The 576,716-nt window shown below is 47.0% G+C and overlaps 8 protein-coding genes and 1 non-coding gene across 20 annotated transcripts; 7 read left to right on the top strand and 2 right to left on the bottom strand.

The window, feature by feature from the left end:
• The first annotated feature begins 3,957 nt into the window (after window positions 1–3,957).
• KDM5B (lysine demethylase 5B) lies at window positions 3,958–149,507 on the top strand. 7 transcript variants are annotated; one of them, XM_075909913.1, is made up of 28 exons: window positions 3,959–4,236; window positions 24,891–24,968; window positions 31,426–31,548; window positions 35,867–36,037; window positions 37,610–37,666; window positions 54,027–54,161; window positions 62,546–62,633; window positions 68,215–68,321; window positions 69,684–69,842; window positions 71,372–71,491; window positions 72,126–72,284; window positions 79,075–79,256; window positions 87,982–88,144; window positions 91,126–91,245; window positions 92,351–92,545; window positions 92,869–93,050; window positions 96,396–96,520; window positions 96,915–97,065; window positions 109,957–110,071; window positions 110,688–111,043; window positions 117,667–117,805; window positions 126,939–127,118; window positions 128,370–128,528; window positions 129,385–129,870; window positions 138,661–138,772; window positions 143,976–144,130; window positions 144,657–144,983; window positions 148,639–149,507. In XM_075909913.1, exons 1-28 carry the CDS (start codon window positions 4,114–4,116, stop codon window positions 148,768–148,770), a joined length of 4,599 nt encoding a protein of 1,532 aa, XP_075766028.1. In that variant the 5' UTR covers window positions 3,959–4,113; the 3' UTR covers window positions 148,771–149,507. The 7 variants fall into 7 exon arrangements, with proteins under 7 accessions (XP_075766031.1, XP_075766028.1, XP_075766030.1 ...); XM_075909912.1 differs by having other exon boundaries at window positions 3,961–4,251; XM_075909917.1 differs by lacking the exon at window positions 3,959–4,236 and adding an exon at window positions 4,653–4,796.
• LOC142820870 (uncharacterized) lies at window positions 4,271–20,595 on the top strand. The gene is made up of 2 exons (XM_075909919.1): window positions 4,271–4,476; window positions 14,891–20,595. The coding sequence occupies exon 2, from the start codon at window positions 18,129–18,131 to the stop codon at window positions 20,457–20,459; it is 2,331 nt and encodes a 776-aa protein (XP_075766034.1). The 5' UTR covers window positions 4,271–4,476; window positions 14,891–18,128; the 3' UTR covers window positions 20,460–20,595.
• A 20,959-nt stretch (window positions 149,508–170,466) lies between the features above and the next one.
• On the top strand, window positions 170,467–295,517 carry IPO9 (importin 9). Of its 2 annotated transcripts, XM_075910552.1 has the most exons (25): window positions 170,473–170,682; window positions 193,041–193,102; window positions 203,632–203,718; window positions 205,708–205,909; window positions 208,244–208,332; window positions 209,724–209,810; window positions 212,120–212,239; window positions 215,705–215,805; window positions 219,054–219,112; window positions 219,716–219,867; window positions 223,603–223,701; window positions 224,485–224,591; window positions 238,338–238,477; window positions 243,775–243,934; window positions 245,475–245,701; window positions 251,742–251,890; window positions 253,711–253,839; window positions 255,651–255,926; window positions 263,533–263,699; window positions 275,301–275,434; window positions 278,184–278,303; window positions 284,070–284,171; window positions 284,905–284,981; window positions 290,800–295,097; window positions 295,455–295,517. In XM_075910552.1, the coding sequence occupies exons 1-24, from the start codon at window positions 170,550–170,552 to the stop codon at window positions 290,908–290,910; spliced, it is 3,090 nt and encodes a 1,029-aa protein (XP_075766667.1). In that variant the 5' UTR covers window positions 170,473–170,549; the 3' UTR covers window positions 290,911–295,097; window positions 295,455–295,517. The 2 variants fall into 2 exon arrangements, with proteins under 2 accessions (XP_075766668.1, XP_075766667.1); XM_075910553.1 differs by lacking the exons at window positions 278,184–278,303; window positions 284,070–284,171; window positions 284,905–284,981; window positions 290,800–295,097; window positions 295,455–295,517 and adding an exon at window positions 272,764–272,972 and having other exon boundaries at window positions 170,467–170,682.
• Window positions 294,913–413,113, top strand: LZTR1 (leucine zipper like post translational regulator 1). Its single transcript, XM_075910554.1, has 21 exons — window positions 294,913–295,097; window positions 295,455–295,517; window positions 303,753–303,809; window positions 304,598–304,677; window positions 310,740–310,848; window positions 316,231–316,314; window positions 328,362–328,419; window positions 329,910–330,049; window positions 335,342–335,543; window positions 341,574–341,726; window positions 353,965–354,075; window positions 354,639–354,731; window positions 358,007–358,102; window positions 369,551–369,734; window positions 370,468–370,637; window positions 373,866–374,022; window positions 375,824–375,950; window positions 384,152–384,301; window positions 389,583–389,688; window positions 405,746–405,826; window positions 412,539–413,113. The coding sequence occupies exons 1-21, from the start codon at window positions 294,913–294,915 to the stop codon at window positions 412,653–412,655; spliced, it is 2,523 nt and encodes an 840-aa protein (XP_075766669.1). The 3' UTR covers window positions 412,656–413,113.
• A 4,317-nt stretch (window positions 413,114–417,430) lies between these two features.
• On the bottom strand, window positions 417,431–432,382 carry LOC102447519 (sperm acrosome membrane-associated protein 3-like). 4 transcript variants are annotated; one of them, XM_075910071.1, is made up of 5 exons: window positions 428,119–428,236; window positions 419,197–419,420; window positions 418,728–418,886; window positions 418,334–418,412; window positions 417,431–417,570 (listed from the first exon to the last, which is right to left on the bottom strand). In XM_075910071.1, the coding sequence occupies exons 2-5, from the start codon at window positions 419,333–419,335 to the stop codon at window positions 417,495–417,497; spliced, it is 453 nt and encodes a 150-aa protein (XP_075766186.1). In that variant the 5' UTR covers window positions 419,336–419,420; window positions 428,119–428,236; the 3' UTR covers window positions 417,431–417,494. The 4 variants fall into 4 exon arrangements, with proteins under 4 accessions (XP_075766186.1, XP_006128997.1, XP_075766187.1 ...); XM_006128935.4 differs by lacking the exon at window positions 428,119–428,236 and adding an exon at window positions 419,697–419,827; XM_075910070.1 differs by lacking the exons at window positions 417,431–417,570; window positions 418,334–418,412; window positions 418,728–418,886 and adding exons at window positions 429,611–429,774; window positions 430,180–430,928; window positions 432,224–432,382 and having other exon boundaries at window positions 419,285–419,420; window positions 428,119–428,297.
• A 24,281-nt stretch (window positions 432,383–456,663) lies between these two features.
• On the top strand, window positions 456,664–463,507 carry TMEM167B (transmembrane protein 167B). The gene is made up of 3 exons (XM_075910560.1): window positions 456,664–456,844; window positions 457,205–457,336; window positions 458,389–463,507. Exons 1-3 carry the CDS (start codon window positions 456,835–456,837, stop codon window positions 458,469–458,471), a joined length of 225 nt encoding a protein of 74 aa, XP_075766675.1. The 5' UTR covers window positions 456,664–456,834; the 3' UTR covers window positions 458,472–463,507.
• Window positions 463,120–463,507, top strand: LOC142820916 (small Cajal body-specific RNA 2). The gene has a single exon (XR_012897934.1).
• Window positions 463,508–473,006: 9,499 nt separating this feature from the next.
• Window positions 473,007–480,449, bottom strand: CFAP276 (cilia and flagella associated protein 276). Its single transcript, XM_006128931.4, has 5 exons — window positions 480,283–480,449; window positions 478,640–478,756; window positions 477,173–477,288; window positions 473,706–473,839; window positions 473,007–473,204 (listed from the first exon to the last, which is right to left on the bottom strand). The coding sequence occupies exons 1-5, from the start codon at window positions 480,361–480,363 to the stop codon at window positions 473,134–473,136; spliced, it is 519 nt and encodes a 172-aa protein (XP_006128993.2). The 5' UTR covers window positions 480,364–480,449; the 3' UTR covers window positions 473,007–473,133.
• Window positions 480,450–481,326: 877 nt separating this feature from the next.
• ELAPOR1 (endosome-lysosome associated apoptosis and autophagy regulator 1) lies at window positions 481,327–574,424 on the top strand. 2 transcript variants are annotated; one of them, XM_075910558.1, is made up of 22 exons: window positions 481,327–481,578; window positions 508,177–508,297; window positions 511,198–511,390; window positions 512,473–512,620; window positions 513,452–513,532; window positions 514,100–514,205; window positions 514,296–514,445; window positions 517,513–517,601; window positions 526,044–526,221; window positions 526,908–527,036; window positions 527,502–527,592; window positions 528,080–528,185; window positions 529,302–529,439; window positions 529,836–530,090; window positions 531,677–531,850; window positions 539,804–539,984; window positions 559,897–559,993; window positions 560,744–560,845; window positions 563,753–563,879; window positions 567,012–567,190; window positions 567,825–567,990; window positions 573,526–574,097. In XM_075910558.1, exons 1-22 carry the CDS (start codon window positions 481,456–481,458, stop codon window positions 573,568–573,570), a joined length of 2,979 nt encoding a protein of 992 aa, XP_075766673.1. In that variant the 5' UTR covers window positions 481,327–481,455; the 3' UTR covers window positions 573,571–574,097. The 2 variants fall into 2 exon arrangements, with proteins under 2 accessions (XP_075766673.1, XP_014431937.2); XM_014576451.3 differs by lacking the exon at window positions 573,526–574,097 and adding an exon at window positions 574,163–574,424 and having other exon boundaries at window positions 481,330–481,578.
• Window positions 574,425–576,716: the final 2,292 nt, after the last annotated feature.

The following is a 576,716-nucleotide window of genomic DNA, read 5'->3' as shown; positions in this document are numbered from 1 at the left end:
ATGGGGAGGGGGCTGTGGGGGTGCGGGCCAGCGGGGCGAGGCTCTTCCCAGGCAATGGGGAGGGGGGCTGTGGGGGTGCGGGCCAGCGGGGGTGTGGGCCAGCGGGGCGAGGCTCTTCCCAGGCAATGGGGAGGGGGGCGAGGCAATTCCCAGGCAATGGGGAGGGGGCTGTGGGGGTGCGGGCCAGCGGGGCGAGGCTCTTCCCAGGCAATGGGGAGGGGGGCTGTGGGGGTGCGGGCCAGCGGGGGTGTGGGCCAGCGGGGCGAGGCTCTTCCCAGGCAATGGGGAGGGGGGCGGTGGGGGTGCGGGCCAGCGGGGCGAGGCTCTTCCCAGGCAATGGGGAGGGGCTGTGGGGGTGCGGGCCAGCGGGGCGAGGCTCTTCCCAGGCAATGGGGGGGGGGCGGTGGGGGTGCGGGCCAGCGGGGCGAGGCTCTTCCCAGGCAATGGGGAGGGGCTGTGGGGGTGCGGGCCAGCGGGGCGAGGCTCTTCCCAGGCAATGGGGGGGGGCTGTGGGGGTGCGGGCCAGCGGGGCGAGGCTCTTCCCAGGCAATGGGGGGGGGGGCGGTGGGGGTGCGGGCCAGCGGGGCGAGGCTCTTCCCAGGCAATGGGGGGGGGGCGGTGGGGGTGCGGGCCAGCGGGGCGAGGCTCTTCCCAGGCAATGGGGGGGGGGGCGGTGGGGGTGCGGGCCAGCGGGGCGAGGCTCTTCCCAGGCAATGGGGGGGGGGGCGGTGGGGGTGCGGGCCAGCGGGGCGAGGCTCTTCCCAGGCAATGGGGGGGGGGGCGGTGGGGGTGCGGGCCAGCGGGGCGAGGCTCTTCCCAGGCAATGGGGGGGGGGGCGGTGGGGGTGCGGGCCAGCGGGGCGAGGCTCTTCCCAGGCAATGGGGGGGGGCTGTGGGGGTGCGGGCCAGCGGGGCGAGGCTCTTCCCAGGCAATGGGGGGGGGCGGTGGGGGTGCGGGCCAGCGAGGCGAGAAGAGGGTCGGGCCAGAAGGGCCTGCGGTAGCCTCCAACTGAGCGCGCCCCTCCCCCCACCCAAGCCGCACACGTGTGCTACGTGCAGCGCCCGCTGCTCCCCGGGGTCCTAGAGGGAGACCGGAGGCTGCTGCTTCTCCCAAGAGTTGGGCCTGTCCGGGGGTCTCTCCGCGGCCTTTGGGGAGCCCCCCCTGCAGAACGGGCCATGGGCGTGCGGGATTCAGCGGCCACTGGCGGCTTCTGGGCCCCGCGGGCCGCTGAAGGGACTAGGCGAGTTGTGGGAATGTTCCCTGCGGCCCTGCCTTCCCCCCCTTTCTATGGCATCATGCACGTGGCCTGAGCTCCATCGCCAGTGACTTTCCTGAAGACCTGGGTCATGTCCCGATCCGGAGCCCCGACCCCCAGCACGGCAGAGGCCGCTCCTGGCTTGGGTCTGAAGCGGGCGGGAGAGGGGGAAGGCGGAACCCAGCAGCCATTACGATGCGGGGCAGGAAGTCTGTGCACAACTTGGGTGCTGCCCTTCGAGCCCAGGCTCTGCCGTGGGAAGGGCAAAGGGCAGATAAAAGTTCGCTGGGGGGCGGACTCCCCACTTGCTTTGGGAGAAGGCGCGGGCTCTGTGCCCACGAGGCAGGGTGCTGGGATCCCTTTGCTCTGTCTCAAGGACATGGCCCCTAACTGAATTCCCAGTCCCAGCGGAGAGCACAAAGGCTTCTCCCCGGTAGAGCGCTCACACGCTTTACATCCTCAGCTGGGCAGCAGCCCGCACAGTCCCAGCGTAGCGCCAGGGTCTCCTGGAGGCGGGTGGGTGCCGGCTTAGCGGCAGCAACGCTGCGCCTGCCCTTGTGCCATGCAGCGCGCGTGCGGCAAACGCGCCTCTACAGGACAATGAGTCCGCCGGGGCTCCCCTGTGACGCTGCCCGGCCCCAGCCTATCCCAGGGAACGGAGAGGCTCTTTAAAAAACAAGTGCCGGTGCTGGGCTGGCTGTCAGCTGTGGTAGATCTCTCCGCACATGTAAACATGCATCATAAAGAGAGAGGAGACCCATGTGGCTGTAGTTGCCTGGATGGAGCTAATCCAAAGAGGCCCCTGGGGATCCCCTCTGGCAGGAGAAGTAGAGGGAATCAGTAATTGCAACAGTCCCTAAAGTAATTGCCTCTCAAAACAAAGAAAGGTCTCCAACAAAATCAACCACTGTTGTTCATTCAAATAGAAATGCTACCAGTGCTGGGATAGATGCATACTCATTGGCTGCTTCTAGACTGGCATGATTTTGTGCAAAATCATGCCGCCTGTCTACACTGGCGGGGAATATTTGCGCAAGAACACTGACTTTGTAATGTACAAAATCAGTGGTTCTTGCTTAAATACTCTGACGCTCCCGCTCAGGGATAAAGTATTCTTGCGCAAGAGGGCCAGTGTAGACAGCAACGTTAATTTCTTGTGCAAGAAAGCTTGATGGCTAAAATGGCCATCGGAGCTTTCTTGCACAAGACAGCATCTATACTGGCACGGATGCTTTTGCACAAAAGCAAATCTTTTGCACAAAGGCACATGCCAGTATAGATGCTCTCTTGCGCAAATACTTTTAATGGAAAAACTTTTCCGTTATAAGTATTTGCGCAAAATCATGCCAGTCTAGATGCAGCCGTTAAGGAATACAGGTAGAAATGTAGCCGTGTTACTCTGGTGTAGCTGAAACAAAAAACAGGACTGTGTAGCACTTTAAAGACTAGCAAGATGGTTTAATAGGTGATGAGCTTTCGTGGGCCAGACCCACTTCCTCAGATCAAATAGTGGAAGAAAATTGTCACAGTTATTACAAATCAAGGTGATGGGTGTTTCTCAGTAGTAGAGCTTCCTCTGCAAACTCTTCTAGGAGCAGTCTGTTGCAATGATAGTAATTTAAAACTAAGGCTTTCTACATTACTAGGTTGTTTTGGTCATGACACCAACCTTGGGAGCAGAGGCTCCCAAGCACCGTAGGCATACCACTTTCATGAGAGGAGCAGTCACTCCCAGTGCTGGGATCTTCTTTACAATAGTGCTTTACAGTGCTGTAATTTGCTGCACTGAGCTGGGTGGTATATCCCCGAAGGAGAAAGTTACAGTGCTGTAAAGTGGAAGTGTAGACAAGCCCTAAGTGAACAAATGCCACACCAAAACCAGAATCAGGGATGAAAATATATATGAAGTACGGTACAAGCCCAGAGAGGAGGTGTGCATTCGGTGTGATGGATGAGTTTGAAACAGAGAGGCACTGGTATGCAGACTACAGTGAGTGCAAAAAAACAAGAAAACAAATCCCCTCAAATTATCAGCATGGAGAAGAGGTTCTATTGAAATATGAAGAAAAACTGTACATAATCTGGCAGTGGGGGAACAAGACCGAGTCTCACACTACACAATGGACAAATAAACAGCTTCCCCAGAGCTGACTTACTACCCAGAGCTGACACCACATGCCAGACACCACACTTTGCAAGTTTAGTGTATTTTTTGTGTGATTCTAGTACTACATTTTGCTTTGTGCTGGCTCTAAAGCAGGAGTGGTGAACGTTTCTTGAGTTAGGGGGCCACTGACCCACTGAAAACCTGTAGGGGACCACACACAAGTGAGAAACAAAATAAAATAACCCCCCCCCCCTACACACACACTGAGTGGCCACTGATTGAGGAGAAAGTCAGTCCTCACAGTCCCCTTGCACAGCAGAGTTTGTGTGCTCCAGTCCTGCGTGGTGCTGCGGAGGGGCTGGCAGCGCCAGCTCCCCAGTGCTGGGGGGAGGCCTGAGCCCCAGGCACATCTGGCCCCGAGGTTCCCTGCCCAGCTCTATCATCTGCTCTAGAGGAGTAATTCTGTAGAGCCCTTCTCCCAGTGGCAGGGGTGTGTACGGCCTGTTTGAAAACCCCGCAGCTGGCACCCCCCCAGTGACCTGCACTCGCACGCGGTCCGCAGAGCCCCCCACTCCCGGGAACAGAAGGGCCTTGATGGCCGCCCCCCGGGGCCTGGGGGCCCGCGCGCTCCCTCAGGCGGCCGGACTCTTTTCTCTCGCGCCCGGCGGAGGCGCACGGCCGTTGCAGCGGCGCGCGGCGCCCAGCGTCAGTTGGAGGCGAGTTGGCGGCCCGGGCTGAGGCGCTGCCGACCATGGCCGAGTTCCTGCCGCCGCCCGAGTGCCCGGTGTTCGAGCCCAGCTGGGAGGAGTTCGCCGACCCCTTCGCCTTCATCCACAAGATCCGGCCCATCGCCGAGCAGACCGGCATCTGCAAGGTGCGGCCGCCGCCGGTGAGTGCCGGCCCGCCGCGGCCTTTGTGCGCGAGGCTCCTGGGGGGGGCGGGCCCGGGCGCGAGGCGAGCCCCGCGTGGGGCGAGCCCGGGGAGGACTCGGACAGCGCCGCGGCCGCCGCCTTTGTTGGCCCGGGCGCCCTGGGCGGCGCCTCCTAGGGGCTGGGCTCGGCGCGCTGCGCTCCGGGGCAGAGCCGGCCACCATCTTAGAGCGCGGGGGCGGCCGGTAAGTGCGGGTCCGAGCCCGGCGGGGGGAGGGGGCCCGGAGCAGAGCGAGTTCGGCTCCGACAGGAGGAGCGAGGGGAGAGTCACTCTCGTGGGCTCGCTTCAGAATTGCTCCTGTAAGTGTCCGTCGTGTCGCACCCCCCCCGGTCGCCCACTTGGAATTCGTAGGGAAACACGCTGAATTGCAATGAATTGATTCACTCGCCGTATCGTACACACCGAGATTAGAAATATTCCTAAACGGATGGAGCATAGGATACATCCTGCTAAAAGGTCTATGGATGCTGTCGCAGAACATGCACTTAAGTGCCTGTGCACACGGTAATTAGTGAAAAAGAATAAAAATGGGTATTACCTGTATGTTGTGATACTAAGTGCTATCTTCATAATTAAAGGTCATTTGGAGAAGTGGGCTGTGCCCATGAAAGCTCATGAAGCCATCTACATGTTTTGTTAGTCTTTAAAGTGCTTTAAAGTACTTGTTGTTTTTTAAGGTTATCCTGTACAGACTAACTTTTAAGTTTATAATTAAGGTTATAAGACCATCTTTATTATCCCTTCAATTTTGAACTCAGGTTTTATGTGAAATAATTCTCTCTGCACTGGATGTGATCAACTATTTGTTCTTGACAATTGTGAGCAGAACTGACTTTTACACCTTTTTCAAAGGTGCAGTTTCTTACTATTCCTTAATGGGGAACTCAGAAGTGGATGGGACATCTATAGGTTATAATAATTAAACAAATGCATCTTTTCCCCCTTCCCAAGGAAATGTATGTTTTCAATTATCTAATCCCTCCTCCCACCAGGAACAAAAATCAATCCCCCCAAAAGCAAAAGCCAACTGGTTGTCTGAATGACCATATACTTTGCTGTCTTTTTCATGGGAGCTCTTTGAGCAGGTAAGCAATGGTGGATAAGGGTGATTTAGTGCCTAGTGTACTTGGATTTTCAGAAAGCTTTGACAACGTTCCTCACTGAAGACTTTTAAGCAAACAAAGCTGTTGTGGGATGAGAGGGTCTTTCCTCTTATGAATCACCAACTGGTTAAAAGTCCAGAAAAAAGGGTAGGAGTTACATGTTTAGTTCTTCTGGGGAGGGAGGGAGGGAGGAGAAGGAGAGGTCTCCCAGGAATCTGTACTGTGGCTGGAGTTCAACATATTTATAAATGTTCTGGAAAAAAGTGTGAAAACTGAAAGAACAAAATTTGCAGATAAAAAATATTACTCAAGATAGTAAGTTGTAAGCAGATTGTTAGAGTTACAAAGGAATTTCACAAAATTGGGCCGCAAATGACAGGCGATGTTCAAGATTGATAAATGCAGATTTAATGCATACTGGAAAATATAATTCCAACTGTACATACAAAATGATGGAATCTAAAATTAGCTGTTACCACTCAAGAAAGAGATCTCTGACTATTTGTGGATAGCTTCAGGGGGTAGCCAAGTTAGTCTGCACAGGATAAACTGTAAAGGATAAAACGGGTCATCTGAAGAAGTGGGCTGTGCCCATGAAAGCTCATGATACCATTTACATGTTAGTATCATGTTAGTCTATAAAGTGCTACCAGACCATTTGTTGTTTCTTAAGTTTATTTGTGGATAGTTCTCTGGAAACATCTACTCAGTATTCAGCAACAGTCAAAAAAGCAAGTTAAATGTTAGGAACCACTAGGAAAGAGATGGATAATAAGACAATAATATCATGCCTCTATATACATCCATGGTATGCCCACACCTTGAATACTAAATGCAGTTTTGGTTGTTCCATCTCAAAAAGTTATATTAGAAATGGAAAAAAATATATAGAGCAGGGCAATTAAAATGAGTAGGGGTATGGAACGGCTTCTGTTAGGGGTATGGAACTGCTTCTGTATCAGGAGAGATTAATAAGACTGGGACTCTTTATTTTGGAAAAGAGCGACTAAGGGGGATATGATAGAAGTCTATAAAATCATAAATGGTGAAACCTAGTTGTAGTTGTGATCTGGAATGACCAGTATTGGCAGGATTAGAAAGTCTTCTGCAGACTAACACACTCAGTGCCAATTATAAGGATGAGAGCTCCCTCCCTGTGCTAATTTCGGTGGAAACTTTCCACTCATGATAGTTACTGGTCTTCTAGGCACCAGTTTGTCATTGATAAATTCCTAGCATGTACTGTCATGGTGAAAGTTTGGAGGACAATATATACTACTTTGCAGGGAATGTGATCAAGATGGCCAGCATGTCTGAAATTGTTGTGGGATTAAGCAGTCGAGAGCCATTTTATCTCAGGAGCATATTTTATACTACATCTTCCAATGGGTTGAGTCTACCAACAGGAAGAATTCCCCAGAGCTCTGGGTTTTCTGAGTGTTGAAAGGGACTTATCTTCCTTCTCTCCACTTCCACCAGTATTGATGATAAACTTAGGCCTGGAATGAACCATGTGGGTCATGCAGTCCTGGCCTCTGCACTCACTGGCAAGACTGTTAATTGTTTTATTTCATCTATGATTGACCTCCAGTGATTAATTTAGCAGTTATGTTTGTCTGCTGTTTTTATATAACATGGAAAAGCAAAGTTGAAGTCTTCTGTGACTAGTGGCATGTTGAGGAAGCAAACTGGCATCAGCTTTGTAATTGGTGAACTGCATACATTAGAAATGTGTTGTCAATATATTCTTAAACTAAGGGTGGGGAAATTGGCTACAGAATAGCAGATATAATATGAATTGGTATCATGTTGTGAAATGGTGAGATTTCTTTTTTATACATTTGAAGTATGCTTTATCATACTTTTTATTTACATGGTGAATACATTTAAGGCGTAGCTTATTCATGTGGTGTGGTTATCTGAATATTATTGATGGATTTTTTTTTTTTTTTTTTGAAACAGTACTTTATGGTGTACTGCTGTTTTAAAAACAGTTTCATTGCAGAACAGATTGACCACCTATAGTGGTGCAATACTCTACCAAATGTGGGTTCCAAGAGGAGGAAAAGCAGAGAGATTTATGGAAGTGCACTGGAACACAAACAAGGGATCAATCTTTGTTGGAGGAGTAAAAAATATGGGTCATTGAATGAAAGAATAAAAATCTTAAATTAATAAGAGTAAGGTCTGATTCCTGTAGAACCATAACGAAATGATGCAAAAATATGAGCTGCAAAGGGAAGACCAGGATATAAACTTCCAATAATCCGGCACCTTTAGGACCCAGGGGGTACCGGATTATCAGATATGCCGGACTATCGGAAGGGGGGGCTATGAGGAGTCTGGGGCCAGACCCCTCATAGCCCCCCCTTCTGATAGTCCGGCTCTGCCCCAGGCGTCCCTGATTCAGCCGCTGCTGGTCAGTTTCAGCAGTGGCTGAATCGGGATGCCTGCAGCAGAGCAGCTGGAGTGCTGCTGGGTTTGTCCGGTAGCGCCGACTCTTGATGCGGCGAGACCAACCCGGCAGCACCCCAGCTGTTCTTGGGGACGCCTGGGGCAGAGCAGCTGTGGTGCTGCTGGGTTGGTCCGGCAACGCTGCTCCTCGGCGCTACTGGACCAACCCGGCAGCACCCCAGTTGCTCTGCCCCAGGTGTCCCCAAGTCAGCCACTGCTGAAACTGATCAGCGGCTGACTCCAGGAAGCCCGAGGCAGAGCTGCTCTGCCCCGGGCTTCCTGGAGTCAGCCACTGGTCAGTTTCAGCAGCGGCTGAATCAGGACGCCGGGTTGGTCCCACAGCGCCGAGGAGCGGCGCTACTGGACCAACCCAGCAGCACCCCAGCAAGCCCGAGGCAGAGCTGCTCTGCCCCTGGCTTCCTGGAGTCAGCCGCTGGTCAGTTTCAACAGCGGCTGACTTGGGGATGTCTGGGGCAGAGCAGCTGGGGTGCTGCTGGGTTGGTCCAGTAGCGCCGCTCCTCGGCGCTGTGGGACCAACCCGGCAGCACCCCAGCTGCTCTGTCCCACATATACCCAAGTCAGCTGCTGCTGAAACTGACCAGCGGCTGACTTCAGGAAGCCGGGGCAGAGCAGCTCTACCTCTGGCTTCCTGGAGTCAGCCGCTGGTCAGTTTCAGCAGCGGCTGAATCGGGGACAGCTGGGGTGCTGCCGGGTTGGTCCTGCAGCGCCGAGGGGCAGCGCTAGGGGACCTACCCGGCAGCACTCCAGCTGCTCTGCCCCCAGCTTCCCTGATTCAGCTGCTGGTCAGTTTTAGCAGCGGCAGAATCGGGGAAGCTGGGGGCAGAGCAGCTCCAATGGTCGGCTGCCCAGACCATCAGGAGTGCTGGGCCATCAGATGCCGGACCATCGGAGTTTTACTGTATAACCTGTTATATAACCAGTTGAGCTCTGATGTTACATTTTTAACATGTTCAAGAGAAGGGAGTGTCTCTGGAGAATGTTAAAGAGAAGCTACTAGAGTTAGACATTTTAAAATCAGCTAGTCTAGGTAACTTGTATCCAAGAAATTTGAAGAAACAGGCTGAGGAGCAATCTGGACCATTAATGTTGATTTTCAATAAGGCTTGGCACACTAGGGAAGAAAGTAGATCTGATCCAAGTAGATCTGGAAGAAAGCTAATGTTAGCCATTATCTAGGGTAAATGGTATTAGCCAGGTAGGTTTGTCTGCTTGACATCAGCCCTGGGCAAGATAATGTACTGGTGCATATTGGACTTGATTATAAAGAATTAAAGGAGAATAATGTAATTAAGGGCAATCAAAATTGTTTATTGAAAATGGGTCCTGTCAAACTAACTTGATCTTTTTGTGATGAGCTTACAAGTTTAGTGGATAAAGCTAATAGCATTGACAGAAATACACTTACAAACTTTTGAAAGGCATTTGAGCTGGTATCACACAATGTTTTGATTTAAAAAAAACTAAAAAATTTAAATGTGAAATTAACCTGTCATGCACAAAATGGAGTAAAAACTGGCTGTTTGGTCTTAAAATGTAACAGTAAATGGGAAATCATGAAGGTGGTGTGTTTCTGGTAGGGACAGAATCACAGAACACTAGAACTGGAAGGGACCTTGAGAGATCATCAAGTCCAGTCCCCTGCCCTCGCAGAAGGACCAAGCGCCATCTAGATCAGTGTTTTTCAACCTTTTTTTTTTTTTTTAATAAGAAAGTACCCCCTTTAAAACAAATTATTAGTACCACCAGTACCTACAGTTTTCAGACCCAATTTTTTAACCATTGCAACACATTTGTTTAAACAACTTAATCGTAGCTGGGCAGACGATGAAGTTTTTGGGTGTAAAAAGTACAAAAATAATAAAAAGCAGTAAAACTTAAACCAAAAATTCAGTTTTCTCCAAATTTCAGTTGTGGTGACGTACCCTCAAGACTTCTCTCGAGTACCCCTAGGGGTACTTGTACCACTGGTTGAGAAACTCTGATCTAGATCAGTGGTGCTCAACCTTTTTTCATTTGTGACCCCCAGAGCCGGGACAACTTTTGTTAAGCAAAAAAACAAAAAAAACCCAAAACCAAACAATAAAAACCCGCCAAACATTTTGTTGTGGCCCCTTTAATTTGAAGCACCATTCTGCTCCACTGCCACTCCCTCCCACCCCTGTGTGTACGTTGGGTGCCGAGTCAGGAAAAGAAAATGCCGGATGACTTCTGCGAACTCCCCCTTTCTCCCCCAAGAAGACAGCCGTGACCGATCCACGGGCTGTGCACTGCTGATCTAGATCATCCCTGGTAGATGTCTGTCCAACCTTCTCTTAAATATCTCCAGAGATGGAGATTCCACAACCTCTCTAGGCAATGTATTCCAGTGTTAAAACACCCTGGCAGGAAGTTTTTCCTTATGTCCATCCTAAACCTCCCTTGCTGCAGTTTAAGTCCGTTGCTTCTTGTCCTATCCTCAGAGGTAGCAGCGTGGGGCAGCAGCCAGCTCCCTGGGAGTGGGGTGGCAGGTGGAAAGCCTCATGCTAGACTCAAGGAACTCAGTCTATTTAATGTAACAAAGAAAAGGAAGGGTAAGAGAGAGTAGTGGTTTTCAGTGTGTTTTCATTTATGAACCCCTAAAATATTTGAAATGGAAATATGAACTCATCAGGAAATCCTATGTGTAAGCTGCAGTCTTGCAGAGGTCCATGGACCTCTTGTCGAGAACTATTGTTGTATAAGTACCTGTATTAGGAACATATATTTGATAATGAAAGGTATAACACAGTACAGTGGCTGGAATTTGAAACTGGACAAATTCAGACTGGAATTATGGTGTACGTTTTTAAACAGCAGAAGAAATTAACCATTAGAATAGTTTACCAAAAGTTGTGATGGATTCTCCATCAGTAGCAATTGTAAAATCAAGGTTGGATGTTTTTCTAAATGATCTTTAGAAATTATTTTTGGGAGGTTCTGTGACCTGTGTTTTGTAGGAGATCAGACTAGATGATCACAACGATTCTTTCTGGCCTTAGAACATATGTATGTAGGGACAATATATTTTTTTACAAGGGCTACAGCAGTGAGTGGCGCTTCTGTGAGGTGGGTGAGGAGGTGCCCAGCGGCATTGACCTGAGCAGCCCAGGCCCCCTCTGCCTGGCACTGCAGCATCTCCCTCCTTCCTCCCCTGCATGGTTGGAGCACCAGTGCTTGCTTCCCCCTGCAGGGGGAGGCGTGGGGTGGAGGAGAGAAAGCCCTGAGCCTCACTGCATGGGGAAGAAGCACCAGCGTGCTGTCTGGAGGCTTTCCCTGTTGCTTCCATTGGCCAGATTCCAGCTAATGGGAGCAGTGGGAGGCCTAGCCTGAGACTGGCCTGGGGCCTGAAGACCAGTAAAGACCACCTTGTGTGCAGACCCTGCACTCCCAGCTTCCTCACTCACACCTCCTGTGGAAACCACTCACCCCCAGCCCGCTCTTGCCCCCTGTTCCCTGGCCAGACACCCTGCCCCCAGTCTGCTCTTGCCCCCTCCCTCTTGGCCAGATACCCTGTTCCCAGCCCACTCCTGTACCCTACCCTACTCCTGTCCCCTCAGCGAGACACCCTACCCCCAGCCTGCTCTTGAATGCTACCTTGTACCCTCAGCCCCTTCTGTACCCCATCTCCTGCCCAGATCCTGCACCCCCATCTTTATCCCACTGACCAGCACCCTGTCCCATACACTGAACCTTTCATTTTTGGCCCCACCCTAGAGCCTAGGGGGCGCACAAAATCCACTAACCCTGGAATCCCAGAAGAGGTAATTTGCTTTAAGGCCTTGAACCTCAGTCCTCCCCCCACATGGGGCTGGAGCACCAGGGGAGTGAGGTGTTTCAATTGGGGGCCACATCAGTGAGGGTTGGGGGTTTTTGGAGGGGTTTATTGTTCCTTCTCACTTGTGTTGTCCCTAACTGATTTTTTTCTGTGCGTCAATGGCTCCTGACCCAAAAAAGATTAATCACCCCTGCCATAAATAAAGACAATGTTGAAACCTTTTTATGTTGGACATAATATTTTACTTGATTTGAAATGAAGCCTGGTCAGCAAGGACCCAGTAAGGGTCCAGCCCCCAATCTGGCTGCTGTGTCCTGTCCCCATCCCCCATCCTGGGGCAGGCCCCATGGTCCAGCCCCCATCTGGCCACAGAAAGTACTGGCTGGCGGCAGGCCTCTCCTGTTGTGGCACAGGTAGGAGAAGAGGACACAATCTGGCTGTGGCAGACAGAGTGGGGTTGGCAAGTGTAGTGAGCAGGGTTCACAGCCCCCTAGTATTTTATAAAACAACAAGGAGTCCAGTGGCACTTGCTTTTGATGAACTAGACTAACCTGACTACCTCTCTGAAACCAGTTACATTTTATACTCTTTCGGCCAAGTCTGAATCCTTGTTTGTGTGCCAGTTCACCTCCATGGATAATCTCTTTTTGCTTTTCCTCTTGGACCTCACATTTTGTATAGCATTCTACCACTGTAGATACAGTCAATCTGTTTTTGCACTATGGATATTGCAAGAGTTCTTCTTTGAGAGGTGTCCCTGTGGGTGCTCTGCTGTTGGTGTCGGGCTCGTTCCGGCATCATGGGTTGGAGACTTTAAGCAGTGATCAGGTGGGCAGCATTCCCACCTTTGAGGTAGTGTGTGCAGCCCTCTTCCCCTCAGTTCCTCCTTCACTGCTCTCAGCTACGGCGTAAGCTCAGCCCTCTCCTCCTCAGCCCACTCTGGATAACAAACAAGAAGTGAATTGAATAAGATAAGATAGTCCTGAACTACTCAGGATTTGTTTCTCTCTGGCTATGTCTACACTGCGAACTTGACCAAAAATATGCTAATGAGGGACTCATTTACATGAGTCATGATCTCATTTGCATATTTTCTGCTGATCCGTTTTTGCGCTGGGGACATATGGTGGCTACAGTGAACCATTTTTTCCACTACATATATAGTAAAAAATAAGAAACAATAACATGTATAGCAGTTCAGTTTGGCATTCCAAAGTATTAATTTTCCAGTGCCTACTTGAAAACCATTTTCTCAATGGACTAGAAATTGCAGGGATGTTGTAATTCATCCCTAAATCAAGCAGTAAAACTCAGTAGTTAAAGCACTAGTAAATAAATACTGAAATGTTTAAGGTATGGAAATACACATTTGGCACCTAAACAACCTAACTGCACCCTGATAAAACATTTTAAAGCTGGCCCAGATAACTTGAACTAGAGCTTTCTGTATTGCTGGTGTTAGACTTTCAATAAACCTTCCAATGGAGGGAAAGCCTCAGAATACTGAAAGAATACTAATGTGCCCATTTAGCTTGACATTCTCTCGGACAAAATAATGGAATGGCCAGCAAGGGACTCTCAATCAGTAAGGACCTAAATGCTGGTAAGTGAAGCTATTAAACATAATAGAATAAAAATGGGCCTATCAGATGGACTTGATGATGTTTTTTTGAAGTGATTACAAGTTTGATAAAGGTAATTGGGTTAATCGTTTTGACTTACATAAGTCATTTGACTTAATATAGAATATTTTAATGAAAAATAAATGCGAAATCATTATAGCACATTGGATGAGAAACTAGCTAAGAAATTAATGTAATTGTTAGTGAGGAACCATGCATATATTCTTTTTTAAAATGGTAATCTCTCTGGTTTCAGGGCATTATCTAATATTTTTATCAAAGGTCTGAAAGAAAATTTAATATTGATTAAAACTTTCAGGGAGAAGTGGAATGGTAAATAATGGTGAGGACATGGCCATTTGGATTGCTTGCTGAAACAATAGGCATTTCAGAATGAATACATGCAAGGCCATACATCTAGGAACAAAGAAGGTCCATCATGCTTATAGGATGAGGAACTTGGTTTTAAGGGCCAAAGAGTTGAAGGTGTTAAACTCTTTCACTGTCCACTTAAATAATTAATTTGTTATTTTTAAAACATTTGTTATTTTTCCCAGAGAAGTCATGGTTTATTTGGTTGCTTACCAAATGGCTAAGAGCATTCTATAGAAAGTTTATTGATCAAACACAAGACAGGGCAAAAAATCAAAACAAGCATTGATACTGAAATGAGAAGTTGTAATGAAAAAAAATACGTTCATAATAGGCACAGATGTGTGAACCCACTACCTTGCCTGGAGCAAAACTGATTCTGATAGTTATTTTTTGTCCATTTTCTCTCCTGAGAGACTGTCAACTCCACCACCTTCTGCAGCTAGGTGTAAAGGGAAAATGCAGTGGTCACATATACATAAATAAAGATACTAGTGTATAGAGAGAGATTGTCAGTAAAAATAAAAAGTTGCAAGGGAAAAAAGTGTTTCCTACACTTTTACATCGCTAGCAATAAGTGTGCTTTCATTTACAAGCTTGACACTATCAATTTGGACTTGAATAAAGATATTAACTGGTTAATACACTACAAAGGCCGTTTCCTCCACCTTTGACATTCACATTTCTACATAAGATACTATGAATAGGATACTTAATTAGCTTCATTCTACAGTTGATAGGTAACTGTTTTTGCTGTCACATAGTCTGTAATTCCTGGATTCGGTAATTTCCACTCCTACTTATCTGATGAAGTGGTTTTTACCCATGAAAGATCATAATCGAATATATTTGTTAGTCTCTAAGTGCCACAGGACTGCTCCTTGTTTTCTCATTGTGAATCATCTTGTGGCTCTCTTCTCTGAACTCTCTCCAATTTTCCTATGTGGTATTGGACAAGATCTTCTTCTCTTACTGCATGATTGTGCCAAATTAAAGGAACTTGATATATAGCAAAAAACCTCTAATGTGTGTGACATCACTGTAATAACAAAAAAGTCTTGAAAATCTATGGAGGCTGGGTTTGAGACTATAACGGTTTTCATGTTAGATGTTCCTGCTAAACTAACAAACATACTGCCTGTGATACTGATTTTGAATTTACCTAGTTCACAGGGAATCATTAAGAAAAGGCAAATATGAGCTTCCCTGCTAAATGATACTCTCTCACTTCAGGGCCTGATGAAATGCATCCTAGAATGCTCAAGGAGCTGATAGAGGAGGTATCTGCGCCTTTAGCTATCATCTTTGAAAAATCATGGAAGACGGGAGAGATTCCAGAAAAGGGCAAATATAATGCCCATCTATAAAAAGGGAAATAAGAACAACACAGGAAGCTACAGACCAGTCAGTTTAACTTCGAAAGATAATGGGGCAAGTAATTAAGAAATTATCTGCAGACACCTGGAAGACAACAGGGTGATAGGTAACAGCCAGCAGGCATTTGTAAAGAACAAATCATGTCAAACCAATCTGATAGCCACAAAATTCGTTATACTATCAAAGAAAGCTAAGGGAGACAGCGGTGGACATGGTACACCTAGACTTTAATAAGACATCTGATATGGTCTAACATGATCTTATCAATAAATTAGGCAAATTCAACTTAGATGGGGCTACTATAAGGTGAGTGAATAACTGGCTGGATAACCATTCTCAGAGAGTAATTATTAATGGTTCACAATCCTGCTGGAAGGGCATAACAAGTAGGGTTCTGCAGGGGACTATTTTGGGTCTGGTTCTGTTAAGTATCTTCAGTAATGATTTAGATATTGTTATAGGGTATGTCTACACTGTAAAGTTAATTCGAAATAACAGCCGTTATTTCGAATTAACTTTAATAGTGTCTATACATGCAAACTGCAATTTGAATTTGGTAAACCTCATTCTACGAGGAGTATCACAAAATTCGAAATAGCTTTTTCGAATTAAGTGCTGTGTAGACACTTAATTTGAAATAGGGGGCCTCCAGCCCTTCCCAGGGAGCCCTGGTGGCCACTCTGGGCACAACAGGAAAACTTACTCTCCTCTCCCCCAGCCCCGGAGCCATTAAAGGGATAGACCCTGGCCACAGTGCCTGTGCCAGCTCCAAGCCTGCCAGCCCAGAGCCAGCAGTAGCCACCGGGGCCCCTGACCCAGTGGCCCCAAAACATGAGCCAGCAAGCCACTGGCAGCCAGCCCTCCACAGCTCCCCAGGAGCAGTCTGTCATCTCCCAGGAGCCTGACAGGGGCTGGAGAAGGGGGGCGCCTTCCTGGTCCAGGGTGGAGATCATGGACCTTATTCAGGTTTGGGGGGGATGCCCCCAAAGTCCATGATCTCTGCACTAGATGGAGGAACGTGGCTGTCTATGGCAGGATAGCTGCCAACCTGGCCACCAAAGGCCACATGCAAACCCAGGAGTAGGTTTGCATGAAAATCAAGTTGGTCCGGCGAGACTCCCAACCCTGGGCCCTGAGCTTCCCCTCCCCCTTCTTCCCCTTGCTTCCCCCTTTCAGCTCCCTCCTCCCAGGTTTCCCCCTCCCCTTTCCCACGCTCTCTCTGCTCCTCTCCCACCTCCTTTTCCCAGTCTCCCCAGAGATTCACCCCCCAGTTTTGTTCAGTAAACCCAGTTTCTATTTTAGAACATACGTGTCTTTTGTTTGACAAATTGAGGTTGTTCAGAGATTCAAAAATGTCCATGAGGTATGCCAGTGAAAGTTGAAACATTTGGTCCGTAAACGCACGATATAACTCTTCTTCTTTCTTCTGTTGCTTGAGGGAAATTTCCACTTCGTCTTTCAGTTTGAATAATCTCAAAAGCATGTTACCTTTGGAAAGACATCATAATTCCATGTGAAACAAGAGTTTTATGATTCACTCCCAAGTCTCGTATTTAAAGCGCTGTTCTTCACAAAATTGACAACTTTTGATGGCCAAATTCTACAAGTCACGTAGATTATCTGGAAGGGTTTTAGCAGCCTATGCTTGTTTGTGTATGACAGAGTGTGTCATGGTTACAGCTGGATTTTTTTTTCTTTCACCAATGTCACAAATCCAGAGCGAGAGCCAAGCATCGCTGGAGCACCGTCTGTGCATACGCCAACCAGTTTTTCCCCATGAAAGTCTATTTTCTTCAAAAAAGTCAGAAATTGTTTTCATAACATCAGACGCCTTTGATGTGGTCATCAATTCTTTTGAAAAAAGCAGGTGTTTTTTCACAGTTCCATCGTAAATGAATTGAACGTAGATGAGCAACTGACAGCGTTGTGGTACATCAGTGTTATCGTCACACTGAATTGCGAAAAAAGAAGCCAACACTGCCTCCACAACTTGAAGTTTAAGATCTTTTGCCAGGTCGTCGATGCGACATTTCCCGGACTTGTCAGAAAGCAAAATTTTTTCTTGCTTTCGACACCAAGCACAATATCATCTGCTTTCAATAATCAAGGCTTCACAAGAGTTTCTCCTATTACGTGCGCTTTCTTGGCTTTAGCGATGAGCAGTGATAGTTCATAAGATGCTTCTTCCACTCTGACCGATGCTTAATGAAAAGCTCCAGTAGTGTCCAGCTTCATGTGTTTTAAATTTTGAAGTTTAGCAGCAAAAAATTCTCTTGGTTTGTCTGTTAAAGCACTGTGGTGGTTCTTCAAGTGTTGCTCAAGACATCATTGCTGAGAACTGTGTGGCATACTACGCACTGAGGATGATCGATCCCGTTTTTTCCATGACAGTGAAGCTGATAGGCACAGCAAGGCAGCCATTTTGATGTAAATGAAGCGGCGATTATTTAAATCACTGCTTCATTTTCCTATGTCTAGTAAACTAATCTACATGGCTCCGTCGATGGAGCCATGTAGTCTAGACATACCCGGAGATAGTATTGCTTTGTAATCTTAGGACGTAAATGCTACCTGCAAACTTTAGATGCTCTCTATCAAAGTAAGAATAGTGGTGGTGAGTGTGTTTTCTTTGCTAGGAGATCAGGCAGAGACCTACGTTCTTCATCGAGTAGTGTCCCCGAGGGTGCTCCACTCGAGGTGCTGGGCTCGTCCCGGCGCCGCAAACCGGAGGAATTTTCACTAGCAGTAGCCCCCCTGCCGGACCGCGCATGCGCGAGTCCCCCTTCGCGCCTTTCATCTGAGCGCGGTCCGGTCTCGTCAGTTTCTCTCCAACCGTCCGCAGCCGCAGACGGAGTTAGTGTAGGCTCCCTTCTCCTCTCTGAGGGGAGAGGGAAGAACCATCCTAGTTGTTGTTAGTTAGTGTTAGGTAGTTATCTGTTATAGTTGTAGTTCCCCCTTTATTAAAAAAAAAAAAAAAAACAAGAGAAAGAAGAAAAGAAAAGCCGCTTTTCTTCAGCGGGCGGTCAGGGTTTCCCTGACTGAAATTGACAAAAAAAAAAAAAAAAAAAAGAAGGGAAAAGGAAAGGACTCAAGAATGCCAGGATCACCCGGCTTCAAGAAGTGCCTCCAGTGCCAGGAGGCTATCTCCATCTCAGATGGACACTCCCGCTGTGTCCGCTGTCTCGGGGACACTCATGTCCCGACCAAGTGCTGTCACTGCGCGAAGATGACAGCTCGCGCTAGAAAAGATCGGGAGCTTAGGTTGAGAGTCCTTCTCTTCAATAAGGCTCTCCAAGCTCCGGAGGTCTCCGAGCCGCACTCTGCATCTCCTCAGCAACCCGGGCAAGCCCCCAGGACCCACGGGACGCCAAGCGCCAATGCAGGCAAGCCGGGGAGCTCTGGCTATGCGCCGAGACTCCCCGCGGGCAAGGCAGCCAAGGGCCGTAGCTCTTCTGCCCTGACTACAGCCGGCCCCAAAAGCTCCGATCCGATGCTCAAGAAGGGATCGAGAGCAGAGTCGGTGCCGGCAACGGCTCTAACGGCGATTGCGGAACCGGCAAGGGAAGCCCCGGCACCGGGAGTTCCGGCGCATGCGCGCCCGCAGCCAGCCATGCCGGCACCCGCAGCGCCTTCCTTGGGTGCCACCCTGGGCTCCTCGGTGCCGGGCATATCGGCACCGGATGCACCTCCCACGCAGGAGTCTCTGCCAGCCCAGCCTCCTGCTTTCACCCTGTCGGGGGATCAAGCTGCACCGAGCCTTTACTCTGCCGTTCATGTGGCAGACGTTCAAGTGGCAGAGGCTTCTCCTCTGTCAGCTGTTCTCACGCAGGCACCTCTGCAGCCTGCCTGCGATGCCTCGGTGCCAACCAAAGCTCAGCAAAAGACTGCCAGGGTCCGGACACCATCAATAACTCCGGACAGTGTCGCCTTCTCACCTGGACCTGACTCACCTACCTCGTCCAATGCTGATTACCATCGTCACAGTCACCGCTACTCGACCTCCAGGGAGCCCTACTATAGGTCACCTCGTCGTTCATCGCCGCGTCGATACTATCGGGATCGCTATTCGGGGTCGCCCTCACACTACTATAGGAGGTCCCTTTCACCAAGATCCCCACGCCGTACAGACTACCATCGGCGATATGGCACATTGAGAAGATACAGCCGCTCTCCCTGTCGCAGTCGGAGGGAGGACCGCTATTATCATGAGTACTCTTCTCATTCATCTCGCCGCAGAAGGTATTCGCGATCGCGATCACCGCATTCTTCTCAGCATCAATCTTCACACGGTCTGGACGAGTCTGCTCCTTATGTACCGCCACCATCCTCGGCTGGGGACCTGGATTCGCAATATCACGAGGATAAGCAGGAACACACTTCTCTTCAAGGGCAGCAGAGCCCTGATTCCCCGGCGCAGCGTTCCTCATCCTCGCAGGATGATGCAGTGGTCCCTCCGGACTTGTCTACTACGGAGGACCACAAGCAGTTCCAGGAGCTCTTTAAGAGAGTTGCGCAATCCCAGGACGTTCAGACCGCGGACGTGCAACAGAAACAACATCGATTGCTCAAAAATTTACAACCTTCACAAAAGTCGAAGCTCGCTTTTCCCTTTGATGAAGCTATACTTGAGATCGCCAACGACATCTGGCAGACCCCGGCCACTTCACTACCAACTAACAAGCGGTCGGATAAGAAGTACTTCATCTCTCAGAAAGATATGGAGTTTCTCTTTACACATCCTCAGCCTAACTCCCTTGTCGTGGATGCCGCACAACAGAGAACAAGATCATCTCAGACCAAGAATCCCTCAAATGACAAGGAGGCCAAACGACTGGATATCTTGGGCAGGAAAGTATATTCCTCCTCTACTTCTGCCCTGAGGATGTGTAATTTTGCGGCACAGCTGGCAAACCACGATTTCGATAACTATTCGAAGCTGATCCCTCTATTTGAGCACTTGCCGGATTCCAAACGTCAGTTGCTTAAGGCAGTGATACAAGAGGGCTACACAGTCGCCCGAACAGCCCTGCAGATCGCCCTTGACACGGCTGATGTAGCTGCTAGATCCGCAGCTTCGGCCATAGTCATGCGTCGGGCGTTTTGGCTGCACCAAGCCGCTGTCCCGAAGGAGATGCAGGCCAAGGTGGAGGATTTGCCCTTTGATCGCAAATCGCTTTTTGCTCAGTCGACAGATCAGGTCTTCCACTCGGGCAAGGACACACGTACGACTCTGAAGACGCTGGGGATGTACACTCCCCCCTACAGACGTAAGAGATACATACCCTACAATAGACAAAGACCATTCTCATATGCGGCACCACGCGCCAGGCCATACGAGCAACAGAGGCCTAGGCAACGGCCCCAAAAGCGTCGCCAGCAACCCAACAAGACGCCTGTCCAGCAGCAGGGCCGACAGCAGGTTTGATGGGTTGATCGAGGGACTTCGGACCACCCCGTTAACAGAGACTCCGGATATCACAAAAGGCGTATTCCATCATCGTCTCAGACCTTACCAGCATCGTTGGGCTGTCATATCCACCGACCGGTGGGTTCACGACATAATTACTTCAGGATATGTCATCCCCTTCACCTCTCTTCCCCCTCCCTCCCCTCCTGCCCCGTCCCTTTTCAGGGACCCCTTTCACGAGACGCTGCTACGTCAAGAGGTGTCACGCCTTCTCATATTAGGGGCAGTGGAAAGGGTGCCGACACCCTTTTTGGGGAGAGGGTTCTACTCTCGCTATTTCCTCACCCAGAAGAAATCAGGGGGTTGGAGGCCTATCCTGGACCTACATCGGCTCAACCGACATCTGAGAAAGCAAAAATTCAAGATGGTCACGTTATCTTCAATTATCCCGGCTCTCGACAAAGGGGATTGGTTCGCGTCCCTCGATCTTCAAGACGCCTACTTCCACATAACTATACACCCGGCGCACAGAAGATTCCTGCGGTTCACAGTGGGGTCCGACCACTATCAATATCGCGTGCTGCCTTTCGGACTATCGGCAGCCCCACGGGTTTTCTCCAAGACCCTGGCGGTAGTGGCGGCCTACCTGCGACGTCTCGATATTACAATCTTCCCATACCTGGACGATTGCCTGCTAAAGGCTCCCACACTCGACGAGGCCACAAGGGCAGTGTCTACAACTACTGCTTTGTTCACAGCCCTAGGGCTCATAATCAATGTCGAGAAGTCCTTCCTAACACCTACTCGCGACCTGGAGTTTATCGGCGCAAGACTCAACTCCCTAACCGCGAGGGCATACTTGCCGGTACAGAGGTTTCAACTCATACAGGACCTGGTGCAATCAGTATCAATTTCTCCAAAGTCCCGAATACTTACCTGTCTGCAACTACTGGGACACATGGCGGCCACCACGTATGTGGTTCCGCATGCCAGACTCCATATGCGAAGTCTTCAACATTGGCTGTTCACTGTGTACACGCCCCGGGTGCGCAGTACGAACAGGGTGGTTTCTCTGCCCAGTCAGGTGCGATCTTCCCTGGCATGGTGGGACAACCCCGTCAACATGCTAATAGGGGTCCCCTTTCATGCCCAGAAACCAGCTCTACAAATCACTACAGATGCCTCTCTACTCGGCTGGGGCGCCCACCTTCGGGAGCTCCGTGCGCAGGGTCTATGGACGTCCCAGGAATCGCTTCAGCATATAAATTTTCTCGAACTAAGAGCAGTCTTCGAGGCTTGCAAGCACTTTCTGCCCATCATCCGAGGACATTCCATACAGATTCTCACCGACAACATATGCACGGTGTATTATATCAACAAGCAGGGGGGGGTCACGCTCCCGCTCCCTATGTGCGGAGGCTGTGCGCCTGTGGAATTGGGCTATTCAACAAGGTATCACCATAACTGCAGCATACCTCCCTGGCAAGGACAATGTTATTGCCGATACTCTGAGCAGGCATTTCCTCTCACAGCACGAGTGGGAATTGCATCCCGAAGTGCTCCGCGACATCTTTTTGCAATGGGGTTTTCCCAAAGTGGACTTGTTCGCCACTCGACACAACAGGAAATGTCCTCAGTATTGCTCACGAGCAGGCATCGGCACGAACTCCCTCGGCGATGCCTTCCTTCTGGACTGGGATCACCACCAGTTACTGTACGCCTTTCCTCCTCTCCCACTCATTCCAAGGGTTTTGGAGAAGATAGCACTGGATGGTGCAACAGTGATTCTGATAGCACCTTTCTGGCCCAGACAGATTTGGTTAACGCAGCTGTCAAGAATGTCAGCGGCCTACCCACGACGACTACCGCAACTGTCCAACTTGCTATCCCAGAAACACGGCACGGTTCTTCACCCAGCCATCGACCGTTTGCACCTCACAGCATGGTTCCTAGTTGGCTCCAAGCTTCGGAACTTTTATGTTCCCAAGAAGTGAGACGCGTATTGGTTAACAGTAGACGCAGTACAACACGTAAATCCTACCTCTATAAATGGCGCCGTTTCCACTCGTGGTGTTTGGCTAAGGATCTTAACCCTCACTTGTTGTCTATACAACAGATAATGGATTATGTAATGCATCTAAAGACGACAGGGCTAACTATTTCGTCCCTGAGGGTGCATCTAGCGGCAATTTCAGCCTTCCGTCTTCCCGTGGACGGCTATTCAGTGTTCGCCCACCCTATCACCAAGAGATTCCTGAAGGGGCTAGGCAACTTGTATCCGGCCCACAGGATCCCACCAGAGCCTTGGGACTTACCTCTGGTATTGGACGCTCTGACTCGCACACCCTTTGAGCCGCTCGCAACGTGTGATCTACGGATGCTCACTATGAAAACTGTGTTTCTGCTTGCCATTACGTCGGCGCGTCGAGTAAGCGAATTAGCAGCTCTTTCCTCCGATCCGCCGTATACGCAATTCTTCAGTCATGCGGCAGTCCTGCGTGTCCAACCAGCGTTTTTGCCAAAGGTCAACTCTGCTTTCCATATAAATGAGCCTATAATTCTACCGACTTTCTACCCGAAGCCTCACTCCTCATTGGAAGAAGTACGTCTACACACACTAGATGTCAGGCGAGCACTGGCCTTTTACCTCGACAGAACTCGAGTCTTTAGAAAATCTCAACGGCTTTTCCTTTCTACAGCCGAACGCTCCAAAGGCAAACTGCTTTCTGCACAGCGCATTTCCCGTTTGGTCGTTGCTTGCATCACGCAATGTTATGCCTTGCGCAACAAGTCTCTTCCGAGCGGTCTTCGTGCTCATTCCACCCGGGGTATAGCTACATCCATTGCCTATCTTCGTGGAGTACCATTGCAGGACATATGCCGTGCAGCAACCTGGTCGTCCACCCTCACATTCGCTAAGCACTATGCCCTTGCGAACATACTTAACTCCGATTCGAGGGTAGCTCAGGCTGTCTTGTCTACAGCCCGAAAGCGATAGGTCCGAAGCACGCAAGTCACGCTGGACCACTGCTGTGTACTCACCTCGAGTGGAGCACCCTCGGGGACACTACTCGATGAAGAAAAGAGAGTTACTCACCTGGTGCAGTAACGTCTGTTCTTCGAGATGTGTGTCCCCGTGGGTGCTCCACGTCCCACCCTCCTCCCTGCTTCGGAGCCTCTATTTATGTCTTTCAGATGCTTCCGGTTGGGAGGAAACTGACGAGACCGGACCGCGCTCAGATGAAAGGCGCGAAGGGGGACTCGCGCATGCGCGGTCCGGCAGGGGGGCTACTGCTAGTGAAAATTCCTCCGGTTTGCGGCGCCGGGACGAGCCCAGCACCTCGAGTGGAGCACCCACGGGGACACACATCTCGAAGAACAGACGTTACTGCACCAGGTGAGTAACTCTCTTTTTTTCTTGCCTTCCTCTGGGGCACTTGCCGGTTTACATTGGTATAAATGGTGGATTCCCTGTAACTTGAAGGTTGTTGGTTTTGTTTTGTTTTGTTTTGTTTTTTGTTTTAAATCATGATTTGAGGACATCAGTAACTCAATGGGAAATGAGGGGTCTATTACAGGAGCGGGTGGGTGAGGTTCTGTGGCCTGCAATGTACAGGAGCCTCAGGCTAGATGGTCATGTTTCCTTGTGACCTTAAAGTCTGTGCGGAATGAGAAGCAAAGAAACCGTTTAACTGATGCATTTGTGTACATCCTGAGCATTTAAAGTCTCTGATTCAAGCTAATTGCTTTCTTAGGAATACACTTAGTACTGTGAATTGCAGCTGGTTTTGTGGGAAATGAAACTTTATATGTTGAGAACAAAAATTACTAACAGGCAAAAACAAATAAGTGGCATATGCAACATTTGAACAGGTTGTAACTCATCTCTCCACTCGAGGGCCTTTTACCATATGAAGGAAATGGCATGTTAGACTCTGTTAAGGACATCTTCTACCTCTACTTGACAGACAAAATCTCCAGCTGACACATGATTGCTGGTTTGGAATGTGAGCTTGAAGTTATAGTGGACATCCTAATTCTGGGACATATCTTCTCACCTTCTGTTCCCAAACAGAGACATAGAATAAAGATCAACTGATTTGTGTTTGTCTCTGAGATTAAAGGCTAATCATTTCTTTATTTTCAGTGTGTCAAAATGATCTATTTAGAGATTCAACAAACAATTTTTTAATAAAACAATATTGTAATTTCTAGAAGAAAGTATTGCAAAGTGCTTTGTTTTTTCTTACATTCAGTGTGTGAGGGGTTTGGGTATTGTGAAATAGTTTCAGGATAATTACTAGATTTCTTTACATTTTAAAATGGAGAAGGAGTGAGGCTGTCTTTGAGTTTGACTTTGTTTTAATTTTTAGGTGTATGTACCTTGTAAACACAAAGAATGTATTGAATTTTCCTGTTCTGTTTACTGAAGCTTTTCTCTTTCACCAGGACTGGCAGCCACCATTTGCATGTGATGTTGATAAACTTCATTTTACTCCACGGATCCAGAGGCTGAATGAATTGGAGGTAGTGTCAGAAACTGACATAATTAACGTTAGTCCACTTGAAGAAGTAAATATGTTCAGAGTAGTGCAGTGAAGCAGAAGGTTGCTTTTGCTCTAAACTGCATTTTATAGAACAATGAATTAAGGCTGTTAAGCAGTGTTCCCTATAAGTTGCGCACATATGCTGCTGTAAAGGAGCAACCCACATGCACACCTTTTCTCTTTCTCTCTCCTTCACACTCACCACCCTACACATAATTCTATTATTGTTTGTTACTACTTGGTATTTTCTTCTGTGTACATATATTCTCTAAAATTTTATTCTTTCAAAGTATGCCATATTTATGTTTTTACTAGTCTGTCTATGCATTTTATAATTTTTATTTTTCTTGCTCAAGTTTAATTCTTTTGAGTAGCAAGTTCTAAAATTCCTTGCTCAAGTTTAATTCTTTTGAGTAGCAAGTTCTAAAATTCCTAACCCTTGTTGACTAGACTAATTATCCATATGGTAACTTCATGGCTTTTTTGGATTCTACTGGTGGTTGACAACAATATGTGTTGGTGTTCATAACAACATGTATTTTGCAAATGGATGGAAAAATTAGAAGGAATAATTTTTGAAAAATCATGCTTAAGCAATACTACAGTAAGATTTATTTCAATTTTTTGGAGGCTTTACATTTTCAATCATATGGATGTCATAGAATACAAAGTGTATATTGCTTACTTTTGTTTATTTTTTATTCCAAATAGTTGCACAGTAAAAAAAGACATAGTATTTTTCAATTCACTTAATGCAAATACTGTGGTGCAATCTTTTTATCATGAAAGTTGAACTAACAAATGTAGAATTATGTACAAAATCCTTCATTCTAAAGTAAAATGTAAAACTCTGAAGCCTACACATCTGCTCAGTCCTGCTTCTTGTTTGAGTGATTGGCTGAACAAGTTTGTTTACATTTGGTGGAGATAATGGTCCCTGCTTTTATTTACAATGTCATCTTAGCCTTTTGTCAATTCTGCAGGGAAAAGTGTTCTTAAAATGAACATGTGCTGGCTTATCTTCCGAGACTACTGTAACATGAAATATATAGACTCATAGACTCCAAGGTCAGAAGGGACCATTATGATCATAGTCTGACCCCATGCACAATGCAGGCCACAGAATCTCACCCACCCACTCCTGGAATAATCCTCTCACCTATATCTCAGATATTGAAGTACTCAAATGATGGTTTAAAGCCCCAAGATGCAGGGGTAACAAAATGGAGGAACTAGAGTTACTGGTCCAGAAAGTGAAACCAGATATTATAGGAATAACAGAAACATGGTGGAATACCAGGCATGATTGGAGTACAGGTATTAAAGGGTATGTGCTGTTTAGGAAAGACAGAAATAAAGGTAAAGGTGCTGGAGTAGCATTCTCGATTTAGTCCTGAGTGGAGCGCAGGATCAGGTCCAGGAGATAACCATTACAGGACCGCTTGGGAATAGTGACCAAAATATAATAATTTTTAACATTCCTATGGTGGGAAGAACACCTCAGCAGTCCAGCACTCTGCCATTTAATTTCAAAAAGGGGAATTATACAAAAATGAGGAGGTTAGTTAAACAGAAATTAAAAGGCACAGTGAATAGAGCCAAATCCCTGCAAGCTGCATGGAAACTTTTTAAAGACACCATAATAGAGACCCAACTTAAATGTATACCCCAAATTAAAAAACATAGCAAGAGACCTAAAAAAGAGTCAACGTGGCTTAACCACCATGTAAAAGAAGCAGTGAGGGACAAAAAGGCGTCTTTTAAGAAGTGGAAGTCCAATCCTAGTGAGATAAATAGAAAGGAACATAAACACTGTCAAATCAAGTGTAAAAATGTAATGAGAGAAGCAAAAAAAGATTTTGAGGAACAGCTAGCCAAAAACTCAAAAAGAAATAACAAAATGTTTTTTAAGTACATTAGAAGCAGGAAGCCTTCTAAAAAACCTGTGGGTCCCCTAAATGATCGAGATATAAAAGGAGCAATAAAGGACAATAAAGCCATTACAGATAAACTAAATAATTTCTTTGCTTCAGTCTTCACGGCTGAGGACGTTAGAGAGATTCCCAAATCTGCACTGTCCTTTGTGGGTGATGAATCTGAGGAACTGTCCCTGATTGAAGTATCATTAGAGGAGGTTTTGGAACAAATAGAAAAATTTAATGTTAACAAATCTCCGGGACCGGATGGCATTCATCCAAGGGTTCTAAAAGAACTCAAATAGGAAATTGCTGAACTATTATCCGTGGTTTGTAACCTATCCTTTAAATCGGCTTCCGTACCTAATGACTGGAAGGTAGCTAACGTGACACCAGTATTTAAAAAGGTCTCTAGAAGTGATCCTGGCAATTACAGACAGCTAAGTCTAACTTCAGTACCGGGCAAATTAGTCGAAACAATAGTAAAGAATAAAATTGTGAGGCATGTACAAGAACATAATTTGTTGGACAAAAGTCAACATGGTTTCTGTAAAGGGAAATCCTGTCTTACTAATCTATTAGAGTTTTTTGAAGGGGTTAACAAACATGCAGACAAGGGGGATCCAGTAGATATAGTATACTTAGATTTTCAGAAAGCCTTTGACAAAGTCCCTCACCAAAGGCTCTTGTGTAAATTGCATGGCCATGGGATAAGAGGGAAGGTCCTTTCTTGGATTGAGAACTGGTTAAAAGACAAGAAACAAAGGGTAGGAACAAATGGTAAACTTTCAAAATGGAGAGGGGTAACTAGTGGTGTCCCCCAAGGGTCAGTCCTGGGACCAATCCTGTTGAACTTATTCGTAAATGATCTGGAGAAAGGGGTAAGCAGTGAGGTGGTAAAGTTTGCGGATGATACCAAACTGTTCAGGATAGTCAAGACAGAAGCAGACTGTGAGGGACTCCAAAAAGATCTCACCAAACTGAGTGATTGGGCAACAAAATGGCAAATGAAATTTAATGTGGATAAGTGTAAAGTAATGCACATCGGGGAAAAATAAGCCCAACTATACGTACAGTATGATGGAGGCTAATTTGGCTATGACAAATCAGGAAAGAGATCTTGGAGTTATCGTGGATAGTTCTCTGAAAACTTGCACACAGTGTGCAGCGGCGGTCAAAAAGGCAAATAGGATGCTATGAATTATTAAGAAAGGGATAGAAAATAAGACACATAATATCTTATTGCCCCTGTATAAAACTATGGTACGTCCACATCTTGAATACTGTGTACAGATGTGGTCTCCTCACCTCAAAAAAGCTATTTTGGCCTTGGAAAGGGTTCAGAAAAGGGCAACTAAAATGATTAGGGGTTTGGAATGGGTCCCATATGAAGAGAGGTTAAAACTACTGGGACTTTTCCGTTTAGAAAAGAGGAGACTGAGGGGGGATATGATACAGGTATATAAAATCATGAGGGCTATGTCTACACTGGCCCCTTTTCCGGAAGGGGCATGTTAATTTCAGAGATCGCAATAGGGAAATCCGCGGGGGATTTAAATATCCCCCGCGGCATTTAAATAAAAATGTCCGCCGCTTTTTTCCGGCTTTTAGAAAAGCCGGAAAAGAGCGTCTACACTGGCCCCGATCCTCCAGAAAAAGCGCCCTTTTCCGGAGGATCTTATTCCTACTTCAAAGTAGGAATAAGATCCTCCGGAAAAGAGCGCTTTTTCCGGAGGATCGGGGCCAGTGTAGACGCTCTGAAAAGCCGGAAAAAAGCGGCGGACATTTTTATTTAAATGCCGCGGGGGATATTTAAATCCCCCGCGGATTTCCCTATTGCGATTTCAAAAATTACCATGCCCCTTCCGGAAAAGGGGCCAATGTAGACGTAGCCGAGTGGTGTGGAGAAGGCTGATAAAGAAACGTTACTTATTAGTTCCCTAAATAGAAGAACTAGAGGACACCAAATGAAATTAATGGGTAGTAGGTTTAAAACTAATAAAAGAAAGTTCTTCTTCACACAGCGTGTAGTCAACCTGTGGAACACCTTCCCAGAGGAAGCAGTGAAGGCTAGGACTGTAACAGAGTTTAAAGAGAAGCTAGATAATTTCATGGAGGTTAGGTCCATAAAAGGCTATTAGCCAGGGGATAGAAATGGTGTCCCTGCCTCTGTTTGTCAGAGGCTGGAGAGGGATGGCAGGAGACAAATTGCTTGATCATTGTCTTCGGTCCACCCTCTCTGGGGCACCTGGTGGTGGCCACTGTCGGCAGACAGGCTACTGGGCTAGATGGACCTTTGGTCTGACCCAGTACGGCTGTTCTTATGTTGTTGTTGTATATCAATGATGAAGTAGATTGTAAAGAAATAAAAAGTGATGGAATGGAGAAGACAGTCTGTCTGGGCAAAAATCACATTGGGGAAGAAAACTATTAGATCCTCCCCTGGGATAGTGCTTGGGGTATGCTATAGACTACCAGGATCTAATTTGGATCTGGAGAGAGAGTAATGCAGATGGGAAAATATAATCCCATCTATACATATAAAATGATCCAGGCTAAATTAGATGTTACCACTCAAGAAAGATCTAGAATTCACTGTGAATAGTTCTCTGAAAACATTGGCAGTAAGTGGCAGCAGTCAAAAAAGCAAACAGAATGTTGGTGATTATTAAGAAAGGGATTAGACAGAAAATATATAAATCTGTTATTCCCACATCTTGAATGCTGCATGTAGGTGAGGTCACCCCATCTCAAAAAAGGTATCTTGGAATTGGAAAAGGTTTAGAGAAGGGCAACAAAAAGTATTAGGTGTAAGGAGTGGCTTCTGTATGTGGAGAAATGAATAAGACTGGGACTTCTCAGGTTGGAAAAGGCAGCTTCAGGAGATAGGATTGAGGTCTATAAAATCATGATTGGTATAGCCAAAGTAGATAAGGAAATGCTATTTATTCCTTTTCATAATACATGAAGGTAGGGGTCACCAACTGAAACTAAGGCAGCAGGTTTAAAACAAAAAGAAGTATTTCTTCATCCAATGCACAGTCAACCTATGTAACCCATTGCCAGAGGATGTTGTGAAGGCGAAGACTATGACTAGGCTTAAAAAAAAGTGCTAGATAAGTTCATGGAGGATAGGTACTAGCCTTTTTTAAAAAAACAACAACAAAAAACAGAAGCTGGGAATGAGCTATGTATTCATTCCATCTAGGGCATCTGGCACTGGCCACTATCAGAAGATAGGATACTAGTCTAAATTGACCTTTGGCCATTTTTACATTCCCAGAAAAGCCCACACTACAAGATTCATTTACTACTATGTTGCTGAACTAATTAATTAACTCTGTACCAGGACTCTTTGTTAGTGGTGGTATTGAGTAAACACTGAAGTCTGCAGAAATGTAAAGTTCTGTTTGAGGTTGGAATATTTTTTTTATTGGATGGAATAGATTATAACTTATTCTACATTTGAAAGAGAACATTCCAGACAAAGAAGGGTTTAAAAAAGATAAGCAATTTTTTTATTGCTATTTTGGTAGTAAACGCATTATGAGGTAGGGTGAAAACACTTTTGATAGCCAGTGATTCTATTTCTTCGACCCATTCAAATGTTCACCAAAAGCATGTGTGTTGAGATTTATTAACTTTTAAAAACAATTTGTGAAGGTAAATTGAAAGATGAATCCCTCCATACAAGGAAATTAGTCTATGCAGCAAATCTCATTAATTTGCACTTGGGTAAATCTACAAATCTGCACGGGAAATGAATCTGCAGTATTTTGAGGGTTTATTCGGGGGGTAGGAGACTGTCTAGTAGGGGCATGCCACACTGCTACTGGCGGGGCTGGTGCTGCTCCTGAACGTTCACACACAAGTACTAAGGTTGCTCTCAGCATTGCCTGTGCACATCTGTGAGTAGGGAAGGTTTGCCAATCTGTAGATCTTCCTCTGTACTTCTTGCCTCTGTGACTAAGTTATTTTGGATGGGTAGGTTTCCTAACAGAGCCAGTGAACATCGTTATTGAAAATGGATCAGGCCTAACACATGGAATACAGAGGAGGTGACACTGACTCTAAAGATTGAATAGTGAATCTCTTTTTAAAATAATTGATTCCAGCCGTTGCCTTCAAATGGTGCATACGTCTTCCAGTTACAATTGGTGGTATTAACAGGGATGTCAGAAACCAAATGTAGATAGAAGTTTCCTTTCCGATCAAAATGTGATTGACCTGCTAGAGTTCAGGTATACTATGACAAAGTTATAGCTTATAGATATCTTTATAGATAAAGCTTATGGATAGCTGGAGAGATTCAGTTTCAGTGTAGTCAATCTAGTGTCTTTCCCAAATAAAACAAAAATGAAAGAAAGTCAGTCAAATCTAGCTTTTTGTTATCCACTAAGTGCAGATGCATTTAAAGAGGGATTTTGGAACATAACCAAAGAGCTGAACTTGAAATTGTTCTAATGAAAATGTTGGAAGCTAAATTGACCTGCATATTGAGAGCAGACTGTCTTTTGTTAGGCTCAGACCCGTGTGAAGCTGAATTTTCTGGACCAGATCGCAAAGTTTTGGGAGCTTCAAGGATGTTCCCTGAAAATTCCACATGTAGAGAGGAAGATCTTGGATTTATTTCAACTTAATAAGGTAAGACTATTTTAAAAAATTGTTTGTTTTACTGGAAAAGATAGCGTATTACTTCTGTTCCTACACTGAAGTCAAGTCGTCTTCGGTAAACTACTTCAATAGAAATTTTGTGTTTGGAAGAGTTTTTTTTTTTTAAATGCAAGATTAAGCTCCCTGTGACCAAATCTGTGAAATGCATTTTAGACAAGAACAATTAATAGTACACTAAAAAGTTGTCGGAAAGCTGATTCAGTAGTAAAACCACAGAAATGCAGCCTAAGACAGTCCTCCATGTAGACTGAAGTATAAACCCACACCTAATCTTCCCTTCTGATGAATATTGTGATGCATTACTTTGGGGAAGTTTTTGGCCCTGTGTTACACAACACTTCATCTGATCACAATGATTCCTTCAGGCCTTGGAATCTCTGAACTTTTTGAGGTCTAATTATTCACAGTAGCTAAGTAAAGGATTTAAGCTACAGAATTCTCTTAACATGAAAACTCTTGTTGAAATGTATGTATTGCATACAGTAGCAGCTTCAGCAAGAACGCTTTTTCTTCTTCGAATAGTGTCCCCGTGGGTGCTCCACTCCGGGTGCTCGTGTGTCCTCGCGCCAGCGACTGGAGATTTTTCTAGCAGTGTCTGCTGCGACGCGCATGTGCTGTAGTTTTGCCATGAGCCGTTAGTGTTTGTTAGGCGCGCGCAGGGTGTTGCCCCTCAGTTTCTTCTCTACCATCCTTGGCTGCTGATGGAGTTTCTCTCCTTCCTGCTTTTTCTATAGAAAAACGACAAAAAAAACAAAACAAAACGGTTATTTCCCCTTAGTTTCCTCATATTTCCAAGTTTTAAGACCCCCTACTTTTTGCTGTGCCTGATGATGGGATTTCCTGGCTTCAAGAGGTGAGAGTCGTGCTGGGATGCTGTGCTCGTCTCCGACGGGCACTCTGCATGCATAAAGTGTCTCAGAGAATCTCACCAGACATACGTGTCCCCATTGCTCAAGTCTAAATTGATGGCCAGAACAGGTTTAAAAACCTCCCTCTACGAAAGATCGCTCCAGCCACCTTCTGAGGGCACACCACCTGCCTCAAAGCCAACTTCTGAGCCGAAAGGTAGGGACAAAACACATCCCTCTACCTCTCCTGGCATATCTCTTGAAAACAAGACTGTCTCCAGCCTGATCCTTACCCTTGGCACCGACAACCTTGAAGGGTCAGCATTGCGGACAGGCCTGGCATATCGGGCATGGCACTGCTCAAGATGCCAGCATTGCATAAGAGGGCGCACTTGGAGCCCAAACAAAAACAAGCTGCACCGCCAGGCCAACATAAGTACTACTTGACACGAAAGCCGCTAACTCAGTTGGCACCAGCCTTGGCACGTAATAGAACCTGTACTGAGATGCCACCTCCTCACCAATTAATGCTTCCTGCACCAATGGCACCAAGTAACACGTGTACCCTGGTATCATCTCAGGAGCATCTACGACATACGTCTCCTATCAGGAGCCATCCTTCACTGGCACTGTTATCTCCAGGTTCCTCCATACAGTCGGTGCACTCATGCAGATCACTAATCCTGTCTCGTTCCCCAAGCGAAGCCGGCACTGAGCCATGCAGCCTCTTTTCTTCTCGGCATTCCAGCCCAGCACAGAGAGCGCCATCCTGGGACACTGGGACTATTACATATGCATATCCACCATCATTACCACCCTGGTATGCGCATCATTACACGTATCTGCCTCCCCCTTACCCCGGGCAATGGCAATCATGGGAGTCACGTCCTCATAGGAAGAGCCATCATACCGCACCTTTCACAACATCTAGAGAACCACCTCATTCCCCCCAACCCATGACATCTGTAACAGCGCCTAACTCCCCAACCCAGACTCAGAGGACTTTTTGTCTGAGGACGAAGATAAGGTCCCCTGGCATAATTCTTTGTCCTCACCAGATGAGGTGATTATATCCACCACCAACTGATTACTCAAAGAAGTTCCAAGAACTTTTTAAAGGGTAGTGTTAACAAAAGAGCGAGATTTACAGGAGGTTCAGGAAAAACTGTATCGCCTCTTTCAAACCTTGCAACCTCCTATCTCCTCCAGGATCGCCCTCTCCACGGACAAAGCTTTTATGGACCCAGCAGACATTTGGAAGACCCCAGCACCATCACTCCAAACAATAAAAGAATGGACCGAAAATACTGTATCACACCAAAGGGAATGGACTTCCTTTTCACTCACCCTCCATCAAAGTCCCTGGTAGTCGATTCCATTAGACACAAAACCAGACAACCCAATATTAGATCAACACCACAGGACAAGGACCACAAAAAAAAAAAAGGACATTATGGGTCGTAAAGTGTACTCTTTGGCCACTTTGCTCCTTAGAACAGCGAATTATACTGCCATGCTAGCAGATTATGACTATTCTAATTACTTCCAGCTTCAAGAGCTTATACAATACTTACCTGAACACAAGAGGCCTATCCTCCTCAGTGTTATGCAGGAGGGCCATACAATTTCTCTCACTGCACGACAGTCCACAATGGTGTAGCGCAGACAGCTGTACGTGTCACAGCCTCAACTGTTGTGATGTGGAGAATATCTTGGCACCAAGCATCAGGAGTTCCCTGGGATTTGCAGCAGAAGGTCAAAGACCTACCTTTTGATAAAACCAATCTTTTTGCTGCGAAAACCGATGAAGTACTTCATTCGACGAAGGACTCCTGTGCTCCCCTAAGAATCCTGGGGATGTACACGCCCCCTACTTGAGACAGATACACCAACTACTAGAGACCCAGAGAGCCATACAGACAGTTTCCTACAGAAACAAAGGCCCCAATAATGTAGGCCTCAATGCCAGCAACAACATCAAACAGCAGCAGCCCAACCTTCCACATCCAAGCAGCAACTTTAAAGGTTCGATTGGGAGCTAGAAAGACACTTTCCTTGTGGTCACACCGTTGACCAATTATCCGCAGTTCAGCCACTGCCTCTGCCCCTCTTTTCAACAAATGGGTCCTAGAGCTCCTGCACCATGGTTTACTCCATCCCTTTCATTTCTTGTTCCCCTACCCATCCTCCCACACCATCCCTCTTCAGGGACCCCTCTTACAAGACCTTCCTTGAGCAAGAGGTGCTTCACCACCTGTGATTAAGCACCATAGAACCGGTACTAACAGAGTTCCATGGCCGAGGGTTCTACTCAACTTATTTTCTAACACAGAAAAAAAATGGAGGATGGAGGCCCATTCTGGATTTAAGGAAGCTCAACAAATATGTTGCTTACCAATAATTCAAGATGGTGACCCTAGCAACAATAATTCTAGCATTAGATCAAGGAGATTGGCTTTTGTCTGTAGACCTTCAAGATGCATATTTACACATAACAATCCATCCCGCCCACATCACCAAACTGATACACTTACCTGCGTTTTTCCCCCAAATGCACACTGATCCGTCACATGCGTCATGGCACACCCTCGATGTCTGTAGAGCGCTTGTGTTCTACATTGATCGTATGAGAGTCTGGCAAATATCTCCTAGACTCTTCCTATCCTTCACGGAACGATCCAAAGGACACGCTCTCTCTTCTTTGAGCATCTCCAAGTGGATCTCTTCATGCACCCACACATCCACAACAAAGAACCACCTGGCACCATCACTGCCCATTCCACCAGGGCCATGTCTTCTACAACTGCCTTCCTCAAGAATGTACCTCTCCAGGACATTTGCACCACAGCCACTTGGTCATCAGACCACACATTCACACAACATAACGCTCTGGCATCCTCCACCACATCATCCATGGCTGTGGGACAAGCAGTATTATTCTCAGTGATAACAACAGGGCTTCAAACCTGCCTCCACGAGCTGACTATGCTTTATAGTAGAGCACCCACGAAGACACTACTCGAAAAAGAAAGTTATTTACCTTGTGCAGTAACGGTGGTTCTTTGAGATGCGTGTCCCCATGGGTACTCCCTTACCCTCCCTCCTTCCCCTGCTTTGGAGCCCCATGCTCTACTAGCACAGGTAGAGAAGGAATGGAGGGGCTGCGCCATGCGTGCGCCTAATGGACACTAATGGCATGAGGGGGCGCCATAGCGCGTGCACAGCAGACACTGCTAGAAAAGTCTATGGTCGCCAGCGTGAGGAAGTACCAGTATCCAGAGTGGAGCACCCATGGGAACACACATCTCGAAGAACTACCGTTACTGTACAAGATGAGTAACTCTCTTCCCTTTGTAACCTATTATTTTTACTAGCAGTAGATCTCTATACACTAATGTCTTTATTTTTGTGTATGTGACCATTGTATTTTTCCTTCATAGCTAGTCGCAGAAGAAGGTGGATTTGACTTAGTCTGCAAGGAGAGAAAATGGACTAAAATAGCCATCAGAATGGGTTTTGCTCCAGGCAAGGCAGTGGGTTCACACATCCGTGCTCATTATGAACGTATTCTTTATCCCTACAACTTATTCCAGTCTGGAGCTAGTCTATTGGTAAGTTGGTGTTTTTTTGTTTTTGTTTTTTGTTTTGTTTTTTCCTTCCTGGCTAGCTAAAACTTGGATAAATTTACCAACTAGTAGATTCTTTCCTTTTAGGGGAGCTAAAGATTGCATTTATATTTGTTTCATAGGCTTCATCTTTTTACTTAGATACTAAGTAAGATGAGTACATTAGTAATCTACAGACAGAACTTTTTCAAATGAAAAGGAAAGTACTATAATTTTGTGAAGGATTCTTCAAGGTAGCCTCTTAGCTGAAGACATAGAACCTATTTGGACACTGCCAGTTTGTATTTCCTCCTTTCTACAGTTTCTGAAAGGCTCATTTTAGAGCAGTTATTTAGGCTTTCTGGAATGTCGTCTTTGTTGCTGTTTTGTGCATTGCAGACTTTTAAAATATTCACATGCCATTTACTTGTCTATCCATCTGACAAAGAATAAATGAATAATATTTCTAGCAATAGAGGTCCAAAGATAATGGATGGAATATATTGGTAACCTTATAGCCATTTGTTAACTTGCTTTTGTATTTTTCAAGTACATAATGTGGTGAAAGACCTCACTATGAAGAGAGAGTGAGGGTAACATGGGAATGGTGTTTTGATCACCCCATAGAAGTCATAAAAAACACTGGCAGTCTACATTATATGTTTTCTAACTTAAAATCTTCATGTTTAGTTTTTGTCCATTAATAAGTGGGACCAAGGATAGAATGGGGTGGAAACTAATACAAGCCTTCTGTCCGATCAGAGTTGCTTTATTTTGAAACCAACATAGGTAGTACTTGCTAAAAATCCATTTGATCTCTTATTACCATTCCCATTTTCAAAGTAGGTGGATTTCATCATAAAAAAAAAAACTTGAAGATTATCTGAGTCTACAGTAAAGAGCAAGATTAGTGCCTGTGTGTTGGAACTGCTAAAATGAGAATGGAGACTGACATGAGAAAATCAAGAGGCTGGAATCCTTACATAGTTTGAGATTATCTCATTGAAGAATAGTTTAAAAAAAATCTGTAGGCTCTAAAAACAATTGAAATTTTGATCACCGGGTTTTAGATATAAGTGCTGATGTAGATAGTTTTCCTTGAATTAAGGTTTTTCATCCCATACACTAAAAAAATTTTTGCCGACAACTCTTCACATTTCTTCTGAAATAATTCTTATGGCATGGTGGAAATAAACACAATTCCAATAAGAAATGTAATTAGAATCTTTCCTTTTTTGTTCACTCTGAAGTCTAAAGCAGTTGTGTGTTTGTTTTCTTTTGAGAAGATATTTTGCTCTGTCACATCTGATCTTGTTCTCTTATCTCTCTCTTTTATATATTCCCACTTCAAAAAAAAAATAAAAAATTTAATTTTCTAAAATAGAGTTGGCTAAATGACCATACATGCTCTGATAATCATTTTGAAATGGTGTCTCTCAGAGCTCGTGTTAAACTCATGATTTCTAAGTAATGGGCCATTTTAAGAGGGCAAAGATTCGCAGGTGGCTGCTTGTGATCTCATTTAATGAGGTCACACTTCTTTTTAAATATAACTTTCCAAGCTCTCTCTTGCATTAGGCACCTGACATTTGTTCCAAACTGATGTGTTTAGTGGATCATGCAGTTCTGGAAAAGGTATGTTTATCTTCATTTTTTAACTTCCTCCCCCCCCCCCCCAAGAAAAAGAGAAGCTATTGCTGATTTTAATTTGTTACTGTGTTCTGTATATGGTATTAATGTATACTTTTTATGAATTGTATGAAAAGCTGAGAGAATCCATAGAAATGTTTCTGTGGGCTCAGTTTTCACCTTGCTTAGGTTTTATTTTTTGCTGACATGCATTCTATTAACTAGTGAATTCATTTGACAATGAATTATTTCTCTACTGCATTTATATTTGATATCTCTGGCCAAAGGTAACTTTTTTTTACATTCAGCCATGTATTCTCAGTAGGCAGTAGTTTTCCAGGTGTTGCTTGTACTGCTGTCATCTTTATTATCTATTCAATTCTTTCCTGAGTATCTGGGTCTCTGTGATTTCATTCTTAGAGAAGGTACATTTACTGGATTTTAAATTGGTCAGTTTCAAACATGTTTTTCCCTTTGATATTTCAATAAATCTTTTAAAGATGCTCTTATCATATCATCCAATATCATATCATCTATAAAAGGGTGGTACATGCAGCCTGTAAAATTTTGTAATTTGTAAGATGGCACTTACTCTATATTGCATTGATGTTGTGAAAGCCAGGATGAGCAAGAGTATTGTTCACTCAGCTTCAAATGTGTTCAATCATATGCACAGCTTGAATTTATTATGAGTTTTATGCCTTAAATATGTTTTTTCAGTAGTCTTTTCTGAAAGTATCCTATTTGAGGAACTTCTTCCATTGTACTGTCTGAATACATAATATAGCAGTAAAACAGGAAATTTGATGTTTAACCAATAGTTTTTCATTGAAACATTAGCATCAGTGTTTCAGTAAATCCAAAAATCTAAACTGATCAAGACTGGTGAAGCTAACTTTATAATCTTTAAATTAGTAGGTACTTAAGGAAGCTCCTCAAAGAAGTAATTTGTTCATCTTTACCTGTTTAACACAGCTAGATGCATCTCAGTTGTATTGCCCATAATAATTGTGTATAAGTAGATGGATAAGTATCAGTTGCTTTATATGTAAGGGATAGCTGATATGAAGCATGCTTATCATTCTTCAAACTATTTATGTAGTGAAAAATCTTTACAACTTACTCTAAAGACTCTTAAATAAATCTGCACACTTTTTCCTAAGATTTTTCTAATTCAAGCAGCCAAAGTATTATAAATATACCAGTTCTTGTTCTTTTGTTTTCTATTTAAAAACTCAGCTCAGGCTGTCTATACACTAGAATGATTCATCCTAGGACCCATCCTATTCAACGTATTGAGAAAGGGGTAAACAGTGAGGTGGCAAAGTTTGCAGATGATTACCAAACTGTTCAAGGTAGTTAAGACCAAAGCAGACTGTGAAGAACTTCAAAAAGATCTTCTCAAACTAAGTGATTAGGCAACAAAATGGCAAATGAAATTTCATGTGGATAAATGTAAAGTAATGCACATTTGAAAAAATAACCCCAACTATATGTACAATATGATTGGGGGCTAATTTAGCTACAACTAATCAGGAAAGATCTTGGAGTCATCGTGGATAGTTCTCTGAAGATGTCCACGCCGTGTGCAGCAGCAGTCAAAAAAACAAACAAGATGTTAGGAATCATTAAAAAAGAATAGAGAATAAGACGGAGAATATCTTATTGCCCTTATATAAATCCATGGTACGGCCACATCTCGAATACTGCGTACGGATGTGGTCTCGTCTCTAAAAAGATATACCGGCACTAGAAAATGTTCAGAGGAGGGCAACTCAAATGATTTTAGGGGTTTGGAACAGGTCCCATTTGAGGAGAGATTAAAGAAGCTATGATTTTTCAGCTTGGAAAAGAGGAGGCTAAGGGGGGGAGGGAAATATGATATGGGTCTGTAAAATCAGGAGTGGAGAAAGTGAATAAGGAAAAGTTATTTACTTGTTCCCATAATATAAGAACTAGGGGCCACCAAGTTAAATTAATGGGGAGCAGGTTTAAAACTAATAAAAGGAAGTTCTTCTTCTCACAGCGCACAGTCAACCTGTGCAGCTCCTTGCCTGAGGAGGTTGTGAAGGCTAGGAATATAACAGGGTTTAAAAGAGAACTAGATACATTCATGGAGGTTAAGCCAGGGTGGGTAAGGAATGGTGTCCCTAGCCTCTGTTTGTCAGAGGGTGGAGATGGATGGCAGGAGAAGGATCGCTTGATCGTTACCTGTTTGGTTCACTCCTTCTGGGGCTGAATGGACCTTTGACCAGTATGGCTATTCTTATGTTCTTATCACCAGACGTTTTGCTAGTTTACAGTTGCTTATATGGTGTCAAGAGTGCATGTACTCTTGACTCTTCTTGCTGGCATCTCATCATAAGAGGTTGTATTGGCAGATGCTATGGTGCATTGTGGATAGGCATCTCAATGTCCCAGCACCACTGTCCAGTGCAGTGCTTTGTGGAACACCCAGGTTCCCACTAATCCCTTTTCTTCCATCCCATAAAGCTTCTTCTAGATGATCATTTTCATGCCTTTTTAATAATTCCCACTGTTCATTGTACTGCTTTTGTTCTCTTTGCCATCTCACTAATTAGAATCATGCGTCCAGGACAGTTAAATGGAGTTCTTGTCTTGTAGAGACAGGATGTGGTTATTTTGTATTTGCAGAACTTCAGTGACTGTAAAACCGACCAGTGGCACTTTGAAGGTGAGATGGGACATACTAAGGAGGATGAGCAAATGGATGTGGACGGTGCATTGAAGCATTTTGAGGCTTCTGACATTTGTTAATCAGCTCCACACAGTGGGTCAGCATTTCTGGGACCAAGAAACAAGTGCTGAGTAGTGGAACACATCACATTGTGATACGCATCTGTGCCAGTCAGCAGTGGCTACAAAATTGTATCCAAGCCATCCAGTACAGTGACACCAGAATGAGAGCTGCTTTGACGGTGGAAAAGCATCTAGCAATCATTCTCTGGAAACTTTCAGCCACATACTACTAGACTGTGGGCAGTCCATTTAGATTTTGTAAAATCTACTGTGGGGACAGTTGTCATGCTGGTGTGCATGGCCCTGAAGCCTTTTGTGTCACACAATATTGTGACTCTGGGCAAAGTGCAAGAAATAGCAGAAGGATTTGTTGTGGTGGTCCTGAGAAAGAGGCTGTGTGTGTAAAGCTATAAAGGAGATGCAAATTCTAGTTCTGGGCTATGCAGCCTTGCCATAGCTGTGCAAATACTGGTGTATCATTGGGTACATTTTACTGACATCACTCTTGGATAGACAGAGAGGTGTAGCAAATGCATTTTAGGTAGACTGGATTTTTCCAAAAGATACAAACATAGACATACTTTCCAGACAGTCGTATAAGGTGGGGTTGAAATGCTGGTAGTGATTCTGGGCATTGAAACCTATCCTTTGCTTCTCTTGTTTATTAAACCATATACAGGCAGTCCCCGGGTTACATGGATCCGACTTACATCGGATCCCTACTTACAAACGGGGTGAGGTAACCCCGCTCTAGCTGCTTCCCCCCAGCAGACCAGGGAGACACGAAGCTAGCGCCCCCCCCCCCCCCAGCAGACCAGGGAGACGCGGAGCGGCTTTTCTCAGCAGACACCTCAGCTTGAGAATAAAGGACTGAGGGAAGTGAGGTGTGGGAGAATAAAACTGAGCTCTGGAGAAATGTTTGGCTAGAGTTTCCCCTACAATATGTACCAGTTCCGACTTATATACAAATTCAACTTAAGAACAAACCTACAGTCCCTATCTTGTACGTAACCCAGGGACTGCCTGTAGTGGATGCCTGCATTAGTAAGGAAAGTTAATTTAATGTCTGATGTGGTGCAGGATAACTGTTAAATTTGCTTTTGCTAGGTTGAAAAGTCTCTGGCAATGTCTTATGGAAAGGCTAGATCTCAGTGAGGCAGCTATTCTTGTTGTGACATGTTATGCATTGCATAATATTTATGAAGCAAAGGGAAGGGAGAACTTTACTGTCATGGTGGAAATGGGATATAGAAAGGCTGCTGATATTGAACAGACACACAGGGCAATAACCAGAGCCCATAAAAGAACTATGTGGCTGCGGCAGGCCTTAAAAGATTGCTTTAACAGTACATCATTATTATGGTGCATTACTTTGTGTTTCGCCTTAAATATGTATTATAAATTATTTATAAATATCTGTTATGTTTTTGGTGAGAGTAAGTGATGGCTTGGTCTTAACATTTGTTTGACACCCAATAAAGATTTTTTCCAGAAAACCAGTTGTGTGCAAATTAACAATTAACAAACTTATTAGCAACATATTAAACTTTAACCATATTAAACTTTATACCTATATTACTAGTGTTAACTAAGTAAACTGCTTGGTGTTGGCTTGACCTTGAATTATTCACAGGTCAGTGTGTGCATGTTTTCTGCCATCAAAAAATTGTTGGGAAAAGCCTGCAGATTGTGCTAGTACTTTGTGTGTGGGTGATGTTGGAGTATGTGGTCTTGGGGGGGAGAGTGGAGGAGGCTTTGCATGCTCCCCTGCCCCCAGGCCAATCAGGACCTGGGGCGGGGGAGCTGTGTAAATCTTCCTTTGCCCTGCCCCGGCCCTTGGAGGAGGATGAGTAGCTCCGTCCCTTCCTGTTTAGGCCTCGCCCAGGGCTACTTCAAACATTTTTAAAGTGGTCTCTGGGCAAAAATTACTGCCCAACCCTGCTGTAGACACATCTTCACTTTCCCACTTCTTTTGATCTGTGCCAGTCTTCTATCAGATGTGAGTGGGTGGCTGTCAAGGACACTGAAGCCAAGGAGTGTGATGTACAAAAACGTAGAGATTGTAGACTTACAATGGGAGTAGAAAGGAAGAGAGAAGTTTCAAAATGCCCTAAAAAGATCTTTATAAAGTATGTGGTAGTCAGATTAGTTTTGGTTCAGTTTTCTTTGCAACTGCTCTGTAGCTCCTGGCATGGTGAGTAACATGAGGTTCTCTTTGTAAGTCCATAGTCATGATGGTTGGGGGCTACTGGTTGTCCTAGCATAGGCATATGAACCTCGTAGTAAGAGTAGCTAAAATTGTTAGAGGAAGAGGTGACTGTGGCTGATACCACTCACTCGTAGGAGTGACAAAGGTCAAAATAACGTGACTCAGGGCTGCCCTGCCCTGTTCAGTGGTCATGCTAATTGGAATCATCTCATAGTATAGCAAGGTCTCCTATCGAGGGAGATGCAAGCTCAGCCTTCCTAGAAATGTCTGGATAAGGACCTGAGTATGTCTCCTAGATTTATGAAGATTGTATAAACTTCAGTAAAATATTCCTCAAGGGTGAAGGTTTTTTCCCAATGCATAATACCAGGAGTCAAAGACAAGAATCCTGGAGCCAGTGACCTAATCTCTACCTCTATTCAAGCAGCACATGAGAGGGATTTCTTTTGATCTGGGGAAAATGGACTTGTAACTCAGAGTACTGTTTTTTGGTGTCTGCATTACATGCTGATTCTTAAAAATCAGGTATTATGGTTGGACAATCACTGGGTTGCTTATAAGAGATTTTTAATTTCCTGTGAACTTCATTGTTATGGTGAGATTGTAATAATTGGTTTTTCTAGTATGTTAGTGTTTTGTAATGCTGAAATTCTACCATGATGCCAAACATGCTGACTTAGACTCTTATTTTATCACTAGTACAAGTTTATTTTAAAAACTGGCTACTTTCAAGGTGAATTCCTTTGTTCTCTAATTACATAAATGAATGCCATTTGGAATGCGGGGATGTGTACTGGTGGGGGAGGTTTTGGGCACAGTGAAAACAATGGACTTAATCATGCTGCAGTACACCTCCCTATGTTGCCTTCTTCCTCTTTGGGCTTGTCTTGATCAGATTCAGCTATGTTTCAAAGAGCTAGTTTTCTATGGGATTTGAATCACTCCTCGAAGCAAGTCCTTATTGGCTACTACTGAGTTTTCCCCCTCTTAACTTCATGACATCACTTTCTGCTGAACTGTGCTGATCTAGTGCGCTAGATGCTCTTGCAAATGGGAATAACAGCAAAAGTGGAATGTCTAAGATGCCAAGAAGTCTTAAAGGTTGGGGTGGGTTTCTCATTACTGTGGACTCCTCCCTCCCCCCCGCCCACTGCAGAGGTCAGAATTGTGAGCGAAGCAGTCATTGTCATAGGGACACAGCCATTGCAGGAATGGTCTTACTGCCACAGGCAGTACCCACACTGGTATTCCTACTTGCAGATGTTTGTTGGGTGAGGACTTTAGTCATTCAGGGAGGTGATTTTATTTTGGCAACAGAATGCCTGGGTTTTGCTGTCAGGATTCATATTTGAGTTTGGATACATGCAAACAAATTGTGGTGGTAAACTTTAGACAAATTTTGTAGTGTGAATTAGGACCCTGTATAAGTTAAGGACGCTGTCATCTTTAACATCAAATTGCCTTGGGTTTGTATCAGAATTGTAATGTTTTCTGAACACTCATATATTTACTTCTAACTTGGTATTTACTAATGCAGTCATGGTTCTTTTAGCTGCTGCCTCAGCATGAAATTCCTCTTGTTCAGATTTTTGGTCCTTTGAGATACCTGTAGATTTTCTCGGTGGCTCTGCTGTACTGAACTTACTCCTTCCTCATATACCTTTGAAGCACCTGAATGTTCCAAACAGGACCTTGCTGAGAGTGGTCAGTGAGGGAGGTGCTGCCTAATTGTTCTAACCCCTATGCTGTGTCTCTCCTTCACAACACTGTTCCATTGCTTGCTTGAGATCATCAGCTTGCTAAAGATAAATCCTAGTAAGGTACATTAGAAGCAGAGTTTGCAGCCACAGCAGTCTCAATGGGAGACATATACTCACAGTTGTCATTGTTCCATTTAAGGGTGACATGGACTTAAATTTGTCACTTTTGAAAATGGGACCTTGGTTCCTAATGAACTTGTGCACTTTTGAAAGTGATCTGAAAGCCACATCATGGCTCTTCTTTGGCTTCATGCCTCCTAACTTCTTGAACATCAACATTTTATTAGATTATATTAAGACCTAGTCTTCGAGAACTCCTGTCTGAGACCGTCTCTTCTGTAGGAGTTGTCCTTGTTAGGGCATGTTACCTGCTTCTCTTAGATGGGTCTATCTGTTGCGTTGTTTTGCTCTTCAGATTTCATTGTCCTTTGTTTGGTTATACAGCTAAAGAAGCATATTCTAATTCACTTCTCCAGGACTTCAGAAACACAAATTAAAGGTTGATTGACAGTGTCTTTTGCCTTTCCAGAATGTGAAATGCATTGATACTTATGCTGCTGAACACCAGGAAATACAGAGGTCAGTGCCATCCCAAGTACCATATTTGGTAGCTGGTGCATTGATGGCACCATTGGCCTCCTCTGCTAAATGCCTTTTGGTAAAGACATCTTGAGGGCTGCCACCTCCAGGTACATCAAGAGTTAGTGGCCCAGACTTCTGACTTCCTAAGTCCAGAAAAGGTTTCTCTTCCTCCTCTCCTCTCCCCCTGACATCTGTTGGGAAACCTATACGGCAGTACACAGGCAATCCAGGAAGTTTTTGGAGAATGTTGGGGATAACTTCTTGACACAAGTGCTGAAGGATCCGACCAGGGGCCGTGCGCAGCTTGACCTTCTGCTCACAAACAGGGAGGAACTAATAGGGGAAGTGGAGGTGGGTGACAACCTGGGAAGCAGTGATCATGAGATGGTAGATTTCAGGATCCTGACCAAAGGAAGAAAAGAGAGTAGTAAAATACACACCTTGGACTTCAAAAAAGCAGATTTTGACTCCCTCAGAGATCTGATGGGCAGAATCCCATGGGATGCTAACATGAAGGGGAAAGGAGTCCAGGACAGCTGGCAGTAGTTTAAAGAAGCCCTATTGAAGGCACAGAAAGAAACCATCCCGACGCGTAGCAAGAGAGGCAAACCTGGTAGGAGACCGGATTGGCTTACAGGGGAAATCCTTGGTGAACTTAAGCTCAAAAAGGAAGCTTACAAAAAGTGGAAACTTGGACAAATGACCAGGGAGGAGCTTAAATGTATAGCTCGAGAATTCTGGGGGGTTATCAGGAAGGCGAAAGCGCAAATGGAATTGCGACTGGCTAAGGATGTGAAGGATAACAAGAAAGGTTTCTACAGGCATGTTAACAAGAAGAAGGTGATCAGAGAGGGTGTGTGGCACATACTGGATGAAGGAGGTAACCTAGTGACAGATGATGTGGGGAAAGCTGAAGTACTCAATGCTTTCTTGCCTCTGTATTCACGGATAAGGTCGGCTCCTGGACTTCTGCGCTAAGTGACACAAGATGGGATGAAGATGGACAGCCTGTGGTGGGTAAAGAACAGGCTATCCAGGTTAGGAACTATTTAGAAAAGCTAAACGTACCCAAATGTATGGGTCCGGACTTACTGCATCCGAGGGTATTGAGGGAGTTGGCAAATGTCATTGAGGAGCCTTTGGCCATTATCTTTGAAAAGTCATGGAGATTGGGAGAAATCCCGGATGATTGGAAAAATGCAAATGTAGTGCCCATCTTCAAAAAAGGGAAGAAGGATGATCCAGGGAACTATACGCCGGTCAGTCTTACCTTGGTTCCTGGAAAAATCATGGAAGGGATCCTTAAGGAATCCATTTTGAGGCACTTGGAAGAGAGGAAAGTGATTAGGAATAGTCAACATGAATTCACAAAGGGCAAGTCGTGCCTGACCAATCTGATTAGCTTCTATGATGAAGTAACTGGCTCGGTGGATATGGGAAAGTCAGTGGATATGATATATCTTGACTTTAGCAAGGCTTTTGATTAGGTCTCCCACAATATACTTGCCAGCAAGTTAAGGGAATGTGGATTGGATAAATGGACGGTAAGGTGGATAGAAAGATGGCTAGAAGGCCGGGCCCAGCGGGTAGTGATCAACAGCTCGATGTCAAGATGGTGGTTGGTTTCTAGCGGAGTGCCCCAAAGTTCGGTTCTAGGACCGGTTTTGTTCAATATCTTTATTAATGACCTGGATGAGGGGATGGATTGCACCCTCAGCAAGTTTGCAGATGACACTAAGCTAGGGGGAGAGGTAGATAAGCTGGAGGGCAGAGATAGGGTCCAGAGTGACTTAGACAAATTGGGCCACAAGAAATCTGACGAGGTTCAATAAGGACAAGTGTAGAGTCCTACACTTGGGACGGAAGAATCCCAAGCATTGTTACAAGCTGGGGACCAACCAGTTTAGTAGTTCTGCAGAAAAGGACCTGGGGGTTACAGTGGATGAGAAGCTGGATATGAGTCAACAGTGTGCCCTTGTAGCCAAGAAGGCTAATGGCATATTAGGTTGCATTAAGAGGAACATTGCCAGCAGATCCAGAGATGTCATTATTCCCCTTTATTCGGCTTTGGTGAGGCCACATCTGGAGTATTGTGTCCAGTTCTGGGCCCCCCACTTCAAAAAGGATGTGGACACATTGGAGAGGGTCCAGCGGAGGGCAACCAAAATGATGAGGGGGCTGAAGCATATGACCTACGAGGAGAGGCTGAGGGACTTGGGTCTTTTTAGTCTGCAGAAGCGAAGAGTGAGGGGGGATTTGATAGCAGCCTTCAACTTCCTGAAGGGAGGTTCCAAAGAGGATGGAGAGAGGCTGTTCTCAGTAGTGACAGATGGCAGAGCAAGGAGCAATGGTCTCAAGTTGTGGTGGGAGAGGTCCAGGTTGGATATTAGGAAAAACTATTTCACTAGGAGAGTGGTGAAGCCCTGGAATGAGTTACCTAGGGAAGTAGTGGAGTCTCCATCCCTAGAGGTGTTTAAATCTCAGCTTGAAAAAGCCCTGGCTGGGTTGATGTAGTTGGAATTGGTCCTGCCTAGAGCAAGGGGCTGGACTTGATGACCTTCTGAGGTCTCTTCCAGTTCTATGGTTCAAGCAGGACATACCCAAGGTCATGCTCATCGTACTGCTGTGAATCTGCCAGCAGTGGTTTGCTACTGTAATGAGCATTGCGATGCTTCCTCCATGGCCTTTGCCTCTTTTCCCTGCTCTTTCAGGACTCAGCAATCTACTCCACCCAGATGTGTTGTTGCTTAACTTCACGGCACAGTTGATCCTCCATGCTCAGCCATGGAACAATCAAGCTCTGCGGCAATTCAGCAGGTTCTCTTGGGAAACCACAAAACCTCAACCAGGCAAATATATGTGGCCAAGTGGATTAGGTTCTTGGTGTTGGCTGAGCAGAGAGTTCTCTCCCTGTTAGAGACTCCTATTCAGACCATCCTTGATTATCTTCTCCATTTGAATGAGGAAGGCCTGGCACTGGCATTCTTCAGAGTGTACCTGGCAGTGATTTCTGCTTTCCATCTACCAGTAGAAGGCCAGTCTGTATTTTCTCATAGGATTCTGACCGTCATGCTAAGGGGTCTTGAGAGGTTCTTCACGTGTGTACAGCTTCACTTTCCCCATTGGAACCTTAATATGGTCCTCTCCAGTCTTACTGGACTGCCTTTTGAACTATGGAGATGTCCTTCTACACCTGGAGGTGTCCTTCCTGGTGGCGATCACAATAGCTAGGATAGTTGCATGCTTTGACTTCAGAGCCCCCATACACTGTCTTCTTTAAAGACAAGGTCCAGTTGCGACCACACCCTGCTTTTCTATTCAAGGTGTTCTCAGCCTTCCTCATGGGTCAAGATATTTTCCTGGGATCTGCTCTCAGGATCTACATAAATTCTTGCAGTGTTACTAGTTGGTGGGTGCAAAGCCATCATCACCTGTCAGGGCCCATTCAACCAGATTGCAGGCCGCCTCCTGCAGTCTTCCTCACCAGTGTTCCTATCCAGGATATTTGCAGGGTTGCAACATCGTCCTCAGTGCACACTTTTGCTATTCACTATGCTCTAATGCAACAAGCCTGAGAAGATGTGCCTTTTGGAAGAGCAGTGTTGCTGTTGGCACGTCCATAAACTCCTCCCACCACCAGGGTTACTGCATACAGTCACCTATGGTTAATGGACATGAGCAGTTGAAAAAGAAAAGACAGTTACCAGTTTCCGTAACTGTTGTTTGAAATGTTGCTCATGTCCATTCAGCATCCCACCCTCCTCCATTGTCAGAGTTTTTTCCACAAGAAGGAACTGAGGGGGAAGGGGGTATGGCGACACCATATATAGTGTGGCATGTGTGTGCCATTCTGAGGGGGGGAGAACTGAGCCTGTTCCTACGAATACTGCTAAGGGAAAATCTTCTGGCACCAGTACACGTGGTGAGTGTGCACACCTACGTTGAATGGACATGGGCAACACATCTTGAAGAAGACCAATAAGGGAAATAGGTAACTGTCTTTTTAAGGTTTTGTTCTCACAGAGTTAGGAAACTTGCATCTGCTGTCGGCAGAATACTTTCAGTCAGACACTTCCTGTCTACAAGATTGCTTTCCTCTCTCCTTTTGTGAAGAAACCTCTTTTCTCTGTCTTACTGTGCATGTTCCTAAAGTATGAGCCATACAGTTTTGGCCCTGGCCCCTCATGTATTTTGTTTTGGTTTTGGGGGTGACACTGGAATGGACCAACAGGAATTGCCTCTTCTCTGCTGTCACAGTGCTTGGAAGTGTTCATCGTTATACTCCTTATTTTGAGACATCTTTCAAATTACCTATTCTTCAGGAATGATGATTTCAGAACAACTGTAATGTTAGAGAAGGGTAAATTACTTGCTTGTCAGTTCAACTACTTAGCTTAAAAGTATCAGAGGGGTAGCTGTGTTAGTCTATAAGGTGCCACAGGACTCCTTGTCGCTTTTGCAGATGTATGCATCTGATGAAGTGGGTCTTTGACCACGAAAGCTTATGCTCCAATAAATCTGTTAGTCTATAAGATACCGCAGGACTGCTCGTCGCTTTAGCTTAAAAGATATTTCCCATCCTGATGGAGAATTCTCACTCACCCATACATCTTATATGTTTGATGCATTTAATTAGATCAGGCTTGTACAAATTATCATAAAAGAATGTTCATCCTCAACTGAATATCTTTACCATACCCTTAAAGACCAGGGTAGGCCCACTGGTCAGTGAGGAGGGAGAAACAGTAACAGGAAACTTGGAAATGGCAGAGATGCTCAATGACCTCTTTGTTTCGGTCTTCACCGAGAAGTCTGAAGGAATGCCTAACATAGGGAATGCTAGTGGGAAGGGGGTAGGTTTAGAAGATAAAATAAAAAAAGAACAAGTTAAAAATCACCTAGAAAAGTTAGATGCCTGCAAGTCACCAGGGCCTGATGAAATGCATCCTAGAATACTCAAGGAGCTGATAGAAGAGATATCTGAGCCTCTAGCTATCTTCTTTGGAAAATCATGGGAGACAGGAGAGATTCCAGAACACTGGAAAAGGGCAATATAGTGCCCATCTATAAAAAGGGAAATAAGAACAACCCAGGAAACTACAGACCAGTTAGTTTCACTTCTGTGCTAGGGAAGATAATGGAGCAAGTAATTAAGGAAATCTTCTGTAAAAACTTGGAAAGTGGCAAGGTGATAGGAAACAGCCATCATGGATTTTTAGAGAATAAATCATGTCAAACCAATCTGATAGCTTTCTTTAATAGGATAACAAGTCTTGTGGATAAGAGAGAAGCAGTGGATGTGGTATACCTAGATTTTAGTAAGGCGTTTGATACAGTCTCGTGTGATATTCTTATCAATAAACGAGGCAAATGCAAGTTAGATGGGGCTACTACAGGCAGTCACTGGGTTACGTACAAGATAGGGACTGTAGGTTTGTTCTTAAGTTGTATCTGTATGTAAGTCGGAACTGGCGTCCAGATTCAGCCGCTGCTGAAACTGACCACCAGTTCTGACTTACATACAGATTCAACTTAAGAACCCCAAGCGTCCCCAAGTCAGCTGCTGCTGAAACTGACCAGCAGCGGCTGAATCTGCCTGGGGCAGAGCAGCTGGGGTGCTGCCGGGTTGGTCCAGTAGTGCCCAGAGCGGCGCTGCAGGACCAACCGGCAGCACCCCAGCGGCTCTGCCCCAGGGTCCACAACAAAAGCCTGGTCTGCTGGGGAGGGGGGGGGGGCACACTAGCTGCGCACCTCTCCCTCCCCCAGCAGACCAGGGACACGGGGAGCAAAGCCGCAGCAGCAGCGGGGTGCCGCACCTCTGAGGTTTTGCTCTGGCAAAGCCTCAGAAGCGCGGGAACCCGCCGCGGCTGTGGCTTCACTCCCGGTGCCCCTGGTCTGCTGGAGACGGTCTCCAGCAGACCAGGGGCACCGGGAGCAGCTTTTCTCGCCCCGGAGGTCGAGGTGGCGGATCGCTGCCTGCGAGCTCCGGGGCGAGAGAGCCCCGTTCGTAAGTGCGGATCCGACATAAGTCGGATCCGCGTAAGTCGGGGACTTCCTGTATAAGGTGGGTTCCTAGCTGGCTTGATAACCGTACTCAGAGTAGTTATTAATGGTTCACAATCCTGCTGGAAAGGTATAACAAGTGGTCTTCCGCAGGGGTCTGTTTTGGGACTGGGTCTGTTCAATATCTTCTTCAACCATTTAGATATTGGCATAGAAAGTATGCTTATTAAGTTTGCAGATGATATCAAGCTGGGAGGGGTTGCGACTGCTCTGGAGGATAGGGTCATCATTCAAAATGTCGGAACACATTGGAGAAATGGTCTGAGGTAAACAGGATGAAGTTTAATAAAGACAAATGCAAAGTGCTCCACTTAGGAAGGAACAATCAGTTTCACACATACAGAATGGGAAGTGACTGTCTAGGAAGGAGAACTGCAGAAAAGGTTCTAGGGGTCATAGTGGACCAGAAGCTGAATGAGTCAACAGTGTGATGCTGTTGCAAAAAAAGCAGACATGATTCTGGGATGCATTAACAGGTGTGTTGTGAACAAGACACGATAAGTCATTCTTCCGCTCTACTCTGCGCTGGTTAGGCCTCAGTTGAAGTATTGTGTCCAGTTCTGGGCACCGCATTTCAAGAAACACATGGAGTAATTAGAGAGGGTCCAGAGAAGAGCAACAAGAATGAGTAAATGTCTAGAGAACATGACCTATGAAGGAAGGCTATAAGAATTGGGTTTTAGTTTAGAAAAGAGAAGATTGAGGGGGGACATGATAGCCGTTTTCAGGTATGTAAAAGGATGTCATAAGGAGGCGGGAGAAAACTTATTTATCTTGGCCTCTGAGGTTAGAGCAAGAAGCAGTGGGCTTAAACTGCAGCAAGGGAGGTTTAGATTGGACATTAAGAACTTTTTCCTAACTGTTTGGGTAGAATAAATTGCCCAGGGAGGTTGTGGAATCTCCATCTCTGGAGATATTTAAGAGTAGGTTAGAGAATTGTCTATCAGGGATGGTCTAGATGGTTTTTGGTCCTGCCATGGGGGCAGGGGCTGGACTCGATGACCTCTCGAGGTATCTTCCAGTCCTGGTATTCTATGATATGAGATGCAAACTAAAAATTGACCAAAGTAGCATCCCTATTTTCCCCAACTTGTCCCAAATCATTTGCTCGTTGGTTACATGAACAGTACTAGGAATGTTCAGGTTACACATCACCATAGCTAATCATCACAGCTGTTCAAAATTATGTATCAGCCCCTCTCCCTCCACAAATCTTGGCGGGAAAAAGGGATTCTTTTGCTTTACCTTGCTTGTGTCAGTCTTTTTTCTGCAACCATAAAGGCCAAATTGGTTGGTTAATCAGCAGTATCTTACGCTTAATAGCAAAGAGCCATGGAGCTTGTCTGAAGATGTCTCAGTGAGCCAGTGTAAGAGAACTAGGGTTACAAAGTGAATTTCACTGTTGTTGCATGTAAAATTATTTTGAAAGTAAAGCAAGTTAAACTTTTTAAAAAGCTTCTTAAGACTAGCATATAGCTTTCATGGTCCAGACTTAGTGTGGATTCTGATGATTGTAGACCTCCTGCAAGTTCTCCTAACCAGCTGTCAGTTTCCTGCATAGGATATGCTGTGGTATCCTATGACCTGCCTGGAAAGCTATAACAATGGACAAGTGAGTCTTAGATGTTATTCAGAGTGGCTGTGTCACAGAATTCACAGCAGTTATTCCCTCCCCCCATTATAACCCACATGTATGGACCACATTGATGTCCACTCCTAGTTGGAGGATGTGAGTATGTTGTCTCCTTGTGAAAAGGAGCCATGGCACCAACCGCTCTACCCTTTCAGGGTACAGGGTTCTTTTCAAATTGGTTCTTAGCGCTGAAACAGAAAGGAGGACTGAGACTGATCTTGGATCTCCAGTGCCCCAACTGTTTGATTTCCAAACCAAGATTCTGCATGGTTATCAATCCCTTCCAAGAAAAAGTCATGTGGTATTGTGCGTTGTCTAGCTGACAGACTTTGAATCTGTCAGCAATCATCAGTTTTCCTGTCAAAATATATACACATTTTTCTGTAATCAATAACACATGTTCGACTGCATAAAATAATCCAATGTCAATAGAGCTCATGCTTGGTACCTTACCCCTGTATATATCCCCTCAGTTAATTTTGTGGTAGTTTCTCTTCAAATTCTATGAACAGCTTACACTTGGCGTGGAATGTTTTCAAATGTTTTGAAACATTCTCCAAATTAAAATTTTAATCATCCTAACCGGAACACACAAAATGTTGTAAGTTGCTTTTGCTTTTCTCTCACTTTTATATTATGAACCTGCAACCAATTTCTCTGCACTACAGAAGCCAGTTTTTATATGATGTACATAGTCTACTTCAATAATTATTGTTGTTTACTCATTGCAAAGTATGGAAATGCCATAGGGATCTCAAAAACATTAGAACTGTGCAGGGAAAAGTATTTCTGTTTTGTGGACAGTACTTTGAAATTTGGTGTCATTCTAGTTTGGAATGAAGAAACCAAAATTTCAATATTCTCTGCAAAAGGAAAAGCCTGGGGCTCCCTGACTTAAAACAGTGGAAATTACCACTTCTGTGGAGAAAGCCAAACTCCAACAGCTTAAAGAGATTAGATTGGAGGGCCTGGATATTCTCCAGCCATGAATATTTGATGGACTGGTATATGAAATTGCCAGCTCAACAGCAAGAATTTTGAATGAATTTGTAAACTTGGGGTCATACGAACATTAACAGATTAATCTGATTTCATTTTGTAAGATTATGAAAGTTTTTCTTAATTCCATTTCCCACATTGTATTGGATAAAATAACAAATCATACTGTGATTTACATGTTTAAGCAGATACTCTTGTGATAACTGCTAACAGTTGTTCATTTTGTTTCTACAGCACAGTGAAAATAGTGTACTCTTTTCACTTGTGGCTTGGAAAAGTCTGTACATAATTTTGTGTGAGGTGCAATTCTGTTAGTGGTGTGGAGAAAATTAAGTAATCACAACTGTGCCTGTGTTTTAGTGTTTGCAGAAGCCAGATCTCACCAATGATACAAAGGACAAGGAATACAAACCCCACGATATTCCTCAGAGACAGTCTGTTCAGCCTTCTGAAACTTGTCCCCCTGCACGTCGAGCAAAACGCATGAGAGCGGAGGTGAGAGAATATATAAATAATGGATACATTTTGGGCATTATCTTGATTTGAAAACCATAGTCTAATTGTAGTTGACTAGTCAGGATGGTATAAACCATTAACTTGAGGGATCTAATTTAGCTTTTTATTCACCGTAATATAACAGGTTGAGTGCTTCTGTTCATGGAGAGTTATTTGATACTCAAAGTTTCAACACTTATTATACAATCACAGTGCATTACTTTGAATTAAGTTAAACCAGTGGAGAGCAACCTAACAGGTGTGTGGCCCACGAAATACTTTGTTTACCATTGCCAATGCCACAGGATTTCCAGATTGCACTAGTTTCCATCCATGTAGGTTTTTTTCTGCCAGTATTGCTAAAGTGATATGCATGTAAAGCAAGGGCACATGAAGTGAGGTGCATGCTGATTGCACACAGTGCTGACTATGAGAACCCTCTGAATCTAATTCTAGTGCTGCTGTGATTTGATTGGCATACCCTGCAATTTCTCAGTTCAGTAGCGCAGATAACAAAACTATCCTATGCCAGGAGACCGTCTTTGTTATGACAGTCTTGTGGTCTACTCGCTAATCGAGGTTGCCCATTGCCTGGTTAAACTGGTTTGATTCTTGCTTACCTTGATGCATCTTAATTTGGTAATTAAATAATGAAAGGTAAACCAACATAAGAATGGCCATACTGGGTCATATGAAGTGTCCATCTCGCTGAGTATCCTGTCTTCTGGCAGTGGCCAATGCCAGGTGCTCCAGACAGAATGAACAGAAATGGTAATCAAGTGGTCCATCCTGTGTCCCCCATTCCCATGTCTGACCTACAGAAACTAGGGACACCATTCCTGCCCATCATAGGTAGTGACCATTGATGGACCTAACCTCCATGAATTTATCTAATTCCTTTTTGAACCCTGTTAAAGTTCTAGTCTTCACAACATCTTCTGGCAGGAAGTTCCACAGGTCGACTTTGTGTTGTGTGAAGAAATACTTTTTGTTTGTTTTAAACCTGCTGCCTATTCATTTCATTTGGTGACTTCTAGTTCTTGTGTTATGAAATCAAGTAAATTATTTTTCCTTATTTACTTTCTCCACACCTACCATGATTTTATAGACCTCTAACGTGTCGTCCCCCCCCTAGTCTTTCTTTCCAAACTGAAAAGCCCAAGTCTTGTTAATCATTCCTCTAATTTTTATTACCCTTTTCTGAACCTTTTCCAATGCAGAGATCTTTTTTTGAGTTGAGGTGACCACATCTGCACATAGTATTCAAGAGGTGGGTGTACCATGCATTTATACGGAGACTGTAAGATAGTCTGTCTTATTCTCTATCCCTTTCTTAATTATTCCTAACATTAAAAATTCAGTAAGAGTTAAATGAGCATTAAACCAGTGCCACTCTCCTTGGACCCTGTCTATCCTATGCATTTAATCAAGCAGGGATTCCAATTTCCGAGTGCTTGATTTTGCAAGCGTAATGTTTGAATGTAATTTTTTAATGTAATTATAGTATATGTAGCACTAAATCTCAGTAAATAAAACATATTGAAAGAAAAAATTAAGAGCTAAGAAAACTGTGGTAACTACTTTAGGCCCTTCCTTTTACACTGTCAAATTGGGAAATTGGGTGAAAAAAGATCTACCTAAAGATTGTAGGAAGAATTAATTACAGGGGAATTAACATGAGTTGAATGTCTATAACAAGAGTAATTAATTATTCATTGATATAAAGAATACTAGGACTGGAAGGGACCTCGAGAGGTCATCGAGTCCAGTCCCCTGCCCTTGTGGCAGGACCAAGTACTGACTGGACCATCCCTGATGGACTTTATCTAACCTACTCTTAAATATCTCCAGAGATGGAGATTCCACAACCTCCCTGGGCAATTTATTCTGGTGTTTGACCACCCTGACAGTTAAGAACTTTTTCCTAATGTCCAACTTAAAACCTCCCTTCATCCTGTTTACCTCAGACCATTTCTCTAATTTGTCCAGGTCATTTTGAATGATGACCCTATCCTCCAGAGCAGTCGCAACCCCTCCCAGCTTGGTATCATCGGCAAACTTAATAAGCATACTTTCTAAACCAATATCTAAATTGTTGATGAAGATACTGGACATAGCCAGTCCCAAAACAGACCCCTGCGGAACCCCACTTGTTATACCTGTCCAGCAGAATTGAGAACCATTAATAACTACTCTCTGAGTATGGTTATCCAGCCAGTTATGCACCCACCTTATAGTAGCCCGATCTAACTTGTATTTGCCTCATTTATTGATAAGAATATCATGCGAGACTGTATCAAATGCCTTACTGAAGTCTAGGTATACCACATCCACTGCTTCTCTCTTATCCACAAAACTTGTTATCCTATCAAAGAAAGCTATCAGATTGGTTTGACATGATTTGTTCTTTACAAATCCATGCTGGCTGTTCCCTATCACCTTACTACCTTCCAAGTGTTTGCAGATGATTTCCTTAATTACTTGTTCCATTATCTTCCTAACTAACTGGTCTGTAGTTTCCTGGGTTGTTCTTGTTTCCCTCTTCATAGATGGGCACTATATTTGCCCATTTCCAGTCTCCTGGAATCTCTCCTGTCTTCCATGATTTTCCAAAGATGATAGAGAAGGTATCTGAGCCTTTAGCTATCATCTCCTTGAGTATTCTAGGTGCATTTCATCAGGCCCTGGTGACTTGCAGGCATCTAACTTTTCTAAGTAATTTTTAATATGCACTTTTTTAAATTTTATCTTCTAAACCAGTGGTCCCCAATTCAGTGCCCGGGGGAGTCATGGCTCCCGCTGGGGCTTTTATGTGCGCCCGCCTAGTGACCAGGGGCGATGTGAGCTATTCTTGCGCCCCAGGTGCCCGGTGCATGTGTGGCCCCGGGTGCATGGTGCATGCTCGGTGCCGCCCTCCCCCTCCCCCCCCGGCGTGTGGCACATGCGCGGCCCTATCCCCAGGCGCCCGGCAGCCCCAACAGTTTGGGGACCACTGTTCTAAACCTACCCCCTTCCCACTAGCATTCGCTATGTTAGGCATTCCTTCAGACTTGTTGGTGAAGACCGAAACACAGATGTCATTAAGCATCTCTGCCATTTCCAAGTTTCGTTTTACTGTTTCACCCTCCTCGCTGAGCAGTGGGCCTACCCTGTCCTTGGTTGTCCTCTTGCTTCTAATGTATTTATAAAAAGTCTTCTTGTTTCCCTTTATTCCTGTAGCTAGTTTGAGCTCATTTTGTGCCTTTGCCTTTCTAATCTTGCCCCTGCATTTCTTTGTTGTTTGCCTATATTCATCCTTTGTATTCTTGGTAATGTCCCACTTTCTTGGTTAAGGTATTGTCAAGGTCCAGACTCCAGAAAAAATAATACAAAAACGATAACAGTAATGAAAATAAAGAGATGTTGCAGTCCATTTTGAAGCATCTGGCTGTCTGAATTTGGCCCATGGCCTGCCTTTTACTTCCCCTAGTCTAGGGCAAAAGCATCTGGCAAAAATAAAGTAAATAGCAGAGAAAATAGTAGCCTGTTATCTGATTACATTGTAAGCTTGTCGAGAGTTTGAATTACTGGCTTTAACTAATCTTTGATCTCAGTGTCAGGAGACCTAATAAAGAAAAAAAGCAAGTTGGCTGTACTAAATAGCTCTTATAAGATGTAAAAGATTTTTTTTTTAATAATTAGAAACCAATTGTTATTTAAACACAACTCTCAGGGAGTAAGCCCTAGAAATTAGAGCAGTGAAATATTACCTAGGTTTCCATTTTCCTAGACGAATGGCTATTCTCAAACTTTTTTTTGTCTGGCATATTTTAAAATATCTTGATTGATAATTAGAGAGACATAGTGGATGAATAATGTCTTTTATTGGACAAACTTCTGCTGCTGAGAGAGGCAAGCTTTGATATTTGGGTTTTCCAGTTCTCTGGGTGTGGGGGTCTGAACTAGGAGTTAGGTCTGCAGAGTCTGGAGATGCTGGTGTTCCCACAGTGCCATCAGAAGGCAGTCACAAACTACAGCCAGAATGCACTGGGGTGAGTAGGTGCAACAGGAAATACCACCCAAGGTAGCCAAAGTGCTAGTACCTGGCAGCTCTCTGATTGGCTAGATGTCCTGTTTTTCTCTGGAGGTTGCTCAGGACATTGACTAGTGCATAGGCTCCAGAGTTTGGTCTCCATATTTGTGACTCCATTTGTCACCTTGTCTCCTAGTCTCTGATTTCCATTCTAAGCCTGACTCTAACCCTCATTTCTGCCTCCTGGATTTGGGCTGGTACTGTCTGTGAACCTGGCCTGATTCTGACTCCAACTCTTGCTTACTGAACCTGGCTCTTATAATTGCTCTATATCTTGCTTCGACACTACCATCTAGATCCAGACTTTTGCCCATGGGTACATGAGAATTAATTTAGATGTCCAACTTTTTAAAAATCTTTGGAGAGATGCCTATTTTTTCAGCAACCACATTTTTGAAAATGACTATACCATTTTTGCACAAACTTAAAGAAAATCCTGAGACTGATACTAACTAGGTATGGTAATAGTTCACCTTGATGGGTGAGGCTGATTGGTTACGGTTAACTGGTGGGGGTCGGAGCAGTCAGTGTAGAACTCCAGATTTGTTATTTTGTCCATAAGGCGGAGTCCATGTAGAATTCCTACCAATGCTACAAGAAGAATTGTAGATTCCTCCTGAGGGTCGAGATGATAGTCTGGACTTCTACATTGATTGCTTCCACAAATGTACACAGGCTGACATTGTGAACAAAAAACATCACGTGTGACAACCTCAACCATGCAGAATGCAATGCTATCCGCAGCCTTAAAAACAACTCTGATGCTATAATAAAAGAGGCTAACAAAGGGGGGGGGTGCTGAAGTCCTCATGAATAGGTCAGAACTTACCAACATCACATTCTACAGGCTTCCTGCCTCTGATCCCACTGTGGACTACCAAAAGAAACTGCAACTGCTCAAACTTCCTGCTACAGCTCAGGTCCTGTAGTTGGTATCAGTCTCAGGATTTTCTTTTAAGTTTGTGCAAAAATGGTATAATCATTTTCAAAAATGTGGTTGCTGAAAAAACCCTGTAATGTAGATGTAGTCTCACTCACTCACCAGGCTGGGGTAGGTGGTTGGGGTGCAGGCTCTGGTGTGGGCCAAGGGCTTTGGAGTGTGGGAGGGGCTCTGGACTTAACCCAAGGCAGAGGGCTAACTCTGGGAAGGAGTTTGCGTGCAGGGGGACTCATGTCTGGTGCACGAGGTTGGGTGTAGGAGGAGATTCAGGGCTGGGACGGGTTCAGGAAGCAGGGTCTGGCAGGGCACCATTTAACTGAGATGGCTTCTACGTGCTGGAGTAGTAGGGTTAAGGCAGGCTTACTCCTGCCCTGGCCCTGGTCCAGGTCCACTCCTGAAAGCAGCTGGCATGTACAACTATGGCTCCATGTGCTGCCCCTCATCTACAGGCACTGACCCTGCAGCTTCTACTGGCTACAGTTGCCCATTATTGATCAATGAGAGCTGCAAGAGTGGTGTCTGCAGGCAAGGACAGCATTTGCTCTGCCTCTCTCAGGGGCTGCAGGGGCAAGCAGTAAAAGAAGTAACAGCAATCCCCCATGTATGTGTTGGGTCAGGAGATGAGAGTATAGGATGATGTGTGTTTGTGAGAATGACAGAGATACACACCCAGTGTGTGAGACAGACAGATTTGCATTGCCAGGCTCTCTCCATCACCTTTACTCGTGGAGATAGGGTACAGAAGTGGGGGGAGGAGGGACACCCTGACATCAGCGTCCCCACCTCTTTTTCCTCCCACACCCTGCACACCGGTAGATCTCAGGGGCTCTAAGAGTAGCTCTTGAGCCCTCTCTGAACTGCGCGCCTGCGCAGTACATTTACATTAGATTTCCTCATTTGAGGAGCTGCTACTCACCAAGCAACAACACAGGTGAGTAGCTGCGAGGAATGGTGGGAGCTGGGAGGTCGGGAGGGCTGAAACACCCCAGCCAGCTGACTGTGGCTTTCAGCTGAAAGAGGCTGCCCCGCGCTCCAGCTGATCGGCGGCTTCTCTTCTGCTCCTGCCCACGTGGAGCTTGGTGCACCCTGGCTGAGCGCCATGGCCAGCTGGCCGGGCAGCTACTTCTCTTCCCTCCAGCCCGGCTGCTCTGCACTCAGCCCAGGGAGGCTGCGTCTAGCTCTAGCTGTGCTGGAGCAAGCTTCCCAGGCTGAGTGCAGGATCACTCTGATGGACTGTATACGACTAGCAATCTCAGACTACAACCCAGACTTCAAGACATTGGCAGATACTGTTCAGTCACAGGTGTCACACTGAGACTTTGTTATTGGAAGAAAACATATATACTTATCAATACTTGATTTTAGATTTACAAAATAGCAGAGAACAAAATGTATAATTGTAAATGCTTCATTTGACATTTAAATAGCATGAATTAAAAATAGACCATTTATTTCATAACTATAAACGTGATTTTAATTTTATATATTGCATAATTTAAAAATAAACTGTTTAACAGAGTGTATAAGGGCTGGAGATAGCAAGTGATGGACGGGAGAATAGAGAGGGCGGGGCTTCAAGGAAGGGGCGGGGCGGTAGATCTTCGCCTGTTCTGAGACTTAAAACGTGATCTTGGGTGTAAAAAGGTTGGAGACCACTGGTCTAAGGGTATGTCTACACTTGCAGCCTAATTCGAACTAGGGCTGCAAATGTCAGCATTCGGAATTGCAAATCAAGCCCAGGATTTAAATATTCCGCGCTTGATTTGCATCTTCCCGGTTGGGCGCCATTTTTTGAAATTTACAAGCCTGAAGTAACTGCCCGCGTCTATACGCGGCAGTGAAACGGGCGTTCGAAATAAAGCTCTAGTTTGAACTACCTCTTGTTCCTCCTGCAATGAGGTTTAACAGGTAGTTCGAACTAGGGCTTTATTTCGAACGCCCATTTCACTGCCGCGTGTAGACGCGGGCAGTTACTTCGGGCTTGTAAATTTCAAAAAATGGCGCCCAACCGGGAAGATGCAAATCAAGCACGGAATATTTAAATCCTGGGCTTGATTTGCAATTCCAAATGCCGACATTTGCAGCCCTAGTTCGAATTAGGCTGCAAGTGTAGACATACCCTAAGGTACTGCAAGTCTGCTCATTGTTTTTAAAGCTACAGGCTAACACGACTACCCCTCTAAGTCATTCTGTTAAAAGTTAGTTGTTTGCAGTTGTTGAATTACTTACGTATCCACCTAATGGTAGGTCCACCAAGCCCACATTTTTCTCATTGTTCTTTCAGATTCAGACTAACACGGCTACTCCTCTGATTCTTGCTTCCATTATTCTCTTTGCGCCTAAGATTTGCTCATGTCTCTAGCCTTATACATCCATATATCTATAGTAGCCACCTCCTGCAGGAAATACCTCAGATTCACAGTGATGCTCAATAATGATCAGTACAGGCTTCTGGCCTTTGGACTCCATGGCACTGAGAGTGTTCATGAAATGCATGCAAAAGCAACACTGTTGGATAGCTTGTTGTGACTGGTCTCCTGTTGGAAGTACAGCACCCCCATGTTAAACTTTTATCCTTGAGTCTTGTCTATCATCTTATTCACACAATACATTTGTATATCTTTTCCCCCAGCCCACGTTTTCTTGTCTAAGGGAAGTCAGATTACAAGCTTCAGATTACTAAAACACTTCTTCTCTTAATAGGACATAGTTACTGAATGCCTCCCAGATAAACTGTAGCTTGTCCTCTAAGCCCAATGCCATTAGCCTTGTTCTCTTGTTGTTCATTTAAGTGGATTGAGATTTTCTATCCAAAAGCGGGTTTTGGATTTATTAGTGTCATTATTCCCCAGGCTGTTAGTGCTTTCTTTCCAGGTCCAATGCCACCTCCAAGGCCTGCCATAGATATGCATTCATTATGGAGACGTGAGGAGCTTTTACTTGAATCTCAGTCCATCTTTCCATGCAGCTTTGCTTGCTCCATGTGGTATGAGGTTGGAGGCCTGTTTCAGTAGAGCAGTCCTGTAGTCTTTCAGATGTTAGCCACCTTGATCCTCCTGAGAGTGGAGATCTGCAGGGTTAAGGAGTATTACTTATAGTGTGAGTGTGTCCAATATGTTGTTGATTCAGGTGATAGCATAACATAGCTTGAGGCAGAGGCAACATAGTCGACAAGAGTCAGCTTTTCAGAAGATTCTGGTCTTGTTTTAAATGTGGGTCTGTCCTATGATCTTTTTAAACAGGTAACTAACTCTTCTGATCAACTTAACTTGTAATGAACAGTATCTGGGCTACAGATATAACATTCAGAACCAGAGAGTTGAGGTTTGAGTAAGAGGTTCAATTACTGAATGTGACAATTTATTTTTTAAGGCTACTAATATTAAAATGGAGTCAGATGAAACCACAGAAGCCAAAACTCATAATTTGAGGCGCCGGATGGGATGTATATCTGCAAATGGTAAGTGTGTATATGTGGGCTAAAACAAATTGTGAATGTGAAGCTGCTTTTTACGACAGATTAGAAGATTTACCCAGCATTGCCTGGGTCCTTAACTCAATTTTTGTGTTTTTGGGAAATAAAATCAAATGAAGCTTGTACATTTTCAATCATTGTTCTGGGGTGGGCTGGAGATGAGGGGTTCAGGATGCCCTCTGCCCAGGGACAGAGGAATGTCCCATTCCCCTCTCACTACAGCAGCTTGGGGCCAGGTGAGAAGAGCCTGTCCATGGCCACTGCAGCTCCAGTGGGCACAGCTGGGGGAGGAGTGCATGCCCCCCAGCTGGGGCAGTTCCAGGTTCGTCTGTTTCCCTGCACTCCCCAGCCACAGTAAGGAATGCAGTAAACTCTGTACTGTCCTTTCCTCCCAGATGAAGGGCAACAGCAACCAATGTCCCCATATATGAATCGGGGGGCTTCCTGAGGGGTGGAAGGAAACAGAGAGACTCAGATATGTAGTAGGTGTTAAGCAAGTGTAAAACAGTGTTGCAAATGGAGCTGGAGAAAGTATTTTCAGAATGATTTTTTCCCCCCCCAAATTCAGCATTGTAAAAAACGGATTTTTTTTATAATTATTTTAGACTCCTAGAAATAATCTTTTTATAAAAATTAAAACTTTTTAAACCCTCTACTTGGACTTTCAGAAAGCCTTTGGCAAGGTCCTTATCTAAAGACTCTTGAGCAAATCAGTGATCATTAACTAAGAGGAAAAGTTCTCTTGTGAATCAGTAACTGGTTAAAAGACTGGAAAGAAAGGATAGGAATAAATAGTCAATTTTCAGAATGGAGAGCGGTAAATAGCAGGGTCCCACAGAGATGTGTACTGGGGCCATTGCTGCTGAACTTATTCATAAATTATCTGGAAAACCATCTGCAAAGTTTGCCACCTCACTGGATATTGGGATCAATTGATAATTACCTTGTTCTGTTCATTCCATTTGAAGAATCTCTGGCATCGGCCACTGTCGGAAAACAGGATGCTGGGCTAGATGGATCAATTGTCCAACCAGTATGGCTGTTCTTACCTTCATCAGTGTTTCACGGTGTTTATTTGTTTTGGTGGAGAAGGCATGCGTTTTTGTAGGGAGAAGACAATAGTTCAAGGAGAACAGTGGATTTGTTTAAGGATAAACAGAGGCTAGACAGTAGAGACTGAGTATGGGTGATGTTCCTTGAAAGAGCTCACAGTGCAGCTAGGCAGTTTCAGTATTTTGGATAGCAATAGGCTCCATTACTAGAATTAGTCTGATAATGACTAATTTGTGTATGAGCAGCCTGGGTTCATTAGCATCTGGAGCAGAGATTTCTCATCAGGCAATGCTTCTCTGTTTTTGGTATCCCATAGTTCAGCGCAGTTCCTGCTTTGGAAGAGCTGTTCTTCATTCTGTATACCTGTGGTCACCAACCCGTCGATCACTGCCCCCCACCCCCAAGATTAACGCTGTACTGATACTACCTCCAGGGACTACAGAGGTAGCGCAGGCTTCCTGCAGGGAGGGGGGGAATTCTGCAGCTGTGCACCAGGTCCCGGAAGTGTGCGGGCTGCTCTCCCCTCCCTCCCTCCTACCCCCCAACAGCTGGCGCGGAACCTAAAACACCAGTCCATCGTGCACTGGGGAGTTTGTTCCCATGCTGCCTTCCTGCACGCTGGGGAGGGGCTGGGGGTCTGGGACTGTGCCGGCTCCAGCTGCTCAGGTGGCGTGTGCTGCCATTGGGAGCGGAGGAGCAAGGTGTGTGCTGCCCGAGCTGTTGGGGCTGGCACGGTCTAGGACTCCTCCTCTCTTTCTCCTCCCCCCTTCCCCTGCCCCTGCCCCCATTGGCACTCTGTCCCAGCACCCTGTCCCCTGCTCCCAGCAGCACAGTTGGGGCCACATTAGTGAGGTTTGGAGGGGTTGTGGTTTAGTATCTCATTTCTGTGGCCACGACTGATTTTTCTGTGGGTCAGTGACCCCTGATTCAAAACAGGTTCCCTGCCCCTCTCATAAAGACAATACTGAAATCTTTTGTATTTGACATAATACTTTATTTAAAAATGAAGCCTGGACAACAAGTCCCCAGTTGGGGCTAAGCTCTCATCTGGCCACAGCATCATAACAGTCTTGTACTTCCCACGCCAACCTCAAATCTGAGCCTATGTCCTGGAACTGGACCCCCTGTCCTGAGCCTCTCACATCCCCAAACTCCTGCACTCCCACATCCTCAGTCTTCTGCCACAACACTCCTCCACCATTCATGCTCTGCAAATCTGTGTCGTGAGCCCATCATACACCCAACCTCCCTGCCCTGAGCCCCTCACGCACCCCAACCCAAACTACTGCACCCTCATATCCACAAGCCTGTGGCTTGCTCAGTACCCCAACCCTCCACCTGAGTCCAACACTCCCCAGCCTGGAGCCCCCTCCCTGAGCCAGCATCCTCTTCTCCACATCCTCCTGCATCCAGATTCCCTCCCAGAGGTTGCACCTCTCACCCTTTCCCACATCTAAATCCCTCATTGACACCCCAGAGCCCGCACCTCCTGTCTCAACCCAGTGAGGGTACAGCTAGACTGCAGGAGTTTTTCTGGCAAACGCGCTCTTTAGGCAGCCCCTGTATTCCTCGTTCCACAAGGAATGAGGGGGCTTCCAAAAGAAGGGGGGTTTTCTGACATTTGGCCTAGTCAAAACGGGCCAAATGTTGGAAAAATTTCTTCCAACAGAAAGATTAAAAAAAAAGAGGCAGTGTAGCCATACCCCAAATCTACAGTGTTCTAGATACACAATTTGTATCTGCATCAGCATCCATATTTGCAAAAATGAGCTGCACATGTTTACATGACGGATGCAGATATCTGTGGCTAGAAAGTGGCTATCTGTGGATTTGCAGGGCTCTACTTACAGGGAACGCACTATTTTAAATTCTGCATTTTTTTTATTTACCAAAATAATAATAATTATTTTGGTAACTTATTTCAAAACACTTGTCAGCAAGTTACAATACAGACATACACAAACTTCCCAAGGATTATAGAGTTAAAAGCCTTCCTAGAACAGCCCAGTTTGGTTTCTCCCTCTCCCCACTGCCCCCCCCCCCCCCCCAAAGCCCTGTCAGGAAGCCAGGCATTTACATCCCCTTTCCACCTGAGCCTAGCCATGTCCACCTCTTAAGACCAGATATTTACACCCCTTCAACCCAAAGTCCAGCTGCGTCTCTTCATCCCATCACCCAGATAGTCACATACTCTACCCTCTTAGGCTATGTCTAGACTGCAGGCTTCTTTCGAAAGAGGCTCTTTCGAAAGATCGCGTCTAGACTGCAGGCGGATCTTTCGAAAGAGCAATCTGCTTTTTCGAAAGAGAGCACCCAGCGAGTCTGGATGCTCTCTTTCGAGGAAGCCCTATTTACATTGAAGAACGCCTTCTTTCAAAAGAGGAACTTTCGAAAGAAGGCGTTCTTCCTCGTGAAATGAGGTTTACCGCCATCAAAAGAAAAGCCGCGTTCTTTCGAAATAATTTTGAAAGAACGCGGCTTGAGTCTGGACGCAGGGGAAGTTTTTTCGGGAAAAGGCTACTTTTCCCGAAAAAACCCCTGAGTCTGGACACAGCCCTAGAGCCCAAGGACCCAGAGGGAGAAGCAACTTGATCTTAGACTTGGATGGAGTTTTTCTTCCTTTAGGCATGCTGGGGACTGCAGCTGCTGGGAGTCCCCCAGCTCCGCCTTCCATTCCTCAGATCTTGTCTTGTGTTTTGAGCTGGGTTGTGCCCGATTGAGTAGCCTCTGCTGTAGTCAACTTCTCTTGAGCCCATTTCTGTGGAGGAAGAAGGCAATTATGTGCACAGAACATTAATTTCTGCAAAATTCAGCATTATGCAGTGGCACAGAATTCCTTCAGAGATAATGTGCCTAAGACCAGAGATCTCTTGCAAACAGTGTTCCTTGAATACTTTCAGTCCTTGTGCAGGTACAATTTTCTTATGTGCAACACCAATATTGAGGTTGTATGTGGATGTGCAAACAAAAACAAAAAACCTAGATATAAATGTATATTTTAAACAGATCACAGACATGGAAGAAGAATAAAATATTAAAACATTAGCAAGGAGCAATGTTTAAGATGTTAATTTTATTTTTATTTGATTTCATGTTAACTAAACAGTACACTTGGAGTCCATGTATTTTATCATCCTAACAACTCAAGCTTGTAAATACACTAAAATGAGGCTTACTGAAAACAGGTATATAAATAAACCAAGGACTTTTGCCATTCACAAATCCCTGTCTTGCATGCAGTAAATAAGATCTTGAACCACAGAAGGTCTGTTTCTCCCTCATAGGCCACATGACCTCATGTACCTATGTAAACCATTTTCCAGACTTCATTCCCTTTGAATACAGGGTTGCCTTTGAGCTGTTTACTCACTAGACAAAAAAATTAATACTATAATACCAGTTCCAACCAAAGTCACTGCTGCTTTCTTACAGTATGTATGAAAAACAAATATGCTCAATAGATCTTTTCCTTCTGTCCACACCCTATGCAAGTATAATCACTGATGCATCCCTTATAGGAGGGGGATGCCTATATGGACAGTCAGATATTGCAAGGCACATCAACTTAGGAGATCCTGATGTAGATGAGAGTTAAGAGGTAAGGGCAGTCTGCCTACCCTGCAGTTCATTGCTGCCAGATGTCAGACAATGTGGCAACCATCTTCTATTTAAACCATCTTCTATTTAAACCCCCCTTGTGGGTTCCTGTACCAGCTGCTCCAAGAAGTAGTTATTTAAGGTAGAGAAATGTTGTCTGCATTTCGTCCTGAGGTGACATGTGCCCAGTCAATATGGGGATAACTGAAATCCCCCTACTATTATTGAGTGTTTTATTTTGATAGCTTCTCTAATCTCCTTTAGCAATCTCTAAGCTCCCTGATAAGCAAAAGCTTATAGGTTAATGCTATAGATTACACACATTTCCCTACCCCTCCCATAACTAGTAAATTTTTTAGCAGGTTGGCCAGCAGGCTGGCTCAGTTCTGGCTCACACCAGATGTGGGACCTACCCCTGCTGTGACCGCATTTAAAGTATATTATGAGCCAGGTGGGCAGCAGCCTAGGGCAACAAGCAGCTGGTCTGCAAGAGGAGCTGATCTTTAAACTGGCTCCCCTCGCGGACTAGCTCCTGCCGGGCACCCCGTGCTGCTGCTGGCCCCACCCCCAGGGACTATAGAATAGTCAACTAACTGATAAGAATTCATGAGGTTATTTAATAGTTCATATTGCACAACCTTCACAAAACCTGACCCCCAGTGGCAGTCTCTGTGCAGACATCTAAAGATGAGTTGCTGTATTTCATGGTAAAGTTGCTCATAGAATTTTATGGATTTGTCTGCAGCATTCTTGGCAGTAGCATAGCCACTGTAATAGCCATATCTCAATAGCAACAGATGAACTCCTAAAAAGAGCCCCTCTAAATACACATAGCAATATGGTGATGCATGCTACATAGACTGCAAAATACTTTTAAACTCAATTTGTAATAGTCTATTTTTTTGTACTGTATCAGAGAAGGAAATGCCTGGCACAGTGAAACGAGAGCCTGCTGAGAAAAGAGAACAACGAGACTTTGAGAAAGAGAAGTCAAAAAGGCGCTCTAAAAAAAGCACAAATGCAGTGAGTACTCCCTGCCCTTCTGGCAGTTCATTCTGATTGCAGATCATCCTGGGTTCGTGGTGTAGTATAGATAGTGGGAATGGGAGTTTCCTGAATTACTCATCCAAGTCGTAGGAATAGTGTCTGTGCCTGTTGGAACATCAGGACATCATGTCATAAGAAGGAAAATATTTAAGTAACTTTCACTGTTTTATCAGAAATAATTTCTATCCTTCCCTATACTACTGCCTTAATATAGCAACTATGGTAGAACAGTCAATAGAAACACAGTTTTTCTCAGGGTTTCCTTCCTTTGGATGTGGGTTGGTTGATCTGCCGATCCTTTCCCTTGGTATGCCTACCAGATAGAAGGAAAGTGTTATAAGAGTTTTGGCACTCAGCTTTCCAGTGGTCCCATTATTGCTTTGTTTGAACTATAACCCGGATCCTCTTCCTGGTTCAATGTAACAGATACTTCTAAAAAGCAAAGGAAAGGGAAACTTGCCTGTGGAGAAGACACTATACCGGCCCTTTGAGTCCTCCTCAATGCCAGAATCGTTCTCATACCTGTACCTTCATATTAGGCAGGAGGGGAAGAATGCACAGGTACTGGGAGGCAGGATTGCATCAGACCCCATTGGCATAAAATAAAGGGCACTGGGAGTCATAGTCTGTTCTCTTTTGTCGTGCAATAGTATTGCTGTTATATCCTATTTAACCAGTGACTTTTTTTTCTCCTACCTCAAGCTAAATTCCTGCTTCTGTTCACCAGACTCCATTTACCTTCTCCTTTACCTCCAAAAACCTCTCCCCCTATTCTCCTTCAGGTGCTCCTGTGAATCTTCAGCATACCTGCTTCTTCTTCTGTGGATCTCCTAGCTGATGGGGTGGAGTTCTCATGGCAACTCATTGAAGTCCTGCCCCATCAAAAACAAATGGCTATGCTTACAAACCTAGTACCTTCTTGGTGAAGGGCTCAGGTCCAATCCATTAACTGAGGAAGAAGGCGGATGCTCTCATAACCAGAGTTCCCATTTTCTGGTGCTCCAGGCGATTGGCCTCATGATGTTGAAATGTCAGTGAACAGAGTAGTCTGAATGTAAAGAGCAGGGGATCCCTCCAGTATTAAGAATCAAATTGTGTCCCTTTATTTAGCAAAACAGATTGGCAAGGCTTCAACGCTTTTGGTGATATTTCCTTAATTTCAAAGGGATTTCAGTTAAATTCTACTGCAAAGGAGAACAAAGTGAATGTTCGCTGTCTGTTCTTTTACAGAAAAATAAATACTGGTAAATGTGACAAATGACTTAGTTACCAAAATTATCTCTTGGCATGAACTGCTTAAAGCACTTAAATTCCCACTTTGGTCATTTCTTGTTACAGGTGGATTTGTATGTATGTCTCTTATGTGGCAGTGGTAATGATGAAGACCGTCTCCTGTTGTGTGATGGCTGTGATGACAGTTACCATACTTTTTGTTTAATTCCACCCCTTCATGATGTTCCCAAAGGGGACTGGAGGTGTCCCCAGTGTTTGGCTCAGGTAAACTGAGACATATTAGGCTGAAATGTTTCTGTTCTCATCTGGCTTCTAATGATCAGAAGTTCAGAACAGCAGGTTATTATAATGAAAATAATTGTGTAAAATGGGTAGTAGAAGATGACACTGAAACAAAGACTGGGTACATTTCACATTGTTAGATATTGCAAAATAGGTTGGGTCCCAAATTTGATATACTTTAGTATTAAATCTACAGAAAAAGAATGCTGTGGATTTTAGATAGCTTTTTACCAGGGCTGTCAATTAACGTGTGTTAACGCCTGCGATTAATGCAGGGCAGAATTAACGCGTTAATTTTTTTTAATGTGTGTTAATCACAGGTGTTTCCGCTGTGCTGCCCTGTTGAAATGCTGCCCTGGCATTTCAAAGGGGCAGTGCAAAGCTGAGCTGGGATCAGCTGGAGTCCCCATCTCTCCCTGGCTCCATGCAACACTACCCCTTTGAAATACCACTGCCGCTTTTCAAAGGGGCAGCGCTGCATGGAGCCTGGGATTAGCTGTGTGGCACTGCCCCTTTGAAACGCCGCCGCAGCATTGCAAAGGGGCTCCACTCAGCATTGCCCCTTTGAAATGCCACAGCGATGTTTCAAAGGGGACAGTGCTGCATGGAGCCTGGCGTCAGCTGGGGATTCCAGCTGATCCCGGGTTCTCGCAGCACTGTCCCTATGAAACACCAGCAGCGCTGCATAGCTGACCCTGGGCTCTGCTCACGCTGCCCCTTTGAAAGCTGCTGTGGCGTTTCAAGGAGCAGCGCTGCACATTGCCCAGTGTCTGCAGAGGAGTCTCGCACTACCCCTGTGAAAGCTACTGTTGCGTTTCAAAGGGGCAGCGCTGCACGTCAGCTGGGGACTCCAGCTGATGCTGGGCTCCCACGACACTACCCCTTTGAAACGCTGCATCGGCATTTCAAAGGGGGCAGCGCAACACGGAGTCCCGGGTCAGCTGGAGTCTTATTATTTAAAATCATGATTAATCGCAATGCATTTTTTTTTAATCTCTTGACAGCCCTACTTTTTACATAATGGACTTTTACCATTATGTCATTGATGTTTTCAGTGTTACCTTGTTTGTGGTGTTTTCTGCTGTTTGCTGTAGTCTAACTATGTAGATCTCATCAGTGATTGATTCTGATTTGCAAAAAAAAAAAAATGTGGTCTGAAGTGATAGGCATTATGGATTCTATTTCTGACTCTTTCACTGGTCGCTTTCGTGATCCTGGGTGAGTCATTTTAATGAACTGTCACGGTTTCCCCCCAAAAAAGCAAAGAGTAATCCAGTGTCACCTTAGAGACTAACAAAACTATATATAGTATCATGAGCTTTCATGGGCAAAACCCACTTCAGATGAGTTTGAGTGGAGGGAGGGGGGAAAACACATTTTCCCCTGTTTGTTAAATGGAGATAATACTGATCCATCTTTGTAAAGTACTATGAAGTCTGTTTGCAAAGCATTAAAGTGCAAAACGTCCTATTTTTAACTCATTGGTAGAAATAACTATATTTCAATTTCAGGAGTGTAATAAACCACAGGAAGCATTTGGTTTTGAACAAGCAGCAAGAGACTACACACTACGCACATTTGGAGAAATGGCCGATGCATTCAAGTCAGACTATTTTAATATGCCAGTTCATGTACGTTCATGTGATTACTGTAATGTTACAATACAGCTTTTGGTTTTTGTGATTGGGTTGATTAAGAATCCTGAGTTTTTAATGTGAACAAATCCAGATGAGAAATCTCTTATTTAAATATTACGTTAGTTTTTAAAGGTTTGTATTCTTTGTTAGTATTTGGTTTCTGTCCACACATTTCTGGTTTCCGCCACTTCCAAAAGTAGATTCTTCCTTAAATTCCTGCTCCAAATGACACTCATTACAGATTGCCAGATGGAACATTTGATGCAGTTTTGTGAGCATTATAATACCAACATTTTGCTGTATTGGTTTAATTTTACATAATTGCACTAATAAATAACTTTTAGTATGAGGCTGACAAAGTAACTGTTAACTGAGGGTGTGAGGTAGCAGGCTAGAGAGAGAGTGCACACTCGATGTGATCACTGGTGATCAGATAAGTTTGTGGTGCTTGCTAAAGTCCTTGTGACATGATAGGAAAATATTTGAAGCTTTCTAAACTTCCTTCTTCGGTTTGCCTCTTCTACATGTATCACATGTTTGTTACATTTTGTTGCTTATGGATGTACAGTACCATAGGAAATGCAACCTTCTGTGTGGTCTGATATTGTGTGTCTCATTTCATACCCAGATGGTTCCCACGGAGCTGGTTGAAAAAGAATTTTGGCGACTCGTGAGCACAATTGAAGAGGATGTCACAGTGGAATATGGAGCTGATATTGCTTCAAAGGAGTTTGGCAGTGGCTTTCCAGTTAGGGATAGGAAAATTAAACTTAGGCCGGAAGAAGAGGTAAGTCTCAGTATCTTTTCTAAGTGCATACTTGCATTTCATGGTTTTCCAAAATACAAGTCGTGTGTTGAATGATTTTTCAGTTTAAAGAGACTTAATCTAATTCTATATTCCTGCTATATGCATGACTGGCTTGGTTTTGACTAAAGGAAATGGTATTGTAGTCTTGGAGATATAAAAGTCTAGTTATATATAATTTTATAATGACATATGCATTTGAGGCTTAGTCTGCACTGGGAATTTAGGTTAAACTTAGCTGCCTTAGTTTGATTTTTCTAAATGGTGAGTCTACACACCAAACTCGATCCATTGACTTTAAGGGCCGTTAAAGTCTATTTCTGTACTCCTGCTTTTCACAAGAAGTAATGCTAAATTTGACCTTGCGTGGTTGACTTTACAGTAGTGCAAACACAGCACTTTGAACCACTCTGACTCAGACTATATGTATTTTAGCGGACAGTACAACCTGCATGTATTCTATTAGTCATTGGGGGAAGCACGATCCAATTTCCTGTGTATTGAAGCAATCAAACTATAGAACAGAACAGGGAATTAGACACAGAAGCCCTCCGTGAGGTGTTCCGCAAGAGCGGTCATCCCCTCTTTGCAACCCGGCGTAACCGCAAGTGTCACCTTTTTTGCTCCAGAGCAGGCCAAAAAAGGACATGGGGAACCTAAGGCGCAGGGACCAGATGTGGTCCCTGGCTTGCCTGGATCTGGTCCCTGAGGCTCAGGGCTACTCCCCGTCCAGCATTGGGGAACCCCCTGCTGGCACGCTAGTCTCTACTACCTTGTACTCGACTGATTTTTGTGTGGGTCAGCAGCCCTGACCCAAAAAAGGTTCTCCACCCTTACCCTAGCAGTGCCTTCCTTATGACATGGAAAGCACCACTTCTGTATGTTTCTCCACCATTACCCTCATTTCCCAGGTGATCCAAGCATGAGTCAGATTGATAGTGCCCTCGTTGTTGAGACAAACTTGGTACCCGTACCTCAACCAACTAGCTTGTCTGCAACCCTCATACATTCCCACAGTGCTACAATCTCCTCTCTCAGTACTACAGCTGCACACTCCACCCTGATCTAACAACTCTCCACCTCAAGGCTTGGCTCCTTCGTGGCTCCATGATGCCGAAACTTCCTGTTCAGACGAAGTGTAACAGATACTAATAAATAGTTGATGACCTTCCACCAGGAGGATTTACATCTGTAAGTGGAAGAGATTCTCTTTATGGGTGCAACAGACACACACTAACTCACCCTCCAGTAATCAGTCATACTGGATTACTTCCTTGAACTAAAATAATCAGGATTGTGGCTTAGTTCAACAGAAGTTCATGTAGCTGTGATTGCAATGTTTCATGAACCCCTAGATGGGATTTCCATCTTTTCACACCAGATTAATCAAACATTTTCTAACCGGTCTTCAAAACACTTTCCCTACAATTAGATTTCCTCCTTCCTTGTGGGATCATAATCACATCCTAAAAAGCTTCGTGAGACTTCCCTTTGACCAATTGGCCATATGCTTCTACACATTTATGAAGGTAGCTTTTCTCGTAGCAGTCACATCGAATAGATGTTTTGGAGAAATAGCAGCTCTGATGGCAGACACTCCCTACACAGTTTTCAGCAAGAACAAGGTGACATTAAGACCCCCACCCCAAGTTTCTTCCCAAGGTTTCCACTCCTTTTTGTATTAATGAACCGATCCACTTAACTGCCTTCTTTCCAAAGCTGCATGAAAATGCTCTCCAAATGTCCTTGCCCATTCTTGACGTACGACGAGTTATCGCCTTCTGTCTTGACAGGATGAAACCCTGGAGGAAGTCCACGAGGCTCTTCATTTTTATTGCAGGAAGCCTGTTTCCTCTCAGCAGTTATCAAAATGAATCTCCTCTTGCATCCGTACCTTCTACAGCATTCACAGTAAACAATCGCCACCAACTATTACAGCTCATTCCACCAGAGCTGTAGTATCAACCACAACATTCGTCAATAATGTTCCACTTACTGACATTTGCAGAGGCAGCAGCTTGGTTGCTGGAGCACATGTTTGCCAAATACTATGGTATAACTCCTGGCCCAATCCCTACTATGCTTCTCCCTCTTTCCGTTCTGAATGCTGAAAAACAGCTGATCGTGGTGGGCACCAGGAGCAGGGAAAAAGAAGGATGTGCTGATCTGTGTGGCTGGCCTGCACATGGGGACCGGGGAGGGCGGAAGCTGATTGATGGGTGCAGAGCACCCACTGGCAGCCCCCATATTTTTCCCATAGTTTCCAAGGAGGAGATGGCTCCTATATGTTTGGGTCAAAATTACTGTAGGGGAAGAAAGGTAACAAGCTAGAGTGGTAAAGCACTTGGAGTTTGCTACAGACCCCCATTTTGGACATTGGCTAGAGACCTAGTTAATATTTTTAATAAAATAAATATTACTGGTAATTGTGTGATTATGCCTGTATTGCAGTGGTCCCCAACGTGGTGCCCATAGGCACCATGGCGCCCGCTGGGGCATTTATGTGCCCGCTGAGTGACCAGGGCTGGCTCAAGCCATTCTTGTGCCCCGAGGCCCGGGAGCGTAGCCAGGGCTGGCTCAAGCCATTCTTGCACCCTGGGCACCAGACAGCAGGCGCGTGATGCCTGCACGACTCCACCCCCGGACACATGGCGCATACTCAGCCCTGCTCCCCAGCGCACCGTGCACCTTACAGCTGCTATCAGCGCGCGGCGCCTGATGGCAGCTGTAAGGGGCGCCGTGCGGCCCCCAGGCACGCGGCGCCTGATGGCAGTACGGGCACGCAGTGCCCCTTATAGCTGCCATCAGGTGCCCCCTATATGTTGGCGCCCTGGACAGCTGCCCAGCTAGTCCCCCCCCTTAATTCGGCCCTGTGTGTGGTGCCTGTGCAGCCCCGCCCCCAGGCGCCTGGCAGTCTGGCAGCCCCAAAAGGTTGGGGACCAGTGCATTAGAGGACAAGTACAATTAATAATGCTAGGGCTCAGATAATTCTGTATGTATTAGCAGACAGATTTCTTACACTAAATAGTTGCTGAAACAACAAGAAGTGATTTCATTTATAGATTTAGTATTGGTTGGTGGTGAGTACCTCATAGAACATAAGAATGGCCATACTGGGTCAGACCAAACATCCCTCCAGCCCAGTATCCCGTCTGCCGACAGTGGCCAATGCCAGGTGCCCCAGAAGGAGTGAACCAAGGTACTGATCAAATGATCTCTCTCCTGCCATCCATCTCCACCCTCTGACAGACAGAGGCCAGGGACACCATTTCTTACCCATCCTGATAAACTGATTGTACAAGATGCCTTATTTTGAGTGACCATGAGTTAATTCAGTTTAAATTAAATGGAAAGAGAAACAAAAATGGGTCTAGATGTGCACATTTGGCCAATGGCCAAGCCCAGTTGGAAATTAAAGCCAGTAGTCAAAAGATTATTTAGTCAACTAAACAACAAGAAAACAACAAAAGAGGAAGGGGGAGTTACAAACAGTGAAGATAGAGTGGAGATTAAAAAAAAATCCTCAGTATGAGCCTAATGCCAAAACAAATACTTTGCCTCAGTTTTCCATAAGGGTAATGCAGAGCTTTGGAGCAGCAACAGGGTACCTAATAGGGTCAATGTTTTGGAAGTAGAAATTACCATATAGAGGTAGAACCCAAACTGGAACAGTTTAATGGGATTAAATTGGGAACCTGGATAATCTTCATCCAAGAGCTGGTGCACGGAATTTTTAGCATTGAATAAATAAATTAATGTGTACTTGTGCGGGATTCTTTAAGTTGCAAATATTATGCCTATATTTAATGAAGGAAATGTATGATCTGGGAAGCTAAAAGCCTCAGTTGTGCATATGGTCTTAGAAAATTTTTTGAAAGAGCACACCATTAAGCACAGAGCAGTAATTGGGATAAAATGCAACATGGCTTTGCAAAATGTAGATTGTTGAAGACCAGCCTTGTCTATCTTTGAATAGGTAATGAATTTTCTAGACAAAGGAAATGAAGTAGATCTAATCGACCAGGATTTCAGCAAAGCATTTGATAGAGTTCCACATAGGGTTTTATTAGTGAAATTGGATAAAAAGGGCATTAGTAGGAGAATTAAAAGGTGAATAAGGAACCAGTGAAAGGGGAGACGGTAAAAAGACATGCCAAACAATGGACTTTTAGCATGATTATGAGTGGAGTTCCTAAAGGTTTGGTCTTGGGACCAATCTTTTTCACATTTTCATTTGTGACATTGGCATAAGAAGTAGGAGTGTGGTAATAAAATCTGTGAACAAAACCAAGTAGGGAAATATTGCCAAAGCAGAAGAAAACTGGAATATCACACAAGATGATTTTTGATTGACCTTGAAAGCGGGAGTAATAGAAACGGGATGAAATTTATGGTGCAAGGTGTAAGGTTATACACTTGAGGATTAACAACAAGAATTGTTGCTCTAAGATGGGGAAATATGAGTTGGAAGAAAGGAGTTGAAACACCTGTGTCAATCACAGGATGGTTATGAGCCACCAGTGTGATAGACTTGTTTTGCCTAACAAATGCCCTTACAGACCTTGTTGTTTCATTTGAAAGTCTAACATTATTTCCATCATTCCAAGGCTGTTTTTTTTCTGTTATTGAAAGATCTAAGGATCTTGAGGAGTTTCAATCCAGGGAATTTCTAGATGGGTGTAAGATTATATAAAGCTATGATCTGGGCAATTTATGACTCCCTAGGAACATTATTAGACCACATTCAACCAAGGCACAAGTAGCCTTGTTTAGAGATGTTCCTATAAGTGCTATTTGTTGAACTGCCGACTGAGGTAATGTACATACCTTTACAAAACATAACTCTGTTTTGGAGGTGTCATGTGTAGATGCTCAATTTTGACAATGCTGTATTAAACTCCCTCTTCAATAGAGTATTCCATCCTCCCCCTACTTTTATGGATACTGCTTGGGAGACAGCAAACATGGAGCACACACAGACAGGCATTCAAAGAAGAGATGGAAGTCAGCTACCTGTTCAGTAATTGTACACTTTTGCACGTGTGTCTGTATTTCACAACACACCCTCATTTCCAAACAATTCCCGAGTCTAATACTTTTCTTGGGTAGTTGAGAAGGATTGTTGGTTGCTCCACACTTTTATACTGGTGATTGGGAACCTATGGTCCACTGGCTGGATCTGGCTGACAGTTTGCCTTGATTTGGTCTGCGAGGCTTGGGGCTCCCTTCTTCTGGGGGTGGGGGAGTCTTGAGCCTTGTGGCCTGGATCATGCATCTGGCCAGCGAGCTCTACCTGGTAGGGGGAAGCTCTGTCCCCTGCACTAGCTAGTAATCCCAGCCAGCTGGAGCAGTGCAGGGTAACATCGAGCAATTGTCCCTGCCATGCTGCACCAAGTATCCTTCACAATCCCCTGTATCCTCCTGTACCCACCCACCAGTCAGACCCTGCACTGTCAGTCTGCTTCTCTATTCCCTGGCCAGATCTTTCACCCTCACCCTGTTCCTTCACTAAATACCTACCCAGGACCCACATCCTCTGCTCCTCAGCAGCATCCTCCCACACATTGAGCCCCTCATTTTTGGCCCTATCCCAGAACCTAAGGTAATCCCATAAAAGCCACTGTCCTTGAACCCTGAGAAGAGATCATTTGGCCCTGGGGGGAAGCCCTTAAGCCTTGTTTCCCCTCCCCCCACCATGGTGCTAGACTGAGAGCGGAACCGTGGTGCCAGGAGTGAGGTGTGTTCCTCTTTGGGTTTTTTCCCCTGCTTATCAGTTGGAGGCCATGTGAGATGTGTTTTTTGCTTCTCACTTGCATGTGATGACTGACTGACTGACATTTCCGGTGGGTCAGTGGTCTCTGGCCCAGAAAAGGTTCCCCACCCCTGCTTAATATTCTCAAGCATGAGAGATCTTGAGGTTGTGCAGGGAGCAGATTCAATCAATGAACACTCCTAGACAAAGCCTTCCAATCTTCAGTAGGGATGAAAAAAACCATTAAAAGTTAGGTTAAACACCGGCCGTGGGTGGGGCCTGCTTTGGCCCAGATCTGCTCAGGCTGGTCTGTTCCACGCTGCTCCGGCCTAGCTATGCTGCAGGCAGTGGGGACTGGTCTTGCTGGCCAACCTGCTATTGCGGGGGTTGGAGGACGGGATGTTCCTGCCAGCCAGAACCTCTGGTTAACCGGTTACCTGGTAAGCATGCCAGTAAAGCTAATTCTTACCGAGTAACCAGTTAACTGTTTATTCTTCTTCGAGTAATGTCCCTGTGGGTGTCGGGCTTGTCCCAGTGCTGTAGATTGGGGATTTTTCTAGTAGTGTTTGGCCGGGCCGCACATGTGTGACGGGGCACGTGCTGTTCATGCCTTGCAGTTTGTGTACTTGGCCCATTTGCCCTCAGTTCCTTCGTTATTGCCCTTGGTTGCAAATGGAGCTTGACTCCTCTCCTTCCCTGCGATTCCTAGAATTAGTTGTTTTAAAGTTCACAGTTGTTATTTACTACTTAGTTGCTAATTGTTACAAAAAAAGTCCATTTTTCCTGGAAATAGTTGCCTCAGCATTTTCTGAGAGAGCCATGCCTTTAGTCTCAGGCGGAGGCCCCTTCAGCCATGATTTTAAAAAAAGTTATCCTAATCACCAGTGCATGTGTCATACATGGAACTCACATAGACAACACATCTCGAAGAACTTCAGTTACTGAACAGGTAAGTTACTTCTATTTTTGTTTACTTCATGTGGTTTAGACTAGTGACTTTTTTTTCTGTTCCACTTTTAGGAATATCTTGATAGTGGCTGGAATTTGAACAACATGCCTGTGATGGAGCAGTCTGTACTTGCTCACATCACTGCAGATATATGTGGGATGAAATTGCCATGGCTGTATGTAGGAATGTGCTTTTCTTCATTTTGCTGGCATATTGAGGACCACTGGAGCTATTCCATTAACTATCTGCACTGGTGAGTTTTGGGGAGGAGCGGGAAATAAATCAAAAGCCTCCACTGATTTGTAGGGACTGAGTTCCAGTCATAAAACCATGTATTTTTAAAAAGACAATCCAAAGTTGATGTAATGTTTTCAATTGATAGAAAATTGATCACATCCTTTGCTAAGTTTTCCAAAAGTTATCCTCCAAGTTAAAACTTGTACAAATTTCCAGTCTAAATTTGTCTAGCTATAACTTGCAGCCGTTGGATCTTGTATTCTTTTGCCTGATATTCTTTGGGTTTTGTGCCATCAGAAATCTTCTCTCCATGTAAATAGTTGTTGATTATGGTCAAGTCAGCTCTTTAGCTCCTGTCAACATTCATCATAGAATCCTAGAACTGGAAGGGACCTGAAGAGGTCATCAAGTCCAGTCCCCTGCCCTCAAGGCAGGACCAAGCACCGTCCTCTAGATCATCCCTGACAGGTGTTTGTCAAACCTGCTCTTGAAATCTCCACAATCCGCCCAGACAATTTATTCCAGTGTTCAAACCCCCTGATGAAGCTTTTTCTAATGTGCAACCTGAAATTCCCTTGCTGCAGTTTAAGCCCATTGCTTCTTGTCCTATCCTCAGAGGCCAAGAAGAACATTTTTTTTCTCCCTCCTTGTAACAAACACCCTTTCGGTACTTGAAAACTGCTATTCTGTCCCCTCTCAGTCTTCTCTTTCCTAAACTAAACAAGCCTAGTTCTTTTAGTCTTCCCTCATAGCTCATGTTTTCTAGACCTTTAATCTTTTGTGTTGCTCTTCTCTGGACCTTCTCTAATTTCTCCACATCTTTCTTGAAATATGATGCCCAGAACTGGACACAATACTCCAGTGGAGGCCTAATTAGTGCAGAGTAGAACAGAAGAAAGACTTCTTGTGTCTTGCTCATAACACTCCTGTTGATGCACCCCAGAATCATGTTTGCTTTTTTTTTGCAAGTGTCTCACTTGTTTGATTATTCTTAACCACAAAATAGATGAATGTCTTAAGTCTCTTACTAAGGCACATTTTCTACACCTCAACTGGTTTGCCTGGCTCTTTCCTAAATCCTTTCCAGTTTTTAAAAATATGTGGACTGAACTGGAAATAGATTTCCAGTAATGATCTTAACAGTTCTGCATGCAGAGGTAATACCCCAACTCTACTCAGTATTCCTCTGTTGATATGTCCAAGAAACATATCAGCCCTTCCTAGCCACAGATTTTCATAAGTTCATTTTAGTTTCATTAATCATCATCAAGTCCTTTTTCAGAGAATCTCCGTTTTCCATAATAGTTCCTCACCCTGCCATTAGTGCTTGCTGCCCGAAATCATATTAAGGTATGTAGTATCCAGCTAACCTCACTTCCTTATGCTTTGCCATCGAGAACATTAGAACCACTCTGTGCCCTGTGTGCACCTGTAGACATTTTTCTAGCTTTTATTTTAAATAATTGATGTGTATAGCTGTGTGTAGTCCATTTTAGAGTAATTTAGACTTGGGGATAATCCCTTTGCTACATGTCATGACCCAGCCCCAATTCCAGCACCAGAATTTGTCCTTCATCCTTGTGCACAGTTCATTATGAGTCTTTTCCTCATACCCTGAAGTCTCATCTCCATTGATCAAGGGATATACCTATCAGAGATATTATCACTGAAGCTGCTTTGTGGGATAAAAATAGAGGCTTTCGTGGTGGCTTGTCTTCTGAACAAATTTCTGCAGTTTCAGGGGCTGTTCAGAAGCACCTTGCTTCTGGAAAGAGGAAATATACACCCCAAAGACAAGATCACTCCCCCTCTAAGTAATGGACTCATCAACCCAGTGAGAGACATCTGACCTATGTCATCTATTTCACCTACCGTACCTAAGAGGGTGGAGATTTCTTGTGTTAATATTGATGAATATAGGTTCCAAAGAAAGGTGTCAGTGTGACCTGAAACTGCCTGATATGAAATGTATGTAGCGTTATAACTAGGTTGGTCTAAGGTTGGTATAACGCTAACAAGGTTAGACAGACATGCATAGTGAGGTAATATCTTTTATGGGATTAGCTTCTGTTGGTGAGAGAGAGCTTTTGAGTTTACATAGAGCTCTTCTTGTTTTTTTAACCTAGCCTATTTATTTTCCATGGCAAACACACAATTAAACATTCTCTTGACATTTTATTCACAATACAAAAGGGGAAAAGTTAGAAGTATTTCAGATATAAAGTATTAAATAAGGCTTTTATTTTAACCATAATCCCATTCCCTTTTCTTAGGAAACCCCCCTCATTTGACCATTTAAATGGTATCACCAGTGGTAACAGCTATTCTTTTTGGGAAACTGCAAAAAAGTTAGATGGGCTAGAAATGCTGCTGCTGTAAAGTCCTGTCCCATTTCCTGGAAGACAAAGCAAGACAAAGTCATGCAAAAGAGGAAAGAAGAGAATAGCAAAGTTACAAAATGCAGCTTTTATGTCTAGTGTTGACTTTCATTTGCATCCTTGCTTCTGGAAAAACACAGGCTCAGCATAGTTTTTATCAATCATTCCAATAACTGGCAAGTTAGTACCAGCATTGGGTAGTTTCGGGTATAGCTTTCAACTGCCTCTTTGGTCACAGGTTTTTGTCACTGCTGCAAAATAAACAGTTTTGGCTGGCAAAGCCAGACTCTTTATTAGAAGGAGGGAAAAGAGAGGAATAGGAGAGAAAAGAAGTAGGATGGAGAAAGAGGAGAACATAAATGGTGTGGTGGAGGGGACAACATTTGACATCACAGGTGGTGGTCAGTATTCAGCCAAAGCCAGTGATAGTGGGGATGTCACTTAGGCCCCTTGCTCTGGCATGGCCTGGTTGGGACTAGAATATTGAATACTCAGTGATATAACAGTGGATCTCAGGGTGGCAACTCTCATGGTAAAGCTAGCTTTTTCTGGGTTGACCAGGCAGACTTACATTGCCAGTTGAACTCGGTTTTTGGTGTGAGCTCTGCAGTGAGACCTCTCCCCTACTGAGACTCCTGTCCAGACTTCTTGGCAGTGATCTTGGCTTTCCACCTGCCAATGCTGGGCTGGTCACTGTTTTCCCATGACACAATGGCTAGATTTCTTTGAGGCTTTGAGCAGAGACTAGTCAGGGTGTGTTCTGTGAGAGCGCAAGCCTCCTTGCCAGTGTTCCTATTCTGAAGATTTGTAAGGCTGCAACATGGTTGTTAGTGCACACCTTTGTCATGCCCTATGCCCTGCTGCAATAAGCCCAAGGCTTTGGAAGAATTGTGTTGCATTCAGCATGCCAGTGGACTTTCACCTTCACATATACGGCTTGTAATCACCTGTGTTGAATGGATATGAGCAGTCACTCTAAGAAGAAAAGACAGTTACTTGTTTCTGTAACTGGTGTTGTTTGAGATGTCTTGCTCATGTCCATTCAACATCTTGCTCTCCGTTCCATCTGTTTGGAGTTGTCCGGCAAGAAGGAACAGAGGATGGAGGGAGTTAGAGGTACCCTATATAGCGCAGCATATGTGTGCAACTCCAGGGGGTGCCTCCGGTGGTTGACCTACAGGTACTACCAGAACTGGTGCATGTGGTGAGCATACACAGTTACGTTGAATCGACATGAGCAACACATTTCAAAGTACACCTGTTACAGAAACAAGTAACTGTCTTTTCCTTTTGGATGCATTTATGATGTATCTGAGCCTGTGCTGCAGCTCCTCTTGGTGTATTTTGAGGAAAATCTGCACTTCCCCTACCTAGTTGGGGCAGTTATCTTCTTTGTGAGTAAAAAGGATTGCTCTCTTCAACATTGTGATGATTATTGCTCACTAAACAAGATCACCATATGCAATCAATACCCTCTTGCATTCATAAAGGAACTCCTGGAAAGACTCCTTTTGTCACAGATTTTCACAGAGCTAGATCTTTGAAGAGTATACAGTCTTGTCAGCATCGAATGGGAAGATTAATAAAGATGGCATTTTGAACTACATGTGATCAATTTGAATACTTGATCTATATAACATTCTAGCTGCCTTCCAGTGTTTTATGACTGACTTCTTCAGATATATCCTCAATCAATTTGTGATGCTCTCCTTAGATGGTATTCTTATTTATACTGAGACTCAAGATCTCCATGACTATCATGTGTACATTGTTCTGGAAGGAGTATATGGGCTAGTGCAAACAATTCTTATTTTCATACAAATTATGCAAAATGCAATAAGCAGTGATAACCATGGGAATATTGGTTTCAGTTAGGTCTATCCTGCCATTGAGACACCTCCATCTCATCTTTTCCCAACAGTGCATTCATCCACCATGCAGTGTTTTCTCAGACTGTTGTTAAAATGCTCCTTATAGCTGTCCATGTAGTCCATGTATTGGTTGCACAAGCCAGGGCTGTAAGGATTAAGCCTGGTCTCCCAGGATCAAAATGGGCATTTCAACATCTCCTGTGGTAATCTTGTGTCTGGAGAAGAAAAAAGTCCCCAATTGCAGGTTTCTGTATAGGCCAGTGTTCCTGAAGATGCCATGTACCTGTCTAGACCAGTTTACTTTGATATCAGTGAAATGCCCACGTTGATCCACAAGAGCTGGCAGCACCATTGAGAACTATGCCTTCCTCTTAATGTACTTAGTGGGCGGGCGCTAAAATTGGAAAATGTGTGCCATCTATTTCCCCTTCCACCAAGTTGGAAAAATCCCATGCTTGCAAAGCCAGCCACTGTTATACACACTTCCAGTGTCCTTCATAGCAGAATACAATTTGTTGCCCTGCACACTTGCAGGTGTACAGTATCAGTGATAGACGTCCCCACACCAAAGTGATTTGCAACTGACTAGTTGCATTTGGGAGTCACCAGCTTCCAAATAGCAATTGCCACACTCTTGTCGACCAAAAGCGCAGCCGTCATTCTGGTGTCCTTGCGTGGGAGTCAAGGAGCCAACTCAACACACAGCTCAAGGAAGGTTGCTTTATGCACCTTAAAGTTCTGCAAGCATTGTTCTTCATCCCATACCTGCATATGATGTGATCCATAGTCCAGAAGCACCTATACAGCTACTTGGTGACTGTGAAATACAATGTCAGGTTGCCGTTGTCCATATAAGGCACAGTGTCAGGCTCCTCTGAGTCTTCATAGAATCATAGAACACTAGAACTGGAAAGGACTTCAAGAGGTTGAGTCCAGTTCCCTGCCTTCATGGCAGGACGCAGTACTGTCTAGACCATCCCTGATAGATGTCTATCTAACCTGCTCTTAAATATCCCCAGTGATGGAGATTCTACAATCTCCCTAGGCAACTTATGCCAGTGTTTAAGCACCCTGACAGTTAGGAAGTTTTTCCTAATCTCCAATCTAAACCTCCCTTGCTGCAGTTTAAGCCCATTGCTTCTTGTCCTATCCTCAGAGGTGAAGGGGATTTCTCCCTCCTCCTTTTATATGACCCTTTTAGATACCTAAAAACCACTATCATGTCCCCTCTGTCTTCTCCTTTCCAAACTAAACAAACCGAATTTGTTCAGTCTTCCGTCATAGGTCATGTTCTCTGGACCTTTAATCTTTCTTGTTGCTCTTCTCTGGACCTTCTCCAATTTCTCCACATCTTTCTTGAAATCTGGTACCCAGAACTGGACACAATTCTCCAACTGAGTCCTAATCAGTGCAGAGTAGAGCGGAAGAATGACTTCTCGTGTCTTGCTCACAAGACTTCTGTTAATGCATCCCAGAATCATGTTTGCTTTTTTTGCAACAGCATCACATTGACTCATATTTAGCTTGTGGTCCACTATGACCCCTAGATCCCTTTCTGCTGTACTCCTTCCTAGACAGTCACTTCCCATTCTGTATGGGTGTGTCTAGACAACATGGCTCCATCGACGGAGCCATGTAGATGAGTTTACTAGATATAGCAAAATGAAGCAGCGATTTTAATAATCGCCACTTCATTCACATCAAAATGGCCGCCGTGCTGTGCCGATCAGCTGATTGTCGGCACAGCGCGGTAGTCTAGACGGGGATCAGCCGACCCCAGAACCCTTTGTCGTCAGATCCTTTATGCCTCATGAAACGAGGCTTACAGAATCTGACGACAAAGGGTTCTGGGGTTGGCTGATCCCCGTCTAGACTACGGCGCTGTGCCGATCGGTTGATTATCGGCACAGCGCCGTAGTCTAGACGGGGATCAGCCAACCCCAGAACCCTTTGTCGTCAGATTCTGTAAGCCTCGTTTCATGAGGCATAAAGGATCTGACGACAAAGGGTTCTGGGGTCGGCTGATCCCCATCTAGACTACCGCGCTGTGCCGACAATCAGCTGATCGGCACAGCACGGCGGCCATTTTGATGTGAATGAAGTGGCGATTATTAAAATCGCTGCTTCATTTTGCTATATCTAGTAAACTCATCTACATGGCTCCGTCGATGGAGCCATGTTGTCTAGACACACCCTATGTGTGAGACTGATTGTTCCTTCCTAAGTGGAGCACTTTGAATTTGTCCTTATTAAACTTCATCCTATTTACCTCAGACCATTTCTCAAGTTTGTCCAGATCATTTTGAATTATGACCCTATCCTCCAAAGCAGTTGTAATCCCTCCCAGCTTTGTATCATCTGCAAATGTCTTCTTCCTCCGTGAGTACTTTCCAGATGGTCTCCACTGCCATGCGTGTTCTCCTCACGACTGTTAACAAGAGCATATGAAAGAAGTGTGGCATCCATACTTTCTCGCTGCAGAAGCCAGATTGCACAGCAGAGAATGGCAGTTGGAAAAAAGGCATGAGAGGACACCAGAAGCCCCTGAAAAAGCGGTGTGTGATGGGACATTTTGTATGATCCCAAAATGCCCCACACTTTTTTCTGAGGTCCGATGACATCTAGTGACAGACAGTGTTGCCAGGCACTGTGGGATATGTACTCACAGTGCATTGCTCCTGTTGTTGATGGGGAAGTTAAAGATGTGGACACAATCTGTCAACAGATTAAGCAAGTGTAAACACACTTTGACTTCTCTGTCTTGACATTAGTTTGCTCAGGAAAACCTGGCCTTGGGTCTTACCTACATAAAAATCAAACTTGTGTATCTTTCTTGACCAAACATGTAATCTTCAATAAACCCAAATTAATTGTTTCATTAACACTTTTTTCCAGAAAAACATGCTAACTGACATTTTCCACTTATCAGTTTCTTTGCTGAGGACTGATGTCAGTCTAATGGGCCTATAGTTACCCCAGATTATCCTCCTTGCACATTTTGAATATTGGAATGAGTACTAGTTCAATTCCCTGGAATTTTCCCCTGTTGTGCAAAATTTCTTAAAAATTAACATCAATGAGCCAGAGCTTTCATCATCAACTCTTAGGATTTTTGGGTGCAAGTCATTTGGGCCTGCCAACATTAAAAATGTTTGTCTCTAGTAGATGGCATATAGCATCTGTCTTCATTACTAATGGACTGGAAAATAATTCATCATCATCATGTAATATGAGTACATCATCTTGCTTCTTCCCAAATTCAGAGTATGAATACTTACTGAACTCTTGACCATGTTCTGCATCATTAATAACAATTTTATCATGGCTATCTAGTATAGGTCCTATATTCTTGCTAGGATTTCTTTTGTTCCTATAGGGCTTTTTATGAAAATTCTTCCAGGACTGGATTTTTCCTAATGGTAATTTTATATACATTAAAAATATACACAGCAGGGCAAAACTCGAATTAAGCTACACAACTTCAGCTACGTCAATTGCGTAACTGAAGTCAAAATAGCTTAATTTGGCTTTAGGTGCTATTTTCACAGCAGGAAGTCAAAGGAAGAACACTTTTTCTTCGACTTTCCTTTTTCCTTGTTAAATGAGGGTTACAGTAGTCGGAGTAAGAAGTCTTCCAGCTCAACATTATTTCAAAATAATGGCTTGCTGTGTAGACATGCTCTTTGTTATTTTGGAATAATAATGCTGCTGTGTAGAGACTAACAAAAAATATATATAGTATCATAAGCTTTCGTGGTTTTAGCTTAGGGTTTTAGCTCATACAATATATATTTTTGTTTTCTCTAAGGCGCCACAAGACTGCTCGTTGTTTTTACATGGCTACCGCTCTGAGACTTGATATCCTGCTATTTATTTTCTCCTTTTCTATTTGTTATAGATTGTTTCTATGGTGATTATGCCTCAGCTAGAGGCTGTCAGACCCCAGATGGAATTTGTTTCATTAGCAGTGATCTGAGCAAATTTGTGTTGAGCCAAGTGTCAATAAAAGTGGAATTCTACCATACATTTTTATAGGGAATTTCAGAATATTAATTTACACATTCTGAAATATAGCTAATTAAGAGTTAATTCTGAAGGAAGAGCCTGTATAATGTTAAGAGTTAGGGCAGGGCATTGAATTGAAGGCTTATCTATGTGTTGAGGTAATGCTTTCTCTGTGGGTGTGATTTCTAACGTGCATTAACGAGGTGTGTAGAAATTGGTGCGTGTAGACGCAAGTTCCCTAATATACTTGAAAAGTGTTGTTTTAAAACAATGCTGCCTTAAAGGTCTGTGTGGATGAATTAATGCACAGCATGTTAGTGAGCTGTAGAAATCACACTCCGAGAACATTGCCCCACCATCTAGAGAACTTTTAGTGTACTCCTGAATTGTGCTTATTAAATGTCTTATGTTGTTAAGAAGCAAGAGCCTGTAAATGTGAACTTACAACCTTGTATATATTTAGCTCTTTTTAAAAACTTACTTGCAGGGGGGAACCGAAAACATGGTATGGAGCTCCAGGATATGCAGCTGAGCAGCTGGAAGATGTAATGAAGAAGCTAGCTCCTGAGTTATTTGTGTCTCAACCTGATCTTTTGCATCAGCTTGTCACCATTATGAACCCAAATACGCTGATGGCTCACGGAGTGCCCGTATGTCTTTGGAGTCCTGTGTTCATTGTCATTTATTTCCTTTCTTTTTTGTTGGCTTCTTTTGCAAGGTTGACAGTTTAAACCATCTGTGTTAACACAGTAGTTTATGTATGCATTGTGCACTATACAAATAACGTATTAGACCAATTAAATGAGTTGGTATATTGTGTTGTTATGAAAGGATGGACAAATGTAGTCCTTGTTTTTTACAATTACTTAAGATGGTTATTTCACATGCCTTTCCCAGGCGACACCTGTCTCAGTGGATTTCCATTCTCCAGTGAACCCCTGTGGGGCTGGAACTCTAGTGCTGGATTGCCCTGCTGTGGGGGAACAGAAGCGCAAAGCCTCGTCACGGGCCGGGTCCAGGGAAGGTGGGGGCTGGATCTGGCACCACAGGGCTGGAGTACAAGGGGGTCCTGGCACCCTGAGTGTGTCTGTTTCTTTTTTGCTTGTTTTTGTTTTGTTTCTCCTGCAGGCAGGGGCCAGTGGGGTGTGGTGGTGGTGCTGCTGTTTGTTTCTCACTGGTGTGTGGCCCCTGAATAAGGTTTCTTTGGGCCCCTGGCCATAAAAAGGTTCCCCACCCCTGCTTTAGTTGGTCACTGGAGCTCTTGGCTGTCTCCTAAGCTTATTTCCTTTTTCATAGTGTTTGGAACACAACTTGCCAGCAGGGGAAGTGAGGAACCATGACTACTGTGTAGGTCTTCCCAGCAATGCTGATTACTTTGGCAGTGCCCATCTACATCCTTCCTCTCTCTAATTTCCTGTAATTCTGGGCCATTGTTTACCACTCACAATCCTCCTTCCCTTTCTGTCTTTGAAAGGGTGAACTTCCCATATACTTAACTGACTTTGAAAGGAGTTGACCTTGGATCCTAGTAGCATTATAGAGGGAATGAGGCAGATTAAGGTACCTAAAGCAGGGGTGGGGAATCTCGGGTTCAGGGGCTGGATCCAGCCCCTGGCTTGCCTAGATCCATCCCCTGAGGCCCAGGGCTGCCCCCCAGCATCAGGGAGCCAGCACTGATATTCCCAGTCCTGTGTCCTGAAGGAGTTGCACCCCCTCCCAATCGCACAGACCTCACATCACCACCCCACTCCTGCAACTCCTCCTGCCCAACTCTCCTACCCCTCTTCCTGCTCCCTATCATTCTCTGACCCACCAATCTTAACCCACTCCTGTTCCCTTCCTCCCGCCCAGACCCCACACTCCAAACACACTTCCTAATTGTTCTCTCCCACACACTGAACCCCTCCTCATTTTTGGCCCCACCCCAGAGCCTGGTGGGGGGGGGGGGGCACTAAATCTACTAGCCCAGGCCCCCCTCGCTTTGGTATGAAAGGGGAATGTGGGGAGTGGTTTTTTTTTTTTTTTTTTTTTTTTGCTTCTCAGTTGGTCACATCAGTGAGGGTTTTTTCCTTGTCACCTTTTTGTGTGGCCCCTGACTGATTTTTCTTTGGGTCAGTGGCTTCTGACCCGTAAAAGGTTCCCCAACCCCTGACCTAAAGAGTGATTTTTAGAGACTCAAACGTGTTAAGCCGTTGGGATTCTAGCTTGGGCTCATGGTTTCAGAAAAAAACAAATTATGGGTAGCTTTCAACTTTCTTCCTTTTCCCAGCTCCGCATTTTAAAACATTTCCATCTCTGTGTATATTTCAGCAGGTTGCATAATTTTTTAAACCTAATTTCTCTTAAAGCCTAGTGACTTTCATATGTCACTCATGAAATTAGACGTAAGCCTCTCATTTTAAATATTCTCTAAATTGCAATGATATCTGAAGTCAAATGCAGAGTCCACAGAAATGTGTGGAATATGTGGGTTTATCTTTGCCTGATTGAAGACAATCAGTGAGGTCGCTTAAGTTGACAGTTGTAAATTTCCTATTTAAAGGCTAGACTGTGACTTAGTGCTTAGGACTGCATTGGTTGGAGAGGCTTTTTAGGCGAACTCTGCTCTTTGGCCACATTGAACCCACTTACAGCTGAGTCCATGGTTGGGTAGACCAGCAGAGAGAGAGAGACTCCCAGTACCCTTCTCCAAGCCAGTTGATTGGATAGGGTTCATAGGCTACCCACCAGGACTGGCTGAACACATGGCAGAGAGCATTTGCTGTACTGAGTCAGTGTAGCAATACTTCCCTCTGTGCTATGTAAATTCAGTCTTACTTGCTCTTCCTGTAGAAGCCCATCTTCAAACTGCCCTTTACTAAGAGATGAAAGAAAACTTGATGTAGCCCTAAATGACTCTCGGGTTTGCCACCTTTAAAAAAAGGTGTATATTCAGAGCCAAACAAAATACCCATCAGCCACTAAGAACTGGACCATTTGTTTATTCTTTTAAAACTAAAGCTGCTGTGTCTTATTTTTTTTAAGAGCTCTTACAATTTTAGAGAAATACCTGCCATCTTATGGTACATATAGTGGCTGAGCGGTAAGTCCATTTGCCAATAAGGTTGAGTAACACTCTGCACTAGAAATTGTATTGCCAATTGTTTTGTCAGTGTTTTCCAACCTAACTGTTTTTACAGGGAGTTCACCTGCAGTCTGTTGAAGTGCAAGGGTAGTACCTGTGCTTTCAGAACAGTGCTCTAGAAATAACTTAAAACATATTAAACTTAAAAACAAAAATTGGTCTGGTAGCACTTTATAGACTAACAAAACCTATATATGGTATCATGAGCTTTTGTGGGCACAGCCCACTTCTTCAGATGACCGGAAGCTCATGATGCCATCTACATGTTTTGTTAGTCTGCATAGTGCTACCACACCAGTTTTTGTTTTTTAGGTTTATCCTTTACAGACTATCTCAGCTATCCCCTGGAGCTTTAAAACATATTGTAACTGTTTGAGATTTGTTGTTAATTGAATGGCCTAGTCAGCACCTACATCCCTTGGTGGCTTTGAAAATGTCAACCTCTACATCTGTGGAGTTCCCATCCATTGTTAGAAATTAGCTTGGTTTGTCTCTTGTTTTTATTAGGTTTACCGAACCAACCAGTGTGCTGGAGAATTTGTGATTACATTTCCAAGAGCCTATCACAGTGGCTTTAACCAAGGTTTCAATTTTGCTGAAGCTGTGAACTTCTGTACAGTTGATTGGGTATGTTTTAAGGATATGCATGAATTTTTAGTAAATGTATATGCTTATTAAATAATGTGGTGGTAATTGTATTGTGCATGCACATTCTCCTTTGAATAAACTGAATGTGAGGCATAAAGAAGAATTTTTCTAGTGCATAATGGCTCAGGAGAATGCCATGTGGATAATGGTGCTTTGTGCAATACTTCTAAGTAGTTAATGAAAACACTTTAGATGTACATATCTTAGGGTATGTCTACACTAGCTCGTTAGTTTGAGCTAGGTAGGCAAATGAGGGCAACCGGGGTTGCAAATGAAGCCTGGGATTAAAATATCCCGGGATTCATTTGCATGTTCCCGGGCGCTGCCATTTTTAAATCTCCCTTGGTCTGAAGTCCGTGCCCGCGGCTACACGCGGCACGGAGTAGGTAGTTCAAATTAGGATCTCTAATTCGAACTACCGGGACATGATAGCAGATTTCAGATATCTAAAAAGGGTGTCATAAGGAGGAGGGAGAAAACTTGTTCATCTTGGCCTCTGGAGATAGAACAAGAAGCAATGAGCTTAAACTGCAGCAAGGGAGGTTTAGGTTGGACATTAGGAAAAAGTTCCTAACTGTCAGGGTGGTCAAACACTGGAATAAATTGCCCAGGGAGGTTGTGGAATCTCCATCTCTGGAGATATTGAAGAGTAGGTTAGATAAATGTCTATCAGGGATGGTCTAGACAGTATTTGGTCCTGCCATGAGGGCAGGGGACTGGACTCGATGACCTCTTGAGGTCCCGTCCAGTCCTAGTATTCTATGATTCTATGAGTCTATGAATTTCTTAATCGGGCCCTGAGTGTAACAGATTTCAAAGTCCAAATGTAGTATTCAGTATCCTAAGTTACAGGAACTCACTCATGGTTTTGTTTACTCTTTAACATGCGATGTATTTTTTTTATTAAAATGAATGCATGTTGTTCCTAGAATGTGCTGTTGTTGGCTTTCATGTGGTTGGATAGATAGTAATTAGTTAACAGCACAGACGGTCTGTGCTCCACACTTATGCCTCTAAGGATTTCAGAACTTTTGTTTTTTAAATCTTGCTGTCACTCCTCACCCTCCACTTCTTCTCCCTACAGCTTCCTTTGGGTCGCCAGTGTGTGGAACATTATCGCCTGTTAAACCGGTACTGTGTGTTTTCTCATGATGAGATGATATGTAAAATGGCTTCCAAAGCAGATGTCCTTGATGTTGTGGTAGCTTCTACTGTCCAGAAAGACATGGCTCTCATGCTTGATGATGAAAAGGCTTTACGAGAAGCTGTGCTTAAACTGGTGAGTTTTAGAGAGTGAAATTATTCTAACTGGAGTAACTGAAAGTCATGATTTGAAGTTTACCCATGGTGTTTTGTCCTAACATTTTGATTTCAGTGGGATTATTTGAGGGAAGAACTACATGATATGAATTGGCTATTAGACTCTGGCCCTTAAAAAACCTACTAATGTCTTTTTAAAATTTGTAGAAAAGTCCTCATTAACCAAAATGTGTTTATTTTACTATGTCCAATATCTTAATGCAAACTCATGTCTTTTTTCAACTTCTGAACTAATCTGTTCTCTGTTATACTGTGAAATAACTTGAGTGGATTCTGTTGTAGGGAGTGACTGATTCCAAGAAGATCTCTTTTGAAATGTTGCCAGATGATGAGCGCCAGTGCATAAAGTGTAAAACCACATGCTTCATGTCAGCTGTCTATTGCTCATGTAAACCTGGCTTACTGGTATGCCTCTATCATGTAGAAGATCTCTGCTCCTGTCCGACCTATAAATATACATTGGGGTATGTTTTGGCTAGAAAAAAGTATTATTGGGGGGTGTATGGGGACTAGAATGTGCTTTTTTTCAGTTTATTTTTTTGCATAATCTGCTGTGGACCAGGTCAGTTTTCTGCTTTGCTAATGATGCCATTTATTCCTTCCTGCCCCCCTCCCCTGCCATATTCAAGCTCATGTCCATAGTGCCCCAAGAGTCCTTTTGGGGAGAGAGTGTAATGCTGTTCACTTTTCTTTTTCAAATAAGTGCAGAGCAGAGCGAAAGAATGACTACTTGTGTCTTGCTCGCAGCATTCCTGTTAATGTATCCCAGAATCATGTTTACTTTTTTTGCAACAGTGTCACAATTCACTCTTATTTAGCTTGTGATCCACTATGATCCCTAGATCCCTTTCTTCAGTACTCCTTACTAGGGATGTAATAATATAGTCGACTGATTAACCGATAAACAAAGGCTTATAGGTTAATGCTATAGACTACACGCATTTCCCTCCCTCTCCCACAACCAGTAAATTTATCATCAGGCTGGCCAGCAACCCGGCTCAGTTCTGGTTCACGCTGGGTGTGGAACCTACACCCGCTGTGACTGCATTTAAAGTGTCTTAGGAACTAGGCAGGCGGGCAGGCAGCCTAGCTCAGTTCTGGTTCATGCCAGGTCTGGGAGCTCAGACCCCACCCCCACGCAGTCTGGGGCTGCTGCCACTGTGCACTGCTGCCTCTTTATCAGAGGCAGCAGCACAGGGAAACAAGCAGCTGGTCTGTAAGAGGAGCGGGTTTTTAAACTGGCTCCCCTCGTGAACTAACTCCTGTCGGGCACGCCGTGCTGCTGCTGGCCCCACCCCCAGGGACTATAGAATAGTTGACTGATAAGAATTCATGAGGTTACTTGACTATTCACTTAACTGATATTTAACAGCCCTAGTCCTTCCTAGACAGTCACTTCCCATTCTGTATGTGTCAGGTGCATTTCTCTTTTATGATTTTCCAGTGTGAGTTCATTTGAGAGTGTAGTAAGTGGTTTCATACACATGTGCTAACTCTTTATGCTAAATAATCTGTTCTAACTTGCATTTATCTGTGATACTTGTGCTACCTTTTCCAGACCTGAGGAAGAGCTCTGTCTGGAAAGCTTGTCTCTCCCACCAACTGAAATTGGTCCATTAAAAATATAACCTCACCCATCTTGTCTCTTTAATATCCTAGGACCGACAAGGCTACAAGTACATGTTTACAGCTAAACTGCATGTAACAGCTAAAAGAAATTAGTGTACTCATTTTTTATTTATACTAAAAATTTCATCTTGCTATAGTAATTCTAGTCTTTGCCGAGTAACTGAGTAATCAGATTGGTTTCCTGAGTTGTCCTTCCTCACCCTTTGCTTCTCTCAGCTGTCTTGTTTTCTTCTAATTGGTATATGTTCATTTGGATTGAGAGCGTCAGAGTAGGAATCTTGTCTAGACTTGTCAGGTGCTTGTGGGCACTGAACAATATCATGAATAACAGTAAGTGCAACTTCGATAGATTAAAAAGTCTTAGACGGATCTATGTTAGATCTATTTTATGTAACTATAAAATTGACGAGCAGTCCTGTGCCATCTTAGAGACTAGCAAATGTATTACGTCATGGGCTTTTGTGGGTAAAACCCACTTATTCAGATGAGTGGAGTGGAAATTACAGAATCCAGGGTATATATAAGAGCAAAAGCAGATACCTGTCAATTGTAGGACCAATGTTAATGAAGCTAAGTCTGGCTGTGTTTCATTCATAGCATGAGAGAAATTGCCTTTGTAGTGCATTAACCAGTTAAGACCTTTTGTAGGAGAGAGGCTATTTTTAAATTCATCGTCTAATGTCCAGGGAGTTTTTCTGTTGTTATCCTTGTTGGGCCTGTCTTGCAGTAGGTGATTTCTCGGTACTCATCTGGTCTGTCAATCTGTTTTCTTATTTCTCCAGGTGGATATTTAAGTTTTAAGAATGTTTGATAAAGAACTTATGGATGTTTTATTTCTGGGTGGGTTTGGAGGAAATCCGTTTGTATCGTAGGGCTTGGCTGTGGACACTGGGTCGTGTAATGTGTCCTGGATCGAAGCTAGAGGCATGTAGGTAAGAACAGCAATGAGTAGGTTTCTGATATAGGGGGGTGTTTGTTATCATCATTTATTTATACTGACGTGTCCAGGAAGTGGATCTCTTGTGTGTACTGGTCTAGATTGAGATTGATAGTGGAGTAGAAATGGTGAAGTCCCCATTTCCATGGGTCAATATGATGAAGATCTTATCAGTGTAGTGTAAGTAGAAGAAGCCATGGAATGGGCACTGAGGAAACGTTCTAGGTCATCCATAAAAATGTTGGCATATTGTGGGGCCAGAAGTCACATATTTCAAGACATGCCCAACAAGGAAAATAACAGAACACCACTGTTATCACCTAGAGCCTCATCTTAAACCCCATCATTGACAGTCTGCTACCTGTCCTGGAAAACAATCCCTCGCTCTCACAGACGAGGTCTCGCCTACCTGAAGCAAATACTTACTAACAGACACACACCACACCATAGATACATTTTCCCAGGAAATTACCCCTGCAACAAACCCCGTTGCCAACTCTGTCCACATATGCATACAAGTGACACCATCAGAGGACCTAATCACATAAGCCACAACATCAGAGGCTCATCCACCTGCACATCCACTAATGTGATATGCCATCAAGTGCCAGCAATGCCCCTCTGCCATGTATATTGGCCAGACTGGACAGTCTCTGGGCCAAAGAATAAATGGACACAAATCAGACATTGGGTTTGTAACACACACAAACCTGTAGGGGAACATTTTAACCTCCCTGAACATTCAATGATGGATTTAAAAGTAACCAGCCTTCTACAAAAGAATTTTATCGCCCGATTATAGAGGGAGACATCTGAACTAGAGTTCATTTACAAGTTCAAAATGATCAACTTAGGCTTGAATAATGATCTTAACTAGTTAATGCACTACAAAGGCAATTTCCTGCCTTTGATATTCGCATTTCCTCATCACGTGCTATGAATGAGACACATCCAGCCTGACTTAATTAGCTCCATTAACACTGGTTTTAAAATTGACTGGTAACTTATTTTGTTGTTATATAAATCCTGGATTCTGTAATTTCCACTCCAACTCATCTGATGAAGTAGATTTTACCCACATAAGCTCATGACCTAATAAATTTATTAGTCTCTAAGGTGAGACATAACTGCTCATAGTTTTTTGATAGATAAAGCAATAATAGCTCACGGATACTAGACAATCTTATTTTGATGTTTATTCGTGCCTTACTCTAAAGGGTTTTGAATTCTGTCCCCCTTCCAGGTATCGATATAAACTAGATGATCTCTATCCAATGATGAATGCATTGAAGTTTCGTGCAGAATCCTATAATGAATGGGCTTCTAAAGTAAACGAAGCTTTGGAGGCAAAAATTAACAATAAAAGAAGTACGTATTTTCCTTATTGTCTATTTGCTGCAGATGCAAAATATTGTCAGATTTCCAGTATATTTTGTGTCCCTCTAACATCTGAAACTCAACAACTTTGTCTTTGAAGCTTGTTCATGAATCATAGAGACATATTTGTATATTTATAAATTTTTCCATGACTCCCATGTCACAACTGAGTCCTCAAAGAGAAGCTAGCTTGTCAGAGGTTGTATTATATCCGTTTGGCAGGTAGGGAATGTTGTATGTCTGAGAGCAATTTTTAAAAAATTCTGTACCAACTTCATGGGCTTTTTATTAGAAATCGTTCCATGTAATTATTGCATTGCAATATTCTTTACTACATAAAATCAATCATAAAAAACTAATTAAAGAACACTTTCTCTTGTAAAAGGCCTCATCAGTTTTAAGGCTTTGATAGAAGAATCAGAAATGAAAAAATTTCCAGATAACGATCTACTGCGACACCTCCGATTAGTTACTCAAGATGCAGACAAATGTGCGTCAGTTGCACAGCAACTTCTTAATGGCAAAAGGCAAACAAGGTATGTGTTGCACTTATTTCAAATTATTGAGGGGAAAATTTGGAAAAGGCACTTGTTTTCTTTTGGATTTCCGAATTATAGCAATTCCTTTGGTTTCCTAAGAAGATGATCTATTTTTGGGGTCTGTTATTTCCATGCTTGTGATCTATCAAATACCCTGCACTTTTTAGTTTCTAAAGGCCACCTGTTCCAATTTGAGACATCATTAAGTAAGATGTTATATAAAATAGTACTCTCCTTTCTGTTTTGGGTAATCCATTGGACTTAAAGTGTTTTTTATTTTCCTGAGAAGAAAGTTGTTTAATCTTTGTGTAGTTTCCCTATGAGTGCTGTATGATAGGTGTGCCTACATCCCTGCACTGCTGCTCTGATACCTTTGGTATCTTTGTCTGTTGGGTCTGCAAATACAGGGATTCTTTATGCTGTGCCTTGAAATTTGTGCTTGCACGTGAGCTAACTGTTGTTTTCTTCTCAACCACCATTGGTTACAGACTTTAGCTGACCTTTAGTGGATCATTAATTCTTTTTCATTTCTTAAATTGTAGCTTCTTTGGAAACTTTTTAGCTTTCTTCTGTTTATTTGGCCACTGCCTAAGAGAGAATGAAAATGGAAAAACATTGATTTTTCTCGTGTTGACCCCAAGTGGGGGAGCCCTCTGGACAAGGGTATGCCTAGCTCTCTAAGCTTCCAGAAGTGTCGCACTTGCAATGAGGCGACCCCACTTACGGAAAAGTACTCTGAGTGCATCTGCTGCTTTGATGCACGTTTCCTCTGCAAACAGCACTGACTAAGATTCTGCAAGGTCAGAGAGCTCTGTCAGAAAGTAATCTCTCCGGACACAGCTATCTGACTCCAGTCCACTAGTGGGCCTTAATTTTGCTCTCAACCTTGAACTTTGAAAGACTATGGTCAGAGAAACAGTCTGGAGACTCCTCTGATAAATTGAAGAATAGAGCAGGAGGTCTCTTCAGTGAGTCCAGGGATAATTGAAAGCAATAACCATCTTGCTTGGGATCCCTGGCACCATGAACACTGAGGTCTATATCTGGTACTACTGTTAGTAGTACCAGACACTTTGGGCACAGGCACTAAATCTTCGTTATTGAGAGATCAGGGCAAATGTTCTAAGCTACTCCCAGTATGAGAGTCGACATCAGTACCACCAGCAATTGGCATATCTAACACTGGAGAGACTGGAACGGGCGAAGTCCATGTGTTGGCCAGTACCACCTCCAGTGCTTGGATTCTTGGTACTGGAGCAATTCCATCCAAGCTGTGACCTAGATGTGTTATGGGTACCTGATTCTCTGTCTCTTGGCACTGACAGTGCTAAGCAAGAACCAGCCATGAGGTATTTCCCAACAATTGTACCATTCCCTTCCACTGTCAAGTGAACCAGCACAAGTTTCACAATGTTCCTCCCAAGCTCCATATGGACCCACTACCTAATTTTCCTTTAAGCTGCGTGGCCACACAGGTGCCTTTTAAGTGTTGCACAGGCACTCAGAGCTGTGGCAGGAAGAGATGCCTCTTTCCCAGTGTTCGACTGGCTGAGGCCATTGGAGAGGCACCCCTCCCCCAGCCCAGCCAGAGGAGAGGCACCTATCTCGTAGCCCCAGACTTGCTGTGGCAGGAAAAGATGCCTTCTCTCCATCCCATCCCCCAAGTTCTGGTGCTGATGTAGGAAGAGAGAGCTGTGGGGGAGTCCTCTCTCCCTGGTATAGCCCTGGAACAACCTGCACCCCAAACACCCGTTGCACTTCAAACCCCTGCCCCATCCTTGACCTCCACTCCTCACTCTATCAGAGGGGTAGCCGTGTTAGTCTGAATCTGCAAAAGCGACGAGGAGTCCTGTGGCACCTTATAGACTAACTGAAGTGTAGGAGCATAAGCTTTCGTGGGCAAAGACCCACTTCGTCAGATGCATCTGCCACAGGACTCCTCGTCACTCCTCACTCTGAACCCGAGCCCCACATGCCACATGAATTGTGATATGTGCACTAATACAGAGGTGATATGTCACACATCCCCTCCATATTGGCGCACATAACAAAATGCATTCTACAGATGCGTGGCAAAAATTAGAGGGAACGGTGCCCATTACCACCATCTTGATACAACCAATTTTGGATACCTCCATGAGGTCCTATATCATCACAGTGCATTTACAGCCTACCTCAAGGAAACTATGCATCTTCCAGGAAGACTGTAGGTGTCTAGGTGCCCCTGCACTTACAAATGGAACATTTTAGCAGCAGTACCCTCCCTCCCCCCGGAGTGCGGGTGCACACACATGGCAATGCCTGTGACGCAGCAAGTGTGCTGATGCATGAGCGCCATCAACCGTCCCCTCAGTTCCTATTCCTCCGCTCCCAGCTTGGTTAGAACACAGCAGTGCTCCATGTTTGAATTAGAGAAGTGTTAGTTCTTAGCAGTAAAATTTAAGTAATCTATTCACGGTTTTCCCCCCACCCCCATTAGTGTTAGCTTAAAAATGAAAAAGAGGTTCTTTCTCTCTAGTTATTCTAGTGTTAGAAACATAGAATCACAAAGCTAGGAGACCTTAGGAGGTCATCAAGTTCAGCCCCCTACCCAAAGCAAGACCGATCCCAACTAAATCAATTGAGCCAGGGCTTTGTCAAGCCAAGACTTAAAAACCTCTAGGGATGGAGATTCCACCACCTCCCTAGGGAATCCATCCCAGTGCTTCATCACCCTCCCAGTAAAATAGTTTTTCCTAATATCCAACCTAGACCTCCCCCACTGTAACTTGAGACCATTGCTCCTTTTTCTGCTATCTGTCACTACTGAGAACAGCCTCTCTCCATCCTCTTTGGAATCTCCCTTCAGGAAGTTGAACGCTGCTATCAAATTCCCTGAAAGCACTTCAAACTGTGCACCAATTGAGGAAAAGTGCCTCTCTGTGCCAGCCTCAGTAAACCCGGTAATGCTGACCCTAATGACAGCTACACCGGTACCTGAGCCACTCACGATGGCACCCAGTGAAGGGATAGAGCACTCTCTGAACGCTGGCCCCTGTCCTCAACAGTTAGGGGCTACAGCTTTCCCTCTCACCTCTGAGGTAAATATGGGTTCTTCTCAGTTAGCGCAGAACTCCATGTCACAAACTCCTCTTGTCATCTACGAGGAGAGTAAAGGCTTGTGCATCAATTCAACCCTTTACTCTCCTATGTTGAGTGAACATAGATATATTCAGTCACTTCTCTCTGATGACTCAGATCCTCAATCCACCCTCTCACAAGAAGAGAAGGAGGAATGTGAAGTGTTCTCACCGGAGCGCCCCTTCCCCCAACCTCAAGGGGCACTGGGGACGCACAGTTACATGCCATCAGACCTCCTCAGAGCGCATATGGCCCTGTGGGCTCATATGTTTGGATGGCCCCTCCAGTGGCATACCCCCCACAGTGGCAAATGTGGAACCATCATCCACATCAGTGCAAAAAGAGATTGTGTAAAACTAAACACATACAGAAGCCACTCCTGCGCTTCATTGAATCTCCTCACAGAGACATGAGGAGTGATAATGACAGCCAATACTCTCCCAGATGGGCCACAGGGTCTCTGGCTCACAGGTCATCATTAGCAGACATGGGAGAAGCGATGCTACCTCCCACTGGGATTACTTCAGAAGACGTAACCTCTTTCCAAGATTTATTTAAACTTGTAGCGCAAGACCTCGACATACCAGTGGAAGAGGTATAAGATGCTCCTCACAACCTCACTAACATCCTACAGTCCAGCTCATTTTCAAAAATTGCTCTCCTATCAATCCAGCCATTCTCCAACCTGCAAAAAATTTATGGCAAACACCTGCCTCAATTCCCCTTACTAGTAGAAAGGTGGATTGAAAATACTTTGTGCCACCCAAAGACTCAGAGTTTCTCTTCACACATCCCGCCCCTAACTCTCTGGTGGTGGACGCTGCACAACAGAGAAACAAGCAACAAAATCGCTCAACCCCATCCGCTAAGGAGAACAAAAGGCTTAGATGCCTTTGGCAAGAGAGTGTATGCGTCTGCTACAATCCAACTGAGGGTGGTAAACTATTCAGCCCTTCTCAGTAAATGTGACTACAACAATTATATACAAATGAATTCATTTATTGATGATTTGCCAGACAGTAAAAAAGGGCACTTTTAGGCCATTGTCTCTGAGGGCCAGGCAATTTCGTGGACAGCGTTCCAGGCGGCTCTTGATGCAGCATACACAGCCAGTAGAGCATTGGCTACAGCGGTTACTATGCACAGAGCTGCTTGGTACAACTCCTCGGCCTTCCTGAGGCCAATTCAGACAGCTGTAGAAGATCTGCCTTTTGAGGATAACAGTCTCTTCTCCTCAAAGACCAATGAGCTTCTTCAGGCCATGAAAGACTCCAGGGCCATCCATCGATCTTTGGGTATTCAGGCCCCTACAACGAGATCCAGACAATATAGGTATCAGCCGTACCACAGGCCAAGATACCAGCAGCCCCCCTTCCAGTACCACAGACAGGAACAACACCCTTAACAACAGCGGGGTTGGAACAGGCAGGAGAGGAGATGGTCTCAATCCAATATCCCCAACCTCCAGGGACAATCCAATAAGCATATTTGAGAATATAGTTAAGAGATCGAAAACCAGATCGCCATTTCTAGCAAATCAAAACCCTCTTCTAGTTTCATTTACTCCCCTTCCTCCACTAATTGTAATTTATTACCTCAGATAAATGGATACTTCAAACTATCTCCCAGGGATACACCATCCCCTTTCTTCCCCCTCACCCTCCAGCCCCGTCCCTCTTTAGGGACCCATCTCATGAGATCATCATACGACAAGAGATAGGTCACCTGTTACATATAGGAGCCATAGAACCTGTCCTATCTCAATTCCACAGAACAGGGTTCTATTCTCACTATTTTCTAATCCTAAAGAGGTCTGGTGGGTGGAGACCTATCCTGGACCTCAGATACCAAAATAGCTTCATAAAGAAACAACGGTTTAAGATGGTTACTCTAAATACAATCATCCCAGCTCTGGAGCTGGGTGATTGGTTTTCCTCTCTTGACTCGTAAGATGCCTCTTTTCATGTTTCTGTCACACCTTCTCATAGATGTTTTCTCCGTTTTACTTTAGGTGCACACCATTTTCAGTACACAATCCTGCCCTTTGAACTCTCTATAGCTCTGAGAGTTTTCTCCAAGATCCTAGTGGCAGTCACTGCCCACCTAAGGAGACAAAGGATTACTATATATCCCTACCTGGACGACTGCCTAGTAAAAGCAAGGTCCAGACGGGAGTGCCACCAGCATACTCACATGGTGCTAGACTGCTTCCACTCTTTAGAGCTCATAGTGAACCACCCCAAATCGATGTTTTCTCCCTCACAGACCATCCAGTTTATTGGGGCACACTTCAATTCTGTTACAGCCAGAGCTTCCCTCCCTCCCGACAGCGCTTCGCACATTGGGCACTTGGCATTATCCCTCCAGGACGTGCCTATAGTCACCGCTTTTGACTGCCTCCGATTGTTAGGCCATATGGCTTCCTGCAACCCTGTGGTTCCCAATGCGAGGCTATTTATGAGGTGTCTCCAAGGCTGGCTCCTAATGCAGCACAGACCAAACATTCATTCACTGACAAAGAGGCTAACTATGCCCTCATCAGTCAAAGCATCACTGAAATGGTGGACAGAGGTATCCAATCTAACTACAGGCACACCCTTCCAATCCATGGAGCCCTCAGTGATCATCACCACGGTCACCTCGCTCACAGGCTGGGGCGCTCACATAGAAGGGAGAACAGTTCAAGGACTGTGGTCCCCTACAGAACGTGCCCTGCACATAAATATCTTGGAGCTCAAGGCTGTTCGACTAGCGTGTCAAAAGCTGCTCCCTCAGGCGACAGGTATACATGTCCATGTCTTCACGGACAACACGGCGTGCATGTTTTATGTAAACCGTCAAGGCGGAGCACGGTCACAGCCCCTGTGCAGAGAAGCCATAGCACTTTGGAACTGGGCAATAGCACGGGATATCCAGTTATCCGCATGCCATATACCTGGGGCTCTCAACACAAGAGCAGACGTGCTAAGCAGCGCCCTTCTCCAGGAGCACAAATGGTGGATGGACCATACAATCTTGCGAGAAATATTCAGCCAATGGGGCCACCCTTGCATAGGCCACCAGATCCAACAGAAAATGCAAGATGTATTGCTCCAGAGCGGGCATGGGCAAACACACCCTAGGAGATGTTCTGACTCTCATGGAATGCACACCTACTATACGCATTCCCTTTATTTCCCCTCCTGAACAGAGTCATCATAAAGATAAGGAGGGACAAAGCGAAGATCATCCTCATAGCCCCGTTCTGGCCTCGAGAGCCTTGGTTCGCTCACTACTGGTCTATCCAGCTATGTAGACACTCTTCTCAAACCCTTCGTAACCAATACCCCCAGCTATCTCCGAGACACTACTGACTTCCTAAGGAAACTACAAAACATCGATAACCTCCCCAATAATACCATCCTTGCCACCATGGATGTAGAAGCTCTATATACCAACATCCCACATGAAGACGGATTACAAGCAATTAGAAACACTATCCCAGAGGACACTACTGCCAACCTGATAGCAGACCTATGTAACTTTGTTCTCACCCACAATTATTTCCAGTTTGAGAACAACTTATACCTCCAGATCAGCGGCACAGCCATGGGTACACGCATGGCCCCACAGTATGCTAACATCTTTATGGCTGACCTAGAACAACGTTTCCTCAACTCCCGTCCCCTTTCGCCCCTCCTCTACCTACGGTACATCGATGACATCTTTATGATCTGGATGCATGGCCAAGAAACACTGGAGATATTCCACAGAGATTTCAACAACCTACACCCCACCATCAACCTCAGCCTGGACCATTCTACACGAGAGATCCACTTCCTGGACACCACCGTACAAATCAACAATGGAAAATTAGACACCACTCTCTACAGAAAACCCACCGACTCATACAGTTACCTACATGCATCCAGCTCCCATCCAGAACACACCACACGATCCATCGTCTATAGCCAAGCCCTTCGATACAACCGCATCTGCTCTAATCCCACTGACAGAGACCAGAAGCTTCAGGATCTCTACCAAGCATTTATAAATCTCAACTACCCACCCAGAGAAATAAAAAAGCAAATTGAAAGAGCCAGACGAATACCTAGAAACCATCTACTTCAAGACAGACCCAAGAAAACCAACAATAGAACACCACTTGTCATCACCTACAACCCCCAACTTAAACCTGTCCAACACATTATCAATAAACTACAGCCTATATTGGAACAGGATACCATACTCAAAGAGGCTCTGGGAGACAGACCCATAGTCTCCTATAGACAACCACCTAACCTCAAGATGATTCTTACCAACCACCACAGGACATACCACACTAATACCAACCCTGGTACCTTCCCTTGCAACAAACCCCGTTGCCAGCTTTGTCCACATATTCATTCTGCTGATACCATTATTGGACCTAACCAAGTGAGTTATAAGATCAAGAACACATATTCCTGCGCATCCAGAAATATAATCTATGCTATCATGTGCTGAAAGTGTCCGTCTGCTATGTACATTGGACAAACATCTCAGACACTTCGCCAAAGGATTAATGCCCACAAAACAGATATCAGACAAGACCACAAAGAGAAAACAGTTTCTTGCCACTTTAACCAGAAAGGACACTCTCTAAATGACTTAGCCACCTGCATTCTGCTACAAAGACCTTTTACATCTGCACTTGAAAGGGAATCCTCTGAACTGTCATTCATGTTAAAATTCGACACTTGCCAACAAGGACTTAACAAGAATTTGAACTATCTCACCCATTACCAAGACAGTTTCCCCAATTATCACCTGTAATACCATTAACTCACAAACATCCCACTCTCCCTACCTTTAATATCATCAATTCACAGACACTTACCTTCCTTCCTCCCTCTCCCCCCCCCCCCCCGCATCCCCCTTCTGTTCTTTGTCCTTTTCATATTTGTTCATTTTTTTTAATTGTATCCTTTGGTATATATGGTTGTGACTACTTTCTTCCACTATTTGATCTGAGGAAGTGGGTCTGGCCCACGAAAGCTCATCATCTAATAAACCATCTTGTTAGTCTTTAAAGTGCTACATTGTCCTGCATTTTGCTTGGTTCCCTCTGTTACTCTGGATGACACAATGCCATCCAATCACATTACCACAAGTTCCTTACCTTCTCTATCACCCGCAAATCAGCACGCCTCACCCTCAACTCGCAATACTCCATTTAAAAGCATGGCACCTCAATGGTTCACTGGCATAAAGCTCCAGTGCTCCCAACAAGTCCAGGAAGTTCTTCTGCACAGCAGAGCTCCTGCGACAAGAAAAACATATATCACCAAATGGACACGATTTACAGACTGGCTACATCTAGACTACATCCCTTTTTCGTAAAAGGGATGTAAATTAGACGCATTGCAATTGCTAATGAAGCGGGGATTTAAATCTCCCCTGCTTCATTAGCATAAAAATGGCTGCCGCTGTTTTTTGGCACGGAGCTTTGATGGAAAAAAGCGCCAGTCTAGACGCTGATCTTGCGGAAAATAAAGCTTTTTCCGAAAGATCCCTTATCCCTCTTTGAAAAAGGGATCTTTCGGAAAAGGCTTTATTTTCTGCAAGATCAGCGTCTAGACTGGTGCTTTTTTCCGTCAAAGCTCCGTGCGGAAAAAAAGCGGCAGCCATTTTTATGCTAATGAAGCGGGGGAGATTTAAATCCCCGCTTCATTAGCAATTGCAATACGTCTGATTTACATCCCTTTTACGAAAAAGGGATGTAGTCTACACGTAGCCACTGGGCCTGCGAGCGCAATATATCGCTGCAAACAGCCCCACTCCCGACAATATTGGAATACTTAATACACCTGAAGCAATCTAATCTCTCAGTAGGCTCAGTCAGAGTGTACTTAGCAGCTATAACAACATTCCACGTACCACTGGATGACACCACTTTGTTTGCACACCCCACGACAAAACGGTTTCTGAAGGGCCTGCAAGCTCTTTACCCTGACGTTTCACCCTCACAAGAACCATGGGACCTCCACCTGGTTCCGGCAACCTTAAGAAAACTGCTCTTTGAACCTGTGGCCACATGCTCCTTACTCTACATAATGCTTAAAACAACATTCCTAGTGGCTATCACATCAGCATGTAGAGTAAGCGAATTGGCCGCTCTCATGTCAGGTCCACCTTTTACTATTTTTCTCAAAGATAGCATGGCCATGCGGCCACACCCAGAATTTTTACCCAAGGCCCGCACGGCCTTTCACATCAATCGTACAATACACCTACCTGTGTTTTCCCCAAAGCCTTTGAAGCACAGATGCACACGCTCGACGTCAAAAGAGCTCTTTTTTTCCTACGTTGACAGAACGAAGTCATTCAGGTCCTCTCCTCACCTGTTTCCATCACTATCCATAACATGGGAGAGAAAATATCATCTCAAAAACTATCCTATTGGATATCGGAGTGTATTAATACCTGCTACTCAATAACTTACCTCTCCCGCTCCAATCCAAGCACACTGTACCAGGGCAGTTGCAACATCAATCGCATACCTCAGGCAAGTTCCACTGGAGGACATCTGTGCAGCAGCAACGTGGTCCACGGATCACACTTTTGCAAAACACTACTCACTTGCCTCGGGTCTTCTACGCCACACTAAGTTAGCTAAGGTTGTCCGGCAGACGGCATGCTTACCGGATCCGAAGTCCCTACCTCCATAAGATATACTGCTTGTAGTCAATATGATGTGGAGCACCCCCAGGGATGTTCATCTCAAAGAACATCAGTTACAGGAGGTGAGTAATCTCCTCTTCTCTAGATCTGCTGGCAATGCTCCTCGTAATGCAACCTAATGTGCCATTAGCCTTCATGGCTACGTGGCCACACTGTTGACTCATATCCAGCTTCTCGTCCACTGTAATCCCCAGGTCCTTTTCTGCAGAACTGCTACTTAGCCAGTCGGTCCCCATCCTGTAACAATGCTTGGGATTCTTCTGTCCCAAGTGCAGGACTCTGCACTTGTCCTTGTTGAACCTCATCAGATTTCTTTTGGCCCAATTCTCTAATCTTTCTAGGTCACTCTGGACCCTGTCCCTGCCCTCCAGCTTCTCTACCTCTCCTTCTAGCTTAGTGTCATCTGCAGACTTGCTGAGGGTTCAATCCATCCCCTCATCCAGGTCATTAACAAAGATGTTGAACAAAACTGCTCCTAAAACCGATCCTTGGGGTACTCCACTAGAAACCGTCTGCCAACCTGATATCGAGCCGCTGGGCCCGACCCTCTAGCCATCTTTCTATCCATCTTACTGTCCATTTATCCAATCCACATTCCCTTAACTTGCTGGCAAGAATATTGTGGGAGACCATATCAAAAGCTTTGCTAACGTCAAGGTATATCACATCCACGGACATTCCCATATCCACAGAGCTAGTAATATCATCATAGAAGCTAATCAGATTGGTCAGGCATGACTTGCCCTTGTTGAATGCATGTTGACTGTTCCTGATCACTTTCCCCTCTTCCAAGTGCTTCAAAATGGATTCCTTGAGGATCCTTTCCATGATTTTTCCGGGCACTGAGGTAAGGCTGATTGGTCTGTAGTTCCCTGGATGATCCTTCTTCCCCTTTTAAAAGATGGGAACTACATTTGCCTTTTTCCAATCATCTGGGATCTCTTCTGATGTCCACGAGTTTTCAAAGATAATGGCCAAAGGCTCTGTAATCACATTTGCGAACTCCCTCAGTACTCTCTGATGCATTAAATCCAGACCCATGAATTTGTGTATGTTTAGCTTTTCAAAATAGTTCCTAACCTGCTCTGTCTCCACCCAGGGCTGTCCACCTCCTTCCCGTACTGCGTTGCCAAGTGCAGTAGTCTGGGAGCTGACCTTGTCTGTGAAGACAGAGGCAAAGAAAGCATTGAGTACTTCAGCTTTTCCCACATCATCTGTCACTAGGTTATTTCCCTCATCCACTAAGGGCCCCACACCCTCTCCGATCACCCTCTTATTGCTAACATGCCTGTAGAAACCTTTCTTGTTACCCTTCACATCCGTTGCTAGCTGTAATTTCAATTGTGCTTTCACCTTCCTGATAACTCCTCTGCATTCTCGAGCTATATATATATATATATATATGTATATGTATATGTATATATATATATATGTATATGTATATGTATGTATATATATATATATATATATATACTCCTCCCTTGTCATCTGTCCAAGTTTCCACTTCTTGTAAGCTTCCTTTTTGTGTTTAAGCTCACCAAGGATTTCCTCAGTAAGACAATCTGGTCGCCTACCATATTTGCTTTTCTTAATGCGCATCGGGATAAAATCTTCCTATGTCTTTAATATGTCTTCTTTAAAATGCTGCCAGCTCTCCTGGACTCTTTTCCCCTTCATGTTAGCATCCCAGGGCTTGTTACTATTAAGTTAATCAATTAGTTCCAAAAGATCCTCTTATGACACCTCAATCTGGGACAATTTCTCAGTTTGCCACCTAAAAAGAATGGCACAGGTTTGGGAATCTCCATAATATCCTCAGCTGTGAAGACCAAAGCAAAGGATTTATTTAGTCTCTCCACAACAACCTTATCATCTTTGAGTGCTCCTTCAGCATCTAGATCAGTCATGTCAAGCATGCAGCCCGATCAGATATTTTTGCGGCCCACGACTACATCTTTATAAATTATCTAAGTGCGGCCTGCCTGGTTACATTGTTTATAACAGGGGTGGTCAACCTGCGGCTCTTGAGCCGCATGCGGCTCTTTGATTAAAGAAATGCGGCTCCTGCTGATTCTGAGCTGCACTCCTGAACTGCTCAGAGCCAGCTGCTCTGTGCACACGCCCAAGGTCCTGGAGAGAGAAGGGCGTGGCGGCAGCTCCAGGACCTAGGCATTAGGTTAGAGCAGGGGGTGGGAGTGGGGGCTGGAAGTGCCTGGCTCGGAGAAGAGAGGAGGTAGATTGGATTTAAGCAGGGGGAGGGGAGGGTTAAAGCACCTTAAACTCAAACTTAAAAGCCACTTAAAAGCCACTTACATTGTCAAGTTTTAAACTTACTCCATTTGCTATGCAATTTTTAGGGAATTAGTCTCCCATTTAAACCAATGAATAATTTAATAACAGAGAAATAGGAAATCTCAGCAGGGTATGCTGATGAAAGTGGAACATAAGTAATATTAGCTGGCATGTTCTGAAGTAGCATCAAATTGGCAACATGTAAGCTTTCTTTCATAGTCTCTTAAGCACAATCAGACCTAGTTAATGTCTGCTGGAATGCAGAAATGCTGTCAGAAATGTTGTATAAAGATACCTACAAACGGCTGATTGAATGTCATCTTTTAAAGTGTAAATTAAAATGTGGAGATTTCAAAACAGGAGTCTTGAAAGTTTCAAAAGTGACTCAGTGATTTAGGAGTATAGGGTCTATTAAGGATTTATGGTCCTCCTCGTGGAAATTGATGTAGGCAAGACCAGAGGACCACAAACCAGAGTAGCCATTGTGGGGTGAGTTGTTTCTCTATGGCTAGTCTGTAGTACTTCCTTGTGTGAACATTGTATTGAAGAATAGAAGTCACTTTATTTCTGAATAATTTGCATGCTTCCAAAACAGAGAAAACATCATATTTATTCTGAAATAATATAGCCACATGAAGAGTAGAATACTAGATCCACGTGCTGGATTGTTTTTTCTGCAATAGCTATTCTGGTCAGTTTTACACATAGATGCTTTAAATATTAGGATCTATTTTAATGACATGACAATCTGGAAATGCCTATATGTAATTGCAGATATCGTTCTGGTGGAGGAAAATCCCCAAATCAGCTGAGTGTGAATGAGCTTCGGTTGTTTGTAAGACAACTGCATGCTCTACCCTGTGTCCTCAGTCAGACTCCATTGCTGAAGGTAATTTGAGACCTCTGAAGAGAAGGAGAAGGAACTTAAAACACTGTAGATAATAAAAACAAAGCAATAACGTTTTCTTAAGATTGAATACAGTCAAACAGCTAGCCTAGAATAGGAATTCACAGGTGGGATGACTATGCAGATGGTTCTGTTTAGTGTTGCTGATGCTATTTATGAAAGCATTCTAAATCTCAAGCTATTAAGAACAGGTTTTGTGTTTTAAGGTAAACTTGTCTCATGTATTCCTATGCCTAGACTACAGTTTGTCAGCATAATTTATGTTTTCAGGGGTATAAATATACTACCCCCTGAAATTAATTACATTGGCACAAGCACCTGTATGCACAGCACTATGTTGCCAATATAGCTTCTGCTCATGGGGGTAGATTTTTTTTTTATGTTGATTGGAGAGTGCCTGTTGGTATAGTGTCTTTACTACAGGTGCTGCAATTCTGCAGCTTCCTAAGTATAGTTGGTTTTTAAGAGATGTTTGCCAGTACGTTCTACTAGCAATCCTTTAACTAACAGAACAGCCAGTATTGCAATGCTGTTTGGTATAGGAGCTTTGACAGTAGTTTTCTCTTTCTGTTTTAATAGTTGTTGTTGTGTGTTTCAGGATCTTCTTAATCGTGTGGAAGCTTTCCAACAGCATAGCCAAACACTTCTCTCTGAAGAAATGCCCAGTGCTGCAGATCTTCAGGAGCTACTGAATGTCAGCTTTGAGTTTGACGTTGATCTTCCACAGCTAGTAGAACTGCGGATCCGTCTGGAGCAGGCACGCTGGCTGGAAGATGTACAGCAGGCTTGTCTGGATCAAAGTTCCCTTACTCTGGATGATATGAGAAGACTCATAGACTCAGGCGTTGGACTGACTCCTCATTCAGCAGTTGAGAAGGCAATGGCTAAACTTCAAGAACTTCTTACTGTGTCTGAACACTGGGATGACAAGGCCAGAAATCTGTTAAAGGCCAGGTAGATGCTGAATCTTAGATTTTGGGAATAGGTGCAATTAGTGTTGCATAGTTCACTTGGTAAATCAAAAATCAGGCAGTTCACATGTGGTTCTGACATTCTTGCCTTAGTTTTGCTCTGCATTTTTATGGGTGCCTGAATATACCAATGTATCACTACTTAGTTTGTATTGGGTATTGCATGAAACTTTGTAATATTGGATCATCTGTGGACAGACAGTTCCATGCTCTTACATTTTGCTTACTTGAACAGATGAAGCAGGGAAGGATAGAAAGGACCAGTAAAAAGAGTTGAAAGTTTAGATCAATTCAATTGTTTACTCCTCCAACAGTGTTTCAAACCTTAGTGGTATAGCTTTATTGTGCAAAGATATAAATGTAAATCAGTGCAGTTCTACTGATTTCAGCCCTCATGTAGCCCTTCTATCATAATGAGGCTTTTTTGATTTAGCTTATGTAACTTAAGAAAAGAGCCAAAACCATGCGCACATACTTTTATCAAGCATATCCAAGTATATTATAATTGTAATTATATCTATATACACCAGCATTTCTTAAACTGTGTTCCGCGGCACACTGGTATGCCATGAGGCAGTCAGACGTGTGCCATGGAGATATGGTGACCATACGTCCCTTTTTTTCCTGGACATTCCTGGATTTAAAGACACCCAGTGCTAGCGGGCCGCAGCAGCAACTCCCCGCCTCCACCCAGCACGTAAGCGGCTCTCTTGGTGCTTTGTGCGGGCAGCCAGGGCCACTGCCAGTGGCGTGCAGCGTCCAGCACTCTGAGCTCCCATTCAGCATGTGCCACTGTCCAGCAAGCCCCTCCCCCCACCACGTGGCCCTTTCCCCGCTCTGCAGCAGGAGGGATGTTCGGACTCTGCCCATGCGCTCTGTGCATGGTCCTTTCTCCCTCCACTCCTTCCCACTCTGCTGGTGGAGTGGTATTGCATGGACCCACTTGCTCTGCCACGCTCCGTAAGCCAGATCTGGGAGGGTGGGGGCTCCTCCCCCCTGCGCTCCTCCTAATGGGAGCCAAAGCTGGTGCGGGGACTGGAATGCGGCACTAACATTAGCACCACGGGCGGCCCAGCTCCAGGCCCGGCAAGTGGTCCTGTCTTGGAAGCAGCTGGGGTCAAGGCTGTGGGGACTTCTAAGTCCCAACCACAAGACTCCAGCTCTGCAACCTGGAAGGCAAAAGGTGGGGGAAGGGCTCGGAGAGAACTTGGGGGAAGGAAGGTGGGAGAGGAAGGGGCTTGTGCAGAGGGGAGGGGGCAGGGCAGAAGAAGAAAGGGGAAGGCACCAAGGGACAGGGTGGAGGAGAGACAAATGCCAGACGGCCAAGTGGAGATAATGAGGAAAAGGTCAGAAGGTGGAAGGGGAGGTGTCAGTGGTGGAGGGCAGAGGGTGGAGGGGACAGGGTGATGCTGGGAAAGGAGAGGAGAAGGGCATTGGGGGCAAGAGGAAGCAAGAGGAGGGAGGTGCTGGGAGAAGAGTTGAAAGGAGGGATAGGCATGAGAAGGGCTGGGATGGAGTAAGTCGTGTGAGGGCACAGAGGGGCATAAGAGGAACTGGGACAGTGGGTGGTGAGGGGATGGGCATCAAGGAGAAAGAGAGAAAGGGGGCAGGGCAGTGAGGGAAGGAGGAAGCACCAGGAGGGTTACAGGAGTAAGGGAAAGTGCAGGTGTCGGGGGATTCTGGGGCTGAAGCAGAAGGGCAGACACCAGAGGAGAGAGGGTTCGGTGGGGACCAAACTCATCCCCTATGGATACGAGGATGATGGGAAAAGTTCTTAGAGGGGGGTTACTTTTACTTCTGGTCATGTGTCCATCTTGACCCCAAGAGTCAGGGGCATAGTAAATAGAGATTTGTGGTGTAGATAATGTGTCCCTAATTTTGGTGGTTCTTCGAGTGGTCCCCGTGGGTGCTCCGCTCATGGTGTCAGGCTCATCCCGCCGCCATGGATCGGAGACTTGCACAGCCGTGCTCTGCCGGACCGCGCATGTGCGAGCAGCAGCTCACGCCAGTTGTCTTTGATCTGTCTTTGGGTCTGGCCCCGCTCAGTTCCTTCCAGCCGCCCTCGGTCACGGATGGAGCTTCAGTCTCTCCCTCAGAGTTCTCCTTTCCTCAGATCTGTATATTAGTTTACCAAACCAAGTTTCTTTTACCCTTCACAGCTTCTGTTCTGGTTCAGTGTTCTTTCAAACAAAAAAAACCCTGTTTTTCTCACAGCGGGGGAACTCTCCCTGTGAGAGATGCCTGGGTCTCTGGGCTTTAAGAAATGTGCAGTCTGCAGAGAGCCCATGCCGGTGTCAGATGGGCATGAGGACTGCATCGGCTGTTTGGGAGAGGTACATATACCTCGGAGCTGTCAGCATTGCTGTAAACTGACAGCCAGAGCCCGCAAGGATCGAGACAGGCGCTTGAAGATGCTGTCTATAGATAAGGTGTTGCAGCCTGCTGAGCCATCTACCTCTGTGAGGCACAAGTGCCCCATTGTGGGTAGTGAGATGTCTGCCTGAAAAAATCCTCAGCCTGGTCTCTGCCTACGACGTTTAGTACCGGACGGGGCTTAAAATGGGGCTTGGGCGTGTCAGGAGCAGCTAGAGTGGGATCGCAGCAGCTGCCGGACACAAACGGAAAAATACCGCCACAGCTGGCACCGAGAGCACAATCTGCACCGGCTCCCTCAGAGCCATGTAAACTGACAGCCGCACCGCTGGCACCAGGGCCTTCAGCACCGGCAGCGGGAACAGCTGTGAAACCTGCGGTGCCGGCAGCGGGAACAGCTGTGAAGCCGGCGGTGCCGGCAGCGGCATCAAGAGCAGCTGCGATGCCTCCGGCACCGGCAGCTTTGATTCAACAAGGGAGCTTGTCAGCACCGGAGCAAGCTCCTTTAGCATCACATAACCCGGCACCACTTCAGGCTAGTAACACAGCAGCACGGGGGGAAGCCTACGAACAGACAATGGAGCATCCAGGGCTTAATTCCCTGGCTTTCTCACCTGTGCCATCCCCTTCCCTGCCAGCACATCATCAGCATTACAATAGGGCAGGCAGCCCAGCTTCTTCTAATAGCTATTCCTGCTACAGAGAGCCAAGATATAGGGAGAGGAGGCTCTCTTTCAGGGTCCTCATCTCCAAGACACTCACTACATTATACACGGTCGCCCATCTGGTCACTGAAACGGCACTACTATACAAGATATAGCAGTGTGTTCTCTTCCAGGCATTCTTTACCAGCACACTCAGAGCGGTACTACAGTCATTACCACAGGGGATACTATGACCCTATTCATCATTACCGGATCTCCCAATGCTACAAGAGAGAGACATGCTGCTGTTCATCTACCGATTCTCACTTACCTCCAGTGCCTCAACGCAATCAGTCATCACCTCCTCCTCTGAAGAGTCCAACAATTCAGTTGGAACATTCTGAGCCCCAAGAGGGTCAGCTGTCGGACCCAGAGGATCCTCAGCAGGGTCCTTCACCAATTGACCACTCATCATCATCTCTGGATGAGGCGGTGATCCCAGCTGATGTCTCCTCAGCAGATAACCTGAAACAATTTCAGGATTTGTTCAAACACGTTGCAGAGAGTCAAGAGGTGAGGTTAGAGGATGTTGCTACGAAACAACACCGTCTCTTAGAAAATCTACGCCTGAAGCAATTCAATAGAATTGCACTTCCCATTGATGAGGCGATCATGGAGGTTGCGGAGGAAATTTGGCAGACTCCAGTATCCGCTCCCCCAACGAGTTAAAAAAAAAAAAAAAAAGCGGATAGGAAGTATTTTGTCCCTTCCAAGGGTTTGTACTTTCTGTTTAACCACCCTCAACCTAATTCATTGGTGGTCGATGCAATGCAACATAGATCAAAGGTGCCACAGTATTGAAATGCCATTCCAGAAAAACGGTACTCATACCCAAGATTATAGAGAAAATCACCATGGATGCGGCTCATGTGATCCTCATAGCACCAGTGTGGGCTCGCCAACCATGGTATTCGATACTTCATCAGCTGTTGATCAAAACCCCATACCGTCTTCCCATTTTCCCAAACCTGCTAACGCAATGGAATGTCTCCCTTTGGCACCCAAGACCCGAAATCTTACATTTGACAGCTTGGATGCTAAGTGGTTCATGACATTTGAGAACTCCTGCTCCGACCCAGTTAAGCATGCACTAATGTCTAGCAGAAAGAGCTCCACACAGGCTGCATACTCTGCGAAGTGGACTAGGTTTGAGGCCTGGTGTGTCAAAAATGATATTGATCACAATTTTTCACCGTTGCATAAAATACTCGACTATATATTACACCTGCAACAAGGGGATTTATCTATAGCCTCCTTATGAGTACACCGGGCAGTGATTACAGCCTTTCGTCACATGATAGATGGAGTTTCCCTGTTCTCGCACCCCATAACAAAATGGTTCCTGAGGGGTCTTACGAATCTCCACCCACCATGAAGGCCTCCACCACCTTCCTGGAATCTCGATATGGTGCTAGAGACATTGACGCACCCACCATTCGAACCGATGGCTACAGCTTCTCTGCACCTGCTTACAATTAAATCTCTCTTTTTACTAGCGTTGACTTCGGCACATAGAGTGAGCGAGCTTGCAGCCCTCATGTCATCACTGCCTTATACCATATTTACAAAAGATTTGGTCACCTTAAGATCTCACCCGGCGTTCTTTCCTAAAATATGCTCGGACTTTCATATCAATGAGCCCATTGTGCTTCCCTGTTTCTGCCCCAAACCGCATACTTCATCAAGTGAGGCCATACTGCATACTCTGGATGTCTGTAGGGCACTAGCCTTTTATATTGACAGAACACAGGATTTCTGCAGGATGGACTGTCTCATTGTGTCACTGGCGGCCGAGTCCAAGGGGCAACCACTCTCATCCCAACGCATTGCAAATTTAATAGTGACTTGCTATTCTTTATGTAATAAACCACTCTTGGCTCAACCTAAAGCCCACTCCACGAGAGCAGTAGTCTACAGCTTTTTTAAGAGGTGTACCGTTTTGGGATATTTGCCGTGCAGCAACGTGGTCCTCCAATGAAACTTTCATGAGACATTATACAATTCTGCATCACTGGGCTTCAGACTCATCGGTGGCAACATCAGTACTTCCCTCTGTTAAGAAACCATAATTCCGAACTGCATTTCTTGCTGGGGTACTGCTCCTAAGTCACCACAAGTGGAGCACCCACGGGGACCACTCGAAGAAGAAGTTGTTCACTTTCGTGCAGTAACGATTGTTCTTCGAGATGTGTCCCCGTGAGTACTCCACGACCCGCCCTGCTCCCCACTTAGGAATTGACTTTTTATCGTTTCAGAAACTCGGGCGGATGGAGGAACTGAGTGGGGCCGGACCGCGCGCAACAGATCAAAGGCAATAGGTGCGAGCTGCTGCTCGCACATATGCGGTCTGGCAGAGCATGGCTATGCAAGTCTCTGATCCATGGCGCTGGGACGGGTCCAACACCATGAGTGGAGCACCCATGGGGACACATCTCAAAGAAAAATAGTTACTGCACAAAGGTGAGTAACTTCTTCTTCAGAAAATATGGTCACCATACGCGGAGAGAACAGAGTTCAAATGGCCGTCCTTAAACAACAAAAATTTGCTCAACAAAAATTCTTGGTGTTCCCCATAAAAAAAATGGTTTGGTGTGTAAGAAACACTGATATATACAATTAAACTCTTCCATGCAGTAATGCCTAAAAATGGAGAGGAGGAATTGAGATGAAATACCTCTTAGCAGTCTCAAAAAGATGCTGCTGGGCATGTCACCTTCAGTATAGGAGAATTAATATGAAGAAAGACATAGCAGCTATGTCTACATTACAAGGTTTTTGCTCAAAAATGGGTGTTTTTGCGCAAAAACCTGATGCATCTCTCAAGTTTAGTGGGTGTACTGAACTACTATCTCTGCTCAGTTCTTTAAAAAAAATAAAAAATAAAAAAATAAGAGCCAACTCTGGGACAGAAATTAATTTACAGTACTCTGAGTAATTTTGAGTCTTTCATCTCTTACTTGCATTTGACTCTCTGGCTAGTGGTCTTTTACCGCTTTCACTAGACTGAGATCCATATTGCTTGTTTCAGGCATGAAAAAGCTTTATTTTTTAAATGAGAAGAATAAGTGCAATTGCCTGTTTTTACTTATTAGTATGTAATATTTGGGTGGGGAACATGGATTTAGGGGGAGGATTGAGAAATAGTCCTTTTCTTACATTGTGTTTTGTATTAGCTATTTTGTTAACTATTACAAAAATACCAGCAAAATGTTAGCACTCCCAAATGTCATTGCAATAATGTCTTGCTTGATAGCCAATAGTAAGGTATTGTGCCATATATTATCATTATTAAAATCCTAGTCAGATTACTGACACATATATTGAACTGTAGTGTTGGAACAGCATAATTTATTAGTAATAAGAATGTACTGTAGTCTTATTCTTAGAATTGTGTGTGTCGTATTCTTTCCTAATTCAGTTCAGTATTTGTTTTGTGGTTTGAAATTTCTCACCAGCCTTTGACTATCGTAGCTAAAATGCACTACTTTGTATCACTATTTGAGTAGGCTTGTATGTATCATTTACATAGACCACGACAGTCATTAAGCAGTCTTGTGGCAGCAGTCAAGGAAATAGAGGAGATTCCTGCCTATCTCCCAAATGGCATTGCTCTGAAAGATGCTGTACAGAAGGCCAAAGATTGGTTACAGGAAGTGGAGGCTCTGCAGGTAGGTAAAATGTTTTTTAATTGAGGTTATTCATAGACTTATGTCAATGTGTCACTTCACTGACTTTTGCATATGCTAGAAGTATGTATTTCAGTCTTTCAAATTAAGTATGCTGGCTTTGTAACAGTTATTGCCTTAAAATAGAGCTGGTGGAATTATGGATTGATGAATGCTTTAGTTTTTACTCATCTCAGACAGTTTTGTGGACCTTATGTACAGGGCTCGACAAATAATACAATCTACTGTCCTGTGGCGAGTAGATTTCAGCCGCGTGCCCCATTAATTTGCAGTGCACGCATGCGCAATGCGGCTCTTGCACATGCACTGTATGGGGCTGGCGAGCGGTTCTCGCTGCTGTTCGTCAAGCCCTGTTTATGTATATTACTTGAATCTGGAATTGACTTACTGCAATGCATTTATGGGATGATCTGTTGGTAGATAAATAGTGCAAAACATTCCTTAATGCCACCAGTTAACAGTTATGACGCTATATTTTAACACTGCTTTACCACTGCTAGAACACTCTTGTATCACAAAAAAGCCTTGCTGGTAAAAGCTACCTTGCTAAGACTATTTTATTTCTACTCTAGGCATTATTTTAATGTTAGGGTTTGCCTATTATTTTCAGAGATTGCCTGATGACTATTTAATACAGCATATTTATATGGTATCTGTCGGGTTTTTTTCTAAGTAGCTCTGTCACTTTTAAGATAACATCCTAGTTCTAATTATATAATGTGTTATATGACAAGTGACATCAGAATTCTAACATGAACTAACTTTGGAATTACTGTGAACAGCTGATCATGTTAGATAAAAAATGAGGTTAGAAAAACTCCATTTGTGTTAAATGTTACCGTCCTTTGCCTGTTTCTAACACACTCAGTATTCCTATTTGTATAGAGAAGGCTTCTGTGACTGGACATTTATTAAGCATTGTCACAGGGCCAACTCATCTATAGGGTGCCTCCAACTGGCTGCTTTGGAAATTCGCTAGTTGTTTTGCTGGACACCGCCTTCAAGGGGGTGTCTCCCCTGTTCCCTTTGACTCTGGCATCCTCTTCTAGGCACTGCCCTCCTGGGTCCTCCTCTCCCCAGGGGCCCCCACTTCCCCCAGGGAACACCCAGTGCGCCTGTACCCACTGTGCATCAGTGACCCCCTGCCAGTCTTCATCTAGCCCCTGCTTCAGGGGCAAATTGCAGACTGTAATGGACACTAATCACTGGCAAAGTGGTGTGGACCTGCTGTCCCTACCTACCAGGGCTGCCTCTCTACCACCTTAGTAGCCTCGGGCCTTGCTCCAGACCCTGCAACCTGGGAGCTTGCTTAGCCAGAGCTTCTTCCAGCCCTGCCTTTCTTCCCCCACCATTGCTCTACCTCTTAGAAAGCCTCCTGCTTTCCTGGCAATCCGGTCCCTACTGCCCTCTCTCCCCCCAGTAGCAGTCAGTTCCTCTTTATATAGTCCCCAGCAGGGCTCTCATTGGTAGAGCTGCCTCAGCTGGGACTTCACTCTCAGCCCTTACTCTGGGCTGGGGTTTTGCTCTTAAAGGGCCATTGCAGGGCAGCCGCCCTGTCACAAGCATTCTGAAAGCAAGTCTGATGGATCCAATTGTAGAAATGTGTTTGGCTTTCAAGAGTCTTGCCTGCACTGGAGCATTTTTTGTAAATGTCTCTAGTGTAGAAATGGTGGATGAATGGCTTTCCTCTTGTACATTTTACTTTGATTAACTGTTGGAGTCATGACAGAAATTGGCCGAAGCTTCTGTTCTACAAGAAGTAATGTTTTACATCGGTGGGTTTTTTGTGAATACTTGTTGGCTTTCATTTCTTTATATGTTGTCTTGTATTTAAAGGAATTGATTATGAGTTGAATTGCAGAATACTAGATAATGAGATTTCCAAAACAATTTAAAGTATTCAGTGTTCTGATAGACCACCATCTTGGGCTTTTTGCCTTAGCTGGTAGCCTACTGTATCATAATTTATCATAATAGGCAAAAATTGCTTCATACAAGAGAAACATTTGTTCTGAACCACAGTGTTGCAGTACACAATATTGCCATGACTTCAACTGCCAACTTTTGCTCCAGAATATCTACTCTCATTTAAAATCAACTGAGATTAGAGAAAATAGTCTCTTTACATTTTCAAATCTGCCTGGCATTGGAACAATTAAAGTCCATAAGGGACCTTTATGACCTCCTACATAACTGAAATCACAGAACCTCACCACATTTTGCTGCACGAGACCCACAATTCTGGTGGATTTAGAGCAAATCTTAGAAGAACATCCACTCTAGCTCTAAAGACTTAAAGTGATGGGGAACTTACCACAATGCTCCAGTGGTTACGTAGCATCACTGTTAAAAATCTATGCCTTATTTTTAGTCTGAATTTGTCTAGTTTTGATTCCAACCATTGGATCTTACTAGGTCTTTTACTAAATTAAAGAGTCCTCTGTTATCGTAAATCTTTAACCTTTTCAGGTACTTACTGATCAAGATCAATTACAGTCTCTGATTACAAGTTCGGTTAATAAGGTAGTAGTATTGATGTAATGGACTTGGACTTCTTAAGGCATTTGACTTCATACTGCATGACGATTTGATTATAAAATTTACCTGACTTATTAAATGGATTAAAAGGAGGAGCTGTTCCCTATTAGCAGTAGCAAGGAAAACATCTTAAAAGACCAGTCATAATTTCTCCTGGTCTCGCCTTCCCTAGGAAAAGCAGACTGACATGAAACTGATTTAGTCTTCCACCTTGCACCCTCCCATCCCTAAGCAGCAATTTTGATGGGCTGCTCAAGGGCCTAAAATACCATCTTCATCGTTATAAGCTACACCGGTTCACCTGCCTTCCTTCAGTGACTACCTTTACTACTTCAGGCAGGCTTGGGAGTCTATCACAACAGACAGGTGGGCTTTGGAAATCAACTCCATAGGGTATGCCATCCAGTTTACTATATTTCCATCAAGAAACTCTTCTTTCCTGTGGAGAATTTGCTTCATCAAGAAATAGACTCTCTTATACATGGGAACTATAGAACCAAATCTCAGTGCATCCAGAGGAAACTGGTTTTATTTTATACCTTTCCTGGTACCAAAACAGAGTGGAGATTAGAGATCCATCTTAGATTAGAGGCTATTCAACAACTACATAAAGGCACAAAAATTCAAAATGGTGACACTTTAGTGATAATTCTGTTGCTACACGAAGGGGGGAATGATTTTCAGCCCTCGACCTTCAGGATACATGTTGTCATATACTCATTTCGCCAATAATTTCTACATTTCATTGTTGGCAAGGACTACTTTCTGTACGGAGTGCTTCCCTTTGCCCTTTCATCTGCCCTGAGTGTTTGTTTTGATAGTCATGTCTCAGCTTCTCAGGAAAAGCTTTTGAGTGTTTCCTTACCTGGACAAATGCTTGCTGAAAACTCATTCCTTGGAACTGATGTCATGGGAAACTTGAAGCTATGCATATCTTCATTAAATTGGACCTGCAGCTAAACATTAAAAAATCCAATTTGATGTCTTTGGAAAATGTATACTTCGTTGGTGTTCATCTCGATCTAGTAACAGAAAAAGTCTACCTTTCTTAGCACAAGCTTATGGCCCCTCCAACATAGTGAATACACCCAATCTCTGCCCAAAGATTCTGGTCCAGAACTGTGTTCAGTTGGTGGGGCACATGGCATCCAGAATCTGTAGTCACAGACCATGTAAGACTCGGAATGCATTGTTACATGGGTTTGTCACAACTGTTTATTCACTTAACAGACACAGTTTAAACATGCTTTTTTCTATACCCATCTGCATTAAACATTCCCTCAATTGGTGGAAAGACCACCACAGTGTGTACACAGGAATATTGTTTTCACATCCTTCCCCGACATCATGTTGGCCTGATGAAATCCATCCTTTAATATTCAATCTGAGGATATATCTGAGTTATTAGCAATTATCTTTGAAAAGTCATAGAAGGCAGGAGACATTCAAGAATGTGGGAAAAGGAGCAAATATAGTACCCCACTATAAAAAGGGAACTTCTGTATACAGAAAGATAATGGAGCAAATAATTAAGCAATCAGTTTGCAAACAGCTAGATGATACGTTGCTGTCAGCATGAATTTGCTTAAATTGCACCATGGGAGGTTTAGGTTGGACGTTAGGAAAAACTTCCTGTCAGGGTGGTTAAACACAGGAATAAATTGCCTTGGGAGGATGGATTCTCCATCATTGGAGATTTTTAAGAGTGATTCAGACAAATACCTGTCAGGAATCCTCTAAATGTTGCTTGGCTCTGCGATGAGAGCATGGGATCAATCTGTTCACCTGGCAGTCTACCACCATACACTTCATCTAGATAGAAGAGGCACTGCTGCACACCTTTATTGTCAGGAGAGCCCTGGAAGATAGATCAAAAGAGGCTGTAGTCTCCAATGAAGGACTTTTAAAGTGGATATTCAGCTGCATTCATTCTTGGTATGAATCTTGTTGGAAAAGAGAGGGGGAATCCTATATCTGCACAGTTTGTATTGAGTGGTCCCTCATTTTGGTGTCAAACAGCTGGCATACACCTAGATTGCGTGGTCTAAAAGGACCATTCTGATAATCTCATCTAACCTTCTACATGACACAAGCCATAGAACGTCCCTGAATTATTTCTTGTTTGAATTAGAGCATATCCTGTAGGGAAAAAAAAATCCAATTTTGATTTAAAAATTGCCAGTGATGGATAATCCTCCACAACCCTTGCTAAATTGTTCTAATGCTTTTGGAGATAATACTGAGCAGGAATGTTCCACATCCAACCAACCAATTAGAGCCCAGAAGGACATATAGGCCTTACCGTCGGTGCACCAAACAGAGTTGGATTTCCCCACTATGGCCTCTGATTGCAAGCATGAAGAGTCACGCAGAATCAATGATTAAGACTGTTTTAGTCAAGAGTATTTTTAGTAAAAGTTACGGACAGGTCAGGGGCTGCCCATGACCTGTTTATGATATGTACTATATACCCCTGACTCAGTCTTGAGTGCTGTGGTGCAGGAGGCAGCCGGAGCACTGTGGGTAGATTCTCTGTGGCAGGGTGCACTCTGGGTGCTTGGAAGGATGCAGCACAGGATCCCTGCCAGTGCTACGGAGGTGTGTCTTTAGGAGGGCTGGCAGGATCATTATGTGATTCTGCCCAGCGAACTTTCCTTCATCTCCTAGGCAGAGCTGTGGCTAGGGGGGCCCTGTGTACAGCACCCCAAGTGCTTGCTCGGTAGCTCCCATTAGCCATGATCCTGGATGGTGACATCTGCAGGGGCAGTGCCTATGAGCAGTATACAAAGCTACTTCTGGGGAAAGCCCCTTGAGATAAGTGTTTCCAAGAGCCTTCACCTCCTCCCATGCCCCAATTTCCTCCTAGTGCTGGGGGAGGGGGTACAGTGGCCAGAGACTTCCCCAACAGTGGTTGATGTGGCTGACCCAGGGGTGCCTGAGTTGCTCAGGTGAGCCCTAGGTGAGGTGCACCAGCCTGTGCAGAAGTCATGGAGGTGACCTCTGAGACTTGCAGCCTTACCCATGACAAAGCCCTGCCAAGTAGGAGTAAAGGTCTACAAGCAGTGGAATGCAGACAGCAGGAATGCTAGCCCATTAAATTATAGGTTTGAGATCGCCTTCTGGTTTCTAAGGCAACTTTTTGTAAGGGCATAAGAGATCTAGATGCCCAAATCCTCTTGACTTCCTGTGGGAGTTGATGAGCCTCTTTCTTAGCTCCCTTTGAATATTTCAGCCTTAGTTTCTTAGGCTGTCTCCAGACTACATCCCTCTGTTGAAAGAGGGATGCAAATGAGCCTAATCAAAAGGGAAAATGAAGTGCGTATTTAAATATCCTGCACTTCATTTGCATATTCGCGTCTGATCACTGTTTCAAAAAAGGGTATTTCGAAAGTGAAACCACAGTCTAGATGCAGTTCTTTTGGGAAAAAAACAACCTCAAAAGGTGTTGTGTGGGTTGGGAGGGCCAGGATAATTATATTAACAATTGTGAGAAGCTCTATTTACAGTAATGACGGCTTGATATATACCCAGTAGCTAGATTTCATAATTAAAATTATGGCAAAACTTCTAAGTGCCAAATTTTGCATTGTCCATATAATTTTACATCTAAAGTCACATTAGCTTGAAACTTGGAAGGAGAGCTTGAGTTGGGGGAAAATTTGATCAAATCTGATCAAGTAGTAATCCAGGATGCAGGAAACCAAAAAAATATTTCTAATATTCTTTTGCATATAGGATAAAAACAGATATTGGAAGCACATGAAACTTACAGCACTGAATACCCCTTGCTGATCTTAGTACATGATACTGAAAACATCTTATGAGTGAAATAAAATGTGATTAAAACTCGTGTTTTAGAATTACAGACTGGAATAACAGACTGTTGACTACTTCAGATTCCTGACCAAATACACCTTTGAATTTTGTGGTATTTTGTTAGCAAAATAAGAATGATGCTTCATTCCACTTTTAATGATTATAAATTATGGACCACTTTCTTGGCACCATATGCTAGAACTTGGTGGTAGGATGGTGCAAGTGGTATGCATGTGCAAAAAAAGTCATAGAGGCCTTTAGCAATTGTTCAAAATAACTAAATTTTTAGTATGTTTTGTGTTAGGAACTTCTTTTTCTGATGACTTCAGATTTTCTTAACCCTGACCTCACCACTCATTTTCAGTACAGTATAGGTTTCTTAGGGATTTTAACAAGGCTGCAAAATGTACTTAACAGAAACTTGGTTGCAACCTTATCTATGAAGAAATTCTGTTTTTCCTGGGTTTTGTAAGTCTGTGGTTTGTCTATTCTTATAACATAAAACTTTTGGAGCTCTCATGTGGGGAGACCTTAACTGACCATTTCCTGTTAGGGAAAGTTAGGCATTTTGATGTCCCTTCATATTCTTAAATGTGTGGAAAGTCCTGTTGTGTGGCAGCACTCAACTTGCCCATTTTTAAAAATGTATTTGATTGAATTCACTTACAGGTTGAACCTCTCTAGTCCAGCACACTTTGGTCCAGCAACATATGTGGTCTGGAATTATTTTAGTTAGCCAGATGTCCACTTATCATGGGTATAGCCAAGTTTCCCGCAATCCCATAAAATTTGTTTACAGCCACCAGTATCCTGGTTCTCAGCATGAGTTCTGGTTTTCAGAGTTCTGTGCTCTTATTTAGCTCTAACTTACCCCTAAACATCTTCTAAGGGCCCAGGAAGCAATGGAAGTGTTGGCAATGCTTCTAGACAATACTGACCTTCTCTGGTTTGGCACCGGTCTGGACCCGAGGGTGCTGGACTAGAGAAGTTCAACCTGTACAACAAATATTGTGCTCTTATATAGAGAACATAGTGTCTTTACTATGCAATCTTTCGTCAATTGACGTCTGCTTGAAATTTAACGTGCTTGTAACCTGTAGATCCTAAGTGGTCAGATTTCTGCGTATTCTTCGAGTGCTTTTTCATATCAATTCCATTTAGATATGTGTACACCACCTGCATGATAATCAGAAAGCTTTTTACCTTAGCTGCTACCCATTGGGTCAGCTATGGTGCTCCCTGGAGAGATGACTCTGCTGACTCCTCAGTTCCTTCTTACTACTAGTGATGTTTCCAATGTGGGACCTCAACTTGATCCTGTCAGTCCTGATGTGACCACTCTTTAAGCTGTTGGCCAACTGCTCCCTCCTGTATCTCTCCTGGAAGATGGCCTTTCTGCTGCATATCCTGGCTTGTTTCAGAGCTCCAGGCCCTGATGTCTGAACCTCCATACATTGTATTTCAAAAAGACAAGATCCAGCTCAGATCCCACCTTGCCTTTCTCCCAAAGATAGCATCCAGCTTCCATACCAATGAGGATATTTTCCTACCGGTCTTCCATCCAGAACCTCATAAGAGTTTTCAGGAGCAAGACTCACACTCCCTTGAAGTCAGAAGGCCCCTCACTTTCTACAGTGATTTGCACCAAGCCCTTTTGGAAGTCTTCACAGTTCTTCGGGGCAGTGATGGAGTCAATGAAAGGGCTTATCTGTGTCATCACAGCACGTTTCTTCTTGGTATGACATGGCCAAGCGTCCTCTGCTGCCTCTCACAGCGAACTCAGTGTAGGTTCAAGTCTCCTCGACTGCTCTTTTGGCAGATTTCCCTCTCCAGGAGATCTGCAGGGCAGCAACATGGTTTTCTGTCCATACCCTCTCCTGAAACTATGCTGTCAGGCACCAGTCAAGACAGGATGCAACATTTGGCACGGCAGCACCCCAGTTGGCAACTTGTTGATGCCAAGCATTCCATCTGGGTAAGGCTTGTAAATAATTTGAATGGAATTGATATGAGTAAGCATTCAAAGTAATAAAAATGGTCACTTACCTTTTGTAACTCTTTGTCCATACCCACCTTCCTCTTCCTGTTGGAATAGCTGGCAAGAAGGAATAGAGGGGTGGTCGGGTCATAGAGTGCTACATCAGTGCTGCTCCGGGGGGGCTCCACAGCTAACCCTAGTGTAAAAAGATTTTGAACAATCATGCATGTGGCAGGGGCACAGCTAAATGGAATAGATGTGAGCAACACATCGTGAACAACGATTAAAAAAGTGAGTAACCTTTTGTTTTCAAATAAATAAAAGGTGCAATGCCTCTAATTAATGAAGCCACTTGATCTATAGATGTCTTATTAAAGCAGAGTAACAGGTGAAAGCTGTGTTTCCCTTCTAAGCAGCATTCATTTACTGTTCTATTTGACTGGATTTGAGTCACCTTCAGGGCACCCTATACAATTAATTTGCTTTCCACCAGAGATGGGCGCTGGGAGGTTTTAGCTGGGGCAACATTTTTGGCCTGGAGTCATTTTGTTATTCTCCTTTTTTAATGCTTTCAGTTTGCACATGTACTTAATTATCAGGGCATTTAAAGAACCCAGATAACTAACTGCTGCCAAAATCATAAATAGAACTAGACACAGTTTTCAGTAGCTGAATAAAGTGTCTAGAAGATAGATTCTGTTTTACAGAATCTTACTCCAGTTTATTCATAGGTCTTTTATTTTTCTTGTACAAATCAAGCATCTCTTATTTTCTAATCATTAGGTTGGAGGACGTGTGCCCATTCTAGACACACTTATGGAATTTGTGACAAGAGGTCGATCTATCCCAGTACATTTGGACTACCTGCCACGGCTAGAGTCTTTAGTGGCAGATGTTCAAGCTTGGAAAAAGTGTGCAGCCAATACGTTTCTGACAGAGAACTCCCCTTACTCTCTTCTAGAGGTGAGAACATACTGAAATTATCATTTATATTTTGTTATGTGTTGTTGCAAAAGGCATTAGAAGCATTGTGCATGTTGTTAGTTTATTACATGCTGCATTTCAGCCTGGAGGTGTCTTGTTTTATATTTTCATTAACTGTTTAAGCAAACTGAAAACAAAGACTAAGACAAACTTCCCACATCAAATTCTTTGGTACAGTTGAACAGAGAGGAGCTTGTGATACTGCTCGTTAGCCTGGACATGCATCTAAATTGTGATAGCAACTGGAACCATTCCAAACTTGGGCTAAATATTTCTCCAGAACCTAGTTTATAACCTGGAGGTGTCTCGAGAGAAGGCTTAGTCTCATAGTGTGGTCAGGAGCTGCCTGCAGTGTCCATTAGAGATGCGAACTTGTATCTAAGTACATGGTTAACAGATGAGCCTGGGGTCATCGATTAACCCTCTTGGTGACATCCGCCTACAGCTGCCTCTGTATCAAAGGCAGTAGCGGTGGGGGAGAGGCGAGCTGGTGGTGCCAGCTATGCTGGTGCATGTGGAGAGTTGGTTCCTGCTGCGTGCAGACTCCTGCCTCTCTCCCTTCCCCCTCCATTGCTGCCTAACACAGAGGCAGCAGCATGGAGGAGGGGGGCAAGTGGGAGCCGGTACATGTCCAGAGTTGGGTTTCAAGCCAGCTCCCTGTGCAAACCACCTCCTGCCAAGCCAACTTTCCCCTGCCCCCACATGCTGCTGCCTCTGATACAGAGGCAGGAACACGGGGGCAAGGGGCAGAAACTGGTACATGCAGGAAGCTGGGTTTCAAGCCAGCTCCACATTTGTACCAGCTCCTGCCAAGATGGATGCCTGCCTCCCTCCCCATACAGGTAGGAACTAGTACATGCGGGAAGCTGGCTTGCCAAGTCATTTGCCCCCTGCACTGCTGTTTCTGATACTGCCTTTCCCCACGCATGTAAATGTGTAACTGCTGAAAAATTCAGTGGTTACATGTTTCCACAAATAACCACATTTTAACATCCCTAGTATCCCATTGGTCTTGGCTTCATATTAGAGATGAATTTGGATGCAGTCTCTCCATTTCGTTTGTGATTCAGTCTGCTGGTTCTCATTCTCTCCTCCTTCCCAAAATAACCTAATTAATAAAGGTTTAGTTACCTCTGTTCTAAATGGTCTAGTTAGTATATGACAGTGCATTATGCTAGGATAAATGGATTGAAAAATGCTGCAGACAGTTGTGCTTCGGTTGTTTCATAGATATTGTCTCCCCGATGTGATATTGGAACAGTGGGTCTTAAAAGGAAACAGAAGAAATTAAAAGAGCCTGTGCCCAATGGAAAGAAGAGAGGGACCAGGCTAGAGAGCCTTTGTGATCTGGAAAGAGCTTTGTGTGAGAGTAAGGAGACTGCCTCTGCGGTATGTATTGAGTTTTGAAATGTCGGCTCCTTTCAGGCTTATCACACTTCAATCCCTTGTGTCTCTCTGCTGTCCAGCTTCTCTCCCAACTGTCCAGAGGAAGAATTCTGAAGAGTCCTTTGGTGTTGCTAAGTCTTGCCTCTCTCTTCAGTTCTGCCTGTGGCAATGAAAGTTCTTAGTTTGGCTATTTTTCACCAGTTTGTTTTTATGTGTTTTTAGATTGCTATTGCCAAGATAAAGGAATACAATCTCACCTGTGTGTCCTCTTTTGAGCCTGGGACTGGTGATTTGAGAGTACTTAGACTCCAGCCTACTGGGGCAACATTTCTCTACTGAGCCTTGTCTTCCCTCTCTTCCCTCACCCAGCACATACTTATGCAGAGTTGCTTTGCATATTCCTAGCAAAGTCCAAGAGGTGCTAGTTTTGGGAGGTTACCTTTCAGAAGCTTGTGAGGGCAATTTCTGCTCTAGCTACTTCTAGCCAGGTGACCTTCCCTTTGCCAGGGTATGAAGGTCTGAGACAGAGCAACATGACTTATGATACCTCCTTCCACCATGGAAAAGCTCAGTCAAGTTTCGTCCAGAAAGGATTCCCATATTATTTCACATCTACAGAGGTGCTCTCTGAACTCAAGGATGTGTCTTTTGTGAAGCTTTGTTTCAGGTTTGGAAGAGGAATTGGTGTGTATTCCACCTGACCGTATTACTGGAAGGTATAATCGGCATCATTGGCACATCTCAAGAGTGACTATTCAGAAGTCACTCCAAGAACTCCAGTGACTAGCCTACAGTTAGAGACAGAATTCTCTTTCTGCTGATCCTGGAATTAAATGCATTTGTTTTAACTTCCTTGCAGATGGCCACACTCGGAGAAGCCCGTTTAAAGGAGATGGAGGCTCTGCGTTCTTTGAGAGCAGCAAATGAAGGGAAGGTGCTGTCTAATGAAGATGATGTAGAGATGAAAGTTTGCCTTTGCCAGAAAGAGCCAGCAGCACCAATGATACAATGTGAACTCTGCAGAGAGGTCTTTCATACCAGCTGTGTTTCAATGCCCAGTGTTTTGCAGAGACCTCGTGTTTGGCTCTGTCCTCACTGCTATAGATCAGAAAAGCCACCCTTAGAAAAAATCCTCCCTTTACTGGCTTCCCTGCAGCGTATCCGTGTGAGGCTTCCTGAGGGAGATGCGTTACGGTACATGATAGAGAGAACTGTGAACTGGCAACACAGAGCACAACAAATATTATATTCAGGGAATCTAAAACTTATACAAGACAAAATTGGCTCAGGATTATTGTACAATAGATGGCAAGCCACATCACGCCAGTCGTCAGAGACGAACAAGGTGAGATTGAATTTTCTTCTAAAAGTAGAGGGGGTGATGTGAGTTAAATTCCTCTGCATTTTATGGATTCTGCTTGTGATGGGTTAATTATATATTCATCCAGCGTCTTCAAACAAGGATTACCATGTCAGATTATTATTGAATTGCTGGCTAGTTCTCAAATCTTGATTCCTTTACAACTTTGAGCAAGTGCAAGTTTACCTTTTTAGTTGGAAAGTTTGAGTGCATTATTCACCATGTTGTCTAGCAACCTGGAATGCTTCATTCCTCCCCTGGAAGTGAGAAAGCTGTATCCTTCTCCATGACTGTCCTTTTGGAATAAGTCTCTGTTGAAGAGTCAGTACTCCTGCCTAACCTGAAGAACCATTTCATATATGTGTGAATGCATGGGGGAGGGTGGATGACGAGTTGAAGGGGTGTAGGAAATGCACATGCTAAGATGCATATGGCTTTTGAGAATACTGCGTGGAGCTGGCAAGGCCTGTGTTGGGTTTCATTTTCCCAAAGGAGGGGTAGTCAGTTTTCAGAAGTGCAGAATTGCTGTATTTGGGTGTCAGCAATCACAGTACAGGAAGTCCCTGGGTTACGTACAAGATAGGGACTGTAGGTTTGTTCTTAAGTTGAATTTGTATGTAAGTTGGAACTGGTACATATTGTAGGGGAAGCTTTAGCCAAACATTTCTCCAGAGCTCAGTTTTATTTTCCCACACCTCACTTCCCTCAGTCCTGCAGACCAGGGAGACGCGGAGCGGCTTTTCTCGCCGCGGAGGACGCAGGCGGCGGGACCGCGGTGCGTCTCGGCGGTCTGCTGGGGGGGGGGGGGGGCGCAGCTAGTGCCGGGTTGCCTCACCCCGTTTGTAAGTAGGGATCCGATGTAAGTCGGATCCATGTAACCCGGGGACTGCCTGTAACATGTTCTGGGACCCCTAGCAGTAAGAATTCCTTTGGCAAAACTAGATTTGATTTTTCTAATTTTTCTAAGACAACAAAACAAACCCCCCAAATTCTTTAAAAGATAAGTATCAGGTCTTTGTGCATCAAGAAACAGATAAACCAAAAACTTCCTTTGTAGATCACTTTTAAGGTACCTATAACTTAAAATAAATCTCTCTACTGGCTGAAACTTGTTACTCCTGTTTGCCTAACCTTGTCTATTTGGTTTCTCTTGACCTCCCTGATCATGATTAAAAAAATATTCCAACTCTTTTGATTAATTGTGTAACTCAGATTGCCATACTTGGTAAATCTAGATTAAAATTTAAAAATAGGGAACCTAAAATTAAGCACCCAAGTCCTGATTTAGGTGCATAAATTAAATTGACTAAATTGTTTACTCTCATTGAACAACCACATCTCCCATTGAAGTTAATCAGATAACATATGCAGGGCTCGACAAACTATAGAATCTACTTGCCCATGGCAAGTAGATTTCAGCTGCGCGCCCCGTTCCCTGGCAGTGCATATTCACAGTGAGGGTCTTGCGCATGCGCAGTATGGGATTGGCGAGCAGTTTTTGCCGTGGTTTGTCAAGCCCATAACAAAAGTATTTAAATATGTAACTTTAACTGCCCAAGTATGAATGTTTTAGGTACTGCCTTTCATGAAAAAGATGGCCAGCATGGGTTTGTAAAGAACAAATCGTGTCAAACCAATCTGACAGCTTTCTTTGATAGGATAACGAGTCTTGTGGATAAGGGAGAAGCCATGGATGTGGTATACTTAGACTTTAGTAAGGCATTTGATATGGTCTCGCATGATATTCTTATCAATAAACTATGGAAATACAACTTAGATTGGGCTACTATAAGGTGGGTGCATAACCGGTTGGATAATCATACTCAGTAGTTATTAATGGTTCACAATCCTGCTGGACAGGTATAACAAGTGGGGTTCCGCAGGGGTCTGGTTTGGGACCGGCTCGCTTCAATACCTTCATCAATGATTTAGATATTGGCATAGAAAGTACACTTATTACATTTGCAGATGATACCAAGCTGGGAGGGGTTACGACTAATCTGGAGAAGGGGTTTAGATTTATTAGGAACTGGGGAAACTTTACAGGAAGAATGGGCTCCACCTAAATCAAATGGAACCAATCAGCTGTCACTTAAAGTTAAAAAGGTTGTAGAGCAATTTTTAAACTAGGGGCTAGTGGAAAGCCAACAGGTGCAGAGGAGCACATGAATCGGACAGAGACATCTCTTAGGGGAGCCACTGTACCACTTAAACCTGCACCCCACCAGAAAAAAACCTCCAAGCCGGCACTGGCTACAGCCATCCACCCAAATGCGGCACTGACACCAGCAGCAGGCACGGATAAACAGCCAAACGAGGCTGCAATAGAGCAGCCCCAGGAACCATCTCATACACAGCAGGCAGCAGCTCCCATGCCTGTCTTCTGCTGATTACTCACCAGGGAGGTCTCCATCAAGGCAGTCCCCTCCCAGGTCTATTTCACCAATGTCTCTTCAGGATGCTCCCCTGCCCGATGGTGACCGGCACATGATATACTCCTCGCGGCACTCATCACCCAGGAGGTCCCACACTTACCACTACAGAGCTGGACCACAGCCAAGTCCATGGCACCCGTACTGGCCTTATCCACCACAGTGTGGGCCCTGGGATCACTGGGACCCATACAGATGACAGTTCTCAGTCCACTCCACGCCATCACAAAGAAGCTTGTCTCAGCCACAGCCCCCACCTCCTGCAAGACATCCAGAGGAGGAGAAGGAACGAATTTTGGACAATGAATCTGATATCCACTCAATTGACATCAAACACTCTGATAACCTCAGTGTGCAACCAGATGACACAGTTGTACCATCAGACACGGTAGCGATTGATGACCTTAAACAGTTTCAAGAATTATTTAAAAGAGTAGTGACCAGCCAACACGCCTCCCTGCAAGAAGTGCAAAAGAAACAATACCAACTGCTAAAGAACCTACACCCTACATTACACAGCAAGATTGCCCTACCAATAGACGAGGCAATCATGGAAACTTGGGAGGAGTTGTGGAAGACACCTGCATCCATTCAACCAACTAACAAAAAAAATGACAGGAAGTACTTTGTTTCTGGCTCTGTGGACGTGGGAAAGTCAGTGGATGTATATACCTTGACTTTAGCAAGGCTTTTGATACGGTCTCCCACAATATTCTTGCCAGCAAGTTAAGGGAATGTGGATTGGATAAATGGACGGTAAGGTGGATAGAAAGATGGCTAGAGGGCCGGGTCCAGCGGGTAGTGATCAACAGCTCGATATCAGGATGGCGGTAGTTTTCGAGCAGAGTGCCCCAAGGTTCGGTTCTAGGACCGGTTTTGTTCAATATCTTTATTAATGACCTGGATGAGGGGATGGATTGCACCCTCAGCAAGTTTGCGGATGACACTAAGCTAGGGGGAGAGGTAGATAAGCTGGAGGGCAGGGATATGGTCCAGAGTGACTTAGACAAATTGGAGGATTGGGCCACAAGAAATCTGATGAGGTTCAACAAGGACAAGTGCAGAGTCGTGCACTTGGGACGGAAGAATCCCAAGTATAGTTACAAGCTGGGGGCCAACCAGTTAAGTAGTAGTTCTGCAGAAAAGGACCTGGGGGTTACAGTGGATGAAAAGCTGGATATAAGTCAATAGTGTGCCATTGTAGCCAAGAAGGCTAATGGTATATAGGTTGCATTAAGAGGAACATTGCCAGCAGATCCAGAGATGTCATTATTCCCCTTTATTCGGCTTTGGTGAGGCCACATCTGGAGTATTGTGTCTAGTTCTGAGCCCCCCACTACAAAAAGGATGTGGACGCATTGGAGAGGGTCCAGCGGAAGGCAACCAAAATGATTAGGGGGCTGGAGCATATGACCTATGAGGAGAGGCTGAGGGAGTTGGGTCTGTTTAATCTGAAGAAGCAAAGAGTGAGGGGAGATTTTGTAGCAGCCTGCAACTTCCTGAAGGAAGGGAGGTTCCAAAGAGAATGGAGACAGGCTGTTCTCAGTAGTGACAGATGGCAGAACAAGGAGCAATGGTCTCAAGTTGTGGTGGGAGAGGTCCAGGTTGGATATTAGGAAAAACTATTTCACTAGGAGGGTGGTGAAGCACAGGAATGGGTTACCTAGGGAAGTAGTCAAGTCTCCATCCCTAGAGGTGTTTAAGTCTCGGCTTGACAAAGCCCTGGCCGGGTTGATTTAGTTGGGATTGGTCCTGCCTAGAGCAGGGGGCTGGACTTGATGACCTTCTGAGGTCTCTTCCAGCTCTATGATTCTATGATTCATCAAAAGATAACGATTTTCTGTTTACACATCCACAACCAAACTCATTAGTTGTGGACTCAGCATAACAACGAGCGAAGCTGCTGCAATACAGGGTGGGCAGCGTGGACAAAGAGCACAAAAAACTAGACTTGTTTGGCAAGAGAATTTACTCTTCGTCCACCCAACAACTCAGAGTATCAAACTATTCCACTCTACTAGCAAATCATGATTTCGACAATTATTCAAAATTAAGAGAACTGATACCACACCTCCCTAACTCCAAAATATCTGTCTTAAAAGCAATAGTCCATGAAGGACATATGATCGCTCACACCTCTCTTCAGACTGCAATGGATGTTGCTGAAACCGCAGCCAGAGTGACAGCATGGTGGTAGTGATGCGAAGAACTTTTTGGCTACAGTTGCCTGGGGATACTCAGGAACTCCATTCCAAGGTAGAAGACTTGCCATTCAACAAACAAAAATGATTTGCAGCTACTACAGAGGAAATGCTCTATAACAGAAAAAATTCAAAAACCACACTTCGCATATTGGGCATTTACACGCCGCCTTACAAATGAAGACGGTACACTCCATGTAACACATACAACTGATACTGATACAGGCAATACAATCGGCCACAGAGACCCTACGAGGATACCAGGCCAAGACAATGATCTCAGAGAAGACGCCCCAACTAGGGCCACCCACCAACTACTCAATCCTCCAAGCAGCAGATTTGAAGATGTGGTCGAGGGTCTGCAAGACCTCCCCTACGATCTGCCACCAGCACAACATGGCCATCTTTTTACCCACCGTTTACGGCCTTTCCTCCCACAATGGGAATCTATAACATTGGACCGTTGGGTTCTAGAGATAATTCGAGTAGGCTAATACCATCCCTTTTACTTGTATCCCACCTACCCTTTCCCTTACCCCGTCCCTCTTCAGGGACCACTCTCACGAAACCCTACTAAAACAAGAGATCGATCGACTCCTCGCAATTGGAGTCATAGAAAGGGTTTTACTCCAAATATTTCTTAACCGAGAAAAAAACGGGATTGGAGGCCTATATCAGACCTCCGCAAACTGAACAAGTTTCTCAAGAGACAACGTTTTAAGATGGTCACGCTCAAAACGATCATTCCTGCGCTAGATCAAGGGAACTGGTTCGCAGCCCTTGACCTGCAAGATGCCTACTTTCATGTAACCATCCACCTCAGCCCACACTATCTACTCTTTACGCTCGGCTCAGAACACTTTCAGTACAAAGTTCTCCCTTTCGGTCTTTCATCAGCTCCAAGGGTATTTTCGAAGGTACTAGCAGTTGTAGCCGCATACCTCAGACGACAGAATGTCATCATATTTCCCTACCTAGACGACTGCCTGATAAAGGGGTCATCATGGGACGAAACCACCGCTATGATAAATACGACCACAGTCCTCCTCAATCGTCTAAGCCTTCTAATCAACAAACACAAATCAATGTTGCACCTAGTTCAAGATATAGAGTTTATTGGCGCACGCCTGGACTCAAATTACAGCTCGAGCATACCTGCCTCAACAACATTTCATAACTATACAAGAAAGTATAGTGTGATGCTCACAACTCCCACCACTACAGGTACTTACCTGTCTCCAACTAAGAGGACACATGGCTTCCACCACATATGTAGTTCATCATGCTCACCTACACTTTCAGTGCTTTCAACTCTGGTTAGCAACCGTTTATATCCCGTCACGACATCTTTGAAACAAGAGGGTTACCATTCCACCAAACGTTCTGACATCCTATGATGGTAGACAATACCGAACAATCTCCTGGTGGGTGCTCCATTCCAACAAACCGAACCCACTATTCAGATTACCACGGACGCTTCCCTGCTCAGCTGGGGGGCATGTATGGACGGTCACGAAGTGCAGGGCAGGTGGTCCCCAAGATAGACGCTACTACACATCAACCTCCTTGAGTTAAGGGCAGTAAGGAATGCCTGTGCACTCCGACATCGCCAATCATACAGTCTGCATCCTAACGGACAACATCTGCACAATGTTCTACATAAACAGACAGGGCAGAGCCCACTCCCACTCCTTCTGCGCGGAAGCTATCTGCCTGTGGAACTCATGCATTCGCAACCAAGTCCTACCTGCCCGGGGTGAACAACACCAGAGCGGATTCCCTCAGTCGCAACTTCACTTTGGACCATGAGTGGGAACTACACACAGAGGTCACGAATTCAATTTTCCACCAATGGGGATGGCCATCTATAGATCTCTTTGCTTCTACCCACAATACCAAGTGCCCCCAATTCTGCTCACGGGCGCGCCTTGGCAAACATTCTCTGGGGGATGCCTTCCTAATCAAATGGACAGCCCCCCTATACTACGCCTTCCCCCCATACCCCTCATCCCAAGAGTCCTACGCAGAATCTGCAAGAACGAAGCCTTAAGTCATCCTGATTGCTCCATCATGGTCCTGCCAGACTTGGTACCCATACCTCTACAGACTAGCGGTTCAGCCTACCCACCTGCTACCACACAGAGCAGAACTGCTATCTCAGGAAAACGGCAGAATACTGCACCCACAGCTCCACACCCTGCATCTTCAAGCATGGCTTCTCCATAGTAGAAGACAATCCACTCGCAAAACTTACTTGCAGAAATGGACGCGATTCTCTCACTGGTGCCAACGGGCTGAAGTAGAACCCTGTGCGTCCCCGCTCAATACCATCCTGGACTACATTCTAGACCTTAAAACATCAGAATTGTCAGCATCTTCTTTAAGAGTCTACTCTCTGCCATTGCAGCATTCCACAGCTCTGTGGATGGCTTCTCCATATTCAACCACCTATCACGAAGAGATTCCTTAAGGGACTCCACAATGTGTACCCACCATACAAAGTCCCACCTTCCTTATGGGACCTAAATCTTGTTTTGGACCACCTCACCAGACCTCCTTTCGAACCACTGGCTACCGTACCACTCCCCTTTCTTTTTATGAAAGTCTGTTTTCTGTTAGCTATCACCTCGGTCAGGAGGGTGAGTGAGCTTGGGGCATTAATGGCAGAACCCCCTTACATAGTTTTCATGAAGGACAGGGTCATACTTAGATCCCACCCGACATTCTTGCCGAAGGTCTGTACAGAATTTCATGTCAATGAACTGCCTACCTTTTTCCCAAGACCACACACTTCACAGAAGGATGCCAGCTTTGCATACTCTGGACATTCGGAGGGCTCTAGCCTTCTTTCTGGAAAAAACAAAACCATTTCGTAAATCCGTAAATCTTTTTATCTCCATTGCCGAACAATCCAAAGGACCACCCATATCATCACAACGAATCTCGAAGTGGATATCGACATGCATAATCCAGTGTCACATTTTGGGCAATAAACTACTACAATGCCCACCACAAGCACATTCCACTCGAGCTACAGTGCTTGTACAGCCTTCTTGAACAATGTGCCCTTAAGAGACATTTACCGGGCAGCAACATGATCTTCAGACCATACATTTGCCAAACACTATGCTATCCTGCCACAACTTAAAGATGACTCAGCAGTTGCTACAGTGGTGCTCTCCACCACTGCTAAACACTGACTCCAGCCATATATTGAATACTGCTTTGTAGTTACCTAGAGTGGAGCACCCACGGGGACACTAGTCGAAGAAGAAAAGGGAGTTACTCACCTCGTGCAGTAACGAGTGTTCTTCGAGATGTGTGTCCCCGTGGGTGCTCCACTACCCTCCCTTCCTCCCTCTGCTCAAAGTCTTAGTTACTTGGGCGGAGACGAGGAACTGAAAGGGAGGGGGTAGAGCCTCGCACTGGAGGAGGCGGGAAAGGCTCGAGATGCCTCCTGTGCATGCTCGGCTCAACGGGGGAAACTGTTTTGCAAGGCTCCGATTTGTGGCTCAGGGTGACCCTTCACCTAGAGTGGAGCACCCACGGGGACACACATCTCGAAGAACACTCGTTACTGCATGAGGTGAGTAACTCCCTTTTACTTCCCTAATCTGTGCACTTGGTGCATGGTAACCTAACACTTTCAACTGTCCTTGCTTGCCATTAATCCCATGACTAGTACAGAATCTCAGCGCAAGAATTCCCTTCTAATTTTTAAGAAGCAAAAGAAATTAGCTACATCGTCACTCAGATTTTTATAGACACCAAAGTCAAGGAAGTCTTTTATTCCCAGGTAACCATAACTTGGCTCCAGTGTACCTGCTTTCATTGTTTCATTACAGATTATATATAAAGTGATAGAAAAAGCTAATTCAATGCAGTGAGGCCACATTATATGGTCTCTTGAGAATCCATAATTCATACTGTTCATATAAATCTACGGCCGTAACATTGCTTTTGATAAAGTTCCACATTTAAGGTGCAGGAGGATGCAAGAAATTTGATTCAAATTAATGAGTTGCAATATTAAAATGCCAAAATGCTTGTTCAAATAGAAACTTTTGTTGCAATGTCTGACATTTAACTAACAATTTATCATCCAAAAAGGTGTGTTTATGAAATGTTTTCCCTTCCCTTAGGTATCTCAGACAGTTGGTGCAAAGTCTTTTTCTCTGCCTCATGACTGGGATAACAGAATCATGTATTTACATTCTCCATTTTCTTCAGGACAGAACTGCATTCCCTTTCATGGTTTGTATGCGTCACTTGAATTTTTCAGTGTGTGACTGAGATATCTGAAGTGTAGAAATCAAAATCCTGCCTTATTCTCCAGTTTTTGCTTTTAAGTCACGGAGAGCAGAGGGATTTGTTCATAAAGTCCAGTTTGGACTGGAAGCCAGATCAATGAGCTTCATCTTTCCAAGGCAGACTTTATAAGCTAGGAGCATGAGTAATTCTAGGGATGTTAGTGTATAGTCATTTAAACGATTAACCGATAAGCCTGGCTTACTAGTTAATCCAGATGATTACATGTACACACACATACCCCAACTGCCTCTGTATCAGAGGCAGCAAGGGAGGCAGGGAGGTGTGAGCTGGTGTCCTTGGAGAGCTGGCTTTTAAGTCGGGTCCCCATGCATGCCAGTTCCCACAGAGCAGCCTGCTCCTCTCTTGTTGCCTCCCAGAAGGCTTAAAAGCTGGCTCCCCACAAGCACCAGTTCACAGAACTGCCTACCCCCAACCTAGAGGCAGCAGCATGGGAGGTGGGGTGGGCAGGAACAGGTGGGAAGCTAGAGCAACCTCTGTCCACTAGGAGCTCAGGCCTCTGGAGCAGTCTCTGACCCAGAAACCTGTAGGTCCCCCCAGACAGGGGCTGCTGCCTCTATATCAGAGCCAGCAGCACAGGGTAGCAGGTGCCTGCCTGGGATGAGGGGCAGGAGCATTTTAGTAACCATGTAACCACTAAAGATTCTTGCAGCAACACAATTACTAAAATAACTGATATCATCCCTAGTAATTCCATGGGCAAGTTAATAATAGAAAGGTAAGGGATGTGTCATTTTATTGGTAAATATCTACAGAATCATAATTTCAGTGGTGCCATCTTCTGTGGCATGGTGGGGGGAAGTGGGATAAGGGATGTCTCAGTGTTGTCCCCTCGCTCTAACAGCCACATCCTTCTGTTGACTGAAATTTTGATTGTGCAAAGTTTTCAGAAATGGCTGGAGTTGGAGAGCACTTTCTCGCATGAATTCAATGGTACCAGATATGACAAACCTAGATGAATTGAAGGAGATATATATTCATTACAATTTTAAAAATCCATTTTTTTCATTCTGTTTTAACACAGGGTCCTCACAAACTTAAGTTGTGGCTCTCTACTGACAGCACTGTGCTGCTAGTTAATGTCCAGAACATACCTGCCCAATATTTAAAAACGACAAATAGTCTGGTAGCACTTAAGACTAACAAAATATGTAAATGGTATCATGAGCTCTCGTGGGCACAGCCCACTTCTTCAGACGTGTCATCTTTTGCCATAGTCAGCAGAACAGAAGATTGAGTGGTATTCATTATCAACTTTTAAATAAAAAGAATCATAGTTGGGCACTAGTTAAAACATCAGCATCCCTCCAAATGCTACTGGAATCCATATGCAAATGTTACGCACATCATTACATTACATTACATAATTAGTTGCAATCCCAATATAATTTATTATAAAATCCTTGTTTTTAGTTTGGTCTTGATAGTTTTAGACATCAAAGGGAAGATGAAGCATACCAACTAGTAGCTGAATCTTTGGAGAATACCACAATGGAGGATCTGGTTAAAACAATATTTGGTGGCATCTTACCTGTGATAAGGTTAGAGTTGAAGTTGAAGATATTGGGACAAAGCACTGTCTCTGGCCAAGGTTCACCTTATACCAGGCCCCAAGGCATGTGTTTCAAAAACATTTAGGGTATGTCTACACTACCCCACTAGTTCGAACTAGGAGGGTAATGTAGGCATACCGCACTTGCAAATGAAGCCAGAGATTTGAATTTCCCGGGCTTCATTTGCATAAGCGGGGCGCCGCCATTTTTAAAACCCCGCTGGTTCGAACCCCGTGCAGCGCGGCTACACGGGGCACGAAGTAGGTAGTTCGAAGTAGTCTTCCTAGTTCGAACTAGGAAGCCTAGTTCAAACTACCTAGTTCGTGCCCCGTGTAGCCGCGCTGCACGGGGTTCGAACCAGCGGTGTTTTAAAAATGGCGGTGCCCCGCTTATGCAAATGAAGCCCGGGAAATTCAAATCCCGGGCTTCATTTGCAAGTGCGGTATGCCTACATTACCCCGCTAGTTCGAACTAGCGGGGTAGTGTAGACATACCCTTACTTCTGTGGGAATCTGGAAGGCATCCATTAAGCATAGTTTCAACACATGAGATGAGTGAGAAACTGAAAGTCACTTTTGCATGGAAAATAACTGGGCAAATTTACACAAGACAGCCCCTTCATATGACATTGCTTTTCACATGGAATGTTACACCAAGAATGTGTGTAATATGGTATGTTTAAAAAATAGAAAGTAATACTTATTTTTTACAGCAAACTGTGGGAGTCAACTGGAATTGATAAATTGATATGTGCTTTAAATAGGATTGAAGAAAAATGCTTAGTAGAAAGGCTTTTAAAGCATTTATTGAAGATGAATTATGGGATGTGGACAGGATTTTAGTAATCCTATCTGTAAAAATGAAGCACATGGCTTATCCTTAAAAGCTCCAAAAGGTGGCAGTATCAAAAGTAGAAGCAAATGCATTTCTTACATGGTCTTTCTAAGCCAGCACTTCCTGACAATGTAACTTGTACCTTATAGCAGCAGAGGCCTCTCAGCATAGCAATCAGATGGCATGGCTGAGGTACAAGCTCTCAGGAAATCAGAAACTGTTAATACCTGCCAAGAGTTGACTGAATGCTTTATTATGAGGATAAAGAGAAAATTCTAAACTTATGACAAAATTAATTAAAAATATGACCAGAAAGAAAAGGCTTCATGATATTGCCCTTGTCCAATGCAAAATCATATCCTCCACTAACATCTTCAGTGTCACAATGAAGAAGCTATTGTCACATTCTCTTGTGAAGGACAAGTTAACAAGTTCCTGTATACTTTACAGGAAAAATGCATCATTGCATAATGTTACTAAGCATGTTTCTCTCACTATTCAGTGACGTTTCTTCAGAGCTTCTATCAGGAGGCTGACATTAAAATGATGTTGCATGGCATCAGTATTGCAGAGAGAGGTCCTCTTTAACTCCATCCTTTTGCCCAAGACACACGTGTTCTAGTGCTCTTTGCAAGGCATTATTCAAGACTTCCACAAGATTCTGTTCTTGTGCTTGTTGATGGGGAACAGAATTGCTGTATGTCTCTTAGATGTGTTCCTATTACTTGGACTATTAAAAGTTGCTGCTGTGCCAGGTTTCCGTGACCTCTCAGGGTGTGACATTACTGGAAGGTTGATTGGATAGATCAAATTATCCTGGACAGCATTTGATTCAGCTGCCAGAGATATTCTCCTTTCTCTGAAAGTTCTTGGAATGCTGAGAGCCACTTGTGAGGAAATAAATGCATTCGAGCTATTCATATGCCTGGTATACCATTTGAAGACCATCATTATGCCACCTGCAGAAATATGTGGGGGAATGTTTTCCAAAAATTGCCACTAACACAGGGTGCTGTTGTACGTATTATCAAGAGGGACAATTATCAAGCATTGGAATGGCTCTGCGATGATTTAGTGCATCCAAAACTACCTTTCCAACAGGGTCTTGGAGATGAACTAATCATATATGTTACATGTGAATATAATGTGCTTCTGAATCTGTCCTTCAGCTAATCAGAATCTTGTGTAAAGACCAGATGATAACTACACTGCAAATGTTAGGCCAGCAACCTGCCTTGTATGGAGATATGCAAGAGAAGCATGGATGAATGTGATTACATGATTAGCAGTGATTCCTTAGTCACAGGCAATAGTGATGATGACTTTAAGTAAATGTTTTTAGTCTTGTATGACCAGGTTGACTTCCCTAGGTTTACCAAAAATATCTGTTTTCTCTCATTGTGTAAAGCAATGCATCCCCGTTTTAAAGTATACTTTTAAAAAGTTGATTTCTAAACATTTTCTCAAATATGTATCTACATAATTGTTCTGGGCTTTTCATGTTTGATACCAGTGATCCATGGAAGAAGCCTAGAACAATTGAAGGAAGAAAGGTCTTTCACATGATACCCTATTAAACCCATTTCCAACCACAGTGGTATATTATCAAAAATTCCCCCAATTGGAGGGCTGGACAGTGAGTGCTCCATGCCATTCTGCAGAGAGTGGTATAATTGAAGTTAAGATTCTGTAGATTTTTACATACTGGATGATACTTCCCCATTATTTTACAGATTTGTTTCCTAGCATAGATGGCCTAATGTAGACCAGTCAGCATAGGGCCTAGTAGCAATGGCATCTTTCTACCTTCCTCAAAAGCCACTTTTCTTGCTTTTTGCCTTTCTCTCCAGACATCTACTGCCTTGGATGCCAAGGTCTGGTCTTACAGTTGGTCTTTACTTTTTAGTGCTGTTAATATGGAACTTGACTGTAGTGATGATTGTAAGTGTATTTCTCAAGTCCAAGGCAGACCAGTATCTTGAGAATGTTATGGTATAAATTTAAACAAGGTAACTCTCTAAAACTCCAGTGGGGTATGGATAGTATGGGTATGCACGGACTCTCTGTACAAAAATGTTAATATGTTTAAACATTTTGAGTTATGCTCCAATACTGCCTTAAAAGCTCAATGCAAAAGACTGGTGTTAAAGTTTAACCACAACTGTTCAGTGAGAAACAGTTTCAGGTATCAGCCTTTAGTTTCATTTATAGATTTACAAAAGTATTACTAACTTCCCTCTCCTATCCTTGGCTTTACTGAGGATGTGCTCCGTGTTTTTTTTTTTTTTTTTTTTTTTTAAATCTGATTCACCTTTTCCCTTTGTCAGTCTGAAAAATCTTTCTCCCTTAATTCAAGGGACCATTATTTAACTCTCTCCCTCAGTTGCTTCAAATTGGTGAGGAGATGCTTGTGTCTAAGCCTGTCATCTGATAAAAACGTACAGATAGAATCACAACCCAGACACTCCGTCGTTTTTATGATGGTGACCCAGGCGCTATTCCAATACAAGACTCTGCCACCATATAGCTGCCCACAAATTACTGCACAGGCCTTCATCTCCTTTAGTCATATTCTAATTAGAGATGAAATGTGGAATATCTGACCAGATTTTCTCAGAGATAATGAAGTAGAAAAAAATCCATTTTATTGATTTGTATGTATTACTGGGAAAGAATGTTGTAAATCTCTGAATCAAAAGTCTTGATGATAGAAAATTACAATCTTTGTTTTGTTGTTGTAGTCATTAGCACAGAGCTGGATGAGCTGATGATGGAAGCCCATTTGCTACAGGTTTCACTGCCTGAAATACAAGAGCTCTACCAGATCTTATTCACAAAGCAGAGCCCTGTTCTGCATTCAGAACAGAGGTCAGCAATAGGACCAACAAGTGAAAAGGCAGGTATCTGGCAACAACACAGATCCCTCTGTTTGGGCTGCTTTCCAAGCAGAGAGGTTCCGGTTGGACTCCGTAAACTTCACAAGGGTGCATGTATCCTCAAGAGGATTTGGGAACTTTGTGCAACTCTCTGCAGGAGTTTGTCAGTATTATTTGAGATGCACTTCCGTATCCTGAAACTGCATTTGCTGGTCATTTGGCCTAATTATGACCATTTTGATTCTAATATTAACAAGATACTAATGAGTCCAGTGGGGAAGAGGAGGCTTTTCCTTGGAAAGTGGAAACTTATAAAGATGCTTTAGAGGAGAGAAAGAATGGAGAGAGTCACTGGTTCATCCCAATTCTTGATTTGACCCATTTTAAACCCTCAAGAATAGCTGCAGGTTGAGTGTGTTTTGTGTGCCATAGGCGGTGCACATCCTTTTAGTGTTGAAAGGGATGGGTGATACATTGGAGGGGAAGACAGGTCAATGAATAATGGATTAGCATCCTTAAGATTTTGCTTTATGTCCTTTCCATTAGAACGAGTCCTGCCGGGGGAAGAGAGATGGAGTTAGTTATGTGGAAAGAAAATTAAAAAGGCGCTTTGAAAGAGAGGGTTTCTGTGGTGAGAAGAGAGCAAGAGTAAAAAAACTGAGAACACCCAAAAAGAAGAAATTGAAACTGAATTCCTCCAAAGATCTCACCAATAGCAAACTGGAGAGAGAGCGAGAGCGGCTCTTTGAGACACAGCGCTCCAGTGAAAGCTACTTGCTTCCCTTGGATATGTCATTCTCTGAGCAGGAGGATTCAGACGATGAAGATGCAATCTGTCCTGCTGTGAACTGTCTTCAGCCTGAAGGAGATGAGGTCAGTGAATGGGAAGCCTGCTGTGGGGCACTGAATGCAGGGATCAGGTGACTTTACAACTGCTCCTTACTGCTTATATTAGACCAACATTACTGACAAAGACAACAAGAGCTGTTTCAGACACGGAGCAGCTGGAAAACCTGAGGAAGTCATTCAGAGAGATGCCTTGCTTTAGTCTTTTCCTTACAAGCATTTTTTTTAAGTATCTGGCAACTATTGGAACTCTTTAGATCTTCTCCCAGTGTCTCCAACAGCTCTTCTTTCAGCTAGACAAGAGCAGATCTAAAGCAGGCCATTTGATACCTGATTGTTGCTGCATCTCTTTCCCATTAGCTGGTGAGTTCTCTCCTCTCTGAGCTGGCATATTCTGCCTCTAGGAATAATTAGTTTAAAAATATTTGCCAATTTAATACAGTTTGGCTTGTAAATCGATATTAATCATATTATGAGTGTAGCTGGCCTGCCCATTGTCAAGTCGGGCCCATGACTCACTTTCCCCACTGGGTGGATGGTTCAGGCATAGCGAAAAAAATCCCTTTTCCAAGGTACAGAGTCCAAAAACGCAAGTCATACCAATTTCTTGGGTACTGCCCCCTCAGAGCCTTGGATCACTTTATTTTCTAGGGATTCTGCTATTTTCATGAAGGGATTTGAAATGGGCATCAGTTTCTAACCCAATTTAGTTACATTGGTATGATTCTATGAGCAGCCATGTAAACATCCGGGTCAGTGGGAAGCCACATTGATTTACTACACTAGGCCCCTAACTGTTCAGAGGCTCAGGTGGCAGGTTGAGCCACAGTCTGAGATGCTAAGCTCTTGACCAGGGCAGAGCAGCAAGTAGTCTAGAAATGGTTTCACTTCTAAGGCCCAGGCCTGTTTGCAGTATAAGTGCTGTCTATAGGCCCAGACCCTTATTCAGGGCATGTGGCTGGTGTCAGGTGCCCAGTAGCACCAATCGAGCTCAGACCTGACTGCAGCTGGAGCAGCACTTTACAAAGGCCACACCTTTGGGGTTTCCTGTGGGTGGGGCTGGGTGGCTCTGGCCCCGCTCACCAAGGAGTCTTATGGAGCGATTCCCTCTCTGAGTCAGCAGGAGGCCACACTGACTAGCTACAACCTAAGACATCATCAGCTTCTGATACTAACCGTGATAGAGAACTCCTCCTTCTGGTAATTTAGGCCAGATTTTTAAAAGTGTTCAAGGGCATAAAGATGCAGAACCTACTGCCTAACTCCCTGAATGACATCATCCCTGTCTCTTGCTTTTCTGGAGTATGCACCCATTCTCAGTCACTCTCGGGGCATTACCAGTACAGCTTCCCCACAGTGCCTTTGGAACCAAGATGTTCCCTCTTCCCACAGTCAGAGCAGAGAGTTAAGCAGTCACTGGAATCATATCTTCCTGTTTTTTCAAACTCCTGCACAGAACTTGGCAGGAGAGTGGAGGAGATTCCAGGAGAGTCTCCACTGAGCCAGATAGAAGTATCAGTGGTGGCATGGGGGAGCAGGTGGGAGCCATTGCTTGCAGGAAGCTGGCTTTTAAACTGACTCCCTGCTAACACGGGCTCCCAAGGAGCTGCCTTCCTCCAGCCCCTTCCCCCCCCCCCCCCCACCCTGATACAAAGGCAGCAGCACAGGGAAGGGGAACAGGCAGGAGCTGGCATACATGGGGAGCTGCCTCCCCCCATGTGTAAATGTGTAATCACTGAATTCTTCAGTTACACATTTACCTAAATAAATGCATTTTAACATCCATAGTAGTGACTGCATTAGCCAGACATGGATCAAAAAAAGGGTTTTAAAAAGTGCATCTTAACAGACATTCCGCAGCTATACCCGGGAACTTTGGGGTTTCCCTCTTTGTCCCGTTCTATAACCCTTCCCTGCCTGCATTTGTGAAACATCATTGACTCTGAGAGAGGCCAGTACAATCCTGATCATCAGCATATGTCTCTCTCATTCATATTGTGTCTCATGGTGGCCCTACATGATCAACCAGTAAAAATGAGCCCAAACTAGTGAGTGGACAACCACCCTGGCTCCAGTTACCAAATTTCCTACCAAACCCTCGTTCCAATGCCAGTACCCAACAGAACCATTTTCTGCTACTAACTGTTGGACAGTGTGGGGGCTTGCGGCCCGTTCCTGCCCCTTTCTTTATCCTCCTCACGTGTTCCTTCTGGATTTGTAATGGCTCCGAGCAGAGCAGGTTACTCTTTGCTGTCCGCAATAAAGGTCAAACCAGAGAATGTACCCATGCCTGCGTGGCAGATTTGTTGAGAAGGAATCCTACCAGCAGTAGGCAGGTTCCATTAAGAGTTTAACTTTTATGTTAGACATAGTAATACATGAAAAACTGGACCTTTCCTTTAATGAGCCTCTTTTTTACAAACATACACAGGCAGTTCTTGTGCTGGCCCCACACAATGCCTGTTTGCCAGCAGGGAAAGTGGTTACCAACCTCTAGACAGCTCCTTTTTTCATTTGTTCCCTTCTCACCTGGGTTTCTGTTCCTCTGAAGCAAGGCCTTGGTTGCCTTGAAAATCCCATAATTCTCACAGCAGAGCAACTTTTTTAGGGGCTCAAATTAATGGAACTGCAACTTTCAGTAATTTAGATGCCTTGATTTTTATACTTTTTCCCCAAAGGAGTCACATGTTTTAAAACCCTGCCCAGTGGTCGTATTATTACTAATTTTTACCTTATTAGTATATTAGGTAGGGACTATGAGGTGTGGTACCCAAACTCACCCTACTTTTATATAATTACCAGCTATTTACTTTGACTTATGTGTGGCCTTTTGCTGTTAGGTTATGATGACCAAGTTAGCTTGTGCTCCACGCTGGAACTTTACTCATATGATATTTACTTTTGCATCTGCCCAGATTTACTGATCAGTTATTCCAGTATTGATGGTACACGCAGTTTAGTTTGCAATCCTTGCTAATTGGACTCAAGTTTACTTCAGTTTACTTCTGCTTAAAGAAGATCTGCTCCCAAATATTTGGCCATATTTAAGTTAAGGCCACATTTGCTTTATTTGGTATGGTTACACCAATTTGGCACTATTCCAACACTGGGCATGGGCTGCAATCCCTGAATTTAACGGTAAATAGTATTCCACCCCCACTGCCTTCTCACTGTCTGGGAGAGTACCAGGAACCCAAGGGAAAATGAATTTTGCTATCACATTCATTGAGCACAGACACACCATATGGTAACAGGCAAATTACATGCGCTGTCCCGGGATTGTAGATGCACAGTAGGGACTTGAGTTGTATATTCATGCCCCCTGGTGCATGTGTGTTAGCTCCCCTGCTGTTTGTGAGGGTTGTGCACAGTAACAGGAGAAAAACTACAAAAAACACCCCCTTCCCCAAATTCAAGCCCTCTCCTAAAAGTGTTAACTTGTGTCTGAGTGGTAGGGTAGGAGGACACTGCTTGTTACCAAACATCTTCAATTAGGTGTACTTGTGAAACTGATCCCAGTGCAAGCTGACTGAGCCCCTAGCAGTCACAAAGCCAGTCCTTTGGAGTAGCGTATTAGCTGGTGCAAATAGATTGCTAAGAGCTTGAAAATAACTTAGCAGAGGAGGTTTGCACTTTCTGCTGCCTTTCTTTGAACATTAATCTCTCTGCTCTTTGCAATTAGGTGGATTGGGTCCAGTGTGATGGCAGCTGCAACCAGTGGTTCCATCAGGTGTGTGTGGGCATCTCTCCAGAGATGGCAGAGAAGGAAGATTACATCTGCATCAGCTGTACTGGAAAGGACTCTCAATATTGAAAGGACAACTTGCCAGAAATCAGTCAGGACTCCTTTAAGGAAGGTTATCAGAGTTTTTCCATAAAGTCACAGGGGCTGGTTTAACAGCCAGACTCCAAATGGTGCTAATTCTATCCTCATGGGATCATTTTTCAGAACTCAAACAATTTTTGACACTTTTTTGTATTTTTCCCTTGAGCTGTTCTTGGTTGTTGAGGTTTGAAATGCTGACTGTTTAGTAGGGGTTTCCTCCAATTTGGAAAGCATTTGAAACATGCACCTTTTATTGTACAGCATTAAATTACCTCTCTCTAGGATATACCAGCATATGTAATTCAACTTGGTTTAGGTGCAAAAAACCTGCACCATGAATTCTAATAAATCCTCTTTTGAGGATATAGCTGTTTACTCTGTTTAACTCTTTTGAAACTTTATAGTTTTTTTCACTTTGTATTTTTTTTTGTAGACTAGGTTTATTTATCTGAGCAATAAATTCTGATTGCAGTGACTGGAATTACAATTCTGAACAACGTGTTGGTGCTTTTAGCATTGGTTGATGTACAGAAAGCAAATGTTTAGGTCCTAGTGTCACTGATGGACTAGCCATGTAGAAGACCAAACGAGCTCTGTAAAGCAATTGCCACTGCTGTATTTTGGCTCTCTCCTTTTTTTGGGTAGCGTGTATCAAATGTTGCTGTTTCTATTGTGGAATAAACCCCTGGTTATGTTATAAAATTAAATGGTGGTGTTTTTAGAGAGCTCGTGTCCATTTGACTGTCACTTAGGTATTTTGTGTAGCTATCTTGTACTATTTTCATCATGATATTAATGAGCACTGGTCCACAGTGTGCATAAGTTCATCCTGTAGCTTTAAAATCCTCCCTTCTTGTCATTTTATAGCACCTAATATCTAGATGTGCTTGGTTGCTCTTGGAGAAGTTATCCCAACCATACTTAATGTTTAATTCAGAATTTGATGGCATTCTGGGAAAGAGCATTCGGATGCTGTCCCTTCAATGACGTTCATTGCTGTGTTTTCATGTGGTAGGCCTTCAGCTGTATGTACCTTGTCTGCAGAGGGAAACTGGCAGCATTTTTAACAGCCCAATTTTCTTTTCAAAATTTCTCCCATGTTAGGGTCAGAGTATTCTACTCCACTTATTTGAGCAAGGTACCAGTAAGTCATCACAGAATTGGGTTAATGTAAAGTAAAAAATATGATCTTCCAGTGCTGCAAGCTGTACATTGCAGACTTGACAGACATAATAAAGACCAGCAAAGACTCTCAACCATCATATATCACTGCAGCAGTGTGAAAGTTGATTTTGTTGCAGATTCAGCCTTGTCAAATTGCTTGATCTGTTCTATGAACTCTCCATCATGTGCAATAGGTCATTGAGAACAGAACGTATGTTGTGTAAAACTGGTTTGATGAGTCCTGTACTCATTGGCAAATGATTCCAGACACATCGGTATACTTTTCAAAGAAGGCATCTATGTAGCATTTTAGAATGGCAGTGAGTGTTCAGCTGTGTGGTTCTATAGCACATGGCAGCTTTTTTCGCTGCAATAATGTGGTTTGCAGTACTTACACTATACAAAATTCTCCTGCTGCCAGGAATACTCATACTGTACTGTATTAACAACGAAGCCAATTACATATATAGCTATGAAGGATTATTATTAGCTACATTATTAGCTATAGAACAGGCCTTCTGAGGCCCACATCTAGCGTGTCAACACATTTTGTATCAGCTGCACACATGATTTTGTTCATATATTCCATCTGCATAAGGAATATTAACTGAACTGAGCGATCAGTGGTGCTAGCTAGCATGCAGGATACATTCACATGTCATTCACTCATGGCACTTTCTGTTGTGCCAGTTTAAAGGCTGGCCAACTATGTCCTTCTTTGAATGCTTGCTCATGTCTATTCCCAACAGTAGGCTCACCACATGCACCAATGCCAAAAGATTTCCTTTAGCAGTATCCAGAGAGAAGTGCCTCTAGTGACCTTGAGTATCCCCTCCACGGCACAGTATAAGGGGAGCTGCACACTCCAGTCCCCACCCAGCGTCAGTTCCTTCTTGCCATCAGTGATGCTGCTGAAATGCTATATGCGGTTCCTTCAGAACTTTTCATTTTCAGATAGTTTCCCCATTAGGGGTGTGTCTAAACTACATGGCTCCATCGATGGAGCCATGTAAATTAGGCTGATGGGCAGAGGGAAATGAAGCCGCGATTTAAATAATCGCAGCTTCATTTAAACGAGGTTTACCTGTGCCAGTCGACAACGGCTTCCTTGTCGACAGCGGCGCGTCCAGACTGCCCCGATCTGCTGACAAACAGCTGATCATCAGCTGGTCGGCAGAGCGCGACAGCCATTTAAGTTTAAATGAAGCCGCGATTATTTAAATCACGGCTTCATTTCCCTCTGCCGATCAGCCTAATCTACATGGCTCCATCGACGGAACCAAGTAGTTTAGACACACCCTAGAAGTAATAACATTGAAGAACAGACAATCTGTTTCCCTCCAGAAATTCTGTCCTGGATAAGAGCATGTTTCATTCCTTGTGCTTCAAGAATTGAGAGTTCCAGACAGCCTAAGCAACCCTCTGAGGAGCTGTTTACATTGTCTGGGCGATGACCACATCAGTGAAAAGTGCAAAATTTGCAAATTTTTTAAACCGCGGATCAAAGGAGCAAGATGTTAATCTGCGAGCTATCCTTATGGAGTTGGCTCTTGCCCCAACACTGGAGCTCTGTTATGACTCCATTGAACACCGGAATGTTGATGTGTAGTGTAGTATGCCACCAGTACCTCGATGAGCTGACACCCCTCGCTGTCCACAGTCCCGGCTATAAAAGCCAAAAAGACACCATCGAACCAATTTGTCCTGCAAATAGTGGGACAAATCTGGGGATGATCAAGGTCCCATATTTGGCAGCTCCCTATCCCCGTTGGGTTCTCAGGCCCTAATTCAGATGGAGTGCAGTAGTCCAGCCCACATGGACACTGGCCTCCTTGTAGGATGCAGTAGTCTGTAGCCTCCTTCAGGTGCTATCTATGCTGGAGGCCGTGCAGGTGGAGCAGGACATCAGCAGTTGGAGTACAGGCAGTCCCCGACTTACGTGGATCCGACTTACATTGGATCCGCAGTTACAAACGGGGCTACCCCAGAGTACACGGACTGCAGGCCCTCGCGGTCCTGCCGCCCGTGTACTCTGGGGCTTTCTCTGCGTCTCCCTGGTCTGCAGACCAAGAAGACGCAGAGCAAAGCCGCGGAGGGGCTCGGGCAGCGGGGCAGCCCCGCTGCCCAAGCCCTCCCCCCCCCCCTCCCGTGCGGCTTTGCAAAGCTGCGGGGGGGGGGGGGGGGCTCGGGCAGCGAGGCAGCCCAGGCGCGCCTGGGCTGCTCCGCTGCCGGCTTCCCCGAGGCTTTGCAAAGCCATGGGGGAAGCCGGCAGCGGGACAGCCCAGACGCCCCGCGGCTGTCCCGCTGCCGGCGTCCTCAGAGGCTTTGCTCCTCGTCTCCCTGGTCTGCTGGTCTCCAGCAGACCAGGGAGACTGGGAGCAAAGCCGCGGAGGACCCAGGCGGTGGGACCGCGGTGCGTCTCGGTCCGCTGCCCGTGTCTTCCTGGTCTGCTGGGGGTGGGGGGGCGCAGCTAGTACGCCCCCCCCCCCCCCCCAGCAGACTAGGCTTTTCTCCGGACACCTGTGGCAGAGCAGCTGGGGTGCTGCCGGTTGGTCCCGCAGCGCCGCTCTGGGCGCTACTGGTCCAACCCAGCAGCACCCCAGCTGCTCTGGTCCTGATTCAGCCACTGCTGGTCAGTTTCAGCCGCGGCTGAATCAGGACGCCTGGGGCAGAGCAGATGGGGTGCTGCTGGGTTGGTCCAGTAGTGCCGAGGAGCGGCGCTACTGGAGCAACCCAGCAGCACCCCAGCTGCTCTGTCCCAGGCGTCCTGATTTAGCCGCTGCTGAAACTGACCAGCGCTGACTACAGGAAGCCCGAGGCAGAGTTGCTCTGCCCCGGGCTTCCTGGAATCAGCTGCTGATCAGTTTCAGCAGCAGCTGACTTGGGGACGCTTGGGGTTCTTAAGTTGATTCTGTATGTAAGTCGGAACTGGCGGTCATTTTCAGCAGCGGCTGAATCTGGACGCCAGTTCCGACTTACATACAGATTCAACTTAAGAACAAACCTACAGTCCCTATCTTGTACGTAACCCGGGGACTGCCTGTATTGTGTTCAGTTCTGAGCACCACATTTCAAGTAAGATGTGGAGAAATTGGAGAAGGTTCAGAGCAGAGCAACAAGAATGATTAAAGGTCTAGAGAACGTGACCTATGAAGGAAGACTGAAAGAATTGGGATTGTTTAGTTTGGAAAAGAGAAGTTTGAGAGGGGACATGATAGCGGTTTTCAGGTATCTAAAAGGATGTCACAAGGAGGAGGGAGAAAACTTGTTCATCTTGGCCTCTGGGGATAGGACAAGAAGCAATGAGCTTAAACTGCAGCAAGGGAGGTTTAGGTTGGACATTAGGATAGAGTTCCTACCTGGCAGGGTGGTCAAACACTGGAATAAATTGCCCAGGGAGGTTGTGGAATGTCCATCTCTGGAGATAAATTTAAGAGGTTAGATAAATGTCTACGAGGGATGGTCTAGACAGTACTGGGTCCTACCATGAGGGCAGGGGACTGGACTTGATAACCTCTCGAGGTCCCTTCCAGTCCTAGTATTCTATGACCATGTCAGCCTCAAAACTATCCCCTTAGACCCAAGCAGGGCCCCGCTCACAGAGTAAGCCTCCTGCTGGACTACTGCAGTCCTCACCTCACCAGCACCAGACTCGACAGAGGAAGGCATTGCGATAACTCTCTCCAAGCAGTTGTCATTTGAGCTGTGACAGGTAAGCTCTGCTGACCCCCTTGTAGCTACCGGATGAGAGCCCAGATAGAGGGCTCTAGGCACAGTTCCCCAACATAGCACCACCAGCTTTCAGAGATCGTTGTGCCCGTCTTACCGCATTCAGGACTGCTCCAGGAAATGACACCCCATCTTTGCACGCAGTGTCTTCCTGCACAGTCACCTCCCAGCATGAGGCCTCCCCTGCCCCCCTAGGCTCACTTGACTTCATGGCACTGCTCGTGAAGTGTGTGATACAGATCACAGGCCATTGCCAGTCATAGCAGGTGCTGCAGTAATCACCCTGAATGACAATTAAGATCTCTGATGCTAAGCTCCAGAAATCAAGGCAGTCAGGAGAAAAGTACTCCTGGCCATGGTCAGCAGGCAATGGCAGGTTAGCCCGTCTTGGCATCGATCCAGGCCTCCTACACATCAGCAGGTTTACCACCTTCAGTGGAGCCATGCATACTAGCAGTTCCTCAACCAGTGCAATAGCCCCAGCTGCAGTGGCTGGCATAGTAGTACCCATGGCACTCCTGAGGGTTCAGCCTCATAAGATGGCCCTACTACTCTGTAACCAGAGCCTCAGACTGACTGCCTCTCTTCCAACTATCTAGGATTGCTTTGGCAGTAGAGACCCCGGAAACCCCTCAGGACGAAGCCAAGTATGTCTTGGGACTCTTGGACTTAGTGGTGGCACCAACGGCTGGGGCATCTTCCTCATCCTCTCCCAACAAGGCTATCATGGGTTCTTTTTTGAGTAGAAGAATTGTAGGTGTCAGGTTGTCCCAGCACAGCTGGTCAAAGATTTCTCCAGCAGTGGTCAGTTAGGCAGCGCACACACTGTAGACATGTTCTAGTCATCAGAGCTTGATATACATCCTAAAATGTTTAAGGAGCTGATTGAGAAGATATCTGAGGCACTAGTAATTCTCTGAAAAGTAATGGAAGATGGACTAGATTTCAGGGGACCTGAAAAGTGTAAATGTAGTGCCAATCTATAAAAAGGTAAATTACAGACCAGACAGCTTACCCAAAAAGGTAAGGGAGCAAATAATGAAGCAATCAATTTGCAAAGACATTGAAAAGAATAAAGCGATAAGTAACAGCATGCATTTGTCAAGAACAAATTGTGTTGAATCAACTTAATAGCTTTCTTTGAAAGGGTAACAACAACTTTTATAGACAGCAGGGTGCAACTCTGCTTTCATTGGGTACAAGTGAGAACACCAAATTCAGAGCATGCTCCTGAGAAATGTGGCAAATAAACCCTAGAATGCCGTGGGTTATTCTTCCGTAAGGTATACCAAAATAGCCAGAAAAATACAGTGGTTAACAAGAAGTTTAAATATGATCTGTTCTTTACAATGAGTCTCACCAAAGGCCTAGTAAGGATGTTAGTGTACAGTTGTGTAATCAATTAACCAATGAGCCTGGGTTTATTGTTAATCCAAAGGACTAGGTGCACTCCCCCCGCCTCCACTGCTGCCTCTGAATGGGGTAGCAAGAGGGCATGAGAGGCTGGGGAGCTTTTAAACTGGTTCCCCGGGAGCACTGGATCCCACAGAGCTGCCTGCTCCCCCACTCCCATGCTGCTGCCTCAGAAAAGAATTAGCGCATAGGGTGAGCGGGTTAGGCGGGAGCTGGTACATGTAGGAAGTGGCCTTCAAGGAAGCTTCTCTGTGTGTATCGGCTTCCATAGAGCCTCCTGTTCTCTCCCCACCCTCCCATGCTGCTGCTTCTGTATCAGAGGCAGCAGTCTGGAGAACGGCTGGAGCCAATACACCTGGAGAACCAGGTTTTAAGCCGTGGAGCTGCCTGTCCCCCCCCCCACCTTGCTACCTCCCACAGTGGCAGCAGGGGTGGGGGGCCCGGTGGGAGCCAGTGCTTAAGGGGAATCAGCTTTGCAGAGCCATCTCTCACCTCCCCGCTCTGCTACCTCTGCATCAGGCAAGTGGGATGTCGAAGCAAGCAGCCTTTGTCTGTGGTGGGTCCGGGCTTGCTGCGCACAGAGGCTGCTTTGTTAAATGGCACAGCAGCCTTTGTCCATGGGGAGCTCAGGCTCCCTTCAGCCAGACTGTATCAGAGGCAGCAGCACAGGGTGGCAAGAGACTCCCTGGGAGTAGGACTGGGAGCACACTGGCTGCTGGCCCTGCCCCCAGGGACTGTCAAATAATCATGTGATAAGAGCTGGCAGTATTGTAAAGAAGCGTTATCAAAGGCACAGGAAGAAACAATCCTGATGCGCAGTAAGAAGAGCAAATATGGTAGGCAACCAGACTGGCTTACCGGGGAAATCCTTGGCAAGCTTAAACACAAAAAGGATGCTTATAAGCAGGGTTTGCTGAACCGCGGCGAGCCCTGCTCACCAGCCGCGCTGTCCGGTTCTGCGCATGCGCAGATCGCCCGAACCCGGCTCTTCCGGGTTGTAATCTACTTGCCAAGGGTGAGGAGATTGCATAGTTTGTCGAGCCCTGCTTATAAGAAGTGGGAACTTGGACAAATGACTAGGGAGAAGTATAAATATATTGCTCGAGAATGCAGGGGAGTAATCAGAAAAGTGAAAGCGCAATTGGAATTTCTGCTAGCAAGGAATGTGGGGAGTAACAAAGGTTTCTACAGGCATGTTAGCAATGAGAGGCCCTTCCTGGATGAGGGAAGTAACCTAGTGACCGATGGGAGAAAAGCTGAAGTACTCAATGGTTTTTTTTGTCTCTGTCTTCAGACAAGGTCAGCTCCCAGACTACTGCACTAGGCAACGCAGTATGGGAAGGAGGTGGACAGCCCTGGGTAGAGACAGAGCAGGTTAAGAACTATTTAGAAAAGCTAAACATACACAAATCCATGGGTCTGGATTTCATGCATCCGAGTGTATTAAGGAAGTTGGAAAATGTCATTGCAGAGCCTTTGGCCATTATCTTTGAAAACTCATGGAGCTCAGGAGAGATCTTGGATGATTGGAAAAAGGCAAACGTAGTGCCCATCTTTAAAAAAAAAAGAGAAGGAAAATCCAGGGAACTACAGTCAGCGTTACCTCAGTGCCTGGAAAAATCATGGAGAGGATCCTCAAGGAATCCATTTTGAAGCACTTAGAAGAGGGGAAAGTGATCAGGCATAGTCAACATGGATTCACGAAGGGCAAGTCCTACCTGACCAATCTGATTAGCTCCTATGATGAGGTAACTGGCTCTGTGGACATAGGAAAGTCAGTAGATGTGATATACCTTGACATTAGCAAAGCTTTTGATACGGTCTCCCACAATATTTTTGCCAGCAAGATAAGGAAGAATGGATTGGATAAATGGAATTTAAGGTAGACAGAAAGATGGCTAGATTGTCGGGCCCAAAGCATAGTAATCAATGGCTCAATGTCAGTTTGGCAGTTGGTTTCAAGCGAAGTGCCCCAAAGATCAGTTCTAGGGCTGGTTTTGTTCAATATATTAACGAGCTGGATGAGGGGATGGATTGCACCCTCAGCAAATTTGCAGATGACACTAAGCTAGTGGGAGACGTAGATATGTTGGAGGGCAGAAATAGGGTCCAGAGTGACTTAGACAGATTAGAGGATTGGGCCAAAAGAAATCTGATGAGGTTCAACAACGACAAGTGCAGAGTCCTGCCCTTGGGGCGGAAGAATCCCAAGCATAGTTACATGATGGGGACCGACTGGCTAAATAGCAGTTCTGCAGAAAAGGACCTGGGGGTTACAGTGGATGAGAAGCTGGATATGAGTCGTCAGTGTGCCTGTGTAGCCAAGAAGGCTAATGGCATATTAGGGTGCATTAGGAGGAGCACTGCCAGCAGATCTTGAGAAGTGATTATTCCCCTTAATTCTGCACTGGTGAGGCCACATCTGGAGTATTGCATCCAGTTCTGGGCCCCCCATTACAGAAAGGATGTAGATATATTGGAGAGGGTCCAGCAGAGGGCAACCAAAATGATTAGAGGCCTGGAGCAGATGACCTACAAGGAGAGGCTGAGGGATTTGGGCTTATTTAGTCTGCAGAAGAGAAGAGTGAGGGGGGATTTAATAGCAAGCAGTCTTCAACTTCCAAAGTTGGATGAACAGCCTTCCAAAGAGTATGGAGAGAGGCTGTTCTCAGTAGTGACAGGTGGCAGAACACAGAGCAATGGGCTCAAGTTACAGTGGAGGAGGTCTAGGTTGGATATTAGGAAAAACTATTTTACTAGGAGGGTGGTGAAGTCCTGGAATGGGATACTTAAGGAGGTGGTGGAATCTCCATCCCTAGAGGTTTTTTTATTCTCAGCTTGACAAAGCCCTGGCTGGGATGACTAAGTTAGTACTGGTCCTGCTTTGGGCAGGGGGCTGGACTCAATGACCTCCTGAAGTCTCTTCCAGACCTGTGATTCTAAGATTTGGTGCAGTTACTCGATTATTCAATTAAACAATATCTAACATTTATCCAGGAGAAATATGTAATGTAGATATTACTCAAAAGTCTTGCTGTTGCAAATCCTTTAGAATTAGCAATCTAAAAGTTTGGTTATAAATAGCAGACTTACCCAGCATTGTTTGAGTCCTTCAGGCCAGGGTGTTGTGGGTGCTGGAATCAATGCAGGGCTTTGCAAATGTGGGGGTGTGAGTGTGAGGATTGGGAGGGTGAGGAAGGAGTCCGGGGAGGAGAGGGTCTCATCTTCTACACAAATGCTAGGAGTCTGACTAATAAGATGGGTGAACTAGAGTACCTCGTATTAAAGGAGGAGATTGACATAATAGGCATCACTGAAACCTGGTGGAATGAGGAAAATCTGTGGGACACAATCATACCGGGATATAAAATATATAGAAAGGATAGAGCAGGCCGGGTGGGTGGCGGAGTGGCACTGTATGTGAAAGATAATGTAGAATCAAACGAAATAAAAATATTAAGTGAATCAACATGTTCAATACAATCGCAATGGATAGTAATTCCATGCTCCAATAATAAGAAATTAGCAGTAGGGATATATTACCGACCACCTGACCGGGACAGGGATACTGACATTGAAATGCTGAGGGAGATTAGAGAGGCTACCAAAATAAAGAACTCTATAATAATGGGGGATTTTAATTATCCCCATATTGATTGGATACATGTCACCTCAGGAAGAGAAGCAGAGATAAAATTTCTCAATAGCTTAAATGACTGCTTCTTGGAGCAGCTGGTATAGGAACCCACAAGGGGAGAGGCAATTCTTGATTTAGTCCTGAGTGGAGCGCAGGATCAGGTCCAGGAGATAACCGTTACAGGACAGCTTGCGACTAGTGACCATAATATAATAACATTCAACATTCCTGTGGTGGGAAGAACACCTCAGCAGTCCAGCACCTGGCATTTAATTTCAAAAAGGGGAATTACGCAAAAATGAGGAGGATAGTTAAACAGAAATTAAAAGGCACAGTGACTAGAGCCAAATCCCTGCAAGCTGCATGGAAACTTTTTAAAGACACCATAATAGAGACCCAACTTAAATGTATACCCCAAATTAAAAAACATAGCAAGAGACCTAAAAAAGAGTCATCGTGGCTTAACCACCATGTAAAAGAAGCAGTGAGGGACAAAAAGGTATCTTTCAAGAAGTGGAAGTCCAATCCTAATGAGATAAATAGAAAGGAACATAAACACTGTCAAATCAAGTGTAAACATGTAATAAGAAAAGCAAAAAAAGATTTTGAGGAACAGCTAGCCAAAAACTCTCAAAGAAATAACAAAATGCTTTTAAGTACATTAGAAGCGGGAAGCCTAATAAAAAACCTGTGGGTCCCATAGACAATCAAGATATAAAAGGAGCAATCAAGGCCGATAAAGCCATTGAGGAGAAACTAAATGATTTCTTTGCTTCAGTCTTCATGGCTGAGGACATTAGGGAGATTCCCAAATCTGCACCGTCCTTTGTGGGTGATGAATCTGAGGAACTGTCCCGGATTGAAGTGTCATTAGAGGAGGTTTTGGAACAATAGAAAAATTTAATGTTAACAAATCTCCGGGACCGGATGGCATTCATCCAAGGGTTCTAAAAGAACTCAAATGGGAAATTGCTAAACTATTATCCGCGGTTTGTAACCTATCCTTTAAATCAGCTTCCATACCTAATGACTTGAAGGTAGCCAACATGACACCAATATTTAAAAAGGGCTCTCGAGGCGATCCTGGCAATTACAGACCGGTAAGTCTAACTTCAGTACCAGGCAAATTAGTCGAAACAATAGTAAAGAATAAAATTGTGAGGCATGTAGAAGAACATAATTTGTTGGACAAAAGTCAACATGCTTTCTGTAAAGGGAAATCATGTCTTACTAATTTATTAGAGTTCTTTGAAGGGGTTAACAAACATGCAGACAAGGGGGATCCAGTAGATATAGTATACTTAGATTTTCAGAAAGCCTTTGACAAGGTTCCTCACCAAAGGCTCTTGTGTAAATTACATGGCCATGGGATAAGAGGGAAGGTCCTTTCTTGGACTGGTTAAAAGACAGGAAACAAAGGGTAGGAATAAAAGGTAAATTTTCAGAATGGAGAGGGGTAACTAGTGGTGTCCCCCAAGGGTCAGTCCTGGGACCAATCCTTTTCAACTTATTCATAAATGATCTGGAGAAAGGGGTAAGCAATGAGGTGGTAAAGTTTGCGGATGATACCAAACTGTTCAGGATAGTCAAGAAAGAAGCAGACTGTGAGGGACTCCAAAAAGATCTCACCAAACTGAGTGATTGGGCAACAAAATGGCAAATGAAATTTAATGTGGATAAGTGTAAAGTAATGCATATCGGGAAAAATAAGCCCAACTATACTTACAGTATGATGGGGGCTAATTTGGCTACGACAAATCGGGAAAGAGATCTTGGAGTTATCGTGTATAGTTCTCTGAAAACTTGCACACAGTGTGCAGCGACGGTCAAAAAGGCAAATAGGATACTAGGAATTATTAAGAAAGGGATAGAAAATAAGACAGAATATCTTAGGGTACATCTAGACTACAGGCTTTTGTCAACAGAAGTTTTGTCGACACAGCTTTTGTCGACACAGCTTCTGTCGACAAAGAGCGTCTAGACTACATTCATTTCTGTCGACAAAGCAAGCTGCTTTGTCGACATGGCAGTGTAGATGCAAAGGACAGTTTAGATGCAATAATGCCTTCTGTCGACAGAACTCCATCGACAAAAGGCGTTATTCCTCGTAAAATGAGGTTTACCAGCGTCGACAAAACTGCTGAGTTCTGTCAACGTTATGTCGACAGAACTCAGCGGTAGTGTAGACGCAGGTTTAGTTTTGTCAACAAAAGTCCACTTTTGTCGACAAAACCCTGTAAGTCTAGACACACCCTTACTGCCCCTGTATAAAACTATGGTACGCCCACATCTTGAATACTGTGTACTGTCTCACCTCCAAAAAGATATTTTGGCCTTGGAAAGGGTTCAGAAAAGGGCAACTAAAATGATTAGGGGTTTGGAATGGGTCCCATATGAAGAGAGGTTAAAGTGACTGGGACTTTTCAGTTTAGAAAAGAGGAGACTGAGGGGGGATATGATAGAGGTATATAAAATCTTGAGTGGTGTGGAGAGGGCGGATAAAGAAAAGTTATTTATTTGTTCCCATAATAAAAGAACTAGAGGACACTAAATGAAATTAATGGGTAGCAGGTTTAAAACTAATTTAAGGACGTTCTTCTTCGAGTGGTTGCTCATGTCCATTCGAAATAGGTGCGCACCGCGTGCACCGCGTCTTCTGGAGCGTTTTCCCTAGCGGTACCCATAGCGCCGGCAGGGTGCCCCCTGGAGTGGCGCCTCCATGGCGGGGCATACGTACCTTTGCCGGCGCTGCCCCACCTCAGTTCCTTCTTACCGCCCGTGTCGGTCAGTCTGGAGTGTGTCATCTCTGAGTTAGTTAGTCTCGGTTCCCATTCTTGTTCTGTGTAAATAATTAGCTTAGTACTCCGTCCTATTTTTCTTTTCTTTTCTTCTTACCCCCTCGGCACCGGTCCCACTCCCCGGCACCGAAGAGGTCGAAGCCCACGTGGGGTCGGTCCCCAAGGTGTAAGGCTGAACCGGTCCGGCACCATGCTACTCACTCCGCGGTGACTATGGCCTCTTCTACCTCGGTACAGCGCAAGAAGGCTAAGCGCCCGACCAGTCCTGGGCAGTTGCCCTCCCACTGCCCATCTACGCCAGATACGTTCGAGGCGGTGCAGGACCTGATTTCATTGACTACCTCCCCCCGTCGTCAGCGGAGGCAGAGGGGTCGAGGTCGCTGTCGCCGCAGGCCTTGTTGGCCCAGAGCTCGTCCCCATGCCAGCACGGTCGGGCGGCCCCGGCCTCCTACGCCACGGGACCGTCCTCGCTGGGACCAGTACCGTGCGCGTCCACCTGGGCACCGACCTTGTCACAGGTCGTCGATTCCTTTGGGGTACCGGTGGGGACTTGTCCTCTGCCAGCTTTGGCGCCCATTCCGGGTCCGTCTTTGGCTGTGCCGGTGCCCTACCACCAGACCGCGGCACCGTTTCCCCTTCAGGCACCTGGACCTGCGGTACCACCCTCGTCAGCACCAACATACGTCTCGGCACCGGTGTCAACCCCGTCGGCCACACCGGTGCACCTGCCGCCAGGTTTTGCGGCACCGCAACTGCAGTCATCGGCACCTGGCCCGCCGGTACCGCACCAGACTTCGTCCCAGTCGGAGGGGATTGCTGCCCCGGTGCCGCTACAGCCTTTACTCTAGGTGACGGGACCGACACCAGGCCCGGCGCTCCCGGTACCACAACCAACCCTATTCCAGGCACCGCACCCAACTACTGCGTTGCCCCGGCAGGTTCATTCGTCGAACGCAGGGCCGGCACCAGTGACAGTTTTTCCGGTGCCGATACCTAAAATTCGGCACGCTGGCAAGCCGGAATCCATGGCGGCACTCGCCTCCCGGTCTTCGGCCCCTGCCTGGCCAGAATCCGAGTACTCCTCTGACTCAGACGCCCAATCAGTAAGATTGGCATCCTCGGGTGGGTCCTCGACCTGCAGGTCCCGCTCCCGGCACCGGCGGCACCACTTGGGGCTACAGAAAACTTACTGGAGATGCTGCTCTCAGGCCTCTGGTGGAGGTTACGGAGCGGCTGCGCCTCCCCAGGGCGCTAGGGGTCGCCGCTGCTGCCCTAGAGTGGAGAACCAGTGGGGAGCGTCCCAAGGCTCTTCCCATCAGCCCAAGCAGCAATTTTGATGGGCTGTTAGAGAATTGCGCACCAGTCTCCCACCCTGGCCCCCCGTTTGGGGCCAGGCTATCCTTGTTTGCCCATGCTTGGGCACAAATCACAATGGATGCCTGGGTCTTGAAAATAGTAAATGGTGGCTATACCATCCCCTTTTTGGGCCGGACTCCTTCCAACCCCCCTTTCCCGTCCCTTTTCAGGGACACCCCTCATGAACACACTCTGTGTCAGGAGGTGTCGGTGCTCCTCGCAAAGGGAGCGGTAGAGAAGGTCCCCCCACGTCTGCGGGGACGGGGATTCTATTCCCGATATTTTATTGTCCCCAAACTGAAGGGAGGAGTCCGTCCCATTTTGGACCTCAGAGATCTAAACAAGGCGGTCATGAAACACAAATTCAGAATGGTAATGTTAGACTCAGTTATTCCGGCGCTACAGCTAGGAGTCTGGTACGCAACTCTCGATCTCAAGGACGCGTACTTCCACGTGGTGATAAGACCCAGCCACAGGTTTGCTCGAGGCTCCTGGGTCATATGGCAGCGTGTACATATACAGTGTGCCACGCCCGAGTGAGGATGAGGCCTCTACAGGCCTGGTTGGCGAAGGCCTTCAATCAGTCCCGGAGTCTTTGAGACTCGATCCTTACTGTGCCCCCAGATGTCCTAGCCTCCCTACAGTGGTGGACCCAGGAGGCGGTGGTGTGCAGCGGGGGCCCGTTCAACGTCCTTCCTCCCTCGCTTACACTGGTTACAGATGCCTCCGACCTGGGCTGGGGGGCACACCTGGGGTGACACAGGACCCAGGGTCTATGGTCCTCTGCAGAGCGGACCCTTCATATAAACGTCCGGGAACTGCGAGCGGCGAGAAGAGCCTGCGAAACCTTCCTGTCAAAGCTCTCTCACCGCTCGGTCCTGGTTCGTTTAGACAACACAGCGGCTGTTTTCTACCTCAACAAGCAGGGGGGAGCCTGATCACCTCCCCTCTGCCGAGAGGCCCTGCCCTTGTGGCACCTGTGTGTGGAACACGATATTACCCTGCAGGCGGAGTACCTGCCAGGGTTCAAGAATCTGCTGGTGGACACTCTCAACAGATCCTTTGGAGCCCACGAGTGGTCACTCAAGGACTCGGTCCTTTGTCAGGTTTTCTGCAGGTGGGGTTATCCCCTTCTAGATCTGTTTGCCTTGGCACACAATACCAAGTGTCAGAGCTACTGTTCCCAGCTGGGGCTGGGGAAACACTCCTGGGGGGGATGCCATGATGGCCATGTGGCCGGAGGGCATCCTTTACGCCTTCCCCCCTTTCCACTAATTTCCAGGGTTCTGACCAGGGCAAGGACCTTCCGATCCATGGTCATCCTCATAGCCCCCAGGTGCCCCAGACAGTTTTGGTTCCCCATTCTGGTGGACATGCTCACCAAGGAGCCTATAACGCTCCCACCAGTCCGAGACCTTTTGACCCAACTGTGGGACGGGGGGACCATGGTTCACCCAAATCTCAGGTCTCTTCACCTAACGGCCTGGTTTATCCATGGCTGAACCAACCGGAAAGGAATGTTTCCAGGAGGTTCAGAAGGTGCTCCTCATTAGTAGGAAACCCTCTACCAGACGGTCGTATGCTGCCAAGTGGTGGCGCGTCTCGTCTTGGGCGTCCCGAAGGGGAGTGCATCCGTCCTGTGCCCCAGTCCCGGCAATTTTGGACTATCTTTTCGACCTTCGGTCTACTGGCCTTTCTATCTCTTCTATTAAAGTCCATGTGGCATCTCTCTCTGCCTTCCATGTTGGTATGGCAGGAGAAGCAAAATGCAGGACAATGTAGCACTTTAAAGACTAACAAGATGGTTTATTAGATGATGAGCTTTCGTGGGCCAGACCCACTTCCTCAGATCAAATAGTGGAAGAAAGTAGTCACAACCATATATACCAAAGGATACAATTAAAAAAAAAGTGAACAAATATGAAAAGGACAAATCACATTGCAGAACAGGAGGGGGATGCGGGGGGGGGGGGAAGGAAGGAAGGTAAGTGTCTGTGAATTGATGATATTAGAGGTAGGGAGAGTGGGATGTTTGTGAGTTAATGGTATTAGAGGTGATAATTGGGGAAACTGTCTTGGTAATGGGTGAGAGTTCAAATGTTTGTTAAGTCCTTGTTGGAAAGTGTCGAATTTTAACATGAATGACAGTTCAGAGGATTCCCTTTCAAGTGCAGATGTAAAAGGTCTTTGTAGCAGAATGCAGGTGGTTAAGTCATTGAGAGAGTGTCCTTTCTGGTTAAAATGGCAAGAAACTGTTTTCTCTTTGTGATCTTGTCTGATATCTGTTTTGTGGGCATTAATCCTTTGGCGACGTGTCTTGAGATGTTTGTCCAATGTACATAGCAGACGGACACTTTCGGCACATGATAGCATAATTATATTTCTGGATGCGCCGGAATATGTGTTCTTGATCTTATAACTCACTTGGTTAGGTCCAATAATGGTATCAGCAGAATGAATATGTGGACAAAGCTGGCAACGGGGTTTGTTGCAAGGGAAGGTACCAGGGTTGGTATTAGTGTGGTATGTCCCGTGGTGGTTGGTAAGAATCATCTTGAGGTTAGGTGGTTGTCTATAGGAGACTATGGGTCTGTCTCCCAGAGCCTCCTTGAGTATGGTATCCTGTTCCAATATAGGCTGTAGTTTATTGATAATGTGTTGGACAGGTTTAAGTTGGGGGTTGTAGGTGATGATGAAGTGGGTCTGGCCCACGAAAGCTCATCATCTGATAAACCATCTTGTTAGTCTTTAAAGTGCTACATTGTCCTGCATTTTGCTTCAACTACCCCAGACTAACACGGCTACATTTCTATCACTATTCTACAGGTATGGCAGGAGTTTCTCTCTTCTCGGACCCAGGGGTTAAAAGGTTCCTTACGGGTCTGGAGAAATTGTACCCTTCAGTTAGGCCCCAGCTTCCCACGTGGGACCTCAACCTGGTGTTACACAAACTTATGTCGCCCCCCCCCGTTTGAGCCGCTGGCTACGTGTTCCCTGAAGCACCTCTCCTGGAAGGTTGCTTTCATTGTGGCCATTACGTCAGCTTGTAGGGTCTCCGAATTGAGGGCGCTCACTATAGACTCGCCCTACCTGCTGTTTTCAGATAATAATGTGAGGCTCCGCCCTCACCCGGCCTTTCTCCCCAAGGTGGTGTCACCGTTCCATTTGTCTCGGGAAATTTACCTCCCAATTTTCTTCCCCAAACCCCATGCCTCCCCCAAGGAGCAGGTGCTCCATTCCCTGGATGCTAGACAAGCGCTAGCGTTCTACATCGATAGGACCAAGCCCTTTCGCAGATCCCAACAGCTGTTCATTGCTTTCAGGGACAGGGTAAAAGGGTTACCTATTTCGACCCATAAGCTGTCAAACTGGGTCGTAGAGTGTATCAGGGAGTGTTATGTACTGGCCGGCAAGACTCCGCCCCGAGTTACAGTGCACTCTACCAGGGCACAGGCATCCTCGGTAGCGTTCAGGGCTCAGATACCAATTACTGAGATTTTCAGGGCGGCCATGGTCGTACCTCCATACCTTTACAGCACACTATGCGCTCACACAACAGGCCAGGGAGGATGCAGGGGTGGGCACTGCAGTCCTCAATTCTGTGGTGTAAATATGTTTGGTTATCACTGTCTCTTCGCACTTGCCTTTTCTATGTTTATCTGGTCGAATAAATTTGTTGGGTTTATTCAACATTTGCATGTTTTTTTGTTGTCTGACTGCTCCGACCCCTCCTCCTTGATGTGGGGTTGGCTTGGAAGTCACCTACTTCAAATGGACATGAGCAATCACTCAAAGAAGAAAAGAACGGTTACTTACCTGTAACTGTTGTTCTTCGAGATGTGTTGCTCATGTCCATTCGACTCCCACCCTACCTCCCCTTCGTCGGAGTGTCCGGCAAGAAGGAACTGAGGTGGGGCAGCGCCGGCAGGGGTACTTATGCTCCGCCATGGAGGCGCCACTCCAGGGGGCACCCTGCTGGCGCTATGGGTACCACTAGGGAAAACGCTCCGGAAGAAGCGGTGCACGCGGTGCGCACCTACTTCGAATGGACATGAGCAACACATCTCGAAGAACAGTAACAGGTAAGTAACCGTTCTTTTCTTCTTCACACAGCGTGTAGTCAACCTGTGGAACCCCTTGCCAGAAGAGGCTGTGAAGGCTAGTACTGTAACAGAGTTTAAAGAAAAGCTAGATAATTTCATGGAGGTTAGGTCCGTAAAAGGCTATTAGCCAGTGGACAGAAATGGTGTCTCTGGCCTCTGTTCGTCAGAGGCTGGAGAAGGATGGCAGGAGACAAATCGGTTGATCATTGTCTTCGGTCTACCCTCTCTGGGGCACCTGGTACTGGCCACTGTTGGCAGACAGGCTACTGGGCTAGATGGACCTTTGGTCTGACCCAGTACGGCCGTTCTTATGTGATGTTCTTATGGCATGGGTGTTTTTTCTTCCCACGTCTGCCAGTGGTGTTTTTTCTCCCTCCAACAAGCTCCACTTCCAGGGGCCTTTTTTCTCCCTTAATGCTCCCGCTACTTGGGAAGGACCTTTTTTTCCTCTCCCCAGCCACATCCCTGTCTACCAGGGACCTTTTTTTCTCTCCCTCCCAACAGTGCTGTGTCCCAGGATAAGGGTGGGGTAAGTGTTTGGGGTATGGGGGCTACTTACTGGTGTGCTGGCAGGCAAGATGGCAGAGGCCTAGCCCTGCTGACCACTCCCTTTTTATTATGCCTTATATAGTTTCTCTGGGATGTCAACTCTTAATTTGATTAATAGCACACACATAGAACAGTAAAAATAAGTAATATATCAACACAGACAGCAAAGGGACAATTGACAACACTGAAATCATAGTAAAAGAACTAAAACATCAGGTGGTTGGCTATGGGTGTTTTAAATGAATGTTTAAGATCCATGCTATGTAAACGAAATAGAGACCATTTATTATGTTTTTAAAGTTTGCCTGGTTTGAAACTTTCACATTGTGCGTGTCACCAACTCAAAGAGTAGAAGCCACAGAGCCCGTTAACACATGGCTTCGGAGTTTTAAGCAGATCCATGCTTCAAAGCGCTTACAGCTAAGGTCTTCCATCGTACACCTAGCATCATATTTAGTGCTTCCTGAGCAAGCTGTACCCTCTATACCAATATTCCAATCATACGTATTATCCCACCAAATCTCTGTGATACCAACTAGGTCATAGTTGCGTTTATTACCACCTTAAGTTCTTTCTGATTATTTCCCATTCTTCTTGCATACTGATTGACTTTGCCCCCCAGTTCTGCCTTGTCCTTCATCTCTGCCCATGATCCCTCCCATTTGTAACCCATCTCCTATGTCTCCATGTTTTTCACTTACCTGTGGGCTTTGCACTTACCTAGTTTAAAGCCTAGTAGGTTTTTCACTTACCTAGTTTAAAGCCTCCTTGCTAGGTTAGCCAGTCTGTATCCAAATACTCTCTCCCTCTTTTTCGAAAGATGAACCCCATCCCTGCTTAACAGTCTTCCTTTTTGGAATAGCATGCCGTGGTGAAGGAAGACAAAGCCCTCCTGGGCCACCATCATCTTCACAGCCAGGCATTCACCTTCAGAATATACCTGTCTCTGCCTGGACCCCTACGTTTGGCAGGAAGGACTGCAGAGAATACCGCCTGTGCTCCAAACTCTTTCACCTGTACTCACAGAGCCCTGTAGTTAATCTTGATCTGCTCAAGGTCACACCTTGCAGTATCATTTGTGCCCACATGGATGAGGAAATAGCATAGGGTAGTGGTCAGCACGCTAGATAATCCTTGACAATCCCTCCATAACATCTCAGATATGGGCCCTAGCAGGTAAGCATACCTTCCAAGATGTCATGTTAGGGTGACAGATGGGCGCCTCTGTCCCCCTCAAAAGGGAGTCTTCAACCACCACTACCGTACGTTTATAACTGCTTTTATCTTTTGAAGGTTTCTGTACAAAATTTTGACTTTTTAACAGAGTGTCAAAGTTAGGAGAGGCAGGAAGGGATCGGAGGGGAAGAATGGTTCTGTAATATCAGCCCTGTTCTTGCTAACTTCTGTTAGCAAACCCTGCTTTTTGCTCACAGCTTAACTTTGCTTTATATTAGCTAACAAAGTACAGATGTGGACAGGCAGAATCATAGAGCTGGAAGAGACCTCAGGAGGTCATCAAGTCCAGCCCCCTGCCCAAAGCAGGACCAATCCCAACTAAATCAACCCAGCCAGGGCTTTCAGCCGAGACTTAAAAACTCTAGGGATAGAGATTCCACCACGCCCCTAGGAAACCCATCCCAGTATTTCACCACTCTCCTAGTGAATAGTTTTCCCTAATATCCAACCCAAACTTCCCGCACTGTAACTTGAGACCATTGCTCCTTGTTCTGCCATCTGTCACTACTGAGAACAGCCTTTCGCCATCCTCTTTGGAACCTTCCTTCAGGAAGTTGAAGGCTGCTATCAAACTCTGCCCCCAGTCTCTTCTGCAGACTAAAGAAACCCAAATCCCTCAGTCTCCCCTCAGAGGTCATGCGCTCCAGCCCCCTAATCCTTGTGGTTGCTCTCTGCTGGACCCTCTCCAGTGTGTCCACATCCTTTCTATAGTGGTATGTCCAGAACTGGATGCAATACTCCAGATATGGCTTCACCAGAGCCAAATAAAGGGGAATAATCACGTCTCAAAAATCTGCTGGCAATGCTCCTCCTAATGCACCCTAATATGCCATTCACCTTCTTGGCTACAAGGACACACTGTTGACTCATGTCCAGCTTCTCATCCACTCTAATCCCCAGGTCTTTTTCTGTAGAACTACTACTTGCTGGTTGGTCCCCAGCCTGTACCAATGCTTGGGATTCTTCAGCCTCTGGTGCAGGACTCTGCACTTGGCCTTGTTGAACCTCATCAGATTTCTTGTGGCTAAATCTTGTAATCTGTCCATGTCACTGTGGACCCTGTCCCTGCCCTCCAGCGTATCTACCTCTCCCCCTAGCTTAGTGTCATCTGCAAACTTGCTGCGGGTGCAATCCATCCCTTCATCCAGGTCATTAATGAAGATGTTGAACAAAACCGGTCCAAGAACCGACCCTTGGGGCACTCCGCTAGAAGCCGACCGCCATCCTGACATCGAGCCGTTGATCACTGCCCGCGGGGCCCAGCAGCCTCGCAACCGTGAGCAACCCCAGCACTGGGGCCGAGCCCCATAGTCGGTTATTTAACCGTTCACTGAACAAGATTTTCCATCCCTCAAGCAGAGGCCTCCCTGTTCCTGTGCAGCCTGCAGGAGGGGCTCGCAGGCCTGGCTCTGGCTGGCCCGGCCTTGGCGGGACTCTCCCGTTGCTCCAGCACGCGGCTTGTCCCTGCAGCTGGCCAGGGCGGGGCCATTGGCAGGTAGGTAACAGCTGCGGGCGCGCTGCATCAGGCACGTGCGCGAGGCGAGCAAAGCGCGGGCTGCACCACGCGCGCGGCCAGTGCACACGGCACCCGCCCCTCTTGCCCTCGCGCGGCCTTGCAGGCGCAGCTCCTCGCCGGGCCGCGGGGGGCGCTGTGCGCGGCTCTTCCCTCGGAGACGCCGCTCTAAGTGTCGGCGCAGGGGCTCGCCTGCCGCGGTTGCGTCACGTGCGTGCGTTTGGCGCGCCGCGGCCGTGCGGTAGCCTGCTGGCGCGAGCGGCGGCGGCATGGCGGGCGCGGGGCCGGTGGCGCAGGGCCTGAAGGAGGCGCTGGTGGAGACGCTGACCGGCATCCTGTGCCCGGTGCAGGGCGTGCGCGCGGCCGCCGAGGAGCAGGTGAAGGTGCTGGAGGTGACGGAGGGTGAGTGCGGGGCCGGGCCCTTCCTGCATCCCCGGCCCGGCCGCTGGCGGCGCCGCACGGGCCCCGTCTCGGGCTCCCTGCGCCGGCTTCCCCGGCCGCCGCCCGTCGCTCTTCGGGCCGCGCCGGGAGCCCCCGTTTCGCCCGGGCGGCTCCTAGTGGCGGGTGCGCCCATCCCCCGGGTGGGCGGGGCCCTAGCGCCGGGCGCCCCCGTCTGTGAGGGGGGGGGGTGCCGAGCGCCTCTTTTCTGTGAGAACCGGGGCCAGCTGCTGCTTTTCCCTTCCAAGCTCCGCTGTTGGGAAGAGCTCGTTTATTCCCCGCAATCCCATCTGCAAGAGCGTGTATCCCTTTCAGTAGTGAAGCAAACGGTCAGTTGACTCGAAGTATTAATGTAAGAAGCGATATTAAAATATCTAAGTGTACAATGGTGACTAAACAAAGTCTTTAATATTTAACTGGTCTAATGAAGGACCACTCAAGGTTCTGCATGCTGAGAGAGGTGGTCAGGAAGAAAACTAAGCAAACAGCGAGGTGAGATAGTGATAGAAATGTGGCCGTGTTAGTCTGGTGTAGCTAAAACAAAATACAGGACAATGTAGCACTTTAAAGACTAACAAGATGGTTTATTAGATGATGAGCTTTCGTGGGCCAGACCCACTTCCTCAGAGGAAGTGGGTCTGGCCCACGAAAGCTCATCATCTAATAAACCATCTTGTTAGTCTTTAAAGTGCTACATAGTCTTGTATTTTGTTTCAGCTAGGTGAGAGAGAGACTCGCAAAGCTAGGTGGCTGGTCGTCAAACTAGCAAATGAATTTTTATTTTAATGTTGATAAATGCAGAGTAATGCGTATTGGAAAACAGTTGTGAGTTATAGTTGGGATTGATGGGGACAAAATCTTGGATAGTTTTGGATTGTGGTTAGTGTTCTGAAAATATCCATTTAATGGGCAGCAGCAAACAGAATGTCAGGAATCACTAAGAAAGGGATAGAGAATATCTTATTGCTGTTATATAAATCGATGGTACTCCCACATTTGGAATGGTTGCCTCATTTCAAAAAATATTGTGGCATTGGAGAAAATTCAGAAAAGGGCAACAAAAAATTAAGAGTTTAGAATGGCTGCCATATGAGGAGAGATTTAAAAGAATGGGAATTTTTTAGCTAAGAAAAGAGGAGATGGGAGTATGATAGAAGTCTATATAATCATAACTGGTGTGGGGAAAGTCACATTTCTTTATGTATTTACTCCTTCCCATAACATGATAACTAGGGAGTCACCAAATGAAATAATAAGTAGCGAGTTTAAAACAAAAAGAAGTATATCTCCACACAACACAAAGTCAACCTATGGAACTCCTTGCCTGTTGTGATGATCAGGACATTAACAGGTTTTTTCCCCAGATCACACTTAGACCCAAGTGGAACACAGCAGGTCACAATTTAACAGCATATATCATCCTTCCTTCCAGCATCAGGGCATTCAGAGTCCAGGCCTCCTCAGTATACCTGAGAACAATTCCTGTGTCAGGGCAGTAGCTTGGAGCTTAGTAGGGATGTAAAATCCTGTTTTAGTTAACTGGTTAAACATAATGTTTAACCAGTTAACCGATTAATTGGGGAAGGGGAGAATGGTGGACTCTGTGGGGCTGTAGCAGCCTGTGCCCATGGCAGTTGGAGGGGGTGGGAAAGGATGCTCCAGACCCTGCCACTTAATCATTCACTTCCATAGAGCTTAGCCAATACCTCTGCCAAGCTTTGTGCCTTAACTTTGGTGTGTAGATCAGATGCTGAATCTGAGATCTGTTCTTCAATCCTTATTTAGCATGGTGTAGCTAGGTAGAATTCCTCAGACCTTTGTGTTAATCTGTAAATTGCTTAATAGTCATCATAGGGATGTGTTCTGCCAAAGACTCAATGGTGAAAAATGGTTACCTACTTTCCAGTAATATTAGTTCACAGTATTTTGTCTATATGGATCCCAGCGTGCAACCTCTATTGCTACTTTTTCAGAGCTGAGATGGGCTGGGATTTTGAATTGAACCGTATCTGTACTAAGATCAACCTCACTTTGTTGCTTAGGGCTGTGAAAAATTTAATGCCATGCACAATATAGTCAGCTTGATTTAACCCACAACGTAGATGTGGCTAGGGTAACAAGAATTATTTTGTTGACCTACCACCTCTTGGAGAGGTGAGCTATCTTCACTGTTAGAAAAACCCCTGCTGTCAGTGTAGGAATTGTCTATTCCAGGGGTCAGCAACCTACAGCATATGTTCCATAAGGGGCATGCAGGCTGGAGCTCGGCTTTACTGCTCCTTCCCCACACAGCCACTGTAGCATACCCTCTTCCCTGTAGCAGATTAGGTTGCGGTGGAATGAGGCAGCATTGGGGCTCTTCAGCAGCGCCGCTGGGGCTGGCGCAGGATTGCGTGGCTGCAGCAGCATCTCTGGCCTCCGACTGCCCCGGAGGCGCCACTGCCATGGCCATATGGTCCTGAGCCAGTCCCGGAGGCTCTTCTGCTGTGGACATGTGGTCCTGGGCTGGCTCAGCAGGGCTGGGGAGCAGCTATATGCCCCCACCTCCCAGAACTCCAAGCCGGAGTGTGTCTTCACCATGGCACTGAAGCAGATACAGAAAGTGAGTGTGGCTCTGCCAGAGGATCTGGGCCTAGGGCATGCTGTAGGGAGCCCAAGCAGTCAAATTCTGGGGTGGGAGCACAGCCGAGGGGAGGGGAACGATAGCTCAGTGGGGGGAGGGATAGCTCAGTGATTTGAGCATTGACCTGCTAAACCTAGGGTTGTGAGTTCAATCCTTGCAGAGGCCATTTAGGAATTTGGGGCAAAAATTCATCAGGGATGGTACTTGGTCCTGCTGTGAAGGCAGGGGACTGGACTCAATGACCTTGCAAGGTCCCTTCCAGTTCTAGGAGATAGGCAATCTCCATTATTATTATTATTATATTAACGATGTGAGGGTTGTTTTGAGGGAAAGAGCTGTATGGGAGGAGAGCTGGGGAGGGGGGAGGAGAGTCCCTTGTAGGGGAAGGGGCTGTATGGCAAGGGGGCTAGTGAAGATCTATTGTAGGAGAAAGGGTTGAGGGGGAGACCAGAACTGCAGGCAAAGGGTTGTATGAGAGGGGAGCTGCGGGGAGAGGGAGGGTTGCACTAGAAGGGAAGCTGATGGCAGGGGTGCGGGAAGATTTAGAGGAAGAAAGGCTGTATGGGCAGCGAGAACTTTGTGATGCCTGTGTCTGAGGATAGCAGTGGTTGTTAAATCTTGACTGTAGTTCTGCTCCTCAGAATAATGGGGCTCTTGTGTCTCTCCTTATACCCGTGGGGATTGTGATGGTTTATTATTACTTCTGGGAGACTGTTCTTTGTTCCTTTTCCCCCATGGAAATGGAATGTCAGTCTGTGAATTGGAGGAGCATTACCTGTAGCATTGGTGCTTTGCAGCTACATAAATGTCTGGATAAGGTTTTTAACCTTGTGTGAACACTAACTTTCACAAGGCCCAAGTAAGGTGGGCCAGTTCTGAATTTCAGGCCTCCCTGTCCCTTCCCTTCACCCTGTGAGACTGGAGCAACAGAGGAGTGAGGTGTCTCAGTTGGGGGCCACATCAGTGAGGGTTGTGGTTTTTTGGAAGAATTTTTTTGTTTTTGTTTTTGTTTTTTGTGTTTTTTTTTTTTTTTTTGCTTCTCACTTTTGTGGTCCCAATCTGATTTTTCTGTGGGTCAGTAACCCCCAAACCCAAAAAGTTTCCCAACCCATGCCATAAATAAAGAAAACATTGAAACCTTTTGTGGTGGACATAGTATTTTACTTAGTTTATCAAACTTCATTTTAAATAAACATGACCGAGTTAAAATGCTTAATCTGTTTAATTTAAATTAAACAGTTCTCCCTAGCTGCAGCTGGTTCAGAAAATATGGTCACTGTACCCAGCCTACGCCTGCTCTCTCTCCTCCCTCTACCCTCCGGCACACAGATCCATGAATAATTTAAATCTTGGCATGCCACTTCTGAAAGGGCTTTACAGTGATACAGCTGCATTGCCAGAGCTGTGGTTCTGTAGTGTAGATATACTCTGAATGATGGAACTGATGTGTTTGGTGGTGCTCTGATGTGTTTGGTTACAAGAATATTCAGAATGCAGAAGGGGCTCCAAAAGATACTGCTGGTCAAAAGATTCTAGTCTCACGTGTGCTTCCATGCTTTAACAGTATTCACATGGACAACTCAAAGAGCTAATGTTACTTTACACTAATTAACCATTCTTTTCTAAAAGTTCTTTTAAAACATTGTTTCTTTTTGGAATTCTTTGTGTTCTTAGTTTTACAGACACTTCTCCTTAAGAACACTAACAGCTAATCCTCTGAAAATTGATATGGTTCTTGTAAGACTCATATTATATTGCTTCAAAAAGAGCTGTTGTCAGATAAATGAAACTGTTGCAGCTTAAGGATTTTAAGTATCGGGTAACTGACTAATCGAATAGTTGATGCATTTTTGCATTGACTATTTGATTAGTCGATAGGGTGCCTCCGCCTTTGAAGTATAGCAACAGACCTAGAGCTATTACTACATTTCAAAGGCGAAAGCACCAAAGCCTGGGGTCAGCTGGGGACTCTCCCGCTGACCCTGTGCTGTGCTGCTGCTTTGATGCATTTAGAAGGAGGGTTAGCGCCTGGGGCCAGGAGCTGACCCCACTGTGGCTCCCCTGCTTATCAATTTCATTGACTAATTGATTAGTTGATTGAATTAAATTTAATATCCCTAGTACTGGTTAAGTAGTGGGTGCTAGAGTAGCTCCCTGCCTGCCATGGGCTAGGTAGCTTCAGCTAGGGATGTTGAAATGTGTTTATTTAGGTAAATATGTAGCGTCTGAAAATTTCAGTGGTTACATGTTTTTACATGTTTGCATGGAGCCATTTGGGTGCCCCCTGCTGCCTCTGTGTCAGAGGGCTGTGTATAAGTACATGTTAACTGATGAGCCTAGGCTCATTGGTTAACCATGTACACAAGTACATTTTCACATTCCTAGCTCTAGCCCTGAAGAGGGGTCACCACAGTCAGGGACTTCTCTCATCTGGAGCAGCTTCTGTCCATGGAGGGGCTTGGGCACTGGCAGTAGCCCCAAACCGCATGAGGTGGCTGGGAGCGGGCAGCTGACCCCAGGGTGGGACTGAGAGCGGGAGCCCTGTGGACTGGGGGCTTCTCCAGTCACGCTGGAGCCATCCTTTACCTGGATCCCACTTAATCAATTAACCTGTTAAACATTAGGCCAACAGTTAACATCAGTTAACTGATTAATGAGCATTTTACATCCTTAATTTGAACTCACAGACCACTCATATCTCACCTCTCTCTGCATTGTAAGAAGACTCTACCGTGTGTCTTTTGAGGCAGCCTACACAGTGGAACACTGAAATGAGGCATACCGGTTCCCTCAAGATACACATACTCCAGTTGCCTTTGACTGCATACTTGGATATAGACTCATAGGGCAGGAAGAGACCTCAGGAGGTCATCAAGTCCAGGCCCCTGCCCAAAGCAGGACCAATCCCAACTAAACCCAGCCAGGGCTTTGTCAAGCTGAGATTTGAAAACCTTTAGGGATGGAGATTCCACCACTTCCCTAGGTAACCCATCCCAGCTGCTCTGCCCGGGGCTTCCTGGAATCAGCCGCTGATCTGTTTCAGCAGCGGCTGACTTGGGGACCCCTGGGGCAGAGCAGCTGGGGTCCTGCCGGGTTGGTCCCGCAGCGTCGAGGGGCAGCGCTAGGAGACCAACCCGGCAGCACCCCAGCTGCTCTGCCCCTGCCTTCCCCGATTCAGCTGCTGGTCAGTTTCAGCAGCAGCTGAATGGGGGAAGCCTGTCCGGCTGCCCCAGCACTTCCGGGTTCCTGATGGTGCCGGACCATCAGGAGTGCCGGAGCATTGGATGCCGGACTAATGGAGTTTTACTGTACTTGGTTTTACAATAGCATGGGTTTATATACAGCTTTAATATTAAGAATGTAGGAATACACCTTGCCTACCATTTTTAATAAGCCAGTGAGTTGTTCAATTTCTGTATCCGTACTATTGGGACAGGAAACTTCCCTTGCCACTTCATTTTAAAATTTCAGATGTAGATTTAATTTATTTAGGTTATTGAACTAGTGGGAGACAATTCTTCATCCTAAAACCCAGCAGTTGGCTTCTGTTTTATTTCCCCATCCTGGGGTGAATGCCATCAAAATCCCTCCTCTAGCCACCTCAGTTCAAGCAACTAACATGGATTTATTTGCAGGGGAAGAGGTGGAATCTTGCTTTTATCTTTGCCTGGTTAAAAAGTGGTAATCTTTTATCTGTTTGCTATAACAGTAAATGCTGTGTTACCTGGCACTTTATCAACCATAAAGCTCTATTAACTGGCATTTCTGATATCTCCTAGTACACCTCTTCAGGCTAGTAATCAGGATAACAGGTTGAACCTCTCTAGTCTGCCACCCCGGGGATCAGTGCTAAACCAGAGAATTTGCTGAACCACAGGAGGTCAATGTTGTCTGGAAGCATTACTAACATTTCTTCTGCTTACTGGGCTCTTAGAAGGCATTTACGGGTAAATTAGAGCTAAATAACAGCACAGAACGTCAAGAGCCTGGGCCGGTGGCTATAAGCAAACTTTATGGGACTGTGGAAACTTGCCATCTGGTTAACTAAAGTCATGCTGGTGCACGGATGTTGCTGGACCAGGGAGTGCCTGACTAGAGAGGTTCAATTGGTAGTATACTGCCCAGAAGGCATTCTTTTTATTCAGAGGCAGAAGACAAGCTGATACAAGGGATTTATTTGAAAAAAGCAGTTTCCATGCTGTCTCATAGGGTCATTACAGATTCAGCCCAATTTTCTATGCCTTGTGCATCTATAGTGATAACTGATGTTAACAATGATCTCACTGAGGCACTGCTACATCCTGAAGTGCCTTATGAATCATCAAAGGAAGATTAAATTCTGTTCAGTATAGTTTCATTCCTGAGTGTACTTTGAGCAATCTGGGTCTACACCATGCACCACCCATTGTGCTATAGTGTCATAAGATAATTTCCTATATAGAAAACTTTACCTGTATGTACCTAAGGGCTTCAAGAATCTCTTCAGTGCAGTACTACAAGTTGAACCTCTAAGATCTGTAACTCTCTGGTCTGGCAGCATCACCATGGATATTGCTGGACCAGAGAACCCCTGGGCTGGGCTGGTGTGGTGAGTGTAGCCCTTGGCAGTGCTGGAGGCAGCGGGCCAGGAGCTGGGAGTGCAGTCTTGGCCAGGCTGGCATTGCAGGGGGTGCTGCCCTGGCCTGGGCTGGCGCGGTGGGGAGCGCAGCCTTGGTTGGAGCTGACAGCAGGGAACACAGCCTATCCAGGGCTGGAAGCAGCAGGGCCAGCGCCACGCGGGGTGCAGCCCCAGCCAAGGCTGGAGGCAGTGGACCTGGCTCCTGTTCAGGGCTGGCATGGTGAGGGACTGTCAGCAGCACAGCAGGCAGGAGAGGGAGCACAGCCCCAGCCGAGAGCAGCACTGACAGCCTGGAGGGGAGCCTCAACCTCCCCTGGTCTGGCAAACTCCATGGTTCAGAACTACTGAGGTCCTGAGGGTGCCAGCCCAGGGAGGTCTGACCTGTACTAGTGGATTGGTGAGTTCCTGTACTATTTTATAATTTATTCATTGTATTGTATTTTAATTCTTTGAAAATTGGTATTCCATTGGCAAGTAAACTTGTAGTTAACTGGAATTTTTGAATAGCCAGCACTCCCCATTCCCTCAGGATGCCAGATAACAAAACTTTTATTTTACTTTAAATCTACTTTTCTGTAGTTAATCTTTTTTATATTTTTATCTAAAACATTGTGGTGTTTCAAGTGCAAAAGGAAATTTGCTCGGGAACAAGGGACTGGTACATTCTTCTCTCCATGTTGAGGGAGTGATGGACTAGACAATATAGAATCATAGAATAATAGGACTGGAAGGGACCTCAAGAGGTCATCGAGTCCAGCCCCCCCGCCCTCAAGGCAGGACCAAGCTCCGTCTACACCATCCCTGACAGATGTCTATCTAACCTGTTCTTAAATATCTCCAGAGAGGGAGATTCCACCACCTCCCTTGGCAATTTATTCCAATATTTGACCACCCTGACAGTTAGGAATTTTTTCCTAATGTCCAATCTAAACCTCCCCTGCTGCACTTTAAGCCCATTACTCCTTGCCCTGTCCTCAGAAACCAAGAGGAACAATTTTTCTCCTTCCTCCTTGTGACACCCTTTTAGATATTTGAAAACCGCTATCATGTCCCCCCTTAATCTTCTTTTTTCCAAACTAAACAAGCCCAGTTCATGAAGCCTGGCTTCATAGGTCATGTTCTCTAGACCTTTAATCATTCTTGTCGCTCTTCTCTGTACCCTTTCCAATTTCTCCACATCTTTCTTGAAATGTGGTGCCCAGAACTGGACACAGTACTCCAGCTGAGGCCTAACTAGTGCAGAGTAGAGCGGCAGAATGACTTCACGAGTTTTGCTTACAACACACCTGTTGATACAACCTAGAATCATATTTGCTTTTTTTGCAACAGCATCACACTGTTGACTCATATTCAACTTGTGGTCCACTATAAACCCTAGATCCCTTTCCGCCATGCTCCTTCCTAGACAGTCGCTTCCCATCTTGTATGTATGGAACTGATTGTTCCTTCCTAAGTGGAGCACTTTGCATTTCTCTTTATTAAACCTCATCCTGTTTACCTCTGACCATTTCTCTAACTTGCTAAGGTCATTTTGAATTATGTCCCTATCCTCCAAAGAAGTTGCAACCCCACCCAGTTTGGTATCATCTGCAAACTTAATAAGCGTACTCTCTATCCCAATATCTACATCATTGATGAAGATATTGAACAGTACGGGTCCCAAAACAGACCCTTGAGGAACTCCACTTGTTATCCCTTTCCAGCAGGATTTAGAACCGTTAACAACAACTCTCTGACTACGGTTATCCAACCAATTATGCACCCACCTTATCGTGGCCCTATCTAAGTTATATTTGCCTAGTTTATCAATAAGAATATCATGCGAGACCGTATCAAATGCCTTACTAAAGTCTAGGTATATGACATCCACCGCTTCTCCCTTATCCACAAGGCTCATTATCCTATCAAAGAAAGCTATCAGATTAGTTTGGCATGACTTGTTCTTCACAAACCCATGCTGGCTATTCCCTATCACTTTATTACCTTCCAAGTGTTTGCATATGATTTCCTTAATTACCTGCTCCATTATCTTCCCTGGGACAGACGTTAAACTGACCGGTCTGTAGTTTCCTGGGTTGTTCTTATTCCCCTTTTTATAGATGGGCACAATATTTGCCCTTTTCCAGTCTTCTGGAATCTCCCCTGTCTGCCATGATGTTTCAAAAATCATAGCTAAAGGCTCAGATACCTCCTCTATCAGCTCCTTGAGTATCCTGGGATGCATTTCATCAGGACCTGGTGACTTGCTGAGTCCTACTGGTCAGACTTCTGATGAGTGCAGATGGTACAGCTCTGGGCTTCTCAGCTGGGGACCTAGAGGTATTTTGGCTGAAGACTCTTGTTGGTTTGTGCACTTTTTGGCCAGAGAATTTGTGAACATCGTTGGGTGTCGCCCTTGCCTGTGGATGTTTGTCTGAGGGCAATTATGGAGGTCTTTGCCATTTGTCACAGTGTGAGAGGGAACCCAGTTTGGTAAGTCAGAGGGCTCAGCAGTACCTCAGTTCTAGCTTGCACCCTGGAGGACAGGGGAAAGCCCATCACACTATTTCGAGGGTGGACAATAGGCTTCCTGCGGGCTGGATATGCTTTGTGAAGGCTAGCCTGTGGCAGCCCTGCCAGAAGATTTATTTATCTGAACACCTGCAAGTATGGCCACTTGCAGCTCCTGTTTGCCACCGTTTGTCATTCTTGGACAATGGGAGCTGTGGGAAGTGGTGACCCAGCCCATGCAACTTCCCACAACTCCCATTGGCCAGGAATGACAAACTACAGCCAATGTGAGTTGCAAGCAGCCCTACTTGAAGAAGCTCAGGTAAATAAAGCATCTGGTGGCCTGCCAGGGGCTAACCTTGGTGAACCTTGTCGGTCCTATGGACCACGTATTTGCCCACCCTGCACTATTTATTTATTTTAGAAAACTCATTACTTGTGCCATGACAGCATGTCTTGAACTTCGCTGCAAACTGTGGCCCTGAATAATTTTTATATTTCTTTCCCGTGAGGAGTGTTGGCCTCCTTCACTGGAAGCAGTGGTAACATCTTTACTTGTATGATAAGCTCAGTTCTGGAGAACATGAAGAATTCATTTTCTTTCTCTCTCTCTCTCTCTCATACTTTTTATATAAAAATTAGCATCAATAGGCTGGGGTTGGGGGTTTGCAGAGTTGAAGCAAAAGGAGCCTTGCGGGCAGCATGGTCCACAGCGGCAGGACACGGTGAGCTCCTGCTTGCCCTGCTGGTGTCTTCCTTGATTCTGCGCCTACACTCAGACCTCTCGCTCACCAGCTCAGCCCCCCGTAAGATTGGAGCTCCCCTGCCTGCTTCCTGTGGGGTGAGAGGAGGGCAAAGCCCCAAGCCTCTCTGCTGGATCCAGCTTTCCAGTTCTGCACGCTCCCATTTCCCTTCCCCTTCCTTCAGCCAAAATTGACCTGCCCCCCCAGCCCTGTGGTCAGCAATGCCCCACACCAAGCCTTGTCCCCAATCCAGCAGACAGCCTGGTTCACAGGAGCTGCCTCCTTCCTGCCTGTGGGCCAGCCAGAGCTCTCTTAGCCGGGAAGCCGCCTGCAGGCTTTCTGTAGCCAGGATGAGAGGCGGGGCCGCCCCAGCCTCTTCCCGGCCCTCCCCAACCTGGCAGGGGGGAAAGGAGGGACTGCCGAGGGTGGGGAGATCCAAGCTGCATTGTCCCAGCCCTCCTGGTGGCCATGGGGAGAGCCAGGGCTACTACCCCCAGAAAGAGGGGGGTTGGCAAGCATAGCAAGCAGGGGGCACAGCCCCCTAGTTTCCTTTGTGCTCTGTCTTATTGTGCCATGAGGTGAGAATTTGATCTGTTTTCTGTTGGGGACACTTATATTGCCAAAGTCCTTCATTTAGTTTCTGTCAAGTGGTTTGGCTCGTTAGTGTTGAGGGCCTTCTGGTACTTGAGAATAATGTTCTTGGCAGTCATTTTCCATAGACAGCAATAATTTGAGCTTCAAATTTGTGTTGATAACTAGTGATTGGTGGGGTTGGTAAATGTATTGGCTTTCTTGAGCATGTCAGTTTTTCCTCCCAATTTTTGTTGCAATTTATACAGTTGTATTAGCATTTTTGGATCTTTGCCTTTCATCCAACTCATCTGGGTCTTGTGTCCTCCACTTGGATAACATTTAGCTTGTTCAGTAATAGGTTTGACTTTTTACGTAGGCTTTGCTGTGTCCGTTTGGATAGTCTGGCATTTTGCCTTCTGAATTCTTCAATAAGTGATCCTTCAGAGGAAGGTGAAATATGTTCTTTAGACATCTAACAAGTTTTCCTACTACTTGGCCCAGGTGAAAATTGTTTTGACCACTATATTATTGATCAGTCCTGCTTCGAAGCGTGACATTTGGTTATATTTCTTAGTTTGCATAAATACAAGTAATTAGCAGTCATGAAACTAGTCCCATTAACTTGGAATCAAGAGCAGAAGTTTCTTTCTGGTTCTTATCTGAGATTTTCTGGATCTCTTCCAGTATAGTGTAAACATTGGCCTTCTGCAAAGGAAAGTCCTCAGAGGATCAAGACTCGCTCCTGGGCACGTGGTGTTCACTGAGCCTAACTGATGGAGCCTGCGCTTGGATAAAGGCCAGTTGTGCAGTTTTTTTCTATTAGCTGTGTTTTTGAATCCACAAATACTTTGTAAATGCAAAATCTTCAGGGGGTAGCTGAGTTAGTCTGTACAGAATAAACTTAAAAAACAACAAATAGTCTGGTAGCACTTTAAAGGCTAACAAAACATGTAGATGGAGGTTTAAGGTGTTTTCCGCTAGCCTGAATGGCTCCATAATTCTGCTAAGAACTCCCAGCTTCCTGTGGGTGGGTAGTCCCAGCCCTGCTGAGGATCTCACATACTAAACAGACGTCCCATCAAAGTAGTACAGTACAGTAACAGATTTCCTAAGAGGCATTGATTATTCATGTCCTTCAGACAACAACATAAAATCTGATTAGGTGAAGTAAGGTTGAGGTTGCATACATTTTACCATATCAATCACAACAATTTTATAATCAAAGATTATTAGGTACAGAAATGCAGAGTTAGGGTTAAATTTAAAAGAAATCCAAATATGTGAAGGCCTGAAGATGGGCAGTTAAGGCACCAAAGAATCTCAACTGTTTTGCAGTGATGCCATAGGAGAGAACCTTTAAATGTCAGTTTAATTTACTCTGGGACTACAAATGCTAAAATGCTCTAAGCATAATCATGTGGTTTTTGCACAGTGTTTCTGCAGGGCAGAATTGTTTAACCTATGGTCAAACTTAAAGTGTATCCAAACTCTGACTCCGTATTACTCAGGGACTGGTAATACTTATTTCTAAGATAATTACATTTTTGGAGTTTTTTCTCTTTAAACTATTCATATATACTCTCGACATTAGCACCAGTTTAATAGATTTTGTCTAGAAGTTTTCCTGGTTATTAAATGTATTAAAAGTATCATACAAACAAAAGTCCTAAAGACGGCTGCCATGTGATAGCTCCAGTGAGTGGAAGATATGAAAAATACTGATTTTTATTTTAAAAGCACTGAGCCAGATTTACTGTTATGCTGTGTCGTTGCACAACTGGAACAGTGCAAAGTAGCTGCAAACTGGCAAGTGTAGTTCTTTAAATCAGCTGCAAATTTTTATCTGGGATATGGAATAGCATAGATCACTAGAACTGGAAGGGGCCTCAAGATGTCATTGAGTCCAGGCCCATGCCCTCACGGCAGGACCTACCACCATCTAGCATCCCTGACGGGTGACTGTCTAACCTGCTCTTAAATATCTCCAGTGTTAGAGATTCCACAACCTCCCTCAGCAATTTATTCCAGTGCTTAACCATAACTTTTTTACTTTAAATGGAGGAGGTACCATGTAAACTTGCAGGATATGACGTTCTGGAATTTCTATAATTGAAGATTTAAAATTGGATGTGTCTGAACATTTAGAGCTTGATAAAAGGGTTGGTGAGAGTGGGATGCAGTTGCAATAACTAGGAATTACCAGGTTTGGGGGATGATTGGGGAGTAGAGGGATTCAACAGTGATGTATTTGATATAGGAGTAGGACAAGGGATGTGTCCGCCTGAGAAGGAACCACAGTTTACTAATGTACCTTGCCAAAGAGCTACAGTAATTTGTCAGCAGTCCCCATCAGGTGTGTCCTCTACATCTCTAGCATCTTTTGCCCACCAGTAGCCCTATCAATTAGTGCCTCCTTTTTCTTCCCCATGCTTCCTGCCAACTGCAATCAGCTGTTTCATAGCACTCAGGAAGCTATGTGGGGGAGGAAAGGAGCAAGGGCACAATATGCTTGGAGGAGGAGGTGGAGCCAGGAATTGAGCACTGGAAATTTGTCACATGTAGCCTTGGAGTCTGTTCCTGAGCAAGGAGCCGCATAATAACTTCAGAAGAGCCACAAGTGGCTCCAGAGCCACCGGTTGGCCACCTCTGCTCTAGTAACTGGAGTAAGAGAGGGCTATGTGCAGCAAATTGAACAGTAACAGACTGCAGATACCAGTGCTGATTGTCAGGGCTTGACAAATACACTTGCGCGCGCTCGCCCGTGGCGAGTAGATTTTACCAGCTGGTGAGTGCAGGGGCAGACTGGTCCGGTGGACCTTTGTGATGGGCTGGCCGAAGCCTGCACTATGGGTGGCGCAGCCCCATCTGATCCGCTGGCTGGCGGAGGAGTGGAGCGCCGCTGGGAGGGGGAAGTGTGGCGATTCTTGCCACCGGGCTGCCTGCTGCTGCTCCAGCATGAGGAGGTGGGGCGCGAGCCAGAGGGTGGGACGCCGGCAGATGCCAGGATGCTGGCGTGACGTGGCCCGACCGATTTTTAAGGGCCGTGACTCTGGCCCTTGGAGCTGGGAGCTGGCTGTGGCACGCGGCACAGCCAGGCCCCGCCCTGCTGACTCCAGTCCTGCCACGGCCACAACCCCCTCGCTGTCAAGAGACCGCTCCCTGTTGACCACCTGGCTCGCTCCACCCGCCCCGTGCCCCTTTGTCTCCGTGCTGCCCATTCCCTACACCGCCCCTGCTCCCCTGTACCCCGGACTCCCTGCTCTCCCTCTTCCCTGCAACTCTCTGGCTCTGTGCTGCCCTTGCACCCTGCTCCGCCCAATCCCTGCCCTCCCCTGCTCTGTGCTGCCCATTCCCTGCACTGCCCTAGATCCTGATTCCTCTGTCCCTCCCATTCCCCACATCCCATTCCCCGTGCCTCCACCGCACCCTGCCCCTCCCAGCTCTGTGCTGCCCGTTCCCTGCACTGCCCCTAGACCCCGATCGCTCTACCTGTCCCATTCCCCATGCCTCCACTGCACCCTGCTCCCCCCAATCCCTGCGTTCCTCTGGCTCTGTGCCTCCCGTTCCCTGTGCTACCCCTGTACCCCTCCACTGTTCCCTGCACCCTCTGGCTCTGTGCTGTCCCTGCACCCTGCTCCCCCTGTGGGTCGGGAGTGAGGGGTGCTTGTCCATAGGGAGGGGCTGGACAGGGCAGGGAAAAGGCTGTTGTGACCCAGCAGCGAGTGAAAGGGGGAGTTTACTTGAAGCGCCTTTGCCTTTATGGAAAAAAACTAATGAAAATGCTATTTGCTATTTATAGGGCTAAAATGCCGGGACAAAAATGAAAACAAACCAAAGAAAAAAAAAACCCATTGCAAAGTGCAAACGTGTAAAAGGAAACAACAAAGGGGAGGGGGGCAAAAAATGTTTTGCTTGGGGCAGCAAAAAACCTAGAGCTGGCCCTGAGGGAGGGGAAGGAAGGGGCTTGTGTGGAGGGGAGGGGAGGGGAGGAGAGGAGGTCAGGAGAAGAAGAAGAAAAGGGAAGGCACGAAGGGACGGGTGCAGGAGAGACAAATGCCAGGGGGCCAAGTGCAGACAATGAGGAAAAGGGCAGGAGGGGAGGTGTCAGTGGGAGGGGGGGAACAGGGTGATGCTGGGAGAGGAGAGGGTAAGGACACGGGGGGATTATAGGGGAGAGGGGGAGGTGCTGGGAGAAGGCTTGAAAGAAGGGAGGGCATGAGGAAGGTGAGGGGCAGTGAGGGAAGGGGGAGTCACCAGGAGGGTGCAGGTGCCAGGGGATTCTGGGGGTGAAGCAGAAGGGCAGACACCTGCAGGGGAGGGACCAGCACCAGAGGAGAGAGGCAGGGCAGGTGTGTAGAGGGAGGTGTTAGAAGAGGGGATGAGGAGGGGTAGCTCATATGATCAGAGTGGGGCTACTGGAGGAGTGGGCACGGGGGGAGAGAAGGGCTGGTGGAGGGGGGCAGGTCTCAGGAATGCTGAGGGCAGTGAGAAGGACAGGAGTCAGGATAGCAGAGGAGGGTGAGGGGTTGGGAGGCAGCAGGCACCAGGGGAGCTGATGGAGCAAGGGGAGGAGACATGGCAGCAAAGGGAAAAGGTAGAGGTTTATAAGATATTTATTAACTTTTTATTAGTAATTACTGTTCTTATTCTTATTAGGAATTTATGCCATTAAAAAAACACTTTTTGTGGGGGAGGGTGGCAAGTCCCTTTTTTGCTTGGCGAGTAGGGTTTTCCATAGTTTGTTGAGCCCTGCTGATTGTGCTTCTTCTTCAGAATATTACCAGAGATTCAGTGCACCATGCTTGCAGCTGTTTCTATTGCTTTGCACTTACCTGTGACCCCTGGGCCCACCATGGACAGGGGCTGCTTCAGATGCCCAGAGCATCAACCTAATGAGTGATGTTCACTGGTTAACTGATTAACCTTTCACATCCCTATTTCTGATAGCGCTGATTCTGATTTCAGCCAGTCAGAGCAGCCGGGGGGAAAAGCCAGCCTGGGGGACAGGGAGTGGCGGCGGCAGCACATGGAGCCACTTCTTCCTCCTTCCAGACAGAGCTCATGGATTGGATCCAGCCCTGGCTTGCCTGATTCTGGCTCGCAAGCTTTTAGCGCTCCTTCCCCACAGTGGGGAGCCAGCACTGATGCTCCATTCCCATGGGAAGAGTTGAGGGGTGGGGATGGAGCATCACCACCATCAACCTGATACTAGGGGGGAGAGAACCAAGCCTCAAGTGCCAGATCAGGCCCCTGGCCTAAGTTGTTTTAATGCAGTATCTGCAGCCTTATTGTCCAGTTGTTTATTGACTTAGCGTTATTCATAAACTGCAGTTAAACTTTTTAAATGCTTGTATGCTGTATGCTTGCTATTTACTGGACTGCAGCCCAGGTATGTATTTTCTGAGAAGCATTAAAAAGAAGCAAGGGTTCATCACATGGGTAAAAAGCATAGGGATGTTAAACATTGGTTAAATGAACTGGTTAAATGAACCCCATGACTTCTTATTGGTTGGTCGACTATTCTATAATCCCTGAGGGCGGGGCTGGCAACCAGTGCATTTCAGTCCCACTCCTGAGAAGCCCCCTGCTAAGAATGTTAAGGACTAGTCGACTATTCGATAAGCATTTACTTATTGGATAATCTGTCAACTAGTCAATCTCCCACCCCCCGCCTCTATCAGATAGAGGCAGCAAAGGCGCGGGAAGGGGTACTGCAAAGTGGCAGCGCTGCACAGCTGAGCTGGAGATCATCTGTGCGATGATGCTTCTTTGAAATCACCTCCGGATTGCAAAGGGGCAGCTCGGGCCTCCCCAGCTGATCTCGGGCCTCCCCAGCTGATCTCGGGCTGTGCGCAGCATTTCCCCAGAACCAGGGGTCAGCCCCAGCTGACCATGGGTTCTGGGGAACTGCTGTGCACCGAGGGTCAGCTGGGGAGTCCCCAGCTGATTCTGGGTTCTGCTGAAATGAGACCCCCACTGGCCCTGGGTTCCATGGCTTTGAAATGCACAAGAGCCCTTCTGGGGACTATTGTACATTTCAAAGCAGGCACCCATGTGCAGTTTGGAGTCAGTGGGACTTCCTGTGGCCCCGGGCTGTATGCGGAGTTCTGCATTCCTCCTTTGAAATGCACAACCTGTACATTTCAAGGAGGTCTGCAGAAATACTTGTCGACTATTCGAAATTCCATCAGCTACTCAACTAGTCAATTAACTGCATTTTAACATCCCTGTCCCCTGCCACCTCTGTATCAGAGGCAGCAGCGCAGGGTGCTGAGGGAGCCAGTTTAAAAAGCAGCTCCCCTCACTGACTGGTTGCCTGTTGGTACACGCTGCAGCCCCTGTCCTGGGGAGTGGGGGTGGGGCTGAGCTTCTGGGACCCAGCATGAGCCAGGCTGCATGCCCATCGGGCTCCTAATACACTTTAAATGCAGAGCTGCGGCATGGGTCGGTGCCAGACCCGGTCTTGTCACAAGAGATAGAAATGTAGCCGTGTTAGTCTGGGGTAGCTGAAGCAAAATGCAGGACAATGTAGCACTTTAAAGACTAACAAGTTCAGAGGATTCCCTTTCAAGTGCAGATGTAAAAGGTCTGAACTGTCATTCATGTTAAAATTCGACACTTTACAAAAAGGACTTAACAAACATTTGAACTATCTCACCCATTACCAAGACAGTTTCCCCAATTATCACCTCTAATACCATTAACTCACAAACATCCCACTCTCCCTACCTCTAATATCATCAATTCACAGACACTTACCTTCCTTCCTTCCCCCCCCCACCCCCCGCCCTGCATCCTCCTCCTGTTCTGCAATGTGATTTGTCCTTTTCATATTTGTTCATTTTTTTAATTGTATCCTTTGGTATATATGGTTGTGACTACTTTCTTCCACTATTTGATCTGAGGAAGTGGGTCTGGCCCACGAAAGCTCATCATCTAATAAACCATCTTGTTAGTCTTTAAAGTGCTACATTGTCCTGCATTTTGTCACAAGAGGGCGCTGTTGATCAAGCCATATCACACTACCCATTTGGTTCAGCATTCACAGAACAAAAGAGTCTTTCACAGTATCTTAAACATACCTTTAACAAGTTTTATTGCCCTCAGTTCAGGAGCAGGTTTAAAAGCTCTCTTTATATATGTATATTTAGTACTTAAACAATTAAAACAGCATTAAAAGGCATCACAGGCATTAAAAGCAATATTTAAATGGAATAATTAACAATCTACATCTAATCCTCAACCCAATTTAGCAGCCTAATTCTTAATCCAATTTAACACACTCTCATACACACTCACCCTCTGGGGCTGGCCAGACCCCAGGTAATGTTGGTCAGTTTGGTTGAGGCGGTAGTCTGACGTGCACGTCACCCCAATATGCTGAATCGATGGTTTCCGACTTGTGGGGGAAAATGGTGTGGTATATATCCCCTTGGCAGGGGCCAGTCTGGTGAGATGCCATCCACTGGTTGCACACAGTCCAGGGGGGTGATGTCCGTTAGTGAAACCCCCTTCTTCTCACTGATGTGTCCACGACCAATCCAGAAATATCTCTTTTTTTTTCATTGCTTGCCTCACCACGAGCATGAAATAATGATCTATCCTTGGTAAGATTCTTCCCTTGTTACTTTTTCTTATCTGGCAAATGCTGGAAACGCTATCTCAGCTACATACACAGTTCTTTTATTTCACACAGACTTTTCTTAAATTTGTAAACAAGTCCATAATCCTCTGGGGTTTTTGCCCGGACCAAACAAGTCCATAATCCTCCAGGGCTTTTGCCTGGACTTCAGCATAGCCTTTCTGCAGCTCATTTACTGTAGTTTCACTCATCCTAACCATTCACACTACCCATGATTCCTGACAGTCTCAGCCAGGACTTAGCTGGGCTGTTGGCCAGCTGGCTAAAAAAATGTATTGGCAAAGGGGGGTAGGAGGGCAGAAATGCATGTAGTCTATAGTATTAACCTATAAGCTTTTGTTATTGGTTAATCAACTGTACTATTACATTCCTAAAAGAGACTAGATGCATTCAAGTCTTGTGATGCTTTAATCATGCCATTATTGTGAAGACATGCTTTCTCCAACTCAGCCTAGAATCATTTTACCCTGGCAACCTTAGGGGTTTCTTGAAATTCTTTCAAGCTGAAAAGGGGTCTGTGGCCAAATAAAATTGGGAAACCCTGCCCTAGGCAATTTATTCCAGTGTTTAACCACCCTGACAGGAAGTTAAACCTCCCTTTCTGCAATTTAAGCCCATTGCTTCTTGTTCTATCATGAGAGGACAAGGAGAACAATTTTTCTCCCTCCTCCTTGTGACAACCTTTTATACTTGAAAACCTCTATCATGTCCTCCCTGTCTTCTCCTTTCCAAACTAAACAAGCCCAGTTCAATCTTCCCTCATAGCTCATGTTCTGTAGACCTTTAGTCATTCTTATTGCTCTTCTCTGGATCTTCTCCAATTTCTCCACATCTTTCCTGAAATGTGGTGCCCAGAACTGGACACAGTTCTCCAGTTGAGGTCTAATCAGTGCAGAGTAGAGCGGAAGAATGATTTCTCGTGTCTTGCTCACAACACTCAGCCTAACAGTAGCAATGTCTTATTTTCAAGGACAGTTAAATAGTTAGATTAATTCACAATGAACAGCTTTATTGCTGGTCTTTCAGAATATTCCACAGTCTTCTGAGATGGGACTTCAGGGAGAGAGTTACATGGTGTGTGTTTGATAAGACTTGAGGTGTTTCCAAACAAAGAGTAAGCTTTGATGGTCAGCCTGTGGTCCCTCATTTTCTCTTGTTCAATTATTTTGGCTTAGGAGAGATCTATTGTAACAGTCTGGCCTGATTGGCAAAGCAGATTGGCCTTATTAGCCTAAGTCAGAACATGACCTATATTTTTGATGAAGACTTGAAATGATACAATCAGAACACAGGTAGTTTCTTTAGGGTAACTTGTTCTCTCATGGAATAGTGAGAAAGTAATGTCTCTTGAATTCTTGCAGTTGTTTGCTGTTGCTTTGGTCTTGAAGACTTGCATGCATAGTGGGATGGTTTCAAACTGCCCACAAAATAAGTGTCCCCAATGATATAGCACACATACCAGATTGTCCCGTTGTTAAATATTGTGCCTGTTGTCTGGGTTCCTTGAGCTTTCCTTCTAACCAGTGGAGTTCAGCTCCCTGTGCTTGAACCTGGCAGGGGACTGGACTTGATCTCTCGAGGTCCCTTCCAGTTCCAGTGATCTCTGATTCTATGAGTCTGATTCCCTCCCCCTTCGGTGGATCTTTTGAAGGGAATCTTTGGTGTCTTGCTGGACTCTGCTAAGCTCCTTGGGACTGACTCTTCTTTGATCGTGGAAGTGGGGAATAGAGGCAGCATTCTCCAGAGCCAATTTTTGGTGCCAAAAAAGGCTGTGACATTAGTTTGTGACTTAGTACCTTCTAAAAATTTGATGGGGGGGGGAGGGAAGAGAACATTATAAAAACTAACATGGCATGGATTAAATGGGTTACAAAGTAGGAATATTAAATATCGGTTAATTGAGTAGTTGAATAACCTTATGAATTCCTATCAGTTAGTCGACTATTCTGTAGTCCCAGGGAGCGGGGCTAGCAGCAGCGCAGGGTGCCTGGTGAGAGCTAGTCTGTGAGGGGAGTCAGTTTAAAAACCAGCTCCTCCTGCAATCCATCTGCTTGTTGCCCTGTGCAGGGTGGCAGCAATCCCTGTTTGCGAGGGGCGGAGGCAGTATCTGAACTCTTGGACCTGGTGCGAGCCAGGCTGCCTGCCCGCCTGTCTCCTAATACACTTTAAATACAGAGGCACAGCGAGGGTAGGTCCCGCACCCAGCGTGAGCCAGAACTAAGCCAGGCTGCTGGCCAGCCTGCTAAACAATTTAATGGTTGGGACCGGGGAAGGGAAATGTGTGTAGTCTGTAGTATTAACCTATAAGCTTTTTCTAATCTGCTAATCGACTACACTATTGCATCCTTATTACAAAGTGGCTGATGGACAGGTCTCAATGTAATTGTAGATGAGTCGTCTTCATTGAGCAGGTATGTTTCCAGTGGGATTGGTTCCTGACCAGCTGCTGTTGAACATTTTTTATCAGTAATTTGGAAGAAAAGAAAACTCTTATGGGTATAGTTTGCAGATGACACAAAAACTAGTGGAGTGTTAAATAAAGTTACTTATGCAGAGTGATCTGGAGCACTTGGTAAACTGGATGCAGGCAAACTATATGCATTTTAATAGTGTTAAATGTGAATGTATGCATATGAGAACAAAGAATGTAAGCCTTATTTACAGGATTAGGGCCTCTAGCTTGGGAAGCAGTGACTGAAAGATTTTAATAGAGATGTAGCTGTGTTAGTCTGGTCTTGCTGAAACAAAAGACAGGACTATGCAACGCTTTAAAGACTAACAAGATGGTTTATTAGGTGATGAGCTTTCGTGGGCCGGACCCACTTCCTCAGTCTGCTAAAAAATTTACGTGTGTGTGTGTGTGTGTGTGTGTGTGTGTGTGTGTGTGTGTGTGTGTGTGTGTGTGTGTGTACACTCTATAGCATTAACCTATGAGCTTTTGGTTATTGGTAAACTGTGTGTGTGTGTGTGTGTACACTCTATAGCATTAACCTATGAGCTTTTGGTTATTGGTAAACTGACTACACTGTTACATTCCTAGTTGTTGCGCCTCTATCGGGGGCAGGGGAGGCAGCAACCTCTGTCCCTGGTGGCCCAGGCTCACTGTGGACAGAGACTGCTCCATGGGATGCAGACACAGCTTCTGTCCCTGGGGAGCTCAGACCCCCCATGGACGGGCTGCTGACATGGTGTAACCTCTGTCTGTGGTGAGCCCAGAGTCATGTAGCTTCATCTGAGTGTTTTTCATAGCTTCTGTATAGTTTGCTTAATGTCATTGGTTGCACACAATCTGTAGTAACTTAAATTGATAACACAATATTTTTTTTGGCGCGGGGGTTATACAGTCTTTCACTTAGTATAAAAAGCAGTTACAGAAAAGCTCATTGAGAGAGGGAAATAAGTTGTTGGGAAGAGTTGTGAAGTCTAGGAATAGCACTGGAGGTAGAATTTGGATGCCTACAATTCAGCTGACAAGCTACTTCATGGGGCTGTCTTTTCCATGCTCTATCAGCATTGTGCCTTCCAGAAGATGCAGGCCAAAATCCTTTTTGTGATTTGTACTATGGTCTTACCTAACTTAAGGCTAATGTTGTTTCTATTTTCAGTCTCATTTAGATATTCTTTCTTTTTCAGAATTTGGCGTTCATTTAGCAGAACTGACTGTAGATCCCCAGGGAGTACTGGCCATTCGTCAGGTGAGTATTTCCAAGCATACTGTAGAAAAGAGTTGGATAACTTTTTACTGGTTTATAAACTGCCCACTCGTGTTTCCTTTGTGGTTTTTTTTTAAAGTAAATTAAATACTGTTTCTCTATAAATCTAATCTATAGGAGCACGTAGCAGTGAAAATGGGTGGCGGGAGAAACAGTAACAGGAAACTTGGAAATAGCAGAGGTGCTTAATGACTTTCTTTGTTTTCACCAAGAAGTCTGATGAAGGAATGCCTAACATAGTGAATGCTAGTGGAAAAGGGGTAGGTTTAGAAGATCAAATAAAATAGAACAAGTTAAAAATCACTTAGAAAAATTAATGTCTGCAGGTCACCAGGACCTGATGGAATGCATTGTAGACTACTCAAGGAGCTGATAGAGGAAGTATCTGAGCCCTTAGCTGTCATTTTTGAGAAATCATGGAAAAGACGAGAGATTCCAGCAGACTGGAAAAGGGCACATATAGCTTTCTTTGATAGCTTTCTTTGAGAGGATAACGAGTCTTGTGGATAAGGGAGAAGCGGTGGACGTGGTAAACCTAGACTTTAGTAAGGTATTTGATACAGTCTCGCATGATATTCTTATCAATAAACTAGGCAAATAGAACTTAGATGGGGCTACTATAAGGTGGGTGCATAACTGGCTGAATGACCATACTCAGAGAGTAGTTATTAATGGTTCTCAATCCTGCTGGAAAGGTATAACAAGTTGGGGTACCGCAGGGGTCTGTTTTGGGACTGGGTCTGTTCAATAGCTTCATCAACTATTTAGATATTGACATACAAAGTACGCTTATTAAGTTTGCAGATACCACCAAGCTGGGAGGGGCTGCAATTGCTTTGGAGGATAGGGTCATAATTCAAAACGATCTGGACAAATTGGAGAAATGGTCTGAGGTAAACTGGATGACGTTTAATAAGGACAAATACAAAGTCCTCCACTCTAGGAAAGAGTACTTCAGAAAGGGATCTAGGTGTTTTAGTGGACCACAAACTAATTATGAGTCAACAGTGTGATGCTGTTATAAAAAAGCAAACATGATTCTGGGATGCATTAACAGGAGTGTTGTGAGCAAGACACAAGAAGTCTTTTTTCTGCTCTACTCTGTGCTGATTAGGCCTCAATTGGAGTATTGTGTCCAGTTCTGGGTACCACATTTCAAGAAAAATGTGGAGAAATTGGAGAAGGTTCAGAGAAGAGCAACAAGAATGATTAAAGGTCTAGAGAACATGGCCTGTGAAGGAAGACTGAAAGAATTGGGATTGTTTAGTTTGAAAAAGAGAAGACTGAGAGGAGACATGATAGCAGTTTTCAGGTATCTAAAAGGGTTTCACAAGGAGGAGGAAGGAAAAATTGTTCTCCTTGGCCTCTGAGGATAGGACAATAAGAAACTGCAGCAAGAGAGGTTTAGGTTGCACGTTAGGAAAAACTTCCTGCCTGTCAGGGTGGTTAAACACTGGAATAAGTTGCCTAGGGAGGCTGTGGAATCTCCATCTGTGGAGATATTTAAGAGCAGGTTAGATAGACATCTGTCAAGGATGGTAGATGGTACTAGGTCTTGCTGTGAGGGTGGGGGACTGGACTCCATGACCTCTCAAGGTCCCTTCCAGTTCTAGTGTTCTACGATTTTGTGGTTGTGCTCAGTACTCAATCACATGTATGATAATTAAAACTATGTAATAGCTCTTTTCAGTAACTGATATGAAAACGGGGGAACTAGTGTGGAGACATGGGAATGGGGGAGAGACTCTTTCTGGCATGTTCTATAGGAGACTGTTCTTGATATTTCTGTGTTCAAGTGAAAAGTCATATGGGCTGTATTCCAGTTAGCATCACTCCATTTTCTTTTAAATTTTCTGTGTGTGACAAGCTCTCATAATAATGCTATTCAAGCTTAGTACATTTGCCGCTCCAATGCTAATTTGGTGGTATAAGTACCTCTGTAGAATAGAATCTATTTATAGCATAGTATCAGTGAGCAAGGTGGTGTTATCTTACCATTTTCCTATGAATTCCTACCCCGTTTTCCTTCTTTTTGAGGATTTCTGTTCTGGAGAGAATGGTGTCACTTGTTACTGGATCAACCCTAACATTGTTATCCTTTAGCAGATCATCTGTGTTCTAAGACGCTCAAGGTGTATTCTGCTAGAATGCTAGTCCGCTTCTGGGCTGAGAGAAGGAACCCTCTGTTCGTGAACACTGCTGAGCTAGTATCTGGTACTCATTTGACACATTCTCTAGACTAGGTACTGCCTCCTCAACCAGGCATTATTGGCTAATACTGCCTCTAGACCTAGAGTTCTTAAATGAGTCTTGCCCATGTTGTTGGCAATCCTAACCATCTATGGGGGAAGAAAGGCAGATGGACTAAGCACTGCTGATCAGACCCAGCATGCACAGTGGTTGTGGTTACATCACAGAAACATACATTTCTTACACATTGCTAAATATTTCCTATAATGAGAGAACATCGGTGCATCTCACAGGGTGGATTGGCTCAACCAGAGGCTAGCTTGGGACAGCAGGACTGTGTACTTTATTTCCTTAGCTTTGGAATATTTCCAGTGGGGGAGAAGTGTGGCAAGCTGCTGGGGGAGATCAGGGGGCAGTGCCTTAAATTCTTCATTGAGTTGGTTTCCAGGCTGACAGCAGAGAGGAGAGTCATAGATTGTACAGACGGATGTTGTCATAACACAGGAAACATTACAGAGTTGTAAAAATCTGCATTTGCATTTGCAATGATCTAAATACAAGCAGCTCTCAAACTTCATTATTTCACATATTGCTTTTTTTCCTCAAGCTTACGTGTCACAGGTGGTACTTGCGGCAAGGAGTCCTGTGGCACCTTATAGACTAAGGGAAGTGTTGGAACATAAGCTTTCGTGGGCAAAGACCCACTTCGTCAGATGCATATAGTGGAAATTTCCAGAGGCAGGTATAAATATGCAGGCCAGAATCAGGCTAGAGATAACGAGGTGAATCCAATCAGGGAGGATGAGGCCCACTTCAGGTAGCTGATCTGGAGGCATGAATACCAAGAGAGGAGAAGCTGCTTTTGTAGTTAGCAAGCCATTCACAGTCTTTGTTTAATCCTGAGTTGGTGTCAAACTTGAAGATGAACTGTAGATCAGTGGTTTCTCTTTGAAGTCCGGTCTTGAAGTTTTTTTGATGCTGGATGGATACCTTTAGATCTGCAATTGTGTGTCCAGGGAGATTGAAGTGTTCTCCTAGAGGTTTTTGTATATTGCCATTCCTAATATCTGATTTGTGTCCATTTATTCTTTTACATAGGGACTGTCCAGTTTGGTCGATGTTATATAGCAGAGGGGCATTGTTGGCACATGATGGTGTATATTACGTTAGTAGATGTGCAGGAGAATGAACCAGTGACGGTGTGGCTGATCTGGTTAGGTCCTGTGATGGTGTTGCTGATGTATATATGTGGGCAGAGTTGGCACCGAGGTTTGTTACATGGATTGGTTCCTGAGTTAGTTATTATGGTGTGGTGTATACTTGCTGGTGAGAATATACTTCAGGTTTGCGGGTTGTCTTTGGGCGAGGACTGGCCTGCTTCCCAAAGTCTGTGAAAGTGAGGGATCATTGTTCAGGATGGGTTGTAGATCACTGATGATGCGTTGGAGAGGTTTTAGCTGAGGACTGTAGGTGATGGCCAGTGGTGTTCTGTTGGTTTCTTTTGTGGGCTTGTCCTGTAGCAGGAGGCTTCTGGGTCTACGCCTGGCTCTGTTAATCTGTCTTCTCGCTTCCTCATGTGGGCGTCGTAGTTTCCAGAATGCTTGTTGAAGATCTTGTAGGTGTAGGTCCCTGTCTGAGGGGTTGGAGCATATGCGGTTGTCCCTTAGTGCTTGGCCGTAGACAATGGGTCGTGTGGTGTGTCCGGGATGGAAGCTGGAGGCATGCAGGTAAACATAGCAGTCGGTAGGCTTTCGGTATAGGGTGGTGTTTATGTGACTGTCACTTATTTGCACCGTGATGTCCAGGAAATGGACCTCCCGTGTAGACTGGTCCATGCTGAGGTTGATGGTGGGGTGGGAGCTGTTGAAATCATGCTGAAATTCTTCCTGAGTCTCCTTCCCGTAGGTCCAGATGATGAAGATGTCATCGATGTAGTGTAGGTAGAGAAGGGGCATAAGTGGACGAGAGGTGGTACTTGTATCACAGTTTGAGAACCCCTAGTCTACAGGTTCAGAGAGAAGACCGGAAGGGAACATTGTGATTTATTCTGACCCCTTCTGCATATGACAGGCCATAGCAATTCCTTAGGTTAATTCCTGATTGAACTAGAGCAGATCTTTTAGAAAAAGATCTAGTCTTGATTTAAAAATTGCCAGTGATGAAGATCCAGTGCAACCCCTGGGAAGTTGTTCCAGTAGATCTTCAGTTCCCAGCTGGTGAGTTGCGGGGGCTCTGGGGATCAGGCCTGAGATAACAGTTCCCCCACCATTCTCTGAGCACAGATATGCAGCTGCAGTGGCAGGGCTGCCCTGTCCCTGGAGCAGCTGGGCAGGCACCATGTGGTCTGCATGGTGGCTTCCAGAGTTGGAGTCAAAGATTCAGTACTAAAAATAGCACTGGTCCTGGCCCTACTCTTGGCTCTCCCTCTTGACCAAGGATTTCCAAGCTGTACAGTTTCCTGCAGGTGAAATCATTAGCAAGTGAGACTGCTTAAGGAATCCTGCTTTGGATGCTCTTCAGAGGCTATAAACTGTGATTGATCTCAGGTTTAAGTACGTGCACAACACTTTGTAAGCAAGCACACGTTTTCTTAAGGTAAAAGCATTACAGAGAAAATGAAAGCAATTAAGTTTATTAGCATGCAGTTTTAATCAGAGACCCTTAGGAATGCAAGAGATTAACCAATAAGCTGATACTTATCTGTTACCATTAATGGTTAAACTCTGCATGGGGCTGCTGGTTAATATTTTTAATAATTTTTTTCGTCCTTATAGGCCACCGGTTTCTCCCGCTGTCCCCCGCACTGGTGCTAGAGACTGTATTCAAGGTAGCAGCGTGGGGTGGGGGTGGCTTCAGGAGCTGGTACACATGGGGAGTCAGATTAAAAGCCACTCCCATGAGCACCGGCTCCCACCTGCCTCCTCCCCCCCACTGCTGCATGGCATGGAAAAGATATAGGAGGGGAAGGAGGAGGAATTGGAAATAATCTACTCTCTTCCACAACATTTTCTTGGCTGCGTGTCATCGTTTTGTGTTGGTGCTTTTTGATCTCTATGTATTTTACAACAAAAATCTTATTTTCTTGTGTGGCTTCCTTATTTCTAATAATGAAAAATCCTAGTAGATTAATTTTGTAATCTGTAATCCTGAAATGGTGAAAAGTGATTAGATTTAGAATTAGACTTCATAAAGAATCAGACTGACATTGTTCTGTTTAGCTTGTTTGTGTTGTGGTAACATCTGGTGCCAGTCCCATTTTAATCTACTAAATATTTTAGAGAGTTTCTTTATTTGTATTTCTGTCTGTTCAAGAACTCCTACTAAATGGTAAGAGCTAGGACAACCAAATTCACTATACAGATTCCTCTCATCATAACTTAAAGCAACCTAAAGGTTTGGTTGTGACAGGAAAACAGGATGTGACAAGAATAGGATTGCTTCTGAGAAAATCAAACAGAAAGAAGACACTCGCCAGCTAGGTGAAAGGGACTGGCAGAGGATGTGCTCCCTTCCCCCTCCTTCGCCCTCAACACTGGCAAATTTATGAGCCTCTCCCCCAAGAGTCATACAGGGATGTTGCTGGCTGTTCTCCTTTATTACTATTGGGGAGGGAGGGGAAGTGCACTGTTTGCTGTAAGGATGTTAAAATGAGGTTATTTTATCAATCAAGTAGTTGATATCATTTTTATCGACTATTCCATTAGTCAATATGGGAGGGCAGCAGGCTCACTCCTGGCTCACGCCAGAACCAAACTTTACTGCGGCTCTCCAATTTAAAAGACGGGAGAAGTAGAGCTGCAATGGGGTTTTGTCCCAAAGCCGCGGGAACAGGGACTGAGCCAGGCTGCCTGCCTGCCTGCCTGGCTCCTACTACAGGGAAGTTTGATCCCAATGTGAGCCGGGCCTGATCCAGGCTGCCTGCCCAGATGGCAGCAGCCTCTGCGGACAGGGGCTGCTTTGCGGCGGCAGCCCCTGTCCGTGGGGGGTCCCAGCGGGCTGTTGGGCCCCTTGTGGACAGGTGCAGGTGCTGCTGCTGCTGCCGGAGCAACCTCCCTTGGCCACCCCATGCTGCTGCCAACAGAGGCATGGGCGGCGAGTTGTGTGGGCTCGTGGTGCCCATGCTCCAGCAATATTTGGAGCTGGAGCGGGTCCCGACCCCCCCCCCTTTCCCCTTCCCCGGCGCGTCCTCCTACCCCGGCCCCAGAGTGTCTCTCCCCCGGACCCATCCCTGCTGTGCGCAACCTTCTCTGAGCTCCCCCTTGCTGGCTGCTGCTGCCCTGCACAGCACGCTCAAACCAGTCGTTGGGGAGACACCCGGACGTGATGTAACGTCATGGGCCCCGGATTTTAAACTTGCTGGGTGCTGTGTTGCGCTGCATGGCTGAGTTGCGGGTTCGGAGTCCGGGGACAGAGCACAGACTCCGGCCCCACAAAGTGGAAGGCAGAAGGTACGGTAAAGGGAGAGGGAGGGAAGGGAAGGGGCTTGTGCAGAGGGAAAGGGGAAGGGCTGGGAGAGGAAGGTGCTTGTGCGGAGGCAGAGAGGAAGGGGAAGGCACCAAAGGGACAGGGGTGGAGGAGAGACAAATGGCAGGGGGCCAAGCGCAGACAATGAGGAAAAGGGCAGGAGGAAGGGAGAGGTGTTAGTGGGAGAGGGACAGGGTGATGCTGGGAGGGGAGAAGGTAAGGGCATTGGGGGCTAGAGGGGTGAGGGGAGGTGCTGGGAGAAGGCTTGAAAGAAGGGGTGGGCATGAGGAAGGCTGGGATGGAGCAAGTCATGTGAGAGGGCACAAGGGCATGAGAATGGGGGCAGAGGGTAGTGAGGGGTGGGCATCAGGGAAAAATGGAGCAAAGGGGGCAGGGGAAGTGAGAGGCACCAGGAGGATGCAGGGGTAAGAGAAGGTGCAGGTGCCAAGGGATTCTGGGGGTGAAGCAGAAGGGCAGACACCTGCAGTGGAGGGACCACCATCAGAGGAGAGATGCAGGACAGGTGTGTAGAGGGAGGTGTTAGGAGAGGGGATGAGGAGGGGTAGCTCACATGATCAGAGTGGGGCTACTGGAGCAGTGGGCACAGGGAGGAGACAAGGGCTGGTGGAGGGGGGCAGATTGCAGGAAGGCTGAGGGCAGTGAGACGAGCAGGAGTCAGAACAGCAGAGGAGGGTGAGGAGTAGGGGGGGGCAAGCAGGCATCAGGGGAGCTGATGGCAGCAGAGGGAAAAGGCAGAGGTTTAAAAATATTTATTAATAACTTGGGTGGCACATCCAAACAAGCCACATGAACTCAGGACTGGTGCACAACACAAAATTCATTTTGCTCATGTGAGGAAACTCTTAGCCTGTGTCTACACTGGTTGTTTCTTGCGCATGAACATCTTGCACAAGTGTTCTTGTGCAAGAACACATCCACACTTCCATGTGCAAGCTGTGCTTTTGCACAAGAGCATCTATGGCAGTGTGGACACTCTTGCACAAGAAAGTGCCGATGGCCATTTTAGCCATAGCGCTTTCTTGCTCAAGAAATTCATGTTGCCTATCTACACTGGCCTCTTGCGCAAGAATAGTTGCTCAAAAGGGCTTATTCCTGAGCGGGAGCATCGTAGTTCTTGTGGAAGAAGCCCTGATTTCATATATGAGAAGGTTAGTGTACTTGCTCAAGAACACACGGCCAGTGTAGACAGGCAGCACATTTTTGCGCAAGAACGGCCACTTTGGGATAACATCGTGCCAGTGTAGACACAGCCAAGGGGAGGGAGGAAGGCAGGGGCAGGGAATCAGCACTGGCTCAGCATGTCTACATGGTTTGGGGGAAGGTGCAGGGAAATTGAGCTCAGCTGGGTTGCAGAGTGGGGAGCTGGGTTGTGGGCTGTGTGTGTGTGTGGAGGGGGGGGCTGGCTGGCTCAGTTTGACTACAGGAGGAGGGAGGTGCCGGGAACCGGGGCTAGACTCAAGGGGAGGGAGGGGGAGGGAATCGGCTCTTGGCTCAGCAGTTTTGCGGGGCTTGGAGGAGATGCAGGGAAACCGGTCTCAGCTGTGCTGTGGGGGAGGCATGCAGTGAACCAGTGCAGGGCTCAGCTGGGCTATGGTGGATGGGGGAGGGCATACAGAACAGACGGGCAGCTCAGCTGGGCTGAGAGGGGCTGCAGGGAACTGGTGCTGCGCTCCCTTGGATTGTGAGGGATGGTTTTGGGGGAAGTACAGGGAACCAGCAGGGGTGGGGAGCTTAGTTCAGTTGCAGGGGATAGAGATGCAAAGAAGCCTAGTGGGGAAGGGGGAGGGAGGGAACCAGGAGCCCTGAAATGACCTCCCCTGGTCCAAAAATCCCTCATCTGGGACCAGTCAGGTCTAGAGGGTGCCAGATCAGGGAGGTCCAACTCCTACCCAAGTCCCCTCCTCGCACCCTCCCTCGTAGCCAGACACCCTACATCCAGCCTGCTTCTGCACCCTACCTACCACCCAGACCGTGTCCCTTTCCGCCCCCCAGCTCCCTCCCAGATCCTGCACCCCATCCCTATCCTGCTCCTTGGCAGCCCTGCCATCCACCCTAGCACCGCCCTGGCCCCAGCACCTTGTCTCACACCCTGGGACTCCGCACTGCTCTGGCCCTGGCCCCAGCACCCTGCCATCCATGCTAGCACCCAGCAGCACCCTGTTCCTTGTCCCAGCACCCTGCCAGTCACCCTAGTGCCCAGCAGGACCATGTCCCTGACCCCAGCACCCTGCCACCTGCCTGCCCCAGCACCCTCCCACCTGAGCAGCCAGCATCCTTCCACCCAGCAGCACCCTCTCCCCAGCCCCAGCACCCTCTAGAACTCTGTACCCTACCCCCACCAGCACATTTGGGACCACATTAGTGAGGCTTGGGGGGTTTCGGAGGAGGTTTTTTGTGCATCTCACTTGTGTGGCCCCAACTGACTTTTCTGTGGGTCAGTGACCTTTGACTCAAAACAGGTTCTTCACCCCTCTCATATATAAAGACAATGCTAAAACCTTTTGAGTTTGACATATTTTATTTAAAAATGAAGCCAGGCCAACAAGCCCCCAATTGGGACCAAACCCCCATTTCACTGCAGCATCATGCACCACCTGACCCCAAATCTGAGCCTATCATACACTGGAACCCTCTGTCCTGAGCCTCTTTCATCCCCAAACTCCTGCATCCCCACATCCTCAGTCTTCTGCCACAACATTCCTCCACCATCCACACATCACAAATCTGTATCCTGTTCTCATACTCACAAATTTCTTGCCCTGAGTCCCTCACGTATCCAGCCCAAACTCTCACATCCATAAGCCCTGGCTTGCTCAGCACCCCAACCTTCCACCTGAACCCAACACTCCCCAGCCTAGAGCCCCCTCCCTGAGCCAACAGCCCCTTCTGCATCCAAATTCCCTCCCAGAGCTTGTACTTCTCACCCCTTCGCACACCCAAATCCCTCATTCCCACCCCACACCTCACTCTCACTAGGTTGAGACAGGTATAAGGGCTGGGTATAGCAAGTGATGGAGAGGAGGGGAACAGAGTGGATGAGGCTTCACGGAAGGGAGATGGGGGTGTGTCTCAGGGAAAGAATGTGATTTTCATGAATTGGTGAGTCCCTCTCCTCCCCCGCACCCCCCTCCTTTTCCTTTTCTTTCTTTTTTTTTTTTGCTTAACAAACCTAGGAGTTCCTTGAAATTCTGAAAAGGGTTCCTTGGCCAAATAAAATTGGGAAACACTGACTTAGACTAAAAAGTCTGTTCCACATACAGTTAGCTGTGGAGTGCATTTCTCATACCTGAATAGGAGTTTTGTGTGGCTTGTCTTTCTCACAGACAGAAGTTGGTCCAATAAAAGATGCTACTTTACCACCTTGGTTGTCTGTTGTGGGCATTTCTCGGTGCTTAGTAACCATCTGGATAATAGACTTGTTAAATTATCGAACTATCATAATGTACATTATAGGAAGCCATTTGTTTCTTACCACCTTTCTTCTCTAGCTAGGTGGAAACCATGGGCCCTCAGAGACAACTTTTTAGAGGTCTTTGGGAACTAAGTCTGGGCATAGGTTGTCAGCCAATTTAACATTGTGCTTATTTTGGTGATAAGCAAGTTCTGGGAAGAGATTGGGTCTAACATGAAGCTGGCATCAAACAGCTCTTTGTATAGCATCAGGTATGCTGTAAATAAACAGTAAATAACTACAGACTTTCTCTGCAACAGAGTTTCTTTTTCTTTCACTGGGAATTTCACATTTTGGTCAGTCCCATTTTTGGGGATGAGGATTTGTAATCTGAATCTGACCAATCCCTTTAGGTCTGCTTCATGTCCTTTCTCTTCTTTTACAGTTAGCATCTGTCATTTTGAAACAATATGTGGAAACTCACTGGTGTTCGCAGTCAGACAAGTTTAGGCCGCCAGAGACCACAGAAAGGGTAAGATTCTTGTTTAATATTGAATAAGTTGCACATTTCTTATCTGCTATGACAGATTTTGAGCAATGTGGCTTGTTTTGGGGTAGAGGATGACATTCCATTATTAGAATAAGTAACACTTCCTATTATTTAGGTTGCCTAACACTTCCTGGTATGCTTGGTTTTCAGTTGCTTATAATTTCCCCAAACTTTATCTCTTTGGGCTGAAACATTGAAGTGTTTGAGAATGAGGCCATGAAAAATGTTTTAAAGTGTTAAAATAATTCTGAAAAACTTAAAAAACAAAAAACAGGACTATGTAGCACTTTAAAGACTAACAGGATGGTTTATTAGGTGATGAGCTTTTGTGGGCCAGACCCACTTTCTCAGATCAAATTGTGGAAGAAAATAGGCATGACCATATATACCAAAGGGATACAATCAAAAAAAGTGAAAACACATGAAAAGGACTAATCAAATTTCAGAACAGATGGGAGATGGGGGGGGGGGGGGGAGAGGTAAATGTCTGTGAGCTAATGATATTAGAGGTGATAATTGGGGAAGCTATCTTTGTAATGGGTAAGATAATTAGTGTCTTTGTTAAGACCCAGGCATAAAGTGTCAAAGAAAAAACAGTTTCTTGCCATTTCAACCAGAAAGGACGTTGTCTCAACGACTTAATTACCTGCATCCTGCTTTAAAAGCCTTTTAAGAATACACTTGAAAGAGAGTCCTCTGAACTGTCATTCATGCTCAAATTCGACACTTTACGCTTAGGTTTGAACAAAGACTCTACCTTACCCATTACAAAAATAGCTTCCTCTAATATCATTAGCTCACAGACATTTACCCTTCCCCCCCCCCCCAATGCCTCTTCTGTTCTGAAATTTGATTTGTCCTTTTCATATGTGTTCATGTTTTTTAATTGTATCCTTTGGTATATATGGTTGTGCTAATTTTCTTCCACAGTTTGATCTGAGGAAGTGGGTCTGGCCCACGAAAGCTCATCATCTAATAAACCATCTTATTAGTCTTTAAAGTGCTACATACTTCTGTCTTTTGTTTCAGCTAGACCAGACTAACACGGCTGCATCTCTATCACTATAAAACATGTAGGTGGTATCGTAAGCTTTCGTGGGCAAAACCCACTACTCAGGTCATCTGAAGAAGTGGGTTTTGCCCACGGAAGCTCACGATACAGTCTACATGTTTTGTTAGTCTTTAAAGTGCTACTGGACTATTTGTTGTGTTTTAAGTTTTTCCTGTTACAGACTAACTTGGCTACCCCCTGAAGCTTTTGAAAATAATTCTGATTACCTTTGAGAAGGTCTTATGCTCCCATGCTTTTAATCTTTTCATAGAATCTTGTAATTTCTCTGCTGTCAGCAAATAATTGTTAAATCCAGTGGTAAATTCTCATCCCCCACTAATGTCCATATAAAGGACAGTTAACTACTGCTGTCAACTACTATCTTAGCTCAAGTGGCAGAGGTCTGTGCAGAGCTGCTAAAGTGTCAGTATGTTGAATGTGGAAATTCTGTGTTTTTTTTTTTCCAAGTTTGTTTTAAAAAAAACTTAGGAGATGTAAAAGAAAACTGTTAAAAGAATGTTGAGGTTGCAAAATCAAGCGCACACAGATTTGGGCTTACTGGAACGGAAATACTAATTGGAGAAATGAAAGGTGTTAAGAATTGGGTTAAATATGAGCAGTTCCTGGGTATTTTCTCCACTAGATTTAGAACTCTTAAGATAGACTTCTTTTTATCTGAGATTACGTGGAGCTCTCATGCCTTCTCTTTTGAAAGATTGTGAGATTAAAACTGGGTATAAGGAATAAAGGAAACTTTAATCAGCTTTACTTTTGGAAAAACTTGTGTATTTGGGTGTTTTTATATGGGTACAGTAATACATTTCTACATGTTGTGCGCTGTCTACTTTATAAATTGAAAGGAATCATACAGATACAGGTATGTTTTGAAATCATACTCTCACGCTCATTATTCTTTACAGGCAAAAAGTGCCATAAGGGAGCTGCTACCTAATGGACTAAGAGAATCTATTAGTAAAGTGCGATCAAGTGTTGCCTATGCAGTTTCAGCCATAGCACACTGGGATTGGCCCGAGGCTTGGCCCCAGCTTTTCAACTTGTTGATGGAAATGCTGGTTAGTGGTGATCTGAATGCTGTGCATGGAGCCATGAGAGTACTTACAGGTATGTGTATATGCATGGCAAGAGCAGAGCAGTCGTCCTGTTTTTTCCTTAACATTGGTATTGTGCCATTTTCTCACTGAAGTGAAAAAAAGAAACGGGAGTGGAAGTGGCACCTGTGTGCTGCAGAGATTAGTCTCCCGCTCAGTCATTAGTAAACTTTCTTGGTCGGGGTGTATTATGAAGGCATAGCGCAGGCCTGTGCAAAATAAGGCCCGTGCGTTGCATCCGGCCCGCCAGGCCACTGGATCTGGCCCCAGGCAGGTTCCCCTGCTTGCCACTCAGAAACACAGCTCTGGGGCACTTTCTTGTTGAGTCCGGAGGGGAGGGGGGAAAGATTCAGATGCTGCTCTCGCCCCCAGCACAATCTCATTGGCCAGTTTCTGGCCAGACACTGGCCAATGGGAACTACTTGGTTGAATAACAGGCAGCCACAAAGCACAACTTTGCCTGCTTGGCCACTGTGCTTGAGTGAGTGAGGAGGCAGAACATTTTAAGCTCTTCAAGCCTTTAACTCGGCAGGCAGGCAGGCTGATAAGTCTCCTGGTGAGAACCTGCCTCTGGCACTTTAGCCCTTCTCTTCCCCAGCCCTCTGCCCCGCTACTCCACATGCACCCATACCCCCTCCCAGATCTGGCAACCCATCTCCTACTGGAGATCACAGTCCCCTCCTTCCCTATATCGTATCCCAAAACCCTGCATCCCTGTTCCCTGCTGTAGCTCACAACCATCTCCTTCACCCAAACTCCCTCCCAGACTCCATTCTCTCTCCTGCACCCCAATCCTTTACCCCAACCTCCCTTCTGCACCCAACCTCATCCTAGATCCTGCATCTCCATTAATACCATGGCAGAGTGCTCCCCTCAACCACTTTCCAAAATCTTGGGAGTGGTCCCCCTGTCAAAAATTATTGTCCACCCCTGGCATAGGGAAAAGTATGTCATGTGAGGATACAGCTAGGAAAAAAACTTGCAATATAAGATTGTATGTTTTATGTGTCTACAACTTTAGTCTGACTTTTCTTCTGCTTGTTCTTGCCACCTGATGAGTTTGTATTTAACCTGTCAGATCTACTAAAATCTGTTAGAAGTAAGGTGATATTCTTGAACCAAGGGATTTTTAGCCATTTTTCTCATACAAGACTTACTATTTACGCTTAAATTGAGCTGTGGAGTCCCCCACAGAATTATGCCATGGCTTGGACATTTTGTTTACAAATAAAGTTACATTCTTAGAAAAATGTGATACTGATTGTTTTCCAGTACATATGAGTACAGAGGCATGTGGAACATTGTAAACTTGCAATGAAGTTTCAAGCACTAGATACTGAGTATCATAAGAGAGAACCAAATGCAAAAACTGCCAAGGGAACAATCGCTTTTCAGAGTAGAACTAAATTTTACTTTCTTAGGATAATAGAATTGGAAAGGACTACACAAGGACATTAAGTCCAGTCTCCTGCACTCACGGCAGGATCAAGCATCATCATTCTAGATCATCTCTTACAAATATTTGTCTAATCTGTGCTTTAAAAATCTCAACCTCCCCTGATAATTTATTCCAGTGCTTAACCACCCTGACAGGAAGTTTTTCCTAATGTCCAATCTAAACTTCCCTTGCTACAGTTTAAGCCTATTGCTGCTTGTCCTATCACCCAGTGTTAAGGGGAATATTTTTTCTCCTTCCTATATGTAACACCCTTTTAGGTACTTGAAAGCTTTTATCATATCCCCTTGGTCTTCTCTTTTCCAAATTAAACCAAGTTTTTTCTGTGTTCCCCATTAAGACCTTTAATTATTTGTATTGCTCTTCTCTAGAACTTTCTCCAGTTTCTCCATATTCTTCCTGAAATGTGGTCCCTAAAACTGGACTTAATACTCCAGATGAGGTCTAATCAGCACAGAAGAATTACTGCTCATGACTTGTTTACAACTCTCCCATAGCAACACCATTTCAGCCTTTCTCTGCTGTGATGGTGTCTGTAAAATCTAGCCCCAAGCTATTTAAGGCTCTAAAGATAACCACCAGTACACTGAATTACACCAGAAGAAGACTTGAATAAGTGTTGTGTGCTTATGGTGAAATACTTGCCAAGTAGATCTCTACAGTTACAGCTTTTTGTTGTTTTTCAGGAGTTGATCTGTGTAGAGTGCACTACAGTGGTTTAATCTTCAGATGTCCCAATGAGCCTAATGTTAATGAATGCCACATTGATGTAAATTAAAGAGAATAAAATCACTTCCATTCTTGAGGCCGAACGGGATTGGAGTGTGAACATGAGAGATAATGCTCAAGTGTATGGGGACCCTCCTCTTTATTTTTTTTCCCTCTTCGTAGAATTTACCCGGGAAGTGACAGACACACAGATGCCACTAGTCGCTCCTGTTATTCTTCCAGAGATGTACAAAATTTTCACACTGGCAGAGGTATGGAAAAGAGCTATTTGCTCTCACTATTAGTAGTGTTAAATAAATGGCATAATGTTGTGTAGGGATGTCAACAACTAGTCGACTAACCAATAAGCAAATGCTTATCGGATAGTTGACCTACTAGTCCAGTGTTTCTCAACCTTTTCTTACACCCAAAAATTTCAAATGCTGTAAAACTTAACACAAAAATTCAGTTTTCTCCAAATTTCAGTTGTGTTGATGTACCCCCAAGACTTCTCTTGAGTATCCCAAAGGGTATTCATACCACTGGTTGAGAGAGACTATGTTAGTCAACTAGTTGCTACCACCCCCACTCACTGCCTCTATCAAAAAGAGGCAGTAAAAAGGGATGTGTGTGAATAGAAGGAGGTACTTCAAAGCAGCAGTTCCACGTGGAGCCTGAGATCAGTGGGGGAGTCCCCAGCTGATCCTGGACTCCACGTGGCACTATCGCTTTGAAATGCCGTGTGCAGCCTGACACCGGGCTCCCAGTGGTATTTCAAAGCAGCAGCGCCACACGGAGCCCGAGGTCAGCGAGGGAATCCCCGACCGATCCCAGGCTCCATGGAGTGCTGCCACTTTGAAACGCTGCGTGCAGCCTAATGCCGGGCTCCCCATTGTGTTTTAAAGTGGCAACACCCCAAGGAGCCTGGGGTCAGCGAGGGAGTCTCCAGTTGACTCCAGGCTCCAAGTGGTGCTGGTGCTTTAAACACCGTGTGCAGCCTGACTCCATGGCATTTTGAAGCATCAGCACTGCACAGAGACCCAGGTCAGCTTGGCAGTTCCCAGCTGACCTTGGGCTCCAGCGGGGGATGGGCCTCGGGCTCCCCACAGCACTTTTGAAATTGAAGTTAGCAACAGCCCTTGGGCTATTGCTACACTTCAAAGGTGGAGGCGCCCTATTGTGTAATTGAATAGTTGATGTAAATAGCATCGCCTATTCGATTAGTCAGTTACTGGAAATTTAACATCCCTAATGTTGTACCGGTTAGTAAGTTAGTCAGTGTCTGTCAGCTCTGATGGCATAAAGCAATGCAGATGTAGCTAATGTCAAGTGTATGAAAGTAATTATAAATATTGTGGTGATATACTGAATGCATTAAGCAGGTATTTCTGGTAAATGAGATTTCTGTTGGATTCTGAAATCTCTCTCCTTTTCTTGCAGTTTTGGTCACTTCAATATCTTACTGGTGTTTCAATGTTAGGAAATTAGCTGGTGAATTGTTCAAATTTATACTGTGCTGAAGAAAGAGAGAAATCTGAAATAAGTGTGTTAAGGATGACATGTGAGCATGGTTAATGGTAGCTAGTGATTAAACATACTTTCACTTCTCTGATATCAGCATTTTTCTTGTCACACTTGAGACCTCTTATGTGTTTTCTTTAAGGTATATGGTATTCGTACCAGGTCACGTGCAGTGGAGATCTTTACCACATGTGCCCATATGATTTGTAACATGGAGGAGCTAGAGAAGGTAAGTCTGATTTTCAGTTCAGTTCATAAGTTCATTTATATTGTAGGAAATAATTTTTTGCCTGCTCAGAATCAACATCTGTTTTACAGCTTTAGAATATTCTTTCTATACTAACTGTAATTTTGGGGAGAAAAATGATTTTTTTTTAATGCAAGGTAGAAAGTGTCTATTTTAAGTATACAACTCTACAACTGTCTTTTTTTTTTTTCCACTTGATTTTAACTTGTAAATTAATCATTGGATTTACTTAGAACTTATGTAAAAAAAATTTCAGGTCATAAGTTAAGTGCTCGAGCCTGGGGAAGAAGGCACTATATGGTCGATTCTGTAGGTCCTCATCATGGCTGTCACATTTACTGAGCAAATCACACCTCTGATTCATCTTAAACTCTTCACCCCCATTTAGGTGTTGGGCATTGGGTGGTCACCTGGGTTCAGGTGGAATCATTCTGTTCTCCCATCATCAGACCAAGCCCTGGGTTGCAGTCCCCTAGTACTAATTGTGATTACCTCAACAGTTTTTAACTTGGGTTCAGACCCTGCTGCTCTGCTCTCAGAGCTGTAGTGGTAACTAAGATGGCTTCCTTAAGGCTAAATATTTAGAGCGAGGAATTTTTCTGAAATATTTATCTTAAAAACAGTAAAAGGGACTACCATTTTCAGGCTCTGTGAAGGCCCGTTTCTTCAGCTTCCTTCAGCAGAGTCTATCTGTCTGTCTCACTCTCTCTCTCCTGTTCCTCTCTGTCAGCCTGTCTTCACTTGTCAGAAGCTGTCCAGGATATCCCCTTCTTCGGGGAAGTTCTTAACTTTAGTATTCTTTGATCTCCAGATTCTCTACCCGGCAAAACCAGCTTTTGTGGATCTAGGAGACGGGTTTCTTGTTCCTTTTGTCTTAGGAGTGTGCCGGAGTATTCTTATTTAGATTTACTGTGCTGCTTTCTTGTTTACTCTACCCCAACCCTCTCAAATGAGATTAATACAGTCCTATACACGAATTTTCAGCAATCCACCAGAGTTATAGAGAAACTTTATCACACTGGCCAGGTTACTTCAAATATTTCTGAGATTACTATTTATAATTAATACATTGATACATAACCGCGCCATGACTGTCAGATTGGCTCCATAGTTGAGGTTGACTTAAGTTTTCCTTGAATGTAAGGTGAGGTTAATTATCTGTACATGAATAATCGAGTATAACATCTCTTACCCAAAATTTCAGCAACTTTCTCTTTGAGTATGGTACTAATAACAAGGATGTTATTAGAATATTGCCTTAAGTGTGAAACTTGACTGTCTTACTTTTGGAGCCAAGATCAGTGCTTTTATAATATTGCAATGGCTTTTGTCTCTCATTTTTGTTATGCTGTCCAACAGAGAGACTTCAATTTTGGTACACCTAGCACCTAGGGATGTTGTGGAATATCCATCCCCCTTGGAGATATTGAAGAGCAGGTTGGATGGGCATCTATCAGAGAGATCTTGATCCGTGTTGTCCAACCAGTTCTGAAGCAGTAGCTGTTATAATGGCCACTGCTATATAGTGAACTAGCCACTGTCAACTGGCCAAATAGCCACATTGTTCAAGCCAACTAGTAACACTCCACCATCCAAATAGTCACATGTGGCTAGCATGTTGGACACCACAAATCTAGATGGTGCTTGGTCCTGGCATGAGGGCAGAGGACTGGACTTGATGACCTCTTGAAGTCCCTTCCAGTCCTAGCATGCTATGATTTTGTGATTTACAGTGCAATCAAAATGCTGCTTATATATAATCCAGAGAAATCAATGCAGCAGTTGTAATAGCTGACATGACTAAGACAATTTTTTAAAAGATTCATCTGCTTTGCAATTATTGATGGCTTCCATTGAAGAGCCACCCCCAGAAGCTTCATGTGACTCCTCACTTCACAGTTGTTGTCATAAGCCTCTATTTTGTTTTGGACAACGTGTCCGTATAACTTCCATTGCTGTCTGTGAACTTCAGCTTTGAATAGCACATATGTAAAATTACCGAGTTATTGTTAACTATCCTTTTGTTCTGATTGTACAGCGCCTAGAACACTAAAAAGCCTGAGTGTTATGCTAATTCTCAGGGCTTGACAAACTGCGGCAAGAGCTACTCACCAGCCCCGCACTGCGCATGCGCCAGACTGGCACTGCATATGCACGCAGCACCGGTGAATGTGGTGCATGGAGCGACTGGCTGAAATCTACTCGCCACAGGCGAGTAGAATCAGCGGTTTGTCAAGCCCTGCTAATTCTAATATATAGATTTCAGTACTACTTGTATTTGTTTTGCCTAGGGTGCAGCCAAGGTCCTGATATTTCCTGTAGTGCAGCAGTTCACAGAGGCCTTTGTTCAAGCTCTACAGATGCCTGATGGCCCTACATCTGACAGTGGATTTAAGATGGAGGTCTTAAAGGTAAGTACATGGTGCAGTACAGTAATAATTCATACCCACATATATGTTCTGTCTTAACACTGTAACAGAAAAGCAATGCTAATGTCACCCTTGTTAGTATTACACATTTTGAATGACTCCATCTTATCTGAATGAGTTGTAGATGTGTCTGATGAGAACCCAGACATCTGTCTTTATTAGCTACTGACTCAGGTGTGTACGCGCACATGCATGTGTGAGAGAGAGAGAGAGAGAGAGAACTGTAGCTTGTCTCTATAACAGCAAACAAATAGGTAGTGGGTTCTTAATTTTGCTTGTTGGTTAGTAGGTATATTAATACAGTCTAAGAATGTCTCTTTTTTTATTTGAATTTTCACAACAGTTTGCCAGTATATTGTGACAGCTTTTTTTATTACAGCTAGGAACCCTGTGTGTTCCATGATTCCAAGGCTGTGCTATTCATTTCTTGTGGCAGAATTATACTACAAAATGTTTTAATAAAAAAAAATCTAGTCCTTATGAAAGAGAATAGTGAAAACATGAACTGAGTGTAAACTGATGGCATTTTTTTCCTGAGTTTGCAAATAGTTTGGATCCAGTACCTCAGAGATCTGACCTGCCTCACTATTTCTAGTCATGCTGCTACAGATTCTGTGGTTCATTGTCTGGGTATACTGACATATTTCCAAGATGCTGTGGAAGTTGCAATTTGGCTGTTTTGAGTGTTGGACGTTTTGTCTCTGCCCTGCTACATTTAACATCCCTAAAAGGGACATGGGATTTCATTGGGACTGTCTTATTTCACAGTTTGTGATGTACAGCTGTGAAATTAGTCAGCACTAGTAGTACATATAAAGCACTTGTTTCCCGTCAAAGTTTGTGTTCATTTTTTGACCTTTCAGTCGACACCATTTCTGATTACACTGAAGTGTTCATTAGTATATAGGGTTTGTTAGATAGCGACTCAAGAATCTAAGCTTTCATATATAGTCGACCCCCACACTTACAACCTAATTGGTTCCTGGAAAAACGTTGCAAGTCAAACCGTCGTAAGTCGAACCCTTATTTCCCATAAGTGCGATGTTATAAATGGCTCCATTCTTGAAAACCCATTTCATACCCTAAAAATACCAAAATTGACTACGGAAATAGAGGAAAACTAGTTCAAAGAATGCACAAAAATAACTAAAAAGCAAAGACAAGCAGCAGCTGCAGACTGGCAATTCTGACTGACCTTGTGCGTTTCCTGTTTTGGGATGATGCGTGGAGTCTGTGTCGTACGCTGTCGGAAATGTGAGCAGCAGACCTAAATGGGGAGGGGGGGGGGTTTAGGAGCTCTCGTGCATGGGGGGAAAAAAGTCATAAATGTGGGGGGTTGTAAATCAGGTGGTCGTTAAGTCCAGGGTCGCCTGTAACATTGTTTTTATCCCCATTGTTGAATCTTAACCTGGAAATGTCAATGTAATTTTTCAGTGTTGTCTGCAGACGGAGACAGTCTAAATCAATAACTTGAGTCATAATGATTCACTTTGTCGTTTGATTCGGAAACCTAAAGATGATGGTTCTGTCCTGGAAAAAAATTAAGAAAATACCGGATATTTAAAATGTCTGTTTTTTTCCTAATTAGATAAGTTTTATTATTATTAGGCGTATCAGTAGCTAGTTGCAAACTGCCTGGCTGGTAGACACACTCATGCTGCATGAATGTGTCTACCAGCCAGGCAGTACACAACTACATGGGGCGGGAGGGAATCCCTGGGGCTGGACTCGCTCGTGCTTTGCCGGGACCGTGCATGGGACGGGTAGCACCCCGGGATCTGCGTGCGCTCAGGTCAGTCCTGCTCCCCACCGGCCGATTCTCTCCCTCTGCTCACCCCCCACATCCTCCTGGCCAGCCCCGCTCCCTTCCTGACACATCTGAGATTAAGTGTGTCCAGTATTTTTTTGAAGCCACCTGGTAACCCTACTTATCAGTTAACAGCCAAACCAGTCTGCTTGCAGAGTTTAAAATGTTTCTGCCTGCTCAGCCATGTGTCTGAGTGAGCAGGAGGGTGGCTGCCGGTTATTAAACAGGTAACTCCCATTGGCCCGTTTCTGTCTAGAAACGGGCCAATAGGATAGTGCTGGGGGCAAGGGAAGGAGGGAGCAGTATCCCCTCCAGATTCAGAGTGTGCTCTGCAGCCGCATTTCTGAGCAGCATGTGTGTCAAGCAGGGGAACCTACCTGGGGCTCCCCACTGCCTCCGTGGGTCAGATCTGGTGGCTTGGTGAGGCAAATGCGGCCCGCGGGCCGTATTTTGCCCAGGCCTGCTATAGGCATTCCGAAACAGCCATACTTTACTTATATACCTAATACACTCTCATCACTCCTAAATACCTGTCAATTGTATACTTCTGTAATATTATAACTTAAATCTACGTTGCGTATGTTTTATATATGTATGCAGTGACATATGAGTCGACCATAACACCACATAACGACCATAAACGGATGATAAAATTAAGTTAATTGGCTCATGGTCCACATAGATGACACAAAGTTATTTGTTAGAGGCTGATGTATAAGCAGCAAGAGTGGGAACATTAGCAGAATGAGAGGTCAGAGAGAGAAAAACTTGATGAAAGGTGTGATGAATGTAGATGATTCCCATGCGTGTCTTGACTTCCATCTTGGCTTTGCGTTACTATGCACTGGCTGTAAAAGGGTGACTTGGGGGAAACTGGGGGCAGAGCAGCTGGGGTGCTGCCAGGTTGGTCCCGCAGCGCCACCCCTCACCTGAGGCAGCACTCCAGCTGCTCTGCCCCCGGCTTCCCCAAGTCCACAGCTGCTGAAACTGACCAGCAGCAGATTTGGGGAAGCTGGGAAGGAACAGCTCCAATTATCCAGCTGGCCAGAGCACTTCCGGGTTCCAGTTGGTGCTGGACTATCAGGAGTGCCGGACCACTGGATGCCGGACAATTGGAGTTTTACTGTATCACTAGAATGAGACCTGAGGAGTTCAAAACTGTACTCAAAATCTGATATTTCTCTGCATCAATTGCTTTTTAAAATGTGTATTTACCATAGTATCTCAGCACGACCGTGCCATCAGAAATCTTTTTCTCCTCTAAGCCTTTCAGTACTTGCAAATGTTAGTAGAATATTTTAGATTATTGGGAAAAGTATTCTCCCGATGTGACTTGCTCTAACTATTCTTTAATCTGAAACAAAATACAGGACTATGTAGCACTTTAAAGACTAACAAGATGGTTTATTAGATGATGAGCTTTCGTGGGCCAGACTCACTTCCTCAGATCAAAAGTGGGTCTGGCCCACGAAAGCTCATCATCTAATAAACCATCTTGTTAGTCTTTAAAGTACTACATAGTCCTGTATTTTGTTTCAGCTACACCAGACTAACACGGCTACATTTCTATCACTATTCTTTAATCTGATATTTGTGTGAATTTATCAATGAATTACTCCATTGATATTTTTGTTTTTCAGGCTGTGACTGCCCTAGTGAAGAACTTTCCTAAACACATGGTTTCCTCCATGCAGCAGATCCTACCAATTGTTTGGACTACACTGACAGAAAGTGCAGCCTTATATCCTTTTTCCTCATGGTGTGTGGTTTAAAATAGAATAAAAGAACTCTTGAAATATCTCGAGGAAGAAGGCAATTATACACAGTTACTGTACATAGCTACAGGCCAATTGGAGAGCGATCGGAGAGCAATCATAGTATCGCAAAACAAAAATCATAGAAAACAAAACAAATCGCTGATTACATAAGCCTCAAATAACTTACTGCTCTTACTGTTTTATCAACTAATTCATAGATTTTTTTAAAAGCCAAAATGGACCATTGTGATCAGTAGTCCAACCACTTGCATTATACAGGCCATAGAATTTTACACATCATGCCCATTACTCTGTGGTTAAATTAGATAATTTCTTCTAGAGCTGGGATATCAGTAATTTCATATTGCATGTTTGATCTGACACCATAGCGCTTGGCCTAGGCCAGTTTTGCTGGATTGCTGTGTAGCAGGTCCTGATTGGTCTTCAAGTTCATATTAATCCTAAAGATTCTTGGGAAGTCTGTGGGCCAGATGAAGCTGTTATGGGTGGGGAGACCTTAACATGTATATTGTTGCTATAGAGAGACATCTAGCCTTGATTTAATTACTCCATGAGGGATAATCCACCATGTCTCTTGGTACAGTGGCTGCTTACACTCTGGGCTTGTCTTCACTGCACAGAAGATCGCTACTGTTGTGATCTTCTGGATTTTGATTTAGTGAATCTAGTTAAGACTCGCTAAATCAAACTCAGAGGAAGCCCCCACCAGCATCCAGTACTTCTCCTTGGCAAGGAGCAAGAGAAGCTGATGGGAGCATTTGCTCCCATCAGCCTCCTGCTCTGGGGATGCCACCAAGCTCAGCTAAAGGTAAGCCAATTCCAGCTGTGCATTCTATACAGTTGCGTAACTTAAGCTAAACTGCTGGGTTTGGTGTAGAAGTTGCATCATGTTTCCAGTTAGAGAATTAGCAGACAAAGGCACAGCAAAATATAGCTCTGAAGTCAGAAAAATTCTATCTGATAGCTTTTCCCTGTGCTTACAGGACATCTTAATCTTCTTTTGGATAAGCTAGATAAAGCTTATTTAGTAAGGCCAGTTTTCCAAATCATGAAATCTTTCCTTTACCTTAATTGAAGAGAGCAGGAGGATCCAAACTAATTCTCCCTTGAGATGGTCAATGGAATTCTCTGCTTGATTGTTTTGAACAATTTATTAATTGGCCTATTCTCAGAAAACTTTGTGAAGAAAACTATGTGATTAAAAAGATGGAGGTTTCTCATCCAAAGTATCCAACACCAGGTTGAAGAGGACGGTTGAGGATATGCTCAGTACACTGAAACCTGTTATTCGTAGCCGTAAACTACACTAATTGCTGCCGCTATCGAGAATTAGTTTGGATCCTCCTGCTCTCTTCAGTGAAGCTGAAGCAAAATGATTCATTTCATTCCGTTTATTAGAGCTTTCACTGCCCTTTCTTTTAAACGTGTTGTGGTCATTTCCCAAAGTATCTATTGTTTCTGAAAGAAGACACAACCCCATCTTCTGTTGTCACACAGACACACGTTACTGGATTATGGTTTCAGCCTTGATGAATGGAGCCATATAAACTGGTAAATTTCCCCTCAGTATTTCTTGCACACAGTTTCATTTTTGCAAGTAGGCCCTGCATCATTATCTTGCACTGCTTACACTTGACACTCCCCTGAATTGGTGGAAATCTTTGACCAGGCATCTTGAAACAGAGTTCCTTCAATGGTTAAAACAACTTTTCACAGCAGTGGCTTCCTCTGCAGGCACAGAGGAGTATCTTCATCGTTTGGCATTATTCACTCAAAACTAAAAAAATCTACTGGGAGTTGAAAAAGCAGGGGAATACTCATATTTGTTTCAGTGAATCAAAATGACAATGGGAATGGGGAAGCTAGTAGTAAAAGTGTTAAGAACACTGTCTGAGGGCTTGTCAGTGTTGTTAACATTTGAAAATTAAAAAAAAGAATTTAGGAACAGCCATCAGCCAGCAACTCAGGAGACTGCTGCAATGGCAAATGTGAAGCATTTATTTAACATTTAAGGTTAAATTCAGGGGCGGAGAACCTTTTTTGGCTTAAGGGTCACTGACCCACAAAAAATCAGCTGGGAAACGACACAAGTGAGAAACTAAAAAAACAAGACAAACAGAACCCCATACGTCACTGACATGGCCCCCATCTGAGAAGTAGAAAGACACTCCCACTCCCCTTGCACAACAGAGCTTAGGGAGGCCTGGGCTAATACATTTTGTGGGTCCCCTAGGTTCTGAAGTGGGGCTAAAAATGAGGGGTTCATTGTGTATGGGAGTGGGAAGGCTGCTGGGAAGAGGGCTTTGTGTGTGGCTTCTGGGAGGGTGCATGAGCCTTACCATGAGTGGCTGGAGGGGGGGGGGTCTAGGTGGCTTGGGGTGTGCAGGAGCACATGGCCGGGAGGTTGGCACTTAACGTGCTGCAGCTCCGTGTCCCCTGATGCTCCCAGGCACCACCCCTTGCTGCTGCTATTGGCCATAATTACAATCAGAGCGGTGGGGGGGGGGGGAGTGCTTTGTTGGGTTACCATTTCCCCAATGAGGAGGAGAGAGTGTGGCTGTGTGGGGAGCCGCTTCCTCCTCCCGCCAGGCAGAGCATGTGAGTCAGATCCAGCTATGGGCTTGCCTGACTCTTGGTTGTGAGGCTTGGAGTGCCCACCCCTGTGGGGGAGGAGTCATATGGATGTTAGGGGTGGGGGCACAGGGCTCCTTGCTGCGGGCAGAGGGAAGGGGAGCCCTGGGGACTGAATCCAGCCCCTGTGCCTTACATTCTCCCATCCTTAATTTAATTGAATGAAACAGAAGTGCTATTGTGTGTGTGATATAGTTTTTATTATTTCTAATGTAATGTTGCTGTATCTGAAGCTTGAGACAGGTAAAGAGTATTATGTGCTATTTCCTAAATAAACATCAGGTTATCTAAAAAAAATTGCACACAATACACCTTTTTAGATTTTGTAAATTAACATGTTTTAATCAGATTTGTAGCATTATTTAAGAAATATGTTGTTATCACTGGGAAATTTGATTTAAATCAGTGATTTTAATCTTGATTTAAATCAATCCATCCTGCTATGCTGTAGAGTGAAAACTCATTTGCTTTAGGAAATCACAAAGAATAATTTGAGTGGATTTGTTTCTGAATATAAGCAATCCTTTAGTAATTTGGAAGCTAAACAGTTGGGTCTTATTTATTTAACTGCTTGCTATACCTATGTGAGAACAGAAGTGAATTATACAGAAGAGGTAGATGACCCTGTGGATTCTGATGGTAAGTGCTGGTCATGATACACTTCTGTGGTCTGGGGAGAGACAAAATAGGGAAACTCATCTAAAGAAATGCTGAGTTTAGCATAGTGATCTACACATACTTCTGTTCCTGTATCTACTGTTCGCTAGCATGCAGGTATGGTGGTGGTGTGGGGTTTATAATATTGTGCCTCATACCAAACAATGGTAGTTTATTGATGCCCCAGCTAACATTGAAGAGTAAGGCTATTGCTAAAGGCCCTTTAGTTAAAAATCTTTTTTTTAAATGCAATAATTTCCTCCTTTTTTAGAAAACCCCCTTTTTTAGAAAACCTTTTATTTTCTAGCTCCTTGGCCATGACTAACAGGACATCCAACAGAACCAGTCAGTGTTGCTGCTTAGTCATTCCAGAAAGTTGCTGTGAAGTGCAGTGTGTGGCAGGCTTTTCCTAAGGTGGCATAGTGTGGCCTCTGCAGTAGTTCCAGCTTTCACTAGTCCAGGAGTAAGACCAGCAATTATCCTGACTGACCTGGAAAATATTAAAAATAAAATCTGTTCAGTCATTTATGCTGATCCATGATTCAACAGTCTGTTGTGAAACTTTCCCCTTGTTTCTTTGTTCAGGTGAAGTATTGGGTTTTGAAAACCTTGTGTTCAGCATATTTGAGTTTGTACATGCCTTGCTGGAAAATCACAAGTTTAAAAGTACAGTGAAGAAAGCTTTGCCAGAGCTGATATACTACATCATCCTTTACATGCAGATCACAGAGGAACAGGTAAGTGAACATGTAGAAAGGCAGACAGTAGAAGCCAGATCACTTGAGAGAGTGAAACTAGCAGATGAAGCACCAGAAATTATTTGAGTGGGAAGGAATCATGGTAACTGAATAGGTAACTTCTCTATTTTCTACGATTCTTAGAGTCACAGTGTTTAAGATCAGAAGTGACCATTAGATCATCTTGTCTGACCTCTTGTATATCACAGGCCACCAGGACTACACACTAAACCCGACAGAAATGAGACCAAAGTAAATGAGTTCCACGGGAAACTAGACTATTGTGTGCCATAGAATAGTGCCACAGGCAGAGAATAAGAGGGACCTAGGTGCCCAGTGCTCCAGACCCCCCACCATGGCAGGGTACTGATTAAATGAGAGAAACTCAGATAATGCTATGAGCAGTTAGACCATGAGCCTGTGAGCAAGAACCAGCCAGCCAAGCATCAGAGAGATTGCTTGCTGAGAACCCTGGCTCACCATACTTAATGGTCTGTCTCTAGTTCTGGCCATCCGCTGTGCTTCAGAGAAAGCCGACTAAAACCAACCAAACCATGCCTTCCCAGAATACATTGTTGGGAAAGGAATCCCTTCCTGACTGCTGCTGGTGATGGCTGAAGCTCTTTATCCTCTCCCCAGCCCCAACGCAAGCAATTTAGTTCTTTTTCAAAGCTAAATCAGTTGATGAGCTGTTCCAGAGCTTCATCCTCTGATGGCCACTTTATATCATCTCTTCTTGTGCTGGTGTTATCCTTCAGTTTAACTAGGTCTTCATCTTTATCTTTAACAATATAAACTCTTTCAGTCTCCTCAGTTCCAGTTTAAATTAAATTGTTTGGTGACGCTCAGAATACAGGACCTCTTCACTGCAGCTAAAGCCCTTACTGTCTTTTGAACTTCTTTGGGCCTATCTCCCCCCTCTCCACATAAGGCAATGGGGCTTGGATGGGCCCAGGCTTTGGCCATGCCACCTGGGGTCATGCAGTAATTTTTGTTGTCTGAGAGAGGTCAGAGTGCAGTGAAGCTTGAGAACCCTGTTTTAAAGAATTTCTAGAGATAGTTGCTAACAGCAAAGTAATGGAATCTTGTGCTCCATTCCAGGCCTTGGAGGGAAATACGCCCTGGTGTGTGTAAACTCGTCTATTCCCTTTCCTCCAATATGCCTCAGTGCTATCTGTCCCACCACTGGTTCCTTGTTCTGTTTCATGGGTGAGGAATCTTTTTCGGGTCAGGAGCCACTGACTCATAGAAAAATGAGCGGGAAGAAAAAGGAAACAGGACACCCTCACTGATGTGGTCCCCAGCTGAGAAGCAGAAGCCAAAAACACTGTCATGCAAATTGGAGTGCCATATATTAATTTATTATCTCTGTCCATGGGGAGCCTGGACTGCCACAGGCAGGGACTGCTGTAAAGATGGGTGGGCTGGGAGCTGGGATCCAATAGCAACCTCAGCCCCAGAGTGAGGGCAGGAGCCCTATGGGCTGGAGACTGTTTCAGCCCGGGATTGTGCTTTAGTCAGTTAACCACTTAAATGCTAGGCAAACCTAACATTTAACCGGTTAACTGATTAACTGGGATTTTTACATCCCTACTTTCTGCACCCGACAGAAGGGTTCCTTAGTTCTCCTATCCTGGAATGGAGCGGTAACTGCTATTGAAATAGGATTGCCATCTAGGTGTTACAGGATAGTCCTCTCCTTTCTGTTTCTGCCTAGCCTGTCTTTGTAGCATGGGTGAGGTGGGAGGTTGAGTCCCCGGGCAAATGAATAAAACGTCCATACTGGATCAGACCAAAGGTCTGTCTAGCGCAGTGTCCTGTCTTCCATAAATGCCAAATGCCCCAGAGGGAGTGAACAGAACAGGGAATCATCGTGTAATCTCTCTCCTGTCATCCATTTCCAGCCTCTGATGAACAGAGGCAAGGGACACCAGTCCTACCCATCCTGGCTAATAAGTATTTATGGACCCATCCTCCATGAATTTATCTAGGTCTTTTTTGATCCCTGTTAAAGTTCTGGTCTTCACACCATCCTCTGGCAACAAGTTCCAAAGGTTGACTGAATATTTCCTCCTTGTTGGTTTTAAACCTGCTTCCTATTAATTTCATTTGGTGACCCTTAGTTCTTAGAATCATAGAACACTAGAACTGGAATGGACCTCGAAAAGTCCTAACAGCAGGACCCAGTACCATCTAGACCATCCTTGATAATGTCTATCTAACTTGCTCCTAAATATCTCCAGAGATGGAGATTCCCTAGGCAATTCATTTCAGTGTTTAACCAACCTAACAGGAAGTTTTTCCTAATGTCCAACCTAAACATACCTTGCTGCAGTTTAAGCCCATTGCTGCTTGTCCTATCCTCAGAGGCCAAGGACAACAATTTTTCCCTTCCTCCCTGTGACACTCTTTTAGATGCTTACACCCCCTTACTCACTACCTCTTCTTGTCTTCCCCCCCCATTTCTTTCTTCTCTCATTCCCCCTCTCCCCCTTTCCCTATTTAGCTTAGTACTGGACATCCAACACTCTGGTCATCTGAAGTGGGCTGTGCCCATGAAAGCTCATGATACCATGTACATGTTTTGTTAGTCTTTTAAAGTGCTACCAGACTATTTGTTGCCTTATAAATACATATGGATACAAATAATTAACTTTTCCTCATTCATTTTCTCCATACCTGTCATGATTTTATAGTCTTTTATTATAACCCTCCCCCCTTAGTGTCTCCTATTTTCTAAGCTGAAAAGCCCCAGTCTTTTTAATCTCTCTTCATGACAGCCATTCCATACCCCTCTTGTGGGTTCCAGAACCATCTGCTCCAAGAAGCAGTCATTAAATGTGTCAAAAAACTCTCTCTATATCCTGTCCCAAGGTGACGTGTACTTAATTAATATGGGGATAGTTGCAACGCTTCACTATTGAATTTATTTTTAGCTTCTCTAATCTTCCATAGCATTTCAATCACTGTCACTAAGCTGGTCAGGTGGTTGGTAATATATCCTTACTGCTATATTTGTATTAGAACATGGAAGCAGGAAGACAGTTGCTAATCTTGAATTTTTGCTGAGAAAAACTTTCTACAGACTCATCCCAACCCTGTTGGTTTAACTTCTGTGCTTGCTTAATGGACTATCAAATCGGCATGTTAAAATGCATTCAGGTAACTGTGTGACCACTGAAAATTTCAGTGGTTACATGTGGGGCCAGCAGCCAGCTCCCTGCACATATCTGCTCCCACCTACACCCTGCCCCCTCTGTGCTGTTGCCTCTGTATCAGAGGCAGCAGCATGGAGGGGGGCAGTTATCTCCCTGCATGTAATGGCTCTCAGCTGCCCCCCATGCTGCTGCTTCTGTATCAAAGGCAGCAGCTTAAGGTGGCAAGGAGAGCCTGCATATAACCATGAATGTTAACCGATGAACCCAGGCTCATTGGTTAAGTGTATAGATGGTTACACTTTCACATCCCTGCTAGTCTTCTGTTATGCCTGCAGTGATTATTGGGATCTGATATGGCTTTTCTAAGAGATTATTTCCAAATAATGTATTTAGTTAATTTCAGTTTATATATTGAGATGAGAAATTTGAACCAATTTCAGGGATGTAAATCTTCCTGCACAGCTGTTAGATCAATTAGTTGTCATGGATGCTTATCAGAGGAAATAGAAGTTATTCTGTTCTCAATAATGGTTAAGATGTCACTGAACTTGTGGTTTTCCCCCTGTTTTTGTTTCAGATAAAAGTCTGGACAGCAAATCCACAGCAGTTTGTGGAAGATGAAGATGACGATACTTTTTCCTATACAGTGAGGATTGCTGCACAGGACTTGTTGCTGGTAAGAAATGGATTCTGTCCAACAGACCCCAGTGGTACTGAATTACATGTTGGTCATTACAAATATGTATATTCAGCCTCCAGAGGGTGAGTGTCTTTGGACCCAACCCTGCCACCCCGAAAGGCAGCCTCCAAGGCTGAGAACACAGCACTGAAGTTTGTAGCAGGGGAAAGAACAGGGGCTCTGGACCTAATCCTGCCACCACCAAGAGACAGCCTTCAAGGCTGAGGACAGTGCAACCAGGCTGGGGGGAGAGGAGCAGGAAGTGTTTGTGTTGGGGCAATTTGTGTGTGGGGGGGGGAAGGAGGGGCTGGTACTTAATCCTGGCACTTCTGGGAGTAGTTCGCGCCCCCCCCTCCCCCCAGCCAAGAAGAGAGCAGGTAGGTCAGGAAGAGAGGGGGTGGGGTGGACCAGGTCCTGCCACCAGTCAGAAGCTTGCATCCCAAGCTCAGAAGGGACCTCCTGAGTCTGACAGAAAAGTAGTGGGAGCACTGTTCTGAGTTCTCCTGAGGTTGAAGGAATCCTTCTGGCAGCTGGCTAGTTTGAAATATAGCAACTGTTAAAAAAAAAAAAAAAAATAAAGTGTTTAAGATACACAGGGGTGGCCTGTGACTGTAGGCTGACTCGGCTGTCGCCTAGGGCACCAGCTTCAATGGCGCCCAATGATGATGTCACCCCATTTACGGCTGTGCAGGCGGGGGCGCCAGCTGTTGCAGTCTGCCTCAGGCTGCTCCTGAAGATACACTTGTACAAAGACAGTGACATTCATTCTTTTTTACCCAGGCTGTAGCTGCTGATTTCCAGAATGAGAGTGCAACTGCTTTGGCTGCAGCGGCTACGAGACACTTGCAAGAAGCTGAGCAGACTAAAAACAGTGGTGCTGAGCACTGGTAAGGAGGCAGGCAATGTGGGTAGCAACGATTATGGAATAAATAGTTTACTGTTTTGCAGCATTAGTCACCTAATGGAAATGAATTGTAATTTCTTTGTGGTGATGGCACTGGGATAAATCTAAGAGCTTGTGTGTTTTGTATATAGAAAGCAAAAATATGGAAAAATTCTTCTTTGGGAAGTGGCCCCGTGGTTTCTCCACTTTAGGTGCATGAGCACCACTGTGCCCCGATCAGAGATTTGTGATACCAGAGCCTGTGGTTGGCAGCGCTCACTGAGTGCTGGCGTGAGTGATCTGAGTCAGCTACTCTGCATGCGCAGCCGTCTGTCCTTAGTTCCTTCTCAACCGCTGCTGACTTGAGTCACATCTCAGCAGTTGCCTCTTTACCTCACTCTTAAACTACTTCTGTAGATAGACAACGGTTACCACAAAAGTTATTTTATTAGTAGATAGTTATTAGTTCGCTTACTTTCATATGTCAAAAAAACCCCAACTCATTATTTTATTTTTCTTAGAATAGTATATTATGGATAGTCAGGGAATCGAACCCTCGGTGATGACAACACACACCGAAATCTTGCCTTTCTGGGACATGCTGGGCTTGCCCAGTTTTAACAGGTGCGCAGGTTGCAAATTGTCCGTATCTATTTCTAATGGACACAGCCAGTGCATCCGCTGTCTGGGTGAGGAGTATCCCTATCGAACAGTGCCCTCACTGCAAAAAACTGATATCCTGAGCAAGAAAGGCCAGAGAACTACAATTAAAAGATGATTCACTTGGAGAAAAAGACTCGTTCGGCTTCAGACCCCGAGCACACTACTCCCGCAGGCAACCATCCCTTGGGGTGGCATCAGAGAGGGGAGCTACCGCTATGTTGAGCTCAAAGGACTGCAATAAGGCTCACCAGCCAAAAAAGAGCCCCTACTCCTCATCAGGGACAGAGTCTCCTCTACACACCAGCACTGCCCCCTACCCTCTTCACTAAAAGGGTCGGACAAGCAGTCTGGTACCGGGTCGGCACTGACAAGGTCCGTGACCCCAAGCAAAATGCTCGTGCCTCATCAAAGGCACCGGCAGAGGCAAAATGCAAATCCTCCGTGCTGGCACCGACCGTGACATGTACAAAGCCACGTCTGGAAGTTGCACTGAGCAGCGTGGCAGCACTATCAGTATCAACAAAACACACAGCGGTGGCGAAGCGCAAAAGACAGTGAGTCTAATGCCTCTACAGACACCAGTAACACTACCAGTCCCTAAAATGCACATCCCCCCCCCCCACCCCTGTCAGCTCAGCAATTCACAAATGAGGAAGACCCCTATTTGGTACCAATGGTACCCCAAATACATCGAGGCATAGCTTATCGTCCACTCCTGCAACATCAAGGGTCCTGGTATTCAGTGATGATGATGAGGTGCCCACCCGCACATACTTACCGCAGCACTCCTTGCCCAAGCCCAACCAACAATGGCAACCTCAGCAGTGGCTCCCACCTTCTATCACAACAAATTGGCCATATTGGGACCCATGGGTAACATAAAGTGCATATTCATCAGCATCCTTCAGCTCCGAATAGCCAATTACGTGGCATTATCAGCAAAATACACATCATATGCTTTTGATCAATTAGCTATCTTTATTGAATCCCTTCCAGATAACAAAAGGGATCAATTCAAGTCAGATTTAAAGGAGGGTGCAGTAATTTCTAGAACAGCCTTACAGGCCACACTGGATTCCTCTGTCACAGCTGCTAGATCCTTGCCCTCCGTAGTAGTGATGAGGCGAGCATCCTGGCTTCAGCTCTCAGGATTCTCAAGAGAGGTGCAGTCAGCGGTTGAGGACTTGCTGTTTGACGGGACCAAGCTCTTCGCCTAGTCCACAAATGTCTCCTTAAACACCCTAAAGGACTCACAAGCAACCTTAAAGACTCTGGGCATCCACGCACCTGTTACAAAGAGAAAGCAGGGCAGACCATTTACACAGAGGTACAGATCCACACCCTTTAACCAGCAACAATGCCTTTGCGACAGTAGATGATGACTGTGCCAAAACAGATACAGGCAACTCTCTGAGCAGTCAACATCTCAACAGCCATTAATATCTCAACAAGTATGTTGAAGTCTTGATCAAAGGTCAGACACGCCCGACATTTTTCACTGCAGCAATTTGAACCCTCCAAAGCATTTGGCAGCAGACTGGCTGCATTCCATCCAGCCTGGTGTACCATCACCACCACCAAGTGGGTGCTGGAAATCATAAAAACTGGTTACTGGCTTTTAGTTATCCCTCCCCTTCTACCCTCCTTGCCTGTCCCTCTTCAGGGACCCCTCTCACGAACAGGTGCTCCTACAAGAAAAAGAACACCACCTCAGGCTGGGAGCCATAGCAGAGGAACCACAGGAGCATAGGGGCAAGGGGGTTCTACTCCCATTACTTCCTCATCAACAGGAAATCAGGAGGGTGGAGGCCTATATTGGACCTTCAAAGGCTCAGCTGCTTTGTACACTACCAATGGTGCAACATAGTAACCTGTGCCACTATTATTCCTGCCTTAGAAAAGGTAGCATGATTGTCTACCCTCAAACTCCAGGATGCCTACTTTCATATATCAGTTCACCTGTCACACAGGCACTTTCTTCATTGCTAGGTAAAGGACAAGCCCCTTCAGTACAGAGTGCTGTCTTTCGGACTGTTAACAGCCCCACAAGTGTTCTCAAAGGTTCTGTCAGTAGTAACCGCATACTTATGAAAAAGAAGAATCACTATATTCCCTTACCTAGATGATTGCCTAATAACAGGCACCACAGAGCGACACACAGCACACACAGTCAGCACCATCAGAGTCCTATTCAACAACCTTGGACTCCAGATCAACATACCAAAGTGCACACTGACCCCAACTCAGACATTAGAGTTTATAGGGGTGCAACTAGACTGCACGAAGGCCATAGCCTCTCTACCAGAGCACAGGTTTGCAACAATAAAGGACCTCATATCAATGGTGCAGGCCAGCCCAGTAGTAACAGACAGACACTGCCTACAAATACTAAGCCACATGGCCGCGGCCACATTCGGGTGCCACATACCTGCCTCCACATGAGACCTCTACAAGGATGGCTTTGCACAGTATACAAGCCACACACCCATCACATAACTCACCATACCTATTAGGATAAAGACCTCCCTCACACCGCGGACCCTAGAGGACAATATATGTGCTGGAGTCCCCTTTCAAAGAACCCTACCATCAGTAATGGTCACTACAGACACTTTACTAATGGGCTGGGGCGCACACCTGGGCTATCAAGTAGTACAGGTTCAATGGACCAAGCACAATACAGGGAAACACATCAACCTGTTCGAACTCAGGGCAGTAAGACACGCATGCACATACTTCCTCTCCTTCATCCAGGACAGAACAGTTCAGATTCTTACGGACAGTGTAACTACAATGTGCTATATCAACAGACAGGGAGGGTTATACAGGTCATACGAACTTTGCCAAGAAGCAGTCCACTTATGGGAATGGTTCATCCCATGGAATATACACCTTGTCGCAACTTACCTCCCAGGCAAGGACAATACACTAGCAGACTGCCTAAGCGGGCAATTCCTGCAAAATCACGAATGAGAAATAAACCCATTGCTGACCTTTTCAAGAAGTGGGGGGTTCCCATTAGTGGACGTATTTGCCACACACAATGCTGTTGCCCACAGTATTGCTCCAGTATTGCACATCTTGATTACACATTCCCCCCCGTTTCCACTAATATAACGTGTAATCCTCAAGATCAAACAGGACTAGGCCAGAGTAATTCTCATAGCACCCAACTGGCCCAGATAAACAGGGTATCCATGCCTCTTGCAGATGAGCATCGGACCACCAAATCGCTTCCCACCACTCCGAGCTCTGTTTACACAATGCAATGGTCAGCTTCACCATCCCAGCTGTACGCTGCATCTCTAACCGTGGATGTTAACTGGCTAAATACCATGTAGCATGCCCTCCTGGAACTAGGGCAGCACATCTTCACAAATTCCAGGAGATCTACAACGAGGAAAACATACATACAGAAATGGAAGTACTTTACAACTTGGTGCTCAATCCACAACTACAAGTCAGGCCATGTGCAAATAGAAGCCAAGGGACACGGAATTCGGGGAACTGAAGGTCTACTATGCTTATGCCTACACATTCTCAACACAGAACCAGGAGCAGATCGTGGATTACACCCGGGGCATAGGTCTGATTAGTATGGGTGTGTCAGTACCCCTCCAACCACTAGACTCCCCGCCCCTACTAACCCCCCTACCCTACCCCCCTAGGCCATTCCACTATCCAACTCCTATCCCGTACATATGGAGGAATGACTGCGAGTGTGACTGTGTAGGTTTAAGTATGTATGTATGATTGAATTGTACCTCCCCTCCCGCTCCCCAAAATATAGACCGCTATAACCTTCACCTGACTCCAAGTCGCAAACCAGGCACGCTTGCCCTCCCACAACGGACAGCCCACTCAATTGGTCCCATGATCCCCGCATTCACTCCCAGGCACACTGACCCGGCGTACGCCCCCACAACCCAACCAATGGTGCGATGCTCACCCTACCGAATCCAAATCCAACCCACTTAAACTACCAGTTCAACCTCAGAATGAGCACCGCCACCAAACCCCCCATCCGCTACCCAATTAACCACCCCATTGGCCGTCTACATCCGGGGCCCCACACCCCCCTTGTTTCCATTCACTTTGGGCTTCTAACTAGCCACACTCCAAACCCCCCCGCCCCAAGCCTCCCCCTCCCTCAGGAACTACCTATTCTTCGCACCCCTCAACGAAAAGCCTAGGTCATCATTCCAAAGGAGGAAGGCACCCCACCAATGGGCCCCCCCGGGGGGCCCAAACGCCCCACCACGGGCCATAAACCCAGGCCCCCAGGGCATAGATCCCCCCTACCACCGTACCTCAAGCCGGCTACCGGATGTACCCATTCTCTCAGTCTTACTTGTTACTCAAAATTGTCTATCATAATGTATGTATTGTTTGTCTTTAAAAATTCTCTAAATAAACGTCAATCTGTTGGACCTGCACAATGCAGGCCTCTCCCTGAGCTCTAAGAGTACATCTCACCTCCATTTCAGCCCTCCATGCCCCACTGCAATCACACTCGGTCTTTATTTACCCAGCTGTCAAAAGATTCCTGTGAGGTCTACAAAACATGTTCCTGCCGCTTAAAGACCCAACACCAGCATGGGATTTAAACCTCGTACTGAGAATGCTCATGGGGAGGCCTTTCAAGCTGTTAGCTACATGCTTTCTATTCCACTTTTCGATGAAGGTTGCCTTGTCTCAATTACTTCTGCAAGATGGGTAGGAGAATTGGGAGCTCTCAGACCCACCATACACAATATTCCACAAAGATAAAGTAGTTTTGAGAACCCATCCTAAATTCATCTCAAAGGTACTTACCTCCTTTCATTGCAATGAACCAATATACTTCCCCGTCTTCTACCCGAAACCACATAAGGACTAAAGGGAGGAGGGCTTCATACCTTGGATGTCCGCAGGGTACTTGCCTTTTACTTACAGCGCACAAAGCCGTTCCGCAGGTCTCCGATTATTCATTTCATCCACAGAGAGGTCACAGGGATTACCCATATCAAAACAAAGACTAAATGGGTATCTAGCTGCATATGCTTGATATATACATTAGCGCAAAAGGAGCTACCTCCCAACATAAGAGCTCACTCCGCAAGAGCCATGGCAGCTACAACTGCGTTCCTATGAGGCATTTCAATGGAACACATCAGCAAGGCTACACATTCATGTGGCATTATGCCATCCGGACATTCGCAGACTCGGAAACGAAATTTGGCTGAACGATACTCTGTCAGAGTCACTCCGAAGCTCCCGCCTCCTAACACAACCACTGCTTTGTAATCATCTAAGGTGGAACACCCATAGGCACACTCCTCAAAGAAGGGAAGGTTACTCACCTGTGCAGTAACTGGAGTTCTTTGAGATAGTTGTCCCTGTGGGTGCTCCACCACCCAGTCTTCCTCCCCATGACTTTGGACTTGCATGCATCCAGGTCAGAGAAGGAAACGAGGACAGCCGGCTGCGCATGCGGAGTAGGTGACTCAGATTGCCCACGCCAGCACTCTGCGTGTGCTGCCGGCTATGGGCACTGCTAGCACAAATCTCTGATTGGGGTGCAGAGGTGCTGGCATACCTAAGGTGGAGCACCAATGGGAACAACCATCTTGAAGAACTCCAGTTACTGCACAGGTGAGTAACTTCCCTTCCTGACTCATGTAAAAAGACATCTACATGTTATAACAGTAACGTTCTCATGGTTTTCAACTGAAAGGGTTTTTTTAGTTATAATTCCAGGTGTTAAAACCATAAAATTGGGTGGTCTTCATTGGACTAATGCTGCTGAATTCTGTAACATTAGATCAGCCACCCCCTCTTGTGTCTGGGTTTGGATTTTTCATTATACCCATGTGTCCGTATATATATCTTCTGATTTAGAATTGTTTTTAACAGCTAGTGTTAGATGGGGGAAGGGAAAAATACCTGCTTAACTGTTACATAAAGATCCTGTATTGTGTAGACCAGGGGTCAGCAGTCCCTGATCCACGTGCTGATTTCCCATGGCATGTGAGGCAGGAGCTACTCACTTGTGTGGCCCCCAACTGCTTTTAATGAGTCAGTGAATCCCAACCCAAAAAAGTTCTCCATTCCTGCCATAAATAAAGAAACATTGAATCCTTTTGTTAAATTAAACCATTCTCCCCAGCTGCAGCACTAGAAAAATGGCACAGGCATAATTATGTAATTAACGGTGAGTTTCCATTAGCAACTGGTAGTCTGCGGAAAAGTTTGTATTGACCCAGGTGGTCCATGGGGCATGTGGTGGAGAGAGGCCTCACCCCCACGGGACGAGGGGCACAGGCTAGGGCAGTAGGGTTAAATCTCGGGACATCACTTCGGAAAGGTTGTTGACCGCTGGTGTGTAGACAGTGTTAGTTCAGTGATTTTTTTTTTAAGAGGGGGTGGGGGAGGGAGTGGCATAACCATGCCATAATTTTTTTTCTGGTAGGCCTGATATTGCTATCTATTTTTCTCTACATGGCCCCACAACAAAACAATGTCTGGTTCAGAATTGGTAAATTAAGCCTGAATTTGAGGTCAATTCACCTCAGTCCAGAATTTAATTTTAGAAGCAGGGAGTTGAAATAGTAACATGTAGGGATGGTGACGGACTAGTTGGCTAGTTGCTTTCCTCCTCCCTTGCTTCCTTTACCAGAAAGAGGTAGCAATGTCGGGGGAAGGGGTACTTCAAAGCGGGAGCGCTGCTTGAAGCTTGGGGCCAGAACGCTGTGTGCAGCCTGGGGCTAGCTGGGGTGTCCCCAGGCTGCAAGCGGTGCGTGGAGCCTGGGATCAGCTGGGGACCCCACTGACCCTGGGCTCCACACGGTGCTGTCGCTTTTGAAGCGTAGCAACAGCTGTTGCTACACTTCAAAGGCTGAGGCACCCTATCGACTATTTGATTAGTCAATCTGTCGATATTTAACATCCTTAGTAACGTGTAAATAGCTCATTGTACTTCAAGTGTTTATTCGTATGCTTTCCATTCAGATGTATGCGCTCCCACAGGCACAGCAGCCTGAAGATTTTTCCCTCAGCAGCTAATCGTAACATCAGCCTGGATGTCCCCTTGAGTGGCACCCAATATAGAGCCCTGCCAACCCACCCTCTCCTCTTCCCTCTTGTACCAGTGACAGTAGCTGGAACTTCCCCGTCCTCATCTCTTGATTTTGAAAGTGGATTAGCATTTCATCAACTCTTATATATAGTTATCCATTATAGGTATGTAGATAAGTTTAGGGTGAGCATTTCTAAGTTTTTGTTGGAGAGCGGACACCTCCTCGCACTTTCCTACCATTCCCTGGGTCATGCCTCATTCCCTGGCTTCAAAACCTGCCAGTTGTGCACCAAGTGCATGTCAAAAGGTGATCCTCATTCCTCCTCCCTGAAGTGCTTGGGTGGGGGTCACCAGAAAGACTGCTGCAAGATGTCAAGAATTCCAACCCAGGGCAATTAGGGAAAGAGCAGCAATTCAGGATTCCCCTTATGGAAGTAATTCTGTGATTAAAATCTGACCCTGGCACTCAGGGATATGGCACTTCATGCCTCCTGCTCCATTAGAAGCACCCCAACACATGCATCAAGGGATGTGGTGCCGAGTAAGAATGCACGCAGGGACCAGTACCACCATGCAGACTCTCAAGACCATTCCAGCCTTTGGCACCTGGACTCAGTCACTGGTACATAAAAAGAAAAGACCGGGTGATCCCCCTCAGCAAAACCAGGGGAATAGCTGGTAGTGACATCACAGTTGGGCCATTGCTCTGAAGCTCACCTCAAGGCTGCATTGACTCCTACCCAGTTGAAGCCATGAAGTCCAGGCCAGCCATGATTGTTGTGATCTTTGACATAACTACTGCTACCATCCGCACCAGACACTTTCCAGGCACAATACTTGATGCGCTTCATGGCACTGTTCTCGTCTCCTAGGCAGGATGCTACCTTCACACCACAGGCACCCTTTGGACCACTTGTGCAGTCCCAGGGAAAACCAGTGATGATAGCATGCCAGTCATCTTCCCCTTGGCCCTGGGCCTCTGAAGATCCATCATCCAGGGATCATAGCCGATCTCCTGCCTCCATTAGATCTACCTCGAGAGGAGCAACTCCACCATCGTGGTCCTGTTCGGAGTTAAGAACATAAAAACACAAGAATGGCCATACTGGTCAGACCAAAGATCCAGGTAGCCTAGTCTCCTGTCTTCTGACAGAGGCCAATGCCAGGTGCCTCCAAGGGAATGAGCAGAGCAGGTAATCAAGCAATCCCTCCCCTGTCACCCATTCCTAGCCTCTGACAAACAGAGGCTACGAACACCATCCCTGTCCATCCTTGTTAACAGTCCTTGATGGACCTGTCCTCCCATGAACTTATCTAGTTCTTGTTTGAACCCTGTTAAAATCTTGGCCTTCAGAAAATCCTCTGGCAAGGAGTTCCACAGGTTGACTTTGTGTTGCATGAAGAGATTCTTCCTTTTGTTTATATTAAACCTGCTCCCTATTAATTTCATTTGGTGATCCCTAGTTCTTATGTTATGGAAACAAGTAGGTAACCTTTCCTTATTCACTTTCTCCACACAAGTCATGATTTTATAGACCTCTGTCATATCTCCCCCCAGTCTCCTCTTTTCTAAGATGAAAAGTCCCAGTTGTCTTAATCTCTCCTTATATAGCAGCTATTCCAAACCCTTAATAATTTGTTGCCCTTTTCTGAACTTTTTCCAGTGCTGAGATACCTTTTTTGAGATGAGATGATCACATCTGTATGCAGTATTCAAGATGGCATGGATTTATACAGAGGCAATAAGATATTCTGTTTTATTCCTAATATTGTTTACTTTTTTAACTGCTGCTGCACACTGAGTGGATGTTTGAAATCTATCCATAATGACTCCAAGATCTTTCTCTTGAATGGTAATACTTAATTTAGTTCCAGTCATTTTACATGTATATTTGGGATTGTTTTCCAATATGCATTACTTTGCATTTATCAACTTTAAAATTTATGTACCATTTTGTTGCCTAGTCACTTAGTTTTGTGAGATCCTTTTGAAGCTTTTCACAGTTTGCTTTGGGCTTAACTATCTTGAGCTGTTTTGTATCATCTGCAAATTTTGCCACCTCACTGTTTACCCCTTTCTCCAGATCATTCAACATAGGATTGGTCCCAGTACCAACCCCTGCGGGGCACCACTACACCTCTCTCCATTCTGAAAACTGACCATTGATTCCTACACTTGGTTTCAGATCCACCATGTCGCCTTCATGAACGCTAACGCACATGAGTGCCGCTGAGGTTAGAGCGTCACAAGACCTGTTGTACCATCTGCGGGGTCTGCATCGGCACTGGCAACTTTACTGTTCTCTGCACCGGTAGTCCATCCACTGACCTTGCCACTTGGGTTGAGGGATCTTTCTATTGAAGATGGAGAGAACAGCCTCCTCCCTTGATAGTCTCCTCTTCTTTATCAGATGAAGCCTTATCTAGATAAGCAGTGGCCCCAGTCCTGGAGGACTCCCACGTACTATAACTTTTATATGGGTTGACCGGGGTTTAGACATTAAATTGGAGGAAGTGGTTGATGAAGCCAACCCTAGCTCCCTCTGGCCCATCCAGAATTGCATTGTCACTAATTAAAAGTGTCACGGACATGACAAAAAATCCTTGAGGCAAACCCTGTTGCAACCTACAGCCAAGTGCAACAAATGGTTTTTTTGTATCCTCCAAAGAAAATGAATACCTTTGTTCCCACCCACAGCCCAGCTGTTTGGAAGTAGACTCTTCCATCCAGATTGAAAGAAGTTTTCCAGGGCCCCTCACCTAAAAACAGGGATGCCAAGTATTTAGAGCTCTTCAGACGGAAGGTCAATTCGATAGTTGGCCTTCAATTACACATTGCCAATTGGCAAGCCGTTGTCAAATAGGTATTCCTATAATACCTGCCTGATGATGGCTAGGTTCACTGAACTGCTCCCTTTGGACTCCTGTGCTGAGTTTTCGGCTTTGATCAAGGAAGGGAGGTTGATTTCTCCAGCATTCCTCCATGTGGCAATAAGACTTGGCTTATGCAGCTACAAGGATCATGGCTAATGCATATAGTCAGACTCCAGGTATCAGGCCTCCTTTGTCGCGTCAAATGGACTTTTCAGGACCTCCAGTTTAAGGGGGATACTTTTTTTTTTTTCCTGAGAACTGAAAATAGATTTGACAGCCTGAAAGCTTCTAGTGCTACCAATGGTTCATTCTAGTGCTACACTCTATCTACTCAGAGGAGACATTTTTGCTTGCAGATACAGCAGTATTTCTCTCATCAGAGCCAACAAGTAGCATCGAGCAGAAGAAATCACAGTGGCAGAAGAAGGCTACATCAACTTTCTGGGCAGAACTTGGACCATCTGAAACAGTCTTCAGGGGGTGAAAGTGGCCTTTTGAAGGCATGGTTGAGAATGGCATGGCATACCATACCTGATTCTGGATTCACCCTGCTTTTCCTTTTATTTCTGACTATCTACTTTCTATCATGTATTGCCCTGTATCACCATGGACTGATGAGAATTAAGAATGGAAGAGTGGGACTACACCATCCAATCCTCTTCTCTCCTGGTCTTCCACCTCCCTTCCTTGTCCGTAGTTAGGGACTCCTCTCATAAGCAACTCCATATCCAGGAGGTGCAATCACTCCTATATCTAGGAGAACACAAATGTAAGGGTTTTTACACACTTATTTCCTAACTCTGAAAGCCAAGTTCCACATTTCTCTTTGGCCTGTATCACTCTCCCTCTGGATCCAGCATATTGGTGTTGCCCTTGACTTGAAGGACACACATTTCCCTATAGCACTCTCTTGGTGCCACAGGAAGTACTTCAGGTTTGTGATGAATGGTACTCCCCATGAGTTTACAGTCCTGTCATTGGGTCTGTCAGTAGCAACTCTTGTTTTCACCAAGTGCGTTGCAAATGTCGTCTCGCTTTTGAGCAGGCATCAGGTATAAGTGATGACTGGCTGATCAGGGCTTGTCCAAGCACTCAGCTGGAAGGTCACATTCATCAGAGCCACCTTTGACAACCTGAGTCTTTTTGTAAACTAATGAAAATCCACTCTTTCCTAGGTTCAGAGGATAAGAGTTTATAGGGGCAGTTCTGGATCTGACCCAGACCAGGGCATAACGACCTCAAGGTCCTATCTGATCTCATTCACGGTCTCCAACAATTTCCTACCTTTACAGCAAGGACCCATCTGAAGTTTTTGGGCCATGTGCTCATGTACTTACCTTGGGCCACATGCCAGGCTCAGGTCACTTTAGTTGTGGCTGGCATCAGCCTATTGCCCAGTCAGGACAGTTTGGACAGGGCTGTAAGTTTGCCTTGCCCAGTGCTTGATTCCCTCCTCTGGTGTTTAAACTTGCAGGAGATTTGCTCAGGAGTTCCCGTCAGTGTTTCCTCATGAGTTCCCTTCACCCAACCATCAGTGTTGCTTGTGACAGATACATCGGACTTGGGACCTCAAAACTCAAGGTCTGTGGTCTCCGGCTGACTTGGCTCTCCACATCATTGTTGGTGAGCTTAGGGCAGTGCACCTAGCTTGTCAGACCTTCCAGACTCAAGTGACAGGGCTTTGTGTATTAGTTATGATGGACAACACAACAGTAATGTTTTATGCACAAATAGCATTGCATGCTTCTCTCTCCTGTGCCAACATGCCCTGTGGGATTTCTGTATAGAACATTCAGTTCTTCTTCAAGCTTCCTACCTTCTGAGGATGCAGAGCAAGCTGGCAGACCACCTCAGCAGGTTGCCCAGCTGTTGCAAATTTGCCCAGATTGCCCTCCTGGGGTGGGAGGGGGGTGTGGGAGGCTTTCCCCAAATGTACTTGTTTGCTGTGCAGCACAACAGGGTGTGCCAGCAGTACTGTTCCAGATTCACAGCTGAGGATCCAGCACGAATGTGTTCCTCCTCCCCTGGAGAAATAGTCTCCTTTATGCCTTCCCTCCCATACCACTTGTAAAGAAGGTCCACCTCAAGGTCTGGAGGGAATGAGCTCAGGTGACCTGTGAGCACTGGTACACATCTCTCCTGGATGTCTGTAGAAATGTCAATCATTCTGCCACTGTTCCCGGATCTTCTAACTCAGGACCATGGTCATTTCCAGGATCCGAACCTAGAGTTGCTTCACCTTACAGTATGGAAGCTCCCTGTCTGAATCTGGGGGAGCTTTTGTGCTCAGATCAGGTTAGGTAAGTTCTCCTTGCCAGTAGAAAACCTTCTCAGAGCTACATACCTCCCCAAGAGGAAGAGATTCTGTCTGGTTGGCATGGCATGTCTCGCCTCCAATACCTCCTTCCATTCCCTTGATTATAGACTATCTTCTCCACCTCAAATAGTGGGGTTTGTTGGTTTCTTCTTTAAGAATCCTTATCAGCTTTCCACCTGGCTGCTCACAGTTGCTCAGTGTTCACGAACTCCATGATTTCTAAAAGGTCGTGACAGGCTTTACCCTCAGGTCCCTCAACTGTTGGCCACTTGCTCCCTGCACTACCTCTCACAAGGTGGCTTTCCTGGTTTCAGTAATATCAGCAACTCCTATAAAGTCTTCTTTAAGGACAAGGTACAACCCCCGACCACATCACACAAAGGTGGTGTGTCAATTCCATATGAGCCAAGATATGTTCCTTCCAGTCTTTTACCCTAAGCCACACACTAGCACCCAGGAGCAGAGACTCCACTCCATTGAGGTGTGTAGGGCTCTGGCTTTTTATTTTGACAGACTGAAACCATTCATGAAGTCATTACAACTCCACCTCCCTAATTCATACGGGAACATTATTGGCTGTTTACACGTGGTTGGGAAGTGAGAGGGAAGTTCACAGTTTGCTGCATTCCATACTGTGGGGAGCATAGGGGGCAGATGAACCTCGACCTGCCCAGGCCAGGGGACAAGCACCCCTTCCCCAGCTGTGCCCACTGGTGTTGCAGTGGCCTTGAGAGGCACTTCTTGCTTGGCCCTCTGCTGCTGCAGTGAGAGAAGGCTGGGGTTATATATTCATTTAGAATAAATGTGGGAAAATTAATGGCATATGAATTCTTTTTTAGGTGGAAGATACATGAAGCCTGTATGCTGGCACTTGGCTCTGTGAAATCTATTATTACGGACAGTGTGAAGAATGGTAGAATTCATTTTGATATGCATGGATTCCTGACAAATGTTGTTCTTGCAGACCTCAACCTGTCGGGTAAGTCAGAAAAGCCGCTTACCTAATTGCTGAGCATCTGATATATCAGAACCATTCAAAAGCATTCCTAAATATAGATGCTCAGTGTCTGTAGAGGGAACTGATATGTTTGACAAGGGAAATGCTATTGCACAGAAATATTTGGGGGAAACACTTCAAGTGGAGAAGTATAATTGTATTTGCATGCCCTCCTACATTTCATTCACAATGTAAACTTAATGTAAGCCAATCTTCTTTCAGTAGAAACTTTCTGTGTAAGTGGATGGCTCTGAACTTAGTTGCTCTTCCACCCTCAGAGAATACTACATGTTGAGCTCACTAGAAGTTAGAAAATTCCGTAGCTTCCCTTGAATACTTTTAAAACTAGATGGGATTATTCCATGAATTATTTTAATGTCCCACCTCGATCTCTGTTCAAACCAATAATGGTGATGTCTGTGTTGGAGCCGATTATACATGGAACTGCTGCCTTTCCCAAGAAAGCATAAAGAATTGTTGAAATGGACTGCCAGCGATTCATATTTAAGAAAACAGGCCAATCAGTAATTAAGACATACTTGGTTTGAAGTGTATGTTGTATTAAATAAGCCAGGCTCTCATTGGAGAAGTGAGCTGTTGGAGAGACTAGGTTAAGCAGTAGTGTTCATTTAATTGTGATGGAGTGTACCAATCTCACACTGTGCCAATGGGAACAGACCAATCACTGTGGGCCCAGAAGTCCATGCCTTCTTCCCTTATTGCCTCTGCTCTAGAGGAAGAAGCTGAGGAGGCAGCCCAACTCAGTCAGGGCTGGCTGCAGAGGAGGGATGTGTACTGCAGGTTCCTGCAGAGATGCCTGCGACTTTCCAGGCAGTAGAGCCCAAGGACCTAGACTCCGCTGCAGGTGATTCACTGACTGTGAAGAAATCAAACAGCCGCTCACTGAGGAGTTGCCCAGGACACAGATTGTGATAGCAAGTAACCCAGGGCAGGTAGTAGAAGCTGATGCCTGAGCCCCTAGTGGGGAGTTACTGGCTTCATAGGATCCTGGGTTGGAACCCAATGGAGATGGCAGGGCCAAGTTCCCCCACCACCGCCATTGGCCACTGGGTGTCATGGCTGTCTGCTTTATATTCCAGCAGAGGCATGGGGGCTATTGATTGTTTGTTCTGCCCCCTCCCTTTTTCCTTGCTGATCTGTTTCTTCTGAGCATTCAGTTTGATTTACTTTATGCTTCCAGTTTACATGAAGCAACCTGCTCTATTTACAGGCTAGTAACAGTGCAAATGGATCTGTGGTCTGAGGCTTTCCCTCTTCATTCCTTAATACCCAAAGTTATATGGGGTCTCTTAATTCCATGTCTCTGCATTCTTTGTTGCCCCCAAATGTCAAACTCTCTTATTGTCTTGACTGTTACAGAATCTTTTTTACCATACTTAACAAGTTAACAATCAAGAAAATGAAAGCACAAAATCCAAACAAAAACCTTGGGGGTGACCTGCAATTTTGAGCTTTTCTGGCAAGTGCATCAGAAGACCCACAGCACAGACTCCTTTCGTCCGATTCTTGGCACATGCAGGTAGACACCTGGCTTCCAGGACCTTTCTCCTACCTTTCCCTCTATCATTTGGTAGCTGCATGTACCAGGACCACAGTTCCTCCCCAGCACTCTGCACATATGTCTGAATAGATGTCTCATGAGATCTGCAACCTCCGTGCCCTGCAAACAATTTCCTATATGGATTTTCTAGTCATCATGCTTGGGGAATCTGCTCAGAAGCACTCTAATTAATGAGACTCTTTTGAGCAGTGGAAGATAGTAAATCACTGGGGTTCAATGCTGGGGACAATTGTCTGGAATCTCCCTGTGTATAAATCGTGAGTGGCTTAGAGAACATTCATGCAACTCAACTGAGTGAGTCTCTTCACATATTGATGGCCAACTGATCACAGCATTCTGATATCTCACAACGTACTTTTCACTAGCATAGCATTGTGACAGAGCCTAGGATGAAAAGTTTTAAGGACACTAAGCAATCTAGGTTGTACCCTGAGGTTACCTCAGACCTCCATTAATCCTAGCCCATGTGTGTTAACTGATCTTGTTACCTGCAGAATGACTCGTTCACTTCCTCTTCCTGATTTCATTTGCTTGTTTTACCTTTTTATTCTCTCTGACTCTTGCTCACTTGTAGCTTTCTTGTTCACTTTCTTTTGGATGTTGGGCCAAATATATACACATTCTTGAAATATATTTCTGCTAGTGAAATCCACCATTAGAATTCCTTTGCTCTTTCTACTAACTGGGGTTTCTTTCCCGGGGTGTATTGCAAGAAGATACAATGACATAATTTGGTTTAAATTATGTGATTATTTCCCTCCAGTCCAGCTTGATGTTCTCCTTCCTTGAGACTTTCATTTTCCTTAATAGCTATTGGACTGGGGGTGGGACTGCTCTATTGTTTGTCTCCCTCATAAATAAACTTGGTAGCTCCCACTCTGCTGTTTTGGTTTTCTGCTTGTATTTCTTCTATTTTTGCAGGTGTGGTGAGATTTGTGTGTTTGTGACGATATCACTGATGGAAATATCCCATAACATGAATATTTTGTCAGGGCTTCATCAAGAATGTAGTGGCTGCCAGCTCATCCTCATTGTCCTCCCCAGACCTGCTGACTCAGGCGAATGGTAGGATTAGACATCCCAGTCTGGATTCCCTTCATCTCACAAATTGGCATTTAAATGGCCAGCAAGTCTACAGTATTTGTAATTGGAGTGAATGGCTTGTGTTCCATCCATATAAATGGCTTTTGTTCCATACTTTTGATCATCTTTGTTGCATGCCTCTGGATCCTTTTCCAGTTTTTCTACATCTTTTCTATACAGCAGTGACAAAAATTGGACACAGTACTCCAGCTGAGACCTAGACAGTGCTGACTAGGGTGGTATTTTCATCTCGTGTGACTTGCATGCTATGCCTCTATTAATGCAACCCAAAATTGCATTTGCCAAAAAAAGCAACAGCATCATATTATTGACCCATGTTTTGATTGTGCTCTACAGTAATTCTCAGATTCTTTTTAGCAGTGCTACTGCCAAGCTAGTTTTCCTCCATTGCCCATTTTAGTTTGGTTTTTCTTTCCTAAGTGTAGGATCATACGTTTGTCTTTGTAGAATTTCATATTGTTGTCTGTAGGCCAGTTCTCAAATGTCTGAAAATCCTTTTGTAATTTAATTCTATCCCTCAAAGTGTTTGCAAACTCTTCCGGCCCCTCTCCTTCCCTGCCTAGCTTAGTTTCATCTGCAAATTTGCCTAGTATGCTCTCTCTTCCTACATCCAGGTAATCTAATAAAGATTTTAAACACTGGATTCAGAAAAATCCCTGTGGAAACCAATTAGGACCTCCCTCCATTAATAGTTACTCTTTGTTTGCAATTGTTTAACCAGTTTTGTATCCACTTAATAGTAGGTCTACCAAGCTTGCATTTCTCCATCTTACTTCATCAGAATGTCATGTGGAACTCTGTGAAAAGCATTGCTAAAGTCTAGGTATATTAAACCACTAAACCAGTTACCTGTCAAAACAGGAAATCAAGTTAGTTTAGCAGGATTTGTTCTTAGTAAATCTACGCTGACTGCTAATGATCATCAATATTCTCTCTAGTCTCTTCTATGCATGTGGAGATTTTTTCCATCCATGTGCAGAATAAATGCTTGTGCATTGAGGCATGTGTGAAGATGCACTACCAGTGAAAACAAGAAACCTAGCTGTGGGCCCTCTGATGATAAGCTGGCAGCATTTCAATCTCCTAAGTGGCTGTACGAGTGCATAGCTTATAATGAATACTGGTGATCACCCCTTATTTCCTAAATTGCTCTAGTAGCTTCCCAGGTGTCAAGGTCAGGCTGACTGGTTTATGGTTTCTTGGCTCCTCCTTTTAGCCTGTTTTGAAGATGGGCACCATCTTAGCCCTTCTCCAGTCTCCTAGGATGTCTCCTATCATCCATGAGTTTGTAATTTGTTTCCAATGGCTTTGAGATTTCTTTGGCTAATTCCTTCAATTCCCTGGGGTGAAGAGCATTAGGCTCCACTGATTTGAATACATTCAAATTGGTCAAAAGATCGGACATGTTTATTTATTATCCCAATCTGCACCACTTCCTCTTTGTTACCGTGCTGTTGAAGTCCAGTAGCTTTTTTTTGTGCTGTTCTCATGTCTTCCTTTTCTTAGGCTATTGTTCCCAATATCACATGTAATCATCCTGTTGGCCAAAACCAGATCCAAAATAGGTGATGCTCTAGTTGTTTCCTCAACTTTTTGTATCAGAAAGGTGTCTCATACCTACACAAAAACATACTATGTTTTGTTGTATTAGTCTCCCAACAGGTATCAAGGAAGTGACGTAAGGAGTCAGGCATTAGTGCCTGCTGGAAATTAAACCAGTCAGAAAATCACCTAAGCTGTTTGCTGCCATGGCAGTGAGCACAGGGACAAGCAACATTTGGTTCAGAGATGCTATATGGACATCTGTCCATATCCTTTTTGCTCTGTTGGTGCATCAGTTGGTGCATCTGCCACCTCCAGACGGGGAGGGCCTATTTTGCTAGAGTACATGGGGCTTCAGTAGCATCCCTTTGAAGAGTGCATGTACCTTTGTAAGGCAACAGCCAGGAGTTCAGCCACATTTTCACATAGTGTTATGTTTTGGACCTCTTCTGCCAGTGCAGCCTTTAGAGTTGCAGCAGTAGACATCTGCACCACCTGCATCGTTGCACACCACATCTCCTATTTGAGTACCGTTTGCGCGTCACCCCTGCATGGAATATGTTTGGGTGCCAGAAATAGATATCATTTTCCTGTAATTGGAGGTTCTTCAAGATGAGTGGTCCCTGTGTCTGTTCCACTACCCACTCTTTTTCCTCTGCTTTGCATCAGAACTAGGCTTAAATAGAGAAGGAAATGGAGAGATTGTTGACCTATACTTTTTGTACCTTTGGTGCTGAGCACAGAAGTGTGCACCAATGAACAGTACTCTAAATATGTTGTAGATTCAGGTGCATAAAGTGCTTGCATACCCACATGAAGAGTTACACATAGGTATCAAGTTACAGGTATGTAACCTCTTTTTCTTCTGTCTTTCAGCCTGGATTCAGTCCACAGGAAAGGTGTTTGGTAGTCCTGCTTGTAGAGAAACTTTTTCTATTACTGTCATCAAACAAATGTTGCTTTTTTTAAGATGGCAGGGCTTTGTGTATGTTGGGGCAGGGGGGAGGAATAGCAATAGTTCCTGAATTTTAAGAATTCTGTCTTCTTTCAGTGTCTCCTTTCCTGCTTGGTCGTGCTCTTTGGGCTGCCAGTCGCTTTACAGTTGCTATGTCTCCAGAATTAATCCAGCAGTTTCTGCAGGCCACAGTCAGTGGTCTACATGAGACCCAGCCTCCTTCAGTCCGAATCTCCGCAGTCAGAGCCATCTGGGGGTAAGCATATCATAGTCATAGGACTGGAAAGGGACCTTAAGAGACCATTAAGTCCCATCCCCTGCACTTATGGCAGAACCAAGCCACATTTAGACCTGAGGGTGAGGGGGAACTACAGTCTGTGGGCCGCATCTGGCCTGTCAGCCATTTTAATATGTCCCTTGCACTTCTATTGGGGAGTGGGGACTGGCGCGTGCCCTGTTCCACATGTGCTGTGGCTCTGTATGGCTCCCAGAAGCAGCAGCCTGTCCTCCTGCCTCCTATGTGTAGGAGCAGCCACAGAATTCCATGCAGTGCCCCTTACCAATACACCACCAGGTCCCATTGGCTGGGAACTGTGGCCATTGGGAGCTGCAGGGGTGATGCCTGTAGGTGGGGAAGAATGCAAAGCCCTCTGGCCACACGAAGGCTCTAGATGGGGGACATGCCATTTCTTCCATGAGCTTCTTAAAGTGGTAAATGGAGCCCAGAACCTGCAACCCTGAGTGCTCCTCCCATCCCAACCCCATGTCTCAGTCCTCATTCCTCACCTGCCCTCTGAGCCCCTCGGTCCCAGCCTAGAGCCCCTTCCTAAAGCCTAAACCCCTCAGCACCAGCCCCACTCCAGAGCCTGCACTGTAACCCACTGCCCCAGTCCAGAGCCATGTCTCATAGCCTGAACTTCATGTCTGGCCCCACCTCAGTGCTGCCTTCAGAGCTGGGCAGCTGGAGAGCAGTGGCTGCTGGCTGGGAGCCCAGCTCTGAAGGCAGAGTCACTGACCACAGCAGTGAAGTAGTAAGAATATAGAATGGCATGGTATTGCCATCCTTACCTCTGCATTGCTTTTGGATTTCCCCCCCACTTCCCCCATGGCCGTAAATTTGGTATGACCCTAGTTGGCTTTTTTGTGTGGTTTTGTGATCATAGGCTGCATATTGAGTGAGTAACCCAGAAGTGGCTTGGAGTTGTAGGATCTCTCTCGGAGAGGGAAACAAGTAGGCCCAGGAAATAGATTTTCGTAGAACTAGACGAGGGCCTGGAACTTGCCAGAAGATCCAAGTATCACTGGGTTTAAAACTAAATGCCAACTGATCTCTTTTTCCTCTCTCCTTTTTTCTTTCTGTTCGTTCTCTCTCGCATACTAAATTAAACACTGGATATTGATCAAGTACTTACTCCTCTTAGCTATAAAAGTGTGTGTGTGTGTATGTGTGTATTTTTATTTATATAAAATTGGAATACCCTTTTATGGTGATGAGCTCCTGAAAAAGAGGGCTGGGTTATGGAGCTCAGTAGCCTGAGGCCATTGCAGATGTCAGTAGCCTGAAGAGGTGGGGAAAAGTAAGCTGAAGGTATACATTCAAAAAGTGGGAGACAGTGGCTTAGTGGGAAAGAAAATACAGAGGTGAGGTGGGCAAAACAAAAACCATTCAGTTGAGATGAAGACAGTGGAAAGAGGAGAGAACCACTGATAAGATACTGTGATCTATGCATCTGACATCTTTAGTTCCATTGTAAATATTATATCTGTGTGTTTTGTGCCATGAATTCCTTATCTAGTTACTGTGACCAGCTGAAGATCTCCGAAAGCACCCATGTATTGCAGCCTTTCCTTCCCAGTATCTTGGATGGACTGATCCACTTGGCAGCTCAGTTCAGTTCAGAGGTCCTCAATCTTGTGATGGAAACGCTCTGTATTGTCTGCACAGTAGATCCAGCATTTACAGCAAATGTGGAGAACAAAATCTGTCCCTTCACCATAGCAATCTTCCTCAAGTACAGTAATGGTATGTGCCCAAAGCATCTCTTTTCAATATTGCCCTGTCTTCGCTAATAGCATCAGGTCAAGATGAATCTCCTGCAGGTTACCTGTAAAGTTGGCATTTAAAATGTACAGAATGACACACAGAATGACATTATTTCTAGATTTCAAGGCCAGATGGGCTGATTATCATCCAGACCAGTGGGCCCCAACCTTTTTGGGTGGGAGCGCCGCACAGGGCTGCCAGGCCACCCAGGGGCTGGGGCCATGCATGCACCGGGGGCGGGGACCGCGCATGCGCTGGGAGCCCGGGGGCAGCGCTAGGCAGGTGTGCACAAATTCCTTGGCAGGCACCATGGCACCCGCGGGCATCGCATTGGGGACCACTGATCTAGACTGACATCCTGTATTGCACAGGCCAGAAAATTGTACCCACTGACTCCTGTACCTAGTCCACATGTTATGCTCTGGTTCACCCATTTTTTATAAGAAGGCATCCAATTTTGTTACATGTTGGATCTCCCTGGTCTGGCACCCTTGAGACCTGAACGAACCTGAACCAGGGAGCTTGCAAGACCAGGGGAGGTCACTGCCTCCCTGCTGGCTGCCCAGATTCCTTTCTCTGGGACTCCCTGCCCTGCTGCTGGCCATGCTAATGCTGGCCTAGCTGGTGCTCCCCACCCTACAGTTTGCCCCATGCCACCACGGTCCCCTTGGACTCCCCTGCAGGGGCCACCCTGTCACCACCTGCCCTGCTGGGCTGCTGCTCCCAGGGGTTCCCCCGCCCAGAGCTGCTTAGCCACTCCCAGTCCTGCTGCTCCAGAGGCTTCCCAGCCCCTGCCTGGCCCTGCTGTTGATGGGTATTCCCCAGCCCGGGTTTCCCAAGGTTCTGCAGCTGGGACTGCCTGCTGCCTCCAGCCACACTGCTGCTCTGTGCTCTCTGGCTGCCTTGCCTGGCTCCATTGACACCAGCAATTCCCCATGGCAAGGGCTTCCTGGCTGCTACCTGGCCTTGCTCGTGCCAGGGGTTCCTAGGCTGGGGCTCTCAACCACCACCTGGCCCAGCCGCTGCTGGTCCAGCCAGGGCTCCCCAGTCGTCCTCCCACCGTTCTCACAGCTGATTCCTACTCCCATCCTGCTGGACCATGGATGTTGACAGATCAGAGAGTCCCCCGCATTTGTGAGTTTCAACCTGTATACATATTGTATGTGATGGAGAATCAGTTACTGCTCTTGGTTAACAAAACAAACAAACAAAAAAACCCACCACCTTAAACAATAGTAGTACCTTAGAGACTAACAAAAATATATAAATAGTATTATGAGCTTTTGTGGTCACAACCCACTTCTAGGATTTATATATTTTTAAGGTTTTTTTTTTTAGTTCTAGTCTTCCATGGCTATACTTCTGAGGTCTTCTCAAGGTAAGTAGTTCCAAAAATTTACACTTATTTCTATGCTGAATTTGTCTAGTTTTGGCTTCCAGTCATTGGATACTGGGCTGCCTTTGCTACATTAAAGAGCCTTCTGCCATTGAAATCTTCTTCCCACATAGGTATTTTTAGATAGACCATGATCAAATTATTTTAACCTTCTCTTTGATAAGAATTTTGCACTAGCTTAGTGCACTATTCTATCTATTTGTCCTTTAGGCTCCTAATGGAGCATAGGGCCTCTACAGTCATTCTCCATCTCTTGCGATCCTTAGCAATAGTTTTGATTTGATCCCACATCAAAGCAGCAATAACTGGTATGCTATGCAGTTGTGTGTGTGGAGGAAACTTTCTTCCTATAGGTCTGGCTGACTTGTAGGTCACAAGAGGATATTTTGTATATAATAGGATAGTATTTACTGTCCTGAAGTTGGAGATTTTAAGTCATTCTTAAGAAGCAGTATTATTTTGCATTCAGCTTTCTTTTTGTTTCCTTAAATGGAGTTTATCCAGTAAAATCTCAGATTGTTTACTCTTGATCAGCTGTCTGTTACAGCATACCTTGCTGCCTGAAGTCATCCTCTTATTAGATTTCTGTTAACATCGCGCTGTCATCAGTCACTAGTATGTAGACAAGTCTGTATCCATTGATGAAAGTGGGGACAGGACAGATTTCCTTAATATCTGAGTTGTGTATTGAGCCTCGCCAAAGTACTGGGCTGCCCACATTTTATGAGTCAGTAGAATAAATAAGCACCTCTGTTGAGAATGTGGCATTGCAATAGATATCAGCATTGTCTAAAGAAGTATTACTTGTTAGCAGTGGTTTCTGTGACAGGGATACCTCTGCACGTGCACACTTCTGGGAATTGGGCCTCCTGGTGCCTTGCTCTCATAACTCCTTAGCAAGCTGCATCACGTTGAAATGGCATCTGTGCCTTCACCGTATTGAATGTTTTTACAGGGGTACAAAGGAAAAGAACTGAGGCAGAAGCTGGTACATTCCCTTATGATCAGAGCAGAGTTCAGGGAGAATTAAAGAACTCTGAGGAAGAGGGAAAGGGAGACAGGAAGCATAAACATCCAATGGCACTATCTTTGTGTATATTTTTGTTTACATTTTTTGGGAATTGTAGCAAGCAGTGGAGTCCAGGTGGAGGGTGAACTGAGGAACTGTTAATTTAAAAAGTAGAGATTGACAGTCGGAGTAGACTAGGGTTGGCTCACTTTGTAAGTGTCCTTTTGTGGGTCAAATTGAGAAATAATTAGGACCAGGCAATGAACCAGTTAACAAGGAGAGTCCGCTCATCAGCTGGGGACTGTTAAATGGGAGACAGGAAGGAAATGGGAAGGAAGGGCAAAGAAGCTCTGGATCTGAGATGTGAGATCTCTCTCCCCTACCTATGCCTTGGGTGTATGTTGAAGCTTGGGGAAAGTCTCTTGGTAATGGAACATGAAGCTGCATAAGATATTTGGAGTAAAGTACATTACGTAAAAGCACATGAGGATTGTGTGCGAAGAGAAATTCAGGATGTGGGAGCCCTTCCTGTGACAAATGGGAGCTTGTCCAGGATTTCCCACTCTAATGTAGGCAAAGGACCAGAATGAGTAAGCTAAGGAGAAGTCACAGCAGACTGGGCAGTTTGGGGAACTTCTGTGCTGTGTAGTTGAATAGCAAAAGGAGTTACAGAAAACCTAGGAGTTTCAGCAGACCCAGAACAAAGACAGTCCTTGTTATCCTTGACAAGCTGTCACTCTTCATAGGATGGGCTCCTGCACTCTGAATTTTTTGCAAACAGTCCTCGCACACAGTTCCCCACAGTGTACTTTATTCACAATTTCATATGGAGCTTCATGTCCCATCACCATAAAGCTTTTCCCAAGCTGTAACCTACCGCCTAGACCTAGAGGAGACAAGGAAAGAGATCTCACCTCTCAGATCCTGAATTTCTTTGTCCCTCTTTCTCTCTTCTTGACTCCCATTTAACAGTTTCCAGCTGATGAGCTGAATCCCCTTGTTAAGTGGTTAATTACCAGGTCCAGATTAACTATATCAGAATGGTGGACAGCCCTAGCCTAGTGCCAAGTCCAGCAAGTAATGCTGAATAAACCTGGGGTATTAAACTCCATGTAGACATTCTAGAAATCTCCACAACAACATTTTGATGACAAGCTCTGGAAGTGGCCATGATGGAGTGGGTCCTGACTCAGGTATAAATCTCCATGTAATCTTTAATCCACTCTCAGCATGATGCGGCTCACCATAGTCAGTGTCTAGCCATCCGAGTAGTTTTTCTAAATGGTTTGGACCTATGACCCTTTATCATTGAATGTGTATATCCTACTTTCCCTTGCTTGTGCATGAGACCTGGGGGAGGAACTATTAACAACAGTACAGGAATGATGTAGGTGGGAGACCACTCTTGGAAGAAGTGAGAGGAAAGCACAAGCTTGCCTTGCCTCTGTGGAATATCCTAAAGCAAGCTGAGAATCAAACATAAATGTCTCTAATCCATGTAACCACTCCTTGTAGATTGGTTAAGACACCAAAAAGGCTACTTTCAGTAATGTGTGGAAAAGGGAACACTCTTTAGGGTTTCTGAAGGATTTCCCCTTCAATTTTTTGGCATGACAGGCTACATGTACCTGACAAGTAACCTCACAAACTATCCCCTTCATAGTGAAAATGCCCGAGGTGAGTGGAGGTACAAGAGGAATTCCAGAAGAGAAAGTAATGGCCTGACTCGCGCTCTAGGTTATATGGGCTCATACAGAGATTTTTCTTCAATTCTGTCTGTGCCTACAGGTTTTTGGTAGAAGGCTTTCTAGGTTGTGGGGTGATTTCCACGTGGATCTAGTTTTGGCTTGGAACCAGATTTGGGAACCATTGGCAGCACTGCAGACTTCCCTTTCGCAATGGGAATAGGTTTTAGGACTGAAGAAGGCCTCTTGTGTTCATGCTCAGTATTGCAGCCACAAACTGCCCATTCCAAGACACCTTCTTGAAGGGCTCACTGCATCTAGAAGGCCTGGAGATGGGCCTGCTATTCTTTCAGAGCCCCTAGTGTAAAAGCTTTGACATAGCTGTCAACCCTCAAAAAAGTGTCTCCAAGGTCAAGGAAGCATATGATGGAGGCCTGAGATGCTGGAAACAGTGGGACAAAAGATACACTGCTTACATCCCTCTTTTCCATAAGATTAGAATCAGCCGTGCCATCACCAGGCTGAAGCAACAAAGTGACACAATGGCTTATAAAATCTATATGAAGATTGTAAGAAATAAATTGCACTAAAATTGATTATTGTAGTCAAGATAGAAATCTGGCAAAATGAGTCTTAGACCCAGAGCTGGTATGTATCACTGATATGTGGTGATAGAGAAACTGTGTGGCAGGATTCATTCTTGCCAACCGTACATTTAACTTAACAAAGACATAATAAGATCCAATAACTGGAAGCTGAAACTAAATAAATTCATATGGACGATAAGCACAAAGTTGTTCCAGTGTAAGGTGATTATTGGAACTACTTTCCTGTGGTCATAGTGGATTTTACATCTCCTGAAATCTTTAAATTGAGATTGTATGACGAAGTTATGGTCTTAAGGCAGAAATCACTGAATTAAATTATATGGTCTGTGTTACGCAGGAGGTCAGACTAGATCTTGATCATCCCTTCTGACCTGAAAAATCTTTGAATTTACATTTCTTGGCTATTATAGTTGCAACAAAAATATTTAAAATGTGAACTTTGTCCTGCAGTAATGCCAGCCTGAGTGTCCAGACACCTTTAATCAGTGTAGCTGTATAAGAGAAGTTTAACTTTTTACGTTTGTTAGCTGTAGATAAATTTCAACTATTTACTGTCAGATATCTTAATAGAAATATCAGTTTGTTCTGCTTCTTTTTATCATTGTTGATATGGGGTAGCTGTCCACTGAGGTAACTAAGTGCTGTTAAAGTTGTTAAAGTTGTTAGGGTTACCAGAATGAGGAATTTGAATTAACTCTGTCCCTTTCTGAAGGGAAGCCCCTTCCCAGTATTGAAGACCTACTCTGCTTCCTGTACACCAAAAACTATTGACTATATTTCTAGGTGCCAAAGCTAGGGTTTCCTACCCAGTGTCAGAACTTCCAGCCTCACCCTGACAGTTTCTGTGGAGCAGTTAAACTTCAGCAATTCTGCACCAAACTGTTCGTGGATAGCATACAGTTGAATTTAATGCTAAAATAATTTGTACTGAACATTGTACCTACTGAACTGGTTTAAGGGGCAATTAAGGGCAAGGACGTGAAGGTGAAATGGTACATTATTCCCAGTTCCCTGCTGTATCAGATTTGTTATGAAGGATGGTACTTGGATTCTTTCGTGATAGACACAAATATACAGAGAGTCTATATTCATACACAGAATTGTCTAGTACATGCCCTATAGCCATACCTAAACTGTTTGACTTTTCTTCCATTGCTTCTAGTTGCTGACTGAGGCTGAAAGTAAACTGGATGGTCCAGTAAAGATTGCTTTTGTAACTTCTTGTAATGAAATTGCAGATTACCATATTGAAACGAAAGCAACAAAACTCTAGACCAATGCTCATTAGTTTGTCTTAGTAACTGGTACTTTCTCACTCTAGATCCTGTTGTTGCCTCTCTCGCCCAAGATATCTTTAAGGAGCTAGCACAGATAGAAGCCTGCCAGGGTCCAATGCAGATGAGACTAATCCCAACTCTCGTCAGCATCATGCAGGCTCCTGCTGATAAGATTCCAGCAGGGCTTTGTGCAGTAAGTACTATGGCAAAAAATGGTTTAGTTGCAGGTTGAATTCTCGCTGCAGCAATTGAAAACATTGGCTTTATGCCATTGCCACTCCATCAACCTATTTTTGGTATAAAAGGATGCTCATAAACTGCTGTTGAGCCATGTCTTAAGTGACTGAGATTTTCCTTTGGGGAAAGAGACTCACAGGTTTCTAAGAAATGCTCATCAGAGTCTTTGATCTCTCAGTTCTGTCAGCCTTATTCTTTACCAAGGTCAGGTCTACACTACAGCCAGGATCGATGCTCTGAGATCGATCCAGTGGCAGTCGATTTAGCGAGTCTAGTGAATACCTGCCAAATTAACCACAGCTCGTGCTCCAATCGAGCCCTGTACTCTACACCTGATGAGAAGAGTAAGGTAAGTCAACAGGAGAGTCCCCTGTTGAACCCCACACATCTGCAGTGTAGACCTTGCAGCAGTTCAGTCTAAGGTGCGTGAATAAAGTAGCTGGCGTCCATAAACTTTAGATCAGGTTACTATAGTAGTATAGCTGTAGCCCAAAGATCTTGAGCTCTTTTTTACCACTTGAAATAGTGCAGCCTCTGAAGATTTCCTATATTAGGACATTCACCAGCAGTGCATATTACTTGTCATGAACATGGAGCATGCACAGCTTCTTAGAACCTAAGCTATGCGTGCCCTCCCATGTGAGTTTGTACCTTTCTGTACAATGAAACACCACATGTATAGTACACTCAGATTTGAATTAACTGGTAAAGGGAGTCAATTGCTCCCACAGTTGCCTCTGCACTGGTAGTTAGTGCAGTAATGTCATGACGGTGGTTTGAATAGACACATGAAAGGTCTACATACATACCTTCCATGCTGCTCAGCCCAGCTTTTTGAGAGCTTTCTTGCATGTTGAGAAGCACTTTCTAAAGTAACTGATTTTTGTTGAACCCTCTTTTGAGCTTTCAGCTGATAGAGTTGGCCGTGTTGTTGAAGAGCCCTATGCCTACAGGTGCATAGTTGTTGAGAGGAAGGAAGATTCAGTCCTCATCCAGTGTTTGTTTATACATGTCCTTACTGGTTTGCCATTGAATGTTTTTGATGAATGAGATTAGCCAAAAATGTTCACCATACAAGCCTGTTTAAAATAACTTCACGTGCAGCTCTGTGCCAGCAGAGCAGCATGTTAAGAGTGACTGTGAAAGTACCTTTGCTATAGGCCACCTGTCTTCAAACCTCCCTGCTACTTGTGTTTCTCAGACATGTTAGAGGTAAAAACTGAAACAAAACTGTTTTGTTTTCTTACAAAATATAATCCATGCCGGGGAACTCTGAAGTGGAAATGATCAGAGCCGCTGTGACGGACACAACTGATGCTAAAAAATGGGGTTTAAAAACTACCTGCTGCTGAACACAGGCCTTCACCTGCTGCTGAAATATTTCCCCTGTAGAGGAAAAGAACTGCTTCTGAGTGCTCACTCTTGTCAGTCAGCTGCCAGCAGAGGTTTGAAGTGGGCTGAGGGGAGAAATGACTCCTGTTTGTCTGCCGTGTGTGTAATGGACGGCATCCTGCTCTCACTAGTAACCAGAACATTTCTTAAACTTGTGAAAAGTGAGCTCCCTTTGAAGAAAACAAAACGAATCATCTGCTTCCTTCCCCAGCCCTATGAGCAAGGCAGCACAGGAGAATCTTCACTGTCATTATGTGCCCTCCCCCCATAAGCAAGTAGGGCTTTGCACCTCACCCTGTCCTCCCGGGCTTTGAGGAAATGCTGGGATTCTATGCTGTGACTACTGTTTAAACGGGCTTCTATTTTTGTGCTTTCCCCTTTCAGACTTCTATTGATATATTAACCACTGTTGTGAGGAATACAAAACCTCCTCTTTCCCAGCTCTTGATCTGCCAGGCATTCCCTGCGGTGGCTCAGTGCAGCCTGCACACAGATGACAATGCTACCATGCAGGTAAGACCTATAGGGAAGGGGTAGGGATTTGCAGGGTCATGTCAGCCCAATTGGGTGAGACAATTCAGTAAATGATTAAAGGGTTAGAAAACAAGACCTATGAGGGAAGACTGAAATAACTGGGTTTGTTTAGTATAGAAAAGAGAAGACTGAGAGGGGACATGATAGCAATTTTCAAGTATCTAAAACAGTTTTATAAGGAGAAGGGAGAAAAATTCTTCTCCTTGGCCTCTGATGACAGGACAAGAAGCAATGGGCTTAAATTACAGTAAGAAAGATTTAGGTTGGACATCAGGAAAAACTTCCTCCCTGTCATGGTGATTAAACACTGGAATAAATAGCCTAGGGGGATTGTGGAATCTCCATCACTGGAGATATTTAAGAGGAAGTTAGACAGACACCTGTCAGGGCTGATCTAAACAGTGCTTGGTCCTGCTGTGAGGGCAGGGGACTGGATTCGATGACTTCTTGAGGTCCCTTCCAGTTCTAGTGTTCTATGATTATAGTGCTTTACTTAGTGTTAGAGGTGTCGTTTTGCCTTGAGGGTCAATCTGACCCCCACCAGCAGCCACGCTGGCATTGTGCCAGAAGCCTAAGTGACATTCCTGTCTCAGATAAATAATTGTTGCCAGCTTCATTTTGGCTTGTGGTGAGTTTTGCTGACCCTCCTTTTAGCTGGCAAGTCAGGACCAATCCTGTTCTTTTCTCTTTAGGACTCTGGAGCATGCCAAGAACATGTTTCTTTTCCCCATGTAATAAACTGATTGGCAAAGACTTTGTCTAAGCCTCAGGCATGAGAAGCCCAGGCTTTGCTTCAGAATAGGCAAGTCTCCCCAGTTAATTAAAGTGTGTGTGTCGGGTGGGAGAACATTTGATTCCAATTCCCCTTTTGCCACAGTTTCAGCATTTATCAAAGGAAGAGGCTAAAGAAGCAGAGGGAGTGAGAATGCTCAGGGCAGGCTTCACTGCCTGCTAGTGGTCCCTGATTTTCTCAGAACTGAACATTTTTGGAGGGGTTGCTTTTCTGCTGTTCCCCTGTCATGGCCAGCTCCTGCTTCACCATATTTTCTTCCTTTTCCCCTCTACCAAACTCCCAGAGCTTCTGCAGGTGAGAATGGAAGAGGCATCAGCAGCAATCTTTTGTGCTGTACTTGGCAGCAGCTGCTGCCGCCGCCACCTGGTGAGGTTGTCTTAGCAGCTCCATGCAAGAGATTGGGACTTTGGTGGTGGTAGGAAGTAAGACCTTCAGAGCCTTCCAGCTCCTGAAACGTGTTTGTGAATAGATCGAGGTGGGTCATGTACTCACCCTGACCTTCAGACAGAGAGAAGCAACTTTGTGGTTCCATCTGCCATTTCTCATGCGAGTGTGGCCTATGAAAACAGGGCAGAGAAGTGCTGAGCAGTGCTCCAGCAAGAGTAAGGTGAATTCGGTGTGCTGGATTGTTGCACTACAGTCTTTTTTGAAACAGACACACAGCTTTTCTGTGGAAACCTAGGTCATTTTTGTCCCTCGTGCTGCTTTTTAGCTACTGTGGACTCTAACTGGATCAGAATTTCTTGAAGTGTACCTGCAGATGAGATTAATTGAAAGAGAATTGCAGGTACTCTCACTCAAGATTTTCTGAACATTGGATTTCTCACAATAGCCACCATTTTACCCGTCATGCACATCTTGGATACTAATTCTTTCTTCCTGTTTCAGGTGCTTTCCGCTGTGGTGAATGGCTTACTTAAGGGTTCCCACAACAGATGCTGTTCGTTTTGAGAGTCTTGACAGTTCTAACACAGTAATTTTCTCTTGTATTATCCAGAATGGTGGTGAGTGTCTGCGTGCATACGTCTCAGTAGCACTAGAACAGATTGCACAGTGGCATGATGAGCAAGGCCACAATGGGCTGTGGTATGTCATGCAGGTGGTGAGCCAGCTCCTGGATCCGCGAACCTCAGAGTTCACAGCTGCCTTTGTGGGCAGATTAGTCTCCACACTGATTTCCAAAGCAGGAAGTGAGCTGGGAGAGAACCTGGACCAGATTCTGAGAGCAATCTTGAGCAAAATGCAACAAGCTGAGACACTCAGTGTAATGCAGGTGAGCAGGCTGGAGGCCTAGTGGAAACAATGGTATTAAGTGTCAGGAAGAGAAACCTTGCCTGTCACTGAAGAATATGTTTACATTACATGCCTGAGTGTTCATTGCCTATGCAATTGCAGATTCTAAGTATGCTACAAAATGGCTCTCTTGAGGACATTGTACTTGTCCTGGGGGATTAGAGGAATTGAAATGTAAAGCCTTTCATCATACATGGTACACAATTACTGGAAAAATGTGTCTTGGTTGTATTATCTGTTAACAGAACAATACTGGTAAACTGGGTCTCATTCAAATCTATTTTAATGCATCCATATGCAAGGTTTTCGAAGAAAAAAGAATGTAGGTTCTGATCCCAGAATGGGGGACTATGTCCTGGAAGTGGTGACTCTGCAGAGAGTCTACAGATCATAGTATCTTGCCACAGCATCATGTTGGGAGCTCATGTTCAGTTGGTGAAGAGAATTAATGCAGCCCCCAGATGTATAAATTGGATGGAGGTTTGATAGCACCTGTTTATATATATAGCACACAAATGCAGAACAAGATCCAGTATGTGAAAGCTGAGACACAATGAACTGAGAGTAGAAATGAGGTTCACATTTTTAACCATGAGGAGAAGTGACTGTTAGAACAGCTTACGTAGGGATGTGATGTTCTCCATCACTTAGTCTCTAAATTAAGGTGGGAGTTGTTTCTAGAAGATACTCTAGTTCAGTAGTCTTCAACCTTTTTAAGCACAAGGTCACTTAGAATTTAAATGCAATTCAGGATCTACCTCAAACTCAAACATCCTTGCCCCGCCTTCTTCCCACCCCTTCTCAGAGGCTCCACCCCTGCTCACTCCATCCTCCCTTCCTCCCATTCTCACTCATTTTTGGGGTTGGGATGCAGGGGAAGGGGCTGCAGATTCTGAGCTTGGGCTAAAGGATTTGGAGTGTGGGAGGGGTTCGGAGCTGAGCCTGGGGCAGGGAGCTGAGGTGCAGGAGGGGGTTGAGGGTGTTAGCTCTGGGGAGGGAGTTAGGGGTGCAGGAGGGGTTCAAGGCTGGGGCCGGGGTTTGGAATGCAGGCCCCAGCTGGGCACTGCTCACCACAGGTGGCTTCTGGGTGGGACTAAGGCAGGCTCACCTCATGCCCTGGAAGTGCACCACTCCCAAGAGCAGCCAGCAAACTCTCTCCATCCCTGCCCCAGTTCTGTGGAGATGGGGTACAGGGTGGGGGGAGGGTCACCCTGACATGAGTGCCTCCTTTTCTTCCTGTGCCCTTCACAGCAAGCAGGAGGCTCCCAGGGGAGCAGCTCCAAGGCTGAGGGCAGGAGCAGCACAGCAGTGCTGAGAGGGGCAGATGAAGAGCCAGCACATGATAGCCTCCTGGTCAGATCTGTCAGGATCACCTGTCAAAGGCTCCCTGTCTACTGGTTGGTGACCAGTGCTCTAGTTCAATTATTTCCAAATGTTTTACTAAGGCATGTCCTTTTTGGGGGACCCTCCGCCCTGCTCCTCCTTTTCTCAGCCCTCCCAGTCACCTGCCTGGTCTTTCTCCAACCCTACTACTTTCACTTTTGTACCTCAGTCCCCTCCTGCGGTCCCAGCTGATCCCTGTTGCCCAGCAACTGGACTTCAATTGATACCAGGCAGTTGATGCCACTTGCTGGCTCTGACCACTTTCTCTGGGCTACTGCTAACCGCATCCTGCTTCCTACCCAGTTGTCTGCTGCATGGGGAAAATGAGAGCTTTAGGATGCGAAGGGTTATTTCCAGGAAAACACAACCCACTTACAATAATTTCTATGACCCACAGGTGGATCCAGGACCCTCCACTTGGGAAATCCGGCTCTCACTCCACTTGAAGTTACAGGGTGTGGTGCAGGAATAATGGGGTGAAATTCTAGTGTCTGTGAAACTAGATCATCATAGTGATCCTACTGGCCTTAATCAATACATTGATAGTGTTGGAATGTGAGGAAAATATTCCCCCACCAGCACAACCTGGTCTGTCCTTCTGGTATATTTTGTACCTTGGTATGACTGTGTCCCATTGATTGTCCTCATTCCACCAAGTTTCCATGATGCCTATTCTATCAATATCCTCCTTTAAAACTAGGTACTCTAGTTCATCCATTTTACTATTTAGACTTCTGGCATTTGTGTATAAGCACTTTTAATAATTTGTCTCTGTTTGGAGAGGATGCGGTGAAGGCTAGAACTTTAACAGGGTTCAGAAAAGAGAGAGATTCATAGAGCTTAGGTCCATCAATGGCTATTAGCCAGGATGGGTAGGAATAGTATCCCTAGCCTTTGTTTCTTTGGAGGTGAGTGACAGGGGAGGGATCATGTGAGGATTATCTGTTGTGATCCCTCCCTCTGGGGCATCTGGTATTGGCCACTGTTGGCAGAGAGGATACTGGGCCGGATGGACCTTTGGTCTGATCCAGTCTGGCTATTATGTAAAATCTTCCCAGGGGGTGACTTTTGTACTCTATTCTACCCTCTCTGAGCCTTTTAAGATGAAGTGTGTCAAATGTCCTCTGTTTTGCTGCCTGCTCAGGAAGAGAGGAGGTACTTCTATGACAGCTGGCCAGAAGTATAGCAGTAGGGTAGTGAAAGGGATAAAACATTCCTTTTTAGGAAGGTAAAAGCATTTGTTTGTAGTTGCTAACAGCACTTTTCCCATAGGTCAGTTGCAATCTCTCATCCCCATCATCTATAGCCAAGCCCTTCGATACAACCGCATCTGCTCTAATCCCACAGACAGAGACCAGAAACTTCAGGATCTCTACCAAGCATTTATAAACCTCAACTACCCACCCGGAGAAATAAAAAAGCAAATTGAAAGAGCCAAACGAATACCTAGAAACCATCTACTACAAGACAGACCCAAGAAAACCAACAATAGAATACCACTTGTCATCACCTACATCCCCCAACTTAAACCTGTCCAACACATTATCAATAGATTACAACCTATACTGGAACAGGACACTAAACTCCAAGAAGCTCTGGGAGACAGACCCATAGTCTCCTATAGACAACCACCTAACCTCAAGATGATTCTTACCAACAACCACAGAACATACCACACTAATACCAACCCTGGTACCTTCCCTTGCAACAAACCCCGTTGCCAGCTTTGTCCACATATTCACTCTGCTGACACCATTATTGGGCCTAACCAAGTGAGTTATAAGATCAAGAATACATATTCCTGCGCCTCCAGAAATATAATCTATGCTATCATGTGCTGAAAGTGTCCGTCTGCTATGTACATTGGACAAACGTCTCAGACACTTCACCAAAGAATCAATGCCCACAAAACAGACATTAGACAGGATCGCAAAGAAAAAACAGTTGCTTGTCATTTCAACCAGAAAGGACACTGTCTGAATGACCTGCTAACCTGCATCCTACTTCAGAAGACATTCAAATCTGCACTTGAAAGGGAATCCTCTGAACTGGCATTCATGCTAAAATTCGACACTCTCCGCAGGGGACTTAACAAAGACTCCAACTATCTTAGCCATTACAAAGATAGCTTCCCCAATTATCACCTCTAATACTATTAACTCAGACATTTCCCCTTCCCCACCTCTAATATCATTAACTCACTGGCATTCACCTTCGTTTCCCCCCCCCCCCCCCCCCCCGCATCCCCCTTCTGTTCTGAAATGTGATTTGTCCTTTTCATATGTGTTCATTTTTTTAAATTGTATCCTTTGGTATATATGGTTGTGACTATTTTCTTCCACTATTTGATCTGAGGAAGTGGGTCTGGCCCACGAAAGCTCATCACCTAATAAACCATCTTGTTAGTCTTTAAAGTGCTACATAGTCCTGTATTTTGTTTCAGCTACCCCAGACTAACACGGCTACATTTCTATCATTATCCCCAAGGGTACTGAAGTGGGACAAACGGAGGTACTTTATACTTTCGCCTCATAGACCCACGTATTCCTGCAAGTTTTGTAGTGCACATTTGCAGTCAGTGTCCTGAGACCCTGGGAAGCAAAAGAAGCTGTGCAGCTGCAGTCTAATCTAACAAACAGAGGCTATTTTAAAAAACCTTATATTCTTTTTTGAGTGCTTACTCATGTCAGTTCTGTCCCGGTGGGCCTGCATGGTCATTGGAAATTTTTGCCTGGGCAGCATTTGTAGAGCCAGTTGTGTTGTCCCCTTGAGTACCGCACTCATGCACTGATGCAGTAGATGCTGCCAGCCCTAAGGCCTCTTGGTTTCTTCTTACCACCCAGAGTGGTCAGTCGGCGTGCCCTTCCTTGCTCCTTAAGGCTTGCCGTTTTCTGTCTTGAATTTTGTGCCTTTAGGTTTCATGCAAGTTATCTTTACTGCTACATACCTGTTAATTGCTGAGTTAGTTTAGTAGTTGGTTCCCAGTGGGGACTTGCTCCTGTCTCCTGGCTTTAAGCCCTGCCATTTTTTGTAATAGGCCTATGCCTGTTAGGGACCCCCAGGGCAGCTCTCTCAACTGCCAGGAGGAAGTGTAGATAACAGAAATACTGGACTTGTAAAAACTTTCAACCTTGCACCCAGAAGAAGGGGAGAAACATCAGGCTCAGAGCTCTCCTTATGAAGTCAGTTCTCTACTCCGCATCGAAGCCATCCTGCCATGAGTCACCCAGCACCTTGGCATTGGTGAGAAGTGTGCCATCAGCACCAAGGTCTTTCTAGCACCACTCTGCATCAGTGGCACCAAAGAAACATTGCTCCCCAGTGCCTACAAAAGTTGAAAGGAGCTTATCCCAGATTGCCTCCCCATCCTGGAGCCTTGCAGTTGGCCCACTCTATTTGGAACCGTTAGTGCAGGAAATAGTCCACCTCTGGGTCCTATGAGTGGGATTGGACCAGTCCCCCTCCTGGCACCAACCCCTTTCAGAGCACAGGCTGTCCCCTGCACTGATAGCATAACCAATGCCACCCATGAATGCCCAAGAGGACAAGCCAGTTGATAAAGCTCCCCAGAGAGTGGTGGAATGCCACCAGTCCCTCCAGACAATGGTGCATTCTCCACCTCCACATTGCAGGATGCCAGTGCCATCATCAAGATCTGTACTAACTTACTGTGAGTCACCAGCATCACAAATGACAGCCTCTTTATGCAGCTCACCAACAGGGAGGTACTGGCCTCCTTTTTACCATGACTTATCAACATCCTGGAGGTGGTTGTCCCAATGCCGTTCCCAGTCACCACAGTTGCGGAAGAATAATCTCCCTGTCTCCATTCTTGTTGGCATCCCACCTGGTTGGCAGACCGTCGGTAGTAGTCTCCTTGGGTGGAGTACCGTTCTCCATAATCTCGAGGCAAATCCAGGCCTCTACAGTGCCTTTGTGTTCTCCGGAAGGAGGCTCCTCTGGATCCAAGGGCCACTTCAGTCTGTCGCCTCAGCAATGAGATTGGGCATTCAAGCCAGCATCGGTGCCATCAGGATGCTGGCAGATGGGGCAATGACCTGCTCATTGGCCATGCTGGAACACCTGGTGCGCTCCACCAGCAGTAATCTGGGTCTGCTCATAAAGACACAAGTCTATGTTAACATCAGTTCAAGCTTTAGCGTTCATCAGCACTGTCCTCTACTCCAAACAAGCCAGGGTCTTCCTTTCAGAAGTGTGGTTTCAGGCCATTGCAGACCTGATCTGCCATTTAAGCGACACTACAGCCCACACTTGCCTACATCTGGGGCACTTGGCTGCATGCATGTATGTGGTCAGTGCTCCCTCCCTCCCTTCCTGCCCCCAAGTCCAAGGCAATTCCCTCTTCACTTAGCCCATGACAGCACCGTTCTTGAAAGTGCTAGAGTTCCTCTACCCACACATCAAGGGACAAGTTTCCCCTTGGAACTTATCAGAGGGGTAGCCGTGTTAGTCTGAATCTGCAGAAGCGGCGAGGAATCCTATGGCACCTTATAGACTAACTGAAGTGTAGGAGCATAAGCTTTCGCGGGCAAAGACCCACTTCGTCAGAACTTGAATCTTGTGCTGTATAGGCTCATGGATCCTCCCTTCACTTCCTGCTTCTCTCCTGGAAGATCTTTCCTGATCACTAATGTCAGCCCATAGGGTATTGGGGATCAGGGCGCTTACTTTGGAACTGTCCTATGCAGTATTTTTCAAGGACAAAGCTCTGCTGTGCTTGCACCCGGTGTTCCTGATGAAGCTTTCGTATGGCCAGGATATAGTTTTACATCTCTTCTGTCTGATGCCCCATGCATTACAGGAGCAAACCTATATACCCTAGATGTCAGGCATGTGCTGACTTTCTACAGAGATAGAACAAAGCCTTTCTGTAAACAAAAGCAGCTCTTTGTGGCAGATAGGATGAAAAGTCACCTAGTGTTCACTCAAAGGTCGCTGTCTTGGGTCACAGCTATGAGTTGGCTAAGGTATCCCCGACTGTCAGTCCTGAGGGCTCACTTGACTAGAACACGGACTTCATTGGCAGCCGTTTTGTTACAGGTGCCATCCAAGAAATCTTTTGGGCCCCAATCTGGTCATCTGTTTACATGTTCGTATGGCATTATAAGATGACGAGCAATTTCAAGACGCCGGCTTTGGTAGAGCAGTGCTACAGTCTGCAAGGCTGTGAACACCAAGCCCAACTTCGAAGATTCTGCTTGGGTCAACTAAAATGGAATCAAGATTGTTACCCACACTTTCATAACTGTTGTTCGAGATGTGTCGCTCATGCCTGTTACTTTACCTTCCCTCCTGTCTCTGTTGGAGTTATTCACATGAAGGATCTGAGGGAGTGTAGCACCAGTGGTGAGGAGACTGAGACACCAGTGATGAGCATGGCACTCAAGGTGGGGAAACAACTGGCCCTACAGACACTGCTGAGGCAGAAATCTCCAATAACTGCACATAGGCACATGCACACGTGCGGTAGAGTGGATATGAGCAACACACCTTGAAGAAAAGCAGTTATGAAAAGGTGGGTAGCTGCTTAAAGATGAGCAGAGCTGTTACTAAGCCAGGTGATTCATCTCCAGTGGAGAAATTCTACTGAATTAGGTTTCATGACCAGGGGAAGTGAGGGTGATCTTATGGTAAAGGAACTGAGCTAGGATTTGGGACATTAGCCTCGCTGTATGTTCATGGGCAAATGACATGTCTGTGCCTCAACTGAAAAATGGGGATAAGAAAATTTCTTCCTCTGTCTCTCATGTCTGTTTAGGTTGGAAGCTTTTTGGGGCAGGAACTGTCTCTGCCTATATGTACAGCATTCAACACAATGGTGTCTGATCTTTGTTGCATCTTTTAGTTGTTACCATGACACAAATCATTACTTTCTCTGATGGAGAGCCCAGTGTCACCTCTGCTGGTTTAGTCATTTTTATCTTTGCTTTAGGAAGACTTGTGAGTTTTAGATGCAGAATAGAAGTTTAACTTGTCCTGACTCATTCTGTAGGTAAGAACATACTCCTATTCTAGTTCACTTCTCTCTTGGCTAGTGGACAGGATCATAGAGTTCTGTATGCCTCCTAATGTTAGCATATGCATGAAGCCTCTGGGGGATATAGGGCTTTGGTAAAGAGAAAGCACTTATTAATTATTGGATTATTACATATGTACAGCTAATGTTCCTTTTTGTTTTGTAGTCCTTGATCATGGTATTTGCTCACCTGGTTCACTCTCAGCTGGATCCATTGTTAGAGTTCCTGAGTAGTCTCCCTGGGCCAACTGGCAAGCCTGCTTTGGAATTTGTAATGGCTGAATGGATGAGTCGACAGCATTTGTTCTATGGACAATATGAAGGCAAAGTCAGGTAAGATAGTACAAGCATTTGACTTACGGACTATCTACACATGCTAGCTGCTTTCCCCCATTACGTTTTGTAGCTAGATGCACTGGGTGGTGGTGTAAATTGTAAGCCACTTGGAACAAGAAACCTACTCTGCTCCAGTGCTGAACTGAAATCTCTTCCTGCTTTGCTGTTAGGCTCTCCTTCTCCACAGATAGAACTGCCATTGAGGAGAAAAACCGTCTGTGGGGTTTTCCTCTTCTTACTGCTTGATCTTTATTATGCAAGAGTGGAAGTTCTGACTCTGGAATGTTCTGGAAGGAATTCATAGGGAAGGAGTTGGGACAGATGTAAAATGTGAGAAGGTGATGAGTACAGCTCAAAGAAGTGATTAGCAATCATATTTACTGTGTCAAAGCACTGTGGGTGGGTCAGGGTTTCTCAAAAGATGTTAGATGTCTTTACCGTGTTGTCTCAGAATCCAGATAATCAGTAGAGACCAATATCCCATCTAATTTTTTTCATCCATGTGCAAATAAACTTTTCATGTGCACTGAGAGGTTTTTACTACTGGTGCTCATTCGCACATATTTGAGGGAGCTCTGCAAATCAGCTGGACAGCATTTGAATCTCTGCTCAGCAGCCACACAAGTGCCCAGCTTACAGGGAACTCTGGTAGGGACAAGAAGAAGATAATCAGCTGAAATGTGATACTCCATCTAGAACTGGCTTTGCAGAAAGCTTCAGTCTCTACACCTGTTTTCCTAGGGGATACTGGGTTTTAGTGGTCGTTACAGCAAGAAATTGAATTGAGTTCTTAGCTTATATTTTAGTTATGCTAGTCTTCAAGGGTTTGTTCATGTCCGTTCCAAATTAGGGTGCATGGGTCTGGCACCCCTTGGATGGGGTGCACATGCTGTACTATCAGGGGCATTGCCGGCTCCCTCCACCTTCAGTTACTTCTTGCCACCAGTGATCGTTCTGGAACATTCATAGTATCATAGACGATTAAGAGTTGGAAGAGACCTGAGGAGCTCATCTAGTCCAACCCCCTGGCTCAAAGCAGTACCCACAACTAAATCATCCCACCCAGGGCTTTGTCAAGACTCACCTTAAAAACCTCTAAGGATGGAGATTTCACCAGCTCCTAGGTAACCTATTGCAGTGTTTCACTATCCTTGCAGTAAAATAGTTTTTCCTAATATCCAACCTAGATCACCACCACTGCAACTTGAAACCATTGCTCCTTGTTTTGCCATGTGTCACCACTGAGAACAGACTCTCTCCATTCTCTTTGGAACCCTCCTTCAGGTAGTTGAAGGCTGCTATCAAATCCCCCCTCATTCTTCTCTTGCACACACTAAATAAGCAGAGTTCCCTCCGTTTCTCATAAGACGTGTGCTTCAGCCCCCTCGTCATTTTTGTTACTCTGTTGGGCTTTCTCCCACGTGTCCACATCCTTTCTGTAGTGGGCGGCCCAAACTGGATGCAGTCTTCCAGATGTGGCTTCACCATGCCGAATACATGAGAATAATCACTTTCCTCAATCTTGTAGAGAAATAGTTTTGTGAGTCATCTGTGTAGAAATGATAGTTTACCGCTTGTGAACTGATGATCAGGTGTTAATGGAGGAAAACAAAGGGCCACAGAGAGTCCTGAGATCCCTCACATTTAGAGTGGTGAATGAGGATCTACCAAAAGAGAGACAGAAGAAACTGTAACAGAGAGAGGAGGAAAAACCAGGAGGGAGACAGTTGGGTAAAACTTTCAAAAGCACCCAGGTCACATTTTTAAAAGATTGAGGCACTTGGGAGCAAGAATCTCATTGCTTTCAGTAACATTTGGACTCCCAAATAGTCTCTTTAGAAAACAGGACTTGGGCTAGGAAGTTGCTGCTTCTGAAATGTTATTTAGGGTCTCAAAATCACTGCAAAAGTAGGATATCAAGGTGAGTATAGTATCAGAGGGGGAGCTGTGTTAATCTGAATCTGCAAAAGCAACGAGGAGTCCTGTGGCACCTTATAGACTAACAGATTTATGGGAGCATAAGCTTTCGTGAGCAAAGACGCACTTCGTCAGATGCACATTCAAAATGAGTCTACTGTATTAAAAGCAAAAACAAGGATGAGGCTGGAGTAAAAGATCCTGAGATTTTGCTAGAAAAGAGTCATGGAAGCTGCTTCGTTAGACTGGAGAGGACAGAATTCAAATTGCAGAAGACCCAAGGTGGTATATTGGGAGTGAGTGCCTTGAGTTTTTAGATTACACATTGAAAGTTTACAGGTAAAGACGAGGGAGAGGTGAATATCCAGAGAGGCTCATCAGGTGAGGGATAGCTTTTTGAAGCTAGGAAAAAGCAGAACAGACCTGTTCTGTGACTTTAAGGAAGGGCTAAGCCTGGGAAGGGGTGAAAATACTTAGTCATTTTGGGCATCAGCATTTGAAAAAGGATATTGCAAAACTGGGAGGAATTCAGAAAAGAGCCATGAGAAGATTTATGGTCTGAACAGTAGCCTTACAATGAAAGACAAAAGCTTTTTCTGTTTGGCTTAGGAAGGCTGCTGAGAGGACCACTGAGCTGAGGTAGACCTAATATCCAGTGCTGGAAAGCTGAAGCTAGATAGATTCAGACTAGACATAAGGTTCAGATCTGTCATAGAATCATAGAATACTAGGACTGGAAGGGACCTCGAGAGGTCATGGACTCCAGTCCCCTGCCCTCATGACAGGACCAAGTACTGACTTAGACCATCCCTGATAGACATTTATCTAACCTGCTCTTAAATATCTCCAGAGATGGAGATTCCACAACCTCCCTGGGCAATTTATTCCAGTGTTTAACCACCCTGACAGTTAAAAACTTTTTCCTAATGTCCAACCTAAACCTCCCTTGCTGCAGTTTAAGCCCATTGCTTCTTGTTCTGTCCTCAGAGGCCAAGATGAACAAGTTTTCTCCCTCCTCCTCATGACACCCTTTTAGATACCTGAAAACAGCTATCATGTCCCCCCTCAGTCGGTGCCAACGTTGTCATCCCGGTACCTACCTCGACACTGACAGCACCTACTGTGCCAGAGCCGATACTGCAGCCTCCTAGTTCGGCACTAGAGATGCACGATAGCCTCTTGATGCGGATGGTCTATCACAAAATCTAACTTTCACCAGAGCCCGTCGTCTCCAGTCTTTTTGCCGGCACTGGGGTCATTGGTGCTGCACCTTTCTGCAACCAGATGTGATGTCCCCTCCTATAGGAGACAGCAGAGATCCCTATCTCCACTACCTGTGACATGCCCATCTGAGGCATATGTCTCTTTCTCCACCCTTGTCGTCCAGGGGCTCAGTGATACTCCCTCATTCTCCACCGTTATCTCCACGTGCAACATACTGGGAAGGTTGTAGGAGTATGCTTTCTTCAAGACACTCGTCACGCAGAAGATCACACTATCATCTCAAAAAAGATACACTGGCATTAGAAAAGGTTCAGAGAAGGGCAACTAAAATGATTAGGGGTTTGGAACAGGTCCCATATGAGGAGAAATTAGAGACTGGGACTTTTCAGCTTGGAAAAGAGGAAACTAAGGGGGGATATGATAGAGGTCTATAAAATCATGAGTGGTGTAGAGGAAGTGAATAAGGAAAAGCTATTTACTTGTTCCCATACTAGAAGAACTAGGGGCCACCAAATGAAATTAATGGGCATCGGGTTTAAAACAAATAAAAGGAAGTTCTTCACCCAGCGCATAGTCAATCTGTGGAACTGCTTGTCTGAGGAGGCTGTGAAGGCTAGGACTATAACAGGGTTTAAAAGAGAACTAGATACGTTCATGGAGGTTAAGTCCATAAATGGCTATTAGCCAGTATGGGTAAGGAATGGTGTCCCCGGCCTCTGTTTGTCAGAGGGTGAAGATGGATGGCAGGGGAGAGATCGCTTGATCATTACCTGTTCGATTCACTCCCTCTGGGGCACCTGGCATTGGCCACTGTTGGCAGACAGGGTACTGGGCTAGATGGACCTTTGGTCTGACCCAGTATGGCCGTTCTTATCATAGCTACTAATATGACCACCCACCTTATAGGTCGACTGGCTACCACTATCACCAGCCTCCACGTCCTAGACACTAGTTGCTCTACTGCTACAGGTCCTCACCTGCAAATTGGTATCCTGCTGCTTTCGTACCTCCTCACAAGTAACACCTTCCACCACCACCTCAGAGTTCTTCCCCTCAAACACACCAGTCGGAGCCTGAAGAGAGTCAGTCATCAGACTCTGAAGAACAGCAGCCTGATACTTCTCCTACAGATATCTCTGGATGAAACTGTAATCCCAGGGGACAAGTCACCTTCAAAGAATCTTAAACAATTCCAGGAATTGCTTAAGAGACTCACCACTAGCCAGGAGGTCCAACTTACAGAGATCCAGTCAAACAGTACCACCTCCTCAAAAACCTTCAATCCTCCCAGTGAGCTAAGACCCCAGCTTCTGCCCCACCAACCAATAAGAGAGCAAACAAAAAATACTTTGTTCTGGCTAAGGAAATGGAATTTTTATTTTCTCACCCTCAGCCCAGCTCCCTGGTCATAGATGCGGCTCGTCACAGGTCCAAGGCTCTCCAGTACAAGAATGCTTCAGTGGAGAAGTAAAGTAAATGTATGAACCTGTTTGGCAGAAAAGTTTACTCTGCAACACTGCTACTCTGCATTGCCTGCTGTGCATTGCCAACTACTCTGCACTCTTGTCGAACCATGACTTCAAAAATTACACCAAGCTCACAGCACTCATGGAGCACTTACCGGACTCGGAGACCAATCTTGAAGTCCATAGTTCCAGAAGGCTATGCTTCCGCTAGGACAGGCCTCCAGATCACGTTGGACATGGCAGATACAGCTGCCCAATCGAAGGCTACTGCAATAGTCATGCTAAGAGCTTTGTGGCTACAAATCACTGGAGTCCCACAGAAGCTGCAGAACAAAATCAGGGACCTCCCATTTGATGAACAGAAGTTTTTTGCCAAAAAGGCAGATGAGGTCCTCCATTCGAGTAAGGACTCCCGTACCACTCCCTGTACCGTTGGTATGTATACATCTCCATACTGGCGCGAGCGGTACACACCTTATCAGAGACGTCATGACTACTGCTACATTGGACAGCAACGTGGTTTTGATCAGTCACAGGCAAGACACAGAGCCCAAAGCAGTTGTAATCAGACCAACCACACCTCGAACCAATCATCAAACAGCAAATTTGACTTCCTGGTCAATGGCTTACAAACCCTCTCTGTTGCGAACTCACATGATCACGCGGCTTCCATTTTCCATCACCATCTCAGACTTTTTTTTTTAACCAACACTGGTCGTCCACCATGTCTGATCGTTGGGTCCTGGAGATCGTCTCATCAGGATACACCATCCCCTTCCTATTTCTACTTCCAACCACCCTGCCTCTTCAGGGATTCTTCTCACAAGAATCTGCTAAAACAAAGGTCCATCGATGACTCCTCCATCGGAGCAGTAGAAGGGGTGCTGGACAAATTCAGAGGCAAAGAATTATACTCTCGCTATTTCTTCACCTAGGGGGGAAAAAAAGGAGGATGGAGACCTATACTTTATCTCCAGATGCTCAACCGTTACCTTTAAAGACAGCAGTTCAAAATAGTAACTCTTGGATCTATAATTCCAGCATGAGACATCAGGGATTTGGTTTGCAGCCCTTGACCTTCAGGATGCTTATTTTCACATCACCATCCACACAGCTCACAGGCGGTTTCTTCGATTCACGGTCAGCATAGAGCACTTCCTCTTTTGAGAGCTCTCTTTTGGCCTTTCCCCGCACCCAAGGTGTTTTCAAAAATGCTTGCGGTATTAGCGGCACACCTACGTCAATGGGGCATTATAATCTTCCCCATCTCGACGACTGCCTCATATAATGCCCATCCTCAGTGGAGACATGCCATATGATACTTATAGCCAGGCAGATGTTTAAATCTCTCGGACTGACCATTAACAACCAGAAATCCACACTCACGCCCTCCCAAACTTTGGAATTCATAGGTGCTCACCTCGATTTCACCACTGCATGCCCTTACTTACCTGTCCAGAGGTTCCAAGCCATCCAGGACCTTGTTGCGGTGTACTTGTAACTATACTATGAGTCCTACAGTTCCGATACTTACATGTCTACAACATATGGCTGCCACAATGTATGTAGTCCACCATGCATGACTACATTTCCACTGCCTCTGACACTGGGTAGCATCTCTGTATACTCCAACAGGACACCATGTCCACAAAAGGGTGACTTCTCTATCCTCTGTTATAACTTCCTTCAGATGGTGGACCGAGCCATGCAATCTCCTTGCAGGAGTCCCATTTCATCAGCCTCAACCTTCTGCCTGCATTACTACAGATGCCTCCCTCATGGGCTGAGGTGCTCAGGGACGAGGTCACTATGAGAAACAACTTTCCACATAAATATATTGCAACTCAGGGCAGTCTTCAACACCTGCAAGCATTTCCAGGTACACATTTGCAGGGCACCTCTGGAACTGGTGCATTTGCAACAAGACCATGCTAATTGCGTCTTACTTAACTGGAATCAACAATGCTGCCGTGGACTCTCCGAGCAGACGTTTCATAACAGACCGCGAGTGAGAACTTCGATATGACATACACTAACATATTTTCCACCGTTGGGGGCGTTCCCCTAATAGACCTTTGTGCCTCCTACAAAAATACAAAGTGCTGACATGTTCCAGAACGGGCATCGGTCAGGGATCCCTAGGGAGATACTTTTCTTCTCAACTGGGGCAGAGGGTCCTCTCCTATACGCATTTCCCCCCATCACGCTCATTCCCAGGATCCTCAAAGATCAACAGGGTTGGAGCCAAGGTGATTCTCACAGTACTCTCCTGGGCACATTAGCTCTGGTGTCCTTTTCTCTACTGAATGTCTCTGCACTCACCATATGCCCTTCCCAAACTCCACGATCTACTGACTCAGGACTGGGGCACCCTCTGCCCCAGACCCTGCATCTGACAGTTTGGTTCCTAGTTGGTTCTTCGCATCTGAAGATCTCTGCTCTGCACAAGTTAGAGATCTTGATGCATAGCAGAAAGGATACCACTTGCTCTGCTTACCTCCAGAAGTGGCATAGGTTCATCTCTTGGTGCACTGCTACACGTGTTGAGCCATATGCAGCACCCCTTCATCAAATCCTTGAATACGTCCTCTCCTTAAAGCAGTCAGGACTAGCTATTGCCTCTCTTAAAGTACACCTCACGGTGATTATGTCCTTCCAACATTTCTAAAGGGGTTAACCAACTTTAACCCGCCTCGCAGACCCCTACCTCCATCCTACAGCTCAGTCCTAGACACCTTTACTCAACCACCTTTCAGACCTTTGGCTATTTCACTCTCGATGACACCCAAGGTGGTTTTTCTGTTTAATATTACAGCTGCGCACAGAGTCAGTGAGCTTGCAGCTTTGATGGCAGTACCATGGTATTCTATCTTACAATGACAGTTATTCTATGGCCGTGGTCACCAATAGGTCGATCGCGAGCTACTGGTCGATTGCGAGGCCTCGACCAGTTGCTCGCGAGGCGTCCCGTCTGCCCCGCCCCCATTTCCCTCCCACCCCCGAGAAGCCCCACTACTTACCTCGAGGGGTGAGTCAGCCCCGCAGGAGGCGCAGCGGGTTTCCCGGTGCGTGTGCGCGCGTGGGGGGGTGGGTGTGGCCCTGGGGCAGGCGTGCGCGGGCTTCCCTGCATGGGGGGGGTCAGCCCCCTGGGCAGGCGTGCGTGGGGCTTCCCTACGTGGGGGGTGGCGGGGGGCGTTGGCCCCGGGGCAGACGCGTTCGGGGCTTCCCTACACCGCGTGGGGTCGGCCCCGGGGCAGGCACGGACTGGTTTCCCTGGGGGGAGGGGAGAATCCTGGGAGGAGGGAGATGCAGGGGACTCTGCCTCCACTGGCGCCCCACTCCCCGAACTCTGTCCCCGAACCCTGTTCCTTGCGGCAGAACCCTGTTGTCTGCCCTCCCAGCACCCTGTTCCCTCTCCCCTGCCCCCAGCCGCAGAACTCTGTCCTCACAAAATGTATACTTATAAATGCTTCATTTTAGATTTAAATAGCATGAATAAAAAACAGACCATTTATTTCATAACTATAAACACCTGATTTTAATTTTATGTATCGCATAATTTAAAAATAAACTATTTATCAGAGTGTGTAGGTAAGGGTTGAGGATAGGAAGTGATGGACAGGAGGAGAATAGAGAGGGCGGGGCTTCAAGAAAGGGGCAGGCCTTCAAGGAATGGGCGGGGCAGTAGATCTTCGCCTGTTCTGAGATTTAAAAAGTGATCTTGGGTGTAAAAAGGTTGGAGACTACTGTTCTACGGCCTCACCCAGCCTTCATCCCCAAAGTGTGCTCTGAGTTCGACGTGAACAAACCAATCACCCTTCCTTCCTTCTGTGCCAAAAGCCCTATAACTCTCCTCAAGAGGCAACCCTGCATTCCCTTGACGTACGCAGAGCGCTCGCCTTTTACATAGCTAGAACCTGACCCTTTTGAAAGTCACAATGGTTACTGGTCTCGCTAGTGGATTGCTCCAGGGGTGAACCACTATTATCTCAGCACATCTCGAGACTTACAGTTTCATGCATCACCATGAGCTACTCCATATGGAATAAGTCGCTTCCAGTAGAACCCAGAGCTCATTCCACAAGAGTTATAGCTACATCCATGGCCTTCTTATGAGGAGTCCCCTCCGAGACATCTGCTGTGCATACACACGGTCATCTACTGATACTTTCACGAAGCATTGTGCGATTGTGCACCTTTTGGCTGCTGACGCCTCAGCAGTGCTTTTAACAACAGTCAAACCATGACTCTGGGACCCACTGTCCAGATGTTCTCAAGTACTGCTACAAAGTCGCCAACAGTGGAGCACCCCTGGGGACATCGCTTGAAGAAGAGGAAGTTACTCACTTTGGTGCAATAACGACGATTCTTCAAGATGTGTGTCCTTGTGTATGATCCACTGCCCGCCCTCTTCCCTGCTCTAGAGTCTTTTTCCTTCACTACCTTTTTTCCAGATACTTGGGTAGACGAGAGGAACTGGCGGGATATGGACAGCGCACGTGTGCAAAATGGCACGAATGCCGCGAGGCGCCTGCCACGTATGCGCGGTCCAACTGACTACTGCTGCTCAAAACTCTGATCTGCGGCACTGTGACGACCCATCACCAACCGTGGAGCACCCAAGGGGACACACATCTCAAAGAACCATCATTACTGCGTCAACGTGAGTAACTTCCTTCTCCACCGAGGGCTACCTACCTCCTTCTTATATTGCGTTGCCTAGTGCAGTGTTTCTCAACCTTTTTTATATAAAGTACCCCTATTTAAAAAAAAAAAAAGTACCCCAGTACCTACAGTTTTAGGATGCACATTATTTTCTACCATTGCAACACATTTGTTTAAACAACTTAATCACACTCAGGTGGGCGCTGAAATTTTGGGGTGTAAAAAGTACCCCTAAAAAAGCGCTATAAAACTTAAAACAAATTCAGTTTTCTCTAAATTTCAGTTGTGTAGACGTACCCTCCAGACTTCTCTCAAGTACCCCTAAAGGTACTCGTACCACTGATTGAGAAACACTGACCTAGTGCAGAAGTCTGGGAGCCAACGTTGTCTGTGAAGACGGGGGGGAAAAAAGCATTGAGTACTTCAGCTTTTCCCACATCATCTGTCACTAGGTTACCTCCCTCATCCAGGAAGGGTCCCCCACTGTCTCTGATCACTCTTATTGCTAACATGTCTGTAGAAACCTTTCTTGTTACCTTTCACGTCCCTTGCTAGCTGCAATTACAATTGCGCTTTCACCTTCCTTATTACTCCCCTGCATTCTCGAGCAATATATTTATACTCCTCCCTAGTCATCTTTCAAGTTTCCACTTCCTTGTTGTGTTTAAACTCGCCAAGGATTTCCTCTGGTAAGCCAGTCTGGTCACCTACCATATTTGCTTTTCATACTGCGCATTGGGATGGTTTGTTCCTGAGCCTTCAGTAAGGTTTCTTTAAAATACTGCCAGCTCTCCTGGACTCCTTTTCCCTTCATGTAAGTGTCCCTGGGGATCCTGCCCATCAGTTCTCTGAAGGAGTCAAAGTCTGCTTTTCGGATGACCAGGGTGTGTATTTTGATGCTCTCCTTTCTTCTGTTTGTCTGGATTCCGAAATCTACCATCTCATGATCACTGCTGCCCAGCTTGCCACCTACATCTACCTCCCCAACTTGTTCCTCCCTGTTTTGTGAGCAGGAGGTCGAGCTGCGCATGGGGGCCCCTGGTTGGATCCTTCAGCACTTGTACCAGGAAGTTATCCTCAACATTCTGCAAAAACTTCTTGGATTGTCTGTGTACTGCTGAACTGGCCTCCCAACATATGTCAGGATGATTTAGTCCCCCATGAGAACCAGGGCCTGTGATCCTGAAGTTCTCTTAGTTGTTTGAAGAACTATAGCCGACACCAACCACAACATCACCTCTGTTGCTCCCACCTCTAAACATAACCCAAAGACTCTCAACAGGCTTTTCTCTCTCTATATACTGGAGTTCCACACGTTGACTGTATTGTGAAGACATATTTATTTTTGTTTTAAATATACTACCTATTTCATGTGGTGACCCCTACCAGCTCTTGTGTTATGGGAAGGAGTAAATAACTCTTCTTCTTTCACTTTTTTCACGCCAGTCTTGATTTTGTAGACCTCTATCATATTCCCCCCCCTTAATCTCCTCTTTTCTGAGATGAAAAGTCCCAATCTTATTAATCTCTCCTCATATTGCAGCCATTCCGTATGCCTAATCATTTTGTTACCTTTTTCTGATCTTTTCCAATGCTGTGATCTTTTTTCATATGAGGTGACCACATCTGCTCACAGTATTCAAGATGTGGGTGTCCCATGGATTTATATAGAGGCTTTAAGGTATTTTCTGTCTCATTTTCTATCCCTTTCTTAATGATTCATGATTGTCTGCTAGCTTTTTTAACTACTGCTGCACATTGAATGTATGTTCAGAGAGTTATCCATTGTCTTCTCTCATAACACCAAGATTGTAAACTCTTCTGAAATCGGTTGTGTTATTTATTAAGCACCTCACACATTTTGAGCCCAATGTGTATTATAATGGTGCTTTTGAATGAGTAGATGTCAGTTTGGAACAAGGGCTATAAACACGATTGGGGAACATGCATTTTACCCCTAAATTGTTAATGAGGCATCTTGTTCATGCCCTCTTGACCAAGTTGTTGGGATGCCATGATGTTTGTGAGAGGGAGAGTGATTCTTGAAATTGAGGTAAATCATAAATAATGTGAGTCCTTTGTGGTAGATGAAAGGGGAAGAAGACGAGGAGGGACTCATGTCCCCGAATATCTGTAGCCAAAACTATATGAGCAGAATAAGTGGGTGGATGTGGAATATTTGTTCATTTTTTGAATTCTTGTACAACTATCATTAACTGACCTTTGAGAGCGAGTCTGGAAACTGAATAAAGTTGTATTTGATACACAAATTTTGGAGTATGTATATGAATGAGGGAGGCTCATGCACTACACTTTTCCTCCTCAGCTCTGTAGCATTGTGTAAACTGCTCCAGTATGGCATCAACAGTGATGACAAGCGCCTGCAGGACATTAGGGTGAAAGGTGAAGAAATATTCAATATGGATGAGGGAATACGCACACGATCCAAATCAGCCAAAAGTAAGTAATCCAAATGCTGTAACAAGGCTGGGTCTGTAAACGTTCTTTCCTGGCATACTTGGAAAGTCTCTAAAAGGTTTTCTAGGTCTCCTGGAGTTTTGTTGGGTATGTTGCTATTCTGAAAACAGACTTTTTTTTTTTTAAACTAGAAGTTGCCCAAAGTCAGCAAGTTAAATATAGTTGCTATGATTACCAAACTCTTGTTTGGGGTTGGGAACATTGCTGCTACACTTAAAGGGAAATTAGAAAGCTCTTGAGATATGGAGCCTTTCATTGCTGTGTCACTAGCGCAAGTTCTTTCCTAAAATTGCTGTTAGGGTGCTTGGTTATTTCCTTTGTAATGAGCTTTCAGTGGACAACATTGGTAATCACAGTAGAGGACATGAAAGACTGACTTGCCATATGACTGAGGTTACCACCACTAGGTGTTAGAGCAGAGGTGGGCAAAGTACGGCCTGTGAGCCAGATGTGGCTCACCCGGCAGATTACCCATGATAAAATGTCTCCTATCTGAGACTTCTGTCCTGCAGCTTACTGTTATAGACACAAGGATTTGCTCACAGCTGGCAGGATGGAGATCTTAAAAAGCCACATTGGGGAATACATGATTAAAGGAGCAGCTGCAGCACATTTATTGTCTCGTCACCAAAATAAGCTGCAGGAACTTTGTGTGGATAAACACCTTATCAGGGTGGGCAATAATTTTCGATGGGGGCCACTCCAAGATTTTGGAAAGTGGTCAAGGGCCACACTATTCCATGATATTAATGGAGATGTGGGGTCTGGAATGGAGGTTGGGTGCAGAAAGGAGCTTGGGGTAAGGGACTGGGGTTAGGGTTGCCAGATGGTTGAAACAAAAATACCAGACGACCTCCCCCCCCCCCTCCCCCCCCCAAAAAAAAACACCGGGGGGGGGGGGGGGAAATCTGTCTATAGGCATGTTTTGGTGCTCCTTTTTCCTCTCTTCCTGATTGCTCGGGATAGGTAAGCACGTGGCTATTCCAAGGATGTGACTTCTTATGAATGCTCTGTTAAGCAATATTCTCTTCCTTCGCTCTTGCCCGTTCCTATTCTCTCTGAAATATACATTTAGGGTCACATCTCCCTCCCTTCCTCCCCTTGCAAACTAGTGATTTAGGGAGTTTGTGTTGAGGACTGCATGCTTCAGCCAAAAGCGCTATAAATAATTAACAGGTGGGTATAATTACAGTAGAGTCCGGATTATCCGACCTTTGGTAATCCGACATTCCGCTTTATCTGACCCTGCTGCTCCCGGGGACAAAGCGACGCCGGCAGGAGCTGCTCCAAGGCGCAGGCCGGGAGAATGGCCCTGCTCGCTGCCCTATCACTCTCCTGGAGCCACTGATGCCGCTCCTGCTGGCACCGCTTCGTCTCCGGGAGCTGCAGGCATCAGCGGCTCCAGGGCATGGGCTGGGAGAGCTGCCCCATCGCTCTCCTGGAGCCACTGATGCCGCTCCTGCTCGTGCTGCTTCATCCCCTCCCTGCAGCACCCGGGAATCAGGAGAGCCATGGGGCAGTGAGTGGGGCCGGGCGCCCGGGAGCTGCAGGTAGGGAAGGGGCCAGGGCCAGGCAGGGATGGGGACCAAGCGGCGCTGGCTACAGTAGAGTCCCTATCATCCAACATTTTCGGTAATCCGACCACCTGTCGGTCCTGTTTAGGTTGGATAATTGGGACTCTACTGTATACTCATCACATGATGATTACTGTTCATGATACAGGTGTTCATGTTACCAAGTAAGGGTCTCACTTGGACAAAGAATTTGGGTCCAAAGCAGAATGAGTATTGGCAATAAAGATGCTTGTTTACTCCAATGCCTGAGTGTCACCTGATCCTTTCTAGCAATATCGTTCTAGGCTGCCAGACTAAAGCAATTTGTCAGCATTGCTGTGTTTGAGTTAGTCACAAATGTTCATCAGACCCTGTTCCAAGTGATTCCTGAATCATTATTCTTTGAAGATTTTAATTTTATCCACTTTACAGTAATCAGTCAGAAAACTTTACTTTATTCCAATACTTAATCCAAATAGAACTCTTTTAACAATTGAGCAATCAAACAGAACTCTTGAATATCTGATTATTACTTTAACCATTTTCCACTTTTTGTTTTTGGGGGGCTGGTTCAAAATTAATAGGTATTTTGGGTCCAATTTTTTTTTAGTGTTTTTGTTTCATGCATCAGTGTTGCATAACCATGTAAGACTTGAATGTGCACAATTGTTAAATTTTGATGTAACACTTTGGTCCTGCACAGTTTATGAATATGAAAGTAATGTCCTAAAGAGTGTTCAGCTCAAATAAAAGGTCACATTACAAATAGCACCTTGAGACCCCAGCTGAGCTTGGAGCCCAGGTGTGCTAAGCCTTGTGAAAACGCATAGGAAGAGTCAGCACCTGCCTCTAATAGCTTACAATTTAAATAGAGAACACAATACTACTTCTGCTACTCTGCCCTTTATCTCCATTTTACAGATGGAGAGTGAAAATGTATTTGTTCCATCATTAGTTAAAATCTGTCAGGTCTGATTCTTCACTGTTTGTCCTTTGACAGATAATGGAATTCAAATTTAGATTTTATTGATAAAAGATTTTGTCCTCCATCATCAACTTCAGACACCAAAGTGTAGTTCAGCGACTATTTCTAGCATGTATTAAAACTGGATTGTTTTAGTGGCTTTGAAGATTCTTATTTAGTTTGTTACAATGTATTCCTTCCTCTGGTTTTACAGATCCTGAACGCTGGACAAACATTCCGTTGTTAGTAAAAATCTTAAAATTAATAATAAATGAACTTTCTAACGCAATGGAAGCGAATGCATCTCGCCAGTCAGCTGCAGACTGGAGTCAAGGTATGATACCGTGATAACTTTCTCCCTTCAGGTGGTGAAGAATGAATGGAGCAGCTGAGCTGCTAGCAGAACTAAGCAGTCTCATTAAAAATAGCTTCTATGCTAGAGAATTGGAGGATAGCAAATGTTGGCAGCCAGCACATAAGATCAAGGTACTAAATGGGAGACTCAGGCCAACTTGACTGGGAATGTGTAGGGACCAGAGGTGTGCACGAGGTGGATGGGGAAGGCCTAGTAAATCTTGGTGTGTTCTTACAACCCAAGGAGGCAGGAAGCAAAGGGGGAGGCTGGCTGCCAGCTGAGCTGCTTCTCGCTCCATCCCTGTAGCTGCTTCTGTTTCCCTGCTGCTAGAGTCCTACACATTGCCTCTGCCTCCACTGCCCAACTCACGCGGTGAGCAGTCTGCAAAGCAAGCAGCAGCACTGGGCCTTCAGCTGCAGGGAAGGAGAAACAGCAATTTTTGGATGGGGGAGAGGAGAAGCTCAGCCAGTTGCCCTGCAGCTGCCTCATCTCTGCTGGGCATCCCCACCAGAGGTGTCCTGAGAAGTGGGATGTGTAATGCAAGCCTTTCATTTGTGTGTGTTTAACATATCCCTCTAGAAGTGGTCACATTTTAAATTCCTTTCTGTGGCTCTGCCAGGGACTCTCCAAAGAGATGAGCACATTCAGTAGTTTTTAGAGTGCCTGCTCAGTCAATTGCATTCTAGCCGTGCAGGTGCCCATGTGGGCAGCTATTGGAGATTTGTGCCTTAGCAATATCTGTAGGTCCAGTGGTGCCCTTTGGACTGCTGCACTCCTGCCATCTCTGGGGGTCGGTTGGAGGACTTTCCTTGCTAAGCAGGCGCTCGAGGTTTCTCCTTTTTGAACTTTAGGGTCTTCATACACTATTTGCTTTTGGTGGTGTTAAGTTGTTTGTTGTTGTTGTTAAGTGTTAGTTAGAAGTTAGGGTCCCAGTGGGGTCTTTGCCCTAGGCGGGACATGCCCAATCTCCTGGGTTAAACCCTGCTTGGACTGTTAGTGACCCCAGTAGCGGTTATCTTAATTGCATGGGGAAGTTGCATGTTAAGGAGCAGTCCCAAATTTATAAAAGCTTTTGTCCCCACACCCAGAAAGGGGAGGATATCCACCTTAGGGCTTTCTTGATGGAGTCTGCCCTTTGCCCAGTTTCCAAGCTTTCCAAGCAGTTTGCACTGAGTACTTCGGCCTCCATGCACAGCTCTCTACTGGAACTTGGCTCTTGCCAGAACTGTTAACCATTGTCAGTGCTGAAGGAGGCCAAGAAGCATTTCATGGCACTGAGCAAAAAGTCCCTGGGGTCATCTATCAAGAGACCTGAGCCTGACTGCCAGGTCATGCTGCAGCCATGCAATAGTGCCTTCCTGGCTCTTAGCCTCTTTAAAGGCCCTCCACTGACTCCTGGGAGCAGTGTGAGACCCACACCTCTGCCTGCACGTTGGCATCCCAAGCTCCACAGATGCAGAGCATGCACAGGTCTCTGATGTCCTCTGTGCCATAGGACCTGGCTAACTCTCCCCAGGAGGGTCAGCTTGCCATTAGTCCCCTTACGAGGCAAGTTACTTGAGAAGACGTTGATCTTTGCTGCTGCATGGGGAATCCCAGGGCAGAATCCCATTTGCATCATTGGTTGTGCAGACTGATATCCAGATCCTCTTGGTGGTGCTCACTGACACAGGGTTGACATTCTCCCTACTATTCCCACCTTGCTCACTCTCTCGCCAGCCATTCTAAAGGCATCTTCCAATTGTTAGTGCAGTGGGAACATTCCCCACTTCTCCTCGGCACTGGTCTCCCCAGCAGTCACTGTCATTGTTCCCTCTTATCTTTTCCATCCATCTGCAGAATAAAATGTATCTGCACCAAGGCATGTATAAATGTACACCCCCAAAAGAAAGAGAACATAACTGAGGGTTCTTTGCTAATCAGTTGGGCGGCATTTGAATCTCTTCTGAGTAGCTGCACAGGCATGCAGCTTACAGGGTACACTGATCAGTTATGTCTGATCAAGAGTTGCCATTAGCCATGATCAGTAAGCAAACATGGGCATTGATAGTGCCTCTCCGGTCACCTGAAGAAGGTTCCTCTGGAGTGGAGATCCGGTTCAGCCTATCGCCCAGGTCCCATTAGCATGATCGGGCACTGGAGCCTACTCCTCAACTGCAGCGCCTCAGTGATGGCATGGCCAGTGACTGGAATATGAGGGGCATGCCAGTTGTAATGTCTCCTTCTTTCACACTTTTCAGTGGCCACATCAGAACAGCAGTTGGTGGCTCCACTGCGTCTGGTATGGGAAGTCAGAGTGGAGGAATCTGTGCGCATCTCTAAGCCGCCACCTCCATCCGTGGCTGGTGCCCCAGCACCTTCACCAGCAATCCAGTCTTCCTCACCGTGGGATGAGGTGGTCATGGGACCTTCCCCGGCTAGCCTGCTGGATTACTTTTGGGAGCCTCCAGCCCTTCTCCAGCACTTGGCTGAGAACTGGAGGATCAAGCTACAGGAGTTGGCAGAGCAAGAAGATTCTTTATGTTCTCTTGGCCATTACATGCACCTGGATCATCCTGCCTGTATGTGGTGGGGTCCTGGTAACAGCCAAGGTGCGGTGGAAGACCACCTTCTCTATCCCTCCAACGTCAAAATGGGCAGAGAAAAAATAATTTTTCTTTTAGTGATTGTTCTTGTCCATTCCCATCATTTGTGAACACACAGAGTGCACAGTGGCCAGAGAGATTTTTTTTTTCCACTTAGCAGCCCATTGGGTGAGCTGTGGAGCTCTCTGAAGTGACACCTTCGTGGAGTTGAATATAGGTTCCTGCTGGCATGACAGCTGCGTTGCTAAGTAGGGGTGAGTGAGAATGCTTTGCTGGAGTCTTAACAGGTTCTGCTGGGCAGCTGGAAACTCTCTACTAAGAATACTGGACTCAATTTCTTCAGTGATTTAGATAATGGCACAGAGGGTACACGTATAAGGTTTGCAGCTTGTACCAAGCTGGCAGGAGTTGCAAATGTGTAGGGTCACAATTCAAAATTATCTGGACACACTGGAGAAAAGGTCCGACTAGCAGAAGAAACTCTGTAAGAACTTGTAACTCCCAGACACAAATTTGTCCGGTGTCAGTTTCCCTGAGACCCAAGAAAAAAAATTCACTACCACCACCCAAGTGTAATTAAAAATAAATAAATAAATCCTTTTCCATGGAAGAGATCTCTTGGGAATAGCCTCCTTGAGGCAAAGCTCTCCCCCCATCCCAACCTCGGTTTTGTTTGGAGTTGGGAAAATAGAGGGAATCCACAGAGAACAATGGGACTGTGCTCCTCCCAGGTAATGTAGGCACGTAAGTTTAAGGACATAAAAATCAAGCAATACCAGTTAATCAAAATAAAAAGGAAAACACTGTTATCAAACAAGACTACTGTTGCAAGCATAGTATTGTGTGTTAAACAGCCATGGAGTGAAGTAGACTCAGGGAGAATCACTGGGTTATAATCCTTCATTACAAGAGACAAAACAATTAACCAGCTTAGACAGGATGTCTAAACCCCCAAACAAGGAAAACAATAAAACTTGACGGACTATTTAAACTTTTCCCTCTTTCAAGGAGTCCTTTCCTGGGAGAGCCATCTCCCTTGTTACCTGAGGAAAACTAATCTCAAAACAAAAGAAGAGCAAAGCGGGGGGGGGGAACCCCTCTTGGTTTGAAATTCCTATCCGCTTTTCATTGGCTGAATGTCTAATGCCCCCTTCCTCAGGTGCATTTCCATAGTTGCTTAACCCTTTTCTGACTCTCCCGGTAAGTCAGACTGTCCTTAGCAGCTCCTATTCATGACAGCTGGTCTTCACCCCTCCCATGACAGTGTCATTTCTAAAAGGTCTGGAGCATCTTTACCTGCATATCTGCAACCCCATTCCCTCTTGGGACCTGCATCTTGTGCTGTCAGGGCTACTGGATCCTCGCTTCAAACCCGTCGCTTCCTGCTCCTTTCTGCTTCTATCCTGGAAGATCTCCTTGGTTGCTGTAAGTTTGACTATAGGGCGTCCAAGCCCAGGGCACTCACTTTAGAATCACCTGGCATGGTCTTCTATAAGGACAAGGTACAATTGCGTCCTCACCTGGCCTTTCTGCTTAAGCTCATCTCCCAGTTCCACGTTGGTCAAGTCATTAACTTACCAGTCCTTTGTCCAGAGTCTCATGCAATGGGGGAGGAGTGCATGCTACATACCCTGGGCATCAAGACAGGTACTGACCTTCTATATATATATATAGAACAAAGCAGTACCATAAATCAGCATAGTTGTTTATTGCTGCCACTGACGGGATAAATGGTGTCAACCCAGAGAATCTCATGTTGCCTCATGGCTTGCATTGTCTACTGCTGGCTGGCAAAGGTGCTCTCATCAGCAATTTCGACGACTCATTCAGTTAGGCACAGGTGTCATCAGTAGCCTTGCTGGTGCATGTGCCAATCCAAAGGATCTGTCGGGCCGCCACTTGGTCATGCGTCCACACGTTTGCATCACACTATACACTTAACCCAGCAAGCTGAAGATAACACTGGCTTTGGCAGAGCAGTGCTTCAAGCTGCAAGACTGTGAACTCTGAGCCCATCTCCGCAGGTACTGCTTGTGAGCCACCTACGTGTCTTAACTGCTGTTCTTTGAGATGTGTTACTCATGTCCATTCTATTACCCACCATCCTGCCCGCATTGTTGGCAAGAAGGAACTGAGAGGGTATAGGGCTGACAGTGCCTGATATATTGTGGCTTGAGTGCGGCATTCTAGATTGCACCAAAGCTGGCCCTACAGGTACCACTAAGACAAATTTCTGACAGCCGGGCATGTGGGAGTGCACACTGCTAGAATGCAATGGACATGAGCAACACCTCTCAAAGATCAAGAATTACAAAAGGTAGGTAACCTTTTTTTTTTTTTTTTTTAAATACTCCCCATTGGAGTAGAGGTCTCCCTCCTAACTGTGGTGTCTGTTTAGATATCCTGGGACTTGATTAAATGTTACATTATTTGCCTGCCACTTTAGATTTGAATATTACATTCTTCAGTCTGATACACAACAGTCTTAGTATTTGATAACCAGATTAATAACAATAGATTAAATGGATGCGAGTGTTAAAATATTTCGATAACATTTGAGACTTGTCAAATATTGAATCGTAAAAAGAGAATTGAGGAATACAGAAAACATTATTGTGTAATACACCTTTCTGTTTCCTTTTCATCTAATATTCACTGTCTTAATTACCCATGGAACGGCTTATGTCTTGAATGAAGAAAAAAGTTTTTGTTTTTTTTAATAATTTTTCTTTTCTGATTGTTTATGAATAAGTATCTCCACCCTGATTTGATTGTACCCACTCTTTGGCCAGTCCAGTGCTTTCACCACAGACTGTACAATACTGTCTCTTGATTTAAACAGTCCTCCTCGGAGGGGGGGGGGGGGGCCATAGTCCATTAGCACTTGTATTGTAATCCTTGTTTTTCGTGATTGTTAAATTCTCCTTCAGATATGCTTTGTGCTGATACTGATCTTACTTTCTGGCAGTTCATAACCCTAAAGATACATGTCTTTAAATATACATGAATGCCAATATACTGGCTTCCCTGTTCCAAATACATGATCATAAGTCACTTCTTCTCTTTCACTTTTAATGACGGACTGAAGATTCTGTGGGTAATGGTTATCTGTCTTGAATTGATATTTTTGTGTCTTTAAGATGGCTTTTTTAATCCACAGATGACTCCAATGATATGTGGGAAGATCGAGAAGATGAAGAGGATGAAGATGACGGTTTAGCTGGACAACTTTTATCAGATATTCTTTCCACAAACAAATATGGTAATCAGAAGTGTTACATTCATTCTTCAGAAGATCAACCTGAGTAAAGCATTTGCAGCTCTGAAAGTTACATTTCTCCTGACAATTTATTCGATATATAGTTAGGAGGGCAGGGAAATAGCCTGGAATGGAAGACTAGGGTTTGATTTGGAGAAAGGAAAGAGTTAACAATACATCCTGGACCAGACACTGTTCATAGGCTAGAAGATAAGAAACACAGCACCTTTTGAGTCTCAGGGTTTTCTTGGCTTAAAAAACTACTACATCACAGTTGTCACTGCAGTGCCTCATCATAGATAGTCTCAGGCTACATCTACAGTGCCTATGCAAATGAAGCATGAATTAGCATATTGCTATGCTTCATTTGCATAATTTATCCAAGCCGGTTTTGCCCAAAAATGAGCAGAGTGGATGGGGGTTTTATTGCGCAAAAACCCCATTTTGCACAAGATCCTTATGCCTCTCCCAGATCCTTATGCTACTTGAAGTCTTGTCTCAGCTGTGAGTGATTAAGGCTTCTGCACCTCCTTGTTCTGTCATTCTTCACTGGCCTTAGCCCATTTAAAATAAAAATTGCTGGTTTCTTTTAAATGGAATTTTTATCCAACATGACACTTCTGAGCTCCATTGAAATCTGTGGATCTCCTGGAGTTAGTCAGAGGCCTAGCAGGATGCACCATTTAAATGATAGTCTCCTCTCTCACTATAAACACTTGTGCTTTTGTGTTGACAGATGAGGATTACTATGATGATGATGAAGAGGATGATCCAGATGCATTAAAGGACCCTCTTTATCAAATAGATCTACAGGTGATGTATTTGAATGAGTTTTGCAATCTGATTCCCATTGCCTATTAGTTCTAGTTATTCATTATATCACAATGTGGAGCCCCTGAGCACTGCGAGGAGAGTACATTCAGAATTTTTATTTGGTTCACTGGTACTACTCTGGAAGTACCAAAGGATTTATATTATCATTATTATTTGTATTGCTATAGCACCTAGGCATGATGCAAGATCCTATTGTTCTGGGTGCTTTGCAAACAAACAGCCCCTGCCCCAAAGAGCTTCCAATATACATGACAAGAGACAACAGATGGATACAGACAGGAGCATGAGGAAATAATGGTCAGCAAGGTGAACAGTGGTTTCAGCACATCAACAGCATAACTCTGTCATTAGGGCAAAGGAGAGTGTTTAGGAGGGATTAAAGGAGGCTGAGGTAGTTTTGCAGATGTTATGGGAAATGCCTCCCAGGTGAGAAGGCAGCATGGAAGAAAACACCAAGACTCTTGTTTGAAAATTTAACCAGTGGGCCATGGAGGCTGCATGAGTCAGCTGGACACAAACAATCACAGCTTGATAGCAATTGAGAGATGAGGAATGTAGGAATAAAGTCCCTGAAAGTGAAGACCGGCAGTTCACATTTGGTGCGGTAGAAAAGGGGGGAGCAGTGGAGAGACTCAGAGGGGTGACGTGGTAAAAGCAACAAGCAAGGAAAAGGTGCTTTCTGTGACTTATCTGTGCTGTGGGAATGACCTACAACTTAGAAATGCATTTTTTTATGAAAGATAGAAATTGATTGGGAGTGACTAGCCCTTGTTATAGCATGTAGGATGTATCCAGGGGAGCGACTGTCACACTGGCATAGTTTGTGTCTGAAGCTTTGTTAGGGGTCTCTGCAGCTCCTCAACTTTCTCTGACTTAATTATCCTAAATAACTGTCATCTAAAAATTCTCCCAGTTCACTCTCACCCCCTTTTTCTCGTTTGATTGGTTATACATTGGGCCTATTGTGAAACTTGGAGGCACTCTGCTATTAGCCTTCATGTTTGATTCATGACAGTACTTTGCCTCTTGCCCCGACTGCTTAGTTTCTTTAATAGCCTGTTAAGATGGACCTTATCAAAGAAGAAGTTTAAACTGATTCATAGATTCTAACATCCAAAAGGACCTTTATCATCATTTAATCTGACCTGTATAACAGGCCACAGGACTTCTATGAATTAATTCCTGTTTGACCTAGAGCAGTGGTCCCCAACCTTTTGGGGCTGCTCGGAGCCCAGAAGCGGGACTGCGCATGCGCTGTGCGCTTGGAGGCAGGGCCGTGCATGCGCCTAGGGCGCAAGAATGGCTCGGGCTGACCCTGGTCACTAGGCGGGTACACATAAATACCCCGGTGGGCGCCATGGTGCTGTCAGGCACCGCGTTGGGGACCACTGACCTAGAGTATCCTTTTTGGAAGAACATTTAAAAGTTTTTAGTAATCGAGTCCACCACAACCAGTGCTTAATTTGTTTAAAAAAAAAAAAAAAAAAAGCCTGGTCTCAAGTATTAAAAATGGTGTCTTCTGCACAGCATGATCTCATAATCATTGTGAATGTGGGTCATGCCTTGCACGCCACCGACAGAAAACATGCCAGGGCTGAGCACCAGCATGTAAAAGAAAGCAAGGCACAGATTAAGCTCTGACCACAATCCTAGGTAAGTTATTTTAGTGGATAATTACTTTCATTGTTAAAAATTTGTTCCTTATTTCTAGTCTAAATTTGTCCAGCTTCAACTTTCAGCCATTGAATTTAGTTATACCAATCCCATAAACAAAGGTTTATCTTCTGTTACCAAATTTCTATTCCTCCCGCCAACTAATTCTTTTAGAAGTTAGTTTGACATGTTTAGAGAATTTTGATAAATTAGTAAGAAGCAATCTTCCTTGGCATAGTATTATATTCCAAATGTTTATTCTTTTATTTATCATTTAAATCAATTTACCAGGAACAGAGGTAAGACTTTACACCAAACGTTACCCTTAGACTTACACGCGCACGCACACCCGTCACCAAAAAATCTTCCACATACATTTGAAATGGAAATAGTTGGAAATCTGTGGCTAAGGATAAAAGATGTTTTTAAAAAGAAATGTCATAATAGAGGTCTGCTATCAACCACTTAACCAGGAAGAAGAGTGAATGAAGGTCTTTTTAAAAAAAAAAAATACAAAAAACTAAGTTATTTTAAGTATGAGACTTGGTATTGATGAGGGACTTCAGCTATCCAGACATTTCTTGGGAAAATAATACAGCTATTATAATGCAACTAGGGGAGAGACTGATCTAGATTTGATTTTGAGCAATAGGAAGGAACTGGTTCAGAATTTGAAAGTGGAATGCAATCTGGATAAAAGTGATCATAAAATGACAGTCCATGATTATAAGGAATGGAAAGAGGGAAACCCGCAGAATAATTAAAATTGATTTTTATGAAGACATACTTGCAAACTCAGGGAGCTGGTAGGGAAGATCCCAAGGGAAGCAAGCCTTAGGAAGAAAATGGAAGAGTTGGCAGTCAAAAAGATAGGTAGCAAGCCTTGAGACCACCCTGGCTTAATCAGGAGATCTTCAGTGGTCTAAAACTCAAGAGTTCTACAAAAGTGAGAACTAGGTGAAATTCTGAAGATGAATTAAAAAAACCCCACAAATACGTAGTTAGAAAAAACAAGGCACAAAATGAGATTAAACTAAATAGTAAGAGAGGGTAAGCGAGAACATTTCAAAAATACATGAGAAGCAAGAGGAAGATCAAGGACAAAGTAAGCATGTTGCTCAGTTTCACAGGTGGGAGAGGAGGGGTCGAGGAATAATAGAAAATGTAGAAATAGTGTAAGTATTATGAGCCTTTTTTATTTTTACCAGAAAAGAATCGGATCAAATACCAATGAAAATTAGGTAGGATTCAAGACTAAAATAGGAAAAGAACAAGTTAAAAATTAGTTGGACCAATTAGATGTCTTCAAGTTGAGACAGAAAATATCATATTGCATATATGCATAAATACATGATACACCCTAGGGATGTTAAATATCAGTTAATTAAATAGTCAAGTAACCTCATTTATTCTTATTGGTTAATCAACTATTCTATAATTCCAGTACAATCTGGCATCACTCTTGAGGAGCCCTCTGACACTCTGTGCTGCTGCCTCTGCCTCGGGATGTCAGGTGGGAGCTGGTCTGTGAGGGGAACCAGTTGAAAAACCAAGACACACCAAGACCGGCTGTCGCCCTGTGCTACTGTCTCTGATAAAGAGGGAGCAGCCACTGTTTTGGAGGGTGGGTCTTAGCTCCCAGACCCAGTGCGTGCCAGAATTCAGACAGACTGCCTGCCCACCTAGCTCCTAATATGCTTTAAAAGCAGAGCCACTGCAGGGGTAAGTCCCAGACCCATCTCAAGACAGGGCTCAGCCAGGCTGCTGGCCAGCCTGCTAAAAAATTTAGGGAAATGCATGTAGTCTATAGCATTAGCCCATAAGCTTTTGCTTATCGGTTAATTGGTTAATCGACTACACTATTATATCCCTAATATACCCACTTCTTTAATGTGTGCAGGTGTAGTTGCCCTGTCTAAAAAAAAATTTAGAATTGGAAAAGGTTCAGAAAAAGGCAACAGAAATAATTAGGGAGATGGAACAGTTTCCATGTGAGGAGAGATTAATGAGATGGGGACTTTTCAGCTTGGAAAAAACTCAAGGGGGACATGAGAGATTTTTGAGATCATGACTGGTGTGGAGAGAGTAATGAAGAGTTATTTACTCAGAATACAAGAACTTATGGGGTCACTAAATGAAATTAATGGCATCTGCTTTAAAACAAAGTGTTTCTTCATACAATTGTGTTGAACTGTGGAAATCTTTGCCAGAGTATTCTGAAGGCCAAGAGTGCTTATTTTAAAAAAAAAAAACCACTAGCTAAATTCATGGAGGATAGGTTCATCAATGGATATTAACCAGGATCGACAGGAACAGCCTCTGTCAGAAGCTGGTAATGAGTGACGGGATGAATCACTTGATTCCCTGTTCTGTTCATTCCCTCTGCGGTACCCAATGTTGGTTACTGTCAGAAGACAGGACACTGGGCTGTGTGGACCTTTGGTCTGACCCAGTATGGCCATTCTTATGGCCGAGTCAGCAGAGCCTGATGAAATTTGTCCTAGAATACTCAAGGAGCTGACTTAGAAGATAAGCCACCAGTAATTATCTTTGCAACTTATGGAAGATAGGAGAGGTGTGAGTCTGTGATGTTTCATATTTATTACCAGACAAGGCCAAGTTTGCTTAATTAGTGCAGTGCTTGGGTGTTATGGCCTAAATAAACCATAGGGCTTTATGCTGAACCAAGAGAAGATATATTACATAACCGTCTTAATGACTTGTCACAATGTATATGTGAAATGGGTCAAAATTAAAGCTGTGCAGACCACCTAAGTTTCAGGCATTTCCTGATTTTTAGTGCTTGACTTTGCCACTTAACACTTTTTTTTTTTCAGAAAAAAAACAACAAATGGTCTGGAAGCACTTTATAGACTAACAAAACATGATTGTAGATGGTATCTTGAGCTTTCGTGGGCACAGCCCACTTCTTCCGAATTTCCTAGTTTAAAAGAACAAATAAGTTCTAGCACATGCAAATCTGAGGCATTTCAACTTCTTTTAAAAAAAAATCCAGTTAAATAACATTGCTGCAAAAGCACATGGGGACTGAATTGAGGCTGTGTAGGAATCTTAATTTTGGCATTTCCCGACTCTTGAATACACGACTTTGCAACCTTACCATTCTTTTTTGGAGTTTCTGATTAAAAAAAAAAAAAATCCATCACATGAAACCGTATTCAGTCCTGCTTTGAGCATTAGCAGGGTTTTGACCATGTACCATACCAACTGTGTTAAGGGAGTAACTGATAGCAGTAGCATGCTGCCATCCTCTGTGTGGCCAGCGGGTTTCACCAGGTTTTGCCACGAGGAAAGGGAAGTATAAACTGTGGAGTCCCAGGTTCCTTCAGTTTCTACAAAGGAGTGTGCCTTTCTGCCCTGCTACCACCTTTAACACTGTCTCTGTGCTCCTGTCTACCCCATCTCTACCTCCTCTGCACCTATCGTGTCCTGCTTTTCTGCCTGCTTTTATCCTTCCAACTGTTGTCCTCTTCCCTCCGTCTACTGTAACCTCCTTTCACCACGTTTCCCCTTATTCCTCAGCCCTCTGCGGCAGCCTGTTTTCTTCTGACTTCTGGTGAGGGGATGAACAATGTGAAATTTTCATTACGGAAAAACTAAGCATGTATTTAAGAAGGAAACTGCTGGACTAAAGTGTATTAAGTTATGTCATAGTTTGTCAGGGAACAACAGAAGCTTTGTCATTTGTGACTTTTTGAACTAGCTGTGACACAATACATTCTGCTACAGGGAAGTCCTGGGTTGTGGGGAGATGGAGTGAGTAATCAGTCAGAATCTAGGAAACAGATTGTAATAATGCTTCTTTCCACTGCAGAGCGTACTCATAGACACCTCCCAATGCTCTGTCTTGAGTAAATGATCTGACTGGCTCTGTGTTCCCTGACCTATGCCTTGGTTAGAGCTTGGGAACCCCATTTGGCTTGGTCTGTTTGGCATGTACTTAGACCATACTGCATTAGGCATCTGTCTTATTAGCTGAGCACAGTATCCCTTTCCCCTCCACTCTTCGTTTGTGCTCGTTCACTTTGTCTTCTCTCACATTATGCAATTGTAATGTCCAAAGTAAAGCAATGATAGATGTATTGAAATATGTTAACTATGTCCTTTGTCATCTACCTTCTAGGCTTATCTCACTGATTTCCTCTGTCAGTTTGCACAGCAGCCTTGCTATGCAATGTTCTCAGACCATCTCAATGAGAATGAGAGAAGAGTGCTTCAGGCCATTGGCATATGAACTGTATTGACATAGCTGGACAATATTTTTCTAGCTTATTCCATGTTTTGTGATTAAACATGAAACTTTTTCCAGTGTTCACCTGTTACAGATGTGATCTTCCTCATCCCGAAGTATTGAGCTTTGTCTTACCATGACTCTGTAAAGGGAAGGATTATTGAGAACACCGAAGACAAGACTGAGCTTTGCACTCTATCACCAGGGGAACACTTTTGTTTTCCACCAAAACAACAAAAAACAAAAAAACACCTTTCCAGGAGGTCCTTAAAATAATGTGTCCTTAAATATTTTTTAAAAACTTTATATTTGCCTCTGAAGAGGCATATAACTGAGTTTCACACAACACAGTTGGACAAAATGAGAGCGGAATCAGGTCTTTTGTAGGTTGCTTGGATGTATTTTGAGACTTTGAAAGTTTTGTTTTTCTTCGCACTTGCATAACACTTAACAGGGTAAAATGTTGATCTTACCATGTGACTTTTCTATAAAACTACAGACACTTTTATCAAAGAGATGCCTAAACAATATGGACTCTGTTTACAAGAATTTGGATTGGAAGCTGTAATAAAACTAAATGAACATCTTGTTTCGTATTGTGGGTGGGAGTTTCTATCTAGTCTTTAACTTTGCAACTTTGCGAAAGCTTTTGTATGCACATGCTGACAGGAAGCTACCACTTCAGTCTTAATTCTGGTGGAATGTGGCTACTGAAGACTGGTTTTACTCAATACAAACCATCATAATTGTTTAGGGAGAAAATACATGTAACTTCTTTATTCCATAAAACTGGTTCTCTGAAATACTTCACTACTTCCTTCACACTACTGAGATGTATATGAAGTGGGCAAGCTATAGTCCACAAATTAGTATGTGTATTTTTATAGGATGGTAAAATAACATTACAGACTTATTTATGCAAATATACAGAGCAATGTATCTCATAAAACTTCTTTGCCTATTGTTCCCTATTGGGGAAAACGAAGATAAAAGTACTAAAATATATCCTAGCATGAACAGATTCATAGAAGGAAATAATTAAATTTTTTACACATTTGCCCGTTAAAGCTTCTCCTTTAATTGTTCCCTAGAGACTATTCACCTGGTTTGCTATTGGCCCTCTAGGCAGGAGGGGAAACCTGTAACTGCCTCTGCAGCTTTCATATCTTTTTAGGCAGAATGAGAACCATTTTCCTGTATGGTCCATCAGTTAACTCTCTTCTGTTGGTCTTTTAGTTTGGGAGGTGGGAGTTATAAAGGAACCTAGTACAAGGCCGTACGTCTTCACAAAGCTTGTATGACCTCAAGCCCTGCTGAACTTACTAAGATGTGGCTCTTCTTTTCCTCAGCTGAAATAAAAATTAACTCTCCTTTTTAGTAACCCAGGGAAAGCTGATGCTCCTAGTTTATTTGTTAATGTTAACATTTAAAAAAATGCAACAGGACTGCCCCGACCTTCCTGAAGCAATGATGGAAGGAGAAGAGACACTACATTCTGTCATTGCATGTGAATGGAGTAAAAAGGGTTGAGTGCTGTAGGATATCTTCTGCAATATCTGACTTGTGTGCCAAACTTGCTTTCTCAGTCTCTCTCTCTCTCTCTGAAATCCTGAGGTTAACTGTGCTGAAGAATCAGATGGTTCTTTCCTGAAATTAGTAATAGAAGATACATAATGCTGTAGCATTTCTTTAGCATGATAGCTGATGAAGTTTTGCTCCTGAATGTTAAGAGGGCCTGTTGTAAAACACTGGTGCCCTGGTGCTGAAAATGTAAGGCATATCTCAACTACACGGAATGCAGGAAGGAGCCATCAGATATTGCTTGATGATATCCCATACACTGGAAACAGGGCTCTAAAATAGTCATGCACACTTCCAGGTAAGTGAAGGGCCAGATGTTTGAGGGTAGCAGTGTGTTTTGTGGCATGGAAATGAAGTATGTTAACTAACGAGTAATATACTAGTTGAGAAGATGATAGAATTTCCATTGACTTAGTCCATAGGCACTTCCACATTCTTTCTTTGAAATGTACAAGAGCCCCAAGAGGGGCTCTTGTACATTTCAAAGGAGGAATGCAGAACTGGGTGTGCAGCCCAAGGCCTGCAGGAAGTCCTGCTGACTCTGGGCTCCATGAGGGTGCTTACCCTTTGAAATGCACAAGAGCAGTGCGCCAGCTTTGAAATGTACAAGAGTCCCCAGCAGGGGGCTCCTGTGTATTTCAAAGCAGAAACACCTGCCTGGGGTCAGCGGGGGACTCAGTCTCCCACTGACCCCAGGCACCATGCTGTGCTCCCAGTTTGAAATGACATGTGGAGCCTGGAGTCAGCTGGGGACCCCAGGATCTGCACAGCATTCCCTAGAACCCGGGATCAGCTGACCCCAGGCTCTGCATGCTTTGAAATGCTGTGCTGGCGCCCGGGATCAGTCCCTAGCTGATCCTGGGCTCTGCTGGCATTTCAGAGTGGCAGTGCTGCATGGAGCCTGGGATCAGCAAGGGAGTCTCCAGCTGACCCCAGGCTCCATGTGGGGTTGCCATTCTGAAACACCGGCGTTTCAAAGGGGTAGCACCACATGGAGCCTGGGCGTGGGCTCCATGTGAGGCTGCCACTTTGAAGTTACCTTCTCTTCTCTCTCCCTTGTTGCCCCTACCTGTAGAGGCAGCAGGGGAGGGGGAATTGACTAGTCCTTTACATCTTCATAGTTGTTAAACTTATTTCTGGTTTATAATCCAGTTTGTAACTTCTAATTTATGCTAGAAATGTGGTCTAACATAAATCTCTAATGTCCTCTACAGTGCTGTGGGGGAGGGCATTAGAACAGCCTGCCCACCTCCAAGGTTTTCCAGTAAAGCCTGTGGTATGGGGCTTATTCTGGGTCTAAGTGTAACTGGGGATTTGGGGTAGGAAGGAAAAAAACGAAATGCTCCAGTGTCTGTCCCTTTGAGCTGTAATAAGGCAGTGCATTCAGTTCTGGGCACCAATGTACTGATGGACAACAGGGCTCTTGTAGGAGAGTGACAGAAATGATCCGGGGCTGTGTTAGGAGGGAATGACCAGAAAAGGTACATAGATACCTGTTAGCTGATTGATGCCTAGGGAGAGAGAGCACAAGTAGGATTGTTGAATATGGCAAAGCATGGGGGGAGGAAAATCATTAGGAATAACTGAATTCACTTAAGAAAAGGAGGGAAACACTTAGGTAGTAGATGAGGAAAAATTTTGTGTACCTGCCATGCTATAGTGACTAATCTCCAGGTGGGTGGTGGTCTGGGAATGAGGACCGGTCTGAGTTCCAGTCTTTCCCAGCCCTACTGGACTATCGGGGTTGGGAGAGATTTTGCTGGAGCCGTGTTTGTGTAGGAATAGCTATTGCTTCAGAACTGGTTGGATACCAGGGTGCTCCAGGGTTGGGGTTGCAGTAAGCAGGGGCGCTACCTTTCCATGGAAATCACCTAGATTTCAGATCTTGAAATAAATTCCCAGATAGGGTTGCTAGGTGTTCAGTTTTGAACCAGACCGTCCAGTATTTGAGCTTTCTGGTTGGGAAACAAATTGAGAAAATAGAAATGTCCGGTATTTTCTAAATTAGATGCCCTGTAGATTGTAATGTCAGGGCAAGTGCGTCGGGTATTTTTGTTTAAACCATGTGACAACCCTATTCCCAAATGTGTTGGGGGAAGGGTCTGAAAGCAGCGCGGCCAGCTGGCGCCGTTCTACCTGGGCCTGGTAACACGCTCTTGCTCCAAACGCCACCTGAGCGCCCCAGGAATTCCCTGGCTCCAGCCCGCCAGTCCCTGCACCTGCCTGGCGTGGCGCGTGGGGGGAGGCCCCTAGCCCACGTGTGCCGATGCCCCGCCCCCTCCCCAAGTGTCCGGGAGCCAGCAGCCTCTGTCTGTCGCCCAAGACGCGGGGCATGCTGGGAGTTGCAGTCTCTTGGTGGCGCGGGGCACGCTGGACCGCCGGCGCTGCTGCGCATGCGCCGGGCTGTGGGTCCGGGCCTTCCTGATGGCGATGGCGGCGGTCGGGGTCCCCTCCGTGGCGGGGCCCGGGAGCTCCAAGGTGGCGCCCAGCGTGGACTTTGACCACAGCTGCTCGGACAGCGTGGAGTATCTGACCCTCAACTTCGGGCCCTTCGAGACCGTGCACCGCTGGCGCCGCCTGCCGCCGTGCGACGAGTTCGTGGGGGCCAGGTGAGGCGGCGGAGGAGCGCGCGCCGGGCGGGACGGCGCCGAGGGGCCAGGGACTGAGGGGGCGGGGCTGGCGCTGAGGGGCCAGGGACTGAGGGGGCGGGGCTGGTGCTGAGGGGCCAGGGAAGAGGGGCGGGGCTGGGGCTGGCGCTGAGGGGCCAGGGACTGAGGGGGCGGGGCTGGAGCTGAGGGGCCAGGGGAGAGGGGCGGGGCTGGGGCTGGCGCTGAGGGGCCAGGGACTGAGGGGGCGGGGCTGGTGCTGAGGGGCCAGGGAAGAGGGGCGGGGCTGAAGGGTCTTGGGAGAGCGGCTGGGTCAGGGTGACGACTCCCCAAGTCTGACAGACTCTCTCTCTCTCTCAGGCGCAGTAAACACACTGTGGTTGCCTATCGGGATGCCATCTATGTGTTTGGTGGTGATAATGGGTAAGTGTTCCTGCCTTGGCTGGCCCCAGTAATGTTGGTGCCAGGCAGCTTCCCTGCTGGTCCTGCTCCTGTCACGCTTGTTAATGTTAGATGGAGGCTGTGCAGCCACTGAGCTTTAGACTGAACATTCTGTAGAGTGGACATGCAGGTTGTATTGACAACCCACAATTCTATTGTTACTAGGGTTTGGGACTTTTTAAGTGATTCTGTACCTGTGGCTACTCTGTGACACTTGTATTATAGCAGCATCCTACTCAGCTGTTTACTGTCACCATCTAGCCCTTTCAGTTGCAGACAAGGCACTCTTATTCAGTCCTTTGTCCCCTCAAGATTAGGTGTCAAAGGTGCTGCACTTCAAACCAGTCTGATCCTATGCTTGTGCAGAATTGAGCAGGCTTCCTCACTAGAAGTATGAGACACTAGTACTTTGGGCTCTTCACTGGTTATCTGTTTGTCTCCTGGTCTAGCTTATAAGGTGATTATGATTTCTAAAGCTTATCTGAAAGAGTGCTTCTCTCCATCAGTCATACTGCCAGGTCAGCAGGAGCTGGAACCCTCCTCTTTTAGCTCTCCCTTAAAAGAAGGGTCAGAGGCTATCAGGGAATTCTCAGTGAAGTGTCTGAGGCTCTCTTGTTTCCTCACATTGGTCTGAAATAGGCTGAATGTAGTGATCTTTGTGGTAGGGATGTGAAAGATTCATTGGCAAGCATCACCCTTAAAAGCTGATGCTTACTGGTTCTGATTAACTGGTGGGGCCTGGAATAAGGCATGCTAGTGACTAATCATCTAGTCGACTGACCAATAAGCAGGAGCTTATCGATTAGAATTATTCATTAATCGCATCCCCCCCAGCTGGTGCTCTGCATTGCACAGCCTGGGGAAGCCATTTGTGAAGGAGCTGAGTTGGTCCCTGCTCCACGCATTTTTTTTTTCATTTTTCAGCACACACCAGCGCTAGCTGCCGCTCTGCATTGCCCGGTCTAAGGAAGCCACTCAGTCGGTCCCTGCTCCACTCATTTCTTTTCATTCAGCCGTGTGTGTGTGTGTGTGTGTGTGTGTGTGTGTGGTTTAAGAATGTTAAATATCGGTTAATTTACTAGTCAAGTAGTCGATGGAATTTCCATCCACTTGTCGATAGGCACTTCTATGTTCCTCCTTTGAAAATCCCAGCTGACCTGGGGCTCCATGCAGTGCTGCCGCTTTGAAACACTATACCAGGTCAGCTGTGCAACACTGCCTTTGAAGTACCTCCTCTTCCTTCTCCTTTTGCTGCCTCTATCCAATAGAGGCAGCAAGGGGGCGGGGAATCGATTAGTCAACTCAACTATCCGTTAAGCATTTGCTTATTGGATAGTCAACTAGTCGACTAGTCCTTAACATCCTTAGTGTGGTGATGAATGAAAAGAAATGCTTGGAACAGGGACCGACTCAGCGCCTTCGCTGATGGCTTCCCTAAGCTGTGCAGTGCAGAGCAGCAGCTGAGAAGGTTATGCTGTGAACTGGCATTAGCCAAACTGAGTGCTGGTATTGCCTAACCCTTCTCGACTAGTCGACAGAAAATCTGTTGACTAATCAATTAGAAAAGTAATCACAGGGGGCTGCTCTAGTCCTGAGGAGCATGATGAGGACAGAGGCTGCTCTGGGAATACGGAGCTTCCTCTGTCTGCATCAGGTCCGGGTGCATCGCAGGCAGAACCTGCTGCAAGAATCCAGCTGTCTACCCAGCTCCTTTTTGCTCAAAAGCCTCTTGCACAAAAATGGCTGCTAATTAATTATGCAAAAGAAGCACATTCTACTCTGCACTTCATTTGCATAAGCTTTTGTGGAAGAAGGCTGCAATAGAGATGTAGCCGTGGGGTGGTAGATGGAATGTACATCCCCATCTTGGCACCCAACCACCTTGTAAAGGAATATATAAACCACAAGGGTACTTCTTGATGGTGCTGCAGGCACATGTGGATCTTAAGGGCTGCTTCACTGACATCAGAGTGGGATGGTTGGGAAAGGTGCTAGATGTGCACATCTTTAGGAACTCTCCTCTCTTTAAAAAGCTTCAAGCTGGAACTTTCTTCCCAGACCAGAAAATTAACATCAGAAGCATTGAAATGCCAATAGTGATTCTTGGAGACCCAGCCTATCCCTTGCTTCCGTGGCTCATGAAGCCCTACACAGGAAGCCTGGACACAATAAGGAGCAGTTTGACTACAAGCTGAGCAAGAGCAGAATGGTGGTAGAATGTGTGCTTTTGGGTGTGTAAAGGGAATGTTTTGGAGTCTGACCTATTAAAAGCAACATTCCCATTGTTGTGGCAGCCTGCTGTGTGCTCCATAATATTTGTGAGAAGAAGGGGGAAAGTTATGTGTCAGGGTTGGGGGCTGAGGTGCAGACCTAGCCAGTGATTATGAGCAGCTAGGCACTGAGGCAATAAGGAGAACACAGTGAGGAGCATTACAAATCAAGAGAGGCTGTGGAAGATAGCTTTATAAATGGCTGGATTTGAGAGTTAAGCATGTTGCTCTTCACGAGGTGCCCTTGCATTCAGTGTGCTTGCCTGTAAATACCCTTCTCTCCCCCCCCCCCGCCCTTCAGCACAACCAATAAAGAGACTGTTTTTTAGAAATCCTGTGTTTTTATTTAGGGAACAAAGCAGGTACAGAAAAGGAATTGAGGACAGGAACTTTGATGTTTGTGTGAGTGTGTTACTATTGCAGAAAGGGACAGTGTTTTGTTTTGTGATGCATCCCTGAGGATTGACTCCTCCACCTCTCCCCTGGATTCTAGGCCCCGGGAGAGGAGGCTGTGGAACTTGATGAAGAAGGATGATTGGTCTGCAGGGGCTGGAGGTGTGCATGTAGGTGTCCTGGAAAGCTGCCATGCATTCCATCATATCTACCATGGAGAACAAGACTCTCTTGGTTCCTTACTTCAGGTTCCCTGCACAGTCTCCTGTCCTGACGCTCTGTGCTCCTCTCCTCTGGCAATGTATTCCTTCACTTGCTTGAACATCTCATCTCTTGTCCATTTTTGTCTGCAGATTTGTGCCAGCCAGATAGCTGGGGGAAGTGAGAGCGTGCACAGCAGGCTCACTGCTATTCCCGCTGTGAAAAGTGAAGCCCAGACTTTTCTGGAGATTCATTGTGGAGTGTAAAACCTAATCTGTTACAATAAAAAGAAGGTCTGTCTAAAGACAACAGTGATGCATTATGTACAAGGCCACAGTTATGTTTTTAAGTGGCCACTATGCAGCAGGTACACCACAGAGTTCTTAGGAGAGCAGCTGGAATTGACTGGGGGCCAGCATGGAAAGGGATTGGCCAGAACATGAGCCTGTGGGAGGGAGGAGACTGGGTGTGGTGGCAGGGAAGGGGCTCACATGGTGCCATGTATTTGGCACACACTGTTTGCAGGGAGAGTGCATCTTTCCCTTCCCACAGGAGCATGCAGGCAAAGGTTGGGAGAGAGAAGTGCGTCCTTGTGTGACAGGGCAGGGGCTCAAGCCACAGCTCATTGATGATGAGCAAAACGAGGTTTACTGCAGAGGCATTGACTAATAGCTTCCCCTGCTTCATCCAGGTTGCCATGTGTGACGTCAGTCTTTCAATCACACAGAATGATAGGGAGCGGATGCTGACTGAATATGGCCAGGAACCTTATACTATAATCCATTGTGCTGCAGTGATGCCAGACCATTTACTGCTGGCTTGGTGTGCAAAGGTGTCCTATCATGGAGGACGGAATAAGGCAGGTCTCCCCAGAAACTTTGTGAGATGGAGTAAAGAGTTTCTCTGTGAGAGCTTTATGGAGATGTGCAAGATTGCAGGGAAGATTCCTGCTCCATCTCCCAGACACATTAACAAGCTGGTCTGGGGATCCTTCACTGCAGGCACAATGGCCACCACAAATCACACCCAATTGCCTTAACCCACTTTTAGAATAATAAAAAATGTGAACTCATCAGAAGAGCCCTCCCCAGGATCAGTGCCTGACAGTGAGATGTCCTGGGAGTAGGGGATTGCCTCCAAAGTTATAAAAAGTTCTTGGCTGTCAGTTGCCCCTCTCACCTGCCAACCATTCTCCTCCTCTTCCTCATCTACACTGTCCTCCATGCTGCTGCTTCAGCAGTGTCTTGGGTGCCCTAGAGAAGCGGGTCAGCTCCGCCCTTCAAAGATCGCTTGTAACTGCTCATCGAAGCAGCATGTTTGCGGTGATAATCCAGGCCATCATTTTGCCTCCTTTTTTCCTTTGGTATGACTTATTTATTTTCAGCTTATTTATTTTCTCTCAGCACTGCTAGGATATGCCAGGAATGCCCTTCTCCAATATGTCATTTGCAATATTGGTGTACATCAGTGGTCTCCAACTTTTTTATGTCCAAGATCAATCTTTAAATGACAGAACAAACCAAGATCTACCACCCCATCCTTCCCCCAAAACCTCACCCCCTCCTTGAAGCCCCGCCCTCTGTTCTCCTCTTCATCACTTTCTATCCCCAGCCCTTATACACTCTTAGGGTATGGCTACACTGCCACTTTTTTTTTCTATTCTGTCTAGACTGGGCCAAATGTCAGAAAAACCCCTTCTTTCGGAAGCCCCTTTATTCCTCATTGAATGAGGAATACAGGGGTTACCTAAAGAGCATGTTTGCTGTTCCGCTAAGAAAAGCGGAAGAACAAATGCATCCCTGGACACAGAACAGTTTTTCCGGGATACCTCTGGAATCCCGGAAAAACTCCTGTAGTCTAGCCATATCCTCACTGGATTGAGACAGGATGTGTGGGCTCTGGGGTGGGAATGAGGGATTTGGGTGTGGAAAGGGGTGAGAGGTTCAAGGTCTGGGAGGGAATGTAGATGCAGGAGGAGGTGGAGAAGGGGATGCTGGCTCGCGGAGGAGGCTCAAGAATGGAGAGTGTTGGGTTTGGGGTACTGAGCAAACCACATGCTTGTGGATGTGAGGGTGCGGGAGTTTGGGTTGGAGTATGTGAGGGGTTCAGGGCAGGGAGGTTGGGAGTAAGATAGGCAGTGTGTGGATGGTTCAGGAGTGTTGTGGCAGAAGACTGAGGATGTGGGGCTGCAGGAGTTTAGGGATGTGAGAGGCTCAGGAAGGGGGTTCCAATGTATGATAGGCTCAGATTTAGAGTCCGGGACGGGGATACAGGAGTGTTATAATGCTACGGCCAGATGGGTGCTTGGCCCCAGTTGGGGGTTTGTTGGCCAGGCTTCATTTTTAAATAAAATATTATGTCAAATACAGAAAGTTTCAGCATTGTCTTTATTTATGAGAAGGGCGGGGAACCTGTTTTGAGTCAGGGGTCACTGACCCACAGAAAAGTCAGTTGGGGCCACACAAGTGAGATGTAAAAAAACCCCTCCTCCAACCTTTCCCTCCCCCCCAAACCTCACTAATGTGGCCCTGTGGCGTAGTGGGGGGCTGTCTGCTCTTTGACCCGGGGTCCCCCTGCGCTGGGATGGGGGATTCTCACTGACTGTCCCAAATGTGGATTAACCCAGACACCCAGGCTCAGCCTCTCAGGGAGAGACAAAGGGAGGAGGGTGGAGACCAGCACCTGGCTGGGGGGCAGGGCTCAAAGAGAGTTTTAGTTTCTGTCTGGAATCATGGAGGAACCAGCCTAAGCAAGGGGCTGGGATTTAAGGGCCCAGTCTCCTCCATCTCAAGGGGGATTGAAGTATCCTAGGCCTGCCCTGTAACCAGATTACATCTGTGCTGTGCTGTATCCTGGAGCAGCAATAAACTCCTTCTATTCTACTGGCTGGCGGAGTCTGTTCGTGCCACTACAGGGTGCAGCATGCGGGGGAACCACTATGCGCCACCACAGGCCCCAACTGTGGTGGTGGGAGCAAAGGACATGATACAGGGGAAGAGTGCTAATGGTGCTGGGGCAGAGGGCAGGGTGCCAGTGGGTTCTGCAGCAGGGGTCAGGGGACAGAGTGCAAGTGGGTTCTGCAGCAGGGGATGGGTCGGGGGACAGAGTGCAAGTGGGTTCTGTGGCAGGGGACAGGGAGTCCCCAGTACGTGCCTCCTCCAGGGACACCCCCCCCCCCCCCCCCCCCCCAGAGGACGGAAGTCCAGTCACATACCTCTTCTCGGGACTTCTAACCTCCTGCCCATGCAGAGGAGGGAAGCTCCAATGCGTGCCTCCTCTGGAGATTCCTCCCAGCCCCGCCCCGCCCCCCCCCCCCCCGGTAGAGGAGGGAAGCTTGAGCGTGCACCTCTTCACAGGACTTCTAACACCCCCTCTTCCCCTCCCCCCCCCCCCCGGCACACAGAGAAGGGAATCCCCGGCTCATGCCTCCTCTGGGGACTCCTACCTCCCCCCGCACAGAGAGTCCCCAGCGCACCACAGACCTGCTTTGTGGTACGGCACTGGCTGTTTGGGGGAGGGGAAGCAGCCTGAGCACTTCCTCAAACCCCGGAAGTAGTGGGCAGCTGCTGAACTTCTGTCCACCCCGTTGTTGGAGGTAGGTAGTGGGGCTTCTTTGGGGTGGGGGGAAATTGGGGGGGGGTCCCGAATGCCTCGCAATCGACTGGTCGGGGCTTCCCGATTGACCAGTCGATCGCGATCAATGGGTTGGTGACCACGGGCATAGATATCTGTGTTACTTTTGATGGTTCGTAGTTCTGTGAGAACATATTCCTCTTCCCACACAGCAATGAGGTTCAGGTTCTCCTTCATGCTCTGTGCTGATTCTCATCTGCAACTCTGTGAACTCGTGGGACTAATGATCAGGTGTGCTGCCTGTTCCGAGGTCTGCTCACCATGCTGGCTACACAGGAAATGAAATTCATATTTTCCTGGGGCTTTTCCTGTTCACCTAAAGAGCAGGTAGAGTTGAAAGCCCTGTCCAGTTCAGTCACAGCAGGACAATGTGGGACTTCTCCAGAAGTCAAGAACCTTGACTTTCACAGTGCTGTGGCTGCAGTACTGAAAAGTCAACCATGCAAGGTGAAATGTATCTTGACGTCTCGTGAAAGCAGGGGTACCAAAATTGACTGTAATGGCCCTTAAAGTCGATGGAACAGGTTTGATGGTGTGGACTCATTGTTTAGAAAATGGATCTAATGCAGCTAAGTTTGACAGGCTCCGTCTACACTACTGGCTTCTTGCTCAAGAAGCCTTTTGTGCAAGAGTTTCTGCGCAAAAACGTCTTGTGCAAAAGCACATCCACACCTCAAAGTGCATTGCAAAAGCGATGTGCTTTTGCACAAGAGTGTGTCCACACTGCATGGACCCTCTTGCGCAAGTTAGCTCTGATTGCCATTCACAAAATGGTCATCAGAGCATCTGTGCTTTTTCCCATAGGAATTTCTTGCACAAGAAACCCCTCTGGAGCATCCACACTTGCCTTTTTGTGCAATAGCTGTAGCGCTAAAGGGAGATATGCCTCGTAGAAGGACGTTTACCTACACTGGCAAAAGCCCTCTGTTTTGCCGTTTTACTGCTGATTTACTTGCGCAAAAGTGCATTTGAGGTGTGGACGCTCTGCAGGTTTTTGCACAAAACCAGCCATTTTTGTGCAAAAACCTTGCAGTGTGGACGTAGCCCCAGTGGAGATCAGGCCTCCAATAGGAGTGGAGAGGTGGGTATTTGGTGTCAGCAGTGAATATAGGCAAGCAGAGAGACTACTGCACGAGGAAAGATTAAAAAGACTGGGACTGTTTAAGGAGATGGATAAAAGAAGTATGTAAGTGAGTTACATAAAAAAGACAAATTATGCACTTCTGTTTACCCTTTCTCAAAACACGAAGGAAGAAGGTGCATTGTATAACACAGACAAGAAATTAAAACTTCTACAAAGACACACTTTTCCTTTTGGTCCATAACTTGCTGTAGAAATTCTTGCCCTAATGCATCCCAGATGCCAAACACTTAGTAGGATATTGGAAAGAATTATCCATTTATGTGGATAGCAAGAACATTCACAGATGTATTGGGCAGAAGAAATAATGTTTTTTCAAGGACTATAAACTCCTGCATGATATCAAGGCATAGGAACTTTCATATGTGCAGGATATTCTGTAAGTGCCAACAATAGGGTTCCTTGCACCTTCCTTTGGAGTATCTCATACTAGCTACTGAGAGAGAGAGCATACTGAACTAGCTGTGATGTGCTCTGGCTTTCCTCTTCTTACATAATTGTAGCGCTGTTGTACTTTGTCTTTATTCTGCATATGTAGCTAATCATTCATTTCCTCTTTTCCATCCCTTTCCATTGCAGAAAAACAATGTTGAATGACCTATTGAGATTTGATGTAAAGGATTGCTCTTGGTGCAGGTATGAGACTATTTCTCATGTTTATTACTGATTTAATTCATGCCATAGAAGTCTGCTGGACTTGATAGCTGTCAAAAATGGGTTAATTTCAGTAAAAACTTCTTTGAGAGAACAATTAAAAAACATTTTTTTTACCTGGACTTAAGGTTATTCTAATTTCCAACTCTTTCATGTATTTGAGTGGGTGAGATCCTCACCCCTGCTTCAGCTCCTTTACATCAGATAAACCAGTGGGAGCTGTTTGAAGTGTCTTCAAGAGCCCAGTGGAAAAACTGTGGTAGTCGTAGGGATGACTTCCGAGAATCCCCTTGCAATTCGTGGTGCAATTCGTCATCCCTGGAGCAATTGGTGCTGCTGAGTTTCAGGGAAGCACTGCTGCCCATGGAGCAGCCCAGGGATGCTGCTGTAATTCAGACACCCTCTGAAGGCTGTCTTCATTACAGAGGGAACTCATTCAGTTCCCAGGATTGGGAAAGCTTGAAATCACCTACTCCGGCCTGGGCTGTGAGTTGTGTGCTGCCTTACCACATAGCTGTATAGTAGCGTTGCAGAATTTGTTTCAATATTCATATTTCACCTTTGCATGATATAACACTTAATCTACCATAAATCATAGTCAGGAGGGTTAGAAAGTATAGAACAAATAAAAATCCTTGCTTGTTAACAATAAAACAGTTTAATTTAATTGTCTTCCCAAAACACATATCTCCATATCCAACTAAATCATGACTTTATGTACTTGAAACACAGAAAGCAACAGTTAATTCTATCTTTGTGTTGTCCCTCAGGGCTTTTACCACAGGGACCCCTCCGGCACCTCGGTATCACCACTCAGCTGTAGTCTATGGGAGCAGCATGTTTGTGTTTGGTAAACCAATGACTTGTCTACTATGAATGACTAATGTTTTGAAAATTTATCGAGTGGTATTTTAATTTTAAAAAGGAAACATTAACTTCAGGAGGTATGTAGGCATGAATCAAAGATCTCCAGTTCAGTAGATGTTATACCCTGTCCCTCTGTATGGCTGATGCACAACCAGGATGTCAGGTTTGCATTTCCTTTCTTTGGCCTCCAGAAAAGGCTGCATACTCTGAGGTCATAAATGGGGAAAACTTATCCCACTATAGTACCTTCATGAGATGCTCTGTATGTTCTGGAAAGAAGGCAAAGTACCACAAGAAATGAGACATGCCATCATCATTGTTTTCTATAAAAACAGGAATGACTATAACAACTGCTATGGCATTTCCCTTCTTAATATCAGTTTTGCCTGAGTTGTCCTTAACCATATTTCAGACTCTTGCAGATGTAATCTATCTACAACTACAAGAGAAATGGAAAAAAACAAAAATTCCTCTTTACATAGCCTTTATTGATCTCACAAAGTGTTTTGACCTTGTCACTAGAAGTGGACTATTTGTGCTTCTGAAAAAGGTTAAATGTCCTTCCAATCTCTTAAGCAATAACCTGATTTGGTTATTTCATGAAAACATGTATGGGATCGTCCAGTAGGACAGCTCTGTCCTCTGAGGCTTTCCAGTTTTGTAGAGGGCTTAAACAAGGCTGTGTAATTGCTTCAGCTTTGTTTGGGATCTTTTCTTCCTTGCTATTAAACTTTAGATTGCATAACTGAGGGAATCTATTTGCACACAGGGTCTGATACAAGATAGAACAGCCTTCTAAGATTCAGCTATAAATGCAAGACTTTGAATGCCCTCATCTAATGTTTCTTTGCTGGCTATGCAGTCATGACAACCCACACAAGCCCATCTTCAAAACCTCATGGACATTTTTTTCCAAAGCCTGTGAAGGCTTCGGGCTTATCATAGGCCTAAAAAAGCCTATGATAAGATATAATAGCCAAGGAGTTGAAGCACCATCATCATCAACAGCTATGAACATGAAGTGATGAATGAATTCATATACTTGGGGTCCTTTCACAAACACAACTCAACATGTGCATTGGAAAAATAGCCACAACAATGTGTAGACTGAGCAAGAGGGTATGGCAAAACAGCATAGTGACAGAGCACAAAAAGATAGTTCTTTATAGTTCATGTGTTAGCAGTACACTTGTACACGAGCAAGATATTGAACTTATACTGTGATCAGGAAAAGAGGTTTAGTAGTTACTTGTGCATTGTCTGCAGAATTTTTGGAATTTCCTGGTAATTACAGTGTCATTAGTATAGAGGTGTTCAAAAGGGCTAGTATACCCAGCATGCAAACGCTCCTCAGAAATGCCTCCCCTGGCTTTGGCACATGTACCTAAATGAATATGTGCCTCTATGACAAACTGGCTTTTGGAAAGACACAAAGATTGCTCAGATGTGTTCAAAGAAATGTTGCTAATAAGAACTATCACACTCAGGACTGCAGGCTTTGGAAATCATAAGTTAACAAAAGTTTCCAGAATTATGAGAGGAAGCAGCTCATCTTAGCAGAGGAGATGAGAGCTCACAGAAGGTCAAATAGTCAAAATGCCACCTTTAAATGCCGTGCAGCCTCTACAATCTCCCTCCTGGCCGACCCTCCTGGAGCCCCCCTAGAGTGCGGGGTTCCGTCACCCCATCACAGTATCATTTAAACAAACAGGAGCTCCTCATTCAGAATCCAGGGGTCTGGTGACTTCGTTCCAGTGCATTAAAGAAAAGTGTGGATTGCTGAATAAAGAAATCCACTACTTGTCTGAGACTTCAGATTATCCCATTTCTTCACCCTGGTTTATCTAGTTTAAAGTAGTATCCAAGGTAGGGAATAGTTTTAAAGTCTGTTCTTAAAGATTGTTTGTTAACACCCTTTAAATATATTGTACCTTATCAGTTGTCTAGTTGTTAATAGTACTTCAGAATAGTTGGGCCTGGTCCACACTGACCAGACAAACATTGTTTAATTTCTGTTAGCAGAAAGAGTTTTAAACCAGAGGTTTAAAATGTAGTTACAGGTAAAGCTCTGAAAAAGAGCCCCTCTCAACATTGACTATGAAGATCCTGTTCCCCTAACTATCCATCTGCCATCACAAGTTCTGTTTTTACTATGATTTTAGTTACACTTATTAGGCTGTTTCTGAGCTCCTTCTAATGCTAATTTGCTTTTCTTTATGAGAGGAGATACCAGGTCTTTTGATTGACAAATGATCCAAGTATTGTGATCTTATATTACCTCACCTCAAACACTTGGGGTACGTCTAAACTACGTGGCTCTGTCGACGGAGCCATGTATATTTGTTGTTTTGGCAAAGTCAAATGAAGCCGCGATTTAAATGATCGTGGCTTCATTTATATTTACATGGCTGCCGCGCTGAGCCGACAAACAACTGATCGGCTGTTTGTCCGCTCAGCATGCTAGTCTGGACGCTCCCCTGCCGACATCAAAGCCCTTTGTCGGCAGCCCCGTTATTCCTCATGGGATGAGGTTTACCGGGGCTGCCGACAAAGGGCTTTGATGTCGGCAGGGGAGCGTCCAGACTAGCGTGCTGAGCGGACAAACAGCTGATCAGCTGTTTGTCGGCTCAGCGCTGCAGCCATGTAAATGTAAATGAAGCCGCGATCATTTAAATCGCGGCTTCATTTGACTTTGCCTATGTGTCTAATCTACATGCCTCTGCCGACAGAGGCATGTAGTCTAGACAGCCTTGGATTCTCATGGGACAAGGAATGTGAATGTATTGCTGATGATTCAGTAGGTGAAGTTTTCTCTACTGGGCCATTGGTACTGTGCTCATGGGACTGCAGTTTTGGAGGTACATTTCTAATCTCTAATAGACAAACATGTGGCTCAATCTTTCCATCATTGGAAAGTGCTCATCAGTGTTAATTCAGCCAAGAGATTGTCAGTGGGGATATGCCCGACCCACCTTGTTAATGCAGTTGGTGCAGATAGTCCTCCCATTGCTATCCCTTGCAGAGTACCAATCACTACAGCTGTGGCCTGTATGATCTCCTTTCTGCGTTCTACTGCCCATGGGTCAAGTTGTCAGGGAGCCTCCTAGCCCTTTGCGTGGGCCCTGTGGAGCTCACTGGCAGGCCACTTTCAGAGGCGGAAACTTTTTTTAAGCAGCTAGGCGGGCCCTGCTCATTACGCTCACCAACCCCCCTCTCCGGGGGTAGGCAACCCCAGCTCTCCCTCAGCCACCAAGGAGGGCCAGGCCAACGTGTGACAGCCCTAGCCTGCGCCGGCTCCCCCCTTCCTGCCACTGGTCGAGGTGGGGGGGCGGACCTAGGCTGCTCCAGCTTCTTCCTTCTCGCCATTGGGAGGGGGGAGAGGAGGGTTGGGCTGGACCAAGGCTGTGGTTGGCCCAGCTCTCTCTCTCTAGCCACTGGAGGGTTGGGCCGGACCGAAACTGGGCCAGCTACCTCCCTCCGACCACCGGAGGGGGGGGTTGGGCCAGATGGAGGCCGCGGCTATCTCCCTACAGCCACCGGGGGAGCTGGATGTTGTGGGTGGCCCTGCCCTCTCTCTCTCTGGCAGAGAGGGAAAAGGAAGCGCGGTGCCCGGTTCTCTCCCTCTGGCTTCGAGGGGGGAGGCCGCACAGCTCCTGTGCGCCCCCCGGACTACCGGGAATAACATGCGTGTCCTGTGTGCCTGCCTCCCCCACCCGAGACCCTGAGAGGTCATGTGGCTCCCATGTTCCTCCCACCCAAGCCTCTGTGGCTCCTGTGCACCCCCTTCCTTCACCTGAGCTCCCATACATCATTCCTCCCCCCCGCCCAAACTCCTGTGGCTCCCGTGTGCTGCCCCCCCACCCGAGCCCCTACCGCTCCCACATGCCCCTCCTCCCCCCACCCGAGCCTCTGCCCAAGCACCCACAGCTCCCGCGTGCCGCCCCCTGCCTCTCCTGCATACCCCTATCCCCTGCCCTGGACAGCAGAGGAGCCGTATGGCTCAATTTTAACTCTGGTGGCTACCAGAGGGACATCCAGCCCAGAGTCAGGGCTAGTGGTGTGTGTGAGGGGCTCTCTGCTGGGCCTTCCCCCATGCAGTTTTCCTCCTCCACCCCACAGCAGCAGCAGCTTACCTTCAGTGGTATTGCTCCTACTGGGGTTCGGGAGCCATGGGTTGCCAACCCGTGCTGGATTATCAGCCAGGAGAAAGGAGGCGGGGCATCTGAGGGAGGCGGAGCTGTGGGACGCAGAGTGATGTGATGACATTACTCTTGTCATCCCACAGGAAAAACTTTTTAAAATAATATGGATAGATGTTGCAGTGTGCTGCCGTGTGAAGCACTGCCAATCAGTGTTCTCTCTACGCTTGGTGGCAGCACAGCTTCACACGTGTGATTTAGTCAGTTCCAGGACCCAATCACTTAGCTCCCTGTGCACAGAGCCCCCAGCCTGTGACTGGACGTGGCTTGCTGATCACCCGTGAAACTGTGCTGCCTGGCTGCCATGCAGCTTAGAGGGAGCACTGCTGCCAACATCCATACCTTTGTATTTTTGGGGGAGTGATCAGTATGTGCAAAGGTAGGAATGTCTGAGAAGACCGAGAGGAGATAAGATCATTTTTTCAAGTACCTAAAAGGGTGTTATAAAGGGGGAGGGAGAAAAACTGTTCTCCTTAAGCTTTGATGATAGGAAAAGAATAAATGGGCTTAAATTGTGGCAAGGGAGGTTTAGGTTGGATATTAGGAAAAACTTTCTGTCAGGGTAGTTTAGCACTGAACTAAATTGCATAGGGAAGTTGTGGAATCGCCATCATTGGAGATATTTAAGATCAGGTTAGATCAGTGGTCCCCAACCTTTTGAGGTTGTCGGACGCCAGGGGGCGTGGCCGTTCGCCCGCCGGGCGCCAGGGGGCAGGGACACTTGCGCGCCTGGGGGTGGCCCCCCCCATAACCGCTTGCCCGGGGCCGGGGGCCCCCCCAAAGCCACGCGCCCGGGGCCGGTGCCCCCCCCAAGCACCCCGCAAGCGCCGCGGGGCCGGGGCCGGCGCTTCCCCCTCCCCCCGCAAGCGCTGCACGCCCGGGGCCGACGCTCCCCGCAAGCGCCGCGCCATGTGCCCAGGGCCAGGCCAGCCCCGAGCACCTGGCGGGCGCATGCAAGTGCCCCCGCGGGTGCCATGGCGCCCGCGGGCACCATGTTGGGGACCACGGAGTTAGATAAATATCTATCTGGGATGAACTAGATGGTGCTTGGTCCTGCTGTGAGGGCAGGAGGCTGGACTTGATGACCTCTCCAGATCCCTTCCAGTTCTAGCATTCTATGATTCTGTAAATGTTATTAACAATAGTGTACCAGTGGCTGTGTGGGCAGCAATCCACACTAGGCATCAAACAGAAGAACCTGTGCTGGCAGAAGATGAGAGACTATTTTGAAATGAGCTACGCAATTGACATAGCTCAATTTGTATAGCTTGTTTTGAATTATGCTTGTAGACACACCCTCCTAGTGAAATAGTGTTTCCTAATATCCAACTTAGACCTCTCCCACTTCAGTTTGAGAGCATTGCGCCTCATTGTCATGTGTCACCACTGAGAACAGCCTCTCTCCATCAAATCCCCCCTTACTCTTCTCTTCTGTAGACTAAATAAGAAATATAGTAGCTGACAATGGTAACTCTTCTGAAGAGAGCCTCCAGGAGGCTAGACAGCAGGTTCAGTGTCCTGTGCTAGATGATCACAGTGATCCCTTCTGGTCTTGTATGACATACTTGCTTTCTGGGGGCTTGGAGATCACAGTCTAGGATTTTGACACAGTCAGAAAGGACTTGTTAGGAAATGCAGCAGTTGAGTTCCTAACAGGCCTAGTCCTTTTAATTTTTTTTACTCTTCTTGTAATGTAGAGATACAGAAGATAACTCCACTCAACAGTTTAACATATAGAGTAATAGAGTTATATTAAGGTTATGTAATTTTCAATCAGCTATTTGTTAATGTTTATAATAAGTCGTGGTGCTAAATGTGAAACTTTAACAACATTGTTGTTACCCAGGTGGCTACACTGGAGATATTTATTCCAATTCCAATTTGAAGAATAAAAATGATCTTTTTGAGTATAAGTTTGCAACTGGCCAATGGACAGAGTGGAAGACTGAAGGAAGGTAAGGAGCTAGGTGTTAATATAAGCAGTTGTAGTGACAGTAGCAGCTAAGTTTTCACAACAATTTCTATTATAACCTTTTGTTGTTATAGATTCAAAAACATTAATCTTTTTGGCTCCAGTTTTCAAGCGGGGCCTCTGTCACAAGGCAAATGCTCTTGGAAAGTTTTGCCAAAATCCCTTAATCTATTTTCAGTTCTATGGCAGTGGGGGAAAATCTGTTTTTAATTTTTGTCTTGTATTATTTTGAAAAGTTGTGTGTGATATATTCTTTCCAGGGGTAATACCATGAAACTGACTTCACATAGTGCTTGAAGTATAGTATATGCTTTGCTAGTTTTCAGAAAATTTTGACTGTTAAAGCAATAGAACTATGATTAACAAAAATCTAGCAGTTGTAGTCGAAAACATTCTAGACCTGAATGTTAAGTCTTGGTCACTGCAGATTCATCCTTCTGCCAAAATACGTTCCTCAGCCTGGGGAGTGAGGCCAGAGCTAGGAGCCAAATATCTTTTCTGATTTCTTCATGACTGTAATAAGTCTTTGCACTTTAAACACTTTTGGTTAAATTTATACATTGGGAAGAAATTAACAGCAGCAAATATCAGAGCCCAGATCAACTGACGGGCTTGTAGGGATCATGCTGGGGAACTAAAAATAGCAGTTTAGATGTTTTGGTTTTGGATTAGAGCCTGGGCTAAGAGACACCTTCCTCCTTGCTGGGTTTTACAACTTCGTCTCCCACCTGATCCAAATTGTTTATACTGCTGTTATTAGCCACACAGCATGAGTCTGGTGACACTAAATCAGTTGCACTAGGCTCTGAGAATTGCTGCCATGGATCTTTTTGCTGTGCAAATACTCTGTTACCAGGCCCTTGTATCTGTTTCCTAAGTGATAAACACATTGCCATTACCCCCATGTGCTCTTTTATTGAATAATAATGGCTCACAAGGCTTGATTCTCCCCTCATCTATAATAAGATCACAGGAATGTCACTGTGTGTGTGTCACTGTGAAGCCAAATGTCTGTTGAGTCAACCTGTAAAAACTTGTTGAGATAGTCTTGGCCTTCATAATGTCCTATTAACAGGGTACAAAAAAGAACTAGGTAAGTTCATAGAGTATCAGTCCAGGAATTACTCTGAACCAGGATGGACAGTTTCGGTGTCCCTAGCTTCTGTTTGCCAGATTTTGTGCTGTTACAGTCTAGTTTTTAAGTTCTCAGCCAATTTGATTTTACTAATTAGTCTTTGTGGTGTTGCAGAAAAGTTGCAGACCGTTGTGGTAGGAGAGGTAATTTAACCAATTGCTACCCTTGCTCTGTTGCTAATTTGAATGCAGTTCTTTCATTGGTAGCTTCAGGGAAACAATACAGATGATGGATTACTTGGCTCAACTGCCACTTGTACAAATCAACACAAATCTCTCAGCATAACTTTCACCAGCAAAACCCCACAGCCAGCACAATAACACCAAACATCACTCTGAAGCATAGAATGTCTGTGTCAGTCTGAAACAGTGGAAATAGATAAAAGCATGGTTGAAAGCTCTTTTTGTTTACAATATTGGCAGATCGCAATCCTTACTGGGATTCAAGGTCTCTTACCATCAGTTTTTAAGTTTTCATCTATTATCAGCTTTTTACATATTTGTTTAAAGATTACTTTATAATGCATACGCTGACCACCAATAGAGCAGTTTCCATGAACAAACTGGCTATAGAAGACCATCTTTGGTATCTGCATGTCATCCAACCTCATAGCATGACCAATCCAGTGAAGCTGTTTTTTCATGACACCACATAGCCTAAGGACCTTTGTGTTTGGAATTTAGTCTCACCAATTTGCAATCTTCCTGAGAATTTGTTCCAAATGGGCTGCAAGTTTCAAAATGTGGCAGCAGTATATGGTCCTTGACTTTGAGCTATACAGCAGGAAAGCCAGGGCAACTGCCTGATAAACTTCATATGAAGATAGCAGTTTCATACCATGTTTGATCAGTAAGTGGTTGATCAATCTTCCAAAGGCAGTGCTCATCAGCATTTATTCTGGAGGACAGTCTGCTTCTGAGATAACAAAATATGTCAAAGCCTTCAGGACAGATTCAGCAGCAGTGATCACTGGGTTCTTTCTGAACAGATGGAGACATAGTTTCTGTCTTTTGAGTTTCACAGTGAGTCCAGAACAGTGAGCAGATACAGCAAAATAATCAAAAAGCTTCTTCTGTTCATCCTCGATTAAGTGAGCCAACAATATACAGTCATCAGCAAACGGAGGTCATGGATAGTGGTAGTTAACACTTTGGTGCGAGCTAGAAGTCTTTGAAGGCTGACAGTGTTGCCATCAGTTTGGAATTGAATGGATATGCACAATTCACAATTCTTGAAAACAAGTAATAACATCATCAAAAAGTAGATGCTGAACATGAGAGGAACAAGGACACATCCTTGTTTTGTAACATTTAATACATCCAAAGAACTGATGTTTTTCTCCATTGTTAAAGATACCATCATAAAAGGGCCTTGGACTATATCTTTTTTTCACGACAGCCGATTCAACCAAGTAGGTTCTAAAACCTGTTCCTGTTTTAGTACATCAAGCGCCATTGTCAGGTTGATGAAAATCACGTAGAGATCCTGATTTTGCTCTCTACATTTTTTCTTAGATCTGCTTGACCACAAATATGTTGACCGTGCCTCAGTCAGCATGAAATCCACACTGACTTTCAGGAACAATGCCATTTGTGAACACTTTTAATGGCAGCCAATTGTAGAGGATGTGAGCCAGGATCTTGCCAGCTATAGACAATAGTAAGATGCAGTAGTGCGGAGTGCAGTAGTGTAGAACCAGCATCATGTGGTCTATCTTCACATCATGGACTGTTTTCAGTCCATCACAGAATGCTTCAAAATCATGTGTATCAGCTATGTCTTGAAGTTGAGTTGTTTTACATTTCCACTAGTCCTCTTTCATTTACCATAATTTGATTTGTGCATTCTGCTTAGCTCGAATGTATGCTGTTTTTCTGGAGGTATTCTCTTTATCATTGATCCAAGCCATATGTGTGGCATGCATTTTATCAAGAAGAGCTTGGGCATCTTTGTCCTTTTTGTCTAACCAGGTCTTGTGTTTTCGTGTTCGGAAACCCAGTACTTCAACAGCAATTTTATACGTTTGTTTCCTTGATGTTAATCCAGCCCTCCTCAATAGTGATCGGCTACACTAGACCTCAGTTGTTGATGACCAACTAAGGAGGCATTAAGACTGATTTTAAAACAATGCTTGCGTCTTAGACATTTCAAATTGATCTACATTTTCTGGCATACAGAAGAATGATATTTTTGCAGACAGAGGCTCAAGGAGATGACATTGAGCACCAGGAACAAATGCCACACGTTGCATGAAACAATGTCAGAGAGGTCTCTGTTTTGTGATGAAATACAAAATGAAAATGTTGTTAAAAGAAATTATAGTAGAATCTCAGAATCAAAAACACCAGAGTTACAAACTGACCGGTCAGACACAAGCCTCATTTGGAACCAGAAGTACTCAGTCAGACAGCAGCAGAGACAAAACAACCAACCAGCTAACCAAAACAAAATGAAAAAAGCCAATACAGTACAATATTGTGTTTAAATATAGGGCTGTCAATTAACGCACATTAACAATTGTGATTAATGCAGGGCAGAATTAACACGTTAATTTTTAATGCACATTAATCGCAGGCATTTCCACGGCACTGTCCCTTTGAAACACCGCTGCAGCATTTCAAAGGGGCAGCACAAAGTGGAGCTGGGGCCAGCTAGAGTCCCCAGCTGACCCTGGCTCCGTGCAGCACTGCCCCTTTGAAACACTGCTGCTGCATTTCAAAGGTGCAGGGATAGCGGAGCCCGGGGTCAGCTGCCACGGCATTTCAAAGGGGTAGTGCCACACAATTGATCCCAGGTTCTGCTCGCACTGCTCCTTTGAAACAGTGATTCAAAGGGGCAGCATTGTAGGGAGCCCAGGGTCAGCTGGGAACTCCAGCTGATCCCAGCTACCATGGCGCTGCCCCTTTGAAATGCCATGGTGGCATTTAAGTGCAACGTGGAGCTTGGGGTCAGCTGGCATCTTCTTATTTTTTAACAGAGTGATTAATTGCACAATTAATCATGATTAATTTTTTACTCACTTGACAGCCTGTGATGGGGTAAGCCTCCCCCACGCTAAATTGGAAGGGGTTAACTCAACTCTAAGGGTAAGGGAGGCCACACCCTGGGCATGCTCCAGCTGCACTGGGATAAAAGAGAGCTACACAGGGCAGTTGGGGCGGACAGCCAGAGGGGTAGGTGCTCAGCTAGGGGCTCCTGACCAGCCACCACTGCAGTAGCAGCAGCCCCGGGGGCAGCAGGCCCTGCAGCCGCCACCGCTGCAGCAACCTCAGGAGCAGCCGGCCCTGTAGCAGCCACCGCCACAATTGCAGCAGCAGTAGCCTCAGCAACAGCCAAGCTCAGGAAGACTGCCATGAGGCCCTGACTCACCGAGCCAGGCCCCGAGCCCGGAACAACGCCTAGGGGCAGTAGGAATGCTTGACCTCCAGGAGTTCAGCACGTTTTGGGTGGAATCCCCGCTGAGAAGGCAGCGTACGCTATCACTGCCAACAGAGCCCTGGGCTGGGACCTGGTGGAGAGGGGATCCCTACCGCCCACATCCCACAGCAGCGTAGCTTCCAGTCTCGTTGGGAGGCCTACCTGGGAACCAGGCCTTTAAGGTCATCCATACCCTGAGGGAGGGGAGTTGTGTTTGAGAGTAGGCCGCAGAGGCCGTATTGACCCGAATAGGGGTGCAGTGGCCTAGTGACTAGGCCCAAAAGGTCATTTTGACCCTAATAGGGGGTGAATCTGATTTTGGGCATGAAGCCTGAAAGGCTGAACCAGCCCTGACATTAGAGGCCGTACCCCATGGGGAACGACTACGGGTACCCCAGGCACCAGGAGACCCCCGTGACACAGCCCTCAACATAATCTACTTAAAGAGAGGTAAAAAAGATCTGATAAGGTAAGAGAGCTGTTTCTGTGCTTGTTTCATTTAAATTAAGGTGATTAAATGACATTTTTCTTGTGCATAATAAAGATTCAAAGCTTTATTCAGTGTGCAGTTGTAAATTTTTGAAAGAAGAATTAATATTTTGTTCCGAGTTGTCAACATTGCAGAGTTCTGAACATCTTCTGTTCTGAACATGTTCATAATTCTAAGGTTCTACTGTAACTTTTCACTGTGATCTGAAATTCACCATTCACATTCAGGAAGTCCTTTAGGGGCATTTGTTTTTGTTATGAAACAGACTCTGTAATAGCACTTGTTGTGCAGTTTACATGCAAAGTATTATCTTCCTCTTGCAGATTGCCGGTTGCAAGGTCAGCTCACGGTGCAACAGTGTATAGTGACAAACTGTGGATCTTTGCCGGCTATGACGGAAATGCAAGGTATGTAGTAAAATTGATCCACTAATTCCTTTGTAGTACCTTTCCAATCACTAAGTCGCACGTCTGTAGAAATCCTTTCTCATCTTGAGAGATATAAACAGTAATGAGAGCTTCCCTAGGTTTGGCTTTTGTTTCAAATGACGTAAACCTGTTTTCATTCATCAATGCCTTGTTCAAATAGATAAAATATGTTAAAAAGTTAAGCTGATATCAGACAATATGCCTATGACAGGCTGTATATTTCCAGTATATGTTTGGGGATGGTTGAAATTCCCTGACCTGAGGGAAAGGCACATTCCTTTCTGTGTATTGTAGCTGCCATGCTGAATGGCAACAAGAACATCTGGTGCCGCTGAAAACTCACTGACCAGAAGAAGAATTTTGTGGGGCAGTCCCATGACAATATAAAAGGAGGAACAGCATGTTCGTTGTCATGCCTAGAAGGCATTTGTTACTATTGGTAGGGGCCTAACTGAAAATGCTGGAACTGCTAGGCTACGTCTACACTGGCCCCTTCTTCGGAATAGCCATGCTAATTTAGAACTTTGGAATAGGGAAATGCGCGGGGGATTTAAATAAAAATGGCCGCCGCTTTTTTTCCGGCTTGGGGAAAAGCCGGAAAAGAGCGTCCAGACTGGCGCGATCCTCTGGAATAAAGCCCTATTCCGGAGGATCTCTTATTCCTACTTTCAAGTCCTACTTTCAAGTAGGAATAAGAGATCCTCCGGAATAGGGTTTTATTCCGGAGGATCACGCCAGTCTGGACGCTCTTTTCCGGCTTTTCCCCAAGCCAGAAAAAAAGCGGCGGCCATGTTTATTTAAATCTCGCGGGGGATATTTAAATATCCCCTGCGCATTTCCCTATTCCAAAATTCTAAATTAGCATGGCTATTCCGAAGAACGGGCCAGTGTAGACACAGCCCTAATGTATAAGTCCTGAATAAGGGAGCAGAATTTAGAATCCTAGAATTGGAAGGGACCTTGAGAGGTCATCGAATCCAGTCCACTGCCCTCACAGCAGGACCAAGCACTGTCTAGATCATCCCTGATAGATGTCTATCCAACCTGCTTTTAAATATCTCCAGTGATGGAGACTCCACAACCTCCCTCTAGAATCATAGAGCTGGAAGAGAGCTCAGGAGGTCTTCAAGTCCAACCCCCTGCCCAAGGCAGGACCAATCCCAACTAAATCAACCCAGCCAAGGCTTTGTCAAGCCAAGACTTAAAAACCTCTAAGGATGGAGATTCCATCACTTCCCTAAGTAACCCATTCCAATAGTTTTTCCTATTAACCAACCTAGACCTCCCCCACTGTGACTTGAGACCATTGCTCCTTGTTCTGCCACCTGTCACTACTGTGAACAGCCTTTCTCTATCCTCTTTGGAACCTCCCTTCAGGAAGTTGAAGGCTGCTATCAAATCCCCCCTCACTCTTCTCTTCTGCAGACTAAACAAACCCAAATCTCTCAGTCTCTCTTCATAGGTCATGCACTCCAGCCTCCTAATCATTTTGGTCGCCCTCTCTCCCTTTCTATAGTGGGGGGCCCAGAACTGGACACAACACTCCAGATGTGGTCTCCAGAGCCGAATAATCACTTCTCAAGATCTACTGGCAATTCCCCTCCTAATACACTCTAATATGCCATTAGCCTTCTTGACTACAAAGGCACACTGTTGACTCATATCTAGCTTCTCATCCACTGTAATCCCCAGGTCCTTTTCTGCAGAACTGCTACTTCGCCCGTGAGTCCCCAGCCTGTAACAATGCTTGGGATTCTTCCGTCCCAAGTTCAGGACTCTGCACTTGTCCTTATTGAACCTCATCAGAGTTCTTTTGGCCCAGTCCTCTAATTTGTCAGGGTCACTCTGGACCCTGTCCCTGCCCTCCAGCGTATTTACCTCTCCCCCTAGCTTAGTGTCAGCTGTAAACTTGCTGATGGTGCAATCCATCCCCTCATCCAGGTTATTAATAAAAATGTTGAACAAAACCAGCCCTAGAACAGATCCTTGGGGTACACTGCTAGAAATCGTCCGCCAACCTGACATCGAGCTGTTGATCACTACCCGTTGAGCCCAACAGTCTAGCCAGCTTTCTATCCATTTTACAGTCAGAATCATAGAACCATAGAGCTGGAAGAGACCTCAGAAGGTCATCAAGTCCAGCCCTTTGCTCTAGGCAGTACCAATCCCAGTCCATTTATCCAGTCCATATTCCCTTATCTTGCTGGCAAGAATATTGTGGGAGACCATATCAAAAGCTTTGCTCATGTCAAGATATATCACATCCATTGACTTTCCCATGTCCACAGAACCAGTTACCTCATCATAAAAGCTAATCAGATTGGTCAGGCACAACTTGCCCTTCGTGAATCCATCTTGACTATTCCTGATCACTTTCCCCTCTTCCAAGTGCTTCAAAATGGATTCCTTGATGATCCTCTCCATGATTTTTCTCGGGACTGAGGTAAGGCTGACGGGTTTTTAGTTCCTGGATTGTCCTTCTTCTCTTTTTTAAAGATGGGCACTACATTTGCCTTTTTCTAGTCATCCAGGATCTCTCCCGATCTCCACGAGTTTTCAAAGATAATGGCCAAAGGCTACACAATGACATTTGCCAACTCCCTCAGTACCATTGGATGCATTAAATCTGGGCCCATGGATTTGTGTATGTTTAGCTTTTCTAAATAGTTCCTAATTTGTTCTTTCCCCGCCAAGGGCTGTCCACCTACTTTCCATACTGTGTTGCCTAGTGCATTTGTCTGGAAGCTGACCTTGCCTGTGAAGACAGAGGCAAAGAAAGCGTTGAGTACTTCAGCTTTTCCCACATCATCTGTCACTAGGTTTTCTCACTCATTTAGTAAGGGCCCCACACCCTCTCTGATCACCCTCTTATTGCTAACATGCCTGTAGAAACCTTTCTTGTTACCCTTCACATCCCTTGCTAACTGCAATTCCAATTGCGCTTTCACCTTCCTGATAACTCCCCTGCATTCTTAAGCAATATATGTATACTCCTCCCTAGTCATCTGCCCAAGTTTCCACTTCTTGTAAGCTTCCTTTTTGTATTTAAGCTCACCACTGATGTCGCCGGTAAGCCAATCTGGTCGCCTACCATATTTGCTTTTCTTGCTGCACATCGGGATGGTTTGTTCCTGTGCCTTCAATAACGCTTCTTTAAAATACTGCCAGCTCTCCTGGACTCTTTTCCCCTTCATGTAAGCATCCCAGGGAATCCTGCCCATCAGTTCTCTGGGGGAATCAAGTCCTGGTCGGTTCCTTCACACTTGTATCAAGAAATTATCCACAACATTCTCCAAAAACTTCCTGGATTGTCCGTGTACTGCTGTATTGGTCTCCCAACAGATGTCGGGGTAATTAAAGTCCCCCATGAGAACCAGGGCCTGTGATCTGGAAGCTTCTCTCAGTTGTCTGAAGAAAGCCTCGTCTGCCTCATCCATCTGATCCGCTGGTCTATAGCAGACACCAACCACAACATCACCCCTATTGCTTCCACCTCTAAGCTTAACCCATAGACTCTTAACAGGCTTTCCTCCCTCTATATACTGTAGCTCTGAGCAATCATAGTGCTCTCTTACAGTGCAACTCCTCCTTTTCTCCCCCACCTGTTCTTCCTGAACAGTTTATACCCTTCCATGACAGTGCTCCAGTCATGCGAGTTATCCACCAAGTCTCCATTATTCCAATCAAATCATAGTACTTTGACTGGACCAGGGCTTCTAATGCTTCCTGTTTGTTTCCCAGGCTTTTTGCATTTGTATACAAATACCTTAGATAACCAGTTGATTGCCCTACCTTCTCCATTCGAATCAGGAGTCCTCCTTTGTTGCGTGTTCCTCCTTGCGTTTCTTCCCGATAGCCGACTTTCCCACTTACCTCAGGGCTTTGGTCACTGTCTCCCAACAAACCTAGTTTCAAGCCCTCCTCACTAGGTTTGCAAGCCTGCTCACGAAGATGCTCCTTCCTCTCTTGGTTAGGTGGATCCCATCTCTTCCTAACAATCCTTGTGTCCAAAACAGAGTCCCATGGTCAAAGAAACCAAAGCCATCTCTCCGACACCACCTGCGCAACCACGCATTTACTTCCTCAATTAGACGATCCCTACTTGGGCCTTTTCCTTCAACAGGGAGGATGGACGAGAACACCACTTGAACTTCAGATTCGTTGATCCTTCTTCCCAGCGCTACATAATCTGCAGTGACCCGCTCAAGGTCATTCTTGGCTGTATCGTTAGTTCCTACACGGAGAAGCAAGAAGGGGTAGCGATCCTAGGCAATTTATTCCAATGTTTAACCACCCTGACAGTTAGGAAGTTTTTCCTAATGTCCATACTAAACCTGCCTTGCTGCAATTAAAGCCCATTGCTTCTTGTCTTATCCTCAGGGGCCAAGGAGAACAATTTGTCTCCCTCCTCCTTGTAACACCCTTTTAGATACTTGAAAACCGCTATCATGTCCCCTCTCAGACTTTGTTTTTTCTAAACTAAACAAGCCTAGTTCTTTCAGCCTTCCCTCAGAGTTCATGTTTTCTAGACCTTTAATAATTTTTGCTGCTCTTCTCAGGACCTTCTCCAATTTTTCCACATCTTTCTTGAAATGGGCACAATACTCTAATTGAGGCCTAACCAGCGCAGAGTAGAGCAGAATAACTTCTCCTGTCTTGTTCACAGCACTCTTGTTAACTTGTAGGTTTGAAGCAATTTCATGGTGTTTAGTTCTTCCCTTCTGGTGTCAGCAAAGGAAGTATGAAATTTGGTTGTCAGCCCCTTCCTTTTCAGGCACTTGTCTCCTCTCTCTCTGCCTTTCTCTTGGTAAGGATGAAATGCCATCTTTAGGCCTCAGACATAGGATTTAAAACTAAGCACGGATGGCAAGGTGCCTTGACTGCTGGGTTCCCGCTAATCCTTTTGTAGCTAAGTGGGTCTCCTGCTAGTGACCAGGATGCCTGAAATGAGTGTCCTCACATGTTTTGGAGCTCTTCTGCTATACTGAGTTCTGGACAGCAGAATGTAAGAGGAAGTAACCCCACCCTCTGCCTTATACACATACATAAAAACACTGTCCCAAGGACATCTTTATTTCTGGGGTCACTGTCTCTTTCTGCTCTCCCTTCTGAACATTCAGGGTTCAGAGAGCTCCCTCTGTGAGCTTGTGCTCTGAAGTTTCCCTACTTTCATTATCTCCAAGGATCTTTTTGCAGCTATTTTCATAATGATAAACTTCTCATTTATCTGACATTTCTTGCCCTGGTACACCTTTTGATTTAAAAAACAGTGGACTTGTGACATGCTGCCATGGGTATAGTCTCATCTCTCCTTAAAATTTACTAAAACACAAGTTAAGACCCCAAGTTAGGGAAGAGAATTTAAACAGAGAAATGTGAATGAAAAATTCAGAATATTTTTCTAGATGCTCTCAATGCTGCCACCAGCTACAATGGTCAAAAAATGCCCTGGTTTAGTGGGGACTTAGAAGCAGATGAACACACAAGGTGAAATTGATAACTGCAAATATAAATAAGACACTAGGAAGTGTGAAAAATTGGTAGGGAAAGTGAAAGGACACTGACTTCAGAAAAGCAGACTTTGTCTCCCTCATGGAACCAATGGGCAGGATCCCCTGGTTGACCAACCTAACATAACATAAGGATGGTCATACCAGGTCAGCCCAGTATCCTATCTGCCAATAGTGGCCAATACCAGATGCCCCAGAGGGAGGGATCACAACAGATAATCCTCACATGATCCCTCCCCTGTCACTCACCTCCAAAGAAACAAAGGCTAGGGATACTATTCCTACCCATCCTGGCTAATAGCCATTGATGAACCTAACCTCCATGAATCTATCTAGCTCTTTTCTGAACCCTTTACCGTCTAGCCTTCACCTAATCCTCTGGCAAGGAGTTCCACAGCTTGACTGTGCGCTGAGTGAAGAAAAACTTCCTTCTGTTTGTTTTAAGCCTCCTGCCTGTTAATTTCATTTGGTGACCCCTAGTTTTTATATTGTGGAAATAAGTAAATAACTTTTCCTTATTCACTTTTTCCATACCTGTCATGATTTTATAGACCTCTATCATATTCCTTTTCCCCTTCCCCCTTAGTCTGTTCTTTTCTAAGCTGAAAAGTCCAAGTCTTTTGGGACCCATTCCAAATCCCTTATGGGACCCGTGCCAAATCCCTCATCATTTTTGTTGCCCTCCACTGAACATTTTTTAAGGCCAAAATATCTTTTTTGAGATGAGGCGACCCCGTCTGTACATAGTATTCAAGATGTGGGCATATAATGGCTTTATATTGAGGTAATAAGATATTTTCTGTCTTATTCTCTATCCCTTTTTTAATGACTCCTAACATTCTGTTTGCTTTTTTGACTGCCGCTGCGCACTCAGTGGATGTTTTCAGAGAACTATCCACAATGACTCCAAGATCTCTCTCTTGAGAAGCTGTAGCAAAATTAGTCCCCATCATATTGTATATATAGTTGGGATTACTTTTTCCAGTGTGCATTACTTTATATTTATCAACATTAAATTTCATTTGCCATTTTGCTGCCCAATCACAGTTTGGTGAGATCTTTTTTAAGCTCTTCACAGTCTGCTTTGGTCTTAATTTTCTTGTGCAGTTTGGTATCATCTGCAAATGTTGCCACCTCACTGTTTACCCCTTTCTCTAGATCATTTATAAATAAGTTGAATAGGATGGGTCCCAGGAGAGACCCTTGGGGGACCCCGCTAGTTACCTCTCTCTACTCAGAAAACTTATCATTTATTCCTACCCTTTGTTTCCTGTCTTTTAACCAGCTATCAGTCCATGAAAGGACCTTTCCTCTTATCCCATCACAACTTACTTTACTTAGGAGCCCTTGGTGAGAGACCTTGTCAAAGGCTTGCTGGAAGTCTAAATATACTATATCCACTGGATCCCCCTTGTCCACATTTTTGTTGACCCCCCTCAAAGAACTCTATCAGATTAGTAAGGCATGATTTCTCTTTATAGAAAGCATGTTGACTTTCCCCCAACAAAGTATATTCAACCTTGTGTGTGTCTGACCGTTTTATTCTTCACCATAGTTTCAATTAATTTGCCCACTACTGATGTTAGTCTTATCGGTCTGTAATTGCCATGATCACCTCTAGAGCCCCTTTTAAATATTTACATCGTGTTAGCTATCTTCCAGTCATTAAGTACAGAAGCCGATTTACAGGATAGATTAATAGTTAATAGTTCCACAGTTTCCCATGTGAGTTCTTTCAGAACTCTTGGGTGAATGCCATGTATTGCCTGTGACTTGTTACTGTCACGTTTATCAGTTTGTTCCATAAACCTCCTCTAATGACACCTCAGTCTGGGACAATTCCTCAGATTTGTCACCTAAAAAGAATCTCCCCAATATCCTCAGCCATGAAGACTGAAGCGAAGAATTCATTTAGCTTCTCCGCTATGACTTTATCATCTTTGAGTGCTCCTTTAGCATCTTGATTGTTCAAGGGTCCCACTGGTTGTTTAGCTGACTTCCTACTTCTGATGTACATAAAAAACATTTTACTGTTACTTTTTGAATTTTTGGCTAGCTGTTCTTCAGACTCCTTTTTGGCTTTTATTGTTATATTTTTACACTTAAATTGACAGTTTCTGCTCCTTTCTATTTTCCTCACTAGGATTTTACTTCCACTTTTTAAAAGATATCTTTTTCTCTGTCACTGATTCTTTTACCTGGCTGTTAAGCCACAGTGGCACTTTTTTGGTTCTCTAACTGTGTTTTTTAATTTGGGGTATACCTTTCAGTTGGGCCTCTATTATGGTGTCTTTGAAAAGTTTCCATGAAGCTTGCAGAGATTTACTTTTGTCACTGTACCTTTTAATTTCTGTTGAACTAACTTCCTCATTTTTGTATAGTTCCCCTTTCTGAAATTAAATGCCATAGTGTTGGGCTGCTGAGGTGTTTTTCCCACCACTGGGATGTTAAATTTTATGGTCACTATTTCCAAGTGGTCTAGTTGTATGGGCTTGACCATGGACTATATCAAGAATAGCCTCTCTCCTTGAGGGTTCCAGAACCAGCTGCTCCAAGAAGCAGTCATTTAAAGCAGGGGTTCTCAAACTTTGTGATACTGTGACCCCCCTCTATGTTGCTCACGACCCCCCTCTAAATTGCTGCGACCCCACTCTAAGTTGCTCACAACCCCCCTGGGGGTCGGGACCCACAGTTTGAGAAATACGGATTTAAGGTATCAAGAAATTTTATTTCTGCATCCCCATCCTGAGGTGACGTGTACCCGATCAATATGGGGATAGTTGAAATCCCCCACTATTATAGAGCTTTTTAATTTGATAGCCTCTCTAATCTCTCTTAGCATTTCATAGTCACTATCACTGTCCTGATCAGGTGGTAAATAATATATCCCTACTGCTATATTCTTATTATTGGAGCATGGAATTACTATCCATAGAGATTCTATGGAATATTTTAGCTCATTTAAGATTTTTACTTTATATGATTATACATTTTCTTTCACGTATAGTGCCACTCCCCCACCATCATGACCAGTTCTGTCCTTACGATATGTTTTGTACTCTGGTATGACTGTCCCCCATTGATTGTCCTCTTGCCACCAAGTTTCTGTGATGCCTATTATATCAATAGCCTCCTTTAAAACTAGGCACTGTAATTCACTCATTTTTCTATTTAGACTTCTAGCATTTGTGTATAAGCACTTTAATAATTTGTCACTATTTATCGGTTTGCCATTTCTTGATGTTAGACTCTTTTCCTTTTGATTGTGTTTCATCTGATCCAAGCTGTACTTCCATCCTCTCCTCCTGACTAGAACATAGAGCATCTCTATCAATAGAACCTCCTCAATAGCTGTCTCTGTCCGATCCATGTGCTCCTCTGCACCTGTCGGCTTTCCCCAGCCCTTAATATTAAAAAGGCTGTAGAGCAGTTTTTAAACTAAGTACCCGTAGTCTGGTTCCGTTTTGGTTTTGGTGGAGCCCATCCTTCCTGTATAGGCTCCCCCAGTCCTAAAAGTTTCCCCATTTCCTATTTAATCTAAACCCCTTCTCTCTACACTGTCATCTCATCCACGCATTGAGACTCTGAAGCTCTACCTGCCCCTGTGAATGGAACTGAAAGCATTTGAGAGAACGCTACTGTAGAGGTCCTGGATTTCAATATCCTAAACCATTCCCTATGTAATCGGTACATGTAGGGCCCCCAGCACTACACATAAGACTATCTAGATGTCTTGAGAGATCCACAAACTTTGCACCAGGCAGGCACATCACCATACAGTTCTCCCAGTCTTCACAAACCCAGCTATCTATGTTTCTAATGATCGAATCCCCTATTACTAACACCTGCCTTTTCCTAACGACTGGAGTTCCCTACCCCAGACATGTATCCTCAGTGCGAGGGGATACCATAACATCCTCTGGAAGGAGGGTTTCAACTATGGGATCATTTCCCTTTACTCTAGAGTCTAATTGAATGTTCTCCTTCCCTGAGCCTTTCATTCTCCAATGAAGAGTTTGTAAAGTATTGGGAACAGAAGAAAGCCTCATAATGGCATTGTTTCATTCCTAGATGAAAATAGCTCCGTTGTCAATAATATCTAGCTTTGGTAGAATTAATTTTTTAAATAATTTTGACATAATCAGTTTATTTTTAAGCATTATACAATTTTAGGAGTGGACTGGGTAATAAGCTTACACTAGCCATGCTAATGACTGGGGTGAGATGGTACAGCTTTGAGACATAAGTCTGTGGAGCTGGGTGGCTTTGGCTAGTACCTTTCCCTGGGTGATTAGTGGGTGGCTTTTGGGAGCATTCATACACTCTAGCGTGGTGTGAGGCTCCACATGCTTTTTGCAGAGTGATCCCAGCACATGGAGGGATTCACTGTATGTAAGTCACGTAACTGCAGAGATTTCAGGCCACCATTTTACATACAGTTAATTTTCCAACTCTATAACTGGTTGGCAACAGACTGTAGAAGTCTGGAGTAGCAGCTTTGAAATGCCGCAGTGGTGTTTCAAAGTGGCAGTGCCACACAGAGCCCGGGGTCAACTGGACACTAGCTGACCCCGGGCTCCATGCAGTATTTCCACAGAACCCGGAGTCAGCTGGGGAGTCCCCAGCTGATCCCGGGCTCCGCATGGCATTTCAAAGCGTCAGCGCCGCATGGACCCCAGGCTCCATGCGGGCATGTCTGCTTTGAAATGCACAAGTGCCCCTGGCCCTGGGCTGCACACCGAGTTCCACCTTGAAATGCACAAGAGCCCCCAGTGGGGCTCTTGTACATTTCAAAGGAGGAATGTGGAAGTGTCTATCGATTAGTCAAGTAGTTGATGGAATTTCCATCGACTACTCAACTAGTAAATTAATCCATATTTAACATCCTTACTCCATGCTTCTTGCTCTGGCAGTTGGGATTTGACAGACCAAAAAAGCTGCTCAACAGGAAGTGCTGACAGACTGTTGAAACTTCCTGTCGTATGCAGGGTGGTCAGTCAAGTTTTCTCGCAGTGCACCATGGTCAAAAGGCAAGAGCAGCCACATTTTGGAAGGGCACTAGGGAGTCTGGGATGTGGTTGGTTTGACAAGTCCGCATGCTGTAACGTGGACACCAGAGCCCTAAGTTTGAGTTCAGGTTTGAAAATCCTTAACGTATCATTAACAATCAGTGTAGATGTTCAAATCCTGGATTATGCAACCCAGTGTCATCTGATTTGAATCCCATCACTCTGGGCTTACAGAGTAGACATAGCAGTTAAATACCTCTGGCTTGCCCATGTTAGTTGACTTAGGCTTGTTCAAACTCAGGACCCTCCCTCCCCAAGGAGGAATGGCTCATCCTAAGCCCAAATGTCTCCACCACAATTTTACAGCCCTGTGAGCATGAACTCAGCTGACACAGGCCAGCCACAGATGTTTAACTGTGTTATAATATAGACAAACCCTTAGGGATGGGAGACAATCCCTTAGGGATTTGGAACCACCCAGAATGAGCACAGATTTTTTTTTCCTCCCATGAAGCCATTCAACCAACCGTTGTGTCCAAGGAATTGAGGATTGTTTTAATTTGTCCTTAGTGAGAGCCTTAGCAGAGAGTTACAGCCATTAGGTTTTCTCCATCTGAATCTCCAGCCTTTACCTAACTGATGAGCTCATTTATATCCTCTGTTGAAAACCTGAAGTAGAGCACTGAGTCAGAGTCCTTGGAAGATGACTCAGACAATGGAGGATTTCTGGAGGCTTTCTTAACTCTAATTGGAACCTTTTTTCTGAGTGAGAACAGATCATTTTGAGGAGTTACTCAGTTCCTAGGTAGGAGACCTATTCAGGAGTCTCCAGGATGGCTGGAAGAAGATAGACTGGGTAGAAGACCCAGGAATGAGTGCTCCCTACCAGTTTAATGTAACCATGTTAGCAGCATCTCATTGAGGAACATGAGTTTCCTGGGCAGGCACACATCAGAGAAGGTAACATTCCTGAGCAACTGGGACTCACTAGTATTGAGAGCAGCATAGTCATATTTGGGCTTGCTAGTAGGGTGACGGGAGTAGTGGGTTCCTCGTCTGTGTTAGAGTTAGGGTTCAGCCACATCATTAATCCCTGTGGTTAGGGTCCAGAGTTGCTAGAGGGTACTGAAAGGAAGGAGGGAGCAGAACAATAAAAAGGAGGGTTTCAGCTAAAATATCATGGGTTAGCAGCCCAAATCCTCAAGCTCTGAGTAGAGCTGTTACGAAGAGTTGTTCATTGTAGCACAAAAGCAACAAGACTGGTGCTGTACAAGTGTTCTACATTTATATGTGGTGATCTTGGAAGGTGCTAAAATCTTGAGCCTGTTAGTAGCTTTTGTGGCATAGCTAAATCTCTAGACTAATGAATTCCTGCTGCATGTGAGAACTGAGAGTGCTTCTGAAATTTGTACTGCTGACTGATGGTTTTGCTCATTACAATAATAGAACAACTAAAAATAATCAAGCAAAAGAATTGTATATCTGATATTGTTTTCATATAATTTAGGTTAAACGATATGTGGACAATTGGCCTACAGGACAGAGATCTAACATTCTGGGAAGAGGTAAGCCTTGAATGTCGGCTGTTCATCACTTCCTCTTGGTATACGTTTTCTAATTCAGATTGCACTGTTGTTTCCTCGGTGTAATTTCATACACATTTATCAGGAAACAGAATATTTATTTGTTTCCTCTGTATTGCAGTTTTGAATTCAGCTTCAAGTTTTTCCTTTCAGTTGGAAAACCAGGCATGGTTTGAAACTTTGTGTATATTTAATAGATACTGAAGGCCAGAAGGGACCTTTTTGATCATCTAGTCTTATCACCTGCATAGCACAAACCAGAGTTTTTCACCAAGTGATTCCTGCATCCAGCTTACAACTTCTGGTTCAGCCTAAAGGAGAAAATTTCTGGCCTGTGCTATGAGACCCCCAGTCCTGTCCTAATTTTGAAACATCAGGTGATGAAGAATCCATGATCTCCATAGATACATTGTTCCAATGGTTAATTACCATTACTAGTAAAAATATGGAGTCTTTTTACTCTTTATTTGTCTAGCTTCAGTTTCTTGCTATTGGATCTCGTTATGCCTTTGCTAAATTACAGTTGTCTTTTCCATGTGGATATGTGTAGACTGGCAACCCAGGCTGCTTAAGATTGTTGTTTCTAGGCCTCTTCCTCTCGTCCACCCCTTTGGGGTCAGCTTAGTTCAAGGCTTTTCTCTGGTGGGGGAACCCAAATCACAGTAATTAAAGGGGGTTCTTCTGTGAGTGATTGCTCATATCCATTCCAATAGGCATACGCACGTGCTGCATGCATGCTCACGGGAAGACTTTTCCCTAGTGGTGCACATCAGATCAGCTGTGGACGCCCTGGAGTGGTGCATTTATGGCATTTTATATAGGTCTGTGGCCAACAGGGATGTTAAAAAGTGTTTTGTGTAAACGTGTGTGTGAAATTTTCAGCAGATACACATTTACTTGGGGGGAGGCGGGAACATTGGCTCCCATTCCCTCCTCCTCCTCCCCCGTTGCCTCCCCTGTTGCTTCTTACATGGAGGGAGTCAGCTGGGCAGAAACTGGTACGTGCAGGGAGCCAGCTTCAAAGCTGACTCCATGCATGTACTGGCTCCCGTCTGCCCCTCCTCCCTCATGCTGCCGCCTCTGATTCAGAGACAGCAGTGCATGGGAGGGTAGGCGGCTCCACATCCTGCATCTTGGCAGGAAGTTAGACTAGGCAATCCTTGTGATCCTTTCTCTCACTAAGATTCTGTGATTCTTTGATTTTCTCTTGAAATGTTTTTATCAACTTGAACTGTTATTTGGTAAGGTGCTTTGTTTACATCAGTACTATTCTATTAAATGAATAAGGCTCTATCTACACACTTCAACCAAATTTATATTCTCTCAGTGTCATTGTTGGATGGAAACATGATTTGTGTTCAGACTACATGATTGCTCTTCACCTAACGGCTATCAGCAAGTGTTGTCTGTCCTTCAGTGTGCACTTACAATTTGAAAAGATATAATTTACTGTGGATTTTGCTACTTTGTAGATTGAACAAAGCGGTGAGATCCCTCCTTCCTGCTGTAATTTTCCTGTGGCTGTTTGCCAAGACAAGATGTTTGTTTTTTCTGGCCAGAGTGGAGCAAAGATCACCAATAATCTTTTTCAGTTTGAATTCAAAGAAAAAATGTAAGTTCCAACATTTGATTCAAATACAATACATGCAGTAATTCTCTGCTCAGGGTGAAGAAAGTATATTGTGAAAGATATTGAAGAAGGAACAGTTTGCATTTCATATCTAAGAAGGGCAGTTCTTTCTAGTTTCCGATTTCTTTGATTTTTAGTTGAGGACTAATTAGGCTGGTATTTGGATAATATGTTAGCAGTAATATAATAGCTTTATATTAGACAGTTTTCAGTAGAAGAACAGAAACGTATATAGATTAATTTGAAATAATAGCCAATGGTCACAACTTTCATATCTGGGTGTGTCATGATAGACTCCTCAATCCATACATAGGTGCCAAATCAGAAGAGGGCTGATTTTCAGAAGTGCTGAGCAGCATCAGTTCCCATTGAAGTCAGTGGAAGTTGTAGGTGCTAAGCATCTGTGAAAATCAGGTAACTTAAGTGTCTAAATAAGGATTTGGGAATGTAACTTCCAAGTTCTTCTTCGGGTAGTCCCCGTGGGTGCTCCACGTCTGGTGTCGGGCTGGTCCCGGCGCCACAAATCGGAGCTTGACAGAGCTGTGTGTGTGTGTGTGTGTGTGTGTGTGTGTGTGTGTGTGTGTGTGTGTGTGGCCGGACCACGCGCGTGCAAGCCAGTTTTGCGCCTTTCATCTGCCACGCGTGGTCCGGCGTCCGCCAGTTCTTCTCATCCACCTTGGGTCGCAGACGGAGCTCCCCCTTTCTCCTCAAGCAGAGTTTCCCCTTTTCCCTTCAGTTAGTTGTCTGTGGGGAAAGTTAATAAGTCTAAAAATAAACAGAGTAAAATCGTTCCTCGTTTAGCCCGGGTTGCGGGCTCGTTTTAAAAAAAAAAAAAAAAAGAGAGGAAAAGAAACCTAAAACCGAGAATGAGCAGTTCTACTTCTATGTAGTGTTAGTGTTTTTTTCTGTTAGCTGCTGTGGTTACTTCCACTGACTCCTTTAAAAAAAAAAAAAAAAAAAAGAGAGAGAGAGAAAAAGAGAGGACAAAGCGTTGTAATAAAGAAGTTCAAGCGAAAAGAAAGCCGGGGACACACACAAAAGCGGCGGCACTTAGGAGGAGCGAACGCTCAGCCCTTCAGAGTTCAAAATGCCAGGCTCCCCCGGTTTTAAAAAGTGTGCTTGTTGCGCTGAGCCAGTGCCGGTGTCGGACGGGCACTCGGCTTGTATCCGCTGCCTTGGGGAGCTACATATCCCCCAAAAGTGCACCCACTGTGCCAGCCTAACGACCAGAGCCCGCAAGGAGCGGGAACGTCGTTTAAAAGAGATCCTGTTCAATAAGGCTCTCATGCCTTCCACTGCCTCAGGATCCTCTGCTTTCAGACCCCACGGCTGAAAAGCGGAAGGCTCCTTCTGAGGCTGTGCCTTCACCAAAAAGGAAGAGAGCCTCTCCCGCTCATTCCCTGCCAGCTGCTCTGCAATCGTGGGTGAGCGCAGGTGACAAGCCGGGTACCTCTCGCTCGAGGGTAACCCATGCTCCTTCAACAAAGAAGCCGGCCGGCATTTCTCAATCTTGACAGCCCCCGGCGCCGCAACCGCAACCGGCACCGGGGCTTCTTAAAGAGCCAGCTACAGCGGCACCCGTCTTATCACTGCCGAGTGCTGAAATGCCTGCAATCACTGCTCCTCACAGGGAGCTGTCTTCAGCACCGGCAGGGGAACAGCATACTCCTGCCCAGATGCTTCCTTCTGAGCCTTTAACCCTTCAGTCTCCAGGCTCTGCACAGCCTCCAGCAGCAGTAAAATCAAATACCCAGGGAATCTCCCTGCGTACCTCACCGGGGTCGTATCAGGACCCATCTCCTCACCCTTGTGCTTCTACGCACAATACAAGAGATCACAGGGATTATTATCACCACAGTCTCTCATCTCGTCACCATTATTACAGAGAGCGTAGCTGTTCACACCAGAGATGTTCTAGATCTCCTTCTCCTGCAAGACGCTCACTCTCACCAACTCGTTCACCACGAAGCACCTATTATGTCAGGTACTGCAGTGCTAGATCTTCTAGACGTTCGTCGCCTGCAGGGTCTGACCGGCGTTATACACATCGTCCTAGACCGGACTATGTTAAATCATCTCATCGCAGTCACTCTCGATCTCATCGCAGGTCTCCATGTTCCTGTCGGTCAATTAGCCCACACTCCGTGCATTCAGAGATTCTCAAACATTCTCCGCTATGACATACGATACCTCCTCGTTCTCCGATACACCGATCACAAATGTCAGACCTAGAGGAAGGGCAACTCTCGGAAGCTGACCCGGACATGTCTCCTAATACCTATTCACCGTTGCCTTCTAAGGATGAACCGCTGTCTCTGGGCGAGACGTCACCTCCGGACGATCTTAAAGAATTCCAAGACCTGTTTAAACGTGTCGCGCAATCCCAGGAGGTGCAACTTACTGAGTCCCAGGTTAAGCAGCATAAGTTATTTAAGAATTTACACCCTAAACAACAACGAAAGATTGCCCTCCCGATAGATGACGCTATCTTGGAGGTAGCACAGGACAGCTGGCAGACGCCAACATCAATACCGCCCACCAATAAGAAAATGGATAAAAAGTATTTTGTCTCATCCAAAGGCTTGGATTTTCTTTTTAATCACCCACAGCCGAATTCCCTGATAGTGGATGCGGTTTGCCATAAGAGCAAGATGTCCCAATTTAAGAATTCCCTACCGGATAGGGATACAAAGAAATTGGACTGTTTTGGTTGAAAAGTTTACTCCTCCTCAACCTTGCTACTGCGGGTTGCCAATTATGCTGCTCTTTTGTCAAACCATAACTTTAACAATTACTCCAAGCTCCCGGAACTTATGCAACATCTCCCTGACAATAAGAGGTCTCTCCTTAAAGCCGTTGTCCAGGAAGGGTTCACTGCATGTAGAACATTGCTTCAGATCACCGCGGACATTGCCGACACAGCCGCTCGAGCGATGGCAACAGGTATCGCCATGAGAAGAGCTTCCTGGTTATTGTCAGCGGGAGCCCCTAAGGAGTTGCAGTCCAAAGTGGAAGATTTACCCTTTGATTGTCAAAAGCTGTTTGCTTCTACTACCGATGAGGTTCTCCATTCTGGCAAGGACTCTTGTACTACCCTTCGATCTCTAGGGATGTACACGCCACCTTTCAAACGCAGGCGGTACTACCCCTTCCAGAGGAGATATGATTACTTCTCCTATACACAGAAACAGCAACGCGGCTCCGACCAGCCTAGATTTAGACAGCGCCCTCAACGCAAACATCAGCAGCAGAATCGCTCTTCAGCGCGGCCTTCCCAGAAGCAGCAGGTTTGACTCCTGTGCGGGGGACTCGAACACATCTCCACCGGTCAACACACTAAAGCCTGCCACCACCTTATTCCACCACCGCCTGCTGGAGCACCCGTTGCTGTGTTTTCTCGGTCCCCAGGTGCCCGGCCCAATGGTTATCATGGGCCATCTCCATCACCCGCCACTGATACGCCTTTGGCACGACTAATTGGGTTTCCCCGTCTCCTGTCCCCGGGACTCGATAAAGACAGTCCCCCTGGATTTTGAAGTGGGGGCCCTGCTCAGGTCGCCGCTCGGCCCCTTCGCCCTCTTCCCGGGTAATCAGCGCGTTCTCCCACGCGTGCTGCAGCATCGGGTCCTCTCGCTGGAGGACTAGGAAGTCGCCCCTATCGATCTCCAGGGCTGCCAACGGCTCCCCCCTATCTGGTCCCTGCGGGGGCATCGGCCCCGCATCCTCCTCCTGGGTAGCCCACGCCTCCTGCGCGCCCCTCTGGTCGCTGGGGTCCCATTCCCCTACGAGCCGCTGCAGTCTGGGCCAGTCTCTACCCAATAACATGGGGCAGGGTAGCCGGGGTGTTATTGCGACTCGCAGTTCCCCGCCCTGTTGCCCGTCGTGTATTCTCACCCAGGTCGTTGGGTATGACCGGGTGTCCCCATGAACGCACTTAATCCACACCGGGGGTCGGGTGTGTACCACTTTCCCTAGAGCGTCCCGCCGCACTAGCGTCTGCCCGCACCCCGAGTCCAGTACGGCTTCCACCGCCTCCCCGTTTAGGCGTACCTGTCTTGTTATGCGGGCCCGGCTTACCTCCGGTCGCGGGCCTCTCCGGGGTTTGGGCTGTCCGAACGTGCAATCCATCATGGGGCAATCCCGGTGAAAGTGGCCCTCCTGGCTGCACTGGTAGCAAGTTGGTTTTGCCTGGGCCCCCGGCGTTTCTTCCATATTCTTTTCGGCCCCGGTCCGTGGTTCCGCTTTCTCGCGGTGCTCGGTCCCGTGCCACACGGGCTAATCGACGTTCCGGCCCTCGGGTTGGGGGGCTTCTAGCCCTGGGCCCCGTACTGTCCCACCCTTCCTTCCCTCTGGGGCTAGGGTCTCCCCGGCCCACCGGGTTAGTCCCTGCTCCTACCTTGCCGTGTCCTTCCGGTGCTTCGGCCGCCAAGAAGTGCTCCACGAGCGTCACGGCTTCTTCCAGGGTTCCGGGCAGGTGTCGGCGTACCCATTGTTGGCCCTCCGCGGGGAGCACCTGCAAGTACTGCTCGAGTACCACCAGGTCGGCCACCTGAACTGCGGTCTTGTTAGATGGTTCCAGCCACCGCAGCCCGGCTTCCCGGATCCGCTGGGCGACCGCCCGGGGTCGCTCCCCCGCTCCATACTTTGCCGCCTGAAACCGCTGTCTGTATGTCTCCGGGGAAATGCCCAGCTGGTCAAGGATCGCCTCCTTGACCTTGTAATAGCACAACGAGTCACGGTCAGATAAGCTTTGGTAAGCCAGCTGTGCCGGGCCAGACAGGTAGGGGGCTTAAATAGAAGTTATGAATTGGATGCAGAAATTACTGGGTGAGGTTCTCAGGCTGTATTATTCAGGAGATCAGACTACATGATCATAATGGGACATAAAATCTCGGAATCTTTGAAAACTACCACAATGATGAAACACAATACAGCATAAAACAAAGTACGCCAGTCTTGTATCTTGTCCTGACCTTTGCCAGAGTTGGGCTCTGACTGCAAGTGTAATACAAATTTGAATTGATGGCGCCAAATAATATTAATCATATTATGTTATGAAACTATGATTCCTCCCCAAAACATTGATTTTATTTAAATACTGTGTGTGTATGGGGAAGGGGTTGGTAGAGTTTGGTTAGGAAAAATTATAGTTGGTGTTTTCCATGTCTAATTGATAGAATCCTCTGGGAATTCTGAGATCTTCACTTTTGAAAACTAATTTTGAAGAAAGAAGTTGTAAAATATTTGCTTTTTGTTTCATGTCTTGTGTCTCAGTTGGACACGAATTCCTACTGAACACTTACTTCGGGGTTCCCCTCCTCCTCCACAGCGAAGATATGGTCACACCATGGTTGCCTTTGATCGCCACTTGTATGTGTTTGGTGGTGCTGCAGATAACACATTGCCAAATGAACTTCACTGCTATGATGTGGACTCTCAGACCTGGGAAGTTATCCAGCCTAGTCCAGATAGTGAGGTAAAAAATGCATTGTTTGATTACGCCTCTTGCTTCTTTTAATCTACCTTTTTTTCCCTATGATATTGAAGTAATAATATTTAAATTCATAGTATTACTATTTAATTATACTTCTATTACTCCTCTCCCAACAAATTCTTGTACTCTTAAGTATAGATAAACATTTCCTTAGAAAGCATTGCCATTATTGATACATGCACAACTTAAATGTCGTCCATTGGCACTATTTTTTAAAGAATGAAAAGAAAAGGAGTTTATAGGAGCTAAGATTTGGCATGGAAAATCATAAATCCTCATGTTACGTGGAACCAACCACTTACAGACAAGGATTAGGGAGAAACTTCCCCTGTACGATCGTCAGTGTTCTTCCGCAAATACTATGCTCCTCCCGTTCAGGGAAAAAGCCCTCTTGCGCAAAAGTATTTGCACAAGAGGGCCAGTGTAGACAGCTAAAAACTATTTTGCACAAAAAAGCCCTGATGGCGAAAATGGCGATCGGGGCTTTCTTGCGCAAAACCGCGTCTAGATTGGCAAAGACGCTTTTCCGCAAAAAGTGCTTTTGCGCAAAAGCGTCCATGCCAATCTAGATGCTCTTTTCCACAAATGCTTTTAACGGAAAAACTTTTCCGTTAAAAGCATTTGCGGAAAATCATGCTAGTCTAGACGTAGCCGAGGTGAATAAGTCAAATCTCAGCACACCACCTCTGAAAGGTTGCTGACCCCCCTGTCTTAGATATATCTGTGTCTAAGAGAGCCTTGTATTGCACAATTTAAAGAAATTGTTTCTGAAGCTTCATTAACTCTTGATCAACTCAGAATACAGAAAAGATCAAGTGATCTCTCAGCATGCTATATTACATTTATTCTTTGGGTCTAGAACAGTGTCATTATACATATTAGTTCCAAGGCCAGAAGTTGCTACAGTGGTCGTCCAGTCTGACCTTCTGCATATCATAGAACTTCCTGAAATAATTCCTATTTGAACAGATTCCTGACACTTGAAATGTAATACAGCAGTATTCCCAAGTATTCCAGCCCTATGATTCTATGAGGAATGAAAGAGTCAATAATATAGATGCTTGAAGTATCATCCTTGCAACTAAATAGTGATAGAAATGTAGCTGTGTTAGTCTGGTGTAGCTGAAACAAAAAACAGGACTATGTAGCACTTTAAAGACTAACAAGATGGTTTATTAGGTGATGAGCTTTCGTGGGTCAGACCCATTTCCTCAGATCAAATAGTGGAAGAAAATTGTCACAACCATATATAACCGTGGTCACCAACAGGTCGATAAAGATCAACCGGTCGACAATTTTCTTCCACTATTTGATCTGAGGAAATGGGTCTGGCCCACGAAAGCTCATCACCTAATAAACCATCTTGTTAGTCTTTAAAGTGCTACATAGTCCTGTTTTTTGTTCCTTGCAACTAAGTTAGCCTGATGAAATGAATGGGTGATGCTATTTTTCCAGCTTTCTGCAAACTCAGGCAGACATCTATGTATTGGTTAAACTTTAATTACATTTTGATGTTTTCTTCTGCAACAATAGTCGTTGAAAGCTGAAACTCTAGAGAATACTTGACTTTGGTCTGGAATGACAATTTGGCTTATAACTTTGCTTGCTTGAGAATTAATCATGAAAGCTAGGTGAAGCGATCTTCAGTACAAATGTTATTAAAAGGTGCAGGAAAATTAAACGAGATTAAGTTAATCTAATAAAAATGCATACTAATATAATGCAAGGGCTATTTTAAAAGATGTGAGTTCAAAAACTAATAGACCAAAACTGGTACAGTGAATATTAGGCTTAATCTGTAAATAAAATAATGAGGGGATGATCTGTGCTGCCTAACTTTCTTCCCCTCCTTCCTGGACAGCTTTTAAAAAAGACTTTTTGGAAATGGCTGATGCTTACCAGTTAACTTTTCATATCCCTTGATAAAATGTGCAGCAACATTATATGTAAAGTTATGATTTGCCATGAATGATGTTACTGGCACATGTTCAAACCCAGGGAGCCCCTGTCAGGCAGAACTGGTGAAGCTGGTCTCAAACAAAGGAGTGTGTGCTTACCTTAATTTAAGTACAGGTAGTAAATAAGGTTCTTGAAACAGCAAAAGGGAGACTAGGGGTATCTGCAGTTTAGCAAAGAACTACATGAAACCATTTTGAAAAGACTTCGTCTGTGTCTAGACTGGCAAGTTTTTCCGCAAAATCATGTGATTTTGCGGAAAAACTTGCCAGCTGTCTACACTGGCCACTTGAATTTCCGGAAAAGCACTGACGATCTCATGTAAGATCATCAGTGATTTTCCGGAAATACTATGCTGCTCCCGTTTGGGCAAAAGTCTTTTTCCGAAAGACTTTTGCGCAAAAGGGCCAGTGTAAACAGCACAGTACTGTTTTCTGCAATAAAGCCCCGATTGCGAAAACTGGCCATCGGGGCTTTTTTGCGGAAAACCGCATCTAGATTGGCCACGGACGCTTTTCCGCAAAAAGTGCTTTTGCGGAAAAGCATCCTGCGTTAAAAGCATTTTCGGAAAATCATGCCAGTGTAGACGTAGCCTTCGTGTCTCCAGTCTCACAGCTGGAAAGAACTTTCTGTTGTTGGTAACCCTCAGGAAAATACATTTCAAAAGCGACTGAGCTATTAGTAAGAGGTAAAAGCAGTGTAAGTTATCTTTCCCTATGCATCATTCTATTTTAACCTAAGATGAAGAAACTGCTGTTGAACTTTAAGAGCAGACCCTGGTCTGAGAGTTTGATCAGCAATGTTAATTGAAACGTAGTGTGTTATTTCACCTTGACTTAGGTCTAGTTTATTAAGTTTAAAAAGTGTTTTATCTGTATTTGTTATCCATTTCTGACTTTGATGCTTTATATTTGTACTCTTGTGAAAATCTCTAGATCACTGTCTGTTGGTACCGATATGTGGGGCAAAAATTGATGATATAGACTCAGCCAAGCACACGAAGATATAACAAGATCCAGGGGCTGAAAGTTGAAGCGAGACAAGTTCAGAATGGAAATAGGGATAATATTTTTTTAGCAGCGAAAGTAATTAACAATTGGAACAATTTACCAGGTTTCATGGCAGATTTTCCGTCATTGACCATTTTTAAATCAAGATTGGAGGGTTGTGTTATTGATATTCTCTAGTTCTAACAAGAATGGATTTAAGGAATTCCTGTCACTTGTATTAAGCGGCAGGTCTGAGAGCTTATCATAATGATGACTGTCAGTTGTTTGTTGCCTGTGTTCTCGTACAGAGCTGTCCCAGTACAAGCAAGGGAGCTGAAGCAGGAGGCCTCCACTGATCTGCCCAAGAAGATCACAGACCCATTTCAGTAGCAAAGGCATTTAGCAGGTTTATTGTTGATAAATCACACAAAGATACTCTTCTGAGACTCCTCTTTATTCAGATGGTTTATATAATTTTTTCCCTTCCATATAAACAAATTACATAGTGCCCTTCTGACATGGTTTAGTTACCACCCTTTGCCTTGTATACTCTAGGACAGGGGTGGCCATCCCATTTAACAGAGAGCCAAAAACAGTGGTGGAAAAAATGCGAAGGGCCACACCAGAATTGTCAAGCAAAAAAAAAAGCCCCCCAGAACAGAATTGTCGAGCAAAAATAAAAAAAAGGAGGCTGCCCATTTAAAAAAAATTAAAAAAGAATGGCTGCCATCTTGGGCTCCATTTTTTTAAAACCCCACAGTTTCGACCAGTAAGCACAGGAATGCTGGGGAAAGTGGAGCCATTGGGGGGGGAGGGCGCAAGAGCCGCTTCGTGAGCCGCACTTTTGGGGGGCCACAGCTGGTCTAGGGCAATCAAAACATTTCTCTCTCTCTCTCACCATCATCCTGACCTTATCTTTAAGAGGAGCTATTGTGTCCCAGTACCATCCTCAGGGAGCATACTTATATCATACCTTGGTTATTGGAGTATTCTGGCACTAGCTGTCTGGAATGTGTTTGTGTGACTAGAGCCTAGACGTGCTTGTGTATTTACAATACCAATCCTGTTTCTGCCAGGTTCTGTAAATTTGCAAGCAGACATGTGTGGTAACAGGAGACCTGACTTTTGGTCATAGCTTGACTCTTGCTAACTGCTTTATCTCAGCATGGCCTGATTTATACCAGGCCCCTTATAGCAGGCCTCATATTTCAGGCTCTCTTTCTACAGTGGTTACTTGTGGCTTTATAATCTTTGAAAATGCACTGTAGCTGCAAAAATGGGGATTTGGCCACCTACTTTTAAATGTTGGCTTTTGGTAACAATATAGGAGCCTCCTAAGCATGTTGTTTAGGTAGAAAACATATTTTTAAGTTGAGTTTCTTAATATTTTTCCTGAACTTGTTCTTGCAAGTGCTTTAATGAAGAATTTTGAGAGCACGTGCCCTATTTAAATTACTCCTCAGCAGATAATATCAAAATTAATGAAAGTGTTTGCAGTGATAACTGTTAATACTTGTCCTTTTTTAAAGTGTTAACCTGACATGTTTTTTTCCTTCATATAATATACTTCATTGAATTATGCCAAATGGAAATTAAAACATCCAGAGGTTCACTAGGGCCCTTGTTTGATAAGACCAGGTACATCTAGATTTGCTTTCACTTTCGAAAGACGAAATTTAAATTTGGCATGAATTTGCATATCTTCTTCCGATCGCTTCTTCGAAAGAACCATGTAAACCTAATTTTTTTAGGAAGAACTGTTCATAGTCTTCATCAATGTGACTCATCAAGTTTACTTCAAAGGGGTAGGCATGTTAGACTGTAACTTTAAAAACATTGAAGCTCATGATACCACACACACACACACTCTGCTTTTTTTGTGACAGTATGGCCTGGAACGGCGTACTGTCACCTATTTTCCCAACCCACAGAAAAGGAATGGGATTTCCCTGATATGTACTGGCACCTATTTTCCTGGGGTGGCTCAGCTCCTGACAAAAGCATGCTCGTGACACCGCAGAGTTTTTTCTTATAGCTCCCAGCACGGTACTGTGGCTCTTAAAGGGGCCATGACTGAATTTTGGCCCCCAGCACTTTGTTTGTTTTGCTCAACAAGTTTTCCCCAGAGTGCCAGCACCCTTTTTCTTACAAAAAACAAAACAAAAGATTGTGTGTGTATGTATGTGTATATATACAGGTCTACTCAGTGTTTTTGAAGTTTAATTCAGTTCACTTCTGCTGAGAGAGGCCTTGCTCCCAGAGTCCTCTGTTATTCAGCCACGTGTAAATCATGTCAAGTTACTTTCACCTGTTCATTATGATCACACCCATTTGGCACAATCTCAACAGCCTCTAGATAAATCCATGGTGTGCCTACGTCCTGAATACTGTGAGCAGATGTGGTCACTCCATCTCAAAAAAGATACCTTGGTATTGGAAAAGTTACTGAGTAACTTAATTACAAACCAGAGCAGAAGTAACTGAATAACCAGCTACCTTTTTACATCCCTGTCTCTCATGTTGATGTACTTACTCCACCTCAGCCAAAGGCAAAAGCAGTGTTGGCTGAAGAGCTTCTCCCACTGACATAGCCTGGTGTAGACAACATCTTAAATCCATGCAACTTATATTACTCAGGAGAGTGGCTTTTTCACACATGGGTGAGGAAGTTACATTGACTTTAGTGTAAAAAAGCCTTTGATATCTTGGTATTTGGTGGCAGCAGCAGAGTGGATTTCTGAGTGCCAATGCTGCCCAATTGGTGCCCAAGGAAGCAGAAAGGAGCCTAAATATCTTTGTGGATCTGGCCTTAAATGTTTGAAATTGTAATTATGTGGTAGCTCTGTCATCTCAGAGAGCAAATGAAGAATAATTTTTATTTGTTGATAAAATGCTAACAGGCTTAGAACAGAACTGTATCACTTTCTATGAGCTGATTTTATTTTTTTTATTTTTTTAAATGTATGAGCCTGACGCTTGTGCCTAAAAGGGCTCCTGGTCTTTGTCCAACTTCTTATGCATCCCATCTATACTTTTACACATTGTTATTTTTAAATCTTGTAACCAGGTGGCCCATCCAGAAGTTGCTGAGAGAATAGCTGCCCCAGAAGAAGCTCCTTCCTTCTCCTCAGAAGAACGTGGTTTAAAAAAATCTCGAGATGTATTTGGTTTAGATTTCGGCATAACAACAGTTAAACAACAGCCCACAGCAGATTCTGAGGTAACTAGAATGTACATGGATAACAAATACTGCAAACTAAATTCTATTCCAGTACAGGGAGAACTCAGATTCTAGGCCTTTCCATTTTCTCTCTTCAACTTTTTCCTTCTTTCCTTAAAAACTAATTTGATCCATTTTTCATTTTACTTCTAAACCAGGGGTGGCCAACCTGTGGCTCTTGAGCCGCATGTGGCTCTTTGCTCACAGAAATGCGGCTTTTAAGGTTGCAGCTTGTTTGGAGCCGCATGCCCGCTTTGTGCACGCACCCCAGTTCCTGGAGGGAGAAGTGTGTGGCGGTGGCAGCTCTGGTGAGACCCAGGCATTGGGTTAGAATCGGAGGGACCTGGGGGTGCCTGGTTCTGGGGTAGGGGGAGGGCATTGGGTTAAAATGGGGGCAGCTGGGGGGGGGTCTGGGAGAGGGGGAGGGCATTGGGTTAGGGGGGCTGGGGTTGCCTGGCTCTGGGGGAGGGATGTGTGGCTCTTTGCACCACTATCCACAGCTCTTTTGGCTCTTCGTGTCTAACTGGTTGGCCACCCCTGTTCTAAATCATACATTGAGGCTCTTAAAGGGCTTTTCTCTAATATTCAAATCAGTGTAGTGAAAGCAGTGATAACTCCTGCATGGATGCTTTCAGTTGAATATAATTCTGGTTTATATTGGTTCAGTTTAAATATACAAGGCATTGACTTCAGATAAAATATGTAAACCAGATTTAAATAAAATTAAGTTCCTCCACCTGAAGGAGGGGTAGCCGTGTTAGTCTGTAACTTTTAAAACAATGAGTAGCCCTGTGGCACCTTAGATATTAACAAAAATATATACAGTATCAGAACTTTCATGATCAAACTCTACTTCTTCACATGAGCTGGAGTGGAAAAAACAAGAACCCAGAATTTATAGCAGAAAAAGAAGGGGGGGGGATAACTGTCAGTTGTAGTATCCGTGCTAAAGAGACTGAGTGGGCAAATGAGGTGTTAAGGCATGAAAGGCTGACTTTATAATGGGATGTCCAGTTTAATGTCAGTGTTCAAGCCCAGGGAAACAGTGTCAGATTTGCATATGAAGGTCAATTCCACACTCTCTCTCTCTCTCTCTCTCTCTCTCTCTCTCTCTCTCTCTGTAATTAGCTTGTTAAATTCCTTTGCAGAAGAATGGCTACTTCTAAATACATGATTAAGTGCCCAAGCAGGTTCAAATGTTCCCGTACAGATTATGTGTGTTAGCATTTCTGATATCTGACTTATGTTCATTTATACTTGTCCCTACCAGCATAATTTTAAAACTGTCTTTGGTTGTTATTAACTTGGCTTTTTAGTTTAGACTAATTTAGTTATTTTGTTCCTTTTTATATTTTTTTCTATCAACTTTTGTTGTTACAGGTTATTATACTATCTTTTGAATGTTTACAACATTACTAATCTCAGCTGTTTATATGCTTAATGGAGAGAGAAGCTATGTTGAATGTATGCAGTTCCCAAATCGATATAGGGCTTTGCATCAAGTCAATACCTTGATCAACACCTTGGAGAGAATTGGTAGCTAATATAGTCCACGCAGTCCAAGGATTCCAGCAGCCATCTCCTCTAGAGGGTTCTCCGGAACTTCCAAGACCACTCTGCTGTACGCTTAAGCTAAAGTAGAGGTCTCCACACTCCCTAGGGGGATGCAGAAGAACATTTGGAGAGCAGGGTGGACCCTGACCCAGTCTCCAAGGATGGTGGGGAGGGAGCGCCATCTAGGCCCCAGTTCTGCTCTTGTTTTCCCATGGGCAGCTTCAAGTCTCAGCCAGTATTTCCTTTACTTTTTATGTCACTGTCACTTCTATATTGGTCCACATAACAAAATCCATTCTGCACTTGGATGGTCTGTGGTGGTGTTGGGGCTAAATAGCTGGAGGGGAGTGGATTCTAATTGGGGGTGCGGGCTCTAGGGTGGGGCTCAGGATAAGACATTGAAGGTGCGGGTGTGGGGTTTAGGGTGGAGCTAAGGTGGTGGAACAGGCTCAGGAGAAGGAGTTGCAGGAATTAGGGTTGTTAAGAAGTGTGTAGTTCATGAATCATGTAGTTGACAAAAATGTTTTCGACTACACAATTAGTCAGTAAGGGCTAGCACTACAGCTTGCGCTGGGTCCTGGCAACTACCACTGCTGCAACTCTACATTAGAAGCACTTTAAGAGCTGGCATCAGTGCCAGTGATGGAGAATCTACATAACCCTCGGTAGGTTGCTCCAGTGGTTACTATCTTCACTGTTAAAAATGTGCACCTCACTTTTTAGGTTGAATTTGTCTAACTTCAACTTCCAGCTGTTGGATCTTGTTATACCTTTCCTTGCTAGATTGAATAGTTCTTTATTATCAAACTTTTGTTTGCCATGTAAGTACCTGTAGCCTGTGATCAGGTCATCTTTTAACCTTCTCTTTGATAAGCTAAGAACATTGAGCTTCTTGAGTCTCTCTTCGGTCCTTCCCAGGTCCCCATAGCTACATTCTACATCTTCCAGTCTGTAGCCAGTACCCTCACAACTCCAAAAGAAGTTTTGTGTTGTATTGTTGAAGAGGAACCCCTAGATACTGAACCCAGTGCTTATCGCTGCCAGTTCCATCAGGCAGAAGGATTCCATTAGCAATACCCCTTATTCCTTTTGGAATCTCATTGCTTCAGAGACGGACAGATGCCCTGTTTGACAGAGTTTGACATGAAATTGAAGATGACAACAATTATCTTTTTTGGAGGGGAAAGAGAAAAGTTAATTGAGGTGGACTGGAGGTGGTGGTGAGTTGTGTGTTTTTGTTTTGTTTTGTTTTTAAAGTCTGATCCCATTTTCCTTAATGACAAAACAAGACAGACACTCACAAAAGGAAAGAAAAAAGTAAGAACAATAGAAAACACAGCTTGTGTCTCTAGGGTTGACTCACATTTGCAGATCCAATACGCAGTCTGGTCAACCACTCCAAAATCTGGCAACTTGTGCTAGCACCAGACTGCTTAAGGCGTTGCTTGCTTCTTTCTGGTCACAGGCTTAAAGTGACAAGGAGTCCTGTGGCAGTCTATAAGGTGCCACAGGACTCCTTGTCGCTTTTGCAGATCCAGACTAACACAGCTACCCCTCTGAGGCTTAAAGTGGTGCACCAGAGTCTACGATCTTGACTCATTGCACAGAAAGCAAAAGCCTTGGTTGGGATCATTTAATTGAGGTAGTTCTGCTTTGAGCAGGGGGGATTGGACTTGATGACTTCCTGAGGTCTCTTCCAACCCTAAACTTCTGTGATTCTATAGTATTGAGAAGATCTCACATTCTAGATTGTATTTCAGATTTAGCTGGAGCTGGTGGAGGTAGTGATGTTATCTGCTGCCCTCTTTCTAGCACAGCCTTATTAGGACGTCTCTCGGAAGTAGGGTGACAAAGGTTCAGTAGTGTCACAGTGGAACCTGAGGTCCCAGGAGACAAACTGGAGGATTAGGCCAAAAGAAATCCGATGAGGTTCAGCAAGGACAAGTGCAGAGTCCCACACTTGGAACAGAAGAATCCCAAGCACTGTTATAGGCTGAGAACCGAGTGGCTAAGCTGCAGTTCATCAGAAAAAGACCTGGGGATTACAGTGGATGAGAAGCTGGATATGAGTCAACAGTGTGCCTTTGTAGCCAAAAAGGCTAATGACATATTGCGATGTATTAGTAGGACCACTGCCAGCAGATCTAGGGAAGTGATTATTCCCATTTATTTGTCACTTGTGAGGCAATATCTGGTGTATTGCGTCCAGTTCTGGGCCTCCTGTTACAGACAGGATGTGAATGCATTGGAGAAAGTCCAGTGGAGGGGAACAGAAATGATTAGGGGGCTGGAGCGCATGACTTATGGGGAGAGGCTGAGGGATTTGGACTAAATAGTCTACAGAAGAGAAGAGTTGGGGGAGGAGGGGGATTTGATAGCAGGCTTCAACTACCTGAATGGAGGAGGGTTCTCAAGAGGATGGAGAAAGGCTGTTCTTAGTTGTAACAGATAACAAAACAAGAGCAATGGTCTCCAATTGCAGTGGGAGAAGTCTAGGTTAGGTATTAGGAAAAACTTTCACTAGGAGAGTGATTAAGCACTGGAATGGGTTACCTCCATCCCTAGAGGTTTTTAAGTCCCCTATTGAAAAAGTCCTGGCTGGGATGATTTAGTTAGTTGATCCTGCTTTTAGCAGGAGGTTGGACTCTGACCTCCTGAAGTCTCTTCCAACCCTGTGATCCTGTGACTGCAGATCATTCTCCCTTCAAGTCTGGTACTGTCCTGGAAGAAGAGGTGTAAAGTAAGTGAATGGTAGAGTTGTCGACCCAGCATGGTGTAAACACTAGAATAAGTCAACCTAAGCAATGTCGACTCCAGCTATGTTAGTCACATGACTAGAATTGTGTAATTTAGGTTAACGTAATCAGGGCTGTCCTTAGGATTTATGGTGCCCTAGGTGGGATTATTAAACTGGTGCCCCTATGCCTGACTTGCTCTTCCACTTCTACCCCCTCCCCTTCCCTTCCCAGAGACCCCAGCAGCCAGTCCCCTCTGTCAGACTGTGCTGCAGGCAGCGCATTCGGCCCTCTCTAGTACCCAGCCCTGCTGCTACATGTGTAACCCTTCCGCCAGGTAGGCCTGGCAGCAACCAGGGCTGGGTTCAATATCTAGGGCTATGTCTACACTGGTGGGTTATTGCGCAAGAACGGCTGTTTTTCCGGAAAGCGGAAGAAACGGCTTTTCTTCCAGAAAGCCCACCTGCTCTTGTGCAAGATGATGTACAGGACGGTGTGGTAAGAGAGGGCTTCTTGCGCAAGAGCTGCGCTCTTTTTTAACAGGTGTAAGCCCTCTTGCACAGGAGCTGTTGTGCAAGAGGGCAGCGTGGACGCTCGGCAGGGATTTCTTGCGCAAGAAAGCCCTATGGCTAAAATGGCCATCAGAGTTTTCTTGCGCAAGAGAACGTCCACACAGCCATGGATGCTTTTGCGCAAAAGCACAGCTCGCACATTGCAGTGTGGACGTTTTCTTGCGCAAGAGTTCTTGCACAAGAACCCTTGCTCAAGATGCCGCCAGTGTAGACATAGCCTAGGGATCCATCTCACACAGAACTGGCTCGAGCCCTCGCCCAGTAGCCTGGGAAATTCACACACCCCTGGGTGCCTTTGAGAGGCAATGCTTCCCCACTTGCAAGCACAGAGTCTGAGTGAAGAAAAGAAACTTTTAATGAAAGAGAGAGAGGTCACATGGCATTATCTTGGGAAAATACCACAACAGAGTTCACTTACCCAACTTTCTCCATACCCCACTTCAGATGCCCCACTTACAGCTCTGTCCAGTCAGTGCAGACCCTGACACGTCATCCAGATGACTCCCCTCCTTGAACCTGAGGTTAGGCCACCTTTGTGCTACTCCTGGGCTACACCTACACTGGCAGCTTCTTGCGCAAGACCTCTTTTGCGGAAGAGTTCTTGTGCAAAAACTCTTCCACAAGAGAGCATCTACACTGGCATGTGCTTTTGCGCAAGAGCATACATGCCAGTGTAGACGCTCTCTTGCGCAAGAAAGCTCCGATGGCCATTTTAACCATAGGGCTTTCTTGCGCAAGAAATTCCTGTTGCCTATCTACACTGGCCTCTTGTGCAAGAACAGTTGTGCAAGAGGACTTATTCCTGAGCAGGAGCATCAGAGTTCTTGCGCAAGAAGCACTGATTTCATACATTAGAACGTCAGTGTACTTGCTCAAGAACTCGCGGCCAGTGTAGACAGGCAGCAAGTTTTTGCACAAAAGCAATTGCTTTTGCGCAAGATCACGCCAATGTAGACACAGCCCTGGAGTGAGCATACCCACCCCCCAGGGCAGCTCTCCTTTTAGCTGGTTGATAGCAAGCAGTAGTTTAGCCTCTGCTTACACATGCCCCACTGCTTCCCGTCCGTCCCAGCAGAGTGGCGCCCCAGAAATACTGGTGCACTAGGCAACTGCCTATTCTGCCTATGCCTAAGGATGGCCCTGAACGTAATCCTGTAGCATAGATTTACTCTAAGAATGCTACTGCATCAGTCTTTGAGCAGTAAAGCTTGCAGTCCTGGGGAAGTTTTAGAATGGGAGTAGAAGGGAGGCTAATGTGACTAAATTTGACCAGAGTGTATGTGATGACCTGGGTAATGCAGAGTCAGTCAGTAAAGGATGGGAATCTAAATAATGCTGATTTCCTGAAAAGTGGGTCCTGCTATGTTTTGTTAAGACATCAAGTATGAGCAATAAAGATAAGTCTGTGGACTTCTATATGATGTTTGACTTACTTGCATATGATATACTGTTTGAAAAATAATAGTATCAGATAAAATTAATATAACAGATGTTAAGTGATTTACAACTTTTTTGTAGATAGCTCTCAAAATTGTTCATGGAGAATCTTTGTTCATAGATGGTGTTTCAAGTAGGATCCAACAAAAAGTTGGCTTGGACCAATGCTTTTCAATTATCTTTACTGTGTATTTCATAGATCTTCATCCGTGATCTGAAAGAAAATATAAAATCACTGCTGGCAAAGTTTGCAGAAAACTGTGTTTAGTGGAGTGATAAATAATGTTGAGGATAGGTCATATATGCAGAGTGATCTGGAACTCTTGATAAGCAGGCCGTGAACAATCAGTCTGCTTTTTTAATTTGTCCAAATGCAAGATTGTATGTGTAAGAAGAAAGAATGTAACTCACAATTGCAGGATAAGAGACAATATCTTCTATAATAATTATTGTGGAAAAAATTTAGGGATGATGGTGAATAAGCAGCTCAACAGGAGGTCTCAGTGCACTGCTGTGGCAAAAGGACTCCTTCAGTTCTTTAATGTATGTGTAAGAGAATAGCAAGTGGGCATAGAGGGGTAGAATTATCTTTGGTATTAATTTACTCAGCAATAGCAATGCCATTACTGGAGTACAGTGTCCAGTTTTGGTGTGTGCACTTCAAAAATGAAGTTGAGAAATTGGAAAGAGTCGAGAAAAGAGCCATAGAAATAATGTGTGGGAAAAGTTACCTACAGTGAAAGATTTAAAGATATTCAATCTTTAGTTTTTCAAAGAGAAGGCTAAAAAGTGACTTAATCACAGTCTCAATATCTGTCTGAGGAGAAGATTTCTGATGGCAGAAGGCTTTTTAATCTAACAAAAACATCATAAGATGCTGTGTCTAGAAGCTGAAGTTAGATTAATTTAGACTGGAAACAGGATGCAAATATGTAACAGTGAGGCGAATGAACCACTGGAACAATTTACTGAGGTATGTGGTAAGTTCTTCTTCGAGTGATTGCTCATGTGCCTTCGAATGAGGTGCGTGCGCGCTGCGTTCACTGTTTCCAGAACATTTTTTTCCCCCAGTGGTACCCGTTGGTGTGGCAGGTCGCCCCCTGGAGTGGCGCAGCTATAGTAGAGCATAAGTACCCCTGCCAGCCCTCCCCCTCCTCAGTTCCTTCTTATCGCCCGTGACAGTTGTTGGAGCTTCTCTGTTCTTGTGATAGAACCCAGCAATCGCTAGTTGTTTTGCCTGCTGGTAGTTTCTTCTTCCAGTTACTAGTTTTCAAATAGTTTCTAGTTCGTTGTTACCGTTCGTTCTCTCTCCCCTCCGGGGGAGGGGGATGCCAGGCTCACATGACTTTAAACCCCATGTGTCCTACGCAAAGCCGATGCCAAAAGGAGACCCCCATGACTCATGCCTAAAGTGTTTGGGAGTCTCATCTCACTGACTCCTGTAAGATCTGCAGGAGTTTTAAGCCTTGTACGAAGCGGGAGAGGGATTCCCGCTTAAAACTGTTACTGATGGAGTTGGCTTTCCATCCGGCGCCATCCTGTGAAGTTGCGGTGCATAGTGCACCAGCGTTGGTATGGGAAACTCAACCAGGGCTTTCCTGTACTGCGGTACCAAAGATCTTGGCACCGAGGCACCGATCCCAGTCTCCAGTGCCGAAGAAGAGAAAGGAGGCAAGGAGCAGATCATCTAGTCACCAGACCCATGGCAGCCAGCACCGCCCTCGGTCTCTGTGCCCAGACTCTCCTAGTCGCGACAACAGTGCAAAGGGGAGAAGAGAGACTATGGGCATGTGGGCAGAGTCCAGGACTGATGCCTGCACCATCCATCCACCCTGGAGACCTTTGAGGCGGCACAGGAGCTCATCGAGCTAACGGCTTCGCCTCCATTGTCTCCACGCCCTGGAGAGCTTTCACCTGCAGCACTGGGGCCCAGAGCAGCACCGGTAGCAGCAACTAGATCAGTGGCCTGGTCAGAACCAGCTTCTGCGCTGGCAGCAGCAGCAATGCCACCAGTTCAGCAGGTTGCGGTGGTCCACGCGGCACCAACTGTTGCCGCACCTCCCCAGAGCTCCCGCCATCTGCTAGCACCATATGTAGCGGCGGCACTGCCTACCTTGGCACCGCTGTCAGCGCTGCAAGCAATATCAGCACTCAGTCAGGTGCAGACGGCTCCCAGTACCGGCGTTCCGCCACCGTTGTCGATGGGGCTGCCGAGGCAAGCCCATGCAGGGAAGCCAGAGTCTATGGAGCGGTACAGGCCACATCAGCTCTCCAAGCCATCCTCCACGGCACTGCCATAGTTCGCCTTGGACTACTCTTCAGAGTCGGAGCTGGAGTCGGTACGCTCCATAGGCTCGTCTAGGGTCTCTTCCCGGTACCACTCCTGGTCTTGGCACCAACTCAGGCCATCTGAATTCCAGCAGACTTGGCCCCCGCAGGCTCAGCCACCCTGGCCTTTCTGGACGCCATGGGCCTATCACCGGTGGCAGGGGCCCATGCCACCATCGTGGGGATCTAGTGTCTCGTGCTGAAGAAGCACCCCATCTGCACGCCATCCCTCCCCGAGGCAGCTAGGGTGGACAGCCCACAGAGGCAGGAGCTGACATCGGAGGCAGCCCCTGCGGTGAACCCACCTCCCACCCGCATGGAGCCTCCCCAAGTCACACAGTCTCTGTAGGTGTTGGATGATCATGTACCTATTCGTGAGTTCTCTTCATCATCTCCCAATGAAGCCCTGGCAGACCCGGCATCGTCCATGCCATCGATGGGTACCAGGGTGCACCAGATGTTGCTCCGTCAGTTGGCAGCAAATTTGGGGATGCAAGCTGAGCCAGTGACTGAGGACACCGACCCTATGGTGGACATCCTCAATGTGGATGCCCCCACTAAGCTGGCCCTCCCTTTGAACAAGACTGTGGCTAAGATCACGTATACCTTGTGGCAGACCCCTGCCTCTACAACACCCACTCTGAAGGGGAACGAAAATATCTAAAAGGGTGTCACAAGGAGGAAGGAGAAAATTTGTTCCTCTTGGTTTCTGAGGACAGGACAAGGAGTAATGGGCTTAAAGTGCAGCAGGGGAGGTTTAGATTGGACATTAGGAAAAAATTCCTAACTGTCAGGGTGGTCAAATATTGGAATAAATTGCCAAGGGAGGTGGTGGAATCTCCCTCTCTGGAGATATTTAAGAACAGGTTAGATAGACATCTGTCAGGGATGGTGTAGACGGAGCTTGGTCCTGCCTTGAGGGCGGGGGGCTGGACTCGATGACCTCTTGAGGTCCCTTCCAGTCCTATTATTCTATGATTCTATGAAAAGAGGTATTTTGTTCCCCAGTCTAGGCATGAGAGCACCTTTATTCTCACCCGGTCCCAGGTTCCCTGGTGGTGCAGGCGGCTACCCAAAAGGAGAGGCAGGCGCAGTCGGAACCTACGCCAAAATCCTGGGAGACAAAGCGCCTTGTCCTTATGGGGCGTAAGGTCTATGCCACTGGTGGTGTCCAGCTGCGCATTGCTAATCAGCAAACGATGTTGAGATGCTATGCTTACAACACATGGCAGGCGATGGACAAGTTCCAGGACAGGTTGCCCCTGGATTCCAGGCAGGACTTTACGACTATGGCCACAGAGGGGAGAAACATAGCATGTACAGCCCTGCAGATAGCACTGGATGCTGTGGACTCTGCTGCCCATACTATGGCCTCTGGCGTGGTCATGCATAGGAGCGCGTGGCTCCAGGTTTCGGGGATTCCTCCAGATGTCCAGTCCACAATCCAAGACCTGCCGTTTGACGGGAAATCCCTGTTCTCCAAGCATACTGACTCGAGGCTTCATAGCCTTAAGGACACGAGGGCCATGGTCCAATCACTGGGCATTCACACGCCAGCCCTTCAGAGGAGACCGCTCCCTGCTAGACAGTCGGGAAGGTTGCAGTTTCAGCCTTCCCGGTAGGACCAGTGGAGGCGCTGACCTTGAAATCTGAGTGGGGGGGTTCTAATAGTGCTGCGGGGCCCTTTTCCTCGCAGATGAGTCATGGGCGCCCACGGGGCAACTCCAACAGAGGCACTGGCCCATCCCCCACCCAGCAGTCTAAGCAGCAGTTTTGAAGGTGCGCCCGAGGACCCTGTACCAGCCCCCACTATCATCCCTCCCTTTGGGGACAGGTTTTCCCATTTTTTCCGGGCCTGGGCCTGCATCACCTCTAACAAGTGGGTGCTAGGCCTGGTAAGGATGGATTACTCCATCCCTTTTTATGAGTTTGTCCCCTACCCTCCCTCCCTACCAGTCCCTCTTCAGGGCCCCGTTTCAAGATGCCCTTCTGCAGCAGGAGATAGTCTCACTCATTGAGAAAGGAGCAGTAGAGAGAGTTCCGCCTCACTTGGAGGGCAGGGGTTTTTATTCCCATTATTTTATTATCCCCAAGCTGAAAGGTGGGCTCCGGCCTATCTTGGACCTCAGGAACCTCAACAAGGTGATAAAGAAAACGAGGTTCAGGATGGTGATGCTGGCCTCCATCATCCCGGCTCTAGAGATAGGGAACTGATACATTGCCCTTGATTTAAAGGACTCTTATTTTCATAAGCGGCGAGGAGTCCTGTGGCACCTTATAGACTAACTGAAGTGTTGGAGCATAAGCTTTCATGGGCAAAGACCCACTTCGTCAGATACATTTTATTTTCATGTGGCCATACAGCCAAGTCAGCGAAGGTTCCTCCAGTTTGTGGTGGCTCGGAACCATTTTCAGTTCATGGTTCTGCTGTTCAAGCTCTCCACTGCCCCCAGAGTGTTTCCAAAATGTATGGCAGTGGTGGCAGCATTCCTCAGAAGGCACGGGGTCCAAGTTTTTCCGTACCTGGACGAATGGCTCATCCGGGGTTGGTCAAGGGATCAGGTGTTAGCCCATATAACATTTACAAAATCCCTCTTTGGGGAACTCAGGCTACTGATAAATGAGGAGAAATCTATGTTAACTCCTTCTCAGGACATAGAGTTTATGGGAGCCTACATAGATGCCACGAGAGGAAGGGCGTATCTCCCCATGGCCAGGTTCCAAACTCTGGCGACCATGGTGCAAGACCTTATGCTGTCCCCACTTACAACAGCCCGGACTTGTATGTAGCTTCTTGGACATATGGCGGCCTGTACTCAAGTGGTTCGCCACGCCATTTTGAGACTCAGACCCCTACAAGCCTGTTTGGCAAGGTCTTTCAACCAGGCCAGGGCTCATTGGGACTCCGTCCTGTCATTGCCTCAGGAGGTGGTGGACTCTTTTGCAATGATGGACTCAAGAGGAGGAAGTGTGCAAGGGGGTCCCCTTCCTGAGCTAGGTGACTCATCCACACCCTCCTTCAAGGAAACTGTTCCTCTGTCTCCTGTTACAGTGTCCATCTTTGCACCCAGCATTGCTTGATAGACACATTAGCAAAATGGATCTGCTACAATGACCAACTTGAAAGAATTAGTGTTTTCATTTCAATTGTCACGTTCAGGGTTCGGTGTTAACACCCAACTGACAGATACGGTTCCATATACTCCTTTATTTCAAACTGTCGGTTTGCAGAGTAAACAGTTTGTGTATTGTTCAAATTTGGAAGGGCTAGAAATGTACTTGATTTTTTTATAATGAAACTCAGCTCTGAGGCACAATTCGTAGGCAGCAAGAATATTCTGCAGAACATTCTTACCTACAGAATTCATATAGCCCTGCACATGTAAAGTAATAATAATTTTAAAAGTTTACCAGCGGTGTCATTAAAAATGACAGGAAGGGATGCTATAGAGGTAACAAGGAAATCCTAGAACCTAACAGTAATCTGGGTTGCTAATTCATTTCCATTATATTTTTTTTGTTTGTCATTTTTGCTTTTTTCCCCAAATTCTTGTCTGAAAGTGTCTCTCTTAAAATAGTCACCAGCTTTTGTGTGTGTGTTGATTTTCCTAGCTGCCAAGTGGGAGACTCTTCCATGCTGCAGCTGTCATTTCAGATGCCATGTATATCTTTGGTGGGACAGTGGACAATAACATTAGAAGTGGAGAAATGTACAGATTCCAGGTAATTTGTTAATTTGATTCATGGGGGTTATGGAACAGTCGTCAGAGCCTATAATTAAGGTGGCCAAATGTTTTCCAGTATAAGGCCCTGCTTTCAGTTGGTTAATTGTTCCTAAGTGTTAACTGTTCAGGCTAAAATTTTCTATGCTTAGTCCCTGCTTAGCTCCTGCTGAATTCTTTTATTTTTTGAAGTTTCAGCAAAAGCAGTTCAAACATTTTTCCAACATTAAATATTTCTTACAACAGTTTCTTCTAGGATCTCTAGCATCTCCATGCTTTGGAGCAGTCACTTGAAATTTGACGGGATGGTTTGGCTGGGTTATAATACTCTGAAGATTACTGTTTTCATGTGCTCAACTTGGTTGGAGGTTTGTTGCTAAAATCTGCAAACCGTTCTGTCTACTTTAAGTGTAATCAGACCTAACTGCTTTGATTGATCAGGGCATTCTCTGGTTTCTTTTTGGAGCTGCAATTAAGATGTTGCCTGTGTAGATGCTGCTTGTTGGTGTGCCTCATATTAAACTGAAATAAACAATAACAGTTTTTAAATCTTTCTCATTTTAGTTTTCTTGTTACCCAAAGTGTACTTTACATGAAGATTATGGAAGATTGTGGGAAAACAGGCAATTCAGCGACTTGGAGTTTGTTCTAGGAGAGGTAGGTATATATTCCAGTGAAAATGATACTTGAGTTTAACAGAAGCAGTCTGTAGTTCCTGGCAATAAAGATGAAAGTGAACCATCTTACACTTTAGGTGTTCCCACAGCTGAATGCTAAGACAGTTATTTCTGTAGCACTTTCAAAAATATGTAGAGAGACTTCTGTATTTTGGCTACACTATTCACTTATGGTGCTTGATTATGAGACACAGAGAATTAAGGAACTTTTGTAAAATACATCTTCATACTCATCAATTATAGGCATCCAAGGGGAAATCTTACTTGATTTGAGGGATCCTAGAGAAAGTGCATGGATATTTGATCTATAGGAATAATTAAAAAGGGGACACAGAATATCTTATTGCCCCTATATAAATCCATGGTATGCCCACATCTTGAATACTGCATGCAGATGTGGTCACTTCTTCTCAAAAAAGATATCTTGGCATTGGAAAAAGTTCAGAAAAGGGCAACAAAAATGTTTAGGGGTATAAAACAGCTGCCATATGAAGAGAGATTTTAAAAAAATGGCACTTTGCATCTTAGGAAAGAGGAGACTAAGGGGGAATATGATAAATGTCTATAAAATCATGACTGATGTGGAGAAAATAAATAAGGAAAAGTTATTTACTTGTTTCCATAACACTAGAACTAGTGGTCACCACATGAAATTAATAGGTAGCAGGTTTAAAACAAACAAAAAGAAATATTTCTTCATGCAGCCCACAGTCTACCTGTGGAATTCCTTGCCAGAGGATGTTGTGAATACCAGGACTTTAAGAGGGATCAAAAAAGAGAGAGAGAAATTCATAGAATATAAGTCAATGGTTATTATTCAGTGTGGGCATGGCTGGTGTCCCTAGCCTCTGTTTGGGAATGGGCAACGGGATAAATCATTTGATTACTTTTTCTACTCATTCCTTCTGGGGCACCTGGCATTGGTCACTGTCAGAAGACAGGAACTTTGGTCTGACCCATTATGGCCATTCTTATGTTCACATCAGGCTGGAACTGTGGAAGATTCCTCCCTGACACCTGAGAAAACAAGAGCTAAGATGATTAGCTCTGTTTTGGCACATCACTACCTGTTACTGATTATACATTAATCCAAATCTTTTAAAATCCAGTTGCAATTTAGAGGCCTGCAGTGTAGACGTAGCCGAAGTATAGCAGTCTGCCCATATTCAGCCAGAACAGATGCATCTGTGTATGTCTTGCATGATTATTTCTCAATAGGATGAATTTGACTCTTTTATTCAAATTGTTTACCAATAACATCACATCTTATGGCTTTGAACTGAAGCACAAAACCTACAAAGTGCCTATAAATAAAAGCGAAAATGAAGTGGGGAGCTGCTGCAGCTAATGTTAAAGTTTCCAAACTTGTCTCTTCTTCAAGTGGTTGCAGAGTTATATTCTACTGAAGAGTGTGTATGCCCAGTATACGGAAGCTGATGAACTTTGTGTATGGCAGAAGTATGGGTGGCCCTTGCTCCTTGTGACCGTACCCTCTGCCCTGGATAATTTAAAGGCCATGCCCCCCTTCATTCTCACCACTCACAACTAGAGTCAGGAATTTATCTTGTGGTAAATTCCTCGTGTGTTTTCTTAGCTCAGCCTGTAGAGATTTTGTTGCAGATTGTTCATAGTTAGTTTGTAAGTACCGTTTAAATAAGTTAGGAATTGTTAGTTAGATTAATTAGTGATCCTGGTGGGATACCCTCCGTAGGCTTTAAACCCTATCCTTCATGTGGGGTGGCTGTTCCCAAAATCCTTCCCTGTACATAGTGGCTATTGGGCCTAGGAGAAGGCATGTTTAAGACATTTTACAGAACAGGCATTAAAACCTGTATTGGCACCGGTGACATCTACAGAACATCTGGCTGGCTCAGAGAACTTCAGAACTGGAATGAGCCAATGTTGCTTGACCAGACTCTGATGGCTCTTCCAGGAGGAAGAGAGATTACTTTCCTTCCTTGGGTCCTCTGAGAAAAAGATCTTTCAAAATGGAATGCATCCCCTCCAGAGCTTGGGGAGAGTCCTCTTCCTCTTCCAGGAGGAGTGCAGACTATCACCAGGATCCTTCCAGTACGTGAGATGGAGTGGGACCACCTATCTGTTCTCCAGTGCCAAGGTATCCTATGTTTGACACTGTACTATTGAATTTGGTACTGTCTGTGGAATGCCCATTGAGACTGTTACCAATGTCCTCAGCACAACTGTTTCCACATCAATGGGATACCATCCAGCATTGCACTTGTTTTCCTCTCTTTTGCTGATTTCTGCCTATAAAAGACTGGACATGAATGTCCCTACCCTCCCAATACTGCTAGGCAAAATTCTTCAGCTTCAGTGAACTGGGCATGTGCATATCTACATGGAATACATATCTGTGGAGTGTAGCTGACTGGGAGAGGACAGTGGGACAGAGTGAAACAGGCTGCCAGGTTACGCTGGCTTCTGCTGCTGTGGGGGGTGGGGAACCCCCACTGCTGCCCTGTGTCAGGCCCCCAAATAACTGTAGCTGTATTGTGCAATGTGTGTGTTACTTCGTCTTCCAAACCAGTGAATAACTCCTGAAAGATAATGGTCAGTGGTTTGCAGTATCGTATCTCAAGTTTCTTAATAGCCATTTTAAAATTGTTGAAATAAAATATATGGAAAATGTTTTAAATTATGGGAAAAGCAACATCGTTCCTTCTCCAATAATTAAAATAAAGACCAAACATTAAACCCCTCCCCCTCTCACTTTCTGGCTGAGAACAAGCATGAGAAATTTGAGCTCAACAAATAGAAAGCAATAAACACTCAAAAAGACCCCAACCTGCATTCCTATAAAAGTCATTGCAGAGGAGTCACAGGATGCCATTAAATTTGTCCAAATATTAAGAGCAGCAGCAAACAGCTGATACTGTTCTTTTGAAAAGAAAAAAATTGGGCATCACATGTAACTACAGGCATCATATCCCATGGACGCAGAACATAATTGTTAGCCTTCCCCTTGGGGCTTATGATGAAAAAAATCTCCTCAACCAATTGTATGAAATGTTTTGGAGGAAGAGAGGGCGGAATCTTGCTCACACTCTGTACAGTGCACACCAATGTGCCCTCTGTTTGCTATCACCATTTGTTCCACTAGTTACGGTAAAATAGTCAGACCTTGGACCCAAACCTGGAAGGGGGGGGCAAGGACTCTCCACTCCCACTGACTTCCAGGATGATACTATATGTGAGTCGACTAATAACATGTGCTTTCACATTCATTGTTGGCAGAAGGAAGACCGAGTCCGGGGGCATGCAGCCATTGTCACAGCTCGCTGTAAGTGGCTAAGGAAGAAAATTATACAGGCAAGGGAGAGATTGAAACAGGCAAGTACATTACAGAAATAGCCTTATGGTGAGTTGATACTTAAACTGGTCAAGTTTAGAAGCAATTAGTCAGTAGACAAAAAATGAGGAAAAAGATTGAAAATGGAATGAGATTTCCTATCTATTCTATAGACGTGTAGTGCCAATGAAGAGTTTGAGACCAGCCTTTATTGGGCTGGTCAGAATTTCCTCAACAAAGGACATTGGGTGTGTGTTGATGTAGGCAATGGATATGATGGGAAGGGGCTAATTTGGGTGATGCACTCCATTGATCCTCTAATGACCCTGTGGCTCCTATCAGACTTGTTAGCTGGTGCAAGATGGAACATCCCCGTGGCTGCTTATCTTGAGTGGAGCCAAAGTGCTCCTCAGACAACCCAGGACTAAGAAAGGTATAAAGGTGGCTTAAAGCAGGGGAAGCCCTCAAGAGTGCTGCCTTCTCAATTGCTATTTACAGCTATTTTGGCCCGAGCTCCAAGCACTAAACAAGGTTTTGAGAGAAACTCCCTGCACTTCTGCCATCCTGACAGCAGTGGCTGCTGTGAGGCTGTGTCCCCTGCAGAGTAGCAATCTTCACTCAGCCTTTGCCACTGCTGGAGCCGTACTCTGGAGAGAACCAGACCAGAGTCCCACCAGGGCAGAACTACGGGAAGAGTGTGAGGTAAGGAACGGCCAAAGAGGCGGAGCTGGGGCAGAAGGATCCAGTGCTCAAGGGACATGAGGACCTGCAAGGAGTGAAGACAGAAAGATTATAGGAGTGCAGGTGAAAGAAGAGTAATGGGCAAGGAAGAAGAAGACAGAGATCATGGATGAGGAGATGAGAGCTGAGAAATTGTCTTTGGGTAGGGTTAAAGTTCGCAAAAGCCTGAAGGAGAGAGTGGGTCTGAAGGGAGAAGGAGAAAAGAGGAAGAGAGACCAAAGGGTTGGGCAGGGATACTTAGGGAAGGGGTGGTAACCGTTTGTAATTTGGAGAGAGACTCCCAATAAAAGGCAGGAAAGACTCTGAGGATCCCAGAACTGGTGGGAGTGACACCAGTGAGAAGAGAAGGGATTTTAATAAAGGGGGACACAGTAGAGGGGTTTACTCAAAGCAATAGAAGAGGGATCCCAGGAGAGTTGGGGTAAGAGATTGTAGGAAGTAGGGAGAGAACTTAGGAGACACAGAAAGGAGGGAAGCATTCCTGCATCCAAAGAGGAATGGATAGAAAAACAGGGACTGCAGAGCACAATGCCAGGAAGGCAAAGTATTGGAGCTCAATGAAGGAAAAGAGAAGGAAGGAGGTCTGGAGAGAGGGTGACATTAAGGTACCATCTCTTTTTACATAGCTTCTATCAGGTTGTATCTGAGCACCTCCCAAGCATTTAGAATAGTTCTTTCTGCAAGACCATCACTAGGGATAGCTGGGTAGAGCTACCTCATACAATCCCCCGCTGACCCCAGGCTCCATGCAGCGCTGCCGCTTTGAAACACTGCAGGGAGCCCGGTGTTAGGCTCTTTGAAATGCCGTGTGCAGCCTGACGACTGCATGGAGCCCAGGGTCTGGCCCTAGGCTCCACACGGCACTACCACTTTGAAGTACACCCTCCCTTTTCCTTCCCCCCGCTGCCTCTTTCTGGTAGAGGCAGCAAGGGTGGGGTAGTGACTAGTCGACTAGCCTGTCGACTATCTGATAAGCATTTGCTTAGTGGATAGTCAGCTAGTCGACTAGTCCTTCACATCCCTAAGTTGTATCTTATGTAAGTTTATTCCCTAATAAATTTGTTAGTCTTTTAGGTGTCTGTTTTTTGCTGAAATAGACTTACACGGCTTTCTCTTAAACCTGTCCTTTTGCTTGAGAGAATTTCACAGTCATTAGAAATATTTGTATGTCTGCTTCAAAGAGGATATTGAGGTCTAGGGACACCTGCCTTCATCTGTTTCTAATGAACAGATTCATGAGATTAAATTCAGACCTTCCAACATAAACTTCTTGGTTCAAGATGCATTCCTACTAGCTCAGGGTCCAGTGCATACTAAGGCTAAGGCTTCTTCTTTAAAACTGACACTCCCCTAGTGAAGAACGTACATGGTATGGTAAAACACGAGCTTTTGATCAATGTGGGGGGGGGGTTCTTCAGTATTGCCTTGTGTTTCAGTACAGGAAACCTCAATACTGATTACTTCAGCACTGTCAGCTCTATTTGTTTCCACCCTGGCTCAGCTTTTTGCGCCATAGTACTGTTTGATGCCAATATCAGTCTTGCAAAAGCCAGAATCATCTTTATTTTCTTCTGTGTTAGTGCCAGGTCCATCTTTGTGTATAGTATCAAGCACATTTTTGTTTGTATGTGCAGCTGTTAAACCATCAGAATCTGCTTGCTCAACCATTGACATGCTTCTTGGAGCAGCTAGTCTTAGAACCCACAAGGAGAGAGGCAATTCTTGATTTAGTTCTACGTGGAGCACAGAACCTGTCCAAGTAGCTTAACTACTCAGGAAAAGAAACCATAGCGTAATTAAATTTCATCTCCTTGGGGGGAGAGGAATGAAATACCAAAGAAGCCCAGCACAGTAGCATTTAATTCCAGAAAGGGGAATGACACAAAAATGAAAAAACTAGTTAAGAAGAAAAGTAAAAAGTACAGTCACAAAGGTGAAATGCCTGCAGGCTGCATGGGAACATTTTTAGAACACCATAACAGAGTCTTAAATTAAATGTGTACCCCCAAATTAAAAAACATGAGAACCAAAAAAATGCCACCATTGCTAAACAACAAAGTAAAATATCAATTAGAGGCAAAAAGGCTTACTTTAAAAATTGGAAGTCAAATCCTACTGAAAAAATATTTAAAAAAAGAGCATAAACTAGCATGTCAAGTGTAATAGTATAGTTAAGCAGGTCAAAATAATTTGAAGAGCAATTAGCAAAAGACTCAAAAACTAACAGCAAAAAATTGTTTTAAGTATACCAGAAGCAAAAAGTCTGCTAACCAGTCAGTGGGCCCTCTGGACTAACAAAATGTTATAGGAGTTCTCAAGGAAGGAAAGGCCATTGCTGAAAAGTTAAATGAATTCTTTGTTTTTGTCTACACTGTAGAGGGCATGAAGGAATTACACATCTGAGCTGTTTTTTTTAGGAGACTGCTGTGAGGATTGAGCTCAATTTTCCCTCTAATTTTTTACATCCATGTGTGGAATGGATACTGTGATATGTGGTGGCCACTGTTGGAAGACAGGACATTGGGCCAAATGGACCATTGAGCTGACCTGATAGGTTGGTTCTTATTTACTGCTGCAGCTTCACCTGTAGACTGACAAGGTTCATTTTCATTGTCTTCCTCTATAGCTTTTAATGGTTGTGTGGGACACTCTCACATGTGTTCCTCAGGGGAATCTCCTGGTTCTTCATCAAATAGTGTCCTTGTGGGTGCTCCACTGAAGGTGTTGGGCTCGTCCTGGTGCCGCAACTCAGAAAGTTTTCTCTAGCAGTAGCCCCGCCGCACCGCGCATGCACATGTGTAGCCTCGCGCCATTCGCGGAGCGCGGTCCAGCCCCGCCAGTTCCTCCTAACCGTCCACGGCCGCAGACGGAATCAGGACGAGCTCCTCCTTCGCTCTGAGGAGAAACACAAAAAGACTAAAAAAGATATAAAGTGGTTTTATTCATCCCAGTTAGCCCCTTCCCAGTAGTTATAGTTCCAGTTTATATCGTTTTCTTAAATAAATAAATAAATAAATTTCATGTTTATAGGTATTTAGGGTTTCAACAGTTCAATGTTCCCAGTTAAAAAAAAAAATTATTATTAAGAAAGACTGTGCCTGACAGACTCTTCCAGCGTCATCATGCCTGGTTCTCCTGGGTTCAAGAAGTGCGTGACATGCCGAGACATCATGCCTGCATCAGATGGCTATTTGCGCTGTATCAAGTGCCTTGGGGACGGTCATATCCCCCAAAAGTGCACGCACTGCTCCAAACTAACCACTCGCACCAGGCAGGATAGAGAGATGCAGCTCAAAATGCTGCTTTTTAATAGAGGGTTACAACCACCTACCACGGAGCAGCCAGAGAACAAGTGCGCAGTGCTGTGACCAGAATCGGCGCCGGCAGCAACACCAAAAGAGCCTCATGCTGTGTCGAGACGACCAGCCTCGGCGCCGATACTTCTTGCACCAAAGCGTTCAGCGCCGATGGCACTGCATCAACAGTCATCGGGGCACCGCATCAACACTCATCGGTGCTGGGCTTCTTGGCACCGACGCCAGTGCGGTTGCCACCACCAGCGATAACGGCGGCACCAACACCGACACCGTTAACTCCATCCTGCTATCGGGAGATGTCGGAACTGAGAGATTTTACCTCTGCACCGACTAGCCCTTTGGGCATGGCTCCGCCTCCTTTGCGTGCCTCTTCAATACCTACGAAAGCACAGCGAAAGGCTAGGCACGTACGCACTCCAACACCGAGTCCTGAGATAGCGGTCCTTTCTCCTGAACCTTCTCCTTCAGCTTCTTATCATTCAGGAAGCCATCAACATGGGCATTACACTGCCCCTCAGGAGTGGTATCTAAGATACCCGCATTGATCCCACTCATTGTGGCGTTACTATCGATCCTACCACTCCTGCTCGCCTTCGCACTATACAGCGCTATCAAGGTCACCCAGGTCTCCAGCTTCTTCTCTGTACTCTCGTCACTATAGGAGTTCAAGTTCCTATTCCCCAAGGCGCTCGTATCACCGTCACAGCCGACATTACACCTACTACCGGCATGAATATCCATGCTCGCGTAGTGCAGTTTACTCCACCTCCTGGTTGCCCACGCGCAGACGATCACAGTCTCCCCAGTGCTCGGCCCAGGACATCCCACCTCCTCAGCAAGCTCCTCCAATGCCCACAGGTGATGCTCCCTCGACCTCTAGTCAACAAGAGAGGGATGATAATCTGCCCCCAAACCACGAGCAGCAGCAAATGGACTCCCCTGCGGATCAGTCATCCTCTCCATCAGACGATGCAGTTTTTCACGGTGATTCTTCCCCTACAGACGACTACAAGCAGTTCGAAGAACTTAAGAGAGTAGCCCAGTCCCAGGAATTGCAGACCACGAATATGCCGCAGAAACAACACCGCCTACTAAAAAATCTTCAGCCGTCACAAAGGTCCAAGCTGGTGCTCCCCTTTGACGAGGCCATCCTGGAGATTGCCAGCGACATCTGGCAAATGCCAGCCTCTACATTGCCCACAAACAAACGGACTAATAAGAAGTATTTTGTATCGTCTAAGGATACGGAGTTCCTGTTTACGCACCCTCAGCCCAATTCCATTGTCATGGATGCTGTACAACAGAGAGCAAAGATGGCACAGGGTAGAAATACGACCACTGATAAAGATGCAAAATGCTTGGATCTATTGGGAATAAAAATTTATTCCTCTGCCACAGCAACCCTCAGGATGGCTAATTACATGGCTCTCCTCGCTAATCATGACTTTGACAAATATACCATGCTGGTCACTCTCCTGAAATACTTACCTGAAACTAAGAGGCAGATCTTGAAGGCTGTAGTGCAGGAGGGCTACACAGCAGCCCGCACAGCACTACATATTGCCCTTGATATTGCCAATACGGCTTCTAGAACCACAACGACATCAGTGGTCATGCGCTGTGCCTCCTGGCTTCACGTGGCATCTGTCCCAAAGGACCTTCAATCAAAAGTGGAGGACTTATCTTTTGATCGTTGGCTGCCTTTCGCCCGGAATACTCACCAAGTCTTCCACTCTGGCAAAGACTCTCGCACGACGCTGAGGACACTCGGGATGTACACTCCATCATACAGACGCAAGAGATTTGGGCCCTACAACAAACAGAGACCATTCTCCTATGCCGTGTCTCGCTCCAGGCCATACGATCAGCATGGCACCGCCCGCAGCCCAGCCCAGCAAAGCAAAGCATCCAACCAGCAGCATGCTTGGGAGCAGGTTTGACATGTCGATCAAGGGACTGCACCCCTTACAGAGGTTCCACACATCACGGCCAGTTTGTTCCATCGCCGGTTGAGACCATACCACTCACGCTGGTTCTCTATAACCACAGACCGTTGGGTCCGAGAGATCCTCATCTCAGGCTTCACCATCCCTTTCTCTACTCGGTCCCCTCCTTCCCTGTCCCTTTTCAGGGACTCCTCTCACGAACCTCTTCTACACCTAGAGGTCTTGCGCCTACTTACCATCGGGGCAGTGAAGAGGGTACCGGATCAATTCAGTGGAATACTCCCAATACTTCCTCACCCAAAAGAAGTCTGGGGGATGGAGGCCTATCCTGGACTTGCGCAGACTCAACCGCCACCTTCGAAAACACAAGTTCAAAATGGTCACGTTAGCCTCTGTTATTCCAGCTCTGAACAAATGGGATTGGTTCGCGTCCCTCGAATTGCAGGACGTGTTCTTTCATGTAATGGTACATGCTGTCCACAGGAGGGTCCTCCGTTTCACAGTGGGCACGGAGCACTATCAGTACAGGGTGTTACCCTTCAGTCTCTTGGCAGCACCGAGAGTATTTTCCAAAACCCTAGCAGTGGTTGCCGCCCACCTTTGACGTCTCGGCATCATGATCTTCCCCTATTTGGATGACTGTCTGTTAAAGGCCCCTACCTTAGACGAAGTTATGAGGGCGGTGGACACAACCAGGGAAACTTCTGAAGCCCTAGGGCTCATTATCAATCTGTCAAAGACTTCCCTAACGCCCTCCCAATCCCTCAAGTTAATTAGGGCAAGGCTAGACTCCATACCTGTGACAGCATATTTACCCGTGGACAGGTTTCACACCATCCAAGACCTGGTGAATATCTTGCTCGTCGCCCCCAAAACCCCCATACTTACCTGCCTGAAGTTGCTAGCACACATGGTGGCTACCATTTATGTTGTGCCTCACGTGAGACTCCATTTAAGGTGCCTTCAGCATCGGATACTCACCATTTATATACCAGGAGCCGACAGCACGCACAAGTCTGTCGTTGTCCCCAAGCATGTCAGTGACTAGTTACTGTGGTGGAACGCCCCAAAGAATAGCCTATCGTGCGTCCCCTTTCACGGCCCGAAACCAGCTGCACAAATCACCACAAATGCATCCTTAATCGGTTGGGGAGCCCATATACAACATTACCGTGCTCAGGGACTATGGACACATCAAGAAATCCTACTACACACAAACTTTCTGGAATTGCGGGCGATGTTCACGCCTGCAAGCATTTTCTGCACCTGATACGAGGTATCACAGTACACATCCTCACCGACAACATTTGCACCGTTTATTACATCAGTTGCCAAGGAGGCTCTCGATCCTGATCTCTCTGCGCCGAGTACATCCGTGTATGGAATTGGGCTATCCAACATGAGATCACTCTCACAGCTGCATACCTTCCTGGCAGAAACAACACTATTGGAGCCAGTAATTAAGGAAATCATCTGCAAACACTTGGAAGATAATAAGGTGATAGGGAACAGCCAGCATGGATTTGTAAAGAACAAATCATGTCAAACCAATCTGACAGCTTTCTTTGATAGGATAACGAGTCTTGTGGATAAGGGAGAAGCAGTGGATGTGATCTACCTAGACTTTAGTGAGGCATTCGATACAGTCTTGCATGATATTCTTATCAATAAACTAGGCAAATACAACTTAGATGGAGCTACTATAAGGTGGGTGCATAACTGGCTGGATAACCGTTCTCAAAGAGTAGTTATTAACGGTTCACAATCCAGCTGGAAAGCTATAAAAAGTGGGGTTCCACAAGGGTCTGTTTTGGGACCATTTCTGTTCGATATCTTCATCAACGATTTAGATATCGGCATAGAGAGTACGCTTCTTAAGCTTGCAGATGATACCAAGCTAGGAGGGGTTCCAAATGCTTTGGAGGACAGGATCATAATTCAAAATGATCTGGACAAATTGGAGAAATGGTCTGAGGTAAACAGGTTGAAGTTTAATAAGGACAAATGCAAAGTGCTCCACTTAGGAAGGAACAATCAGTTTCACACATACAGAATGGGAAGGGACTGTCTAGGAAGAAGTACGGCAGAAAGGGATCTAGGGGTTATAGTGGACCACAAGCTAAATATGAGTCAACAGTGTGATGCTGTTGCAAAAAAAGCAAATATGATTCTAGGTTGTATCAACAGGTGTGTTGTAAGCAAAACTCGTGAAGTCATTCTGCCGCTCTACTCTGCACTGATTAAGCATCAGTTGAAGTATTGTGTCCAGTTCTGGGCACCACATTTCAAGATGATGTGGAGAAATTGGAGAAGGTCCAGAGAAGAGCAACAAGAATGATTAAAGGTCTAGAGAACATGACCTATGAGGGAAGACTGAAAGAATTGGGCTTGGAAAAGAGAAGGTTGAGAGAGGACATGATAGCAGTTTTTAGGTATCTAAAAGGGTGTCACAAGGAGGAAGGAGAAAACTTATTCTTGGCCTCTGAGGATAGAATAAGAAGCAATGGGCTTAAACTGCAGCAAGGGAGGTTTAAGCTGGACATTAGGGAAAAGTTCCTAACTGTCAGGGTGGTTAAACATTGGAATAAATTGCCTAGGGAGGTTGTGGAATCTCCATCTCTAGAAATAGTTAAGAGTAGGTTAGATAAATGTCTATCAAGGATGGTCTAGACCCGTGGTCACCAACCGGTAGATCGTGATCTACCGGTTGATCTCAGGGGCTCTAAGAGTCGCTATTGAGCCCTCTCTGAACTGCATGCCTGCACAGTACATTTAAATTTGATTTCCTCATTTGAGGAGCAGCTACTCACCGAACAACAACACAGGTGAGTAGCTGCGCGGAATGGTGGGAGCTGGGAGGTTGGGAGGGCTGAAACACACCGGCCAGCTGGCTGTGTCTTTCAGCTGAAAGAGGCTGCCCCGCACTCCAGCTGATCAGGCAGCTTCTCTGCGCCTGCCAGGGTGTACCACGCTCCGTGGGCAGGCACAGAGGAGAATCCGCCCAATCAGATGGAGCGTGGTTCAGCCTCCTCCGGGCTGGAAGCCACAGCCAGCTGACCAGGCAGCTTCCCCTCTGCACCAGCCCACGTGGAGCATGGTGCACTTTGGCTGAGCGTCATGGCTAGCTGGCCAGGCAGCTGCTTCTCTTCACTCCAGCCCGGCTGCCCTGCGCTCAGCCCAGGGAGGCTGCACCTAGCTCTAGCTGTGCTGGAGCAAGCTTGCCGGGCTGAGCACAGGGCAGCCGGGCTGGAGCACAGAGAAGCCGCTTCTCTTCGCACCAGCCCGGCTGCCCTGCGCTCAGCCTGGGAAGCTTGCTCCAGCACAGCTAGAGCTAGGCACAGCCTCCCTGGGCTGAGCGCAGGGCAGCCGGGCTGGAGCGGCTGCCCTGCGATCAGCCCAGAGGGAACACGGGACGGAGGCTTCCCTCCGTGGCTGGAGTAGGGAACTCCCTGCCCCCAACCTTGTTTCCTCTCCCCTGCCCCAAACCTGTCCCCTGCCCTCCTGCCCTGTTCCCTCTCCCTTGCCCCCCCTCACCCTGCTGCAGAAACCTGCCCCCCCTCTGCAGAAACCTGCCCCACGGCACCCTGCCCCCCCCCTCCCCCGCAGAAACCAGTTCCTTCTGGCACCCTGTCCCCTACTGCAGAAACCTGTCCCCCTGCTTTCCCCTCTACAGAAACCTGTCCCCCTGCTTTCCCCTCTACAGAAACCTGTCCCCCCACAGCACCCTGTCCCCTGCTGCAGACACCTGTCCTTCTGGTACCCTGCCCCCTCTCCCCTGCCCCCACTGGCACCCTGTTCCCTGCCCCAGAATCCACTAGCACCCCTCCCCAGTACTGTGTCCTCTGCCCCCAAATGACTTTTCTATGGGTCAGTGACCCCTGACTCAAGGCAGGTTCCCTTCCATTCTCATAAATAAAGACAATGCAGAAATTTTGTGTGTTTAACATAGTATTTTATTTAAAAATGAAGCCTGGCCAACAAACCCCCAATTGGGGCCAAGCCCCCATCTGGCCACAACCACTCCTGCATTCCCACTTCCCCAGACCCTAGCTCTGAGCCTATCAAACACTGGAACCCCCTGCCCTGAGCCCCTCACGTACCCCAACCCAAATTCCTGCACCCTCACATCCACGAGCCTGTCACTTGTTTAGTATCCCAACACTGCCCAGCCTGGAGCTCCCTCCCCGAGCCAGCGTCCCCTTCTCCACCTCCTCCTGCATCCAGATTTCCTCCCAGAGCTTGCACCTCTCACCCCTTCCCTCACCCAAATCCCTCATTCCCACCCCAGAGACTGCACGTCCTGTCTCAACCCAGTGAGGGTCCGGCTAGACTGCTGGAGTTTTTCAGGATTCTGGAGATATCCCAGAAAAATTCTTCTGCATCCAGGGTTGCGTTTGTTCTTCCGCTTTTTTAGTGGAAGAGCAAACATGCTCTTTTGGTCACCCCTATATTCCTCTTTCCACGAGGAATAAGGGGGCTTCCAAAAAAAGGGTTTTTTTTTCTGACATTTGGTCCAGTCTAGAGAGGCCAAATGTTGGAAAAACCTCTTCCTACAGAAGAATTTTTTTAAAAAAAGCAGCGGTATAAGAATTGGGGATAGCAAGTGATGGAGATGAGGAGAATAGAGAGGGCGGGGCTTCAAGGAAGGGGCGGGGCGGTAGATCTTGGCTTGGTCTGTCATTTAAAAAGTGTTCTTGGGTGTAAAAAGGTTGGAGACCACTGGTCTAGACAGTACTGGGTCCTGCATGAGGGCAGAGGACTGGACTCGATGACCTCTCGAGGTCCCTTCTAGTCCTAGTATTCTATGATTTTAACAAGACCTGAAAAAATATAAAATATATCTAAAACATAATCTATAATAATAAATAATTATGACTTTCTGATAAAAGTACATTTTCTTTCGTGGCCCTGAAAGCTATCAGTTTCCATTTGTGCGGCCCTAGGTAGGCTTCAAGTTTGACACGCCTGTTGTAGAACCTAAGAGTCATCAGGGTGCAGGACTGTCTCAACCACGCTTCCTTTTCCTCTGTTCTTCCTGAGATGCCTCATGTGCTGGAGGATCCAGAGCTTTGGCGGGGGACTTTCTGAACCAGAGTAATTTACTAAGAGGGCCTTCCAGCCACTTTGCCCAGTGCACATGCTATTGTGCACAGAGCGCAAAGGAGATTTTTCAGCACCCAAGAATCCTCTTTGGAGGGAAGCTGGGACACTTCATTACTGAGCTCCCTGTCTGGGGCTTTCTTTATTTTAAAATACAGACGAGCTCAAAGATAAATGTCACAATGCCAGTTCACGGCATGAAGGGGCGAAACTCCACTACACAAGCCCAGGCAGTACAGTGCAGAGTTCTATGGCTTCATACATCACAGTTGTACAAATGCACACTCACAAAGTGTGTTCCTGGCAAATTATCCTTCTCAGCTGCAGTCCCAGGGACACAACCACACACTGTTGCTTCTTGATAACTGTTTTCCTTTCCCATTAGAAATCTAAGCAAGAGATTGACGAAGAGGGACCAGCACTATCCCAGAAGGAGGGAATTGGTGGCAATGTCAAGCTGTGCTGCCTGCAGCCCCTGCTGGAAGTGACAATCCGAGAAGCTGAAGCTCAGCCCTTTGAAGTGCTCATGCAGTTCCTGTACACGGATAAAATAAAATACCCACGCAAAGGTAGGGCAGCTGGAGGAAGGTAGTGTGCAAGCCAAACCTGGCCCATAGAGACCTTTTTAAAAAAATAATGAAAATTGAATACTAACAATTTGAGAGTAAATATTTCTATTTATCAGCTGTGCAATCACTGCTGGAATTCTGTGTCCAGCTCTTGTCCTCAGCTCAAGAAGGATGTTAAAAAATCAGGAATGATTCAGAAAAGAAATCCTAAAGTTATTAAAGGATTAGAAAATATGCTTTGTTGTCAGAGACTCAAGGACGTCATTCTATTTATCTTAACAAAGAGAAGGTTAAGTGACTTGATTGCAGTCTGTGAGTCTTACATAGGAGAAAGTATTTAATAGTCTTCAGTCTACCTGAGAAAGATAAAACATAATGCAATGGCTGGATGTTGAAGCTACACAAATTCAGACAGGAATGTAAGGCAATAGATTTTTAGTAGTGAAAGTCATTAACAATGAATCACTGACCATTTAAAAATCAAGATTGAATGTTTTGCTAAAAATCTCCTTTAGGAGCTACTCTGGAGAAGCTCTGTGATCTGTGTTAAACAGGAGATAAAACAAATGATAATATTGCTAATCTCCCTTGGTTCTCGTACCCTAATTACTCAAGATGACACCAGAAATTGGTTTGAGAACATTTCTGACCTCTCTAGATATCTCTGAAGAATCTTCTATTAGCAAGTTCTCTAGAGCTATGTAATGGCACTGTTTCCCTTTGTGATGTACAGGTCATGTGCAAGATGTACTACTTATCATGGACGTATACAAATTAGCCCTGAATTTCAAGCTCTCACGACTGGAACAGCTCTGCCTCCAGTATATAGAAGCATCTGTAGATCTGCAGAATGTGCTCATTGTGTGTGAAAATGCTAACAAGCTTCAGCTGGATCAGCTAAAGGTAAACACTGAATTTTGCTAACAAGATTACTGATAAGAATTAGAACTCAGGGTAGCCAATGTAGCTATTGACTCGTGGACTAAACTTAAGTTGTTTTGTCAGTTTCAAGGCTTTTACGGTGAATTTGAAATTGGAGGCAGCAACTTAAATGTCCAGCTGAGGCTCAGCGTCAGCATTAAATTAGAGTCTCTTCCTCTACCTTTAAGGCCTGCTCTATATTACAGAGTTTGGTCAACCTAGGCCAGCTCATGTTGACCTAGCTCTGTAAGTATCTATACTAAATGTAGCGCCCATCAAAGTAAGTCACCCAATACAGCAATGTAATAACTCCGCTTCTGTGAAAGGGGTAGGTCAGTGTAGTTGGGGTGATGCAGTTTCCTTGTAGACACTGCATTACTTATATTGCCTGTTGGGTGTCAGCCCTGGAGCTAGGGAGGTGAGCCCCCCAGTGCACCACACAGTTAAATCGGTGGAAACACTCCTGGTGAATAGATACATCACTGACAGAAGGAACATAATGTGGATATGAACCACCACCAATGTTCCCTCTAACATTTTCAACCTTTGGACAGGTTGAATTTTCTTATGTGCAACACAAATATTAAGGTAAAGTGTGAATGTGCACCACCAATACAATCGATAAACCTATATATAAATATATGTATATATTTAGACTCTTAGCAGGCTCCCTTCCTGCCCCACCACCCACACTGCTGAAAGCAGCCACATGCTGGAGCCATGTGCATCTCTGCAAGGCCTGTGTCCCTTGGAGGGGTGGGGAGGTATGCGTGTGCTGTTTCTGCCCCTCAGCACAATCCAGTGGAAGCTGCCTGGGCTGTGCGTGTGGATACAGGCAACTCACAGAGTCCCCTTTCCCCCATGAAGTGTACCATGTAGATGCACACATGCTGGCCCCAGCCTCTTTGAGAGGTTTGGGGAGGCATGGCAGACAGGAAGCCTGCTTAAGAAGCCCATCTGGGCTGCTGCTTGGGAGTCACCTAGACCAGTGTTTCTCAACCAGTGGTACAAGTACCCTTAGGGGTACTCGAGATTAGTCTGGGGGGTACATCAACACAACTGAAATTGGGAGAAAACTGAATTTTTGTTTTAAGTTTTAGAGCACTTTATTAATTTGTACTTTTTACACCGAAAAGTTTCATTCGCCCGCCCAGGTATGATTAAGTTGTTTAAACAAATGTGTTGCAATGGTAGAAAAAAAAATTGTGTGTCTGAAAACTGTAGGTATTGGGGGTACTTTTTTTTTAAGGGGTACTTTATAAGAAAAGGTTAAGAAACACTGACCTAGACTAAACACCTTCTCGTCAGAGCCTGCACCTTACTCCCCAGCGCCTGCACCCCAACTCCCTGCCCTGGGTCACAACCCAACCCCCTGCATCTCTTATTACACCTCTACCCACGTCACAACTCCCTCCCAGACCTGCACCCTGCTCCCAGGTCAGAATCTGCTCCTGCACCCAAACCCCACACTCTCTCCACTGATATAATAGAAAAATGTGCCCTTTGACCATTAGCAAATTCTTGTAGTGTTCCCCCCCCCCATCAATAATTATTACCTACTTCAGTCTAGAAGGTGCATGGTTCTGCCCTTATTGCAGAAGAATAGATTTGATGACCTCTTGAAGTCTGTTCCAGTCCTGTTTCTGTGATTCTTACCACCCTAGACAGCTACATGATCGAAATGGACAGAATTCATAATTTCATAGATGACTTTGTTTCACAGTGATAATAACAACAGAGGTGTTACTACTTTTCAAGGGGAGGTATTGTTGCAGCAGTGCATAAGATGTATATACAGATGCACCTTGCATCACATTCACCCGTGCTCATGAAAGCCCATTCCACCAGTGCAGAGACAGTGTTTTCAACTTTTCTATGAAACATCCCTATTTCAAAGTTTGCAGGGTTTGGTAGGTATAAGGTGACTGCTTGATAGTCATTAGAAGTGGAATCTATGTGAACAGTCGTGTAAAGAAGAATGAACAGTTATTTACCTTGTAGTAACTGTGGTTCTTTGAGGTGTGTTGTTCAAGGTATGTCTAGACTGCAGAGTTTTTCTGGGATACCAGAGGTGTCCTGGAAAAGCTCTGCTGCATCCAAAGAATGCATCTGCTTTTTCAAAAAAAAAAATCGGAAAAGCAGATGCATTTTTTCGGCATCCCTGTAAACCTCGTTTTACAAGGAAGAAGGGATGTTCCGGAAGTGGCTTTTTTTCTGACATTTGGCCCAGTGTAGGCGGGCAAATTGTCGGAAAAGCCTCTTTCTGATAAAACTTTGTAGTCTAAACACAGTCTCACATGGCTTACACCACCCACTTCCTCTCCCGTATCTACTGTTTCCTTCTCTTCTAGGATTTTGTTTTGGTGAAGGAGGTGATGGTTGGGCCTGCTCTGGCCTTTGTGGATACGTGTAAACTGCAATAAAAGTGTATATTTTACACCTGATTTGGGCTCATGGGGCTATAAAATTGCAGGGTAGAAGTTTGGACCTGGTCTGCAGCCTGAGCCTGAATGTCTACCCTGCCATTCTTAGTTCTGCAGCGGAAACCCCCAAATCCCAAGTCAGTTGACCCAGGCTATGAGACTCAGTGCTGTGGGTTTATCATTGCATTATGGACATGCTGTGCCTCCTTCAGGACGAGGCATGAAAATATCCAGCATACAGATGCAGCCCTAGTGCATACTGTTGGCCAAAAAAATCAAATACACATAAAGTGCATCTGCCACAGAAGTGAAATCTAGATGGATAACACATCTTTAAGAATGTCAGTTACTGTAAGATGATTCTTTATACACAAATGAAAATGTTATGCTTCTGATGTAAAGGGTTAGAAAAAGATGTCAAATATAGCATGATTTGAGCGATTGCATGATTGTGTAATGTTAGCTTGTCATAACACATAAGCTTAAGTAGGGAGAAACAAGGTTTTGCATTCAGCCGTAATGGGCATTTCATTCTGAGTGCTTAATTTTATGCATATTTATTGTTGCATTGAAAACAACTTATTGCATTTAATATCAGTAAGAATAACAAAGGTCCTGCTATCACATGATACTGTTTTTTCAGGTTCTGGTAAAAATCATCTAGTTTTCTTGTTAATACTATCAAAAGTCTTCTGTGGGATTTTGGATGGATGCTTTGCAATGCTTTTTCTTCTGTTCTGTTTATAATTATAAAGTTTTCTCAAGTGAAACTTTTTCACTTTTTAAGGAACACTGCCTGAACTTTGTGGTTAAAGAGTCACATTTTAATCAGGTAATAATGATGAAGGAATTTGAGCACCTTTCCCCACCCCTGATAGTGGAGATAGTACGAAGAAAACAGCAACCTCCTGTTCGAACACATTCCGATCAGCCTCTGGACATTGGTAATGTGTTTTTGTTCCTGAACTAATAATCAATTTATTTCCTTGAGCTTGTAATATGAGGAGTCTTGTCTACACCCAGGAGTAGCTGACTGCTCGTCATTGATTGCTCCGTCAGTCTAGTGGCATGCCTTTTAGGTACATACAAGGACCTGTTAATATTTATTTAGTTAGTTAATAGAAACAGACCTGATGACAGTGATTCACATTTCTAACTTTCGGGCTCTATTGTTTCTACTCACTGTATCTGATACTGAATCATGACACAGCTCCAGGTGATGCAAAACACTGTGTCTCTACCAAGTTAGAAGTACAACCTGGTTGTGCATTTAAGGCCAGCTCAAGGGCCTCCAGGCCCCACTAAATTAAGAATGAAATGCAAATTCACTTCTTTGCATTATCCTTTCCTCCAGGTTTAAATTCTCCCATGCTCATGTGGTGCTTCTGTGTTTAAATACATACACTGATGGAAAGCCATTATGTCCCTAGAAAGACTCTTCCTGATACCTAGTGACATGGTGTGCCACAGCTGGGAGCCCTCTGCTAAAATATTGTTTGCCCCAGTGCATCCATTATTCCCCTGCTTTCCATTAGCTTGTAGAACATGGATCAAGACAAGGCATGAGTCATTGTCAGTACCCCCAGTTGACCAAGACAGTTTTGGTTCCCGAACCTCCTACTGGTGTCATACTACCCTTCTATCAGTATCCATTCATTTCCCAGTCTTTTGACCCAGGAGAGGAACAGGATCAAGCATCCCATCCCTGAGATGTTTCATCTTTCAGTTTGGTTTTTGGATGGCTATCACCACTAGAACTTTGTGGCTCAGAAGCTGTACAAAATGCAGGACAATGTAGCACTTTAAAGTGCTACATTGTCCTGCATTTTGCTTCAGCTACCCCAGACTAACACGGCTACATTTCTATCACTATTCTAGAAGCTGTACAGACCATCCTCTTATCTGCAGAGGACAGCATTGATTAGAAAATCTCCCAAACTATTTGTGTCCAAAGTCAGGCTATCTCCTCTGAGGTTCTCTGCATGGACCTCAGATTGTATCTTACTCTGTTGTCAGTTGTGTCCATTTCCTCCACTCCACACAGGGTGAGCCCAAACATTGTCTGTAGTTTGAGGGCATGTCTTTGGTTAACATATAAAGCAGCTGTATGGATTTCCATTCATATGTCTAAGTCATTTTGTTTTAGTAGAGGACTCTGCTGTTGACACATCCTTTGGTCAGTAGTCCTTCATGCCGCTCTACCACCAGCAACCTCACACACTTTTTTTCTTGAACACTGCTTGTCGGTATTACTTATTAGTCACCCACTGTGAAATACACATAGGGACCAGCACTTAGAGAAGAGGAAGTTATTTACCTTACAGATTATTTGAGATTTGTGGTCCCTATCTGTATCTCACTACCCACCCTCCTTCCCCTCTTCTTTGGACCTTGATTATATTCAGGTACAAAAGGAACTGGAGAGGTGGTTGGTGTGCTTCATTTTTTTATCTTCTTGAGTGAAGGCCCAAGGAATATAAGGGTGCATGTGTGGGCCAGTGGGCATTTTCTTCAAAATTCTGACTCTGGGAGCATGGAATATATGTGTATCACAAAGATACCCCACATCTCAGAAAGAGCCTCTTGTGGCACTGAGAATGTGATGAAGTTCCTACCTATCAATAACTCCCTTGATCCCACGGGAAAACGTATGCAGATGTGGCTCAACCATGTATTAACTTTAAAGCAGCTGTTTACCTGAAATGTGTTTTCTCTTTAATCATTGCTCTGTATTACCTCTGTCAGGAACATCTTTGATTCAGGATATGAAAGCTTATCTAGAAGGAGCTGGAATTGAATTTTGTGATATCATCCTGCTATTAGATGGCCACCCAAGACCGGCACATAAGGCAATTCTGGCAGCCCGTTCTAGGTGTGTACACTCTAATCCGTCACTTACTGAAACTTAGAAACTTTTCAAAAAGTCATCATTTACTAGAGTGGTAACAGATGTCGTGGGTACCAGTACCACAGATTGCTTCTTGGATCGGCTTGTTTTGAAGCACACAATACACTTCTCTCCTTTAGGCTTCTCTTCACTGAGATGTGAGTAACAGACAGGATTTTCCCCCCAGAAATTAAATATAATTGAGCCAGTAAGCAACATTGACTAAAATGTTAATGAGTTTGTCATCAAAATCTTAATTGAATGATAAAGTCTGTATCCTACCACAGTTTCAAAAAGAAGCAAATAATCATGCATAGAACTACTGTCATAAGAATGGCCATACTGAGTCAGATCAAAGGTCCATCTAGCCCAATATTCTGTCTGCTGACAATGGTCAGTACCAGATGTCCCAGAGAGAGGCAGGATCCCTCTCCTGTCACCCATTTCCACACAAACAGAGGCACCATTCCTACCCATCCTGGCTAATAGCCATTGATAGCCCTAACCTCCATGAATCTATCTAACTCTTTTTTGAACCCTGTTAAAGTCCTTGTCTTCACCACATCCTCTGGCAAGGAGTTCCACATCTTGACTGTGTGCTGAGTGAAATTAAGTTATTATTGTCATTAAGTGAAAAGGAGCAAGTGTTTATTCTACGGCCTCTGCAAGCAATCTCATGTCCCTTTAAATTGCTTGCTGCTCTCTGCTCAGAACACTGGGGAGGAAGGGTGAAGGCTTTGCATGCTGCCCCTGCTTCCCAGCAAAATCTGTCAGCTTCCTTTGGCCAGTTGTGTGCTTCAAAACAAGTTGCTGAGAATGGAGCACCTACAGGGACATCTCTTGAGGAAGAAGTGAGAGTTAGTTACCTGTGCAGTAACTGAGGTTCTTTGAGGTGAGTGTTCCTGTGGATGTTCCACTACCCACCCTCCTCCCCTCTACTGTGGAGTTATGTCTCTGCGGAAGAAGGAGACCTGAGGGCTTCAAGTCTTCCACATGGCACTTTAAATGAAGGGGAGGGTTATGAGGTGCACCCCATGCACACATGACCCAGAGGGACATTGCTGCAGAAATCTCTGTACCAAGGCACAGGGATGCACCAATGCCTAGAATGGAGCATCCACAGAGGTGCTCATCTTGAAGAACATCAGTTCTTCTTCGAGTGGCCCCGGGGGTGCTCCACTCCTGGTGTCGGGGCCCGTCCTGGCGCCGCGAATCGGAGAGCTATCAGAATGTTCGTGCCTTTGATGTGTTGGCCGCAGACCGGCCTCGCTCAGTTCCTCTCATCCGCCCCTGGTTGCAGACGGAGCTCCCTTTCTGTCAGTTTCAGTTTCAATCATTCTCTTCAAAAGTCTTCACAATTGTAAATAGTTCAGAGCCTTTCATCAGCTACTTCTTTCTTCAATAGTTTCTAGTTGTTCAAAAGAAAAAAAAAAAACTTTTCCTCAGACGTTTCAGGCAAGCCATTGCCGCTACCTGTCTTTAAAAAAAAAAAGAGAGAGAGAGAGAGAGAGAGAACCGCCTCGGTTCAACAAAGTAAGGGGACAGACGGAGGAGAGATAGCAGCTGGTCAGTTTCTCTCTCCCGGCTACTTTCAGCGATGCCAGCATCCCCCTGGTTTAAGAAATGCTCCATCTGTAGGGAAGCCATGCCGGTGTCAGACGGACATGACTCCTGTGTCAGGTGCTTGGGTCACACACATGTCCCCTAGAAATGCATCCACTGCAGTAAACTAACTACAAGAGCAAGAAGGGATCGGGACCTGCGCCTGAAACTGATCCTGTATGGCAAGGCACTGGAGTCTGATGCCGTTCCCGCCTGTGGGACAGCAATCCATAAATGGCGGGCAATGTCTCCTGGGACAGCCATTACAAAGAAAAAGAAGGAGTCCCCAACTCGATCTCTGCCGGTGACCAGCAACACAAGATGCCTTGAAAAATCATCTGGGGCAACTACTCCAGGATATCAACAGGCTCCCAAAGCAAGAAGATCGCCTGAGCCAGGGCTGAGAGCGCAAGTGGCATCGGCACCGACAGCAGCACAAAAGCCAGCACCACTAAGGGCTGCTCAAGTGGCACCAGCTGCAGCAGGGTTAACCCCCTCAGTGCCAAATCTGCAAGTCTTGCCCGCGGCACCACCAGCATCGTGCGATATGCCGGCACCATCAGCACCGCCCCCATGTGGAGTCTCTTCTGCACCGTAGCCACGTTTGGCCGCAGGCTCTCCAGCAGCATGTGAAATTGACAAGGCTTCCCTGCCTTGCAAAGCTGCGGAAAAGGAAACTTACAGAGCATTATCTCCCTCGCCTACCTTCTCTCCGGGACCATCTCCTTCTCCACCCAGGTACCGACGGCACCGAGACTATAGCCTTTCTCCTACTTACCAAATACTTAAAAGACCCACACATGAGGATGCTGTCTGTATAGAAACAAGTTCTCATTCACCCAGAAGGTCGCCAAGGCGTAGATCATCTAGACGATCACTGCGGTGGGTCTACTATATCCACAGTTCGAGATCCTCCAGATGCTGTTCTCCAGCACGGTCCGAACAATACTATGGGCACTACTACAGGGCTGACTGATTGTCCCCACCCTGGGCATGCTATCCTATCTTATAGGGGCTCGTCATGTACCCACCCATCACCCAGTGCACAATACTTACCTGAGTGTCCACAGCAGTTGCTCTCGCCGCCCCCATTGGAAAACTTGACCGTCCATTAAGAACAGTTGGAACCAGAAGAGGGCCAATTGTTCGAAGCAAAAGATCCTCAACCGCACATTTCCCCAACCGACTGTTCCTCTTCTTCACCTGATGAGGCAATGATTCCAGACTACGCCTCTCCATTGGATGACCTGAAGCAATTCACACAGGAAATACAATTAATGGATGTTCCCATCAAAAAACATCATCTCTTGAAGAATCTGTGACAATAACAGTGAGCAAAAATCACCCTTCCTAATGAGGCAATCATGGAAGTGGCAGACGAAATATGGAAGACCCCTACATCACCTGCCACAACAAGTATGAAGGTCGACAGGAAATATTTTGTGCCTGCCAAAGGGTTGGATTTCCTTTTCAATCACCCCCAACCCAATTCCCTTGTAGTTGATGCGGCGCAGCGCAGAGCTAAAGCACCTCAATACAGAAACACATTGCAAGACAAAGACAATAAGAAACTAGATGTTTTTGGTAGAAAAGTTTACTCTTCGGTTACATTATTATGATGTATTGCAAACTATTTGACCCATCTCTCTAACCACAATTTTGATAATTATTCAAAGTTTACGGAACTACTACAACATCTTCCTGATGCCAAGAAACCCTTACTGAAGGCCATAGTCCAAGAGAGAGATATATCCTCTAATACTACTTTGCAGATGGCTATGGATGTTGCTGACACAGCTGCATGGGCCACAGCTGTGGGAGTCGTGATGAGACGGTCTTCCTGGTTATCCTCTTCAGGAGCTCCGCGGGAGCTTCAGAATAAAGTTGAAGACCTACCTTTTGATAAGCAAAAACTCTTCGCTAGTAACACTGACGAAGTTCTCCATTCTGGCAAGGACTCCCGTACCACTTTACATACACTGGGAATGAACACAGCTCCCTATAGGCACAAATGGTACTATCCCTATCAACGAAGGTATGATTATACATTTAATAAGAATCAACCACGTACCCAAAAAAAACAGTGCTTCCGACAGCGTCCTCACTGTAAATGATCCCAGACAAAACGCTCATCCAATCAACCTGCACCAAAGCAGCAAATTTGACTTCCCCATCGAGGATGCAAACACGACTCCTACATTCAACGTACCACAAAATTCTCTCCACCTTTTTCACCATCGCCTAAAGCAGTACCACCATAATTGGTCCAATATCACCTCGGACAAGTGGATACTGGAAGTGGTACAATCTGGTCTCTCCATCCCCTTTCTATCCATTCCTCCTACCACCTTTTCAGGGACACCTCTCACGAGCATCTGCTAAAGCAAGAAGTTCAGCATCTTCTGAACATCGGTACAATAGAGAAGGTACCAAGGCAGTTTTAGGGGAAAGGATTTTATTCCTGATACTTCCTTACCCCCAAAAAAACAGGAGGATGGAGACCCATTTTGGACCTACGCAAGTTAAATCGCTATCTCAGGGAACATCGCTTCAAGATGGTGCCCTTAAATGCCATCATTCCATCGTTGAACAAGGGAGACTGGTTTGCAGTCCTCGACCTGCAGAACACCTACTTCCACATAGCAATCCATGTGGCACACAGGCGTTTTCTCCGTTTCCAACTAGGTCAGGAACATTTCTAGTACAGAGTACAGCCTTTCTGCTTGGCAAGTGCACCCAGAGTTTTCACCAAAACCCTAGCGGTAGTGTCTGTCCACTTACGCAGAGTAGGAGTGACAATTTTTCCATACTTGGACAATTGCCTCATAAGAGGGCTAACATATTCAGAGGCCAGACAAATGTTAGCAACAGCCTCTCAGGTCTTTGACTCTCTGGGTCTTCTCATAAATACACAGAAGTCTTCACCAGAACCTACACAGGACCTGATTTTCATAGGGGCGAGGCTTGACTCAAAACCAGCGTGCGCTTACTTACCCGCTGACCGTTTCGCCACAGTCCGAGACCTTGTACGCACACTGACGCATGCTCCAACGTTTCCCGTTCGAGTGTCTTTACAACTAATGGGACACATGGCTGCTTCAACTGCTGTAGTTCAGAACGCAAGGTTGAATTTTCGCTGCCTCCAACACTGGTTGGCCACAGTATATATTCCAGTGAAAGACAGCATCCACAAGATGGTCGTACTACCACCACATGTGCAACAATCCCTGCAGTGGTGGACCAAACCACACAATCTTATGGCGGGCATTCCTTTCCACCGCCCACAATCATCAAAACAAATAACGACGGATGCGTCCCTTACCGGTTAAGGAGCACATATAGACGACCTGATGGTTCAAGGTCACTGGTCCACGCAGGAGATGCTCTTACACATCAACGTTCTTAAGCTAAGAGTGGTATGATACTCATGCCAGCATTTTCAGTCCCATATAAGAAATACGACTACCAGAATCCTCACGGACAGTATTGCTACCATGTATTATGTGAACAGACAGGGAGGTGTTCGATCTCGATCCCTCTGTATAGAAGCAATGGGTTTGTGGAACTGGTGTATCCGCATCAACACCATGCTGACAGCATCCTATCTGCCGGGTATCCACAACTCTATTACGGACTCACTCAGCAGGCTTTTTCCCCACGACCACAAGTGGGAAATTCGCACAGACATTCTGCATCATATTTTCACCCAATGGGGCTTTCCTATGATATGTTTGCAACCCCAGCCAACGCCAAGTGCCCCAACTATTGCTCCAGAGCGGGAATAGGACATCGCTCTTTGGGAGACACTTTTCTCCATCACTGGGGAACGTCATTACTATACGCTTTTCCCCCGATCATCCTAGTTCTCAGAATTCTGGAAAAGATCAGTATAGAAAGGGCTCGAGTAATCCTCAGAGCCTCAGCGTGGGTGTGTCAGCCCTGGTATTCAGTACTCCACCAGAGGTCCATCAAGACACTGTACAACCTTCCTCTGCTCCTGAACCTCTTGACTCAAGACAACGGCTCCCTGTGTCATCCGAAACCTGAAACCTTGCACCTCATGGCATGGATGCTCCTTGGTTCAACTCTGCTGAGCGCTCATGTTCACGGAGAGTTAAGGAAGTATTAGTACACAGCAGGAAGGATTCCATTTGAAAAACTTATCTAGCCAAGTGGACCAGATTTAAAGCCTGGTGTGACAGTAATATTATGGATCCCCACGTAACAAATGTATCCCAGATACTTGATTATATTTTACATCTTCATGACACAGGCCTTGCAATAGCCTCCTTGCGAGAGCACTTAGCAGCAATTAGTGCATTTCATCGAGGGGGGGAAGGGATTCTCTGTATTTGCTTACCCCACCATAAAGAGATTCCTGAAAGGACTTACAAACCTCAACCCACCATGATGACCACCACCACCACCTTCCTGGGACCTGGACTTCGTTCTAGATTCACTGACTCGCCCCCACCCCGCTTTGAGCCCTTAGCCACAATATCATTACAGCTTCTTACTACTAAATTCTGCTTACCCTTACATTAACCCGCAGAGTGAATGAGATAGCAGTGTTCATGTCATCACCACCTTACACGGTTTTTACTAAGGAGTCGATGACTTTGAGATCTCATCCAGCGTTTATTCCGAAAGTTTGTTCAGATTTTCACATCGAGCCAGTTGTTCTTCCCTGTTTCTATCCCAAAGCTCACGCTTCAAGGCATAACACAGTACTGCACATGCTCGATGTGAGGAGGACACTAGCATTTTACATCGAAAGAACGTGGCAGTTCAGGAAATCAGACCGTCTAATAGTGTTACTAGCGGACCGATCCAAGGGACAACCCTTAACTTCCCAGCGAATTGCAAGTCTAATAGTCTCATGTATTACAACCTGCTACTCCATACGTAACAAATCCCTTTTGTGCCCACCGAGGGCCCATTCTACAAGAGCTGTTGCCACTACTACAGCCTTTCTAAGAGGTGTCCCACTTCGAGACATTTGCTGAGCAACAACATGGTCCTCCTATTCTTCTTTTATGAAGCATTACGCTGTAGTAAATCAATTTGCGGCTGATTCCTCGGTGGCTACGGCAGTCCTCTTTTGTACCCCAAAATCTTCATTCCAGAGCCCTCAAATGTTTGGATATTGCTCCAAAGTCACCAGGAGTGGAGCATCCACGGGGCCACTCGAAGAAGAAAAAGAAGTTACTCACCCTGTGAAGTAACAATTGTTCTTTGAGATGTGCCCTGTGGGTGCTCCACGACCCGCCCTTCCTCCCCGCTCTGGAATTTTATGTTTCTCGTTTCAGGGAGTAGCTGAGAGGAATTGAGCGAGGCTGGACCACGCGCAACACATCAAAGGTGCAAACACTGCTAGAGGCAGCCACGCATGCATGGTCTGGCGGACCATGGCTCTGATAGCTCTCCGATTCGCGGCGCTGGGACGGGACCCGATATCAGGAGTGGAACACCCACAGGGCACACCTCGAAGAACAGTGGTTACTTCACAGGGTGAGTAACTTCATTTTACTGCACAAGTAGCTTTCACTTCCGGACTTGGAATCTCAATTCACTTATCCTTTTTGATGACTCCCTTTACAGCTTAACAGTTCTGTTGATTCTGTATTGGCTTGCTGATGTTCAAAAAATGAACCTGGAGCTCAAGTGTTACTAATAGAATGAAGCCTAAACATTAGCATGCAGGCTATGAGATAGAGATTGAAGAATCCATTGAAAAAACATATGAAACATCAGTACATTAAGGCTGGAGTGAAGAACTAAGACCTTGGGGCCGGATGCAGTCCCTGGCTTGCCTGGATCTGGTCCCCGAAGCTCAGGGCTCCCCTTCGCCGCAGGACTGGAGCACACAAAATCTACTAGCCTGGGCATCACCTAAGCCCTGGTGTGTGAGGGGAATGTGAGGAGTGTCAGTCAGAGGCTACATCAGTGAGGATTTGGTGGGGGGGAGGAAGAGGAGGGTGGCTTCTCACTTGTGTGAGGCCTTTGAGTGATTTTTCTGAGAGTCAGCAGCCCTGACCCGAAAAAGGCTCCCCACCCCTACATTAAGGGCTAGATTGGTCTCTGTGTGTTCCCACTTGGTTTCAGAGGCAAGTCATTTCTCTTTTTACTGGTACTTGTAGTGGGAAAAGGTGGATTCTGGTTCTGTCTTTCTTTGTATCCTGTTGACTTGTAGGGGGAGCATTGGGGTTGTGGGTTCTGCAGTGCATAGCACTGCAATCTAGACAGCCTAACCTGGCTGAATGAGAGATGGGGAATCTACTCCATAGATGGCTATATTAAAGGTAGGCTATGTTAAAGCTAGTCTCTCACCAGCAGAAGTTGTCCAATAAAAGATACAAATTCACCCACCTTGTCTCTCTAATAGCTTGGGACCAACATGATTACAACACTGCATACTATTTGAGAGAGTGTTTAGAGATAGTTTTTTTTCCTCTGCATGGTATCTAGGAAATAACTTATGTGGAAGTTGCAATACCCCTATTGAAAAATTCTGAGTCTGCAGAACCTTTCTTGTGGTTATGTATAAGCCTTCTCTGTTACATTGATCACCTTTCCTTTTCCAGTTACTTTGAAGCCATGTTCCGTTCCTTCATGCCAGAAGATGGGCAAGTAAATATTTCTATAGGTGAAATGGTTCCCAGTAAACAAGCATTTGAGTCTATGCTGAGATACATTTACTATGGTGAAGTGAACATGCCTCCTGAAGATTCCCTGTATCCTTAAATGTACTGAAATTTACGGTCTGTAAACACAATTGAAATAGATGCTTTGGATTTCTTTTGCTATGGATACTTTAATTAGATATGTTGGGCCTGCTTCTGCTGTGTCTTACTCCAGGTGTTATTTATACCTATGAAAAGTGAGTGGAAAAAGTCTGTCAGACCAGAAGAGTAGCATATTGCATCTACTTTGCACTGCCGTAAATGCCTTAATTGCGAGGAAGTGGAGAATCAGGCCCGTCTACTAGACCATTAAATAGTTTGGCTGAGTTAAACTATAGCTAGTGTTATAATTTTGTTATGGTATTTGTTAATACATTTCACAGCAGAGATGCTGAAAAACAACATTATGTCACAGAAAGAGGAAAGTGAGGACATGTTGCAGAGTGAGCCCATGTTACACGTGCCTGGGCATGGCAGCTCCTGTCCTATGGATTTGGACCCAGCTACCTACTCCATATGTTGTGACTTAGAACATGGGATCACAATGCTGCCATAGATGGAAATGGTGAGGTAGAAGGCCCAAACTTGAGTGATGCTGTGATACAGTGCATAAGTTTGCAGCACCTCTTGGTTTGGGCACATTTCACTTGGTTCAGGGGGCATTTGTAGACTTTATTCAAATTCATGGTTTCCATGACCGTTGTGACAAAATCATAGCCTTAATTATAGCTATCCAGGGATATGTACCTGGCTTTCCCAAATCCCATGTGAGACCACTGATCTATACAGTCAATCTCTCTGTTTTCCTAGCCTAATGAATATATAATTATACAAAGTGAAAAAGCTCCAACAGGATGAATTGAGAAATCCCTACCCCAAAATATGGAGTAGCTTGGCACTGAAGGTATTCATCTTCAGTGTGGAAGACTGAGATTCAAGTCCCTAATCTGGAGAAGGGTTTTAATCTGGGACTCCTCCAGTCCTGGTATACTAAGCACTGAGCTATTGGCTATTATGGGCACAGGTTCTGTTCTGGGTTGTTTGTATGAAAGGACGATCCCTCTTTGGCAGCTGTCCTCCCATCTCCAGACAAACAGGCTCAGGATACCATTCCTTACCTCTCCTGGCTCATAGCCCTTGATGAACCTACCTCCAGTAATCTATCTAGCTCTTTTTTGAACCCTGTTAAAGTCCTAATCTTCACCACATCCTCTGGCAAGGAGTTCCACAGCTTGACTGTGTGCTGAGTGAAGGAAAACTTCATTTTGTTTGTGTTAAACCTGCTTTCCTATTAATTTTTATTCGGTGACCCCTAGTTCTTATATTGTGGGAATAAGTAAATAACTTTTCCTTATTCACTTTTTCCACACCAATCATGATTTTATAGACCTCTATTATCTCCTCCCTTAGTCTTCTCTTTTCTAAGCTGAAAAGGCCAAGTCTTTTTAATTTCTCTTCATATGGGACCCATTCCAAATCCCTCATCATTTTTGTTTCCCTTTTCTGAACCTTTTCTAAGGCCAATATATCTTTTTTGAGATGCAATGACCACATCTGTACACAGTAGTCAAGATATGAAAATACCATCATTTTATATACTGTACAGGCACTAAGATATTCTCTGCCTTATTCTCTATCCCTTTTTTAATGATTCCTAACATTGTTTGTTTTTTGACTGCCACTGCAGACTGAGTGAATGTTTTCAGAGAACTATCCCACTAGTTACCTCTCTCCACTCGGATAACTTACCATTTATTCCTATCTTTTGTTTCCTGCCTTTTAACCAGTTATCAATCCATGGAAGGCTCTTAAGTAAAGTAAGTTGTCATGGGATAAGAGGGAAGGTCCTTTCATGGATAGAAGATTACTGGTTAAAAGATAGGAAATAAAGGGTAGGAATAAATGGTAAGTTTTCAGAGTGGAGAGAGGTAACTAGTGGGGTTCCCCAAGGGTCTGACTTGGAAATCGAAGTACATTATATCTACTGTATCCCCCTCTTGTTGATTCCCTTAAAGGATATCCTTTGGTATATATGGTTGTGACTATTTTCTTCCACTATTTGATCTGAGGAAGTGGGTCTGGCCCACGAAAGCTCATCATCTAATAAACCATCTTGTTAGTCTTTAAAGTGCTACATTGTCCTTCATTTTGCTTTAGAAAAGTTAGATATCTTCAAGTCACCAGGGCCTGATGAAATGCATCCTAGAATACTCAAGGAGCTGATAGAGGATGTATTTGAACCTTTTGCTATCATCTTTGAAAAATCATGGAAGTCAGGAGAGATTCCAGAAGACTGCAAAAGGGCAAATATAGTGCCCATCTATAAAAAGGGAAGATAGTGGAGCAAATAATTAAAGAATTCATCTCCAAACATCTGGAAGATAATAAAGTGATCCGTATCAGCCAGTATGAATGTGTAAAAAAAACAAATCATGTCAAACCAATCTGATAGCTTTCTTTGATAGGATACCAAGCCTTGTGGATAAGGGAGAAGCAGGGACATGAAATACCTAGACTTTAGTAAGGCATTTGGCATGGTCTCGCATGACCTTATCAATAAACTAGGGAAAAACAACTTAGATGGAGCTACTATAAGATGGGTGCATAACTGGCTGGATAACTGTTTTCAGAGAGTAATTATTAATGGTTCACAATCCTGCTGGAAGGGCATAACAAATGGAGTTCTGCGGGGGTCTGTTTTGGGACCAGGTCAATTCAATATCATCATCAAAGATTTAGATAATGGCATAGAGAGTACAATTATCATTTTCAGATGATATCAAGCTTGGAGGTGTTGCAAGTGCTTTGGAGCATAGGGCCAAAATTCAAAATGATCTAGACAAACTAGAAAAATTGTGTGAGGTTAAATGGGATGAAGATGAATAAGAAAGACGTGGAGAAATTGGAGCAGGTTCAGAGAAGAGCAACAAAAATGATTAAAGGTCTAGAAAACATGACCTATGAAGGAAGACTAAAAGTATTGGGCTTATTTAGTTTAGAAAAGAGAAGACTGAGAGAGGACATGATAGCAGTTTTCAGATATATAAAAGGGTGTTCAAAGGAGGAGGGAGAAAAATTGTTCTCCTTGGCCTCTGATGATAGGACAGCAAGGGAGGTTTAAGTTGGACATTAGGAAAAACTTCCTAATGGTCAGGGTTGTTAAACATTGGAATAAATTGCCTAGGGAGGTTGTGGAATCTATCATTGAAGATATTTAAAAGCAGGTTGGATAGACATTGTTACATTGTTCATTGTTACAGGCTGGGGACCAACCAGCTAAGTAGTAGTTCTGCAGAAAAGGACCTGGGGGTTACAGTGGATGAGAAGCTGAATATGAGTCAACAGTGTGCCCCTGTAGCCAAGAAGGCTAATGGAATATTAGGTTGCATTAAGAGGAGCATTGCCAGCAGATCCAGAGGTGTGATTATTCCTCTTTATTCGGGTATGGTGAGGCCACATCTGGAGTATTGTGTCTAGTTCTGGGCCCCCCACTTCAAAAAGGATGTGGACGCATTGGAGAAGGTCCAGCGGAGGGCAACCAAAATGATTAGGGGGCTGGAGCATATGACCTATGAGGAGAGGCTGAAGGAGTTTGGTCTGTTAGTCTGCAGAAACGAAGAGTGAGGGGGGATTTGATAGCAGTCTTCAACTTCCTGAAGAGGTTCCAAAGAGGATGGAGAGAGGCTGTTCTCAGTAGTGACAGATGGCAGAACAAGGAGCAATGGTCTCAAGTTGTGGTGGGAGAGGTCCAGGTTGGATATTAGGAAAAACTAGTTCACTAGGAGAGTGGTGAAGCACTGGAAATGGGTTACCTAGGGAAGTAGTGGAGTCTCCATCCCTAGCGGTGTTTAAGTCTCAGCTTGAGAAAGCCCCGGCTGGGTTGATTTAGTTGAGATTGGCCCTGCCTAGAGCAGGGTGCTGGACTTGATGACCTTCTGAGGTCTCTTCCAGCTCTATGGTTCTATGACTCTTTGACATTTATTAGGAATGATCTAGACAGTGCTTGTTCCTATAATGAGGGCAGGGGATGGGACTCGACCTCTAAATATCACTCCCAGTTCTAGTATTCTATGATTCTGAGTGGGGAGAAGAAATTCAGCAGTCTTTTGACCCTGTGTTATAATTATCACATACTGGTTTAGAAAATGTGAAAGCAAATTTATTAACTACAAAAGATATATATTAAATAGGTATGTCAACATGTAGTTAACTACGCGATTAACAGATAAACCTGGGCTTATCAGTTAATCCTGTCAAATACATGGATTTCCCTCCCCCCCCCCCTTTTCTGCCTCTGTATCACAGGCAGCGAAGGGGGAGGGCAGGCGGGAGCCAGTGCCTGCGAGGAGCCAGCTTTTAAGCCAATTTCCTATAAGCACTGGATCCCTTGGAGCCACCTGACCCCACTCCCATCCTGCTGCCTCTGTTAGAGGGGCCACACAGGAGCCTCCTGTCCCCTCCTGCACTGCTACCTCTCAGAGGTGGCAGGGTGGAGCAGGTGAGAGCCGATATACGTGGAGAGCTGGCTTTTTAAGATGCAGCAGGGGGAGGGGAAGCAGGAGCCAGTCCTTGGCTATGTCAGAAGCAGCAGGGCAGAGGAGGCTTCTGCAGAGCAGTAGAGGGGGGCAGTGGATGCCAGCGCAGCCTCTGCTGCTACCCCGTGCTGCTGCCTCTGATTCAGAGGCAGCAGCATGTGGCTTCAGGGGGCTCCCAGGGAGTGGGGCTGGGAGTGCACTGGCTGCCAGCCCCACCTCCAGGGACTATCCAGTAGTCATGTAACCATTAAAATTTGATGTGGTTACACAATTATTCAATTTCACGGTATCTAACATCCCTAATTTTAAGTGATCATAAATGATAGCAAACAGATCAAAGCAGATTACATAGCAAATAAACAAAAACAGAAACTAATCATAATATGCTAGATCAGTGTTTCCCAATTTTATTTAGCCATGGAACCCTTTTAAACTCAAAAGAATTTTACAGTCCCCACTCTCTGGCTGAGCTGGCATTACACAGTGATACTTATCGTGGCAAAAACAAATGAAATTTTTTAAATAAAATTCATAAATGCTTAAATATTCATTATTATTTTTTAAAATCATAAAAAGTTATTGTAATGGAATTTTCTCGCGGAACCCTTATTTTCACTTTGCATAACCCCAGGATTCCACGGAACACCATTTTGGAAACACTGTGCTAGATAGAGGGTATATTATGAGGTCACAAAAAGTCACAGAATTCGTGACTTCTACAATCTGCATGACGGACATGGAGCTCTAATTATTAGCAGTTTGGAACACAAATTTGTTCTCCTTGACTAGCTTTATAGCTACCTTTTTGCTGCCCCTTATTATTATGGCTTTTACAACAACAGACTTCAAGCATACTGCAAGCAAAACCTGGAAATGAATGTTACAGTAGAAAATGTGCTCCAGGTAATTATCCCTGATTCATTTTAATTAGTCAATGGTAGTCTTAAATACAGTAAGTAAATAAATTCGGATGGACCAGCAACACTGACCAGTAGGATCTGTGATTTATTCACATTCTCAGACAAAAATACTTGTCTAAACTGCAGTTAAGATTCTAGAAATACTATAGTTTTTGGGTAGGAAAGCATTAGCATGCCAAGGAATTGAATTAAATTTGTGAACAAAAATACGCTGAATTTGAAAATATGGGGATGAGATATGGGATACAACATTTGAGGTGGTTCTTCAAGTGCTTGCTCATGTGCACTGCAGTCAAGTGTGTGTGCGTCACGTGCACGGATCTCGGAGCTTTTTCCCTCAGCAGTATCCAAAGGGCCAGCCAGGGAGCCCCTGAAGTGACACCGGTATAACGGCACATATATACCTTTGCTGGCCCCCCCACCCCCTCAGTTCCTTCTTACCTTCTGTGGGGCAGCTGGAGCTTTAGTCTTTTCTTAGCTTTCATTGTTCCTTCATAGTATAATTAGCACCTAGTTAGTCTGTAAATAGTTCCTAGCATAGAGTGTAAATAAGGGACAGGACTATGCAGCACTTTAAAGACTAACAAGATGGTTTATTAGGTGATGAGCTTTCATGGGTCAGACCCACTTCCTGAGGAAGTGCTGCATAGTCCTGTCTTTTGTTTCAGCAAGACCAGACTAACACGGCTACATCTCTCTTACTAGTGAGAAGGGGGCTTTGTTCCTCTTTCCTGCCTCTCCCCGGCTGGGGAGGGGATGCCAGGACCGCACGGATTCAAGCCTTGTGTGTCCTGCTTGAAACCCATGCCCTGCGGGGATCCTCATGACTCCTGCCTTAAGTGCTTGGGTGAAGTTCATTGCACACAAGCCTGCAAGATCTGCAGGAGTTTTAAGCCGTGGACAAGGAGGGAGAGGGACTCTAGGCTGAAGAGACTTCTCATGGAGTCCTCTCTCCAACCGCCGGCACCAGAAAAGGCCCAGTCAGTGCACAGTGCCCCCTCCTCGGTGCGGGAGCCCTTGGTGGCACCACTCAAGGCTAATTCTAAGCCTTCCCGGCACCATTCACAGTCTCTTTCTCAGAGGAGATCCAAGGAGGGGAGGGGTTGATCCCCACAGAAAACAGGCTGCAAAGTGTACGCGAAGGAGGAGCACTCTGCCGCAAAGGTCCAGCCCAGACTCGAGCTGAGCCCGGGCAGGGACACGCTCCCATAATGATTGAGGCTGAGGGAGCCTTGCGGGAGCTGAGACTCTCAATGACAGAGTCATATCACGCGGTGTGCGACCTGATAGTACTAACCATTCCAGAGATGCCATCCTTCTCCATACCAGCGCCGAGTAGGTCGACGGTGCATTGATCAGCACAGCAAAGCTACCCTCTGACCCAGAGGAACCCGGGGCTCTGCTGGGGCCTGGTGAGTTTGAGGACCTGCCTGAGCCAGATGTCCTGCTTGAGCCCCGAGGCCTCAGAAACCCAGGGAAACTGACTGATGGGGACCCTGAGGGCTTGCCGGAGCCGGTGGACCGGCTGGAACCCCGATGCCCGCCGGAACCCTGGGGCCTGACAAACCCGCTGGAAGCTGCAGAGCTCCAACCCACGGAAGTCTGGATTGGGCTGCCCGGACCCAGCTGGGACAACACCGCCCTCGACTCCCTGACTGACCTGCCGGAGACACAGGTACCTGCGAAGGGGGAGACGAGGAGTGGCCCAGGTGGTAGCACGGGCTGAGAGCAGCCCTAGGCCAGCATGTTGCGGGCTGAAGCCCCTGCTGAGCCAGTAGCAGCTGCACTGCTGCATCCAGGGCCCCTGGGCCCGGGGCGCAGTGGAGTGGGTGGGCCTGTGCCCCCCTGCCACCCACCAACCGGGTGGCAGTCTCCCCCTCATCTCTGCTGCAGGTGCGCCACCTGCCCAGCTCCTGAACTAGGAGCTCCTACAAACCTGTGTGTTTGTTTGTGGCCACGCCTTGCACCAGGGCCCAGCCGCCATTTGCTGCCCCGCCCTGAGTTAGGGCTGGGCCCCCATATTGTTTGCCTCCCTGCCCTGCTCCTGGCCAAGGGCTTTGCTTATTGTGTTTGTTGCCCTGCCCTGCTCCAGGGCTAGGGCCTAATCACTGTGTTGTTTGCGGCCACACCTTGCACCAGGGCCTGACTACCATTTGCTGTCCCACCCTGAGCTAGGGTCAGGCCGCCCGTTTGTCGCCCCGCCCAGCACCAGGGCCTGGGCTTACTTAGTGTGTTTAGTGCCCTGCCCTGCTCAAGGGCCCAGGCTTACATACTGTGCTGTGGTGCCCAGCCGGATCCAGCCCAGACCCCTTAAAGGGGCAGGACTAGGACTGTTGCCCTGCCCAGAACTGTGAGCTAAGAGACTTGAGTAAACAGAGAACTTCTTCCCCCGTGGCCCGGACCTGAAGCAAGGCCAGGCACGCGAACTATTGCCTCTCACCCTGACCTGAAACAAGGCCGGGAATAGACTCACTGACTTGGACTATTTTAAGGCACGGTAGGGCAGTAGGGTGGACTAGCCACCCTCTGCACCAGGGGTGGAAGAACCGCTTCCCGAAGGCCTACCGACCTACAACCAACCAGCCCCCAGAAAGGGGGGAAGCATAAAGGCTGTTATGGGCACTGCAAGAGGGCAGTGTCCCGAAAAGGATCCCGCCACCTACCATCTGAGCTAATTCCCAGGACCAACGGCTGGTGGCGCTGTGTCAGTAAGTGTACCACGCTACAGCCCAGCAGCGGAGGGAGCAGGAGTCAGGTGTCCTCCCTCTCCCCCCCCCCCCCTCCCGTGGTCGTTCTCAAAGTACTCATCAGACTCGGATGTGGAGTCTCTGAGGTCGGGAAGGTCCTCGTACAGGTCTAGATCAAGGCACCAGTCCCAGGGCAGTTGGTGTCGACCCAGCCCAGCAGTACTCCCCAACAATGGCCCTTTTGGACCCTGTGGGCCTACCATCAAGCCCAAGGGGCACCTCTCAAAACATCTGTCTTGGGGTTGTCAAGGCAAGGGAGTCCTCTATCAGCGATGCCTCTGCGTAGAGCCCCTGCATCTGAGACAGGTAGGTCGAAGTCAACGGCGATCTCTAGACCACAGGTGGCTCATAGTGATGTGGCATGCAACCTCCCCCCCAACCTGAGCCCGTGCAGGCAGCTCCATCATCAGAGCCAGGACCACCAGTGGATGAGCAGATTGACAACCACCCCTTACCGAGGGACCCCTCGTTTTCCTTGCCTGATGAGGCCCTAGGTGACCCAGCCCCATCGCTGCCGTCGATGAATGCTAGGGCCCAACAGGACCTCCTGAGGAGACTGGCTGCAAACTTGTCAGTAAAGGTGGAGGAGGTGAATGAAGAGGCTGATCCAGTGGTGGACATCCTCTTGGCAGCTACCCCCAGGAGGGTGGCATTGTCTCTGATAAAAACCGTGGACAAGTTGGCTGAGACACTTTGGTTGACACCTGACTCCATCCCTCCCACCCAGAAGGGTGTGGAGAAATGGTACTTTGTCCCTTAGGAGGGACACGAGTATTTGTTCTCACATCCCCCTCCGAGCTCCTCGGTTGTCCAGACAGCGGGGCAGAGAGAACGGGAGGGTCCTACCCCCAAGGCCAAGGATCCAAATAAATTTGGTCCTTCTAGGAAGGAAGACTTGCTCCACAGGAAGCCTACAATTGTGTATAGCTAACCAGCAGGCTATGTTGGGGAGGTATGCTTTCAACACATGGTCTGCTATGGACAAGTTCAGAGATCGCTTGCCGCAGGAAGACTGGCAAGCGTTCAGGGCCTTGACTGATGAGGGAAGGACGGTGGCCCGTACGGTCTTACAGGTGGCACTTGATGCAGCCAACTCGGCAGCCAGGACAATGGGGCTGTGGTCATGAGAAGAAGTGTGTGGTTGCTGGTGTCAGGCATTCCTCCCGACATCCAGACCTCCCTCCAGGACCTCCCTTTTAAGGGAGCGGGTCTTTTCTCGGACCAAACCAACTCTAAATTACATAGCCTCAAGGATTCAAGGGCGACTCTTAAATCTTTGGGGATCCACACGCCCGGGCCCCTGAGGCGGCCCCTCAACCCTAGACCTGCAGGGAGACTGTTCCAGCGGGGTTTCAATTCCAACTGGAGTAGATGAAGGGGTCGCAACTTCTCACGGAACGATCCGCCTAGAAAAAGGCGTGGGGGACCGAGGTCGGGCCAAGATAAGGGGCCCACCATGTCTGCGGGCCAGCACCCTAAACCATCATTTTGAGGGTATGGTCAAGGACAGCACACCACTCACACTTCAGTTTACCCCCCTTTGGTTTCCGTTTGTCCCATTTCTACCAGGCTTGGGCCTCCATAAATTTGGACCAGTGGGTCTTGGACCTGGTAGCACAGACTTACTCAATCCCCTTCTCCCTCCTTCCCTCCTCCATCCCCACCTTATTCCTCCCCTTCCCTCTTCAGGGACTCCTCTCACAAAACACTGCTAAAGCAGGAGGTCTCAAAGCTCCTTCACCTGAGAGCAGTGGAACCCATTCCAGACAAGTTCAGAGGAAGGAGTTTTTATTCCAGATATTTTCTCGTTCTGAAGGTGAAAGGGGGCCTTAGGCCCATTCTAGACCTCAGGGGACTGAATTCGTTTATAAAGAAAAGAAGTTCAGGATGGTCACCCTAGCTCTATCATTCCCTCCCTTCAAAAAGGAGGTTGGTTCGCTGCCCTCAACTTGAAAGATGTGTACTTCCATATTACAATAATCCCTGCCCACAGGAGATTCCTACGATTTGTGGTGGCTGGTGAACACTTTCAGTTTGTAGTCCTGCCATTCGGCCTTACCACAGCGCCGAGGGTATTCACCAAATGTATGGCCCTGGTGGCAGCTTTTTTGAGGTGTCAGTGTGTACACGTTTTCCCTTATCTGGATGATTGGCTGATTCGGGGGTCGTCTCGGGAATGGGTGGTGGCACACGTCTCGAGTATCAGGCAAATGTTTGTACAACTCGGCTTCATACTAAATGAGGAGAAGTCTACTGTGGTTCTGTCCCAGACGATAGAATTTGTGGGGGCATTCCTGAATTCCATGGCAGAGATGGCATCTCTACCCACTCACAGGTTTCAAACTATGTGTACAATGATTATGGCCCTCCAGAGGTCCCCCATGACCACTGCCCGCAATTGCATGCGTCTGTTGGGTCACGTGGCAGCTTGTACGTACATCTTGACGCACGCCAGGCTGAGACTGCGTATACTCCAAGGCTGGCTGAGAACTGCCCATAATCCATGTGCCAGCCCCTGGACGTGGTGGTTACCCTCCTGGGTTCTGTACTTCGTTCACTGGACTGGTGGATTCGGGAGGATGTAGTGTTTGCAGGAGTCCCCTTCAACAAACGGGTGCCTTCTGTGCAATTAGTGACAGATGCATCGGACATTGGGTGGGGGGCCCATTTGGGGACCCTAAGGACTCAGGGCCTATGGTCAAGGAGAGAGAACGTCAAGGAACTCAGGGCAATCAGGTTAACATGTCACACATTTCTACCCCTGATCGAGAACAAGGTGTTGGAGGTGTTAACCGACAATACCTCAGCCATGTACTACATAACAGGCAAGGGGGCGCTCGCTCTTCCCCCCCCTGTGCAGGAAGGTCCTCGAGCTCTAGGAGTTGTGCATACTAAAGAACATTTACCTGCAAGCGACCTACCTTCTGGGGTCCAGAAACAACCTAGCAGACAACCTCAGCCGTTCCTTTCAAGTCCACGAGTGGGTGATAAGGAGGGATATTCTAGAGGGGATTTTCCAAAGGCGGGGTTATCCCCTTCTGGATCTGTTTGCCTCCAGAGACAATGCCCAGTGCAGGAGATACTGCTCCCTCAGGGGGTAGGGACCCGGCTCCCTAGAGGACGCTCTCCATATCCAATGGCCCAATCACCTATTCTATGAGTTCCCTCCCTTTCCACTGATTCACGAAACTCTGGTCAGGGTGTGGCTTTTCAGGGCAATGGTCATCATGATAGCACCGATGTGGCCTTGGCAACACTGTCGTGGTTGAACCAGTGAGACTGCCTATGGTCTCGGATCTGCTCACACAAGATCTAGGGGGAATACTATGTCACCCGAACCTGGGGGCTCTCCACCTTGCGGCATGGAACCTGAGTGGCTCTCTAACGTAGAACGGGCCTGCTCTCAGGAGGTACAAAGGGTTTTACTGGAGAGCAGAAAACCATCTATCAGGGCCCTTTATGAAGCCAAGTAGAATAGGTTCATGCTGTGGACACAACGAAGAGGCATAGCCCTGGTTGCGGCCAGTGTTCCTCTGATATTAGATTATTTACTACAGCTCAGGCACCAGGGCCTTGCCACATCCTCTCTGAGTCCATCTGGCAGCAGTCTCAGCCTTCCACCCTGTGGAGTGGGAAGGTCAGTGTTTGCTAATAAAATGATAAAGAGATTCCTGAAGGGGGTTGACAGACTAATGCCGAAGGTGCATTCCCATTCCCTCCTTGGACCTTAATGTGGTACTTAAGGGACTTATGAGATCACCCTCTGAACCTCTAGCCACCTGCTCGTTGAAGCATTTGTCATGAAAGGTGGCTTTTCTGGTAGTGATTACATTGGCCAGGAGGGTGTCGGAGTTATGGGCCCTTACCTTGGAGCCCCTGTACACGGTCTTTTTTTAAGGACAAAGTTAGGTTCCGCCCTCACCCAGCCTTCCTCCCTAATATAGTTTCCCATTTCCATATGTCCCAGGACATTTATTTACCAGTGTTTTTTCCTAAACCACACAACATACCTAAAGAGCAGGCTTTGCATTGCCTTGATGTGAGGAGGGCCGTCGCCTTTTATATAGACAGGACAAAATACTTCCGAAAGTCACCACAGCTTTTTATTTCCTTCGCGGAAAGAATGAAGGGAGCACCACTGTCAACTCAGTGTTTAGAATCGTGGATCACCTCATGCATTAACGAATATTACCATGAACCGGGGAGAAAATTTCCCCAGCTGAGAGCGCACTCCACACAGGTGCAGGCCGCCTCCGTCGCATTCTTGGCTCATGTGCCTATATTGGACATCTGTAGGTTGGCCACGTCGTCCTCTGTACATACCTTTTCAGACCACTACGCCATCACACAGCAGGCCAGGGCAGATGCATCTGTGGGAAGAGCAGTGCTGCAATCTGTAGAGAGATAGGTGTCATTACTCTTCGACCCCACTGCCAGAGGAAACGGTTTGGGAATCACCTGATTGGAATGGACATGAGCAAGCACTCGAAGAAGAAGAGGTTACTTACCTCATAACTGTAGGTCTTCGAGATGTATTGCTCATGTCCGTTCCAAATCCCACCTGCCTCCCCTTCGTTGGAGAACTTCAGCAAGAAGGGGCTGGAGGGGCCAGCAGGGGTATATATACGTCATTATACTGGCGCCACTCCATGGGGCTCCCTTGCTGGCCCTGTGGATACTGCTGAGGGAAAAAGCTCCGAGATCCGTGCATGTGGCACACACACACACACCTGATTGGAATGGACATGAGCAACATATCTCAAAGAACTATAGTTACGAGGTAAGTAACCTCTTCTTTCTAAGCCAAGTTGTTACACAGATCAGACTGGGGGAAGTGTATTAGAATGTTTACAGAATAATGCTCAAGTTTTTCTTCAGAGGCTTCTGTGCATTCCTACTTTCAGGTCTGGCTTCAGGTTCATGGAACATCTACTACAGCTGAATCCAGTGAGGCTGCACAAACCCCCTAGTGATGTCAGCACTCTGTGCCCTGAACCTTTGCAAGGCAGTGCATACCCCAATGTCCTCATTTCCTTCTCCTCTTCTGTGCAAAGCATCCTCGCTGTCTGCGACTTTTTGTCTATTTAATGGACCATCTTTGCCATCTGAATTTTCTTTTATTCACTCTAAACAAAAAAGAGAGAGAAGTGGAGTAGGAAGTTGATCTGGTGTTGGTCCATACAAAGATGGCAGGAGTAGGGCGATAGCAAAGCTATAAGAAAGGCCTGAGGAAAATGTGGCCCGAGGGCTGTGTGCTGCCCACCAAGCCACTGGGTCTGGCCTGCAAATGCAGCAGCAAGCCGCAGGCAGGCTCCCCTGTTTGCCCCAGTCCCGCATATAGCTCAGAAAAGTGGTCGTTTCTCTGATCGCAGAGAGGTGGGGGGAAGACTTCAGGCACCCCTAGCACAATCCCATTTGTCATTTTCTGGTCAGAAAGTGGCCAATGGGAGCTGCCTGTTTGAATAACTCTCAGCACTCGAAGCACCATGCCTCCCCTTCCCTCCAGCTCAGTTATTCACACAAGCACATGGCCCTGCAGCCTATGCAGGCAGGCAGGATGGCTGGCTGAGAAACATTTTAAGCTCTGCAAGCATTTAGCTCTACAGGCAGGCAGACTGGTTGGGCTGCTAGCTGGTAAGTCTCCTGGCCAGACCCTGCTCTGGCATCCCAGCCCCTCCCTTCCCTGTCCCCTCCCCCCCCCCCACTCAACATACCCAAACCCTCTGCCCTTTCTTGTACCCATACCCCCACCCAGATCTTGGCCCCCAATCCCCTGCCCCAGATCATAATCCCCTTCTGCCCTAGGTCACATTCCAAAAACCTGCATCCATCCCCTGCCCTAGCTCACAAATGCCTCCTTCACCCAAACTGCCTTCCAGACCCCACTCTCCCTCCTTTACCCCAATCCCTTACCCCAAGGTTCCTTCTGCACCCAACCTCCTTCCTAGACCTTGCAACTCCTCCATTAATATCATGGAGGAGTGCAGCCCTCGATCACTTTGCAAAATCTTGGAGTGCACCCCTCCCCCCCAAAGATTATTGCCCACACCTGCTGTAAGAGATGCACCATTTGTCTGGCTGTCTGTCTGAAATCAGACATTTTTCATGTCTGCTATGTACAGGTGAAGCTCACACTCCATCAAATTCTTCCCCAGAATATGCCATGATCAGGATCTCAACTACTATTAATTGAGAGAAGACTTGGAATCTGGCTCCAGTCTCTTCACTGACATTGACTTGGGCCTGTAACGAGTTCCTGTGTTTCAGGCAGCACTGACCTTTGCTGTCAAGAATTTTTAGTCTTCCTCATCTGCACTGGCTCTGGTGATGCAGATAAGTGATTCTATAAGTTATTCATCTGTCCCATTTTACTGAGAGAACATCCTTAGCTACTGAATGTCCTTCTGTGGCTCTTGCTGTACCATCCTGTGAAGAACAGCCTGCCCAGAAGAAACAAGGGAAATCACAGGTGGGGAAATCTTGAAGGAAAGAAGAAAGCCTCGGTACCAATCTCATGGAAATTCCCAAGGGTTGCACTTGCTTTATAGCTTGGAATCCTTAGCCCTCACTGGTTCCTAAACCCTCATTGGCCCTGCAACAGCTGCAGACTTCCTCAGGTCATGTTCCTGGTAATCTGCCAACTTTGCCTAGAAGAGGCAATTAGCTGTGATACAAGATTTTTGTTTCACCAGTGTACAGTTTGGCTTTGGAACTGTCTCCTGATTCATCTCTGGAATATCTGTTTAGTGATGCTCAGAATCTTCTTTTAGCTTCACTCCGGCCTTCTCTGAGACAGCCCATGCACCATCATCCTGCCTACACTTCTTCAGTTCCATGTAACACTATGTCCTCCAAAAGACCAGGAGTTCACAGATGTTGCTGTGGCTTTCCCATCACAAAGCTTTAAGGACATTATGTAGTAGTGCTTACACTGTGTAGTTTGTGCTGCATTCAGAAAGAGAAGGGTTCTAATTCTGGGCACATTGTTGGTATATTGCTAGTTACCAGGCAGAGACGGGCACCACACCCTGGGATGCTACTATTCTAGATTTGTTTCCTGAAGATCAGAGTAAGGTAGCAAACGATCTTGCCACTGAAGCAGCAGTATGGCCTGTCATTCCCTCCATGTAGTCTGACATGTCTGCCCTTGCAACAGAGCCATGGCCCCACAGAGGTATTCATGAATTAAATTCTGAGCCCTTGCCCCCAGAATCACAAGGATGAATACAAAATTTGAAAGTTAAGACTATTTTATTGCCAACAATCAATGAAACCTTACACATTTTAATCAAGAAAGGATGCCCTGCCCAGGGTTTTTACTAGCCTGCCATCAGTCATGGAAAGAAAGCAACTTAAATAACCTTCCAGAGCCCAAGACCATCCCTGTTTTCATGAGTCTATAGATATTCAACTCACCTCAGTCACAATACTCATTTTATCCCATCTGTTCCTTTAAGGAGGAGGAGAGACTGAAGGTAAATCTTAATAATTCCAGGGGTCACCTTGTATCTCTAGTCTCCAGACCTCAAGTTTCACACCCCAGTTGGGAGTCTCATTTCAGTTTGCTGCATGCTCTTTTCATCTACCACCTCCACATCCTTTGGAGACTTTACAAGCCAAGTCTGAAATCATATCGGACTGCTGGTATTGAAGACCATGCATCAAGTTTACTCCATATATTTCTTCACCAGCCTATTTTCTACCTCCCTTCTCAGTTCCTGTTCACAGATCCTTCTCACAGCAATTGATTCTGGGAGGAAGTCAACCTACCCTGACTGAGCCAGCCACAAAAAAGGTCCCCTAAGAGTTCTGATTTCTACCTTGATCTTCAGGAAAGGGATGGCCTCTGCCTGACCCAAGATCTCAGAAGACTGAGCAGACAAATTAATATTAGGGCTGTCAATCACAGTTAACTCACATGATTAACTCAAAAATTAATTGTGATTTTAAAAATTGTGATTAATTGCACTGTTAAGCAATAGAAATGTATTAAATATTTTGGATGTTTTTCTACATTTTCAAATGTATTGATTTCTACTACAACATAGAATATAAAGCATACAGCGTTCACTTTGTATTATTTTTTAAATACAAATATTTGCACCGTAAAAATAAGAAATCATACTTTTCAATTTGCCTTCCTACAAGTACAATAATATGATCTTATCATGAAAGTGCAACTTACAAATGTACAAAACAATATAAAACCTTAGAGCCTACAAGTTCACTCAGTCCTACTTCTTGTTAAGACAAACAAGTTTATTTGCATTTATGGGAGATACTCCTGCCAGCTTCTTATTTACAGTGCCATCTAAAAGTAAGAACAGGAATTTGCATGGCACTTTTGTAGCTTGCATTGCAAAGTATTTATGTTCCAGATCTGCTAAACATTCATATGCCCCTTCATGCCTCAGCCACCATTCCACATCTGGCATGTAAATATCTTGAAATGCCGGACATCAGTGCCTTGCAAACACCTGGTCTCACATTCAGGTGACGTAAACAAGAAGTGAGCAGCATTATCTCCTGCAAATTGTAACCAAACCTTGTTTGTCTGAACAATTGACTGAACAAAAAGTAGGACTGAGTAGACATGTAGACTCTAGAGTTTTACATGGTTTTATTTTTGAATGCAGTTATTTTTTATACATAATTCTACATTTGTAAGTTCAGCTTAAAGACTCCACTACAGTACCTGTAGTAGGGGTTGGGGAGGTTTGCAAAATACTATTTCTTTTGTTTTTTACAGTGGAAATATTTATAATAAAAAATAAAGCAAGCATTGTGCATTTTGTATTCTGTGTTGTAATTGAAATCAGTATATTTGAACATGTAAAAAAAATTCATTTAAATAAATGGTCTAGATTGGATATTAGGAAAAACTATTTCACTAGGAGGGTGGTGAAGCGCTGGAATGGGTTACCTAGGGAAGTGGTGGAATCTCCATCTCTAGAAGTTTTTAAGTCTCAGCTTGACCAAGTCCTGGCTGGGTTGATTTAGTTGGGATCAGTCCTGCCTTGGGCAGGGGGCTGGACTTGATGACCTCCTGAGGTCTCTATTCAATGATAGTCTATTAACAGCACTATTAATCATGTTAAGTATTTTAATTCCTTGACAGTCCTAATTAGAACCTTCAAAATGAGGATGCTAACTATGAGATCATCATTGCATCCCTATTCCAAAGAAAATGACATCTTACCTACATGAACATTGAGTGTCCCTGGCCTCTGTTTGTCAGAGGCTGGAGAGGGATGGCAGGAGACAAATCGCTTGATCATTGTCTTCGGTCCACCCTCTCTGGGGCACCTGGTGCTGGCCACTGTCGGCAGACAGGACACTGGGCTAGATGGACCTTTGGTCTGACCCAGTACCGCCGTTCTTAGGTTCTTATGAGTTCTCGGCAAACTGGAGTGAATACCTACCCTGCACAAGTTGTTCCACTCACTAAATACTTGTAAGAATGCTGCTGTGCACCGAAAGTTCCTTAGTACACTTTGATCTATCCCACTTTGAAACAGGAATAGATTAAAGTGAACTAGGGAACTTCTAGTATGTAGCAGCAGGATCCCTATAGACACTTGGTGTGCAGCATGCTAGCATGGGCTATGTTTTCACCCCAGCTTGGTGCAAATTAGTGCTTATATAGAGAAGCCCTGATATGTGATTCTTGGTTTGAAGGACACCTACTTTTACAAGTATAAAGCTATCACATAGGGAATGCATGAAATTTTGCATAGGAGAAAACTTTTTACAATACAGTGTTTGCCATCAGCCTACCAACATCTCTAAGGGTGCGTCTAGACTGCAGGGTTTTTTTTGGAAAAACAGTTGTTTTCCTGAAAAAACTTCACTTACATCCACACTGCCATTGCATTCTTTTGAAAGGAAATTGAAAGAATCAGGGGGTTTTCCGACATTGGTAAACCTCATTCTACAAGGAAGAATGCTTTTTCCGAAAGAGCGCTTTCGGAAAAAGACACGTGTGAACACAAAAGAGGGAATTTTTTCGAAAGAGAGGCCTCCAGGAAAAAGCACAGGTGGCCACTCCATCCATAGTAATCACAGCTGACATGCGAGTGTCCAGTGTGTGTGGACTTTCAAAAAAGCAGATCACTATTTCAATGCACTTTTGAAGTGTGGATGCTCTCTTTTGGAAGAAGTTCCGAAAAAGCTTCTTTCGAAAGAAGCTTGCAGTCTAGATGTACCCTAGGGGTATGTCTAGACTACATGGCTCCGTTGACGGAGCCATTTAGATGAGTTTACTAGACATAGGAAAATGAAGCAGGATTTAAATAATCGCCGCTTCATTTACATAAAAATGGCCGCCACGCTGTGCCGATGATCAGCTGATCGGCACAGCGGGGCAGTCTAGTCGTGCCGCAGTCAACAAGGGAAGCCTTTGTCGACTGCTCCAGTATACCACAGCGCGGCAGCCATTTTGATGTAAATGAAGCGGCAATTATTTAAATTTCCGCTTCATTTTGCTATGTCTAGTAAACTCATCTACATGGCTCCATCGACGGAGCCATGTAGTCTAGACATACCCTAAGTGTTTACTGAGCACCTGGCAAGTCACCTGACAAAAAGAGGAATATATATTTTACGATATCTATACAACTGACTCCCCAAGTCAGATCATGGCAGGAGCTCTTCTCCTTTTTGGTCCTGACCTGCTGCTTAATAAAAACTTTGGGGCTCAAAATCAAGAGGGACCTGTTGAACTATGTCCTTGTCAGAACCTCAGTTTCCTGCGTGAGACTAAATTGTGGACAAGATGTTCCTGGGAGAGGACAGATTTCACGGTATTTGTGAAACCTTGCAACAGCAGCCTTGCCAAGGCTCATGGGACTTAGACAGGAACTAGGCATTTGGATACCCCTGCGCTAAGTGAGTTCCAGTGCTTGTAGGTGTGGCAGGGGGTTGTGCATCTCAGTGGTCCTGAAACCAGGAATTAGGTGCCTAAAATAGGGACTTAGGCACCTACTTCCTTTCATGCATTCAGGCCAAAGTGACTAGACCAACATGCTTCAGAGAGGTAGCCGAGTTAGTCTGTAACTGGAAAACCTTAAAAAAACAACAAATAGTCCAACATGAATGGTCTTTCTGGAAACATTATTGTCTTGCCAGCTCTTCTGCAGGTGAACATCAGTGCTAAAATTCTTTGATATCAAGACAGAAAGGGTCATCTTTTCTGTTCAGTAATGGTCAGGAAGGCGTCTCTGAGGATCTCATTCCTTCTGGGCTGGAGAAAGAACAATGCATTCCCCTCAGTATCTCGTAGCCTGTGAGAGAGGGTGAAAACTCTTGTTATTGCTCCAGTGTCAGAATGCTGGTATGCCAAGCTTTTGCATCAGGCCTTGAGCTACTATGTCGCATGCTGCTGTCTTCTGATGGGCTGTCCCACACTGAAAGAGAATTCTCCATTTAAATTGAATCCCTGCATCTGACTTCTGTGCTTCTGAACCAATTTTGAACTGTCTTGTTAGCAGGAGTGAGATTCTTCAGTCTAAAAACCCATGGTCACATGTGTTATGTTCACAGTGGAAGATATGCTTCATTTTGGCAATGGCTAGAAAGATTGTTCAGTTGTAGAGTGCTCCCCTGCCTTCTAGACCATTGCCAAAAGAGACCAGTCTATTCAATTCATCCCCAAAAGTTCATCAGGCTGCAGGTTCTGTATGTCAGCTCTGCAAGGGTCTAGTGCAGTTCGGGGGGGATTCAGTCCCCCTTCTCCCCTCCTGCCCCCCACAATCACACATTCAGTCAGAGGGTTTGCTAACACCTTTGTCTTGTGGGGGAGACTCTTCCTGCATGGGACTTTCACAAGATGCTAGCAAAGGTCAGGGAGTCCCACCTCTGAACCATTGGGGAACTGCTTTGTGGACTCTCTCTGATGAAAAGGTCTTGCTCAGTGCCACTGTCAGCTTGGCGGGTCAGTGAATCTCAGATTTAATGCTGATGTGGCTTTACACACAAGGCCAAGGGATTCCTATATCCATACCCAAACGTCATTGCTCAAACAGTGATGGATTTTCAAATTAACCAGTCTTTATCCTTTCAGGTTTTCTTCCTCAAGACTTACACTACTCCGAGGGGATGCATATTTTCAGACATTGGATGTGAGAAGGACACTGTTTCTGTGCAAACAAAACTAAGCCCTTCTGCAATAGCATTGGGCTAATTTAGCATAAAGGATGGCGTACACGGGACAGGTTATTTCCTCTCACAGGTTATCCAAGTGGATTACCTTGTCCATTTATTTTTGCTGTTCCCTTGCAGCTATGCATCTCAGCCATTTGTGTGGCACGTTCAAGCTGGTACCCAATAGGGAGTTCTGTAGAGCACTCGTTCAGAGTCCGGTTCACACCTTAGCAAGCCCTGTTCCTTAATCTTGACCTACTTTTTGGATGCTGGGACTGGGAAAGTAGTGCTACAATCTCTCTTCAGCTGCAGACTCCTCAGCTTACCTTCCATCTCTGTGGGTACTGCTTACTAATCTCCTGCAAATAGGAATGCACAGAGGATTTAGAAGAAATTGGTAACAGTTGTTCTTTGAGAGTTACCATTCTTCATTCACACTTCTGTCCCCATTCTGTTCAGAGTTCTCACCATACTTTGGTATAGGAGAAGCTGAGGTAATTGGGTACTGGACTGACTTATGTAGGCTTTGATGTTGAATATCAGTGTTAGTAGGGAGATGCTCATGCAGACCTAATGGACATTGGTTTGGCAGAGGTTCTGTCAGCACATTTTTGGGGGCATCAGACCTACAAATGTGAATGTATAGATGCAACTTTCAATGAACAACAGTTACCATATGTAAACTTTTTTTTCCTAAAGATCGTGAATCATATCCTCTGTCTTGGTCCTGCTCATTTTTTGCTGCCCAGGTGGTACATAAGCGCCAAAGTCCAAGCAACTAAGAATATCCCTGATAGCAGGAATCTTCAGTCGGTATAAGGTTAACGGTGCCCTCTCTTATGTTGACCGCTCCACACCTGCAGTCTTGGTTATAGCTTTTCATTTGCCTGCACCAGTCTCATTCTGGTATCTGAGACAATGTGGCTCTATGCATACCCTGAGTCACCTCCTGATTTCCATAACAACATTCAGATACAAAGAGTTATCTTTGAAGAATTTAGAAAAGGGCCTAAATTTAGTTCAGAATGGAAAGTTGATGGTAACCTCAAGTATAGGGAAATGACCTATGCATAAAATCAGCATTTGTCTGTGAGTTACTTTTATCAGAACAAAGGAGAAAGAGAAGAGAGTCTTAATTTTGTTCTGCTCCAGATTTTAGAGGCAGCTGACAAGACGCAGGCTCTGGACATGAAGAAGCACTGCCTTCATATCATTGTTCACCAGTTTACCAAGGTTGGTTGGATACTTTCTGGGTTTATGGGAATCTGCTGTCCTCTGTCACTACCATGGCAGAGAGCAACTTAATCTGAGCTCTCATTTAATTTTTCTTGCTTCGCAGATAGCTTGCTTTGCTCATAACTGGGTGTTGTTACTGACAGGCATAATGGGGACAATACCTGGTTTTCTTTTGCTTTTGCTATCTGAAAGAGCAGATTTTGGAGACATGAAGACTTGCCAAAACAAAACAGATATTCAAAATTCCCGTTCTTCTTTGTCCTTTTCTTTCTGAGACATTAGTCCTTCTGTGCCAGACCAGTGCTTGGTTCTGATGTATGTGATATTATATGCTTGACATGCACTGAACGTACAAACTTCTCTTTCTGGCCATCATAAATGTAATGCTCCATTTTCTGGTGAAAGAAGTATTGCCTCTGTGACAGTGGTAATATTATTACGTGATATAAAACGTATCATGTTCTGGCTGGATCTCCTGCAGCCTCCAAGTTTGTGAAACTGAAATATGGATGATTGTATAAAATGTCCGAAGACTGAAATTCAGATCCTCTGTTCTCAGTTGTCAGTTGGTGTCATATGATACGAGGTCCCTTATCTGGGAATCCCTTTACTCAATACATTGTCCCGACAAAGAACCCCAACCACCCAGAGGTAGAGCAGACCTGGGCCTGACAGGTGAACATTTTAGAAAGGTATGAGCAAATGAAAACAGGAGTTAGAATTGAAGTACCTGTATAACTGCACTAATTCCTCTCTGCCTTCAAGTCTAGTCTTGCACTCACTTCCCTTCTCCACTGAAGATTTTGTCATTCTTTTTTTAAGGAGAGATCAGACTAAATTGAGCATGAGCTTCCGCTTTTCCCTCTGCCATTTGTTCCCATCCTGCACCATCTCTTCTTGCATCCAAGTCTTCAGCTAATCAGTCTGTCTCCTGCTTTCTTTCTGTAACCCACACTTTCCACCTTTCATCAACTCTTTTCTCGAGGATAAATCTTCCTCACTAACCTCATCCTTCCACCTCCCCATTATCTTTATTTCCAACATGCCATCTTCTTTATTGTTAAACATCCTGGATTCCCTCTTGCATTTCTCCTCCTGCTGCTGTTCCATCTCCCTCCTTCCTTTTGTTGCTGAAGCACATCTTCAGCCTTAATCCCCACAATCTAGTGTCTATGCCTCCATTGGATGTCCTCAGCAAGATCACTGATGACCTTTTCTTGGCCATATCCCAAAACCACTCCTATCTCCTCCTCATTCTTAATGGATCAGCAGAGTTAATGGTCTCTGCTAATCAGTCTCCTTCCTTGGTTTTATAGGGCTTGTTTACATGTGAAAGTTGCTCCATTTTAACAGATGGTGTGAATTTCAGTAGATTAAGTTAACCTGATATGGACACTATTCAGTTTAGGAGTGATTTTTAATGTTAATAAACTGAATAGAAACTATCTTAGTTCATCCAAAATGAGACACTAATAAAGTGGAACAAGAGTGTCCACAGATGGGTTTGCACTAATTTACCTTAACTGGTGCAATTGACCCTCGTAGGCAAGCCTTGGATTTGTTGCTCTTCTGAATCTTTCCTTATACCTCCAACTTCTCTTTCAGTGGCTACTTTGTGGACTTGGTCTATCTTTCAGGATCTCTCAGGGCTACATTCTTGGCTCTTTCCTCTTCTCTTCTCGCACCCTGTACAATTTTATCTGGTTACACAATTTCTGCTGTTGCCTCTCTGGTGAAAGTTCACAAATTCATTTCTCCTCTCTGCCTAGTAATTATTTCTGTTTGCCTCTCTGACATCCCTTCCTTAATCTCCAGCTGTCAGCAAAATCAGCATAATGAAAACTGAATTCCTTCCCTTGCTCCCGAAGCCTTCCCTTCTCCCTCCCTTTGCTGTTAAGGTTGCTTTCTCTTTTCTCTATCTGTTGCAGTATTTCATCCCTCATGTTACATCCTGCTAGATTGCATCAGAACATCTCTAAAACCTTTTCATCCCTCTCCATTCCCAGCTTGAAATCCATGGGGTTCCATTTTTGCTACTGTCATCTCTCATCTTAACTTCTGCAGCAGCATCCTTCCTGGCTTTCCTTGTGCCCAACTCTATTTAAAATGCCTTCCTTGTCTGCCATTCTGATAGCATCAAGCCCCTCATCCTTTGGCTAGCTTTCCTCTCCATTTCTACAGCAAAGCCATGTGCTTTGTATTCTTGTTAAGGCCTTGCACAGCCTGGTTCCAAATATATCTCCCTGTTTAGCTAAACAGGAAGCTGAACATGGGTCTGGCACCTAACATTTAGGCTATCTTTCCCATCCACTAAGTGTACCTTGCTTGTATACCTACCTAGCTACTCCCAGGCACAAAATAGGGGGCATTTGTTTCTATCATCGTTGAATTCTTCCCATTCAAAAAACTGAACTACATCAGGAAACAACAAAAGACATCAGGAATGGTAACACACATAAACCTGTAGAAGAAGATTTTAACCTGCCTGGACACTCAGTCATGAATTTAAAAGTAGCCATTCTTCTACAAAGGAATTTCACTAGCTAATTAGAGAGAGAGATAATGTGGAGTTGGAATTCATTTGCAGATTTGACACTGTTACCCTGGGCTTGAATAGAGACATTAACTGGTTAACACACTACAAAGCCAGTTTTCCCAAATTCCCCTGCCTTTAACATTTGCATTTCCACATCAAAAGCTATGAATGGGACACATCTGACCCACTTAATCAGCTTCATAGACACAGGTCCTACAATTGACAGGTAAATGCTTTTTGTTGCTATACATATCTTGGATTCTGTTATTTCCATTCCAGCTCATCTGATGAAGTGAGTTTTATGTACGAAAGCTCATGATCCTAAATATATATATTTTTGTAGTCACTAAGGTACCGCAAGAATACTCGTTAGTTTTAGAAGACAAATATGACACTTGACTACTACATTCAAATCATATTTAAAATGTGCGACATCTGAAAAGAATACAGGAATATTAAAGAATCTGGAAGGATGTAGTCTATGATAGAAGTAACCCAATGGTTTCAGCATTCCATGTTCAGCATTTCCATTTGGAAATGAGATTATGCACCTGGGCTCTGTCAGCCAGAGAGTGTTTTTCCAGCTTCATTCACTTCTGTGCAAAATGCCTTATTTGAATGCAGTTTCACAGTCTTGACTAGTATCAGAGGGGGAGCCGTGTTAGTCTGAATCTCCAAAAGCTGCGAGGAGTCCTGTGGCGCCTTATAGACTAACCGAAGTGTTGGAGCATAAGCTTTCGTGGGCAAGGATCCACTTTGCCAGATGCATGTCACATTATGCTCCAACACTTCGGTTAGTCTTGACTAGAGTTCTGAATGGATACAAATTTGTATCTGCGTCCCATGCCCAAGCTGCAAACATAGTTGACAGATACAAAATGGATAGAAAGCAGATTCTCAGGGCTCTGTTCTGGACTTCCTTGTGATAGACCTGATCAGTACCAAGTAACTTGAAAATTAAGTGCAATGTTGAAGTAAGGCAAGAAAAATGAGCAATATGCCATATGACAGGGGCTGTGTCTAGACTGGAAGCTTCTTTTGGAAGAAGCTTTTCTGGAAGAGATCTTCTGAAAAAACTTCTTCCGAAAGAGAGCATCCACACTGCCAAAGCTCATAGAAAAACTGATCTGCTTTTCCAAAAGATAGCATCCATTCAGTGTGGATGCTATCTCGCATTTAAGCTGTGATTACTATGGACTGAGTGGCCACCCGAGCACCTGTGCTTTTTTCTCTTTCCTATTCTTTCAAAAGAACTCCCTCTTCCCTGTCCACACATGCCTTTTTCTGAAAGAGGTCTTTCGGAAAAAGGCTTCTTCCTCGTAGAAAGAGGGTTACCAATGTTGGAAAAAACCCTCTGTTCTTTTGATTTTCTTTCGGAAGAACGCGATTGCAGTGTGGACGTAATTGAATATTTTTCGGGAAAACAGCCATTTGTCCAAAAAAGCTCTGTGGTGTAGACATACCCAGGGTGCAGTCACAGGCAAACCCTTGGGGGTGCCTTCTGGGGTGCTGACACAGCCACTGTCACTCACCTTCCCGCTCTCTGGGGCTCCTTACCACCTGGTCCTGCTGGGCCAGCTTTACTGGTCTCCCCCAGTCAAGGCCCTGAGCTGAGGTCTCTGCCCCCACCGAGAAGCAGTACAGACACTGAACCTCTTCAGATCCAAGGAGAGTGCAGTTTAGGGCCCAGCTTCCTGGGATACCACTCCACAGATGGGATCAAACCCCAAAGAATTAGATAAGAGTAAGCCATCTTTAACAATGAAAGGGGGAATGTGCACACTGGCTGCCCCCCCATAACAATTATTTACAGAGTTTGATAGAAAATAAAAAAGATTTTATAAAGTAGAAGCAGTAACATTTAAGTGGTAATAAGCAAGAACAGGCAGAGCAAAGTAGGTTACAAATCAAAAGAAAAAAAATGCTTGGCTAATTTTGACACTGAAACCTCAGTACAAACTCTTCAAACTCACCCTAAAACCTCTTTTCCAGCTGCCCCTCCAAATCAGGGCTGTCCCCCCGTCCCCCCCCCCCGGGGTCTTCAGCTCCTTTCCTTCAGGTGAAGCCCAGCCAAAAGACTAAGGCCTCTGCTTTCCTATTCTTTTTGTTAAGGAATTGAGCCACTCCCTACCAACCACTGCTCAGACTTAAGAACAAAAGAGATTGTTTAATAGTTGCTCATCAAGACTTTGAGGGTAACACCTTTCATGTCTCTCATTCACACATTTGAAACCCACAAAGTATTCCCCACTCCATGTGTCTAATTTTACACACACACGATACATATATCAAAGTAAGATAAACAGAACCAGCGGATCGTGACATGAAGATTGATGGATTACATGAAATAATTCGCTCAAAGTACCTTTCAGTTACGTGAATTCATATCCATAAGTCCATTTCATAAAGCATGGAGGAGAGATTTGTCACATGCCATATTTCAGAAAACATTTGTGCTCTGACATTTTGTTAAATTTCTGTCATTATTGCTTTTTTTTCCTTTTAATTCTGGTTTTGTACATTGAAATGGTCTGATTTTAGTACAGTCCCATCAAATTGTCATTGAAACACTGAGTGCTAAACTACCTGTAATGGTCAAGGAATACAAATGCTGTCATGTTTGTTTATGTTGTGTTTGAGAAGGTCTGGTATGTAACTTTTTGCCCAGCATGATATGAATGTGTGACCATTACAGTCTCCTTCAGCTCTGTTGTCTGTTTAAGGGGTGCTGCTACCCATTCAGAATACCAGAGAGGAAAAGACTGTTAACTGGAGAGCTGACTAGATCGTTGTAATGCCTAATAAAACTCTATTTTTGTTTGTATTCTGACATAGTTCTGTGTCTTTGCCCTTGGTCTTAAGCCTATCAGTGCCTATCAATGCAATATCTGGGTCCTCATAGTAGGTGCCTAATTTCCACTATTGTTAATGGGATCTATCCTTCCATTGCCTGTACATTGTCCTTATTTTGAACATATAACTCTCTGTATTGATTTCTTTCCAGAAGTGACCTGATTCGTCGTCTTCATTTCACTGTTATCTAGATGCACAAAATGCCATTGTTTCTTCACTACAGACTCTAGACCTACACAAATAGGAGGAAATATTAAGCAATTAAAAAAGATTTCTAAATAGTCTCTATTTATTGGTCTTTAAATATAGGGATGTTTCTCAAGATCAGAAAATGTCTGCTCAAATAAAACTTGGATTTGTGTGAAGTCTCCATTCAGCCTGATGCTGGCAGAAAATATACCATTGTTATAGAGTAATTAGTTAGCTAAGGCCATGTTGATATTTGGTTCTTATGGCATCTTACTGCTTGAAAGATCTAGGCAAAAATACCATGTGCACAGGGTTGATGAGAGACTTCTCCAGGCCCTGGGAAGAGCCAGTTCTGGCCCCACAGAAGGGGTAGGGCCTCAGTGGAAGGGACTTTGCTAGGGGCTAGCCTCCCTCAGTCAGCCCTTCAGCACCACTGGGGCCACAGGGCACCTGCTGCCAGGGGCTCCCACAGTGATCTAAAGGGCCTGGGACTCCGGCTACTGCAGCTGCCAAGGTGGCAGCTGGGAGCCCTGGGCCCTTTTAAATCACTAGGCCTTGGGGCAGCTGCCCCCTTCCCACCTCCTATGGGTACTAAATAAAGCAGTGCTTTGAGCTAATTCTCAGGGCACAGCAGAACAGAGTAGATAATTTGAATAAACTCTTAGCTGCCAATTCCAATGTATTTCTGCTGACATTCAGATCCAAAGGGCATGAATTTCAAAACTAGATAAGTTTTAGCCTGCACTAATTTGCATCCTGTATATTAATTATGGAATCATTGTTATGAATAATTATTCTCACTCTCAAGGAGAGCTAATGATGGGTTCAGATTTCCTGATATATCCTCAACTCCATCCTGCACCAAAAGCAATCTAAAACTAGAACTCAAGGGAGGGCAATTATTATTTTATATGGAAAATAGTTGTGATTTTCATGGAGTTTGCAGCCTGGTTCTGTGTGTTTGTCATTTTATTAGCAACATGACATCATCCATACAGTGGAACATCACTAGATTTCAACCATTGTAGGGCTTGTAGGAGTCAGTTGGGATTAAACCATAATATTTAAACTAAGATTTTAATTTTTTTCCTTTTCTGTGTGTTTTTCTGTTTGTTTTTGTTCTCCCTGAAGGTCTCCAAGTTGCCAAATCTGCGATACCTCAGTCAGCCGCTCCTTCTTGACATCATAGAATCATTAGCCAATCACATATCAGACAAGCAATGTGCAGAGCTTGGTTCAGATATTTAAAACACTTCCAGATCTTTTTCATTTGTTCCTCCAAGTGTTGCACTCCACAGCTGAATCTCTCCATATTGAGCTGCTCAGAATTTCAACACAATAAAGCAGAAGACCTGTGAAGAGCATGGAAAATCTGAACTGTTGCTCTCCCATGGATCTGCATGGTTTATATCTGTGTATTTGGGGCAGAAGCTGGTCTCAGTCATACCAATGTAAAATTGAAATCACTGGGGGCAAAGATAGAAATGGGGCAATGAGTTTATTATAGATTTACCTTGGTGTAACTGAGTTCAGAATCTGGACCATTGCTTTTGTTATGTAAAATATAAACAGTAATGGATAAAAGGATCATTAATATCAAGAAATACAAAGTTTAATTAAAGCTATTTAAAGGTCTCTGTCTCATTGTAAGAAGAGCCAAAGCCTAGAAGTTAAAGTCAACAATTATTAAATTGGAAATAAATGTGCTGTTTTAACAGTGAAATTAATTAGTAATTGGCCCAGAATACAAAGGCTTATTATAGATTCTCATTACTTGAAGTCTTTAAATCTAAATTTGGTGTCTTTTTTTCTAAAAGATAAACTTGTCATCAACCATCTTATTGAGCTGGATAACAGAAGCACTGGGTGAAATTCTCAAGCCACTATTTTGCCACTGATAATCATAACGGCCCCTTCTGACGTTTAAAATCCATTCACCCATTAATCCATTCTGAAGCACCATGTTAGTTAATAGTTCAGATGTCTGCCTGCATGGCGGTAAGTGCTTTGAGGGCAGTGAAGCAAAAGGGAGCACGGGTGTCCGGCATAGGGCCTTTCTGGGTAACTCATTAGAAGTCCTTGTTTAATTCTGAATGGAGGATGGGCTTCCACCCGCACCATGTGATGTTTTTTATAACTGAAGTGTTTTCATCTGCAGTAGTCACAACAGACAGACGGGGGAATCTTCTAGAAGAGGCTTGGTGCTTCCCCTCCCCCCAGCATCAGGGAGCCAGCACTGGCATTCCTGAGGCCCCCTCTAAAACCCTCCTCCCTCACAGGACGGGAGAGCTATCGCAGGCTCCCTGCTGCAGGGCGTTTGGGGAACGCTGAGCCTTGCAGGCCAGAGTGAGGCAAGCCAGAGCTGGATCTGACTAATGGGCTCTGCCTGGCGGTGGGAAGTGGCTCCGTACACTGCTGCTCCCCCTTCCCTTGGCTGGGGAAACAGAAGCGCAGCAAAGCACTTCCTGGAAACCGTCACAGGCTGTAATCACTGCCAATAGGAGCAGCAGTGGGCAGTGCCTGAGAGCATCGGGGGACGTGGTGTCTGGGAGCATCCCTGGGCAGCTGTGCCAGGTAAGCCCCCCCCCATTGCCTACACACCCCCAAACCTGCTTCTACACCACCTTCTGCCTGGCCCTCCTACACACCTCTCCCACCTTGGCCCCCTATCCTTCTTAGCTCCTGCACCCTACCTCACCGCCCAACCCGCTCCTGCACCCTGCCACCCTCTGACTCACCAATCCCAACCCGCACCCCAAGCCCACTTTCCGGCAGCCCCCTCCCCTCCAGAGCATAGGGGGATCCCATAAAATCTGCTAGCCTGGGCCTCCTAGGCTGTGGTGTGCAAGGGGAATGTGGGGAGTGTCTTTCTGCTTCTCAGTTGGGTATGTCACTGAGGTGGATTTGGGGGTTTTTTTGCTTCTCACTTTTGAGTGATTTTTATGTGGGTTAGCAGCTAACCTCCCTGTACGCTGTGTGAACTTGCAGCTGTTTATTGAGCACCTCTTTGAGCTCCCAATGAGTGGCTGAGAGAGGGGTCATCTGAGCAGCTTCAAATGGAGCTGCAAGCTTCAGATATGGGAGATAAGGAGGAGGGAATAAGTGGCTGGGGGGTTCATAGGTAGGGGCATTTGTGGGGCAGAGAAGAAGGAGGGAAAGAGTAATTGTCTTGGAGGAGCCGGAGGGGAGGGAAATTTGGAGAGTCCAATCTGCTCCAGGAGATGAAGTAGGGGCAGAAACCCAGCACTCCTGAAGCCTCCTGGGCTGGGAAGGGAGGTAGGTGGTGGAAAGGCGGGGTGGGTGGGTGTTGGCACTGGGGTGAGGTGGAGGCGGGGGGGGGGGGCCTTGTGCTGTGTCCTGAAGTGAGAGGTGGAGAATTTGTGCTATTTGTCCTGTAGATCTGTTGGTGCTTGCAAGTCTGAGAAGCAGGATTTTACGCCAGCTCCCGGCTGGGTTGGAGGAGGCAGATTGCACTGGGTAGATGGGGAAAAGATGGTGGGTGGCTGCTGGCATCTGTGCAGTGAGGTGGAGGTGAAGGGAGGGAGTTTGTTTGCGATGTCCTCCTGACTCACTTGCTGCAGTCCACATTGCAGTCCTTTCTGTCTGACTGGTTTGGGGGGCGGAGTGGAGGGGAAACCAGGCTGCATGGCTGTGTGTGCCAGGACATTTGCATGATTACATTTCATCAGAAGAAGTGGGTTATGCCCACGGAAGCTCATGATGCCATCTATGGCGTGATTTTCCGGAAATGCTTTTAACGGAAAAGTTTTCTGTTAAAAGCATTTTCGGAAAAGAGCGTCTAGATTGGCACAGACGCTTTTCCGCAAAAGCACTTTTTGCGGAAAAGCGTCCGTGCCAATCTAGACGCGCTTTTGCGCAAAAAAGCCCTGATCGCCATTTTAGCCATCGGGGCTTTTTTGCGCAAAACAAATCTCAGCTGTCTACACTGGCCCTCTTGCGCAAAAGTTTTGCGCAAAAGGGACTTCTGCCCGAACAGGAGCAGCATAGTATTTCCGCAAAAAGCACTGATTTCTTACAGTAGGAAGTCAGTGTTTTTGCGGAAATTCAAGCAGCCAGTGTAGACACCTGGCAAGTTTTTCCGGAAAAGCTGCTGATTTTCCGGAAAAACTGGCCAGTCTAGACACAGCCAGTCTGTGGTCCATTATAGCCCCTAGATCCCTTTCTGCCGTACTCCTTCCTAGACAGTTGCTTCTCATTCTGTATGTGTGAAACTGATTGTTCCTTCCTAAGTGGAGCACTTTGAATTTGTTCTTATTAAACTTCATCATGTTTACTTCAAATTTCTCCAATTTGTCCAGATCATTGTGAATTATGACCCTATCCTCCAAAGCAGTTGCAACCCCTCCTAGCTTGGTATCATCTGCAAACTTAATAAGCATGCTCTCTATGCAGATATCTAAATTGTTGATGAAGAAATTGAACAGAACTGGTCCCAAAACACTCCTGTGGAACCCCACTGGTCATATAGGCAATGGGGCTAGGCTCCTGTCAGCATATGGGAGCCACCAGGCTCTGTCATTTCTGACAGCCCCACACAGGACTGGTACTGCTCAGAGCCACTATCTCCTTCTGCCTGCACACTCATCTCAAATACCTCTGAGCGTCTTCCGCTCCTAACTTTATCTCTGCCTCTCCTCCTACTACTTTCTGCATCTGTGTCTCTCTCCCTGCCCCCCACCACCTGGCTATTTATCTATCTCCATATAGTCCCCCCTCTATATAATTGGACTGATTATTTGACCTCAGTTTAATAACTGACACTGGAATTTGTGTGACCTTAGCTGGGGAATCTGGAAACACTTCCCTTGTGAACCACCAGGGATTTCCATAAATACAATGAAGCAGTCAAGTGGGTGCAGCAGGGGAGTAGGAAAGACCCAACCGTCTATTGTATTGAGTTTTGTATTTTCCGGTTCCTTCTGTACAAAGGCTCATTTTTCTGCCCCTGGAAGAGCCTGCCCTCCCTGACATGCCCAGGAGGACCCCCATCTTCCTCTCTGGCTCCCATTGTGGATAGCAGCTGCTTCAGATTTAATGTGACAAGTAGGGATGTTAGCTATTAGGTATTAGAATAGTCAACTATGCTGTAGTCCTGGGGGCAGGACCAGCACCCAGTGCACTCCAGCCCCACTCTCAGGGAGCCCCCTGTTACCTCAGCGTGCCAAGTGGTAGCCAGTCCTTGAAGGGAGCCAGTTTAAAAAACGGCTCCCCATGCAGGCTGGCTGCCTACTGCCCCACACTGCTGCCTCTGATACAGAGACAGCAGCGCAGGATAGCAACAGCCCCTGTCCGCAGGGTTCTGAGCTCCCTCCCCCCGGTCCATTCTCCTGGCTGCTGCCTCTGTTAGAGGCAGCAGCTTGGGGGGGCGGAAGACGACACTGTGGAGATGGTGCCGTGGGGAACCAGCTTTTATACTGGCTTCCCCCAGCACCTGCTTCTTCCCTCCCTTGCTTCTTCTGATACAGAGGCAGCGCGTGGGGGGACGGATGCGAATAGTCATAGTTGACTAGAGTAATTGACAAACTTAGGCTTATCGGTTAGTCAACTACTTGCTTGGGACAAGGGGGCCACAATCAATAGAAACATTAGTCTCCAAAGAGATGGCTGAACAGAAATGGGAATAGAAACAGGCTTCCTGACTCTCAGCGCCTCCCAGAACTGGGAATCGAATCCAAGAGCCCCGACCCACAGACTCCATCCTCCTTGCTCTTGTCACTAGGACCCTCACAACCATCCCGGAGCTGGGAATTGAATCCAGGAGTCTTGACTCCAGCCCGCCTCCCGCTCTAGATCCTATTGTCTTCTCTCAAAAAAATTCATGACCCTTTTGTCATTAGGCCTTCAGAGAGCTTTATTCAGGAACACTTGCTCCCAGTGCCCTATAGTGCAGTCCCATCTGTGACTACTAGAGGCAGCGCTCCCCCACAGTTAGTGACCCACTTGGGCGCTAGTGAAGAAGAAGTAGGGGCTCATGGGGGATTTCAGTGAGTTGCTAAATCAGCAGAGGCCTGGTGTGACTGCAGTGTATGCTCCATCTAGCAGGTCCAGGGCATCCCAGGCATGCCTTCATCTACTTCCCACATTACATCCTTCCACCCACTGGGAGAGGTCGCGGCCCTCACAATGTTTCCTCCAGGCCAGCCTGAGAAGAGTAAACAGAGAGAACAAAGTCAATGAGATCAGCTGGCTTTGAGAGCAGTGCTGCATGGGGATGACTTGTGCAGTGCTGAGATGCAGCCAGTTCTGGGTGGGGCAGCTGGATCACAGCTACACAGACACGTGGTGCAGGGTTCACTCATCAGGCTGAGATGGGGCAGGAGCAGCCAGGTTACAAGTGCAGTGGCAAAGCATGGAGCTAGCTCACATGGTACTGAGCAGGAGTTGCCAGAAGCTCCTTTTCTGGCATGTGGGGAATCTGCGGGGCTCCCTACTGCCTCTGTGGGCCAGATTCGGCCCGCAGGCCATATTTTGCCCAGGCCTGCTGTGGGGGAAGCATTTGAGTATCAGCAGCATTGCCTGAGGATTGCTTGCCCAGGCCTGAGCAGCAGCTGCCTATGGTCCGAGCAGCAAGCTCACAGCCTGGTTGCCCTGTGCTGTTTTGCAGTTTGTTGGGTTGTATAAAGAGTACCAAACTAGAGCACGTTTTCCTTACGCTGCCTTGTTTTCTGGGGTTTTCTGGTGGGGACTGCGTTGTGTAGCTTTTTGTTGCACTAAATATTGCTGTATACCATTGTGTTGCACTGCATTGACTACGTTGCAATGTGCAATGCCATGGTGCAGCTGGGTAGTGCTGTGTTGTGCATGTTGTGGGGCAGAGGTGGTGGTGTAGTGCCAGGTTACACTGTGCTGCACACTTTGCCTTTTGCTGTGCAGGGCCACATTGGCCGTCTGTCCGCATCCCTTACCAGGCCCCGAGGCCCCTTGGCTGCTGCACAATCTGCATGGCACACACAATGTCATCATTGATGTTACTGGTCAACAAATCTGGGAAGGGAGAAGAGAGTGAGGATGGGTGTATCCCTTGGTAACTCAACTCCCTGGGAGCCCTGGTCCTTCTAGCTGGAGAGACAACCTTTCAGCTAATTAGCCCCCCTTCTCTCTTCCTCCCCCCCCCCCAACACCACCCCACCCCCTTGCTCTCTGGGATACCTTCTGCTGTCCCCAGAAGGCAAGGATAGTTCTTTGCCATTCCAAAATGGCCTGGCCTGGACTACGCACCTCCTGAGGGCCCAACCTGCCATGCAAGTCTCTAGCTCAGGGCAATTGGGCTCTGTTCTGGGCCTGGAAGCAGGGACTCACCGCTGCAGTGCATGTGGCACAGGTTCCGGGCAGAGCTCTTGTAGTCCTCACACCATAGGCGGCTGTTGATCTGGAAGATGCCGTTGTCGGTGCTGCCATCAGCTTCATGGTCTACAGTGCCCGTGTCGAACCGACTCTCGTGAAAAGCCAAGCACAACCCTGAGGCAAGGATTAGTAATCTTCACTGAGCCCCAGGGGTGGGGCTGGGGAAGCGTCACGCACAGAGCCACATGGGGATGGGAATGGGGAAGAGTCATGCACAGTGCCTTGTTGGGCTGGGGGAGGGTCACGCACAGAGCCACATGGGGGTGAGGCTGGGAGTGGGACACATGCACAGAGCCCTTTGTATGGGGCCAGGGGAGGAATATGAACAGATCTCTGTGGGAAGGGCTGGGGGTGGGTTCGTGGGTTTCCCTGGGGGAAGGGGAATCTACACACAGCCCCATGGGAAGGCCAGGGGCCCACTCACAGTCAGCCAGGCTGTAGCCTCGGAACCCATCCATCCCTGCGTGGTGCAGCACCTGGGCTAGCTCGCAGCGCTGGAAGATCTTTCCCATGTTCCCTGTGAGGAGGGAGGCCAAGGTGGCCAGCAGCACAAGAGACACCATTCCTGCAGTGTGGCCGGAGGTGGAATGTGCACTCTAGGGGACGTCTGCAGCCCCAGATCCAGTACAGGCTGCTTACACAGGTACACTGTAAAGGAGGAGGGGAGCGTTGTTTGAATGCCTGTAGTGGGACCTTATCCTATGGAACGTGTCGCTCCACTCTGCCAGGCAGCCCTCCATCTATGGGCCATGGCTAGCCAGCCAAGATGGCCCAGGAGGACTCGTTCAGCCTAAACAATGATGGTCTCAGGTCCATAGAAGGTTGCCAGCAGTGATGATGGCTGTCCTGCCCTTTGCGGGGCTAGCTGGAATGCAAACTAGGATATGGCTCCTCCCTTGGTTCCCCTTCCAGACAGTTGCTCACCAGGGCTGTGCAGTGTACAGAAGCAGCAAGTCCCAGATTCCTCCTGAGGGCCAAAGTCAGGGCTGGTGTTCCAGAACGTGCCGGGACCTTGTGATGTCATGGCTTTGCTGCTTCTAGAACCTACCCTGTCTAAGACACAAGTCTGTCGTCACTCTAGGGCCCACCAATGTACCCTTGCTGTGAGCTCAGATGTAAACGTATGGTTCTAGCCCCTGCTTTGGGGCAGGGCAGTGTACGTCATCTGTGTCAAAACTTAAGTACCAGAAGTTGTAGGTTATAGTCTATCTTTCTACTTGTGATGACAGACACTTCATATCCCTTCTAGAGTGTGTCACAAGGTCAGGCCAGAATGCTACATGACAGTTCCAAGGATGCAAGTAGATTAGCCCTCAATGAAACCGGTCTCTCTTCTTGGGATAAGTTAAAAAGTATCCCTGAGTCTAAGAACTGGTAGAAGGGACAACAGCAAAATAAAGACAACGGATTTCAAGAAAGCAGACATTAGCCAACTAGTGAATTGGCAGAGAAGATCCCATGGGAAGCTGGGATGTAAAATCCTGTTGAAAATGTTAACTAGTTACATGGGGGCCCAGCTAGGCTGGAGCACCCCTCCACCCATATTGGGCAGGGGGCTGCTCCAGTCCAGCTGGGCCACCAGTTAATCGCTTCTCAGGTGACACTCTACAGTGGAAACCAAGTTAAATTACAAAGTGTAACTATAAACTACATGGCTGTGTCTAGACTGGCAAATTTTTCCACAAAAGCAGGTGCTTTTGTGGAAAAACTTGCCAGCTGTCTACACTGGCTGCTTTGAATTTGCGCAAGAACACTGACGATCTAATGTAAGATTGTCAGTGTTCTTCCGCAAATACAATGACTCTCCCGTTCGGGAAAAAATCCCTCTTGCGCAAATGCTTTTGCGCAAGAGGGCCAGTGTAGACAGCTGAGAACCGTTTTGCGCAAAAAAGCCCCGATGGCGAGAATGGCGATCGGGGCTTTCTTGCGCAAAACCGCAAGAAAAACTTTTCCGTTAAAAACATTTGCGGAAAATCATGCCAGTCTAGACGCAGCCCACAAGTATGTAAAGGGGAAAAATAGGCTAATGCACAAAACAAGATCAAACTATCTACTACTTATATAAAGGGTAACAAGAAATACAGATACATTAGTAGCAAGAAGAGGAACAAGGACAGTCTAAGATCTGACCTGCGAGAGTAGGGGGTTTGGCTGGGGGGCAAGGTCCCTTACCAGAGTATGGGCTCCCTCAATGGTTACAAGAAGTGCATGATTCAGATTTAGAGACAGGCAGCCACCTGCCCTCAGGGCTTGGGAGATGTTAGGATCAGAGTGCTAGTGTGGTTGTTAGCAACAAAAAGGAAAATGGAATGTTTGAAATAAAATTTTCGGTTCTGGATGTACAATCAGTCCTTGCAGGTATGTAAAGTATGTAAGGGTGTCGCCAGCCAGCCCATAAGGCGCAAGAATGAAGTCAGAAAGAGAGGAGGGGAGAGGGCAAACCATGGGCCAGAGCAGACAAACAACCGCATTCAAAGGAATCCAATGCATCAGGGAAGGGCAGACAAATAAGCAGTGGCAAATTTTTAAAGTGCTTCTACACAAATGCTAGGAGTCAGACTAATAAGATGGGTGAACTAGAGTACCTCGTATTAAAGGAGGAGATTGACATAATAGGCATCACTGAAACCTGGTGGAATGAGGAAAATCTGTGGGACACAATCATACCGGGATATAAAATATATAGAAAGGATAGAGCAGGCCGGGTGGGTGGCGGAGTGGCGCTGTATGTGAAAGATAATATAGAATCAAATGAAATAAAAATATTAAGTGAATCAACATGTTCAATACAATCGCAATGGATAGTAATTCCATGCTCCAATAATAAGAAATTAGCAGTAGAGATGTATTACTGACCACCTGACTAGGACCGCGATACTGACATTGAAATGCTAAGGGAGATTAGAGAGGCTACCAAAATAAAGAACTCTATAATAATGGGGGATTTTAATTACCCCCATATTGACTGGATACATGTCACCTCAGGAAGAGAAGCGGAGATAAAATTTCTCAATGGCTTAAATGACTGCTTCTTGGAGCAGCTGGTACAGGAACCCACAAGGGGAGATGCAATTCTCGATTTAGTCCTGAGTGGAGTGCAGGATCAGGTCCAGGATATAACCATTACAGGACCGCTTGGGAATAGTGACCATAATATAATAACATTTAACATTCCTGTGGTGGGAAGAACACCTCAGCAGTCCAGCACCCTGGCATTTAATTTCAAAAAGGGGAATTACACAAAAATGAGGAGGTTAATTAAACAGAAATTAAAAGGCACAGTGACTAGAGCCAAATCCCTGAAAGCTGCATGGAAACTTTTTAAAGACACCATAATAGAGGCCCAACTTAAATGTATACCCCAAATTTAAAAACATAGCAAGAGACCTTAAAAAGAGTCACCGTGGCTTAACCACCATGTAAAAGAAGCAGTGAGGGACCAAAAGGCATCTTTTAAGAAGTGGAAGTCCAATCCTAGTGAGATAAATAGAAAGGAACATAAACACTGTCAAATCAAGTGTAAAAATGTAATAAGAAAAGCAAAAAAAGATTTTGAGGACCAGCTAGCCAGAAACTCAAAAAGAAATAACAAAATGTTTTTTAAGTACATTAGAAGCAGGAAGCCTGATAAAAAACCTGTGGGTCCCCTAGATGATCAAGCTATAAAAGGAGCAATCCAGGACGCCATTGCGGAGAAACTAAATGATTTCTTTGCTTCAGTCTTCACGGCTGAGGACGTTGGGGAGATTCCTGAATCTGCACCGTCCTTTGTGGGTGATGAATCTGAGGAACTGTCCCGGATTGAAGTGTCATTAGAGGAGGTTTTGGAACAAATAGAAAAACTTAATGTTAACAAATCTCTGGGACTGGATGGCATTCATCCAAGGGTTCTAAAAGAACTCAAATGGGAAATTGCTGAACTATTATCTGTGGTTTTTAACCTATCCTTTAAATCGGTTTCCGTACCTAATGACTGGAAGGTAGCCAACGTGACACCAATATTTAAAAAGGGCTCTGGAAGCGATCCTGGCAATTACAGACTGGTAAGTCTAACTTCAGTACTGGGCAAATTAGTCAAAACAATAGTAAAGAATAAAATTGTGAAGCATGTAGAAGAACATAATTTGTTGGACAAAAGTCAACATGGTTTCTGTAAATGGAAATCCTGTTTTACTAATCTATTAGAGTTCTTTGCAGGGGTTAACAAACATGTAGACAAGGGGGATCCAGTAGCTAGAGTATACTTGGATTTTCAGAAAGCCTTTGACAAGGTCCCTCAGCAAAGGCTCTTGTGTAAATTACATGGCCATGGGATAAGAGAGAAGGTCCTTTCTTGGATTGAGAACTGGTTAAAAGACAGGAAACAAAGGGTAGGAATAAATGGTAAATTTTCAGATTGGAGAGGGGTAACTAGTGGTGTCCCCCAAGGGTCAGTCCTGGGACCAATCCTTTTCAACTTATTCATAAATGATCTGGAGAAAGGGGTAAGCAGTGAGGTGGTAAAGTTTGCAGATGATACAAAACTGTTTAGGATAGTCAAGACAGAAGCAGACTGTGAGGGACTCCAAGAAGATCTCACCAAACGGAGTGATTGGGCAACAAAATGGCAAATGAAATTTAATGTGGATAAGTGTAAAGTAATGCACATTGGGAAAAATAACCCCAGCTATACGTACAGTATGATGGGGGCTAATTTGGCTACGACAAATCAGGAAAGAGATCTTGGAGTTATTGTGGACAGTTCTCTGAAAACTTCCACACAGTGTGCAGCGGTGGTCAAAAAGGCAAATAGGAAGCTAGGAATTATTAGGAAAGGGATAGAAAATAAGACCCAGAATATCTTACTGCCCCTGTATAAAACTATGGTACGCCCACATCTTGAATACTGTGTACAGATGTGGTCTCCTCACCTCAAAAAAGATATTTTGGCCTTGGAAAGGGTTCAGAAAAGGGCAACTAAAATGATTAGGGGTTTGGAGCGGGTCCCATATGAGGAGAGGTTAAAGCGACTGGGACTTTTCAGTTTAGAAAAGAGGAGACTGAGGGGGGATATGATAGAGGTCTATAAAATCATGAGTGGTGTGGAGAGGGCCGATAAAGAAAAGTTATTTATTAGTTCCCTAAATAGAAGAAATAGAGGACACCAAATGAAATTAATGGGGAGCAGGTTTAAAACTAATAAAAGAAAGTTCTTCTTCACACAGCGTGTAGTCAACCTGTGGAACTCCTTGCCAGAGGAGGCGGTGAAGGCTAGGACTATAATAGAGTTTAAAGAGAAGCTAGATAATTTCATGGAGGTTAGGTCCATAAAAGGCCATTAGCCAGGGGATAAAATGGTGTCCTTGGCCTCTGTCTGTCAGAGGCTGGAGAGGGATGGCAGGAGACAAATCACTTGATCATTGTCTTCGGTCCACCCTCTCTGGGGCACCTGGTGCTGGCCACTGTCGGTAGACAGGATACTGGGCTAGATGGACCTTTGGTCTGACCCAGTATGGCCGTTCTTATGAAGTGAAGTGAGAACCCAGCTGTGATATTGTGTAAGTGTGAAAGTTGTTTTGTGTAATTTGGATGGCTCTGATGCTGTGCTTCAGTTTGCAAGGGCAAAGATGAGAAAAATGACCATTTGAACTAAAGGACCATGGTTAACATTCTAAGACTGTCATACTTCAGATATTTAATAGTATATTTCAGATACTCTTAAAATTTCTATAAACTTAGAGGAAACAAGTTTTATTTGTTCATGTACAGCATGAGTAAATAGTTTTGCATATCCTAGGATTCTAATTTATCATATATGACAGGGATAAATAATGCATGCAGATTCCGCATATGTCATAAAATGGATACAAATGCAATTTTTAGAAAGAAGTATTCAAAAGTTTAACAACTGCACATGTGTCTAAGGGCGGGGGGGGGAGGTTTGGTCTACAGCTGGCCCTTCTCTTGGCCTCACCAGACCATGGTACTAATGGTATGAAGATTGTCTGTGTTCATGTAGCTGGTGAATTGTATTCTGGCCCTATGGGTATGTTCTGCTGTAACTAAGACCACTGTGGGGAGAGAGAGAAGGAAGGAGCAATTAATGGAAACCCCTAGGCAGATAATGAATCTGGAAATGCCTCAGCGCATGGGGTAAGGCCTGATTTGACCTGGTTGGACACAGGGAAATAGGGGCATCCTATGCTGAATACAGGACACCTGGTAAAATTTCTCCTATTCAAGCTAGTTCAATGCCAATCAATCAGAATTATTCAGTACAAAAGTTCAAATTAATGTCAAGTTGACTGAGCCCTGATAAAAAATGCTGCACAGCAGGAGTCTTCTGATCTTTAAGGTTTGCAGGGGGAGAGGTGACATGCCTCTCTCACATGAGGATGTGGGTGATTGGCCAACCTGACCCAATCCTCCCTACCCAATGCTCTCCACCTTCCATACCAGGCTGGGGCCCCAGGGCAGACTCACTTTTCCTGATACCTGGCACTGTCTTCTCAAGGCAACATGGGGGAGAGGTATGCAGATCACAGGCCCCCCTGCCCAGATGTGTTGCAGTTCACACCAGAACATGGCAAGCAGCAGCCTTTTGGCACTGTGCAGGAGGGAATGGGCAGTACTCAAAACACACCACTTGCCCCTCCCACTACTGCACCCCTCTTTCTCTTTACTGTCTTTCATCACTAAAGGCCCATAATTCAGAGGTATGTTCAATGAGTTCACCCCATAAGTGTCAGGCAATACCTCTGCTTCCGTCTGCTCCACTGCAATTGGCTCAGTTTCTAGTTTCCACTAGACAATCACTACCCCCTGTGCCACTGTTACTGCATCAGAATGAATATCACATTTTATCACATGCCATAGCGCTTGGTGATTGTAATGGGGTGGAACTAGGGTTGCCAGGTGTCTGGTTTTTGCCCGGACAGTCTGTCTGGATTAAAAAAAAAACAATGTCCGGTATTTTCTGTTTTTCTTGGACAGAAGGCCAGCAGGGACATTTTTCCCTTGCCACGGCTGGCGGGGGAGTGGGGAGCATGGGAATTTAAATGCACAGTGACTTTTTTCCCCTCAACAAGTTTGGTCTCTTCCCTCCCACTTTTTTTTCCCCTCAACAAGTTTGGTTTCCCCTTCCCAATTTTTCCCCCACCATGTTTGGGATTTTCTGTCAAGTTATCTGGCAACCCTAGGTGGAACCCCACTTCTAGTGCAGGCCTTGCAGTGCATCGCTGCCACATCCCAGATCTAAGATTCAGCACCTAGTTATCCATGATTTCTCTCTACCGATCACTGAACAAGACAAGGATTTGCAACATAATCTAATCAGCTCTACCTTTCAACAGTACAGAGAAAAGTATCAAATAATGCATAGGACGCACTAGCAAGACCCTGCACTACCAAACATAAACACTCATTCCCACATTCTCTCTCCTGTCCAACTCTTTAGTATCCCTGTCCCTGCATAACAAGTGAGACTCAGTGATCCCCTCAAATCAGGGCAGGCTAAGTATGGTTCTGCAACCTTTACTTCTATAATGAGGGTAACAGCATTTCATTAGATCTGCATTCAATAAAGTGATTTGTAACCCAACCCTAGCCAAAACTTTGGCAAAGCAGCTCCATCACGCTGTGTGCCTAGGAAAAGTAGGTGTGTTTATGCAAATACAGTCCCCTCCTGAAATCTTTTCATGTTGGCTCATTGCTAGAGGTTAGAGGAAAGCTCATTCAGACTTTGCTTATACAGGTAATCTTTGTCCTGTGTGTGCTGGATGGATCCCATTACAGGTCACATTCTTGAATATCATCCTAGGGCAGTGGTGGGACTGAGGAAATCCATGACCCCTTCCCACCCCTGGCCAGTTGCAGATTTCTTCTGTTCAGAGACTGCTGTCACTGTCAGCTGAGCTGGGATATTTCTGCCTGCCGGGGGTGCTGCTGTGCTCCTGGGAAGCTGTCAACACCGGTGCTGCTACCAGCCCCGGGGGCGCTCTGATCAGCGGTGCCGTGGCATGCAGTGTTGATGTTGGCACCGAGGTAGCTCCAGAAGGTGGTGCTTTTGCCCACAGCTGGAGCATTGCAAACCCCGGTGCCAATGCCTGCACTGGGGCTACTTTGTGCGCAGGCGCCTGCACTTGTCTTGGGGGCACTCCAGTCGCTGGGAACGCTCCCAGCAGCGGTGCCGTTGCCTGCACCGGAGGCATTTCAACGCCCGCTGCCACTGCCACCCTTCGGGGCGTCTGCAAGGGAGGTGTCGAATCCAGCGCTGTGTGCGCCGAGACAGCTCTTGCTGTTGCCGAACCTGGAGGCGCTGGGAGCCCCAGAGGGGCTAAAGTCAACGTCGGCGCCTGCCCCAGGTTCAGTCTGCAAAATCGGCACCGATGCCATCTCCGTCGCGCTCAGAGTCGCTGGGGACGTTGCCATAACAATTGTGCTGGCGACAAAGGGACCTGTGGTTGGGAAGGCCAGTGCCCTGCTCAGTGCCGGGAGAGGGAACCCTGAATGTCAGCAGCCGCTAAGGCTATCAGGTCCCTCCGGGGTGGAGGGCTGCATATCCTGCAGGGTTCCTTCTGTCCCCAGTGCCGGTATGGCCTCGGTCTGGTCCCCATCTTGCCGTGACTGGCCATGGGACTTAGTAGCCGAGTGCCCCTCCTTAGGGCGCACCTTGCAGCTTGTTTTGTGAGGGGAACGGCCCCTCCGGTCCTTAGATCCCTTCCCCGAGGGAGATTGCGACCGGTGCCTGGAGGGCTTAGCCTTCGCCTTGGTCGGTGCAGAGGGAGCTTCCCGCTCCACAGAAGTGGCATCGTGCGCCGACTGACTGTCCTCCGGTGCGGGAGGCTGCAGGGAGGACTCCATTCATAATCTCTTCAAGCGAGAGTCCCTCTCGCGCCTTGACCTCGGTTTAAACCCCCTGCAGATCTTGCAGGTTTGGGTACAATGCGCCTCTCCCAGGCACTTGAAGCAGGAGACACGAGGCTCTCCGCAGGGCTTAGGTTTGAGGCAGGACTGGCAGGGTTTAAAACCCTGTGGTCCTGGCATCCCCTCCCCAGCTGGGGAGGGGGAAGGTAACTAGTGTCCAACTATTTACAGGGCAACTACTGAAATTAACGCTATTTACAAACACAGTAACGACTATCTAAGGGAAGACAAAGTCTAAGGCTCCACCTGCCGCACAGGCGGGAAAGAGGAACTGAGGGGCTGGAGGGGCCAGCAGGGGTGTATATGCGCTGTTATACTGGCGCCACTCAGGGGGCTCCCTGCTGGCCCTAAGGGTACTGCGAGATCCGTGCACGCGGCCCGCACACACCTAATTGGACTGGACACGAGCAAGCCGAAGAACTACAGTTACGAGGTAAGTAACCTCTTTCTTCTGTTCAGAGACTGCTGTCGCTGTCAGCTGAGCTGGGATAGTTCTGCCTGCCCGGGGTGCTGCTGTGCTCCTGCAGAGATGGAGTGTCACTCACGCCCATGATGTCCTGACTCTCCGTTCTGGCAGGCTGGGCAGCCCCACTTGGCTGGAACGATGAATCTTTCTGGAGTCTGGGAGACAGGAATTAAAGACACAACCAGAGAACGTAAAGCCCCATTCAATTATATTAATTCCTCCCCAGCACAAACCTTCCCTGCATGTTGTAAGTACCAGGCTATAGTCATGCAAAGAGACTGTCCAAAATAAGGGCCTCTCTTATGCCAGATATTATCCAACAAATAGTCTGATAGCACTTTAAAGACTAACAAACTATGTTTAAAGTACTATTTGTTGTTTAAGTTTTTCCTGTTACAGACTAACTCGGCTACCCCTCTGAAAATATTCTCCAGCCCCTATTCAAGATCAGGGACCCTTTGTGCTGGATGCTGCACAGACTCCAACCTAGGCTATGGTTCCCATTGGTCCGGGCACACTGTGGACAATGAGTAAGTACTCAGAGGCATAAAGAGCTGCATAAGGTCTCTGGAAGAGGAAAGAACAGAACCCAAGTGTCCTGAGCCCATGTGTGAGAGGTGTGGTACATCATCAGTGTGGGAAACAGGTGGCAACCTTTTCTCCTGTAAGCAAGGGGGAAAGAGACAGAACCTGAACAGGCTCACCCTGGAACCCTACTTGTATGTGGAGGGAATAGCAAAGCCACACACAGTGCCCAGTCAATCTGTGGAACTCCTTGCCAGAGGATGTGAAGACAAGCACTTTAATATGGTTCAAAAAAGAGCTAGATAAGTTTATGGATGTTAGGTCCATCAATGGCTATTAGCAAGAGTGGGTGGGAATGGTGTCCCTAGCCTCTGTTTGTAGATGGATGACAGGAGAGGGACCATATGAGGATTACCTGTTGTGTTCGCTCCCTCTGGGGCACTTGGTGCTGGCCACTGTCGGCAGACAGGATACTGGGTTAAATGGACCTTTGGTCTGACCCAGTATGAACGCTCTTAAGTTCTTATGCCACATTACCAGGGAATTCAGTTTGGTTTCCAGCTCTGAAAGCTACTTCCTGCAGAACTGCATCCTGCAGCCCTTCCTTCCAGCTCCCTGTAGCCCTGCATCCCCTACAGCCACCTGCCATCCTACTACATGTAGCATGAAGCTTCCTATTCAGCCCCCATCCCTCTCCTTGAACCATGGTGCCCCCTGACACTCCGTCCCACTCCCTGAAGAACAGCTCCCCATATGGAGCCTCACTGTGATACAGCACAGTGCCTGCTACTGAGCACCCTGCCCCGCTCTCAGTGCCCCTTTCTGCTCCAAGCGACACAGGACCTCTTGCTTGCTTTATGGATGTCTCCCATCCCATCCAGCCCCACCGGGCCTGTATGGTGCAGGCACCATCTTAGATCCTGTGGCAGTTCAGGCCTCTCACCTGTGCTTGGCTGAGGCAGCCCGGTCCCGCTGCCGGCGGTTCTTGAACCAGTTCCCCACCTGAGTAGGGGTGAGGCCAGTAGCATGGGCCAGCTGGCGCTTGTGGGAGGGGTTGGGGTAGGGGTCCTGCAGGTACCATTCCCGCAGCAGGTTCCGTGTCTTCTCCTGTGGACAGAGAGAGGGGGAATGGGACAGTTATCAACAGAGGGATCAGCTCAGCAGGGAGACCCATAGGCCCCACCCTGATTAGCCTCCCCATGGTTCCATACAGAGCATTCACCACCATGATGGACAGAAGCATCACTGTAGTCTATTCCCAGGGCAGTGGTTGGGGGGGAAAGGATTATCCCCTCCTGTCTGTCCCACCGCAGGAGGGGGTGGGATTGTCCCTACAGAACATTTCTCTGGGAGGGGTACAGTTGTCCCCAACTGTCTGTTCCCTGAGGAAGGTGAATCATCGCCCAGACTTTCATGGGGACAGGAATTGACCCCACAGTTTATTTTCTTACTTAGAGGCTGCTATCATTATCCTCTCTCTCTCTCCTGCCCTACCCCCAATGCCTTGCTCACCTTGAAGCTGCTGGCCTTGTGCTGCATGTTGCTCTTCGGGAAGGTGGAGGATTGTCTCCTGCATGATGAGTGCTGGTCCAGACCCCCCAGGGTTCCTTGGGCCCCATAGGGTGAGGCCTGGCTGCAATTGGGTACCAAAAGAGCTGAGGTGTGGGAGCCCAGCAGCTTGGGACAGGCTGGCACCCAAGGAGAGGCCAGGTGGCACCTGAAAGTAAGGGCAGGTGGCAGGGCCCAGAGGAACCGTGCCAGACGCTCAAACTCCCCACTCTTCTGCAGGGCCTCGCAGACTCGGGCTACCTGCCCTGGGGGGAAGAGTGAAAGTGGTAGTGGCATCAGGGCACAGGGTGAATGGGGTGAGGACAGAGAATGGTGTAAGGTTGAATATGGGATGGAGAGATAGAGGGCAGGGGTGTATAGAAGAAGAATGGGGGAACAGGGCAGGGGATCAGATTGAGTGGGGTATGGGAGTGTGAGGAGGGGCTGCACATGGGACTGGGGTGTGGATACAAGATGGAAGGAGGATGGAACAGGGGACTTTGGTGCCAGGTATGGGGTGGAGAAAAGAGGGAGCAGGGACCTGAGATGGAACGGGGATGGGACAGGTTTGTATGGAGCTGGAATGGTAGGTATTTAAGAGGGAATCAGTATGGGACAAAGGGTTCTGGGGCTGGGACTGACGGACAGGGCAAGGTGTTGGGTCAGGGCTATGGGAGAGGCCTATAGGAGGCAGCCAAAGGGAACTGGACAAACTTGAGGATGGGAGAGAGAAATTACAGAAATTATGTTAATACCACTACCCAGTAACTAGGCAGAACATTGCATCAGGCCCTCCCCTCCCACCACCTTGCTCAGCCATATGTGATGGCAAGAGACCAGCACATGAGATGAACACAGGGTGATAGGACTGTGGCAAGCCTGTGAACATGGCAGCATCTATCTATAGATCTGTCTCGACAGGAGCACTTTTAGATTAGAACAAAGTAGTAAACTGGACTGTAATTTGTTGTTTTATTAACATTTTTTCTATCCTAATCTCACATCCCATGAGATACAATCTGGAAAGAAGATACCACAGTCAAAATCTAAAATAAAAGCAAACCATCCCATTTCTAAGTTAAGAAATTCCTAATTACATTTTGAAAAAAAGTGGATCCAGTGGGAAATCTTTAACTTAAAAAATTTGAATTATAGTGCAGAAAAAAATGTGGGATTCAATACTAACACTAAAAAATAATAATAAAGGGGTTTTTTTGAGTTGTCAAACTTGTTTCCAAAAATGAGAAAAATAGAGGGAAGTTGGGTGTTTGTCAATAGATATGTGGCATATCTATTTGCATCCACAAAAGCTCATGATCCCATCTACATGTTTTGTTAGTCTTTAAGGTGCTACTAGGACTATTTGTTGTTTTTTAAGTTTTTCCTGTCAATAGACAGACAGCCTAGCATGGTGGATACCAACTAGAATTTTATCAAACCAATTGCCCCTCTACATTCAGATCAGATGAAAAATCTTTTAAAAGGATGCAAGAAGATCTTTGCTGGAAAAATTCACCTGGCATAAAATAGTATCTTAAGAAGGATATCCCTAATATAGAGCTATATGTTTATCCAATTGGGGATCACACTGTCTTGTGTCGCTACCCACTTTCTCTTTCCTTGTCTATTTTCTGTCTTTCTAGCTCCTTATCAGGCTAAGAAAGTTCCTGTCCCTCCATTATAAGATAAAAACACTTTTGCAGTCTGTCAAAAATAGTTTAAGAAATCTGATTGTTTGTTGAGCTCCCTTTATTTTCTCAGGAGATCCAACATGTACTGCGACTCTTAATCCTAGCATGTTGCAAAATGTAATCCAAATCATGAACCACACGCCTGCTGGCTTTTTTTAAGCAAAGGCGTTTTATTTCTGAAATAGAATGATACCGATCTGCCGGCTTCCCAGCGCTGTTTGCATCGGAACCTCAGGGCATATCCGACTCCCTTCCACCCCCAAGTGCTGCAATGCAGAGCAGAGGGGTTAATTGCAGTCAGTAAGCTCCGCAGTTACCTGAGGCCGCTGGCGAGTGTCCCACGCCCCAGAGCTGCGAGCGGCCGGGCGTTTCTGTACCCCGTGCCTGCAGGCTTGGCCCAGGAGCTGCGGGGAGCGAGCCTGAGTCAGCCCCGAACGGGAATCACCGGACTCCTGGCGCTCGGCTGGGACACGGAGCGAGGAATAATCCTCACAGCGGCGTGGCCACCTGCCTCTGCTTCTCTCTAATTAGTACGTGAAACTTCACTGCTCCCCCTGCCTGCTCTCCCGCCCAGCCCGCCTCCCTCGGTCCTGCTCCCACCCTGCTTCCCTCCCATTCCCTGCCCTGCCTAGCTCCCACTCCCCCTGCCCCTCTGTTCCCACTCCCCGTCCAACCCCCCCTCTGCTCCACCCCACCCTACTCCCCTGTCCAGCCCCCACATTACTCACCTCCCTCTGCCCCACCCCACCCTGCTCTCCTCCCCCTGCCCCCACTTCACCTGCCCAGCACCCCCACCTCACGCTCTCTCTGTTCTGCCCACCCTACCCAATCCCCACCCTGCTTATTTACCCCTCCCCCTGCCCAACCCCTACCTTACTCAGTCACCCTCTGCTCACCTCCCCCGCCCCACTCCTCTGTTCACCTCCCCTTCCCCAGACCCCACCCTGCTCACCTCCCCCAGCTCACTTACTTCTGCACCACTACCCCTCTGCTCACCTCCCATTGCTCATTTACCCCTTCCCACTCCTCCACCACAAAGCCACCATTTGCCAAGGTCACATCTCCCTTTCCTGTCACAGCACAGAGTCCAAACAGCAGCAGGGAAATGATATTTGGTGTGTGTTTGACATTGATGCAGCCACTAGCCAAAAGTACAAGTGGGTTAAAAATGTTGAAAGTTTATGAAGGACTTGCCCTTCAGTGGTTATTAGCTATGATGACCAGGGACACAACCTCATGCTCTGCATGCCCCTAAATCTTTGCCTGGGACTAGACCAGATGGATCACTTCGTAAATTGCCGTGTTTCATTCGCTCCTTCTGAAGCAGCTGGCACCAGCCACTTTTGGAAGGCAGGACACGGGGTTTGATGAGCCCTGTTGGTCTGATTCAGGGTTATTCTTCTGTTCAGTGCTGGAATCCTGTATCCAGTTCCAGTGCCCAGAGGCCAGGAGGCTATTGATAAACTAGAGAGGGTTAAGAGAAGAGCCATCAGATTGATTAGAAAAGACACACTGTGCCTTACTGTGCCTGGCTGAAGGAGCTCAATCTAATTAGCATAACTGAAAGAAGGTTAGTGGGTGACTTGATCACAATACCTACATGGAGAACAGAAATGCATCTAGGTCTCGTCAGTCCAGCAGACAAAGGTATAACCAGGGCCAGTGGCTGAAAATGAAACTAGACACATTCAGCTAGAAGCAATGTACATGTTTGTAACAGTGAAGGTAATTAGGTGGATTTCCAGCACCAGCTACTTTAAAATCCCGACTGGCTGGTTTTGGTTTTTTTAAAATGATCTGTAGTTTGAACAGGAATTAATGCCAAGAAAGTCCTGTGGCCTGCATTATGCAGGTGGTCAGACCAGATCATCGCAGTAGTCTCTTCTGGCCCTAGAGTGTGTGCCCTGCAGATTAACCATGTAACTAGGTGCTGGTTAGAACCCCTCTTGCTCTCTGAGTTATGGAAGGGATGCTTTGGGCCCTAGCCATGTGCCCCTGGCTCAGCAAAGTGTCTGCACTGGGGCTTTGCTGGCCAGTGCTGTTAGGAGTCAGAGCCAAGCAGCAGCTGTGTTAAATAGCCTTTCCCAGGTTCAGAGCCATAAGCTGCTTGCAGCCAAGCAGGAATTGATGAGCCTTAAGGGATTAGGGTGACAACAGCCTCCATGGTCAGCCACTTAGCATTCCTGCACTATGTTCAATACCACCTGGCTCCCTGGCTGAGCTGCCAGGCCTGGCTGAGAGAAGTCCCAGCCCAGGCAGTGGGGGGTGAGGGCTTAGGGAACAGCTCACCCCCACCCCAAGCAGAAAAGAGCCTCAGGAGCCATGAGTGCCAACACCCAGCCCTGCTCTACCCACTAGAACCCACTTCCCTCGCAGTGCTGGGGACAGAACCCTGGGACCCAACGTCTCACATTAGGCCAAGGGCACTTGCCTATAGTTGCTGGGCTCCAGTACCTGCAGGCAGGGCCATCCTGAGGGGAATGTGGGGCTTAGGGCAATACCCCCTAGGTGCAGAGCCTGGAGCAACCCCAGCTCCCCTCACTGCAGGCCCCCACCCTGCCCCTGCTCTACCCCTTCCCCAAGCCCTGCCCCACCTCTTTGCCCCCTCCTCCAAGCAATGCAGCCTGGGGAAATACAGGGGCCTGGTGCAGTGGCAAAAGCAGGGGTCGCCCTCCGCCCATACTTACCATGGAGGCAGGAGAGCTGGAGTGCCCCATCAGCCTGCTCAGCTCCACCCTCTCCCAGCCTGCTGTGCCCTACTTCTCTGCAGAGGCAGGAAGCAGAGCACCATGGGGCTGGAAGCTGAGCACAGTGGGCCAGGAGATGGTGGCGGGGCAGAGCTCAGGCTCCTGCCTCCTGCATGGTGAATGTAGGGTGTGCGACCCCTGCTGCTGTGCTGCGCCAGGTCTCCATAATCCCTTTGGGTCCCTCCCATCCATAGGATAGTTGGTGCCCTAAGAAGTGCAGGATCTGGGATGGCCATCCTGCTTGCTCCTGTGAACAGAAAGGCTGTACCTGCAGGGTCCAGAATGCTGTGACTGTGGTGTAGGAAGGACAAGTTCTGGCTACCCCCTCCATGCCTTTTACCTGAGCTGGCTCTTAGAGCAGAGTGTCTCTAGAGAGGCCAGGCGCAGCCAGGGTGCTTAGTAAAAACGGGACCATCAGAGATTGAAAGGCCACAGTGGGACAGGAGCGGTGGACTAAGCCATTTGCAGACCAGGCTTGTTTCTCTGCAAATGAGGAGAGTTCAGACATGTCAGATCAATCTGAAAAATGGGAGATTCCAGTGACCTGGCCTGCTGCATTGTCTGAGCTCTACTCTCCGTACCTTTTAACTCCTGCAACAAAGCATTCTGTTGTCATGAGGGCTCAGAACTAATGTTCCATTGAGGAAACAAGCCAGTTTGCACTTCGCCCAGCTGTTGCTTCAGGCAGGGCCTCCTGTATTTAGAGCTGCTGTCATCAGGGATGGTTCTGTGCTGCCCTGTGCCATGCAGGTGAATACACCGTGATAAATGTGTGTGACATGTGACCCTTTTTGCACTGTGCAGGTGCCCTTCTTGGAGCATGGCTCACACAAGAATACACCCTGGACCCATCAGGAGATGAGGGGTCTGCACCAGGGAAAACTCCCCACAAAGTCACATGCTATCTTTTGCAGTGCTACATGGCACTGTCCTTAGTATGAGGCCAGACATCAGTCCCTGGTGTCAGCATGATGCTTTCTCAGGGCATTCTAGATTTTGAGTGACCTAATTACCCCCCTACCATAGCAAAAGAGGCAGGCTGGCACTGAGCTGGCTGACAACTCCCTGTCATGCCTGGTCTCTTAGCCACCCCAGATAAACTTCTCAGTACATTGCCAGTCCTCTGACATGCAGGTAATATTTGGTGCATCTCAGTTCCCGAGTCTCCTTGAAGAGCATTTCCTTGTGGTATCTTGCTTTTGTCACAGGACACTCAATAAATACTAAGGTACCTCCAAAGAGACGGCATACATGCCAGCTTTCTTGACCCAACTAAGAATTCACACTTTGTTTAATATTACAGCACTTAAATCTACTTACGAAAAATCAAAGAAAAGTTGATTAATAAAGATAGAGATTCAAGTGATAGTAAGGATATGAGAAACAAATAGGGTGTATCTAGACTGGCAAGATTTTGCGCAAAAGTGACCACTTTTGTGCAAAAACTTGCCAACTGTCTACACTAGCTGCTTGAATTTGCGCAAGAGCACTGACTTTGTAATGTACAAAATTTGTGCTTCTTGCGCAAATATTTTCATGCTCCCGCTCAGGGATAAGCCCTCTTGCGCAAGAATACTTGCGCAAGAGAGCCAGTGTAGACAGGCACCTTAATTTTTTGCGCAAGAAAGCCCGATGGCTAAAATGGCCATTGGCGCTTTCTTGTGCAAAAGCTCATCTAGATTGGCACGGATGCTTTTGCGTAAAAGCATCCTTGCCAATCTAGATGCTCTTTTGCGGAAATACTTTTAACGGAAAAACTTCACCTTTAAAAGTATTTCCACAAAATCATGCCAGTCTAGACGCAGCCATAGGGTTAGAAATGGAACAAGAACATAACTCGCTTCTAAGGGTACGTGTAGACAACAGTGTTATTTTGGAATAACTGACGTTATTCTGAAATAACATCATCTGTGTCTACACTACAAGCAGTTGTTTTGACATCATGTTGAAATAATGTCGAGCTGGAGGACTTTTGACTCTGACTCCTGTAACCCTCAGTTTACGAGGAGTAAGGAAAGTCGGATGATGAGTGTTCTTTCTCAGACTTCCTGCTGTGTAGACAGCGCCAAAAGCTGAGTTAAGCTATTTTGACTTGAGCTACTTCAATTGCATAGCTTAAGTAGCATAGTCTATTTTTGCTTTAGCCCTGCTGTGTAGACACGCCCTTTGAGGCTAACCATAGCTTCAGCAGGCTAAAATCTTTGTAGATGATCTGCACCTAAAATAACATCTTGGCATCACCAGTCCCCAGAGTCAGGATACAACTTTCATGGCTATAAAAAGCACTGTCCTGTTTGTTCCCTCAGCAATGGCTAGCAAAATGTCTTTTTGCTTTTTGTATTTCCCCCCTTCCGAATTCATTGTTCTGATCCCAGAGACAGGTTTTAGTCTCCTGTGTCTTCACATCCTGGCCCTGCTCCCATTCACCCTGTTTTCCTATTGGCTTAATATGCAAATATGGCTTCCTTGATTTGGTTCTACAGTGCTTAATTTACATGGGAGACAGATAAACTGCCTTCTCTCCTGTCTGGGGCAAACCCTATTTTTCCTTGTGGTCTGTGTTTGGTCATATACTGTTAACACAGACATTTTACCATGACATTAATGTCATGGGTTTCTAGTCCATACCTTACAAGACACCATGACAGGAGTGTGTTAGGTGCAGTGAGTGTGCCAGGCCAAATAGAAGTAATGAACCATCAGCTGTGTGTCAGTCAGAACTGAAAATACCCGCAGTTGTTGGTGACAGTGTTAGGAACTGGGCCTATGGATGGGAATGGCCTAAGGGTGTTCCTGACCAAGACCAAGTAAGAGTTCATACAAATAGCCCCAGTATCCCACCCCAGAGGTGGCTGCATCTCAGTGTCTGGTGAGGGATGCGTGTATAAAGAGCCTCCGTGCCTCCTTCCTGAGACAATTGAATTTTAGCATGGCACAGTGTATCCTTGACTAAACAACTTTTTGAGGGGTATCCGAGTTAGTCTGTAACAGGAAAAACTTAAAAACAACAAATAGTCTGGTAGCACCTTAACAAAACATGGAGATGGTATTGAGAGCTTTCGTGGGCACAACCCACTTCTTCAGATGACCGGAGTATTAGAAGAAGTGGGCTGTGCCCACGGAAGCTCACAATACCATCTCCATGTTTTGTTAGTATTTAAGGTGCTACTAGACTTTTCATTGTTTTTTAAGTTTTTCCTTTTTTTTTTCTTTTAAACAGATTTTTGTGACCCACCCTAGTGGCAGTTCCATTTTTTTGGCATTTGAAGCTCTCCATAGGAGTTTGTAAAGCAATTTTGGGCTAGTTAGTGCTTGCTCTGAACATTTTATATGTTCTTATACAAAGCCTTAAGAGGGTCTTTTGTATTAAAATATCTTAAGAGTTTGGCAGTAAGTGGATTTGTGAGGGTTTCCTCCTGTGAACACCTGTGGAGCTGGGAAAGCAGCTTGGGCTAATAGGGCTCCAGCTGCTACTAGCTGCTTATGGGGAAGGGGTGTGTGTACCTTGAGGGATGATAGGACTGGTGGATTAGATTGGATTGACTGTGGCTTGGGAGCAGGTAATGGATCCAAGTGCAAGGGTCAGGACATTTGCCCCTTTCCCCTGAATTCTACTTCACTCCCCACATCAGTGTTCCCTATAAGCTGAGAGCGTGGGTGGCCACCCAGGAGAGATTCAAATGTCACCCAGCTGATTAGCAGAGCGCTGTTGGTGCACATCCATACATGCACATTACAAAATTTATTCCACTCAGGGATGGGAAAAATTAGAACGTTGTCCCACTGATTCAGAAATTTCTATTAATTTGCAATCATTTACTTTTGGTCATTTCACAGGGGTGAGACCTCGAGAGTTTTCAGGTTACGTGTCTTCAGAGCAACCATATTCAACTGATGGTACTGGCAGTCTTGAGTGTTCAAACACTGCGGCTGTGTCTACATTGGCGCAATCTTGCACCAAAGCGACCGCTTTTGCGCAAAAACATGCTGCCTGTCTACACTGGCGGGGAGTTCTTGCACAAGAGAACTCCCCACAATTATAACTAGAGAAGGCTGCTAGAAGGTTTGACCATGAGACGTGGAAAGGGTTCTCCATAATTGGCAATTTAAAAAATTCAGATGAGATATTTGTCTCAAAAATCTGCTCTAGTTAAGGTCATCTTAGATTATCACAGTGGTCCTTCTGACCTATAACCTAAGACTCTTCGCCACATGCTAGCCACTAGACCTCACTGCCCTTCCAGATCTGGGCAGAGACCAACTGCTCTCACTACAGATTGCCTCTCTCTCCCGCATCAGATTTGCAATCCACCATGGATCCCCCTGTCCCAGCCACATCAGGCTCATAAGTACCATTGGGGTTACCGCTGATGGGGTTACATGGGTGCCAGGCCAAGGGCCACTGTGCTGCATGGATCAGTTGGAATTATCCACTTCTTTGTAGCCTTCTGCTGGTGCTAAGCGCCTTGGAGGTAGCATGTTGTGTTAGTGCATACAAAGAGCAAAGACTAATTGCCTTTGTCAGTAAGCCCCAGAGATCTGGAGCTTAACTCTTCAGACACCGCCTGGAGTCATAAAATGGATTGGGCCAATCTAGGGCCTTCTTGAAATAGCAGGCACCTGATGCAGTGCCTGTGCAGAAAGGATGGGGGTTGGGAGTGCCCAGAGGGACCACTGCAGAGCTGGGAGGGACAGTCAGTGGGTAAAGGGGACATGGGATTCCCAATGACTGATCCTAGTGACCCTGTCAGTGGCTTTCCGCAGGATCATTTCTCCATAGCCTTCCCTGTTCTCTAGAATGGGATCACACCCACCACATCCCCTCTCTTCCTTCCCTACAGTCCCCCATGCCTTACAGCCCATCTCCTCCTGCAGACAGGGAGGGTTCACTGCTCTCCATCTCCTCAGCCTACATCATCCTGCCCCCCATATCAGAGACAGGATTGCTATCCATTCCCACTGTTCCCCCAAACTGGGAATCAGATCCCCCTCTGCCCATCCCCCTTCCCTCAGCCCTGCCCTCCCTGCCTCCACAACCCACCAATCATTCACCTTCCTTGGATAGGCCCAGAATCCCTGCTTCCCTTCCTGGAGATGGGATCTCAACCCCTCCTCCACTTCCTTGGGGGTGGGATAGGCCCTACAACCAAGCATCCCATTCTTAGTGGTTTTCAGTGAACATTAGAGATGGTGGGTTGTTCGTAGGAGAGTGATTTGATTGGTTGTTTGGTTGGTTAACAGAGGGGAAGTTAGTTAGTTTGTTAATGGACCTTGAGCTGGTTGCTTGGTTACCTCAGGCTGGATGGTCTCACTCTCTTCAATGTCAATTGTAGGGAATAATTCCAGACACACCGGGTGCAGGTGAAAACAAGCAGAAGATGTATTGGTTCACACAGCTGGTGGAGTACCCACCGGGGGTTAACCTGGTGAGCACTAACTTAACCAAAACATACATTAGATTATATAGGCAGCAGATGGGCAGAGTGGAAGTGATTTGATAGGTCTAGCAGCGGAAACATTATGAGCACATAAGCCAATGGACTACAAGGTTACACGGGATCTCTGCCCATCGCCAATTAAACATGTTATCACTAACACAGGTAGTTATTCCTAACAAGCTAAATAAGCCAACATAAACAAAGGCATGTTGATGGGAACTTGTTTTGCTGCGATTATGTCTCCTGCGAGATGACTACATCCTTGCGTTGGCACAGTTTTTGGGATCCAAGCTTGTTTATCTGAAATTACAGGCGACAGTGAGAGAAACCACGCAGCCCGGCTGGTAGCAGCCAGGCCTTATCAGAGTGTGGCCCCTTTGGAATGTGGTTGCCAGGGGAACCAGGGTCATGGTAGCTACTGTCTGTGCGCTTCTCAGGCCTAGCCTTAAGAATTTAGGATTTGAGTTCTCAGTTCTCAGCAAGATACTATGGACTGCCTCAGTTTACCCCTACATCAATCATCACTGATAATCTTTGAGTTTTGTTTTCGGGCTTCCTGCAGCAACCCCTCTGCCACCATCCCTGCTGTCTGCGGCATTTCTCTCGTGCTGTCTGCACGATCTCCTGGGACTGGTAGGGGAACTGATATCAGGGGCTTATGGGTAAGCAGAGCCATTTCTAACGTGTTCTCTTCAGAGTCAAGCTGTTCACAGATGCGAACTCCATGCTGGCAAAGTATAGGTGGGTGTTTGTGACTGCTAAATGTATTCATAAACTTGCAAATATACAAGAATTCGTATAATTGACTATTCTTTTCCCATTTTTTTCTCCTTTCCTTTCCCTCCCCCTCCCCCTCCCCTCTCTTTCTCTGCTATTTATTTGGAACTAGAACCCCTTATACTCCATCCATCTGAAGAAGTGGGCTGTGCCCACAAAAGCTCATGATACCATTTACATTTTTTGTTATTCTCTAAGGTGCGGTGGGACTATTTGTTGTTTTTTAAGTTTTTTCCTATAGTGTGAGTGTTGCATCTCTGCACATCAGGGTTCCCAACCATAGAATAATTGAATACTGGGCCTGATTCTGGGACAAAGGACCTGTCAATCCTAAAGTTGGTAACTGGAAATTCATAAGCAATCTTATATCAGGCAACCGCCTCCCCAAGGGCCAGTTGACTGTAAACAAATACCATTAACCGATAAGCATCAGTTTATTGATTAAATGGTTAATCAGTTATACTCCAACATCCCTACTTCTCATATGTGCTTCCAGTGCAGTGTGCCTTGATGCAGTAGGGGAATTGAAAAACACCTACTTCAGTAAAGGTCAACGTAGCAGAAAAATAAATTATTTGCGTAAAGTACAAATACTGAAAAAAATGTACTTGACTAGGTAACGAAGTATTTCTACATGGTTATTCTCCACTTCTAGATGTTAGATACTTCCCGGAGCTTTCAATGGGAGGGGCAGATTGCATACAGGGCAGGAGAAGTCACAAAACAATAAGCCCAGCAATCAAGGCATACTTACGAGATCAGCTCACAGGAGACTAAACTGCAGCGTCCATATTGGCTCTTGGACAACAATAAAAATAGGGGAAGACGCATCTTTTTTTTTTTTTTTTTTGGTCTTTTTTTTGTCATTAGCAACAGTTCTCTTTCTCCACTGAACTTTTCTACAGTTATGTCTCTTTAGAGCTGAAAACATGAAAGGTTTTTCTTACTACTATTTTTCTGGCCTTTCCGCCAGCCATTTCAATAACAGTTTCTACTGTCTTCTTGTAATATCATTGGCCACATGCCTGTCTTTTTTCCTCTTTTGGTTAATCATTTTTAAAATCTTTCTTTCTAATGAACATTCAATCACTGGACTATGGTGATATGGGACCACGAAGAAACAAAGGAAAAAATATTGACCAAAGAAAGCAATTTAAGCAACATGCGAATGTGTATCAACAATTCTGCCTCATGCTTTCTTAGCATCTCGGCGGGGAAGAAACATGGATAGGCAGGCATGTCTGCATTTCAAATCAATTGGCTTGACATGCTGTCTGGAACACAAAATCACAGATTTGGGAGCGGGGGGGAGGGGGAGGTGCAGGTGTCTCTCAACAGCAGAGTTTGGAATCCATTTACTTTGAAAGCAAGACGTCTAGATCCACTATTGGGAAATCCGACTTCTTGAAGAGGTGAATCAACATTTATTGGTTTATATTCCACTCATGGTTTTGTAGGAATTGTCTGCTTAGGGTGTCTGCTAGTATTAGGCTGTCCTTGCCTGGGAGGTAAATTGCGATGAGGTGTATGTTCATAGTTGGCAAAGGTGGCTAGCCTCTTGACAGACTTGATGTGAGCGTGCGCCTCCCTGCCTGTTGATGTAATACATTTGAGCTGTTCCGTCCTGGATCAAAGGAAGACAATCTATCGCCCTTAGGTCTAGCAAGTTGATGTGCTGTTCAGTCTCACCTTCTGCATGGCCAAGCCTGTAATGGGCTCATATATAAGCAATCATGGGTACTATGAACATGGCTGCTCCATGTGCCCCAGTATTTGAGGCATAGGCGTGCCATTGTGACCAATTTGGTCTGTGCTGGTGCTAATTTTCTCCCTCCTCCTTTTAGATACCTGAAAACCGCTATCATGTCCCCTCTCTAGCTTCTCTTTTCCAAATTAAAAAAGTCCAGTTCTTTCAGGCTTCCTTCAAAGAGCATGTTCTCTAGACATTTAATCATGTTGTTACGGGTTTCAGGATCTCCAATTTCTCCACATCATTCTTTCAATGTGGTGCCCAGAAATTGGACACAATACTCCAACAGAGGCCTAATCAGCTTAGAGTAAAGCGGAAGAATGACTCCTTGTGTCTTGCTCACAACACTCCTGTTAATGCATCCTAGAATAGTTTGCTTTTTTTTTTTTTTTGAAACAGCATTACACCGTTGGCTCATATTTAGCTTGTGGTCCACTATAACACCTAGATTCCCTTTCTGCCGTACTCCCTTCTAGCCCATGCTGTATGTGTGAAACTGATTGACATGAGCTAAGTTACCGACAGAGGCAAAGCACAAAGCCTCCTCATCAGCACCAGCTAAAACGCCCTCAGCACCAGCCACGGCACAGAATGAACAGTGCCCACAAGTGGCACCGAGCCCGAGACACAGCACTCAGCGCGAACCTCGCACACAAAGCAGCCCGGCATTCTATTTAACAACGCTGCACACTCCACACGCCCCTCCCCTGCTGCTACTACACTTTACAAGGGCAGCAGAACACTCTGTAAACTCGGTACCGAGGTTGCCTCTGTTTGACACTGACGGTATCCCAACACCACTGCAAGGTGCACTTTCTCAGCCACTTCAGCTGCCCCAAAGTTTAGTGACAAGGTGTCCTATTGACCTCACTTACCATGACACTCCTCCCCTAAGCCTCAACAACAATTTCAAAATGGCAGCCTTCTGTGATGTAGTGGGGGGTACTTTGCTGGTTGCTATGCTGGGCAGTGGTTTGTGAGTGACCTCCACTGGCTGCTGGCTGCAGCACGGCCCAGCAGGGCAGGGGATGAGTCATTATGCAAGGGGGCTTCGAACCTGTCCGACCAGTTATCTCCCAGGGAGCGGAACAATGGGAAGAAGGGGAGTGGAGCCCTGGCTGGGGGCAGGGCTGGAAGTGAGTGAGTTTAGTTTCTGTCTGGTATCATGGAGGAAGCAGCCTAGGCAACGGGCTGGGATTTAGGGGCCCAGCCTCCCCCATCTCAAGGGGGGGCTGAGGCATCCTAGGCCTGCCCTGTGACCAGATGACATCTGTGCTGTGCTGTATCCTGGAGAAGCAATAAACTCCCTATATTCTACTGGCTGGCGGAGTCTGTTCGTGCCACTACGGGGGTGCAGGAGGAGGGGGAACTTCGACGTGCCGCCACACCTCCACTGTGGTTTCCACTACCTAGTATGTCTAACTGGGCATACTGGGACCGATGGGCAGCTTATAGACCACAGCAAGTAAAACAGTAACCTCCAGCACCACAGTCCCACACACCAAAGGAGCAGTACATACAGCTCGGATGCAGATGGGCAGAATGTGGCTAGTACATGGGATGAAGAGAGATCCTGCTCCCTCCCACCCACACATCTTACCTTCACCTCCTGACGATATCATGACACCCCCTCTCCCAACTACTAGGGATGAGTTTAAATTGTTCCAGGAACTTTGCAAGAGTTGCAGACACCTTCTAGAGTTCCCTCTCAGATATGCCGCAGATGCAACACAAGTTGACAAACAGTCTGCGCACATCTCTCCATGGAAAATTAGCTGTTCCCATGAACGACAGGCCAGCCACGCTCACCAACATCCAAACAAGAAGACAGAAAATATTACATGCCCCCAACTCTCAAAGGAGCAGAATTCCTGTTCACTCACCCAACAGCAAACTCCCTTGTAGTGGAAGCTATGCACCAAAGCCGGAAGCAATTTACACATGCCATCCCTATGACAGGGATTGGAAGAGGCTGCATGCAAAAGGCATATTTGACATCAAGTCTCCAGATTAGACAAGCCAACTGTGTCTAATTACTACCAAAATATACACACCGCCATTTGATCAACAAACATCTTTTATTGAGTCCCTCCCAGACAATAAAAGAGAACAGTTTAAATCAAACATGAACGAGGGTAACTAGTATCTTGGCCCTACAGGACACGCTAGACTCAAAAGACACAGCAGTCAGATCCTTGGTACTGAGGGAAGGCAAGCTTCTTGGCTTCAACTTTCCAGATATATGGTTGGAAACGAACACAATGAGGCACAGACTAGCCAACAAGTTCTTGAACTGTAGTGAAGACAACTTTTTATTTCAGAAGGTTGAAAAAGCTACTGAGGGGAAGCTGTTCTAGATTTGATTTTTAAGAAATAGGGAGGAAATGTTTCAGAATTTGAACGTGAACCCAGCTTAGGTGAAAGTGATCATGAAATCATGGAGTTCATGATTCTAAGGAATGGTAGAAGGGAGAACAGCAAAACAGACATGGATTTCAGGAAGGTATATTTTTGGTAAGCTCAGTGAGCTGGTTGTCCCAGGGAAAGCAAGATTGAGGGAAAAAACAACTTGAAGAGAGTTGGCAGTTTTTGTCAAAGGGATGTTATGCTGTTGAGTAGGAAAGCTAGAAAACATGGCAGAAGACCTCCTTGGCTTAACCAGGAGATCTTATATGATCTAAAAAAAAAGGAATCATAAAAAAAGGAAACTAGGACAAATTACAAAGATTGAATATAGGCAAACAATACAGGAATGCAGGGGCAAATTTAGAAATGCAAAGCCTCAAACTAGCTACAGGAATAAAGGAAAACAAGAAGACAGGAATGCTAATGGGAAGGGGGTAGCTTTAGAGGATAAAATAAAAAAAGAACAGTTAAAAATCACTTAGAAAGTCTGTCTGCAAGTCACCAGGTCCTGATGAAATGCATCCTAGAATACTTAAGGGCTACATCTAGACTGGCATGATTTTCCGCAAATGCTTTTAACGGAAAAGTTTTTCCGTTAAAAGCATTTGCGGAAAAGAGCGTCTAGATTGGCACGGACGCTTTTCCTCAAAAGCACTTTTTGCAGAAAAGCGTTCGTGCCAATCTAGACACGGTTTTGCGCAAGAAAGCCCCGATCGCCATTTTCGCCATCGGGGTTTTTTTGCGCACAACAGTTTTCAGCTGTCTACACTGGCCCTTTTGCGCAAAAGCATTTCTGGAAAAGGCCTTTTGCCCAAATGGGAGCAGCACAGTATTTGCGCAAGAAGCACTGATTTTGGACAGTAGAAAGTCAGTGCTTCTGCGCAAAATCAAGCGGCCAGTGTAGACATCTGGCAAGTTTTCCTGCAAAAGCAACTGCTTTTGCGGAAAAACTTGCCAGTCTAGACATAGCCAAGGAGTATTGATAGAGGAGGTACCTGAGCCTTTACATTCATCTTTGAAAAAGTCATGGAAGACAGGTGAGAGTCCAGAACACTAGAAAAAGGCTAATATACTGCCCATCTATAAGAAGGGAAAGAAGATCAATTAAGGAAACTACAGACCAGTCAGTTTAACTTCTGTGCCAGGAAAGATAATGGAACAAGTAATTCAGAACTTCATCTGCAAATATCTGGAAGAAAATAAGGTGATAGGGAACAGCCAGCATAGAGTTGTAAAGCACAAATCATGTCAAACCAATCTGATAGCGTTCTTTGATAGGATAACAAGTTTTGTGGATAAGGGAGAAGTGTGGATGTGGTATACCTAGACTTTAGTGAGGCATTTCAAACGGTCTTGCATGAGCATCATAGCAATAAAATAGGCAAAGACAACTTAGCTGTGGCTACGATGGGGTGGCTGCATAATTGGCAGGCTAACTGTTCGCTGAGAGTAGTTATTAATAGTTCACAATCCTCCTGGAAAGGTATAATAAGTGGGGCTATACCTTTTTGGGACCCATTCTGTTTAATATCTTCATCAATGATTAAGATATTAGTATAGGGTATGTCTACACTAGAAAGTTAGTTCGAACTAACGGACGTTAGTTCGAACTAACTTTCCTAGGCGCTACACTAGCGCTCCGTTAGTTCGAACTTAATTCGAACTAACGGAGCGCTTAGTTCGAACTAGGTAAACCTCATTTTACGAGGACTAACGCCTAGTTCGAACTAGCTAGTTCGAACTAAGGGCTGTGTAGCCCTTTAGTTCGAACTAGTGGGAGGCTAAGGCTTCCCAGGTTTCCCTGGTGGCCACTCTGGCCAACACCAGGGAAACTCTATTGCCCCCCTCCCGGCCCCGGAGCCCTTAAAGGGCCACGGGCTGGCTACTCACTTTGTGCCAGTTGCAAGGCTGCAAGCACCCGTGCCTGCACAGCCTGCACCTGCCACAGGATGAGCCAGCCATCCGAGGGTTCCCAGCCCTCCACTGCTCCCCACGACCAGCCTGGCGGCTCCCGGGAGCCTGCCCGGGGGCGCAAAAGGCGGGCGCCCGCCTGGTCAAGTGCGGAGATCGTGGACCTCATCGAGGTTTGGGGGGAAGCCTCCAATGTCCACGATCTCTGCACTAGCCACCGGAACGCGGCCGTCTATGGACGCATGGCTGCCAGTCTGGCCGCCAGGGGCCACCAGCGCAGCCGGGAGCAGGTGCGCTGCAAAATTAAGGACTTGCGGCAGTCCTACTCCCGGGCCTGCCTGCCAGGGGCTGACCCGGAGGCCTGCCCCCACTTCCATGCCCTGGACCGCATCCTGGGGCCTCATGCCGTCCCTGCCCCCCGGGACGTGATTGACCCCGGGGCAGAGGGACCGCTCCTGGAGACGGAGGAGGAGGAAGAGGGCTCTGAGAGCCAGGAGCCTGCCGCCAGCCTTCCCAGGACCCGGGACCCCCGAGGCACCCCACAGAGCCGCTCGCCTGCATCATCAGAGGCCGGGGAGGCGTCCACCTGTGAGTACCCTCATGTTCCCCTTATGTGTACGGGGGGCTGGGGCGAGAGGGAGCCCCGGGACCGTGCGCCTGGGCCTTGCCCACCACGGAGCAGCAGCTGGGGATCCTGCAGGGGCCCTGGCCTTGCAGAGGGGAGCTGGGTTTCACACACCTGGGCCCCTGGGGTCATTGACCGCTGGTCTTCTTGCACCACAGCTGCAGCACCGGGGCCTGCAGGGCGCACCACACCGCCTGCAGCAGCCGCCCGCGCCCGGGCAAGCAGGACAGCCAGGAACCAGGAGGACTACCAGAGGCGGCATCTCCGGTTCCTGGACCGACAGCTCCGTCTCCAGGACCACTGGGTCCAAGAGGACCTCAGGCTGCGCCAGAGGAGTCTGGAGGCCCTGGAGGAGCAGGGCTGTGCCCTGCGAGGCCACCTCCAGAGCCTGCTGGACCGCTTCCCGTTTCCTCCTCCCCCTGCTCCCCCTCTTGCTCCCCCTCTTGCTCCCCCTGCTCCCCCTCTTTCTCCCCCTCTTGCTCCCCCTGCTCCCCCTGCTTCCGCTCCTGCTTCCTCCACACCCCCTGTCCTCTCTGCCCCCCCCTCCACAACCATTCCCCACCGACGCCCCCGGACCCGCAGTGTGGCGAGACGGGAGAGGCAGCCGGACTCCCACCCCTGAGCTTTCCTTTCCCTTCCTCCCTTCCCTCCCCTCCCCTTCCAGCTCCCTCGTCCCAGGTTTCCCCCTCCCTTCTCCCACCTTCATTCCTCCCTCCCCCCACCCCAGTTCTGTGAAATAAACAGACGTTTTTGTTTGAAAAACAGGTGTCTTTATTTGACAGTAGGTAGGGAGGGGAAAGGGGAAGGGGAGGGTAGGGTGGAAGAAGGCCCCGGTGGGGCATGCAGGGAGAGGTCAGTCCTCCTCCTCCTCCACCTGGAAGCTCTCCCGCAGGGCTTCCCGGATCCGGATGGCCCCCCGCTGGGCTTCCCGGACAGCGGCGGTGCGGGGCTGACCGTAGTGTCCAGCCATGCGGTCAGCCTCAGCCATCCAGGCTGGCAAGAAAGCCTCCCCCTTCCGCTCACACAAATTGTGGAGCACACAACATGCCGCCACCACGGGAGGGATGTTGTGCTCGGCCAGGTCCAGACGGGTGAGGAGGCATCGAAAGCGGGCTTTCAGTCGCCCGAAGGCCCCCTCCACCACGATGCGGGCCCTGCTCAGCCTGTTATTGAAGGCCTGGCGGGAGGGATTGAGGTGCCCCGTGTAGGGCTTCATGAGCCACGGCTGCAGTGGGTAGGCGGCATCCCCCACCAGGCAGACGGGCATGTCCACGTCCCCGACCCTGATGTGGCGGTCGGGGAAGAAGGTCCCGTCCTGCAGCCGCTGGCACACGGAGGAGTTGCGGTACACCCGTGCGTCGTGTGCTTTGCCGGACCAGCCCACATTTATGTCCGTGAACTGTCCCCGGTGGTCACACACGGCCTGCAGGATGACGGAGAAGTACCCCTTGCGGTTCACGTACCGGGACGCCTGGTGTTCCGGGGCACGGATGGGGATGTGCGTCCCGTCGATGGCCCCCCCGCAGTTGGGGAAGCCGAGGGCGCCGAATCCCCGGATGACGGCGTCCGGGTCGGCGAGGCGGACCACCCTGCGGAGCAGCACCCGGTTGATGGCCTTGACCACCTGCAGAGAGAGACACAGCAAAGCGTCAATCAGTGGGGCGCCCGGGTGGCTGGGAGCGTGCGTGCCCTGGCAGTGCCCCGCGCCCCACTCCCGGAAGCAACCCCCCTGGCGGCGTGTAGTACGGCCGGGACAGCCCGACCCCTCCGGTGCGGGGCGCCTTCGCCTCCTCCCGCCCCCCCCCTTTGTCCCTGGGGCGGCCCATCCCCTCCTCGCAGCCCCCCTCCCTCCCGGCTCGGTGGCCGACGAGCGCCGTACCTGCATGAGCACTGCTCCGACAGTGGATCTCCCCACGCCGAACTGGTTCCCGACGGATCGGTAGCTGTCCGGCGTGGAGAGCTTCCAGAGGGCGATGGCCACCCGCTTCTGGAGGGGGATGGCGGGCCTCATGCGAGTGTCCCTTCTTTGCAGGGCAGGGGCGAGCCACTCGCAGAGCTCCAGGAAGGTGTCCCTCCTCATCCTAGAGTTCTGGGTCCACTGTCGGTCGTCCCAGTGCTCCAGGACGATGCGGTCCCACCAGTCGCTGCTGGTGTCCAGACGCCAGATGCGGCGGGGCACGCCGGTGCCGGGGCGCCGCCGCGGCTCCTCCACGGCCCCCAGGGCGGCCAGGCGGAGAGGCAGGGGGCTGACGTTCCCCAGGTGGTGCCAGGCAGCCTCGAGCCATTGGTGGCAGGCTTGCAGCGGCAAGTCCAGAACGTGCACCAGAAGGTGCAGGGCGAGCTGTGGCTCCATGTTGCCACCTGCGGCGGTCCCCCCCGAAGGGAAGCACCGACACAGACGGGCACAGAGACCGACGCTTTGCTGTCCCTCGGCGAGGTTGGCAAGCAAGCAGGAAAAGCTGAGAACCGGCTGTCCAGGGGGGTCCCTTTAAGCACGAGCCTCAGATAGCCTCAGACAGCAGCCACACAAAGCAACTGCTGACCTGATGCCCTGCCAGAACCGGTTTCAGCTGCCCTTAAATGCCCCCCTGCGTCCAATCAGTGTGGACGCGCTAGTTCGAACTAGCAAAACGCTAGTTCGAACTAGTTTTTAGTTCTAGATGCGCTAGTTCGAACTAGCTTAGTTCGAATTAACTAATTCGAACTAAGTTAGTTCGAACTAGCGCTGTAGTGTAGACGTACCCATAGAGACTACGGTTATTAAGCTTGCAGGTGATACGAATCTGGGAAGTGTTGCAACTGCCTTGGAGGATAGGGTCATAATTAAAAAATGATCTGGACAAATTGGAGAAATGGTCTGAGGTAAACAGGATGAAGTTTAATAAGGACAAAGGCAAAGTGCTCCTCTTACAAAAGAACTGCCCCCAGTTCTTTTAAACTATCACTACAATCGAAGAGAAACTTTAACAAGTATCAACTACGAAAGAATTTCTGAGGTAAGAACTATCTAAAAAATGGGTAAGTGGGTAACTTGTCAATGAGGTAAAGGGTGACTGCTGAGCTGCAACCGAAGCAAGTGGCAGTTGCGAAGGAACTGAGGAGGTGGCCAACTGCATATGTGCAGTAGCCTCTTCAGAACACATGCCGGCACTCCACATGCGTGGCACTTCTGTCTCAAATCTCCAATCAGAGGTGCAGCTGTGCTGATGCACCTAAAGGTGAAGCACCATGGGGACATGCCTTGAAGAACAACCATTGCCTCCTGGTGTTGGTCTCGCGTTATGTGGAGACCTACGTCATGGCATTGGCTCGCATGATGGGGGCTGCGGACATGGTGATGGCCTGTCGGGTGTTCAGGGAGGTGGTATTCTTCCTGGTATCCGAGGCCGCCCCCTAGGCAGTGGTGGAGAGAGGTTTGGTGGTGGGGGAGTCCACGTCCCATTCAAGACCCTGGAGAACATGAGGATATAGATGGTGTTTTTTTCTGTCCCCCCCCTTACTCCCCAACACCATCCTACTACTGTTTCTTTCCACCCTGGGGAGGTCCCTGTCAATCCTGAGTCCCTTCATCTGGGTTGCAAAGATCCTGCCCTTCACCACATCCTGTCCATCCACCAGCAGGTAAAAATTCAACTGCCATGGCGGCGAAGTTCTAGAAGGATAATTTCTGGTGCCCCATCAAGGGTGTAATAAACCGTGAGGGAAGCCTGGTGCTTTCTTTACCAGGTGATGGTAAATGGGGCATGTCTGAAGGAACTGCCCCCTAGCCCATCCTGGCGAGGCACTCGGGATCCCTGATGCCCAGGAGGACACTCGCCCCAGCATCACCAGTGGCCCTGAAGATCCAGACCTGTGGGGGTCATCCCTCTTCCATCTGTAACCATTGTCAAGCCTGCTTTGGGTTCCACAGGACCCAGAGGAGTGTGCGGGTGCTGCTGCACTAAGTGGCAAGACTGAGCCCACAAAGGAGAGTGCAGCAAGGTCAGCAATGGGATGCAGGCCGGGTTTTCCCCCTCCCCTACTGCCCAGCCCCCAGCTTCCCTCACCCCCTCACCCTCCCACCGCTGCCCTTCTACTCTGGCCCTTGTTCCTCTAAAGTCCAGCCCTCCTCTTCAGAGAGCTGCGAGCTTGCAATGGGGAGGTGCCACAAGTGGGCCCGGTGCTCCACCCCACCTACCCTCCTCATTCCTCTCGGTGTGGACATCGGATCTGACTTTTTCCTGTGATGCTTCACAGAATCAGGGGATGGCTGAGTGACTGCAGTGGTGGTGGACTGGTGAATAGCTCCCGTCCAGAGTCCCTGCAGGGGGAGGCCATGGAGGAGGCCCCTTTCTGCCCCTCTTCTGTGCCCTCCAGTTGTGTGGAGCTCACTGCTGACCGTGCCACCGACGAGGCTGATCACATAGTGGCAGTGACTTGCCTTCCTCTCACAGGAGTTTGAGGCATTAGGTTTGACCCCGGTTGCCTCAGGGAGGGATCGTCTCATCCTGGAGGGACATCTGCCCTCTCATCCTCCCTTCTCCCTGCCTCTGAGTTGCCCCAGGAAGCGACCACCTCCCCAGCCACCAGCAGTGCTTTGACATGGCCACTGAGTCCGTGGGTGCTAGTAGGGAGCCATTGTTCCCCATTATCCCTGGTGCTGGGGCCTCTGGAGCTGCACTCCTGTGGCACTGGGGCCTGGAACTTGGGGGGACATTACCTTCCTCTTCCATCACAACTGATCTCCTGCTGACATGGCTGACCCTGTTCCCACACCTGACCCTGTCCTACCTGTTCCCTGCTCAATCTCTTTCCCGTCTGAATGTTCCACTCCTCCTCCTGTGTGGATAAATCCCTGTAATAGTATCATTTTTCCTATAACTTTGTATTAAGAGAAACTTTCCTTTTTATATATACTGTGTATAGATTTTGCAAGAAAAAATGTCTTTTGAGCTCTCCCCTTTCCTTGATTGCCCTGTTGAAATGAATGAGGTGTGAATGGAGAATGAAAGGTGAGCACCTTCAGCAGCAGTTGCAAGGGAGGAGAAGGTCTGGGAGGCAGATCCAAGACAATACCTGGAAAGTGAGCTCATTAAGAAGACTGGACATACAGTCTTGGGAGTCAAGCAGCAAGTTCCTGCCCTTGGAAGGACTCTCTCTGAAGCAGCATTAAGAAAGGCGAGGTGATGACTAATTGTCTGCATGAGAGGGATAAATAGGAGGCATCTTGCAGAGGGACCCTGGATTTTTGTCTTGTCAACATGGGAGCATCAATCCGGATCAGCAGAAGCCCGGCTCCACCCCTCCTCCATCTAACTCACCTGGCCAGTGCAGTTAGGGGGAGCAACTTTTGGTAACAACAAGACGGAGCATGCTTGTGTGTGTGTGTGAGTGAGTGAGTGCATGAGTGCAATGTATCATATGCATATGATAAATATCTATGTATGTTCAATAAATGTGGTGTGTTGCCTTATCCCTCTGAAAAAGATCCTGGGTGTTTCTTTTAAGCACAACACCTGTTCCCCTTCCACCTTGTCCTCTTAACTCTTTTTCCTGATTCCCCCCTCCTCCTCCCTTACTCCCCTTCTTTCTCTTTCTCCTCCCCCCCATGCCTTTGCCTCCTCTCCCTCATCTTTCCTACCCCTTCCCCCACTGCTGCTGTCCCCTGGTTTGCTGCATTTACCTCAAACATTGCCACCTGGCCAATTTTTGTTTCTACCACTCCCAGTGGGCTGCAGGGCCAGGAGGGGTGGTGTCTGGCTCAAGGATAGTCAGACTATGTCTACACTGCAAGGTTTTTGCGCAAAAACCAGTGGAGTGTCCACACCTCAAATATGCTTTTGCACAAGGAAATCAAGAGTAAAATGGCAGAACAGAAGGCTTTTTCCGCCATAGGCATAACTCCCTTTTGTTCAAGAGTTCTTGCACAAAAAGGCAAGTATGGATGCTTCTTGCACAAGAAACCCCTATGGCAAAAAGCACAGGTGTTCTGATGGCCATTCTGTGAATGCCAATCAGAGCTTTCTTGTGCACGAGTGTCCATGCAGTGTGGATGCTCTCTTGCACAAAAGCACATGCTCTACAAAAACTCTTGTGCAAAAGCCTTCTTGTGCAAGAGCACATCTACACCTCAAGAGAGCGGTCACACTTCATGGACAGTCTTGCACGAGAAAGTGCTGATAGGCATTCACAAACTGGCCATCAGAGCACCGGTGCTTTTTCCCATAGGAGCATTCACACTTGCCTTTTTGTGCAATAGCTGTAGCACAAAAAGGAGTTATGCCTTGTAAAAGGTTTACCTGCAAAAGCCCTCTCTTCTGCCATTTAACTGTTGATTTACTTGCACAAAAGTGCATTTGAGATGTGGACGCTCCACGGCTTTTTGCACAAAAACAGCTGTTTTTGTGTAAAAACCTTGCAGTATAAACGTAGCCTTGGAGTCTAGGGCTCTTTGGATCCTCCCTGTGAGCTGGGGGAAGGTCCTTTAAACCCTCCTCAATAGCACAAAGGTGGTCTCACTGGAGGTGGAACTGCTCTACAGTGTTCTGGAAAGTCTCATCTAGCTGCCTCCTTTAATTCTTCCAGTTCAGCCACCATGGTCTCCAAAGCCTGTACATGGTCCCTAAAGTCCAGGAGCTCCTAAACCAGAGGTGGGCAATAATTTTTGACAGGGTCCACTTCGAAAATGTCAGGGGCCACTTCAGAAATGTTTGAAGTGGCCCCGAGCTGCCCCGCAAGTAGCAGGGCCTCAGGTGGAAGTGGGAGGCCAGAACACTTCCGTACTTCCTCACATAAGCTGATTGGTCTGGGGGTAAACATAAAGTCTTTGCACCCCACAGAGTGTCCTTTAAGGCACCCATGCACTTGGTAGTGGCAGGAGACTTCATGCCACCCCCCAGGTCAATCAGGACTTGGGGGAGGATGAGCATGCGAAGTATCTTGCTCCCTAATTGGCCTGGGGGTGGGGGCAGGGTTACCATATTTGAACTTCCAAAAAAGAGAACACTCCTGAGAGGAAGTGTATCTATATCTACCAACTCACGTTGTATTTATGTGTACACATGGACACAAAGTGTGCATATACGAGTAACAGTGAGTATACAATGTGGCTGCGTCTAGACTGGCAAGTTTTTCTGCAAAAGCAGTTGCTTTTGCGGAAAAACTTGCCAGCTGTCTACACTGGCCGCTTTGAATTTGCGCAAGAACACTGACGATCTAATGTAAGATTGTCAGTGTTCTTCCGCAAATGCAATGACTCTCCTGTTCGGGAAAAAGCCCTCTTGCGCAAATGCTTTTGTGCAAGAGGGCCAGTGTAGACAACTGAGAACCGTTTTGCGCAAAAAAGCCCCAATGGCGAAAATGGCGATCGGGGCTTTCTTGCGCAAAACTGCGTCTAGATTGGCACGGATGCTTATCCGCAAAAAGTGCTTTTGCGCTAAAGCGTCCGTGCCAATCTAGATGCTCTTTTCCACAAATGCTTTTAACTGAAAAACTTTTCTGTTAAAAGCATTTGCGGAAAATCATGCCAGTTTAGACGTAGCCGGTGAGTATGTAATATACCAGGGTGGCCAACCCCTTACAGACGAAGAGCCAAAATAGTGGTGGATGCAGCGCAAAGGGCCAAGGGGAAATAGTTGTTGAGCAAAAAAAAAAAAAAGTCCCAACCACCGCCCTTTTAAGAGCAGAGCAGAGCAGAGCAGGCATTGCCCTTTTAAGGTGGCTATTTTGAAATCTGCACCAGCATCCCATGCAGACAGAAACGTGCTGTCCCTTTCTGAGCTGCAGGTGCTAGTGCAGGAGCCATAATTTTTTCTTTGAAGAGCCACATGCGGCTCATGAGCCACGGGTTGGCCACCCGTGTAATATACTGTAATCTACTGTGTACTACTTACCCCCACCTCTGGTAACTTGCTCTGAGCCCCACCTCTGGTAAACTGCCCTGGGCCCCCTGCCTTCAGTAGGCTATCCTGAGCGCCCTCTCTTCCCCCCGGTAACCCGTCCTACCTCTGGAGGGGGATGCAGGGTTCCAGAGCTCGAGAGGCATTGTAGAACTTGGCAGGGTGCATGTCAATGGGGGCGCACGCAGGGCTCAGGAGAAATGTGGGGTTTTTAATGATACAGTGTTTGCATGGCTCTGGTGAGGATGTGCAGTTCAAGCCCAGGAGGTGCTGGTGGGACTTGGGGTGGCAGGACAGGGGTCCGGTGTGGAGGGGGTTTAAAGAGGCTCTGCGGGACTTGGGTCCATGGGTGTATTTACAGGGCTCTGGGGACTGCGGAGATCAGGTCTTTGGGGGGTGGCAGTCTCTGAGGTACAGCTGGGAGCCTGGAGCTCTCCTCCCTGTGGCATTTGGAGGCTCCAGGGCTGGGGGAGCGGGCCTTGGCCCATAACTAAGTGACGAGTCGCTGCTAAGGAAACCTTGCTGAGTCCACCGGCCGCGAAAAGGCGAAACTTCTTTCAGGGAGGCTGTAGCAGGACTAGGGAGCATGCACTCAGCAGAGAGGGGAAGCGCCCGGTCTGTCACTGGTTGAGCAGGGCAAAATCCTGGACATTTGTAGATATTTAAAACCCGGCCGTCTGGAAATGGAAAGATCAAGAAGGAGGACGTGTCCGGGCGTACGGTGACCCCAGGCAGGGAGCTCGCCGTCGCCTCCTGCGCTGCCCCCGATTAGCAAGGAGCACGAGGCGCTGGGCAGGAGACTTCCCAGCTCTGCGCTGCCAGGTCAGTCGGGTTGGGGGAGTGTGACGTATCCTTATGCCTGGCTGGGGGCACGCGGCATTTCTAACCACCGCTCCCCTGCCCCCTGCCAAGTAGGGTTGCCAGGTGTCCGGTATTGGCCAGCGACTTTTTTTTTTGGTGTGGCTGGTTTTTTTGTTTTTTGTTTTTTGTGTTTTTTTTGGTCTCAACCAATTTCCTCCCCCCCACGTTCGGTATTTTCTGTGAAAGTATCTGGCAACCCTACTGCCAACAGGGGGCAGGGTGGGAGGAGACTTCACGCGCTCCCCTGGCCTTCGCGGGCCGTTCCAACCCGCTTGGAGGCCCTTTCGCCCACCCTCTACCCGAAGCCATTTGATTGGCGTCGCCGGGCGGCTCGGTCTTCCACTGATTGCGCCTGGTTCGGGCTGTCTGAGCTCGGTCGGCTCGGTCTGGCCTTTCCGGCTGTCGCGTTGGCCGCGAGCGGGCTGCTCGCAGCGCATGCGCAGAGAGGACCGGGGCTTCCCGGTGTGAGATGCGGAGCCGGAGCCGGCCGGGACTCCGAAGTGGTCACCCCTCCCCCACCGCCTCGCGGCGCCGCCATGACCAACGGTGAGGGGCGGGCGCGGCCCCGGGTTCTGAGGGGGGTGCGGCCCCGGGTCCTGAGGGGAGGGGAGGGGGCGGGCGCGGCCCCGGGTTCTGAGGGGAGGGGGCGGAGCGGGCGCGGCCCCGGGTTCTGAGGGGAGGGGGCGGAGCGGGCGCGGCCCCGGGTTCTGAGGGGGCGGGGCGGGCGCGGCCCCGGGTCCTGAGGGGGGGGGTTGCGCGGCCCCGGGTTCTGAGGGGAGGGGGCGGAGCGGGCGCGGCCCCGGGTTCTGAGGGGAGGGGGCGGAGCGGGCGCGGCCCCGGGTTCTGAGGGGAGGGGGCGGGGGGGGGGCCGGCAGCCGGTGACGCGCCGCTCTGCTCGCCCCGCAGCCTACTCGCTGGACGGGGTGCTGGTGCTCGGCCTGCTCTTCGTCTGCACCTGCGCCTACCTGCGGAAGGTGCCGCGGCTCAAGGCCTGGCTGCTGTCGGAGAAGCGCGGCGTCTGGGGCGTGTTCTACAAAGGTGAGGCCCAGGCGGGCCCCGGGGGCTCCTTTCCCAGGGGGAGCCAGGCGAGGGCCCTGGGACGGGGCAGGGGTGGGGACCTGCGGCGGCTCCTGACTCATCGACCTTTTCTTTCTGAGGCCACTTGCCTGTTTCCTCACTAAGCCATCAGGAGTGTCACTGTGTCCAGACTCAGGGGGGGGGGGTTTCGAAAAAACTTCACCCTGCGTCTAGACTGCAGCCGCGTTCTTTCAAAATTAAATCGGAAGAACGCGGCTTTTCTTTTGACGGCGATAAACCTCATTGCACGAGGAAGAACGCCTTTTTTCTAGAGGGCTCTTTCGAAAGAAGGCGTTCTTGAATGCCAATAGGGCTTTTTCGAAAGAGAACATCCAGACTCACTCACTGCTTTCTTTCGAAAAAGCGGCTTGCTTTTTCGAAAGTACTGCTTGCAGTCTAGATGCTCTTTTTCAAAAGAGGCTTTTTCGAAAGTATCTTTCGAAAAAGCCTCTTTCGAAAGAGGCTTGCAGTCTAGACGTAGCCTTAGGATGTGTCTAGACTACATGCCTCTGTCGATGGAGCCATGTAGATTAGGCTGAACGGCAAAGGGAAATGAAGACGCGATTTAAATAATCACAGCTTCATTTAAATTACATGGCTGCCGTGCTGAGCTGACAAACAGCTGATCACCTGTTTGTCGGCTCAGCGCGCTAATCTGGATGCTCCCCTGCCGACATGAAAGCACTTTATCAACCTCCCCGTTATGCCTTGTAGGATGAGGTTTACAGGGGATGTCGATAAAGGGCTTTCATGTCAGCAGAGGAACGTCCAGACTTGCGTGCTGAGCTGACGATCAGCTGTTTGTGGGCTCAGCGGGGCAGCCATGTAAATTTAAATGAAGCTGCAATTATTTAAATCGTGGTTTCATTTCCCTTTGCCAAGAAAATAAATCTACATGGCTCCGTCGACGGAGCCATGTAGTTTAGACGTACCCTTAGAGGCGATGTGCTCCTGAGTGACTGTCCTCCTGAGAATGTGTGCTGCAGGTGCTTAGTGTCTTCCTTTTCTTTCAGCTGCAGTAATTGGCACCAGACTTCATGCAGCAGTTGCTATATCCTGCATTGTGATGGCTTTTTATGTTCTGCTCCTAAAATGAGTCCCAAGGCTTCAGACACACAAACCTGCTTGAGAGAACCTGCTGAAAAGGAGGACATACTTGAGGCAAAGAGACAGGTCAATATTTAATCTCTTAAAAGGAATGGGCAGAGCACAGTTTGGCAATGCCGAGAGGAAATGCCCCAATTACCAAGTATTTTCCAAACCAAGAGAGGGACATCTGCTTTTCACAGTGGCTCCAAGTTTTCTCTACTTTTAGCAGAATGAGATGATGTTTATTTTCCTAGCCCTTTATGAAGTAATTAGCAAAGATCACATAATGTATGGATGTATACAGATCAAACCCTCTTTCCCTTTCTTCTGCTTAAAAGAAATCTGTTTTATTTCATGGTTAATTATTTAGGCCTAACAAAAATAGATAACATTTTCAGTTTGGCAGAAAATAGGAATGGACTGCATTTAAGTTATTTTAGAGAGAATTTCTTTGTCCCAGTAAGTGCAAAGAATAGCAGGGAAGGGGGAGCTGGAGTTGACTCTAATGATAGTTGTTAAGGCAATGTGTATTGGGGGTCTAAGACTAGAGAGATGATTTCCTAAAAGCACAGACTTCAGCTGAAACTTCTCAATAGGTAAAAAAATGAAACCCATCTAAAATGATCCTGAATACTACCTTTTATATTCATACAAGTAAGTTTTAAAGTAGAAAGTAGATCTGGATTGCAGGGGACAGCAAATCACTGTTCACAGATAGCAGTGTGTTACAATAGTGTAAATGTAGCACAAGATAGAGGTGATTAGGAAAGTGCTTGCTCATCTGGGTCCCTGATGTACTGTACAAATCAACCTTGTCCTTGAATGATGTCACAGATGAAAGTAGTTTAGAAGCTGGCACAAGCCTTGATGTTTGGAAGGAGGGGGTGGGACTACTGTGTAACTATAATTTAATACAGCCGCTTTCCGAGTTACGAACAAGTTATGGACCAACACTTGGTCTATAACTCAAAGTGTTCGTAACTCGGATGCTGTAGAGTTACATGGCGACTGTGCTGTTCGTAAGTGTGGATCGCCGTTTGTAACTCAGATCTGCATTTACAACTGCTTTGGTTGTAAGTGTGGATGGTCGTAAGTGGAGGTGGTCGTAACTTGGGGAGCGGCTGTAGTAAACTGTCACATTTTAACATCACAGCTTGTGTTTCTGGAAAGTGTTAAAACCAAAGGCCTCATTCACTGATTTTATTCTGTATTTTATTTCCATCTCTGATGAGCTTGTCTTCTCAGTTTGTTTTTTAACCTTTCTTGAGCTTTTCTCTCTAGCTTCTACACACCCCGACTGAAATGTAGGAATCAATCACCCTACAGTGGTTCCAGTGAAGGGATCACTCAACTACTTTTCTTTTTAGCTTAGTTTTTTAAATTCTCCATTGTTTATAAAATTCTGAATTAAAAACTTGCCAATAAAATGTCTTTTCCCTACTGACTTTGTCCATTTTCATTTAGCAAAGGCTTCCCAGCCTCACTCTGCCTTTAAGGGTCAGCATCCATTGGAGTCAATGGGAATCTTTCCATTGACTTGCATAGGCTTTGGATTAGGTCTCAGTAAAATAAGGAGCTTTTTTATGTGCTACCTGATTTGTGTGCCTGTTTCACTAGGGTTGGCAGAAATATGAATGGGTTTAGTTAACCATGTGCTAACAAGATCTGGGAGGGCAGCTCAGGGATTTGGTGTTGCAAATGGTTGTCTGTCTATTTAGCTTCTAATTTCCAGAGCAGTGGAGTTTTAGAACTAGTAGGAAAGCAATTGGCATTTTTAGTTGTATCACTTTGTCTTAAGCCTAGCGACACACACCCTTAAAAAGCAGTTGTTCGATTAATTAACACTCAGTCAACGGTACAACACTTCCCTATTAAACATTCTCAGATGTGTGATGATGAGGAATCAATGTAGCTCTTATGAAAGCTTGTGTAAATGGAACTTTATAACCCTTTTTCCCACAATAGCCATGAGGAAAGCCCAGTTGAAACAGTCCTTTGTATACAGGGACTCATCTGAATCCGTGCCCAGTACCAACAAGTGCTAGGGGAGGGTATCAGTCATTGAAGTTACTGTTCTGAGGGACTGGGTGAAAGCTAAAGATGGTGTAACGTTGTTCACTATCATTCTTTTAGTGCCTGAAGACTAGGGATGTAATAGTATAGTTGATTAACCGATAAGCAAAAGCTTACAGGTTAATGCTATAGACTATATGCATTTTCCTCTCCCTTCCAGTACAATTTTTAGCAGGCTGATCAGCAGCCTGGTTCAGTCCTGGCTTGCGCCAGGTCTGGGACCTATCCCTGCTGTGGGTCTGCATTTAAAGTGTATTAGGAAACCGGCGGGCAGGCAGCCTGGCTCAGTCCTGGCTTGCACCAGGTCCGGGATCTCAGATCTCTCCTAGACAGAGACTGCTGCCACCCTGCACTGCTGCCTCTTTCTCAGAAGCAGGAGCACAAACTGGCTCCCCTTGCAAACCAGCTCCCACCTGGCACCCCACACTGGGGACTATAGAATAGTCAACTAACCAATACAATTTAAAGAGATTACTTGATTGTTCATTTAACCAATATTTAACATTCCTATTGCCGACCTAAATATCTGGACACCTCGTAATCCATAATGTATTTTTTCTCACTCCTCCTATAAAGTGGTGTAGTATGGATTTGACAGTAGGACACTGTTACAAAAAAAGCAAACATGATTCTGGGATGTATTAACAAGAATGTTGTGAGCAAGACATGCGAAGTCATTCTTCTGCTCTATTCTGCGCTGTTTAGGCCTCAATTGGAGTATTGTGTCCAGTTCTGAGCACATTTCAAGAAAGATTTGGAGTAGGTCTAGAGAAGAGCAACAAGAATTATTAAAGTTCTAGAGAACATGATCTATGAGGGAAGACTGAAACAATTGGGCTTGTTTAGAAAGGAGAACACTGAGAGGGAACATGATAGAGGTTTTCAAGTATCTAAAAGGGTGTCACAAGGAGGAGGGAGAAAAATTGTTCTTCATGGCCTCTGAGGGATAGGACAAGAAGCTTAACTTAAACTGCAGCAAGGGGGGACATTAGAAAAACTTCCTAACCGTAAGTGTGGTTAAAAACTGGAATAAATTGCCTAGGGAGGTTGTGGGATCTCCATCTCTGGAAATACTTAAGAGCAGATTAGCTAGAAATCCATGAGGGTGGTCTAGACAATGCTCAAGGGAAAGCCCTGAGTTTTTTGTCACTCTCCCACCCTCCCCTCCACCCCGTCTCCTAGTGGGGCTGAAGCATCAAGGGAATCCTGGTGCCCCAAGTTGCGTGAGTGAGGTATCTTTCCCCCTCCCCCCTCCTGCTTTTCAGTTGGAATGCCTGCCAGTGAGGCGTTTTGCACATGTCTTCCAGTGGCGTCCAGTTCATAAAAGGTTCACCATCCCCTGTTTTAAAGCTTAACTTCATAGCGTGCTGGTCCCTTCTGGCCTTAAAATCTCTCACATACTTAACCCACCAACCAACATTAGGTGCATCTACACACCACAGTTATTTCAAAATAACTGTAGTTATTTTGAAATTATTTCAAATCTGTAAATATTATTCCACAAGGAATAATGCTTATTCAGAAATAGCTATTTTGGAATAGCAGTAGTGTGGACACTCCACTGCTGCTATTTTCAAATAGCTCCTCCCCAGGCCCATTCAAAATAATTACTCCCCAGTGCCTCCTGGGATGCTAATTTGAGGTAGTACACCCCTATATTAGGGAAGCCTGCCTGAGACTAATTTTGAGGCTTCCCTGTAGTGTAGATGTGTTATTTTGAAATAAGCTATTTCAGAAAAAAAAATCAAAAACAGCTTATTTCAAAATAAGAGTGCTGTGTAGACCTACCCTAAATTATGTCCCTTCTATGTTATCAAAATTAGCATGTTTCCAGACCCTGCTACAAGCATGGCAGTGAGTTAGCACGTTACAGCAGTTTGTTCCGGCCTGCACAGATGAGAATAATTGATGTCACTGGATTGTGCTAGTCTGGAGATGTGTGTGCCTGCATATGGTGTTATCTACTCTGCCCAGACAAAAACAAAAATCACACAAGCTCTGGAAGTTATGAGCCAAGGAAACTAACAGGTCAGATAACGTTTATCAGGTTAGACTGTAAATCACAGAAATATATGGTGGGTGAAAAATCCACTCCCTGGGGGAGAGGGACTTTCACTGGCCTGCCTGCATATACTGGGAGTTGATCTAGCTCACGTTTGTGTTTGTGTAGCTCACGTTTTCTGGCAGTGCCTCTAACACAAGAGACTTTCACACAAGTGCGCTGTCCCAGCTGCTGTGGACTTTGCCCATCCTGACAGGTGCTGAGTGCTGCCCGCTCTGCAGTGGGGGGAGCCAAAGGAATGTTTACAAGCCTCCTAGGGTGTGAAAATCTCCCCTCGGGCAAAAATAAACTTTTCTCCAGATGATTCCTGTTCAGACCCGTGGTTACATGAGGCTGTTTGCTGGCGATGCCGAGCCCGATTCCAGATCAGAGGGCCTAGCGGCGAGAAGCTGCGCTCCCGAGAGGAGAGTTGCGGGGAATCCTCCACACGCAGGAGGGCGCCCGAGGCCGGCGCGGTACGTTCCGCGAGAGCTCTATGGCGGAAGTTGGCGTTCCCATGATGCAGTGCGGCTCAGGGTGTATAAAAGGGAGTGACGCGCTGCGTCGCGCCCAGCAGGGGAGCGGATGAGGAGCGAGTGCGGGGTGTGCGCGTGGGGGGCGCGTGAGGGGGGGCGTGCAAGGGGGCGCGTGTGTGCGCGTGAGGGGGGGGCGTGCAAGGGGGGGCGTGTGCGGCCCTGCTGCCATCTCGCCTACACGTTGATCTTATTCGATCGGGCCGGGCCGGGCGGCGCCCGGGCCGAGATGAGAGGAGCCTCCCGCGAAGCCCGCGGGCGCTGTGCGGGGAGCGGAGCTCGCAGGCCGCCGCCGGCGCTCAGACGTGATGAGTCGATCAGATAGACGAGGCCGCGGGGCGGGTCCGCGCTGGCCCGAGCCCCCGGCCCGTGAGTAGCCAGGCGATTCTGATCTGAGCCCGGGGCGGCTTGGCGAGGGGGTTGGGGAGACGCCTGGGCAGCTTCCCCTCCCCAGCTGTGCAAGCTGATGTGCCTACAACTCCCCCCCCCCCCCCCCCCATTCTCCTGCTTCCTCCCAGGCCCTACACCCCAGCCTGCTCCTGCTCCCTGCAGCCTGCTCCTAGGCAGCTCCCACACACTGAACTAGGGGTGTGACTATGTAGATGACCACATGATTAACTGATAATCCTGGTTTTATCAATCCTGTTAACTACACACATTTCAGTTCCATGCTGCTTATATCCGAGGCAGCAAGGGGGAGAGGTGGGAGCTGGTGCCCATAGGTAGTCCATGGGCACTGGATCTGCCTTTCTCACTTCCCCTCCCTCCCCCATGCTGCTACCTCTGATAGGCAGCAGTGCAGAGGGTGAAGGGGGCAGGCAGGATCAAATGGGCACCAGGAGCCAGCTTTCAAACTTGCTGTCTCTGTGTGCCGGTTCCATGGACTTGCCTGCTCTCCCCACCACCCTGCTTGCTGCCTCCTACAGAGGCAGGCAGGAGCTGCAGCTGTATTAAAAATTGCCTCATACTGGCTCCATGGAGCTGCCTGGCACTGCCCCTCTCCACAAAGGCAGGGAGGGAAAGTTGCCTGGAAGCAGCCTCTGTCTGCAAGGGGTCTGAGCTTCCTGTGGACAAGGCTGCTCTGGCATCCCACAGAGCAATCTCTGTTCACTGTGAGCCACATGCCCTGCCGTGGACAGAAGCTGTTGCAGCAGCAGCCTCCATCTGATGGTGGGGTTGGAGCACCCCACAGACGGGCTAATGCCACCCTGCATGGCTGCCTCTGTATCAGGGGTGAGAGGCAGTCTGCCTGAGAAGGTGGTTTTTAAATTGGCTTCCTTTGCAGATTGGCTCCCACCTGCCAACCCACACTGCTGCCCCTAATCAAGAGGTAACAGTCTGGGGTGGCAGGGAGCTACCTGGGAGTGGTGCCAGGAGTGCATTGGTTGCTGGCCCCACCCTGGGGACTATCGAATAGTTGTGTAACTGCTAACATTTGATGTGGTTGCATGACTATTCAATTACATTCTACCTAATATCCCTACACTGAACCTCATTTTTGGCCTTGGTTCCCACAAGAATTAATCTGGGTAAACCCTGAGTCTTAGTTACTCCCACACTCCCCAGGGCTGGCGCTTGAGGGGAGTGTCATTTTTATTCTACTTCTCAACTGGGGCCCAGGCCACCGAGTTTTGTCTTTTTCTTTTTCATTTGTGTGTGGATCCCAATTGATTTTACTTGGGGTCAGTGATCCCCACGCACCGAAAAAGGTTCTGCACTTCTGGCTTATGCCATGACCCCATATCACAAAAACATAATAGGCTCCCTCAGTCTCTTCTCTTGGGACTGGCCACTGTTGCTAACTAATGAAAGTTGTTTTTGGGTGAGAGCGAGAGTGACTCTAGCTCAGGAAAAAGCCAAAGTCCAGTCCCTGTTCTCCAGTCACATTTTAGTATCCAAAACAGAGTGGCTACGTCTAGACTGCCAAGATTTAGCGCAAATACTCTAAACGTAAGAGTTTTTGTATTAGAGTATTTGAGTAAGAGTGTCTCTATACTGGCATGTGCCTTTGCGCAAAAGATTTGCTTTTGCACAAAAGCATCCGTGCCAGCGTAGACGCTCTCTTGTGCAAGAAAGCTCCGATGGCCATTTTACCCATCAGGCTTTCTTGCACAAGAAATTGATGTTACCTGTATACAATGGCCTCTTGTGTAAGAACACTTGTGCAAGAGGACTTATCCCTGAGTGGGCGCGTCAGAGTATTTGCGCAAGAAGCACTGATTTCATACAGTAGAACGTCAGTGTTCTTGCGCAAATACTCGGGGCCAGTGTAGACAGGCGGCAAGATTTTGTGCAAAAGCGTCCGCTTTTCCACTAAATCTTGCCAATGTAGACACAGCCAGTAGCTTCAGAGGTTGAAGGAGACTGCCCAGCAGAATACCAATGGTCCAGAGTTTTGGATAAGCTGCTGAGGTAGACCCCCTATTCAAACCCTCCTCTTCCCCTACCCGAGCAGGGAATTGAGTCAGGCCTGACTCCTGAAAGGGAAGTTCTGTGACAAACCTGCAAGATCTGGTCTACGTTTTGGATTGACAGTTATGGTGCTCAGGGGCATGCACAAGTGCTGTCACTGTGCTGCTCTCAGCCCCAGGACAGACAGCTTAGTGAGTGGCAGAATATGTTCATCCTAGCTTTCACTCACAGGCTGAGCTAGTCAGAACTCACCTGTGTGGGTAGCGGTAGCATTAGCATAGACGTGCCAGCTCTGATGTGCTCAGGGGCATGCGCAAGTGCTGTTGGGAGGTTAACACTGCAGTGAAGTGAATTAGGGTTGATGGGCTTCACACCTTTTGCTATTGTGGTTCACATCTTTGAATCCAGCCCATTGCCCCCACCTTCCCTGGACCCTCAGGCAGGGAGCTGCCCCAGGCTGCTTAAAGCAGTTGGCTGGTCCGTGTGCCTCTGTGCACCACGAGCTGGGAAACCAGCCAATAGAAGTTGAGAGATTGTGCTGGGAGTGGTGATAGTGCACAAAGCCTCTCCCTCCTTCTTGTCAAGTGGTGCAGAGAGGCACATAGAGCAGCCAGCTGCTTTGAGTTTCCTGGAGCTACAGCAGGCAGGAAGCCTGCCTGAGGGTCCCACTGGGCTGCTGGGTGGGAGCAGCCTAGGTAAGTGCATTCTTTCCAAAGCTTGCCTCTGATACCTGATTCCGTCCCATATGCCAACTCCCTTCTCCAGGTCACCACCAAACCCCTCTGCACCTCCTCCCACCCAAGTCACAACTCCTCAGACCTTCCTCCTACACCCCACCCCCAGGCCAAATCCTCCCCCGCACCTATTAGGGATGTGAAAGGTTAACTGGTAAGCATCACCCAGGGGCTGCACTGGTATCTGAAGTTGTTCCAGCAGAGCAGCCACTGTCTGTGGAGAGCCTGGGTGCCCCCCGCATGCAGGGTCTGCTCTGATGGCTGGAGCAGCCCCTGTCTGCAGTGGGGGGAGGAGGAGGGCCACTCCAGCACAGCAGATAACCAGTTAAATGGGATTTTACATCCCTAGCACCCATACTCCATTCTAGATCCTGCACCCCAATCCCTGCCCCAAGTTACAACCTCCTTCACCAAACTCCCTCTCAGACCTTACACCCTCTCCTGTACTCCAATCCTCTATCCTGAGCTCCTTTCTGCACCCAATCTCTGTCCCAGACTAGGAATGTGAGTGAGTAGTTACCAGGTAGTTGAGCCAACTACTTGCTCCCCCCTTTTTGCTGCCTCTGTATCAGAAGCAGCAAGGGGGGAAGAGGAACTGGTGCTGGTGGGAGCCAGCTTAAAAGTCAGTTTCTCCCAGCACCGTTTTCATGGTGCCACCTGCCCCCCCTCCTTCCTGTGAGCTGGGACCTCCTGCAGACAAGGGCTGCTGTGCCCGGCATGAGCTGGGCCGGAGCAAGCCCGGCTCAGTCCTGGCTTGCATTGGTCTGGGACTGCTGTGGCTCTTAATTTTAAATGTAATAAAAGGCAGGCCGGGGGAGCCACATGGCTCTTACTACATTTGAAATGCAGAGCTGCAGGGGTCCTGGCTCAAGCCGGTCTGGGGCCTACCCCCACAGCAGCTCTGCAGTTTAAATGTAGGAGCCAGGCTGCCTGCATGCCCAGCTCCTACTATATTTAAACTGCAGAGTTGCAGTGGGGGTAGCTCCTGGACCAGTGCAAGCCGTTACAGAGCACCTCCTCTTATCAACGAATTGTGCAGTTGATACAAATTGTATTGTCTGCACGATTGGTCAGTTATCCACCTCTTAACATCCTTATCCCAGACCCTGTACTCTCTCCATAGAAAAGTGTGGCCCTTGACTACTTTCCAAAATCTTGGAGTGGCCCCTCATCAAAAATTGCCCATTCCTGGTTTCGGTGGAGCCATGCTTCTGGAAGACTGGTTAACTGTCCATCCATCCTACTGCCATCTTCTATTGCCAGGAGAGGAACTTTTCAATGGAAATGATTTTCAAAACAGCGAAGCTTACTGTAGGGAGCCTACCATTGTTCTTTCCCTGTTGAGCAGTTTAAGACAAGTCTGGCACATCAAGAATGCAGAGGAATAAATGAGTTGATCCACAGCGTGTGGGACTCTTGTTCTTGAGACATACACGAGAGATGAAGGAGGGAATTAGCAGCTGGGGGTGTGAGCTAGGTATAGTGCAAGCAGGAGCTAGAAGTTGCATCTTCCGTGTTGGAACGGTTGTGTGCCTGATTTCTGATATGCCTCCTCTGTCTCAATCTACATCAAAAGATGCCCATATACTACCTTGCCAGATTGGGGGTAATCTGCTTCTTCCAGAAGCATGGCTCCACCTAAACCAGGGATGGGCAATTTTTGATGAGAGGCCACTCACCGGCTGCGTGGACTCAACTATTCCCTGGTAAAGTTCAGACAATATAAAGCAGGTATAGAGTTAAGACCATCAAACTCTCTTTGCATATAGCCTGACGCGGGGGCTGAATGTGTCATATAAAACCACCTACATTAAGCATTTGCACTGATGTAACTAATTCCATTTAGTCATGCTACTGCAAGCTTTCTAATACAGACCAGCTGCAACTGAGCTTCACTGGCTCATCTTAGCTGGAAGATGGCTGCTTTAGCCCTTTCTCTCCTAACCCCCACCCTAGGGGCTCGTCTACATTGGCCCCTTTTCCGGAAGGGGCATGTTAATTTCAGAGATCGTAATAGGGAAATCTGCGGGGGATTTAAATATCCCCCGCGGCATTTAAATAAAAATGTCCGCCGCTTTTTTCCGGCTTTTAGAAAAGCCGGAAAAGAGCGTCTACACTGGCCCCGATCCTCCGGAAAAAGCGCCCTTTTCCGGAGGATCTTATTCCTACTTTGAAGTAAAATCAGCCGCTTTTCCGGAATAAGTGGCCCAGTGTAGACACAGCCCTTTTGTTTTACCAAGATCAGACTAGCACGGCTACCTCTCTATTGCTTTTCACAATGATGTAAGACACTTGTGATAGCAGAATGGGGGTAATCTGCCCACACATTAGATCTCATCCTCATCTCTAATAAAGATGAGGTTGAACCTTACAGCAGAAAGGTTAATAACCCTGCCAGAATTAACCCTAGTCCATCTTTTCTTATTTCTGTTGCCTCCCCAACATTTCCATATAAAAGTCCCAATCCTTTTTAAAATATTGCACATTCTTGGCCTCAGCAACTTTCTATAGCAGTGAATTACATAGGCTAAGTATCACTTGGAAAAATATTTCCTTGTGTTAAGGATATGAATGTTTAACTGGTAAGCATACTCTGTGATGGGGGAGAGGGTTACTTTAGCTGGGCTGAGCCTGCTGCACCTCTGCCCATCCCCATTTAAGTGGTTAATCATAGAATCATAGAATACTAGGACTGGAAGGGACCTCAAGAGGTCATCAAGTCCAGTCCCCTGCCCTCATGGCAGGACCAAATACTGTCTAGACCATCCCTGATAGACATTTATCTAACCTACTCTTAAATATCTCCAGAGATGGGGATTCCATAACCTCCCTGGCCAATTTATTCCAGTGTTTGACCACCCTGACAGTTAGGAACTTTTTCCTAATGTCCAATCTAAACCTCCCTTGCTGCAGTTTAAGCCCATTGCTTCTTGTTCTATCAGAGGCCAAGATGAACAAGTTTTCTCCCTCCTCCTTGTGACACCCTTTTAGATACCTGAAAACTGCTATCATGTCCCCCCTCTATCTTCTCTTTTCTAAACTAAACAAACCTAATTCCTTCAGCCTTCCCTCATAGGTCATGTTCTCTAGACCTTTAATCATTCTCGTTCTCTGGACCCTCTCCAATTTCTCCACATCTTTCTTGAAATGCGGTGCCCAGAACTGGACACAATACTCCAACTGAGGCCTGACCAGCGCAGAGTAGAGCGGAAGAATGACTTTTCGTGTCTTGCTCACAACACACCTGTTAATGCATCCCAGAATCATGTTTGCTTTCTTTGCAACAGCATCACACTGCTGACTCATATTCATCTTGTGGTCCACTATAACCCCTAGATCCCTTTCTGCCGTACTCCTTCCCAGACAGTCACTTCCCATTCTGTATGTATGAAATGGATTGTTCCTTCCTAAGTGGAGCACTTTGCATTTGTCTTTATTAAACTTCATCCTATTTACCTCAGACCATTTCTCCAATTTGTCCAGGTCATTTTGAATTATGACCCTATCCTCCAGATTAGTCACAACCCCTCCCAGCTTGGTATCATCTGCAAACTTACTAAGCGTACTTTCTATACCTATATCTAAATTGTTAATGTAGATATTGAACAGAGCCGGTCCCAAAACAGACCCCTGTGGAGGCCCACTTGTTATGCCTTTCCAGCAGGATTACGATCCATTAATAACTACTCTCTGAGTACGGTTATCCAGCCAGTTATGCACCCACCTTATAGTAGCCCCATCTAAGTTGTATTTACCTTGTTTATTGATAAGAATATCATGCAAGACCGTATCAAACGCCTTACTAAAATCTAAGTATACCACATCCACCGCTTCTCCCTTATCCACAAGACTCGTTATCCTATTAAAGAAAGTTATCAAATTGGTTTGACATGATTTGTTCTTTACAAATCCATGCTGGCTGTTCCCTATCACCTTGTCACTTTCCAAGTGTTTACAGATGATTTCCTTAATTACTTGCTCCATTATCTTCCCTGGCACAGAAGTTAAACTAACTGGTCTGTAGTTTCCTGGGTTGTTCTTATTTCCCTTTTTATAGATGGGCACTAGATTTGCCCTTTTCCAGTCCTCTGGAATCTCTCCTGTCTCCCATGATTTTCCAAAGATGATAGCTAGAGGCTCAGATACCTCCTCTATCAGCTCCTTGAGTATTCTAGGATGCATTTCATCAGGCCCTGGTGACTTGCAGGCATCTAACTTTTTCTAGGTGTTTTTTAACTTGTTCTTTTTTTATTTTACCTTCTAAAACTACCCCCTTCCCACTAGCATTCACTATGTTAGGCATTCCTACAGACTTCTCCGTGAAGACCGAAACAAAGAAGTCATTGAGCATCTCTGCCATTTCCAAGTTTCCTGTTACTATTTCTCCCTCCTCACTGACCAGTGGGCCTACCCTCTCCTTGGTCTTCCTCTTGCTTCTAATGTATTTATAAAAAATCTTGTTTCCCTTTAGTCCCATAGCTAGTTTGAGCTCATTCTGTGCCTTTGCCTTTCTGATCTTGCCCCTGCATTCCCGTGTTGCTTGCCTATATTCATTCTTTGTAATTTGTCCTACTTTCCATTTTTTATATGACTCCTTTTTTATTTTTAGATCATGCAAGATCTCGTGGTTAAGCCAATGTGGTCTTTTGCCGTATTTTCTATCTTTCCAACACATGGGAATAGCTTGCTTTTGGGCCCTTAACAATGTCCCTCTGAAAAACTTTTCATGGGCGGACATTATTATGGGGAGCGTATATTCATTTCAGATAACAAACTTCCCAACATGTACAGTAATACTGTGCCTAGCATACACGCATCGGCTCACACACCTAAATACAGCTGAGGATCTGGACCTGTGGTCCCAGCAGCTTGGGGGCTAGCTGATCCCTTCTAGCCCCAAGTACAGGCCAGTGAAGGGAAGCTCCAACCCACAAGGAGCCCCGGGAAGTAAGTGTGTCTTTAAGAGGTACAGTTCCTTTCTGCCCGTCCTCTCCCACCACTTGCTCCCAAGGGACTGCAGTCTGCCACTGGCCCTTAGATATGTGCAACTGATTTACTCTCTGCTGACTAATGCATTACGTAGCACTCAGTCCAGCTGTAATGCCGACAGGTGGAACCGAACGTGGGACCTCTAGAGCTTAGTGCATGAGCCAAAAGCCAGCTGGCTCTCAGCTAAGGCTGTAGAGCAAAGTCATTTGCCCTCTCTCTGTAAGTGGTTTAAGTACAACTACAAAGGACAGTGAACCACCCCAGTAGGTGTGTGGGTTACACAGGCACGTACAGTTATGATTTATTGTTTATTAATTCTTTGTTCTATTGTGGCACCGGCGTGCAAGGTGCTGTACAAGTACAGGATAAAAAAACACTCCGGCGCCAAGGAATATAAGTTAAATATAATGTTTAGCCAGGTAACTGATTTTACATCCCTAGTATTAGTTTGGAATTTGCTGCCTTTTCAGTTTATTAAATGAATCAACCACCATGTTCTACCTGCTCATACCCACAGACCAGCTTCTGGAAAATGGCCTCTTAATTTCAGGAGCCTGATTACTGGGAGCCCAAGTAAATAAAGGGCCTGATTGGTTACCCTCTGGCTATGTCTAGACTACATGTCTCTGCTGACAGAGGCATATAAAATAGGCTTCCCGACACAGTCAATGAAGCGGGGATTTAAATATCCCCGGCCTCATTAAAATAAAGATGGCCGCCGCACTGTGCCGGCACAGCGCACGAGTCAAGATGCAGATCAGTCGACAGGGGAAGTCTTTGTCAACTGCTCCTGTAAACCTGGTTTCATGAGGCATAAGGGAGCGGTCAACAAAGGCTTCCCCTGTCGACTGATCCGCGTCTTGACTCACGCGCTGTGCTGACGATCAACTGAGCCGGCACAGCGCGGCAGCCATTTTTATTTTAATGAAGCCAGGGATATTTAAATCCCTGCTTCATTGACTATGTCGGCAGAGGTGTGCAGTCTAGACATACCCTCTGTTCCTACAAGCATTGTTGAAGCTTGCGGGTGCTGAACACCACATTGGCCCCAAGAATTAGAAGACCAGACTGGGTGTTTGACTGAAGCCACATTGCGTTGGAGGTGGAGAAACAGTATAACATATTCTGGGTTGATGCATTAGTTCAGGGGTGGGCAAGACAGCCTATGCAGGCCAAATGCTGCCCTCCACGCTGGTTGATCCAGCCCACGGCCACCGTACCACTCCCCTGCCGTCAGGCCAATTGAGACCTGGGAATGGGGGAGTGCATGAAGTATCCTCCACCTGTCCGGGGTGTGCGGCACCAGAGAACCACCAGCTGTTTTGAATAGTTGGTGCTGTGAACTCTTTGCAAGGTGGAGGCTGGGGCAAAGATTTCATGCACTCTGCCCCCAGGCCTGGGGGCAGGGTGAGCATGTGCCTAGAGAGAACTGCCAGCTGTTCAAAACAGCTGGTGGTTCTCTCTAGGAGATGGGGGCAAAGACTTCACACACTCCTCCAGGTAAATGCGTGTCTGTGGGTGGGGGAGCATGGGAAGTCTCCTGGTGCTGCTCTTTCTGGGGCAGCTTGGGACCACCTCAGAAATTTGCACCTCTTTCAGAAATTATTGCCCCTTCCCCCCCGCATTAGTCAGTAGTTGCTGCTGAGATCCTGTGTAGATCTGATTTTTCTGGCTCACAGGCAAGTTACCCAGCAAGAAGGATTGAGTGCAGCAAAAAGGATAGGGAACCAAGATTGAAATTAAATTAAAATCTCTCTCTGTTCATGGTTGTGTTTTTCTGGACAAGCTTTGCTGACCAGAGAGGTTTAATGCATGCATACCAGACAGTTCACTCCAGTAGGAAGTGGGTCCAGAGTCTCAAATGCCGGGCACGAGCCAGAGAGCTTCTCACTGAGAGAAGAAACTGCCATTCTCTTTGCGGGAGTATCCGCTATTGGTGGCAGCCGTGTGGGGACACTCTAGAGAGGGAGAAAGTCGTGATTAGTGCCAAGTGCGGAAGGTGGCATCAGGCTGGAGTGAATGCAGACTGTGATTCCAGTCATTATCCTACTTCACGCTTGTCTAGGATGTGGGGGCAACATTACTCTCATGATACAGATAGAGAAGCTGAGGCAGGTATGTGCCATAATTCACTCCAGGTCCCACATCTGTGGGCCTCATTGATTGGCTCCTGCCAATAAGTGATGGCAGCTACTGATTCATGTGAAACAGTTCCTGTCAGATGGCTATGATAAGATGTGCCCAAGCATCCCCAAACTACAGCTACCTGGAGATGGGACCCCTGTATGGCCGTGATGGTAGCTGAGTGTCTTGTCTCCACAGTGCTCTGCACTAAGGGAGTACTTCTTTTCTAACTGCCTCGCCACCCTCCCCGAATATCAACATTGTAGACACATTTTGAGACCAACTGGCTGATCTCCAATAAGATGGAGGCACAGGCAGCTACCTGGTGCTCTTACCAATGGCTCCCTCGATGCTATGGATCGATTCCTTTGTGGGGCTGACCCAGCATCTCACAGACAGACCCCTGGTTTTTTGGGACTCCAGTGGGGGTGGCTTGGGTTCCTCCACAGGCTCAAGACCCTTCAGTGTTCTGGAGTAGGCAGAAGGGGAGGGAGGAGTGTTAGAATTCCCAACTCTGCACTTTCCGGGGCAGAAACCAACTGTTTCTAGGTACATGTTCATCAGCTAGCATCACGTCATCTGTATTTTGGTTGTGCCCCCTTGTTGTACTGTAATACAAAGAAACATCTGGGTGGGTTTAGTGCATGTAATTAGGAAACACGGAGTCCTTGCAGCTATCCATGCTGCTGGGTCTGATTGCAGGACTGAACTTTCAAATGAGAAATACATGATCAGATCTTTCTTTTCCCAGAGGCAACAGTAGTATAAGGGGTCTACCATCCATCAAACATTAGTCCCGCCCCTGTCACCAGAAGACTCGCCCTTTGGGGTAGTATATCCAGTGTCAAGAGGGACATGTGACCTAAAGTAAAGAGTGTCATGTGACCCCTCTCAGGCCTCGCCCTACCACCCTCTACCAATCAGGAAGGGTTTTTCCCCTTTGGGCCGCCCCCTGAACTTCTCTGACCAAACGGGGCAGTTCCGGGACCGATTGACCCACCCAGAAGTGGGTCATGTGACCCCTCTAAGATCTTCTCCTGCCAGCCTCTACCAATCAGAGCATAGCACTTCCCCAAAAGTTCTAGAACCACACAAAAGAGGCCATCTTGTTCCAAGAGCGTGAATTTCAGAAATCGTGCAAATGCTGAGCGGAAACATGGACTCCTTCACCACCCCCACCAGAAGTTTGGACTTTGCTTTGGTGCTGAGGGCCTTCCACTATGAGGAGAAAGCGCCACATCAGCAACAGTTCCGAGGACAAGGGAGAAGTGAAAAAGGGCCCTTTGCCCCCATTGCTATTGGATACACCAGAATCTGACCCCCAAACCCAACCGTTCAGGGGGCAGCCTGAAGAGCTAAACAGCCTCTCGTTATCCGTCCCTATGGAGGAAGCTGCCTGGAGAAAGAGAGAAATGGGGGATGGTGGCTTTTACATCACTTTGCCCAGCAATGCCAGCTCTGGGTTTTTTCCCCAAAACACCAGCTTGGACTTTCCAATATAGCTAATAAAGTCACCATCCTCCATTTCTCTCTTTCTCCCCTTGCAGGTGGGATTGTTTTCATTCACACTTAAATGTTACAGAGTTGAGAAGCTTCTACCCAACTGTTAAATTTGTTGGGCCACCTCAGCCATGTCATTAATAGCTGCTTTTCACTCCCTTTCCCTTTCTCTGCTAGAACGTTTTCAATCCTGTAAATCCTGTCCTGTTTGGTGCTCACTTTTTGTAATTCTTCAGGGTAAAATGACCCCGTCACTGTCTCACCCGCGTACTCTCTTAAGACTCTCTTAGACGGGTCTCTCACCCCTGGTGAAGGCTTCCTCCACTATGAACCTCTCATCGGTAAACGTTTGTTCATAACCTTTTTTAAAAGCACTTTTGGTTTTAGAGAGTCTCACGTGGTCCCCTTTTCTAAAAGGGCCTACAGGCTGTTTTATTTTAAAATCATCTCCATAAACAATTTTCCAGACCCTCAGAGAATTTGCGGGGTTCTCATCCGCAGGTTTGGTACGTATAGTTCTGTGAAAGCTCCAGTGTAACTCTTTATAAACTCTGGCAACACATCAATGTAGCGAAAGGTATTGTGGGCTGTAAAATATCTCCACATCCTAGATTTTAAAGTTCTGTTAAATTGCTCCATAACCCCCACTTTGTTTTTCCCAACTCTAAGTAAAACAGAGGTTGGGACAGGGGAGAGTTTTACCTTAGGGAGGAGGTCTCCCAAGTGATCTCTTCCCTGGTTTTCTTGGAATTACTTGGGTGGTGGCAGCAGATTTCCCAAAATCTAGGTATTAGGATTTGGGGGGGAAGTTTTTTGTACCAGAGCCTGAGTGTAGAGGCAAGGTTTTGGAGTGCTCCTGCGGGCCCCCACTTCTGCATTCATCATACCAGAGTGGGGAACAGCCTTGACAACTCCCATGACCTTCAAATGGACAAACCTGATATGTTTACTATTTAGAGCAGTTCTTCTGTCCTGGGAGTCCTGCATTTCTGGGGTCTAGGCTGCAAACCCATCTTTATAGCACTGTACTCATAGTAACTAGCATCAGCATATGGACTCTGAAGCCCCCTGCTGGTGCATTCAGCTCTGTGAATATGGACCCTGCCTAAGGAGGTAGCAGTGTGCGGTGGGCATGTGGGAGCCAACCTACTCTTACTTACTGAGGCAGCTGTTCCGGTGTGGTCCCACATTTTCAGGTGCCTGCTGTGTATGCCTACAGGTGGCCCTGCTGCTGAGGTAAAATCATTTCAAGAGCTGCTTCTAGGAAGGAGCTTTCCTTCCTCATAATGGTCCTGCAACATCACTGAACCTATGCTTAGACCTCCTCCATGCACAAGCCAAGAGACCAGAATCTTCTGCAATATGTAGGCTGCATGCCAGCCCCACACTGGAGCTAAGCCCACCCACTGGAGGAGGCCACACACCCATGGCCCTGCTGGGAATGCTCTGACTGGAACCCAGGTATAAAAGGGAGCAACTCAGTTGATTTGGGGATGAATGCTGACACAGGAGGATGCAGGTTACTGGCTCCAGTCTAGATGCTCACAAATCTTCAGACTGCAGATGTGATGGAAGATGCCCAGTTGGAGCTGCTCATGCGGAGGAGCCTGGGGATGCCTGGATGCTCCCATAAGTAGATGCGGTCAGAAGAGGCAGGTGAGGAGTGCAGTGGGGAGTGATCTATTAGGCTAAATGCTGCCAGCATGTGGTGGGATCCCCCTGACTCAAGTTCTGATACTGTTAGGGCCTTAGACTGGAACCTGGTGGAATAGGGTGGGCTTGAGTTCCCCCCTACCAGCTGTTGCCAGCCCCACTCTTGAGGTGGCAGCCTCCCCATCTTAGGCCAAGAGACTGGTGTTTGTCTGCCAGAGCCAGGCAATCAGACCCTAGACCTGTGGTGTCCAACATGCTAGCCACTGGCCACATCTGGCTAGTTGGCTTGAACAATCTAGCTATTTGGCTGGTTGAGCGTAGCTACTGCTTCAGAACAGCTTGGATACCATGGCCCAAGACTGTTTGGTACTCTGCCGTAGCAGATGGCAGTCAGACTGACTTTGACCATTAGGTCACGCTTCCCTATGGCTAAGGAAGACTGAAAAGACTTGGCCTCAGGACTGCAGTATCTCTTGCCCTGCCCCCAAAAGAAATGGGCCCACCAGCTGCATGACAAAGCTAACCAGCCATTGCTACTGGTGCCCTTGCAGCTGTGGGCAGACTGGGGCACTCACTATTACCAATAAGATCCTCCAGAGGCAGCTGTGTCCTGCCTGAGATTGGGGAAAGGCCACTTGCTCCTGCTCACCCATGGTCATCAAAGAGGGTCTCCTTGTGGATGACTATTTGGTTCTTGTCTTGGAGCAGCTCCTTGTGGTGGTTGTAGAGTGAGGTGAGCTTAAAATCCAGGCTGTCTCTGGGAACCTGCAGAAGGATTTAATGAGAGTCACTAGCCAGTGCCTCTTACAACCCTGGCAAAGGGACCCTCTGTGCTGTGTTGGCTTCCTGAGGCAGGGGACAAACTAATCTCTGCTGTGGCCCCACTGTGGGGCTGTACACACGACTCTGTCTCAGTTGCTCTACTAGTTAGAGCAGGGGTCCGGGAGTCAGGACTCTCAGCTGGGCTCCAGATACGGGGAGGGAACAGACTTAGACATGGCAGTGAGCTCTGGAAATGCTTAAGTCCTAATGTGACCCTAAGCAAGTAGTTTTGCTTTTCTGTGTCTTGTCCCTATCTGTAGTACAGATATAACATAAGCAAGGAGATCAGTGTATGGGCTCACTAGCTCTAGCCAATCTGGGGACCCTCGGTAAGAGTGCCACAATGTTGGTGGAAGTATGTATGGGGAAGAACATGAGCCCATATGCTTCTCTCCTCCTTCCTTGCACCACAGCCCTGCCCCCTGCTCAGGCTGGAAGCTGGAACTAGACTGGTAAGAGCCAACCATAAAGTTCAGGCTGCTATTGGGAGCCTCAGATCCCGGGGCAGAAGGCCAGGTTACCAGCCAGCAGAACCCTGGCCCATATCCTTGCCTCCTCAGCCAGGGTTGGGGCCATAGAAAGAGGCTGGGCCTTCTGTTGGCAGAGGGACTAAGACTCCTCTCAGAGCACCCCCCCTGCACTGAAAAGAGGCTGGTGCTGCCAGCAGACATTTTGCAAGGGGGATCTGATCCACTTATTGGCTCCCACACTGTGAAGCACTGCCCCTGCTGGCAGGTACCACTTTTGGCCTGCCTGAGGATTGCACTCTGGGGGGCAATGTGGTCCTCAAACAACACCATGTTAAAAAGTGAGCAGCCATGGGTTTTTAATGGAGTGCTCTTTGTGCTCAAGGTCCCAGTAAATCTTAATGCACCTCTGCACAAGGGCTGGAGGATTGTGAGGTGACATTCATGTTTGTAAAGTGCTTGGTAGGCCTGTGACCTAAAACTCTAGAGAGCTGCAAAGTGTTCTTGTTCAGAGGTGTCCAGGCTGCTGCACTGCGGGGGTGTTATGCACTTCTTCCCTGCTGCTTGGGGTGAGGATGGCACACTTTCATGGCTTGGGATGCTCCCAGACAGAAATCAGTCCAGTGGAGCACAGACAAGAATCCAATATGGTTGCTGGTGAAAGGCCTTACTATACCCTTGGTGCAGTCATTGCGGCTGCCCAGCTGAGGCAAGCAGATGCTGCTGCACTGGGGGAACTTTTATCTACTAATCCTGTGACCATTTCAGGCTGTGCCCTTCCACTGAGGGAGCAGCAAGAGGGAGGGTGGGAACCTGGGAATCTGTACCTCAGGTTCCATATACCAGACTTCCTTCCTGGTGCTGGACAGGGTAGGTGTTCTGTGCAGGCGATTCCAAGGGTCCCGTTGCTGGACTAGATGGATGGGCTCAGCATAAGGGCTTACCTGGAACAAAGAACAGACAGCCACTCATGCCCGGATAAGAGACAGCCTGAAGGTAGGGAGGGTGCTTGAGTGGCCGAGGGGTTATGGTATTGGCCTTGGGACCCCAGGGTTGTTCATTTGAGCCTTACCCACCCAGGGAGTGGCTGCCCCATTAGGAAGGCTGGATAATGGGCACCCTGAGTGTAGGAAGGTGCAGGGTGGGTTCTGGAGTGGCTTAGGGCATTGTCTTGGGGACCCCAGGGTTATATGATTGAGCCCCACCCACCTGGGAACATCATGAGGGTCTCTATTGGATGCCTTGTTGTCTATAGCAAAGGATCATCCTTTGGACATATGCACTGCTCCCTAGTCCAATGTGCATGTACATGATTCTGTATGTAGGGCCAAATTAGCCTTCTGTCCCCAGACCAATACAAGAGGGCATAATTATCAGCAGGCACTTGGGACACCAAGGGGTCCCCTATCTCCCCTCACATGCCTGCAGGATTTTTCAGAAAGTCATTTTCTAGACCAATCATCCTAGCACAGTAATGGTGGATTATGTCTCTGGCATCTCTGCTCTCCCCAGGAGTGCTTGGGCTGTTAGGATCCATAACTTCCTGGGGACAGCAACAAACTTGTGTTTGTGCAGCCCCTGAAGCTATAGGGTCCATCTTGCTCTGTGACGGGAGGCTATGAACAATTGACAGGAGAAGCCACTGCCCAGCAGAGCCAACAGGTAACTCCTGGCTTTTTCCCAGAGCCCTTTCCCCAGTGACTACTTGAAGCAAAACTCTGACAGTTAAATCCCACAATAAACTCCCTGCTGCTTTCTGCCTACTCAGGTTCCTTGCTTCTCTGCTAGTGAAGATCTGACCTCACTCCATTTGTTTACAGAGCTGTGGGACTCAAGTGTTTGCTCATTTTTAGCACAGGGTCTAGAGATCTATGAGATCTATGAGATCTAGAGATCTCATTTTTAGCACAGGGTCTATGGAAGCCAGGCCTAGACTAGCAAACTGCTTGGAAACTCAGCTCCGAGCCCGCCGTGAACTCTGTGCACTTGGACTGCAGCTGAACTTAGCCCTCCCCCCCCCCCCCCCCCGCCCATTTCTACCAGTTAAGAGCATGGCTGAGCTGGATTGAAACGTTGAACAGTTGATTCAAAGGGACCCTGCTGTCTTGCAAGCCGCGCGTTTCTAGCTGAAGGTAGGGCGGGTGCTTGAGTGGCCCAGGGGTTATGGCATTGGCCTCGGGACCCCAGGGTGGCCCCCCACCGGACTACTTTTGCAGGGAGGTGGGCAAGCCTCGAGTCAAAAGCTGCTCCAGGCGCCGCCTCTCCCTCGCCCCGGCCGGTTTGTTGCTTTGTGAAAAATTCAGGCAAGCGGGGGAAACTGAGGCCAGAACTTTCACAAAGTGACACTGACGTCTGGCTCTGCTCTGCCCTCCCCCCCGCGCGGCGGCGGCTGCCGCGTTTCCCGCCCCGAGGTGACTCTGCCAGGAGCGGAGCTGGGCGGGGACGGTGGAGCGGCCGGCGCTGCCCGCACCTGGCTCCGCCTGGCTCGGCCGGTGAAGGTGTCCTCGTTCTCACAGCGGGGGGAAGGGAAGGGGTCCCGGGTAGGCGGCATCCTGCGGCCGGGCGGCAGCACCTGCACAGCAGAGCCAGCAGCGCGCGCCGCCGCCTGTTTGCAGACCCAGCCGCGGTTGCCAGGCAACGGTCGCGGGGATTCCAAGGCTGACGCTCTGGAGCCGGGGCTCCCTCTAGTGGCTAGAAGGAGCAGTGCAGCGGGGCAGCCTCCAGGGAAGGGGATGCGGCAGCCGCAGGTGCAAACAGGGGGCCACGCAGTGGCGGTAGGGACTGGGGAAAATGCATGGAAACGGCACTTGGCAAAGCCAAACACCAACATGCACAGGTGTGTAAAGAACTCCCGCCCCCAGCTTGCTGTATTGCACATGCCTAAGGCTGAGATTTTGTCATGGGCAGCTGGAAGCTTGGGGGCTCCCAGGTGGCAGGGGTGCCTCATACAGCTCCCTGCCAAAGGTGATAGTGGGGAGGCCCTGCAGTTCTCACGGTGGTAGTCAGAGATCTCAGGGATTTCCTTCTTCAGCATAGCTGTCAAACTCCGTAGCCTTAACCACACGCACTTAGGGTCCTAGTTCCCCTAGTTGTAAAGATGCTAGGGGCTACCCCCAAGTCCGCGGACTCAGTAAAGCGCTGTTGCAAAGAGGCGGGGGCGGGTTCTAATTGCAGAAAAGCTACTCCCGTGCTGTAACTGGCCCCCGGGAGTCGAGGGGTCAGATTTGCTGGCCACTGTGCTGCAGCCGAGGCAGAACAAAGGCTTTGGTACAGCACAAGGAGGGAGGTGAGCACGTGCAAAAAAAATGAATGCCGGCCTAAGCAGGAAGGTGCGTGAGCTACACGGCTAAGTTGCACGAAGACAAACAGGGCTGGGCAGGGGCCTCGCGCGCAGGAAAGCGCAGATTTGGTCCTGCGTCTTGCACCCCAGCGCGGTGCGCACGAGCCTCCCTGCCTTTGTGCGAGGGGCTGGCGCGCGGAGCTGCCGTGGCACGCGCAGCGTAGGCGCTGCTTTCGAGCCGCAGGTGCGTGGCCCAGGTGCGCGCGGCGGCGGCGGTTGCTGGGGCCGAGGAGCTGGGCGGGGCTCCGGCGTCCCCTTTCCTCTCGCATCTCCGCGGCGGCTGCACCTGAGCCCTGCTGCACCATGGCTGGGGCTGGCAGCTGGAGCCGCTTCCGCGCCGGGCTCTGGCTGTTCCTGCTGTTCTGGGTGGGGGCCGCCAGCCAGGGGAGCCGGGGCGAGGAGCCGGAGCTGCACGCCTGCAAGGAGGTACGGGGAGCCCGGCTCTTCTCTGGGGGCGCTGGGACCAGGGGCTGCATGCCTTGTAAGAGGGGGCGAGGGGGGGACTTGATCTAGGGGCTGGGGAGAGGGGTATGAGCAGAGCTACAGGCCCTGTGTATGCCCTAAGGGGCTGTATGGAACAGTGGGAGGGGCTGCAGAGATGGAGCCTTGTAAGGGGTATGTAGGTTTGGGGTAGGGGAGCCAGAGAGAGAGGTGCAGTCTAGGCAGTACAGGGTAGCCAGGCAGCAGTGAGGCTGTGCTGGGTCTGATTGCCAGATTTATTTATAAAACATGGCAAAGTGCCATGTCTGATGTGGGGTAAGGTGCTATGTAGATGCATTGGAGGGCGGGGGGAAGGACAAACAAGGCTGCCCTGCCTCGCTAGAGTTCTCATTGCCTTACAAAAGCACTAGGGAGAGCTACAGGTTTGGGCTCTCTGGCACCCTTGGTGCTGCTGCTGGAATTGGCCCACTAAACATGTTAGTAGCAGAAGCAAAACACTCCATTTACTCCTGTCCCTAAAAGCATGTGCTAGGGGAGTCCCACTCAGTGGAGCCATCTTCCTACAGACAAGCACCAAACCAAAACCCTGAGCAGGAGTTTCCCAAGGAGGGCAGCTCCTGGCAAAGTAAGGCCATCCTACAGGATCAGCTTGGTCCTGTGTGAAATCTGGTGTACGTAGCACTGTGCTCCCACTGTGCTGAGCCCTTGGCATTCTGGTTCCATAGCTCCCCTTGCTGGTTCTAGGAAAGTGTAGTGCATTGCTACATCCCTGTTAAAAGCAGAGGGGCACTTCCCCATGTCCTGCCTGCCACTCATGCTCACCCTTCTCACTGACTATTGGCACTAATCCCACCGGACAAATGGTCTCTTCTCTTGGGCAAGGCTGCCTGTAAATTGAGCCATGGCTTTCTGCTAGGTGACTGGAAGGAATTTCTGTTTGTGTGTATTGGTTCGTCGTCTTTCAGAAAAGGTTGGGTGGTGAAAGTGAACAGTGATGAAGGAAGGAAAAAGGAGGGGAAGGGGCTGGAGACAGTCAAAGCTCCACTAGGAAGAGCAGCTTCCGCCAGCTTCTATTCTCCTTGTCAGGAATGGCTTGAGTTTGCTACACTCTGGCCAATGGAGCAGTTTTCCACTGATGTGAGTGGGAGCAGAACCAAGCCTCTTCACTGGGAAATACTCCTCTTCTAATGCTTTTGCTCTCCCCCTCCATGTGGTTCTTGATGGCACTGGACTGGGCCCTTTATAAGCCCACCAAAAGCACCCCCTGGACTTGAGTGGGGCTTGGATTAGGCTCTCACTCCTCCACTCTAGAGCAGTGGTCTCAACCTTTTTAACCACAAGATCACTTTTTCAGTTTAAGTGCAATGTAAGATCCACCTCAAACAGAAATCCCCTTGCCTGGCTTCCTTCCCGCCCCTTCTTTGAGGCCCTGCCCCTACTCCACCCCTTCTCCAAGGCCTCACCCTGCTCACTCCATTTCCCTTCCTCCCCAAATCTCACTCACTTTCACCAGGCTGGGGTAGGGAGTTGGGGTGCAGGCTCCGGTCTTGGGTCAAGGGGTTTGGAGTGTGGGAGGGGACTTCCTGAAGGAAGGGATGGAAGGAAGCATTTCTCAGCTTCCATGTCAGTGAGATCAGGGTCTCTGTGTTTGTTTTAGCCAGAGGAGAGGGATGCTCTTTGATACAGTTCAGCCATATACTGTAATTCTGGGTCATCTGTTTGTAGTAGATTTTTCCATCCTGGTAACTTAGAACATAAGAATGGGTCAGACCAAAGGTCCATCTAGCCCAGTAGCCTGTCTGCCCTGGAGGGGGTGAACCGAAGACAATGATCAAGCGATTTGTCTCATGCCTCTGACAAACAGAGGCCAGGGACACCATTCCTACCCTCTGGCTAACTTCGAGTTTGCTGTTTGACTTCCCAGTCCTACTCATGTGATGAGGTTGGGGGCCCATTCTTAATGGGATTTCCAGGTCTAGTGTTAGACTTGCTGGGGTGCACCTAAGCCTCACTGTAGGGCAGCGGTGGATTAGGGCAGGGCGAGCGGGGTGGCTGCCCCGGGCCCCACGCTTCCCGAGGCCCTGCGCATGCGCCTTGGCACCACGGCGCATGCACTGTGTCAAGGGGGGCCCTGCGAAATTTTGCTGCCCGGGGCCCTGCAGCGCTGCCCTGGGCCCTGCCGCACACTCTTCCACCCCTGCTGTAGGGGGCCAAAATGTTGAGAGCTGCAGCCCTGGGAAGTGGGACTCAGCTCACAGGTCCCTTGAAGCTCTTGGTGTGGGGGGTTATCCCCTCATCCAGCAGAATGGGGTTCGATCTTTGCCTTTTGACTCTTGCCTTACACAGGATCTCAGGCTTTCGTCCTCCTGGAGTTGTGTAGTGATTTTTGTTGTCAGAAGGGGTTTGTGATGGAATGGAGTTTGGCAAGGGCAGGATTTGGTGACGCGGGTGACTGTTGCAATATTTCTTCTTGTATTTGTGTGTTATTTGCCCAAACCCCCCAAACATGGGAGGAGGGCAGCTCAGTGGTTTGGGCATTGGCCTGCCAAACCCAGGGTCGTGAGTTCAGTCCTTGAGGGGGCTATTTAGGGATCTGGGGCACATCTGTGAGGGATGGTACTGGGTCCTGCCATGTGGGCAGGGGACTGGACTCCACTCAATGACCTCTCAAGGTCCCTTCCAGTTCTATGAGATAGATATATCTCCATGTATTATATATTAACTTAGCAGCTATAGATGAATGTAGCTGTTTAATAATCCATCTGTGGAGACCTCAAGGTGAGGAGAGATCACTTGATGTGTGTCTGGCAATTGCTGGACATGTGTCCAAAGCAGCAGTCTGGTTGGCAGGCCGAACCCACAACCAACTCATCTGATGCAGTGGGCTTCACGCTTGAAAGCTCATGATCCTTTACATTTGTTAGTCTTTAAGGTGCTAGGGTTGCCAGATGGCAGGGCTAGGGTTGCCAGATGGCAGCAACAAAAATACCAGACACACTTGACATTGTATCACAATCTACATTACATCTTACTTAGAAAATACTGAACACTTGTATTTTCTCAATTTGTTTCCCAAACAGAGAGCTCAAATACTGGACTGTCCGGTTCAAAACTGGACACCTGGCAATCCTACATAGGACTACTTGTTTGTCTGTAACTTTAAAAAACATGGCTACCCCTCTGAGACCACAACCATTTATTCTTGGAGTAGTTCCTTCTTAAAGGACATGTTTAACTATTGAGATGGATCTGTCTTCTGATGCCTCTGTTGCTTCTGCTGATGGGCCAGATCATCTGCTGTTGTCAGAAGAGTTGTGCCAATTTACACCAGTTTGTCCCACTTGTGGGTCTGTCTGGTGACCATGTGTACGACTATCAGCAGCATCCGGAGTGTCCTTTGATAAGGTCCCTCACCAAAGTTGCTTAAGTAAAGTAAGTTTTCATGGGATAAGAGGGAAGGTCCTCTTGTGGATTGGTAACTGATTAAAAGATCAGAAGTAAAGGGTAGGCATAAATGGTCAGTTTTCAAAATGGAGAGAGAACTAGTGGTGTTCTGCAGGGGTCCGTTCTGGAACCAGGTCTATTCCAGATAATTTATAAATATGTTGAACCAGGGATAAACAGTGTGGTGGCAAAATTTGGAGATGATACTAAATTGTTCAAGTTAGTAAAGTCCAAAGTAGATTGAAGAGCTTCAAAAGGAACTGTACAACTAATCTGAAATGAATGTTTCTTTCATTTACCAAAGGTAACTGATGCAGATATTTATGAAGTCATTGGGAGGTGAGCTATCTCCAAGTCAACAGGTTAATCATTAATATTTGAAGGATTTTCTTGCCATGCTGTATTAGGGGAGAACATCACCAGATAGACACTAACATTGTTTTATTTAACTAAAACAACGTTCTGTATTCTGGATATGTTTCTTCAACTGCAAACATATAATCTAACAAAACAAGCATATTAGTTTTTTAATTTCAACACTCAAGTTGTTGAAAATCAGGTTTGTTTTTGTTAACTAAAATAGTTAAATGAAATATAAAAACAAATTAAATCCACTGTCAGCCACATCAACATAAAATTAAAATAGTAGCTTCTGCAGTTAACATAGTCATCTTCACCTTCATTTCCTGTTTGTTCATAATCTGGAAAAGAAAAACAAGCTTTCCTGCTTTTTCAGGTCCCAAACAATTTCTCTTAGCTCTGAAGTTTATTGTATTTGGAATTATGGAGGGATGGTTGCTGGATGCCCATGTCATAGCCAATTCCTCCTCTTCAGCAGTTAAGGTTTGATTCTGGCACTGAGTATTGAGAATATATGCAAGAAAATGAACTGAAGATAAGATAGTGCTTGTCCCATTTCTTTTTTGAATGCTTGTAATTTAACTCTGTAATTGCATGTTTCTCTTTTTAAGAACTCATAGACTTTAAGGTCAGAAGGGACCATTATGATCATCTAGTCTGACCCCCTGCACAGTGCAGGCCACAGAATCTCACCCACCCACTGCTAGAATAATCCTCTCACCTATATCTCAGATATTGAAGCCTTCAAATACTTTGAAGACCCCAAGATGCAGAGAATCCTCCAGCTGTGATCTGTACCCCATGCTACAGAGGAAGGCGAAAAACCTCCAGGGCCTCTGCCAATCTATCTTGGAGGAAAATTCCTTCCCGACCCCAAATATGGTGATGAGCTAAACCCTGAGCATGTGGGCAAGACTCACCAGCCAGACACCCAGAAAGTTCTCTATAGTAACTCCTATCATCCCTCCATTGACCTATTTCCCCCTGATAATGAATGGTCAATTAGTTACCAAGATCATGTTATCTCATCAAACCATCCCCTTCATAAACCCATCTAGTTTAATCTTGAAACCAGATAGATCTTTTGCCCCCACTACTTCCCTTGGAAGGCCGTTCCAGAACTTTACTCCTCCAATGGTTAGAAACCTTCGTCTAATCTCAAGTCTAAACTTCCTACTAGCCAGCTTATATCCATTTGTTCTTGTGTCCACATTGGTATTAAGCTTAAATAATTCCTCTCCCTCCCTGGTATTTATCCCTCTAATATATTTAAAGAGTGCAATCATGTCCCCCCTCAGCCTTCTTTTGATTAAGGTAAACAAGCCAAGCTCCTTGAGTCTCCTTTCATAAGACAGGTTTTCCATTCCTCGGATCATCCTAGTGGCCCTTCTTTGTACCTGTTCCAGTTTGAATTCATCCTTCTTAAACATGGGAGACCAGAACTGCACACAGTATTCCAAATGGGGTCTCACCAATGCCTTATATAATGGCACTAACACCTCCTTATCCCTACTGGAAATACCTCGCCTAATACATCCCAGGACCATATTAGCCTTTTTCACGGCCATGTCACAATGCCGGCTCATAGTCATCCTACAATCAACCAGGAATCCGAGGTCCTTCTCCTCCTCCATTGCTTCCAACTGATGTGTCCCCAGCTTATAACTAAAATTCTTGTTGTTAATCCCTAAAGGCATAACCTTACACTTCTCACTATTAAATTTCATCCTATTGCTATCACTCCAATTTACAAGGTCATCCAGATCTTTCTGTATGATATCCCGATCCTTTTCTGAAGTGGCAATAGCTCCCAACTTTGTGTCATCCGCAAATTTTATCAGGACACTTCCACTTTTGGTGCCAAGGTCAGCGATAAAAAGATTAAATAAAATTGGCCCCAAAACTGATCCCTGAGGAACTCTGCTATTAACCTTCCTCCAACCTGACAGTTCACCTTTCAGTATGACCCACTGTAGTCTCCCCTTTAACCAGTTGCTTATCCACCTCTCAACTTTCATATTAATCCCTATCTTTTCCAATTTAACCAATAATTCCCCATGTGGTACTGTATCAAATGCCTTACTAAAGTCGAGGTAGATTAGATCCACTGCATTTCCTTTATCTAAAAAATCTGTTACTTTCTCAAAAAAGGAGATCAGGTTGGTTTGGCACGATCTACCTTTTGTAAAACCATGTTGTAATTTGTCCCAACTCACTCAGTTCCTTCCAGATTTCAACAGCATCATCAATAAAACAACTATTTCCATGCACTTTGTTCACAGCTACTGGAATGCTAAGTACTGTGAGCTTATGTGCTCAACATTTGTTTGCAGCCCAGTGTTGAGAACTTTGGCTGTGGCCATACCATCTGTGTTTTCATGTTTTTGTTCACAAGATGTCATCTGATTAGGCCAGTTCTTGATATAGTGCTGAAAACAGTCCATTACTGAGTTCCAACACATGTGTAAGCGGGGGAATGGTCCCGCTATTGTGGGGAACTTTCCTGGCTTCTATACACCCCGGTGAAATGAACCAGCGAAAGGATCTGAGTCCCCGCTCCCACTTCCTTTACCCCACGGCTCCCTGATCCTGAGGGCTCCCCCTGCACTCTCCTGAGTAGCAGGGCCCTTGAAACCCCAACAAGGCTGGGCCCAGGTTTCCTGGGGCTTAATCCCTGACCTTGTAGTCACTAGGGGCAGGAGTTAGGGTGTCCCCACTCCGAGGTGCTCTCTTTACACTGCAGGCCTTCTTGGCCCAGTGATCACTTCATAAGGTTCAAAGCAAATACAATTTATTAAACAACAACGGATTAAAGAGAAAAGAATAAGAAAAAAATGAGAATGGTTAAATGAGAACACACAGCTCTGCTCTGTAGCACAGGGACATCAAAACAGCAGCCTGCAGAGTATAAGGACAGTCCACAGTCTCTTCCTTAGAGGCCCTGGATATGCTGCAGGGGGGGGGGGCTGCAGGCTGGACACGCTAGCTCTGGCAGTGACCACACAGTCTCAAGCTCGAAGTGGCCAGACCCCTCTCCCAGTCCAGAGCCTTTCCCCACACTTTGCTGGTCCCAGGTGCTCACCACATCCAGCTGCAGGCTGTGCTGCTTGGCCAGTTCCAGCTCCTTGTGTTGCTTCTCTGTTCCTTTTTGCTCTGAGATCTGCCAGTCTGCTGCTCAACACAGGGTCTGCTCTCCTTGAGTTGTGTATGCCTGGCTCTGCTGCTGCAAAAACTGCCCCTCAGCACAGCTTGCTCCTCTTAGCAGTGTCTCAGCTCTCTGTTCCTTTTGCAGGACTTCTTCATACAGCTTGCACTGCTCTTTTCAGCTCTCTGTCTTTGCAGGACCTCTTCTGCACACAGCTTGTTTGTTCAGAGACAGAGCCAGAACAATCCCAGCTCACAGGGAGGACGGGGCCTGGCCTCTCCCCTTCCTCACTGGCCTGTCCAACCTGTCAATCAGGCTGAGCTGGAGTGTTGGCTGCTTTCCATTGTCTCTGGGTCAGTCAGTCTAATGAACTCTTCCCCTTCAGATACTGCGAGCTGGCAAACCAAAAACTCCCACAGAGTTTTAGTAAGGGGTAACAGTCCCCTTACACATGTCTATGGGAGGGTTAGCTTGGTTCCTCCCACTCTTTTTCAAAACAACAGTTGCAAAGTGGTTCTTATGGAAGTATTTTGCAATTTCAATAACATTAGCCTTTATTTCTGGAATACTGAAGTCTTTGGCTAGGAGATGCCTCAAATGAGCACTGTAACCATATGTTATGAGCTTGAGACTCTAGTCACACTCTTAAATTTCTGTCTTGGATGCAATTGCAGCATTTTCTGTGGCCAAGCTGCACACTAGACATTTGAATTTTTTCACAATTTGTAGATTTTTACTGCTACCTTTTCAAAATATTCTGCTTTGTGAGTATTTCCTGATTGATCAATTGTTTCTGTAAGGAAGACGTTCCCTTCTGTTTGTTGTGTGACAATTTGCCTGCAAAATCTGCTCTGTTGGGTGAACTGTATCCTAGTCTTAATGATGAACCATATTAAATAACTTCAGAGGGGTAGCTGAGTTAGTATGTAACAGGGAAAAACTTAAATAGTCTAGTAGCACCTTAAAGACTAAGAAAACATGTAGATGGTATCATGAGCTTTGGAGGGCATAACCCACTTGCTCAGGTGACAGGAGTATTAGAAGTCCAGATCCAAGAATAAATAAGGAGGGGAGGGAAAGAGACAGAGAGTAGATGTTTCAAGTAGAGGCTGATGAGAACAATTAGCACCTCCGTTGTTTGGTTTAAGTCATTAGGATGTGGAAGGTAGTGTGTGTCAGCCGATGTCCCTGTTCATACCATTTGCATATGAATTAAACTTGTGAATGAAGTTAAGTTCCAATCCTTCTCTGTGTATTTGGCTTGTGGAATTGGCCTGAAAAACAATGGTGACTTGAAGATCCATTAATGAGTATCCAGGCAGATTAAAGTGTTCTCCAACAGGTTTTTGTGTGTTGCCTTTTTGGATATCTGACTTGTGTCCATTAATTCTTTCCAGTAAGACTGTCCAATATACATGACAGTGGGGCATTGCCAGCATAGATCACATTAGTGGATGTGCAGTTAAATGAGCCTCTGATTTAGTGGCTGATATGGTTGGGTCCAGGGATGAAATCGCTAGTGTAGATATGTGGGCAGAGTTGGCACCGGGGCTGATTGCAGGGATGGGTTCATAGATGATTATGATGATGTATAGCGTGGTTACCTGAAAGAATTTGAGGTTAGAGAGTTGTCTGTAGGTGAGAATTGGCTTTTCCCCCAACACCTCAGAGGGAGGGGTCGTTTTCCAGGGTAGGTTGTAGATTGTTGTTAATGCGTTGGAGGGGTTTAAGTTGTGGACTGTAGGTGATAAGTGGAATTCTGTTTTTTTTTCTCTCTTTTGGGTCTGTCTTGAAGTAGTCCATGTCTGTGTACACTCTTGGCTCTGTCAATGTTTTTTTCTCACTTCTCTGGGTGGGTATTTCAGTTTTAAGAATGCTCTATATAGACCCTGTAGGTGTTTGCCTCTGTCTGTGGGATTGGAGCAAATCTGGTTGTATGTTAGGGCTTGGCTGCATGCAATAGATTGAGAAATGTCTGGGATGGAAGCTAAAGGCAGGAAGGTAAGGCTCCGTCTAAATTACACCCCTCTGTTGGTAGAGGGATGTAAATTAGATGTATCAAAAGTGCAAATGAAGCAGGGATTTAAATACCCTGCTCTTCATTTGCATAATGGTGGCGGCCGCTTTTTTTCAAAACGGGGCTTTTCGGGGGGGGGGGGGGAGGCAGTTTAGACAGGGCAGTGAGGAGTACAGGATCTTTCGAAATGGGACATTTCTGTCATAAATGCCCCATCTCAACTGCCATTTTTTTCAAAAGCCACGTATTGGATAAAAGCCATTATGCAAATGAAGAGCAGGATATTTAAATCCCTGTTTCATTTGCACTTTTGATGCATCTAATTTACATCCCTCTGCTGAAACGGGTGTAGTTTAGACATAGCCCAAGTGTAGTGGCTGGTAGGTTTCTAGTATAGGGTGGTGGAAATTTGTCCATTTAATTGTATTGTAGTGTCAAGGAAGTGGATCTCTTGTGTGGACTGATCCAGGCTGAGGTTGATGGTGGGGTGGAAGTTGTTGAAATCCCTGTGAAATTATTCAAGAGTCTTTTTCCTGTGGGTCCCATATGTGTATCTTGGGCAGCATATAGAAAACTGGTTGGGGATTAAGGGGGGATGTTAATGTAAATTTGGTTCTGAGCAGCATCAGGGAGCTTCATGAGTAGTTGTTTGGTTTTTTTTGGTCATCTTTAGTGGGATCACAGGAGAGAGGCTTGTAGAATCTGGTGTTAGTGAGTTGTCTGGTCGCTTCCTGTTCATAATCTCTTCTATTCATGATTAATCCAGTGGCCCCCTTGTCAGCCTCTTTGATTATGATGTTAGAATTGTCTTTGAGGCTGTGTATAGCATTGCATTCTGCATGACTGAGGTTATATGATGTTTGCTGACCATATGAGTTCGAGCACGTTTTGTGGAAGCAGTCGATGTAGAAGTCAAGACTCTCATTATGACCATTAGAAGGGGTCCACATAGAAGCCTTCCTCTTGTGGGATTGGCAGGGGGAGCAGCAAGGTCAGTGTGTTGTACATTGGTGTGTTGGAAATATTCCTTGAGGCAGCGGTGGCAAAATAGGCTTTCAGATCTCCACAGCCATGGGCACCCGCATGGCACTACAATATACTTACGTCTTCAGAGCTGACCTTGAACAACGTTTCCTCAGCTCTTGCCCTCTAAAACCCTTTCTCTACATTGATGACATCTTCGTCATATGCATCCACAGGAAAGAGACCCTTGAAGAATTTCACAGGGACATGAACTATTTCAAGATACTCCCCAAAAAAGAAAACAACAGAATTCCACTTGTCCACAACTTAAACCCCTCCAACGCATTATCAACAATCTACAACCTACTCTGGAAAATGACCCCTCACTCTGAGGTCTTGGGGGAAAGGCCACTTCTCACCTATAGACAACCCCCTAACCTGAAACACATTCTTTCTAGTAACCATGCAACACACCTCCATCATAATCATCCAGGAACCCACCCCTGCAACCAACTCCGGTGCCAACTCTGCCCTCGCATCTATACTAGCGATTTCATCCCTACATCAACCCAACATCAGCCACTAAATCAGAGGCTCATTTAACTGCAAATCCACTAATGTGTTCTATGCCATCAAATGCCCTACTGCAATAGAGATTGTCCAGTTTGGCCAATATATACTGGAAAGAATTAATGGACACAAATCAGATATCTGAAAAGGCAGCACACAGAAACCTGTTGGAGAACACTTTAACCTGCCTGGACACTCATTAATGGATCTCCAAGTTACCGTTTTGTTTCAGGCCAATTCCACAAGGCAAATACACAGAGAAGAGTTGGAACTTCATTCACAAGTTTAATTCTTATACAAATGGTATGAACAGGGACATTGGATGATTTGCACACTACCTTCCACATCATAGAATCATAGAGCTGAAAAAGACCTCAGAAGGTCATAAGTCCAGTCCCCTGCCCTAGGCAGGACCAATCCCAACTAAATCAACCCGGCCAGGGCTTTGTCAAGCCGAGACGTAAACACCTCTAGGGATGGAGACTCCACTGCTTCCCTAGGGAACCCATTCCAGTGCTTCACCACCCTCCAAGGGAAATAGTTTTTCCTAATATCCAGCCTGGACCTCTACCACCACAACTTGAGACCATTGCTGCTTGTTCTGCCATCTGTCACCACTGAACAGCCTTTCTCCATCCTCTTTGGAAACTCCCTTCAGGAAGTTGAAAGCTGCTGTCAAATCCCCCCTCACTCTTTGCTTCTGCAGACTAAACAGACCCAACTCCCTCAGCCTTTCCTCATAGGTCATATGCTCCAGCCCCCTCATCATTTTGATTGCCCTCTGCTGGATTCTCTCTGCATCCTTTTTGTAGTGAGGGGCCCAGAACTGGACACAATACTCCAGATGTGGCCTCACCAGAGCCAAATAAAGGGGAATAATGACATCTCTTGATCTGCTGCCAGTGCTCCTCTTAATGCAACCTAATATGCCATTAGCCTTCTTGGCTACAAGGGCACACTGTTGACTCATATCCAGCTTCTCATCCACTGTAACCCCCAGATCCTTTTCTGCAGAACTACTACTTAGCAAGTTGGTCCTCAGCCTGTAACCATGCTTGGGATTCTTCTGTCCCAAGTGCGGGACTCTACGCTTGTCCTTGTTGAACCTCATCAGATTTCTTGTGGCCCAATCCTCCAATTTGTCTAAGTCACTCTGGACCCTATCTCTGTCCTCAACCATATCTACCTCTCCCCCTAGCTTAGTGACATTTGCAAACTTGCTGAGGGTGCAATCCATCCCCTCATCCAGGTCACTAATAAAGATATTGAACAGAACTGAACCTTCGGGCACTCCGCTAGAAACCGACCGCCATCCTGACATGGAGCCATTGATCACTACCCGCTGGGCCCGGCCTTCCAGCCAGCTTTCTATCCATCTTACCATCCATTTATCCAATCCATATTCCTTTAACTTGCTGGCAAGAATATTGTGGGAGACCGTATCAAAAGCCTTGCTAAAGTCAAGGTATATCACATCCACTGACTTCCCCATGTCCACCGAGCCAGTTACCTCATAGAAGCTAATCAGATTGGTCAGGCACGATTTGCCCTTCATTAATCCATGCTGACTATTCCTGATCACCTGCTCCTCTTCCAGGTGCTTCAAAACGGATTCCTTGAGGTTCCCCTCCATGACTTTTTCCAGTGACTGAGGTAAGCCTATAGTTCCCTGGATCATCCTTCTTCCCTTTCTTAAAGATGGGCACTACATTTGCCTTTTTCCAATCATCCGGGAGTTCTCCCGATCTCCATGACTTTTCAAAGATAATGGCCAAAGGCTCCTCAGTGACATTTGCCATCTCCCTCAGTACCCTTGGATGTATTAAGTCCAGACCCACAGATTTCCCCACCAAGGGCTGTCCACCTTCATCCCATATTCCGTCACTTAGCGCATTAGTCTGGGAACTGACCTTGTCTGTGAAGACAGAGGCAAAGAAAGCATTGAGTACTTCAGCTTTCCCCACATCATCTGTCACTAGGTTACCACCCTCATCCAGTAGGGGCCCCACACTCTTTGGGTGTGTCTAGACTACATGGCTCCGTTGACGGAGCCATGTAGATGAGTTTACTAGACATAGCAAAATGAAGCGGCGATTTACATAATTGCTGCTTCATTGACATCAAAATGGCCGCTGCGCTGTGCCGATCAGCTGATTGTCAGCACAGTGTGGTGGTCTAGACAGGGATCAGCAGACCTCAGAACCCTTTCTCATCAGATCCTTTATGCCAGTTGCGCTTTTGTCTTCCTGATAACTCTCCTGCGTTCTCGAGCTAGACATTTATACCCCTCCCTAGTCATCTGTTCAAGTTTCCTCTTTTTGTAAGCTCCCTTTTTGTGCTTAAGTTCACCAAGGATTTCCCCAGTAAGCCAATCCAGTCTCCTATCATATTTGCTTCTCTTGCTATGTGTTGGGATGGTTTCTTTCCGTGCCTTCAATAAGGCTTCTTTAAAATACTGCCAGCTGTCCTGGGCTCCTTTCCCCTTCATGTTAGCATCCCAGGGGATTCTGCCCATCAGATCTCGGAGGGAGTCAAATTCTGCTTTTCTGAAGTCCAAGGTGTGCATTTTACTACTCTCTTTCCTTCCTTTGGTCAGGATCCTGAAATCTACCATCTCATGATCACTGCTTCCCAGGTTGTCACCCACCTCCACTTCCCCTATTAGTTCTTCCCTGTTTGCATATGTTCTTGCACAAGAGAGCACAATGTAGAGAGAGCCAAAGTAATAGCAAAAACATTTTAAATACATCAGAAACAGGAAGTCTGATAAATGACCAGTGAGGCTGCTGGACAATGGAGATGCTAAAGGAACACTCAAGGACTATAAGGCTATTGCAGAAAAACAAAATTCATTCTTTGCATCAGTCTTCATGACTGAAAATATGATGGAGCTTCCCAAACCTGGACTGTTCTTTTTAGGTGACAAATCTGAGGAATTGTTCTATATTGAGGTGTCATTAGAGGAGGCTATTAAACAAGTCATTGGCTGTTCTCCTCAGTGCCGTCCCTAAGTGGGGGGAGGGGTTGCAGAGGTTAGGACAACCCCTGCTGCTTCACCCAGGTCCCACTCTTGCCCTATCTCTTCCTACCCTGCCCCACTCCAAGTCTTCCCTCAAGGCTCTGTCCTTGCCCTGCCTCTTCCTTGCCTTGCCCTGTCCTGCCCCCCATCCCCAAAAAATCAAGTGATGCCGGGAGCTGGTGCGGCAGAGCAGAGCTACTCACTCTGCCTCTGGCCACATGCTCCCTGAAGCCAGGGGCAAAATGAAACCGGGTTGGTCGCGCTGCTGCTGGCCACCGCGTCATAAAGGCCCCACGTCCCTGACGTGCAGGATGGAGCAGGACTAGTTGTGCTGCTGCTGGCATCCATGGGCCCCTGAAGCATGAGGCCTCCTGAAGTGTGGGGCCCAGGGCAACCACCCAATATCATCCTATGAACTGGTTCTTCTATAATAAACATGTAAACATGATCTTCATTGATTCTTAAAATATTTCAGCTTAAATTAATCTGTGTAGATATTATTTATCCTCCTGGTTAGCAAAAACCCCTCAAATTTAGTGCAAATGTGCATGTTTTAATGGTTATCAGTGTGAATCAGCCCTTCTTTAACCAAATAAAAAGTACAAACATGATTAAAATCAATTACTTAAATTAAGGGTTCTTGCTTGCTGATTTAATTATGATTAAACTCAGTGACTTGGGCCAATTCACCCAAACCATTAAAAGGCAAATTTTCAACATCTTTGTTCATAAGGACTGAATTCTCTTCACCTCCTGTGAGATAAGGGGAGAAATTGAACCCACCAGAACTGGGCCCTAATGCTAAATCCTCTGGCTGCTTGCCCACTGCTTTAGAAAATTAAATGTTCCAGCTGGTCTTACTGGTTTTAAATTATGCTTTAACTCATAGGTAAATATCCCCTCTGCCTCCCTACACAGGATATCGGCTTTCAAGGTAGCTTGTAATGAGAAAACACAAGCCCCAGTAACAGATGTTCTTCCATATGACTGGGCTCAGAGATAAGGCGAGGCTTTGTCAGTTCTTGAAGCAAGGAAGGTAGGGATGTTCGCTGGGGCAGCCCTGCACTCTGTCCCAGTGTGAGAGATGGTTTACTCTAGGATCCAGGAAAATGACCTCTTTAAAAAGCTTTTGTTTTTTCTCTCCTCACATCTGAGCTCTGTGGGCAGGTCCAAAGCAGTGTGAGGCGAGGTGCTGGAGGCAGCAGTGCTTCAGAGGAGAAAGCAAAGGGGCACATGCTGGTGCTCACGTCCCCTCCTATAGTACCTTTCACCCAGGGAGCCCGCTGACATGTAGAAGGGGAAGAGACTTGTGTGGTCAGATAGCGAGTCTGTCTCTCAGGCAGGGATAGGATCCAGGAGTCAGACTGTTCTACCCCGGTGTGATGCTCTGCCTAGTCCCCAGGTAGTTAGCTGAGCTGCAGAAATGCTGGGGAGCCATGAGCAATCTCCTTGTAACTGGTCCAGCTGTTGTGGTTTGTGTCCATGTACTTTAGTTGTGTGGGATGAGATGAATAAACAGTCTGGGCACCAGTTCAGCTTCTGAAACATCTGGTGTGAATGTCTCCTAATTGCGCCTGCTTCCTTGGGCAGAACTCTATGTCCGGGTTTACCCAGGAACCTGTTTAATGAACAACGTTCATTGTCACACTAACCCACAGGTCCCGCCAAGATAAACATGCTGTTTTCATAAAGGCAGGGAGTGCTGCCCTGGCTGCTTGCTAAAGTACACGCTTTGGAAAGCTGTCAAACTAAATTGGAGTCTATGGTTTAAATTAAACTACGTGAAACCAAAGACCAGTTGAAACGCTCGTGGGTTTTTAGTATTTTTTACATTAGTTTATAACACTCAAAGGCAGAACGCTGTCCAGCCCCACCTGGGAACAGCAACCAAGCCCTCCCCCCACCCTGGGCAGAGGGGCTCGCATTATCTAGGCAGCAGTAATGCAAGAGGCCTGTTGTCCAAACCCACAGAAAAGGGTCAGAGCCTGCCCCAGTTGAGCTTTTAGGCAAAGTCCAAGAAGAGAGACCAGTGGAAATAACAGAGTGATGGGGGAGCCTCATGGCAGTAGTGAGACGGAGGCTACATCTACACTGGCCAGTCTTGTGCAAGAACATACGCAATCGTTGCTGGGCCTGATTTGCATACTTAATGACCCGACATTTTTGCGCAAGGGACTTTTACACAAGGAGGAGCAGTCTACACGGCTTCTTCATGCGCAAAACCCCCCACGACTACCCCTTACCCACCATGTGGTTCTGCAGGAGCTCAGGGCTTCCCTCAACCCCACTCTGTGCAGTTCCTTCTGGGTCAGACACTTTACGCGTGGTGCTTGGCCCTGCCAGCGGGGGCAGATGCTTTGTGTGGAGCTTGGTCCCACTGGCCGGGCCGCATAGTGATTGCCAGAGCTGGAATTGGGGCTATCATGAGGCTGCCCTAATAGGGACAGTCTCACCGTGGTTCTGGCTCCAGCCGCAGCATTACCAGCTACCCCACTCATTCTGTTGCTCTGTGTGGTGTGGCATGGGGCAGAAGGGAATTCCCTGGAAACCCCGGGAGGTGGGACTAAATAAATGCTGGAGGCATGGCTTGGGTTCAGACACCCCACCACCGGTTAGGCCTTGCCCCAAACCAGCCATTCCTATCTACTTTTTCTGGGATTGAATGGCATCTAGCACAAAAGCTCTATGGAACTTAACATTTTGATCAGTGATCTGAAGGAGAACATAAAATCATCACTAACAGTGAGCAGATGACATAAAACTGGGGAGAGTGGTAGAGAGAGGGAGGCTGGGTCATTTATAGAGTGACCTGGATACGAGCAAATTTAGGGTTAAATGTGACAGAGGCCTTGGAACAGAGGCCTGGTCGGGGATTCTATCCTGGAGAGTTGGGATTCAGAAAAAAGACTTGGGAGTCCTGGTCGATAATGTGCTAAACATGAGTTCCAGTGGGATGTATTGGCCAAAATTGCTAATGTGATTCTGGGTTGCATAAATTGGAGGATCCTGAGTAGGAGCAGAGAGGTTCTTTCCCCTTGATAGCTACTCCTAGTGTGATTGGTGTTGGAATATGGTGTTCAGTTAGTTCAAGCAGGGTGTAGATAAACTGGAGAAGAGTCAAAGAAGAGCCAGGAGCATGATTAAAGGATTGGGAAATTGTGCCTTTTAGTGATAGATTTAAGGAGCCATCTGTTTAGCTTAATGAAGAGCCGGTTATGAGGTGACTGGATCAGCTGATAAGTATTTAGTAAAGGGTTGCTTGCTCTGACAGGAAAGATGGAACAGGACCCAGTAGCTGGGAGGTGACGCTAGACACATTAGAAGTGAGATGTGTATGTTCCTAGCAGAACTCCTCATTAGCTTTTGGAGCAATTTACCAGGGGTCATGTGGGATTCTCCCTCATTGACACTTTACATCCTGATGGCCTCTGCACTAGGAACGGTTGGAGGCAGCTCCCTGGTCTGAGCTATGCAGGAGTCAGACTACATGAGCACACTGGCCTCTTCTGGCCCTGGAATCTCTGAAATGGAATTTCTGAAGCAATGGGCTCCAAGGCCCAAGTGTATTCCAGGGTCCCAGTGTATGGGAGACCCCTCTAAACCCATCATACCCCACACTGGCAAAGCTCAATGTGCAGCTGAATGCGCAGCTCTGCTAGAGTTATCTGGGAAGAACCCATGGCTACTGAGGCCCATCTCTCTGGTTCCTGGTCAGCATGGCTCAGTCAGATGACTCTAGCCAGGGACACCCCCTTAGCAGGGGACTCCTGCACTTTCAGTTGGCAGCATAGTCCCAGCAGTGTTGTCTGACTGGCATGAGAGCAGCTGCCTGAGTAGGTTGAAATTGTCCATGCACTCAGGTAGCCGAGCACCCGACACGCCATCCGTAAAGAGCGCTCTACTGCAGAGCCCCAAGCGGGGTGTTGGTGAAATGAGAACAGCGTGAACTTTCAGGCCAGCAGGGTAATATCTAGCAAGCCCCTGCGTTCAGCCTCTGCATGGCCTTCTCCAGTGACAAGCCTGGGGAAGGGGTGGTGGCACTCCTGCACAGCATCTTCATGGTGAGCTGCATGGGCCAGATTGCCAATGGGAACAGATGCACAGTAAAGCTCTGCTCCCAGAGCACCCAAAGAACTTTTTCAAACAGGGCCGGTCAGCACCAGTATTCCCTCTAAGATTTCCAACCATGAGTGGAATGAGTTTTGTCCTGTGCACCAATATTGAGGTCATGCGCTGATTTGGATGTGTGCACCGTGGCACCCAATTTATTAATGCACATTCCCTCCTGGCTGCCAGAGCAGAAATCTCCCCACCCCTGCCATACAGCATGTCCCATTCCTGACTGCCAGAGTAGATCCCCACCTCCCCCTGCCCCACCACGTGGCATGTCCTGTCCCCAGCTCCAGCGGCCAGAACAGGCCCTGTCTCCCCTCGCCCACCTGCCACAGGGCAGCCCTGGCACCGGAGCAGGCCCCAGTGGTTCCCTCACCATGCTCTCTCAGCTGGCTCCACCTGAGCAGCCACCTGCAGCTCTCCAGAGGAAGCGGGAGGGAGAAGAATTTTTTTTGTTCACGGCAGAGCAGGCGCGCACCTTAGTGGGAATTCCGGTCAGCACCCGTTCCTGCTGGGCTCTGGATTGTGGCTACTGTTCCCTTTGAAAATTTTGGCCTTCTGTTGCCAGGGCAGGGGATGAGGCTTGGAAAGGGATCTACCCCTTTCTTCTCTCTCTGAGCCCAGGCTGTGGGGGGCTGGATTTAGGTACCACTGCAATAAGCTAGCCAGCACCTGACAAACTTGCCAGTCAAATGGGTCTGATCCTGCTTTCTCAACAGTGGTTTGCTTTTTAATACCTGTAATTCTGTTGAGTGGAATGGATTTACTGGGAATTCCCATGAGGCAGGTAGGGTGAGGCCCTTTCTGTGCAGCCCTCTCATACTTCACATTTGATGCCAGCACTGTCTCCTTTCACACCTGTGCTCCCAGTCAAAGGGTGCGGGTGCGTTCTCTGCCAGTGTGGTCATTGTGAGAGCTTGCTCCAGCCAGCCTGCCTGGCTGATCTCATTTTACAGTAAGTGGATCCTAATTATTGTGGCTGTTTCTGCCACCTCTGCCAATGGCAGAGAACACACCTGCAGTGAGGCAGGCTGCAACTTGGGGACCTTTCTGTGCTGGGCGGCTCCAATGCCACATTCATGTGGTGCCAGCCACTTTGCTTGGAGCATGATGAGTCACACAGCTAATCCCAGTGTGCCATGCTGACAAGTGGGCAGTGGTGCTTTGCTGGCTAGCATGGCCTTCGTAGCGTGCTCTGTTTGCTCAGTAGAGGGCTGGAGGTGAATTTGACTGTGTGTGTGTAACACGTGGGGCTGGTGGCTGCAGTGCCTCACAGGGGCCCTGAATATATCACTGTGTGTCTGGCCAGGCAAGCTGTTCACTTGTAATCCTGGAGTGGAGGGGTTCAGTGTGCACCTGGTCTATCTCATGCCCCAACTTGCACTGAAGTGGGATGCAGGGTGTCAGAAGCATGGAAAGAGGGGTAGTCCAGTTAGCCTGACACTTTGGCAATCTAGCTTCATGTCCCCGCTCCACTAGATTCTTCAGTGTAACCTTGGACACAGCACTGGGTATGGCTACGCTGCAGCAGGGATCTGAGCGAGGTCACCCTGGAGCTGAGCTTGGGGCCTGCTTGTGTCTTCATCCACACAGTAGTCTGTCTGTGTTCCTGAACAGTTAGGCTGCCTATGAGCTGCAATGTTGATCGTCCCACACTGGGGCTCACAACACAGCCCTGGCACACAGGATGGCTGTGAGGGACTCAGATCCAGCTACATACCATAGGCAGACATCAAGCATCAATTCTGCTCTTCCCTAGCTTTGCCAGAAGCCCTGTGAGCAGGATCTCAAAGATGTGAGCATTGTCAGCCTCTGAGTTCTGAACTGTTACTAAGGCCCCTTTTCTCCTCTGGGCCTGTCAGGCAAGTGAGGGTTAAATTGGTTTTGAAAATAACCAAGCTTTAAAGAGACTAGGTACAAATTGCTTCCTAGCTCCATGTCCCTGTCTGCAGTTTTGCAGTAGCATGACCCCACCTCTTCTCCAGTAGCCTGGACACACTTCAGGGTAGACAAGCCTCAAATTTCTAACTTAAAAACAAACAAACCAAGCAATGGGGGCAGCCCTCTGCAGCCCTTTTAATGCAACATAAAGAAACAACAAACAAACCTCTAGTCTGTGTGTCTCCCCTTTGTCACCTGCCCTGCAGGACTGACCAGAAGGGACATCTCAAGCATCTTTTGTTTAGCTGCTTATGGGTATGGAGCAAGTGGGTCGGATGGGACAAATTCTCCCCAGCACACTGCAGCAAGAGTGCGCGGGTGAACTGGAGGGAGACCTGTTCAAAGAGGAAGAGGGTGGTAAAATAGGACCTCTTGCACTGACTTGGCATGCAGTGTGTGCACTAAAGGAGCATCACACTCCTGTGTCAAGGGCAGGAGGAAAACTAGAGGGGAGGGGAGGGGAATGTAGGCAGCTCAACTTAACATCCCCTGGCTTATGCCTGTTGTGTAACTTACACCTGCAATTATGTTACCACTGGGTTATGTTCAGCTCCTTTGTACTACAAGCAGACTACCTGCAAGGAGCCCTGCCCTTCCATGGGGGAAGGGCAGTGTGACGGGAGCAGCCTCGTGTTGCAAGCAGATGGAAGTGACAGCATCCAACTGGGGTTCAGGAGAGCTGGGGGCTATTCCTAGCTCTGCCACTGGCCTGCTCGGCGACCTTGGGCCAGTCACATCTATGCCCTGTGCCTCAGTTTCCCCATCTGTAACCTGAGGATATTGATGTCTGCTGCCTCAGGGATGGTGAAGATGAACACTTGTGAGGTAACCTGCATGCTGCAGTGCTGACCACTGTAGTAAACCAAGATGAATACTGTGGGGCCTGGACCAAGCCTGTGAAGTTTCCTTTTCACTTTGTGTATCCAGCCTCCTTATTTCCCTTGCCTCCCCCGTCCCTCCCCCGACTTTTCTCTCTCCTGCTGCCTGCCTTGGCCCTGCCCTGCCCTGCCATGAGTGACCTCTCCTTCAGCTCCACTTGGAGCCAGCTTTAGTTCAGATACTGTTCAAGGGGAAAAGTTTTCTCCACAAACAAACAAAACCCAGATAAGCCTTGTGCGTTCCCCAGCAGCCTGCCTAGAGCCTGGCTCGATGCTGCTGATGAATGGAATCCCCCCACAGGATAGTAGGACTTGGGGCAGGAGCAAGTGGTGAAATACAGAATGGTCTAATGCAATACATTTTGGGGGAGGCCACTGCAAGTTTTTGGAAAGTGGTCAAGGGCCACACTTTTCTGTGTTGGGGGTGCAGGGTCTAGGATGGAGGCTGGGTACAGAAGGGTGCACGGGATAAGGGACTGGGGTGCAGGGGAGAGGCTTGCAGGGGTGAGGCCTGAGAGGGAGTTTTGGTGAAGGAGGGGGTTGTGACCTGGGTGTGGGGATTGGAGTGCAGAGTCTGGGAGGGTGTTTGGGTGCAGGAGAAGATTCTGGCCTGGGGGAGAGGTGCAGGGTCTGGGAGGGAATTGTAACTTGGGACAGGGACATGCAGAGGGTTTGGATGGTGACCTGGGGGATGGAGTTGGGCTGTGGGAGGACAGGGGTGCCAGAGGCAGGTGTGTCTGGCTGGGAGACGCTTACGTAAGCGCCTCCTGGCCAACACCCCTAAGGCAAGCTGGGCTCCCTGTCTGCTGCAGCCCCAGATCACTCAGAACTGCAAGCTATTCCTTTCATGTGGCGCTTAGCTGTGGGAGGGGGAAGAGGCTTGCACCCCTATCCCCCAGGCCAATCGCTCCTCTCCTATTGGCTGGATACTTCCAGCTAATAGGAGCTGAATAATAGAATCATAGAGCTGGAAGAGACCTCAGGAGTCCTCGAGTCCAGCCCCCTGCTCTAGGCAGGACCAATTCCAACTAAATCAACCCAGCCAGGGCTTTGTCAAGCCGAGACTTAAACACCTCGAGGGATGGAGATTCCACCACCTCCTAGGGAATCCATCCCAGTGCTTCTCCACCCATCTAGGGAAATAGTTTTTCCTAATATCCCACCTAGACCTCTCCACTGTATCTTGAGACCATTGCTCCTTGTTCTGCCATCTGTCACTACTGAGAACAGCCTCTCTCCATCCTCTTTGGAACCTCCCTTCAGGAAGTTGAAGGCTGCTATCAAATCCCCCCTCACTCTTCTACAGACTAAACAAACCCAAATCCCTCAGTCTCTCCTCATAGCACTCCAGCCCCCTAATCATTTTGGTCGCACTCCGCTGGACCCTCTCCAGTGTGTCCATATCCTTTCTATAGTGGGGAGCTCAGAACTGGACACACTATTCCAGATGTGGCCTCACCAGAGCTGAATAAAGAGGAATAATCACTTCTCTGGATCTGCTGGCAATGCTCCTCCCAATGCACCTAATATGCCATTCGCCTTCTTGACTACACGGACTCACTGTTGACTCATATCCAGCTTCTCATCCACTGTAAATCCCTAGGTCCATTTTTGCAGAACTGCTACTTAGCCATTTAGTCCCCAGCCTGTACCAATGCTTGGGATTCTTCCGTCCCAAGTGCAGGACTCCACACTTGTCCTTGTTGAACCTCATCAGATTTATTTATTGGACCAATCTTCTAATCCGTCCAGGTCACTCTGGATCTTATCCCTGCCCAGCGTATCTACCTCTCCCCTAGCTTAGTGTCAATCTGTGAACTTACTGAGGGTGCAATCCATCCCCTCATCCAGGTCATTAATAAAGATATTGAACAAAACCAGTCCAAGAACAGACTGGGGCACTCGGCTAGAAACCAACCGCCAACCTGACATCAAGCAATTGATCACTACCCGTTCGACCCTACAGTCTAGCCAGCTTTCTATCTATCTTACAGTCCATTTATCCAATCCATATTCCCTTAACTTGCTGGCAATAATATTGTGGGTGACCGTATCAAAAGCTTTGCTAAAGTCAAGGTATATTACTTCCCATATCCACAAAGCCAGTTACCTCATTATAGAAGCTAATCAGACTGGTCAGGCACGACTTGCCCTTTGTGAATCCATGTTGACTATTCCTGATCACTTTCCCCTCTTCCAAGTGTTTAAAAATGGATTCCTTGAGGATCCCTCCATATTTTTTCCGGGGACTGAGGTAAGGCTGACTGGTCTGTAGTTCCCTGGATCATCCTTCTTCCTTGTTTTGAAGATGGGCACTACATTTGCCTTTTTCCAATCATCCGGGATCTCTCCCGATCTCCAGGAGTTTTCAAAGATAATGGCCAAAGGCTCCTCAATGACATTTTTCAACTCCCTCAGCACCCTCGGATGCATTAAATCAGGGCCCATGGATTTGTGTATGTTGAGTTAGCTCCTAACTTGTTCTTTCCCCCACCAGAGGCTGTCCACCTCCTTCCCATACTGTGTTGCTTAGTGCATTTGTCTGGGAGCTGACCTTGTCCGTGAAGACAGAGGCAAAGAAAGCATTGAGTACTTCAGCTTTCCCCACATCATCTGTCAGTAGGCTACCTCCCTCATCCAGCAAGGTCCCCACACTCTCTCTGATCACCATCTTATTGCTAACATGCCTGTAGAAACCTTTCTTGTTACCCTTCACATCTCTTGCCAGCTGCAATTCCAATTGTGCTTTTGCATTCCTTCACTTTTTGCCTCCCCTGCATTCTCAAGCAATATATTTATACTCCTCCCTAGTCATCTGTCCAAGTTTCCACTTCTTGTAAGCTGCCTTTTTGAGTTTAAGCTCACCATGGATGTCCCTGGTAAGCCAATCTGGTCGCCTAACATATTTGCTTTTCTTGCTGTGCATCGGGATGGTTTCTTCCTGTGCCTTCAATAAGGCTTCTTTAAAATACTGCCAGCTCACCTGGACTCCTTTCCCCTTCATGTTAGCATCCCAGGGGATCCTGCCCATCAGTTCTCAGAGTCAAAATCTGCTTTTCTGAAGTCCAGGATGTGTATTTTGCTGCTCTCTTTTCTTCCTTTGGTTGGGATCCTGAAATCTACCATCTCATGATCACTGCTTCCCAGGTTGTCGCCCACCTCTACTTCCCCAACTAATTCCTCCCTGTTTGTGAGCAGCAGGTCAAGCTGCGCATGGTTCCTGGTTGGATCCTTCAGCACTTGTACCAAGATGTTATCCTCAACATTCTCCAAAAACGTCCTGGATTGTCTGTGTACTGCCGTATTGGTCTCCCAGCAGATCTCAGGGTGATTAAAGTCCCCCATGAGAACCAGGGCCTGCGATCTACTAGCTTCTCAGTTGTCCAAAGAAAGATTGGCTGAGAGATTGGCTGGGGTCAATTCCTATTGACTAGTTGTTTCTGGCCAATAGGAGCTGAGGATTTGGCTGGGGTGGGAAGATCACACAAAGTCTCCCCCTTCCACCAGAGCAGAGAGCCACGAGACTGCTTTAAACCCACAGCAGGTTTGTGCTTGAGGGTCCCGGCAGGGTGGTCTGCAGTCTGGATCCTGTGGCCATATTTTGCCCAGCCGTGGTCAAATGGGTGGAATCATGGCCCTGGAACTATCCCCGAGCTTGCCACTGGCCTCCTTGGTGGCCATGCAAGTCACATCTGTGCCTGTTCCCCATTTGCATTGATCCCTGTGAATAGTTTGGGCTCTGGAGAGTGCTATGAGAGCTAGGTGTTGTTTGTTGCTGGTTGGCATGTGGGGTCTGGGTCTCCCTTGACTCCAGCAGCAATTAGCAGAGACTATAATGTGGTCAATAGTGCCCCAATAGTACGAAAGCAGTATAAGTACCAGGGGGGATGGGCTCTGAATATAACCAGAAAAGGCACTTGTCTTGAAAATGGGTCATTAGCTTCTCTGCTTCCAGCTGGACTGGGCTGGACCAGGCCGGGCCAGCATCCTCCAAGGCACTCCCATGTGGTGGTGGCAGGCTCAGCACATGCTGCTAGCCATGTGGTCCGTGAGCTGAGACCAAGCGCCAACACCTGATGAGGGGATGGGGAAAGATGGCATCATCTCTTCACCAGATGTTCAGCCTGGAATCCCTGAACTGCAGCTTCAGCTGGGCAGGCACAGCCTGTTTTCTGGTCCTGATAAAGAGCTGCCAAGATTGGGCCCAGAGGCAGCTGCCTTTTAGTGCTGAGGAAAGTGGTTCATGAATCCTGCTGGTCAATAAGGCAAATGTGTTCTCGCTGACTTCGATGGGAGCTGCAGATGTGGGGCAGAGGGCGAGGCATGGCCAGTGGAAGGGTTCAGCTGGCAGCCACATTCTATGTGTCACAAGTCACCCCGTAGGGCGGCTAGTGTGACTGTAGATACCGCCCTCTGGGCGGAGTGGGGGTCCGGGCCCACCCTCTCTCTGGACCCCGGCCCAGGGCCCTGACGCCAAGCGCGAGGCTCTCGACGGTAGCAGGCGGGGTGGTTCCCCAAACGCGCCTGCTCTCGGGTTTCACGGCCCACCCTGGGCCTCCGTCACTCCGCCCCAGTCACGGTCGGGAGCATGCTCTCCCCTCCTCTCCTCCTGCTTGCCGCCCAACCAACACTCTCCCTGCTCGCTCCGTCCGCTTGTCTCCCTGCTTGCCCCGTCCACCCCCTGGCTAACTCGCCGGTGGCTTTTAAACCCAGCCCTTCCGGGTCGCCCTCCCCTCTGACACACCCGGGCGCATCCGTGACGTCAGCGGCCGGCTCGGGCGTGCTCGTGACGCAGGCACCCTGTTCTGGCGCCTGCTGATGTCACGTTACACTGCTGCCCCGTTGCGCACCTGGAGCGGTTTGGGCCCCGGTGCCGTTTTCTACCCCCCCCTTTGTCTTGCGCTAGTGGGTGGTGACGGGGTTGCTCCACCCCGTCACACTATGCATCTGAAATATGCAGTCCCTTGGAAATTGTTCCACTGGATCCCTTGTGCGTATCCTCCTTCAGCTACATTTGTTCCCCTGCAGCATCCTGTCCTTTGTTGCTGCAGTGATTCTCCTGCTCACACCCTCTCTGCAGGCTGGGCTTGAGAGAGGAGCTGGAGCACTGTGTTTTCCTGGACTCAGCCCCTGAAAATACAGGTCTTGTTCAACACGTGATCCCAGTGGTGGCCATGTGCCAGGTCACGGCAGGAACAAAGAAGGCATAGATAATCATGGGTCAGACACGGGTACAGTCAGCAACGGTGTAATTAACACATGTCCATGTCATGGAAGCACAGGGAAGGGGACGTGACATTATGGCACTGGATAGACCAAAACCATTGATAACAGGAACAGCTCTCTGTCCTGGGGAAACACTGATATAAATTCTCTGAGCTCTCCCATCCAGCAGCTCAGAGAAGTGGCTGGGGACTAACGTTATTGGGCAGCATTGTTGCAGGAATGGCTCAGATCTTTCTGCCCCTTGTAGCTCCATTGGCCTTGTGCGGTAAGTGGGAGGATGGGGGCCCCTGGTTCTGCATGTGTGCAGGCACTGACCAGCCTGACATCTGAAGAGGAAGGTGGCACCTGGAGGTTTTGTGAAAGCATCTGAGTGGCTTAAGTCCCAATCTCCAATGGAAAGTCAACTCTCCTGGGCACTCTGCAACCCCACTAGATGACTATCTGCACCTTCAAGCCCCTAGACTCCTGGAGAAATCTGTCCCAAGGGGCTGGTGTGCTCTGGGAATGGCTCCATGGAAGCCACTGGGTTAAACAGCCCTGGCTGTTCACCAACCCCTGCCAGCATGATGGCAATGGAAACCCCTTTTGGCACATGTTCCCAGCTACAGCCAAGTGGGGGTGCAGGGTGTGAAAGGAGTCCTTGTGCATGTGTGGACCAGCTTCTGATCCTGTGATGGTGAGACTCCATCAGCTTGACTCCTTTGTAGTGTAACAGGGTATAATTCTGCTAGGTCAGGGCAGCTCCTGGAATCAGCCTGGCACGGGTGCATGTGCAGTGTCTGAGAGGCCATGTGGTCCCAGGGCTCAGCAGTGTCACCAAGAAGAGTCACACCCATCTTGCTCCCAGTGCATGCGCCTCGTGCTGTGCGAGTCTCGCTATAGCTCACCTCTGCACTTTCTCTTCCAGTCTGAATACCACTACGAATACACGGCTTGTGACAGTCTTGGCTCGCGGTGGAGAGTAGCTGTGCCGCACACCCCGGGACTCTGCACAGGCCTGCCAGACCCCGTCAAGGGCACCGAATGCTGTAAGTTACTGTCACAGCTGCTTCATGTGGCTGCCCAGCTGACTTGTACTGTCTGCATGGATGATGACTGGGGTAGACTGCACCTCTCACATCTCTTCTGTGCCACTGGCTTCCAAAAAATCCTGCCCAGGCCTGCCTCTGTTCCCCGTGAAACTGGGGGGAGCTTTGCCACTCTTTTCCTGAGCGGCAGGGCAGCATATATTAGGCCTGTTTCCCCTCCTCAGAGTAAATCAGGAGTAACTCCATTGAGGTCAGTGTAACGAACTAGAGGTAGTGCCAGTGTGAGCAAGAGCAGACTCAGACCCTGTATATTTGGGGCTTGTGTATTTTTCCATGCAGTGTACTAGAGGCTTCAGAGAAGGACAACATTTCATAAAGTACAGAATGACACCGCTCTCGGAAAGGGACCAACAGAACCTGTTTGCACAATAACGACAGTCACTCATTAACCAAGACTTCCCGGGGGAGACTAGGAGGATGGGACTGCAGCAGGGGAGCCCTTTACAATGTGCTGCCAGTTTGACAGCTGGATGCAATTATGCAGTCAGAAGTGCTGTGACTCACCTAGGGGGCAGCTGCTTAGTCCAGGCTATATCTCTGCTAACCTCATAGCCCTTTCAGCAGGTGGCAAATCTTTTCATCTAGTCTATTTGGACCAAGTTCTGCTGTCCCTCCAGCCTGTACAAACTTGTGACTGTCAAAAGATGCCCCTAGCACTGGGATGAGAGGGAAGTTCAGCACCAAATCAAAGAACGGGGGATGAAAAATTCTGAACTTCCCCACCAATTCTGGCTTTCAATATGCCCTGAGCTGAGATGCGTGGGACTGTGGAGGGGTTAGCTAGCCCTGAAAGCCAGGGGAATGGCCATGCAATCCAAAAGGAAATGCATGAGTTTGGCTGCACAATGACTTTTAAAAAGTGTTGTTTTTTCTCTCTCCCTGTACCCTCCAATGCCAATTTCATTCTAATTTTATAAATCACTCCTTTGCGTAGTGTCACCAGTTTCTGATTTTTTACTCAATACAGGCAGTCCCCGGGTTACGTACAAGATAGGGACTGTAGGTTTGTTCTTAAGTTGAATCTGTATGTAAGTCGGAACTGGCGTCCAGATTCAGCCGCTGCTGAAACTGACCGCCAGTTCTGACTTGCATACAGATTCAACTTAAGAACCCCAAGCTTCCCCAAGTCAGCTGCTGCTGAAACTGATCAGCGCTGATTCCAGGAAGCCTGGGGCAGAGCAACTCTGCCTCAGGCTTCCTGTAGTCAGCGCTGGTCAGTTTCAGCAGCAGCTGACTTGGGGACGCCTGGGGCAGAGCAGCTGGGGTGCTGCTGGGTTGCTCCAGTAGCACCGCTCCTCGGCGCTACTGGACCAACCCAGCAGCACCCCAGCTGCTCTGCCCCAGGCGTCCTGATTCAGCCACTGCTGAAACTGACCAGCAGCGGCTGAATCAGGACCTGGGGCAGAGCAGCTGGGGTGCTGCCGGGTTGGTCCAGTAGTGCCCAGAGCGGGCGCTGCAGGACCAATCTGCAGCACCCCAGCTGCTCTGCTCCAGGGTCCAAAACAAAAGCCTGGTCTGCTGGGGGGGGGCACACTAGCCGCGCCCCCCCCCCCCCCCCCAGCAGACCAGGGACACGGGGAGCAGAGCCGCAGCAGCAGCGGGGTGCCGCGCCTCTGAGGCTTTGCTCTGGCAAAGTCTCAGAGGCGCGGGACCCCCCAGCGGCTGCGGCTTGAGTCCCGGTGCCTGTGGTCTGCTGGGGACCGTCCCCAGCAGACCACAGGCACCGGGACTCAAGCGGCAGCAGCGGGCGGGTTCCCGCACTTCTGAGGCTTTGCTCAAACATTACTGCCACTGGTTTTTGATGGTGTGACTTCAGATCTACCCCAATGCTAAGCATCAGGTAAAGGAGACCCAGAGAGCGAAGAGATGCATGAAGTATGCTCAAGGAGGAGCTGGGAGCCATGGAGTCTGGATCCTGCTCTGGGTTCGGTTGAGTTGGAGGCTGCACAGGGACAGAAGTGCAGGTGTAAACTGGACAATGCTGTGCTCTTGTGAGCATTTTGGGCAAAATGTTGGTGGCCAAGAGGAAAAAATCCCCCAGGATCCCAAGAAAAGTTCCCTTTTGGGGCAGGTGAGAAAACACTGAGGTTTTAGCAACATCTGAATGTGCACAAAGGAAAATAGATTCTGTCTGTGTCTGAGCCCAGACTGCAGGAGTATGCTCAGTGTGGGCACACCAAGAACAGAACCATCTCACGTAGCTTTTTATGGAAGTGCTGCTAGACTGGCCTTATAGGAGAGCGTCTACTGCCTTGCAAATGAAATGACTAGTCCATGACAGTCCACAAACCCGCCTGCCTGTGTCCATATACAGACCCGTCTTTCCCATGCCAAACGACCTAGCCACTCCAACCTTTGTCCTGGGTGGGATTCTCAAGCCTGTGGGATACAGGTCAGATTGGTTCCTCTGCCTGGTTGACATTAGTTTGCTCGAAAACAGTTTGTCCCTTCTGCCCCGAAGGGATTGGATCTATGGGTCTGCGTTTTCCCCCCCGGTTATGGCAACGAGGAAAGCAGTGTCTGTTAATTTGTTCTTATACACACTCCTGTCTCGGTTATGTTTGGCTTTTCTGGAGGGCACAAGCCCAAGTGTCACTAGGATGCTTTGGGTGGCTGAATGCCTGCTGGCAGGTATCCTCTGTGACAGGTGACTGCTCTAGCTGTATGGTGAGTGTCCTAACCAGCAATTAACAAGCTGTATAGCTCCCCCATCCTGTCAAATGAGAATCACAAGGCTACAGTCCCATGCTGTGTGCAATGCAAATGCAGGGGATCGTGGGCTAAATTCAGTTCCCTGTGCCCCTTTACCTCTGATCTCTCTCAAGGGTTCTCTGTTACAGCTTTCTCCTGCAAGGCGGGGCAGTTCCTCGACATGAAGGACCAGTCATGCAAGCCGTGTGCCGAAGGCAGGTATTCCCTGGGCACCGGCATCCGCTTCGACGAGTGGGATGAGCTGCCCCATGGCTTTGCCAGCATTGCAACCAACCTGGAGATTGACAACAGCTTCTCTGAATCAGCAGAGAACTGCACCACGTGAGTTGAGTGCTGCTGCATCCCACGGAGTCCCAGGCTGGAGCCAACATCTGTGGCCTTTGCTGGAGAGCCTGGCCTCCAGGAGCTCTGCCCTCTGGTTGCAGTCAGTGCAACAAGGCTTGGGCGAGAATGGGATGAACCAGGGTGGTTATGTTCTTGCTTGTCTCTCCACTAACAGTGACGCTACTTCTGATTTGCACAGGAGAGAGGGAGTTAGGCCCCGGGAGTTTACTTCTGAGGCACACAGCAGTGAGGGAATTGTCACGGAAAGTAGGTGATGTAACTATAACATCCTGTATCTAGTGCTCTGAGTGGTTTACAAGGGGGATTGAAAACACTGGACTCTTCAAGGCTCTGATATGGGTTTATATTCAGCTTCATTTGTTTTTAAAGCCGTGTGAAATATAGTATGGATGCTCTTAATCCAATTGAAGCCAGTCTTCTATTGAATTAGCTTAATTTGGCAATGAATTGACGTAAACCTGGTTTAAATCGAATTAAGAGCATCACAGAAGCAGCTCAGTATCATGCCTTCAGTGAAGTTAAAGCAGGGCAATTCTGACTGTAGACAGGGCTCAGGTAAGTTTTTTTTAGGTCTCCTCCCTCTCACCATCTTTGTTGTGACTTTCTCTGTCAGACTGTGACGTGGTACTCGCGAGAGGGCTTATGCGACTTGCAAATGTAATCCACTTCTAGCATCACTTCAGATATTGATCCACTTCCAGCTGATGCAGCACTGCGTAGCCTCGTCCCCTGTCATCCCACCTGAGTTAATCCCCCTGTTTGGCTTGGAGCAGTTACCAGCAATGGGGCTGGTGTGACTTGCGGGCAATGGAAAGGCTGGAGGGGGGGGACACTTGAGGCACTGCTGTCTCCATCACCATGCTCAGCACGGGGCTGTTCTGAGCACATCTGCAAACCTCTGGTGATGCCATTGGCTTAGCTGAGGGCACAGTTTGGCCTGTGTGCTCCACCAGAGCAGGTTGGGAATCTCTCCTCCTTTGTGCATGTAGCTCTCCCTTCCCTGAGCAGCGTCTGGTCCTGGAACTCTGCTCACTGCCATCCCTGTCTCTCTGTTCCAGTTCAACCTGGGTGCCCCTGGGAGACTACGTGGCCTCCAACACCGACGAGTGCACAGCCACCCTGATGTACGCTGTCAGCCTGAAGCAGTCTGGCACCGTCTCCTTCGAGTACATCTACCCAGACAGCAGCATCGTCTTTGAGTTCTTTGTATGTCTCCTGGGTTGCTCCTCTCCATGTCACGCTCCCTCCCTGGTCTGTTCTGATGCTTGCCCTGGGAGGCTCAGCAGGGATTCAACCTGAGGCCCAAACGGGAGCCTCCAATGTCTGAGTGAAAGGACCCAGCTGGACCAGCCATGGCTGGGCCAAGTTCCTAACGTCACCAGAGGGGACAGTCCTAGAACCACAGGGCTGGAAGAGACCTCAGGAGGCCATTGAGTTCAACCCCCTGCTAAAAGCAGGACCAACCCCCAACTCAATCATCCCAGCCAGGGCTTTGTGAAGCGGGGACTTATAAACCTCTCAGGATGGAGATTCCAGCCCCTCCCTAGGGAACCATCCCAGTGCTTCCCCACCCTCCTAGGGAAATTGATTTTAAAGTCCAACGGCTTTCCAAGCCCCCAAAGGTACATGCCTTGAGGGATCCCTCCCACCCCTCTAGTTCAGCGGGATGTGGTTCAGGATTCTCTTGGTGCCCAGCTCCATGGAGCTGTTGGAGAGCCACCTGCTTGCACTGTCCCAGAGGGCAGGATGGTTAAGTGTGGCTGGGCTGCTCAGTCCCAGCATGCAGTGCACATCTCCAGCTGCCGAGGTGGAGCACTGCAATGCTGGGACATGTAGTCTCTCTGGGTCATCCCTACAGTTGATGCCAGCCAGGAGCTCTTGGGTCATGCATGTTGCCCATCTCAGAGCCCAGTTTGAGGGCGTTGTTCCGTGGCAGCGGGGCTGGGAGGGCAATGGACGGGTTCTTTCGAAACTGTCAGTGGTATGAGAAACTGCACTAAAGAACCCCCCAGAGTGCCAGAGTTCCATGTGCCTTAGGTGCAGAACGATCAGTGCCAGCCGACTGTGGAGGAGTCCCGGTGGATGAGAACCACGGAGAAAGGATGGGAGTTCCACAGTGTAAGTAGGAGCCAGCTATGAGATCTTCCATCTCCCAGCACAGCTCAGCGGGGGCATAGCAGGCTCCCACACCAGCGTCTGCGCTCAAAGCCAGGACTAAGTGTGTCCCCCAGGGCTGCTGGAGGAGCTGTCCTGCAGCCAGGGTGTTAAACGAAGGTGCCTCCCCGCTGTCCCTGGGGGGTGATCAGTTAAAATTCAGCCAATAGCTGCTGTGGTTCCACTCTCAGCACCCCAGGGTGACTGGTCATGTTAGAAAACCCCCACTGTCCCAGCCAGCACTCCCTCCATTAGCACAGCTGGGTCTAAGGTCCAGGGTGACATGAGATCTATTGCTGAGTGCAGGACTGCTAGGCTGTCCTTAGGGGAGCGGACACAGTTTGAAACCAGGTGATATCAGAGCTGGGTCCCTGCTCTAACCACAGGGCCTCACTCCAGGCTGTGTCCACCTGCCCTGCACCTCTTTGCACCTTGCACTGAGTTTGCTGGAGCAAAAGAACCAGACCCAGCAACATCCCATTTCGTGCCAGGATTTGACCTACCTCTAGGGGGTTCTGTTTAATCTTGTAGGTGGAACTGGGTCGTGGCAACAATGTGCTGTACTGGAGAACCACAGCCTTCTCCGTGTGGTCCAAAGTCCCTAAGCCTGTGTTGGTGCGGAATATTGGCATCACAGGTACAGCAGGGCCACACTCGCCTGCTTGATTGCACCAGCTGCTTCCAGCCAGTGACAATCGGAACTGAGTTTGTGTCCTTCCTCTCCCAGGTGTGGCCTACACTTCAGAATGCTTCCCCTGCAAAGCGGGCACCTACACCTCTACCTCGGGGTCGTCCTTCTGCCAGCTGTGCCCAGCCAACTCCTACTCTGGCAAGGGTGCCACCTCCTGCCAGCCGTGTGAGCCAGATACCTACTCAGGTAATGGACTTTGCGTTCCCATGCCTGCACTGGCGCGCACAGCTGCTGTGCCAGGCAATCCAGGACTTTCTGCCGTAACCCACAGTGCTGGTCTCACCAAATCCTCCTCAAGCAGCAGGATGTGAAGTATGGCTCATTGGGAGGGCCTGGCACAGGCCAAGCATGGCCAGCAGTGTATCCCTGTCTGCACCTCCTGTTCCCTACCCACCTGTAGCATTATCTGGCTGCATCTGCCTCACTCCTGTGTCTACCCGGAGCCTGACATGGACTTGGGCTTTGCTGTCCCCCTCCCCAACCATTGCTGTTGCAGTGAAGGGTGAAGGTGGTTGCTTTATTTTTCCTGCTTGTTTGCACATCAGTATCATCAGAGGTGTCCACAAAGCCCTGGACAGAGAGATGGGACTGAACCTCTGTCTTTCTCCCAGACTATGGGGCGAGTGTGAGATAGAGGGCCTAGGTCAAAACCAGGTGGGGGACAGGGGCAGGTCAGGTTTTACAAAAGAGAACTCTAATCAGGTGTTTAAAATCTCCCCACACCCCCCTTCCTCCCCAGCTTTCTTTTGTTTGCTTGAAAACAGTTTGTCCCTTCTGCCCCGTAGCCAAGAGTCCTAAACGTTCAAGTTTTTCAGGCCTGATGTGAAGGGGGCTCTTGTTACAACATTCCTGTAGTGGAATGGTGCATTTCTCACAAAATCCAGACTCTGGAGAATGTGGCACAGCAGGTAATTTGAAAGCATGCAAACGTCCCTGGAGTGCCCCTTAATATCAGGATTGAGCCTCAACATGAAAGCAGGCCCAGGAAATGCCACCTCTCCAAGAAGTCACAACCGCAATTCCATCCTTAGCTCTTCACAAATGAAGTCAGTATCAGTATCCCCCATTGAGGCTCAGCATAGGGATATGACCTGTTCACAGTCATGTAGCAGTTCAGTGGCAGACCCAGGAATGGAACCCAGGTGTCCTGGTCAATGTGCTGTCCACGAGGCCTAAGGCTGGTCCGGGGTGAACACATGGCTGGCGTTGTTTCAGAAACATTATTTTACAGTAGACAGCAGCGCCCTCCAGCAGTGTCTCTGGTCTCTTACCCATTGGCCATTCGTTATGTGCCAGGAAGCCCATCCTCTCAGGGTCTGTCTACACAGCAAAGTTATTTTGAAATAGCAGTTTGGCTGTGTAGATACTAGGAAAGTTATTTTGAAATTAATTCAAAATAGCGGAGGGCTTATTTCGAATTTGGTAAACCTCATTCCACGAGGAGTAACGCCAAATTCGAAATAGCTATTTCGAAATAAGTGCTGTGTAGACACTTATATCGAAGTAGGGGGCCTCCAGCCTTCCCAGGGTGCCCTGGTGGCCACTCCAGCCTCACCCAAGAACACTCCTCCTTCCCCCCCCCCCCCGGAACCCTTAAAGGGGCAGACTCTGGCCACAGTGCCTGTGCCAGCTCCAAGCCTGCCAGCCCAGAGCCAGCAGTCACTGACCCTGACCCAGTGGCCACAAAACATGAGCCAGCAAGCCACTGGCAGCCAGCCCTCCACCGCTCCCCAGGAGAGGTCTGCCAGCTCCCAGGATGCTGTCAGAGCCCGGAGAAGGCAGGCGCCTTCCTGGTCCAGTGTGGAGATCATGGACCTTATTCAGGTTTGGGGGGGGATGTCTCCAAGGTCCATGATCTCTGCACTAGACAGAGGAATGCGGCCGTCTATGGCAGGATAGCTGCCAGCCTGGCCACCACAGGCCACATGTGAACCCAGGAGCAGGTTAGCATGAAAATCAAGTTGGTTTGGCAAGACCTCCCCCCCCCCCCCCCAACCCTGAGCCATGAGCTTCCCCTCCCCCTTCTTCCCCTTGCTTCCCCCTTCCAGCTCCCTCCTCCCAGGGCTGGCCTGTAGGGAGGTGTGGCAGAGGTGAAAATAAGACAGTGCGCTCCGGGTCGCTGCTTCAGGATGGAGGAGCCGGCCAGCACTGAGGGGTTCTGCTGCAGGAGGTGCGGCACGCTCCCAGCTGGATTCTCACCAGCTTCCAGGGCTTTCCTACAGGTCAACGCTGGTGGCAGGCAACCAGGCAAGTTAAAGGTGCTAGCTAGGGCGTGCTGGAGGGGCCTTACCCCTGTCCCCGCCCCCCCCCAAGTTGAGCCTGGGAGCAAAGCCCTGGGACATGGGGCAAGCATCAGAGTCCCAGGTATGCAGTGTGGCAATTTGAACTCCAGGCGCAGGCCCAGCAGCAAAGCCTCTGGCCGGCACATGGGGCCAGGGTGCTGGACCATAAGCCTGTGGTGCTGCAGCACTCCTGTCTTCACACACACCCCCAACTCCTGCCCTAACCCCATGCACCCTAACCATCAGCCCTTACTTCTGCACCCCTCCACATCCACCCCAGTCTCCTGCCCTGAGCCTCTCCTCACCCCCAACTCTGACTCCTGCACCCTCCCACATCCCTGCCTCTTAATCTGAGCCCCTCCTCACCCCGACCTGTGCCCCCCAGACCACACCCTACACTTCAATTTCATACCAGTACTGGGGTATCATAACCCCGCCTCCCTCTGCCCTAAGCGTCCTGCACGGGGGGATTGCAAGCTGGGAGTACCTGTTACTTTCACCAGGAAGTGGGCCAGGCTCTGACTTGCTCTAACTGTAGGTAAGTCACCCTGGCAATCCAGAGCAGAACCTGACACATGGTCCAGGGCAGCTGGCAGCGCTGGAGCAAAGTGTAGGAGGATCATACAGTGTTCAGAGCCTGGGACAGAGCTGGGATCAACTTCCACCTGGCCAGCGACACTTCTGTGAGCTTGGGAAAGTCTCTTACTCCTGTCTGATGCCCCCTATGCTGCCTCACTGGGCACATGGGGAGAAACACACCGGGCTACTCCAGCAAGACCTGACATAGTGCAGCCTCCAGGGGAATAGAAACCATTGAAGGGTTTATCAATGACACAGCCCCACGGGAGGGCCACGTGATTGCTGATGAGGAGCCGGACTCATTCTCTTTTGGCACATGTGACTTGTGGGGGGTGCCCCACTGTCATTGTGTCACATTAACCACAGTTTTTTCCTTTTCCTTTGCAACAAAGAACAAGGCTCCAGCTCGTGCAAACCTCGTCCACCTTGCACAGCTCAGGATTATTTCTACACACACACAGCCTGTGATGCCCATGGAGAGGTATGTGCCAGCCAATCTGCGTTCTTGTCCCAGGTCTGGCATGGGAGTCGCAAGGTTCTATTTAGCATCGCAGTGCCCCTGCTCTTCTGTTCATGTTCAGAGCAATGCACCAGCTTTAGCTGCTGAAAGGGCACTGTTTACTTAAGTCATGCTCCTGTCTGCAAACCTTTACTTGCCTTTGTTACACCCACCCCTGCAGAAGTTGGGGTGGGCAGAGAGCGTGCCGGTGTGCCATGGGTTTGCTTTGTGCATCTGGCAGGCTGCGTCTCGGATCAGCTGACTGATCCCTTCTCTGTCAGAGAGCTAGGCCTCTTCTGGACCCTTGGTTAGGGTTCTCGTTTTAAATATGAGAGTAAGTATTAAACAGCACACAGGGCCTCCCCTCTCCCCCCCACACAGAATTTTGGGGGGCTCCTGGTTCTCAGAACACAGCCAAGGCCCCTGGAAGGCTTACTACGTAAAAGGGTACCACCCAATTCCTCTACAGCAGGGGTTTTCAAACTTTTTTTTTTTCCTCATGATCCAGTTGAAGAAAATAGTTGATGCTGATGATGCAGAATAATTATGTTTCTTGACTAGAGTGCAGACTCAAAGATGGGGCCAGGGATAAGGGTTTTGGGGTGCGAGGGAACTTGGGAGGAGCTCAGGATTGGGGCAGGGGATTGGGGTACATACTTCTGATGGCTCCTGGTCAGTGGTGCAGTGGAGGTGCTCAGGTAGGTGTCATGCCTGTCCTGCCAGTCACCTGTGACCCCTCCCCACCTTTCCCGAGGGGAGGAAGATGGCCTGGAGAATAAAGACCTTTCTCCGCCCTGTTACCCAGCTGAGTCTAGGGACCCACACAGGCACAATACACCTGCCACACGATACCCATGGTGTGCCCACCCCGGATGGCACCACCAATACCATTCCCTGGCTACTTGCCATACTAGGGTAACTGGGAACACCACAGAGCACGACATGCTAATTGTCCTGCTACACGGAGGCAAGTCCACAACCTTCCCCTGCGAACTCTTCAAGTGGAGGTGGGCTCTAATGCTGAACCTCAACTGGACACACAAACAAAGTGCAGGGAATGATTCACCTATGGCTACCAGGGCATCCCCGCCACCCCAACAAGCCAAACTGCTCACCATATCCACATCTATGGCTGACTTCTCCCATTTTTAGGACCTCTTTAAGAGAGTGGGGGACTATATGGCAGACCCCTGTCTCCATTGCACCCACAAGCAACCATGTGGAAGTACTTTGTTCCCTAAGGACACCGAATTCCTCGACACACACACCCTGCTCCCAACTCGCTAGTGGTGTTGCTTGTTCTTCTGGTTAGCTGATTCCACTAACAGTTCAAGACCACTTCATCCATCAAAGAAAACAGAAGGAAGGGTGCATTTGGGCAGAAAGGATATTCCTCCTCCACCTTGCAATTCAGAGTGGCCGGTTACATGGCACTATTAGTGAAATACGACCACCGAAACTATTCCGAAATACAAACTTTTATTGATGACAGAACACAACAATTGCAGGCACTGGTCTCTGAAGGCCAATTAATATCCCACCCAGCACTCCAAGCTGCACTCAATGTTGCGGACACGGCCGCCAAGTCCATAGCCACAGCAGTCGTCATGCGTCGCACATCCTGGCTCTCATCTTCCTCCTTGACAAATCCACACTGCAATAGAGGATCTTCCATTGAATGGGCAAAAGCTCTTTGCTGCTAACACCAATGAGGTTCTCCACTCCATGAAGGACTCTCAAGCAGCCTTGAGATCCTTGGGCATACGAACACCTATGCCAAAGAAAATACAATACAGGTATCAGCCATACCAACTTCAGCAATACCCTTATTACTCACAGCAAGCACAGCATCAACAATATAATACTCATTACCAGCAATGCCAGAGGCCAAAAATGTCCCCCTCCCCCTTCTGGGGTGACCTAACCCACAGCCTCCAGTAAGCAAATTTGAAGCATCGGTCGAGAGCATTGAAAACAATCTACTCTCTCCAGTGCTTCTACTGACCAACCCACCCTTCACCTTCCGTCTACGAGCATTCTTCCATAACTGGGACGCTATCACTTGACAGAAAAGAAAAATGGGGGATGACGACCCATTCTAGACCTCCGGGGTTTGTTACAAAAACAAAAATTCAGGATTGTCTCTCTTTCCACAATAATCCCAGCACTGGCGCAGGGCGATTGGCTTTCAGCTTTCGACCTCCATGGTGTGTATTTTCATGTTACTGTCCACCTGGCACATAGATGCTTCCTCAGATTTGCACTTGAGAATGACCACTATCAATACACTGTCCTTTGCTTTGGTCTTTCCACAGTGCTACAAGTGTTTTCAAAGCTACGGGCAATGGTAACAGTATATTTAAGGACCTGATAATCTTCCCATATCTGGACGATTGTCTGCTGAAGTCTCTAACCCATTCTCACGCTCTTCATGCAACACCAGTGACGAAGCAGTGCTTCCAAAAGTTAGGCCTACAAATAAACAAGTCTGCATTAATGTCTCCCCAAAAAATCCACTTAATAGGGACTTTCTTGACGACTCCTACTGGTCGAGCTTCACTTGCTACAGGAAAGATTCAGAGCAATCTGCAGTCTCATACACACCATTCGCATCAGCCCACAGGTCACAGCTTGCAACTGCCCCCAGCTACTGAGACACAGGGCAGCCTCCACTGTTATCATCCCCAGTGTCCGCCTACACTTGAGATGCCTTCAAACCTGGCTAGCTTTGGAATACAGACCAAAATGGCACAAGCTCCTCAAGCACCTCACAATGCCACCTACAGTCAAAGACTCATGACTGTGATGGACCATCCCACTGCATATATGCACAGGGGTTCCATTTCAACAAGAACCCCCCACAATCACCATCACAACTGATGCATCCCTCTCAGGATGGGGAGCACATATAAGGAGAAACCAACTTGTGTTTTTACGCCTTCCCACCCACACCCATCCTCAACAGGGGAATACAGAAGATCAGAACAGACAATTCACATGTCATCTTAATAACACCGGCATGACCCAGACAGCCATGGTATCCCTTCCTGATGGGAATGTCGACCAATCCCCCCATCTCCCTCCCACTCCAGTCCAATCTGCGATCTCAGCGCAACGACCAGATTCTTCACCCCAACATAGACCATCTCCACCTCAAGCCTGGCTACTCGATGGTTTTCTCATGAAGAGCTAGTGTGCTCAAAACCAGTACACACAGGCCTCCTGCACAGCAGGACACTAACCCCACGCACTGCCTACCTCCAAAATGGAAGAGGTATGCTGCTTGGTGCATGCAAAAACATACCTCCCCAGCCTCGGCACCTCTCCACTCAATCCTTGATTATTTGCTGGAACTTAAATCCACAAGCCTCTCGACTAACTCCATCAAGGTCCGTCTCGCCGCCATCACCACATTCTATCCACCAACTCATCCCTGGGATCTACATCTTGTCCTTAATGCACGCATGCACAAACACTTTGAGCCTTTGGCCACATGCTTTCTCTTACACCTCTCCAGGCCAGGAGGGTGGGAGAACTTGGAGCTCTCATGGCAGACCGTCCGTATACCACCTTCTTTTGAGAGAGTCATGCTTCACACACACCCTACATTTCTACCCAAAGTACATTCTTCCTTCCATCTCAATGAACCCATTCACTTACCAACGTTCTTCCTGAAACCACATGCCAATGGTTGAATCTGCCATGCACACACTAAACAGGTGCATTTTTCTATGCACATAGAACTAAACATTCAGAAGGACTCGTAAGCTTTGTCTCCACCATATCACGATTGCAGGGAAATGCCATCTCCATGCAGAGATTATATAAATGGAGAGCCGACTGCATACGCTTGGGGTGACGGGGTGCGGTCACAGACGACCCCGTGGGGGTGCCTCTCGGGGTGCTGACACAGCCACTGCCCCGACCTTCCTGTTCTCTGGGGCTCCTCGCCGCCCAGTCCTGCTGGGCCAGCTCCACTGGTCTCCCCCAGCCCAGGCCCCGAGCTGAGGTCCCTGCCCCCACCGAGAAGCAGCAGAGACACTGAACCACTTCAGGTCCAAGGAGAGTGCAGTTTAGGACCCAGCCTCCTGAGAGAGCCCTCCCCGGATGGGATCAGACCCCAAAGAGTTAAGTAAGCCCCTGTTAGCAATGAAAGGGGGAATGTGCACACAGGCTGCCCCCCCCCCCCCCCCCGTAACAATCACTTACACTGGGTTTGATAGAAAATAAAAATGGCTTTATGAAGTGGAGGCAGTAGGCTTTAAGTGGTAATAAGTGAAAACAGGCAGAGCAAAGTAGGTTATGAATGAAAAGAAACAAAACTGCTTGGCTAATCCAACATTGAAACCTCAGTGCAAACTTCATCAAACTCCCCCTAAAACCTTTCTTCCAGCTGCCCCTCTAAACCAGGGCTCTCCTCCCCACCCTGGGGTCTCAGGCCCCTTCCTTCAGGTGCAGCCCAGCCAAAAGACCCAGACCTCTCCTCTCCTATCCCGTTTGGTAAGGATTGAGGCCGCTCCCTACCAACCACTGCTCAGGCTGAAGGACAAAAGAGAGAGTTTAACAGTTGAGGGTAACACCCCCATGTCTCCCATTCATACATTTGAAACTCACACGTTATTCCCCACTCCCTGTGTCTAATTTTACACACACAAATGATACATACAACAGAGTAAGATAAAGAAAACTAGTGGATCGTGACATGAAGATTGATGGGTTACACAAAATGATTCCCTCAAAACACTTTTGAGATGTGTATATTCATGTCCATGAGTCCAGTTCATAAAACATGGGGGTAGGAGGTCTGTCACACTTGGGCTACCAGCTGAAGTAAGTCCAGCCTTCTGACTAAGGATGCTAACTAGCGGTTAATTGACTTGTCGAGTACTCGATGGAATTTCCATCGACTAGACAATAGGCACTTCCGCATTTCTCCTTTGAAGTGTACAAGAGCCCCTGCTGGGGCCAGTGGGGAATCCTGCTGAGTCTGGGCTGCACACAGGTGCCAGCTTTGAAACGTACAAGAGTCCCCAGCGGCGGCTCTGGCACATTTCAAAGCAGCAGCACCGCACGGAGCCCAGGATCAGCGGGCAACTCAGAGCTGAACCTGGGCTCCATGCTGCATTACTGCTTTGAAATGCCACCTGGGGTTGGAGTAAGCTGGAGACTCCCCAGCTGATCCCGGGCTCCAATGCAGCATTTCAGCAGAACTTAGGATCAGCTGGGAACTCCCCAGCTGACCACGGGTTCCATTTCCATGTAGTGTTTCCCCAGAGCCCAGGGTCAGCTGGGGACTCCCAGCTGGCCCCGGGCTGCACACTGAGTTCATTAGCTGGGGACTCCCTAGCTGATCCTGGGTTCCATGGAAATGCTGCTCTGGGCCCAGGATCAGTTAGGGAATCCCCAGCTGACCCCAGGCTCCACGTACAGAGTGCTGCATAGCTGAGCCTGGGCTCAGTTGTCCAGCACTGCCACTTTCAAGTTCCCCCTCTTTGCCCCCCCCCTTTGCTGCCTCTGACAGAGGCAGCAAGGGGAGGAATCAATTAGTCAACTGAGTATCTGATAAGCATTTGCATATTGGATAGCTGACTAGTCTTTAACATCCTTACTCCTGACTCCATCAGAGCACGTTCCACATGTTCCTTCTCCACATCTGCTGTCTTGCTACACAGCATTCCCCTTGTCGACATGTGCAAGGCAGCCACACAGGCATGAAATCTCACATCTGCACAGGACACTGCAGCTGATGCTAGAATGGGCAGAGCTGTTTTGTCTGCAGCCTTCCAGCCTGATCCAAAGCCCCTACCATCCTACGGGACACTGCTTACAGTTACCTGAGTGGAGCACCCACAGGGATACACCTCGAAGGAGAAGAGGAGGTTACTCACCTGTGCAGTAACTGATGCTCTTTGAGAGGAGTGTCCCTGTGGGTACTCGACTACCCACCTTCCTCCCCTCTGCTTTGGATATGACATTTGTGTGTTGTAGAGAAGGAACTGAGGAGTCCGGACCATGTGCGTGCTATTTATACTCTGACAGCTCTTCAGGTAGGCAAAGTGCATGCATGGCCCGGGGGGGGCATTGCTGATCAAATCTCCAGTCAAAGGTGCTAGGATGCACCTTGACCTGAGCGGAGCACCCACAGGGACACTCATCTCAAAGAACGTCAGTTACTGCATAGGTGAGTAACCTCCTCTTCCCTAGATCTGCTGGCAATGCCCCTCCTAATGCACCCTGATACGCCATTAGCCTTCTTGGCTCCAGGGACACCCTGTTGACTCATATCCAGCTTCTCATCCACTGTAACCCCCAGGTCCTTTTCTGCTGACCTGTTGCTTAGCCAGTCGGTCCCCAGCCTGTAACAATACTTGGGATTCTTCTGTCCCAAGGGCAGGACTCTGCACTTGTCCTTGTTGAACTTCATCAGATTTCTTGTGTCCCAATCCTGCAATTTGTCTAAGTCACTCTGGACCCTATCTCTGCCCTCCAGCGTATCTACCTCTCCCCCTAGCTTAGTGTCATCTGCAAACTTACTGAGGGTGCAATCCATCCCCCTCATCCAAGTCATTAATAAAGATGTTGAACAAAACTGTCACCGGAACCAACCCTTGAGGCTTGATACCAACTGCTACTGGACATCGAGCTGTTGATTAGTACCTGTTGAGCCTGACAATCTATCCAGCTTTCTAGCCACCTTACAGTCCATTTATCCAATCTATACTTAATTGCTGGCAAGAATGTTGTGGGAGACCGTATCAAAAACTTTGCTAAAGTCAAAGTATATCACAACCACCAACTTCCCTGTGTCCACAGAGCCAGTTACTTCATCATAGAAGGCAATCAGATTGGTCAGGCACGACTTGCCGTTGGTGAATCCATGTTGATTATTCCTGATCATTTTCCGCTCTTACAAGTGCTTCAGAATGGTTTCCTTGAGGATCCCCACCATGATTTTTCTGGGGACTGAGGTGAGGCTGATCTGTCTGTAGTTCCCTGGATCGTCCTTCCCTTTTTCAAAGATGGGCACTACATTTGCCTTTTTTTTTAATCACCTCCTTGATCGCCACAAGTTTTTCAAAGATAATGGCCAGAATCTCTGCAATCACATCAGCCAACTCCCTCAGCCCCCACGGATGCTTTATATTCAGCCCCATGGACTGGTGTATGTCCAACTTTCTAAATTGTTCTGAACCTGTTCCTTCTCCACTGAGGGCTGCCCACCTCCTCCCCGTACCGTGTTGCCTAGTGCATCACTCTAGGAGCTGGCCTTGTCTGTGGAGACAGAGGCAAAAAACCATTGAGCACTCCCCCCCCCCCCCCCCCGCTTTTGTTTGCCTCCCCAGGGAGTAGTGCTGGGCAGGGTGCAGAGCAGCAGTTAAGAGGGTGTATTTGCTGACTTCCTGTGACTGCACCCCCATAGGGTTGCCAGGTGTCCAGTATTTTCGCCTCCTGTCTGATTAAAAAAAATTCAGAAAATAGTAGACACCTAAAATGTCCAGTATTTTCTGATTTATTTATTTATTTGTTTGTTTGTTTTTTACCGGACCAGGGGCGAAAATACCAGACACCTGGCAACCCTACGACACACTCAGCAACCGGGCTCAGCCCCTGGATGCCCCACGTCCCCCGGCTTACCTGGTTCCGCAGGGGCTTGCTTTGTTGCTGGAACAGAAAAACAAAATGGCCGCTGGCAAAAAAGCTTCTTAAAGAGGCCATGCTGATTTTTAATTTTTTTTTTTTCCGCTTAACATCTTTGGTCTCCCTTTTTTTTCCTCAACAGAATTTTTTTGCCAGTGTTTTTTTTGAGGGGGGGGTGTTTGGTATTTTTTGTTAAACCATCTAGCAACCCTACACCCCCAGTCAATCCACACACAGATGGGACACGTTCTCCTCCCACATCACCTGCAGGGGAGCCCCCATCAGGCCTGCCAACGGGGGTGCAAAGTGAGTGCACCAGGGGCCCCGCATTTCAAAGGGGTCCAGAGCTCCCAGCCACTGCTACTGTGGCAGCAGCAGTGGTCAGAGCCTCAGTCCCCTTTGAATTTGCACAGGAGCGCTGCTCTGCAGGAGTCCAAGGGCTGGGAGTGTCCAGGGCCGTGTTCCCAGCTGTGCTAAGAGTTGACTACCCTCAGTACCTCCCCTTCCATTCCAGGCTACACCTCTTCTGGGGCATGGAGCCAGCTCTCCTCCCCCCTCTCCCAAATCCATCTCCCAGGCCCTTGGTGGCGGTCAGCCACGCTGGCACAGTAGGCCCTTACTCAGCACAGCTGTGCTCATTGTTGCTGCACACTACCTGGGTGGGGTCCCATGCACGGCAGCACCCCCTTCTGGGGGTGATTAGTTTTGTCTCCCCACCAGTCTTACAACAGCTGTCGGGCCCAGCTAGGCAATGGCCACCCTCACCTGCTGTCTCTGCTCTTCCAGACTCAGCTAATGTTTAAATGGGCAGAACCGAAAACCTGCAGCGAGAATCTGCCTACAGCAGTGCAGTTGCCCCCCTCGGGGGTGAAAACCAAGTGCCCGCCATGCAACCCTGGGTTCTTCAAAACCAATTCCAGTGCCTGTGAGCCCTGTCCATCTGGCTCATACTCCAACGGCTCCGGTAATGCCACCGTATCTGGTCTGGTTGGGTGGAACTTGGCTCTCCCAGCAAAACACGATGCTGGCTGGGGTTTTGTGCCTAGCTAGCCATGGACCGGGGAGTCGTGGCAGGTTTGCGTTCTTACTCTGGGGAAAGTCACCCGCTCAGCCTTTCCCATATTGCTAAATGGGAGGGTGGTTCTGACTAGCTTCCCACCAGGGCCTGTCTAGTATCAAAAAGGGGGAGAACCACTGGCTTATCCCTGTCCGACCCCTCAGCATGTTGTCAGGCCAGAAGGAGCAGTCAGCTTTCCTGCCTCACGCAGGGCAGAGACCATCCTACTTGTGGTTGAGCCAGAGACACTGGCCTTGAGAGAGAGTCAACCTGTCCTGCCCTGGAGAGTCCACCTCATCCCTCACCGTTAGATAAGTCCCTTGAGCCTGAGCTTGTCTAACTTCAGCTTCTGGCTCCTCGGACTCCTTAAACATCCCCTCTGACCCGGCCTCCTTTGCTCATGCCACGTGTGCTTCCCTGCACATGTCCCCGGTGAGTGCGCGTGCAGCTGGAGAGTGCTGTGCCCTTCACTGACTAGGAGTCAGCCTGTTGGAGACTGCCACTTCCTACTCCTGTTGCATTGAATCCATGGCCAGAGCGCACTCCTGTTTCCAAAGCTTCCCTAGAGTAACATGGTTTCCCTCTGCTCCCAGGCTGTATCAGCTGCGCTGCTGGGACTGAGCCAGCATTGGGCTTTGAATACAAGTGGTGGAACACCCTGCCAGCTAACATGGAGACGACGGTCCTTAGCGGAATCAACTTTGAATATAAAGGGATGGCAGGTAGCTGTGCCAGAGCGGTTTCTAGGAGACGCTGCAGCTCTGGGCTTTAGTTAGCTCTTGGTTCCAGGTGGTCCTGGGGGGGAAGCTCGTGCCTCGTGTGGTTCCCCCTCCCATAGAGAGTTAGGCGTGTCAGGCTCCTTGGTGGCCCTACATCACACATGGCACTGCTTTGTGCTGGCAGCAGCCAGCCACTGGCGTGCAGTCACCCATGCTTTGTCAGTACCCAGTGTGACTCCCTTTGGCAGGGGTCACAAATGTGCCCAGAGGGCCAAATGAGAATTCTCCCCTTGCTCCCCCAACTGGGGACAGCACTCCATCCCTCTGCTCGGGTGTAAGTGACCGTATGAGGCCCAGATGGGGTGTGATGCCCTCGCCTGGCTATGCCCCATAAATATCCCAGTGGTGCTGCCCTGAAAGTCCCCAGTGGGTGTGGTTGGCTCTGACTCTTCACCTCTGCTGTGCCAGGTTGGGAGGTGGCTGGTGACTACATATATACAGCAGCAGGTGCCTCCGACAATGATTTCATGATCCTGACAATGGTCGTTCCTGGGTTCAGGTGAGAGCGGGAGCGGCTGTGCATGGGATGCCATGGGGTCACTGCCCGGGTCACAGCACACCTCTGGGCATGGCACAGCTGGAAGGGCTGCCCTCGCTTGCTCCCAGTGCAGGAAGCTGGTGTCATTAATCAGGGTTACCACAGCAGTGTCTCTGTCTGGCGGCTCCTGCGGTTTTCCCTCAAGGCCACGTGGTCCTGGCTCTTGCAGCCTGATAGGTGAGAATTCTCCCCTGTGCAGTGTTGTAGCCAGGAGGTGCTGGGTTTGGGATGGGCCTGTTAATAAAACATGCTGCATCTTTGCTCTGGCTGCTCCTACAGGCAGGAGTCCGTGTGGGTCTCAGACACACACACACAGGGGCCCAGAGGCTGTACCTAGGAACACTGCGTCCGGGAGCAGAGTGCGCCTGCGTGCCAGTTGCTCCCTGCACCCGCACACATGCCGTGCCTTAGAGAGCAAGATGTAACCTGAGATCTGCTGTGTTCACAGGCCCCCCCAGTCCGTGATGGCGGATGCAGAGAACAAAGAGGTGTCAAGAATCACCTTTGTCTTTGAGACTGTCTGCAGTGTGAACTGCGAGCTGTACTTTATGGTGGTAGGTTGGCTTAGCTGCTTCCTGTGCTCGGGCCATTGCTGCAAGTGGCCGCACGCTGCCCCCACCCTGCTTCACGCTCTCTTGGGGCCAGGTGTGGAGCTTTCAGGTCTCCGAGCTGAGTCCATCCTGGAGAGTAGGAGCCAAAGGCCAGCTTAGGCTGCAGGTTGCCTGGGTCTCAGTTCAGCTGTTGGCAGGCACAACTCACCAGAGCTTCTGACTCCCACACTGGCTGTCTGAGCTGGAGCTGAGTTCCCCTTTGGCCCACGGTCAAGAGGTTGGGGCAGAAGCTTTTGCTGTAGCCACTCTGGGTTAGGGACCATCTGTCTATAGGCCTGCTGCTCCAGCACTTCCCTTAACTCTGTCCCCACAGGGGCTGAAAGAGTGACCCTGGAAAGGGCCATATCCTAGTGCCTGCAGCTCACCCCACCCAGCCACTCCTCTCCATCCTGCCCCAGCTCACCACTCCTGTACCCCAGTGTCCTACCCTGCTGTGTGTGCTCATCTCCCCTGCTCAGCTGAGCTGCTGTCTGGCCCTGCCTGGCCCTGCCAGAAGCCAGCTCCCAGGCAGAGGTGGGCCAGATGTGCATGGTCTGGGTATGAGGGATGTGCCATGTGATCCTTGCCATGAGAGAGGGCTGGGAGCTCGCACTGTGACCGGGGAGTTCTTCAGTGCTAACCGGTAAGAGTGAGAGGTGGTTGAACTACTCTGCAAAGGGTTCACAGAGTGGGCATGTATTGTGCATCCTTCCTGTTCTCCAGTGGGTCTCCTGAGGGGTGTGGCGTTACTTTTGCCCTCTCATTGGAAAGCTGGAAGCTTCTTAGAGAGAGCGCATCAACTCAGGAAGGTCAGGCAGGCTGGGTCAGTGCCCAGCGGCCATCCTAATGCATCATCGAGGTAGTCACAAGTGACTCGCATTCTGACTTTCAGCTGCAAAAGCTGTGTCCAAGTGGCTTTTGACAGATGTCTCTAAGGTACTTGGAAAGCTGTAGCCACCGTTCCTGGCTGGGCTGTGACCCAGGAGGGCAGGCAGCGGAAGGGGGCTAGGGGGTTTGGGTAGAAATGACCAGCTACTCCCGTGCCTGCTGACCAGCCTCTGTTTCCCCTTTCCACGGCAGGGTGTGAACTTACGCACCAACACGCCTGTGGAGACCTGGAACGGCTCCAAAGGGAAACAGTCCTACACATACATCATTGAGAAGAATGCCACAATGAGCTTCACCTGGGCCTTCCAGCGCACGGTGTATCACGAGGCGGTAAGAGGGCAGCGCCCTGGTCTGAGCTCCTTGCTCTTCCCCAGTCTGGAGGCCAGACACTGGGATTTCCTTGCAGTCAGTTCAGATAAGTGGTGTCCCTTCTGCCCAGGCTTGGGTTGAGAGGCCCAGCGTCCCTTTTCCGGTCTGTGGCTGTAAGACCTTGGGCAAGTCTCTTAGAGCATGGCCTGCACTCCTGTCTGCTCGGCCAGAACAGGAGCTTCGCTCTCCGGCCCAGGGTCACTACGTCAGTGCTTGCGAGGGGATCAGACGCTGCAGTCTGAGTGCCAGGCTCCATGGTAGAGAGCTGGGAAATGGCCCTTCATGTTTCTGCCACGTGGCCCTGGGACAATCCCTGTGTTCCAGTGTCACAAGTTCGCACGGGCCCCTCTGTTCCAGGGAAGAAAGTACACGAACGATGTTGCCAAGCTCTACTCAATCAACGTGACCAACGTCATGGACGGGGTGGCCTCTTACTGCCGACTCTGTGCCGTGGAGTCCTCGGGCTCCTGCACCTCCTGCCTACCTGGGAACTACATTGACCGAGCCTCTGGCGCCTGCCGCCCGTGCGCACCCAGCACTTACCTGAAAGCCCATCAGCCTTATGGCAGTCAGGCCTGCATCCCCTGCGGCCCTGGTACAAAGAGCAACAAGGTATTCTCCTCTCCTACTCCGTTACTCGTGGTGATGTGGGGCTGGTGCGCTAGGTGCTGCACAAACACCCATGCTGACTTGGCACTGCTGTGCGCAGGCAGAAGGACTACAGGATCCAGCCCGGGTTCTCCTTTGCCAGGCACTCCCTTCTCTCTGTTCAAACTTGCAGTGATTACAGCTGCTAGCAGTGCATGTCACAGGCCTCAGCAGCTGCGGGTAGTGGGCAAGGTTCCCTCTAAACTGCTTGGTAGCACGGCCCTGCAGCTGCTTACGGAGCCCCACCCAGCCAGAGGCTCAGGGTTTGGTCCACGGAGCTGCCTGGCTCAGGGAGAGGCAGCCTGCTCCTGCCCTCTCCCCCTGGCCAGGCACCCTGCCCCCAGCCTGCTCCTGCCCTCTCCCCCTGGCCAGGCACCCTGCCCCCAGCCTGCTCCTGCCCTCTCCCCCTGGCCAGGCACCCTGCCCCCAGCCTGCTCCTGCCCTCTTCCCCTGGCCAGGCACCCTGCCCCCAGCCTGCTCCTGCCCTCTCCCCCTGGTCAGGCACCCTGCCCCCAGCCTGCTCCTGCCCTCTCCCCCTGGCCAGGCACCCTGCCCCCAGCCTGCTCCTGCCCTCTTCCCCTGGCCAGGCACCCTGCCCCCAGCCTGCTCCTGCCCTCTCCCCCTTGGTCAGGCACCCTGCCCCCAGCCTGCTCCTGCCCTCTCCCCCTGGCCAGGCACCCTGCCCCCAGCCTGCTCCTGCCCTCTCCCCCTTGGTCAGGCACCCTGCCCCCAGCCTGCTCCTGCCCTCTCCCCCTTGGTCAGACACCCTGCCCCCAGCCTGCTCCTGCCCTCTCCCCCTGGCCAGGCACCCTGCCCCCAGCCTGCTCCTGCACCTCCCTTGCTCCTGCCCTCTCCCCCTGGCCAGGCACCCTGCCCCCAGCCTGCTCCTGCCCTCTCCCCCTTGGTCAGACACCCTGCCCCCAGCCTGCTCCTGTACTCTACCATCCCCCCAGACCTCTCACCCGCTCTTACACCCCATCTTGATCCTACACCCCCATCCTTATCCCACTCACTGGCAGCCCTGTCCTGCACACTTAACCCCTCATTTTTGGCCCCACTCCAGAGCCAAAGCATTTGCGGAAAATCCTGCCAGTCTAGATGTAGCCAGTGAGTGTGCGCATCCTTAGATGACCCTGTTTCATTGCCACCTAGCCTTCGTGATACATGGTGCAACACGTACAGCACACCCTCAGCACAGGTGCCCCAGTGTATAGTGCACTAGTCAGGGTTGGGTGCCCCTTAGGGTCATTCCCCTGCTCTGCACAGGCTCCATGGGTGACTTTGGCTTCTGTCTGTTAGTCTGTGAAATGGGACAGTGACCCTGCCCAAGCGTGAATAGTGCAGATTCAAAGCTGTCCAGATAACAGTGACAGGAGCCATGTAAGTAAGTACCTCAAATGGACAAAGCTGCCTGAGAAGTCCTTTTAGAAATGCCCACATGCATCCATGCGTCAGGGTCTCCATTGCCACGAAATAAACAGCTTAAGTGTGCCCTGAGCCAGCCGCGCTGGAAGGGCTTGCAATGGCTGACTGAGATGTTCCTCCCCCAGATCCATTCGCTGTGCTACAACGACTGCCACTTCTCGTTGAACAAGAATGGCCGGACTCTGGAGTACGACTTCTCAGCACTGGCCAACAGCACGGCCTTCGTGGGTGGGCCAAGCTTCACCTCCAAGGGACTGAAATATTTCCATCACTTCAACATAGGCCTGTGTGGGAACCAAGTGAGTGTCTCCTGTGCTGACTTCCCCGCAGCACGGGGTCGGGGGGGGAGGGGGATTTCAGCCAACACCAGTGCAACATCTGGCTGTTTTTATCTACTTGATTTATTGGCACCACTAGTAAAAGTGAAAATGACACTTAATAGGCATGGTCCAAAGGCATGGTCTGTTGGCAGATTGCTCTAGCTGGTATTGGAAAGTGCCAGAGGATCTTTAATGACCACAAGCAGTCAGGGTCTTCATTCCAGATGATATGCAATTAGATAAGAACATCAGAATGGCCCTCCTAGGTAGGACAAATGGTCCATCTAGCCCAGTATTCTATCTTCTGACAGTGGCCAATGCCAGGTACCCCAGAGGGAATGAACTGAACAGGGAATCCAGGGATTGCACCCCTGTTGCCCATTTCCAGCCTCTGACAAACAGAGGTTTAAGCAGACCCAGAGTGTGATGTTGCTTCCTGATCATCCTGGCTAACAGCTATTGATGGAGTTGTTCTCTAGTACTTTATCTAGTTTTTTTTAACCCAGTTATAGTCTTTGCTTTCACAACATTCTCTGGCCGCGTTACAGAGGATACCTGAGTTGTGTGGAGAAATACGCTTCCTTATGTTTGTTTTAAACCTGTTACTTATTCATTTAATCAGGTGACCCCTAGTTCTTGTGGTGTTTGAAGGAGTAAAGAACACTTCCCTAGTCACTTTCTCCACACAGTGACTATGTGCATGGCATGGGCCACACTGAAAATGCCACACTCAGGACAGATAGCAAGAAATAGGGTACCCAACCCCCCAGACTAGTGGTCATTTCTATAATTAGATTCACCAGGTGAGACATTATTTTGCAATTACTGTTATATATTTGCACCAAATTTTGCACAAAGTGTGTCAAGTAAGATGTCTATGAAAAACTGATGATTCTCCTTCAAGTGGCATCCCCGTGAGTGCTCCACTTCGGGTGCTGGTGCGTCCTCACGCTCGCGACTGGAGACTTTTCCAGCAGTTTCCACCGCACCGTGCATGGGCAGTGGTGGCCCCTTGTGCCGTTGGAGTCTGTTAGGCACGCGCTCAGCGTGGCCCCTCAGTTCCTTCTCTACCATCCTCAGCAGCAGACGGAGCCTCTTTTCCTCTCGATCTGTCAAAGAAAATCATCAAAAACCCAGTTAATCCCATTAGTTACCTCAGTATCCAAGTTATTTTACCCCTACCAATCCACCCCAATCAAAAGTTTTTAAAAAAAGCATTTCATTGTGGCTTGCCGCCTTTCCCCCACACTTCATGCCGAGATCTCCCAGTTGTAAAAGGTGAGACACATACTGGGATGCTATGCCCATGTCTGACGGGCATTCTAAGTGTATAAAGTGCCTGGGGGAGTCGAATCAGACACAAAAGTGCCCCCACTGCTTGAAACTCATGGCTAGAGTGTGCTGTGGTCGAGCAAACAGACTGAAAAGTCTCCTCTACAAGAAGTCGCTTCGACCACCATCAGAGGATGCACCAACAGCTCCAAAACCGGCCTCCCAGAGCAAGGGTATGGATAAATCTCATCCCTCTGGCCTTACGGTGTCAAACGAGTCTTTCTCCAGCCTGTTTGCTACCCTTGGCACCGATGACAGCAAGAGTCAGCACTGCGGATAGGCCTGGCACATCTGGAACGGGCAACCTGGCTCTGTGGCATACACGTACCCTCCACCACGTGGTATGCACAGCAGTATGGCTACCCACCCTGCCATATACCACTCAATGGCAGCCATGGGATCCACACCCTAAGAAGACCCACCATCTCCAGACCACCACTGTCTTCTCCTCCAATTATCACCTTGATAACTATGCCCAGTTCTTCTGCTCACTCCGAGATACAGGACTCCCTCTAAGAAGGGGAACACAGATCCCCTTTACACAACTCCTCATCCTCACCCGATGAGGCGGTTATGGCTGAAACCCTGCCATCCAGCAGGGAAATTCCAAGACCTCTTCAAAGGGGTGGCCTTGGCGCAAGAGGGAGATCTACAGGAGGTACAAGAGAAACAATACCAGCCATTATGCACACTACCGCCTCCCACTACCTCCCGAATAGCACTCCCCATTATGGACCCGGATAATATCTGGCAGACTCCTGCGTCCGTTACCCCAACTAATAAAAGGGCAGACCGCAAGTACTTCATTGCACCAAAAGGAATGGATTTCCTCTTCACCCATCCCCCACCAAACTCATTAGTGGTAGACTCCATTCGACATAAGGGAAGACAGCCTAACCTCAGGACCTCTCCACAAGACACAGACCATAAAAAAGTCGACATCATGGGTCATAAAGTCTATTCCTCTGCCACCCTGCTCCTTAGAGCAGCAAACTACACGGCAATGCTCGCAGATTACGACCATGCCAGCTATTCCAAACTGCAAGACCTAATTCAGCATTTACCAGAATACAAGAGACCAACACTCCTTAGCATCATGCAGGAATGCCACACCATTTCCTATACAGCCCTATAGTCCGCAATGGACGTAGCAGACACCGCGGCCCATATAACAGCATCTGCCATCGTATTGCACAGGATTTCGTGGCTGCAGGCACCTGGAGTCCCAAGAGATTTACAACAGAAGGTTGAAGATCTGCCCTTCGACAAGACCAACCTCTTCACTGCTAAGACAGACGAGGTATTACATTCCATGAAGGACTCCCGCACCACTCTCAGGATCCTCAGACTGTACACTCCCCCCGTAAGAGAACGAAGTACTCAACCTACCAGAGACCCAGGGAGCCATACAGACAACAATCCAGATACGATCTCCACCAAAAACAAAGGCCACGACATCGCAGACCCTAATGCCAGCAGCAACAACATTCCCCTACTACCTATCCACCAATAGCCAAACAACAAATTTGAAAAATATGTTGCGAGCCAGAAAACTACCTCAATACCACTCGCACCCAGTCATCCTCAGTTCAGCCATCGTCTGAGCTTTTCTCCATCATGGACCCAAATCACATCAGACAGATGGGTCCTAGAACTTATCCAACATGGTTATGTTATCCCCTTCGCTCCTTGCCTCCCACCCACTCTCCCACCCTGTCCCTCTTCAGGGACCCATCTCACGAGAACCTTCTCCACCCGGAAGTCTTGCACCTACTGCAATTGGGTGCTTTAAAACAGGTACCACCAGTATTCCAGGGTCGAGGGTTTTACTCAGTCTACTTCCTAATCCAGAAAAAGAATGGAGGGTGGCAACCTAGATTGGATTTGAGGAGACTCAACAAATATATCGCTTATCACTGCTTCAAGATGGTAACCCTAGCAACAATTATTCCCACATTGGATCAAGGGGACTGGCTTTTGGCTCTCAACTTCCAGGATACCTATTTCCACATCATGATCCATCCTGCACACGAATGCTTCTTACGATTCATGGTGGGCACCCAACACTACCAGTACCGAGTGCTCCCCTTTGGCCTCTCAACTGTCCCCAGGGTATTTTCCAAAACTCTGGCAGTTGTAATGGCCTCACTATGGCATCAAGGAGTCATGAACTTTCCATACCTAGACGACTGCCACATAAGAGACATCCTTTCAGGAAACCAAGGCCATGATCGATACTACCATGGACTCTCTGGTCAACCTCGGCTTCCATATAAACCATACAAAATCCACACTATACCCAACCCAGAAGTTGGAGTTTATAGGGGCCCTCATTGATACGGTGGCAGCAAAGGCTACTCTGCCTGAACACAGATTCAATACCATACACGATCTTATCAGGAGTGCACATGATGGTACACGAATGCCTCAATCCTCAGGCATATGGCTTCTACAACATACATCATCAAGTGGAGGGGGAGGGCTAGCTCAGTGGTTTGAGCATTGACCTGCTAAACCTGGGGTTGTGAGTTCAGTCCTTGAGGAGGCCATTTAGGGATCTGGGGCAAATCTGTCAGGGATAGTACTTGGCCTTGCTGTGAGGGCAGCGGACTGGACTAGATGATCTCTCAAGGTCCCTTACGGCTCTATGAGATGGTATATCACCATATATTAAAGTTGCCCATACTCCACATGAGGGGCCTACAGTCATGGTTGGCCACAACTTACAAGCCCTCCAGGGATCAACTTTCCAAACAAGTTGTTATCCTACCATGCATCCTCAATTCCCTACAATGGTGGACAAACATGCCAGACAGTGTACCATTCCAGCAGCCTTCCCCCATACTTACAATTATTACCGACGCATCACTCATGAGTTGGGGAGCCCATTTAGGGACCATCACAGCTCAAGGCAAATGGTCCTTTATGGAACAAACTTTTCATATCAACCTTCGCGAATTATGAGCAGTCAGATATGCGTGTCAACACTTCCAATCTTACATAGCTTGCAAGTCCATTATTATGACAGACAACACCACCTGCATGTACTACATCAACCGGCACAGAGGTGCACGATCCCCATCCCTTTGCCCGGAAGCCATCAAATTATGGAACTGGTGCCTGGTACATCAGGTCACCCTGGTAGCCCTCCACCTTCCTGGAGTACTCAACATCACAACAGATGCGCTAAGCTGCATGTTCCACGACCAATATGAATGGGAAATAGACAAGCACACACTCGATCTAGTCTTTCACCAGTGAGGCCAACCAGACATAGAACTCTTTACCAAAAGAGGCAACAGGAAGTGTCACCTCTATTGCTCCAGAGCAGCCCTAGGGAAACACTCCCTTGGGGATGCCTTTTCTATCAGGTGGGATGCTCCTCTCCTACACAAGGTCCTCAACAAGATCAGGACAGATCAGGATCAAGTCACACTAGTGGCACCAATGTGGCTGACATACAGGCTTGGTATCCTTACCTTCACAAGACAACGGTAGATCTGTATGCCTTCCCACTCCATCACGACCTTTTATCGCAGAACCATGGGAGGACTCTCCATCCAGAACTCCACAAGCTTCATCTCCACACCTGGCTACCTTCCATTCCCCACCCCCGCCTTATGGGTTCCAGGACTAGTTGCTCCAAAAAGAAGTCATGTATGGTGTTTAGAAACTTTAAAATTTCCCATTATTGCTGAGTTTTCTATTTGGATAGCCTTGCTAAGCTTTTGGAGCATTTCACAGTCACCATTACCATGTCGCTCAGAAGGTTGGTAGTATGTTTCAATACTTTTATTGGTGAAGCGAGGCATTTCTATACAGAGACCTATGGCATAGCTTGAGTCATTTCAGATTTTTACTGTGTTGGACCCTCTGCTAGCAATATGCTACCATTTTCCCTCTAGTGTCGCTTCCCCTCCAGCACGGCCTGCTCAGTCAGTCCTGTATATTTTATACCCTGGTACTAACGTGTCTCATTGATTATTCCTGTTCCACCAAGTTTCTTGAATGCCTGTTATATCAATTTCCTCATTTAATACTAGGCACTGAAATTTAGCATCGGCAGACAAGCACTTATAAAATGTGTCACTAGTTAGCTGTCTGCCATTATGTGATGTAATGGAATGGGGGACTCTTTCTTTTCAGCTCTTACCTATACTTTATCAATTTATATCATCTCCTATTTATTAGAATATGGAGAATCCTCATTAATAGATCCTAATAGTAAAGCATTTGATACAGACTCGTATGATCATCTTATAAACAAATTAGGGAAATACATCGTAGATGGGGCAATATAAGGTTGGTGCATAATTTGTGGAATAACCATTCTCACAGTGGTTCACGATCATGTTGGAAGGGCGTAACAAGTGGGGTTCTGTAGGGATCAGTACCTTTTGGGTGTTACAAGGAAGAGAGGAAAAATTACTCTCCTTAACCTCTGTTGATAGGACAAGAAGCAATGGGATTAAATTGCAGCAAGGGAGGTTCAAGTTGGACATTGGGGAAAAACTTCCTAACTGTCAGGGTGGTTAATTATTGGAATAAATAGCCTAGGGAAGTTGTGGAATCTCCATCATTGGAGATGTTTAAGAGCAGGTTAGGTAAGCACCGATCTGGATGATCTAGAGCAGGGGCAGGCAATAATGGGGACCACTCCTGGATTTTGGAAAGTGGTCGAGGGCCACACTCTTCCAGGATATTAATGGAGGCGGGGCAAGGTCTGGGATGGAGGTTAGGTGCAGAAGGGAGCTTGGGGTAAGGGAGGGAGTTTGGGTGAAGGATGCAGGGGTGATTGGGGCACTAGACTGAGGTGCAGGGGGTTGGATTGTGACCTAGGGCAGAGAATTGGGGTACTGGAGGGGGTGCAGGGAATTGGGTTGTGAGCTAGGGCAGGAGGGGATTGTGATCTGGGGCAGGGGATTTGGGTGCCAGATCTGGGAGGGAGAATGGGTGCAGGAGGGAGGCAGAGGATTTGGGTATGTGGAATGGGGGGGGGCAGAGGGTTGGGGAAGGGAGGTGCCAGAGGCAGCCCCTAGCCAGGAGACTTACCAGCCAGCAGCCCGTTCCCGAGTCAGCCTCCCTGCCTGCCTGCCCTTCAGGCAGGCTGCATCCATGTGCTCTGTGCATAACCAGAGCCCCTTGTGCTTCATGGCTGCCTGTTGTTGAAACAGGCAGCTCCCATTGGCCAGTTTCTGGCCAGAAGCCAGCTAATGGGATTGTGCTAGGGGTGGGTACAGCTCCTAAAGATTCCCCCCTCCTCTCTGGGCTCAGTTTTTAAAGTGAAACCACCCTGCAGCTGTGTTTCTGAACAGCGGGTGGGGCAAGGCAAGTGGGGAGCCTGCCTTGGGCTCCCTGCAGCATCTGCAGGCCAGGTCCAGTGGCTTGGCAGGCCAAATCAAGCCCCCGGGCCGTATTTTGCCCAGGACAGATCTAGATTGTGCTTGGTCCTACCTTGAGTACAGGGGGCTGGACTTGATGACCTCTCAAGGTCTCTTCCAATTCTACGATTCTATGATCCAGTCATAGCCCCAGCCTACACCCCATCTTTTGGTATGAATTGAAGGATCCCAAAGCACTTTGAAAAATATTTAGCCCCACTGAGATGCAGCCACCCCTGGTCTGCAGAGTCAGTAGAGCAGCATCAGTGATGGGTTGAGAATGAAACCGTTCTTTGTCTCCTGATGTCTGGAACTGAATGGGGGAAACTGGTGAAGAAGAACTTCACGGGGGGATGGGAAGAAGGGAGGGGCACTGACCATGTGACACCCCGGGCCAGGACAACCCCCCCTCCGCCTCAGGCCCTGTCTCTCTCTGCTCCCTTTCCACCCTTGCTCCACCCTCTTTTTGTCCCTTCCCCGCCCTTGTTCTACCCTTGCCCTGCCTCTTCCCCCACCTGAGTTGGCCTGGGGAACTAGTGGAGCCCGGGCTCCAGTGCTTGGCAGCAAGGGTCCAGCCCCCTGTACTCACTAGGCAGCAGCAAGGGAAGCAGAGCAATGTGGCCCAGCTCCCTTTGCTCCTCCAATTGCCTTGGTTCACTTCCTGCTGGTGAGAATTGCGGGGGGGACGGTCCCAGCCTTCCCTGGAGCAATGCAGGTGGGAGAGCAGAGTCACCTTGCTCTACTTCCCCTACCAGTGCCAGCACCACACCCACTGCCGGCTGGCTCTTGCCCCTTCCATCCCTGGTGTTTGGGGTACGTGACCCCTCGGCACCCCCACGTGTTGCCCCTGGATGTAAATAACTTGGGGTAAAATCCAGCTGGCACCTGGCTAGGCACAAGGAGATGGAGCGGGAGTGGGAGGGTGGCTTTCTCCAAGGGCCACTAGATGGCACCATGGACACACTTATCTTTCATGTAAAATTGGCTCAGATCAGTGTAGCTGAGGGGGGAGTTAGTGAGTCAGGCTGGGCCTTAGCAGGGGTGTGTTACCTAGAAATCTCCCCAGCGCCAAGTGCCCGCTCAGGCTGCTGCAGCCATGGACAGGCCCAGGACAGGAGTAGGGTTTCACCATCCCAGCACCACGCAAAGCTCAGTGCACTTTCCACAAAGCAGAATGCTGGCGCCAGGTGAGGGCTCACGTCTTTGCTCCTTAATCCAGGGAAGGAAGATCGCCACCTGTGCAGACAACGTCACTGATATGCGGGTCCCTGACAGGGAGGCGGAGTTCTCGAAATCAGTCACCTCCTACGTGTGCCAGTCCATCATCGTCCCCTCTGATGTGATGGGCTACAAAACTGTGGTGTCCTCCCAGCCTGTGAGCCTGGCTGACCGCTTTGTAGGTACGTGCCGCTTCTCCTAGTTGGGATGGGGATTGACCTTTCAGGACCTGCTTCAGCCCTGTCCCACGCCTGAGCACAGTGGGTGGCCTGCACCCATTGCCATGGCTGGATAACTGAGGCTAAGCAGCTGTTTTCACTGGAGTCAGTGACACCACTCATGGCTGAGTCAGGCCTGCAGACGCATGCTAGGCCTAGACTCTGGAAGCTGGCCTCCTGTTTTGCTTCACTGAAAGGCATGTTCTTGGTGTAAGGCCAAAGGCCTCCTGTTGCTCCTTCGAATAGTGTCCCTGTCTTTTAATTCTGGATGTGTTTGCACCACAAGCTCCTCAGATTGGAGATTTTAGGCATCAGTGTCTGTTTGGCCTGCACATGCACCTTCCCTGTCTCATGCCCAGCAGCAGGGTTATACAGTGCCATGCTGGCAAACCAGCCTCAGTTCCTCTCATAGAGTTCTAGGGTTGAAAGAGACCTCATGAGATCATCAAGTCCAGCCCCCTGCCCAAAGCAGGACCAATCCCAACTAAATCAACCCAGCCAGGGCTTTGTGAAGCCACAACTTAAAAACCTCTAGGGATGGAGATTCCACCACCTCCCTAGGTAACCCATCCCAGTGCTTCATCACCCTCCTAGGGAAATGGTTTTTCCTAATATCCAACCTGGACCTCCCCCTCTGTAACCTGAGCCCATTGCTCCTTGTTCTGCCATCTGTCACTACTGAGAACAGCCTCTCTCCAGCCTCTTTGGAACCTCCCTTCAGGAAGTTGAAGGCTGCTCTCAAATCCCCCCCTCACTCTTTGCTTCTACAGGTTAAATAAGCCCAAATCCCTCAGCCTGTCCTTGTAGGTCACCTAATCATTGCTGTTGCCCTCCACTAGACCGCATCCGATGTGTCCGCATCCTTTCTGTAGTGGGGGCCCCAGAACTGGACTCAATACTCCAGATGTGGACTGATTAGTGCTGAATAAAGGGGAATAATCACTTCTATAGATCTGCTGGCAGTGCTCCTCCTAATGCACCGTAATATGCCATGAACTTTCTTGGCTACAAGGGCGCCCTGTTGACTCATGTCCAGCTTCTCATCCACTGTAATCTCTAGGTCCTTTTCTGCCGAACTGCTGCTTAGCCAGTCGGTCCCCAACCTGTATTAGTGCTTGGGATTCTTCCATCCCAAGGGCAGGACTCTGCGCTTGTCCTTGTTGAACCTCATTAGATTTCTTGTGGCCCAATCCTCCAATTTGTCTAGGTCACTCTGTACCCTATTCCTTCCCTCCAATGTATCTACCTCTCCCCCTAGCTTGCTGAGGGATGATTCATCCCCTCCTCCAGGTCATTGATAAAGATCAAGACCAGCCCTAGAACCGATCCTTGGGGTACTCCACTTGAAACTGACCGCCAAGCAGACATTGAACCATTGATCACTACCCATTGTGCCTGATAATCCAGCCAGTTTTCTATCCACCTTACAGTCCATTTATCCAATCCAGACTTCCTTAACTTGCTGGCAAGAATATTGTGGGAGATAGTATCAAGAGCTTTGCTAAAGTCAAGGTAAATCACATCCACCGACTTCCCTATGTCCACAGAGCCAGGTACCTCATCATAGAAGGTTGGTGAGACATGATCAGTCAGGTTGGTCAGACATGACTTGCTCTTGGTGAATCCATGTTAACCATTCCTGAACACTTTCCCCTCTTCCGAGTGCCTCAGAATGGATTCCTTGAGGATCCCTTCCATGATTTTTCCAGGGACTGAGGTGAGGCTGGTGTGTAGTTTTCTGGAATGTCCTTCCCTTTCTTAAAGGTGGGCACTATGTTTGCCTCTTCATTGCCTTGGCCTGAGGAACTAAAGCTGCATTTCCTTACAAGGGAGCACTTGGTCTGACCAGCCTCTGCCCCAGCCCAGGGAATCCTCTTGTACGGTTCCCAACCAGGCCTACCGCATCAGCTCCCTCTGGAAAATACCCTCAAGACCTTCAAAGACAAAAGAGTTGGAATCCTCTCACAACGTCTTTAGGAAGTGGCTTCAAACTCCCTAGGTAGAGAATTTACCTCAGAGATGTCTCCAGTTAGGCTGTGTCCACCTAGATGCCCACTGGTTTGTGAGCTAGTTCCAGGAGGAACTAGCTCACAAACCAGTGGGCATCTAGGTGGACACAGCCTAACTGGAGACATCTCTGGTACTGTTGTTGCCAGCAAACTGAAGTACTTTAAGAGCTTAGGCTCTGGAGGTGAAAGGAGTGGTAGAGAGGCCAGGACTTCTGCACCAGGAATAGCAGAATCTCCTAGGGTAGAGCCCTGAAAATCCACAGATCTCTGGGGTTCGTTTTTATGGATATACATGCAGATCTGGATACAAACTTTTGTATCCACACAGGGCTCTACCATAGAGCTTCCGTCTCTAGTGCTTCAGTTCCCTAAGGGTACATCTACACTGTGACACTATTTCGGGATACTTCCAATATTCCGATATAGCTATTCCCAGGGCTTGACAAATAACCCGGAAGAGCTGGCGCTGAGCTATCTGCGCATGCACAGAATGCAAAACCGCCCGAAACCGCCCATCTGGTGCGTGGGGCTCGCCACCGCTTGGCGAGCCCTGGCTATTCCACATTTTAACAGAGCGCCCATTATTTCAAAATATCTTTTGAAATAACGGATGCGCTATTCCAACATCCCTGTAAACCTCACTCCGTGAGAATTAAGGGACATTTCAGAATGGAGGTTTATTTAGAAACTTGGCGCTGTGTAGACAGCACAAAATGACAAAATAAGCTATTTTGAAATACACTCGAAATAAACTACGCAATTTGCACCCTAAGACACCAGGACAACTCCTACTGGCCGTTCATCTGGCACATGAGGCTTGTCAAGACTGTTCCCCATTCTGGGGCTATGTCTAGATCAGGGCTACTCAACTTTGGAAGCCTCGGGCCACAGTGATACTCACAGCACATGCCGAGGGCCGCAACTTAAGTGTGGTTGCACATACATGCAAAAAGCTTCTGTCACGCTGCCGGGCATGAATATAAAGATTAAGCCTTAAGGCACGGCACCAACCCAAACGTGGCCAGTGCGAGCCAGTCAGCACCTCTCAGGCTCTGCCCACAAGGCTAAGCAGCCAGCACTTCCCACAATGCCCCAGTGCTCCCGGAAGCTCCTCCCTGGGGACTAGAAATGCCAACGCCCTGTACCTGTCTGTTCCCACCAGCCGGTCCGCTTGCATCTTTCAGTGCTCACCCCACCTGGGAGCTGCCTCACCGCAGTGGACCGTGTTCCCAGTGGAGGCCACATTCAAAAGATCCCACCCGCAGGCCATGTGCTGAACCCCAAGTAAACCCAAATCACACCGCGGGCTGCAAAGGAACAGGCTGCGGGCCGCATACGGTCCACAGGCCGTGTATTGAGTAGCCCTGGTCTAGATTATGGAGTTTTCCCAGAATACCTGCGTTATCCTGGGAAAACTCTGCTGCATCCAGGGAATGTCTCTGCTCTTCCGACATTTTTTGCAGAAGAGCAGACGTGCTCTTTTGGAAGCCCCGTCTTTCTTGTTCCGTGAGGAAGAAGGGCTCTTCAGAAAGAGGAGGTTTTTCTGAAATTTGGCCCGGTGTAGATGGGCCAAATTTCAGAAAAGCCTCTTTTGACAAAACTATCAGAAAAAGGGGACCTTTAGGGTTCCTTTGTGCCACTGGAGTGCAAAGTGGTTCTAGGGCATAAGAGAACCGAGCCTGTTGTTCATTGTTTTGTCTGTATTGTGAGGCTTCTAAGGATGCACAGGGCACTGTCAAATAATTAAAACAACATTTGCAAATATTGTTTTATAACATTTTGCCATCCATATTGCCTGACCTTGGAGAATCTTTTTATTTCTAGTAGAACGCTGGTAAGAGAATATCAGGGAGGTCATAACGTTTAAATAGTTGGTGTGGCAGAAAGTAATAATTTAAATTCCACATCTACGTATGCAGGCACACTACAACCTGAGTTATTTTTAAATACTGTGAATTCTAACCAAGTGCTTTGCCTTTTGCGGTGAATAGTTTTAATGCCATGGGGCTGTTCATGTGACTACACACAATGCTAACCAACATCTATTGTCAGACTGAGCCATGGGCCCCTAACCCAGCCATCTGATCCATGTTTGCAACCCTGCACATGTGGCATTCCAGAGGCCCCTCCTTGTGATGCAGGTATCTGTAAAATGCCACGCACACCTGTGTGTCTGACTGACAAAACTAACAGCCCACTAATGAAAAACATTGTGTGCCTGGTGGGGGCTACGCCCCTGGGTTCTGTGCCTCCTGGCGAGATTGTTTTGTGTGTCTCAGGCTCGCGGTGTCCCTATCACTGCCACGAAGGCAAGGGTACCCCGCTATCAAAGCCCTGTTCATCATAGGGAGTCAAGGCATGGAAGGTCAGTCCCTCTGTTAGTCCACAGGGCCTCCCCTGTTTCTTGCTGGCTGCCCACCAGCCGGAGGAGGGTTGGGTGGAACCTGGTCCCACCCACTTGCTTCGGGTTCCAGTCCAGGGCCCTATGGGGGAGAGTAGTCGCGAGTGGGTGGCGAGGCTGGACCCTTGCTCCACTCAACAGCGGTCCCTCCCTGGACCACTTCCCCAACCCTTCCTGTGTACTTCCTCCCGATGCCTTGGGACAGGTTTTTTTGTAGGCTGCCTAGGGTCAACCTCTTGTGCTGGGCTGCTCTGTTCTCCTTCACCTCTCTCTCGCCGGCCAGCGGTCAGTCAGTCCCCCCTCCCGCCTTCCCTGAGGGAGGGTTTTTATGGTTTGCCTATTAGCCTTAACTGGCTGCAGGTGTTCTGATCAGCCATCCCTTCCGGCTGATGACAGAGGGGCTTCAGGTGTTGAACTGGCTGGGCCGCAGTCTCTGGCAGCCTATACCGGGCACATAAAACCACAGAACCAGCTCCCCGCGTATCTGCCTTCCATTAGGCTTTTGCAGCCCCCTGCTCTCAGACTGCCACAGTTGACTCTACATTTGGCCAGTCAAGTGTAGAATCAGTGTTGGGCAGTTCATGTCGCTCTCTGTTGCACATGTAACCCACAAGCCTAACAGGGAGAGATCTCTTTAAGAGCTGTAGCAGGCCCGTATGCAGGGTGTGCACGCGAAGGGTATGAACGCACCACTCCATGGTCCCTCAAGTAAGCATGAGGCAGTGTGCTGCCCCAGCCTCCCTCCCCCGTGCTCTGGCCGGCTGGGAGAAGGCAGAAGTGGCACGTTGCCCCAGCTGGCCAGGGAAAGGCAGAAGCAGTGAACTGCCCCAGCCTCCCTCCTTCTTGCTCCAGCCTGCCTGGGGAAGGCTGGGACTGATTTCCCCCCCCTTTTCTCTCCTCCCCCTCCCCCCCCGGTTATTTCCCCCAGGAGTGAGGCCAGAGGCAGGGCTAGGCTGCCGGAGTGGGACAACCACCAGCTCCATCCACAGCTCGCACCCCCCCATGGAAATTCCTGCATTAAGGCCTATATAGGGAAGTGGGGGAAGGAATGAGATGTCTGGGTTGTCATATTGCTGTAAGGCTGATGCACAATCCACACTGCACCCACAGTGTTCTGGAATTGAGTGTGGTAGTTTTGGGTTCCCTATAGCTAGACTCATACTCTATTAGTAGAGCCCTGCACAGATACAAATGTGTATCCATAGACCTGGATATCCGCAGATTGAAATTGGTATCTGCTGACCACATGGCTAGGAGGGGCTGCCGGTGCAGGGGAACTGAAAGCCATGGTGGGTGCCTGTGCAAGATGCAGGGAGGCCGGTTCTGTGCTCCCAGAAGGGGCAGAGCTGGGCAAACAAGTCTCAGCAACACCTGGAACGTGTCATGCTGCCCCCCTCGGCCCTTAGAGTCACCTGGAGTATGCCCCCTTGGCAATTTAAAGAACAACAGCCCATTAGAATCACTGAGTCCAAGGGAAACTGCCCTCTCCTCCCCATTGCTGGGCCTGGCCGGGTGCTAGATCCTGGGATCAGCTGTAACATGCATGCTGCTGAAAGTCAGGCAGTGTAGCTGCTGTTTCAGCTCTTTTGCTGACAAAATACGCCCACCCGCAACAAGTGGCATTCCCATTGTCATCAGGAGAGCGCTTCTGCCCAGCACACTGAGCACACTGCTACTTGCCACCGCAAAACTTTTGTCTTGAGGCGAGGAGTAACACCGCGGAAGGACGCAAGTTTGTCTGTTGCCAGTGTAGACCTAGCCAGCCTGCTGCCATCTGCATGAAAACTGCAGCTTATTCTTCGAGGAATGTTCCCGTGGGTGCTCCAGCTTGAGCAAGCAGCTGCCCTCATCTTAACTCTTTTATCTGCATTAGATACAAACCTGCACTGGGCTGCCAGCACCAGCTAAGTGTATGACCGCACATAATAACCAGCCGGTACCAGTTCAAGCCTCACTGCTGGTGCAGATAATGCAAATGCCTGTGGTGCCCATTCCACTCCCTCCGCCTCTGCTGCTTCAGTTTACACCACCGCAAAGCTGACCGAAGTGTCGGTACTAGGGTTGCCAGTTTGGGACAGAGAGCTCCCTTAGTGCCGCGAGGTTCAGGTTTTCTACAACACGGGCTTCGGCATTCCCTCCGTTGAGTGAGGAGGACAATGAACTGATCCAGACACACGTGCCCAGAAGTTTGTTGCCCAAACCAGCATAACAGGTGCAACAATGGCAGCAACCACCATCCAGATCCGCTAACGTGTCATACGGGAACGCGTGGGCTGCATGCAGAGCACAACAATCTCAGCAGCTGCCGTTACCACAGATGCCTGAACCTCCGGTCCCCGCTGCTCAGGCGCCTGACCGGTCTTGCTTCTCAGAAGATGAAGACAAAGTGGACATTACAGGAGCAGAGCGAACAACAGATTCACCCCCGTCTAGCCACCTTCCATTTTCGTTGCCGGTTGACACAATAATGCCTCCTCCCCCCCCCCCCCCCCCCCCCACCAAATGCAGGGAACAATTTTAAATCTTTTCAAGAACTTTTTAAAGGTGGCAGACACACTGGAGATATCCCTGTCAGCTCTACCTGGGACCCAGCACAAGCTGACGAACATCCTGCATGCTCCTCATGCCAAGCTAGCGATTCCCATAAACGAAGAACTCGTGGATCCTGCCAAAACTGAGGCAGCAACAATTCCCCAAACTTGCAAAAGACCTGATTGCAAGTACTATGTGGCCCCAAAGGTGCAGACTTCCTGTTCTCACACCCCATGCCAGACTCCCTAGTGGTCGAGGCAGTCAACCAGAGGTGCAAACAGAAGGCTATGCGCACAGTTCCTTACAACAAGGACTGGAAACGCCTGGACCTCACGGGCAAGAAGGCTTATTCATTAGCTAGCCTTCAGCTCTGAATTGCAAATTGTCAACCTCCTCACTTAATAGATACACACCACATATTTGACCAGCTTTCAAATTTTATTGAGTGCCTTCCTGACAATATCAGAGGGGGAGCCGTGTTAGTCTGAATCTGCAAAGGTGGCAAGGAGTCATGTGGCACCTTATAGACTAACTGAAGTGTTAGAGCATACGCTTTCGTGGGCAAAGACCCACTTCGTCAGATGCACGTTCTTATGCTCCAACACTTCAGTTAGTCTATAAGGTGCCACAGGACTCCTCGCTGCTTTTCCTGACAATAAAAAAGAGCAATTCAAAGCAAACATCAGCAAAGGACCTTTGATTTCCTGAACAGTTCTCCAGGCTGCGTTAGATTCAGCAGACAGAGCCTCAAGAACCCCAGCTTCAGCAATTGTCATGAGATGTGCCTTGTGGCTCCAGCTTTTGGGGTTTCTGAGGGAAGTCCAAGCCATGGTCAAGGCTCTCCTATTTGAGGGCACAAAGCTATTTGCAGAATCCACCAGTGCCTTGCTCTATACACTGAAGGAATCACGAGCCACCCTAAAAACCCTAGGCATCCACATACCTGTGAATAAAAGAAAACAGGGAAGGCCATATACACAGAGATACAAGCCAACTCTGTTTAACTAACAGCCAAGACACTATGACAATAGGCGCCACCTAAGGCAGAACAGGTGCAGAGAGGCCTCCGACTAGGCAGCCGTGCAACAACCATCAACTTCGCATCAGGCATTTTGAAGGTCTGGTTGAGGGTCCGACAGCACTGAGATTTTCGAGACAGCAATCCAAACTCTGTACATCACTTGGCAGAAGACTAACTGCATTCTATCCAGCGTGGCAAACCATCACCACTGACAAGTAGATGCTGGACATAACCAAAGCAGGTTAGTGCATCCCATTCCTTACTGGGGTTTCACAGGTACGTACTTACCTGATATATCCACATCAAGCAGGACTATCACTAAGCTCAATTAAAGTGCATCTCGCTGCCATAGCAGCTCTACATCCTCCACTGCAGAGCTATTCCATCTTGACTCACCTGTCCATCAAGATGTTCCTCCAGGGCCTACACAATATGTTTCCACTGTGAAGAGATCCATTTCCAGCATGCTCAGGACTGGAAATTCCTGGTGCTCAGGGCACTGATAGACAAGCCCTTCAAACCATTAGCTATCTGTTCCCTTCTACATCTATCTATGAAGGTTGCCTTCCTAGTTGCAATTACTTCTGCAAGAAGAGTGGGCAACCTAAGAGCACTAATGACAGATTCTCTGTACACAATATTTCATAAGGGCAAAGTGGTCCTCCATACTCACCCTAAATTTTTCCCAAAAGTACTTACCTTTTTCTACTGTAACGAACCCATATACTTACCAATCTTTTTCCCAAAACCCCACAAGGGCCACAGAGAAAGGACGTTACACACCCTCAACGTCCACAGGGCAGTTGCCTTCTACTTACAATGCATGGAATCCTTTCACAAAACTCCACAACTCTTCATGTCATCTACAGAGAGGTCAAAATGGTTATCCATGTCCAAACAAAGACTGTCTAAATGGGTCTCGGGCTGCATACATCTAGCCTACACTATGTTCCAAAAGGAGCCCCCGTCCACCATACGGGCTAACTCCACGAGAGCAATGGCAGCATCAACAGCGTTCCTCCGGGGCGTACCAACAGAGGAAATCTGCAAAGCTGCCACATGGGCCTTGGCGCACACTTTCACGCAACACTATGCCATCCAGTCGTTTGTGGAGGCTAGTACGCATTCTAGCTAAGTGATACTTGCAGTTACTGAGTTAAATTCACTGAGGCACCCACCACCGAGCACGACCACTGCTTTATAATCACCTCAAGGTGGAGCACCCACAGGGAGGGGCACGCCTTGAAGAAGAAGGGAAAGTTACTTTGGAATTGTTTGAGGTGGTTGTCCGCATGGATGCTCCACCACCCATCCTCTTCCCCTCAGCTTCAGATCCAGCTACATCCGGTTCACAGGGGGTGGTTGGCTGCGCACATGAGAGCCGTTTCAAATGTCGCACACTGGCATTCGGTGTGTGCAGCGGACTGGGGCACTGCTCTCAAAAGTCTCTGACTAGTGGTGCTGGTGCACCTCAAGGTGGAGCACCCATGGGGACAACCATCTGGAAGAACTCCAGTTATTGCACAGGTGAGTAACCTTCCCTTTTCAGAACCCTGAGCCCACACGCTGACAGTGACAGAATCACGTGTACTTGAGCCATCACTGGGTCAATTCATGCTCGATATTTAGACAAATGTCTTCAGTTTCTAGTTAAAGTCACTGCTACAGTATCCTAACCAGATAAATCACCAGCTGGGGAGAACTATTTATCATCAGTGTGCACCTCTGGTTAATTCATTGTGTCTTCCAAAGGAACACGCAGACTCAAACTGACACTTACGTAATACGGGACTTCTTTTACTTACTAGAGTGATAGAGGAAAGGGGAATATGTCTGCTGACTGTATTTGGATGAGTAACCAGAAATGGTACTATTGTAATGTATGGTAAAAGCACAAGAAGCTTATGGTAAGCTGCTAAATGTTTGTACCAGTACTGGGAGATGAAGAATGTATTTGACAATAGTTTTAGTTGCATTTAGTGGTAAAGATTTCACCATCAGTAATTTCACAGAGAGCACCAAGCAACTAATAATTTCAGATTAATTAATGTTTCGAGGAAGAATACAAAGGAAGAGTTGCGTAGCATTCCTTCTACCCATGCTGTTAGTTTTACTTTTTGTTAGAAGCACAACCAGCAGCTTCTGGTTTCTGGTTCAAAATCAGACTGCCTTTACCCTCATAGAATCATAGAGCTGGAAGAGATCTCAAGAGGTCATCAAGTCCAGTCCCTTGCCCAAGGCAGGACCAACCCCAACTAAATCAGCCCAGCCAGGGATTTGTCAGGCCGAGACCTAAACACCTCGAGGGATGGAGATTCCACTCCCTTCAATGCTTCACCACCCACCCTCCTAGGGAAATAGTTTTTCCTAATATCCAACCTGGACCTCTCCCACCACAACTTGAGACCATTGCTCCTTGTTCTGCCATCTGTCACCACTGAGAACAGCCTCTCTCCAGCCTCTCAGGAACCTCCCTTCAGGAAGTTGAAGGCTGCTACCAAATCCCCCTCCCCCCAGCACTGATTTTAAAGCTAAGAGTAATATAGATATGTCTATTAATACAGATGGACTGTGGCTTTGCTTTGTGAAACACTGAAGAATGTTTAGATTTTCCATATTTCACTGCTTATTTTTACTACAGCAGATCTCTTTTCCTTCCCTTTTTAAAGATTCTTTTAGTTCGGTACAAGTATGGGAGAAAGAAGTCTAATATCAAGTGCACTAAGCATACCCCCAAAAGATGTAAAAATCCTACATTTTAGTCTTCCAGGACAGTTCAAAACAGAGTGATTCCATTTCTAATTAATTAGAATATAAATTTATGGAGTAAACTTACTACTAGTGCTGTAGTAAAACAGCTCCCAAAATGCTATTTTGTGTTTATCTGTTCTTTTTTTTTATAGAAGTGTAAAAAATTATTCTCATTACTGTTTTATCACTATTGTTGATTTATAACTGTGTGGGTACGTTTACATTGCAGCGTTTTTCTGGAATAACGGCTGTTATTCTGGAAAAACAGTATTTGTGTCCACATTGCAATTGCATTTTTGACAGTCGGAAGACTGGAGGGCTTTTTCAGACGGCGGTAAACCTCTTTCTACAAAGAATAACTCCTGTTCTGGCGTGTGTGGATGCGGAAGAAAAAAGAGGCCTCCGGGAAACAACACGGGTGCCCTGCTGGCTACTCTGTCCACGCTCATCACAACTCTCTAGTTCCTGTCTCCTGGCAGCTCTTAAAGCTGCAGGCACCTGGGACAATGTTTGTGGCAGGAAGCCGGCCCTGGGAAGTGCACCTCACCACACTGCTCACATTGTCACACGCCTCAGCACCCATGGCCCAGCCTCAAGCCCCCTGAGAGCTCACTGGCCCTCCCACGGAGCATGCCCAGGGCTCCCAGGAGCCTTCCAGGGGCACCAAATGATGTGCACTGTCCTGGTCTGGGGCGGAGATCCTGGCACTCCAGCCACAGCAATGTGAACATATGTGGGCGGATGGCCGAGGCCCAGTCCTGCCCCTACTTTAATGAGCTCCACCACATCCTGGGGGCCTCTTCCCAACCCCTGGTCATGGACTCAGGGCTGGAGATGCCCATCATCACCTGCTGGAGGGTCCCGGAGGAGGAGGAGGAGGAGATGTCCAGCACCGTCATCCTCAGCCTGGAGCCGGTACCCTAGGGCCTGGAGGGATTGTCAGGTGAATGCTCTTAGTTTTACACACCCACAGGGTGGGGGTGGTGGGTGCTGAGGGGCTAGGGGGTGCTCATTGCTCGGCCTGACCCTTGTGCTGCAGTCCACGTACGTGGATGCACATGCAGTGCCAGTCTGAACCATGCAGCCCCATGAGGCAGCCCTGGAGCACCCCCAGGCTTCTGCTCTCAGACTCTGGGGAGGCCACACACACATCTGTCCCCTGGGGGGGGGGAACGCCCTCCCCCCACCAGCCACGCACGTCTGCACACAGACCGAGGGATGCCGCACATGAGCATGCCTGTATGCTTGAGGCACCACCTGCTCCTGGAGACAGCACTGCCAGGCGCAGGAGTGTGTGTGCACAGGCCCCATGGAAGGCCAGGCAGCTGCAGGCCCCTCTCCTGCCCCTTGGATCTCAGTGTGGCCAGACACGTCCCTTTCTTGCTTGTCCTCTGGGCCCCTGTGAGGCAGGGCCTGCTGTGCAGGCCACACATAGCCTTGCTCCCAGGACATCACCATGCTGTGGCCCAAGGACTGTTGCTCACAGGAGGAGGGCAAGTCCTCACGGACAGTGTCTGCAGGGATGACTGACCAGCTCTCCCTCTTTATTCTCCACAGCCGGCCAGTCATGACTGAGGGGCAGTCGCCAGCAGGCGAGCCAGCCGCCCAACCCTAGGAGAGCCACAGGTGTTGGAGGGTCCAGAAGGACCTTATGAGGGAGCACATGGGTGTCCTCCGGGACATGCTGCAAGCCCTGGCCCAGAAGGTCCGGGGTGATGCCCAATGACAGACCCAAATGTGGACTGAGCTGGTGCAGCAGGGCCGCAACGTGTGTGCCACCATCTGGGAGATGTCATACCCGGTTCCTGTTTCTGCTCCTGCCCCTGTCCACCTCCCCTACCAGGCCTATCCCCCTGTTGTCCACAACCCCTGAGGTCGGCGAGGTCCCAAGACCCGAGGTGGAACTTCCAGCCCCTCCACATGCCACTCCCAGACCCAGCTCTGAGCCCCCCTTCTAATCCTCCTATCCAGGTTCTCAGCCACCCTCCTCCCCAGTTTCTTTTATTATAAAAAAAAATACAAAGATTTTGTTTTAACATAAACTGCTGTATTTATTGAGTGTAGGGGAAGGGAGGGGTTGTTGTGGCAAAGGCACAGGCCCCTAGTGGGGAGGCCCTGGGGAGAGTTACTGGGGTCCTCCCAGATGTGCACCCCCAGTTGATGGGCCTGGCAGATGGCAGCTGTGCGTGGCTGCTTGAAGACCTATCCCTCCCAGCTGGCCTCTGCCTCCCACCCCAGAAGGAAGGCCTCCCCCTTGCTCTCCACAATGTTGTGGAGAACACAACAGGCCGAGATCACCTGGGGATGTTCTGCTCCCCCACATCCAGTGGGTCAGGAGGCACCTGAGCCTTGCCTTCAAGTGTCCAAAGGCGCATTCAGCCTGGATGTGGGCCCTGCCCAGGCGGACATTGAAACGGTCCCTGCTCAGGTCTAGATGGCCGGTGTAGGGCTTCATAAGCCACGGCATGAGGGGGTAGGCCGCATCTCCTGCATCTTCACATCCCTGACCCTGAAGTCATGCTGGAGGAAGAATGTGCCAGCCTCCAGCTTCTGGTACAGGCTGGAGTTTCTGAAGATGCGGCGGCAGCATGCACCCTCCCCAGCCTCCTGACAAAAATGTCTGTAAATTGTCTGCGATGGTCGACCAGGGCCTGCAGGGTCATCAAAAAAATAGCCCTTGCAGTTAATGTACTGGGCAGCTTGATGTTTTGGGGCCTAGAAGGGGCTGTGGGTTCCATCAATAGCCCCCCTGCAGTTGGGGAAGCCCAGGGTGGCAAATCCAGCGATGAAGGGTCCAGGTCTCCCAGGCAGATGGCCCTCACCACCTGCAGAAGGAGACAGACACAAACCAGAGAATCCACCCCCGGAGCAACCCCCTATGAGGCTTCCCTTCCAGCCCACCCTGCTTTCCCTGTGGTCCCCCTTTCCAGGATTCCTCCCCACAGCAACTGCAGCTCAAGAGTGCCTTACCTCCATGAGGAGGGCCTCGACCAGGAGTGGCCCCGGGGGCGGCTGCGGCAGCTGGCACCCCAGGCGGAATGCACGATCGGTGCCCCCGCCTGCAGGCCTGTCAATGGACTGACGTCATCGGGCGCCCTGGGCGGTGACGCCCTACACGACAGCCGAATCCGCCTATAGCCACAGGCCACCCCTGGCCCCGACAATGGACTTTCCCACGCCAAACTGGTTGCCCACAGACCGGTAGCTGTCTGGGATGACGAGCTTCCAGATGGCGATCTGCTTCTCCAGGGGGACGGCAGGTCGCATCTGGGTGTCCCGTCGATGGAAGGCAGGGGCGAGCCAGGCACACAGCTCCATGAAGGTCGCCTTCCTCATGCGGAAGTTTTGCGCCCACTGCTGGTCCCCCCCCCACCACCACCAGCCAGTCCCACCAGTCGGAACCAGTGTCCAGCCTCCAAAAGCGTCTCTCCACCGTGGGGTGCGGCCGTAAGGGCCTTGCTCCCGCACACAGGCAGAAGGTCTCGATGATGAACTCGCTGCCAGGCTCCTGCAGGACCATGAAGGCAGCCTGCACAACCTGCAGCATGGCCGTGCGGGGCCATCGCATGCCCAGAGGCCGCTCCAGCTCCATGGCGAGGAGTGTGCTGCGGTGTCCCAAAGCTGGCAACCAGAGCACGCACTGCAAACGCCTTGCTGCCCTCGGAGAGGCAGGCCAGCAAGCAGCAGACGCTGAGAAATGGCTCTTCCAGTGGGGTCCCTTTAACCACGCGTCTCAGATCGCCTCTGGCAACAGCACCCGGAAGCAACCGCTGACCTAATGCCCTGCCTGAGCGGGTTCTGGGTGGCCTTACCTGTGAGACAGCGTCCAGTCCGTGGGGACGGTGTCTTTCGACATCGCCATCTCCTTGCGCTTTGTGTGCGGATGCTCTTTCCAAATAAGCTTTTCCAGAAGATCTCGTCCAGAAAAGCTTTTTCTGAAAGAAGCTGGCCGGCTAGACGTAGCCTGTGAGAGCAGAATCAGTCCTATTCAAGATTGAAGAAAAGCTGATTTTGCTCTCACTTGAGCTGATTCTGACTTTTCTACCCCTCCCCCCCAGTGTCTGATCTACACAGCCCCTGCCTTGGAGCAGCTGCCCCAGCCCCTGGCAGCAGCAACCTGCCAGCAGCCCCAACCTCTGGTGGCAGCAACCACCCGCCCACGGTGCGGCCGCAAACCCCAGCAGCAGTAATCTGCCTGCCCACCATGTGGCTGCAAACCCCTCAGAGTCCCAACCCCTGGCAGCAGCAGCTGCTTGCCCGCCCACTACATGGCCCCAGCCCCCAGTGGCAGCCACCCCTCCAATGCAGCTTTGGCCCCAGTGACGGCCAGAGCAGCTGGCCCTCAACGCAGCCCTGGCCGCCAGAGCAGTGGCCCCCCAGTGTGACCCCAGGCCTGTGCCCATCCCTGACCCTGTTCTCGTTCTCCATGCAGCCTCAGCCGTGGGAGCAGCCATGCCACTCATCTTCCAGGTCCAGCAGGAAGGTGAGTGCTGCTGCATGGCTCTGCGAAGGAGGTGGGTGGCCTTAGAATTTTTTGTGCACAACCACGCAGGGGAACACGGACTTGATTGTGACTGAATATAAGTTTTTCTGTTTACTCACAATCCGCTTCAAGTCCATTTCCACGCCCAGTATTTCTTGTATGCGTGGTCATTCTGCCTGGTTCTGTTCATCTTGTTTTCCCCAGCTTCTAGCTTAAAACTCACACAAAGAGAACAGCAAGCAGGTATCTCTTTTCAATTCAACTTTGAACACTTCCATTGGCTCTCCTGGCTCCCTGCCAACACCCCCCAGCACTCGAGTTTAACCCTTTAGTCACCGAATGCTGGCCAGCACTCCTACTCATCACAAGGCTTATGGTACCATCGGCACCTGGTGGCACCGCCACCTCTGCACATGTCTCTTCATAGCACTGCCCTCCATCTTGGCACTGCAGGAGTTTTGTTTTTCCAGGGTCTTGGTGGTTTTAGAAATGCTTGAATGTGCCCTGCTCGGCCTTGGCACATTCCTGGTACTGACCACCTTCCTTTGGAGATACACTCGATACCAAAGGAGTCTTCCTTTTTATTTCCATGACTGCTCGACCTTTGCCCAGCGATGAAGAGGAAGGCAATGATGGGGAGTTTTCATTAATCTCCCATATCTCTGGCCGAGGCTCTCCTTTCCGCTATCAATAAGCTTTCCACCCTGAGATATCTACAGACCTATCTTACGTGAGAGACAAGCCCCATCCAGTTGGTATAGACCTCCTTGGGGCCCCCCACTCTTATCATTTGCTCCACCTCAGTGGCCCTTGGGTTGCTTATTGTCAGCAATTTTTGAGTGCTCCTAATGCTTCTCGCCAGAAGAGAAGACACTCGACAACAGTTGCTCTCTCCAGGGCTGCTTTGCCACAGGATGAGACCACTGAAGAACAGGAAGTGAGGCTGGACAGAGATTGCGCCTTATGGCCAACTCTTTGGCTATATGTCAAGACTGCTGCTTTTTTTTGGCAAAAGGTACACGATTTATGCTCCGCCATTTGTGTACCTTTTCCCAATAGTTTTGTCAGAAGAGGCTTTTTCTGAAATTTGGCCCGTCTACACTGGGCCAAATTTTGGAAAAACCTCCTCTTTCAGAAGAGCCCTTCTTCCTCGTGGCATGAGGAAGACAAGGCTTCTGAAAGAGCGTGTCTGCTCTTCCACAAAAAATGTCGGAAGAGCAGACACGTTCCCTGGATGTGGCAGTTTTTCCTCTGGTGTCCTGGAAAAACTCTGTAATCTAGACATAGCTTTCATCATCCTTCCCTCACCAAGCTGCCTCCACCCTCATTGGCTGCTGATTTTAAGCCATTTCAGGACCTTATTGAAAGGGTGGCAGACTCTGCAAATCGCTCTCCAGGAGGTTGAGTTGCAACATAAGCGACTTGACAGCCTGCACACCGCGTCCCCTGACTGTGTCTCATTACCCAACGAAAAAGCCTCTGTGGACCTAGCAGAAATACCCCGGCCTGGCCACAATCCCACCCACCTGTGAGAGAGCAGATGCAAAACACAACTTTCCTTCCAAGGCCTCAGACTAAGGTTGTAAAGGAGTAGTTGACTAGTCAGGAGCTTATCGACTGTGAGTAGCACTATCGACTACCATCCCCCCCCCCCCGCATTTTTAAAGGGAAGCTGGCCGGAGAGGGTGCTGGCTGAATCTCTGGTCCTGGTTCTCAGCGCAAACACCCCACCTCGCTCGCTGCCGCTGTGCACTTTTAAAGGGAAGCTGGCGCGAGTGCTGAGACCTGGGACCAGGGATACAGCCAGCACTCTCTCCTGCCAGCGCCCCTTTAAAAATGCAGAGTGGCAGCAAGAGGTTGTGCTGAGACCCGAGTGAGCACTGACACTGTCCTTCCTTATCGATTCATCGAGTAGTCAATGGAAATTCCATCGACTACTCCATTAGCCAATTAACTGCTACTTAACATCCCTCCCTCAGACTTCCTATTTTCACATCCATCCTCAAACTCTGTTCAATGCAGCGAACAAATGTGGCAGCCAGCACCACCACCAATCGATACCACATGTCAAAGATTTTGAGTGTCATGATTTATCTAGCTGTGTCATGCTTATGAGCTATCTTACAATTTAGGGTCTCCAGTTACCCAGCCCTCATGGCAAAGCGTAGCCATAATAAGATGCCTTTATTGAGCATCTTCTATCTAGTAGATGAAAGGGGGCAATTTCAGGTAATCCTTGCTAAGGGCCAGCAGTTTGCAAGGATATCCCTACAGGATTCTTGGGATGACACTGACATGAAGTCTGGCTTCAGCTGCCAGGGTTTCTGAGGGAAACCCAAACTACGCACAAGGGATCAAAGCTGTTTGTGGAGAAAACGGACAAATCCCTCCACACCTTAAGAGACTAGATTCATCTTGTACTCTTTGGAAAGTTTCACCTCTACACCAAAAGGAAGATTGGTTCGGTAAGTTCCAGGCAGCACCATGATCTTGGCCTACCCAATTTCCTACTTCCCAGAGGTATTATGAACCCCAGTGCAAGAGACAGAGTTCACTCCTCTCCCCTGCTCCAGCATTGCCTCGTTTGTGTTAATCAAAACCACTCCCTTTTTATCTGCTGCATCAATCACGTATCACCTGCTCCAGCATCGTCTTGTTCATATTCATTAAACAGGGAACATTTCACTATAGACTAGAGGGCGCTGGAGATTATTTCAGCAGGACAATCTCGATTTTTGTCTCCCTCTGTCCACCCCAGTTGCCTTCTCACAAACTTTTTGGGGACCTTTTTACAACAGGAAACTGACTCTCTCCTGAATCTGGCACTGCAGAACAAGATCCCATATAACACAGGTGGAGCGTGTGACAGCCCCCCCCCCCCCCCCCCCGGCTTTATGAGAATTGGTTTATGAATATGCATATCTCCAATATGCTTTATGAAAAACAAGTGCCGTAACATTTCAATTTTACAGTTACAGTCTGCTGGATCTGTAGATCCTATGTCTGTGTGTGTATCAGTCTTGTATGTGAAGTCAGAAATACGAAGTGTGGATCTGTTTATAGCTCTAAACGTGCTAATGAGGGCCATTGGCGATACTGACTCAATACTCAAACCAACTACCTCTGAATGGGCGTGTTTGTCCTGTAAGTCCAAACTGTGGTTGGTCCTAGAAAGACATGTGACCATGCCGCCTAGTACTGGAATCCATCTTGAACCTGGTATTTTTTTCATGGGGATGGAGAGCTGAACAACGGGCTCCCACCCCGGGGGAAAGTCTGTTTAAGCAATGGGAAGCCATCAGCCTTTGTCATCAGCTGGCCTTTGAAACTGCCTGGCACACCTTAAGAGGATACTTGAATTCTGAAACACCGTAGGTTCAAGTCAGAGTAAAGATCAACTCAGCCTTGAAGCTCTTTAGCTGAGCTGAGAGCTGTTCAGAATAAGAATGTTCATGTAACAAGTTTCTTAGGGGATTAGAACTAGCTAAGCATGTTTTGTTCATTTGAATGTACAAGTTGAACCTCTCTAGTTTGGCAGCCTTGGGACCTGACCGGTGCCAAACCAGAGAATTTGCTGGATCATGGGAAGTCAATATTGTCTAGCAGCATTATCAACACTTCCACTGTTTACTGGGCTCGTAGAAAACATTTAGGAGTAAATTAGAGCTAAATAATAGTACAGAGCACTGAGCGCCAGGCATGGTAGCTGTAAACAAATTTTATGGGACTGCATGAAACTTTGCCGCACCCATGAGAAGTGGACCTCCAGCCAATGGACAGGCCAGACCACGGATGTTGCTGGATCAGAGAGTGCTGGATTAGAGAGGTTCTGCCTGTAGTAACTCACTTTAATCTGACTATTTTCACTTGCAACCACCTAAATCCTACTGTTTGTACTTAATAAAAACCCTTTTGTTTATTACCAAGTCTAGTGTAAATAATGGTGATCTGAGGGGGAGGAGCCATTGTGCATCTCTGTCTTTTATTGATAAAGTGGGGGAACCTTATAAGCTTTCTCAGTGGAAAAACTTTTAGGCAGAGTAAGATGAATGTATTTGGAGTTTTGGTTGATTTCCAGGGTGCTCAGCCCTGGTGCGGCTCCATGGCCCATGACTCCCTGCTGCTTTGGAGTCCGTTCAGTGGGCTGGAGAGCATTTTGCCTGTGCAGTGCTATACAGCTGTGGTGTGGGGCACGCAGCAGGGGCCAAACAGATGCTGCTACCTACAATCTCCGCTCTGAGGTGCGTGGGGCACACACATGCAGAGTGGCACGCCGTAGTTCCTGCAGGGTACGAGCCAGACAGTCTTCGGCCCCAGCAGAGCAGAGGGAGCAAGGAGCCCTCCCCCACTGTGCCTGGACACTTAGCCCCCACCAGCAGTTCAGCAGGGACAGGCTCCTGTACAGGTGGCAACAAGCAGTGGCTGCTACTCCCTCTGAGCAGCTGGTGCTCCTGGCACTGTGCTCACTCAGCAGCTCGGCGGGCATGGAGCAGGCACAGAGCTGCCTGGGGCAGAGCATCACTTGCAGAGTGTCTGCTCCTGGTGCTCCCTGATCCTTGGTGAGTGTGCAGGGGCGGCAGGCAGGGCTCTTTCTCGGCAGTTGCTGGGAGCCCGCCCTGTGGCCCAGTGCTCACGGCCACAGTGCACTAGGATCCTCATCAACACGGGTGTCATTGCAGGAGTGACGACAGAAACAACCCTGGACAACATCACCTCCCTCCCTGAACTCTTTGCCCCTGGGAACACAGAGGTGCCTGACGTCATCTTCTTCTATAGGTAATGGGCATCGAATGCACCTTGTTCCCTACCCCTGCCGTCGCCCCCAAGTGCCGCTCCTAGGACCCTCGAGGAGCAGTCCAGCCCTCCCTTCCTCCACCCCAGCGAGCAAGGGAACCACATCCACAGTCCCCTGGAGCTGGGCTGGGCACAAGCCTGGTGGGTGAAGGCATAAAGATCTTTCTCCCCTCCCCCCCCCCCCCCCGCTCCCACCAATGGTGCTGGAACTATTGTTTTGAATGGGGCCTTAAGGTATGCCCCCCAAACCTTTTCATGCCCCTCACTGCCCCAGGCTGGGGTAACACTTAGGGTTGCCAAGGTGGACTGGATGCCATTCCCACTAATGGCAGCCAATCCAGGAGCATTGGCAGCTGCAGAGCCCCGGACTGGCAGCAGGACCTGGAGCAACAGCACAGCTTCCATGGCCAGTGGCCTGGACCCCATGGATGGAAGGCAGCAGAGCCCATGGGACAGTGGGTGGCAGGACCCCAGAGGGTGCTAAAACCAGCACAGCCAGTGGGACCCTGCGGGGGCTGCCTGGAAGCCAGGACTGGTGGACCTGCCTATGGAGCTGGCCCCAGAGCGCAGGAAAGCTGGGTAGGAAACCTGAGGGTGTTGAGCTGCACTGCTACTTCCCGTGTCTGTGCGCCTGCCACATGATGTGGTTCATAGCCACATCCCACAGGACCTGCCCTCTGACATTGAGTGGGAGGACTAGACCAGCGCGCGGTGCCTTTGTCTAACCTGCAGGTCCAATGATGTGACCCAGTCCTGCAGCTCTGGGCGGGCCACAGCCGTCCGCCTGCGATGTGAGCCCCTGAAGACGGGCTCTGGAGCCTTGTCTGTGCCAAGGTAAGTGCCAGGACGGCCATGCGCTTTGGACCCCTGCCTCTCGCTGGGCGGGCTCATTGGCTCCAGAAGAGGCGGAATAACTCAGAGGAGCAGCGTGCGAGGCAGGCCCCCAGCTGGGGTTGTTTGCGTCGCAGCGTTGAACTGCTTGGGTGCCCACAAGTTGCAGTGGCAGCTTGCCGGCTGTGTCTTACGGACATGCCATGGAGCCAGCTGCCCGCAGCATTCTGAAAGCCCCCTACAGCCCCCTACGTGGCAGCTTGCCGGCTGTGTCTAACAGACATGCCACGGAGCCAGCTGCCCGCAGCATTCTGAAAGCCCCCTACAGCCCCCTACGTGGCAGCTTGCCGGCTGTGTCTAACGGACATGCCACGGAGCCAGCTGCCCGCAGCATTCTGAAAGCCCCCTACAGCCCCCTACGTGGCAGCTTGCCGGCTGTGTCTAACAGACATGCCACGGAGCCAGCTGCCCGCAGCATTCTGAAAGCCCCCTACAGCCCCCTACGTGGCAGCTTGCCGGCTGTGTCTAACAGACATGCCACGGAGCCAGCTGCCCGCAGCATTCTGAAAGCCCCCTACAGCCCCCTACGTGGCAGCTTGCCGGCTGTGTCTAACGGACATGCCACGGAGCCAGCTGCCCGCAGCATTCTGAAAGCCCCCTACAGCCCCCTACGTGGCAGCTTGCCGGCTGTGTCTAACAGACATGCCACGGAGCCAGCTGCCCGCAGCATTCTGAAAGCCCCCTACAGCCCCCTACGTGGCAGCTTGCCGGCTGTGTCTAACGGACATGCCACGGAGCCAGCTGCCCGCAGCATTCTGAAAGCCCCCTACAGCCCCCTACGTGGCAGCTTGCCAGCTGTGTCTAACAGACATGCCACGGAGCCAGCTGCCCGCAGCATTCTGAAAGCCCCCTACAGCCCCCTACGTGGCAGCTTGCCGGCTGTGTCTAACAGACATGCCACGGAGCCAGCTGCCCGCAGCATTCTGAAAGCCCCCTACAGCCCCCTACGTGGCAGCTTGCCTGCTGTGTCTTACGGACATGCCACGGAGCCGGCTGCCCGCAGCATTCTGAAAGCCCCCTTCAGCCCCCTACGTGGCAGCTTGCCTGCTGTGTCTAACGGACATGCCATGGAGCCAGCTGCCCGCAGCATTCTGAAAGCCCCCTACAGCCCCCTACGTGGCAGCAGTAGCAAGACAAGACGCTATTTCACCCTGCAGTACAGAGACCCACTCTGAGCCACCTGATGTGGCCCAGGAGCCCTCCCTGCACTAGCGCTTCCCCCAGAGGGGAGGACCCTGTCTTGATAGTGGTGCCAAATGTCTGAGAAAAGCAGACGGTCCAGCCACATGGCTCAAGGTGGAGTGGTTCATGTTGGGAGCTACAGCCTCTCGCCCCCCCCCCCCCCCCCCAACCATCCGTCTTCATGCTGAGAATGAGCTTTAGGCCTCTCACAGAAGGATCCCCCAGCCCGAATTCTAGCTGCATCCACAGCAAGGTGCTGCTTGTGGAGAAGTCCCGGGCAAGGGCAGGATGGGAATTCAGATGCAGGACAACCAGCTTCTTTCCCCAGGTCCTGGGCAGTGGCTGGCTCAGCCTGGAGGCTACTTTCAAATCCCTAAGGCCAGCTAGCTGCTCCGGGCCTAACCTGGCCCTGCTCCTGCAGTCCTCAGCCAAGCTCCCCTGGACTGGACTGGGATAGGGACAGGCTCTTTACATTCCAACCAGGCCTTTCCTGAGTCCCTTCCCTGGGCTCTGTGAGGTTCCCTTCTCTGGTGACAGCCATGCTTGTGGTTCACCGATAGGTCAATGTTTCCAGCCCAGCTCCTGGGGACATATAGTATCTGGTGCTTGCCAGACACAGGGCTCATAGATCCAGCTTGCCTGGATTCAGCCCCTGAAGCTCAGGGCCCCCCAGCATTGGGGAGCACGTGCTGGTGCTGTGGGCCCCCACTATAGGGCTGGCGCACACAGAATCTACTCGTCTGGGTCTCTAGATTCTGGTATAAGAGGGGAATGTGGGAAGTGTCTTTCTCCTCAGGTGGGGGCTACATCAGTGTGGGTGGTTTTTTAGCTTCTCACTTGTGTGTGTGGCCCCCAAACCAAAAACGATTCCCCACCCCTGTGATAGGTCCTCTCCAAACCTGCCACTCTGGATCTCACAGCACATAGAAATAGTTGCATTTTCACAAGTGGCTGCTGAGTTTGGGTGGCCAAATTGAGACCCTAGGGCCTGTTTCTTAGAAGCCCAGAGCACATCTCCTGTTGGCATCCATTGACGCTGTAGGCACCTGGCACCTCCGTGTCTAGGCACTGAGAAACAGAGCCAGCCAAACTCAGTGGCTGCGCTTGGAGAAATGGGTCCTAGTTCTCAGCAAGTCTGGATGCGCAGGATTTGGGAGGTTGTTTCTGTGCTGGGTTCTGTAACTGAGCTAGAGCTGGGTTTGCAGACTGTGGCCTGGCCTGTCCCAATCTGCTGTCACAGCAGGGAGCTTCCCCCATAGCTCTGCCACCTCCCCGGGGTGCTGTGGTGTTCCTCTGTGCACATGTCCCTGCAGGCTGGCTCCCTGTGCGAGCGCGTCCCAGCAGCTGGCCTGAGAGAGGGATTACAGCCAATTCTCCCATTAGCCTCACAGGGTTGTTCCTGCCTCACATCTGAGCAATGGGGTTGTAAGTGACAATCCAACACACGGCTGCATTGTGGCCTCAGGTAGCCCAGTGTGCTGCCAGGGTGCCAGTGATGGGGAAAACTGGCCAGCAGGATCTGTATTGTGGGGGTGGTGCACCAGACCCCAGGCCAAGCCTGCAGGGCTTGGACAGAAAGCACACTGTGCTTGGAGTCACACAGCAGTCCTGCCTTGTCACAGACAGCTACAGGCTGTGGCTAAGGACTGTACTCATCTCTCTTGACAGTAAATGCCCTGATGGGACATGTGATGGGTGCACATTCCACTTCCTGTGGGAGACGGCCACAGCCTGCCCCCTCTGTTCCACTTCCAATTACCATGCCATCGTCAGTGCATGCCTCAAGGGGATTCAGGTAAGCTCTCCCTGGAATGGGACTGGGAGATGTGTGTCCAGAAGGTGGGAGAAGTGAGTGGTTGGGAAGTGAGATGTTGGAACAGCAATACAGAGGGTCCAACCTTGTTGTGCTGTTCCTGGAAGCAGCCATGCACTGGTTGCAATGCTGCATGCACCTAGTGTGAAAGGAAGACAGTTAAAATTGTTAAAAGAATCAAATACATACACCAATTGCATAGTTCTTGGTAGCAGAAATGTAATAATCTGCTGTCTTAAATCAAGTCTCTGGAATACATCTGCAGTTAGGATAAGTCATCAGTCCTGTCAAAGCTGTTCCCCACTCTGTCCCTTCAAGTACAGAAGGTTGCGGCCGACAAGAGACTTTAAAATACCCTGTCTCTAAAGGCTTCTGTTTAAAACTTCCCAAAGTCACAGATTTCTTGACCTTGGGTAGTATACTGCAAAAACCCCTTTGGAAACCCAGGAAGTCACACTTAGGAATTTCTTCCTGTGGGTACCCTCAAGCTCTTTAAAGCTCTTTAACCTTCCCTCTGGAGAGAGCTTTAAAAAAAGACCCTGTAATTTTCTTAATGGCTGACCTTGCAGTCTTGGGCACATGCACACAGCCTTCTAGGACACAGGTCAAATCATAGAATCATAGAATAATAGGACTGGAAGGGACCTCAAGAGGTCATCGAGTCCAGCCCCCCGCCCTCAAGGCAGGACCAAGCTCCGTCTACACCATCCCTGACAGATGTCTATCCAACCTGTTCTTAAATATCTCCAGAGAGGGAGATTCCACCACCTCCCTTGGCAATTTATTCCAATATTTGACCACCCTGACAGTTAGGAATTTTTTCCTAATGTCCAATCTAAACCTCCCCTGCTGCACTTTAAACCCATTACTCCTTGTCCTGTCCTCAGAAACCAAGAGGAACAAATTTTCTCCTTCCTCCTTGTGACACCCTTTTAGATATTTGAAAACCGCTATCATGTCCCCCCTTAATCTTCTTTTTTCCAAACTAAACAAGCCCAGTTCATGAAGCCTGGCTTCATAGGTCATGTTCTCTAGACCTTTAATCATTCTTGTCGCTCTTCTCTGTACCCTTTCCAATTTCTCCACATCTTTCTTGAAATGTGGCACCCAGAACTGGACACAGTACTCCAGCTGAGGCCTAACTAGTGCAGAGTAGAGCGGCAGAATGACTTCACGAGTTTTGCTTACAACACACCTGTTGATACAACCTAGAATCATATTTGCTTTTTTTGCAACAGCATCACACTGTTGACTCATATTCAACTTGTGGTCCACTATGACCCCTAGATCCCTTTCCGCCATGCTCCTTCCTAGACAGTCGCTTCCCATCTTGTATGTATGGAACTGATTGTTCCTTCCTAAGTGGAGCACTTTGCATTTCTCTTTATTAAACCTCATCCTGTTTACCTCTGACCATTTCTCTAACTTGCTAAAGTCATTTTGAATTATGTCCCTATCCTCCAAAGAAGTCGCAACCCCACCCAGTTTGGTATCATCTGCAAACTTAATAAGCGTACTCTCTATCCCAATATCTACATCATTGATGAAGATATTGAACAGTACGGGTCCCAAAACAGACCCTTGCGGAACTCCACTTGTTATCCCTTTCCAGCAGGATTTAGCACCGTTAACAACAACTCTCTGACTACGGTTATCCAGCCAATTATGCACCCACCTTATCCATTAAAAGTATTTGTGCGAAATCATGCCAGTGTAGACGCAGCCATGGAGTTCTGGCTTTTCAGGGTGAGTTTGTAGCTTGCTGTTGCAAAAGCAATTTTTTTCCTTCCTCCCTGTCTTATGGGTTCAAATCCTGATGTCCTTTGAATAACAGAGTCAAAGAGCTGCTTGGGTGTGTCCCTTCTACTCACAATGGCCATGGAGTTTTCTTCCCCCCAGTCAGTCAGGTCACTAATAATACAGACCCTAATCTTGCAGGCTGTTATCTTCCCCGGGACAGACGTTAAACTAACTGGTCTGTAGTTTCCTGGGTTGTTCTTATTTCCCTTTTTATAAATGGGCACTATATTTGCCCTTTTCCAGTCCTCTGGAATCTCTCCTGTCTCCCATGATTTTCCAAAGATGATAGCTAGAGGCTCAGATACCTCCTCTATCAGCTCCTTAAGTGTTCTAGGATGCATTTCATCAGGCCCTGGTGACTTGCAGGCATCTAACTTTTCTAAGTGATTTTTAACTTGTTCTTTTTTTAATTTTATCTTCTAAACCTACCCCCTTCCCACTAGCATTCCCTATGTTAGGCATTCCTACAGACTTCTCGGTGAAGACCGAAACAAAGAAGTCATTGAGCATCTCTGCCATTTCCAAGTTTCCTGTTACTGTTTCTCCCTCCTCACTGACCAGTGGGCCTACCCTCTGTCACTAGATTACCTCCCTCATTCAGTAAGGGAGGTACCATACCAGTCTGACCCCCCTCTCATTGCTAACATGTCTGCAGAAACCTTTTTTGTTACCTTTTACATCCCTTGCTAGCTGCAATTCCTATTGCTCTTTGGCTTTGCATGATCGAGCAATGTGTTTATTCTCTTCCCTTGGTCATCTGTCACAAGAAGTAGAAACTAGAAGCTTCCTTTTTGTGTTTAAGCTTACCAAGGATTTCACTGCTAAGCCAAGCTGGTCACCTGCCATATTTGCTTTTCTTACTGTGCATTGGGATGGTTTCTTCCTGCACCTTCAATAGGCTTTCACAATAGGTAGGCCAAGCCTCCTGTTGGTGTCTCCCAGAATCAAACATTTGAAATGCAAGTAAGAGTCAATACCCATTACTTCAAATGCAACATGACACATGCGTATGAATAGTATAAACTGAATCAGTGAATCGTCAGCTTTTCATAGACATCTCACTTGGCCCACTTTGTACAAGAATTGGTGCAAACATAGAGCAGTGGTTACAACACCGACCTGTATGTTAACATCAGAATCCAATCATGTCAGAAGGCAATGTCTGGCAGCACCAGAAGGGAGCAGAGAGTAAGCCCAGAACTATTGCTAAGGCTGCCCCTTTGGGGAGTGCTGCTCCAGGAGCCCCTCTGAACCCCCACATTCCTGGAACGTTGCATGCACCTGAAGGGAGGACTTGACTGTTTCCCCCTGCAGAGAACCACGTATGTGTGGCGGGAGCCCAGGCTGTGTGCGGGGGGCATCCCCCTTCCTGAGCAGAAAGTCAGCATCTGCAAAACCATGGATTTCTGGCTCAAGGTGGGCATCTCAGCTGGGACCTGTGCAGCCGTCCTGCTGACTGTCATGACCTGCTACTTCTGGAAGAAGAACCAAAAGTGAGTAACTGCCCTCTGCCCTGGGGTTAGTCCTGTCTCCCAGGGAGGAGTGTCCCCAGCTGGCCCACACCCCAGCCAGCTTGGAGAGCTGATAGCTCCAAGTGGCTGCTGGAACGGGCGCTGGGAGAGGAAAGCTTTGCCCTGTAATATAGCAGTAGAACTGCCGGCCCATCCAGGGAGGGTGCACAGTTTGATACCTAGGTCAGTCTGCTGGACTGTCCCTCCCAGTCAGGGCTGGATACAAATCCTGGCAGGGGGCGGACTCACAGGACACCTCTCTCTCCACTCCAGCTCACACAATCACCCCCTTGCAGTCAGCTCCTAGGCTGCAGCTGCTGCTGCCTCCTGATACCCCTGAGCTATCAATTCAAGTGGCTATCTGGCTGCTGCTCCCTGGGGGCAGGGGAACCGGCCAGAATACAGCACAAACCAGCTGCCCACCCAGCACTGCCACTGCAGAGACGGGCAGTCTGCTTGTGCCGGGATGATCAGTGTCAGCAGCCCCATCTCGACTGAACCCCAGATCTGAACCCACACCCTCTGAAAATCAGAGCCTTGCAGCATGCAGATCCCTTTGTGTACAGATACCACACAAAGGGCCCATGCTGTCCATTGTGCTCTTCTTTCCCTGAAGGCTTGAGTATAAATACTCCAAGCTGGTGATCAACTCGACTGCCAAGGACAGTGAGCTGCCAGCCGCTGACAGCTGTGCCATCATGGAGGGGGAAGACGTGGAAGATGATCTGATATTCACCAGCAAGAAATCTCTCTTTGGCAAGATAAAGTCCTTTACTTCCAAGGTGGGTGCCTGTTGTTGGGCACAGTGAGCTGGGAGCCGCAGCCCGCCCCTGCTCCCACATCACAGAGGAGTGTTTGAACTATTGCAAAGGGCAGAAATGCTGCTGGGTGCTAATGGGATGGAAGAGGGGACACTGGTCGGCTGTGTCTACACTGGCCGCTTGCTTTTCCGGAAAAGCACTGACGATCTACTGTAAAATTGTCAGTGCTTTTCCGGAAAAACTACGCTGCTCCCGTTCGGGCAAAAGTCCTTTTCCGGAAAAACTGTTCCGGAAAAGGGCCAGTGTAGACAGCCCAGTAGTCTTATCCGCAAAAAAGCCCCGATCGCGAAAATGACAATCGGGGCTTTTTTGCGGAAAAGCACGTCTACATTGGCCATGGACGCTTTTCCGGAAAAAGTGCTTTTCCGGAAAAGCATCCTGCCAATCTAGACGCGCTTTCCCGAAAATACTTATAACGGAAAACTGTTCCGTTTTAAGCATTTCCGGAAAAGGGTGCCAGTGTAGACGTAGCCATCTTGTGCTTAAGGCGCAGGCCTTGGAGTCCTTTCCCAGTTTAGATGTAGGCCATTTGCAAGCCACCTGGGCCCCACTTTCCTGACCCAGTTTGCCAGGAGGGATTTGGAGGAACTGCTCTTGCTCCCTGCAGCACTTGCTGATCTCACACAACCTTGCATGCCCGGACCCAGATCTGCAGTGAGCGATGGTCTGGAGGAGGCCACATGGGGCCTGGTGCTTGCAGTGAAATGATAGGAGGGATGGAGCTGCCACAGAGTCCTCAAAGCCCCACCTGGGGTGATCAGGGAGCTCCCGGCCTGCTCAGAACAGGGCCTAATGCAGACTTTACCCCAGGGCTTGGAGTCTGGCTCTCATAGGCGCTCTCCTCAAGCCAGGCTGGTCCTGGGGCTTTCCCTGCAGGGCCTCCTGCTCCAGCTCATCGCCCTGCTTCATGTACCTCCACTGCTGGGGCTGTGCAGTACAATCTGTCTTCCTGTGCCGAGCAGCTCTGCCAGGTCGCTAAGTCTGCATGCTTCAGACCTCTGACATAAAGCCCCAAGGCTGTCCCGGTTAGGGGGTTAAATAGCAGCTCATTGAATAGTCGAGTAATCTCATGGATTAGTAGTTAGTCGACTACTCTATAGTCCCTGGGGGCGGGGCTGGCAGCCTCTGTATCTCCCATAGCAGTTCAGGGTGTCAGGCAGGAGCTGGTCCACGAGAAGAGCCAGTTTAAAAACCAGCTCCCTTGTGGACCAGATGCCAGTTGCCCAGTGCTGCTGCCTCTGAGAAAGAGGCAGCAGTGTGGGGTGGCAGCAGCACGTCTAGGGTTGCCAGATAGTTTAACAAAAAATACCGAACACCCCCCCCAAAAAAAAACGGGAAAAAAGTTGTTAAGCAAAAAAAATAAGGGGGGGAAGCCAAAGTTGTTAAGCAAAAGTTGCACCACTCCCTCCAGTTTGCGACCACACACTAACCCCAATGCACCCACCCCTCCCCCTGAGCCAAACCCCCAGTCTCCCCATCCTGATGCACTCACCCCTGCCTCAGAGCCAGGCCCCCCTAGCCTCCCACCATCCCAGAGCACTCACCCCTGCCTCAGAGCCAGGCCCCCCTAGCCTCCCCATCCCAATACACTCACCCCTGCCTCAGAGCCAGGCCCCTCTAGCATCCCACCATCCCAGAGCACTCACCCCTGCCTCAGAGCCAGGCCCCCCCTAGCCTCCCCATCCCAATACACTCACCCCTGCCTCAGAGCCAGGCCCCCCTAGCCTCCCCATCCCAATACACTCACCCCTGCCTCAGAGCCAGGCCCCTCTAGCATCCCACCATCCCAGAGCACTCACCCCTGCCTCAGAGCCAGGCCCCCCCTAGCCTCCCCATCCCAATACACTCACCCCTGCCTCAGAGCCAGGCCCCCCTAGCATCCCCATCCCAGAGCACTCACCCCTGCCTCAGAGCCAGGCCCCTCTAGCATCCCACCATCCCAGAGCACTCACCCCTGCCTCAGAGCCAGGCCCCCCCTAGCCTCCCCATCCCAATACACTCACCCCTGCCTCAGAGCCAGGCCCCTCTAGCATCCCACCATCCCAGAGCACTCACCCCTGCCTCAGAGCCAGGCCCCCCTAGCCTCCCCATCCCAATACACTCACCCCTGCTTCAGAGCCAGGCCCCTCTAGCATCCCACCATCCCAGAGCACTCACCCCTGCCTCAGAGCCAGGCCCCTCTAGCATCCTCCCATCCCAGAGCACTCACCCCTGCCTCAGAGCCAGGCCCCCCCTAGCCTCCCCATCCCAATACACTCACCCCTGCTTCAGAGCCAGGCCCCTCTAGCATCCCACCATCCCAGAGCACTCACCCCTGCCTCAGAGCCAGGCCCCCCTAGCCTCCCCATCCCAATACACTCACCCCTGCTTCAGAGCCAGGCCCCTCTAGCATCCCACCATCCCAGAGCACTCACCCCTGCCTCAGAGCCAGGCCCCCCTAGCCTCCCCATCCCAATACACTCACCCCTGCCTCAGAGCCAGGCCCCCCTAGCCTCCCCATCCCAATACACTCACCCCTGCCTCAGAGCCAGGCCCCCCTAGCCTCCCCATCCCAATACACTCACCCCTGCCTCAGAGCCAGGCCCCTCTAGCATCCCACCATCCCAGAGCACTCACCCCTGCCTCAGAGCCAGGCCCCCCTAGCCTCCCCATCCCAATACACTCACCCCTGCTTCAGAGCCAGGCCCCTCTAGCATCCCACCATCCCAGAGCACTCACCCCTGCCTCAGAGCCAGGCCCCCCCTAGCCTCCCCATCCCAATACACTCACCCCTGCCTCAGAGCCAGGCCCCCCTAGCCTCCCCATCCCAATACACTCACCCCTGCCTCAGAGCCAGGCCCCTCTAGCATCCCACCATCCCAGAGCACTCACCCCTGCCTCAGAGCCAGGCCCCCCTAGCCTCCCCATCCCAATACACTCACCCCTGCCTCAGAGCCAGGCCCCCCTAGCCTCCCCATCCCAATACACTCACCCCTGCTTCAGAGCCAGGCCCCTCTAGCATCCCACCATCCCAGAGCACTCACCCCTGCCTCAGAGCCAGGCCCCCCTAGCCTCCCCATCCCAATACACTCACCCCTGCTTCAGAGCCAGGCCCCTCTAGCATCCCACCATCCCAGAGCACTCACCCCTGCCTCAGAGCCAGGCCCCCCTAGCCTCCCCATCCCAATACACTCACCCCTGCCTCAGAGCCAGGCCCCCCTAGCCTCCCCATCCCAATACACTCACCCCTGCCTCAGAGCCAGGCCCCCCTAGCCTCCCCATCCCAATACACTCACCCCTGCCTCAGAGCCAGGCCCCTCTAGCATCCCACCATCCCAGAGCACTCACCCCTGCCTCAGAGCCAGGCCCCCCTAGCCTCCCCATCCCAATACACTCACCCCTGCTTCAGAGCCAGGCCCCTCTAGCATCCCACCATCCCAGAGCACTCACCCCTGCCTCAGAGCCAGGCCCCCCCTAGCCTCCCCATCCCAATACACTCACCCCTGCCTCAGAGCCAGGCCCCCCTAGCCTCCCCATCCCAATACACTCACCCCTGCCTCAGAGCCAGGCCCCTCTAGCATCCCACCATCCCAGAGCACTCACCCCTGCCTCAGAGCCAGGCCCCCCTAGCCTCCCCATCCCAATACACTCACCCCTGCTTCAGAGCCAGGCCCCTCTAGCATCCCACCATCCCAGAGCACTCACCCCTGCCTCAGAGCCAGGCCCCCCTAGCCTCCCCATCCCAATACACTCACCCCTGCTTCAGAGCCAGGCCCCTCTAGCATCCCACCATCCCAATACACTCACCCCTGCCTCAGAGCCAGGCCCCCCTAGCCTCCCCATCCCAATACACTCACCCCTGCCTCAGAGCCAGGCCCCTCTAGCATCCCACCATCCCAGAGCACTCACCCCTGCCTCAGAGCCAGGCCCCCCCTAGCCTCCCCATCCCAATACACTCACCCCTGCCTCAGAGCCAGGCCCCCCTAGCCTCCCCATCCCAATACACTCACCCCTGCCTCAGAGCCAGGCCCCTCTAGCATCCTCCCATCCCAGAGCACTCACCCCTGCCTCAGAGCCAGGCCTCCCTAGCATCCTCCCATCCCAGTGCACTCACCCCTGCCTCAGAGCCAGGCCCCCCTAGCCTCCCACCATCCCAGAGCACTCACCCCTGCTTCAGAGCCAGGCCCCCCTAGCCTCCCCATCCCAATACACTCACCCCTGCCTCAGAGCCAGGCCCCTCTAGCATCCCACCATCCCAGAGCACTCACCCCTGTCTCAAAGCCAGGCCACCCTACCGCCCCCCCATCCCAATGCTCTCACCCCTGCCTCAGAGCCAGGCCCCCCTAGCCTCCCCATCCCAATACACTCACCCCTGCTTCAGAGCCAGGCCCCTCTAGCATCCCACCATCCCAATACACTCACCCCTGCCTCAGAGCCAGGCCCCCCTAGCCTCCCCATCCCAATACACTCACCCCTGCCTCAGAGCCAGGCCCCTCTAGCATCCCACCATCCCAGAGCACTCACCCCTGCCTCAGAGCCAGGCCCCCCCTAGCCTCCCCATCCCAATACACTCACCCCTGCCTCAGAGCCAGGCCCCCCTAGCCTCCCCATCCCAATACACTCACCCCTGCCTCAGAGCCAGGCCCCTCTAGCATCCTCCCATCCCAGAGCACTCACCCCTGCCTCAGAGCCAGGCCTCCCTAGCATCCTCCCATCCCAGTGCACTCACCCCTGCCTCAGAGCCAGGCCCCCCTAGCCTCCCACCATCCCAGAGCACTCACCCCTGCTTCAGAGCCAGGCCCCCCTAGCCTCCCCATCCCAATACACTCACCCCTGCCTCAGAGCCAGGCCCCTCTAGCATCCCACCATCCCAGAGCACTCACCCCTGTCTCAAAGCCAGGCCACCCTACCGCCCCCCCATCCCAATGCTCTCACCCCTGCCTCAGGGCCAGGCCTCCCTAGCATCCTCCCATCCCAGTGCACTCCCCCCTTCCCCTGAGGAAGGCATCCCCAGCATCGGGAGCCCCCACCCCAATCAAATCTCCCCATCCCCTCCCCTGCAGAGCCAGGCATGGAGAAACAATCTGACTTTTAAAGTGGCTGCTCCTGCCACCTGGCCCGGCTGCGTCGGCTCACAGTGTGGAGGGAGGCATCATGTGGCCAGCTCCCGGGTCTCTGCTGTCACGTAGGCCAGAACAGCATATGCTCCGCTCCCACCCCAGCCCAGCACCCCCTTAGCATGGCGCCCGGCAAGTGCCCCTTCCTGCCCCCCTTCACTATGACGCTGCTGTGCTCCTCACTTCCATGTCCCTGACAGAGGCAGCAGGAGAAAATTGTCCCCGCTGGCCTTCTGTCCCAGGGAAACAGTAAATACACATCGCACATGTCCAGTATTTCTTGGGTTTTTTTACTGGACAGAGCCCAGAAATACCAGACTGTCACTGCGAGCCTGAACTGAATCTTTGGGATGGAAGCGCCTAAGGCCTGAACCCACCAGCCTCCTCTCTTTGCTCGCAGGCCTGCCTGGCTTGCAGCTACCTTGCAGGCAGATTGGGGCTCTGACATTTGGTGCTGAGTCCTGCAGCTCCCTGGGACGCTGTGAGTGCTCAGCACCTCTGGAAATGAGCCTGCCCAACAGTACTGCTCTCAGCCACCTGCAGCTCAGCTCTGTGTGGAGTCTCTACTGCCTTCTCCTTCACCACTGCCCTCGCCCCAGCGCCGGGTCTGCCTGAGTCTCCACGTGTCACCAGCAAGCTGGCTCCCACATGCCCAGGGAGCGCCCGGCTGAAGGGATCAAGCCCAGGAGCTTGAAGCAATGCCGTGGCATGGAGTATGCAGGGTGCTGCTGGAGAGAGAGGCTCACTAGCATCATGTTCTCAAGCCGCCTCTGCCAGCTGATGAGAGAAATTCTGGTTAAACCAGAACCCTCAGCCTCCGGCGCATCAATGCAGCTCACAACCAGGTGCCCTTCCCAGATTGCTGCGGGGCTAGAGGTCACCCTGGTGTTGTGTTTGAACAGTGCCTAGCACCAGGGATCCTCCAGCAGCAGGCACGCGGAGTGTACAGTGAGTTGGAGGGGCTCCGTGGCACACGGCAAGAAGGCCCTGACTGGGGGCCAGATGCACTCACAGCCGCTTTCTGTTGCTGTTTCCAGAGGACGTCAGATGGGTTCGATTCTGTCCCGCTGAAGACCTCATCGGGCAGCACAGACATGGACCTCTAGGGAGCCTCCACCCTGCTGCCTTTGCTGCAGTATACCTCGTCCCTACTCCCTGGTGAGCCCTGCCCTGACAACTCCTTGTGGCCTTATCAGACACTTTTAACTCGAGCTGTTATTGCTTTTTTAAACCAAACACACTCTGAAGTTAACCTTCCCTCCAAAAGGAATTGCCAAATACAGGTGTGTTTTTAAACTACGCATGTTCCTGTTTCCTGTGTCTGGGCAGGCTGACCTGCATCTCTGGGTTTCCAGGTGCTCCATGTCTCACCAAAGGACAGTATCCAAACTCAATCACAATGGTCTGTGCTTTCCCCTTTCTGTGCCCCCCCAAATCAACCATGTTCCTCTCTGCATCCAGACCAGTAAACCCGCCTGTTAGGCACAGCCTGCTCAGGGCCTTGCACATTCATGCCCTAGGACTGTGGTACAGGCGGGTGGATTAACTGTGTATTGCTGCTATTTCTTGGTGCTTCCTGCCAGGCACACGTCTTCAATGTAATTTTATTCTTTCAAAGTGTGCTCTTTTAGGCTGCGTCTAGATTGGCATGATTCTCCGGAAATGCTTTTAACGGAAAAGTTTTCCGTTAAAAGCATTTTCAGAACAGAGCGTCTAGATTGGCACGGACGCTTTTCTGCAAAAGCACTTTCTGCGGAAAAGCATCCGTGCCAATCTAGACGCGCTTTTCCACAAAAACGCCTCAATCGCCATTTTTCCCAATCGGGGCTTTTTTGCGGAAACAAATCTGGCCCTTTTGCACAGAAGTTTTGCGCAAAAGGGACTTTTGCCCGACCGGGAGCAGCATAGTATTTCCGCAAGAAGCACTGATTTCTTACGGTAGGAAGTCAGTGCTTTTGCGGAAATTCAAGCGCCAGTGTAGACAGCTGGCAAGTTTTTCTGGAAAAGCTGCTGATTTTCCAGAAAAACTGCCCAGTCTAGACATAGCCATAGTGTTTTGACTGGTTTATACTAGGGCTGTGAATGGTTAACCAGTAAGAATCACCCTTACTTGCCCGTTACTGTTAACCAGTGGATTGGAGCAGCCTACTGCCTGATGTGGGTAGGGGGCTACTCCAGGCCAGTTGTAGCAGCACCCATCTGTGGCAGGCCCAGCCTGGCTGGAGAAGTGCTGGGCTGGGTGCTCCCTCCAACCCCCATTTAAGCAGTTCACTGGTTAAACAGGATTTTACATCCCTATTCTATACATTTCCTAATTTTGATTCTCTTAACTTTAATTCTTTTGAGTAGTGAGTTCTAAAATGCCTACCCTCTTTTGGCTGCAGTAATTATCCCAATGGTCACTTCTATAAAATATATATTTTGCTTCTCCTGGTGGTGCACACCCATGCATACCTCAATGCACAGAACATTTATTGCTCACTGAATGAGAAAAAATAGGAAACATGCCAGCAGCACAGCTGACAGCGGTTCACCTGGTGCCAGCAGAGCAGGTTCTGCACAGCCCAAATGTCAGCTGGACTGAGTTGCAGAGGGCCCAGTGACCACTCTGTGCTGGGGCTGGAATTGCTGTCAGCAGGCCTACGCCATGTAAGAAAGTCGAGTGAGTGATCTGGATTGGATCTGGCCCATCGGACTTGTTTGGCATGCTAGAGACTGGCTGGGGCTTTGTCTCTTGCTGCCAGATCTCCAGGCAGGGGTGAGTATATGCGAGGGATGGTACAAAAGCTAACCCAGCTTAGCAATACTCCTCTATCTGCATGTGGGTTGTAGAGATGAAAGGGACCAGTTGAGTAGTCAGGTACCCAATACACCTGGCAGCTCTTATTACATTTAAAAAGCAGAGCCACAGCAGTCTGGAACCCGGTGCAAGTCAGGACTGCTGAGTCCCAGCTTGCACTGCCCCCAGGCGTTAACTGGATGGAAATTCTATTGACTACTTGATTAGCTTATTAACCACTGCTTAATATCCCTAGTGGGTTGCAGTACGTGTACTAATGAAAGCAGTTACAGCTTTGCTCTACACTGTGTGCTTCTCTGTTCACTCTGGGCTTCCCATCCAGTGAACTTGATAACCTGGACTCTGTTGGGTCTGATTCTGTCTAGAGTACTACAATCCCCTGCTCTGAAATCAGAATGAATTGGAAATGGATAATCATCAGTAACCACTCCGACTCAAAAGTGCTCCATCTGGAGCTATGTGCCTCTCAGAGCCAGCGTGGACACTCAGCACCAGCTCTCAATTTCAGCTGGCAGCTGGCCCCATAACAGCCTCAGAGTGCACCCAGCTGCCCTCTTGCTGTGGCAACACCAGGACCCTGAGTAATGACAATGGACAGCTGCATGACAGAGCTAGAAAGCCAGCGAGAGCAACAGGCTCTGCCTGTGACCTGCAGCCTCAACAGAGAATCCCTTTTGTGCACTCAGCAGCCCAGCCCGATCTCTTTCCTGCGAGTGAGACCTGGCTGGACTGAAACTGTCTGCACATGGCCAAACCTGTGGAGTGGGCATTTCTCTGTGAGGAGCCGGGAA

Source organism: Pelodiscus sinensis, chromosome 27, assembly GCF_049634645.1.
Source record: "Pelodiscus sinensis isolate JC-2024 chromosome 27, ASM4963464v1, whole genome shotgun sequence".
Lineage (NCBI taxonomy): Eukaryota > Metazoa > Chordata > Testudines > Trionychidae > Pelodiscus > Pelodiscus sinensis.
The sequence above is the reverse complement of the archived record's forward strand: the minus strand, read 5'-3'. Positions and strand labels throughout refer to the sequence as shown.

Bases quoted from the DNA above. Each gene is read 5' to 3' on its own strand.
- IPO9 (XM_075910552.1), top strand. From the start codon at position 170,550: ATGGCGGGCGCGGGGCCGGTGGCGCAGGGCCTGAAGGAGGCGCTGGTG. The intron at 251,891-253,710 runs GTAAGTACTATG...TTCCCCTTTCAG, and splicing joins TTCCAGCAGGGCTTTGTGCA to ACTTCTATTGATATATTAAC. The intron at 253,840-255,650 runs GTAAGACCTATA...TGTATTATCCAG, and splicing joins ATGACAATGCTACCATGCAG to AATGGTGGTGAGTGTCTGCG.
- LZTR1 (XM_075910554.1), top strand. From the start codon at position 294,913: ATGGCGATGGCGGCGGTCGGGGTCCCCTCCGTGGCGGGGCCCGGGAGC. The intron at 295,518-303,752 runs GTAAGTGTTCCT...TTTCCATTGCAG, and splicing joins GTGTTTGGTGGTGATAATGG to AAAAACAATGTTGAATGACC. The intron at 354,732-358,006 runs GTAGGTATATAT...CATTGTTGGCAG, and splicing joins TGGAGTTTGTTCTAGGAGAG to AAGGAAGACCGAGTCCGGGG.
- LOC142820870 (XM_075909919.1), top strand. From the start codon at position 18,129: ATGCCAGGATCACCCGGCTTCAAGAAGTGCCTCCAGTGCCAGGAGGCT.
- CFAP276 (XM_006128931.4), bottom strand. From the start codon at position 480,363: ATGCCGCCTACCCGGGACCCCTTCCCTTCCCCCCGCTGTGAGAACGAG. The intron at 473,840-477,172 runs GTGAGCAGGAGC...TGCCTACTCCAG, and splicing joins ACCCTCTTTGATGACCATGG to AACACTGAAGGGTCTTGAGC. The intron at 473,205-473,705 runs GTAAGAGCACCA...CTCCCTCTCTAG, and splicing joins TAGCATCGAGGGAGCCATTG to AGTGTCCCCACACGGCTGCC.
- TMEM167B (XM_075910560.1), top strand. The intron at 457,337-458,388 runs GTGAGGCCCAGG...CTTTTCTTTCAG, and splicing joins CTGGGGCGTGTTCTACAAAG to CTGCAGTAATTGGCACCAGA.
- LOC102447519 (XM_075910070.1), bottom strand. From the start codon at position 430,512: ATGCCACTACCACTTTCACTCTTCCCCCCAGGGCAGGTAGCCCGAGTC. The intron at 429,775-430,179 runs GTGAGCAAGGCA...CTCTGTCCACAG, and splicing joins ACAAGGCCAGCAGCTTCAAG to GAGAAGACACGGAACCTGCT. The intron at 428,298-429,610 runs GTGAGAGGCCTG...CCTGTCTCCCAG, and splicing joins GCTGCCTCAGCCAAGCACAG to ACTCCAGAAAGATTCATCGT.
- KDM5B (XM_075909912.1), top strand. From the start codon at position 4,114: ATGGCCGAGTTCCTGCCGCCGCCCGAGTGCCCGGTGTTCGAGCCCAGC. The intron at 24,969-31,425 runs GTAGTGTCAGAA...GTCTTTTGTTAG, and splicing joins AGAGGCTGAATGAATTGGAG to GCTCAGACCCGTGTGAAGCT. The intron at 68,322-69,683 runs GTGAGTACTCCC...TTCTTGTTACAG, and splicing joins CTAAAAAAAGCACAAATGCA to GTGGATTTGTATGTATGTCT.
- ELAPOR1 (XM_014576451.3), top strand. From the start codon at position 481,456: ATGGCTGGGGCTGGCAGCTGGAGCCGCTTCCGCGCCGGGCTCTGGCTG. The intron at 508,298-511,197 runs GTAAGTTACTGT...TCTCTGTTACAG, and splicing joins CGTCAAGGGCACCGAATGCT to CTTTCTCCTGCAAGGCGGGG. The intron at 511,391-512,472 runs GTGAGTTGAGTG...TCTCTGTTCCAG, and splicing joins TCAGCAGAGAACTGCACCAC to TTCAACCTGGGTGCCCCTGG.